Source organism: Lutra lutra, chromosome 1 (assembly GCF_902655055.1).
Source record: "Lutra lutra chromosome 1, mLutLut1.2, whole genome shotgun sequence".
Lineage (NCBI taxonomy): Eukaryota > Metazoa > Chordata > Mammalia > Carnivora > Mustelidae > Lutra > Lutra lutra.
In genome coordinates, this window is record NC_062278.1 from 188063879 (window position 1) to 188640594 (window position 576716).

The 576716-nt window shown below is 39.8% G+C and overlaps 1 protein-coding gene across 1 annotated transcript; it reads left to right on the forward strand.

Annotated features, from left to right (window-relative positions):
- The first annotated feature begins 21368 nt into the window (after positions 1–21368).
- On the forward strand, positions 21369–310941 carry SUCLG2 (succinate-CoA ligase GDP-forming subunit beta). The gene is made up of 11 exons (XM_047747177.1): positions 21369–21555; positions 73009–73150; positions 160206–160305; positions 161204–161294; positions 165848–166000; positions 167569–167658; positions 177143–177239; positions 190978–191139; positions 193362–193504; positions 290523–290643; positions 309868–310941. Exons 1-11 carry the CDS (start codon positions 21472–21474, stop codon positions 309981–309983), a joined length of 1299 nt encoding a protein of 432 aa, XP_047603133.1. The 5' UTR covers positions 21369–21471; the 3' UTR covers positions 309984–310941.
- Positions 310942–576716: the final 265775 nt, after the last annotated feature.

Sequence of the window (576716 nt, forward strand, 5' to 3'; positions counted from 1 at the left end):
AAAAGAAAGAACAAGAGCCATACAATACTCTCAATAGATGCTGAAAAGCATTTGACAAAGTACAACATCCTTTCTTGATCAAAACTTTTCAAAGTGTAGGATAGAGGGTACATGCCTCAATTTCATCAAAGCCATCTATGAAAAACCCACAGCGAATGTTATTCTCAATGGAGAAAAACTGAGCGCTTTTCCACTAAGGTCAGGAACATGGCAGGGATGTCCATTATCACCACTGCTCTTCAACATAGTACTAGAAGTCCTTGCCTTAGCAATTAGACAACAAAAAGAAATTAAAGACATCCAAATCAGCAAAGAAGAAATCAAACTCTCACTCTTTGAAGATGATATGATACTTTATGTGGAAGACCCAAAGGATCCACTCCAAAAACTGCTAGAACTTGTACAGGAATTCAGTAAAGTGTCAGGATATAAAATCAATGCACAGAAGTCAGTTGCATTTCTATACACCAACAACAAGGCAGAAGAAAGAGAAATTAAGGAGTTGATCCCATTTACAATTGCACCCAAACAATAAGGTTTATAGATTTATACCTAGGAATACCTAACCAAAGAGATAAAGAATCTGTACTCAGAAAACTACAAAGTACTCATGAAAGAAATTGAGGAAGACACAAAGAAATGGAAAAACATTCCATGCTCATGAATTAGAAGAACAAATATTGTGAAAATGTCTATGCTGCCTAAAGCAATCTACACATTTAATGCAAACTCTATCAAAATCCCATCCATTTTTTTCAAAGCAATGGAATAATCCTAAAATTTATATGAAACCAGAAAGACCCTGAATAGCCAGAGGAATGTTGAGAAAGAAAGCCAAATTTGGTGTCATCACAATTCAAAACTTCAAGTTCTATTACAAGACTGTAATCATCAAGACAGTATGGTTCTGGCACAAAAACAGACACATAGATCAATGGAACAGAATATAGAGCCCAGAAATAGCCCCTCAACTTTTTGGTCAACTAATCTTCAACAAATAGGAAAGAATGTCCAATGGAAAATAAAAAACAGTCTCTTCAACAAATGGTGTTGGGAAAATTGGACAGCCACATGCAGAAAAATGAAACTGGACCATTTCCTTACACCACACAGGAAAATAGACTCAAAATGGATGAGGGACCTCAATGTGAGACAGGAATCCATCAAAATCCTTGAGGAGAACACAAGCAGCAATCTCTTTGACCTCAGCCACAGCAACTTCTTCCTAGGAACATCACTAAAGGCAAGGGAAGCAAGGGCAAAAATGAACTATTAGGACTTCATCAAGATCAAAAGCTTTTGCACAGCAAAGGAAACAGTTAACAAAACCAAAAGACAGCTGACAGAATGGGAGAAGATATTTGCAAACAACATATCAGATAAAGGGCTATTATCCAAAATCTATAAAGAACTTATCAAACTCAGCACCCAAAGAACAAATAATCCCATCAAGAAATGGGTAGAGGACATGAACAGACATTTCTGCAAAGAAGACATCCAGATGGCCAACAGACACATGAAAAAGTGATCCACATCATTTGGCATCAGGGAAACACAAATCAAAACCGCAGTGAGATATCACCTCGCACTAGTCAGAATGGCTAAAATTAACAAGTCAGAAAAGGACAGATGCTGGCAAGGATGAGAGGAAGGGGAATGCTCCTACACTGTTGTTAGGAATGCGTACTGGTGCACCCACTCTAGAAAACAGCATGGAGGTTCCTCAAAAAGTTGAAAATAGAGCTACTGTATGACCCAGCAATCGCACTACTAGGTTTTTACCCTAAAGATACATATATAGTGATCGGAAGGGGCATGTGTACCCAAATGTTTATAGCAGCAATGTCCACAATAGCTAAACTATAAAAGTACCTAGATGCCCATTAACAGATGAATGGATACAGAAAATGTGGTATATATACACAATGGAATACTATGCAGTCATCAAAGAAATGAAATTTTGCCATTTGCAATGACGTGGATGGAACTAGAGGGTATTATGCTTAGCGAAATAAGTCAATCAGAGAGAGACAATGTCATATTATCTCTTTGATATGAAGAATTTGAGAGGCAGAGTGGGGTGTTTGGGAGGTAGGGAAGGAACAAAATGAAATGACATGAGATCAGGAGGGAGACAAACCTGAAGAGACTCTTAATCTCACAAAACAAACTGAGGGTGGCTGGGGGGAGGGGGTTATGGAGAGGGTGCATGGGTTATGGGCATTGGGGGAGGGTATGTGATACGGTGAGTGCTGTGAAGTGTGTAAGCCCGACAATTCACAGACCTGTACCCCTGGGGCAAATAATACATTACATATTAATAAAGTAATTTTTAAAAAAGAACATGAGGGGGACGCCTGGGTGGCTCAGTTGGTTAAGCGGCTGCCTTCAGCTCAGGTCATGATTCCAGCATCCTGGGATCGAGTCCCGCATCGGGCTCCTTGCTCAGCAGGAGCCTGCTTCTCCCTCTGCCTTTGCCTGCCATTCTGTCTGCCTGTGCTTGCTCTCTCTCCCTCTCTCTCTGACAAATAAATAAAATCTTTAAAAAAAAAAAAAAGAACATGAGGGAAAGGGTAACATGGGGGACATGATTAATCAAATAAATCAATAAAACATGTTACATCTAAATAAAAAAAGATGAATAAGTTGTTAAGTTGCCCATGATGCTTAGGGGTGTACCCATAATTTAAAATAAAGACAATAGAATACAAGTAGAGACAGAAAAGCAACAGTGTGGGAATCCAAGAAAGGCAGTAATTAATTTTTCCTGGATTCACCTAAGCTGTAAGCTCTATGAGGGCTGGAACCATCTCTGTGTTATTTGCTACTTTTTCAATAGTACCTGATACGAGCTCAGGAAAACTTGGTTGAGTGAGTGAATGAATGAATGAATGAATGAAAGCTGGTCAGATAGGATCAGCTGTGGAGAAGCCTCATATTTGACACGAGGTTAGAGTTTGGTTTTGAAGAACTAATTGGTCTTTACCTAGGAAGGAAGAATACTCGAGACTAACAGATCTGAATGTCCTCGCAGGTGAATATTTAGGGCATATTCGGTCAATAATATTTGGTATTATGAGGTAGGAGTGTAGATGGGGACAAAAGATGAAATGGTAGATTGGGACCAGGTGATGGTAAATGTGGGAGGGTTTGTTGTTGTTGTTGTTGTTGTTGTTGTTGTTTTAATGAATTGTTTATAGGATTAGTCTATCCTAGCCACCAGCTGATAGCACCAGAGTGTGGTAAAAGTTCCCGCAATGTTAAAACAGACTTCTGCAGCATATTGATCTCCTGTTCTTCAAGCTTTCAGAAAGCAATCAACCATCAGACAGCCAAATGGTGGAAAGTGACAGTATATATTCTTCAGAATCTACTGTACATTGCTATTGAATTTTCCCCATCTCAGTTAACTTTTTTTTTTTTCCTGACAAAAAGTTACCGAGAGAACAATATAAGCAGGGAGTGAAATGAAAATGTGCTGGTTTACATCTCATCCCCAAATAATAGAATGAATTTTTTTTAAAATGGGGAGAGAGTGGCAATCTTTGCTTACTGTTATCATTAAGCCTCCCTTTAAGGATTTCTTATCTACCGCAATATATGAAACACAACATCCAACTGGTGATATTAATGCATAATCCCAAGAATGCATCTAGAAATGTTTGTGCTATAAAAAAATAGAATGTTCCTGATAATATGGTACTTTATAAATTCAATGTGCATATAGCAGTAGCAAACTTAGAGAGTGGCAATAAACAAAGCAAAAAAAAAGTGGGGGAGGGGTAGTTTATGAAGCTTATAAAGGCATTTATTCCAGCATTTGGATAATTGGAAATTTGATTATGACCAACACAATTTGGGTCTGTGTTAAAAAGGATATGGTGCCATGTGATGGAAAAAAAAACAAAAAATTAGAGTCAGATATTTAAGGCTCCCAGTACTGGCTCTTTTTCTTTCTAAAAAGTGACTTTCCCCTCCAATCTTCTTACTTTCACCTGTAAAATGAAGTGATAAAATAGTATGTAATATTGAGTTATTATGACGTCAGATATTAAAGTAGTGCCTAACACATGGTAAGAGCTCAATAAATACTAGCTATCATTTCATCTTTCATTCATTGAGTGATTATTGAGTATCCATGATGTGCTGAGTTCTAGAAATTCAGAGGTAAAAAACAGTTAACTTGAAAAAGTTCACTGTCCAATCTAACAAACATTTTATAGAAAAGTATGCATCATTACACAGACTTAGGATATATGTTCCATGTAGTGTTGGGAATGTTTTTCTCAGGCTCTTCCATAAAGCCCAGGGTTTCTCAACCTCAAGACAGCTGACATTTAGGCTGGATAATTCTTTGTGATGGAGGGCTATCTGAGCACGTAGAATGTTCAGGCACATCTTTGGCCTCTGCACAAGATGCCAGTAGCATCCCCCAGCTGTGATAATAGCTGTGATAATAGATAAATAATAAATAGCTGTGATAATAGATAAGACATTGCCAAACGTCCCCTGGGAGACAAAATCATCCCTGGTTGAAACCACTGGTGTAGTGGGAAGGCAGATGTTCCCCAGTCTTCATAAATTGGCATGGGTAAACTGACAGGACTGAAAATAGGTATTATTTTATCATCTAAGTTAGGGTTTTAAATTCTTATTGGTTAAGGCACTGTTGCCTAAGTCAGCCAGCAGAGTGGAGGTTTTATTTAATTATCAGACCTAACCGTGTATCCTCCAGTTTGGTGGTTTGCCACAGTGTCATCTAAGACATGCACCTCCTCTGTGTTTCAAAGGCTTCTTTCCTAGTTCAAGCCCCTTTCATCTCTCATCAGAGTCACTGTACACCTGGAATGACCTCAGAGCCCCTTTTCTCTTTCCACCCAACCTATAGAGGTAAATAGATTCATCTTCCCTAAACACAGCTCTGATTATGTATTCTCCTCTTCAAAAGTCTACTCTGGTTCTGGGTGGTAATTTGTTACTATTTGATTGGCAGTGCTAGAGTGGTCACTTCAGTCTGCTTTGCTCAGGACTTACCCAGTTTTAGTATTTTAGCTCTGAAAGACTGAGAAAACCATCTGCCCTGGCCAGACTAGAGGAACCGGTTATGGGCAACAGGGAGCCTAGACAATGCTTCTGTGAAACTCTGGGATGTATAAAACAGATATGATCTGGGCTTAGACTCAGGTGGGTGAAATTTGTCATAACTGTTCTTATAATTTAAAAATAATTTAGCTCAATTTCTGACTGTTCCTTACCTTTTTTTTTTTTTTAAGATTTATTTATTTATTTGTCAGAGAGAGAGAGAGCACGAGCACAGGCAGACAGAGTGGCAGGCAGAGGCAGAGGGAGAAGCAGGCTCCCCACAGAACAAGGAGCCTGATGTGGGACTCGATCCCAGGACGCTGGGATCATGACCTGAGCTGAAGGCAGCGGCTTAACCAACTGAGCCACCCAGGCGTCCCTACCTTTTTTTTTTTTTAAGATTTTATTTATTGATTTGAGAAAGAGAGAGCAGGAGCAGGGGGAGGGACAAAGGGAAAGGGAGAAGCACACGCCTTGCTCAGCAGGGAGCCTAACTCGAGGCTTGATCCTAGGACCCTGAGACAAAGGCAGACACTTAGATGATTGAGCCACCCAGGCACCCCAGTCCCTCATGTTTCTAGGAGCAAGAAAACCACTTCAGCCTAAATCATGACGCTCATATTTCCAGGGTGGAGCACAGAGCCAACAGGTTGAGGATAGAAGGGGTTCTCTGGTCTGTAGTCATGTGTGGGTCCCAAGGAGCTCCTGCTGAGTGCTCCACTGTCCCTGTCCACCTGACCCCTTTCAGTCCAAAGGCTCTCTGCTGCTTCCACATCATGTCTGCCCATGCACAGCCATTGCCTTGAGGACTTATTACCTCCTTGGCAGCCCAGACAGGAGAAATTCAGGAACCTTCTAAACCCTCCTTTTGGTGCCTGCCCCCAGTCTGGAGGAATCCCACCGATCTTAGGGTGTGGAAAGTGACAGCTGTTAACTCTCCTTTTGCTTCTTTAGCACATTATAGAATACCTGCACATTTTGTACCTTTTAAATTTTTGCCACCTTCTTTACCTATTTTTTCCAAGGTTTAGTTAGGTCATAAACAGATAATACTTGGGCTAACTATAGCCCCAGACACGCTTTGTGTGGCTTTCACAGTATTTCCATTTGTTTTGGCATCGACCTGAATCCTTTAAAGGAGACATATACCTCATCGTTCCTTGATTTTCCTGCACCCAATCCATTCACCTGTTTGCATCACCTGCCTGGTGCTTCCAGGCAATTTATTCCTCCAACCCGTGACCTCTATGAATGGAAAAGCAAAACAGGCAGTTGAGCACAGAGCAAATCTCTATTTGAATGCAGTGAAATACAGAGGAGAGATGACACAGATTAGATCTCAAAATACTGCCTTAGCCACATCTCAAAAGAAAAAGCAAAGGCACCACAGTTGGGCTATAGACGGGATATCCAGAGCCCTGAAACTCAGCCTCCCATGTTCAAAAACCACGTGTCTGCTAAATGAATGCCAACCTTAACAATGACATTGGAGGCTGCTCATCATACGACAGCCGTCTCCTTTGTCATCCTGTCTCCCTATCAGGCTCAACAGTCAAACTGTATAACTTGCTCTTCCATACATCTGCTCCACTCACATTGTACTGAGTGATTCAGCTCGTTCAGTCTCCTCCACCCCTGAAATGTCTGTCCTACTATTTCTAGTAGACGCTTAATTATTCTTCGAGTAGGTGCTCAAACATCATTGTCTTATGCTTTCCCAAAATGTTCTTGTCACCTTTTCGGGTTTATCCTCCTCTCTCAGCCCATTAGCTATAGGAATTCCTTGGGAACTAGGGCTTTTTTTTACCCCCTCCCTGGACAAGCTCCTCCATGGTCACAGCTTCAGGGATGACTTTCTTGCAGGTGGCCCACGTATGTATCTTTCCTAGCCTAGTAGGGACCACATATTTCACCACCTTTTGGACATCTCCTTTTTGGATATCTCAAAGGCATCTCAAGATCAACATGACTTAACCAGTGACCGTTGTCTACTAAACCTGTGTCCCCTTTTCAGTGATGGCCAACACAAACTAGTCATCTGGTTTGTAATCAGAAACCTAGGGATCATCTAGGATATGCTCCTCTCTCCTTAATTTCATATACAGACCTTCACAAGTGGGACTTTTTTACAGGAGAGAGATGTCCTGATCAGGCCCACTCAAAATGGCCTGACTCTTGTACTTCTCATTGTACATTATAGGCATTTTGGATTCCTTCAGTGTATTTGGAAAGTATCACCCTGGGGCAATGATGGTTTAAATTTCTGAAGTAGTCAAGCTGAGAAGGGGAGTGCCTCAAACTATAATGATTTCCCAGGATAAATGTCACTATATAATGAACTGTCCAAGTAGCCCACTCATTGCTCTAGGTCCTTCCACCCTCTGTCACTATGAACCCAGTCAGCCACATCAGTCTAGGCTCCCTGGAGAAACAGAACCAACACGATGGTTATATTTATACATTATATTTATAAATATAAATATATATGTATGTATATAATGTATTATGAGGAATTGGTTCACATGATTATGGAGGCTAAGAAGTCCAAGATCTGCAGTTAGCCAGTTGGCCATCCAGGAGAACTGGTGGTATAATTACAGTCCGAGTTCAAGAGCCTGAGAACCAGGAGAACCAATGGTATAAGACCCAGTGTGAGTTCAAATTCAAAGACAGAAGACTAATGTCCCAGCTTGAAGACCATCAAGTAGAGACAGACAATTATTTCTTACTCAGCCCTTTGTTTTATTTAGCCCTTCAGTGGACTGCTTGAAGCCCACCCACGTTGGGGAGGACAATCGGCTCTACTCAGTCTACCAATTCAACTGTTAATCTCATCTAAAACATCTCTGCAGACACACCCAGAAATAATGTTTAACCAAATTCAAATCCCTGTGGCCCAGACAACGTGATGTATAAAATTAACTCTCGCAGAAGATAAACTTTGCCATTTTCCTTTGTACCTGTTGTTATTTCATCAGCTTCAACATTCATCCCATACTAAGTCTCATTCCCTAAAGCAGCACATGTGCCTTCTCTTAATTGGAAAAAAAGTCTGCCTCTTCCTGGCAGCAAGTGTTCTATGCTGACCACTACTCTTACTCCAAGGGAGAGACAAATGTCATTTAAAATGAAGCATTTCCTAAAAGTTAATTTTACAAAACACCAGTCTTTTTAATTTATTTTTATTTTCTTTAGAGAGGGAGGAGATGGGGGGTAGCGGAGAGGCAGGGGAAAGGGAGACAGAGAATCTCAAAGAGACTCCCTCTCTCAGGGTGAAAGCCAGTGCAGGGCTTGATCTCGTGACCCTGAGATTACGACCTGAGCCAAAATCCTGAGTCAGATGCTCAACAGACTGAGCCGCCTAGGCACCCCAACAAAACACCGGTCCAATGAGATACACTGGGAGAAAAAGAAAGAAAAGTGTTTTGACAATTAAGTATTGTTTCTCCGCATTAGTTTTCAATGCTTCATGATACGTTATCACAAACTTAGCAGCGTAAAACAACATCCACAGCTTCTGTGGCTCAGAAATCCAGGCTTAGCCTAGTTGGGTTTTCTGCACAGATTCTCACAGGAGCGAAATCACAGTATTGGTTAAGCTGTGTTCTTTTCGGGAACTCAGGCCCTCTTCCAAGGTCACATGGTAATTGCCAGAATTCAGTTCCTTGTGGAGTTTGGATTCAGGCCCTCAGCAACCAGGGAGAGCTCTTTCTATAGGCAATCATACATGTCTGCTTGTTTTTCACGGTCAGCAGGATGACCCCAAACTCTCTTTTAAGGGCTTTCAACTGATTAAGTCAGGCCCACCCAGGAAAATCCCCTTTTTGATTAACACTGAGTCAACTGATTTGGGAGTCTTCCTATTTATCATATACTATAGCCTAATTATAGGAGCAGTGGCCCATCAATTTCACAAATCCCACCCTTGCTTAAGTGGGGGAGTTTATATAGGACCCAGGGGTTGTAATCTTGGAGGCAGTCTTAGAATTTTGCCTGCCATCATCCAGATTGAGTTTGTGAATTAACATGGTACGGGCTCTGAAAAAATCCTGGAGGGAAGAACTCTGCTAACTGCTGTTCTCCAAATTAATTTGGTCTATATGAAAACCTTACTTTCACATAATAGCTGCCATCGTTTTTGAAATTTGTTTTCTGGGCCAGCCATGTTTTGGGATAGGCTGGAATGGAAAATCCCTGAGCCATGAAGTTGGATGGTTCAGGATTCCAGTTCCCACCTTGCCTCTTCCCAATGGCTCCAGCTTGGGCAACTTCCCTGACCTTGCAGAGCCTTGATGAAATGTCTGGGGTACATTAGAACCTGTTCCTCATGGCTGTTACAATGAAAGTAAGTAACACCTCAGAACATGCCTGGCACAGGTTAGAGATCCAGCAAGGTAAAAAAGCATGATTGGGGGCGCCTGGGTGGCTCAGTGGGTTAAAGCCTCTGCCTTCGGCTCAGGTCGTGGTCCCAGGGTCCTGGGATTGAGCCCCACATCAGGCTCTCTACTCAGCTGGGGGGCCTGCTTGCTCCTCTCTCTTTGCCCACCTCTCTGCCTACTTGTTATCTCTGTCTGTCAGATAAATAAATAAAATCTTTAAAAAAAAAAAAAGCATGACGGCTTTCTCCCTCTCCTTTTTAATATGAAATTTTAGAAACAATTACAAAAAGGATACTCTATCAATGTTAGAGTTGTATGAAATTTCCAGATATCAGACATGAAGCTTCAAACATCCTTAGGCTAAAAAAAAATCTAAAATTAAAATTTTAGAAGAAAAACAGTTCTTTAGTCTATACATGATTATTCATTTGTGTTTTAAACAGTCTTCCATGAATACTGTCAGACCACAGTAAAGCCAGAAATGGATCATGAGCATATGAAGGTAGATTCTGTGTTCTTGTTAACCACCTAAACAACAAAAACATGGAAAATTTGATGTTATTATTTGTCTAATGGGTTAAAATTAATTGAGATGTCTCAAGAATGTTAGTAACACTCATTATATCCAGGAAAGTTGTCTGAAAAGCCTTCAGTCACATAATGTAAAGAATAAACTATTTAGGGGCACCTGGGTGGCTCAGTGGGTTAAGCCACTGCCTTTGGCTCAGGTCATGGTCTCAGGGTCCTGGGATCGAGCCCCGCATCGGGCTCTCTGCTCAGCAGGGAGCCTGCTTCCTCCTCTCTCTCTGCCTGCCTCTCTGCCTACTTGTGATCTCTCTCTCTCTGTTAAATAAATAAATAAAATCTTTAAAAAAAAAAAAGAAGAAAGTATTTAATACCTTTGGAACAAGTGCCTTGTTTTAGAGACAAAATATTTGATGTTTAGACCAACCTGCAGGGCAGTGACTATATGATAAATCTAAGTAGAATGGATTATAAAGGTACAAAATGACAAAAATTGTGGAAAACATTGTGATAATGGTGTGACCTTTAATAAAGTATTTACCCTTAAGCCTCAGTTATAGCCTAAGAAGTGGATAGAGTACTTGAGTCATAGACATATCATAAAGGTACAACAGATAAAAACTTAATGTAATGTTGTTACTTCTCAAGTATAAAGTTAATTGTTGAACAAGTTTAAGCTCTCGTTTGGTCTCAATGTTGTATTGTGCTTTTAAATCCTTGAATGAAAAGTTTGTGCTAAATTCTGAAAAATTCAGAAAACTTGGAAGGAAAGTTCATGCTGCACAGCATGCTTGTATTATTCAGTGTCGTTAGCCATTAACAGAGGGGAGACAAGTGCAGAGAATATATTGCTCATAAAATTCTTTCTAAATGGAATCCTTTGCAGTATATCCCATGAGGCATCTCTAGGTCTTTAGGGAAACAGAACAATTTATCGAAACTTCTGTGCAAATTGAAACTCATATTTGGAGCAATGCATTAAGAATCTATAGATCATTTATTCCTGCTCGTCGCTGAAGGAATTGCAGAGATCACTTTTATTATACAAATGTTCCTTCAGTGATTAAAATTCCTTCTCTCTGGCATATGCATGAAAAATAAGAATAAGAATGAATAAAAAATAGAAGCTGCTCTGATAGATAAATTGCATATATTCAAGAACAAGGAAAACAGTGTGTATGTGTTATCATATTAAAAAAAATAAAATATATTGGGAACTCCTTGAGTTTTCTTCCTCAATAATGAGAAGCACAGAATGAGAATGTTCACTTATAGTAATTTCATCAGCACACCAGTGAGGCCAGAATGAATGGTAGACAGAAATGTGAATAGGGTATCATTTTGATATTATTTCTGCAAACACAGCTAGGAGAGCTAATGCTCATTTTAAACTACATGTCAAGGTTTCCAAAGAGTCACAACAAATAAAAAAATCTTTTCGATTTCACTAGTTTCTGCTGGAAGCTACAACACACCCAGTCCTTTCCCGGGCCCTATCAGCCATGTAAGAAAAAGATGTTTATGTTTTCCAGGACCACTAGGTAAGCTGGTATTAATTGTGCCCTCCACAATTCCAGGGGGACTGGCCTGAGAGTTTTGATAGTGAATAAAACAGAGTTGGGAGTCATTCAGACCTGGGGAGACCTGACTCGGCTGCTTAATGCATGACCTTGAGCAAGTCCTGACTTTTCAAAGACATGATTTCCTCATTAGTGAAAGGGGAATAAAAGCACCTACCTTTTACATTCTCTTTGGGTACTGAATGGGTAAATGTATTTGAAGCACTGAACCCAATATGCTGTGTGCTTGCTACAGTGGTTGCTGTTACTATACTCTCATTAATGTCTGCCTTTGTTTGGCTTTCTCTAGTAGCAGCCGTTTAGACAAGGAGTTTAGTGCAGGAAGTTTATTTGGGAAGTGATTCCAGGAAGTACAGATGGAAGTGTTGGAAGTGAGACAGAGAAGAAAAGGAAGACAATAATAGGTGATTTACTGAGCAGGAGACTGTTACATTAAGTGGGGCTCAATCCCACTGAGAAACTCTACGAGACTAAGTAGAACACCATCAGAATTATCTCACCCAAGAGGCGAGGGGGCTGGAGTTTTTAATCCACCAATAATCTGTTAACGGTTGAGGATTGCTTCTAAAGGAATTAACCTTTCTGTACTTTTAGCTTGTCCTGCATATTGGCCAAGCCTGTTCCCAAAGGCAGACAAATGACCTCAGCCAGAGAGAATTGAAGGGATTTCAGCAAGTAGCCTTCTGAGTACAGAGGTGAGGACATTAGGGATAGAGGTGAGGACATAGGGGATATGGGCAGAACTCCAACAAAATGTGCAGCATTCTTAATAACCTAGACTTTGTTCATCTTCTCTCTGTCTCCTTGTCAGATGAGTTCTTCAGTTCCCACTGCTATATAAGGTTATTATAGGATAGCTAAATCTCTCAAACTGTATTCTTAGGCATCTCCTCGTCTAAAGACTTTAGGCTGGCAAGTTAGAATGTATACGTTCTGGGTTGAGTGAATTTAAAACTTTGAGCTTGGACATCCAGATTTTGTATAGAGTTGGTTTGGTGGATGCTTTCAAAGAGTTTAAAACTGAACTGGGGAGACTGGACATATACAAGTCCAAGATGTAAATTTATAAATTTAAGGTGCCAGTGTGGGCACAGTGTAGACACACTCATCTAGGAAGTGAGATGTGAGGGTTTTTTTAATGGAGAAACCTGCTGAAATTCCCATTGCGTTTTATCTAGTATGATTTCCCATTTTACCCTGAAATCTCAAGGCATCTGAATAGGGTACATACTTAGTGCTGCCTTGGTTTACATCAGCTGTTCAGCTCAGTAGTGAAATGGACAAATGACTTGGTAGGGTGCAGTAAAATGACCAATCATTGGACAATCTCTAGGAAGCATCCTACTGAATTACTTTATCTTACTAATTTCAAGAGGAAAGAAAGAAGAGAATTAATTATTTCCCAGTTATGGCATAAGGAAAGCATCAAAGCTAAAGGTAAGACTTTTAAGCAAGAGCATAAAATTGGAAAACTTCTCAGTATATGCCTTTTACCAATTAAAGTGGATAACAATCAGCTGGTGTCTATTTATGTTTTTAGAAGGGTGGGGAGAGTAGAAAAAACATAGGCTTTGCTGAGAGGAAAAACCTGAGATCTAAGCTCTACTCCTCAGGAACTGATTTATCAGGTAACTTAGTTTATCTCTCTGAGCACAAATCCCTCTTTTGTAAAATGGGCATTAAACCTAACTTATAGAACCAATAAAAGAATATGAAATATAAATGTAATATATATGAAATATGAAAGGGCTAGATTCCATCAATAGGTGAATAGATTAACAAATTGTATCTTTACAATGGAATGCTTCTCAGCAATAAATGGAATAAACTATTGATGCACAAAACAACATGATTCATCTCAAAATAATTGTGCTGGACTAAGAACAAACAGTGCACACTGTAGGGTTTTATTTATGTAAAATTCTAGAAAATACAAAATAATCTATTGTGACAGCCCATGCAGGATTGCTTGAGGATGGGGAAATCAGGAGAGGGAGCATTGATGGACAAGAAAGGGAAGCTTCTGGGGAGATAGAGATACACATTATCTTGATGGCTGAGATGGTTACATGAGTGTACACATATGTCAGATCTTATCACACTTAAACTTTAAATATGTGCCACTTATTTTATCTACTTATACCTTGATAATTCTGTTAACAAAAATAGTGTTAATAACACAGTAGATTCTCAGTATGTGTAATAGTTCCTTCTCTACATGTGTGTTTATATGAACTTGACTCAACTTGGTTGGGGTTGTTGGGTGATAGACATGAGAGAGAGTGTGTGCTATGGTGAGTGCTGTGAATTGTGTAAGACTGACCTGTACCCCTGAAACAAATAACACATTATATGTTAATTAAAAAAAAAAAGAAAAGAAAAACTTGCTTGGGGTTAAGTTTGTTGAGTCCAAATGACTTGAGGCTCTACAGAATTGACGGTTATTATTCTGTCTGCTCATCACCACTTTCTTCTTCACGTAACAGGATCTTCCCTTTTTCAGTAAACAGCTTTTTCTTGGCTCAAAAACATGGTTCTTCTTGGAGTTGCCAATCACAGAGAAGGAACATTTTGGCTGCTCAGGGATGCATATACTGCTGACATCACCAGTCAAAGCTGTGTGCCCAATCTCCAACTTCCCTGGGCTAGTCTGCAATTAGCTGGTTCTTCAGAGGTTTGCAACCTTCTTCAGAGGTGTGCTCTTGGGCTACTAGAACTGCCTCACCTCTAGGGAGGCAGAGCTTAAAATATCTAGATTATATTCCCTCAGGGCAACCTGTGGTCAATGACTAGTGTGTAGCTCTAAAAACCCTGCTCCCCTCCTTCAAGATGGGAACAAACTCTGGTCCGCAAATATGCTCTAGAGCTCCGTGTGAGATTAGAGGTAGGCCAGCACCTCATTTGAAATCTCATTTTGATTGACTGTTTTCCTCTTCTTTCCTCTAGTCCCTTAGTATTTCCCACTGGGAGAACATCATTAATAAAACCACTTGTACTTGAACCCAACCTAAAGCAGCATGGCAAGTCTCTTTGTCCCCAGAGATTTGTTCAGAAATGAAGCTGGGATCCCAATGGCCTGTCTCATCCGAATCTTAGATATTTTTAGAATTTGAGCTGGGAGATGAGGGGACTCTCTTTCAACTAATCAAGAGAGGTTAAGATGTGATAGTAGAGCTCCGAGTACCTAAATTCCTCATCTTATTTAAAAAAAAAAAAAAAAAGAAGAAGAGGAAGAAGAAGTGTTTTGAAAGAAGTCAAGCTGAGAGAAATTCAGACCAGCGATGAAGAAAGAGACAGACTCCTCATGATGTTTGGGTCCAATTATCTTAAAGAATGGGTACTCTTTCCTTCTGGGGTGTTTTATCTTAGCCAATAAATACCATGGGCTTGGCTTCAGTTTCTATCTCTTACAACAAAAGGAATCCTGACTAAGACCCCTGGTACACAGTCAAACCAGGCCTTTCTGCTCTCACTATGTGAAATTAGTCAGATGGACAAGTTAGGATGAATTGGATCAAACAAGTGAATTGCTTTTATCTAATTAGGCAACAGAAAGGACCCCATGTTGAACTTTCAAAATTTTACCTTTCAGAACTGGGGCTCAAATAGGTTTCACTTTTTTTTTTTTCTGTTTTAGAAATACAACTTGTATTTTAACTTATAATCAAATACTTTATAATAAATCCATACATTCATGTTAGTAGTTTTTAGTAATTTGATCTCATTTCCTTTAGAATACCAAACTCTCCCTTTGAGCTGACTGAGGTTTTCCCCACATCAGGCAATTCTTTCTGATACCAGCTGGGTGTGTCCCACCAATTCAATTCAATCCAATTCAGTTCAATCAATTCAATTCAATTCTGACACTAACCAGAGTACAGTCCCTACATGTTAAGGGCTCAGTCCCACAACACTGCCCTGCCCCCCACCTGAGATGCCAATCATAAATCCCAGGATGTCACCTGTACTTCTGAACAACCAGCTATAAATCAGAGGTTCCCATGACCTCCTTTCTGAGTTTGGTTATTTGCTAGAACAGCTCACAGAACTCAGGGAAAAATTTACTTATATCTTCAATATATTATACAATAAAGTATATGAAGAAGGATACAGATGAATAGGCAGATACAGAGATACACAGGGTGAGGTGAAGAAGTGTCCTGAACATAGGAGCTTCTGGCCCCATGCAGTTGGGGTGTGCTCCTCTCCAGCATGTGGTGATGTTTACCAACCCGGACATTCTTTGAACCCAGGACTATTGGGATTTTTATGAGAAGATTTATCACGTAGACCTGGTCAATCGTTCACTCAATCTCCAGCACTTTCCCCTCCCCAGAAGATGGGAGGTGGGCTGAAAGTTCCAAGCTTCCAATCATGGCTTAGTCTTTCTGGTGACCTGCCCCCATCTTGAGGCTATCTGGAGCCCACCGAGAGTGGCTTCACTGGAACAAGAGATGCTCCTATAATCCAGGAAATTCCAAGGGTTCTGGAGCTCTGTGCCTGGAATTGGAACAGAGACCAGTATATTTTTTCCATTGTTTTATAGACCCACACATCAAACACCCCCATAACCCACTGATTGGGAAAAGATGCCACAGGTGGAAATACATGTTATTGAGCCAGAAGAGATTTGGGCCAGAATCATGCAAAATAGTTGCCATTACTCATGAAATCATCAGGACATTCTGCAATTCTTAATTGTTTCATTCGCTTTTCCTGTCAAAGGCATGAGGAACTCACCTATCCACTCAGGCAAGTAGAAATCATGTGAAATTATGGACCTTTTCCCAGCACATCTCTGTATTATATAATCAAGGTCTTGGAAAAACATTTTGTTGGGTCAAACTTTCCAGAAAAGAGGCATGTAGCTAAGAGCAGTATTAAATTATATTCTATTTTCAAAGTAAAACTGATAGAAATCAGATTCTTGGAGGGCAAAAATATGACCTATGTCATAAATTGGGACACTTTAGAAAGATTACAGATATAGATATAGCAACACAATTAATTTATTGGGAATTCTGAGACTGCTTTCAAAAAAAAATCCTGATTGATAGTTTGGTCTAAAATATTAAAGTAATGAAGAAGGCTGTTACCTTGTGATCAAGTGAATTTGTATATTGGGACCCACAAAACAGAGACTTACCCCAGCAGTACTGCCCACATCACAAATCTAAACCAAAGTCAGCCTGCTCTTAGGAGAAATATGTCCCTGACAGGGAACCTAACACATACCAAACACAGCCCTCCAACTCGACTTTAGCTAGCTTATGTTAACCAAGAAAGTGGGACCTGCTATCCTTAGAAGAGAATCCCAACCTCCTAGCCAACCAAGCCCAATTCCATGTTGCCTCTGTTAATGCTGTGTAAAACTCACTCTTGCCCTAAACCCTTCCAGAAAAACGTGCTACTGTTTGTGAGGTGCTATATTCCCCTAATTCATGGATTGTTTCCCTGTGAGTAAAGGAAATCAAACTCATTACTAAATTCAGTTTTGTCATTTGGCTTAAAAAAGTCAGATCTAGGGGTGTCTGCATGGCTTAGTCAGTTAGACATCTGACTCTTAATATTGGCCTGGGTCATGATCTCAGGGTTGTGAGACTGAGCCCATTGCTGGGCTCTGCACTAAACCTGGAGACTGCCTGAGATTCTCTCTCCCCCTCTCCCTCTTCCCCCCAGCCCCAAATGAAAATAAATAAATCTTTAAAGAATTAAACAACCAGGTCTACATTTAAACCCTGGCTCTGCCATTTACTAGCTGCACGTTTCGGTTTTCCTCATAGCTTCACGATAAACACCATGGATGTGGCAATCACATTGGTCATAGTCACCACTACATTTAAAGAGAGTAATAAGTAACAGTGATAACCATAAGAGACAACAGTTGCCATCACTTTCTCTCTGTCAGAGGCATAGCCCAGTGAGCAAACAAACACTTAACCCTAACCTCACTGTTAAAGTGCAGTTATTATGCCTATCTTATGAATGGACAAATTTAGGCTTAGACCCTCAAGTAACTTAACTGAGTCACACAGATTGGGTGTGATTGAAGTGGAAAAAAAGAAAAGAATGTTGCAATTAAGAGTGGTGTGTGGGAGAGAAAGAAGGGAAGAGGGAGAGAGGATTAATAAAGGGAAATCTCACTAAAATAAAATTGGAAGGCTGGCAGGGAGAGCTCTCCTGCCCTACTACTCCCTGTCAATTGCAGATTAAACCAGAAGACCTTTCTCAGGATGCCACTTGAGGTACTACTTTACTACTCCAGCAGGAGGAAGAAAGGCTGTTCTCTGGCCCTGGCAACAGCCCAGCCAATGAAAGGCAGTCACAACTCAGCCAATGAGAAGCCACTAGACTTCTTACACCCAATTCACTTCAATGGATTTTTTGTTTAAAGTAGCCTCCCAGGTCCTTTCCTCCATGAGTGTTCCTCCCTTTTGTTTGGTGGATTTGCTTATGATTTTTTCTCTAGCTCCATTGTACTGGATTGCAACTCTCAGCTATTCATGAATACCCCGCCCCCCGCATTTTTTTTTTGTTGGTAAACTAACCAGCAGTTTTATTTTTAAAGTTAAGGATAAGAACAAAGAAAAGGGAGGGGAAGAGAGGGGCAACCAGGAAGAAGGATGAGAGGGAGGGAATAATGAGGAAAAAATAAATAAATAAAAAAGGAAAGGAAGAGAGAAAACATCACAGGGCTGTGGTGAGTTCTACTTGAGACAGGTAAAAAAGTTCAATGTGCAAGTTATTATCACATGTGTATTAATGCACATCAGTACTCTTTGGGAATTGTCAATATCAGTGGCATAACCTGCTGTAAATAAGGCAATATAAAACAAAGCAAATTAAAAATAATCACGTGGTCTGTTTTTTATTGAAATATTAGGCAAATGCATTCTTCTAACTCAGTCAGGGACACAGCACTGAAATCCTCCTTTGTCTGTTGAGCAAAGAGGATGGATGTGCTCTAACAGGGGAAATGTCACAAGCATATTCTCCTATAGATGTGACACTCTCTTTCAACCATCTAGTAATTTCACATTTGCTTCACTGACCCCTTTCCTTCTCTTTCTGCTTTTCTGTTGTTGAAATAAAACCTGGTCATTGTGGTATTTCACCTTTAAATACCTCAATATGCATGTCTTTTAACTGATCAATTTCTGTCATAATCATAGTCTCAGCTTAGTGTCCCCCCGAAAGGAAAGCCTAAAACAGGGACTTGGGTGTAAGTTGTTATTTTGGGAAATGATCCCAAGAAAAACTGTAGAACTGAGAAGAGTGGAACCAAGGAGGAGGCAAAGCCAATCCAAGGGTGTACCTGTGGGCACCTGGGCTTAATTCTGTCGAGAACCCTCTGAGGAACTGTAGAATTTCATTCCAATTGTGTATCAAGTGACTGAAATGGGGAGTGTTTATCCCCTGACTCCCATGCCTTGCTCAGGGATGCCCCATGGGGTAGGTGTTAACACTCTTACACTCCCAGGTGTATGATGGAATTCTTCAGACCCAGCTAGAATGGGTGGAACGTTTCTCACAGGTGTCCTTCAAGAGGCAACAGAGTAGACCAGAAAGTCAGAGATCTGTGGTGCAGTTTAGGGGAGATGCCACAGGGGAGTTGCAGAGTTTCACCTGCACAACTCTGCTCACAACAACAAGGGCTAGAGTGAACACGGAGCTGGGAAGGCCAGAGCCAGGACCTAGGAAAGACATGCCTGACACAACTAGAAACGCCATTGGCACAGCTAATCACATTCATTCTAATGCTGTGAGATCATCTAAAGCCAGGCCAAAATCAGATTCTCCCAAATGACCCAAAGAGGTCTTTTTACAGTTGCTTTGATCTGATTAAGATCCAAACAAGCATCATAAATTATGTCCTTAATTAGTTAAGCTTATGTTCTTAAATCTCTCTCACTCTAAAACAGTCCTCCTTCACCTTTTCAAATGCCATTGATTTACACACACAAAAACCATATCTGTTGTCCTAAGACAAAATGTTCCACATTTTGGGGTTGCCTTATTAGAGAGGCCTTCTATATTACTTCACTATGTCCAGTATTCCTATAAATGACCATAAACTCTACAGTCTTCATTAAATTCAAATACCTTTAGTGGCAAGAAAACATTGTAAGTGATGCCATGTGCTTCAAAGTGCATGCCAGGTGAAGACACATGCAGTGAAACGAATGGTAGCATCCCCAAAAAGTTATGTCCACCTCCAAATGCCAGAGCCTGTGAATATCACTTTATATGGCCTATGAAGTGATTAATTGAAGAGTCTGAAGAAGAACGTACCCTAGGTTACCTGGGTGGACTCTACATGCAAGAGTCTATATATACTTAGGCAGAGGAAGTTTGGGGACAGCCCCACAGATTCTAGTGAAGATGGAGCAGAGATTGGAGTGCTGTGGCCACTAGCCCAGGAACCCCAGGGCAGCCTCCAGAAGCTGGAAGAGGCCTGGAATGAATTCTTCCCTCGGGTCCCTGGAGGGAGAAGAGCAAGCAGTGCTGGATTTCAGACTTCTAGCCTTGAGAATTCCGAGATGGTAAATTTTAGGGATGTAGGGATGGAACAGCCTGATGCCTTCATTGCCAAGTTCACCACAAACTTTCCTATGAATAGGTGCATTCACTAATGAGTGTGACCCGCATTAATTACTATTTAAGGGTAATGGAGTGGCGATTTCTGGACTCTTTCTCTCCTTCCTGCTTTATAAAGAGTTCTTTGCAGAGATGGACTTTTCATTAGCATTTTGGGTTCTTTGCTTATTTTAAAATGCAACTCATGCAGGAAACACTAAAGGGTAGATATTTCATTCTCTCCTTTTATTTATTTATTTATTTTTGGATAGATTTTATTTACTTCCTTGAGAGAGAGAGAGAGAGAGAGAATGGGCAGAAGTGGGTAGAGGGGCAGAGGGAGAAGCAGACTTTCTGTTGAATAGGCAGCAGGACCCTGGACTTGATCCCAGCACCCCGGGGAACATGACCTGAGTGGAAGGCATAGGCTTAACAGACTGAGCCACCCAGGGGCCTCACATTCCTCCCTTTTAATTGCTATACTCCCAAGTAAGGAACTGTCCATGATAGCATTTTTTTTTTTTTTTTTTTTTTAGATTTTAATTTTAAGTCTTTAATTTTAAAAGAACAGCTTTAGGTTCACAGCAGAATTCAGCGTAAGGTACAGAGATTTCCCTTAATACCGCCACTCCCTTCCCCCATACACTCACACTCAAAGGCCTAGCCTCTGTCACTGGTCATTACCCTCCACCAGAGTGGTGTACTTGTTACAGGGGACACATCAACACATTGTCTATCATATTTGTACATTGATACATCATTGTCATTGAAAGTCCTTAGTTTAAATTAAAATTCACTCTAGGTGTTGGATATTCTATAGGTTTGCATGAATATATACTGAGATGTATTCACCATTAGGGTATCATAAAGAGCAGTTTCACTGCCCTAAAAATCCCGTTTTGCTTATTCGTGAGAGTCATTTAAATCCTTATTTGCATCATCGTCAATACCTATCTACTTTTCCCACTACACTCTAAACTTTGCGAGCGCAGAAAATCTGTGAACCTTCTTCACCGCCTACTCTGCGGTGCCTGCCACAGAGAAGGGGCACCCCTAACGTGCTTTTAATCAAGTCTTACGATCCCTAAGAAATCCCAGAGCCCCAAGAAAAATGCAGAGCCAGGGAAAGCACTTCGCCTTTCTCTCGGATCACAAAGAGGGGCGGGGCCGGGCGCAGGGGGCCGGGCGCTGGGGCGCAGGGAGGGGGGCCCCGGGGGGCCCGGTGGGGGCCGGTCGGGCCCGCCCCTCTCCTCCCTCGCGCCTCCTCCTTCTCCGACCTCCGCTGCCCGCGCGCGCTGGGCTCCCCCGCGCCGGGTTTCCTGTTTAAGATGGCGTCCCCCGCAGCAGCGCAGGCCCGGAAACTTCTGCGAGACCTGATGCTTCGGCCCCCGCTCTTGGCGGCCAGGTCTCAGGTGAGCACGCCCGGTGGCAGGAGCCCCGCCGCCCTCCTCGCCGCCGCCTCTTCCCTCCTGGCGGCGAGGGCGCGGCGGTGCGGGCGCTGCACCCCTGGAAGCGACGCGCGGAGCGGCGCCCGGGCGCTCGGGGGACTCCCTAGTTCCCCCCTCGGGTGTGGCTCCGGGGTCCAGGGGGGCGACACTTAGTCCTCAGCAGGGCTGTCGTCGGTTTCCCGGGCTCACGTGGAGAGCGCGGCACGGCACCTGGCGCCGAGTGGCCAGTCAAGAAGTTCCTTGGGCCGGGTTTGGGAGTCCTGAGGTTTTATTATCTGCTTTGTCAGTTGAGCTTTGGGAACGTCTTGACCCTTGAGCGCGTTTGTTAGGCCACGTGATGAATATTCCTAGAAACTAACCCAGCCTGGTTGGTATTAGTTACTCACCTCCCTGAGGAACTTTCTACAGGGGGACTGCTTTGGCAGACTTCAGGACGCTTGAGTTGGTGAAATGCGGGGGGTCAAGGAGAAAAGGGGGAAATGCGCTCCCTCCTTTCAAGGAGCAGTCCGCCCCGTCACAAGCACGACACAGCATTGGCCCTGTCCACTTTCTTCTCCTTTGTGGAGAATAGAAACCTAGGGGAGCGCGGTTGGATGCTGAATAGCTAGCTGCTCGAGCTTGGCTTCCAGTGGATTTTACCTTCTCCAGAACGGTGAGAGTCGAAGTATACAGAAGCCCTTTGGGGAGTTTTGAGTAGGTGATGACTCTTGGAGAAATCACTCAACTGCTCAATTTTTGATTCTCCGTAAATAACCTCTTTCCCCTTTGAACGAAAGGGCAGTGTGGGGCTCAGCCACAGAGAGCAATGTCCTTGTTCGTTTTTCCATTTTTAATGTATGAGAGGCAAATTATCACTCATGCAAATTTAACCAGGATATGCATAGTATAGTTTTTAGAAAAAAGTGAAAAGATAGCTACTAATGATTTTTTGAGTTACTCTAAGCTTTGGCTAATTATAACACATGCAAGGTTTTTTTTTTTTTTCCCCAGCCTTCTCTTTTCATTTCCTGACTTCTCATTTCTCTGTTTTTGTTAATGTAAATTTAAAAGGTGCTAATACGTATTACTGTAATATCCTTAATAGGCACTTGACAGTATGGTGGGATAGCAAAAGGAATGGCAGGTTTGTCTAATTAAAATCACTAATAACTATTGTAATAGAGTAAGGAGAATACCTCCAGGTGATCAAGTCCTATTCATTATTTAAGTGTTACAAAAAACAAGAACTGTGGCGCTAACTATGAGTGTAGACTTGAATTGATGAGAAACATGGGGCCCAGGGCAGTGAAACTCGAGCAAAGCAAGTAATTGTGCAGAGAAGCTGAAGTGTTCAGCTGACATGTGATTGGGCTTCCTGCCTAACCAAGAAATGAAAGCCTGAATACAGCACTTTAGGGAATCTGGTTGGGGATGGATAGCTTTGGCTCAGTAAGAAGACTAGGTGAAAGGATCCATTACCTCACCCCATCTAGTAGCCTTGATTTACATTCCTTGTGGCCTACGTGTTATCCTGTAAATACAAGGTTTCAAAGATGAGGATTTTTTTTTTTAAGTTGGGAACAGTAGATAGTGTCCAAGACACTATCTTGCAAGCTGGACATTAGCAAGCATATAGTCCAACCAGCTCATTTCACTGGGGGAAAAATTCGAGGCCTAAAGAAGTTTAATGACTTGTTCAAGGTTTTAGTTTGTGGCAGAGTAGTTTAAGTTCCTACAACACCAGGCTGTTGCTTGGTGAGTATAGGCTTCCTCATGAAAGTGCATTATGTCAGTATTTAGGTTAGTCTGCATGCCACATAGGAACTATATCACATCCAAGTCCTAGAACTACTAACACACATTCATTTTTCTATTTAAACATCTTAGAATTGACAATAATAGCTGAGCATTGCTCATGAGTTGTAAGGAACTCTTCAAATTCTTGGATAGTTCTTAGTATCTACTCCATCTGAGTCTCCTTTGATGTTGTGCCTACCTATTCCCTTGACTGTGCAAACATTACAATGCACATGACCCCCACCCTTTTCCCCACAAAACCTAAAAATCCTAAGTGTCTAGAAATCTGTTGCCATTCTTGACTCAGACCTACTTTGTACTAGACCTTGGGCCAAGCTGTTGTGTGTACAGAGGTAAAAGGTCCTGTTTCTGCTTTAGAGAAGTAACTTTAACCACTCAGAAAGGTACCCCTAGAATGATACTTTACCTACCACCTCCCATAGTTAAGTTTAACATTTGACACTTATTCCCAAGGCTTAATGTCATTGACATTTTTTGTTTCCTCTGCTCTTGGCTTCAGTGTTTTGACTTATGACTGATGTTATATTTTTAGAGGGTCCCTTATTTTACATATATATTTTTATTCAGTCTATACGGTGGACAGGATTCTTCTAGGTGCTGATATTTAGGGTTAGTGAATAAAGCAGGCAGAGTACATGACCACATCATACTTTATTTTCATAGGGGTGGGGAAGGGTTTGACTTTTCATACACAAACAGTAAGATGATTTCTAGCCAGAGACAAAAGCAAAGAAGAGAATTAAACAGGATCATAGGATGGAGAATGACAAGCTTAGCCAGGAAGATAAGTGTTGATTAGATGGTCAAGGGAAACCCAGTTTGACAAAGTGGGGTTTTTAGTTTTGTTTTGGCCTAATTTTTTTATTGCAGTATAATGCATGTATTAAAAATGTACATATTATAAGTGAACAGCTTGATGGGTTCTCACAAATTGAACATGCCCAGGTCATCCGAACCAGATAAAAAAAAAGCTCTTCATTTAGTAGTATCCCAGAGGGCCCCCTCATGCTCCTACTTGTCACTACCTCCACCCCGGAAAGGGTAAGCAGTGCCCAGACTTACACCACCATTCCACCGTCTTGTTCCTTTTTGTATGTTCTGTAAATGGAATTGCACAATTTGGACTCACATTCTTAACATTATGTTTATGAGATCCTGGAGGTGACTTTTGACATTTGAGCTGAGAATTTAGTAACGAAAATTAGCCAGCCAGGTGAAACTCTGGGGAAGAGTGTATAGGGCAGAGAAGACAGCAAGTGCAAAGACCTTGAGGTGGGTGTGAGCTCAGCATGTTCAAGTAGTTAAAGAGGGGAACATGGTGGTCCTAATAGGCATCTGAGGTAGCTAGGGGCCAGATCAGGTGGGGATTTGCAGTGTCTGATAAGGAACTTGAAAGAGCCTAGAGTGGTTAAGTGACTTGCCCAAATTATTTGGCTTGTAAAAAATAGTTGGTCTGAATCCCAGTCCTGGTTGCTGAAAACAAGGCATTTAATCACTGTACTGTGTACTTCATATTATAGACCTAGTCTGGCTTTGAAACTTTTAGAGAGAATGTTCTGTGGACTCAGCACCCCAGTCAAGATCTAACTCCTGTTAGGGCTCTTTTTACAGATAAAGGACATGTTGCCATGTCCAAACCAGCCAGCTAGGAGAACAGGGTTTTGCGTTACATGGCAGTGTGATACAGCAAGGCACGGCCACAGTGGACACAGGGACTGACACAGAGCCCATTGCGTCGGTCATGTCTTAGGGGAAATTTTGTCGAGGGCACAGAGTTTAAATAGCTAATTATAATTCTAAACCTGATATTGTTGCCTCTTTTGTACATTTTCCCTCTCATAATGGCAGGGTGAAGTTCACAGAGCTGCTCTGTTATGAGAGGAGCACAGACACTGTGGGAAACACTGCTATCAGGTCCGCACGTGTAGAATCATCGTGTGGTTCTCCGTGAAGCCCAGAGCTGCTGTCATGGAACTGAGAGAGGAACGCATAATGTTGGCCGCGTCTGCTTGGACGTGCGCTCCTGCTGTTGTATACTTCAAAATGGATGGCTCCAGTTCAATTTTCTCCTCTTTCAGGAAGTAGGAGGAGAAAGATGGATGTGTGGCTTTTAGAAGTGAAGGCCTAAAGGTTCTGGGCAAGTCCTTATCAGCCAAATGAGGCTATGGAGGCTGCGTTGGAAGTTGTGACTCACCTATATGTGCCTTCTTGCCTCAAAGAATTTTTTTTTAGAGATGAAATACAGCTGCAATTTCTGCTGTTAGAAAAGGAAATCTATCATAGATAATTTAGAAGCTAAACTATTGACCTTCTGTGTGGGGAAGACCTTTGAGTGTCCCAAATTGGTTTTGTTTACTGTAAATGAAACTTACCTTTTACCGGCCAGTGATGGAGTGCACACACCCTGAGTAGTGAGAATTTTGCTGCCCCCGTATCCTAGCCCAGTTCTGTAGGCACAATGCCCAGAAAGTCCCTGAGATAATATCTCAGATCTTGGGGAGGAAGAGAGATTATGTAGGTAGCCTCAGATCATTTAGGCTTCAGTTCTCTTTACTACTCAGTGTGGAATTGTCACTTGATTTATCGCTTTCTGTTACTCGATGGAAATGTTTTGCCTGGAGAACTTGAGACACTTGTACACATTTGAGCAAATGGTAAAATCAATATACTAATGAAATTTTGGGAAATAATACTCAAGTTAGTCTGGTGAAGAAGATGGAAGTGGGGAGGGCATTCCCGGTGGAGGGGGCTGCATGCAAAGACAGAGGACAGAGAGAAGGTGGGGAGATCAGAGGACTCACTGCTCCCAGTCTGGTACCGAGAAGGGAGAGGCAGGTGAGAAACAGAAGGGGAGGGCTGATGGTCATCTTTTAGGCAAATGAGGAAAGAGGATAGGCTGTAGAAAGCCTAGAACTCAGCGTGCATAGAACTCCATAACCAAAAAACTTGCCATTTAGTTCATTTTCTGAGTACTTAGTCTGTGCCCAGTGCTATTTAGTGTAAGCTCCCTGAGGTTGGAATATATATTGATTTACTTCTTCCCTGTAAATTCAGTGCTTAAGAGACTGCTGGACATATAGGTACCCCTCATTGATGAGCACTGTGTGCCTGAGTGAATGCAGAAAGGAGATGAAGGGGCCTGCCCTCAGGGGGCTTAGAGTTTGGTGGCAAAATTGGCATGTAAGCCAGTAATTATACCAGGTGGTGTAGCTGCAATAAAGCTGTGTTGCTGGTCTTCTAAGGCACTACTTCTTCCTGCATGGGGCACCTGCTGTGCCCTCCCTCTGACGCGCCATTCACTCTGATCTCAGGCGGTGTTCCCTTCTTCCACTCTCCTCTCCAACTCAATGTTTAATCTTCAGACCAGGCTTTCTCTCATTATTTTATCTGATTCTCCCTCACGCTGGGGATTATTGTCTGCCCCTTTCTTGCTTTACTTTGTAGTTTATAACACTTTACCTGGCAGTTTACTCTGTGTGTGTGTTTGTGTATTTGTTTATGGTCAGTCTTCCTCGCTCTCCTCCAAGTAAAGCTTGTAAGCTCTGTGAGGCCAGGGATTTTCTTACACACCACAGTTTCCCTGGCTGGCCTGACTAGGTATTCAATAAGATTTTATGGTCCCAGTGATTGGGTGGGGTACTCAGAGAATAGCCAGAGGCAAGTAACAGAAGTGGAGCGATGATGCAGATAATTGAGTCACGAGAGGAAGGAAGGGGATGTAGAAAGTCTGCTTGTGAGAGGGCTTTCATAATAGGACTGTTCATTCCATATGTGCCTGAGACCCGTGCGGAGGGATGGCGCCGCATTATTTCTTTAAGCCTCGCAACATTACTGTAGAGAAGGTTATACTGTCTTCATGATACATGTACGGGAACGGGCGTCCAGGGGTCACAGAGTCATCTGCTTAAAATCACAGTGCCCGGGAGTCACCTGCCTCATGCTGACAAGCCACTTAGGCTGTTGAAACATTAAGCTGTATTAAAGGGTCCTCTTGGGGCTGAACCGGCCGGTTGCACTGATGGCTTATGTTTCCTCATCTCTTTGCCCTGAGTGGCAGGCACCTTTGGTTCTTTGGACTCATGCTGACTCAGGTGTACTAATTAGTGCTGCACGGTTGTCCTCTCCAGGCTCTTACCTGACTCTGTCCTCCCCTGCTTTAGCGTCTGGGAAACAGACTAACGGAGGAGGAAAGGGTATGAATTCGGCATTCAGATAGAACTAAGTTGAAATCCTGGGTCTGCCAGGTTCTTGCTTTGCAAGTTATTGAACCTGGCTGAACCTCTATTTATTGTTCTCTGAAAAGGAATAATTTGTGTAGATGGTTACAAAGAGTACATTTGACATAATGATATAGTTGGCTCACAATGATTAATTCTCTTGCAATGAATTTGAAGCTAAATTTACTTTCATTTTTCTTAGGCTTTATTAAGCTAGAAACATTTTCCTTTCTCAGATCTGATAAACATGTATTGTTTGCTGCCATCTCAGGGTTAGGCACCAACTTGGTGTTTCCATATGTTTTATTTCACTTAATCCTTGCAACAACCATATGAGACAGAGGTGATTTTTTTTCCGTTTGCATCTGGGGAACTTGAGGCTCAGAGAATCCAAGACCTGCCTCCTGGGCTCCAGCTGTTTATTACTGCACAGATGGCATGAAGTGAAGTTCTGTAGAGGCCCAAGGTAGCAATGGGGAAGGTCACATGGGGAGCTCAGTTGCACCCCTTGTGTGTGGCTCGTTCTAGAAATGTTTGCACATGTTGGTGTTGACTTAGGAGTAATGGCTTCTAGATCTCATATGCATTAAAAATTTGGGGTGGGAGGCCACTTAAAGAATAGACCATAGTCAAAACATGTACCAAAGGGCAGACGGATGCATGCTTCACTGTCTGTCCAACTACAAAGCACTGCCCGGAGGGTTTCAGGAATGCTGGAGAAGCTGTGAAATGGCATTGCCTTTGCAGGTGGGCTTTGGGGAATGCTAATGGAGGATGAACTGGTGTTCTGAGTTCAGACTTTGATCAGGGTGCTGATATCATGGCCAGCTTTTCCCTCTTTCTAGAAGTGGTTAAAAAAAAACTACAGCACCAGTCATGAAGGCATACATTCCTCATGTTTAACTCTGAAATTTATTTTTATTTTAAAATTGGAGTGATTTGATGTAATATATCAATTGTTCCTGGAGACCTGGCAAAGCATTAGGAGTGGGTCTCTGTAAGTGCGGGACCTGAGTGGGGGTGGGATGTGGGTCTGGAATCTCTTTTCCCACCACTCTGCACTTCTTGAGCTTGATCCGTTTCCATTTGGGACTGTCTGAGTCCCAGAGTTTTGACTCGTGGGCACTGAGGAATTTCAGGAGGGATTTAGAGCTGTCTTGTGGATGTTGAGGTGGGGGAGCAGTTGGAGATGAGGCTGGGGACATCAGCAGGGGCAGGCACCATTCTGCTGGTCCTGGTGGGTCTGGTAGTGGAGTTGAGGTTTATTCTTGAGGGCAGTGGGGAGTCATTGAAGAGTTAGATAGTGAGGCAACAGGGCAGTTTTATGCGTTAGCACACCCTTTCTGCATAGAGGATGAAAAGGGTTAGAGGAATCCAAGCAAGGTGATTATTTGGGGACTGTTGAACTGATTCAGTGGCAGTAATGATTATGTCAGGAGACTGGCTAAGTCAGGACTGGGATCAGACTGCCTCGGTCTAAGTCTTGCCTTTAACACTGATAATTTTTGTGATCTGTAACAATAATAATTTTTTTTTAAAGATTTTATTTATTTATTTGACAGAGAGATCACAAGCAGGCAGAGAGGCAGGCAGAGAGAGAGGAGGAAGCAGGCTCCCTGCTGAGCAGAGAGCCCGATGCGGGGCTCGATCCCAGGACTCTGAGATCATGACCTGAGCTGAAGGCAGCGGCTTAACCCACTGAGCCACCCAAGCGCCCCAATAATAATTTTTTTTAAAGATTTTATTTATTTATTTTAGAGAGAAAGAGAGTGTGTGTGCGTGTGCAAACAGAGGGAGGGGCAGAGAGACGGGGAGAGAGAGAGAATCTCAGGCAGGTTCCGAGCTGAGCGTGGGACCTGACATGGGTCTTGATCCCACAACCATGAGATCATGACCTGAGCCCAAAGCAGGAGCTGGATGCTTAACTGACTGCACCATCCAAGTGCCCCTGTGATTACATATTTTATTATAAGATTAGCTTTTTCTCATTTCAGTATCTCTGAAAACTAGATTTTTTTTGTACACTTGTGATTGACAGGTTTCTTTCTTTCTTTTTTTTTTTTTTTTCTCCTGTGATACATAAAATGGGAGAAGACAGGGGCTTGAACCAAAATTAGGGTGACTGCATAATTTATAGTTTATTGCCAAATTGGGATACCTTGAGAGTGAATGTGAGCACTGTGAGTAACTATACTAGGGCAGCAGGTATAACAGAAACCAAGACTGTCTCTGGAAAACTCTAACTGAATTGGACTGAATGTTGATAATGGGGATAGAAGAGAAAGATGGGCATTATTAAGGCAGTAGACTGGACAGGGGCCACCGTTTCCATGCTGGGTCCCCATTGCTGGCTTTTCTTTATCCTGTGCTGAAAGCACAACGGTGATAAAGGCTGTTTACCATCCCTGAGTGGAGAGGGTGTGCGGAACCAGTCTAGTTAAAAAATATCTTGCTTATCTTTGCTCCTAGAACCATGTACTTTGTCCCTGTGCCCAAGTGTTCTCTGAACTCTTTGTTATGGCCCCGGGAAAGGAACATGTAAATAAAAGAAGAGAACTCAAAAGTCCCTAAATCTGCCTCCCTTACCAAGCACATGTTTCTAAGACTGAGTGCAGTGAGAGTGACACACTTTCCCCAGCCCCAAGCCCCAGGCCTTTTCTGATGTTAATGACATCATGGTCTTGTTGAAATGGTGCTGTGTGGCTTAGTTATTTCCTTCTACGCTCTCTGGCTTGTGTGGGCGGTTCTGTTGCATTTTGAGTCTGCTTTAGTTAAAGAGAGCTGCTTGGACGTATCTCCAGGAAAATAAAAGGTTTATTGAAAGGGAAATGGACTAGAACTCAAGACCAGTCTTCCTTGGTGTTGGCTCTTCCGTGCCTTTTCCACTCATCGTGGTTACATCTCTTTATAACTTCTACCTGCACATGTTTTTTTAGAATTTTATTTAAATTCAGTTAATTAATATATATTATTAGTTTCAGAGGTAGACTTCAGTGATTCATCACTTGCATGTAACACGCAGTGTTCATTACATAATGTGTCCTCCTTAATGTCCATCACCCAGTTACCCCATCCCCACACTCACACCCATCTCCCCTCCAGTAAACCTCCATTTGTTTCCTATAGTTAAGAGGCTCTTATGGTTCGTCTCCCTCTCTGAATTTGTCTCATTTTATTTTTCCCTCCCTACCCCTATGATCCTCTGTTTTGTTTCTTAAATTCCCCATGAGTGAGATCATGTGATAATTGCCTTTCTCTGGTTGACTTATTTCGCCTAGCATAATAACCTTTGTTGCAAATGGTAAGATTTCATTTTTTGTGGCTGAATAATATTCCATTACACACACACACACACACACACACACACACCACATCTTTATCCATTCATCTGTCTATGGACATCTGGGCTCTTTCCATATTTGGGCTATTGTGAACACTGCTGCTATAAACATTGGGGTACATGATTTTGATTGTCCATTCCCATGCCTACTATAGCCCCATATCTCCCAAACATCATCCAGCTTCTGTCTCCTAGGATGTTATATTTCTAATAAGAAAATCTGATTTGTCTAGCTCATCCTTTTGTATTCAGGTTTAGATCACTGGCCAGCTGAAAGAATGACTATTTTGCATAAGGTATCTTCCTCCATCCTACAGCATGTGGCTGAGGTGGGGAGGTCTTAGGAACAGCACCCTGGCTGCCCCAAGTAGCAGAGCTCAGGGTGCAGTGCCGATGAGGAGGCCTGATCTCTCTTTAGAGCATCACGATATTTTCCATCCTTCATGAATTGCTGCTAACCCGTCATGTTTTCTTTAAGATCACATGTTCATGGTTGCTTTTTTCCCTTTTTCACATTTCCAACTTTCTGAAGATATTCTTACTATTCACCTTTTGATCTGTGTTGAACTCTTTACCATACTTGAAGGTGATGGCAGTGGGACTTGTTTTAGACTGTTTTCTTATGATTAAAATGAAAAGTATTTTTCAGGAAGAAACTATTAAATGGGAAAATGGGGTATCATGAGAAGTCAACTCATATATCCAAATAGCCAAACAGAATAGCCAAACAATTTCTAAGATATATATAGACAGTGGGCTTCATACAGGCCCAGAACACTTCCTTAGCTGTGCTTGAAACAATATTCTGAGTTGAAGTACTCAACTTATCTTGGTTTACCTCCATTTTATGCTTCCCAAAGAATGAGCTTCTTACTGGGCAGGGCTTCCTTTAAGCCACCTGCACAGGCTACTTGTTCCCATATCAGTCCCTGTGCAGTCAGCTGGGACTCAGGGGGCAGGGTTCATTTCATTCAGACCCATGGTCTTGTGAAAATTATTTACATATTTTATTTGTAAGACACACGTTTCTTCACCCACATTTCAACATCTCTGAATTCCAAATATATTTTATACTTGTGTCATAGATTGATTTGCACGTTTTTCCCAGTGGTACATAAAAGTGTTACAAAAAATTGTTGGTTGTTAAATTTGATGAAATTACCCTGTGCCTGAGTTTCCTCAACTGCAAAATGGGGAGAGTTACTGTACTCACCTCCTACAGTTGCACTGAGCATTAACTGAACTCATGCACACCATCTTGGCACTGTGCCTTAAATTATCAATAAATATTAGTGATTGGTTTTGGGATTATTATTGCAAACTAGAATCAGAAAGGCTTTATTTTCATAGATCTTTCCCTACCATTCCTCTAAATCCCCTTACTGCCTCAGTTTGCAAGGAAGATGAGCAGTGGAAGCCCAGAGTAGAGAATCAGAAGAGTCAAGGTAGGCAATGACACGAAAGGAGAGAGAGGCTCCTTGTGGTGCCTTGTGTGTGCTCAGGAATAGAGGAATAAAATGAAACCTCTTGGGAAAAGGACTTTCTTGACCTCACCACCGATTGCGAGATTTTTAGCTTTATCAGAAAATACTACTTTTTTACAGATCAATGGGGATCTCTTCACATTTGTATAATGAAACTCTGGTATCTTTTGCTTATTGCCCTCATCTTCTGATTCTGCTCTCCTAATTGCTATCAAGATGCTGTAGTTAAAACTGCCTGGACTTTGAAGGACTTATTTGGGTTATCTTACCTTTGAAAAGGGGAGGAAAACCACATTCAATATGCACTCTCGTTCCAGCCTTAGGGCTTACGTAGGCCTTAAATAAGTAATATAAAGAAAGCTGAAAGTTATTAATTATTTTTGATTAAGGAGATAAACTATTAATGGGGAGTGTTTCTTTGTTATGATTCACAACTCTTTTTAAAGCGATGTATCATTAAACCTGAAAACCAACAATACTGGGAAGAGAAGAATGAATTTTTCAGTTGTTAACATTTTAATAATTAGCATGAAAAAATAAATGTGCTGTTTGGCTAATTAGGAGAGCTAGATAAATTTGAGATAGTGAAGTTATAAACTGGTTACCCTCACTAATTGAAAAATGATGAAGAAAGGTTGAATGACTAAGTGTTGAGTAGTCTCCTTTGAAATGGAAGCAGAAGTCTTATGATTGGTCATTTGGGGTGGCCGAGCCTTAGGATATAGATTCTGACACCAATTCAGATGGGTTTTCTAACACCACCAAGTGATTCTCCAACACCAGTTGGGTGTCCTATAATTCATCTCCATTCTGACACTGTTTACTGGAGATAACCTCAGATCCCACATGTTAAGGACTTAGTCCTAAAACTGCTGGCTCCTGGCTCCCCCTGCCAATCTCAAGTCCAGATTGTCTCCTGTGCTTCTGACGAACCATAGATTGGAGGTTCCCTTGGTTCCCCCGACCTCAGGTTCCATCAGTTTCCTAGAGCAGTTATAGAATTTAGAGAAACATTTTACTTACTAGATTACTACTGGTATATTACAGGCTATATCTCAAGAACAGCCAGGTGGAAGAGATGACTAGGGCAAGGTATGTGAGTAGAGGTGAACAGCTTCAATGCACTGAGTGCACCACTGTCCCCAAAACTCCATGTGTTCACCAAATGCAAAGCTCTCAGAAGCCCATAGGTCAGGCATTTTTCTGGAGACCTTTTACATAAGCATGATAGATTAAATCTCTGACCACTGGTGATTGAACTCGGTCTCCAGACCCTCCCACCTCCCCTAAGAGGGATGGGACTGAAAGCTCTAACCGTCTGATCACTTGCTTGGTTCCCCTAGCAACCAGTGCCCATCCTCAGGTGGGGTCCAAAAGTCACCTTGTGCACATAACAAGAAGACATCTTTATCACTCTCATCACTTAGGACCAGGATTTTTAGGAGCTCCACACCAGGACCATGGATGAAGTCCAAATACGCATTTCTTACTAACAATCACGGTATCACAGGTACTTTTAGGATTGGAGTACCCGATCCAAAACTCCTAGCAGGGATATTGTGAATGTAATGGATGCTTTCTTTTTTGTCTGGTAAAGGTTTATGGTGAGGCTTTTATGAGTGGTATAAAATTGATTTTATAACTATATTTTATATAAAATATAATTTTAATGTGAGGGAAAACACACAGAGTTAAAGCTTCAGATAGAGATGAGAGAAAATTACTAAGTTTCCTTTTCCATTAAAGGGCCATGTGTGAGTATGACATTTCATTTATCTTAATATTGACAGTATATCAATAATGTTATGTCTACTGCAATCCACAAGTTCCAGTATTTCTTTCTTGAAGATATTTTGTTCTCTGCTACAGGGTGAATCTATTTCTCCACACATACTTCAAAGGCTTTTTTAATAGGTCAGAAAAGAATCCCTTTACTGGAACTTTGAAGTTCTAAATAAGCAATATTGTTGTAATTTAAGTAAAATTAATTATGAATGCAAAGCAGTGTTTTTGTGATTGAATTTAGGATGTTAAGGGAGGTAGCAAAGGAACTGCATTTTTGATTCACAATTTGACCCTGCAAATGCCTTTATGTCTCTGAAACCTTGCTTTTGCTTACCAAGTTTCTAAAGGTCCTAAAATACAAATGTGTATATATTTTTTTAAGTTTTTATTATTTACTTTTTTATTGTGGTAGAATATGCATAACATAAAATTGCCATTTTACCCATTTTGAAGTGTGTGTCTTTGTGGCGTTAAGTGCATTCACCTCAAGTAAGTGCCGTGCAGCCATTGCCACGATCCAGCTCCAAGAACTTTTCCATCTTCCCTAACTGGAATTTGGTACCCATTACACACTAGCTCCCCCTTTCCCTCCTCACCAGCCCCCTGCAAACTACCATTCTTTCTGTGTCTGTGAATTTCACCACTCTAGGGACCTCATGTAAGAGAAATCACACCACGTTTGTCCTTTGTGACTGGCTTAGTCCATTTAGCATAATGCCCTTAAATCTCATCCATGCAATAGCAAGTGCCAGAATTTCCTTCCTTTTTAAGGCTGGATTATATTCAATTGTATGTATAAACATATGTAACATTTTGTTGCTCCATTCATTCATCCGTGGACACTTAGGTTGCTTTCACCTTCTGGCTATTGTGAATAATGCTGCTATGAGCATGAGCGTACAATGAATATATATTTTATGTTAATGTTCTCCAAAGTAGAAATGTTGTCTGGTGTATAGTTTGAGCTACATTTCCTGTTTCCCATGTCTGGTTAAAATGTTTAAGAAATACCTTTACTGTTAATATTCTACTAAATATTCATATTCTTTTATTCTTCCAGTGAGTATTTGTTAAATGCGTAATAGGCACACTTGTTAGGCCCCGGAGATGGTGGGTTGGTAGGAAGCTTGGGCTTATGAGGTTGCTGCTGCCTTTAAGGAACATATATAGGCCAGTGTGGTGGAGACCACTGAGAAATGGGCTGTTTAGGGAGAGGTGCGTGGTGCTCTTGAGAGCTCTGCAGGGCTCTCTGGAATGTAGCTGTAGCGTTCCTCTGGAACTCACCTACACAGGGGCTGTTGATGGTGTCTGTTCCGATAACCTGAAGTTGAGTACATGCTGGAATAGACTCCAGACATTTCCCAAGCACATCTCTTGCACGAGTCGGGTGTCGTGCCCTTGAGCAGGATTGTCTCATTGAGTTCTTACAGTGACCCTGGGAGGTACGCGTTCTTACTGCCCTCACCAAGCCTATTTTAAAAAGCAGACTGGTTCAGAGACTTTATACACAGAACTCTTGTCACAGCTATTGCCCCACACAACTCCTTGGGTTGCCACTCAACATTGTTCTGTTCAGTTGTGCCTGTCACGGGTTGGATGGTATCCCTTCCAAAAACAAATTTCTCTCTTCATGGCTTAAGCCATGAAGAATGGGATCTTATTTCAGATAGAATCTTTACAGAGATTATCAGGTTAACTGAAGTTGCTGTGGTGGGCCCCAATCCAGTAAGACTGGTGTCCTTATAAAAAGGGCAAACTGAGATTCAGAAATGCTGATAGGGAGAACACTTATCTGAACATGAAGAGATCATGGTGATGCTTCTATGAGCCATGGAACACCAAAGGAGGCCAAAAAAGCACCAGAAGTGAGGGGAGAGGTATGGAACAGGTTCTCCCTCACAGCCTCAGAGGGAGCCAGCCCTGATGATGCCTTGTTCTCAGAACTTTGAGACAAAACATTTCTTTTAAGCTCCACTGTCTGTGGTGCTTTGTTCTGACAGCCAGAGGAAGTAAATATAATGCCTTTTGGTGTTGTGTGGTATGCAAGTTTCTTGACTCACCTTGAGTTTTTCCACCTGGACCCTTTTGGCATCTCTGAGCTTTCCTAGAGATGCATATCTTTTATAGCTCCTTGGAAAGCCAGCTCATGGACCATGAATACAAGTTGTCTTTCTTTATGCTTCATATGCTTGTTTTTGAACCAAACCTTGTTTCCCACTACATTATTCACCAGTGCTCGTTTGAGAAGCTCTGACCATTTCTGAAAGTGAGATCAATTTAAAGCAAGAAGAGTTGCAATTGAGAGAAGGATATTCCAGGGAATAGAGTGTAAGCTCTGATACCACCGCCTAAATAGGAATTCTAGAAGCATTTTGAACTGCAGCAAGAAATTGAAATAAACACAGAGCCTTACTTAGATGTGTCAATTCTGGTATTTTTCATGCAGCTTAAGTGGAAAATAAACCTCATTATTTTTTGGTCTCACCCTGCTCTTAACCATTCTCTATTCAGACAGCTCATCCAAGTTTAAACAAAAAAAATGCATTTTAAAACTTAGGTACAGGTCTTTTAAAAACAGTTACATAACTTAATCCAGCTGATTTTGTAATCAGAAGCATAACACCAAGCACTGTTTTTCTTCAGTTCTATAAAGTTGAAATTTAAGAATAATCAGCATGCAATCAAAAGCTGATTATAAGTGAACAATAATGAACATAAAACTGAAATCAATTCTGAGGGTTATAATGAAAGAAAAAAAGGGGTAATAGCAGTAGTTGAAAAAGGAAAGTAATAAAAAGAGGTTATGCTAATAGGCAAATAGTGGATGAAAATCAGTCAGCAGCAATGTTCCATGGAATTCTCAGAGACTTTGAGGGAGAATAGGAGAAACAGAGATTATAAGAGAGTAAAAATGTATTTACTTGTATAGACTTACTGCCACAGAAGAAGTCATCTAGGAAAAGTCCTCGTGAGTTCTAGGAATGAATCACATCTGGTTCTAGATGCTGGCAGGTGGCGTGGAAAGAAAGGGTTCAGTTGTATCCGATCCTAGCCCACTGATCAACGTGTGGCTTCAGGTAAGATACTCAGCTTCTCTGAGATTCAGCTTGCTCCTTAAACAGTTTTAACATTTACCGTACCTTGGCTACGTACCAGGAATTATGCCACGTGCTGGGTGCATACACAACATGGCTACTAAAGCTGTGTGTCCCAGAGTGCAGAGAGCATCCCATTGGCACTGGCAAGGCTAGGTGATACAGGGAGGCAGCATCAGATATCAGCGAATCACCGAGTGAGGAAGTGACTCTTAAATATCTTCAAATTGTTCAGATTTCATCAAGGAGAATTTTCTGTCAGGTGCCAGTGTGCTTTTAAGATCTTCAGCTCAGCAATTTTTGCCTGCACTAGCCAGAGCTAAATCCCTTTTATTTTTAGACTGTATTGGTATTACCTTCTACCCAGGCAAACAACATAGGTAGTTGTTTAAAATAAAGATCCTTAATAAGCTATGTGGTTGGTTAACCACATAAAGCAATTGTATTATGTGGATATAGCAGGAATTGTGTGTAAGCAGTTGTCATTTGGAAATCTTTGAACTAGAGTCGCCTTTAAATTTCTCTCAGTTTGTGTTTCCTGGTAGGAGATAGTGAGAGAAGGATTCATGTGAAAGTGAATTTTGGGGGGAGGTATTTCCAGGAAAATCTGGAAGGGGATGAGGGAAGTTGAACCGTAGGAGAAGCAGGATAAGGAGGGTGTGCTATTCAGCTGAGACTCAAGGAGGGCAAGTTTGCTTTTATTCAACAGGGCAGACTGGACGTGGTATATGTGTGTGGCACCCTGGAGTTTCCCCAGTAGGGGCAAGGGAGTTGGGGTATTTATACATCCTTATCCCTTCCATCAGGTTATAAATTCCCAGGCAGTTGTGGTTCTTCGTACTCAAGAGGAAGTTGGCATCAGCACCCCAAGACAAAGGGCCACGTGAGTTGGCTGCTCGGGGTGGAAGACACAGGAACCTGTGGTCCTGTGGGTGGAGCCCTAGCCTGCTGCAGGTCTGTTGCAAGTGACAGGTAAGCCACTTGTGAGCCTTGTGCATTGGAGATTTAGTTTAATCCTTCGTGTCTTCGTTCCCTCATCTAGGTTTTAGAATAGCAGTAGGAGGGACACCTGGGTGGCTAAGTGGGTTAAGCCTCTACCTTCAGCTTGGGTCATGATCTCAGGGTCCTGGGATCGAGTCCCACATCAGGCTCTCTGCTCAGCGGGGAGCCTGCTTCCCTCTATTTCTGCCTGCCTCTCTGCCTACTTGTGATCTCTGTCTGTCAAATAAATAAATAAAATCTTAAGAAAAAAACGTAGATTTAGAGTAGCAGTAGGAAAACTTCAAATTCTTCTATGAAATTCTAGAATGTGAGAATGGTTAGGCCTCTTTGACGTCATCTCTTACATGATAAAGCAACTGAATTGCAGAGAATTTAAACGTGGAAAACCATTTGTGCCGCCTGGGTCATAGCAGGAACTTGAACCCTGATCTTCCGACTCCCATTCCAGGACATTTACGGTTTTGAATTCAGGTGACGTAAATGTGTTTGGGTCTTCAGATATATTTTGTTTTTGATGTAAACTCAGTGGTTTGTCTCTACATGGCCTCGCTTGGCTTTTAAGCTTTTCTGAGTTAGGGACAATATGAGATTCTGCAAAGAGATATTGAACATTTGGTTTAATATTCCCATGGACTTTGGCCTAATAAATCCTAGCTGAGCTTTTCTATCTATCTGCATTAGAAAGATATTTCTCTCAAAACTTGGTATTTTGGTGAAATGAGTTTAGGTTTTTTTGTTGTTGTTGTTGTTTTTTGTTGTTGTTCAGAGGCTTTCTTCTTACCAGTCTGAAGTGTAATGGACCACGGGAACCTGAAGAGTGTACGAATCGGTGATAGTCTCCCTAACATTTATAGGATGTTGATCAAATAAAAGTTGCTGAAATGGGTTCAGGTGGTTGATGATAATAGGTATGTTTCTGTCAGCTTCCTTTCTGTAGTTCTTTTAGGAAAAAAGAATTGATGCTCACGTTTCCTTGGACTGTTTAAAGAATCCCACATAGAGATTGTACTTCTACTTTAACAGTGATTTATAGAATCTTAGGAGGAATTTTGAAAAGAATTCAGTCCTAACACAGAAGGCAGGACCATTTTGTATGGGCAGTGAAAACTTGTTTATGGTCACTGGGACAGAAATCTGTGGGTTTTCTTTTACACTACGTTATGGCTGTTACATGGACTCAAATTGGTGTTTTAAAGATTATTTGCATTCGCCTCCAGTAACAAATACCATAACGAAGACTACAAAGCAGTAAGTATGGTTTGGTGGGCATAGAACACAGGCTATGGGTTGTGGGATGGGGGAGATAAGGAGAGGTTGATAAAAGGGTATAAACTTTAAGATTTAAACATGAAAAAGTTCTGAAGGTCTAATTATAACATGGTGATTATAGTTGATAACCCATGTATTTTATAATTGAAATTTGCTAGGAGATAGAATTTAAATTTTATCACCCCACACCTCAAAAAAAAAAAATGTATGTACGAGAAGAGGTGGAGAGTGATGTGGTAACTCCTTTGATGGGGGGAATCCTTCCACAGTGTTTCCATATAACCCATCATTACATTGTATACTATAAATATCTTAATGGTTTTGTCAGATCTCAATAAAGCTAGGGAAAAAAATAAAATTAAGCAATAAAAGGGCGAACCATACAACAAAGAAAATACAGGCACAAGCACCTGGGTTCTAATCTTGACCCTGACCTTACTAGCTCTTGTGTTCTTAGGCAGGGAACTTAAACTCTCAAAGCTTCATTTTCCACCGGTGTCAGTAGAGGAACCGCAACCGGGCAGGGGCAGGGAGCTGTGTGAAGACCTACGGAGGTAAAGACTGCTGGGCCTACAGGAAGCACTCAAGAAATGGTGGTGATGGTGATAGTGCTTGGAGGACTAGTTGTTTTGCTAGGAATGATAACAATACATTTTGTCTTTTTGTTTAACTGAACATATTCATAATAGATTGTTTTACATATGGGCATGCTGTGAGGGTGGAGTAAATGATATGCTTTCCTCAAATAGCAAGCTGACTAACTTAGGATAAATACCACATACATACAACTTTGGCAAGGAAGAATCATTCTGGTGGTATCCTCTCTGGATCATCAAAAGCGTGTCTTAGAGAGTGAACTAGGTACCATACTGCATACGAATAACCTTCAGGTTTCCTCTTCCCTCCACTCTGGGCCTCATTCCCTTTTTTCCTCCTGTGCGTGGACTCAGCATGCAAACACAGGCTCCCGTGTTCGTACTGCTTGACCTAGGAGGTCTCCCTCAAACATTGGACTTACACGTTCATGTATTTTTTCACGTTATGTTTCCTCTGCTGGAAATGGGCTTTTCCCGACATTTCTCCTTACTATCGTCAAGATGTAGCCCAAATGGTACTTCTTATAATGCTTTCTGTGTTTTCTGCTATTATCACTCTCCTACCCCCTCCAGCGGCGAGTCTCTTTCGTCTTTGCATCTCTAGCATCTAACACATGAAAATTCTATAGAGTGAGTATGTCCAGTTGCTGTTTAGCAAAGGGTTACATTTAACTGAAGGTGAGGAGTTTGCTGCTTTTGATGGATAATTATTAACTTTAAATATCTGGTGTCGGAGGGGACACCTGGGTGGCACAGTTGGTTATGCCTCCTACTCTTGGGTTCAGCTTGGGTCGTGATCTCAGGGTCAGGGTCGTGGGATCAAGCCTGGCATCAGGTTCTGTGCTCAGCAGGGAGTCTGATTGAGACTCTCTCTCCCTCTCCCTCTGCCCCTCCCACTCATTCTCTTTTTCTCTCTCAAATAAGTAAAACAATCTTTAAAAAAATGAATGACATCATCAGAACTTGAAAAGTTGAGGGGCATCTGGATGGCTCAGTCAGTTAAGCCTCTGCCTTCGGCTCAGGTCATGATCTCAGGGTGCTAGGGTTAAGCCCCACATCGGGCTCTCTGCTTGATGGGGAGCCTGCTTCTCTCTCTCCCACTCCCCCTGCTCTCTCTCTCTCTCTCTGTCAACTAAATAAAATCTTAAAAAGAAAAAAAAAGAACTTGAGAATTTGAAAGAATAATTCTCAGTTAATAAAAAAAATGCCCATGAATAACATTAAAAATTTGATAGAGAAAAAAAATCAGATACTGCTTGCAAACATTTTCCTCCAGCCTCCCCCAACCCCCACCACGTGAAAAACCAATTACTTCATCCGTTTGCCCAAGGAACCCTTTGATAAGTGTGAGGTGGAATAAATTGTAATGGAGAAGTTAAGTGTTGATGGTTTAATATGTGTTCTTGATTTTCAGGCCTGGGGAACTTTGTGCCATACCTCTAGCTGGCCCATCTTTACTGTTTACAGCCTGTAGAATGCTTTTCAGTTAGAATTTAGTATACTAAAGGGCAGCCTTGCCAATAAAAATGGCCGTAGTTGGAAAGGGTTTTGGTTCTAATGCGAGATCCGCTTCATAGAAGACAGACTATTTGAATCCTTTTTTGGTTCATGTTGTTGTCCTGATCCTAATGTCGTGTTTAGTTTTCGGAGTTTACTTGGTGGCTCCTGATGTTTCCATTTATTTTGTGGTATGAAATGAAAGAACTAATGACTCAGTGAGATAAACTGTCTGAGGGGGTGGCAGAGCCAAAACCTAGTCTTTTTAAAAATATTTCATTTGTTTGGGTGTGAAAACTATTTTAGGGAGAAACCCTTTTGATTTAAAAAAAATGTTTCTTATTTTGTCATTATCTGGAAATTTTATGCCTCTTTGCCCACCAAGTCCCGCTTTTCCTGTCACTAATCTAAGTTTTTATTAACTCTCTCAAAATAGGATGTCTTCTAGCTTGACAGGTAGCAATTGGCTTTATACCAAAACTTCAGTTCTGGTGAGAGTTTGAGAACATTTTTTAAAAACTATATTTTGAAGGCATGAAATTGCTGACTTACAATGACTGATAGAAAAGAATAATCTTGGATAAAGCCTATGCATATTAAATATTTTGGATGCCTGGTCTAAACAGGTAATATTATGCCATTTCTAATTTTATATCTGAGCAAGAAAACTTATCTTGTACTTATTATATAAAACTTTGAAACTACAGAAATATATTAGAAGACCTTAAAGATCTCCTGCAATCCCCTGTGCCCTAGAGAACACCATTGTAAATAACAATGTGGACCATTTCATTATTTGGCACATGAGTGCGTTAGGTGTATGTATGCATTTTCTTTTAAACAAAATTAGAATCATGCTAATTAGAAAATTCTGTTTGTTTTTACCCTCCCCCTTGACATCAAATCAAGAATACTAACCTGTGCATTAAAATTTTTCGCAGGTATTTGTGATGCCAAATACTTTGGAGGAAAAGGAGGCTGCACTCATGTAGATGTCTTAATTTATTTTGTCAATTGCTTATTAGAGGGCATTTATGTTATTTCTGATATTGTACTGTCTTAATGTGCTGAACATTCTTGAGCATAAGGTTTTGTTTACTAATCAAATAAATTTTTGAGATGTTTTTTCGGATTGCCCTCCAGAAAGGCTGAACAAATTTATACTCCCTGTGGTGATTAACAGTAACAAGAATATTAGCAGCGCCTATTTATTGACAATTTTTTATATATTATATGCCACATCCTACTTTAAGCACTTTGTGTGAATTAACTCTTTTATTCCTCAAAAAAACCTAACCTCCTTTCAGAGATAAAAGAAATTGAGATGCAGTGCGTGAAAATGTATATCGTATAGTACCCTGACCTGCATCAAATATGATATAAAAAAAGTTTTCCTGTTTATTAGATGGGAAATAGCTTCTCATTATTTCATATTGAATTGCTCTGATACTACAAAGATTGTACATTTTTTTTTCATCTTCCATAAAGCAAATATTATCTTTCTCTGTCTTAGGAAGAAATTTGATCCTGAAGATGTCCTAAGACAAATTCTGATTCTCACGAGTCAAAAATACAGTTACGGTTAGGGGAGGTGGGTGGTGGGATGGGTTAAATAGGTGATGGGTATTAAGGAGGGCACTTGCTGGGGCACCTGGGTGGCTCAGTCACTTGAGCATCTAACTCTTGATTTCGGCTCAGATCATGATCTCGGGGTTGTGAGACTGAGCCCCACCTTGGGCTCTATACTCAGTGTAGAGTCTACTTGAGATTCTCTCTCTCTCTCTCTGCTCCCCACCCCTACCCCTGCTTGCAGCCTCTCTCTCTAAATAAATAAGTAAATAAATAAATAAAAATCTTTAAGGAGGACACTGTGATGACCACTAGGTGTTGTATGTAAGTGATGAATCACTAAATTCTGCACTTAATATTACACTGTCTGTTAAATAACTGGAATTTAAATATAAATTTGGAGAAAGAAAAACATATATAGTTAGTGTTAATTTCAGTAGGAAGTTTTTGAGTGCATCACTGACCTCCAAAATTAACACCAGTTTATGCTAAACAGGACTAAATCCTATTAAAATGGACAATTTCTACACGAGTTGAAATCAACCATCATAACATGGCATACATAACAAGACAGTGTCCTTTTATTATTTACTCTGTAACATGTTTATTATCTATTTTTTTTTAGCTTTTTTTAACTTTACATATAGTGCACTTGATATTGGGCTTATCAAATATTCATTGTTAGTCAGTGTTTATGTAATGGAAACTTAATACAAGTCCTGCTGAAGAATACCATAAAGCATACAGAAAAAAAATCAATGCAAATGACATATGAGATAACCAGTGTTAGGAACTGTCTACCCACGAGCACACACAGAACAAATGTACCCATGTAAGTCTGCATGCATGATGTGTCTTGTTTCTCAGTTTCCAGCAGCACACAAGGCATGAGGTATCCAAAGCATGTCTTGTAAATGCAAATAATGCCATGTATGTCCAACTAGATTTATTAAATGAAACTCCTCATTAAGTTGAATTCTTGTAACATGATGGATGTATCTCATGGTCTTAGTGTCTTATAAATAATTGGGACTAGGGAGGGGGACCGAAGCTCATTATTGCATGCTGTGTTGTTCAGTGAAGCCATTTAATTGAGGTTCACCAATGGAAAGGTTTAGAGCAAAGAGGCCGTGTGATTAGATTTCAGTCTCCAGAAGACCACTTTGGTTACTGGACAGAGTAGAACATGACCAAAAAGTGGAGGCAGTGAGGCCAGAGTTAGGATGCGTTTGGAGTTTCTCTGGAAAGATTCAAGGTGATTCTTAGACTTACGTCCATCAGGATCACCTGGGAGGCTTGTTACATGCAGGTTCCTGGGGCCCTTTTGTCATAATCTGTGCCCAAAACCCAGAAATCTGCATTTTAACAAAATTGTCCACATTAGTGTTTCAGAATCACGGATCTACTGATCTTTAGGATCCATTTTAACTCTGGCATAGGTATAAGGAACACTTGGGTTTATGAATTTTTGAATGAAGGAAAAGAAATATTTTAATGCCTTCTCATGAGAACTCATTTGAGGGTTTTTTTTTTTTTTTAAAGATTTTATTTATTTATTTGAGAGAGAGACAGTGAGAGAGAGCATGAGCTAGGAGAAGGTCAGAGGGAGAAGCAGACTCCCCATGGAGCTGGGAGCCTGATGTGGGACTTAATCTCGGGATTCCGGGATCATGACCTGAGCCGAAGGCAGTCGTCCAACCAACTGAGCCACCCAGGCGTCCCTGAGGGTGTTTTTTTATAAAAAAAACAGGGAACATTTATCGGATGCTTAATAGGTATCAGGGATTGTCCTAATTGTTTTTGATAATTTTTATTAGTTTCAGAGATAGAATTCATTGATTAATCAGTTGCATATAACACGCAGTGCTCATTACATCAAGTGCCCTCCTTAATGCCCATCCCCCAGTTACTCCATACCCCAACCAACTCCCCTCCAGCAACCGTTTTTCCCTAGAGCTCAGCGTCTCTTATGTTTTGCCTCTCTCTCTCCATTTTCATCTTATTTTATTTTTCCTTCATTTCCCTTTTGTTCATTTGTTTCTTTTTTTTTCTTTTTTTTTTCTTTTTAAGATTTATTTTATTTATTTGAGAGAGAGAGATCACAAGTAGACAGAAAGGCAGAGAGAGAGAGATAGAGAGAGAGAGGGAAGCAGGCTCCCTGCTGAGCAGAGAGCCCGATGCGGGACTCGATCCCAGGACCCTGAGATCATGACCTGAGCCGAAGGCAGCGGCTTAACCCACCGAGCCACCCAGGCGCCCCTGTTCATTTGTTTCTTAAGATGATTTTTTTTCTTGGGGCACCTGGGTGGCTCAGTGGGTTAAGCTTCTGCCTTCAGCTCAGGTCATGATCCCAGGTCCTGGGTTCGAGCCCCACATCGGGCTTTCTGCTCAGCAGGGAGCCTGCTTCCTCCTCTCTCTCTGCCTGCCTCTCTGCCTACTTGTGATTTCTCTCTGTCAAATAAATAAATAAAATCTTAAAAAAAAAAAAAAGATGATTTTTTTTCTTAAGCCTTCTACAACTGGACAAGCTCAGTATTAATAACCTAATTCTAGATGAGGCAACTGAAATCCATAGCATCTGAAGTTATTTTAATTTAGGATGCTTTTGGCTATGAATTAAAAACTGTGACTCAAACTGGCCTAAGTAATGAACTCTTCATCATGGCATATATCGGGGACTCCAGAAGTAGGGTGTGCCCCAGCTTAGGTGATTCAGTGGCTCATGTATGTGATTGAGGTTCCAGGATTTTTGCTTCTCTATGCTATAAAGGCTTTGGTATTGGTTCCACCTTCACTCTGAGAAGCAAGATGACTAGTATTTCCGAAGAGAGACAACATCTAGAGGAAGAACAGAGATGATCTCTTTTTTGTTATTCTCCCGGGGGAGGAAGTTCTCTCCATAAGCCTTGTCAGGTTTCCTGTCACTTGGCACTTAGGGAAGATTAGGTCATATGCTCACTGCTACAACAGTCCTGGTCAAAGAGGTAGGATTCTCATCTTTGGCTGAGAATGCATAATGGTTTAGAATAGATACCGGGCAGTCACCTAGTGTCTACTACAGCACTGCTCGTGAGTGGCAGAGCTAGGAGTTGAACCTCTCTGTCAGACCCCAAAGTCTTCATGATTTCTCCTATGCCATATGCCTCTTTAAATGTCTGTCTGTCTGCTATAAAGGCTTCCGTTTTTACCTCTCCTTAATGGTTTCTTGATGGCCAGGAACCCCAAATTAGGTTCAGGTGTCTCCTTGCTGGCTTTCTTTACAGACCTAGCCAGAGCTCCTAGCCATGGTGAAAGGACTACATTTGCATTCAGCGATGTGCTGCTTCGTGGCCGTTTGAACAGTGGCACCCTGTCAGCTAGGATGGGCAGGGTCAAGTGCAACTATATCCTGGAAATGTGGTGATGTGTGTCAGCTTGTAAAGGATGCAGGGGCCAGTTTCTGAACATTTGCAGGGTCAGCTCAGCCAAACAGAGCCCACTCAGTGTCGCGTTTTCTTTTTTTTTTTTTTAAAGATTTATTTATTTGACAGAGAGAAATCACAAGTAGGCAGAGAGGCAGGCAGAGAGAGAGGAGGAAGCAGGCTCCCTGCTGAGCAGAAAGCCCGATGTGGGGCTTGAATCCAGGACCTGGGATCATGACCTGAGCCAAAGGCAGCGGCTTAACCCACTGAGCCACCCAGGCGCCCCAGTGTCGCGTTTTCTTCTTGATACCCATCACAGCCCTGTGAGTTCTTTATCATCATTATTATTAACCTTGGATCTCATTTTTACCAAAGAAGAAACTGAAGCTTAGGGAGATTCAGTAGTTTGCCTAAATTCAACCAATTTGTAAATGAGAGTCCTAGATTTAAACTCAGGACCATGAGTCTTCAAAACAACATTTTCATTTCAAACTTTTAAAAATTGTGAAATAGCCCAAAATACTGAAAAAAATCTCTACAACATATGTGTAGTTTCTTATGGACTCATAAAAGGAATATTACTCCTCAGAACCCAAAGAAAACGTTACCAGTACCCCCAGAAAACCCCAGCATCACTTTGTCTGCTGGTAGGTTGATTCTCTGGTACTCATTCAGTGGTGAAATGTAGCTTCTTAACTGCCCTGTTTAATTATCCTCCTTAGCACATCATGATGTGGTGCAGGAGAGAGCCGTATGAACCAGAAATCAGAGGAATAGATACTCCCCTTCTGTAACTGTATCGGGGGCAAGTCACATTTCTTCAGAAAAGACGGGCATAACGCCAAATGACTTTTAAAAACCTCCACTACCATTATCCAGGTAAAGAGTTGGTTAACTGGAAAATGAAAATCAGATTGGAGGGCAGGTTTTGCTTGCTTTTCTGTTAATTTGGTAATATGGTTATAGAAACTTTTAACATTTCCAGTGACAGGCTTCACTCATTTTGAACACCAAGTGTTTTGTTCATTTATGTAAGTCAGTAAATTGCCCTTACACCTTATTGATTAAAATGTCCTAGCTCTTGAAGGACTCACAAGTATAATTTCTCTGAGACAGACTGTACTTTCGTTTTTTAAAATCCACTGTTGAGGTCTGTGCATGATAAAGTGGAACCAAGTGGTTATTAATTTTTCATTGAAATCTTCTGAATAAGTGTTTTCTCTTGCTTGGTTTCAAAAGGAGTCATATTCCTGAATCTAATTAGAGGCAGTTTATGTACTGTGGGCTTTTTAAGATTCAAGGCACTTTTTTATTTTAGTCTGTCTGATATCCCTTTTTAATTTCACTTAAATTTGAATTACTCTACACATCATCTGGGCCCACTGAAGATACTCAATGTTATTAATAATGATGATGTTGACAAATCTGTCCCATTTTATTCTTCTCAAATTCCATAACCTTATTCTTGATTCTGGATTATACGTGGGATCATGCTGCCCCTCCCCTCTCTCTTCCTATGGCAGAGATCAATAATCAATCATGACACTCATCCAGTGAGCCCAAACAAGGCCTCTGGGACTTTCTTCATGTAGCCGCCAAGCAGCCATTCCCGGTTGGTCTGACTTAGTAGGCTCTTGGCCATCTCTGATCTTGATGTTGGCTGTCTTAGGTCTAGATTTGCATATTTCTCCTTTTGACCTCTTGAATAAGTTACATTATCAGCTGGTTGCTTTTTCTAAATCTCTGCCTCAGACTCCCATTTTCCTACCTATTTGAATGCAAATATTTCCCTTTTTGGGGACCCTCTATAGTACCTCACTTCCAACGGGTACTCAGACCTCTCCAGTGTGTACATAGTGTGTGGATCTCACAAAGAATGACTAGACTTCTTCCTTGACCAGTCTTTGTTCATTCTTCTGGAGTTTGTTCTTGGAAGTGACTTTCTGTCTTAAGGTAAGAACTCTTACTCATTTAACGATATACTGTCTCTGGAATGAGTGTTTCCTGGCCGTTTGGAATAGAAAAGACATCTCTGCTTGAATCCCTCCTGAATTTGTATCAGGCTGTATTTTCAGCATGACTGTGTGAGCTCGTAACAGACTTAACTTTCCATAGCTAGTGATCATATACTCAAGGCAAAACCATGGAACTCGACTATTTGAAGGCTTTGGAGAGTGAAGGAAAGCATGGAAATCCTGGAAGGCAGTTAAAAGTAGAAGGGACAAATGTACTGAGTTTCCAGTTTTGTTTTGTTTGAGAGCAGGCCATAGTGGGGTCTAAATTCCAACAGAAAAACCTAGTCTTTCTGCTCTGAAGCACCAGAGGACAGGGTTCTGGGTACCCATGGCAGCTGGAAGGTGAGGGGGGTACCCCACAAAGGAGAGAGACAGACAGAGCGAGTCCTGGACTCGGTGTGTCAAATCAGCCCAAATCAGAAGGTATCCTTGGAAGGATATGTGTAAGAGGCTGACTGCAGGCGGCCTAGCCAAAGTAAAAAAGAACAGAGCTGAGATCGGAAGGTGCTGCCCGAGAGACTGAGTCTGAATATATGTCACCCATGAATCATGCTTCACTGAGAACTCAGCTCTTTTCACTTATGTCTGCTCTGTGCAATGTAAATACACGCCTTCCCACTGTTCACTTCCCTGTCTGGATTTCGTATGCTTTGTTCACAGTTGTTGGGTTTAGAAGGCAGGCAAGAGATCTAAAATATTTAGAACCAATGCAAAGCCTCATCCAAGACAAGAGTTTGATAGATTTTAAGGAGAATGGTTCTGCCATAGTTCCTATTTGAACAGAACAATCACCAGTGGTTTGGGAAGGTTCTCCTTATGCGTTCTGACATCATGCTTTCCTCCTGTGCTTGCTGTGTTTGCTTTTCAGAACGGGGTGTTGCGAGCAGCGTTGAATGTTATAATAATCACAGTATTAATAAACATGATAGCTAATATTTTCTGAGCTCTCATATGACAGGCACTGTTCTAAGCATCTTACACGTAACTCATTTTATTCTCATTACTGCATGAACTTGTGTTACTACATGAGTTCATGTAGTAACTCATTTCTTATTCTCTTTTATGCTTCCTGGCTTATGGTTGAAGAAATCAAGGCTCCAAGAGATTGAATGCACAGCTCTAAAGTGGTAAAGCCAGGAGCCAAGAGGAGGAGTAAGCCAAGAGTATATAGCATGGTACCTACACCTATGCCCATTCTCAATAGCTATTGTCTGCATGGAGTTTCAGAAGATTCCTGAGCAAGACAGATGTAAAGAATACCATTTCAGGCTACTAAGTCTTATCAAGTTTACTGGCGTAAACCTGGTAGGGAAAAGGTTAAGAAATACTAATGTAGGCCCAAAGATTGAATCCTAATTTAGTTAAAGGGATAAAATATGAGTGAATAGTTAGCCTATCCCAGGTGAATAAGATTCTGCTTGGGAAGGTGAATAAGATTCTGCTTAGGCTGTTGTTTATGGACTCTTGGGGCCAAAATACCGCTGAAATTTTTGTTCATGTTGAGGAGAAAATTATTGAGTTTACTTAATTAGAAAGTGGCAATAAACTTTACTTACAAGAGAATGGTTTACTTTGTTGGGACTAGAATTCTTAAATCTGCTCAGAGTCCTACTGACGCTTGGCTAGAAGCTTGATGAAGGTGGTGGTCCTAGTCAAGAACTCAAAAGGAAAGAGAAATCACTTCCTGCTCTTGCTACACAGAACTTTTAATGATACTCTGAGCACTGCAGGGTACTGCTTACACACCACAGGATCTATGTGGTACAAAAGGAAGCCCTTACAGAATTGGGCTTGGGTAATAGAGGGTGTCCAGGCTGGAGATGTGATCTTTCTGCTCTGTTCCATATTGTTCAGACCACATGTGGGAATTTGTCCTCTCCTGAACAGCTTGGTATAAAATGGACGCCTTATTCCAGCAATGGAGTAACTTGAATTGGATTAACAGATAATACAAAGCAGGCAGATAACCTCTGGACAAAATATGCAATATATGACAAAACTTCTAAAATGTTAACATATTTGAGTGTTAGAGAGGTAACCATAATTAGGTAGAAACTAGAGACAAGTCTGTCCTTGAAGGAAAAGGACTGCACTGAATGAGTTCTACATTTATGCAGCTTTTCCTCTGGGAGCCCTTCCCAACCTGAGCCATGCATCAAACAGCTCTCCATTGAAATGCTATTTTTCCTCATTTGCCTAATGAAGTTTGAGCCTTAAAATTGCCAGGAACACTTATTGACACTGATAGGAAGCATTGTTCTTTCATTGATATTTACCAAAGCTAGATATTTTCTTGACATTTCATTATGGGATATTTATTTAATTTCAAGTAGACTTGGGGTCTTACAGTATTTGATAGGTTATAGGACACGAGGAAATCAAATAACAATGAAAGAAACAGGGTATATTAACCGTTACGGTTTTGATTTAGAACCTGGTTTTTGAAAACGTGCAAAATTCATTTGCTTTTTCTGTGTTTTAAAGGTTTGACCTCTGTGTAAATGACTTTTACTACTGAAACTGATTGCAGTGTATTATAATGTTTTTGAATATTGATATAATAAATATTTAATAGATACATTTTGCTAGTAAGTACTTCATCTAGCATGGAATTAGAGAAGTTTTACCTGAATCAGCCTCTGAAATAGCCAGAAAAACATCATTGTGTCCTTTTGAATAACCTTAGTAACATCTTTTCATTATTAATTTGTTCTTGCTTTTGGTTTCTGGCTTAAGCATATTAATTAAAAACTGCAGTACATGTTCATTCTACCTTCTACACTTGTGGATTCTAGCAAGGAGGGCGACCGAAAAGCAAAATCTTATAAGCACAGATTTGTATTTCAATATGAAGGATCATGAAAAACTTTTGTACACATCCATTAAGTCTGGGAAAAACCAGTAGGGTTCTTTGCTTGGCTGTCTAGGTGACTATGGCGATCTAACAGTTATAATGATGAAAGCGTTTAGTGAATAACTGTTTTGTGTTAGCTACTGTGATACATGTTTCAAGGGAAAGGCTCTCACTGGTCACAGATGATGACCTGACAGTACAGTGATTAAGACCACAGGGTCTACAAAGTGGGTTTGAGTGCTGGAGGTCTTGGAAAAATGTTTTCGTCTCCTCGTACTTAAGTTTGCCGCCTATAATCAGGGATAATCCTTTTCCTATCTTGATATTAATGAAATGAAATGAAATGAAATGAAAGCACTGGGATGGAGCTGCCTTCCCTGGTCATCTCTTATGTATGGTTATGGTCACTATCATACTGGGGCCAGGGCTCAAAAGCAGGTCTCTGTCTCCAGAGTCCTTACAGTATGCTGCCTGGCACATAGTAGGTGCTCAATGTGTATGCTCTGAAGTGCATCTCTGGAGAGTCTTTTCTCTACTTCCTCATTGGGCCATTTGTGGGTAATATGCAGCAGAATGCAGAGAGAGAGACTTCTCTACTTTGGAGTCTTAGAGATAAATGATGGGCAGGTGGGCCGATATCTGTATAATTCTAGAAACACGACTAGTGAACTGTTAGTCCAGAGATGTGCCTGGCCTTGTCTAATATATTATACTGTCATGAATACCACTGTTATTTATCTGCCATAAAGGCAAGTCAGTGACCCCAGTTTTAGATCGAGGGTCATTTTATCAGTGGTCCTTATAAATCTAATCAATGAACTATCATTTAGCAAATACTTACAAAACACCTCTTCCATGCCAGGACTGTACAGGCATGGGGATGCATTTGTGAGTGTATCAGGCATGTTTTCACCTTGGGGACCATTATAATCTCATGGGAAATGCTAGATATTAACGAATTTTACAAATACATGATTGTGCTTTGAGAGATGCCGTGAGGGCATATGATGGACTATAAGTGAGCACAGTTAGCTAGGGAGGGGAGTGCCAATATGGGTTTTGGTGGGGGTCAGCAAACTTTCTGTACAGAACCATAGAGTAAATATTTTAGCCTTCTGGGCCATACATTTTCTGTTGTAACCACTCTGACATTACAGTGTGAAAGCTGCGCCAGACAAAATGTAAATGGATAATAGGTGTGCCTGTGTTCCAGTAAAACTTTCTTTATAAAAATAGGCAAGTGGGCAAATGTGCCCAGTTACTATAGTTTGCTGACCTCTGATTTAGGGAATCCAGAAAGGTTTTCCAGAGAAAACTATTTATTTGCAAAGGTAATATATGCCCTTGGTACAAAATTCTAAAAGATACATAAGATATTATGACATCTCTCCCACTGCATGCCCTTCCCATGAAGAAAACACTCCTCCCAGTTTTGGGTGAGATGTGTGTACATATGGTTTATTTTATAAGTCACACCTATAAATGTGAACAGACTTTTTAAAGGCTCTTTATCTGGTAACCTGATATAGGTAGGTGTTATATGGGAAAAAGCTGGTGCTGCTGCTTCTGGGTCTAGGGCTGGTCATTCATTGATGGGAGGGGGCTAGGGAAGTGTACTCATAGTCCTCTTTCTCCATTAGTAAAAAGACACAGTCTTTTCAGCACTTAAAATAGATGAGGATTTGTGAAAATTAGTGTCTACTCCTGAGATAGTCTGATAATAAAAATGATATTAGTGTGAGGAGAAGGAGCACTTCTGGAATTGCCATGGAATGGTTTAGAAAAATGAAATTCACAATCTGGAGCTTCTCATGCTGCTTTCACTTTTGTAATTCAGAGAAGGAACTGTTCTCATGTAAGCCATGTGTGTGTCGCAGTGTGCTGAACATGTGCTGAAAACTTGGATTTGATAGTCCCTGGGTGAAATTTCCCATCTTTATTTCCTTTCATGGAATCACAGGCTGACTTAATCTGTGGGCTATTTTGCATCTTTTCAGTTGGGAAATAAAATAGCATAACCAGCATCTTCCCCTCCCTTCCCTTGTGCCTCTTGAAGTAGACCAGGTCTTCATCCTCTTCTCCCATGATCTGGACTGATGAGAAGAGACATTGCTGGCAGCCTGATGACAATCAGAGAGGCTCATTAAAATCCACAGGTTCTTTTGACAAAGCAATGTCTTATTTTATCTACACTGGGAAGCTACTTAGCTACTGAGGAAGAAATCTCTCCTGTGGGACTCTCAAGTGCTGATGTGGGAAGGCATAAGGATGCAGGTTCCTTCTCTGGACTCTCAAGGACTTTTCCCCCATCTCTCAAATATAGGACAGGGATCAGCAAACATTTTCTTATAAGACCAGATAGTAGGTGTTTTAGGTTTTGCAGCCATCTGGTCTCTGTTGTAACTGCTCTGTGGTTGTAGTCCCAAACCAGCTACAGACAATGCATACATGGGGAGACAGAATACTAAAGCCTTAGCACTGTATAAGTTGATTAAGACTTAGTGTTCTAGGTGCTACGACTGAGTGTTTATGTTTCCCCCAAAGTCTTATGTTAAAGGCCTAATACCCAGGGTGATGGTATTTGGAGTTGGGCCCCTGGGGGGAAACTAAGTCATGAAGATAAAGCCCTCATGAATGGGATTAGTAGCCTTATAAGTAGAGAGAGGCTCCTTTTCTCAGCAAGAAGGCAGTTGTTTAGAAGCTGGGAAGAGAGTTCTTGCCAGAACCCAACCATGCTGGCAGTCAGGCTCCAGAACTATGAGAAATACATGTCTCTTGTTTAAGCCTCCCAATCTGTGGGGTTTTGTTATAACAGCAGGAGTGGATGGAGACACTAGGCAAGTAGGTTTTACCTGGCATTTCAGCTTGTATTGATGGGATCCAGCGAAGCTCCGTGTGATGAGGATTTTGAGGTGAAGGCTATTCTTTGGGTCAGTGAGGGCAGTGGATTAGTGATGTCTGTCATAAGTTCACCTTCAGAGAAGACTGGCACAAGTACTGTGCATCTTTCATCCTTGCCCCCAGGAATGCCTCAAGAACAGAGACTGCCATTTATCTTAATATGTCAGACACTTAGAGTAAAATATGTAAAAATTCAAGAAAGGCTTATCAAATGAATGGACATTTAGCTTGACACCTTGCTGCAAAACCACATTTAGGCTGTTTATCCCACACAGTCATTGTCATTAAACGCTTGTAACGTTCGTGTCAATATCTTTTCATTCTAAGGGTTTTCCAAAGACAGGGAATTGGTGGTATTCTGTGTTTCATATTTTTGGCTATCAGTATTTTATCTTTTTAGGTAACAGAAATCACCAATGTCTACATTTTACATTGTTAAAAAAAAACTCAAGTCAGTCAAGTAAATTTGAAGATCTAATTGACTTTATTAATTGATCCATGAATTGGGCAGCCTCTCTTCTAGAAAAGAGCTGTGTCCTCCTAAGAGATGTCCAAAATGGAATTTATTATGGGAGCGGGGGCAAGAAAGTTATAAGCAAAAGAAAAGAAAGGATTGTTTCAGGCAAGATCTCCATCCCTTAGTGGCAAAGGATAGGAGGTCTTTTTTATGCAAAATACCTACCTCATCTTCCTTTGGAGGATGGAGATGGTCCATGTGACAGATTTTGTAATTGGTGCTTTTCAGAAAATAATTGATTGACAGGTTAAGACTTACTCTGGAGTAGGTTGAAACTGAAGTTAGGTGTTAGGTATTAAGCCCTGGTTTGGTGACTTGGTCTGGCCCAAGTAATATCATTTTGGACCTGTGGTTTTCTTTTTGACAACATGATTTTCTCTAGCTCTGTTCTTAATACATTTGTAACTAAGGCCTTTATGTTTCTTACAAATAATATAAACAATACAGTGCAATTAGAATTCGTATTAACACTTTTTTGAAATATGTAGAACAGGTAATTAGGAGTGATTTTTCATGTGGTTTCATAAAATTGGTTTCACTTCTTTATAATAAATGGGGCTTTGTGCCTTATATAGTTACAGTACTGTAAATCCTTTCTTAACAAGCACAAGACACATTTCATGTCTGTATCATAACACTTAACCTTTTGTGTCTTTAGGATTGCAGGATATTTTTCTATCACATGATGCACGGCACAATAACAAAATATGTATTTGGTCTTTGACACAAAGCCCCCAAACCTTTGGAATTTCCTGAGTGGTAGGAATATCTTTTGTTATTTGAACAAGCCCCTTTACCCACACCTGAGTGTATGCTCTCTAAACACCTTAGGTGGTTTCTGGGGATTGGCTGGGGGAGCTTAGAAGGTTGGAGATTTCAGTCCCCTCCCTCACCCCATCTCTGGGTATGGACGGGGGCCTGGAGATGATGGTGTTCAATCAGCAGTGGGCAGTCATGTAGTCAGTCATTCCTGTGTAATGAAACCTCAAATAAAACTCTGAAACAAGGAGATTAGGGGAGCTTCAAGTTTGGTGAACTCATCTCAGTTCTGCCTGGAGGGTGGTATGTCCAGAGAGGGTAGAGCAGCTATACTTTGCCTTCTCTATCTCTCACATTGGGCTGGTTGGTGAATTGTATCTTTGTTAGTAGTAAGTGAAATGCTTTCCTGAGTTCTAGGAGTTATCTTAGTGAACTACCAAACTTGAGGAGGGGTTCATGGGCATCTCTGCATTTGTAGTTGGCTGGGAAGAAGTGTGGGTAGGCAAAGAACCTCATTTGCAACTCTTGTCTGAAGTGGGGGTCATCTTGCGTGGCCAAGCTCTTAAACAGTAAGGTCTGCGCTGACTCTGGGAGTTAGCGACAGAGTTGAGTTGCTGGACATCTAGAGTTGGTGAAGAACGACATATGTTTGGTATTGGGAAACATCCTCATGTGCAGCACATAACTTACTGTAGAGCTCAGTATTTCTTTATACTTGACAGAAAGAATGTTCTTATGCCAAAGTGTCAGTGAACCAGATTATGCTGAGGGGAAATGTTGAGGCTTGGCAAACCCGGGACAGCCTACCTCAGACTTTCTTGTGAAGTGTGTCTCTTGTTCCTTCTTTTCTCTTTCCCTCTCAGCCTCTCCCCTGAATCTGTGTTGTGGGCAACAGTTCACTCTGTCCCCAGACTTGTATTTCTGCTCATCAGAAAGCCCTGTAGTCAACTACCTTCTCTTCTGTGCGAGTTTAGGACCCTCTGTGGCTGATTGACCACGCCCTTCTGGGTGTCTTATCCATTTGCCCCAAATAACTTATCAAAATATCCCTTCCAGCTGTCATCCTGAGAGACTCTGGGGGTAGGTCTACCTTCGTCCATGTTGTACGTTCATACATGCATTCATTCAGTAAAAAACTGAAGTGAATACCTACTGCGTGTCTTGCAGTGCTTTAGGTGTTGGGCATTCGTCCTTGAAAAAACAAGTGTTTGCTGGATGGAGGTGGTGTCCTAACTCTGTAAGTATATAATATTAGTTACAAGTTAGAATGTATGAAACAGGGAGAAGCATTGACCAAATTGCTCTGTATTCATACATTCCTTTCTATTCCTGCTTTGATCATTTGGATCTAGTCAGAAATAAGTAAACTACACTAGTTATTTTAACAGGGATAATTTAACCTAGAGAGTTGATTAAGGAAGTACTGGAAGGGCAAAAAGACTCTGACTCAAGCAGAGCTTGTAACCACAGGAAGTAGCTACCATGCCTGGAAAAAATGGAAACAGTTGGGACTCTGGTAGAGCTTGGAAACATGGAAGGGGGCATCCTGCAGAGTGGGAACCCAGAGCATTAAGGAAGGCAGAGGCACTGCCTGGCTGGTTCCCATGGCTCTGAGGCTCGTTGGGGAATGCTGGCAGAACCTATTAACTGCACCTAACTGCTCTTGGAAGCAACTGCTACTCGTTAGGTCAAAGAGCTGGGGCTGGGACTCTGATGCTAGAACACCAGGCAAACCAGAAGGAGCAGATACTTTCTCTGTCCTCCAGCCTGTTAGTCTCTCAGTGGTGCCCCACATTAGTGCAACCTAGTAGGAAGCCAGCTGGCAAGTAGTTTGCAGAGTTTCAGCCCACCAAGCGGTGAGCACCTAGAAGAGAGGTTTTGGAGCTGATAAAATAATAATAATAATAAAAATAGCTTAATAACCAGCACATCATTAATAGGGCCCAAGTGTGGGAAAACCGTATAAAATATAGTTACATTGATTTTTTTTTTTTTAATGGTTGGACTTCTCAGGACCTTTAATAAGACGTGTATTGAGAATCTCTAACTAAGGAAAGCAAAGTTATGTATTTCCCAAATATGTGACCGTGAACCTTCCTTCTTTAATATCTAGCTCACAAATTTGTTTTCTGATTATATTCCCCCTATTTTTAACGTTGTCTCTCCCTTTCTTTCAATGGTCAATTTTAAAGTTTTGAGATTTGTAGTTAATTTTTTGGTGGTTATAATGTCTTCTCATATCTCTCTGATTTATTGTACTTCTCAAGAGTGGTTTTGTGTTGTATCCTCTGTGAACTTTTTTCTTCAGGTGTTCTTCTGTTTGCTTCTCTTTGATGATGTCGGTGGGCTCCATTGTTTAAAAATTCTTGATACTGAGCTTGGAGCAGCCCAACATCAGTAACTGTGGGAGAGGTGCAAAGGGTGTGGCCACGTGGTAGGTGCCATTTAACTGGGTTTTCCCCCAATGTGTCAGAGGTCACCTGGGGCACAGTGTCATCTCTTGGGCCCCCATGCCCCACAGTTACTGTTTGTGTCTAGGAGCATACCCTGTGCTACACTGGTCTTCCTAATGTTGTGTCAGTGCCTCTTCTGTCCTCTGTGTCTCTAGCTTTCAGGTTTAAAATATAAGCAGAGCTATTTCCACCTTTGGTAAAGTCCTATCCTGCGCTCTTTTAGCTGTGGGATTCTACTTCAATCTATTTCTTATTTGCCTGCCGTTCTTCAGGGATTCCTCTCAATTTCTGGTTTGCCAGGCACCCACTGTCTTCTTTATTATTTTCCCCAGTGCTTCCATGAATAATTTGTTTAGATGTATTGTTCCAAACTCGAGTTCTTCCTTTCTGTACCCCCCTCTGCTTGGCACTATGTCTGGCCCTGTGGAGTATGTGATTCTTTGTGTCCAAGTGGATTGTTCTTGGGGGTTGATCACAAGGTGTCAGGTTATTTCTTCAACCTTCAATGTGGCAGCACTTCCTTGGGGGTGTTTACTCTGTCTTGGGAGGGTCTAGTGCCTCAACAGTAGCAGAATCTATAGAGTTGAATATTTAGATGACTGTCTGCCTTCATTGAAACAAAGAAGAAAGTCCTCAAGAGAGGAGATATTTATCCTTCAGTAGCCATTGGATACTGGCTGGATCTGGCTAGCTGGAAAGTAATGGAACACCGTATTTCCACAGTGGTAGTATTTCTTGCCTCTGGGGTTGCTTCTTGCTCTCAGACCCCATTGAAAAAGGAAATCTTTTATTTCACTTTCCAACAACCTTGTAAGGTTGTGATGGCTGATACTCTCGTTCAACATGAAGTAAACAAGGTTGAAAGGTCACATGGCATAAGTGGCCTGGGCAAAGAGAGCCCGAGTCTTCACCTCTCCCTCTTAAGCCCATTTCTCACTATCAGCTCCTGAACCTGTCATCAGGACATTACAGAGCAAATGTCATATTTTGCTCTTTTGTGTCTCATTTTTTTCTGTTAGCTTCTGGTTTGGACCAGTTGTTAATTTGTAATAATGTCATATAGCATTTCACTGTAGGTTCCTAAAAGAAAAACGATGAGGATTAAACATTCTTCAGATTGCTTTGCTTTTATTGAATCTTCCAATTTTAAGAGGATATGCTACGGTTAGAATATTATTTTCTTTGCTGCTTGGATATAAAGTGTCAGATTGTCTGTTTTGCAAGGGTCAGATTGTCCTCTTGTCTGTGTGTGCTTTTTGGATTTTTCTATCATTACAGTGGACTTTTCAAATGAATGACAGTAATTCTTTCAAAAGTTTTCTGGAGGATAGTGAATGCCATGTACTCTACACTATACATAAATTCTCTTTTCAGGGATTATTCTGAAGTTTCATTTTCATGTTACGAAGTTTCCTGAAAGCTTGCCTGAATTTTACTTCTGTGGTTTACTTGCACAGATATAAGTAAGATTTTGTGATTCTTTCCTCCCCCCTCCCCCACTCAGGCTAAAGAAACTCAAATTATTGCCCGAGAAGAGATGACCAATGTGAATTGAAAGATTTGGCGTTCACTTTTCTTTCATAACTAGGCCATTAAATGTAGAATATTGGGGAGAGTGATTGGATTTAATACTCGAGATTGTAATTTCTTCTGTAAATGGGGATTCTGACAATGGAAATGTGAAAAAAAAGGGGTACTCTCTATAATGTTGTCACCTTTCTTAATAGAAAATTCTAAGACTAGTTTTTCATAGTGGCAATATTTTATTCATCAACAAGAATGGAATCAATTTCTAAACACAAATAGTGGACTTGGAACCTTGCAGACACCAATTACCATTCTGTACAGCAAACCTTCAAAATGTCAAAGAGACAGTCTCAGGAATTTCTCTAGCAAAGGTTGCTCATTTACTACTCTCTGAGTCATTTCTTCAGCACGCCAAGGTGACAGGCGAACCCGTGAGATTGAGTTAGCTAGGTCGCTCAAAACTGCCACTATAAAGAAGCGATGAGAAGTCTATTTCTATCATGTAAATCCCATTAAACTCAAATGTATCCTGAACTATTAAGCGCTATTAGATTGTTAGAAGGAACATGAGTGGGTTGATTGAAATAAAGTCTGCCCCTTGCAAGCTTTCCCTTAATTTATTGGATGGGACTTTGGGGAGTAATTTGAGGAGGCCTAACAAATTGGGAACTGAAGGGGGTGGAGGAAGGAAGGGGGCAGGGCTTTATGAAGGAGCTAGATCTGATGCACTCAGATGTCATATTTGACTCATTGTCATGGCTATGCTGAACACGTGTATGACAAAGCCCCATCACATACTTTACATGTATGTTTCCTCCCAGCAATCCTGGAAGGTTGGGTATTCTGTTTTACTAATAGCCATGCTTCACAAGCTCATTCCAGGTTGAGAACTTGAAAAACACCCCTGTAGGTCTTTTCATAACTGATGATGTTTTTACTGAATGTGGTTGAGGAAAAATATGTAGTATTTTCCCTTCTGATCTTCAAAAGTAGTGAGAGTAATAGTCTGCTCTGATGCACGTGTAAATGTGTAAAAAAAATGGCTGGGGTTAGCTGAGCAATTAATGGCTTCAGATTGATCAAGGTTGAGCTCATGGCTGTTCTATTATTGTATCTTTTGAATTTGATTTCAGGTTAGCACTATACTTGAGACTATTTTTAGAATCTCAAACCCCCCTTTTGCTACCAGAGAGACTCTGATAGCAAGATTCACTTGAGTGAGTTGAAGAAATCATGCATACACACACACACACACACACACACACACACACACACACACACACTTTTGTGGGATGAAACAGTGACCTAATTTTGGGGACATAACTTCCAGAGTTATTCACTTTTGTCATAAGCCAGATTTTTGTGAACATAAAATGGTCATAAAACCAAGGCACTTGGCTGAAGCCTTAGGCAGTCCATAGATGAGAGCCAGTGTCTACCGCTCCTTCCCTGAGCTCATGTGTTCTACAAAGATGCAGTATCAGAGTGCTGGAAGGGCAGTGCCTAAGCATGTGGATGGCAGTGCCTAAGCTTCACACTGGCTTATTGAAGCAGTGACAGCTTGGTAGCAGGTGGAGTAACACCTCAAGGCCTCAGGTACTCATCATGAGCTGCTGGTCCGCCATGATCTCAGGGTTCTTCTGGATCTAATTTTCTTATTTTTTCTAATTAAAATTATGTTTCATACCTTACTTTTTTTCATTTTATTGATTAATAAATCCTTCTTCATGGAATTGTGTAGTTATCAAATTTATTATACTAAATGTATAATTATTTTTATTTAGAGAAAATGCAGAACGTTGAGATTAATGTCATAGTCATCTGTGTGTCCAGTATGAAGAAGTTTTAAATATTGCCATTTTCTTGTCTTTGTTCAGATCATTTTTAGTAAAACATGTAAAGTCTAACTGATAAAGTTGAAATCTCTTGATGCCCCTTCCCCAAACCCAGGGCCTTCTCTGACTCTCTCATAGCATTACTATCCTAAACTTGACATGTCACCTTCTAAACTTTGGATATGACAACTTGTATATGTAGATGAGGAAAACACTTTTCCCTTTACTTGTCTTAGATTCACTGACTGAGGTCCTGCAGATTAGTCTACTAAAGGACGGAGTAGCTAGAGAAAAACAAAGTTTATTAACAGGTACACGTATCCCTGGGAACGCTCACCCATCTGTGACTCAAAGGAGTGGTCAGAACTTTGGCTGATGTTGCATCTTAATAGAAGAACAGTAAATTTGCAGAGAAGTGCTAAGACAAAGGAAAAGGACTTTGAACTTCTAGGGGCAGCAAATTGTAGGAAGGTAAATCTATGGGGATGCTAATGGAAGATAAGGGTTAGTAAAGTTTGTTATGGTGACTCCTGTGATTAAGTCACTATGGCTTAATAGACTTAAGAGACTATGACTTAGTCTCTGGATTAAGAGTGTAGATTTGTCTCATGATTAAGAATCATCCTGCCTTTTTGGGTGGAGGGAAAAAGGGAGCAGAGAGTTTTTCTTGTGTCTGCTTTTCAGTTAACCTCAGCTCAAAATAATTCTGATGCCTGCCTGCCTTCCCTCCTCCTTCCATCCCTCTCTCCCTCCCTCCCTCCTGTTCTCCCTCTTACATGATGTTTCTTTAATCCAGGGAGGCCTCGTGTTTTCTCCTTGGAAAGAAGCAGCAGATGGGCCAGTGTAGCAAGATGGGGGCAAAGCAGGGCAGTTTGCATGTTGCCCACTGGGATTAATAGTAAATAATGGGGGGTGCCTGGGTGGCTCAGAGGGTTAAAGCCTCTGCCTTCGGCTCAGGTCATGATCCCAGGGTCCTGGGATCGAGCCCCACATCGGGCTCTTTCCTTGGTGGGGAGCCTGCTTCCTCCTCTCTCTCTCTGCCTGCCTCTCTGCCTACTTGTGATCTCTCTCTGTCCAATAAACAAATAAAATCTTTAAAAAAAAATAGTAAATAATGGAAGATGGTTGTAAGATCAAAGACCAAGAAGCTCTTATATGGTGGAATGATGGATGGGACTCTCAAAAATTAAGTGTGATGCAAAGGCCAGTTTGGGCAAAAAATCCAAGGTAAGATTGTTGCTAAAGAAATGTTTCCTTTATAGTTAGCAGGTACATAAAATTCACTGGGTTTATGTAACTGTCAAGTGTGTGTCAGTGTGTGTGTTTATATCTAATACTAGATTCCCTTTTACCTTAAAGCCCACGTCTAATTCATGAGTAGGTTTTGCTTCATCACCAAACTATACCCTGAATCCCTTCAGTTCCTTGTTCTACTTCCTCTGCTCTTCTCTGTTATTTAGTTGAGGGTCTGCAAACTAGTCTCAGCCAAAACTGTTTCTGCAACTAAAGCGTTGCTGGAACACAGCCATGCCTATTCTTTTATATATTATTTCTGCCTGCTTTTGTGACAAAGGTGGAGTTGCAGCAGAGACGCTCTGGCCTCAAAGCCAGATTTACTATTTGACTCTTTCCTCTTTACTATTTCTGTTCTGCTGTTTATAGAAAAAGGTGGCTGACTCTGGGCTGGTTTAACTGGGCTCTCATAATGGGTTCCCTTCTCTAAACAGAAAACAGAGTGACTTTTCCAAATTGTGAACTTGATCTCACTCCCCCACTTAAAACTGAGTGAATAACATCTAAACTTTGGGCTGCAGCTTCCACTCCCCTTCACGGTCTGGTCCCTGCTTCCTTTTCTCCCCTCCTCTCTGACCTTTTCCCTACTAGTTCCTGCCCCTGCTAACCCTTTCCTGCCTCAGGGCCTTGGACTACACCTGCTAGGTTTCTCCTCGGCTTCTGCACATGCCTCTCTCCATTCTATCTTGAGGTCTTTGCACAGCTGGCCTTTCCTCCCAGGTCATCACATAGTGTGCCCTTTGCCTCAGTAATTCCTCATGTATATGTTATTTCCTCCAGAGCACTTCTCACTCTGTCAGTACATTCTCCACTTCTGTGTTCACGTCTTCCTCTCTGCCTCCCCTGCTAGGACCTGAACTCTGTGACAGCAAAGACCTTGTCTGTGCTGTTGACCAGTAGACCTCATTATATTATGACTATGTTATAAATGCCCAGTAGCAAACTGTTCAAGTGAATGAACAAAGTACAGATTCTGCCGGTTTCCTTAGTAAGAGTTAAATGCATGTATATATTTACTCTAAATTTGTTTTCTTTCTTCATGTAAATTAATCTCGCCCACTTCTGTTCACAGTATAAAATTAAGGTGATTTTCTTCTGCAACATAGTTGAGGTGGCACACTCTCCACTAGGGGATGGGCAGGCATTTTTGAAATGATGCTGTTTAGTATTTTTAGTGCCTTTTATACATTTGTTTCTGCTATTGTGTTAATATGCTAATGTTTATCAAGGTTGTATTTTTTTCCCCTCCCCTTCTTTCTTGCTGCTGGCAGAGCAGCAGCACAGAGTTATGGAATGAACTCTCCTTTGGGCATTTGTCCTTACTACAAAGAGTTTTGCCTTTCCTTGTTCCTTAAAAAAAAACATGCTGCTTTTCTGCTGAACCTAGGATAAAAAGAAGAAGGTGGTATCTTTGAGAATCTTAATTCTTTTGCCTTAGTGAAACCTATCCAGGAAGCTTTCTCTCATTCAGAACTTCCCATTTTCCCCTCCAGCCTCATATTCAGGACAGCTCTGTACCCTTCTGCAGTGAAATCTATACACCGCCACCGGTTTCTTCTCCTGCCCCTGTCATTGCTTAGGACCCACTTTTGTGGACTTGCAGGAAGGGGCGTTCACTGTTAGTGTTTCACTGAGGAGCAGACTGTGGAGTCAGGCACACCTGCATTTGAAAAATGGCCCTGCCTCTAAGTGTCTCTGTTAGTCTTCGCAGCACTTAGCTTCTCTGAGCCTCACTTTGCCCATCTGTAAAATGGACTTCTGTCAGTTTCTTCCTTGTAGGGTTGTTGTGAGAATTAAATGGGGTAATGGTCGTCAAGTGTATAGTAGAGTTTCTGTAACTTCACGGCACTCCTGCATGTTAGCTAGAATTCAGTTTGGTTAAAAAATAGAAGATTTTGTCAAGAAGCATTAATCCTAATCATGAATGCTATGATCCAGTTTCTGGATGGTCTGAAAGTTGAACTTTCATTTCTTTCCTGGTAGGACAGGAGATATAAATATATAAATATATATTATATATATGTATATATATATGCATATATATAATAGAATCTGCTAATATATATATATATTTTAAATATTTTATTTATTCATTTGACAGAGATCACAAGTAGGTAGAGAAGCAGGCAGAGAGAGAGGTGGAAGCAGGCAGAGAGAGAAGAGGAAGCAGCCTCCCTACTGAGCAGAGAGCCCGATGTGGGGCTCGATCCCAGGACCCTGGGATCATGACCTGAGCCGAAGGCAGAGGCTTTAACCCACTGAGCCACCCAGGCACCCCTATATATATTTTAACAGATTCTGCCCCCTCGTTACTGTGGGGTCCTTAGATAGGCAGGTGTGGTACTATCAGAGACACAGAGCTAGAGAAGCAGAAGTGGCCCAGGCTTCTCATCTGATCCTAGTCTGATCTCTTATAAAGAGAAGCATAGGGGCACCTGGGTGGCTCAGGGGGTTAGGCCTCTGCCTTCAGCTCAGGTCATGATCTCAAGGTTCTGAGATCGAGCCCCACATGGGGCTCTCTGCTCGGCGGGGAGCCTGCTTCCCCCTCTCTCTCTCTCTGCCTGCCTCTCTGCCTACTTGTGATCTCTCTCTCTCTCTGTGTCAAATAAATAAAATCTTAAAAAAAAAGAGAGAGAGAAGCCTAATTCTTATTTCTCTTCATCAGGAAATGTGACTTTGCTTCTCCAGCCTCCTGTTCTTGTGAAATTGCACATTCCGTCTGTACCAATGTTTCGGGACGGCCCTCCTGCCCCTGTTAGTGCTCTCACTTTGCTGCCTTGTCTTCCCTCCTTTTAAATGGAACACTGTATTTTTAGGTCAGGAGTATGGTTTTTGTCTGTGGTCCTTCCAAGTCCTTTTTATTGATATGGATTCACAGACTGACCCCCGCCCCTCCCCACCAAAAAAATAAAAAAGAAAAATAAAAAAGAATCGTTTGGAATAATAGAAAGCTCATGGGTTTTTTAGACTGGCATTCAAATCCTGACTCCACTCACCTGGCTGAGTAGCCATAGACTATGCATTTGTTCATCTGTGAGGTGGGAGTACCCTGGCTCAAATGAGACAGAAAGTCAAGGCACTTAGCACAAATGGCACATTTTAATTAGCTTTGTCTAGGCCTTCCTTTTATAAATTACTGTCCTTTCCCTTTCTGTGGTTGTTGAGTGATTTAAGTATAGAGATTCCACCATTAGAGTTTAAAAATACTTTCCCAGATGTGTTTAAAGCGAACAGCAGGACACTGTAGGCACTTCTTTATCATTTATGGGATCACTTACTGTTTTTATTTTAGGGATTTTTTAGTGTCTCCATGTTATACTTTCTCTCCCCCTTTGTATTTCTACATTAAATAATGATAGCAGAGGGACGCCTGGTTGGCTCAGTGCTTAAGCGTCTACCTTGGCTCAGCTCATGATCCTGGGGTCCTGGGATCGAGCCCTGAATCGGGCTCCCTGCTCCACGGGAAGCCTGCTTCTCCCTCTCCCACTCCCCTGCTTGTGTTCCCTTTCTTGCTGTCTCTCTCTCTGTCAAATACATATTTGACAGACAGAGATCACATCTAGGCAGACAGGCAGGCAGAGAGAGAGGGGGAAACAGGTTCCCCACTGAGCAGAGCCCGGGGCTCGATCCCAGGACCCTGAGACCATGACCTGAGCCGAAGGCATAGGCTTTAACCCACTGAGCCACCCAGGCGCTCCCTTAAATAAATTCTTAAAAAATAACAACAACAACAGAGAATTCTTTTGAGTACTTATGATCTGTTGAGCACAATTCCAGTAGTTCTGTACGTATTAACTCATTTAATCCTCAGAGCAGCCTGTGAGGAGGGGCCTGTTAGTTTCCTCTTCTTTGTAAATGACCACGGTCTCTGCACCTGCTAGAGAATATGAACTCAGCCGCAGGGCACTGAGTAATTGGTGAGTTCATTTCCTTTCTCTGTGCAAAGTGGGGGTAACCCAAACGGTGAAGGGTCAGGAACATGCCAGTTCTAGATAAAAGGGATGTTGTATTTCCAAGGGTGACTCCAAATTAAGGCTCCCTAATTTAGCCTGAACATACAGTAAACTGTAGCAGAGTGTCGGTACCGAGGTTCCTTCACTTTCTTCCACATCTGACCACATTTTTTCCTTTTCCATAGGTTTAGGCTTGTAGCACGTTGTTGCTTTTTTGTGTGTCTTGAGCATGTTGTCTTTCCGAAGGAGGAGTTGATAGAATCACATTCAGGGTTAAACAGAAAAGCACTATTATTTTTATTATTATTATTAGTGTTGCTATTATTATCATTTTCCTCTTATAAACAGGATTCCTCTGTCTTACATAGGGTGATAGGGAAGTGGCATCTTCATCAAAGGCTGTTTTAAGCAAGCAGATCTTTTATTTTGTGGTACCCATATTGAGACACATTGAGTTATATCTGTCTTTGCATGTGCACCAACACGTTTATTTGAAGCCTACTATTTCCTAGGTAACGTGACTAAGGTAGATTTATGGGTGCTAATTTACATACAGAATAACATTGGCAAAAACTAAAATATAACAAACACATACCAACTTTTGGCCTGCCACAGCCCACTGAGCATCTGCCTTCCTTGTCATGCTTGCAACGAGAGGGGAATATATTTTCCTCTGCGTTTACAGCTAATTCCTTGTTTGTATTCCACTGTCGTCCCTGCAGTTGAGAGCTTGAAATGAGGTTTAAGAGCCTCTTCCTATCTCCCAGCAGGAGTTGGTATTAGGGGTGGTCGTTCTGTGTAACGGAGAACGCAAGCCTTTGCCCTCCCCCGCCTGATTTCACACCACGTTTGGAGAATTCTGCTGCACTAAACTGTGGGTTCAAGCCCTTCATTTCCCAGACAAGTTAATAGATGCTCCAGGCTGTGCACTTGGGTTAAAGCCTGGGTTTGATTACTTCCTCTCAGCGTTGTTTTTGAGTAGATTGATTTTCATTGCACAAATAATAAATGAATGTTTTTCTATGAGAATTGTCTTAAAAATTATAGATTAGGGTAAATCTCCCTTTGACTGCCATCTTTCTGGTCTGCCCTCCTCAAGTTTACTGGCATGAGGTGAACTTCATCTGGACCTTTCCCTGTGCATGCACTTATATCTCTCCCTGTTCTTAAAAGATAGAGAACGTTGCTTTGTGTTTGGACACGTGTTGGAAATATAAATGTTATTCTATTTTAAATATTGAAAGAAGCTGGCTGTTTTCTTTCAGTAATGTGCCTTGGAGAACAATCAATGTTAAGACGTTCATACTTATCAGTCTAGGCTAGTCAATGAGGCGATTACAAGTTCTTCCCAAGATCTCAGTGGTAAACACATCAAAGGTTTATTTCTCATTCGTGCAAATGTGCAGCTGATGACTCCAAGGCCAAGGCAGCAGTCTGTACAGTAAGTCAGTAGTGCAGGCTGCTTCATCCTTGTGACTCCACCCTCTCCACACGTGGCTCCCAGGACCTCGCAGCCAGGGAAAAGTGGCCTGGAGGGTTGTACATGGTTGCTTGAAAGTTTTGGCACGCTACCTACAAAAGAACTGAGGATGTGGGGGAACCACATACTGGGTACTGTTGTGGTGCCACAGATATTTTGAATGCTTCCTGTTGTTAGAGTACATTGTGGTTTATGCAGCCCATTTCCTATTTGGTAGACCTCTAGGTTACCTTCCGACTTTATCCTGTATTATACACAATACTGTGTATGAGATCCTGGCGCATGTCCCTGGTACACAAGTTTCGCTAGGTTAAGCACCCAAAAGGAGATGTTCCAGTTCAGAGCATGTGGTTGTTTTAGTTTTCATCAATGCTGTCTGTCAGATTGGTTTTGAAGGTGGTCGCACCGGTGTCCTCTTTGTCTGGGGAGCGTGTGGGGAGGTGCGTTCCACCATACCTTCATCAGTGACGTCAGAAACCTTCATTTTTGTTTTAATTTCTATTTTCCCGATCCCTAGTGGGTTTTCAGCTCTTCCTGAGCCTCGACTCTGCTGCCTTCCTGAGTGAAGAAGCACTGCTGTGAGCATCAGGCTGCAGGCAGAAAGACCAAGGGGGCGCCGAGAGCCAGTGGGCAGATGTGGCTCACCGAGTCTCCCTTTGGGGGGCGCCCAGCTCACTGACATTTTCTCGACTCCCTCTATTGATTTTTCTCCTCCTGTGCTGCTATTTCAGTAGTCTCTACACCTCTAATTTTAAAACCATGGGGCGAAGGATGATTTCTTGGTCGTGTCATTTTTTCCTATGTAGCTGTCTAATTCTGTGCTTTGAGTTTTCTCATGAATTTTCCCTGCTTAGTCATTGTCTTTTTATCTCCTGTTTTTCTTTGTCTTGCCCCTCATTTTTCATTCTTTTTCTTCTGCCTGTGCTTCCTTGTTCCCACAGGCCCTTAAATCTTTATGTCATACTTTTAAGTTGTATTTCCCACTTCCCTTCCAAGCTTGGAAGTGCTTGCTCTGGTGAAGAAACATGGGAGGGAAGGGAGCCGTGGAAAGGTCAGCATGAACATCTAGATGGAACTCACCCCAGGTGCCCACCCTGCCCAACTGTTTTGAGAACACGATGCTCTTCCTGATACAGATGCTTTGCCAAAATCTGTATGAAAGGAGGGCAATAGTCTAGTTGTCTTCCTCCCTCTGGCTCACTAGAGGATCCCTAGATAGATTACTTCCCACCTTTAGACCTCAAGTTTTGAAGAGAAGAATATAGTCTCACTCTTTATCATCAGGGGGCCCCTGGGAGTGTGGGACCAGAATATAAGCACAGGGAACCAACAGTATGACTCAGTAGATCAGTAGTGTGGATTAGAGAAGTTTTGCTGCTTGACAGCTGCCTGTGATCTTTGGCCAGTGACTTAACCCTCAGCCTGGGTTTCCTGATTTGTAAGATGGTTTTATTCATCAGGATGCTACAGATAGGCTAGGTTCCACCGCAGTCACAAGTATTCTCCAGAATCTCAGCAGCTGGAAATCCACAAGGGATTATTTTTCATTATATATTCATCGTGAGGGACGTGGGAATGTGTCTGTCTTCACCGTGACCCCTGACTGATAGATCAGCTGCCAACGTAAATGTTCCCATGCCCCATGTCAAGAGAGAGGGAGAACTTAGGGCGGAAGTGTTGGTAATCAAATGTTGGTCCAGATGAGTTGCACACCATGTATATTCATGATTCATTGGCCAGAACTAGTTATATAGCTGTGCCTAACTTCATCTAAGGCAAGGAAGTATCTGGAGGGAGGAAGATTAACTACGGTATTTGTTGGTTTGCATTAATCATAGCTGCAGAAGAAGTAGTAATATTTCACTTTTCACAGTGATTTTGACTATTAGATAACGTGTGTGCTTAGCAGAATGCCTAGCACATGGCCCGTGCTCCATAATAAGGAGAGGAAACTGTTCTTATTGTTGCCTTTATGATTCAGCGTTGGATACATTTCCAGTGTACTTTACACCATCCACTTACTTAGTAAATTTCTCTTCTCTTTTTCTTCCCCCTGAAAATGCAGAGTAGAATTAACCTTTTCCTCTCTGGATATGCCACAGAGTTTTAGTAAATGCAGTTGAAGTGATGAAGTTTTAGACCTAGCCACAGACCCTGCTCTTCTGAGCTTCGGTTTGACAAAGGTAGACGATTATTCTGTAAAATGATCACTTTGTGGAGTGATAGCTTGGGTGTCTGCAGTGGCTTGGAACTATGTTCACTGTGTTGGTTTTCAATTTAACAGCAACAGACTTTAAGCAGGCTTTCATCTGAGTCAATGCAGAAATGGTCAATATGTATTATATGTCTATAAAGCTGGTCTCTGGATCAATTGCAATTAGTTTGCAGCAGATTGCATTAACATATCCAGAATTAATACAGCGAGTGTTCTAATGAAAAGGAATTGACCAGACTACACTGTTTTTAGTGGCTGTTTTTTGTCTCTCTCATGCTCTTTTCAACTGTAGTTTTTTCCTTCTCCTTGTTAATGGCTCTAAGTTGATGAGTCAACATAGACTTAATCTATTGATCCTTTCCCGTCTGCCTTTTAAAAATGGTCCCAGAATATAGTAAATATCTAATGTTTAATCTTTTCTTTCTTTAGGAAGCTTTTAGTAAATGCCTTAAACTTTAATTTTTCTTATATGATGTGTTATTAAGACTCTTAAGTCAATGAATATGTTCATGTGTGAAATTTTGTGTTTTTCAAATTACTAATGTTTCATCAAGACTTAAAAATTCAGAAGTAAGATTAACAAATCATGAAGTTAATAACTCATACAGTATCTGATGTGAGCATCACTTGTCTGATAATTTATTTTGACTCAAATGTTATTTATTTCTGAAGAAGTGTAGATAACTTCAACATTTAAAACAGTATTACCAGTATTCAGAATGCTGGTGTAGAGAGATTTCTTTAGGCTCGATTATGTTGAAATTTGAGTTTTTTTACGAGTGTGTAGTTTTTTTTTTTTTTTTTAAGGTCTGAAGAACTTTTACTTTTCTGTTTTTAGAGAAAGTCACTTTCTGGAAATGAAAAATTACCTGTAGGGACGCCTGGGTGGCTCAGTTGGTTAAGCAGCTGCCTTCGGCTCAGGTCATGATCCCAGCGTCCTGAGATCGAGTCCCACATCGGGCTCCTTGCTTGGCAGCGAGCCTGCTTCTCCCTCTGCCTCTGACTGCCACTCTGTCTGCCTGTGCTCACTCTCGCTTCTCTCTCTATGACAAATAAATAAATAAAATCTTTAAAAAAAAAAAAAAAAGAAAAATTACCTGTAGCTGGAAACAAAAGGACAAAAGGCAGGGTTTATTCATTTGGCCATCTAACTAGTATTTCTTGAGTATTTTCCATATGCCAAACACCCATCACATTCTTCTTAAAAATACAAAGAAATTGAAGATACACTCTGCCCTTGAGTAAAACCTGGTTTAGTTGTAAGTGTTCTGGAGCCTTCTTGGAATGTCCCTGGTCCAGAAGAGATCCATGAGTGCTTTGTAGCTTGGAGATTCCAGAAGAAAGTGCCATTTTAAGGACAAATTTGAGGTCCTGAAACCTAATGGTTCCATGTTGTAAAGCCCTGTGGACCTGTTAATGGTCTGTGCGATATTGTCTTGGCCATACACCAAGGCCATTGACAGAAGCCACTAGGAAGTATGTCAAGTGATTTTCCTCCACCAATCTTGTGATTCAGTTTGTGACTGATTTTTTTTGGTTTATGCATTAATGGCATTGTTATCTTACCCACTGTGAGTAGTGTTTGTGTTTTCATCATGACTCATGGTTGAAAATGAGATTAAACTAGATATATTCTTTTTTTTTTTTTCATCTTTTTCCTTTTAAAAATGGGGTGTATAAGTTTGACTGGGAATACTTTTGATTTTACTGAATAAAATGAGAAAAATTTACTTGTTCACGTTATTATGCTCTTTGATTACTTTCTTTCAGCACAGATTAGAAACTGATAGTTCGTATTGGAAAATCACCTCTACATGATGCTTAAACAGTTACTTTAATACACAAGTTGCAGTTTTTAAGTAGTTTAAGTAATGATGATTGTTTTCAGGTTACGATCCTCATATTTGGTGTGTGAGAGAGAGAATATTATTAGAGACATAGTGATTGTGCCTTGAGGAATTAAAAACTAAGAAGTGGATTAATCTGTGGCCCATTGAACCTCAAAGTGTATAAAAAAAATTCCTAAGATACCTTACAATGATTAATGATGTGCACACAGTTATTAAAATAATGCTCTTACCTTTATTTGGGTGGGAATGGTGGGAGGCATATCCTATATAATAGAGTTCTTAATATTTTTTAAAAATAACCTTTTATTCTTAAATACTTATTGACTCATTGGAAACACCAAAAGAAGTGCAACAGTCCTGTGTGCCCTTCCCCCTCCTGCCCTCATGTTGACATCTTACTTAGTTTTAGTCAATGTCAAATCTAGGATATTGACATAGGCACATTCTTGTTAGCTAGATAATAGACCCAATTCAGTTCTCATCATTTCTTTAAACCTGTATCCATTTGTTGTGTATGTAGTTTTCCTTAACATTTTTGATTAGGAAAACAATTAAGCATAAATAATTTATATATTTATTTATTCCCCTTTTAAACAAAACCCATGTTGCTGATTGTCATTTGAGGGTACCTGTAAGACTGGCTATATGCGTTGACTATTATTTTTCTTATTATTTTTAAGTGTTCTTATCTCTCTCTCTCTCAATTTCTCTAGGCAGTTCAATTAACCCCCCGAAGATGGCTGAACCTGCAGGAATACCAGAGCAAGAAACTCATGTCTGACCATGGAGTTCGAGTTCAAAGATTCATTGTAGCAGACACTGCAAAGGAAGCTCTGGAGGCTGCTAAGAAACTAAGTAAGTTAATTCACAACAGGTAAAATCACACTTGCCCAAGTTAGTGACCTCACAGGTAGCAGTGAACCAGTAGGTGCATTTTCTTTGTCATGGGTTATTACTAACGAAGACAGATATGATGGTGGGCTTTTGAGTTGCAAAGGCTAAAAAAAGCCCAATTAGGAAAACTTGATTCTTTTTTACGAGATATCAGTGTATGGGATGTCACTCTGGTAATTTTCCTGAATTTTTCTGCCACCCTTTCATCTAGTTTTCTTTATCTGTGGGTTAGTGGCTGGGAGAAATACCAGTGAATGGTGTCAGGTGTCAAAGAGAAGGCCACAGCAGGGGAAGGCAGGAAAGATATTTGTCATCCTTATTGAAGCCTCTAGAACATGGAGAAAGTTCTCTCAGTGACTGGAGGAGTAGAAGGAGAAGCACATGCATTTGGAAGCCAGGCTGCTGGCTTTGTGTCAGGGTTTTGCCCTCCCATTTACCAGCTCTGTAACTTTTTGTATTAGTTCCTTTTCCTTCTTGTGCCTCAGTTTCCTTATCTAGAAATCAAGGCTAATGTGTTAATCCTCAAGTACTTTCGTGAGCCTTTAACGGGGACTGTCCATTGGTATGTGGTAGAAAATCCAATTAATTTCCCAATTATAGATTGAGAAATTAGGAATCTGATTCTGCTATTTTTTCATGAATATTCCTTCTGGTGGTATACAGACCCTCTTTACTGCCAGTCTGGTTTAGCACTGTCCAGTAGAAATAGAACGTGAGCCACATAAGTATTTAACAGTTTTCTAGGTCACTTTAAGAGAACTAAAAATAAATGGGTGAAATTAATTTTAGTAATATATTTTGTTTACCCCACTATATCCAAACTGTTACTTCAACATGTAATTAATGTAAAACAGTTATCAGTCAGATAGTGTACATCCGGTTTCTGTCCTACTCTTCAGGACTCTGGTTTGTATTTTACATTTCTGGCCCATCTCATGTCACACTAGACACATTTCAGGAGCTCGACGGATACGTGGGGCTAGTGGTTACCATACTGGACAGCATAGATCTGGACACTAGAAGGATGTACATGTGTATTCTTTGCCTGGAGCCTTGGAGAGCGGTTGCTTCCCACTGAAATAAAGAATGCAGCATCTGCTAACTGCCCTTGCCAGGCAGCTATAGCAAAAGTTTGAGAGTGCAAGATAGAGACAGGCTCCATATTTCAGTCTCCCAATTTTCTAAACTCTTTTACGAGTAAGCAATGAAGTACTTTAGCTAGTAATTGTTCTTTATCTCCCTTACAGAGTTCCCCCAGATGCTTATATGCCAGATCCTTTCTGTGTTGTGTTGGTTGAAATGCATGTTTATTCTTCCTTTCAACAAGTATTTATCGATTGTTAGCCACATGTATTAGGCACCATGGCTATAGCTGTGGAAGATAAGCAAGCCCTCTTTCTTTTTAGAACTTACATTCTAGAAGGAAATTAATTTGTAATTTTCAGGTGCTAAATGTAGAAATTGAGAGTGACTTATAGTTTAAGAAATGGAAATTGGTTTCATTTTCAAAGACTATCAAAATTGGTTTTCATGGTGGGAAAAAAAAACAAACAGTAAAATTCAACCTACACCTGGATGAGAGCTCCTCTGTGCAGTGTGGGAATAGACTCAGTAAAGGTTAGTATTCCAGCCTTTTTACATGAAAGGATCATTTTTGTTTTATACTCCTGTGGTTTAGGGAATGGGTAATGAGAACAAAGAAATGTAAAGTTCAAGTCGGTCTTTGGTCTTCATTTTCCCCATTATTTCCACAAATGTGCTGACATACCAGTATTCCAGGTCTAAGGGTCCCTAAGGGAATTCTGGAAGCCAACTGATTACTGGCCCCTCCCCACTTAGGCATAGCACAGCACAGAGGGCTTATTTTTCAGATTTTCAAGGGAGATTTGAATTTACTGAGCTAATTGGCTTCTTAGTCACTGGTTTGTTTTATAAGCATTTATTTAGCCACTGCCTTGTGTGGTTGGGCATTGTGTACTGTGTTTATAAGATGGAATTTTGCTCTGCAGGATTTAACACGGTAGCATTTATATGCTGGGGCCCAAGTGAAGGCAGGGAAAGACACAGACAATAAAGCAAGTTTACCTATGACCCAGCAATTGCACTGCTGGGTATTTACCCTAAAGATACAAACGTAGTGATCCGAAGGGGCACGTGCACCCGAAAGTTTATAGCAGCAATGTCTACAATAGCCAAACTATGGAAAGAACCTAGATGTCCATCAACAGATGAATGGATAAAGAAGATGTGGTATATATACACAATGGAATACTATGCAGCCATCAAAAGAAATGAAATCTTGCCATTTGCGACGACGTGGATGGAACTAGAGGGTATCATGCTTAGCGAAATAAGCAATCGGAGAAAGACAACTATCATATGATCTCCCTGATATGAGGGAGAGGAGATGCAACACGGGGCGTTAAGGGGTTAGGAGAAGAGTAAATGAATCAAGATGGGATTGGGAGGGAGACAAACCATAAGTGACTCTTAATCTCACAAAACAAACTGAGGGTTGATGGGGGGAGGGGGGTGGGATTATGGACACTGGGGAGGGTATGTGCTATGGTGAGTGCTGTGAAGTGTGTAAACCTGGCGATTCACAGACCTGTACCCCTGGGGATAAAAATATATGTTTATAAAAAATAAAATTAAAAAAAAAAAGAAGTAAAGCTAAAGCTAAAAACGTTAAACTTCTCAGAAAGCCATTTTGGTTCTGCAGCAAGGGTTTTAAGAAAATCAGAGTGGATAAAAGGATTGAGATGAACCCAGTTGTGTCTCTACCTTGGCCCGTACATACCTGTGATACTCATTGAAGAGGTATGGCCATGGGAGTGCCTCTCTGATCGTGTTTAGAGCAGTAAGGGAATTTAAAGAACTAACCCAAGTCCCTCATTTCCTGAATGAATGAGTAACCTCTTACTCAGTGAGGAGTTTTGGAGGAAGGAAGGTCTCCTCTGGCTTTTGTTGTATAAAAGATTTGATCAGAGGGAATATTTAAAGTATCAGAAGAAGAGATGGTGCCAAGTCTAGTTGGTTAAAAATGAAACGAGTAGATTGTGAATATAAAAGTCGCTGAGATTGGCTAGAGAGAACAAAACAGGAGGAATCTGGCAAAACTTCGCAGTGTTGACCTGCTTATTGCTACAAGACAGACGAGCCAATAGCACAAGTTTTACTAAACAGATTTGAGGTTAAGGTTAAAGCTGGGTCACATGTTGCCTTGAAAATGGGCCATCTGCCCATCATTGATGGTGGTTTTGGAGGGCAGTGATGATGATGCCCATCATCATCATCATCAGCATATGATTCCAAGGGATTCATGGCTGTCATGATCCAAATTCATAGACAAATCAGAGACATGTGAGAATCAGTACTTTTTGGGACCATGTGTTAAAGAGAGTTTTTTTTTTTTTTTAATGTGAGAAGCTTGTAAATGATTGAAATGCATTTGTTTACCTTTCTACTTTATTCATATTTGGATGTGTTTGAAATATTGAAATACAATGATATATTTAAAATATTTTGAAAGCAATTGTTAGTATTAGTCATGCCTATGATTTCTAGGATTCTCTGTTTCTTTGTGTCTGAACCCACATTCCTGGTTGCCTGTGGGCCACCTGTTGACGGCTGTCTCCACTTCTCCTGGCCCGAATAGAATTTGTCATCTCCCAGTTGCTCCAGACTTTCTCTCCTTATCTCCCCCTACTTACCCATCTGAGATTCCTCCAGTGATCTTTTTTTCCCCTTCTAATTTTCTGTTTGTTTGTTTGTTTTTTAAAGATTTTATTTATTTATTTGACAGACAGAGATCACAAGCAGACAGAGAGGCAGGCAGAGAGAGGGGAAGGGAAGCAGGCTCCCCGCTGAGCAGAGAGTCCGATGTGGGGCTGGATTCCAGGACCTTGGGATCATGACCTGAGCCGAAGGCAGAGGCTTTAACCCACTGAGCCACACAGACACCCCTAATTTTCTGTTTTAATTCCAGTTAGTTAATATACAGTGTTATATTACCTTCAGGTGTATGATACAGTGACTCAGCACTTCCGTACATCAGCTGCTGCCCATCACAAGTTCACCCCTTAATCCCACCACCCATTTAGCCCATTCCGCTCTGGTAACCATTAATTCTCTGTCATTAAGAGTCCATTTCTTGACTTGTCTCTATCTCTTTTTTTCCTCTTTTGCTCACTTGTTTTGTTTCTTAAATTCCACATATGAGTGAGATCATACAGTATTTGTCTTTCTCTAACTTAGTTCGCTTAGCATGATGACACTCTAGCTCCATTCATGTCCTTGCAAATCACAAGATTTCATTCTTTTTATGGGTGAATAATATTCCATTATATATCTATTATCTATACATCTATATCTACGCACACGCACACACACCCACATCTTTTTTATCCATTCGTCAGTGGATGGGCACTTGGGCTGCTTCCATATCTTAGGTATTATAAGTAATGCTGCAGTAAACTTAGGGATTAAACTAATCCCTTTGAATTAGTATTTTTGTATTCTTTGGGTAAATACCCAGTACTGCAATTTCTGGACCAACTGGTAGTTCTATTTTTAACTTTTTGAGAAACCTCCATATTGTTTTCCACAGTAGCTGCACTGGTTTGTATTCCCACCCACAGCACGCAAGGATTCCTTTTTCTTCACATCCTCACCAACACCTGTTGTTTCTTGTATTGTTGGTTTTAGCTACTCTGACAAGTGTGAGGTGATAGCTTCCTATGGTTTTGATTTGCATTTCCTTGATACTAAGTGATGATGAGCATCTGGTCTGTATGTCTTCTTTGGAAAAATATGTATTCATGTCTGCCCATTTTTCATTTGGATTATTAGTGTTCTGGTACTGAGTTAAGTTCTTTATATATTTTGGATACTAACCCCTGATTGGATATGTCATTTGCAAGTATCGTCTCCCATTTCATAGGTTGCCTTTTAGTTTTGTTGATTGTTTTCTTCACTGTGTAGAAACTTTTTATTTTGATGTAGTTCCAAAGGTTTATTTTTGCCTTTGTGTTTCCCTGTCCTCAGAAGTTATATCTAGACGTAGCTATGGCCAGCATCAGAGAAGTTGCTGCCTATGTTCTCTTCTAAGATTTTTATGGTTTCAGGTCTCACATTTAGGTTTTTAATCCATTTTGGATTTATTTTTGTGTATGGTGTAAAATAGTAGTCTAGTTTCATTCTTTTGCATGTTGCTGTCCAGTTTTCCCAACACCCTTTGTTGAAGAAGCTATCTTTTTTTCACTGGCTATTCTTTCCTGTTTTGTTAGAGATTAACTGACCATCTAGGTGTGGGTTCATTTCTGAGTTTTCTACTCTGTTCTGTTAATCTATGTGTCTGTTTTTGTGCCAGTAGTATACTATTTTGATCACTATAGTTTTGTAATATATCTTGAAGTCTGGAATTGTGATACCTCCAACTTCGCTATTCTTTTTAAAGATTATTTTGACTATAAGGTGTCTTTTGTGATTTCATACAGATTTTAGAATTGTTCTAGTTCTGTGAAAAATGTTGTTGGTATTTTGATGGGGATTTCATTAAATGTGTAGATTGCTTTGAATAGTATAGACTTTTTTTTAAGTATAGACATTTTAACAATATTTATTCTAATCTATGAATGTGGAATATCTTTCCATTTCTTGGTGGTTTCTCCAGTTTCTTTCATCAGTGCTTTATATTTTTTTGACCTCTTTGACCTCTTTGATTAGGTTTATTCCTAGGTATCTTATTATTGGTGCAATTCTAAATGGGAATGTTTTCTTAACTTCTCTTTCTGCTGCTTCTTTATTGGTGTGTAGAAATGCAACAGATTTCTGTACATTGATATTGTGTCCTACAACTTCACTGAATTCGTGTGTCAGTTCTAGTAGTTTTTTGGTGGAGTCTTTTAGGTTTTCTGTATATAGTATCATGTCATCAGCAAATAGTGGAAGTTTTACTTCTTCCTTACTGATTTGGATGCCTTTTATTTCTTTTTGTTGTCTGATTGCTGTGGCTAGGACTTCCAGTACTATGATGGATAGACGTGGTGACTGTGGAGATCCTTTTCTTATTTCTGACCTTAGGAGAAAAGCTCTCAGTTTTCCCCTATTGATGATGATGACAGTTGTGAGTTTTTTCATATATGGCCTTTTTTATGTTGAAGTATGGTCCCTCTAAAGCTACTTTGTTGAGGGTTTTTATCATGAATAGATGTTGTAGTTGGTCAGATGCTCTTTCTGCATCTATTTAAATGATTGTATGGTACTTACCCTTTCTCTTGTTGATGTGATATATCATGTTGATTGATTTATGAATATTGGACCGCCCTTGCAGTCAGGAATAAATCCCACTTGATTGTGGTGACTGACATTTTAAAATGTATTGTTGAAGTTTGTTTGCTAGTGTATTATTAAGTACTTTTGCAACTGTGTTCATCAAGGATGTTAGCCTATGGTTCTCTTTTGTGGTGATGTCTATATATGATTTTGGTATCAGGATAATGCTGGCTTCATAGAATGCATTCTGAAATTTTCTTTCCTTTTCTGTTTTTTAGAGTAGTTTGAGAAGAATAAGTATTAACTTTCCTTTAACTCTTTGGTAGAATTTGCCTTAAAGCCATCTGGTTCTGGACTTTTGATCGTTGTTTTTTGTTGTTGTTGTTTTGTTTTGTTTTTTTCGTTACTGATTCAATTACTTTGCTGGTTATCCATCTGTTCAAATTTTCTGTTTCTTCCCTTTTTTTCCCCCCCGTAGGTTATATGTTTCTTGGAATTTATCCATTTCTTCTACATTGTCCAGTTTGTTGGCATGTAATTTTCCATAATATTCCCTTATAATCCTTTGTATTTCTGTGGTGTTGGTTGCTATTTCTTCTCTTTCATTTGTGGTTTTGTTTGAGTTCTCTCTTTTTTTGGGTTTTTGATGAATCTGACTAAAGGTTTATTAATTTTGTTGATCTTCTCAAAGAACTAGCTGTTTCATCAATCTATTATATTTTTTAGTTTCTATATCATTTATTTCCACTCTTACCATTATCATTTCCTTCCTTCTGCTGATTTGGGGTTTTGTTTGTTGTTCTTTTTCTAGCTCCTTTAAGGTATATTGAGATTTTCTTTGCTTCTTGAGGTAGGCCTGTGTTGCTATAAACTTCTTTCTTAGAACTGCTTTTGCTGCATCCTAAAGGTTTTGCACCATTGTGTTTTCATTTTCATTTGTTCCCATGCACTTTTTAATTTTTTTCTTTATTTCCTGGTTGATCCAGTCATTGTTTAGTAGAATGTTATTTAACCTCCATGTATTTGTGGTCTTTCCATATTTTTTCTTGTTGTTGACTTCTAGTTTCACACCATCGTAGTCAGAAAAGATGCATGGTATGACTTCATTCTTGAATTAGTTGAGGCTTGTTTTATGGACTAATGTGTGATCTCGTCTGGAGAATGTCCCATGTGCACTTGACAAGAATGTGTATTCTGCTGTTTTAGGATGGAATGTTCTGAATATATCTGTTAAATCCATCCATTCCAGTGTTTCATTCAAAGCCATTGTTTCCTTATTGATTTTCTCTTTGGATGATCTGTCCATTAATGTATGTGAAATGTTAAAATCCCCTACTATTATTACAATTTGTTTTTTAATGTTTTTATTAACTTAACTATTTGGGTGCTTCTGTGTTGGGTGCATAAATATGCACAATTGTTATATCTTCTTGTTGGATTTCCCCCTTATTTTTATCTAGTGTCCATCTTTGTCTCTTGTTACAGTCTTTATTTTAATGTCTGTTTTGTCTGATAAAAGTATTGCTACTCTGGCTTTCTATTGACACCCATTTGCATGATAGATGTTTCTCCGTCTCCTCACTTTCAATTTTCAAGTATCTTTAGGTCTAAAATGAGTCTCTTTTAGACAACATATAAACAATTCTTGCTTTTTTATCCATTCTGTTACCTACTGTCTTTTCATCAGTGTTCAGTCTATTTACATTCAAAGTAATCAGTGGATTTTTTTATGTTATTTTATTATTTGGTGGTTGTTTCTGAAGAATTTCTCTGATCCTTTTTTTTTTCTCTTTCATGTCTTGCTGATTTTCTTTTGTGATATATTTGGATTTCTTTCTCTTTATTCTTTGCATATTTATTGGTGTTTTTTTGATATATGTTTACTGTTAGGTCTGTATGTAACCCCTTCTGTATATAGCAGTCTAGATTAATTTGATGGTTGTTTAAGTGTGAACCCATGTTTTATTCCTCTCTTCCCCACATGTTAGGTATATAGTGTCATATTTTTTATCCCTTTATTTTGTGAGTTCCTTGACTGATTCTTTACAGAAGTATTCATTTTTACTGTTTTTGTGTTTCCAGTCTTTATACTGTCACTCTGGTCTCTCCTTTCCACTCAAATAATCCCTTTAGTATTTCTTGTCGGGCTGGCTTTGGTAGTCATAAATTCCTTTAATTTTTGATTGTCTGGAAAACTCTTTATCTCTTCTCGTATTCTGACTGATAGCCTTACTGGATATTCTTGGTTGCACTTTTTTTTTTTTTTTTCCCTTTTAGCGCTTTGAATGTATCATGACACTTCCTTCTAGCTTAGAAAGTTTTTGGTTGAAAAATCTCCTTGGGTTTCCCTTGTAAGTTACTGTCTTCTTTTTTTATCTTGCTGCTTTTAAAATTTTTTCTATATCAATGTATTTTGCCAGTTTAATTATAATACGTCCTAGTGTGGGTCTGTTTTGGTTGATTTTGATGGGAGTTCTCTGTGCCTCTTAAGTCTGTGTAACTGTTTCCTTCCCCAGATTAGGGAATTTTTCAGCTATTATTTCTTCAGATCCACTTCTCCTCCATTTTCTCTCTCTTCTTTGGGACTCCTATAATACAAATGTTATTATCTTAAGTGGTGTCCCTGAGTTCCCTAAGTCTATTCTTGTTTTGCATAATTATTTTTTCTCTCTTTTGTTCAGCTTGATTACTTTCCATTACTCTTTGAGGTCACTAATTTTTCCTCTGCTTCCATCCTACTGTTCATTCCATCAAATGTGTTTCTCATTTCACCTTATTTCTGCTGTTATTCCTTATCTCTGTGTTAAGGTCTTACTTATGTCTTCCACTCTTTTCTCAAGTCCAGGGAGCATACTTGTGATCACTACTTTAAATTCTTCATCAGGCCTGTTACAGATCTCTAGCTATGGTCTTGTCCTGTTCTTCTTTTGGGATGGATTTCTCTGTCTTCTTATATCCTCCTAGTCTCTGTGCCTATTTCACTGTATTAAGAAAGTCAGTTACTTCACCTCTTCCTGAGGGTAATGGTCATGTGAGGATGATATCCATAGTGCCTTGTCATGTAGTGTCCCCTGTTTCTGAGGGTCTGGAGCTTCTGGAAGTTTCTCCAACATGTGCTGTGTGTTCTCTGCTGTTTTGTTCTTGCTGCTTTATTCTCTAGTCCAGTTGTCCCCAGAGACTCTTTTTGCCTGTTGTGGGCAGTGTTTGTTTCTTGGCTTGAATGTGGTAAGTTTTAACTAGGTGTGCTGTGGTCTGCATGTGAAGTGAGACCTGTTGCTGCCACCAGAACCAAGGTTCTGCAAACCTCCTGGGTTGGGAGATTCATTGTGGGCAGGGGTTTGGGACAGTCTTCTTAGGAGGGGGCCTGCTGCACTGGGGAGGGCAGACCAGGAAGGGCAGTTCTGCTAGGATGCAGGGCTATGGGCAGGGGAGCATGGCCAGGGCTTGGTGCAAGCAAGGTTAGTAGCAAGTGTTCTCACTGTGCAGTTCCCACAGGTGGCCCTGTGCTTATGCTGAGGAATGGGGGAGGAAGATGGCACCCACCGGCTCCCCTGTTTTCGGAGAGGTCTCTCCACAAATGCTGCCCCTCTGGGACATGCTCCAAGACGAAGAATTAACCTCCCCAATGTGTGCCCCAGGTGCCCTTCAGATCGCTGTTCCCATGCTGTGTGTCTGTGTTCTTTTTGCCTGGCACCTTCTCCAGGAGCAGCCCCAATGTCCTATGAGCTGTCTCAGAGCCAAGCATGCTGACCTTCAAAATTCTAGGCTTCAAGCCCCGCTGGTTGAAAGCACCCATGAAATTTGGGCCCTCTCCCTCTTCAAGCTAATTTCCCAGGGGATCCGCCTTCCCTGTGTGTTCTGCTGCGTGCTAGTTTATTTCTTGCCCCCTCTGCAGCTACCGCTCCCCTCCACCACAGTGGTCACAATCTATTTCTCTCCCAGGCAGTGTCTCTGCACGTCCTACCCTCCTCGGTGTGGCCTCCTTTCTACCCTCAGTTGTGGAGTTTGTTCTGCCGGTCCTCAGATAGATTCTTGTGGTATTTAGGATGATGTAATAATCATCTAGTTGTATTTGTGGATCAACACAAGCCTAGGAACCTCTTCCTTTGACACCATCTTCTGTTCCTTCCCTAAATATTGCCACTGTTAGTATAGTGTTGTTATTTTGCTAAGCAAGGAGATAGGTAGGGGTAAGGTTAAAAACTTGCCGAAGTTGTACAGCTAATAAATGACAAAGATAGGATTTCTACCCAGCCAGATTAGATTTAATCTCCTCCCAAGCAGTTTCCTCTTTGCTAACTTAATGATGATATTCTTGGGAGATTTTTATGTGTGAGTCAGCATGTTGAAGATGGAAAATGCATATTAATAAAATTAGAAGATTGAATTAAAACTAGATGTGGCAGGTTCTAAGGCACAATTTATAGAAACTGTGTAATCTGCAGATATTTTCTTAATGATTCATTTTGTTGTATCTCTTTGGGCAGTAGAATGTTTTGCCATATAGTTATGGAAAGCTTGTTCATTTGAGCATTTGTTTGAAATGGGTAATTCAAACCTTTTTGTGAAACACAATTCATAATGATAAGATATTGAGTGAGAGTCTCATTTTATTGCATAGAAAATAGACTTATGTCTGATTGAGAGAGTATATCTGGTTTGGTGAATTAAGTTTTTAAAATGTGGATAGTATTCATTTCTGCAGCAGTTTGTATGAACTACCTTTTGTAATCATGTTTTAAGGAAGGCATTGTGCCCCTTGCATAGAATTTTCTCAGAAGTTTTATTAATTACACTTTCACCCCCTATGGATTAGATTTAATGTATACAATCAATAGATAATTAGGAATACCTACTGTATGCATAACCAATCTTTCACTTCTTTTTAGAGATGAATGAAAGAATGTGTCTGTCGTGTAACTTGAAAGCTTGTCTTAATGGAGTAATTGCATATAAGTATAGATGAAACATCTAGGACTACTACCTTTTAGTTTTAGGAATCTGCATAATTAATTATTCCAATCATGTTGATGTGAGACTCTCAACATTTGATTAAACAAGAAGATTGTAATGCAAAAACTCATAGTTTTATTTTTTGCCAGGAAAGAAATTGAAATATGAATGGGAAAATTAATCTTCTCTGAGCTAATGACATGCATCCTAAAGTGGAGATAAGGAGCTTTTATTGAACTTGGTTAACTTTGGATTGCTTTCAGCTACAACATGTTTCCATTTGTCAATATGATAACTTATTCCTTGAGTTTTATATAATTACATCCTAAAGCCTGGTGAATTACTTACAGCATTAAGGAATTGTATTTTATATAAAAAGAAAACTGCTGCCCACTGACTACTGATTGACATGTACTATTAATCCTATAGGCAATTAAATACATGGCAAACCTTGATTTTGTGGCTTTGTCATATCACATTATATGGTGAAGATTTTGCAAAAGATCTCATGTCCTTTGTGCTGAGATGATGGTCATGATTGTCTTATAAGGACAGGTGAAGATAACATTGATTTCTGTGTAGTAAATCTTCATTTACCTTCATATCTGCTGTCCATTTTTTTGAATCTGAAATCAGGACTGCAAAGAAACAAGAGTCCTGGCATGTGTGGCCCATCAGAGTTTGAATCAGTGTCTGCTTTCTAGGAGTCATGGTGGTGTCCTCATGAGATAGGTGGTTCCCATGATGAGATTTGACTGCTAGACCCCTTTGATGCCATCCTATTTTCTGAGACTGATTCTCCCATCTCCTAGGTGCACCTCCCCAATATATTTTCTGCAGTTTATGTCGTACTTATTTCAGTTAATTTTTGTTGCCTTCTGCTAGGAACTCTAACTCATCAAGACAAAAAGAGCTTAGCAGATCCTGAGACATAATAAATGCTCAATAAATATTATTGTTACTCAGAAAATATTCACTTGCTCATGGTCATGTTTACTTATAAATGATCAGTAAAGAAACACTTTAATTGACATTAAAGGCTTTCCTTTACCGTCTTTATGAAGAGAGGAACCCATTCAATAATTTGTAGCTTTTAGTATTATTTTCTATTGTACATATTTTTCCAAAAAGATCCTCTGTTTTATAAAATGTTCCTTTCTTTTCTTCTTGAGTCTGCAAATATACATGGACTTCTCTGGTCATCTCCTTAGAATTTCTCTGTGCTAGAGCATCTTTTCCCTAATTGTCTTGTGATGTTCACTGAGTAGAAGCAGCAGGAGACCTCTAGAGTGCATAAGACAGGTTGTGAGCAGGCAGGCTTTGTGGAAGTGCATATGGTTTCTTCTCAGTTTCCTGAGAAACTAATGAGAATGGCACTTTGAAAGTCAATGCCTCAACTTGAATTTTGGCAGTATAGTCAAGCAAGGATTAATTACTCTCCTCACATATTAACCAGTACACATAATAGTGATGTCATTTAACCTCTGGCCTCTTGCCATATGCCTGGCATCATGCTGAGCCTTCAGTAAGTATGATCTCATGTAATCTTCATTTAAACCAGAGGAAAAGGTTTTCTTTTAGGGACAGTTTCTGAATAGCATCAGATCTCCACATGCCCATGATTGTGTATCCACGGTAACTGACATAATTTCACTTTCTGTTTTCTCAGTGTGTCGTTAATGGAGTTATTTATTAACTTGTTTCTTAGAGCTACTCATTGTAAATGAACAAAGAAGTTATGTGGCCACATGGTCTCATTTTCCAGGATTTTCCTGTGAATTATTGTTCCCTGGGGTCTCTCACTCACCCAGTATACAGCTTGGTAGCTCTGAATGTCCAGAGGGTGGTTTATAGTGTCGTAAGTGTGGAACAGCTTTGCCTGGGCTAAGTGGGCATAGGAACTAGCTCCGTATAATCTGTCTGTCTAGATATAGTGGCCTTTTTAATGAAATCTTACATGTAAACAGACAGATCTCTTCTGATTATAAAAATAATGTGCTCAATTATTTTGATTTAAAACCTCCTCACACCCTATTATCCAGAGGGAACCTGCCTTAATATTAATATATTTCCCTCCATTTTTCTTATGCAGTCATTCATTCATTTAGCCAGCAACATTAATTCCTGTGTACATACAGACATAAACATAATTGAGAGACAGCGTTTGTTTTAAAGTTTGGAAACATACAGTGCATACAGTTTTGTAATTCTACTTTAAAAATTATACATTATACCATGAACATTACCCAAGTGTTAAGTTTTTCTTTTTCTTTTAAACAAACAAACATTGTTTTAATGGTTGTATGGTAATTCTCAGATTGGCTATGTTATTTCTTATTGTGACTTAGTTGGATTATTTTTTTCTGTTTCAGCATCTTAGGTGATGCTAGCTCCTGTAACCCATAAATTGTCAAATTCCCATTAGTTTTATACAATAAAGGGATTATTTCTTAATCATGTAGAAGTCCATCGTGGTCTTCTCAGTTTGCCTCTAAGTGCCGACTCACAGATCGAGCCTCCTGTCATTCTGCCCTGCTCTCTTCACATGGTTCCCAGACATTACCTGGTGATTTTGTTCGTTCCAGCCACTTAACAGACGAGAAGAGCATGACCAGTTCCATGTCGGGATTTTGCATGGGCCACATTGCTTCAGCTCCCATTCTTTTGGCTAAAGCTCCTCAAGCCATCACAGTGAAGAACGGCAAGAGAGACTGGGAGGTGGAGTCTCAAGGCACACTTAGGAAGAGAGGGGAATGGATTTGGTGATCACTTAGGATTCTCTGCAGCATTTAGAATTTGGAGGAAAATTGTCCCTCTGCTTCCTGGCTTAGACTGAGCCTGGCCTGTGCAGTCAGAACAGACTTCTCCCCTCCGGCTCTGTTTTGATTACTTCAGCCATACAGACTTGACTGTAAATTTGAGGATAAGAACACATACTTCAAGGAATGATTCAGATAAAAAAAACATGGAAATGTAGCACATGCCTTCTACAAATGAGGCACTCCCCAATTTCCTTTCTTCTTTTCTTCCTTCATTTTTGGTCCGAATGAGCACATGTTCTGAGGTACAATAAAAAGAATATAATAACCATTATTAAAAACATCCAACAGTGGATCAAAAATAAAAATGCTCAGTGATTTTGCAATAGTACCCAAGTGTTAAACTATATTTAGTGTACAGCGTGCCAGCTGATTTGAAAATGAATATATTACTCTTGTGCTGTTGGTTGATGGGAGATGGTGGTATATATGAAATCAAAAGTTGTATAATTTTGAAAGAAAATGAAAACCATTCTCTTTTTACAGTACAAGAGAATAAATATTACCTAAGGAATTATGCTTTTAAGATGCTACGCTATTCCCTAAGGTGGTTGTTACAGGAGCTGGCCATGTTTAACAGATGTTCATAAATAGTACTAAGGCTCCACTTGAGTTCTCTAGGTTACTTACAAAAAAGTCAGGAAATGAATTGAGAAAGTTTAAAATCTGTATTGCTTGATCTACCTTAGAATGAAAACCAGATGAGCAACAAGCCACCTCCATTATGTTTTTGTTTTACTTTTATTCGACATTGAACAAGCTGAGGGATTTGTTGACTCTGCTGTTCTTTCAAATTAAATGTGGGCCAAGTATTAGGATATTTTTTGTCTTCAGGCTTTTATTTGCGGGAATATACCAGTCGCTTCATTATGGGGAGAAAGAAGCAGATGGGATGTGGATACCAGGGGAATAACAGTGCTGAAAGTATTTGATAGGCAAAACTCAAACTGCTCCTGGGCTTCAGGTGCTCCATGTAGCACTGAAAAACAGCTTCACATAAATATATATTTTCTTTATAAATAACCTACACATAAGCATCATAAACATGAGAAAATCCAGATCCCTTCAGGGCTTTCCTCTTGCCCAGAATTCCTTACTGTGCTTCCCTGTTCAGTGGATTCAGGTGAAACTCATATGGCCACTTGTGTTTGACATCGTCTGTCTTTCCCCCACTGTCCCCTTCTTTGTGCTTGTTTTCTGCTGTGTGGCCATATCACTTTCCCCCTACCTTTGTCTGTGTTCTTTCCTCCACAGAGTTCCTTCTAATTCAGTGATTCCTCTGGAGTTGGTGTTAAGTTCACATCCTGAGCTTGCCCCTTCCTAACTGTGTGGCCGGAGGCAAGTGACTTAACCTCTAGAATCCTCTGTTTCCCCATCTGTAAAATGAGTTTATTCATAATACTTGCTTTGTAGGGTAGCTATAAAAGTGAAATGAAGGGGTGCCTGGGTGGCTCAGTTGAGTGTCCAACTTTTGATTTCAGTTCGGTCATGATCTCAGTGTTGTGAGATTGATCCCTAAGTTAGGCTCCATGCTTAGGTCTCCTTCTCCCTCTGCCTCTCTCCCTGCTCGTGTTGCCCTCTCAGTCTCACTCAAGTAAATAAATAAATAAAATCTTTTTTAAAAAAGAGAGAAAGCAGTGAAATGAAGTCATATATGTATAAAGCTTAGCAGAATCTCACTAATGGGTAGCTGGGATCATTATCATTATAATTATCACCTGTCCATCTTGGTCCAGTTTAACTGTCGCCTCTCAGTGATATCTTCTGGGAGGCATGTGGTGGTATTTAAGTAGGTGGGCTTGGGAGGAGACAGTGTTGGTTTCAAGTCTTGCTCTACCCCCTTACTAGCTACATTTTAAATTCTGTAGGGCTCCATTTCCTCATCTGTGAAATATGGGATGTCAGTATTATCTTCCCATGGGTTTGATAGGGGGAGTGACCTAGGTCTTACTGTAGTGTCTGGCTCAAAAGAAACATGAGTAGATGTTGTCTTCATATATATTTATATATTTGAATTGAGATATACTGGACATAGGACATTTTATTGGTTTCACATAATGGTTCACTATGTGTATATATTGGGATATGATCACCAAATTAAATCTGGTTAGCATCTATCACCAACACATAATTAAGATTTTGTTTTGTTTTGTTTTCTTGTGAGGAGAATTTCTAAGATTTACTTCCTACCAACTTTCAAAGATATAGTATAATAACATTAGCTACAGTCAGCATACTCTGCATTATATCTGCAGGATTTATTTATCTGATAACTGGAAATTTGTCCTTTTGACCACCTTTACCCATTTTACCTACCTTGCATCCCTTGCCTCTGACAATCACTGGTCTCTTTTCTGTTTCTGAGTTCTTTGTTTTGTTTTGTTGTTTTTTAGATTCCTCAGATAAGTGAGAACATACAGTATTTGTCTTTCTTTGTCTTGACTTATTTCACTTAGCATAATACCTTTAAAGTCCATCCATTTTATTGCAAATGGCAGCATTTCCTTCTATTTTATGGCTGAATAGTGTTCCTCTGTGTGTGTGTGTGTGTGTGTGTGTGTGTGTGTCTTCTTTATCCATTCATCCATTCAAAGACACTTAAGTTCTTTTTGTATCTTGGCTGTTGTAAGTAGTGCTGCGGCAAATGTGGGGGCGCAGATACCTTTTCAAGTTAGTGTTTTCATTTCCTTCATATAATTACCCAGAAGTGGAATTGATGGACCATATAATAGTTCTACTTTTAGTTTTGTGTGGAACCTCCATACTGTTTTCCTTCATGGCTGCACCAAATTTACATCCCGCCAACAGTTCAGATGTTGTCATATTGCCATGGTTTCTGCTGCTATGGTAAGTGATATGCTCCACACGTCAGTGTGCACAGGGTGGGGGTAGTAGCTATAATTTGACATGTGGGGTCTGTATCCCAGAAGAAACATATTCTTTAAGAGATAGTTGTGGTCCTACCTCTCATAGAATACTTTTCGTGTAGGAAATAGATAACATGTATTCCCATAAACCAGGATAGAATCATCTTTTTAAAATTTTCATACATGTCTCTAAGCACAGATGACTATCCCTATTGGTCTGCTTAGGACAGACATAGAGATGTCTGTTATTCCAGAACTGTTATTAATAGTAATACTATATAGAAATCCCAATAGCAGTGCCACTCTCATAACTGTCTCTTTTTAAATAATAAAGTATGTGGTCATGTTACAAAAGAGTAACTCTAAAGATGACAAATTTGTTTTTTCTTTCCTTTTTTTTTTGAGAGAAAGAGTGCACGTACAAGCAGGGTGGGGGGCAGAGGGCAGAAGGAGAGGAGAGGAGAATCTTAAGTAGGCTCCACTGTCAATGTAGAGCCTGATGCAGGGCTTGATCTCACTACCCTGAGATCATGACCCGAGCCAAAATCAAGAGTAGATGGTTAATGGATTGAGTTACCAAGGCATCCCTAAGGATGACATTTTGAGAACAACTGTCTTTCATATGAAGCCTGTTTAGTAGGACAGAATATGATAGGTATAAGTATTATCCCATTAATTCATGCAGCTATTAAGTGAAGGATGAACAGGTGATGAACGGGCCTTCCTGACACTATTAGAAATGACCACAGGAGTGGGGAGTAAAATGCTTGCATGGGACAAAGTTTGCATCTCTGTTCCAGACCCAGGGCTGTTTCGCATTCATCTTTGCAATCCTGGTACCTCAAACATATTATGCGTTCCATAAATGGCTACAAATTGGAAAAATGAGTAAGAGAATAGACACCACAAGGAACCTTCCATCTAGGGTAACAGTGGCCAAGAGGGACTTCTCTGTTGCCCATACTCTGTAGGGTTGTTTTTGTTTTGTTTTGTTCTGTTTTTTGTTTTTTTGTTTTAGGTTTTCACCTTAGCCATACATTTATTCATTGTGCCCTTTGTTTTGCTTTTTATTGTATTTATTTGTATTGCTATTTATTGCATGTATTTTATTTTTATTTTTTTTTCCACTGCCATTGGGTCATGTCCTTAAGCTCCATCTAGGGAGAGGGCAAAACTTAAGGGAGTAGCAGCCCCATGGGCCATGGCAGAAAGGTGGGAAGTCATGAACAGAGGCATCAGCAAGGTAGTTACCGGTGGGAAAGAGAAGCATGCTGCCTGAGAGGAGTGTAAATGGCTACCTTCCATGATAGCATTCTGTGGACAACCCCTCAAACGGTTACTACTTTGAGTAAACCCCAAATTGCTTTTTGCCTTTGCAGGTTATGAAATGCTTTTGGGTATTTAATCAGAATTCATCAGACTAAAGAGTTTAGATACTTAGCAACAAAACTCATGAGAATGATGTATAAACCAGAATACCAGTGGGTCCATTTACAAAATGAAATGGTGTGTTGTTGTTGTTGTTTTGTCACTGGAATGTTCATATCTATCATCCTATTGTTGTCTTAGAAGACACATTTGTTTACTGGTACATTCCCCGCCCCCCTTTTCAAGCAGAGGAGCACACTTAAGCAGAGGCTGAGACTTTGCTTTACTCATGCAGTCAGCAGATAGTTACTGGATACATGTGTAAGGTGGTGGGAAATACATCAGCTAACATTGTCTTGAGAACATGATGTGTGTTTAATAAATGCTGTTAAGTGCTTTGTCTGTTTTGTCTTGTAGAATCCTCCTAAGACATTTCAGAGGAAAGTCAACATGTAGTTTATAGAAGAATCCTCTAAGAGGTTCAGAGGCAAGCTGGACTCTGAGTCGCACCTTTAGTAGCTCTATCAGTGTGCTTTACAAATTCCAGGAAAAAAAATATAGAGACATTCTGAATGATAGAAAATCAGTCAAAGGCCTTTACCACTGAGCCCAAAGCCAAGGAATCAGGGCCTCTAGCATCTGTAGCCCTACTCAAGAAGCTGCTTGCCCTCACCCAGGGACTCTGATTCATGTCTGCCCATCCTCTTGATTCCTAAAGCTTAGTCCTGACTAAGGCAGGCTCCCTTCCTGCTTGAGACCTGTCTGACATCCTGTCTCTTGGATCTCTTGATTTGTTAGTCCAGACTCTCAAGAATTCTGGTGTCTTCCCTGCCCCTACCACGAATACCATAAGCAGCACCCATTTGCTGAACAAACATCTAGGTCTTTTGTGTTTCCCATTACAGAGATGTTCTCAATATAGAAGCATCCACTGTCATGATTCAGTGCCTTTGAACTTCACAGTGGTTAGAGTTTAAAAGGGGTCTTTTGTAAACACTGAAGTCCCTGAAGAAGGTGGATTGCTAAAATTTTCCACTTGACCAATAGTATGGATCTCTAATGATAGAGACTGATACTTTCATTGTTTCTGTTTTAACTTCTGTGGCTAAAAGGCTTGTAATTTCATAAGACCAAGCAACTTTTTATTTGTTCAGCTTCCTTTGATTTAAGCACAGTAATTTTGGTGCTGGTAGTGCAGGACTCTGTTACAGGAGTTTGATATTAAGTACTATTCATTTAGAAAGAGTGGTACATCTAAAAGTCTGGTATAATTCTTTCTGGTTTTGATAATTTTAACATTCGGCTAATGTTTTTTCCCTGTTAAATCCCTTTTCAACTTTTAATTTAAAATGATATCAATGACTGATAAACATCATCTATAGTTCTACTGTCTTATCGGTTTTCACTTTCTGTTTTCAGTAATAAAAATCTTTTACACTTAAAACCAGGAGAGTATCAGATTAACAGATTTTCTGGACCATTGGGCACCATTCAATTGATATTCAGCAACTTACTGAGAACATATTTTCCATACGTGAAGTTGGCGGGGATACAGAGAAAAAACAAATTAGCAAACAATTTACGGATTGTGAGTTTTGTGACAGAAACAAATGAGTGGTAGTCATGGAAGACTAAGGGTGGTCCAGAAGTCTTCTTTGAGGGGTGATTTTAAGTTGATATGTAAGAACGGAAGAAACCAGTCATGAGGAGAATGGGGAGTAAGGTGTTCCAGCAGAGGTGACGGATGGGGGCCAAGATCTTGAGCTGGACAGCTTTGTCAGTTTGGAAAACAGAAAACAGACCAGTGAGATTGATGTTTGGAGAAGGACAGTGGGGTGAGATCTGAGATAGCAGATTTTTGTAAGCCTAGGTAAGCAGTTTGGATTTTATTCTAACTGTAATGGAGAACGGCTGAAAGAACTTTATAAAATCCTATCAGTTAAGCATCTAAACAACACTAGATGTCAAGCCACTACAAAACTCAGTGAGTCATTTGTTCTTCCTTGAATGTTTGCATTTTGGCTCATTCAGGGCCCCATTGGGTGTGGCTGCAGGCTGCTGGTTGGGTCCACGTCCACTTCAGGTGTCTCATATCTTCCTTGGACCAGTGGGCTAAGTGGGGCATAGCTCTGCAGGGAAATGGCCAACGTGCACAAGAGCAAGCCTAACCGCAGGCAGGTTTCAAGTCTGTACATCGTATCTGCTAACCTCTGGCTCGTTGGGACTAAGGGCCTCTAGTGGAAGGAATTGTAAGGGCACATGGCAATGGGTGTGCTTCCAGGGAAAGGTGAAGAATGGGGAGCATGATTCATTCAACCACCACAATGACCTGCTTTTACCTATTTTTAAAAAGTTCACCATAGACCGGAGTGACCAGCCATCTTGGATTGCCTGGGAATGAGAGGGTTCCTGTGATATGGGACTTTCATTGCTATAATCAAGAAAACCCAAGGCAAACTGGATTTTCCAAGGACATGGAGTTGTTTCCTGTTATAGATTGTCCTGTGGTAAATGGATTAATATAATGGGGCTGCAGAAAGAGGTATGCTGTTCTCATGATCATGCATGTGAGAGAAGATGGCCGTTTGCATCATGAGGGTGACAGAGGAGGTAGATAGAAGAGGATGACTTTGAGATAGATTTTGGAGGTAAGAGCTCAAGGGACTTGCTGTTGTTGTGTGGGATGTGGTAGATGAAGAAAGGAGTTGACGATGTGTTAGACCAATTGGATATGCTGTTTACTGGAGTGTGATTATCTGAATATCCTACAGAGGAGAATAACAAATTTTAATAATTATTGCAAGAATACTACAATAAACCAGTATTTGCAAATACATTCTGTCTTGTAATCACCCAATATGGTATTTCTCTTTGAAACGCTGCCATAGGAGTCAGTGGAATCAATGTGGAGTTTGCTGTATACAGACCTAATCCTATAATAATGTAAACAGGTTGTATCAGAAAAAATGATTGCCACTAACACAGCCCCCTTCCTAATAGCCAGCATTGGCCACCTCAGCTCACCATAGCACTTTGTTTCTATAGGGAAAACAACTGATACTGGGAAATGCATCCATTTCTCTTGGTTTTCATTTGTCAAGAGCTGTACCCATCACAGTTTACATTTTACATTTATATAGTAAGTTTCCTAGGTAGTGTCGGGTGACTGTACATGGTGTGGTGGACACAATATCTGAATAAGATTCAGAAAGCCTGAATTTGAGCAGTGGCTTTCACATTCAGTCATTCCCCCTCCCATTTTAAGGGAGAGAGCACGATGTACACGTGATTATTATATATTGCCAACTCCTTCTCCCCAGCTGTTTCATTTAATATCTTGAATGACAAGGAAGACCTGTTCTCCCCAACTCTTTGGAGATAATGGGTGAATTAACATTGAATTAATACCGGTTTACATGTGGGGAATGCCACTGAATACTTGTGTGACTCTGAGTAACTTGCTTGGCATATTTGAGCTCAGTCCCTTCCTCTGTGAATGGGGAATAACGGGTGTGTTGTGAGAATCTCACAAGAGAATGTCCGTGATGGTGTTCTGTGAGGTCCTACCAATGAAGCCCTTTTCCTCCTTCACCAGGACATTCAATTTCCAGGCCTGGATTCTACTGGCTTCATTTTTTTCATCCACAATGCCTTGCACTCTTGTATGTGGTGGTGATAAATGCACATTTGTGGGAGGCATGGCAGATAAAGTGTCAGTTTTCTAATATTGTTCTTGATCCTACCACTTAGCTCTCTTGAGTGTTGGCTGCATTTTTCTTCTAATTTGCTGGTAGGAGATGTTGGACAAGTTACTTAAGCCCTGTCTGCCACAGTTTTCCCTTCTAAAAAGGTACTAATGCTATTTCTTGCATCAGAGATTTGCTGTGAGTGTCCTCATTATGTTAGTTGTGATACTCATTGTGTTAACACAATTGGATCAGTGTGTGGAAATTATAACCACTCAGTGAATTTGAGCTTTCTTAATTATTACTGCTATTAATATTTACATGTAAGTTTTCTGCCGAATTTACATTATTTTTAGTCCTGACTGATGAGCTAAAAATAACTGGTTATTTAGCAAATTGAAAAGTTTATGTTGCAATAAACTTCTAAAGGGCACTTTGATACAGATTTTCATTATTTACTTTTGGCAATTTGTGATTTTTCTAATAGTGGTTAGTGTCCTCTGTTTGATGAGTTTAATGCATTTTGTAAAATGGTTTTGATCCTCTAAAATGCAGCCTTTTTGAACCTTAATGCACTGAAATCTTTTTCTATTTCTCCTAGTCCTGTGTTGCCTAGCTTACTGGCATTCTAGCCAGTTTATTTTTGTGCTTTCTTTAAGTTTTTGAGTCTTTATTTATCCTAGCTTCTTTCTATGTTCTGTTTGTGCTCTTGATTTATTAAATCTATGAGATCATCCTTTCTTTGGGATGGGAGGAAAGGCTTCTGGACAGATAGCCTGGGAGATCTAAAACAACCCCAGGGGTGTTCTTCATGTTCAGTTCATTCTAGCACCTCATCAGAGATCAATAAGTGCACAACACTCATGTATATTATGTGCTGGAAAACAGATCTGTATTCAGAGGGCTAAATAGTAGAAGAGGCATTTTTCAGCTAGCCTGTCTCTATAGCTATAAATAACTGAATAATTCTAGAAGTTGGTTTTTTTTTTTTTTTTTTTTTTTTACAGAAAGTTCTCTCTCCTTTTAATGTCTAAACTCTTAGGCAGGTTGATATATTTTTCCTTCTGGAAGGATGTGAAATTTTGCAGGTTAGAGAAATAATTTTATGAATATCTAATACGGTGAAAAAAATGAAATGAAAAGCAAAACTCTGTCTAGCTCCGAAGTTTTTCAAAAACCACAGTAGCTCTGAGATTGACAGTGAAAATTATTATTGTCCTCACTTGCTAGAGTGTATAGGGAGGCATGTGGGAATGACACAATACAAATATTTTAAAATTATGATTTCTATAGATTTTTATAGAAGATCTCATTTGTCCTTTACCTAACATGAGGTGTTGGCAAGATAGGAATTCTCTTTTTCTAGGGAGGAAACAGACTCAGAGAACTCAGTGGACAGGATCAAGAACCCACAAGCCCACCCCCAACATTTGTAGGACAGGGGACAAGAGTACAAATAGAGGCATGCATCCCATGCATGCCAAATACAAAGTTGTTAAGTCAAGCTTACAGTCTACCAAATGGACTAAAATGTGTCCACAATAGAATAAAGTATCTTACCTTGGCAAAGATACCTTCATAATGACCTGGAAGGCCTGATCTAATTTCCTCTTACTGGCATATTACTGCAAGAATGTGCAGCATAGATTACCAACCCCTGGCCTTTGCTGGTGCTGCTGGTGCTACTGCTTCTTTTTTTTTTCTTCTTCCTCTTCCTCCTCCTCATCTTCCTCTTCTTTTTCTTGTTCTTCTGTTGTTGTTGTTGTTATTGTTCTTCTTTTAAGATTTTATTTATTTGAGAGAGAACATATGAGGAGGGTGAGGGGCAGGGGGATAAGCAGACTTCCCACTGAGCAGGAAAGCCTGATGCAGGCCTCAATCCCAGGACCCAGAGATCATGAGCTGTAGTCAGACACTTAACTGTCTGAGCCACCCAGGCGCCCTGGCCTGTGCTTCTTCTTGTCACCCCAGCGCCATTCAGTATTGTGAGGTGCCTCAAATGCACCCATGTGCAGATCTAGCCATTTCTCCTGCAGATAGCCATCCCTTGGCCAGACCTTCAGCCTGTGAGTGTTCACAGCACCATATTCTTTCCCTACAAGACTAGATCTCAAGAAGAAGACTACAGTGGGGGACCGTTTAGACAGAAACTTCAACAGAATAGGCTCTGGGCATGTCCTTTTGGCTTCATGACTCCTCACCACATCCTAAAATTAAGTCTGATTATGAGGCCAGTGGAGGGGTATCCAAGACACAAGTTGGGTTCAAATGGATTGTTTGGCCACTTTGATCACATTATTAGTCAGTTTGGTGAAAAACGACATTAGTTCCTTCATTCAGCGTGTATTTGTTATGTGTAGGTACTTGGTGCCAGAGATATAACTAAGAATAAGACATCTCCTGAGAAGAGCTTTAAGTTCTAGTGGGAGGAGAAAGTAAATAAATAAATGTGCAAATATAAAATAATGTCTGAAGGTTATCAGTGCTGTAAAGAAAATAAAGGAGGAGGTAGCTGGCCAGAGATTGAAGGGTGAGATTAAGGTCAGTGGTCAAGGAAGGCTTCCTTCTCTGTGGAAGTGACTTTTGTGATATGAATGCTATACAGCTACAAAGATCTTAGGGGGGAATGTCCCAAGGTCTTTGGGACACATAGGTACCAGCCTTGAGCTTGGTGGCTTCAAAGGACAGAAAAATGACCATGGAGTCTTATGTAAGTTAGTTGAGGTTGGAGAAAAAGAAGGGCCTAAGAGGCCACTGGGACATTATTGGCTCTCTAAAGGGTTTGAATTTTTTCTGGTAGAATCCTTTGGAAGATATTAAACAGGGGAATGATAGTAAAACTTCCTGATGCAGTTCACTGCCTAACAGTTAACTCAAAGTGGCCTGTCACCATTTTAATTATTTTGCCAATCTTAAATGAATCCCCCTGCCATACAGATCCCCTCTCTCTAATAATAGTTGAAAGTCACAGATATATTTTGTGGACATTTCGAAGACTTAAGCATTGGTGCTCCTGGCAAGTATTGTGAAAAAAGTAGCCATATATTTAGCTATCAAATTTCATGTCTTTTGCTAAAAATATAGAACCAAGAGAGCTCGGAGCATAAATACAGGCATGCTCATGGTGTTGGTTATTTCATAACTATTCTTAGGTGTCACATGTCTTCATCTTCATGCGATTTATAGTAATGTAAGTAATGTGTTGGAGACTAACAAATCAAAATCTCATTTCAGATGTGTGACATTAATGTTGTGTTGACTTATTGTTTCATGGGTTAGATTTCTGATAAAATTTCTAAAACACCTTCTTGAAAGGAGTAACAGGAAGAAACAGTTGTGGTATCAGATACTCCTGTGTGTGCACTTGATAAGAGATGGCTAATAGATACTTAATTGCGTTATATAGCATATTCGAATGTCCCGATGTAGGAATACCCAGCAATTTTGCTGAATCTTTTGGTAGCAAAACATTGAGAAATAGCTTGATGTTTATTAAGAGAAAACAAACAGACCACTTTTAGTTTTTATTTATTATAATGATATTATTTTACTATAAGAGATGTTTCCTCAGCAATAACCAGATGTGTAACATAGAAGCAGCTGCATGAGATTTTCATTTTTATGCATAATATTGGAAATCTTGGGCAGGATTTCTTCTGTGTTATAGAAAATGAAATGATCTTTTCCTAGCCTGAACAGCTGTGTAAAACAGAATCTCGTGTCTCCAAGTGACCATCTGTTTTTATGGGAGTTGACAGGTAATTTATTAATTTTAAGAGGTTTGTTTTAGTGAAATGTAGGCAAATACACTTGTAGCAGACTTTTAGGTAAGTACTATAAAGCTCTGGAACTTTTTAGGGCCTTCCTAAGTAAAAGTCTGGTGGAATCTTTAAGAATCTTGTTTTCTTGCATGTTTTGAATAGTTAGATAAACATATTTGCAAAGAACAATAGAATGGGGACTGCCAGCATCACTGGCACATCTGACTGTCATTCATTTTGGTTATGGCCAGATTTAGACATGTTAACTGTTCAGTTAGGAAGGGCTTTGGGGCACTTGGATGTATCTAACTCTTGATTTCAGTTCTGGTCATGATATCGGGGTTGTGAGATTGAGCCCTGCGTTGGGCTTGGTACTGGGTGTGGAGCCTGCTTAAGATTCTCTCTTTCCCTTTCCCTTTGCCCCTTCCCCTCACTCTCTCAAAAAAAAAAAAAAAAAAAAAAAAAAAAAAGAAGAAGAAGAAAAGGAAACAATGAAGAAAAAAGAAAAGAAAAATAAAGGGCTTTTTGATTTTTTTTCCCTTCTATTACCATTTCATTTTGTTTCTGTTGTGTTTTTCCATGCAAAAATTAAACCTAAAAAAAGTAAGTGGTTAGCTGCTTTTTAAGCTCTGTCGTCCTCCCTTGCAGCTGTCACTACTTTGCTAGGGTCCTTTTGGCATCTCCTCAAATCTTGCAAGAAATGTCAGCTCTTTTTCATGTTCATCTGTCACTTTTAAGGTGTCACTGAATTACCCAGGCTGAATGCAAAATGATAAGAAACGCCAAAGTTATTATGCTGACTGCAGACACAATGTGGGAATTCTTTATGATAGGCCCTTACTCATGTCTTCATATTTTATTTATTCCAATGTGCTTAGCAAGCCAGCCTGGCCTTGTTTTTCTCCAGGTAGATCAGACGGCCAGAAACAGTCCTCCCTATTTTCATTTGGGAAGCTTAAATATTTTTAAGATGAGTGATAATACTAGGTGAATAGAGTCGAGCTTCATTAGTCTCCCTCTGCTTCTCAGTCATCAGCTGATGCTAGAAGCCTTAATCATTTTTAGCTCAGTTCCCCAGTCGGCAAGATGAGGCTTATGACATTTTCTTCTCTCCTTCACTGGAATGGCATTAGAAAAATGAAAGCATGTGATGACTCTTTATTGGATGGCATTTGCTGAATGTGGCTTTTCAGAGTTTGACTTAATTTAAAAACGGTATTAATTACTATCTATACTGCAGCTCTCTGATAGTGATGATGAAGATGATGTTGGTTGTGCTGGTAGAAGAGTTGTAGTCGTAGTAGTTAATGAGAGGCAGCTTAGACTATTGACTCAGCCTATAGACCCTAGAGCCAAATTGCGTTGGTTCACACCCCTCTCCTGTCATTTACTAGGTGTGTAACCGTAAATCTCAGAGTGTTGTAATGTCAAATTTGGGATCTAAACCTGTGCCTATCTCAGCATGTATTCCTAGATTTTATTTACTTATTTGACAGACAGAGATCACAAGTAGGCAGAGAAGCAGGCAGAGAGAGAGGGGGAAGCAGGCTCTCTGCTGAGCGGAGAGCCCCATGTGGGACTCGATCCCAGGACTCTGAGATCATGACCTAAGCTGAAGGCAGAGGCTTAACCCGCTGAGCCACCCAGGTGCCCCTCAGCATATATTCCTAATCTTCATACTGCATTGCCATCATACAAAAACAAAAAAGCTCCTGAAAATGTTCTAGAGCATTTGAAAAGGTCATCTAACAGAACAAATTAAAAAAAAAGAGAGAGAGAGAGAAAATAGGAGAAGAGACACTCTTATCTTCTTTAAAATACTCATTAGAAGTATTTAAAAAAAATAGCCTGTTGGGGTCATGGAAATCAGATCAATTGAGGAAGATAGATTAATTGACTGCCTAGGGATTGAGATTGGCATATTGGACTCTAATACAAAGGTTGCTTGTTTCTGATCTCTCAAAATCAACAAATTTCATTATTAATAGCTCACTTTTCTTTTTAAATAAAGCACTTCATTTGCAAAAAGAGAATTTTGTCTCATGCAACTTGTTGAGAAATTGTACAACAGCTTTCTGAGGTTAACTAGTACTGTTTTCCAAATTCTGAAGTTTCAGTTCTGTGACTCTGGTGAAGGATTTGGCCATAGTAAGAAGGAAAGAGCCTGTCCTGATGGTCAGTAGTTACAGCCTCTGAGGACATATTGAGCATTACAAGTAGTATTCTCTATCCTTGTTACAGAAAGAGAGAGAGAGAAGGAAGCCAGATTTTAAAAAGTAGAAATAATGGTTTCTTTTAGAATTACTTTGCAATTTATTTTATTGCACAAGTGGTTCTGATAAAGTGAGGGTGACCTTTTATTAGTTTAGGGCATAGGTTGGTTGATGTTGGCATTATTTTGCAGATGTTGAGGATAATCTATCCTGGAAGTAATTGAAATACGCCAGGACACATACTGGACAGGGGAGCAAGAGTGGCAGCGGAGAGAAAGCATTTCAGTGTGGCATTGATTTGGGCATTCTTGATGTAGTCAGCTATTATATTCCAGCAGCTTATTGGCATCCAGTGGCAGCTGGAGACAGATGATGGAGTAGCTCTGTTCTGAAGAATGTCCTTTGCCCGCTCTCTAAAGTATCACAATGCTCAACTTGCACTGATTTTCACAGTGTGATCATTTTTCATTATACATTCCTTTGCCCTGTAGGAGAGCAAAGAGAAGTAGAGGGAAGCTGTGAGTGTCCTCATGTTTCTTCCATGGTCAAGACCATGTTGATTCAGAACTGATTTAAGAGAGAGCTGGATCCAAAGTCTCCTTGACAGGCTAACTCCGAGGTTTGGGTTGATAGGATAAATTGAAAGGCCCTGAGGCAGGAATATGTATAGAGGAATTCGTAAGGTCAGTATGGGAGGAATGGACAAACTGGAAAGAGAGTGCAGTAGGAAATGAGGTCACGTTGAGGTACTGGGAATATAGGTCATGTACGACCTTGTAAGCCATTGGAAGGACGCTAACTTTCAATTTGCATGAACAGAAGAACTGCTTTACAATGGTTTTGTTCATTTATTTTTAATTTTTTAAACAAGTTTATGAAGTGCTATTTTACATATCATAAAATTCATCCATTTCAAGGGTATAATTCAATGAGTTTTAGTAATAAATGTATCAGGTTATGCAGCCTTCACCCCGGTCTGATTTTAGAATGTCTTCAGCCTCCAATCATATCCTTCATGTCTATTTACTGTTAATCCTGTTCCCATTCCCAGCCATAAAGACCCATTAATTTCCTTTTGTCTGTACAGATTTGCCTTTTCTTTAAATTAAATCATACAATACATGAAGTCTCTTGTTTCTCGCTTCTTTTACTTAGTTTAATGTTTTTGAGATTCATTCATGTCATTGAACATATTAGTGGTTTGTTCTTTGTGTTGCTGAATAGTGTTCCATTATCTGGATATATCACATTTTGTGTATTGACTCACCAGCTAGTGGACATACAGGTTGTTCTGAATTTTTATCTGTTGTGATTAGTGCTGCTAGGAACATATATGTGCAAATCTTTGTGTGGAATATATCTTTAATTCTCTTGGATAGTATGGTAGCAGAATTTTGGCCCCATGACCTTCACTCCTAGTGTTGCACCTGTGGTTATGTGACATTCCATGGCAAAAGAGACTTTGCAGATATAATTAAGGTTACTAATCAGTTGACCATAAGATATGGAGAGATGGAGAGTATTCTGGATTAACTTGGTAGATCCAGTGTGATCGCATGAGTCCTTATGAGCAGAAAGGGAAGGTAGAAGAGGAATTCAGAGTGGTATAGCAGAAGTCAGAGAGATTTGAAGCGTGAGAAGGATTTGTTGGACTCTTTTGACTTGAAGATGAAGAGCCATTTGTCGAGGAAATGGAAACCAATCCAGTGGGGTAAGGAACTGAGTTCTGCCAGTAACCAATGAGCTTGGAAGATGACCCTGCACCTGAACAATGTATCTCAGAACTGGCTAATACCTTGATTTTAGCCCAGTGGGCTTCTGAGCAGAGAATCTAGCCACACTGTGCCAGACATCAGCCCTGCAACACTGTGAGATAATTGAGTATTGTCTAAACCACTAAATTTGCCAGAATTTGTTACAACAGCAAAAGAAAACTGATAGAGTGGATCACTGGGGTAGAGTTACTAGGTTACATGGTTATTTGAAGAAACTTTGCTGTGGTTTGGAGCAGAGTGATGCCATGATATTTTGAAAGGATCCCCTGGGTGTGCTGAAGGAAGCCTGTTGAAGAGCCAAGGGCAGAAGTCGGGAGAGTTTTCAGGAGACAAGACCAGCAATGATGGCAACTCTGACCAGAGTCACTGTACCCGAGTTGGAGTCAGGACAAAGATATGGGTGACAGATATGGAGTCAGTTTGGCCTTCTAGGGGTGGCATGGCAGGAAGTAATGGTAGTCACCAGCCCTTGGTGACTGAACATCCCCGGACTACTAGTCAGTCTCAGATAGAGTCTCAGTCTTCAGAGGAGGAGGGAGGGGTACAGGGGACTCAGAGGTAGAGGTAAAAGAAGGGCGCTGTAAGATATTTTCCCTTTCATCATTGCATATAAATAAACACCCCCAATTCACCATTCTGGCATGGTCTAGTTACTGGTGAAGGTAATGGAAGTTTGACAGAAGTTCGACAGACAAAGTGAGGGATGCAAAAACTTGTCTTACAGGAGAAACATTATGTCTCACGTAAAAGGTGGTTTTGAGGGTGTGGAATGTCATTCACACAAATGTATGTGTGCTGTCTTGATATGCCATGCATGTTGCAAAATATCTGCATTACTTACTGTCAAGTGTTATGTGCACAACTTTAAAAGGGCATCCTTAGCTTGATTGACCTTGAGAGACAAGCAGACTCCCTAAGCTGTTTTCCTAATTTGGGTGCTGTAAGTTAATGTTTAATTCTCCAGGTTTTGTTTTTTTTTTTTGTTTTTGTTTTTTTTTTTTTACATAGACTAAGAGCAATATTTATTTTGCTCTTTTATTATATTTATATATTTATATATATATATATTATATTATTTATTTATTTTCAGCGTAACAGTATTCATTGTTTTTTGCACCACACCCAGTGCTCCATGCAATACGTGCCCTCTCTAATACTCACCACCTGGTTCCCCCAACCTCCCACCCCCCGCCCCTTCAAAACCCTCAGATTGTTTTTCAGAGTCCATATTCTCTCATGGTTCACCTCCCCTTCCAGTTTCCATCAACTCCCTTCTCCTCTCCATCTGACCATGTCCTCCATGCTATTTCTTATGCTCCACAAATAAGTGAAACCATATGATAATTGACTCTCTCTGCTTGACTTATTTCACTCAGCATAATCTCTTCCAGTCCCGTCCATGTTGCTACAAAAGTTGGTATTCATCCTTTCTGATGGAGGCATAATACTCCATAGTGTATATGGACCAGATCTTCCTTATCCATTCGTCCGTTGAAGGGCATCTTGGTTTTTTCCACAGTTTGGCAACCGTGGCCATTGCTGCTATAAACATTGGGGTACAGATGGCCCTTCTTTTCACTACATCTGTATCTTTGAACTGATGACTCACTCATTCATCATTTCGAGGTCTTAAATACACGTGTGAGTCTTAAATGCACGTGTGATGGTTAGCCATATTGGTACAAGCCATCTTTAATTGACTGAATCCATATGCTTCTTAAATACCTTCGGGTCTTTGCATACACGTTATTCTTCTCTTCCTTTGGTATATTAGTGCTCACCTCGTTCTTAGACTGTACTGCGAGAAACTTCTCTGACCTTCTACGTTCAAGTTAGAAGATACTCAAGTTGAGTTGCTGCCATTCCAGACATTTTCCTCATTGTATGCTGTTTTATCTTTGTCTTTTTCTCATCTGTCTCTTTAACTTGATTTTGAGCTGCAAAAGTTAGGGCTCAGTATTCTCCATTGTATCCCTGGTGCAAAGAACTTGACACAGGGGAGTGCTCAGCAAATATTGGTTATGTTGAAACAAAGAATCACTTTATTGCATGCCCTTCTCTTTTCAAAAAAATATGGAACATCTAATCTCTTAGAAAATTAAGAGTCCTGGGAAAGTAAATTTGTGATTGACAGACTTCCTAGTCCTTCTGACAAACAAATGTGGCAGAAGAGAGTACATTGTGTTGACTGCAGACATGTGTGTGCCCCATCTGATTGTCAAGATCCTTTTCAGCTTAAAGAAAACAGCCATGTACTCAGCACTTTTGGTCCTCTGCCTTATTAATTTGGCTCCATCTTTGGAGTCTGCTTTTGAGAAAAGACTGCCATAGGAAAGTCTTAAGACTGTGTTAAGCAGCATTGGTTGCATGCCTTAGTAACTTCCCTGGATCGCTGCACAGAGATACGTGTGTGAGAAATGTGTGTATCCATAGAGTGACTGGACAGCCAAGTATTTAAAGGATAAAGTTCTCTTCAGAGGAAGGTAACACGGTTGACTATGCAGGGTATCATGAAGGGAGAAAAAACCCTGGATATCAGGAGCACAAACTCAGCCAAATACATGGGATCTTATTTTCAGAGGGTCTTGCCCGGGCTTCCCGTTTACACACCCATAAGTTCCTGCAAACAATTCAATTTCATTTGACATTTATTGGGTTACACTTGACATTTCCAAGTGCAGTAAATATTTTTTTTTCTTTCTGACAACTCAGTTGTGAAATTATGATTGACACGCTATAATGTTCAACTGGATTGTGTTCGAAACTGACCAAGGATAGGTTTTAGAAGATGAACCAGTTCCAAATTTGGTGACCCACAGATGACATTCTGACCCTGCAAGTCGAGATAATATCAGTAGTTAATCAAGGGATGTCTCTCCACTGGTGGTTTCAGGATTCACTTCAGACTCAGAGCTTTGGCTTTGTCTATGTCTCCTACAGTGCTCTGAGGAGGCACTCAGCAAATACTGGCCAAAAGAATAGGTAAAGCCGATTTGCATGTATTTGTATCTCTCATTATTTTTTGCTTTGTTTTGCTTTTAAGATTTTATTTATTTGAGAGAGAGAGAAAGAGAGCACAAGCAGGGGGAGGGGCAAAGGGAGAGAGAGAAGCAGACTCCCCACTGAGCAAGGAGCCTGATGCAGGACTTGATCCCAGAACCCCGGGATCATGACCTGAGCCGAAGGCAGACGCGCAACCAACCGAGCCACCCAGGCTCCCTATATCTCTCATGATATTTTAATTAATTTATTTAGCCACTTTTGTCCTCAATTTAAAAAAAAAGAACAGTTAGAATTATCTCATTCACAGATTTCCGCTATTGTCAGTCTGGTTTCTGGTCTTCAGATGTGTAAGGGCAAACACACGGCCACAAACTGTGGCTTGCAATGGACTTACCTACCCATTTTACTTAAGGTGTCGTGATCATCTTTTCTTCCCAGGGACTGGAAAGCTCTTTACCATAAATATATACGAAGTCATTATTAGCTGCACTCTATCTTATTTAACCAGTCCTGTTTTCTTAAACATTAAAGGTGACTGGATTTTTCTAGTATAAACAACCCTGCCATGAACATCCTTAGTCCATGTGTCCTCTTCACTGTGGTGACTAGTCTTATCAGAGAAGAATTGCTGGTTGCTGAGGGTAGGACTTTTGACCATCTTTTGAGACTTACTGCCTCTGAGAGGCTGGGTCAGTGTACACTTTTTTAAAAAGATTTATTTATTTATTGGAGCGAGAAAGAGAACAAGGGGAAGGACAGAGGGAGAAACTCTCAAGCCGACTCCACACTGAGCACTGAGCCTGACACAGGGCTCAACGTGGGGCTCGACCTCATGGCCACGAGATCGTGACCTGAACTGAAACCAAGAGTCGCACACTCGGCTGACTTAGCTGCTCAGGTGCCCCTTATCAGTGTACAGTCTGAATCAAAGTGATAATCGAATCACTCTTCGTCAGAGTCAACGTGAACTTGTGCCTGTTTACCCACATCTTCTCAGAAGATGTGTATTGTCATTCATGTTGTTTTTATCAGCATGTCTACTGTTTTTTTGGAGATGAGTACTCATTCTGATAGAGACATAGCAAGAAGTTTGTATCATATTATTTGAGACCTAGCTGGATGCTGCCTATTGTAGCTCTTTGTACAGATGAGCTTAGATTATAGGCTCCTTGAAGATATGAATAGCCTCCTTTACATTGTGGGCCAACACACAAATAATATGTGCAAAGTTGTACACAGATAGATCTCCAGTGGCTTCTTCTTTGTGAAAGAAATTTCACAATTTGTCTCCTTGCCTCCTCAACCCTCATCTGTGGGCATTTTTCCAGTGTCTGTATTAAAAAAATCAGGAGTTATCACTCCTCTGAGTGATTCTGTTTGCTTCCTCATGCTATTCTGCTAGATATTTTACCCAAATTCCTTTTATATATCAGAGTCCACTATTCTGCTAGATATTTTACCCAAACTCCTTTTATATATCAGAGTCTGCTATTCTGCTAGATATTTTACCCAAATTCCTTTTATATATCAGAGTCTGCTATTCTGCTAGATATTTTATCCAAACTCCTTTTATCAAAGTCTACTCTGTCTTGTAGCCATCTCTTGTCTTTATCCAGTGTATTTTATGCTGTTCTGGAGAATTGATTTTTTTTAATTGTGTTATTTTAGTCACCATGCAGTACATCATTAGTTTTTGATGTGGTGTTCCAAGATTCATTGTTTATGAATAACACTCAGTGCTCCATGCAATACGTGCCCTCCTTGATTCTGTATAAAATGTTATTTTCATCTTTAAGGGTCCACATGTAATTTATTTGCATCAGACATTTATTGACTCTTATTTAAGCAAATGGTACATCTGTAAACATAGTTGAAAACAAAATAAAACATGGATTTAGGAGTGACAATCACAATTTTTGTTCCATTCCTGCTAATTCTGGCATCTTTGTGACTTGGGAAGTCACATTACTGCTTAAAGCTCTTGAATCATATGGGAATAATAGTTAAATAATCTGTCCACTTCATAAGGTCTGGTGAAGATTGAATGAAATTTCATGAATATAAAAACTCTGAAAAGAACTATAAGGTAAAGAAAAACTTAAAGGCTTTTTTGCCTTCCATGGGGGCCCAATCCAGTAGTGCAGACAACCAAGGGACTGAAGATACAGAGGCAAAGTCAGGTGGGGGACTGAGTTCCAGGCAGAGGTTCATGAAGAAGCACTGTAGGCAGTAAGGGACTAAAAGTCAGCAGAAAAAAATATGGCACAGTGGCTTTTTGGTCAGGGAAAGTGCTGGGGTCTGTATTGCCCTGGCCAGGGGTAGTCTACATAGTTCTCTCTTGGGAAATGGTTGGTTGTTTTTTTTCTGCGGTAGATGGTTTGGGAGCCTTGAGTTGAAGTTGAAGTACATGGCTAGGTTGAGAGCATGAGGCAGTAGAAGGAAAGCTCACTTCTGTCTTTTCCATGCTACTTTATTAGCTTGTGGCGTCTGCCAGCCATCCATGGTAATATTGGGTTTGTAGATACATCGCCTCAGTCTCTGTCTCTTTCTTCACAATGCTCTTGCCTCTCAAATCTCTCTCTGCCTTTCTCTTGTGAAGACAATTGTCACTGGATTTAGGGCTCACTTGCCTAATCCAGGATTATCTCATTTGGAGATACTCAACTTAGTGCCAAGATGCTTTTTCCAAATAACCTGACATTCCCCAGCTCCTTTTGGGGAGCCATCATTCAACCCTCTATAGACAGTGACTGCAAGTAAAAGAAAATTTTCTGATTATGTACAAATTTGACATTTAAATCTTGGTCTTTAGATTATAAAAATGGTGCTCTTTTCTTATATACCCTGGGGGGCAATCTTCTGCTTTAGATTAGGCCACATCCTAGTGAAAGGAGCCATGGTACTTTCCACTTATCAGATACTGTGTGCTTTTATATTCTTTATTTAATTTAACCCTTAATGGAGCCCTGTAAGGTGGGATTTTCTGCAGACTTCTATAGCACCCATTTTACAGATGAGGAAATAAAGACCTTGGCCCTACACCAAATATCAAATAATTGAAAATAAAATTCGTACATCTGAAACTATTGTAGCACTATGTGTCAACTATACTCAAATAAACAAAAATAAATAAATTTTAAAAAAACCCCACAAAGTTCTGTTTGGCTATCTTAGCCGATGAGCTCTACAGAACAAGAGCACAGTGATCCTACTAGAAAAGTCTGGCATATAGTTCAGATTTATGTTTGCAGTGTCTACCTGTGATATGAATGAATTATCATGAACAGGGGGCAAGATGCTCTCTCTGGGCTTCTGCTCAACCACAGTATGCTTTATTATAGGAAGTTTGGTGTTTTTAAAGTCTTGTAATACAATTGACCCCTGAACTGCCTAGGTTTGAAATGAGTGGGTCTGCTTATACGTGGCTTTTTCCAATAAACATGGTACAGTCCTGTAAGTGTATTTTTTCTCTCTTATGATTTTAAGAATATTTTCTCTCTCTAGCTTACTTTATTATAAGAATACAGTACCTAATACATACAAAATATGTATTAATCAATTGTGTATGTTATCAGAAGGCTTCCAGTCAACAGTAGGCTTTTAGAAATTCAGTTTAGGGAGGAGTCAAAGTTTTAGGCAGATTTTTGACTATGGAGAGGTTTGGTGCTCCTAATCTCCATGTTGCTCAAAGGTCTGCTGTGTAGTCATATGGCATTTGTGGAATTAAATAAGGACTAAATAAAGCAAGGTTGTACAAAATTATAAAATTTCCAATATATTGAGATTTGCCAGAGAATATACTAGTTTGATGGTTTTCCCTCCCTCCCTTCTTCCTTTCTTTTGCTTTTCTTCCCTTTTTCATTTTTCTGTGTGTGTGTGTCTCTCTCTCCCTTCCTTCCTTCCTCCCTTCCCCTCCACCCTTCCTCCCTCCTTCTCTTCCTTCCTTTCTCTCTCTCTCTTCCTTTCTCTATTATGCTTTCTCTCTTATTGCCCTAGCTTTTCAGTCTTGTGTTATACTGACTGACACCTATGACTTAAATATTTGTAATACATCTACTTTTCTCAGAATGCTAGGCACAATTTTACCTGCTACTCAATGTCATGTGTTCTACTTTTCTTTCTTTTTTTTTTTTAAGTACTAGCATGGTTCTTAAAGATGCATTGAGATCTGGTTGACAGTTGGCATGGTCTCCATTTCCCATACTGTGTTCATATTTTATTTTTCTACAACAAGATTCTGATTTGTTTGAAAGCCTTGAAGTGCTAGATTAAGGGAATGGCAGCACGGAATAGCACTGTGCTCCCAGAATAGTCTTTCCTCTCAGGGGGGAATGAGCTAGGTCAGAGCCCCTTTTGGAGGTTTCTTGGTTTGTGATTTGACTTCAGTAAGCTTATTTAAATCTGTTTGGAACCCCCCACCCCTGTATTTTGTATTACATGCAATGTAAGTGATAAGGGTTTTTTTAATGGTGAGAAATAATACTTGTAGTTCTGCAGGGCGGAGTATTAGACTATGATTACTATGTTAGTCTCATCCAATTTCAAGTTTCACTGCAGAAAAACAAAGTTCTACGAGCACTTGGCATTAATTAAATTAGGTGTAGAGAACTTATTCCCACTTAAATTAATGCCACTTGACATTCTAAATTCTTCTACTCTTAATCTCATAATTGCATCATTTTGCCATGATTTATAAATTGTGAACTTGGACCCTTTATCCTCCTGAAAACTGAATTATAAAAAGATTGGCTAATGAGGAAGTGAAACTATTTTATTTTCAGCTTTATTTTAATATAAATTCTGATATACATATACTAAAATTTATAATTACTCTCTTTTTTTTAGAAAATTTTAGGATTTCATGATATAAATTTCAGCCTTTGGAATGAACCGCAGTCTAACCAGGGGCTTCTGGACCTTTTTTAGAACCATAGCCTCCCCTGTGGCTTCCCCATCTTGCAGGAATGGGTGGGCCCCCTCTGTCTTCTCTGAGGCCCAAGCTGAACCACACCAGACCTTCTGAGGGTCAGGCTCCTCTCATCAATTTCTGTTAAGTTCTGACCTGTGAGAAAAAGGAGACAGAAGACAGAGAAAGCCTGCAGCTAAATTCCTGGTGTGCTGTTCCTTCCGTCTTCTCTCTGTCTCCTACCTCATGGACTGTTCCTAGACACAGTGGTCGCTGTGGCCTTCCTGGTGACATCCCTTCTTCCAGGGAAAGTGAACCAGCTGTGCTCTCTCCTGAAGCCCTGGCCACCTTGGCAACACATACTGCTTTGTATTCCTTTCCTTCCTGCAGACATCTCTGCCCCCTCCCTCTCACCCTGGCTTGCCAGAGATTCCACCCTAAAATACAGAATATACTTGTCGTATACTTTTACAAAAAATATGCTCTCATTTTTCAGATAAGCCAGTATAAGGCATTTTGAAAACATACATTTTTATCACTATTTTGTCTAAATATTGATTAGATAACTAGATAAAGTCAGCAGACACAAGCTTTTATTCTTAATGAATAAATTTCATCAATTTCTTTACCTCTTGGATACGAAAATAGCCTTTTAAATTTTAAATATATATATGTATATGTACATATATATATTTAAGTTAAGCTTAAATTATTTATATACATATATAAATTTATATACATATGTGATATATGAAATCTGTATTCCTGTGTGTTGATTATATTATCCAATTTATGCTATTCATTATGCAATGTATAATCATCTTTTTTTATTTAGAGATTTTATTCATTAGAGAGAGAGAGCAGGGGGAGAGGGAGAAGCAGACTCCCCGCCGAGTAGGGAGCCCAACATGGCTCTCAATCCTAGGACCCTGGGATCATGACCTGAGCTGAAAGCAGACACTTATCTGACTGAGCCACCCAGGCACCCTATAATTAATCATCTTAATGAAAAGTAAGCATGTGATTTATTTTTAAGCGGGAGAACTTTAAGATGTTATTTTATGACCAAATCAGAGAAATAATCACACAGAAAAAGGAAGATACAGAATAACCCCCTAGCCTTCCTCTACCCCATCCACTCTCACCAAGCTCTCTTCACTTGGTTGTAAGGGTATGCTACTTCTTCAGCTTCCTCCTAAATTTCTTAAGATTAAGAACTAAAGTGAGTCCCCTTCCCTCTTCTTGGCCTTTAGTTCTTTGGACACATGGAGATTTGATTGCATTACCCAGTAAAATAAAATGGAAAGAGTAAGTGCATGTAAAATATCTAAGATAATGACTGGCTAGACTACACTGTGGCTGGCCCTCTGGCCCGGAGCTGTACCAGAGTCCTGCCATTACTGAAAAGGCAAGATCCAGTTTAGATGGAGGCTCTGATAGAGCTTCCGTGGCTATCAGATTTTTGTCCAGAGCATTAAAGAAAAACATTCTGTAGGGTTTCCACTGGTCAAACTGCCACCAAGCTTTAAGTGTCTGCATCACAGTAACCAGACGTCTTTTATTTAGCATTTAGAAGCTAGGAAAAGGTAATATTTAAAGCAAATTTTCTTTTCACGCATCATTGCTTTTCTGTCTTCTTTCGCTTTATCTGATTCTCCCGCAGCTGGTGATTCTACTTAAGACTTAACAGAGGTGCTCTCTGAATCCTAACTTTTTTAAGAGCATAGCTTTGTAGTCTTAAAAGTCCTTTTATTTATGATGCTGGCATGATCTTAGATATCTGGAAGTACTACTTATTTATTTTTATGTTCAGCATGGGGTTTTTATGACTCTTCTTTAATTTTCTTATAGAGTTTGTGATTCTCTTCTCAACAGCTTATTTTTTATCGCAAGGTGAACTTCATTCTTAACTGCTGTAGGTGAACTTAATTCTTTACCTATGCTATCCACTTGGGTAAGGTCAACCTGCAGAGTTGTTTACATTTGGGTGATCAGTCCAGTTTGAGGTGGTTGTTTTTTTTTTTTTTTTTAAATCACTGTTCTGGTATTGATAGTAGAAGTTCATTTGAACAATTTTGTTACCAATTCTCCATGAGAATTGAAGTGCTCAAGCTATGAGTCAAGTGAACGATAGTATTTTCTGTCTTCTCAACTGACTTGCTTTTTCCCCCTAACCCATTTGGCCACAGATGTTTATATTTAGCTGGCAGAGTGGAAATAACTCTCAAGTGGAATTCTCTAAAATCAACAGTTGGGGAAAATGTGATACTCAATAAGGTTCTTTGAGAAGGTTTCTCTTTTCCTTGAGATGATCTCCATCTTGCAGAGCAGAGCAGTTTTCTCAAGCAGAGGGTGTTCTTGACATTTTCCCAAACCGTTGCAGCTCCTCAAGATTGCTCTGGGAATTTAAATACGTTTATCTAAATTCATCTATCTGTTTGCTATTTAAAGAGAAGAATGTTTCAACACATTTGTGAATGGGAAGTATTTCTTAAAACTGTTCGGTTCTCAATTGGGAAACTTTCCTAAGTCTACCTTTTTTCTGTAAAAATTGTGCAGATTGTTTACTGGCCCATGTGAAATGTTACTGTATTTTTGCTTTATGCAAATCATATCATAGCGTAATTTGTCTTTCCCTTCAAAGAGGGTCTCTGGGTTATGAATGAATGACTTTTCTGAAAACTCAATGAAACTGTCCCACAGAGGAGGCTTGATCTGTGATTTCTTGGGGAGACCTATGCTGAGGAGTTCTGTCCTCTGTTCACCTCTCTGTTGATTGGGGAATAATTATGTTTACATAGTTATAGTACATCCACACAAACTTGTGTACAAATAGCAAAGAAACCTGTCTTTTCCATTATATCCAGCCAACTGTGGTTATCTAGAAAGCCAGGATAAAAATGGCTCAGATGTCCATGGAACTGGATATCCAGTTCAGCCGTCTTTATGGATGTGTATTTTATGTGTAGAGAGTGGCATGATGGGAAATGCCCCTTTTTTCTAGTTGAGTTCATTATAGACCAGAGAACAGCTTCCCAGATTCTATCAGATGCTGACTTTGTCATTCATTTTCTTCAGATTTGTCTGGATGAAATTTAGTTTTTATCCTTAAATTCATTATTCATGGCATAATTTTGATAATTTTCTCAGATCTTATACTTTATACTGGGATGCTTCTCATGGATTTCATGGCTGTTTTTCATTTTTATAAATGATTTTTTAAGCAAGTCTATGGAAGAATGTTTTTCACAGCATAGTTTTCTCATTTCAGGTATACGGTTTGAGGACTTATAGCAACTTTGTTGAGTTGTGCAACCATCATCATAAGTTTCAGAACATTTTTATCCCTCCACCCCCAGTAAGATCCCCACTGCCATTTATGGTTAATCCTTATTCCCACTCCCATCTGCAGGCAACACCTAATCTACTTTTTCCCTCTAAATTTGCCTCTTCTGGATATTCCATTTATATGAAGTCATATGGCCTTTTGTATCTGGCTACTTTTGCTTAGCTTAATGTTTTTGAGGTTCATCCTTGACAGCCTGTGTCAGTAGTTGTTTCTCTATCACTGGATATTGTTCCATTGAATGGGTAATACTACATTTCGTCTGTTCATTCACCAGTTGGCAGACATATAGATTGTTTCCAATTTGGGGCCATTGTTAATAATGCTGCTGTGAATATTCATGTTTGGGTCTTTGTGTGGTTGTATTTTTTCATTTCTCTTGGTTAGTTACCTAGTATGGGAACTTATGAGTCATATGGTAACTGTGTTTAACTTTTTTGAGAAACTACCAGACTGTTTCCCAAAGTAATGTACTATTTTACATTTCTATCAGCAGTATAGGAGGTTTCCAATTTCTTTATATCTTCACCAATATTATTTTCTGTCTCTTACAGTATAGTTATTCTAGAAAGTGTGGAATGGTAGTTCATTGTGGTTTTCATTTGCATTTTACTACCAACATGATGTTGTGCATCTTTTCATGTACTTACTTATTAGCCATTCATCTAAATTCTTTGGCAAAGTGGTCATATCTTTGACCCATTTTTTGATTGAATTTTGTCTCCTTATTATTGAGTTGTGAGTGTTATTTATAAATTATGGAGCCAAGTCCTTTGCTGGATATGTGTTTTGCAATTTTTTTCTCCCAGACTCTTGCTGGTCATTTCATTTTTCTAATGTTGGTGTTTAGTGCAGAGGTTTAGAGTTTTAATGAGGTTCAACTTAACAGCTTTTTTCTTTCTTGAACTGTGTGTTTTGGATGTCATATCTAGGAAGTTTTTACCATACCCAGGTCTCAAAGATTTTCTCCTAAAGACTTTATTATTTTTAGCATTTACATTTAGGTCCATGATCCCCCTTGAGTCTGTTTTAATATACAGTATAAGTTGAAGATCTATGTCCCATCACCTTGTGATTGTTCCTGAGTCATTTTTTTAAAGCAAACTATGCTTCCCCCAGTCAGTTGGCTTGTCAGTTTTTTAAGTATAAGGATTTATTTCTAGATTCTCAATTCTGTCCCATTTATCTGTATACCTTTATATCAGGGGGTAGGCAGAAAAATAACCCCCCAAAGTTGTCCATGCTCTTAAGCCTCAGAACCTGTGACTATCTTGGTTTATATGGCAAAGGGAATTTTGCAGATATGATTATGTATGAATGCTGAGATGGAGCGCATCCCCGGCCCCTGGGTGGGGTCAGCCTAATCATACAAGTACTTGAAAGTGGAGAATCTTTCCATGGTAAGTCAGAGATACAAGATAAAAAAGGAGGAAATATGCACTTGAATATGATAAGGACTTGACCCACTGTTACTGGCTTTGAAGATGGAGGAAAGCAGTCACCAGCCAAGAAATGTATATGATCTCTGGATGATCTCTAGAACCTGGAAACAACTTTGAGCTGACAGTCAGCAGGAAAACAAGGGTCTCAGTACTACAACTCCAGGAACTGAATTCTGTTAATAATCTAAATGGAAAAGGACACAAATTCAGCCCTACATCCTCCGAAAAGTCACACAGCCCTACTAGCACCTTGATTTTAGCCCAGCGAAACTGATTAAGTATGAATATTCCTCTATTCCTGGATGTTTTAACCTGGAGTATGTACTCCTGTGCTGCAGAATGAGAAGTAGCTTATTCCTAAGCAGTCGTCAAGCCCACTTTACTGCTCTGGGTTGTATCATTCACTGAAAGTGGGAGAGAATCTTTATTCCTTGTTCAGACTATGGCTGTAAACCACGTTCTGTTGTCAAACAATTATGCCCTGCGTATATATTGCAACAACACTCATGTTTTAATTTTGTGCCAGTTCAAGCAAAAATTGGTAATACTGCTGTTTATAAGCTGAAGAAAGAACCATTTTAATTATTCATTTATTCATTTATTTGTTCCTCCAGTTGCTGTTACACTTTTCATCCATTTGGCCATCTGTCCATCTGTTCTTCCATCCATCCAAAAGATACAAATTAACACATACAGCATGCCATATGATAGATTTGGGGGCCTAAGAGGGAAAAGTTATGTCCTTTGCATGAAGAATTCATATGGGTGGAAAGTGGTGGAAGACAGATTAAAAAAGGAAAAAAAACTGAACTTTTCTGTTCTCAGATGTAACGTGCATAGATGGTTCTATGACCTGAATGATTTCAGTCATTCATTATGGGCAATTTGTAATCTTTTGGAGATGGGTCATACAGGAGGAATTTGTTTTTCCATGGACTGCTTGGTACTGCCAGCTCTGGATTGTTTGGTTTATTGTCCCTTGTCATTGCTTCTATCATAACTCTCATGTGTGATATAAACTTTGTTTCTTGTAGAAAATGGACATGCACAAAAGCTACCATGAGTGGTGATGATAAGGAAAAAGAAAAAAATGCTCAGGGTACAGAAGACAAATGATGCATTGAAAGAAATATTTAATTCGTTGGCAGCTCCAGATTCATGACCTCAAGGAGTCATCTATCTGTTCTGTAACAAATCAAGAAAACTTGATTTGTGAACCTGTTTTTACCAGTGTTTCAGCCAGTTCAAAAAAAAATTTTTTTTTAATGGATTTCATGATGTAAGGAAAATAAAGTGGCATATAGTGAATATTCAGCTAGTGCTCATTTGGTCCAGAGTTTTTGCTAACTGATTTTAATGTGTGATTTTATTTTTCCCATAAATAATCCTTTGGAATAAATCCTATTATTAGTTTCATTTTAAAAATGAGAAAATTGAGAGCAAAATTTTGGATGGTTTGTCTACCCAGTGTCAAACGAAGGTGGTTTTTGTGGATGTGGCATTTAAACATTGTCCCCTTGGAGTTCAGGGTCCTCTCTCCTCACTGTTGTAGAGATGTCATCTCACATCTGGGTGATCGCCCAGCGATAGTCAAGTATATAATGCTGGGTTTTTTAAACTTCACATTATGTATAATTGGGTCAGATAATTCTTTTTTAAAAAATATTTTATTTATTTATTTGACAGAGAGATCACAAGTAGGCAGAGCAGCAGGCAGAGAGAGAAGAGAGGGGGAAGCCGGCTCCCCGCTGAGCAGAGAGCCCGACGCGGGGCTCAATCCCAGGACCCTGAGATCATGACCAGAGCTGAAGGCAGAGGCTTAACCCACTGCGACACCCAGGCGCCCTAGGGTCAGATAATTCTTTGTTGCGGGGCTGTCTGTGCATCATGCCACAGTGAGCAGCCTCCTTGGCCTCTACTCAGTAGATGCTGAGAACAACGCTTCATTGAGACAACTAAAAATGTCCAGGCATTGCCAGATATTCTGGGAGGGACAGTATTGCCCTGACTTTAGAACCACTGCGATTACCAGGCAAATTAGGACTGTGTGCTGTGGTGCACTGAGAAGAAAATCATGGTTAAAATGTTTCAGGTAGGTAGAAGAAATATTAGAGATCGTGGTATCTGAGATTGTTTCCCTTCCAGAGTTAGTGTTAGAGGGCTTAGTCTCCAAGACCATCTTCACTTCTGACATCAGATTGAGTTTTGGGCTTCCCCAAAACCACGTATTTTCATGGTTTGCTAAACGGCCTTGCAGAGCTCACTGAAAGCTGTTATCCTCATGGTTATAGTTTATTACAAAGAAAGGATACAGATTAAAATTAGCATAAGGCAGGGCATGGGAGGGTTCCATACATGCAGTTCCTTTGCCCCTTCCCTGTAGAGTCAGGACATGGGACCTTCCCCACACTGATGTGTGACATTACACACAATATTACCAACAAGAGGGCTCTGTTACGTAAGCATGGTTGGTTGGTCGATTGATTGCCCATGTCTTGATTTCAGCTTCTGTGTGTCCCAGAGTCCCCACTCTAAAACACATGGTTGGTCTTTCTGGCATGGCCAGCTCTTACCCTAAGACTATTGGGTATGGTTGGGCTCATCCTAACAGCCCTTGCCCTAAACAAAGATGCTCTCTATCAGGAATGATACGATTACTTTTCAGAAGGTGAGGGAAAAGTCCAGACTGTTCTTTGGGCATGATCAAGTTCTTTATTACACGATCCCTGAGAAAAGAGCAGGTGTTCACCTGTAGTTGAAGGAACATGGCATGTATCCTCAGCTAGTAGCAATTCAGGGATAATGTAAATGGCAGGCATATCAAGCTTACTATATATAATTTTAAATATATATGTGTATATCACATGGCATTACATATATATCGCATATATGTAATATATATTACATGAGATACACATGTATATATGATACATATACTACATATGGATACATATACATGATGCACGTATATGGCATTACATATATATGTCATGATATATATAATATATATAAATATAATACAGAAATATGATTCTCACAGTTTTGAGGCTAGACTTCCAAGATCAAGGTGTCAGCAACGTTGATTTCAAACTGAGGCCTTTCTCCTTGGCTTACAGATGGGGGCCTTCTCTCTGTGTCCTCACATTCTCTTTTCTCTGTGTCCACCCATCCCTTATGTCTCCCTCTTCTTATCAGGACACCAATTACAATGGATAAGGCTCCACCCTAATTACCTCATTTATTTCATTGGGACTTCAACATATGAATTTGGGGTGGGGGGGACAAAATTTCAGCAATGACATTCTGTCCTCTAGTCTCCCCTGTTTCAGTTCATGTCCTTTTTGCATGCAAACTATACTCATCCCATTCCCAACAGCCCCACATGTATTGAACCATTCCAGCATCATCTCTGAAATCTTATCTAAATGTCTAAGTCAGCCACAGGTGACACTCTAAGTGTGATTCATCTTGAAGCAGTATCCTTTCCACCTGTGAAGCTATGAAACCAGACAAGTTTTCTGTTTACAAAGTATAAGGTGGAGACAGGCATAGGAAAGAAATTCCCATTCCAAAAGGGAGAAATCAGAATGAGGAAAGAGAGCACATGTTTCAAGGAAGTCTAAAACAGATTCTGTTAGGTTTTAAGGCTGAAGAATAATGTTTTTTGTTTTTTTGTTCCAATGGTGCTCTATCCTTTGAGACCACTGGGGTTACAGCCCTTCCTTTTAGGCCCATTGGGGGCAGCATTGTTGCTCTCTCAGTAAATATGATTAGATCTGTATATCCAGAAAGAAATATTAAGTCCCTCTTGATCCTCATATTCTTAGCGTTTACAGTCAAGTTGGGAAAACAGGGATCTGTTATTGCAAATAATTTTAACAAACTAGTCTAATAATCAAGGAGTTTTAATAAACAGTAATTCTATGATTGCTAGAGAGATTATGTTCTAAGATTTTAGAAATTTTGATCCAGAATATACTGAGGGAATTTTTGTAATTTTTCTTGGCCTCATATTTTGTGAGAAATTGTTGACTTAATGAATTATAAAAGGAGAGAATTAATGCATTTGCTTTGGTAAGGTTGAGAATTTCAGGATTCCAGATAGGATTGGGGGGTCATAAAAGAAAAGCTCAATAGTCCCGTCATCATCCCCAAATAGGTTTCTAATGTAGTTTTAACCTAGGTTTAAGAATGTTTTTCCCAAATAGCTCCCAATTTGTTTGGAGAGCTTTTAATATTTATTTTTAAAAGCTTCCTACTTTTGGAAGAATGAGGCAAGATAACTTGAAAGATTCATAGTTTGTGTTCAGAAAATATTTGTGACTTTTCTTTAAAAAATGAGTCGCTTGTCCACACAAAAACTTGCACACAGATATTTACATAGCAAATTCACTCATAATTGCCAAAGCTTGGAAGCAACTGAGACATCCTTTGGTAGGTGAATGGATAAATAAACTGTGGAAATCCAGATAATGGAATATTTTTTAACTAAAAAGAAAGGAGCTGCCAACCCATGAAAAGACATTGAAGAAACAAAAATCCCTATTAGTAAGTGAAAGAAACCAATCTGAAAAGGCTACATACTGTATAATTCCAATCATATGACATTATGGAAAAGGCAAAATTGTGGAGACAGTAGAAAGAACATTGGTTGCCGGGGGCTTGGGGGAGGAGAGGATGAGTAGGCAGAGGACAGATGATTTTTAGGGGAGCGAAACTATTCTGTGATACCATAATAATGGATACATGTCATTATACATTTGTCCAAACCTATAGGATGTACCACACCAAGAGTGATTCGTAATGTAAAGTGTGGACTTTGGGTGATTATGATGCCACTGTAGGTTCCTCAATTATACCAATGGCACCCTCTGGTGGGGGATGTAAACAATGGTGTAGGCTGTGCGTGGGGATATGGGGTGTATGAGAAATTTTCATACTTACTGCTAAATTTTGCTATGCACTTTAAACTGGTCTCAAAAAATAAAATCTATTAAAAAAAAACCAAAAAACAGGGGCGCCTGGGTGGCTCAGTGGGTTAAAGCCTCTGCCTTCAGCTCAGGTCATGATCCCAGGGTCCTGGGATCGAGCCCCACGTCGGGCTCTCTGCTCAGCAGGGAGCCTGCTTCCTCCTCTCTCTGACTGTCTCTCTGCCTGCTTGTAATCTCTGTCTGTCCAATAAATAAATAAAAATCTTAAAAACAAAAAAAACCAAAAAAAAAAACCACAAAAAACATAAAACAACTCTCTTAAGTTTTCATTAAGACCAGGATGTTGAAAGCCTTTGCTCTCTCACATTTTCGCTCTCATTTGTCTCTTTCTGTGTTGCTATGGAACATCAGGCTTATGTAGGATCAAAGAATCATATTGCTTTTTAGTCTTTTACTTATTTTTCATCCTTTCCTTACTTTCTACATTAAAATTTATTGATGCTCTTCCTTCAGAGTTAAGAGCCAGCTGGGTCTCACCATTTGGTTGAAACCATACCCCTCAATCTTTCCTCATTTGTGGGATCATTTCAGATTTTCCTTATTCTGTTGCCTTTTGTGTAACACAAGTCCCCTTTTCTTTGGCACATTTAAGCCCAACAGTGAATTTTTCTTAAATTGAAAAATGTTCAGTGACTCTAACACCACAGTTCTTTTGCCATTGTTGCCTCCTGCTCTTGAGCAACAAAAGTCACGTAAGACTGGTCTCCCTAGTGCCCATGTTTTCTATTTTGGTGGAGTTTTATTTCTACCAATGCTTCTTGAGAGAGCTTATTAACTCCCATCTTTATTCTTAGCTGAGGTGGCTAATAGGGTTATCATCACCATCTTTTCTTTTCTCTCTATCTCTTTTTGGGGTTACATGCAATTGAATTAACTTTCCAGAGTGATAGTTCCTGAAAACATTTTCTGAAGAACAAAGAGACAGACTTTCTTTGTATATAAATAAAGAAGATGGTTTATGCTGAATGAATGAAGAACCTTTTAATAAAACATTGCCCCTCCTCTACTTTGGTTCGTCTGGGGAAAAAAAATCAATTTTATGTTCTTCAGGTGCAAAGAAAGATCAAAAGGAAAAGCTGACAGTCTCAACAGAGACTTTCAACAGAGGGCAAGGTGGGACGTCTAACTTAGGCTCTGTTTCTCTGGTAGACTTTAAGCAGCCTCTTTCCAAATGGAATAAATTGGAGAGAGACTCGAGTTTTCTTCTGTGACATTGGAAAGAAGAGTGAACAGAACAAAAAGATTGCCAAAATGTTTTCAAATTCCTGTTTGTTGTCTTGAAATTTTTCGCATTAGTATAGTTCCACCCTATTAAAATACAGAATATCTTACCTTTTAAAATATTATATTATTCTCACGGTGCCTTGGTGGCTCAGTTGTTAAGCGTCTGCCTTTGGCTCAGGTAATGATCCCAGGGTTTCTGGGATCAAGCCCCTCATGGAGCTCCCTGCTCAGTGGGAAGCCTGCTTCTCCCTCTCTCACTCCCCCTGCTTTTGTTCCCTCTCTCGCTGTGTCTCTCTCTATCAGAAAAATAAATTTTAAAAAAATACTGTGTTATTCTCAATGGGGAAAAACAGAGAGCTTTTCCCCTAAGGTCAGGAACATGGCAGGAATGTCCACTATCACCACTGCTGTTCAACATAGTACTAGAAGTCCTAGCCTCAGCCATCAGACAACAAAAATAAATTAAAGGCATCTGAATCAGCAAAGAAGTAGTCAAACCCTCACTCTTTGTAGATGGTATGATTCTTTATGTGGAAAACCTAAAGATTCCACCCTAAAACTGCTAGAACTCATATAGGAATTCAGTAAACTGTCAGAGTATAAAATCAGTGCATAGAAATTGGTTGTATTTCTATACACCAGCAAGACAGAAGAAAGAGAAATTAGTCTATCCCATTTACAATTGCACCCCAAACCATAAGATACCTAGAAATAAATCTAACCAAAGAGGCTAAGAATCTGTTCTCAGAAAACTATAGAATACTCATGAAATAAATTGAGGAAGACACAAAGAAATGGAAAGCGTTCCTTGCTCATGGATTGGAAGAACAAATATTGTGAAAATGTCTATGGTACCTAGAGCGATCTACACATATAATGCAATCCCTTTCAAAATACCATCAATTTTTTCAAAGAAATGGAACAAATAATCTTAAAATTTATGTGGAACCAGAAAAAAACCCGAATAACCAGAATAATGTTGTAAAAGAAAAGCAAAGCTGTTGGCATTACAGTTCTGAACTTCAAGCTCTATTACAAAGCTGTCATCATCAAGACAGTATGGTACTACAAAGATAAACTCAAAATGGATAAAAGACCTCAACGTGAGGTAGGAATCCATCAGAATCCTAGAGGAGAATATAGGCAGTAACCTCTTTGATATCAGCCACAGCAACTTCTTTCAAGATATGTCTCCAAAGGCAAAGGAAACAAAAGCAAAAATGAACTTTTGGGACTTCATCAGAATCAAAAGCTTCTGCACAGCAAAGGAAACAGTCAACAAAACAAAGATACAACCCACGGAATGAGAGAAGATATTTGCAAATGACAGTACAGACGAAAGGTTGATATCCAGGATCTATAAAGAACTCCTCAAACTCAACACACACAAAACAGACAATCATATCAAAAGATGGGCAGAAGATATGAACAGACACTTCTCCAACGAAGACATACAAATGGCTATCAGACACATGAAAACACGTTCATCATCACTAGCCATCAGGGAGATTCAAATCAAAACCACTTTAAGATAACACCTTATACCAGTTAGAATGGCCAAAATTAGCAAGACAGGAAACAACATGTGTTGGAGGGGATATGGAGAAAGGGGAACCCTCTTACACTCTTGGTGGGATGCAAGTTGGTGCAGCCAATTTGGAAAACAGTGTGGAGATTCCTCAAGAAATTAAAAATAGAGCTTCCTTATGACCCTGCAATTGCACTACTGGGTATTTACCCCAAAGATACAGATGGAGTGAAAAGAAGGGCCATCTGTACCCCAATGTTTATAGCAGCAATGGCCACGGTCGCCAAACTGTGGAAAGAACCATGATGCCCTCAACAGACGAATGGATAAGGAAAATGTGGTCCATATACACTATGGAGTATTATGCCTCCATCAGAAAGGATGAATACGCAACTTTTGTAGCAACATGGACGGGACTGGAAGAGATTATGCTGAGTGAAATAAGTCAAGCAGAGAGAGTCAATTATCATATGGTTTCACTTATTTGTGGAGCATAACAAATAGCATGGAGGACAAGGGGAGATGGAGAGGAGAAGGGAGTTGAGGGAAATTGGAAGGGGAGGTGAACCATGAGAGACTATGGACTCTGAAAAACAATCTGAGGGTTTTGAAGGGGCGGGGGGTGGGAGGTTGGGGGAATCAGGTGGTGGGTGTTAGGGAGGGTACGGATTGCATGGAGCACTGGGTGTGGTGCAAAAACAATACTGTTACGCTGAAAATAAATTAAAAAATTATATATATATATGTTTATATATATATATATATGTATATATATATATATGTTTATATATATATATATATATAAAGACAGTATGGTACTGTCACAAAAACAGACACAAAGATCAATGGAACAGAATAGAAAGCCCAGAAATAGACCCTCAACTCTATGGTCAACTAATCTTTGACAAATCAGGAAAAAATGTCCAATGGAAAAAAGACAGTCTCTTCAACAAATAGTCTTGGGAAAATTGGACAGTCACATGTAGAAGAACGAAACTGGGCCATTTCCTTACATCGCACACAAAAATAGACTCGAAATGGATGAAAGACCTCCATGTGAGACAGAAATCCCATCAAAATCCTTGAGGAAAACACGGGAAGCAACCTCTTCCACTTCAGGTGCAGCAACTTCTTCCTAGAAACATCGCCAAAGGCAAGAGAAGCAAGGGCACAAATGAACTATTGGGACTTCATCAAGGTCAAAAGCTTTTGCACAGCAAAAGAAACAGTTAACAGAACCAAAACACAACCGACAGAATGGGAGAAGATATTTGCAAAGGACATATCAGATAAAGGCCTAGTATCCAAAATCTATAAAGAACTTATCAAGCTCAACACCCAAAGAACAAATAATCCAATCAAGATTGGGCAGAGGACATGAACAGACATTTCTGCAAAGAAGACATCCAGATAGCCAACAGACACATGAAAAAGTGCTTCACATCACTCCGCATCAGGAAAATACAAATCAAGAGCACAATGAGATACCACCTCACACCAGTCAGAATGGCTAAAATTAACAGGTCAGGAAATGACAGATGTTGGAGAGGATGTGGAGAAAGGGGAACACTACTACACCGTTGGTGGGAATGCTAGCTGGTGCAGCCACTCTGGAAAACAGTATGGAGTTTCCTTAAAAAGTTGAAAATAGAGCTACTCTACGACCCAGCAATTGCACTACCGGGTATTTACCCCAAAAATACAAATGTAGTGATCTGAAGGGGCATATGCACCGCAGTGTTTATAGTAGCAATGTACACAATAGCCAAACTATGGAAAAAGCCTCGATGTCCATGAACAGATGAATGAATACACACACGCACACACACTATGGAATATTATGCAGCCATCAAACCCCCTGAAATCTTGCCATTTGCAATGACATGGTTGGAACTAGAGGGTATTATGCTAAGCAAAATAAGTCCATCAGAGAAAGACAATTATCATATAATCTCAGTGATAGAAAGAATTTGAGAAACAAGACAGATGATCATAGGGGAAGGAGGGAAAAATGAAACAAGGTAAAACCAGAGAGGGAGACAAACCATAAGAGACTTAATTTCAGGAAACAAAGTGAGGGTTGCTGGAGGAGAGGGTGTGGGAGGGATAGGGTCTTTAGGTGATGGACATCGGGGAGGGTGTGTGCTATGGTGAGCATTATGAATTGTTTAAGACTGATGAATCACAGACCTGTACCCCTGAAACAAATAATACATTATACGTTAAGACAGGAAAAAGGGAAAGGAAGGGAAGAAAAAAAGAGAAAAGAAAAAAAAAAGAGATAAGAAAAAAAAAAAAAAAGGAAAGAAAGAGCTTCAGGGGCACCTGGGTGGCTCAGTGGGCTAAGTGTATGCCTTCAGATCAGGTCATGTCCCAGGGTCCTGGAATCGAGTGCCGCCTGGACTTCAAGCTCCATGGTGGTGGTGGGGGTTTGCTTCTCCCTCTCCCTTCTGCCTCTCCCCATGCTTGTGCTCTCTTGCTCTCAAATGAATAAATAAAATCTTAAAGAAAAAAATATTGTGTTAATTTCCAGTGGCTTTTTCCCCTCCCTTCGAAAGGAGGTTAAACATACTTCATTTATGAAGTGTTAAAAATGTAGTATGGAACACATCCATAATTATAAATGTAACCAGTACTCTATAAAATCCTAGCTTATTAGATATTTTAAATTTCTTAGAAGTTAATTTTATTTGCTATGGAGGAAAACACAATGGCTCCTTTTTACTTCTGGTATTTTTTTTTAATGAACGTAATTCAGTCAAAAAATAGAAACTGTGGAAAGTAGTGGAAGAATTGTTGCTTTGCAAAGTTCACTATTAAATCTGAAGAAATGTGTTTTTAATTTTTAGAAAAAAGGTGCATTATTTTCAGAATTTCTCTAAGTAATGCATGGTCATAATAGAAAAAGTTGAAATGAGAAGGAATTATAAGGAAGAAAGTAAAACTCATCTATTTGTTTTGTCCCCAGAGAGATAATAATTTCTTTATAATTTTTAATTTTTTTATTAACATATAATGTATTACTAGCCCCAACGGTATAGGTCTGTGAATTGCCAGGTTTACACACTTCACAGCACTCACCATACCACATACTCTCCCCAATGTCTATAACCCAACCACCCTCTCTCTCCCCCCTCCCCCCAGCAACCCTCAGTTTGTTTTGTGAGATTAAAAGTCAGAGAGATAATAATTTATTCATTACCTTTATTTCTCTATGTGCAAGTATTTTTGTGTAGTTTTATTTCACACAATTGAGATCACACTTTATATAATTGTAGTCTGCTGTTTTACATTAACGTGGTATATGAACATTTTCTCATGTAGTTAAGTATTCCCTCCCAAGTGTAATTGTAATGATTGTATTAAAACCCACCATTTGGACACCTGGGTGGCTCACTCAGATAAGTGTATGGCTTCAAGCAGGTTAGGATGCCAGGGTCCTAGGATCGAGCCCCATTTTGGGCTTTCGGCTCGGTACCCTGCTTCTCTCTCTGCCTCTCTTCTTTCCCCTGCTCATTCTCTCTCTCTCTCTCTCTCTCTCTCTCTCTCAAATCTTTAAAAAAGAAACAGAAACCATCATTTGATGTATGAGAATTATAACCATTTTTGTCTTGTACGATTTTCTGGTTGACTTTTCTGTACTTATCTAAGTTTACAACCTGAGAAGTTAAAGGCCAGAGGTTTATGTTTACAAGTCCAAAGATACACTGGAGTTTTCACCATCATCAGAGAAACAAGGGTTCACAGAAAAGGCTCCATCAGCTGCCTGATGCCTAAGCATCCCCCTGTAATTGCTTGTCTTTGAATATAAAGTCTTGTCTTCTGTGGACAGGTGTGTGGTTCCTTCTACTGTCCTGCACTCTTGTCTGATTGGGCTGGGTTTGCCACCACGGTGAATGGAATAGAGTGCACCACAGTAAATCAAATAAGTGGAAGGAACGATTTTAGAGATCGCAGCCTCCTGGGATGGACAAGAGGTTCCAGGCATTTCCAATTTAAGCTGTGAATATGCTCTGTGACGTTGACTGACAGCTGCCTTGTAGCGTTGAGTTCACCCCATGCCACAGATCCATTCAACTCTATGGAGCAGCTGCAGAGTGCCAGGCATTGGGAAGGGTGTGTGTTGCATCATGAATGAGACATCGTTCATGCACGCAAGGTGTGAAGGTGACCAGCAACTCTAGTACAATGTGATAAACACGGTAGTAGAAGTATAGGTAAGTTATTGTGGGGACAGATGGGTTACAAACCTACCTGGGGAGTTGGGAAGGCTTCTCAGGGACAGTGGTGTTTCTCACACTGATGGATTATGGAAGCAATTTGTTTGTAGCCAGTGTTAGGTGGTTTGGATTCAGACAGTGACTAGTGAAAGGTATTACATTTTTAAACACATGGCACATTGATATTTGAATAACTAATACCGGATTATAGAGTTGGGATAAGACTGAAATCATAAAGTAATTAGTTTTTACACAGAAACCTCTAGGCCATCCTGTAATGCTCCTACACATTTGTTGAAAAGAAAACTTCACTATATTCGGTAGAGTTTTTATTATTCTTCTTCATAAATCAGGAAGGTTTTATCTAGAGTATGTATAGACTACATCAAATAGTTTATGAAATTATTTGTGGAATGACTTTTCCCCTTACTAGACAAAAGTCCAGTGAAAGCGAGGACCCTCTCTGTTTACTTCCATATAACCAGTGTCTAGTGCAGTGCCTGGCACATAGCATATAAACATTTAATAATGCATTCATGTCGAAATTTAACTTAAGATAAGGTTTAATTGATTTTTTTAGGTGACCAAGAATTGCCCATTACTTCAATTTTCAAATGCCACAGATTGGAAATCTAGTGTCTGTTTCATTATTTTAAAAAATCCAGCAGGAAGAATAAAAGTGCTATCAGAATACAAGGTACATTTTATTTTCACTGAAAAGGAGAGGTGCTATTCTAAGATTACAAATAACAGTATATGTTTATGTCATCGGCTTTTTATAGAATTAGGAGACTTTTCTCATGTTGGAGTACATGGCCTTCAAGCTCCAAGTGTTTTGTGTGGATTCTAAACCAGATAATAATACAGGCAAGCAAAGCTCCCACAAAAGAGTTTTTCCCTTTAGGAACCCTTGTCCATTATGGTGAATTTAGAGATTACATTATGACATTTGGTTTCTGTCCAGTTCCACCATGATAGTGTGTCACCCTGGCTTATTGCCTCCTTTATTTCAAAATACTGCTTTGTGGGGTGCTGAAAATCTAAATCAAATTCAAATATGAAATAAAGATTAGAGTGAACACTAGCAGGAAGAAACAAAAACAAAAACAACGAAATACCCAATATCCAGTGAGCCCTGGTAAATCAGCTCAAAGCAGTGTGTATGCTAGGATCTAACACTTGAGATACAGTGTTCCAGGAGGAAGATAGTTGTCCAACAAAATGAAGACTCCGTACTTCCCACGTGGACAGCCTGCACTATTTACAAAAAGAGCGTGTTAGCTTGCTCAGATGATGTCCCAATTGCAGATGTGCTTAACTTTTCTAGAACAAAAAATGGAAATAATTTTGAAGTATTTTTTTATTCCTCCCCCTTGATTCCTTCTCACATGTAGTAATTATTGGCAGAAGAAGTCTTCAGAGATATCTAGTACCTTTCTGCTTCAAATGAAAGTCCCTTAAAAACTTCAGTGAGGCTTGGTCAGCTTAACACATACCTTGCCATTTTTCACTGAACAGTATCTTAGAGGTCATTATATAGGGAAATTTATTCATTCATCCCAGTGTGTGGACATACCGTATTTACTTAAGCATCTCTGCTGGCCCCGCTGTCCTTGTTAAAGGTGCAAAAATATTGCTCTAAGATACCTGAAAATTCAGGGAATGAGGAACAATAGATCATTTTACAGATGACCCAACTGCCTCAAAGTAGAAGAGGAGGCATGGTTCTCCCTGTGACACAGCAGTCTGCACTCTTCACAGCAGAATTCCAAAGACTATTCCATCAGACAGTGATTTCTGACCCAGGCTATAATAAAAACTATAATAAAAACACATTTAAAATAATGAAGTACAAATTAGAGGCATTATAAATTACAAATTATATTGAATGTGGAGTCTTTTGAATGTAATTAATAATAATTATTAGTGATCATTAATATCATACTACTTTATTGTGTGTTCATAAAATTGGGAGACTGTTTTGCTAAAGAGGATGTAAATTGGGGAAGTTGGGCTCTCAGGGTGCGTTTTCCAGGGCAAGCATGCAGGGAAACCACAGGGAGGGCAGATCACACAGAAAGAGTTCACAGTGAAAAAGCGCTCCACTCCTCTGCCTGAGGGAGGGATTTAGCAAAGGCAGTTGGTAGCTTTCAGTGAGCAGTGGCTCTTCATCCTCTGATTGATCTGTTCCCATTTCTCCCATAAAAAAATTTAAGAAAAATTTAAAAAGGAATAGAAACAGGGGTATAGAAAGAGGGGCCAAAAGTTAGACAGAAACCGGATGTTGGTCTGGCCCGGTCTTTGGGTCTAACTTTGTGATCTGATAGCCTCATGGTTCACTGATAACCTCAAAAGTGATGGATTGGGTTTTGGAAACTCCTAATGTAGGTATGGTAGCAGACTACCATTAGATTTATTTACACAGTGTGTGTCATACGTGTATTTATCTGCATTTTTAAACTGATAACGACAGGAGCCCAGAAATCTGGGATGCACGTCCTACTTACAGCTATTTCATCTCATCCCCGTTCTGAGTATGCCCCACTGAAAAGTGAAACTCTAAGAATTTCTTTTTAGTCAGTTGCATGGAGGGCATGGGAATAATGTTGGGGGAAAAAGAAACTAAGAGGGAATGACTGGACGATGAGTGAATGTTGAGAGGAGAAGAATGTAATCAAATGTTTGTTTTTCCAAGTATTTATTTTCACTGGAATTTTGAAGATGCATAGAAACGTCCAGCTCACTTTTTTTTTTTTTAAAGATTTTATTTATTTATTTGACAGAGAGATCACAAGCAGGCAGAGAGGCAGGCAGAGAGAAGGGGAAGCAGGCTCCCCGCTGAGCAGAGAGCCCGATGCTGGGCTCGATCCCAGGACTCTGAGATCATGACCTGAGCCGAAGGCAGCGGCTTAACCCACTGAGCCACCCAGGCGCCCCTCACTTTTGTTTATATGGTTAGTTAGCAAAACAGGTAGCTTGCTGCAGCTGCTAAGTGTCGTGCTTTTCTTTTCTCAGATAAGAAGGAAATATTTTTGTTGTTAAAGATTTTATTTATTTGTTTGAGAGAGAGAGCATGCATGAGTGAGGGGGAAGGCAGAAGGAGAGGGCAAAACAGACACTCTGCTCATCAGGGAGCTCGAAGTGGGGCTTCATTCCAGGACCCCGAAATCACGACCAGAGCCAAAGGCAGATGATCAACTGACTGAGCCACCCAGGCATCCCAAGAGGGGATTCTTTTTTTTTTTTTTGGTAGTTATTGAGAGCATTAATATTTGCCCAGCATGGAATGCCACATGTAATATTTTCTCAGTATTGATGTTATTTAATCAAAAATTAATGCAACAGAGCAAAAGATATCAAAGAACCCACTTTATTTTCTTGGTGTTCATCGGGGTCCACAAATAGGGGGTAAATAACTGCTATGTTTAGTCGTCATTAACTTTTTTTTTTTATAATTAATTTTTTATTTTTTCAGCATAACAGTATTCATTATTTTTGCACCACACCCAGTGCTCCATGCAATCCGTGCCCTCTACAATACCCACCACCTGGTGCCCCCAACCTCCCACCCCCCACCCCTTCAAAATTCTCAGATGGTTTTTCAGAGTCCATAGTCTCTCATGGTTCACCTCCCCTTCCAATTTCCCTCAACTCCGTTCTCCTCTCCATCTCCCCTTGTCCTCCATGCTATTTGTTATGCTCCACAAATAAGTGAAACCATATGATAATTGACTCTCTCTGCTTGACTTATTTCACTCAGCATAATCTCTTCCAGTCCCGTCCATGTTGCTACAAAACTTGGGTATTCATCCTTTCTTTTTTCTTTTTCTTTTTTTTTTTTTAAAGCTTTATAAACATATATTTTTATCCCCAGGGGTACAGGTCTGCGAATCGCCAGGTTTACACACTTCACAGCACTCACCATAGCACATACCCTCCCCAATATCCATAACCCCACCCCCCTCTCCCAACCCCCTCCCCCCATCAACCCTCAGTTTGTTTTGTGAGATTAAGAGTCACTTATGGTTTGTCTCCCTCCCAATCCCATCTTGTTTCATTTACTCTTCTCCTACCCCCTTAACCCCCCATGTTGCATCTCCTCTCCCTCATATCAGGGAGATCATATGATAGTTGTCTTTCTGCAACTGACTTATTTCGCTAAGCATGATACCCTCTAGTTCCATCCACGTCGTCGCAAATGGCAAGATTTCATTTCTTTTGATGGCTGCATAGTATTCCATTGTGTATATATACCACATCTTCTTTATCCATTCGTCTGTAGATGGACATCTAGGTTCTTTCCATAGTTTGGCTATTGTAGACATTGCTGCTATAAACATTCGGGTGCACGTGCCCCTTCGGATCACTACGTTTGTATCTTTAGGGTAAATACCCAGCAGTGCAATTGCTGGGTCATAGGGTAGTTCTATTTTCAACATTTTGAGGAACCTCCATGCTGTTTTCCAGAGTGGTTGCACCAGCTTGCATTCCCACCAACAGTGTAGGAGGGTTCCCCTTTCTCCGCATCCTCGCCAGCATCTGTCATTTCCTGACTTGTTAATTTTAGCCATTCTGACTGGTGTGAGGTGATATCTCATGGTGGTTTTGATTTGTATTTCCCTGATGCCGAGTGATATGGAGCACTTTTTCATGTGTCTGTTGGCCATCTGGATGTCTTCTTTGCAGAAATGTCTGTTCATGTCCTCTGCCCATTTCTTGATTGGATTATTTGTTCTTTGGGTGTTGAGTTTGCTAAGTTCTTTATAGATTTTGGACACTAGCCCTTTATCTGATATGTCATTTGCAAATATCTTCTCCCATTCTGTCAGTTGTCTTTTGGTTTTGTTCACTGTTTCCTTTGCTGTGCAAAAGCTTTTGATCTTGATAAAATCCCAAAAGTTCATTTTTGCCCTTGCTTCCCTTGCCTTTGGTGATGTTCCTAGGAAGATGTTGCTGCGGCTGACGTCGAAGAGGTTGCTGCCTGTGTTCTCCTCGAGGATTTTGATGGATTCCTTTCTCACATTGAGATCCTTCATCCATTTTGAGTCTATTTTCGTGTGTGGTGTAAGGAAATGATCCAATTTCATTTTTCTGCATGTGGCTGTCCAATTTTCCCAACACCATTTATTGAAGAGGCTGTCTTTGTTCCATTGGACATTCTTTCCTGCTTTGTCGAAGATGAGTTGACCATAGAGTTGAGGGTCCATTTCTGGGCTCTCTATTCTGTTCCATTGATCTATGTGTCTGTTTTTGTGCCAGTACCATGCTGTCTTGATGATGACAGCTTTGTAATAGAGCTTGAAGTTCGGAATTGTGATGCCACCAACTTTGGCTTTCTTTTTCAATATTCCTTTGGCTATTCGAGGTCTTTTCTGGTTCCATATAAATTTTAGGATTCTTTGTTCCATTTCTTTGAAAAAAATGGATGGTACTTTGATAGGAATTGCATTAAATGTGTAGATTGCTTTAGGTAGCATAGACATTTTCACAATATTTATTCTTCCAATCCAGGAGCATGGAACATTTTTCCATTTCTTTGTGTCTTCCTCAATTTCTTTCATGAGTACTTTATAGTTTTCTGAGTATAGATTCTTAGTCTCTTTGGTTAGGTTTATTCCTAGGTATCTTATAGTTTTGGGTGCAATTGTAAATGGGATGGACTCCTTAATTTCTCTTTAGTCTGTCTTGTTGTTGGTGTAGAGAAATGCAACTGATTTCTGTGCATTGATTTTATATCCTGACACTTTACTGAATTCCTGTACAAGTTCTAGCAGTTTTGGAGTGGAGTCTTTTGGGTTTTCCACATATAGTATCATATCATCTGCAAAGAGTGATAGTTTGACTTCTTCTTTGCCGATTTGGATGCCTTTAATTTCCTTTTGTTGTCTGATTGCTGAGGCTAGGACTTCTAGTACTATGTTGAATAGCAGTGGTGATAACGGACATCCCTGCCGTGTTCCTGACCTTAGCGGAAAAGCTTTCAGTTTTTCTCCATTGAGAATGATATTTGCGGTGGGTTTTTCATAGATGGCTTTGATAATATTGAGGTATGTACTGTCTATCCCTACACTTTGAAGAGTTTTGATCAGGAAGGGATGCTGTACTTTTCGTCGTCATTAACTTTTTACCACAGAAAGATAACAGACAAAATGCTTATTACAGTACTTTTGCTCAGTAAGCTTGTAGGAGTCATTAAAAGAAGATGCAAGTAGTCTCTGGGAATAAGACAGAATGAATATAATGCTAGATGTCTGGGAGGTTGTGGTGCTCCTTGTAGAAAATGAAGTTAGCGATCAAAGAGGATTTTTTATTTTTTTTATTTTTAATGTTCTCCAAGCGTCTGGCAGGGTTAGAAGTTTGACATTCTAGATGAGTTGTGTTAATATTAAGTTGTTGATTTAATGTTTGTTGTGTTTTTTAAATTTTTTTAAATTCATTTTGTAAGTGGGGCTGAGGACGAAGGAAATAAATAGAGCCAGGTTAGGGGTCAGGGGAACTTGTCTGCTTAGTATTATTAATAGGGGTCACTGCACGTCTCTTGGCTGGGCAAAACAAACAAACAAACAAACAAACAGAGAAATACAGAGGTTTTACTGTCTAGTAACTTGAAAGAAGAGAGGAGTTTGTTATTCTACAGGTATGAAAAAGGAGACCCTGTGTGATGATGCACATGCTGGAGGGATTGGAAGAGTGTGCTAGAAAAATGACTTGAGCTCTCTGCACACTCGGAGAGGCCAAGCTTTCTCTGGGGCGGGGGTTTGTGGTGTGGGGGTACAAGACACTGGTCAACAGGCTGAGCACTGTGCATTGCCCTCGCCACATCGCTGTGAGGAGGGTATTGTCATTAGGCTGTTGTCTGGGAGAGTAAATCCAGTTTAGAGAAATCTCTTGCCCAAGGTCACAGAGCTGAGTGGTGGTGGAGTCAGGGCCTGACTCAGCTCTCTTGTCTTTCACCTTCCTGACATAGAGTGTGTTAGTTTCCTAGGTCTGCTATAACAAAGTAACACCCACTGGGTGGCTTAAAAACAGAAATTGATTGTGTCCCAGTCCTGGAGGCTAGAAATCTGGCATGGGCAGTGTTGGTTCCCTCTTCAGGTGTGTGGGAGACCCTGTGCCCTGCCTCTTTCCTATCTGCTGGTGGTTTGCTGCTCTTCCTTGGCCTGTGCAGCCATCACCCCAGTCCAGTCTTGACATGGGGTTCCTCTGTGTGTGTATCTGAACGTCGCCCTTTTATAAGGACACCATTCATGTTGGATCAGGGCTCACCCTGATCAGAGCTCATCTTAATGATTTACATCTGCCATGATTACTTTCTGAGTTACTGGGGGGTGAGAACTTCAATATATGAGTTTTGGGGGGACACAATTCAACCCATAGTTTTTCTTTTTTGCAACCATGATAGTATTTTTTCATTTAATTTTTAAAATTTAAATTGAATAATTAATATACAGTGTATTAATAGTTTCAGAGGTAGAGGTCAGTGATTCATCAGTCTAATATAACATCCAGTGCTCATTACATCATGCACCCTCCTTAATGCCCATCACCCAGTTACCCCATCCCCCCATCCACCTGCCCTCCAGCAACCTTCAGTTCTTTTCCTATGGTTAAGAGTCTCCTATGGTTTGTCTCCCTCTCTAATACCATTTTGTTTTATTTTCCCTCCCTTCTCCTATGCTCCTGTTTTGTTTTTAAAATTCCACATGTGAGTGAAATCATATGATAAATTTCTTTTTCTGATTGACTTATTTCACTCAACATAGTACCCTCTAGTTCTAACCATGTCATTGCAAATGGCAAGATTTCATCTTTTTGATGACTGAGTAATATTCTGGTGTGTGTATGCACGCACTACATCTTCTTTATCCATTCGTCTGTTGCCATTGATATTACAGTTTTTATTGATGAAATTTTTGATACTGATTTCACCAAGTTTTACCTCTGACACTTTTTTTTTTTTTTAACCAAAAAACCCCATGTAGATGACTTGTTCACTCATCCACATGAAAACTTGAAGAGACTTCTGACCTCTTGCTTACCCCTTCATGTTTTTGTCTGCGACTCCTGCCTGGGTATATTAACCGTGGAGGATACTCACCATGAAATACAACATAATGAGATTAGTCATGTTCTCAGCAAAACAGTCAAGGTATTCTTTAGAGTAGATCTACACTGTGATATTATTTGCTCTCACATAAAAACTTGACAAGTTTAGTGTTGGAAATTGTGAAAGTCTAATAAAATGGAACATTTTTATTTTCTATCACACTGTTTATCCTGAATTGAGTTTCGATATGTTTTGCTTTTTTTTTTTAACCTTCCAAGTGGTGAACCTGCCAAAATTGAACCCTTGGAAATTGACACACTCAGACCCTGTGATGAGTATAAAAGGACCCTGCATTGAGTTAGCACACTAGTCAAACTATCCAGAGGAAGTGGTTCTCCCCCCAGCCCTCCCCAGCCTAAAAGAATCATGTTCAGTCCTTGAAAAACATAACTTGATTTCAGTGGGACTGCTTAGTTTTCCTCTTTGCCTGGGCAGATGGCGGTGTTGTTTCAGACACTGCCTTTTGGAAATGGGTCAGTAGAAAAGTTCTAGTACCAGAAATCATCTGTTTCGAAAGGAAGCTACTCTTTTAACCCAGCTCACCGCTATGAACGAGAAAGCCCAGCACTTTCTCGTAGCTGCTCTCAGACATTTCGCCAGTTTAACAGCTGTGAGGAAACATGCATGCTAAAAGCCAGGTGGGATCCCAGTCCTCACCGAACCACTGCCAAGCTAGAAGCTGGAGTATCAGGACCAAAATGTGAAAAGTGGGGCATCTTCTTTCTAGAGAGCATCAGATGCTGTTGAATGTTGTTGAGGTTTCAGTTTTCTCTGTGGCATTTAAACCGTGTGATTTTTTTTTTCTTTTTTTTAGTGTCAAAGAATAGAAAATTAGTTTTAATTGTTACTTATGAGGCACCATATGGCTACTCTATAATTCTGGCTTCCCATGGAGCTGTATGTGCATATGGAAAATGAAATTAATTGGAAATCACACCCTGAAATCTATTATTAAGTTAATATAGCTAACAGCTTGTGGGGTGTCCTCATACTCAGCATGATGTAATTGCACATAACAAGTAACTATAAACTCACATAGGAGACCAGGAGGAATAAAGAGAGGTCAAAGGGACAGGCTTGGGAAAGGAGTAGCATTAATAATGAATACGGTGGCAAACATTTCAGTCGCTCACTGTCCACAAACCCAGGCTGGAGGGAAGCAATTTAATCACATTCAGATGAATTAATCAGAAGTCTTATGAATTTCACAGCCAAGAGACTGATTTTTATTTTGCCAACTAGTGTTGTGGTGTGCGAAGGTCCCTCATGGTAGACTTAGTGACAGTTGATTTAAATCAGAAGTTCTCAACCTTGGATACATCGTCAAAACTCGCTGAGGAACTCTTAAAAACTGAATTCTGAATCTGATTCCTGGGATTTTGATTCATCAGTTGTGGATTTCTAAATTATGAAGAGGCACTACAGGTGATCCTGATAAAGTTCAGCCAGGGACCATGGAAGCCACTGATTTAAGTGACCTATCACACATGGCTCAATAGCTTTAAATGATGCATTCCACAGTATGTACAATTTCCCTAATTTGGTTCCCAGTTTTAAAATAGAATAAGTTGGACGCCTGGGTGGCTCAGTTGGTTGAGCAACTGCCTTCGGCTCAGGTCATGATCCCGGACTTCCAGGATCGAGTCCTGCATCGGGCTCCCAGCTCCTTGGGGAGTCTGCTTCTCCCTCTGACCTTCTCCTCTCTCATGTTCTCTCTCACTCATTCTCTCTCAAATAAATAAATAAAATCTTAAAGAATAAATAAATAAAATAAAATAAAATAGAATAAGTTGGGGCACCTGGGTGGTGCAGTTCCTTAAGCATCCAAGTCTTGGTTTTGGCTCGGGTCAGGATCTCAGGGTCACAATCTCAGGATCATGAGATCAAGCCCCATGTCAGGCTCCAGGCTCAGCATGTATCTGCTTGAGATTCTCTTCCTCTCCCCCTCCTTCTTGTGTTCTCTCTCTCTCAAATAAATAAACAAACCTTTTAGAAAAATACAATAAGTTATAGTAGAAATCTAACCTAAGGTCTGATACTTCATTTGGTAAACCTAGGAATGGTGAACAATTTTATGTTATATATGCTTTTTATGAAATTTGTTAGTTTACATGTGTGTCTGCTTTTTCAGTGAGGATACAGGCTGTTTTATTCATCTTGGTGTTCAAAGCATGGAGTGGTAGGATTTAAATAAATGTTCATGGACTCTAAGTTTAATGCAAAAAGAGACAAAAGTGTTCATTTTTGAAACTAATAACCATGTTCTCTTCATTTTAGGCATCAGCCACAACCTCTGTTCCTCAGGACATGTTAGTGACTACATAATTTGTGATGTTAGTACTTCTTAAAGTGCCCATCCTTCTATTAGGTTATTCAGGACAGAATCCATTGGATTTGGAATTAGGAAGATTTTTTTCCCTAGTCTTTATTCATTTTCCCAAAAGTGATAGGTCTGCAAACCTAACTGATACTTGTAAAGGCCATGTCTAGAATTGTAGTTGAGAGACTCATTCATCAGATTTTGGGATAAATACCAGTTCAGGCAGGTCTTTGAGGTAATAGTGGATGGTCTTTGTGCATGCTAGAAAGGTGCCTAAGGCTGTATTTCAGAAACCTGCTCACTTCTCTTTCATCTGCTACAGTTTGTGCTTCTCATTCTCCCCACATTTCCTGGGTATTAATGTTTGTTCTCCAGGTTTCTTGGGTGTGTTACTTCCATTCTTCTCTTCCTGCTCAATTTCTGCCTCAGGGTAGGATTGTGTGGAGAAACCCTTAAAAGCTGTGCCGGTACTATGATGTTGAAAATGCTTTGTTATCTAGCCTAAAATGTGTTACCTGTGGTGACTCAGACTGGTTTGGACACAAGGCAGGTTGGAAGTCTCATGGATGGACCAGAGGGAAGGAAATGATCTTGTTAAGGTGAACAGCTGGGGCAGAGACAGTGAGAAAGAAGGGTTATGACTGTAGAGTTGAACAAAGCCAAGAAGCACAGGCAGATGCAGTAGTATGATTTGGGGCCTGATCAGCAGAGACCAGGAGCTCTCTCTTTCTCAATCATCAGGGCTCCCCTTCTTCCTGAACAATAGATCTCTGAGGTTTTTTTGATCTAATGCTTTATTTTGAAATAATTTCAAATTGTGGAGAATTTAAATTACCATGAGAACAACTCCCAGATCACTTTCACCCAGATTCTCCAGCTGTTAATTGTAGCAAGCCTACAGACCTGGTGCCTCACCATCCTCAACACTGTGGTGTGTATTTACCCCCCAAACAAGGAAACTCTCTCACATTGTCACCATTCAACCCCCTGAGTCAGGAAGCAACTGGTTTGCTTTACAATCTAGTCTCCAAAGCCCATTCAGATAACACCAGCTGTCCAGACGAGTGTCTGTTTTTCTGTCCTGAAGCAGGATCCAAGTCAGGGATATATGTTGTGTGCAGTTGTCATTATCTATCCAATTTCCTCTACTCCAGAACATTTCCTTCGTCTTTCCCTGTTTTTCAAATCCTTGTTTAAAAGCATCTAGGTCTTTCCTTCTATAGATTTTTCTCTGAGCCTGTGCCTATCCAGGATCTTCTCATGGCCAGATTCAGTTCCTGTGTTCTTGGTCAAAATGCCATAACAATAATAGTCAGCTTTCACAGTTGGTCACATTGGGGAGTGCATGATCTGTCCCACCACTGGTCAGGATGGTGTTTGACAGGTTTCTCCACCTTAGATTTGATGTTTTTCCCTAGTAATTGATTAGAATTTCATGGGGAGGTATTCTGCATTTACACCAATATTATGTTCCTCATCTAATTTTTACCCATCAACGTTGACCTTCATTTATGTTGCGTGAATCAGGTGTTTCTATGAGCATTTTCTTACCTTCTGTCATAAATATCCTTGTTTCAATTTAATCCTCCCTTGTTCTAGCCCTTGTACCAGCCATTTTTCTAACAATCCATAGTTCTTTCTAGTAGAGTTGGTATCTGTTATCCAAGATCTGGTCATGTAATGGTGCTTATTATTGTGAAGGTGTTACTATTTTTAGGCCATCTCAGGAGACAGTTGGGTGTCTATACACACACATATGTATAATACAGGTACACACACATATAGATATACATATAAACATATAAAATAAATGTCCACGCAGTCTTACATATGCACATTTACTTATATATAAATATATCAATAACCATTTCTTTGTCTTCACATCTTACAAAAGCCATTGTGTTTATATCAATACTTCTGATTTCAACCCTAAATCTTAAGAGTTCTTTCTAGCCTCCCACATTTCCATGTGTGGAAATACTTTCTCCTCTGTTGAGAAAACTGACTCTCATTATCCTCTTATATATACACACTTATATTTTATTATATACTTACTTCCTGAATCAGTGAACTATAACCTGTCAATGTGACCGATTTCCCAGTTATGCTGTCTGCATACCACACATACCCCAACATCTTCAGTTTTGGGGTACTGTCAGATTGACATTGATGTGTCTCTGAGAGGCACTTCCCTACTTCCTCAGCAACCATGTATCGGACTCCAGCAGGCATGCTGTGAGTACCCTTTGTTCTCATGTGCTGGGCCTTCTCAGTTTTTCACTAAGTTCATAGCTGCATGGAGGAAACACTGCATTTCCCAGTTTCCCTCGCAGCTAGTTACAGACTTGTGATTTAGTTATGGCTGATTGTAGCCAGCTTGACCATCAAGTGAAAGTGATACGTTGAGGGACTTGAAGGTTCTGGGATTAGTAAACAGCGGGTGAAATTTCTAGGACCCATGTGGTGAATCCTAATCAATTGGTAATACTCTGCATACATTTTATAGTTGACATGTCTGTAATGTTTAAGGGAATTTGACACGTAAAGGAACACAGTAGACATTGATTCCACTTTATATATTTAATTGTGAGATTGGCATGACTATTGTATGTTTCATGTGGAAAGATAAGTTTTTTGACAAAGATTATCAACAGTGTTGTAATGCCTTCAAAGTTTATTGTATCTTTTATTTTAAATCGCAGGGAACTACTAGTGCAGTTTAATACTGGGGGAGGTTTTGCGTGTTAGGTCAAACCATGGATGTGCTAAAGAAAAGAAAATGGATATATTTGATTTGTAAATTCAGCTGAAAATGTTCAAGAAACATTAAATTTGTAAATGACACTGATGGCTGAGGGGGATTTTAGTGTGCCCAACTTGAGTTGTTTGGACCTTAATCTAATGCCCCTTCTTGAAAGTGAACGTTAAAATTTTAAACTTCTAAGTAGAATCATATGAATTTCAAGTTGAACTTGAAGGCTTATGGAAAAAAATGGATTTTTATCAATGTGTCACTTAATTAAGTATGTAACGTAAAACCCTCTGTGGGCTCCTCTTTGCAGCAGAGGGCTGCAGAGGGCTGCCCCTAGCTCTACCAAACACATCGACATGGTGAACATTCCTGTGCTGCGGTGTCCATAGCCAAGGGTCTGCTGTGGACAAGATTGCAGGGCTGGCAGAGCATGACGGCCAGGCTGATCACCAGAGCTAATTTCTGGGGACACCTTCAGCAGATGAACTGCTGCCCTGGGCAGCACGATAACATTCACATCCCTCCTCTTGGTTGGGCTGGAAGCTGTAATGGAAAAAGCACTGGCTGGATGTCACACATCCCAACAAGTCACTTGTTGCCTTTTGAACTCCAATGTTTTCAACTGTGAACTGGAGACAATCATTTCTAAATTATGGGCTTATTGGGAGGATTAGAGATACAGACATCAAGTACCCAGTACATTCTTTGTCCCTTAGTTGGGGCTCAAACAGTAGTGGCATTTGTTAGAGGAAGATGTGAAGGCTGATGGATTGTTGAGGAACTGTTTCGGGCCAGGTGAAGGGATGTAAGGCAGAAAGCCCATCGTAGTTCACATTCCTTAGTCATCTCCTGTGTTGCCAGACATTGTGCCAAGTCTCTGTGTAGATTGCATCCTTGGATTCTCCCAGTAACTTGTGAGGTATTTACTGTTATCCTCTTGATACTGCAGTGAAAAAATGGAGGTTTAGAGAGGCTGACTTTTAAATTTTTGCACAGCTAGGTAGATAGTTGAGCCTGAGTTTAAATGCAGGAACCCTGATGCTGTTCACTGGACTCCAGACACTCCTGAGTTCTTGTCATATAGACGTTCCTGTCTGCAGTAATGGGGCCACAGAGAAGGCAGAGCTGGTATCACCTGTGACTTCACAGAATTCCTCCCTGACTTTGGCAGTCCGTTAGTTTAGATTGCTGTCTTTTTTTTTTTAAACATGTATAGTAAAATTATTGAGGGAATACACTGATGGAGGGGGCTTGATTTTATTTATTTATTTTTATTTATTTTTTTTAAAAGATTTTATTTATTTATGTGACAGACAAAGATCACAAGTAGACAGAGAGGCAGGCAGAGAGAGAGGAGGAAGCAAGCTTCCTGCTAAGCACAGAGCCCGATGTGGGACTCGATCCCAGGACCTTGAGATCATGACCTGAGCCGAAGGCAGAGGCTTTATCCCACTGAGCCACCCAGGCGCCCTGGGGGCTTGGTTTTATTACAAGGTGATCAGGTGTGTTAAGTCACAAAAACATGTGGTTGCTTAGACAGTAAAAAGAGTTGTCCTTAAAGCTGATCCTTGTGAACTACAAAATGGGTGTAGCCTGTCATAGCTTAAAACAGGAGATTGTTGTTAATGCTGCTGTTGGGCCATTATCCTTTCACCATTTTAATTGGCAGCCAGTTCCCCTAGAAGCTGCCATTGGGAATTCTGGTCCAACCTGAAAGTGGATAGTTTGCCTTCTCTCTGACCACTGTCACCTCTCTCTACTCCCAAACTCGTTGACTCTCCCAGCCTCGAATGGCTGAGGGTAACGGACAGTTGTGCTTAGGTGGAATGGGTAGAGCTTTAGCTGTGGCTGGATCCTGTGCTCTGGAGTTTACATTTTGTCGTCTGAGACAAGGGACTGACTTACAGTGTCAGTGTCCTGTTCTCTGGGAGTAGTGTCTCCTGCAGAGGGCTAATGGAAACATTCAGTGAGTTGTGGTATATAAAGTCCTTTAACCGTTCTGGGGACAAAGTCAGTGCTGAATATATGGTATTTTTATTTTTTAATTTTTATTTATTTATTTATTTATTTATTTTCAGCATAACAGTATTCATTGTTTTTGCACCACATCCAGTGCTCCATGCTATCCGTGCCCTCTCTAATACCCACCACCTCCCCCAACCTCCCACCCCCGCCCCTTCAAAGCCCTCAGATTGTTTTTCAGAGTACATAGTCTCTCATGGTTCACCTCCCCTTCCAATTTCCCTCAACTCCCTTCTCCTCTCCATCTCCCCTTGTCCTCCATGCTATTTGTTATGCTCCACAAATAAGTGAAACCATATGATAATTGACTCTCTCTGCTTGACTTTTCACTCAGCATAATCTCTTCTAGTCCCGTCCATGTTGCTACAAAAGTTGCGTATTCATCCTTTCTGATGGAGGCATAATACTCCATAGTGTATATGGACCACATCTTCCTTATCCATTCGTCTGTTGAGGGCATCATGGTTCTTTCCACAGTTTGGCGACCGTGGCCATTGCTGCTATAAACATTGGGGTACAGATGGCCCTTCTTTTCACTCCATCTGTATCTTTGGGGTAAATACCCAGTAGTGCAATTGCAGGGTCATAAGGAAGCTCTATTTTTAATTTCTTGAGGAATCGCCACACTGTTTTCCAAAGTGGCTGCACCAACTTGCATTCCCACCAACGGTGTAAGAGGGTTCCCCTTTCTCCACATCCTCTCCAACACATGTTGTTTCCTGTCTTGCTAATTTTGGCCATTCTAACTGGTGTAAGGTGGTATCTCAAAGTGGTTTTAATTTGAATCTCCCTGATGGCTAGTGATGATGAACATTTTTTCATGTGTCTGATAGCCATTTGTATGTCTTCATTGGAGAAGTGTCTGTTCATATCTATTTTTTATTTTTTTAAAGATTTTATTTATTTATTTGACAGACAGAGATCACAAGTAGGCAGAGAGAGAGGGAGGAAGCAGGCTCCCCTCTGAGCAGGGAGCCTGATGCAGGGCTCGATCCTAGGACCCTGAGATCATGAACTGAGTGGAAGGCAGAGGCTTTAACCCACTGAGCCACCCGGGCACCCCAGTATTTTTTAAAACACCTAAAGCAGCCCCAGCCACCATAGTGACAGTCTTAATAGCTGTAAAGGCACTAGAGGACAGATAGCCACATAGCTCAATGTCGATGTCACAAATGCCAGCCATGATCAGCGTCTAGCTTTCTCTACAGCTTGCTTTCCCTGGCCTGCAGGCTGCTGCGGGGCTGGAGCAGGCCCAGCATGTGTGTTGGGGGAGGGAGGCATGTGCTGAACAAGCCTCAGCCTGCCAGTGAGGCCTGAAGCTGAGCAGCTCCAGATGGAGTCAAGGGACGCTTTCTCTGCCAGGAAACGTGGTGGGTAGTCAGAGCCATTCATGCCAGCCAGCAGACATGGGTATATCAAAGGGGAGACAGGCAAAAAGTAAGGAAGCAAGGAGACCTAGGAACTAAACAAAATGCAAACATAACTAAAAATGTGGTATGTGTCTGTGGCAGGCGAATGCTCTCTGGGATCCAGAGATAGTCATTTTACTTTCAAAAGTGACTGTGCATCTGGGAGGGGGCAGGGCAGTGCTAAATGTCTCTTGAGTTTGGGCTTCTCTTGAAGGCTTCTGACCCTTTTTAATTGATATGAGCTTATCTCTCCTTATCAACCATGAGCATGTTTTATTTATCGTGTCTGAATGATTGTGATTGGAACAAATACAAGACGTAGGAATCTTAATGTGTTCTTAACTCTTGAAAAACTCAGTAAGAGTAGATTTATTATTTATTATGAAAATTATTTTGCCCAGTGGATAGCGTATTCATCATTATGATCATCACATGCTGTGAACTTGATATTTGAGAAGTGTTATTATAAGCCAGTGTAAGTAAGGATACTATGAGTAAATTTAAGCCAGGCATTGTGTTAAGTACTTCACATAACTTAACAGTTGTTTTTCTTCATTTAATACTCATACAGCAACTGTGTGAGTCAAGTGCTACTTTTATCTGCTTTATCTCATAGATAAGAAAATTGAGGCTCTCTTCTCTGGCCAGGGACACTCAGCTGGCTAGTAAGGGGCAGAGCCCGAGTTCTTATCCAAAGCTTTCTGACCCATGGCTCATGAACTTATCTGCACTGTAATCATCTCCAACGTGTTGTCTTCTTTAGGCAGGACTTTTGAGGGATGGTGTACTTAAGTACATGGAAGGAACTGATTTGACACTTCTGCATGTACCTCTTGGAATGTAGGTGCTGGAGGGCACCTCCAGAGGGCGCCGCACCCCCCCTTATGTCACCCTTTGGAAACTTGAGGCACAGTGACAGGATGAATGTGGCTTGCCTGGACCAGATGCAGCTAATTCTGGCAGGCAGTGATACATGTGACCTCCAGGCTCAAGGAACGGTGAGACTGACTGGCTTTGACCAGAGCGTTAGCTGCAAAATGAAAAGTGGCGGTGTTTTGCCCCACCCTTCACCCTCAGTCACTCTTCCATGCAATGAAGTGGTGGCAAGGCCAGTACAGCTGAATGGCAGTGTCTGTGTACATCTCAGGCACCCTTACAATCTAGTGCATAGTAAGTGCATTTTCAAAATAGCTGTTATTTTCTCCTATTTGTGGAAATAACGCATTTCCCCTGTAGCTGATTTGCAGTCAAAAAGAAGTTAACCATAATCCTCCCCCTTCAATATCGGTAGAATTCATACTTGGTATATTTTGTCCCTCACTTATCCTCAGTATATATATTATGGGTGTACATATGAACATATATTTATTTGTTTGTTTGTTTGTTTATTTTAAAGATTCTATTTATTTGAGAGAGTGTGTGAAGGAGAGAGAAAGACACCGTGCACAAGCAGGAAGAAAGGTAGAGAGAGAAGCGGACTCCTGGCTGATCAGGACCCCAAAATGGGACTTGATCCCAGGATTCTGGAATCATGACCTGAGCTGAAGGCAGACGCTTAACCGACAAAGCCACCTAGGCACCCCACACGAACATATATTTAATGTTGCATATTTTGGATTAGAGTGGGCTTCCTCCCCTACCCTGGCCTGACCTAGCAATAATATTGTAATTGTTTTTATCAAGTCAAGTAAACATATATTTTTTTAAAATCTGGTAATAGTTTTTCTCTAATTATTAAGTGGCATAAGCAGTCATTGTAAGAGGTGCAGGTTTACAGAAGGTGGTAAAAGTCATTTGAGCCTTTACCCCATATAGATAACCACTGTTGATGTGGGCCTTATATTGTTTTAGACTTTTAGGCATTTATATCTGCATTTTCTAAAGTTTGCAAAAGGGTAAGGTACTGTGGTTTGTGACACAGATATGTTTTGTCTTTTATCCTCCAAATACTTACTGGCGGTTTTCTTTCAAAAACCCCACAGGCTTATCAAAAGTCTAGAGTCCCACAACGTTAAGCTTCGGGCAAGCGGCAGCATGGAAAAGCTTTGGGTTAGAGAGGGTTGTTTTCATCATTCCTTCGCTTCACCACAGACCAAGGCTCCCGGCATCATCCTGGCTTTTCAGGAGTGTGCAAGTATCCCCAGGAGAATTCATTTCCCCTTTCAAAATGGGATAGCCACACCAAGATCCCGGCACAGGCGTGGTGCAAGGGAAACAGCTTTGGTGCGGCCATCACGGATAGTTTTCTCTGAGCTTACAAAGCATCACTGCTGTAAAAATTCATGTAGTAAATTAGCTAGTTGTTTTATAAAAAGCTTACATATGCTCATCGTTTCAAAAAAAAGTCCCTTTTGAAATCAGTACTTTGCATATAACTAACTGTGACTTAGGAATGCTTTGGGCGAGGTTCTGATTCAGAGGTGTTGGTAGGGGAAGGTGATTTCCTTTTTCCCACACTGGTGGAATTTGACTAGTCACAGATCTGTGGGGTGCCTGTGATAGGTCAAGCACTGACATTTGTGCTGAGGTGCCTGAATTCAATATGTTGCTGTGTTGAGTTTCAGCAAGAGACTTAGGATCTCCATGGCCCGTGTTTGTCTACTTAGATATTTCATGGCAAAGACACTCGAGCGATATGTTCTCACAAACAGTCATGTATTTCTTGATTGGAATTTGAGTCATACAGATAAATGCATTTGTCAAAAACTTAATGATATACTTCAGATTTGGATATTTCATGCATGTAAATTTTCTCTCTCCCCAAAAAGGAACTATAAACAAATATCAAACTTTAGTTACTGATATGTATGCTGAAGAGTTTAAGGGTAACGGTACTGCTGCTACTTTGTAATGCAGCAGAAAAATAGGGTGGGCTTTGATGATGGAGAGGTAGGTGAGAAGGCAAATGCAGTGAGATGTGAACAGTGGTTGAATCCCAAGTGGTGAGGATGTGGATGTTTACTTGATGGTGTTACCCTTCTTTATGTGATTGGAAATTGTCATATTAAAATGCTAGGAGTTTGTGTGTAATGAGGCTCTGTGTGAAGGGGTTAACGCACAGTCTCTGGAATTATCTTTTTGGCTTAAAAATTCTGATTCTTCCTCTTGTTAGCTGTGTGAATAACACATAACTGAACCTCAGCTGTGTTGTTTGTTAAATGTAGATAATGAATATACTTAGTGCAAATGTCCTTCCATAATGAATGCCTCATAGACACTGTAAATGTGATTTCACAGAGCAAAGTTAAGTTTATAATTTATGATTATAAATGACCTTACGCTGACGGCCCACTATGTGCTTGGCACGCTCATGTGGTCATTTTCAGGGGAATGAGGCGCTCCCATTCTGCATCGTGCTGTGTGTGCTCTTCAGTGGAAACTTCCACACCAGAGAAGGTGTGAGGAGTGTGATTAGCACAACTGAGAGTGGCTTCATTAAAAGTGACAGAACTCCTCCCTGGTACTGTTGATCTTCCTTGGCCGGGCATCTCCTTTGGTCTAGAAGCCCCTTCAGAAAACTGGCATCTGCTTTGTTAGACTGTGTAATCCTGAATGTTAATTTTCCTCATTTTAAAAGGTATTCCCTTTGTGTAAGGCTAGGCTATCCCCTATTTGGGGCTTATCCCGTTTTTGCTCAATGGACCTGTGTCCTGGGAAATTCTTCTAAGGTAGTAGGCTCTCTCTCCTTCCCCACAGTCAAAATCATGTTTATGCATTATGACAGCCTGTACCAGCCTCGTGCTGGGAGGCCAAGGGAAATGGTCGGGAACCTGGGAGAGGCTGCCGCTGGATCCAAGGACACCAGCAGTGGAGGATGGAAGGACAATATTTCAGTTAATTCTGTGAGTGTGCTGTTTACTTCTGGGTGTCTGATATCACGCTGCAGGAAACTAAGGTGGAAAACAGTTAACAACTATGGTGTTGAGTGTAGTGTGGGGTATAGAACAAATATTGGCTACATTTTGAAAGGAGAATGAGCTCTCAGTGGGTAGGAGGAATAGACTTAGATACTAGTTTTCCAGCTGCAATAATGAAATGTGCATGAATCTTCACAGTAAATGATTAGTATTTTCAAAGGGTATCCTCATATTGGATGGTTTGATAGGTCAAGTGTGAAATAGGACTCAATCTCTCTGCCACACCAATACCACTGGAGAACTTAAAAGCTGCCAGAATTTTCTTTGAGTTTTACCAGATGTGGATACTAGCTCTTGGGTATTTTTCTGTGTTGTTCTGGGTGTTGCAATTCCAAAGTCAACTTAAAAAATATTATTATTTTTCCCCAGGAAGTAAAATGCATAGCAGTTTATGATTTCCTTAATTTCCTATTTGTAACACTTGGCCTGGCTCCCTCTAGTATGATTTCTTGCTTGAATGAGGCATTTTTTTTTTTAAGACGCTAAAAGTCCTAGCAAAAGAAAAGAAAAGAAAAGACTATTCTAGCTAGAATGCTTCAGAGATAATCAGAAAAAATATTGTGAAGACAGTCCCAAGAATATAGGTGTAGGTTTTCTGGTGTGTGAGGTTAGGTTTAGAACAGGTTGATATATCAAGCACTCCAATTCTTGGAGATATAAACATGTAAATCCTTATTTGAGTGTAAATCTGAGGAGGAGGTGATGGGAGGTAAAGTTTGAAGTCAGTGCTTATCTCTATGCCTATTGAACGGACTTGTTGAAAATGAAGACAGTGATCTTAGAATAGTTGAACATGCACTTGAGTATCTTGGATGTATTTACAAAACTAAGAAGAACAAGAGGAGGAAGGAAGTGAAGGGAAGGGGAGGAAGGACGGGAAGGAGGGAAGGAGGGAAGGAGGAAACCAAAGAAAGCTGTCATAGAAAAGGAAAAAGTATTTTTCCGACCTTCACAACCCTTGAAAGTCAACCAAATATAAACTCTTCCCAGTTCATGGAAATTCCACAGTTTCACCCTCCAGGATGCAATCCAAAGTCTTCTTTGTGTTTAACATTCAAGGAATAGACTTAGACTTTAGACACTATGAATGGATCTGGACAGGCAATAAAAGAACAAGACACTGCAATTTAAAACTCAGTGTAATTTGAAAGTGACATAACAAATGAGGCTGGACCTCAGTAGATGTGTGCATCATGGGCAAGGGGTCTGGGATCTCCCATCTCTCTTGGCATAGGTCATTCCTGGTCTCTGTTGAATGCCAGTGGGTCATACACCACTTTACCAATCTAACATGGAAAATAGAAAATGTCTGGGTTCTTTTTTATGGCAACATCACCAAGCCATTGTTTGGAATTCTGTATCTCTGGCATTTGGAATTGTAGCAGATTTTAAGTCTGGAATCTGTGTTTATTTGCAGGTTGGGAGTCAGTGGACATGTCCTTTATTATTGCTGCCGTTAAACAGTGGCATGGTTTGAATCTCATTGACCCCTTGGGAGCTGTTACAGGAGCCCTGTTTCAGAGTTAGCTTACCTGCTTTTGGTGTTTTTTTGTTGTTTGTTTGTTTGTTTTAAGACCACTATGATTAAATTATGGGCTATCTTAAAAGCACTTAGGGAAAAAAAACTAAATTTAACAAAGCCCATAAGTGTTTTTCTATTTATTTTCTGTTCTTGAATATAGGGAAATAAACTTAATATGGAGAGATTTTCTGAAGATCTGAAATAACAAATGTGAGTGATTTGCAGTACTGAATCTTGGTGTGCTTTACTGGTTTATTTGAGGTGGTGTTCTCATGATGTCTAATTTAAATAGATAACTAAGAAGCCTAGCAAATATAGATGGAAAAACAAAGTAACCTTTCTCAGTTGTTGACCCCTTCATGTCTTCACTTCCCAGCCCCGTCTAACTAGAAAACCCATCTCTTCCTTGACCTGGCACCATGTTCCCTTCTCACTACACTGTGTTCTTAACATTTATTACAGTCTTAATATTTATTAGTAATTGTATCTCTTTTCTTCAGGAGGTTTTAAGTTTCTGAAAGGCAGGGACCCTGACTTTTTTTTTTTTTAATCTGAATTTCCACAGAGTAGATGCTCAGCAGATGTTTGAAAAGGGTAGCACGTTCTCTAGTCACTCTTGGTTTTCTTGCATGACACTTTAGGATGCCATGTTGGTAGATGTGGAGCTGTGTTTCCCAAAGATGTCTTCTGGAGGCTTCTGCATATATAGGCATCCCTGACTCATATGATAGAGTTAAAAAGGCTGATATAGCAGGGAATATTGAAACAATCAAGATATACTACTATGGATAACTGTCTATGTTTGTCTCACATTTTAAGTTCTTATTTTTTATTTGTTTTTAGGACAACATGTGATAATTGGGAAAAAATGTAAATCAGTACTGAAAGGATATAATGCTCCACCTATAACACCAGTGCTTAGCCCCTTAAGATAACCTCAGTTAATATTTCAGTGTTCATTTAGATTTCATTGTGACTATATAACTAGTCGCAAATGTATTTGTTTTTTTAAATACTGATCATTAAGGTCTATTTGGAGCATATAGTGTGTGTGTGGACGTATTCCCATGTTTACACAAAAGATATATTTAATCATTGTTAATGGACATATAGTATTATATTATTTCCTTATGTGGCTATAAACAGTTTTTTTTTCCCAACTCCAAATGTCCACATGCTGATGGATATTTTGGCTCTTTTCAAGTGTTTCACTATTATAATTATGTTGCAGTGAAAGATCCTTATTTTTCTAGTTGATTTTCATAGAAATGAGAGTGCTCTACCAATAGAGCATAGAAAACCAATAGATTTTCTAGAGCACTGGCTTGGTGGACCTCCTAATTGTCTGAGAACATTCTAGGTGCTTTTTAACTCCGGTGACTTTTTCAGCAGTACAGAACAAGTACTCAGCCCTATTTCTTGATTTGCACTGGGCTCAGAGGCCTGCGAGAAAGATGTTGAGTGCACTCCCTGATTGGGAAATCAGACATAGGGGCCTGTCTGACAGATGGGTCTCTACGGAGCAGAGCTGGTTAGTGGAGGAGCTCTGTGAGATAATCTCTGTGAGTGAGGAAAGGAAGTGACCCTACAACTTTGAGGGCATAGAGGTCTTGGGGTTAGGGTGTGGCAGTGCATGACTGTGCCATTGTCCCCTAGAGAATGTGTGCATCTGGCACAGAGGCTGGCCTATAAAGGGAAAAGCTGTGTCACTGGGGGCTCAGCTACTTTTCTTGAACACTTGTGGGAAGCTGAAAGATCTTCCTTGATTGTGGCGAGGGAGAAGCCTAGAGGAAACCAGTGGTACTGTGACCATCGGTAGCAGAATGGTAGCACATGGCAGACTCCAGACAGTAGCATATGGCACCTCTCACCAAATAGAGGGCCAAGTAGAGGAACTGACATACCAAGACAAATAGGGAAAAGACAAGATTTCTGATCAAGAATGTGGGAGATCTCGGAATACTAGTAATATTTCTATGAAAGAGAAAGAAACATCTTTAAATCTGGGTGTGGCCAATGGTCAGATGACCACTCTCTGAGCAGGGGCCCAGCAGGTGGCAGAACTTCAGCGAGACCCCAAGTTTGAAGACTTGAAGTAGGCTTGAGTGCCTGAGATAAAAATGCTCAGTCACAGGCTGGATGAGCATAGAGTGCAGACAGAAACCAGGGAGACAAGAATGATTGACTCCTTTTTCCTGAGGGCACACTGAAGAGCCAAGTGTGTGAGCCTTCAGCTCTGGGGCTGGAGATGGGGTCGCTATCATTTTTTACCCCTATCAGCTCCAGAGCTGCTTTCACTGAACCTGGCCCACTGGCAAGGGGGAGGGGGTGCAATTACATCTGGGCAAAGACACCCAAGAATCAGTGCAACGGGCACATTCCCCAGAAGACCAGCAGGAGCATCCAGCTAAGACCAAGTTTATGGATCACACAGAACTGCAAAAATAGGGGAAGATAATATATAGAATTCATATTTTTTTCTCAAGATTTTTTAGTCTTTCAATTAAAAATATTTTTTTCCTTTTCAACTAATTTCTTATTTTTACAACTCTTTTTTAAAAAAATATTTTATTTATTTATTTGACAAAGAGAAAGACAGTGAGAGAGGGAATATAAGCAGGGAAAGTGGGAGAGGGAGAAGCATGCTTCCTGACAAGCAGGGAGCCTGATGTGGGGCCCGATCCCAGGATGCCGGGATCATGACCTGAGCCAAAGGCAGACACTTAACGACTGAGCCACCGAGGCATGCCTTAACAACTCTTTTTTAATTTTCATTTTTATATTTACATTTTATATACACATATTTTTTTCATTTTTGGCTTCCTTTCATTGTATTTGATTTTATTTTTGTATAAATATAAGTTTTTCTTTCTTTACAATTTTGGGATCTAGTTTCTTCTAATAAACAGAGCAAAATACACCCAGGATCTAGTGTATTGCTCTGTTCTGTTCACTTGTTTGATTATATTCTCTCTTTTTTCTTTCTTTTTTTTTCCCCCCAGTTTCTGATCTTTTCTGATTTGTTTAGTGTAAACTTGGTGGGGGTTGTTGTTGCTATTTTTGCAGTTTGTTCTCTTGTTCATGTATTCTTCTCTGGACAGAAGACAAAACGAACAAACTCACCCCAAAAAAAGAGAATAAGAGGCAGGACTAACTGCCAGGGACCTAGTCACTATGAACATAAGTAATATGTCAGAACTAGAATTCATAATAACGATTATAAAGATACTAGCTGAGCTTGAAAGAAGCATGAAGACACTAGAGAATCCCTTTCTGAAGAAATAAAAGAGCTAAAATCTAATCAGATCAAAATAAAAAAGGCTATTAATGAGATGCAATAAACAATGGAGGCTCTAAGAAAAACAAAAACAAAGGAGGGATAAAAACTTCCATTAAAAAAAAAATGGAGGCTCTAACTGCTAGCATAAATGAGGCAGAAGAGAGAATCAATGACATAGAAGACAAGATGATGGAGAATAAATAAATGAAGAAACAGAGATAAACAACTACTGGATCAAGGGGAAATATTTGAGAGATAAGTGATACCATAAAGGGAAAAAATATTAGAATAATTGGGGTCCCAGAGGAAGAGGAAAGAGAGGGGCAGAAGGTATATTTGAGCAAATTATAGATGTAGACTTCTCTAATCTGGGGAGGGAAATAGGCATTCAAGTCTAGGAAACAGAAAACCCCTCCCCAAATCAATAAAAATAGGTCAACACCTAGACATATAATAGTGAAGCTTGCAAATTTCGAAGACAAAGAGAAAATCCTGAAATCAGGTCCTTAACCTGCAGAGGTAGAAACATAAGGCTGGCAGCACACCTCTCCACAGAGACCTGGCAGGCCAGAAGGAACTGGCATGATATATTCAGGGTGCTAAATGAGAAAAATATGCAGCCAAGAATACTTAATCCAGCAAGGCTGTCATTCAGAATAGGAGAGATAAAGAGCTTCCAGGACAAAGAGAAACTAAAAGAATTTGTGATCACTAAACCCGCCCTGCAAGAAATATTAAAGGGGATCCTTTAAGCAAACAGAGAGCCCAAAAGTAACATAGACCAGAAAGGAACAGAGACAGTATACAGAAACAGTGACTTTACAGGTAATACGATGGCACTAAATTCATATCTTTCAATAGTTACTTTGAATGTAAATGGGCTAAATGCTCAAATCAAAAGACACAAGTTATCAGATTGGATTTAAAAAGTAATGTCCATTGATAGGATGTCTACAAGAGACTCATTTTATTATTCTTTTTTTACAAGATTTTTATTTACTTGAGAGAGATCACACAGAGGGAGAGGGAGAAGCAGACTTCACACTGAGCAGAGAGCCCAATGCTTAATCCTAGGACCCCGAGATCATGACCTGAGCCAAAGGCAGATACTTAACCAACTGAGCCACCCAGACAGCCGCTAAAATAAATAAATAAAATCTTTTTAAAAAGGAAATACATCTTTTTTTTTAAGATTTTATTTATTTTATTTTTTTTTATAGAGAGAGATACAGTAAGAGAGGGAACACAGCAAGCAGAGTGGGATAAGGAGAAGCAGGCTTCCCACCAAGCAGGGCTCCAGATGCGGGGCTCGATCCCAAGACTCTGGGATCGTGACCTGAGCTGAAGGTAGATGTTTAATGACTGAGCCACCCAGGCACCCAAGCAATACATCTTTTAATTTAATAGCCAACATGTAAGATTGTTTTATTAGTCTTAAACTATAGAAAGAATAAGATATTATAATTGAATTGAGCTTTTCTGAGGAAACTTCTGTCTAGCTTTAAAAATTTTGTCACCAATGAAGTCTGTATTAATAGTTATGAAAGCAATTAATAACATCAGTGATATGATCATACGAGTAGGCTAGTTTATCATTACAGATTTTAATGAGAGCTGTAATATAATAATACATATGTAATATTTTTTAAGTATGGCAATATGAAAAGATGATTTGTCAAACTTTAATTTAGAAACTTTTATAGGAACTAAAATTAAAATTATTTCCTTGAAAGCAAAATGTGTTGTCTTATGATCACATTATTACCTAAACTGTTCCAGGTGGTATTATCATGCCCCTACACTCTCCAGATGAAGGAATTACTTTAGATATTATGGAATTAATTGACTATAATATTTGATAGGAAATTTAAGATTTAAAACTTATATAAAAGCTTTATCAGTGAAGGATTTCTTAATGTAACATAAGGTCTCCCTGGAGTGCCTGGATGGGTTACTTGGTTGAGCATCTCATTGTTGGCTTCAGCTCACGTCATGATGGCAGGGTTGTGAGATGGAGCCCCACATGGGGCCCCTTGATGGGTGTGGGGCTCCTTTAAGATGCTCTCTCTCCTCCCTCTCTCTCTGCCCCTCCCCCACTCACTCACTCTCTCTCTCTCAAACAAACAAAAAACTACTAAAATAATGTCTCCCTAAACAACTTCCTATTTGTTCTTGTCACAAAACCCTTATCTGAGAGATGGCCCTAGTTCCATCTTTTACTTTAAAAATGACTGTTTCAGGTATATGCAATTTAAATCTTTGATGGGTAGCAGTGTGGTGGGGATCCAAGTATCTCTTGGGGATCCAGGTATCAATCAAGGGATGTAACCAATGGTGAAATAGTTTATTCTGATGTCTTGCATACTTGAAGTTCTTTGTTCCAATGTGGGGCACGCCCATGTCAGACATGTTGAAAATTGAAATAATTGTTTTAGTTTCAGGGATGCCACTGAGCATATGGAAAGAGTCATTGCAATATTATCTAATTCCCAGTGACCGCATTACAACTTGAGGAAATAGGACTCCATCCACAGGAGATATTACAATAATCAAAGATAGGTAATTCTCCAATTTTAAGTCTGGGTTTTAGGGTCATCATGAGATCACAGAAGTTAACTCATTTTCTTTGGGAAATTGGCACTTAGGCCTCTACCTTATCACCCTGTAATTGTATGTCCTTTACAAAGTTTCCTCTTTCTGTAACGTCTTCGACTCTTCTTTCTTCACCCTCCTCCTTCTCCTTGCCTTCCAGTAGTAGGTCAATCTGAAATACATTGTAACTTTCTCAATTAAGAATCCTGTCAAACCTCATGAAAGTTGATCACCATGCTGGAAATTATGCCATGCAATTGTGCTGAAAACTGGGTATTTCAATTTTGCTCCTGCGGTGAACCGTGGAATTTGTACTTCCCCCAACAGCTCCAGTGTTACCAGCTCAAAATAGATGATCACCTTCGTAGCCTCCATCCATACAGTGCTGCATTTACATTTAGGAAGCTGTTACGTTTTTGAAGAGAGCAATGTTGAATTCACTAAACTTGTTTTAAGAAGATAGTTGAAAATAACATTCTTATTGATACTCCTGATGAACATTTTCAGACATTTTCTAGGTCCTTTTGCATTGTGGTTCTAAACTGTTTCTTATTATTTTGTATAAGTATATTTTCTGAATGCCATCTCTAAAAAGCAGAGTGAAGTAGTTTTATAAAACTTGTCTGATTAAAAACATTTCATACTTATTCTCTTTAGGTTATGCTTTCCTTAATGAATTTATTTTTTTTCTTTTAGATTTAATAATGCTTCCAAGGGTATTTATTATCCAGCCTGGGACTATTGGGAGACTATAAAAATTGGTATAAAACTGTGTTACTGTAATTAGAATGACACTTGTGGTAAGGAATGAGAAGAAAACATTTGAGAAAGCATTATTTTAATGTGGCTAGTAGAATCAAACAAGAAGATCACAGCATGGGTTTTTTTAGGCTTCCTAAATGGCTACAGATATTATTCTCATAAGTGATATGGTAGTTGAGAATCTTACACACTTAGAAGCTTATCAAATATGTTGCTTACAATTCTTCTCCTAAAATGTATATAAATTACAGTAACTGGTTCCCATCTAACCAAGCAGAATCCTAGTCGTTTGTGAGCACTTCATTATCACAAACTCACCAGAAAAGAAAGAAAATAAAGTGAATTCACTGCACATTCAGGCTGCTGCATGTTTAAGAGTAGTAGTTATGGGCAAGGAATTCAGTGTTATACACACTCAGGTTTTACTAACTTGGACTCGGTAATATGGTTATCAGTATGTAAGTGCACTATCTTTCCATACAAAATCTTTCAGAGTAGCTATTTTTTCTCCCCTCTGTCTCTTTTTTAGCTTGTTATCCTAAAGTACGGTTAAATCATCTTGTGTTAGACAAAAATTGGGTTTCATGTCAGGGATTTTTTTTTGTAATTTTATTTGGGATTAGGAAGATAATGTGAAAAACAAACAAAAAACAACTCAGAAATTTGTGTATTTGGAGAAATCAGATCTTTAAATAAAATGGAAACTGTGACATTGTGTGAAATCAACTTGATTAATACTGAATGAAAAGACCAGATACTGTTCAGTAGGATTTAGCCACTTAATTTTCAGCCCTTTGAGTAAATAACTGAGTAAATAACTAAATTACTTCATGTGAATTTCAGTCCAGATGAGAAAAACTTGCTTTTCTTTGGGCTATTGACATACTATACTGATTTAGCACTTGAGTTCTAACAAGAGGAGATGATTTTAGTGAACTTATTTTTGGCCTGGGTTATAAGATGCAGGAGATGTACCTAGATTGGATATAGTCTTTTCCTTTGTCTTTTGACACTTGTCCCAGTATGGATGCCCAGTCTCCAAGTGGCTGTTCAGTCTACCAGCTTGGTGGCATGGAGTCCTTTGACGCATGGTCAAATGGTGATACGTGTAATTGACAACACTTCACTGAGGCTACAACTGTTCCTCTGTCTTGATGGTTTGTGCCTAAGGCTGATTTAATTAAGCCTATGTAGTGCCAATTAACAATGCCCAATTAGGTATTCTGTCTGGCTTTCAACTTTTGCCGCTGGAAAGCTCGTAAAGAAAAGCATCTCTTTCTTTTGGATGACAAGCATATGAAAATTGATAATGGCAGTGGAACACTGGTTACCATTTTTAAAGAATTTGAAGTGATCACAATTAAAAATTTGAGTAGACAGCAAAAAGTATTTTTTCTACTTGTTGTCTTCAAAAGAGAATTAAGAAATGTCTTCTAAAAAGACAAATTCCAAGGGGCGCCTGGGTGGCTCAGTGGGTTAAGCCACTGCCTTCGGCTCAGGTCATGATCTCAGAGTCCTGGGATGGAGCCCCGCATCACATCGGGCTCTCTGCTCAGCAGGGAGCCTGCTTCCTCCTCTCTCTCTGCCTGCCTCTCTGCCTGCTTGTGATCTCTCTGGCAAATAAATAAATAAAATCTTTAAAAAAGAAAAAAGACAAATTCCAAATGTCATTTTTGGTTTAATTGCTGAAAACAATTAGTGATGATAGCTATCATGTTTTGACTTCTTTTAAATGTGCCAGGCATTGAGATAAGCACTTTACCTACTGTTTTTTGTTTATTACTCACATCATCCTACCACTGGCGATTACTTCATTATAACCATGTTACGGACAGGCAAAACACTTCTACCTCTCTGAGCCTCATTCTCTTCCTGTCTATGAAGAAAGTGATGGGCAGAGGTTGGAAAGTTTAGGTATGTTTAACTCCACAGTCCTTGCTCTTACTGCTGTCCTTACATGCCGTGGCCTGTACAAAATAAATTAGTTCTACTTGGTTTCTTTCCTCGTGCGTTTTCTCATAATAAGTTGTCGTCATAGCTAGTTCATTACCCACTTAGACTGAGCCAGTTTGTAAGACGTGGGTTTGACGGATGTTATAATGGTTCATATCTATGGCAGCGGCAAGTGTTGGAGGGCGGCAAGGGCATCAGTGAAGGTGCTCTGCTTGCTTCTGAGGGAAAGTGCACCCTAGTTTCCTGAGTGTAAGCAAATAGAGGAGAAAGGAAGACCAACCAATAAAGACAGTGAATCCTAATAATCTGACTACATCATCTGGAGTGGTGTCATACCCAGTGCTGTCATAATGCCAGATGTTTCTGTAGCTCCCTGTTGCCTTCATGATAAAACCCTCTGTGGCTCCTTCTCTGGGAATCTTTGTCTGCTTGCCTTGAGTAACAAGAACCATAACAGAGATAGCTAAAATGGCCAACACTCATGGAGGAGTCCTCACCTCACGTGAATGGTGGCAGACACAGAAAACTTATTATTAATATTACTTATCCATATCTGCCCAAGTGGCAACGATCCTTTTGATTCTTTATAATATAGTAAAGTAATAAAATGAGCTAACTGTGGCAGTAGTCTTTCATTAATCATAAGAGTTTTCAGGCTCTTGAGATAAAGTATTCGCATGTATGATTTAATTCTCAGCGAAGTCCCATAGCTTCTTCACAATGGAGTAAACTGAGTCTCGGAGACATTAAGTAACTTGCCAGTGGTCAACAGTGGGATAAGAGATGGAGGCCTGATGGCAGCCCAGTCTGCAGATTCTGAACCTACTGTTAAACCAGAAAACTCATACAACCTTATGAAGATTAACTTAGTTTTCTGCATTTAGATGAAGATGAATGACCGACAGAGAGTGCCAGCTGTGACCAGAAGAAATGTACTATTTGTTTTATGAAACCTGTTGGATTTGAAAGCTGCCTGTTTTTTCTCTTATTTTTCTTTCCATGGATGTGCGAGGGGTAGGCAGCTGTCCTATTTGCTGAAGACCTCATTTCTGTCACTGGACTGCTTCACACATGTAGCTTTTGAGCCAGGCCCATGAAGATATTTGAGCTTACGAGTTGGTTCTCAAAGGTCAAAAGCAATCACATCCCCCATTCCTTGAGTGTGTCAAGAAGTGAAAATCCCTTGGGCGCCTGGGTGGCTCAGTGGGTTAAAGCCTCTGCCTTCGGCTCAGGTCATGATCCCAGGGTCTTGGGAGTGAGCCTCGCATCGGACTCTCTGCTCAGTGGGGAGCTTGCTTCCCTCTCTTTCTCTGCCTGCCTCTCTGCCTACTTGTGATTTCTGTCTGTCAAATAAATAAAATCTTAAAAAAAAAAAAGAAAGAAATGAAAATCCCACCTAGGATGTGGGAGTTTTGTTACCCTGCCAACCTTCAGAAATATTACCTGCTTTCAATTTTAATCCATTTCTTTCTCCCTCAACCAGTCCCATCAATATCTAGAACATCTACTCAGAAATCTGTTGGTTTCCAAGAATACAGTTATTAACTACTCCCTTTGCATCTTGTCTTAAACCTCTCCCCCATGTACTCCAGCCTTCCCTTTGACATCTCAGCTGGCTGACAGGTAGTTAGCTTTTCTGACTGGCAGATTAGTGCCTCTGCCACATGGGAGTGTCATTACACAGTAAAATTAATACCTCTGGCCTGGATTTCTTTAGCATCTTCTAACACTCAAAAGATCAAGGGAACATATGCCTTGTTTTCTCTTGGGATGGTTATTAAATTAAACTGGTAGGAAATATTTTAATATCCTCGATAAAGACTTTGTATTTGGGTGCCCTGTTGTTTTTTTGAAGTTCCTTATGCCTTTATTTTCAAAGTTAGTTTAAGTGAGCTTTTACTGTTTTTGGAAGGTGAATGCACTTCCATATTGCTTGTTGCTGAAAATAAATAAATAAATAAATAAGTAAAATCCACTACCAACTCTGGGTTTTCTTTTTCAGATGCAAAAGAATTTGTTTTAAAAGCCCAGATCTTAGCTGGAGGAAGAGGAAAAGGTGTCTTCAGTAGCGGTTTAAAAGGAGGCGTTCATTTAACAAAAGAGTAAGTCTGGACATTTTAATTCTGTGTCTTTGGGCTAAGCAGTTATGGGAGATTTTGCTCATGACTGAAGGAAGCACTGAGAGAGATGGTCGGAATGGGGTTGGGAGCAAAAGGTAGCAAAAAAGGAAATGAATTAAAGGTAAGAGGGCTCTGTGGTGCCCATGTGTTCTTTATCTCACAAAAGGATTTTTTTCTCTACTAATTGGTGAAAACTCAACACTCCTTCTGTTGTACACAATCAGTGATTCATCATAAATGTTGAAAACAACAACATAAATGCGGCCTCCATAGTGTCACTTCCCTATTCTAGAACCCACAGTAGCTCCCCAATACCAATGGCTTCAGTTGTCCCTCCTGTATGATAGTCCAAGCCTTCGGGTATCAGGGCCCAGCACTGCCCACTTTTCCTTTCCTTTCTGTCACTTATCTTTTCATCATCTACTTTGAATCTCACCCTCTCCCTTGTGCCCCTCAGTGGCCAATACTTCTCACACTGCCCAAGTCAGGTCTTTGTTATTGACCTCATATCTAAATCTGTTATGCATTTCAGCGTGTCTTTCTACTCTGAAAGTAACTTATTTTGGGGAGAGAGAATAGCAGAGGGAATCAAGAATCTCCCTTCCCTCCCCTCCCCTTCCTTCCCCTTTCCCTGCCCCCTTTCCTTCTCTCCTTCTTTTCTCCCCTCCCCTCCCATCCCTTCCTTTCTCTTTCCTCCCTCCCCGTCCATATGTATTTTGTTCTCAGTGAGCATCCGGTACAGGGCTAGCACCTAGTACATGAGCAGAAAGCCCTATGGACTTGATGAGTGTGGAGCTGGACATGAGGACATGGCATGCAGTCTGCTTTAAAATAATTTTCAGCATAAACGTTGATTTTTTTTCCTTTCTCTCTCTCTCAGCCCTCAAGTTGTGGGACAGCTGGCTAAACAGATGATTGGGTATAATCTAGCAACGAAACAAACTCCAAAAGAAGGTGTAAAAGTTAACAAGGTAATACAAATGCTGTGGGTCATTTTCTATGTATGTGTTAGAAAGAAGAAGAGAAAATCTTATTTCAGTTTTGACAACCTGGATGAAGCACTACACTTTGGTGATACACCATTTTATTTTTTAAACCTCCTATGATCTGTTTAGGTTGTGGTATGACTTTGAGGAGAAACGTAGGGGTTCTGTAATAGTACGAGTGTTTATTATCATTAGCATTTAGTAAAAGTAGGTGTGGGTGAGTGATGGAATCAAAGGCTTTCCCTTCCAGAACACAGGCCCAGGTTGTTTAAAGCTGAACAGGCTTTGAGTGACAGCTCTTACTCCTCGGTGTGGACATTCGCTGCTCCTCCATAACCCCACCCTCGTCCTGCGAATCAGAGTTACCTGCTGTGATTAGTTTTCTAAGGGTCGCTTTACCTTACTTTGAGATTAATACCACTGAAATCCACTATTATCACTGCATGTATCATGGGTGAGTGGTCTGCTGGGGTTCCCAAGTGTCTCTAGGGGGCACCTCATGCACATACGCACACACGCAGAACATAAAACCCGAAATCAAGTGGCCCGCCTCAGTCATAAAATCATGGGTGCAGAGCCAAGGCCAGAACCTAACTCTGCTCTTGTCAGCCTATCCACCTTATACACCCTCCTGGTATGCAGAGATACCACTGCTGGCTACTTGATTTATAGGACTCAGTTCAAAAACATACAGGGGCCTTTGTTCAAATTTCAAGTCTGCTCCAGCAAAACATTACACCAAAAGACCAAGATGAGAACCCTTCTGAGCGTTGGCTCCTGTGTGATGACAAGATCCCACACCCCAGTCCTGGCAGGCACAGATGGTTAGAAGATGCTGTCATAACAGGGAATGGGGGACCCAGGCTTTTGGGGAGTCTCTCTCTGCTTGTGGACACAGCATCACTGATGATGGTCTCCACCATCAGTGTGCCTGCGTGGGGAACCTGAGGCCGTGTATTCTGTTTTCAATTTCTCAGAGTGAAAAGGGTAGAAAATTTTCGAGATGACCAAAAAAACAAAAAATTGCCAGTTGGTTCTTAGTGTACCATGGCGGGGGCTCTCTTGGGTCTCTCTTGGTCTGAAAGAGGGAGATGGAAATCCTGGTCATCATTAGCTCCTTCATTCCGAGAACTTAAAGCTTTTATAAACGTCAAGATAGCATACCAAGGAAATGGGTTGTGGTGATTTCCCTTTCCCACTCCTTCTCAGATCTAAGAACTGTTCTAAAACTCAAAGTGTTTTGTTTTGACTTTTGTTTGGCCCAACACAGTGCTTTTATTTGCCTTTTAAATCTGGTTATGAGTCTTTACCTATGTTAACTTCTTCAAAATTTGTCCACAGAGGACATGATTAGTGTTTTTGTTTGTAGGAATTCGTTGTTTTATATGGCTATATGAGTTTTTAGATTAGAGTTTGTGGTACTTTTTAAAAACATATAAAAATACCTAAAGCAGATTCACGCTGTATGGTAACGCATAAAATTAGTTTGGAGATAGGTTTCTGAAAGGCTGGCGAGAAGTGTATGCTTGTACATTGAGTCATTGCCAGGAAACGGCTATAATGTGTTGTTTTTTTAAGTAGTGTATTGTTTTTTTCCTCTGATTGTAAAAGTAATTCAAACATGTAAAAAATTCCAATCTTACAGAAATATAAAAATTTGAAAACAGAAATTCTTTGGCTTCTCACCCCCTTGAAATAATGGCATATATCATGTCTGTCCTTTTTCTGTGTACAGTTTATGTTACCACATTCCTATAACAATAACATTGTGTACAACTTTAAGGAACATGGATTTTTTTCACTTATGAAATCTTGGACAGTAGATAGAAGTCCCCCCATTATAGAAACTTTAGATTTCTAAGATTATTTGAGAAGTTGTATAAACACATACATACATCGTACACTTTGGATATTTTTTTCTGAGTCTGTGCCAATGCACTTCTCTTGTGTTCCCTTGGGTAATAATATGGGAGGTGAGACTGTTCCGCTCACCACATTCTTCATGATGCAGTACCAGCAAAGGTTACTACTCTACAGCGAGAGAAGTGGAAGAACCGAGTATATTTTTAATCTTTTCTAATCACAGTTCTGTTACAAATAATTTGTGTGCTAACACTCATCCACAGATCACAGTTTCAATAGCATGAGATGAAAAACAAAAACCAACCAACCCGGTTCAGTGGTCCAGAAGTTCCCCAAAGCTTCCCATCCTGGAGAACTCCACAAAAAGGTTGTGTTATGATGTTTGTGTCAGTCACAGATGAAGTCACATTTCTGAAGTGTATCAGCTCAAGTTCTCATGGGATGAGTGTTCATGGAATCCATTTAGATTCTCTCTGCAACAATGCTTAATATATTCTGACTTCCTGGGCCATATGGAGGGCATGGTAATGTCAAAAAACTGATCTCAAAATAATGTATCTTGAATTATCCACTGATAATCATAATTTTCCCGGGACTGTTTTCTTAAAGAGTCATACATTATTTCTACCAAGCAGGAGACTTTGGAGACAGCAGCTGGTCTTTACAAATAGAAATTTGATGGAATGCAGAGCACATCTGTCAACATTTTAGAAGATTAAGAATAGGACTCTTGAATGACATCCTAAAAAGTTACAGTGTTGTGTTGCTTCTCAGAATAACTACTGAAAATCGTTAAATTTCCTTCTCTAGACTAACTCTTATTAGAAAGTGAACAGAAAACAGCATGCTTCTGTGAAAATCCCAACACCGTGTGCCAAGAAGTATTTCTTACATAGTCATGAGTTACCATTTATGATAAAAGAATCAATATGAAGCCTCCTATATTTTATTTTTAACTGGTGATGTGTTTGAAAAGAAGTTCTGTATTCATTACTTCATAGCTTTTTAGACCATAGATCATATATTTATCCCATTACATGTGTCTTAAAAATTAGTGGTTTGATGGCATCTGGGTAGTTAATATGTATGCTGTTTAATCTGTGACTTTTTTTGGTGAAATCTTTTACTGAACTACTTTCAGGAAAAGCAATGAAAGTGCTTTTATTATTTTCACTACTAGTAGTGATTAGTTATTAATATTCTTTTTTTTTTTTAATGATCAAAGATGTCTTTTACCAGGGTTTTTTTTTTTTTTTTTGGAGTGTCAGCTGGTACAGCCTCTCTCTCTATGGCAGTTTGGTAGTACTTATCAAAATTGCAAATATGAAGAGTCTTCTGGATACCTTATCTACAGGGATACTAGAACACATAAGCAAAGGTATATATATAAAAATAAACACTGAAGTAGGCTTTTAGAGATATGAAGTCCACATAAGTGACTGTCAGTTGGGACATAATTAAATAAATATTGACATATAAGTACCATCTAGTCACAAAGAAGACAGAGGACCTTGGAGAGATCTCCAAGTTGCAGTACTAAGATTAAGAACAAGAGAGGGGCACCTGGGTGACTCAGTGGGTTAAGCCTCTGCCTTCAGCTCAGGTCATGGTATCAGGGTCCTGGGATCGAGCCATGCATCGGGCTTTCTGCTCATCAGGTAGCCTGCTTCTCCCTCTCTCTCTGCCTACTTTTGATCTCTCTCTATGTGTCAAATAAATAAAATCTTAAAAAAAAAAGAATAAGAGAAGAGAAAAGAGGCATTCACATATATATAATATGCTTCCATGTGTAGGATGTCCCCACTACTCTAATGCTTGTAAATGCATGGGAAAGAGATACAAAGTTAACAGTGGTTTTTCCTGGTAGGCCTGCCACACAGTTGCTGAGGCTGTGCTGAGCAAAAGGACAGCGGGCTGAGACAGTGAGCACAGAATGCAATCCTTCCATCCCCTTGCCTCTTGCCTAGGCATGGTCCTGGCATGCACAGGATCATGGCCTCCCGGACAAAGTTGCTACTTTTTCTGATGATCACATAGGTTCCATATAGGCTCCTGATCACCCTCTCTCCTGATGCCCAAGGGCTGTGTATGTGCAGCATGGGGGTGCTGTCACTATCTTGTGTATATACTTTTGGTACCTTTTGCATTATTTTTGAACAAGCAAAAAATATATTTGTAATTTTAAAGAAAGTAGAAATTGAATTAAAAATACAGTGATCCACGAGATAGAGGTATACAAACATAGGAAGCATCAGACGTACTGTGGAAAGTTGGCAACTAACTTGGTTTTCCACCAGTGCGATCTGAGAAAAATCAGTGTAGTAAAAATCATGTACGTACAGTTAATGTCTCAAATTAAAATAACAACTGCTTCCCCGGAGTTTTTCTTAAGTGTCAGGGTTTCTCAAGGAAGAAAAAGAGAAGATTAGAGTAGGAAGGTTCCTTGAGGCAAACTGAATACCTGTCACTTGAGCAAGTTAGCAGGATCAATTACGGAGGTGCAGATGGGCATTCTTTACCATGAGGGCAGAACTCTCAAATCTCCGGACGCTAGCTCACTGGGTTTAAAGAGCCTGAAAATGAAGCTCTTTGATTTGTATAGCAAGTTTATATGTATTTCCAGGTGGAACTCAGCTCAATGCTGAATTAATTTGACTTTCTCACTAATATGGCAGGTGATGGTTGCTGAGGCCTTGGACATTTCCAGAGAAACCTACCTGGCCATTCTGATGGACCGGTCCTGCAATGGCCCAGTAATGGTGGGCAGCCCTCAGGGGGGCGTTGATATTGAAGAGGTGGCAGCTTCTAATCCAGAACTTATTTTTAAGGTATCTTAAGATTCCTGGCTATGCTGTGTTCATTGATTATTGTTGCACAAGCTGTTAAAGATTTAATGTGCAGTCTGAGGCTGGTAATAGTACATTCGCTTCTGGGATTTATGGCACGAAGACTTGAATCCTTTTTCTTAACTGAGTGCTTAGTTGAAGTTGGGTAGAATGAAGGTATTCCCTATCCAAGGCCTTCTTCTTTGCTTTTTCCTTCTCTTCCTTTATTCATCCTTTCTGCTTTTTCTTCCTTCCTCATTTCTTCTATCCACACAGCCCCAGGAATTAACCAATAGGGGAGGACTGTGAGTTTTCCATTTCTCTGGGTTAACTCTACCCCACTTCATAGTATGCAGGATCCAGAAATTCTCTCCTAGGAGACTGAATGTGAGTTAGAGACTGCTTCCATGTCTCCCAGTACTGCTGATATAAAACGGAGTCCTTCAAAAGTCCAGATTCTATCAGTTTGTTTCAATCCTTTAAATCTTGCCCTTCATTTCTAGCCACAGATCTGGCTGAGGTCAGATCCTAACCAGCCCGCAAGTGTCTCAGTGTTTCTATGCCTCATTTTCTGAATCACTAAAGTGGAAATGGGGGTAATTTCCACCCCATAGAATTGTGAGGAGGAATGAGGTTAATGTGTAAAAAGTGCTTCTCAACCTACCTCATTTGTAAGAAGAAGCATCTATGGTCTTGAGAACTGTAATTCTGTTTTTTTTTTTTTTTTTAATTCTGAGTTCTTAATATCAAAAAAATCATGTTATAAATTTTTACCAGAAAAAAAAGAAAAAGAAATTTTTAGCAGAAGGATTCATTATTTCTTTTAGAAAATGATTTTGTTTCCTGTCAAAAAGTGAGAATTTTATTTCCCGAACCTCTTTGTTTAGATCAGGTACTGATATTCTGGTGGCTGGTATTAGAATTTTTTCACCAATATCACATCTTTAGCTTAACTGCCTTGGAAGTTAAATTGAGACTTTACATGTTGGCTTACCAATAATGCCTAGCCATTTTCAAAATTAATGTGATTTAAACAAGCCAATCCATTTGTGAAGAGAATACATGAGATAGTGTATATGAAGAGCACTTTGTATCTTGGAGAGAATGGCGCTTTGTAGAGCTAAGGTATTATTAATAATTATCCTCATCAATAGACTGTTTAAATCATATGGTAATATTTAACCTATGTATGACAGGCTCTAAACTTAACAGCAATGTTAGGCAGGAAAACCTTACTTTGGAATCTTTCCCAAAAATGTCATAAAAATTAACTGACTAAATATTCGTCAGTGCCATCTGTATAGTAATTAAAAGTGAAAACTGGCATCCGATTGTCTTGTCAGCATGCCACCCTGAAGAATTATATAGTTTTTGGAAAGGCTGTTTTTTAGATGGTCTGCTAATTAAAACATACCCTATAGGCAGCTGCGGTAGCCCTGCTCAGAGATCTTTGGAAAGGTGCCACACTTTAATTACTCATTTTGCAAATAAATACTAAGCATTTTCCTTCAAGGTTGTGAATCTTTTCATTTGCCTGTCTGAATTTTCGTTCTTTGATTCATTTTTACTAGGAGCAAGTTGACATTATGGAAGGGGTAAAGGACAGCCAAGCTCAGCGGATGGCAGAAAATCTAGGCTTCCTTGGGCCTTTGAAAAACCAGGTACCTGAGTATGTGGAGGCCACTGTGAATGACTTGTTTCAGAAAGCATTTACTACCTTGCTTCCTTTTCTCTGATATCTGTGACTCCCAGGACACAGGATGATTTATTGTTTGACAGCTGTGCCCCCATTGTTTATGACAAAGAACACTATTTCCCTTGTATGCCAGAACAGGATGCTGCTGAGATGTGTTCCTGTGTATGTGGGTATGTGGGCACGGGTGAGTGTTGCACACAGACACGTGCATTTTGCTGTGTGTGTCAGTCTCACACACTAACTGCGGGGTTAGTGCAGCCCAGGAATTAGACCAGGCCATGGAGGCTTAGACACACGGGCTGTCGAGTCAGGCAGACCTGAGTTTGAATCAAGCTCTGCCTCCCAGGATGCGTGACTCTGCCTATCTAAACATTAGTGTCATCATCTGTGAAACGGGGCATATTGTCAGGATTGAGCACGCTGATGTGGGGAAGTGCTTATTCAGTACTCCAGAAAGGTCAGCTGTTGTTGTTACTAATAATACACATTACTTAACTAATTGCTATTCTTTCATAGCTAATGGGATTTGAGATGAATATTAATGGTCTGAAAGTGATATTTCACTGAAAACAGCTTAAATTATGCCAATTTAATAATTATACCCCTTGGCTTCAAAGACAGAAAAATTGTCCTCAGAGCTGTTGAGTGAGAGAATTTTTCTTGAGGATCAAAGTCCTGCATTGCCCTTGGTCCAGCCCACGGAGCCTGATTGTATGTTTACATAAACAAGCTTCTTTGTCTCACAATTAAATCAGAACTTACTGGCTGTTTTTATTTTTATTTATTGATTTATTTTTTACAAATAAGACATGTGCTTTTATTATCGTGCATATTTATAAACTTGCTGGTTTGAATAACTGACATTGGTCCTCCCATCATCATATGAATGACATCATTTTTCTGAATAGATCTGAGTATTTTTCAAATCTGTTTATACTTATCTCTCACTCCTGCCCTTGACATTTTTTTAAAATTTCTTTTCAGTGTAACAGAATTCATTGTTTATGCACCACACCCAGTGCTCCAGTACGTGCCCTCCATAATACCCACCACCAGGCTCCCCCAACCTCCCACCCCCCACCCCTTCAAAATCCTCAGATTGTTTTTCAGAGTCCATAGTGTCTCATGGTTCATCTCCCCCTCCAATGTCCCTCAACTCCCTTCTCCTCTCCATCTCCCCATATCCTCCGTGTTATTTGTTAGGCTCCACAAATAAGTGAAACCATATGATAATTGACTCTCTCTGCTTGACTTATTTCACTCAGCATAATCTCTTCCAGTCCTGTCCATGTTGATACAAAAGTTGGGTATTCATCCTTTCTGATGGAGGCATAATACTCCATTGTATATATGGACCATGTCTTGTTTATCCATTCGTCTATTGAAGCGTATCTTGGTTCTTTCCACAGTTTGGCCATTGCTGCTATGAACATTGGAGTACAGATGGCCCTTCTTTTCGCTACATCTGTATCTTTGGGGTAAATACCCAGTAGTGCAATTGCAGGGTCATAGGGAAGCTCTATTTTTAATTTCTTGAGGAATCTCCACACTGTTCTCCAAATTGGCTGCACCAACTTGCATTCCCACCAACAGTGTAAGAGGATTCCCCTTTCTCCACATCCTCTCTAACACGTGTTGTTTCCTGTCTTGCTAATTTTGGCCATTCTAACTGGTATAAGGTGGTATCTCAAAGTGGTTTTAATTTGAATCTCCCTGATGGCTAGTGATGATGAACATTTTTTCATGTGTCTGATAGCCATTTGTATGTCCTCATTGGAGAAGTGTCTGTTCATGTCTTCTGCCCATTTTTTGACATGATTATCTCTTTTGTGTGTGTTGAGTTTGAGGAGTTTTTTATAGATCCTGGATATCAGCCTTTAGTCTGTACTGTCATTTGCAAATATCTTCTTCCATTCTGTGGGTTGCCTCTTTGTTTTGTTGACTGTTTCCTTTGCTGTGCAGAAGCTTTTGATCTTGATGAAGTCCCAAAAGTTCATTTTCGCTTTTGTTTCTTTTGCCTTCGGAGACATATCTTGAAAGAAGTTGCTGTGGCTGATATTGAAGAGGCTACTGTCTATGTTCTCCTCTATGATTCTGATGGATTCCCATCTCACGTTGAGGTCTTTTATCCATTTCGAGTTTATCTTTGTGTACAGTTAAGAGAATGGTTGAGTTTCATTCTTCTACATATAGCTGTCCAATTTTCCCAGCACCATTTATTGATGAGACTGTCTTTTTTCCACTGTATACTGGCTGTTTTTAACTCCTACATGACTAAGAGAAACCACCTTAGTAACCCTAGGTCCTGTGTATGTATATGTGAGAGAGAGCATGTATGTGTCACAGTGTGTACGTGTGAGTGTGTATATGTTTCCCTGGGGCTCCAGATGGTTACAGAGCATTTCCTTTAATTTATTTGGGCAACATTCCTCTAAAAGAACAGATTTCAGGGGCATTGGGTGGCTCAGTCATTAAGCATCTGCCTTCGGCTCAGGTCATAATCCCAGGGTCCTGGGATGGAACCCTGCATGGGATCCTGGCTCAGCTGAAAGCCTGCTTCTCCCTCTTCCACTCCCCTTGCTTGTGTTTCCTCTCTTACTATGTCTCTCTCTGTCAAATAAATAAATAAAATCTTAAAAAAATAAAAAGAACAGATTTCACACTCTTCTCTTTCTGTCTTTAGTTTTTCTTTTGATTATTATATCTCTCAAAACTTAAGGGTGGCAATAAGGCAAGTCATACAAGGGTAAAGCAGAGACTTTCACAAATATGTGTGTTTAAATTAGGATAGCACTTACTTGAACCTGGGAGGAAAGACTCCCTTGGAAAGCAAAAAGTTGAAGATGGTGGAAGGGTCAGGAACGTCTGGAACCAAAACTTAGTAGGAGAGAGAGCCAAGACTCGGTGGACAGGTAGAGGAATGAACTGTCATTCCCAGACTGTCAAGGAGATGCCAAGTTAGTGACCTGCTGAAAGGAGGTTATGGTAGATTCTTGAGGATGGGCTGCAGGGTTGGATTCACCCCCTGAGAATGAGGTCACTAACTAGCTCAGCTGCTCACTGGACATTTATTGTGGGGTGTCTTGTGTAGGGGTGGTGGTCCCTCAGACCACTCTGCCATATGGTCACCATGTTCTAGCCACGCTGCTCTGCAGTCAGCTCCAGAAAGTGCCTCATCGCCCCACTCTGCTCCTCCATATGCCTCTGCACATCTCTGTTTCTCTACTTATTTGTATTCATCTTTGCAGATCCTTACCTACACCACAGAAGGGATTTTGTCAGCCTTGCTCACTGCTGCGTTGGCAGCAAAGTGCTTGGCAGATGCATTAGGTGCCCTAGAAACATTTGTCGTATGCATGAAAAAGTGCAACAGTACATCCTGGATGTCCGCTTTGCACAGTCTCCTAGGGAGCTGGTGATGGGGAGCTTTAAGGGCAGGACAAAAAGTCTGCAGTGGGCAAATCCCCCGACACCATGGCTTGACAGCCCCGGAGGTGAACACAACAGAGAATTCTAGAAAAGGCACTAACGGTATTAGGTATGCCTGAAGATACTTTCTTCCCTCTGCTGTAGTAAAAGAACTTTAAGAGTTATAGCTCTTAAATGCTTGAATCATGTTTCCTCAGTAGCCCAAACACTCTAGGTTTTAAATGAATTACCTGTGGAAGGACGATGAACATGCAAGTTCTCAGGGCTCATTAGGAACTATAATGTCATTGTATTTTTAACTGAATGTATCGAGGAAAGACATTTTTTCATTCATTTCTCCCCCCCCCCCCATCCCCCTGGTTTGTCACCCACTACATGAAAGGCTTTAAATCTTCATTTGCTCAGCAAAGTTGGAGTAAGCGCTGCCTGGGTGCTGCTGACTCTGCTGGACCCTGGGAAACAGAGATGATGAGAAATAGCCATTGTTCTCCAGGGGCTCACAGAACAGCGGTCAGCTGCTGGCAGCAATGACAGGGAGAGGGAGTGTGAAGGACAGCAAGGATGATCTGTTGTAGGTGTGTTGCAATTTGTTCACCTGGAAGCTGATTATATTTGCACAGTAGAAAGAATATATGTGTGCTGGAGTGGTACATTGGGAACCTCTGCTTTGGGAAGCATTCTCAAGCCACAGGGGTCAGCGACATGTTCCAGAAAGCCAGTGTCCGGGAAGCAAAGGAAGCTCCCCAGAAGAGAAGACATTTAAATGAGCAACAATTACTGATCCTTTGATCAAGAAATGGTATCTTTGAACCCCTTCAGATTCAGTGTGATCTTGAAAGTCATTTAATTCTCATCGAGGACATGGTTTAGGCATCTGGAGGCAGAGCTCTTAGGGATGAACAACTTATAACATGATCATTTTGTAAAGTTATTAATATCTTTCCTGTAACTCATGCCTGTTGTCTGTGAAACACAAGATATCCACATTAGACTTAATAAAAACAACAAAAAATACCACCTTGCACAAAAACTACCAAGTATGTGTTCCTGACAAAATTCATTTCAGCAAGAATTGGTTGAAAAGACTAAAGCCACAGGGAAGCTGAAAATGACTAAAAATTCACAGATTTCTCAAGTGTGTCTTAGTTGTACTCTATATTATTAATTTCTGAAAACACAGACACCATGAATTGCCAATATGCATCTTTTTTTTTTTTTTAAAGATTTTATTTATTTATTTGTCATAGAGAGAGAAGCGAGAGTGAGCACAGGCAGACAGAGTGGCAGGCAGAGGCAGAGGGAGAAGCAGGCTCCCTGCCAAGCAAGGAGCCCAATGTGGGACTCGATCCCAGGACGCTGGGATCATGACCTGAGCCGAAGGCAGCTGCTTAACCAACTGAGCCACCCAGGCGTCCCGCCAATATGCATCTTTATTTAGTATTTAAGCTGATGAAAAGATTTGATGGGTGCTGTTAATAAACAATTCACTAGTGTGTCTGAGAACGGTTTGTCCCCCTGGTTGGCTTTAAAAACTGTGTGAGTGTTGATGATATTAGTTCCTGAAATAAAACAAAAATATTTCTAAAATTTTTAACCTGCTAAAACGTTTTTGAAGGTACTTGTAAATTTGTCAGGGTTTTGTGCATATGGCTCAAAGGATAGTTGATTTTAGGCATCTTAATTTTTTTAATTGCTTAACAAACAACCTTAAAATAACATTAATTGGTGGCAAAAGAAAAGAAAATAAATTTTCTGTATAGTGTGGTTTTGAACTGAGGAAGTAGGTGGCAGTAGGAAGCTGGCTGACTATAAGGTAAACAGCAGAATGTTTTCTTTGACTTGTGTTTAATTTATTTTAAAAATCTGAACATGTTTAGAAAGCTGGGGAGCTAACCTCAGCTTGCCCCAGGGCCTGCCATTTTCTATTATTATACCTGCTCAGACTGACACATTTTCCCTGCATAGCCTTTATAGCCATTCACTGGATGGCCTCTGGAATAAGGCACGTTCAGTCTCCAAGCTGGGCTTGTTCTCCCTTTTAGATGGTACAACACAGGGGCACCTGGGTGGCTCAGAGGGCTAAAGCCTCTGCCTTCAGCTCAGGTCATGATCCCAGAGTCCTGAGATCGAGCCCCGCATTGGGATCTCTGTTCAGCGGGGAGCCTGCTTCCTCCTCTCTCTCTGCCTGCCTCTCTGCCTACTTGTGATCTCTGTCTGTCAAATAAATAAATAAATTTATTTTAAAAGAAGATTTAAAAAAATAAAAATAAATAGATGGTACAACACCGATTTTATGACACATTTCCCTTAGAGATCTTATAACACAAATCTAATCATGCTTCAGTCCTGCTCAAAAAAGTGTTTGGAGTCTGTCTTTGTATGGTAATAAATAGTTATAACGGTGAATATAAGCCAAATGCTGTGTTAGTGCACAATTAAAATGGCATTCATGTTTAGAAAATTCAGGTCTCATGGTAAGCTTGGTTGATATAGGCTTCAGTTTTGAAGTGACCCAGGTATCCACTGACAAATGAATAGATAAACCAAGTGTGGTATGTACGTGCAGTGGAAGGTTGTTCAGCCTTGAAAAAAAGGGAAGTTCTGACAAGGTGTGGATGAGGCTTGAGGGCAATATGCTAAGTGAAATTAGCCAGTTACAAAAAGATAAGTAAATGCATGATTCCATTTCTGTGAGGTCCCTAGACTCATCAGAGGCCTAGTGACAGAAAGTAGAATGGTGGCTGTCAGATCAGGGGAGGGGAGCATGGAGAGTTGTTATTTGATGGGTATAGCGTTTCAGCTTTGCAGGATGAAAACATTCTGGAGTTTTTCTGGTGACGCTGTGAATAGATTGGAGACTGCCAAAGTGTACACTTAAAAAAAAGATTGAGATCCTGTATTTCATAGTACGTGTATTTTAAAAAAGAAGAAAATTTTAAAGTAGCTGGGATAATATCTTGTATATGCATGCACCCAGAATTTTTTTTCCATTTTAGGGTTTCTCCTTACTATTAATCATTGAATGAGCCAATATTTATTGTTGACTCCGTGCAGAGGCTATAGAGGTCCGGTTGGTGCCCCCATGCCCAGGACAGACAGTGTGTCTCTTTCATGTGGCTTACGTTGCAAGCTCGTATCCATGGCCTAGAAAATCCCTAAAAATACAAACCTATTTTGCAGTGAGTGACTTATCAGCTTTACACTAGCTCAAATAAAATACATTTGGATAAAAAAAAAAAAGTAAACATGTAATAAGAGAAATCTTAGAGCATTTGGAAAAATTGGAAAATTGTTTTTCCACTCTCAGGGTGGGATCAGCCTTCTTAAAGTCTGACCTAAAGCTAGAAGCCGTGAAAGAAAAGAGTGACATTATTATTACCAGATTCCATGTGGCAGAATTAACAGACACATGGATGAAAGGCAAATGTTAAAGGAGAAAAATATTTGCAATTTATATGAGATGAAGAGCTAACTTCGACGTGTAAAAATGCTTCTTATAACTCAATGAGAAAGAAGACTAAAATCGCAACAGAGAAATGGGCAAAATTCGGAGGAAAGGAAATACAAATGTCTCTTAATAAAGAATATTGAATAAAGCTCAAATTCATTCATAGTAAGAGCAGTTCCAATCAAAGATCTATATGAGATACCCACTCTTACCTGGCATACTGGCAGAGATTGAGATAGCTGATGCTTGTGCATAGAAAAACAATTTCTCTGAGACTGAGTTGCGGGCTGGGAGACTAGGGAGAGCTTCTACCAAGAATAATAAAATGATTTTTTATTATTTAAAATTTCCACACTCCTTTTTTGCTCCACTCTGGGTAATTTATCCTACAGATTTTCAATCACATGTATAACACACATACAGAGACAGAAAAGGCTGCATTTTAAGTAATGTCAAAGGATTGGAAACCAAATGGCTATTGTTTAAGAGACAGGCTGAATGAATTATGATATATTCACGTAAGGTATTATGTGGTCACTTATAAGAATAAGATCACTCTATTTGTGTTGCCAATGAAGGCTTTATAAAATCATATAAGTAAAGAAATAGGGGCACCTGGGTGGCTCAGTGGGTTAAAGCCTCTGCATTCGGCTCAGGTCATGATCTCAGGGTCCTGGGATTGAGCCCTGCATGGGGGGGGGGGTCCCCTGCTCAGCAGGGAGCCTGCTTCCCCATCTCTCTCTGCCTACTTGTGATCTCTGTCAGATTAATAAATAAAATCTTTAAAAAATCATTTAAGTAAAGAAATAAGGTATAGAGCAAAGTTTGTTTTTTTTTAAAAAGGCAAATGGAGACTATGCATATACCTGTCATTGAATCAGTGAGTATGATGTGTGTGTGTGTGTATGTATGTATGTATGAATGATGGCTGCTGCAGGATGAGCCGCGGGGAGCTGTGTGGCCGGGGAGCCCGAGGAAGGTTTAGAGGGAGACCCTTGCATACCTTGGGATATAATATATCATGGACATATATTATCTAGGCAGAAAAAATCAATATTAAAAAAATATTCAATCTTACCCATTTTGTATGTTTCTCTATCTGTAGAGACCTGGATTCAAACTAGGATTTAGGAAAGTTTATAAATATACATAAAATAAGTGAAGACAACATGAATTTCATTTCCAGGAGTTCTTCAGTCAATACTGGAACAAAGAAAGCTCAGTGTTCACCACAGTGGGACTTTGTTCTAGGGAATTGGTTAGATGGTGCGAAATTTCAGGGTTGAGAAATTTTGGGGTGGACCGAGAGGCAAGGTAGAGCGAAAGCGTAACAAGAAGTTGTTGCTCCCTGCATGCTGGCAAAGCAAAGTGAGGCAGTGGTTACTGCACCATGGGATACAGAAGATAGAACCCCTGGTGGGTCTCTAGTGGTTGCTAAAGCCAGAGGAGAGAATGCTTCTGAAAGGCAGAAAGAGAGGGGTGGAAGGACCCTAGCTTTTCCCTTTCTCCCACCTCTCATCTCCTACCACTGCTTCCAGTTGGCTGACTGAGCTGGAAGCCATCCAGCCCAGAAGCCTTGGAAACTCGGTCTACAAGTATCAGCTCCCCTGATACCCAGAGTAGGAATGGGGAAAAGCCGGAAATGGATCTGAGGGCAAAGATGCAGGGCTGGAACAATGAGCGAAAATATTGCCAAGGGAGAATGATGGCTAGACCAGAAGGTGGAGCTGAGAATGAAACTCATGCCCAGCACTGAGCCATGGATGCATAGCAGTACTGAGTTGCAGCACAGGCTGAGTTCTGTCTAGGTGTGAGCCTTCCAGGGTCCTGTCAAGCCCCCATTCATGATGACTTCCCCTTGCCTCACTTCAAACAATGCCAGCGTGCTGTGACGGATGCCATTCATAAAAGTTGGTTGAAGAGAATGAATGAATGAGTGAATTTCAAGCAGCAGGAAAAATGAAGTCAGGGCATAACATCAGGGAGACTCTGGATATTGTTGTTCTTTATGGTTTATGCCTTCAGGACAAACTAGTTTGAACTGTGCCGTTCCCTAACTCTACCATGTAGGACTTTCATCTTCCTGGCTTGCCACAGTTTTCATTAGATACTCCATAATTGTCATTTCCAGATTACAGGTTTGGACTGATGAATGTAATCACTGTTTTATTCTAGCATAATAAGGAAAACATGGTCATTATAAACTCTCACAATCGTGTTTGCCTTTTACTTAAATGGAGCTTGTTTGTATTAATGATTGTGGCTCATACTGCAGCGTAACTCAGCTAATAGGGACATGATGATTTACAAAAAGATTAACGTTTTTAGACCAGACTGAAAATATTTTTGTTTTCCTGATAATGGTCTTTCCTGGTGTCTGGAGGAAAGTTGAGCAGTTCCTTCTAATGAATAGCAGTGGAAATTAAAATAATTGTGCTTTTCTCTTTTTCCCTTCAGAAAACCTTCCTGAACATAAAGACATGACTTGTTATTTTTAAGGTTTCATTAATCCAGCAAAATAAATGTTCTTTTACTGCTTTGGTGTAATTTTATTATACTTGATCCCATTTAGGCTGCAGATCAAATTAAGAAGCTGTACAATCTCTTCCTGAAAATTGATGCAACTCAAGTGGAAGTGAATCCCTTTGGTGAAACTCCAGAAGGACAAGGTAACCAAAAAAAGAAAAAGAAAAAAACAAAAAAAACCACCAGCAAGAACAACAATAACAAATGAATATGATTATTTATGCAAACTATTAATTAAATTGGACAAAAGACTGTAGCAGCAGCTTTGCATTCATTTCATTAATTTACTTTGGCCGTGGTCTCAGACACTCCTGTCCTGCAGTTGAATACGTCAGCCCTGGAGTTGGTTTGCGTCACCATGCCAGGCCTCAGGGGAAGCGCCTTCTTATTTTATTTAGAAACATCCATCCACCGACACTCCCTTGTTTTTCCAGGGCCTTTCTTGCTTATGCTGAGGTAAAATCCTGGGTAGGAACAGAAGCCTCTGCATTGGAGTATAATGAATGCACCTGCTTTTTAGGGAGCTGAAAATGCTTGAAAGCTGGTATTCGATAAGTTCCTATTAATTTGATAGTAAAAGCTTGTGAATGTATGTATGTTTGGTGGTAGAGGGTGGGGTATCACGTGGTTAGGACTGGGATACATGTAATGGAAGTTCCACGGACCTTATCTTTCTTAGCACATTTCACCCCCCAGTGTCTTGTATGCTGTCTAGCATGTTGTGGGCCATCAGTGAATACAAATTTACCTTTGGGTAAATTGGGTGATCTGCTCTGTGCAAGTACAACCAAGTTGCAAGCCAAGGTGGGCACAGTATGGTGCTTCACAAAGGGGACTGTGTTCAAATTCTGGACCTGCCATATCCTGGCCTCAGACCTGGGCTAAGCCTTTGAGTTTGGTTTTTGTTTTGTTTTTAATCCAAAAGAGTGGTAAAAATGATAACTGTCTTGTACAGTGAAGTGACTGGTGTTTGTGTATGCATTCAATGTCAGGCACAAAACAGAGCAGTCCCTGACATTAATAAGATATAGGTCCTCTTCTCAGGCAATCCAGGAAGAACACTCAACAAAAAAATGTTTAGGACCAGAGGGCTTCCCAGGTAAATCCTGTCAAACCTTTAAATAATCGTTAATACCTATTTGTCTCAAACTATTCCAAAAGTTAGAAAGGGAAGGAAGGTTTCCAAATTTATTCTGTGAGGCCCAGCACTACCTTGACACAAAAAACAGATGAAGATATCACCAAAAAAAAAAAAAAAACAAATTACAGGCTAATATCGCTGATGAACATAGATGCAAAAATCGTCAATAAAATACCAGAAAACCAAATTCAATAATATATTAAAAAGATCATTCACCATGATCAGGTGGGATTTATTCCTGGGACAGAAGAGTAGTTCAATATTTGTAAATTAAATAGTATGATACATCACATCAATAAGAGAAAGGATAAAAACCTTAAGATCATTTCAATAGATGTAGAAAAAGTACTTTGTACTTTGACAAAGTACAACATCCATTTATGATAAAAACCCTCAACAGACTAGATTTAGAGGGAACATATCTCAACATTATAGGATCATCTCTGAAAAACCCATAGCTAATAGCATACTCAGTGGTGGAAGATTGAGAGCTTTACCTATAAGATCAGGAACAAGACAAGGATGTCCTCTCACCAGTTTTATTCAACAGAGTACTGGAAGTCCTAGCCACAGTAATGAGGCAAAAAGAAAGGAAATCCAGATTGGAAGGGAAGAAGTAAAACTTTCACTATTTGCAGATGACATGATACTACACATAGAAAACCCAAATACGACTCCACCAAAAAACTGCTAGAACCGATAAAGGAATTCAGTAAAGTAGCAGGACATGAAATCATATAGAGAAATCCATTGCATTCCTATACACTGATAATGAAATGGCAGAAAGAGAAATTAAGAAAATAATTTCATTTATAATTGCACCAAATAGTAAAATACCTAGGAATGAATTTAACCAACAAGGTGAAAGGTACTGTACTCAAAAAAAACTACAAAACATTGGGGCACCTGGGTGGCTCAGTGGATTAAGCCGCTGCCTTCGGCTTAGGTCATGATCTCAGTGTCCTGGGATCGAGCCCCGCATCGGGCTCTCTGCTCAGCGGGGAGCCTGCTTCCCCTTCTCTCTCTGCCTGACTCTCTGCCTACTTGTGATCTCTCTCTCTGTCAAATAAATGAATAAAATCTTTAAAAAAATAAAACTACAAAACATTGTTGAATGAAGTTGAAGATGATACAAATAAATGGAAAAAGATATATTCATTCCATGTTCATGAATTGGGACAACAAATATTCTTTTTTTTTTTTTTATTTTACTCTGAATAATGTTGAGGGGAATAAAACCATCATTTATTGATTTTCTATTATGCTTTTTTTTAAATTTTTTATTTTTTCAGCATAACAGTATTCATTATTTTTTTTACTGTCATGTATTTTATTGATTTATATGTTTATATTTATATGTTTCCAACATTTTTTTTTTAATTTTTTATTTTTTCAGCATAACAGTATTCATTATTTTTGCACCACACCCAGTGCTCCATGCAATCCGTGCCCTCTACAATACCCACCACCTGGTGCCCCCAACCTCCCACCCCCCACCCCTTCAAAATTCTCAGATGGTTTTTCAGAGTCCATAGTCTCTCATGGTTCACCTCCCCTTCCAATTTCCCTCAACTCCGTTCTCCTCTCCATCTCCCCTTGTCCTCCATGCTATTTGTTATGCTCCACAAATAAGTGAAACCATATGATAATTGACTCTCTCTGCTTGACTTATTTCACTCAGCATAATCTCTTCCAGTCCCGTCCATGTTGCTACAAAACTTGGGTATTCATCCTTTCTTTTTTCTTTTTCTTTTTTTTTTTTTAAAGCTTTATAAACATATATTTTTATCCCCAGGGGTACAGGTCTGCGAATCGCCAGGTTTACACACTTCACAGCACTCACCATAGCACATACCCTCCCCAATATCCATAACCCCACCCCCCTCTCCCAACCCCCTCCCCCCATCAACCCTCAGTTTGTTTTGTGAGATTAAGAGTCACTTATGGTTTGTCTCCCTCCCAATCCCATCTTGTTTCATTTACTCTTCTCCTACCCCCTCAACCCCCCATGTTGCATCTCCTCTCCCTCATATCAGGGAGATCATATGATAGTTGTCTTTCTCCGATTGACTTATTTCGCTAAGCATGATCCCCTCTAGTTCCATCCACGTCGTCGCAAATGGCAAGATTTCATTTCTTTTGATGGCTGCATAGTATTCCATTGTGTATATATACCACATCTTCTTTATCCATTCGTCTGTAGATGGACATCTAGGTTCTTTCCATAGTTTGGCTATTGTAGACATTGCTGCTATAAACATTCGGGTGCACGTGCCCCTTTGGATCACTACGTTTGTATCTTTAGGGTAAATACCCAGTAGTGCAATTGCTGGGTCATAGGGTAGTTCTATTTTCAACATTTTGAGGAACCTCCATGCTGTTTTCCAGAGTGGTTGCACCAGCTTGCATTCCCACCAACAGTGTAGGAGGGTTCCCCTTTCTCCGCATCCTCGCCAGCATCTGTCATTTCCTGACTTGTTCATTTTAGCCATTCTGACTGGTGTGAGGTGATATCTCATGGTGGTTTTGATTTGTATTTCCCTGATGCCGAGTGATATGGAGCACTTTTTCATGTGTCTGTTGGCCATCTGGATGTCTTCTTTGCAGAAATGTCTGTTCAGGGACAACAAATATTCTTAAAATGTCCATATACCCAAAGCAATCTACAGATATAACGCAATTCCTATTAAAATACCAACAGCATTTTTCACGGAACTCTAACAAATATTCCTAAAATTTGTATGGAGAAACAAAAGTCCTTAAATAGTCAAAGCAATCTTGAAAAAGAACAAAACTGGAAGTATCACAATCCCAGATTTCCAGATATAACCCAAAGCTATAGTAAACAAAACAATATGGCACTTGCACAAAAATAAATACACAGATCGATGGAACAGAAACCCATGATTATACAGTCAATTTATGACAAATGAGGTAAGAAAATGCAATGGGAAGACAGTTTCTTCAACAAATGATGTTGGGAAAACCATATAACTTCTATGCAAAAGAATGAAACTTGACCACAGTCTTATACCTTACACCAAAATAAGCTTGAAATGGATTAAAAATCTAAATGTGATACCTGAAATCATAAAAATCCTAAAAAAGAGCCCATGAAGTAATTTCTCTGATACTGGCTGTAGCAACATTTTTCTAGATATGTCTGTTGAAGCAAGGGAAACAAAAGCCAAAATAAACTATTGGGACTACATCAAAATGAAAAGCTTTTATACAGCAAGAGAAACCATCAACAAAACAAAAAGAGAACCAATGAATGGGAGAAGATATTTGTAAATGATATATCTGATGAGGGGTTAATATCCAAAATATATAAAGTACTTATACAGCTCAATACCAATTAATAATGGGCAGAAGACATGAATAGGTATTTTCCCAAAGAAGACATACAGATGGCCAACAGGCACATGAAAAGATGTTAAACATATTCTTCATCAGGGAAACAAATCAAAACCCCAAGGAGATATCACTTCATACTTGTCAGAATGGCTAAAATAAAAAACATGAGAAATGTTTGTAAGGATGTGGAAAAAAACCCCTGTGCACTGTTGGTGGGAGTGTAAGCTGGTGCAGCCACCACGGAAAACAGTATGGAGGTTATTCAAAATATTAAAAATAGAATTATCATATGACCCAGGAATTTCATTACTGGATATTTATTTACCCAAAGAAAATGAAAGCACTAATTCAAAAATATATATGCACCCTTACATTCATTGCTATTTATTCATGATAATCAAGATATATGGAAGCAACCCAAGTACCCATCTATAAATGAGTGGATTAAGAAGTGGTCTGTACACACACACACACACACGCACACTGTGAAATATGACTCAGTCATAAAAATGAATGAAATCTTACCATTTGCAGCAACATGAATGGATCTAGAGTGTATCATGCTACGTAAAATAAGTCAGACAAATACCGTATGATATCACTCATATGTGGAATTTAAGATAGAAAACAAATAACAACAAAAAGGGGACAAACAAAATAGACACTTAAATACAGAGGACAAACTGGTGGTTGCCAGAGGGGAGGTCAGTGTATGTGTGTGTGTGGGTGGTGATACATGAAATAGGTGAAGGGGATTGAGAGTCTGCTCACTGTGATGAGCACTGAGTAATGTATAGAACTGTCAAGTCACTGTATTTTACACCTGAAACTAATATAACACTGTATGTTAGCTATACTGGAATTACAAAATGGGGACAATAATAATAGTACCTACCTTAGAAAATTGTTCTGGGAATAATTAATGTTTCTACAACAAGGCTTGGCAGATGGTAAGAGGTACAAAAGCATTAGCTATGATTATATTATTATTTCTTATCCTTCTGAAAATCAAATAAGATAATGGACATTGAAAGTAAAAACAAAAAAAAAATAAAACTTCATACAAAAATTAAGGCTTTGCTTAAAATTATAATCGTCACCAATTGCACTTGAACTAATGAAAGACAGTCCTGATCTTCTTCCATGAGTCTTGTGGCATTGCTGGTGGAGGCCCATGTATTTGTCTAATAAATTCTCCATTTTCAATTAAAAACACTTAAAGTAGGGGCAACTAGGTGGCTCAGTCCATTAAGCATCTGCCTTCAGCTCAGGTCATGATCTCAGGGGCCTGGGATCAAGCCCCATGTCAGGCTCCTTACTCCTTGGGGAGTCTGCTTCCCCCTCTCCCTGCTGGTGCTCTTGCTCCCTCGCATGCGCTCTCTCAAATGAATAAATTAAAAATTTTTAAAAAAAATTCAAACTAGATGATAGCTCTAAAAAAAAGGGAGTAATCCAGAAAAGGTATGGATTTCAATCTATTTGTCTATTTTTTGTTTTTTGTTATTTTTTTAAATTTCAGGTTAGGACCGACGAATAGTAATGTTTAGGAAACCATTGAAAATAATATATTTCATGGTTTGTACAAGTGACCACCAGATAAATATCTGTGGTAGGTTATTTGTAAGCAAAATACCTTTTATTCATAAATATTTTAAAAATTCTGTTTGACTATAAAATCATTAGTACTTTATATAGAGAAGAAGTGAAGTGGAAGAAAACTGTTTTGAACTCATAGGACACATACTGTGATAAGCTTTTATATATATTCTTTCCTATTACTTGTATTACTTGTATCCCAAAAGTGTGGAGTTATTGTCTCCATTTTATAGAGGATTAAAAATTAATGTGACTCTTCCATAGGCATCCCATTACTGGAGCTGGGATTTGAACTTGTGTCTCTCTCAGTGCAGTGTGTGTTGATTTTTATATGCCAGACTGCTATTTTACCTTTTTTCTCTTAAACTAGTAAGTTTTTTTTAAAAGATCTTATTTATTTATTTAACAGAGATCACAAGTAGGCAGAGAGGCAGGCAGAGAGAGAGGGGGGAAGGGAAGCAGGCTCCCCTGCCGAGCAGAGAGCCCGACGGATCCCAGGACCCCGAGATCATGACCTAAGCCGAAGGCAGAGGCTTTAACCCCCTGAGCCACCCAGGCGCCCCGCTAGTAATTTATTTTTATCAGAGTGACCTATACGTAGTTTCCACCTAAGTAGAAATTCGTCAGAATTCATGCTGCATCGAGTGGCTATTAATTAAATCCAAGAAACAAAAGGGAGGGAAGTTGAGTATAAGTTCTTCAGAGTCATGGTTTGCTTTTCAAACTAGTATTCACAAGTGACCTGATTATTTCGTATTTAAAAAGGAAATTCAGCCAAAGAATTGGTTAAAAGTCAGGCTGTAATACTACTTTCATCCAAACCTTTGGTAAATTGTCAGTCACAGACTGCAGTCTGATGCAGACAATAAGGGTGCAAAAAACTTTTCCTAGAATGTATTTGTAAAACCTCATCAAATCAGAAGTTTTCTTTTTAATTATCAAGAGAAAGGAAAATTCTTGAGCTTTTTTGAAGGAATCATCATAAAATACATTCTGTGTATTTGGTTCATTAAAGCATAAGTCTTATGTGATATTTTTAAGAGCAAAATTATCTTTAGCTATTAATTTGTTCATTGTACCATAAAAGTTCAGCTATTGAATTATAATCACAATTAAATGAGTGTGTTGGTTTATAACTCTAATGAGCAGTAGTCAAATTAAACCCAATTAGGAAACGGTGATTAATGACCAAATGTATAAATTGATCTTCATCATTGTCACAATCCCCTAAAGCAATCCTTTATTTAGAAGCTGTAAAAAAAGTCATTTGTATCCTAACAGTATTAATAATCTTAATATTTATAATGTGAATATTTAATTTTTTTCCATTTAGATCAGTAAGAGCAGAGCATATAACATTTCTGTTTCACATTAAAATTTGATTTAATAATGACTTAATTTAGAAGTTTAAGGAGCTTGGCATCACACTAACCATTTTTACTTTATGGGGGTGCCTGGGTGGCTCAAAGGGTTAAGCCTCTGCCTTCGGCTCAGGCATGATCCCAGGGTCCTGGCATCGAGCCCCGCATCGGGCTCTCTGTTCAGTGGGAGCCTGCTTGCCTTCCTCTCTCTCTGCCTGCCTCTCTGCCTACTTGTGATCTCTGTCTGTCAAATAAATAAATAAAATCTTTAAAAAAAATAAACATTTTTACTTTAAACTTCTCTATTGCAAAGCTTCTTTTTAAGAGAGTTTCTTCTGTTTTCCCTTGGTTAATGAGGAATATTTTTTTTTAAATCCACTTGACTGGTCATATAGTTGCACAACAGATAATACTCAGTTGGATGAAGAACAACGATCTTGATAACATCTATGCTACTTGTCACCTATGGGAAATTTTTAATATGGCGAAACAAATGCAGCCCCAGAATTATTTTTAACAATGTGATTAATAATTTGATTCAAAGAATATAATTTGGCACTATTGACTGTATGTAATTTAGTAACTGTTAGAATTATAATGGTTGTTAGTGACAAAAACCTAACATCAGTCTAGTTTTTGTTAAGAAGCTTCCAGGTCAGGTAAGGATACTTACTTTCCTCATATAACAGGGAGTGGGCTGGTTTAGGGCATGAAGCCCTGATCTTCTAGCCCGGTTGCCTCTGAATTGTTTTTTTTTTGTCGGCCAGGCTCTCTGGAGGGACAGCTAAGATGGCTCCCATTTTTCATCATTCTCCTCCGGCAACCACGCAGCAGTCTTTTCAAATGATTCTGAGTGGCCCTACTTAGATCCCATATCTGTATTTAGGCCAGCCACTGAGCTGGAATCACATGTATAAGAGAAGACAGTTTCTCAATGGAAAAAGGGATAGAGTCATATGTCTACCAGAATGGTCTACATTTTATTGAAATGAAAATAAGCTGTTAATTAAATAGTCAAAGAGAAATTAACTCTTTTCCTTGCTTGTCCAGTTGTGTTGCCAGAATTAATTCATTAAACATGTGGCCAAGTTCTCCTTGCTCAGCAGGGATCCTGCTTCTCCCTCTCCCACTCCCCTTGCTTGTGCTCAATCTCTCTCTGTCAAATAAATAAACAAAATCTTAAAAACAAAAACAAAAATATGTGACCAAGTTAGAAGCAAGGTTTTCTTGGGGTGCCTGGCTAGCTCAGTCGGAAGAGCATGCGACTCTTGATCTCAGTCAGGTTCATGAGTTTGAGGGTGCAGAGATTACTTAAGTAAATTTTTTTAAAAAACCTTTAATTAAAGCAGGGTTTTCTTTATCATTATTTATCTACCTATCCGTTCATTCATCTGTTTTACAAGCCGCTGTGAGATTTTATGCTCTATTCCATTTCTTCCCACTTTCAGCCAGACTTGGTGTCTCTAAAATAGTGTTTCTCAATGAGGAGGGTAGACATATCGTCCTCTCAGAGGATGTTTGGCAATGTCTACTGACTTTTTTTTTTTTTTTTGTATTGAGGTATAACTGACATATGGCATTATATTAGTTTCAGGTACACAACACAGTGATTGCATGTGATCACAACACTGAGTCTCATTAATATCCATTTTTGTTTATCACAACTGGGTGTGCAGGATGCTACTTGCCTCTTGTGGGTGGAGGCCAGGGATGTTGCTAAACATCCTACAGTACACAGCACACCCCTATCCCCAGTAGATAATGATCTCACCTAACCTACCAGTAGTCCCAAGATTAAGAATTCCTGCTCAGCCCAAATCCATTCACCAAGTTATTGGAATGAAACCCAATTTAAAACAGTGACTACCTGGCCAAGACTCCATGAGAACTAAGGCTGAGTGATCCAAAGTTAACTCGCACATCAGATCCCTCTTGCTTCAGATTAATTTCCCTAAATAGCCACCCTGTTGCTTCGTGTTAGCAAGTGCCCATGTTGTTGGTGGGTGTTTCTCTCTGTTTCTCTCTTTATACACAAGACTCTATTTTCAAGAACATTTTCAGTTCTCTACCTTCACCCAAATCCCCCTCCTGCCTCACATCTATTTTCTCTTTTGCAGCAACTCAAAAAAAGTTCTAAAAAGTATACAACTCTTGGAACATCAATATTTAATGGAAAGTGGGACTAATTTGAAAGTATCAGCATTTTAAGGCCATCACAGCAAGGTGCATTTCAATAGCATATTATGGTTATTTATCACAAATCAAATGCAGTACATTGCTTGAAGACAGATTATTTTTCAAACTAATTATGACAATCTTATTTCCTGCTGTTTTTATGTTTCTTTTATGTGTGAGTCTCCCCTCTGAAATGTATTTTTCTTTTGTTTAATTCTGTAGCACATTCTTCTGTTAAAACTCTAGGGTCAGAGGCTGCTGCCAGTCAGGTTCTTCATCTAGGTTGGTGAATTAGCAGCTCACAGAATCCCACACCACTAAACAAAAAAACAAAACTCCCTATGAATATAAGCACCGCAGCTGTCTTTGATATTTGTTCAGAAGGAAAATTCATTTGTATAATCTATCAAGCATGTAACAATGTGCTTTTGATGGTGAAAATTGTTTTATAAATATTAATAGGTATGTTTTTTCACCCACTTTGTACACAGAATGGCCTTTGTTTAAGATGAATTTTGTATAGAATTGAGGTTTCATTAATGTGACATTGAATATCTTATGTCTGAACCAAGTTTGGTACCTTGAAAAATACATTTTCGTGTGGTTTGTTGTTTTAATAAATGAAAAAGCTAAGGTTTGAGCAAGCAAGTTTATTTTATTGCCCCACTGTTGACATAGCCATCAATCCATTTTTAACACCCTCATTCTAAAAGTGTACTTGGACAGGTCTTACAGGGGGGAATAAGCATATAAGAGTGAATCGATATTCAAGGATTAATCTACTCCTTTTGTGCAAGCTGCAACTTTTTATTTCGTCCCTTATGCTCCTTTTTTTTCATGCCATTAGATGCACTTTCCTAAGTTTCTCTTTCACTGTAATAAGTATGATACCTGTGACTATTACAACATGAGAAGTGTGACTTAGTAGGAATTGGCCGTCTTTTTTCTGTAAAGGACCATAGAGTCTCAATTATGAGTCATCTCTGCTGTTGCCTTGGGACAGCAGCCATAGAAATATGTAAACGAATGGACGTGGTTGTATTCCAGTCCAACCCTATTTAGGAAAATAGCAAGCTGTCCCAAGGACTATACTTTGCCACAATCGGACTGAGATTTTCATTTGGGGCTGTTTTGTACCAATCTTTAGCCACCCGAGCCTTATAGAAAGGTGTGGTGTGATTTGAGGGTCATCAAAGGCATCTCTTCCACCCTCAACCTTTAGGCTAAAATCTCCTTCTCGACCAGTCACACTGCCTGAAATGCTAACCCTAAAAATCCTTCCCATGGGAAATTCTTACATATTCTGAACATGGCATTTCCCTGAAAATCACAGGTAATCTGTACATCTGTAAACTCCAGGAGGCATTAGTTTAGATTCACTGTAAACAGAAGTCTAGGATTATAAGGGAATGGGACCAAGGACGGGTCATTTGTAGTATAGGACAAGGCTATGGCCTGGGCTGCAGCATTGGGAAGCTGAGTATAATGGCCAGTGTCTGGGGTGGTTTAATGGCCAGTGTCTGGGCTGCCAAGGGCTTTGCACGCAGTCCCCGCTTTGCACACCAACACCACGAAGTAGAAAATACTCTGGCTTTCATTTTATAGACCAGGCCGCTGGGCTTAAGAGAGGTGATGACAGCTACCTGACTCTAAAGTGTCCGAATTGTCATTCATACCCAGGTGTGTTTGATGCCAGAGTTCACTAAGTGGTGAAGTTCAAGGGAAAACATCCGGGTGAGACAGCGTTATATACTGAGATACTGAGGCAGGAAAGCACTTTGTATGTTTGGGACTCCTTTGAAAATATTGAGCAGGTGTGACAAATATGTGTCTGAAGGAGTCCCTGTACCTTCTTAAGGTGTTTTACTCTCCCTGGGTTCCACCCACAGAAAAAGATTAAGGCTTTGAGGGTGACAGTTCAGTTTTGGGTCACCCTTCTTAATTCCTGAGTCCCCTGGCTTCCTACATACATAGTGTCCGTTACTTCCCAAAGCACTAGGATATAACGTACACTGGCCTCGTTATGCCATTTAGTTTTCTTTACAAAGAGGGAACAACAGAGAGGTCATTTATCCCACAAGTCTAATACCTGTAGGTGCACCTTGATTTCCACCTGTAGGCACCCCTTTTATCCTATATTACCATCTCTAAGCTCTGATTTAATTCTCAGGTTTCCCCCAAATAGTGCACTCATTTCTGTCCTCAGCATATACATCATACTGCAGGAAAAAGCGTCTTTTGTAAATCTGGCTTTGCAGAGGGTAGGTGGGGCTGCCTTCTGATCTTCGAATGCATATCCGTTAATTATGTTCTCTCAAGTAGCTTGGAACTGTAGTCTGTGTAAGGGGCAAAGATCAGCCTGGACCTATTTTGATTTACTAGTTTATTGATCTTGACCAAGAATTCTTTTATTTGAAACTCTTCAGTCAGGAAGTCAATTTGATATAGCCTTTGCCCATTTTGAAGGTGTCGGTTACAAGTAGTCTTGCCTGTGAGTAACGGAGAAGCTATAATTACTAATAAGTTAATTAAAATTTATTTATAAACCTAGTGGAAAGCCAAGAATGAAGTTGCTTTCCTATTGATTATTATACCAGTCATTAACTGCTGACAAAATGCCCTGTAGCAAGCAGAGAACGTTGGCCAATTCCTTTGGTAATTGTAGGATTCCATCATTAAGATTGCAGTATTCTGGACAGTAAAAAAAACTCATTTGCTCCGTGTGTTCACAGTGTGTGGGTAAAACGGTTGGACATTTTGTGGCAAGACTAAGGACTCTGGCAGACATTAACTTCTATATAAGATCCTCTCTTGCCAGTCAGTGCTACTTTAAGTAATTTGTGGTTTGGGTTTTTATTTATGCTAAGTATTCTTAGATGTTAAAATGCCAGTTCTGTATAGATTTGTACCAAAGTGCTTCATTTTTGTGGTAGCGAGGCCCTTGTATAAAATCTCTAGAAAGGGTATGTAACTCTAGGATGTTGTGATGTGACAGTATTTTCTCGTCATTGTAAGCAAATGGGATTAACAGATCACGGTCATTGCTTTTGAATGAATTATTCCAAGTTGCTTCTCTTCGAAGAAGGTGCCTTTCAGCCATGCTGGAGGAGAATGGGTCATATCTCTAAAGTCTAAGTCAAAGATCCCTGTCTATCAATATCTGAAGTAGAGTAAAAGAAGGTTAGAATGGAATGTCATCGTGGACAACTAATCCTCAAAGGGATATAATAAATGGGTCAGATCCCAGAAACCTGCATATCACCCCTCCTCATTGCAATCTCTCCCTGAGAGTTCATATAGGAGATATCTTGTAAACCAAAGAAAACGCTCTTCCCTCGGTGCATCCGTATCACTCGGTTATTTTCAACTGTGTCCAGTGCTCTTGGCCATTGAGAGAGTGGGAGATTTCTACCTGCACCAGAGACTAGAGACAGTAGTGCTGGTAATGCCTGGCCAACTTCTACCATGTCTCATCTGTCTCAGTCTCTTAGTGTTTTATAACTTGGATCAAAAGAGTCATATCATGTACACATCAGGTTGATGGTCCTAGTTTGAACTGACCCCAAAGGAAGTATATCAGCCAATTTAGGGATTGTTTTTTCCACTTTCTAAATAAGAAAGCTGAGACCCAAAGAGGAAGTAGGTTTTTATTTATTTATTTTTATCAAGTTACAGAGTTAGTTAAGGATCAAATAAAAAACTATTTGATTCTAACCCAGTGTTCTTTGCATTAAATCTTTCAGAAATATTGGTGAGGATACTGATTAAATAGAATTTCTCTTTGTAGCGGAGGACAGTGGGTTTAAGCATTGTTATCTAGTTTCTCTTTGCACAAAAGGTAAAAGCGATGATTAGTGGCTATATACTAAAAATAAGAAATGTAATAAAAATGGCAAATCAAAGCTCTATGTAGATGTGGCAGTCTATAGCTTTTATTTATTTTTTTGATAGCTTATAACTTTTCATGGGTGACCACAACTTATATTACTATTTTATTAAACAGAGACCAACAGGTATAGGTCACTGTGCTCTTTTTTAGAATGTAATGAGAACAGGGACTATGCCACCAAATTTGTCCTTGTAGCCCTAAAGCTTAAAATCAAGAAAGCTGTAACAGCTTCTCCTGTCCCTCTCCTGAGAGAAAAATGACAGAATCTTATTTTTCTTTCTTCTGTGCCTGCCAGCCTAGGGAACTAATTTGTATACCCTTAAGAGATATTCATGTTTGTGCCTTTTTTCCCCCTTATTTAGTTGTCTGTTTTGATGCAAAGATAAACTTTGATGACAATGCAGAATTCCGACAAAAGGACATATTTGCCATGGATGACAAATCAGAGAATGAACCCATTGAAAACGAAGCTGCCAAATATGATCTAAAATATATAGGACTGGATGGGAACATTGCCTGCTTTGGTAAGAATGTAGTTCTATCAAAGGCATGATTTGTGGATTTTTGCAGAATTTTAAGTAGTCCAGATTTCTGAACCTTTCTGAAATGGTATTTCCCAGTAGCCAGTGGAAATAGGAGTTTCTGTAGCCCAAAAGTCTTGGGAAACAGTTTCTGAGTTTCTTCCCAATGTTCATTTTGCCCAGTGGTCACTGGTTTAAAGCAGAGTTTCTCAAGTCTGACACTATTGACAATTGGGGTGGGAAAATTCTTTACAATGGGAGGCTGTCCTATACTTTGTGAGATATTTGGCAGTGTCCCTGATCTTTATGTGCCACTGGGACACCTCCACCCCCCATTGTTAACAACCAGAGTTGTCATGAAACACTGGCAAATACCTTCTGGTAAGCAAAATCACCCCAGCTGGGAAATACTATTTTAAAACATCTCAGTTAAATTTTGCTTAATAAAAATCAAAATCCTCGCTGCTCCAATCAGTGTTAATATGCTAGGAACTCTTCTGAAATTTGGTTTTAAGATAAAATTTCTCAGAGGAAGTAGAAGAGAACATATACTTGAATCATTATACTGTAGTTTCAGCTTTTATAATAACCAAATGATAAAATGTTTAATCCATTATCCAGTTTATTAATAAAACAATTGATTTTATCATACTCATCTAAATTTGTGAAAATGGCTTATTCAGCTGAGATAAGAATGAGCCTATAGAGGCAATACAATTTCTGTTATTGTCCACAGCTTATAGAGCTAAGATTTATACACATCTGTGTTTCTGGTGGAACCAATTCATTGCACTGGAAACTGAGGTCTTAATCTTAATGGAATTAAAATAAAAAAGATTTGTAGCTCATTAAACCAACAGGATTATTATATTCAGAATTGAACAGACCTCATCCAGTAGTCTGCTGAGCCATACAATAGAAAATGACATCTAATTACAAGTGATAACCAAAAGCTCTTGCTTTGTATCAGAGTAATAACTGTAATGTACCAGATCACTCACATTGTTCTGATCTTGATAAGCTAATGTGCTCTCAATATTTGTAGGCATTTAGAAAGGAGAATGATATAATGGTGTGTTTAGAACAAATTAAATACAGATTCTTTGTAGCCTCTGTGGGAGTATCATGATTTGACCAAGTTAGCAGCCTCAAAAACGACGATTAACACATTTCAGATTGTTTTAAGATCGTATATAAACCATTTTTATTGTAGTCACCCGAACTTAATTAAATTAGTCACAGTTCACAGGGTTGTCTGGGGAATTCAAGGGTCAGAAAAAGTGAAGTATATTTTACCTTGAGAGTTTCTGCTATGTTCAGGAGGTCTGCTTTTTTTTTTTCCCCCTTTCTAACCTGAGGAAAATAATTTCATGTAATTAAGTATAAGAAGCCAAAGAAGTACAACTGGTCAATAAAACTCAGCTCTGGAAAATAAGAATTGCAGTGTTAAAACTCTTTATTTTCTTCTTTTTTTTTTTCTTTATTTTCTTTAAAAAAAAAAAAAAAAGCCCCTAAGAGTAAGCACATTTCAGTTCTAGTTTTAGTGATCAGGTTACTAGTGAACATTTCTTTTTATTAATTTGGAGAAGGAACAGAAGGATAAGAATGTTATTTTGATGCTATCCTTTATTCATTTGTTTTCTAAGTTAATCCACATTAACCTATAACACGCATGATTGCACTGAGTGTAGAAAAGTATGGAGCCCTATTGAAGTGGGGACCCCTGTGGCTCAACCCCAGAGGGATGCTACATTCAAAAGATCATATTCTCAGCAAGCAAAAAATTAAACAAATTCCATTTTTTACTTGGGTCTCTTGAAGGATATTAAAAGAAGGTAATTCACAGACCCAAGCAACTTCTTACAGCCTTCCTTGGTTCTCTTGAGTTCTGTTGGTTTTCCCAGAACCCCAAACTCCCTCTTCTACTAGCCCAAATTAATGATGTAAACCCTTCTCCCTTTTATCTGTTTCCCAGATTGGTTTAGCTTCTCAACAAACATACAGTTTGTCTTCATATTCCCAGGTTTTTGTTTTGTTTTGTTTATGCTTCGTGTGCACATTTCCTGATTTGTCCTAAAAGTCCATGAATTTACCTGGTTCCAGGCAGGACAGATTGACCTGGGAGAGACAGGGCTCTCTTTGGTGTCATGGGGGAAGAAAATGGTTCATGCGCCCTTTCGTGTTGCCAAATTCATCCTGTCTTGTGTGCTATTTACATTTCCTAGTGAACGGTGCTGGACTAGCCATGGCTACTTGTGACATTATCTTCCTGAATGGTGGGAAGCCAGCCAACTTCTTGGATCTTGGTGGTGGCGTAAAGGAAGCTCAAGTGTATCAAGCTTTCAAACTGCTGACCGCCGATCCTAAGGTAACCTCTGTCTTTGTAGGGAGATTGTGTAATGTTCTGATTTTTCCCTGTTAAGAACTGCCGTTTTCCTGCTCAGTGGTGATAAGCCAACAGCTCTGTGTCGCAGCTGCAGATGCAAATCCTGCTTTACATCTGCTTGGAGTATGCACTGGTTTACCCATTTTAGGTGAAAGGCTTGTAAGTGCCTCCAGATTTTATTTCAGATGCTGTGCTTCCAAAGTTCTGAGAGACAGGAGGGAATAAAAAAGGGGGAGTGCACCAGACAGTGAAACATTGGTTGGCATGAAACATTATTTGAGTAATGTTTACTGAAGCAATTAGTCCTGCCCTTACATGACTTAGAGGACCCAGTTTCTGACACCTTCCATAACGTGCTGCAAGTGTTATCATACAGTTGGAGACAGAAGAAAATTAGATTACAAAACTGTATATCACTAGAAAGTAATGACCTCACATTCTTCCGTGTGCTTTTTAATTTTCATTGTGTGTAATATGTGCTAGCTAGGATAGAATGTTGCTTTATGAGCCTATAATATAGCTATCACACCCATGCTAGCACATAGTAGGGCTTCAGTAAATTCTTTTCAAGTTCAATACCCATATGCTTTGTTTCAACTGCTGGTACTCACTTGTCTATGACAACAAGGCTTAGATGGACATTTATGACAAGGAGAAGACTAACATGTTTTGAATGAATTATATATATCATTTACTTCCCTTTACTCTTCTGTGAGGTAGTATCTGTGCCACCGCCATTTACTTTAGACTTTGAGAATCATTATCTTGATACTGTTAGAGTATCTGAGACATTCTCTTGGTTTCTTAATATAGCTGAAGACCTGGGAAATGTGAACCATCACTAGGAAAATCATAAATGAAAATGAGACCAGATTTCTTTTTAAAGAAATGTAGTCTGAACTTAATATGGAAGCTTCTCATTAATAAGTGTACCAACAATAGTCTTTTGGTTCACATATATGAAATTTTGTTTTATATTAGTAGTATGCTTGTCTGTTTTCATTATGACTCAGATGGTTGCTCACCTTACATTTTTGCTCACTCTTGTCCTTCTGATTCACAAAATAAGTGGTAGGGTATTATCAGCTGCTAATCTTTAGTTCTCCAGTGCTTTCCAGGAGGAGCAGAGTCATCAAAATCTCAAGTCACCCAGCCATGAAGAAAGTGTTTGCTATTGGTTTTCTGTTTATATAAGTACCTTGTTCTCATTGGTTAAGTAGGAATTTTATCAATGACTTCCCAGTCATTAATTTATTTAACCCTTCTTCTTATTATTTTCTTTTTTTATTTTTTTTGAGAAAAATATAGTAATATACTTTATTTAAGTTGATAACCAACAGAAATATATAATTATTCAAGCTGAGGCCAAGAGAATTGGTAGCTACAAAAACGAAAAGAAACAGAACCCATACCTATGAAAACTAGGTTCAGTGACTTGACATAATGAGAAGTTTAATAGTAAAATTCATTCTCTACCCTATAGACATGGTTTTTTCACCAGTAAGCTGGTTAACTTTTTAAAATACACACATAACAATTCCATGGGCTTATTTTCTTTTTTTAAAAGATTTTATTTATTTATTTGAAATACAGACAGAGAGAGCAGGAGTGAGAGAAAGGGGCTAGAGAGAGAGGGAAAAACAGACTCCCCACTGAGCAGGGAGCCTGATATGGGCTCCATCCTAGGACCCTGGGGCCGTGACCTGGTCCAAAGGCAGATGCTAAACTGGCTAAGCCACCTAGGCGCCCCTTCTTATTTACTAAAGGAAAGAATCATTTTCCTCCCAAAGAGTGTCCTATAAACTGAAATCTCTAAATACCATGGATATAAGTAACACACAGCTCTTTAAAGTGCATGAACCACAAAGTATTCAGAGAACAGGGCAACTGTGATAAAACACTGAACTTTTAGTGTCTACGGAAATTCGGTGCTAAGAATAATTGAGAGCTATCGAGGGAGTAAATCTACCAGGACAATCATTGCATTTTCTTTGGAATATCTTTTCTTAGCCGCTGATCTGGAATTTTAATTTTGTAAAAATGCAGGAAGGGAAGGAAAAGTCACTTGCAGAGCCATTTTTTTTTTTTTTTAAACAGTCTCTGAAAAATTTTTGATTTTACCCTATGGAATATTTTCAAATGCTTAGAGTATTTAAACTTTTTTGAGATTGCCTGTCATCTTGGATAGAGAAAGATATGTGGGAGTTATTTTATTTTTCTCATGCTATATCAGGAAAATGAATGCATAGCTCATCTCACTGTAAATTTTCCAAATCTTGAAATTTGGACAGAAAGAAAGCATGGAAATGTAATGGGTATTTTCAATCCTGGCATTGTTTAACAGATTTCAGAGAAAAGAGACTTAAAAATACTATAGATGAATTGACTTGATTTTGCAAGAAAACTGGTAGTAGTTCTAGCAGGAATTATTTCAGGTAGAACCCCATTCAGCTGCCCAGAAGTAGAGAATCCCAAAAACCCAAAGCTAATTATTACAGAGGTATTGATTTTCTTGTTAGATGTGAGGATTAGTCAGTTGAATTAACTGAAACCCAAAATTGCAAAAGGCCTGTTGTTAAACTTGAATCAACTGATAGTAACAACTACTTGTTCACCATATGTGTGAACCAATTCTATTGATCAAGTAATAAATGTTATGTTATCATTCAAGAACAATGTTATGGGTTGACCTATATTATACACATAATATCAGCCATAGAGCTGAAACTTATATTTATTTTGCTTGACTCTTAGCCCAAATGCTGATACGTACTGAGACCTAACACAAATGCCTTTATCACTAATATGTTCCTTATTTGATTGTAATATATACGAAACAGAGCTCCTCTGCTGAACTGTCTAAAACAAGAATCTTCAAGATAGCTCCCTTATAAAACAGAATTTTTTCAAGTTGGGCTAGAAATGAGAGAAAGGCAAGAGAGTGTGTTCTTCTGGTGGTATAATAGATCTGATCTCCATTGTTTTTACCATACAGAATTCTAAGCACTAGCATCCTGTAAATCATAAGGAGTAAAAACCCACGTAAACTAAGAAGTAGAAGTAGGGTATTTGTGGTAACCTGTAAAGAATTTGAACACAGTTAATGGAAAAGCCCTCTGAAGAGTATTATCTTTAAGTTTTTGTCTTCCTGAAAAATGCTTTGGCTTTTATTTCTAATTCTAAACTTTGAATTCCAAAGGTGTAGAAAATGAGTACGAATGACATCTGGAGTATGTAAAACATCTTACACAAATGGATAAAAGGAGAAGACGATTGACAGGAATCTCAATAGTCACCCCAACTCTTTTGGGCAAAGTAAAGCAAATTTGTTGCCCTCTGAAGGCCTGATTTCAGAAACCAGTAGTGCATGATTGACAATCACGAAGTCACTGCTCCTGATGTGTCCATGCTTCTGGTTTAGATCTAACTAAGAGTCATGTTTCAAAACTCTTTATTTTTTAACTTTTATTTCTTTAAATATTATTATTTTCAGTTGCAATATAATTAACGTATAGTGTTTTTTCAAAGCTCTTTAAATATCCAGGAAGAAATGTTCCACATAAGCCCTAAGTACTAGTTCAAAAAGGAATGTGTTCTTAATGGGGCTCTGGTGCCAGACTGCCCAGGTTCCAGTCACATCTTTATCACTTACTGCTTGTGGGACCTTGAGCACATAATTTTATTTCTATATATCTCAGTTTCCTCATTTATATAAAATGAAATAATAACAGTACTTATTACCTCAGAGGGCTGCTTCATTTCTTTCTTTCTTTTTTTTTTTTTGTATTTGAAGTTCAACGTTATTTAAATTTTTAAATTGAGATATAATTGATTATATAACATCTTAGAAGTTTGAGATGAATAAAGTGTTGATTTGATACATCTGTATGTTGCAGTATGAGCACAGTATAGCATTAGTTTCCATCCTGCTCTGTAATTATAGTTTCTTTTTTGTGGTGGGAACATTTAACCAGAGAGTGGCTTATTACATTAATTAAGATACACATATACATTTCCCATTTAAAGGAGGAATAATTTTATATGATGGTATCATTTAAAATTCTTAATAAATTTTTCTTGAAGTATGACCCACATACAGAACAGTACACAAATCAATAGTATATAGCTTGATGAGTAATAATGAAGTGAACATAGCCATGTAACTGGCAGCTGGGTCACAAAATAGAACATGACCAGTGTTAAGGACTAAATTTTTACATCCCACCAGAATTTGTATGTTGAAATCCTAACCCCCCAAGTGATGATATTAGGAAGTAGGGCCTTTGGCAGATAATTACATCATGAGGGTGGAGCCTCATGAGGGGGAGTAATACCCTTATAAAGGAGACCCCAGATAGCTCCTTCACCCCTTCCTCCATGTGAGGATATATCTAGATTATAGCCATTTCTGTACCAGGAAGTGGGCTCTCAAGAGACACTGAATCTGCCAGTGCCTTCCTCTTGGACTTGTAGCCTCTAGAATTGTGAAAAATAACTGTTCGTTGTCATACCACTCCGTCTGTGGTAGTTTGTTACAGCAACTTGAGCAGACTTAGACAACCAGCATCTCGGAAGCAAATAATGCACTTCAGCTCCATGTTTCTCCTTCTTTGCTTTGTCCCCAAAGGTAACATAGCTGTCCCGACTTCTGTCATCAGTTTCTTTTGCCTTAATATACATTTCAGCTTAATGTAAACAGGATTGTAGAGCTTTTGTGTTAGCCATCTGTCACTTAACTTTTTTTTATTAATTATTTTTATTAACATATAATGTATTATTTGCCCAAGGGGTACAGGTCTGTAAATCGTCAGGCTTACACACTTCACAGCACTCACCATTTCACATACCCTCCCTGATGTCCATAACCCAACCATCCTCTCCATACTCCCCACCCTCCCAGGAGCCCTCAGTTTGTTTTGTGAGATTAAGAGTCTCTTATGCTTTGTCTCCCTCCCGATCCCATCTTATTTCATTTTTTCCTTCCCTACCCCGCAAACCCCCCACTTTGCCTCTCAAATTCCTCATATCAGGGAGAGCATATGATAAATGTCTTTCTCTGACTGACTTCTTTCGCTCAGTGTAATACCCGCTAGTTCCATCCATGTTGTTGCAAGTGGCAAGATTTCATTTCTTTTGATGGCTGCATGGTATTCCATTGTATGTATATACCACATCTTCTTTATCCATTCATCTGTTGATGGACATCTAGGTTATTTCCATATTTGGCTATTGTGGACATTGCTGCTATAAACATTCAGGTGCATGTGCCCCTTTGGATCACTACATTTGTATCTTTAGTATAAATACCAAGTAGTGCAATTGCTGGGTAGGGTAGCTCTATTTTCAACTTTGTGAGGAATGTCCATGTTGTTTTCTAGAGTGGCTGCACCAGCTTGCATTCCCACCAGCAATGTAGGAGGGTTCCTCTTTCTACACATCCTCGTCATATTCTGTCGTTTTGTGACTTCTTAATTTTAGCCATTCTGACTGGTATGAGATGGTATCTCACTGTGGTTTTGATTTGTATTTCCCTGATGCCGAGTGATGTGGAGCATTTTTTCATGTGTCTGTTGGCCATCTGGATGTGTTCTTTCAAGAAATGTCCGTTCATGTCCTCTGCCCATTTCTTGATTGTATTATTTGTTCTTTGGGTGTTGAGTTTGATAAGTTCTTTACAGATTTTGGATACTAGCCCTTTATCTGATTTGTTATTTGTGAATATCTTCTCCCATTCTGTCAATTGTCTTTTGGTTTTGTTGACTGTTTCCTTTGCTGGGCAAAAGCTTTGGATCTTGATAAAGTCCCAACAGTTCATTTGTGCCCTTGCTTCCTTTGCCTTTGGCAATGTTACTAGGAAAAGGTTGCTACGGCTGAGGTTGAAGAGGTTGCTGCCTCCGTTCTCCTCAAGGATTTGGATGGATTCCTGTCTTACATTGAGGTCTTTCATCCAATTTGAGTCTATTTTTGTGTGTGGTGTAAGGACATGGTCCTTTTTCTGCATGTGGCTGTCCAATTTTCCAAACACCATTTGTTGAAGAGACTGTCTTTTTTTCATTGGACATTCTTTCCTGCTTTGTCAAAGATTAGTTGACCATAGAGTTGAGGGTCTATCTCTAGGCTTTCTATTCTGTTCCACTGATCTATGTGTCTGTTTTAGTGCCAGTACCATACTGTCTTGATGATGACAGCTTTGTAATAGAGCTTGAAGTCTAGAATTGTGATGCTGCCAACTTTGGCTTTCTTTTTCAACATTCCTCTGGCTATTCGGGGTCTTTTCTGGTTTCACATAAATTTTAGGATTATTTGTTCCATTTCTCTGAAAAAAATTAATGGTATTTTGATGGAGATTGCATTAAATGTGTAGATTGCTTTAGGTAGCATAGACATTTTCACAATATTTGTTCTTCCAATCCATGAGCATGGAAAGCTTTTCCATTTCTTTGTGTCTTCCTCAATTTCTTTCATGAATAATTTAGTTTTCTGAGTACAGATTCTTTGCCTCTGTGGTTAGGTTAATTCCTAGCTATCTTATAGTTTTGGGTGCAATTATAAATGGGATCGATTCCTTAACTTCTCTTTTTTCTGTCTTGTTGTTTGTGTATAGAAATGCAACTGATTTCTGTGCATTGATTTTCTATCCTGTCACTTTACTGATTTCCTGTATGAGTTCTGGCAGTTTTGGAGTGGAGTCTTTTGGGTTTTCCACATAAAGAATCATACCATCTGCAAAGAGTTGACTTTTCTTTGCCAATTCAGATGCTTTTTATTCCTTTTTGTTTTCTGATTGCTGAGGCTAGGACTGCTAGTACTATGTTGAATAACAGTGGTGATAGTGGACATCCCTGCTGTGTTCCTGACCTTAGGAGAAAAGCTCTCTGTTTTTCTCCATTGAGAATGATATTCATAGATTGCTTTGATGATATTGAGGTATGCACCTTCTATCCCTACACTGTGAAGAGTTTTGATCAAGAAAGGATGCCGTTGGGGCATCTGGGTGGCTCAGTGGGTTAAAACCTCTGCCTTCGGCTCAGGTCATGATCTCAGGGTCCTGGGATCGAGCCCCGCATCAGGCTCTCTGCTCAGCAGGGAGCCTGCTTCCTCCTCTCACTCTGTCTGCCTCTCTGCCTACTTGTGATCTTTATCTGTCAAAGAAATAAATTTTAAAAAAAAAAAAAAGAAAGAAAAGAAAAAAGAAAGGATGCCGTACTGGGCACCTGGGTGGCTCAGTTGTTTAAGCAACTGTCTTTGGCTCAGGTCATGATCCAGGAATCCCGGGATCAAGTCCCACATCAGGCTACCTGCTCAGCAGGGAGTCTGCTTCTCCCTGTCCTCTCTCCTATCATGCTTTCTCTCTCTCTTTTATTCCCTCTCTCTCTCTCTCTCAAATAAATAAATAAAATCTTAAAAAAAAAAAAAGAAATGATGCTGTACTTTGTCAACTGCTTTTCCTGCACCTATTGAGAGTATCATATGTTTCTTGTTCTTTCTTTATTAAGGTATTGTATCACATTGATTGGTTTGTTGTTGTTGAACCAACCTTGCAGCCAAGGCATAAATCCCACTTCATCATGGTGAATAATCCTTTTAAGATACTGCTGGATCCTATTGGCTAGTATTTTGGTGAGAATTTTTGCATCCATGTTCATCAAGGATATTGGTTTGTAATTCTTTTTGATGGGGTCTTTGTCTGGTTTTGGGATCAAGGTAATGCTGGCCTCATAAAATGAGTTTGGATGCTTTCCTTCCATTTCTTTTTTTTGGAACAGTTTCAGGAGAATAGGTGTTAATTATTAAAATATTTGGTAGAATTCTCCTGGAAAGCCATCTGGCCCTGGGCTCTTGTTTGTTGGGAGATTTGTTTTTTATATTTATTTATTTATTTGACAGAGATCACAAGTAGGCAGAGAGGCAGGCAGTGAGGGAGGAGGAAGCAGGCTCCCTGCAGAGCAGAGAGCTGGATGCGGGGATCGATATCAGGACCCTGGGATCATGACCTGAGCTGAAGGCAGAAGCTTTAACCCACTGAGCTACCCAGGCACTCCTGTTGGAGGATTTTTGATGACTGCTTCAATCTCCTTACTGGTTATGGGTCTGTTCAGGTTTTCTATTTCTTCCTGGTTCAGTTTATATAGTTTCTATGTCTCTAGGAATGCATCCATTTCTTCCAGCTTGTCAAATTTGCTGGTGTATAGTTGCTTATAATATGTTCTTGTAATTGTTTGTATTTCTTTGGTGTTGATTGTGATCTCTCCTCTTTCATTCATGATTTTATTACTTTGGATCCTTTCTGTTTTTATTTTGATAAGTCTGGCCATGAGTTTATCAATCTTACTAATTCTTTCAAAGAACCAGCTCCAAGTTTCGTTGATGTGTTCTCCTGTTCTTTTGGTTTCTATTTTATTGATTTCTGCTCTCATCTTTATTATTTCTCTTCTCCTGCTGGGTTTAGACTTTATCTGCTGTTCTTTTTCCAGCTCCTTTAGGTATAGGGTTAAGTTGTGTACTTGAGACCTTTCTTGTTTCTTGAGAAAAGCTTGTATGGCTATATACTTTCCTCTTAGGATTGCCTTTGCTGTGTCCCACAGATTTTGAACAGTTGTGTTTTCATTATCATTTGTTTCCATGAATTTTTTCTTTAATTTCCTGGCTGACCCATTCATTCTTCAGTAGGATGCTCTTTAGCCTCCATGTATTTGAGATCTTTCCAACTTTCCTCTTGTGATTGAGTTCTAGCTTCAGAGCATTGTGTTCTGAAAATATGCAGGAAATGATCCCAATCTTTTGGTACTGGTTGAGACCTGATCTGTGACCCAGGATGTGATCTATTCTGGAGAATGTTCCATGCACACTAGAGAAGAATGTTTATTCTATTGCTTTGGGATGGGATGTTCTGAGTATATCTATGATGTCCATCTGGTCCAGTGTGCCATTTAAGGCCTTTATTTCCTTCTTAATCTTTTGCTTGAATGATCTGCCCATTTCAGTGACAGGGGTGTTAAAGTCCCCTACTATTATTGTATTATTGTTGATGTGTTTCTTTGATTTTATTATTAATTGGTTTATATAGTTGGCTGCTCCCATATTAGGGGCATAGATATTTAAAATCATTAGATCTTCTTGTTGGACAGACCCTTTGAATATGACATAGTGTCCTTCCTCATTTCTTATTATAGTCTTTGGCTTAAAATCTTATTTATCTAATATAAGGATTGTTACCTCCAGCTTTCTTTTGATATCCATTAGCATAGTAAATTGTTTTCCACCCCCTCACTTTAACTCTAGACGTGTCTTCAGGTCTAAAATGAGTTTTTGCTGACAGCATATTTAAATTTTTTATTTTTTCAGCATAACAGTATTCATTATTTTTGCACCACACCCAGTGCTCCATGCAGTCCGTGCCCTCTACAATACCCACCACCTGGTGCCCCCAACCTCCCACCCCCCACCCCTTCAAAATTCTCAGGTCGTTTTTCAGAGTCCATAGTCTCTCATGGTTCACCTCCCCTTCCAATTTCCCTCAACTCCCTTCTCCTCTCCATCTCCCCTTGTCCTCCATGCTATTTGTTATGCTCCACAAATAAGTGAAACCATATGATAATTGACTCTCTCTGCTAGACTTATTTCACTCAGCATAATCTCTTCCAGTCCCATCCATGTTGTTACAAAACTTGGGTATTCATCCTTTCTTTTTTTTTTTTACAGCTTTATAAACATATATTTTTATCCCCAGGGGTACAGGTCTGCGAATCGCCAGGTTTACACACTTCACAACACTCACCATTTGCTGACAGCATATTGATGGGTTTTTGTATTTTATCCATTCTGATACCCTGTGTCTTTTGATTGGGGCATTTAGCCCATTTACATTAAGGGTAACTATTGAAAGAATGTGAATTTAGTGCCATTGTATTGCTTGTAAGGTGACTGTTACTCTTTTGTTCTGGTCTCCTTCTTTTGAGCTCTCTCTTTGCTTAGAGGACCTCTTTCAGTATTTCCTATAGGGCTGATAGGATGTTTGCAAATTCTTTTAGTTTTTGTTTGTCCTGGAAGCTTTTTATCTCTCCTTCTATTTTCAATGATAACCTTGCTGCATATAGTATGCTTGGCTGCATGTTTTTCTCATTTAGTGCCCTGAATATATCATGCCAGTTCTTTCTGGCCTGCAGGTCTCTGTGGGTAAGTCTACTGCCAATCTAACATTTCTACCATTATATGTTACAGACTTCTTGTCCCAAGCTGCATTCAGGATTTTCTCTTTGTCACTAAGATTGTACGTTTTACTATTAGATGATGGGGTGTGGACCTATTTTTATTAATTTTGAGGGGGGTTCTGTGTGCCTCCTGGATTTTAATGCTTGTTCCCTTTCCCATATTAGGGAAATTCTCTATTATAATTTTCTCCAATATACCTTTTGCCCCCTCTCTCTTTCTTCTTCTTCTGGAATCCCAACTATTCTAATATTGTTTCATCTTATAGTATCACTTACCTCTCGAATTCTCCCCTCATGGTCCAGTAGTTGTCTCTCTTTTGCTCAGCTTCTTTATTCTCCATCATTTGGTCTTCTATATCACTAATTCTCTCTTCTGGCTCATTTATCCTAGCAGGGAGAGCCTCCATTCTTGATTGTACCTCATTAAGTCCTTTTTTGATTTCAACTTGGTTAGATTTGGTTATTTCTCCAGAAAGGGCTTTTTTTCTGTAGACAGGGTTTCTCTAATATCCTCCATGCCTTTTTTGAGCCTAGCTAGCACCTTGAGAATTGTCATTCTGAACTCTGGCTCTAACATATTACCAATGTCCATATTGGTTAGGTCCCTAGCTGTTGGTATTGCCTCTTGTTCTTTTTTTTTTTTTGGTGCTGATTTTTTCTGCCTTGTCATTTTATCCAGATAATAATATATGAATGAGAGAATAAAATACTAAAAGGGCAGCAAATACCCCAGAAAAATGTATGCTAACCAAATCAGAGGAGACCCCAAACTAGGGGAGAAGAAAGGGGGTAAAAAGAACTAAAAATATATATATTAGACTGCTGAATAGAACAGAGCCACTGATTTGATTTTGGGTGTATTTTGGTCCCAAAGAAGAAACTACCTCCCAAAATTTTAAAGAAAGAAAAACTTATATATATATATATATATATATATATATACATACATACACACACACACAAAAAAAAAATAAGGGTAAACTTGGTGAAGGGATGGAATATGACTGTAAAGATGAAAATTAAAATAAAAATTCTAAAAAAGGAATTGATATGATAAGTTGGTTGGAAAAAGAAAGAAGAAATAAAAGGGGAGGGGGTGCAGAGAATGTGCTCAGGCCGGAGATTAGAACAAAGCCTAGTGCTAGATTTAGGGCATATTTTGATCTATTAGAAGAAATTGTATCCAAATTTTTAGGAAAAAAAAACCAACCCTATATGTATACAAAAAAATAAGGTTAAATGCAATGAAGGATATAATATGACTATAATAATGAAGGTTTAAAAAGTTTTTTTTTAGAAAAGTATTGTTAAGATGAACTAGTTAAAAAACATTAAAAGAGGAAAGAGGAAAATTTTTAAAAAATTAGAATAAGAAAAAAGAAAATTAAAAATTTATTTAACTTTGTAAGACTAAAGGATCATGAGGAGAAAGCCATGAATTCCATGCATTGCTTTCCCCTATCTCTGGAGTTCCACTGTTCTCCTTGATCGGTAAGCTTGGTCCTGGCTGGATTTTCTTGCTAATCTTCTGGGGGAGGGGCCTGTTATAGTGATTCTCAAATGTCTTTGCCCAAGGCAGAATTGTGCCGCCCTTGCCAGGAGCCGGGCTAAGTAAACTACTCGGGTTCCCTCTCGAGAATTTTTATTCCCTGAATGCTTTCTGTAGAGTTCTTGAGGACGGGAATGAACATGGCAGCCTCCCAAACTCCAGCCCGGAGGAGCCGAGAGCTCAGGGCCCCACTTCTCAATGCGCCTTCAGAGAAAAGGGATCAGTCACTCCCGTCTCCTTGGTCTCTGGCCAGGCTCTGGGCTCACCCAGCCTGTGACAGAGCATTTCTGTCTCTGACGCATGGCCCCATTTGGAGTCTCCAAACTGAGCAGATTCCTGCCTCCAGCGGAGGAAGGTGTCTCCATGGATCTGCCACTTGTAGGATCCCTGCTCAAAGAGCAGTGGCCCAACTATGCTGTGGATCATGATTTAAGGTAATCCCGAGCTGAGACACCCCACCTTGGCTCTGTCTTTGTAGCCATCTTCCCTGCTCCGATACCTAGGAGATCTGCCACACTCAGACACCCCCAATCTTTTGTGACCCCGCGGGTCCTAAGACCACACTGTCCCTGCAAGGGCTCCACCCCCGCTTAGCCTCTGGAGCGATGTCCCTCAGTGGAACAGACTTCTAAAAGTTCCAATTTTGTGCTCTGCTACTCCGTTGCTTGCCGGGAGCTGACCCCTACCCTCCGGTCTTTCTTTCCATAATCTTGGATTTACTTCTCCACACGTCCTACCTTTCAGAAAGTGCTTGATTTTCTATTCCTAGAATTGCTGCTCTTCTTCTCTTTGATCTCCTGTTGAGTTTGTAGGTATTTGGAATGTTTTGGTAACTATCTAGCTGAACTCCTGCGACCTGATGTCATTTCAGTCTGCTCCTCCTCCGCCATCTTGAGTCTCTCCTCCTAGCCTTGCTTAACTTTGATTTTTAAGATTCATCCACATTTTATGTAGCAATTGTTCACTCATTCTTACTGCTGCATGGTATTCTATTGTGTGACTGCCACAACACTTTATCCTTTCTTGTGGATAGACATTTGTGTTACTCAGTTTTGACTATTACATTGCTATGAACATGTTCTCATACAAGTCCGTTGGAGTGCATTTCAGTGGGGTATATTCTTGGAACTAGGGTTTCTGGGTCGTGACATACACACATAATCAGCCTGAATGGATCCTACCAAGAGGTCCTACAAATGTGCCTGTTTACACTCTCGTGAGTGTGTATAGGAGTTCCAGTTTCTCCACATCCTTTCCAACACTGGTATAGTCAAGCCTTCCCAGTTTCAGTCATCCTGATCAATGTGTGGTGGTATTCAGTGTGGTCGAGTGCCTTTCTCTCATGACCAATGAAGTTGAATGCATTTTCATATGTTTATTAGCTATTAGGATATGCTCTTTAAACTTCTGGTACCTTGTCTGTAAAGTAGACATGAAAGTAACACCCGGAAGCATTGCTTTGAATATCAACAGAGATCATGTATGTTTAAGTATTGGCAGATATTCCTAAAGCACAATGAAAACTTTTAAAGTACAATTCAAACTTTTATTGAACATTTTATTGTACGTTCCACTTCATTGTCATTTCTAAGGCTTGGATTTATAATTATTGAAAGGGGAGGGATTAGCGGTCATGGACAGGATGGGAGGTGTCTGAAAGAAGTTCACTGACATCCATGTCACTGCATGTGTTGTTTTGAAGTCAATGAAATGTGTAAGCAATTCAGTGGCTTGCAGTGATTCTATGTTCAGACAAGCAAGAAAACACAACTTAATCAAGGGAGGATTAAATTCATGTGTGCAAGAACCACAGGATATCATCTGGTATAAATTTGAGAAGAGTCCAGCTATTTTGGCTCTGTGGTGGGCTTCAAAAGTCTTTAGAATTTGAGGCTGGAGAAGTAAACCTGCATGCCACATTTTCAGCATGCCAATTCCTTTAATTTGAATAAATATATTTTGGGATTATATGTACTAAATGCCTCCCACACATATTGTTGTTTATCATACATTTAGAATATATTCAAGCATAAAACACAGGAACCTCTATTTCACTTATTTACATATTTATGTCAAAAGCTTTCAACAAGACTCATTTTATTACAGTCTACTTGTATTTGCTGAAATACCTTTATTAAATAAAATTTAATAAAAATTAAATACCTTTATTAAAATAAAGGGAACTTTTATTTTGTGTGTGGGGGCGGATAATAGAACTCTTATAGGGGATTGATTTTCAAATATAATGACAAGTCCTTTAAACAACATGAGCATTATTTTTGAAATAACTCCCCTATCCCTGTTCTTACAGGCCTCTTAGAAAAGAAATCTTACTTTCATATGGAGTTGGCAGGAGTATAAGTCCAGGCAGCCATTCTGTATGAGGTAGGCTACCTGATAGTCTAGTCTGAGAGGAATATAAATGATTTAGTGCTTATGAATTGGTAACCTGTCATCTGGTTTCACTCCTGTGTAGGGTAACACTGTATGTGAACTACAGAATGGAAAACCAGCTGCCCCATACTCACTGCTCTTCCTTTCCTTAAAGTACTTTCCCTCTTGTCTTGCATTTCTTTCTCTGATGTCCAGTTGATCCAAATTTCCAAATATGTCTGACTGTCCTTGTCCAACATACACTCATTCCATGTTACCTGCCAGCACTTCCCAGTAAGAGCTGGGTCCTGGGAAGGCGTTTGGTTTTGTATCTTACAGAAGATCAGTGTGTCTGATAGCTACCTCATTTTTCATGCATCCCTGGAACATTCTAAATCTATTTTCATGTTCCTTGCTAACATACTCTCAGAAATAAATGAAAAATAAGATTTTTACTCTTTGTTCTGCTTCCCAAAATTCAAATTTGAATGTGCTTTGTTTTGTTTCATGGTAAGTAATTTGAAGAATTTTGAATGTGCTTTGTTTTGTTTCATGGTAAGTAATTTGAAGAATTTTAACAGACTTGGGGATATTTCAGTGAATTTTATTATTAGTCCCAACATGCACAGTAATTGATTATGAATTCCGTATGGAGAAGAGTTTGTAGACTGTTAAAGAGAAATGAACTGCTGTTAAAGTATAATATCATATAGATTGGAATCTATATGATAATATAATATGATAATATCATAATGATTAGAAGAGTTAGTTTTTGTTTTTTTCCTCCCCTCTTAATGTTGTTGCACAGAGAAATGGCATGGTTCTATTCAACAATGAGAAAATAGTACATTTTCTAACAAGGTGACCAAATAATGATCAGGATTAATGTCAGGTATCTCCGAGTCTTAAGAATTACCGTATAATGGTAGAGTGATCAAACATCTCCAAGTTTTACTATTATTATTTTGAGGTATTGCTTTTTAATCCAAATAATGTCTGGTAGGGGAATCACTAGATGTGGGGAGCAAACTTGGGAAAATTATGCAAGAGAGCAAGGTGAAGAGCCCCTGAGCTGAGAGGGGTCCTGGTTCCTCTACAGGGCTGAGCTGTAGTCTGGTGGGATGAGCCCCACTGCATTCTGGGAATGGAAGACACTGTGAATTGTCTTTCTTCCTCCCTCTACACTCCCCTCCACCCACTGCCAGAGAATTAGGAACTAGGGATGCTTGTGTTGTTCCTAAATGAACATGTGTTCATGAGTCCATGTGGGCTCGCTGAAGAAATCAACTTTGACTCATAGTGGTTTGCAAAATAAAAAGCATTTTGTCTTTTTTTAGGGTGTTTTATTAACAGCATCCCCTTTTTCCTAATTATTAAATTAAGGAAACATAAAATATAGAAAAGTACTGAGATAAGTCAAGTTACATTTACATATACTGTTTTAAATGACTATGTAGTGTAGTATTTTTGACAAAACTAGTGTCAAAATGATTGCCACTATTATATAGTCTGCTTTTTCCCACTTTTTACATACCTTTTCCCTGTCCTTGTATACTCCTCTACAATATCTTCAGGAGCCAAATAGTATTCAGTTGTATGAATATGTAAATTTACTTAGCCAGTCCTCTCTTATTTGATATTCAGGGTGTTTCTAAGTTAAAATAATCCTGTTCTGAACCTCTCTGTACTCTTAACGTTACATACAGTTCAGATTATTCATATACAATGAATTCCTGTAAGATTGAGGGTGAATATATATGCAGATTTTAAGGTTTCAACATTTCCTGCCAACTTATCACCACACTAGGTAGAGGTAGAAGAACATAGAAGGCTATCATCAATGGGAAGAGTGGCTATTTTGCAGTTTAAAATGATCCATGTAGTGACACAGTGCTGTATCATTCACCTAAGTCACAATTCTTGTGATGCACCTCACAGAGAAAATATATATATATGAGATTAGCTTTGTTCAAGAGTGAGTTAGAGTGCAATTAGCCATAAATTCGATAGAAAGGAATTTTTAAAAATAAATTTAGATTTTATTTTTTTGCCAGAGAGAGAGACTGCACAATCAGGGGGAGCAGCAGAGGGAGAGGGAGCCTGAAGCAGGACTCAATCCTAGGACTCTGGAATCATGACCAGAGCCGAAGACAGATTCAATAGCAATGAATTAACAATATATATTAAATAAGATGTCCTTCAGATGAAACACACAGGGCACCTGGGTGGCTCAGTGGGTTAAAGCCTCTGCCTTCAATTCAGGTCATGATCCCAGGGTCCTGGGATTGAGCCCTACATTGGGCTCTCTGCTCAGTGGGGAGCCTGTTTCCTCCTCTCTTTCCCTGCCTGCCTCTCTGTCTACTTGTGATGTTTGTCTGTCAAATAAATAAATAAAATCTAAAAAAAAAAAAGAGAGAGAGAGAAACACACAGAGAACAATATTATGTATCGCTCTTTTGAGGAAAATGTTATCTCCAGAGGCTTGTAGGAACCTAACCCTGCATTTCCTTGGGAGCAGTGGTTTAGTATTTGCTGACTCAGTGTTCACTATTAAGATTATGAAACATGACTACTATGGATGAGAATTGCCTGAATAATGTTTTGGATAGTTATGGACAGCTCTTCAGAGATTACATCAAAGAGTTACTCCATTTTATCTTTATTAGAAAGGACAGTCAGGAATCCCTAGCCTGAATGTAAAGTGAAAAAAATTCTTTCTTTTCATAATTTCCTTTTATATACTTCCTAAATGAAAGGATTTTGATTCTTACGATCCTTCAAAATGTGTTGGTAATTGTTTTTTAGATATATTGCCTTTATATTTAAGGATTAGATGAATAAACCTTGAGAAAATTTTAATTTAATTTTCCACTTTTCAGGTAAGAATGATTCTTTACACCTTTAAGTCCCTTTGTTTCGTGCATTTTGAAATTTTTATTTTTTTAAAAAATTATTTTTTTTTGACTTTTAGAAATTTACACTTCCTATTAAAAGTATGAGATTAAAAAAAAATCATCCTTAACTTTATTACCATAACACAGCCACTATTATAATTTTGTTAAATTTCCTTGCAAAAATTATCTATACTTATTGTCTTTATAAGGTATTATTAGAATGTCCTTCCTTTTGATGGCCTTTAAAAAAAAATCTGGTGTTACATGACACACATCTTCCAGTGTTGTTTTTACTAGCATGTTAATAAAGGGCAGTGTTTTAAAGGTATCTTGTTATTGAGAAAGTTATTTAAAGAAACTCAGCATTTAAAATCAGAAAATGTGTGAACTTTGTTAAGTCTGGTTTGCTGAAGCAGAGTCAGTATAGTTAACAAATAAATGTAATAGTAACAAGTATTAAAAACTTTGTGGTACAAACCAGACTTTTTTAACAATAAAAAAAAAAATCACCATAGTCCAGTGCCAAGCCAGAACCACCCCCCCTACCCTTTAGTGATTTACACATTTACTACCTCAATGGGCTGCTGATCTGACTTTCTTTTAATTATCTCAGGATTAATGAGTCATTCTTAAATATTTGATACTGTCATGCTGAATTACCCAGATTCCGAAATACCTAAGAATTCCAAATGTGGACTGATGTGCCTCCCTGACAGCTCAGTTCAAGGTCTTCCTGATATCCTCCTAATATATGCAGTTCAATGAGGTGATACTGAGTCCAGAAAGAGACTTAACAGAAGTAGAAGAGTAAACTCACCTTTATTTCCCCTTGTTCTTTCTGGCCAACATTCTTCCTAAGAATCCATAGATTTCTCTATGCATCTTCCTTTGTAAAGAGGAGGAAGCTCAAAACTTGTTAAGAAAGTGTCTTGTTAATCTCTAGCCCATATCAGATGCCACCTCGGTGATCATTTGTCCCTATCTCCCTCTTCTTTTCTGCGGAATATTTGCAATTTATAGTCCTCACCAATTAATCATCTCTTTCGTTCATACATTTCTCTTTTTAAATCCTATGAAATTGCCTAGAGATAGGATTTCTTCTTTGCCCTCCCACTTCTTGCTGCTCTTTCATTAAACTTTTCATTTACTCCATATTCTTTAAAAATAGCTTACAGTTTTTCCTTGAGTTTTTTTTTTCCAGCCCCTCGTTTTGTTCAACTATTATTATATACTTCATTTTTTCTAGCCACTCTAATGGTTCAAGGAACATAGTGGATTCTCCAAAAATATCTTTTCGAGCAAACTCATATTGACAGTCTCTTTATTTTCATGTAAATCATACAGTTGAATGTTCTCAGCCAGGAAGGAACATATAGTAAGTTAATGAGTTATCCTTGTGAAACAGTTTCCAGAGCTAGATGCCAGTACTGTGTGTCTGGCAGGCCTCTTATGGCACGGGGCAGCCAGGTAGGGACCATTGTCTAGAGCTGGACTTATTCCCCAGGGTCAGGGAAGCAATGAAGGGAAGGGCCTCTTTGCAGATGCTGGGGTGAGTTCCTGTCCAGCAGCCAGACACAGCAGCACCAGGTGACAGTTCTCCAGAGAGAACTGTGAGTGGGTAGGTCTTACCTGAAAGCAGCATGTGAGTAGAAGATAATGAGTACAAACACAGGGAGGCAATTCTTAAGTAGTATTTAGGGCAATCTGTTAACAGGTTGCCAGTACCACAGTCTCCAGGCTGTAGAGCTGAGGCCAAGCTGAACTCACACAAAGCATCCCACGAGCAAAAGCTTGGTTCTAGGGAGACTGGAGTACCAGGGAGGAAACTAAGGCAGGAACTCAGCCATAGGTACAAGTCAGTGTATTAACCAGGAGGTTGACAAGTCTCATCCCACAGCAGGAATTGACTTTATGGAGGAGGTGGTTCCCCCCAGCTTGTTGGGGTCAGCTCCTCAAATCCCCTTTATGAGGTCAGGACTAGTTCTCCAGACCACAGAATGACTCAGCAGGTCAGAATCCCACTCAGCTACATGAGCCAGATGATAGTCTATTGTGTTATACATGCCTGTCCTGTATCCACACAACTGAGTTGTAGAGCAGTGAGTGAAACAGTCTTGGAGCTTCTCTTTCAGAGGGAGAAGATAGAGAGTTGAATCAATGAGTAAATGAATACATAATATCAAAGAAATAACTAACATACTGGGTGGTGATACTTACAAGGTTGAAAATTAAAATTGAGAGGGAGACCTCAGAATGCCAGAAATTTGTTATTTTGGATAAGTTTGTCCAAGAAGACCTCTCAGAAATATTTGCCTTTGGGAAAGATGCTTTGTGACTGTTAGATGTGGAGTCTGGGTTTGTAGGCGATGACATGAATACTCCCAGTGAGGAGAATCTATCCAATATCTCCACCCGCTGGACCTGCCCTTCTTTCCTTTCTGTTTACTACTTCTCTACCAAAGTTGTAAGCCGTGTCATTTGTTTTATTATAGACTTAAAAAAAATAGATTTTGTCCACTTGAATAGTTTATGCTGCAACTTTAATTTGGGTGGCAACTGCCTTGCAGTTAGAGGTCCTTTGTGAGTATCAATGGATATTTTATCTCCATAGCCAGGACCCTCTCCTGGGGATGCTCTGTCTCCACCTTTGAGGTCTTACGAAATGGAGCACTTTGAACACACATATTAGTTAGCATTCCCAAGGGGCAGCTGGCACAAGTCCAAGTTAATTATTTTTCTTTCAGCTTATCTGTGAGTTCTTTCATTAATCGTTATCTGTAAGCATTCTGGACACGTCCCTTTTTCTCAATTAGAACTCCAGTAGAATATTTTTGAGCAAACATTTAGGTATCTGCTCTACTACTCAGAGGCCTTAGGATCATAAGTAGTGAACAGAAAATCCATTTGGAACTTTAACCCTTGACCTTCTAGATTTCTCTGGCTTGTTAATCTCAAGTAGTACATTTCTCTGAGTTAGAGATATAAGTGATGTAGAATCTTCAGTTTGTCATTGTAATCCAAGAATGTGGACATTTGGGTAGCAGGTATGAGGGGAAATGCCTAAATTTAGACATTTCTGATATTTTTCTGTTTTATGACCTGTGATTAGTGATTACATTTTGTGAGTTCACATCCATTAAAGTGAACAACCAAGTAGTTCATCTAGATATTGACCAAATTCCAACACAGAGGTGTTTGACAATCAAATGAGAAGAGTGAAAGCAGCAAAAGTTAAAAAAAAAAAAACATGAAAGAATGTACAAAGAAAACCGTTACTGAAAGAATACTGTGATTCTGTTTTTCTATACAGATACAGCCTTAAAAAGCACTACTTGTTGTAAGTTGCACCAATGTATTGAACGATGCAGAATGTCTTAGGTAAGACAACAGGATAGAAATGAGAGCCTCACCATCATCTTAGCTTCCTCCCTGTAGCGGACACAACTAGATATTCCTAGTATCAGTGAATAGTCATTTGATTGTTCCTTGATCACTTACTACATGTCATGTCATGAGCTGATTGAGAAAATAGGAAACCATCTAACATTTGATGTCATTGGTTCCAACAAGGCATCCTTATCAAGTTCTCCTGACTGTCATCATCCCTTTGAAGACTGATTGACACATACAGTCCTTTCTAAGCTTAAAGATGTCCCAGTGTAAAGCACATATTAATATTGACGTCACATCCTAGTCTCTGGGTTCACAGAGAAGAGTCTGTGCAGCCTTATTCCTCAAAATGTAGGCCATGGACTACCAATGTTGACATCAGCTTGAAGGCTGTTAGAAATGCAGGATCTCAGCCCTACCTCAGATCTGTTGGGTTAGAATTTGTGTTTTCACAGGACCCCCAGATGACTCTATGTGCATTAGAGTTTGAGAAGCACTGGTCTGTAGCAGGGGTAGGCATACTGGATTTTACAGCCAAATCTTGTCTTATGCCTGTTTTTATAAATAAAGTTTTATAGGAACACAGCTCTGCTCATTCATGTCCTTACTTAGCTGAGTAGTTATGACAGAGACTTGGTGCCCTGTGATCTACAGTAGGAATGCTCTGTGTGGTATAGGACCAGGGCCAGTTTGTGTAGAAACACCAGCCTGTGGGCTGTTTCAGGTCTGTAGTAAGTACAGAAACAGAATCTGCATCTAAGAATTTGTATTGCAAATTGCCATTGCCATGACAGATAAGTGGAAGATCGATTTTCTAGCCATTCAGATGATTGTATTTTACAAAAACATCAGTCAGTGTCTGTCAGGGCATTTAAGAAAAAATTGTCCTTCACCACAGATAATGTGAGAACCACACTGCTCTGTGAGTTTAGATGAGTGATAATATGTGTAAAAAACAGTATCATAAGAGAATTTGATTGTACATGGTGATCTGGACTTCATTATGGGCTGTGATAACCACACTGTCGTACTGTTCTTTGCTCATCATGCTTCCCCATGACTCTCTTATTTCTTTGGTGATACTTCTCCTTGTGATCCCCTGTGATCCTGGTGATACATTCTTTTGCTCTGTGTATCCCCAGTTGGATCCTCTCCTCCCTGCTCCTGCCCACAGAGAACCCTTATACCTGTCCCAGGTGTTACACCAGCAACCCACATGTTGCTCACTGCTCCCCTGGCATAAGGTTCCTTTAAGGCGTGGTGTCCTGACGGAGTCCCTCAGACCAGGTCAGAGGCCTCCCTGCTGTTCTCCTGCTGAATACTCATGACAAAGAGCAAAGCTGTGTGATAGAGCTTCCATTCTAGAGTCCAGCTGTCTCTAACTCAGAGCTCCTCCAAGTGCTTGGACAAGTAGGAGTGGCAACACCTGCAACTTTTTTAGAAATGCAGATTCTTCTGCCTGAAACTACTGAAACAAAAACTTTGGCATGGGGCCCAGCAAGCCCTTGGGGTGATTCTCATGTTTGAGAATGTCTGCTGGCCCTCCTCTTCTTCTCTAGCTTCTTCCGCTACTGTCCCAGTGAAGAGAAATTTCAGTTTTTGTTACCCTTTAAGTTAGAATTTGTTTTCTTTCTTTCTTTTTTTTTTTTTTAATATTTTGTGTATTTATTTGACTGAGAGAGAGCACAAGCAGGGAGAGAGGCAGGCAGAGGGAGAGGAAGAAACAGGCTCTCCACCGAGCAAGGAGCCCAATGTAAGACTCGATCCCACAACCCTGGGATCATCACCTAAGCCGAAGGCAGACACTCAACTGCCTGAGCCACTAGAATTTGTTTTCTGTCACTGACAACCCAACAAGTCCTGTGTCACATGCCATGTATATTATTTTCACAAAACTAAGAATTTGCCCCAGCTTACCTTTGTTGAGCCATATAGTCACCTGGGGCTCAACTCTTTTAACTCAGATTTTAATTTCTTTCTCCGTGCACTTGCCATCCCCTTGTGTTTTAAGATTCCCCCACTCCTTATTTCTGGGTCAAAATCTCTCCCTGAAACTCAGAGGGACTTTCTCAGTTCTAAAGTGATTTTTCTACCCAAATGAGAATTAAGGATAATCTTCTAGTTAATAGGTAACATTCATCAACCGGGTTTATAAATGTTTTTTTCTGAAGATCAGTTCCCTCACGGAGAATTTTTATTTCCCTTCCCTCTAAAAGTAGAGAACAAAAACAAGTTGTATAATTTTCAAGTGACTTTCTATAAACTTTATGAAATTACCTCTTCTTGAGCTCAGTCACTGAAGTAGATCTAATTCATTTTTGTCCCGATTAAGTTACCATCAGCTGCTTCTTTTCACAAGAGATTTCCTTCCTATTATTGTTCTCTGTGCATTTAATCTCTCTTGGTACTTTTCTTCCCCTCTTTTGATTTGTAAGTGTTTTGCTGTGATTCAATCTCCTGTCTGTTCTTGTTACAAAGTACAACCTTCATTTGTTATCTGGGTTCCTTGTGCTATTTGGGGAAAAGGGAAGTGGTCAGATCTTTCGGTATTTGACAAATGTCATGATAATAGAGTGTTTCAAGGTGGAGATGTTGAATCAACTTTTCTGTTTGGTCAAGAAAATTGATTCATAATGATATGTGACATAAGGTCTTCACTGAATTTCTCTTTGGTATACATGAGGAATGAAAAATCACTTCCTTTTTTAAAAAATAAAATTTAATGTTTCTGTATCTTGATAGCTCTTTGTACAAGCTCTTTCCAGATAATTTTGTGGTCAGAGAATCAGCATATACCTTTCTCCAACTATTAGATCATCTTTATGTCAACCACTACTGAAAACTCGAGATCTGCATGCTTTTCTTTCATATTTTCTGTATCAAACTGAGTCCTCATTGCTGTCTCTTCCACTTTGGGGATTGTATCACATTCTAGAGTGTTCATGGCTTCCTTAGAGGCTGAGCTAGACAAGACACAGGATGTGAGCTCATTTCCATCCCTCCTTGTAGGTCTTCAATGTATCTCACTTACTACAGCCCCTGCATGGTGGTAGCATATCCCAGATGTGGGCGAACCTCTAAAAAGGTAACTCAGAAGGCAAACAGTGTTTATAATCATAATTAACTTTAGCAATCCTTTTGAGTCACCCATACATTTTTTTATCTGTAAGCACCAAAGTCCCAGGAGTGCAGTGAGATGCTGATCCTTCTCCGTGGCAGGCCTCACCACCAGGGTCTATAGTCAGAAAATGGCTGGAACATTTTATTGAAGTCTGTCTGGCCCATGACACTGTAAGCTCCTGTAAGGAGGATGGTCTCTGCTGTGTTCACTGTATCTTCTTACAGAGTGGCAGAAATACAGTGCACAGTGAATAATAAATTTTGTTGAATTTTTAAAAATGAGCTGTGCCAAAGTTAAAGAATAAAATAAATATTAATAACAGCAGATAACACTTAACATAAGCATTAACCATATGCCAAGAACTGGTTTAAGGGCTTTCCAAATGTGAATTCATTTAACACTCAGGCCAAACCTAAGGTAGGTACTACATCATGTCCATTTTACAGATGAGGAAACTGAGGCAGAAACAGATTAAGTTGCTGCAGGCCTCCCTTCAGTTGTAGAGCAAGGATTCATACCAAGGCAGCCTGGCTCTCATCCCTCTTCTTAGTAACTAGGTTATCCAGTTCCCTAGGTGCAGAAGGAACTCATTCCCTCTCATCTCCCTCAAGAACTCATGTTCTTTGAATGGACCACCCACCAGATTTTACTCATTAATTTTGACTCTTTCTTCCTCATTTGTTTGTTCTGTCCCTGTGCCCATTTGGCTGGATTTATATAAATTAAATGTGTGTATGATGTGACATCGGTGTATAAGATGAGACTAAATAAAACTCTAGTGGAGGTATGAGGAAAGCAGTGAAGACCAGGGATTTAGAAATTGCTGCGGGGTATTTTCATCACTCATGTGGGATCTTTTTTTTTTTTTTTTTCTTAATTTAAATATACAACTTTCCAGCCAGAGTAGTAATTATACAGTGATTGAGAGAGAAACAGATACAAAGAATGCCTGTTCAAATTCTGTGATTCTCAGAGATTTTTCTCTAATATGCCCCAGGAAGTTAACCTTCCAGACCACGTTTCTAGGCTTATAATTATATGGACCTTCAAAAGAAAATCAAAATTATCCAGGGACACATGGAGGAAATGCATGTGCGAAGTATGTCCTGGGTGGTGTGAGGACTTGAATGCTGCATGTTCAGGGAGTCACTTAATGTAAAGAGACCACAAGGCCTGTCCTTTCATTGAGGACACATCATAGGATAGACTGCAGAGATTGCAACTTCCCTAAGACCTCCTCCAAATTGTTGAGCTCCTGCCGCTCCTGGAGGCCTTCCTCTGGGACTCCTCTTTGGGGCTCTACTTTCTGAATTATGTATCCACCTTTATTCCACTTCTGAACCACACAGCTTTTGTTACATGGAGAAGAAACTGGAAGTTTCTCTTGCCATTGTCACCATGATGAGAAAGAAGTCCGTTTCTTTCACAAGTGAAAGAATGTGTTCATTGTGGAGGTCTTCATGTCTTGATGAAGTCAACTAGGGTGTATATCATGTTTCTTTCTATTTTGCTGATATGAAGTAGTCTTTTTTTTTTTTTTTTTAAAGATTTTATTTATTTATTTGACAGACAGAGATCACAAGTAGGCAGAGAGGCAGGCAGAGAGAGAAGTGGAGGCAGGCTCCCTGTGGAGCAGAGAGCCTGATGCGGGGCTCGATCCCAGGACCCTGAGATCATGACCTGAGCCGAAGTCAGCGGCTTTAACCCACTGAGCCACCCAGGTGCCCCTGATATGAAGTAGTCTTAACAAAATGCCCATGCCATGTCAGGGGTGGCCGGGCGTGACTTGGGAGCTTTGGGTAATGTGCTCGGTGACATGCTGTCGATTATATTTCTGTATCAGCACTAATGCAAGAGGCATGACTCTTAGGTCTTCCATACTTGTTTTGGGGGTTTGTGGTGGTGGTTGTTCTTGTTTATTCATTCTCTGGGAGCATATTTTCTCCCTTTCCTCCTCTCATCATTTCAGACTAGGAAAGGAAATTGGCCCTTGCAGCTAGATGTTGTCATGAGCGAGCACTTCTGAGGATGGGGAAAGTGGAGGCTGGTTATGTGTGGGTCATGGGGACCACTCTGTCAGTAGCTAGAAAGAGAGGAAGTCTCACTTGACACCCCTGCATCCCACCCAAGCCCTTCCTAGGCCTGAAGGGGCTTTCCTGATGGAGAGATGTCTGTGGTGGTGGAGAGGGACCCGATATAAGCCTGTAAGAACTGTGGGTGACCGACATGCTTGTATGGGGCATTAAAAAAAAGAAAGAAAGAAAGAAAGAAAGAAAAGAAAGCAAGAAAAAACAGTAAAAATAAATTAAAGAAGGGCTATATTAAGCCAGTGAAGTATGTGTTTAAATCTGATTTTAAGTGAGGCTTCTTTAAAAAACAGTTTTAAAACTTCATATGCAACAGTTTCTTAGAATTGGGTGAGACCTTCTAAATATGAAAGAAAGCTATATCATAAGACGAGTTAAGTCTGAGCAAATGTAGCAAGATTTGGCATGTTCTTCTGAAAGGGGGCCAAACCCTTTATAGTCACCAAGTAAATCAAGTCTTGTCTCCTCTTTGTCAGCTACTTGATATATCCATGGAAATCCATAGAATGAGACCAGCAAGAACACAGCAAATGAGCTTCCTTCACGGGTATTATTTTGAAGCATTTGAACACAGCAATATTCCTCTCTTCAGTGTGCACAACATATAAATTTTAGAAAATTTGAGTATATTAGTACTTTCCCTGAGTTTGTCATCACTTCTGCTGGGCAGTGTATTCTGAAAACATAAAGGACACAGAAAGAGGCACTGACTTTCCACCTTTTCCCATCACTAAGGACACGCACGACCAGTATCCCCTTTAGAGAAGAGCAGGGCAGCCTTCGTAAGTCTGCAGGTGTTTGTCAGTATGAACTCTTGTTCTGTTTACCTTAAGGAAATGGTTTTAATTAAACAACTTTCACAGCTTTATTGCTATATTTGGCAAGCCTTGAGGAGTACAGGGCTGGTAGTGCAGATACTCAGAATTATCTCAAGAAAACAGACTTATGTCCTTCCCAAACAAAACAAAATGTCTTTTTATTAAATCCTTCCTCCCTCACTCCTTCCTGCCTCTCCCCCTTCCTTCCTTCCTTCCTTCCTTCCTTTCTTCCCTCCTGTCTTTCTTTCTATTTTTAAAGTAGTCTTCATGCCCAGCATAAAGCCTAATGTGGGACTTGAACTCATGACCCTAAGGTCAAGACCTGAGCTGAGATCAAGAGTCAGACACTTAACTGACTGAGTTACCCAGTTGCCCCCCTCCAAACAAAATGTCTTTTTAAAATGAAGTTGAGTCAAAACAAAACTCATCCTGAAATAAACTGCGTAATGTCTATTCTTAAATGCTTTGCACTTTGTAGTCAAGAGCTTAATGTTTACCTGGGAACTTGGTACAGAAACCCCCCTTTTTTTTTCCAGTAGCATCTAAAACATATTCTTTTTAATGCTCATTCTTTTTGGAATTATAAATTATATATTACTGATTTTTTTAAATTTTAGAATTAAGTATCTATGAGATCTATTTCGTTTCCTAAATACTTTAGTTCCATAATTTAATACATGGTTGTTATGGGGGATTTGGCATATAGAAAAAAAGCACACGGAATAAAATGAAGTCATCTATTAGCTCAGAGATAACTATTAAAATTCGGACTGGGTGCTTCCACTGTTTCCTTTTTCTTTCCCTATAAGTACACATACATTTAAAATTAAAATTGGGATCATACTGTGTTTTTCCACTCAGCAATATCCTGAAATCATTGTACCACACGATTAAATATTTTTCTGCAACAAGATTTTCAGTGACCATGTCGTGTTTCGTTCTGTGAATACACTTTTGTATTGTTAGTTATTTTGTTATTGTTAAGATATTTAGCTGGCTTCCTTTTGTTGTTGTTGTTGCCACCACAGTGTGATCATTTTTTATATTTTTGTTGTATACATTTATTTATAAGTGAAATTGGAACTTGGGTAGCTTTTTCCCCTTTAGAGACATGGGACTATATTAATTTTTTTTTAAACTTATACCTATGCATGGAAGCATTTTATTTTTTGCTGTCCCCTAACATTGTCTCTGGTGACTGTTTAGTTAATTGAGCTTGGTTGGCTTCCATCATTCCCTGAACAAAGCATTTTGCTAAATGATCCCAAATGTTAAATAAAACCAATTAACAAATAGATGCTCAGACATTAACAGATGTCTTCAGAGGGTCTGTATATAATTAAACTAAATAGATCTTACTGTTATAATGACAGTTGGGTAGAAACAAATGATTATCATCAAGGATGTTTCATTCTAAGACAACCCAGTAAACAGAGTCTGTGATGAAGTATGAAAGTCACATAACAATCTAGTATCTTTTGTAATAAATGTGTGGTTATTAGATTTTGGATCTGGTACTAAATATGTGACACTTTGTGGTTGTTATAAAGTTTGCATGCAGCAATTAAGGAAACATGGTCTTTCCTCCAAAATTCCTTTTTTTAATATATGTCTGTAATAAAGCATGAATATGTGAATTTTCTAGACTTTTTCCAAATATTGAAGATATAAATATGACTGTGTTAAAATTACCTCAGATTAGAGGCCAAGAAAGAACTTATTTGCTATGTTCTTGTTGGGGTCACTTTATGGATTTTCATGGACAAAGGGGGTTGAGATAAAACCAGATGAGTTTTTCAGTGATAGTATCGGTCTATAATATGACATTAAGTTATTTTCACTCATTATGTATGTCTTGAATGAAGACTGTCAGGCATTCTAAACACATAGAAATTTTTAAAAATATTTTCTTGGTAGTAATTAGGACAATTGTGTGTGTGTGTGTGTGTGTGTGTGTGTCTGTATATGTATATAATATGTTTTCAAAATCGTATTGTAGCCTCTGGGGAAAAAAGTTCTATGCATCTACTTTTTCTTCATAACTGCTATCAGGAGAAGAAATCACGGATCCGATTTGTTTCATTAAGACATATTTTGTTGCCCAGTGTCTTGGTGGGTAGAGTCCATTTAAAAGATCTGGAGCTCAGATGTGTTTGGTCCCTTCCAGAGGTCCTCCCTGAGGATGACACAGACCAAGGCCCTCCCCTAAAGCTGGCCACATCAGTTTCCTTCTCCTCTACCTCCTCCTCCTCCCTTCTCCTCCACTCCATCTTTTGTATCCTCTTCCAAAAAAGGGAGGATCAGTATATGCCAGACCAGTCAGAGCCATTTATGGAGTAAATACTATATGTTCTGCCTTTTAGTCTGGCTACTTTTGCTGTAACTCCAGAAGAGTGAGGTTTTCTGATTTTGGTGGAATGGTACCTTAAAGAACTTAGATTGAAAGGGGACAGAGTTGAAGCCTAGGAGAAGGAGGAGCAATTATGATGTTCCAAAGTCTTGAACTTAACTTGGCTAAAGAATTCCTCAACCCTGTCATTCAGCCTGTAAAAGACCCCATTATAGAGGTCACATTGGCTTGTCTTGCTTTGATGGCACGTCTTTCCCTCACTGGCCTTGTGTGACCACCTTAGCGTCCAAGCTGTGGAATTTCAGACTGGGCCAAGTATCATTTTAATATCATTATAATAGCACACTATGATTTTTTTTAAAGATTTTATTTTATTTATTTGAGAGAAAGAGAGTGAGGCAGAGAGAGCAAGAGAGAGTGAGCATGAGTGGTGGCAGGGGAGGGGCAGAGGGAGAGGGAGAAACAGGCTCCCCGCTGAGCAGGGAACCGGACACCTGCCTTGATCCCAGGACCCTGGGATCATGACCTGAGCTGAAGGCAAATGCTCAACTGACTGAGGCATCCAGGTGCCCCTGGTACTATGATTCTTAATCATTACTTCTCAAACAATTATTTTTCTTAGAAAATGCACAAAAGCAAGCAAACAAAGCAGGTGAAGATCAGTCATGTCCCAACACTGTAAGCAACATGTACATTCTCCCAGTTTTTCTTCTCACAGCATTTTAAGTTCCTGTAGTTTCTAGGCTTAGGTAGCGAAGTGCTGGTCTCCCTTTTAGTGCAGGCTGTCACCCGCCAGCAGGCCTCCTCATGGCACAGGAAGGGAGTCTCCCAGATGTGCAGCAGCTGTGCTGGGAACGCAGCTCTCCTGTCTTAGGTGTTCATTGTGTAGGACGATGATAGTGTGTGGTGCAGTGATGACAGTGCATGTCTGTCCGTCTAAAGGGTGGTCATCGAAAACATGGACATTTTTGAGAAAAGCATATAAATGGAATATGAAAATACAGTTACAGACCAGGCAGAAGCAGAAAGCTGGAGCAGAAGCTAAAGTATAAGAAGCTCATTACGTGCTCATTTTTGGCTGACTTGGACCTGAGGAAACCACATGAAATGTGAAAAAATTCATTTAAGTTTCATATTCAAACCATGCCATTTCTTCTCTCCTATTTTCTTTAGTTTATTAAATTTAGCCACATTTCACTCCCTGAATTAGGTCAGATTTATGTGTACTATACGCTTAAACTCATTTTGCGAATTGTAAAGTTTAAATTGAGAAAGCAAATTCCCTAAATTTCCTGGACACCGTACTCATTTTTAAAAATTTATCATTTTATTTTATTTTATTTTATTTTATTTAGCTAAGGACCTTACAGCACCGTGACGTCTAAGGTAAAGGCTGAGTTTCCCCTTAGGACAGCCTGCTCTTGAATCTCGAAGGCCTCCTGTCCAGTCATTCTCCCTGTTGACTTCCCCTGACACCCCGCAATGCCAGCTGCAGCAACCACAAATCTTTGTCACTCCTCCTTCTTGGCTCCCACGGCTCCCAGAACACAGTGGCCACCAGCCACCATGGCTTACCAGGCTCCATGTGACCCAGTACCTGCCAGCTCTCCAGCCCACCTGGTGCCTTGCTTTATGCATGTGGCTCAGTTGGTCACTGATACTCTCTCACCTCCTGGAATGTATGAGTACATTCCTATCCTTTCTCCCCCGAACTCTTTCCCTCTCATGTTTTTCTTTCTTGTCCTCATTCTTCAGGACTCACCCTGACTGCAAAAACCCCTCAGAAGGTGAGGGTAGGTCCATTGTTAGAAGAGCTCAAATTATACTCTCCTAGTTAAATTATGTAGTCCTACAGGTAATTTTGTATTCAGCTCGGTTCCTGTTATCCATTGCTTCCCAACAAACCAACTTCAAGCTTACACAGTGGGTTAAAAAGAGCAGTTCCATGGGGCGCCTGGGTGGCTCAGTGGGTTAAAGCCTCTGTCTTCGGCTCAGGTCATGATCTCAGGGTCCTGGGATCGAGCCCCACATCGGGCTCTCTGCTCAGCAGGGAGCCTGCTTCCTCCTCTCTCTCTCTGCCTGCCTCCCTGCCTACTTGTGATCTCTGTCAAATAAATAAATTAAAAAAAGAAAAAAGAGCAGTTCCTTCTTCTCTCCCGTGGTTCTGTGGGTTGCCTGGATTCTGCCTCATGGTTCTTGCATGGAGTCTGCCAAGCAGCTGTGGCCATTGGTCACTGGACTGTCTAAGGTAGCTTCCTTCCGTGTCTGGCACTTTATTCCTCCTGGGCCTGTCTCTGTCTCTTTCTCCCCATATCTCTTCTCATCTCTCCACACAGCTTGGCCTTTCCATGACATGGTGGTCTAGAATGATCCTGTACCGTGGCTGACTTCTAGAAGTCTGGGAATGGAAGCTGCTAGGTCAGGACCAGCTCTGTGTCCAGGGGTTAGAGCTATCAGAGGCCCTACCCAGATTCAGTGGGGCTGAGAAACAGATGCCATCTCTTGACATGGGAGTGGCAGAATCACAGTGCAGAAAAGTGTGTGTGGTGGGAGATACTGTGTGACCATCTTTGCAAACTACCTAACCTCCCCTGCTAGACTATGACCTTCATGAAGTCAGGATTCACATTGACCACTGTATCAGCACATGGTAGGTGCTGAAAACCTATTTTTATGCAAATAAACGAATAACTCCAGGGGAAAGTCTTGGAAAAATATCAGATCAGGCCAGAAATCAAATATGAGTGAGCTCAATCTCTTGCTTTTTCTTAGTTTAAACTCCCATTTCCTACCAGCTCTACCCTATATCTTCTAGAATTTGTTACCATCCGACACGCTTTTATCTCACACATTTGCCCCTCACACGGCACTCTGCAGAGTAAATGGCATGTCGTGATTTCCCCTCCCATCTGTTTTCCCCAGTGAAATTCCTCAAGAGCATGTATTCTATTGTTCAGGATATTTAGCCCAATATTAGACAATGGAGTGTGGTGCTTAGCCCTGGGGCTGTCTACTAGTCAACCTCAAATGGAATTCCAGCTCTCTCCCTCTTAGCTGTGTGACCTTGGCAAGTGACCTAACTCCTCCAAGTCTTCATTTATTTTTTTCCCTGCCAGTGAAATGGGTATATTAATAGAAACAATTCCACACGGTTGTTATGAGTATTAAATGGGACCACGTGTTGTTAGTTATTTCACTTCCAAAAACTCTTGGCTTTTATGCTGTGCTGATAAAGTCTTCACTCAGCAGATAGTCGTTGAGTGAATAAACATTTTACGATTTTCACATGCTCCCTTTCAAAGACATTCTACCCTATACTTGTTCAAGGTAAAATTACAGTGTAAGTTCCCAAAGACATAATCCTTTTACTAAAACTCTATTTGAAAAATCTGTCATCCTGGGCTTTTCCATTTCCTCTTTTTTTTCTGTTTATAGGAAGGCAGTAGAACTATTTTTTTCTTCAGTGTCACCTGTCAGAGTTGTTCTCTCTAGAGCTTAACCAGGTATGATATGTGCTTTGACCAAACCTTTGCACTTGGTGAGAAAAGTATGAGAAACTGAAAATCTTCATATTCCTGAGTTTTTGAGATTAGAAACATACATCAGAGTTCTTATTTTGATTGGCAAAGTTTAGATTCTGGCTAGTGTAGCCAGACTTCGATTTCACAGGGTAATTATACAGTGAAATGTATTTATACCATCTACCTCAGGAGGTAAGAGAAAAACAAAGTTGTGGAGAACATTTTGAAATTCTACAAATGGCCTTGTAGGCCAGGGGTCATTAATTAGAAAGGAAGCTCCTTGTCTCTGAGTTCATTTCGTTGTGAAAGTTCCCTTTCTCAGTTCTTAAAAACACATTAAGTAGTCCCCCTTTTCGGAATTCTGACTTGTGTCTAAAGTTGTAATGGACTTGATTTAATATACTTTTCCCCGGGGAAAAGATACTTACAGATTTATGTTGGAAAGGAGACATCCTGCTGCCTCCCCTTCGTAAGCAGTAAAGCACGGTATATCCTTTTATCTTGGGTGTTCAGCCAAATAGTATTTCCTGCCTTACCGTCCATAAGTTTCCTGACTGTAATCAATGCATCCTCTCTCTATCATACTTGCTTGCTTGGTGCCTGAGCCATTGCCATCACCGAGCACCAAAACCTTAGCCTCTCTGCCTTGAGATCATAGCATTTGATCTAAAAGGAGAAAACGAACGAGACATGGGTTTTACCACATAGAAATCGATAGCGACAAACTTCAAGACCATTTCATCTTGCCAGATGCCATCTTGATAGTGCTGCCGCTTTCCCGCGTTAGTAATGGCAGAACATCAGATTAAGCTTCCCTCACAGGAGAGCAGTATAAATTGAGAAGTTTATTTTTACTGCCTAAAAGCTACAAAGCCAGTTAGAAACGCGGAAGCATCCAGCCATGATCAGATCAGAGTTCTGGAAATTCCTTCAGCTTCCCTAGTAAGTTAATGTCCATTTGTGAAGTCTATATGTTTAAAAACTAATGCAAGAAGCTGGCAAGGATTTGAATTCATTTGTTAAACCAAGTCCTTATGGAAAGCTGTAATCTAAGGACTGTGTTATCAGGGCTACTGGTTGCTGGGAAACAAACTGGTAATTCATAAGGCCGAGTCCTGCTTCTTACTCAGACTATAGTTAGCTGTATAATAGTAGGTCATGTTTTCTCCAACTTGAGCGTGTTCCAGAACCAGCTCGAGGGCTTGGAAAATACAGATTGCTGCATTTCCTTCCAGGGCCTTTTTTTTAGCGGTCACTGCTAAGAAGAAAATAAAACAAGATGAGGTGATAGTAGATAGTAGGTTGGTCAGGGTCTTAGAGACCAACCAGGGCAGGATTAACGTGCTGAGCTTTTCTCTGGGGGAAGTGCCTTTGAGAGGAAATGGCTAAGAACAGGGAGAGGCTGGGGAGCCATTGGCCTGGATCCAGGTGTGACCCCGCATGAGCAAGAGAGGCAAGGAAGGTTGGGTGGGGACATGTCCTGTGCTGATGTGCAGAATAAGGAAGGTTTGTAAGGCTGTCCGGTAGTTCTGGAACCACAGCTGGTGATAGAGAAGACTCAGGTCTCCAGGGAATGGATCTGCCTTAGTGTCGCTCTACACCTAGGCACGGGCTGGGAACAGACCCTGAGTGTTGTAGTCTTGGCTCTGGTGCAGCCAGTCAGGCGCCCTGTATTTGTAGGTCTCAGCAGCAAGAAAGAAGTTACTTTAGATGGAATGACCACGGATGGGGGGGGCCTCTTGGGGAAGGTGACCTTTAAGCTGAGACCTGAATGATTTAAAGAATTAACCTATGGCGATCTGGGGCTAAGTGGAAAGAGCCCAGAAAGTAAAGTGAGAAAGGTAAGGGCAGGAAATGACTGTTTGATGAGCAGAGCAGTGAGGAGAACTGAGTGAGAGGTGAAAGGTGGTCTGGGGCTGGCGGGGAAGGACTTAAAGGCCAAATTGGGATGTTTGAATATGATTCTGATGAAATGGGAAGCCTCTGAATGACTTTAAGCACCAGGATGATGAAACTGGAGATAAATCTGGGAGTAGGTATTATGGAAAAGGGAGGAAAGTAAACAGAGAGACAGGTTAGGGCGCTAGTTAGTACTACTCTAGGCAACAAAAAACTGTCTGCTTTTGAATTACCTCCTTTTTCTCCAAGCCTTGGGGATCCTGAAAATATGTTGGGTTGTCTGCTTATATTTAGGGAATTAACTACAGGTGCCCTGCTTTCTCCACTCCCCGCTCCAATCCCATAATGTATAACAGGCTGTCATTTTGCAAAGTCATCTTCAGAGTTATTGGTGGCTCTCACTCGTCATACAACCCGTTTGCCTCCTCTGCATCCCCTTGGCTTTGAACACCGTGCTGTGTAGGCAGCCTCCTGTTCTGAGGCAGCTTTCACAGACCTCAACCGTCACATCCAAACCAGCTGACATATAATGATCCCCCAGTCTCATTTCTCGTTCTGCATCTTGGGTAAGAAGTTACACTCCCAAGGGCAGAACTGAGGCAGAACACTGGGTAATACGTGGAGGCAACTTTTAGAGAAAAATGGACGAGTGGAATTTGGCTAAATTTAATTAAATAAAATAAATTGAATTTAACTGTCCTGTAGTGACAGTTGCTATGCCATCCTCCAGCCCAGAGGCCCAGTGTGTAAGAAAGGTGGAAATACATGCTTAGACCGGGAGCCGGAAGCGTGGGTGGTCCAGACTCGTGCTTCGCCGGGAGCATTCTGGTCTTCCTGGGGCTGGAGAGGTCTTTGATGCTGTTTGGATTGCTTGGTGGGTGGGTTTTCTTGAGCCTTTTGATTATACTTGCAGCAGCCACAGTGAATGCAGAGTAAGTCCTAGCTCTGATGGTTGAGATTTGGAAATAGGCCCCTTGGAATTGGGCATGTCCCCATTTCAGAGAGATGCCAGCTAGAAAAGCGCTACTCCCACAGGTGTAAAATTTCACTCCCGTGACAACTTCTCCCCTTCATCCCGCTATGAATTTCTCTGTTCTGTTGGCAAGTAGGGAGCTCGTGCCGGCCGGGAGAAGTCAGTGTGCACACTTAAAGCTAAGGCCTGATTGCCCTGTCAGTCAGAGTGCTGAGGAACTGGGAACTTCTGAGATTGATGCTTGACAGAATAATTAGAAAAGTGTCACTTTCAGTAACCATTCGAACAGACTCTAAAGGAATGGGCCTAGGCCGGGTCTCTGCTCTCCAAATCGGAGGTTAAATGTTCAGGAAGACAAAACATAGTGTGTCATGGGAGAAAATTGCCTCAAATGCACAGGAACGGATGGCCCTCTAACTCCTAAACAATGACACCCCATTGTTTGGGCATTTGCAAATGGGTTTTCCTGGCCGCCTGCCAACACTAGTGGCTATTTTAATACCTCCCTGAGATTATTTCACAGTGTCAGGTGTTTGCCTCGGAGTGATGTATGCAGACAGCTAGTGAGGCAGCTTTCTCCTCGCCCTTTTCAGAGGGATGACACTTTCTTTCTCTTCATTTCAAGATGGCCCCCACTCCTTGCCTAACCTTAGGGTCCCAGAGCCGAGGTCTTTTCCAAACAGTTCCCATCAGCTTAATCAAGTCAGTATTTTCTGGACCAATAATATTTCAAGTGTAGTGGGATGCTGACATGAGCTTATCAAGAAATGACAGGAAAAAAGTGGCCTATAGGTAAATGAATTGCTTCAAGAAAAAATTAGAAAAAAATTCATGTATGTGTTCTCTTTATTTTATAGGAAAATACAAGTTAGGAAATTAAGCTTTTATAACAAAATATATGGAGATGAGAATTTCTCCTGGGCACTTGGGCGGCTCAGTTGGTTAAGCATCTGCCTTCGGCTCAGGTCTTGATCCCAGGGACCTGGGATCGAGTCCCATATCAGGCTCCCTGCTCAGTGGGGTGTCTGCTTCTTCCTCTGCCTCTGCTGCTCCCCCTGCTTGTGTTCTCACACTCTCTTTCTCTCTTTCTGGTAAATAAATAAATAAAATCTTTTAAAAAAATAGAGTGAGAGAATTTCTCCTATTTTTACATCCTTTGTGTTACGTGGTTTTCTAAAAAAATAATAGTAATACATAAGTTTTGGAGGGAAAGTAATTCTGTCTGTGTGCCCATCTGTATACATACACAGATTTTTTTTTTTAATTTTATTTATTTATTTGACAGAGAGAGATCACAAGCAGGCAGAGAGGCAGGCAGAGAGAGAGGAGAAAGCAGGCTCCCCACTGAGCAGAGAGCCCGATGCGGGGCTCGATCCCAGGACCCCAAGATCATGACCTGAGCGGAAGGCAGCGGCTTAACCCACTGAGCCACCCAGGCGCCCCCATACACAGATATTTTTAATACTTCCGGATACCAGAGTTTCTTGGGACACATCTGAGAAATGCTGACTTTGGCCATCATGACCCTGTCTTCCTCTAATAAGCATAGCAGTAGTGGTGGCCGCAATGAGGAGTTAACATTGATGGAATGCATGTGTGTGAAGCAATGTACAGAATACTTTCTATGAGTTAAAGTATCTCTATTTTAAAAATCAGAAAGTTGGGATGCCTGGGTCTTTGTTGTTTGAGTGTCTGCCTTCAGCTCGTGTCAGGATCCCAGCATCCTGCTTATGCTCACACTCTCTCTGACAAATAAATAAATAAAATCTTTTAAAACAAAATCAAATTTTTCAGTGCCGCTCAGCCACTTTGTTAAGTAGACAGTTTTAGAGAGGGATTATGATTTCATCATTCCCCACCTCTGTTTAATTAAAGCAATAAAAGGGCAGAGACCACAGCAGCACACCTTCGAGCTCACCTCTTAGGACTCACTTTTTGTGCATCTTATTTCAGTTCTTGATCATGAACTTGAGCTGAGCCCCATTTGCTACAAACTACATTCGAAACTCCTGAGTCAGAGATTCAAAAGCATGTGTCATCTGGCCCCAGAAAACCTTATGTTCTCCTGCTGCTGGCACCGATGTTACCATCTGTACCGAGTACCCTTGTCCCAGAAGGTGCTCCCCCTCCTTCCTGACTTTGTGGACCTGCTTGGAAATCTTCCCAGATGGTGTGAACCGGGGGGTATCCACCAAATCAGTGCTTTCCAACTGGAGATCATGTTGGCTCCCAGGGGATGTTTGGCAACATCTGGACACATCATTGTTGATTATCAAGTCGGTGTGCTGCTGGCATTTAGTGGGTAGGGGCCAGGGATGCTGCTGACCATCCTTCAGTGCACAGGACAGGCCCCCATAAGGGTTTTCTGGCCCCAAAATGATAACAGTGCCAAGACTGAGAAATGTTCTACTGGAAGGTCTTTTTTTTTTTTTTTTAATCTGACTTCTCCATGCTTGAGACATAGTATATGATGAAAACCATATTGAAGTGAATACACAAACCCCTTCCTCCTCAGAATGCCATCTTTCTTTGTGCTGCTTCTGTTATAGTTATGTGGGAACGTAATTGTATTTCATGTTTTTACTGACCAGAGTACCAGAGTCACTTCAATATATAATCTCCACTTCAGATTTCAAACAGATTTATGGAGTTGGCAAAAGGAAATGATAAATGATCCTGCTTCCGGTGCCTTGTTGGTATTCAGAAACCCTGGGTCTTGGTTTGTGTCAGACTTATGTATAGGATGAGCAGTTTGTTAATGATTGCATTTAGTTATCTTCCTCTTGGTACTTAGAAGAGAAACGTAAGAATGAGTTTTCATAAAAGCTCATTGAAACAGGGAGGTCCCTGCGTCATTGAATACTCAAGCATGCACGTGTAAGGAACAGCTTTCAGCAGGGAAGGTAAGACTCATGATGGTCCTGGGTTGGAGAACGTCCTGGGGACATGGGCAGGATGAATCGGAGTCCAGGTTCCTAGCACAGAGACTTTGGGCAAATTACTGAGCTTTCTCCTCCCAGTCCCACCCATGAATCTGAATGAGGAAAAACCCCAGAGTGTGCTCACTGAAATGTTCACATTGTCTGTATTCGCTCAGATTGGTGGTACACTGGGGGTGATTTTTACTTTCTTCTTTCCTGTATTGTTCGCATTTTCCTTTCCTTTTTCAGACTCACTTAAGCTAGAGAGCCAGAATGAGAAGCTAGATTTTCTAACTGCTTCTCTGGGCCTCATTAGAGCCAGTGGGTGAAATCAATCAATCAATCATTTTTACAAACAAAATCCTGTACCACTGATTCAAATGTGGAGTACATTGTAATTATAATAAACTGAAGCACTCCAGTATTTCAACCTTCATTTCCTCAACTGTAAAATGGGAGTATTAATGACCCTACCAGGGTGATGATTATTACCAATGTGATTAAGAGGTCTGTGGTGGTATTACACTTCTTTCTCTTTCCAGTGAATTAGAACCTTAGAAGAGCCACTTCCCATCTCTGAAGTCAGTGGCTTCTCTGGGAAATGGAGTTCTTTAAACCCTAGCAAAGTTGATATAAAGATTGGTTAAAATAAACTATTAGAGCACATGATAAAGAGCCTGGTGTTCAATGCATGATAGATACTGCTACTAATTTCTGATACCAGCATGAATTATTATTGTCACTTCTGTTGTTACTCTCATCCAATTATTGTGTGAACCAGATAGTACCTTTTAAATGGAAGTTCTTCAGATTTAAGATATTATGACCACTGTCATTGTTTTTAGCTATACTTATAACACTGGAAATTATAAGACCTCAATTAGGAATGATTTACACCCAAGATGTTAATTGATACATTAATGGATACTGGGATATCCAGTATAAAATCTGTATTTCTTTTCTAGTAACACAATCTCAGCAGAATTCCAGTTCTGTGATATTTCTCAACATCCCTTTCAGCTAGGTGGGGTCATGTGACTGCTTTCTGGTCAGTAAGGGGGTGCCCCAAACTAAGTCGGGGACTTCTGGCTGGGCTGTTTTTAAAAACTTGAAGCAGCTGGGGAGATAGCCTTTTCCTCTTTCCCTGTTCTTTCCTGCTGCCTTTGTAATGGCAGGAGCGTCACCACCTCTGGGACTGAGAGGTAACCTCGGTTTGTAGCCTTGCGTGGTGGAGGAAAAAGTGCAAATGGTCTGAGTCCTTAACTGATACTGACATATAGTCCTGTCCTATGTCCCACTGATCTTCTTTTATGCAAGAGAATAAACACTTGCATGTTCATGTCCCTCTATTTCTTAGCTCTTGACTAATCCAGTCTTACCACTTAGGGCTTTGGCATACTTCTTCCCATTTACCATGGAATATTTCCAATACTTTTGTCCTTTATGGTAAAATTCTCTTCTAGCATAAGAGATAAATAAGTTGACTTGAGCCTGGGTGGCTCAGTGGGTTAAAGCCTCTGCCTTCGGCTCAGGTCATGATCCCGGGGTCCTGTGATCGAGCCCCGCATCAGGCTCTCTGCTCAGCAGGGAGCCTGCTTCCCCCTCTCTCTCTGCCTGCCTCTCTGACTACTTGTGATCTCTGTCTGTCAAATAAATAAATAAAATCTTTAAAAAAAAAAAAAGAATAAGTTGACTCAAATTTAAACTGGGCCATTGAGCGAGTCAACAAAAAAAAGCTTTCACAGTAAGGGCCAAGACAAGTGTATATTGTTCCTCAACATGCATTTTAGGCCTATTTCGAAAATGAAATTGTTTTAAAGAAAGGAATGATTGGCATGTGAGGCCTGTCTGCTGCCTGCATTCCATCGGCATAGGGCTCCCAGTCCAGTTGCCTGTCTTGTGGTTGATGTTACCTTAGTGCCAATACAAGTATGTGGTGTGTGCTCTGCTGTTCATATGGGGTTTTTCTAAAGGTGACACCAGAATTACCTTAAAGCCATTGTGATGTTTTCATTCAAACAGATGGTTGTACAGTGAATCGGGTGGGTTTTTCATATGTATTGACTAAAGAGAGGCCATAGTGAGTATGTTTTCAAAGATTGCTTAGTGCTTTTCCCCTCTACTTAAATGGACTCTGTCAAGCAGACCATGTGAGCTTAAGTACAAGAAACAGAGAAAAAGGTAAAAATGTGCTAATATTAACACCCCCCCACCAAAACACACATACACGAAACAGCTGCCCTTTGAATGGTTCACTGGCCACCAAGATCAGGTGCAGGCTGTATTAAGGGTTTTGGGATAATTGACCTTCCATAGGAATAAATTAGAATAGATTTGATTTGATTGACCACATAACAATTCAAATCATAAAAAAAAGGCTCTTTTTCTTTCTGGCCTATTTTGTATTGGGTCTCAAAGGTGATTAACCATGTGTTTTTCATGTTGGAAGGCTTTCTATACACAAATTAGCAGACTAGGAAGGAGAAGGTAATATTTACATATGCAATTTCTTTTTCAATTAAATGACTTGAAGGACTATATGACAGACTGAGTAGCTTAAAGACATTCTAGAAAGGCAGTGTGTTCTGAGTGTTTTAATATGCATTGACCTTTTTCTTCCAGCCCTCAGTAAGGTTGTTCCTATAATTCTAGTGCCTAGGCACCAGAATTGGTGGGATGTGACATTCTCAGGATGCTTTCTGCACTTCTGACCTTTGTTCAACCAAGGACACATGTGCATGCATACAGTGTGCTGCTATGAAGACATGCTATGTAAGCAGCAAACACAGAGCTACTACTTTAAGTGGAGCCATGAAATTTCAAAACCGGAAGGGACCTTAGACGTCCAGTGAGTCTGCTCCCTTTACAGGTGAGGAGACACGGCCCGTCAGAGTCTGATCATAGTCTGTGCTCAGATCGGAAACTGTGCTGCTGGTGTTGCATAACACATAGACCTGTTCTTATACATGGAGGTCCTAGCCCTGTCTCTGCACTTACTGATGAAATTTTTTATTAACGTTAGATAAACAGGAGGAGAATGATAATTCCTAATATGTATGGTTGTTTTGATTGAAATGAAATGAATTCTATAAACCACTGTTTCAGTTATTATTGCTGTATAAAAACCATCCTAATACTTCGTAGTTTAAAACAATAGCTATTTTGGACATCTGGGTGGTTCAGTTGGCTAAGCGATAACCTTTGGCTTAGTTCATAATCCCGGAGTCCTGGGATCTAGTCCCACATCCCACTCCCTGCTCATTGGGTAGCCTGCTTCTCCCTCTCTTCCCTGCTCCTGCCCTCTCTTACTTTCTCTGTCTCTCTTGCCAACAAAACAAAACAAAACAAAAAAACTATTTTTATTCTCTCATAATTCAGCAGTTTGAGCTGCAGTCAGGCGACCCTTTCTTCTACTCTTCTTAGTGTTCACTCTGTGACTGCATTCAGCTGGCAGGTTGATTGGTGTCTCGGTTCAGCTGTGATTGCTGGGGCCAGTGGGCTCTTGCTCATACCACGTTGTTTGAGGGCCTCCCCCTCTTTGTGTGGTCTCTCCATGTGGTCCCTTCTCATAGCCTTTCCAACATTCTCTTCTGCTATAGTCGTAGTTCTAAGAATTGCTTTCATTGTTTTGTTGTTACTGTTTTAAGTAGGCATCAATAGAAAATATTTCACAAAGAAGTTATAAAAGATAAAATAATTTTATTTCTTAATATCTTAGTTTAAATCAAAACCATCACTATCGACAGCTTCTGGGATATCTGCTGTAAAATTATAGCTGGAAACATTTTTTTTCAGTAGGGCCTAGAAGATATGCCCTAGTTCAGCAATTCCCCAGGAAATTCCCCATTCCTCTCATTCAGGCAGCCTGGGTTGGGGATAGAGATTGTACATTTCTAATCACCATGACATTGGGAATTATAAAATTGAAATTATTTAAATGAAAAGGTTATTTCTATATATTCTCGCCACTAAAAGTACTTTACAGTTCCCACATATATCACTTTAGAACATCACATTTTTGGGAATAGCAAGAAATTTCATATGTATAGAATTTTCTAGTAACACAATCTCAACAGAATTCCAGTTCTGTGATATTTCTCAACATCCCTTTCAGCTAGGTGGGGTCATGTGACTGCTTTCTGGCCAGCAATGGGGTACCCCAAAATAAGACAGGGACTTTTGGTTGGGCTGGTTTAAAAAACTTGAAGCAGCTGGGGAGAGAACATTTTCCTCTTTCCTGTTCTTTCCTTCTGCCTTTGTAATGGCAGGAGCATCACCACCACTTTTCTCCCACTGTGAGTCCTCACCTGTATTTAGGTGATTTTCATGTTCCTGATCTAGAGAGCTACACTTTGCGAAGTCAGGCTAGCTAGACTCCACAACTCAGAGGTCTCAACCAGTAGAGCATCGAAAACTGGATGTCATTAGGAGGCACCATTCTATCAAGAGCGAGTCGCTGGATGGTTTTTTGGAGGTTATTCGGGAAATGTTTGGATGTAATGAGTCTTCCCTGTCCATGCAAAGGCTCTTTGTCTCTCTAATTCTAAAAGATATTCACAATTTTAAATTTTGAAACAATACATAAAGGTATAAAGAAGTAAGAAAAAATCACCTGTAGCCACTCATGTCAGCATTAATATTTGGGTATGTATCATCTCTGACTTTTCGTTTTAATATATTCTCCCCAAACACTTTCTCCTCTCCGGCAAATATGTGCCTTTGCTTTTAAATATTCACAACTGAAAGTCTTCAAGCAAGTTTTAGGTTTAGCTGTTTTGCTTGAGAGAGAAAGATACCATGATCTATTTTTGCTAATAAGTTTTAAATGTTGCATTATTTATAGTCTCTCCTTAGAAGCTTGAAATTAAATTTTCTTTCCTTACTGATTTTGATTCTTTCCTGTCTGGCCTTCATTGATTTCACCTCCCTGTGCTTCTAATGAAGCCTGAAATTACCATACTCTTCTTTGAGTTGAGTATGTTTTTCCTGTGCCCTCACATACCATGGGCACTACAGCAACCCTGTTCCTATCATCAGTTACATCTCCTCCTACAATCCATATGCAATCCAGTGTTCCAGAAAAAAACCTTTGAATGAGGGTTTATGCTGGGACTGAGTAGGCAAACACCTTGCTCAGTAACATTTGAGGTGCATTGATTTTCTCTGTTAGGGAGCCTATTTTTCTGTGGCTTCTCTGCTATCCCTTCTTTAAGATCTGTCTGTATTGGGGTGCATGGGTGGCTCAGTGGGTTAAAGCCTCTGCCTTCGGCTCAGATCATGATCCCAGAGTCCTGGGATCGAGCCCCGCATCGGGCTTTCTGCTCGGCGGAGAGTCTGCTTCCCCCCTTCTCTCTCTACCCGCCTCTTGGCCTAGTTGTGATCTCTGTCTGTCAAATAAATAAATGAAATCTTTAAAAAAAAAAAAAAAGATCTGTCTGTATTATGACACTTGCATATAATGAACCCTACATTTTTGACCCAGTGAGTTGTTGGTTGATTGGTAACAGGGCATGAGTTTTATGCTTAGATATCGCAAAGAAGTGACACTGTGGCCAGATGGATACCAGAAATCCCCCATATTTATCAGACTTTTGTTCACATCTCACTGGCCAGAAAGCAGTCACATGAATTCAAGTCGAAAAACATCATAAAATTGACATCCTGTTGAGATTCTGCCATTACAGAAGAAACAGGGTATTACTACTTGGTATTCTAGTAGCTCTGCCACATACCAGTGGGTGTCTTGGCAGTAAATCATCCCTGATTGAAGACTTATTACTTTCAGTAATAGAAGCATAGCTAAAACTAATAACAGTGGTAATAGCCCCTTAAATTTGAAAAGCCCCAGACAAAACAGTGTTGAGTACCACATATATGCCCAGGGCAGAGGGAGAGATGTATGGTGAGGTCCTAGAATGTTGTGATGATCCAGTGGGATGGGAACACAAGGTAGTGAAATAAAAATGGACAGATCTACCCTTTCAGGTACCCATATTTGAAATCTTTAGTCCTCATCTTCTGCACTTTTTCTGCCACATTCCCTAACAAGACCTCTATCCCATCTGTGTTTTCCTTCACCCTGTACCTGGAACACATTCTAGTGTATTTTGATTACAGTCATTATCCTAACATTGAGAAGCATAACATTGAAATTGTTCAAGTTGAAAAATTAATTTCTTTATACTCTCCCCACCAAAGTATTTTACATTTTTAATATACATCACCTTCGAGCAATCCATTTTTAGGAGCAGGAAGAAATGAAAAATGTTCTCTTTGCCTCCAATCTGATTCTGGAAAGTAAGCTCCCTTTTTAGTCAGTGGATTTAAACTAGGTTGATTAGGCAGACATGCAAGATGCTTATAATGATTTATGTCCCAAATCCTAAGTGTATATCAAGAACAAAATAGTGCTTGACTGGCAGGAGAATGGACCAAATGACTCCTGCTTACTCAAAACATGAGCCAGAGATTTCTATAGTGTCCTTTTTCTCTTAAATCCACAAAACTCAGTTTCAAGTTATCTGCTCTATGTGCCAGGTACCATTCCAAGTGCTAAAGATATGTAAGTGAGTAAGATATTATCTCCTTACTTCACGAGCTCATAATTTGGTATGTTTCTTTTGCTATTTTTATTCAGTTCTAAGCCAAATTCTTTTAAAATCTTGCAAATGAAAATAAAAATTTGCATCTGCTTAAGCCTAAGTTTATTTAAAAGATATATTATCAATTCTAAGGCTATTGTCAGTCATCCCTGTAAGATCTGATTTTTTTTTTAATAAGTTTTGTGTAAAAACAATAGGCAGTAATAGACATGCTTACCATATTTGAACCTAAAAGTGTAACCATGACAACCTTCAGAGTTTGCCAAAGTACATTTCAGCATCCTGGGTGTGTCCAGATCTATTTCTACCATTTGCAGTTAGAATTGTGTTTGAACTGGATACTACTATTTGTAACTGATATACATGTAACCAGTGAACACATACATTTTGGAGAAGCACAGCCTTTTGATGAGGCTAGTGGTTGATAGGAATCCTTTATCAAAGAATATCAAGAGTTTGTCACTACTGAGGATAACAATGTTGAAAGGCTTTTCTTTTCCCCCTGCTTTCTAATTTTTAGCCAGGTGACCAGAAAGATGCGGAGGGAAGCATTGTCACACTCAACATTTTCTTCTCATCATTTCTTTGAAGAAGAAAATGCTCACATAATTCAAGCATTGTAACATTTGAAATCCGGTGTTGCAGTCCTTGCTGATAAGCTGAGAAGTATAACTAAAGAACATAGTGAGGATGAAGGGCAATGCAGAAGAAATATTTGATGGATTTCTAGGCTGTCATCAGTTTAAGGAACTTAAAGGAAAGGGAATAAGAAGGGCTACTGTAGACCTTGATCTCTGCTTCCCTTTGAAAAGGAAGTAATACCAGATGCTTCCTTTAAAACATGTAAGATTACACAGTTGTAAGCTGCTACTATTTTGGCTAGGAGACTCTTAAACATATCCATGAGATCTGCAAAATTAAAATGGTGTTCGTGACGTGTAAACAAAGCTACTAATTGAACTAGAATTCAAAAATGCAGACCAGAATAGAATTTCAGCTACTGAATGACAATTAGATGAATTTATTAGATATTATGTCTAATACACAGGAGTCTTGGGTAGGCTGTAGTAGTCTGTAAGTGATAGACACTCAATAAGTATTTGAATGCAGGATGGGAAGAGATGAAAAGAGGGAGGGGGGAATTTAGTAAACTTGGTAAGGGACTTGTGATAATTAATTTAGATGACTAATTGAACATTACCTCTTTTCTACATTAAGAAAGGATTTCATGAACTAATAGAAGAAAAAGTATTTTTTATCTGTTAAGAGAACTAATTCTTGGCAACCATTAATCAACACAGAAGCACTTATTTACATAAAATCAATGCACTGATTACAGATCAGTCTCATCTTTGTGAAACTAAGCCAACAGATTTAGAAAATATTCAGACAGTTCTAATTCATGGTCATACTTGAAGTGTGTTTGAAGCTTACAACATTTAAAAATATTATGTTAAGAAATATAAAAAATAAAAATACTATAATTTGTGGTGTTTATCAATGTATACTTTGTTCACTGCCTAAGTTCACAGGAAGGAATGGAGATCTCCTACTAGGCAACATAAAGTAGGGAAATGAACTACAGAGGTTCTTGAACTTGTTTATATCAGAAGCACCTGGGGAAGTTTTTGGTTTTTATGGAGGACGGGGTTTCTAGAGATTCTTTTTTTATTCTTGTGGAGTAAGATGGAGCAAAGTATCTTTCCAAAGTTCCAAGATAATTCTAATGAGTTGAGAATAACTGGGCTAGACTAAGAGTCAATTAATCTGGCTTCTAAACCAGACAACTGACTTTTTCCCCCCATGAACTTAACAGCTCATTTAGTTACCCTCCTCTTTATCCCTCGGATTCCTCACCCTTTTAGTAACAGAGCTGGAGTATAACAGTAATGTTAAGTATTCAGAAGTTTTATGAGCAGATTGTTAAACTGCTGTAACCTGAAATTGGCCATGGAGATCTTATTTATACCATGGACATTGGCAAACACTGTAAGTCAGGGCTTACCACAGTCACCCTTTGAGAGAACCAATTTACCACCAGCATACCACAAACTACTCTAGCTTTAAAGTCTTTTGAGACTTTAAGGCTCTATGAATCTATGATCTGTTACTTAAAAAGTAATCTTATATCATAGGCATTCTGAGAGATTTAACCATCATTTACAGTAATTCCATGATGTAATTGTTCCCAGAAATGAAAAGTATAAGGAAAAGAAGGAAAATTTGTATCTATTAGAGTAGACATTCTAAAAGAGTATCTTTGTGTTGATTATGTCAAGAACCTACAGAATTCAAGGATGCCAGAAAGGAGATGCCTACTAGGGAAACATAATAGGAAGGTGCTGATACCTAGCTTAACGTTTTTGAAGTTACTCCCTTATAGATTATTTTGAATCTGCTGGATTTTTGTTTTATCATTCCTTTCTAAGACTGGATGTTAGAAATATTTTCATCTTGGCAACTTAAAGACTTGCTTACCAAAAGATTTAGTATTTCTCTTAGTTTATCAAATAGAAATTTTGACCTTGTAAGTATTGACTCATTTATTTAACTCACTTATTAAAATATTTGAGCAGTTGTCACTGAGGAGGTGACATTTGAGTTGTGTTTCAACAAATGAGTAAGGCTTGGATAAAAGAGGTGTAGGGAATGTATTAAAGCAGCAGATACCACAGATTGCAAAGCATTCAATCATGAAAGGTGTTGGAAGAAACATACGTGAGCTCCATCAAGGCTGCTGGCACACTGAGACAGGGAGTAGAATTGTTCAGTAATAGAATGTGAGAAATTTCTCTCTGCTGCCATTTGCTTACCTATAAACTGAGAGTAAATTGAAGGCCTTCTTCGTAGAACTGTTTTGGGGAACTAGGAGATAAAGGAAGTTCCTAGGACAGCGCCTAGCATACAGTTAGCACTCAGTAAAAACCAGCTGCTGAAGCTACTGTGAGGCCAAATGGGTATATTAGGGCCAGTCTGCCCTTGGCCTTGTATCATGCTGGTCGTCAGGCAAAGTCCTAAAAGTAATGAAGACTGCAAATAGTTTGTTCAGTTCAGTTGTGGACTTCTGTGATGGGGGCTAGTTAGAGATTGGGAGGAAGCTGAAGAAGGGGCTGTATACAGTAACAAGCCTTCCTGGGTGGGTGAAGGAGTTAGGGAATGACTGTCTTATTTTTCAGAACAGGATTTCAAAAATTGTGGGTAGGGACATATGGTGATTCTTGAGAAAATCGAGGTGGTTAAATAACAGTGTTAAAGCACGATGAATCCTGGGTAGAGAGATGGTTAGAAGACAGGTGATAAAGGAAATGGACCAAATGCTGCTGGTGGTCTCTGCACAATCAGGGTGTATGTGTTCTCTGTGTGACTTTTTTGACCTCTCTGAATGCTTAAATATGTTCACAGTACTATATTGGAACAAATGAAAATTTTATTCACTCTTTATTTCCCTTTCAGTTATTGGACATTTCAAGAAAGTCTCTGACTAAACATGGCTCAACACTTTGCTTTGCCTTGGAGCCAGTGGCAGGATGTCTCTAGCTAGAATTTAATAAAAATACTGTAATTTTTCTGTTTCTTTTATTATTTTAATTCATAGTAATTCATACAACTTTTATAGTGTTGATAGTGATACCATGCCCCTTTCAAGCAATGTATTTAGTTTTTTTTTTTAGTTTTTTTTTAATTTTATTTTTTATAAAAATATATTTTTATCCCCAGGGGTACAGGTCTGTGAATCACCAGGTTTACACACTTCACAGCACTCACCATAGCACATACCCTCCCCAATGTCCATAACCCCACCCCTCCAACCTTCCTCCCCCCATCAACCCTCAGTTTGTTTTGTGAGATTAAGAGTCACTTATGGTTTGTCTCCCTCCCAATCCCATCTTGTTTCACTTACTCTTCTCCTACCCCCTTAACCCTCCATGTTGCATCTCTCCCTCATATCAGGGAGATCATATGATAGTTGTCTTTCTCCAACTGACTTATTTCGCTAAGCATGATACCCTCTAGTTCTATCCACGTTGTTGCAAATGGCAAGATTTCATTTCTTTTGATGGCTGCATAGTATTCCATTGTGTATATATACCACATCTTCTTTATCCATTCATCTGTTGATGGACAACTAGGTTCTTTCGATAGTTTGGCTATTATATTGCTGCTATAAACATTCAGGTGCACGTGCCCCTTCGGATCACTACGTTTGTATCTTTAGGGTAAATACCCAGTAGTGCAATTGCTGGATCATAGGGTAGTTCTATTTTCAACATTTTGATGAAGCTCCATGCTGTTTTCCAGAGTGGTTGCACCAGCTTGCATTCCCACCAACAGTGTAGGAAGGTTCCCCTTTCTCCGCATCTTCGCCAGCATCTGTCATTTCCTGACTTGTTAATTTTAGCCAATCTGACAGGTGTGAGGTGATATCTCATTGTGGTTTTGATTTCTATTTCCCTGATTCTGAGTGATATGGAGCACTTTTTCATGTGTCTGTTGGCCATCTGGGTGTCTTCTTTGCAGAAATGTCTGTTCATGTCTTCTGCCCATTTCATGATTGGATTATTTGTTCTTTGGTGTTGAGTTTGCTAAATTCTTTATAGATTTTGGACACTAGCCCTTTATCTGATATGTCATTTGCAAATATCTTCTCCCATTCTGTCAGCTGTCTTTTGGTTTTGTTCACTGTTTCCTTTGCTGTGCAAAAGCTTTTGATCTTCATAAAATCCCAATAGTTCATTTTTGCCCTTGCTTCCCTTGCCTTTGGTGATGTTCCTAGGAAGATGTTGCTGCGGCTGACGTCGAAGAGGTTGCTGCCTATGTTCTCCTCAAGGATTTTGATGGATTCCTTTCTCACATTGAGGTCCTTCATCCATTTTGAGTCTATTTTTGTGTGTGGTATAAGGAAATGATCCAATTTCATTTTTCTGCATGTGGCTGTCCAATTTTCCCAACACCATTTATTGAAGAGGCTTGTCTTTTTTCCATTGGACATTCTTTCCTGCTTTGTCGAAGATGAGTTGACCATAGAGTTGAGGGTCCATTTCTGGGCTCTCTATTCTGTTCCATTGATCTATGTGTCTGTTTTTGTGCCAGTACCATGCTGGCTTGATGATGACAGCTTTGTAATAGAGCTTGAAGTCCGGAATTGTGATGCCACCAACTTTGGCTTTCTTTTTCAATATTCCTTTGGCTATTCGAGGTCTTTTCTGGTTCCATATAAATTTTAGGATTCTTTGTTCCATTTCTTTGAAAAAAATGGATGGTACTTTGATAGGAATTGCATTAAATGTGTAGATCGCTTTAGGTAGCGTAGACATTTTCACAATATTTATTCTTCCAATCCAGGAGCATGGAACATTTTTCCATTTCTTTGTGTCTTCTTCAATTTCTTTCATGAGTACTTTGTAGTTTTCTGTGTATAGATTCTTAGTCTCTTTGGTTAGGTTTATTCCTAGGTATCTTATAGTTTTGGGTGCAATTATAAATGGGATGGACTCCTTAATTTCTCTTTCTTCTGTCTTGTTGTTGGTATAGAGAAATGCAACTGATTTCTGTGCATTGATTCTATATCCTGACACTTTACTGAAGTCCTGTACAAGTTCTAGCAGCTTTGGAGTGGAGTCTTTTGGGTTTTCCACATATAGTACCATATCATCTGCGAAGAGTGATAGTTTGACTTCTTCTTTGCCGATTTGGATGCCTTAAATTTCCTTTTGTTGTCTGATTGCTGAGGCTAGGACTTCTAGTACTATGTTGAATAGCATTGATGATAACGGACATCCCTGCCGTGTTCCTGACCTTAGCGGAAAAGCTTTCAGTTTTTCTCCATTGAGAATGATATTTGCGGTGGGTTTTTCATAAATGGCTTTGATAATATTGAGGTATGTGCCCTCTATCCCTACACTTTGAAGAGTTTTGATCAGGAAGGGATGCTATTAGTTGTCAAATGCTTTTTCAGCATCTATGGAGAGTATCATATAGTTCTTATTCTTTCTTTTATTAATGTGTTATATCACATTGATTGATTTGTGGATGTTGAACCAACCTTGCAGCCCTGGAATAAATCCCACTTGGTCGTGGTGAATAATCCTTTTAATGTACTGTTGAATCCTATTGGCTAGTATTTTGGTGAGAATTTTTGCATCTGTATTCATCAAGGATATTGGTCTGTAGTTCTCTTTTTTGATGGGATCCTTGTCTGGTTTTGAGATCAAGGTGATGCTGGCCTCATAAAATGAGTTTGGAAGTTTTCCTTCCATTTCTATTTTTTGGAACAGTTTCAGGAGAATAGGAATTAGTTCTTCTTTATCTCTCTCTTTTTTTTAAAGATTTTATTTATTTATTTGTCAGAGAGAGAGAGGGAGAGAGAGCAAGCACAGGCAGACAGAATGGCAGGCAGAGGCAGAGGGAGAAGCAGGCTCCCTGACAAGCAAGGAGCCCGAAGTGGGACTCAATTCCAGGATGCTGGGATCATGACCTGAGCCGAAGGCAGCTGCTTAACCATCTGAGCCACCCAGGTGTCCCTAGTTCTTCTTTAAATGTTTGGTAGAATTCCCCTGGGAAGCCGTCTGGCCCTGGGTTTTGTTTGTTTGGAGATTTTTTTTTTTTAAGATTTTATTTATTTATTTGACAGAGAGAGAGATCACAAGTAAGCAGAGCAGCAGGCAGAGAGAGATGGGGAAACAGGCTCCCCGCCGAGAAGAGAGCCCGATGTGGGGCTCGATCCCAGGACCCTGAGATCATGACCTGAGCCGAAGGCAGAGGGCTAACCCACTGAGCCACCCAGACGACCCTGTTTGGAGATTTTTGATGACTGTTTCAATCTCCTTACTGGTTATGGGTCTGTTCAGGCTTTCTATTTCTTCCTGGTTCAGTTGTGGTAGTTTATATGTCTCTAGGAATGCATCCATTTCTTCCAGATTGTCAAATTTGTTGGCGTAGAGTTGCTCATAGTATATTCTTATAATTGTCTGTATTTCTTTGGTGTTAGTTGTGATCTCTCCTCTTTCATTCATGATTTTATTTATTTGGGTCCTTTCTCTTTTCTTTTTGATAAGTCTGGCCAGGGGTTTATCAATCTTATTAATTCTTTCAAAGAACCAGCTCCTGGTTTCGTTGATTTGTTCTATGTTTTTTTGGTTTCTATTTCATTGATTTCTGCTCTGATTTTTATGATTTCTCTTCTCCTGCTGGGTTTAGGGTTTCTTTCTTGTTCTTTCTCCAGCTCCTTTAGGTGTAGAATTAGGTTGTGTACCTGAGACCTTTCTTGTTTCTTGAGAAAGGCTTATACCACTATATATTTTCCTCTCAGGACTGCCTTTGTTGTGTCCCACAGATTTTGAACCGTTGTGTTTTCATTATCATTTGTTTCCATGAATTTTTTCAATTCTTCTTTAATTTCCTGGTTGACCCATTCATTCTTTAGAAGGATACTGTTTAGTCTCCATGTATTTGGGTTCTTTCCAAATTTCCTCTTATGATTGAGTTCTAGCTTCAGAGCATTGTGGTCTGAAAATATGCAGGGAATGATCCCAATCTTTTGATACCGATTGAGACCTGATTTAGGACCGAGTATGTGATCTATTCTGGAGAATGTTCCATGTGCACTAGAGAAGACTGTGTATTCTGTTTCTTTGGGATGAAATGTTCTGAATGTATCTGTGATGTCCATCTGGTCCAGTGTGTCAGTTAAGGCCTTGATTTCCTTGTTGATCTTTTGCTTGGATGATCTGCCATTTCAGTGAGGGGAGTGTTAAAGTCCCCTACGATTATTGTATTATTGTTGATGTGTTTCTTTGATTTTGTTATTCATTGGTTTATATAGTTGACTGCTCCCACGTTAGGGGCATAGATATTTAAAATTGTTAGATCTTCTTGTTGGACAGATCCTTTGAGTATGATATAGTGTCCTTCCTCATCTCTTATTATAGTCTTTGGCTTAAAATCTAATTGATCTGCTATAAGGATTGCCACTCCTGCTTTCTTCTGATGTCCATTAGCATGGTAAATTCTTTTCCACCCCCTCACTTTAAACCTGGAGGTGCCTTCGGGTTTAAGATGAGTTTCTTGTAGGCAACATATAGATGGGTTTTGTTTTTTTATCCATTCTGATACCTTGTGTGTTTTGATTGGGGCATTTAGCCCATTAACATTCAGGGTAAGTATTGAGAGATATGAATTTAGTGCCATTGTATTGCCTGTAAGGTGACTGTTATTGTATATTGTCTCTGTTTCTTTCTGATCTACTACTTTTAGGGTCTCTCCTTGCTTAGAGGACCCCTTTCAATATTTCCTATAGAGCTGGTTTGTTGTTTACAAATTCTTTCAGTTTTTGTTTGTCCTGGAAGCTTTTAATCTCTCCTCCTATTTTCAATGATAGCCTAGCTGGATATAGTATTCTTGGCTGCATGTTTTTCTCGTTTAGTGCTCAGAATATATCATGCCAGCTCTTTCTGGCCTGCAAGGTCTCTGTGGATAAGTCTGCTGCCAATCTAGTATTTTTACCATTGTAAGTTACAGACTTCTTTTCCCGGGCTGCTTTCAGGTTTTTCTCTTTGTCACTAAGACTTGTAAATTTTACTGTTAGGTGATGAGGTGTGGACCTATTCATTGATTTTGAGGGGGGTTCTCTGCACCTCCTGGATTTTGATGCTTGTTCCCTTTGCCATATTGGGGAAATTCTCTCCAATAATTCTCTCCAACATACCTTCTGCTCCCCTCTCTCTTTCTTCTTCTTCTGGGATCCCAATTATTCTAATGTTGTTTCATCTTATGGTGTCACTTAACTCCCGAATTCTCCCCTCGTGGTCCAGTAGGTGTTTGTCCCTCTTTTGCTCAGCTTCTTTATTCTCTGACATTCGGTCTTCTATATCGCTAATTCTTTCTTCTGCCTCATTTATCCTAGCAGTGAGAGCCTCCATTTTTGATTACCTCATTAATAGCTTTTTTTTTATTTCAACTTGGTTAGATTTTAGTTCTTTTATTTCTCCAGAAAGGGCTTTTATATCTCCCGAGAGGGTTTCTCTAATATCTTTCATGCCTTTTTCGAGCCCGGCTAGAACCTTGAGAGTCGTCATTCTGAACTCTAGATCTGACATATTACCAATGTCTGTATTGATTAGGTCCCTAGCCTTTGGTACTGCCTCTTGTTCTTTTTTCTGTGGTGAATTTTTCCGCCTTGTCATTTTGTCCAGATAAGAGTATATGAAGGAGCAAGTAAAATACTAAAGGGTGGCAACAACCCCAGGAAAATATGCTTCAGCCAAATCAGAAGAGATCCCAAATCATGAGGGGGGAGAAAGGGGATAAAAGAGGTTCAGAAAGAAAAAAAAAAAAAGAAACAATTGAAAAAAAGAAAACGAATAAAGAAAAAATATAAAAAAGAAAAATATATATATATATATTAAATAAAGTAGTTAAAAAACGTTAAAAAAGGAAAGGATAAAAGTTAAAAAATTTTGGCAGAAGAAGAGGAAAAAAAATTGAAAACGAAAAAAAATTAAATTAACTGCAAGGCTAAAGAATCATGGGGAGAAAGCCATGAGTTCCGTGCTTTGCTTTCTCCTCCTCTGGAATTCCGCTGCTCTCCTTGGTATTGAAACTGCACTCCTTGGTAGGTGAACTTGGTCCTGGCTGGGTTTCTCGTTGATCTTCTGGGGGAGGGGCCTGTTGTAGTGATTCTCAAGTGTCTTTGCCCCAGGCGGAGTTGCACCGCCCTTACCAGGGGCCGGGCTGATTAATCCGCTCGGGTTTGCTTTCGGGAGCTTTTTTCCCTGAGCGCTTTCCGTAGAGTTCCGGAGGATGGGAATGAAGTCGGCGGCCTCCCAGTCTCCGGCCCAGAGGAGCCGAGAGCCCGGGGCCCCACTCCTCAGTGCGCCCTCAGAGAACACCGCCCAATTACTCCCGTCACCCTGGCCTCCGGCCGCGCTCCGAGCTGACCGAGCCTGCGACCAGTTCAAGGTAACCCCGAGCTGAGAGTCACTCCTCGGCTCTGTCTCTGTAGCCGGCTTCCCCATTCTAATACCTGCAAGCTCTGCAACACTCAGACACCCCCGATCCTTCTGTGACCCTGCGGGACCTGAGGCCACACTGACCCCGCGTGGACTTCACCCCGGTTAAGCCTCTGGAGCGATGTCCCTCAGCGGAAGAGACTTTTAAAAGTCCTGATTTTGTGCTCCGTTGTTCCGCCGCTTGCCGGGAGCCGGCCCCTCCCACTGCGGTCTATCTTCCAGTCGCTTTGGATTCACTTCTCCGCCAGTCCCACCTTTCAGAAAGTGGTCGATTTTCTGTTTCTAGAATTGCTGTTCTTCTTCTCTTCGATCTCCCGTTGGATTTGTAGGTGTTTGCAATCTTTAGATAAGCTATCTAGCTGATCTCCCGCTACCTGAAGTAGTCTCAGCCTGCTACTTCTCTGCCATCTTGACTCAATCCCCCCCCAATGTATTTAGGTTTTAAAGTATTCACCAAATAGTAGACAAATGGTGCATGTTGTTGGGAAAAACAAAAAATTGTAGGGGTAGTATGCAGAGCTACTGTAGGAAAAGGCTGGTTACTGAAGAATTTTAAGTGTCCTAACATTTTCCAGAAATTCCGTTACTCATCTTCTGCTCTTTGTATGACAGAATGAACATAGTTTGGGGCCCCTGTGGCCGCACATGATGGCTGCCTCTCCCCAGTTTCCGATTTTCTTCAAAAGCCCATAAAAGCTAACTTAAAAGATAGAGTTTTTGCTTGTCTAGTGCTTAAGATAGGGCACTCTTTACTTGCTTTTGGAAAACACTGACTTTTTTCTTGGGGGAGAAAAGCATATGTATATATACCTGTATATGTATATGTTTATATTTACTTATGTATATTTTTTCCTAAAATAAGAAATTGCCACATAAATAGAGCGATTCACCCAACTAGGTCTCGCTGTGGATTAGATTTTAATCTGTTTGTCACAGTCACTTTTTCTTCATTGAATTTTCTTAATAAAATTTGTAAAATATCATAAAGTATATCACTTCTACAAAGTAAATGTACAATAATGTGTTTCTGTAAAAACAAAAAGCAGGAAATATTCACCAAGTTAGGCAGTGTTCTTATATTACTTCCATCTGTCTATTGGAGGATTTTATGTTCATTACTATCTCAATGGAATTTGAGATTTTCTTCACCATTAGAATCAACAGGAACAAATACAGGCAATCAGAAAGAGGAGCTTACCCACTGAAAGAGGAAACTTTTTTTACACATATGCAGGAAGGTGGTATTTTCATGTGCTATTTAAACAATTTAAAAGTAGATTGTTTCCCAGAAACAATTATAGGCAGAATTTAGGTGTATGTTTTTTCAGTACATGCACTGATGTGTTTACCCACACATCCAGTGTGTGTCCCTCTTAATTTTTCTTTAAATGAATGGTCCATCCTCTGTGTATTCTTCTGTGACTTACATTTTCACCTAATAATAGATCTTAGAGGTACTTTTATGTTAACATATGTGAAATGACTTCATTCTTTTTCAAGACTGCATTTTTTGTTTCATAAAGTGAATATTTGATAATTTATTACAAAGCCCTATCTTGATGGATTTTAGTTTTTCATAGTTTCTTTAACCAGCAAATATCACTAACTTTATGTGTCTTTATGAAATTATATATTTCTGATAAGTTATTAGAAATAAAATTGCTAAAAGAATGTATGAATATTTTAACTTCAGCTCCTTTTCTTATATATAATTTTTTTATTTTTTATTAACATATAATGCATTATTAGCGCCAGGGGTACAGGTCTGTGAATCACCAGGTTTACACACTTCACAGCACTCACCATAGCACATACCCTCCCCAATGTCCATAACCCAACCTCAGCTCCTTTTTAACACAAATTGTCTCAAGTTTTTTTGAACTTTATTCTGTATTGGCAAATATGTAGACTTGTGATATAGTTTATTAGTGGCCTAATATTCCAGTAGCGGGAGTTCAGTTTTCCTCTTCAATTGTCTTACCTATATTTGCTTTGTCTATACCTTGTGTTATAGTCTGTGTTCCTTCCCAGCCCACACACATTCCTTCCCACTACCCTCCCTACATTCAAACCCGAGGCTTTTTTAAAAAATCTTTTCAGTGTTCCAAGATTCATTATTTATGCACCACACCCAGTACTCCATGTAATACCTCCTTAATACTACCACCAGGCTCACCCAACCCCTCACCCCCATCCCCTCCAGAACCCTCAGTTTGTTTCTCAGAGTCCACATCTCTCATGGTTTCTCTCCCCCTCCGATTTCCCCCAACTCACTTCTCCTCTCCATCTCCCAGTGTCCTCCATATTATTTCTTATGTTTATTGATTTTTATAGCTAACTCTATCTGTCCCAGTGCCTGCCATGTGATAATTGCTCAGGGAATATTGGAAAGATTGTGGGAAAAACCCCAATCATACACATTTATAAAATCATACTATTTTTTAAAGATTTATTTATTTGAGAGAGAAAGAGAGCACCTGCACGTGCCAGCGTGAGCATGAGGAGGGGCAGAAAAGGGGGACAGAAAATCCTCAAGCAGACTCCCCACTGAGCACACAGCAAGATACAGGGTTCAATCCCAAAATCCTGAGACCATGACCTGAACAGAAATCGAGAGTCAGACATTAACCAACGGAGCCATGCTGGCACCCCAAAATCATACAATTTTTTAATATTCAAATAATTGTTTTTCTGGAATGACTTGATAACATTTTTCCTCATTGCTGGTATTCAACTTTCTGGTGAATCTTGTATTTAATTGCAGTATATTATGTACTTTTAGTATTATTGTATTTGGGAAATGAAGTAGAAATCCTTAGAAGGGACTAAGTAAAACAATTTTTTAAAAATTAACTCGGTTTTATAGACCTTGAATTTTAGCATGCTATCCAGTTGAGAGTGATTCTTGTTAACATACGCATCTTGAGAATACACATTAAATAAAACTAGTGAACAAAAGTACAATGTATTTTCAATAGCTAATTGCTAGTGATGGTTTTTAAAATTCGTTTCAAGAACTGCCATTAATCTTTAGATTTTAATCAAACATAGGTGATTATTTAAAATTTTGCCTCTTATTAAAAAACCACTAATGAAAATCTGTAATTAATAGATATTCTGGATTTTAAAACTTGCAACTGAAGGGGCACTTGGATGACTTGGTTGTTTAAGCCTCTGCCTTTGGCTCCGATTGGGTCATGACTCCAGGGTCTTGGGATCAAGCCCCCCACCAGGCTCTCTGCTCAGCAGGGAGTCTGCTTCTCCCTCTCCTGCTGCCCCTCCCCCCGCTCATGCGCTGGGGTGCACACATACTCTCTCTCTCAAATAAATCTTTAAATCTTTAAAAAAAAAAAAACCTTACAATTGAAAATACTTAAAATGAGCAGTGATTTTCTTAGCTACATATATATTTCTAAGAAAAGTGAAATGTCCTTTTCACGACCAATATGCTTTCAGTATCTGGCATTGTTTTGCCTAAAAAGACTCGCACATATGTATATACCAGATAGATGTAATTATTATTTATGTATGTGACTCTTCTATTGAGAAGGGGATACACATTTCGGATTTGTATTTTTATTTAGTCTGAATTAAGACTGGGAAATGATTAATTACAGGGCAATATTTCTTGTCAAGTTGTGAATAAATATGTTTAGCATTAGTGTAGTTGTTTACAAACAAGAAAACCCATACTGCTTGCCAAGCACTTGATTAAAAAATGTATTCAATTCATCACACAATCTCCATTGGAAAGATCTTTACATTTGTATGGGTTGGCATTTAGTAATTAAATCTCTTTAAACATTCTAATTAGGCTGAAGGCCACCCAAAGCCTTTGCTTTCATCTTGAAAAAGCCATAATGGGCATAAAGCTGTTGGGCAGCCATTGCCATTTTCCCAGGTCTTAAATCCAGAGCAGTGCCTCTCAAGCTCCTGGATGCCTCAAACTCACCTGAAAAGCCTGTTTCCAGCTCAGATCATTGAGCCTACCTTCAGGAGAATCTAAGTCAACTATCTGCTCTGGGGCCTTTGGAAGGAGCTCCAGGCCTGTACTCAGGTTGCTGGTCCAAGGATCATGCTTTGGGAACTGCTGGAGTAGGAAATTCTGTGATTTGAAAGAAGACAACCTGACTGATTTTCTCTATTTTTTTTTTTAACCAAATCTTTAAAAAGACACTTCCATTTGACAAGTATTTCAGATATTTCAGACCAAGGTACAATTAAGTAATAAAATGGCAAAAAGGATTTTTGTATAAGCTTTGGGAGTGAAAACAGAAGCATACCAGAATGGCTTCCCCTCTCTTTCTCTTCTTTTCATTCAGAGCAGAGGAAACCTTCCAGAAGTTATTCTTAGTTCCTTTCATGCCCTGTGTACCTTCCCTTACAGCAAGTGTATCAAAGTGATTGAGAACTTGAACCCTGGTCAGCTGTGTCTCCTTGGGCAAATCCCTTTATATGTTGTTACCTCTTATTGCTTTGTGACAAAATACAAATTTACCAACTTAAAATAACACTTATTATGACTTAATTTTCCACGGACTGGAAGTAGGAGCAAATTTGGCTAGGTTACAGACTCTGAAGAATTTGGAACATATGCTTTCAAGCTCATCATGGGGCTATTTCTAGGAGGCTTCAACTCCTTGCCTTGGGGGCCTCTCCATAGGGTTGCTTGTAACAGGGCAAGAGAGCACAAAAAGAGGCCACAAACAGACTTTTTTTTCCCCCCCAAGATTTTATTCATTTATTTGGCAGAGAGAGAGAGTGAGGGGGCAACCACAGGCAGGGAGAGCACCAGGCAGAGGGAGGAGCAGGCAGAGGGAGAAGCAGACTCTGAGCAAGGAGCCTGGTGGGGGATTCAATCCAAAGACACTGGGATCACAACCTGAGCTGAAGGCAAACTCTTAACTGACTGAGCCACCAGGGAGCCCAAGACCACAGTCTTTTTATAACCTAATCTCAGAGGGACATTTATGTTCACTAGAAATGAGTTACAAAGTCCAGCCCACATTTATATAAGTTTCATCTCCTCAAGGGAATGTCAGAGAAGATTGGGACATATCCTTAAAACCATCATACTACATTAGCATCATTTCCTCATCCATAAAATGGAAAAGTGAGATTTGATGGGAGCTCAATAATGGTTGCAATTAAATTATAATCATCATAATTTAATTTCATCATCATCATTCCTTAAGAACTTTATACCCAACCAAAGGGTCTACCATGTGAAATTCTTACCCAAATCTATATTTTATAAATGGTCACTCTTTGTAAAATCCCCCTCCTTTTCTTGAATGAAGGATATAAAACCTGATATGAAACCAGACTTCATACAATTAAAGAAGTTGTAGACTGATATCATTATGATTATGGATAAGAACATCTATCATTTTTATTAAATAAGATTATTTTTATTTCAGTAACAGTTAAAAGAATAAATTGGGTTACCAGGTGTAGTGTGTCTCTCTAACAGAGAAGGATGGTGACTCCATTAGGTACCTTAAAAATCTTCATTCCATTTGGCCCTGTAACCCATCTCTGCAATTTTGTCTTAAGAAAATAATGCCCTTGGGGCACCTGGGTAGCTCAGTTGGTTAAGCTTCTGCCTTCAGTTCCACTTGCATCATGATCCCAGGGTCCTGGGATCAAACCTCCGCATCAGGCTCCCTGCTCAGCAGGGAGTCTGCTTCTTCCTCTGCCTTATACCTCCACCCCCAACCCCGGCTCGTGCTTACTCTCTCTCTCTCTCGCTTGCTCACTCATTCTCTCTCTCTCATATAAATAAAATCTTTAAAAAAAAAAATCCAAAAAATGCCCAAATTTTTGATGCAAAAAGATATTGGGGTACCTGGGTAGCTCAGTCACTTGAGCATCGACTTTTGGTTTCCACTCAGGGTGTGATCTCATGGGTCATGAGATCTAGCCACATGTCTGGCTCTGTGCTCAGTGGGGAGTCTGCTTGAAGATTCTCTCCCTTCTCTCCCTCTGCCCTTCCCCCTATTCACACATGCTCACGTGCTCTCTCTCTCAAATTAATTAATTAATTAAATTTTTAAAAAGATGTTTAGTGCAGAAGAGTGTTGCTTTTGATGGTCTCCAAGATGGCCTCTCATCATTGATCTTATCTTCTGATATTCATGCTCTTGTGTACTTCCCTCCCACTGCAGTGGGATGGAATCTGGTGATTCACTTCTACCAAAGAGAAATGAAAGATTAGGTTATAAAAAGGCTGTGGCTTCTGTCTTGGTGACTGCTTTTCTCTTTCTTTTAACACACTGTAGATATGATTTTTTTTTTTTATTTGTCAGAGAGAGAGAGAGGGAAAGAGAGCAAGCACAGGCAGACAGAATGGCAGGCAAAGGCAGAGGGAGAAGCAGGCTCCCTGATGAGCAAGGAGCCCGATGCGGGACTCGATCCCAGGATGCTGGGATCATGACCTGAGCCGAAGGCAGCTGCTTAACCAACTGAGCCACCTAGGCGTCCCTGTAGATATGATTTTAACTACACCTGACATCAGTCTTCTTTTCACCCCAGAAATATACCAAAAGGAAATATTCATAGTAATGACACTCTTTGTATTTGAGTGTTAGGAGTACATGTGATTCGGTCTATTTTTCTTTGTTTTTCTATTTCCTGGTGATATTATGTATTTCTTTACAATGGAGAAACATGTAGAAAGATCAAGAGAAACGAAAGAAAAACCAAAGGAAAAGGACAAAGTATGTGTAGGTGTTTAATCCCATGTAGCATTTGAGAAGTGTTTGATTATTTAGGAAGAAACACTTGTGAATTTGTGTGTGTGTAATTAAATACTTCCAAAGAAAATATTTAAGACTATGTAATATTTAGAATTTATGTAGTGATCATATATCATTATAACAAAACAAAAGCTGCTAAGTTTTTAATTGGGTGCTTGCAGAGCCAGGGTACCTTGTAAATCTGTAGTAATGTTACTGATGACAATTTAGTAACAATTTAGTATGAGTCCTATAACTTAGGCAACAGACTTTATTAGCATTTATCTGCTAGTTCATTTTCCCCAGATCTGAACTTCAACCAGTGAAGACTTTTAGAGTGGCCTTATTTGGTGATAGGATTTTTGTAAATGGCAGTCAGTGGTGCTTTACTGTCTTGTCTTCTGTTTACCCTCTCTCTTCCAGTCATTTCTGTAGTATGTTATGCCTTTCATGATAGTCCATACCATCTCTTGTGGGGCTCTCCTTTGGACTCTGCTCCTGGTCACTGCAGTGTGGATGTCTGGCAAGCGTGACATTAAATTACTTCAGGTTGGTTATGCCCAGACACCTTTTTTCCTGCAAGAACTAAAAACAAAGCAAGATTTTGAGTTTTGTTTTGTTTTGTTTTGTTTTCTTATTCGGTGTTAGCAGCAGCATTGTGTTTGGAAAAATAGGGGTTTTCCCCCCACTTTTGAACCTTTTGTTCTTGAAATTGAGTATACAATTGAGCCATTGTTCTTAAAATGAAGCACTTTGCTAAGATATGAGTTCACTACATGCATTACTGTGATGCTGGCAACTAACCTTCACTCTTCGCATTTTATTTTCTGAATTGGTCAGACCAAATGGAATAGTCTTCAGAGTACCAAATTTAGCAGAATTCCAAGTTTTCAAAAATATATCTGTACTAGAACATATGCATCTTTCTGACAGCAAATACAATTTCGGAGGCCACTTCTGGGGGATACCATTTTTCATACACTCATGTTTCAGACAATATTAGTAGAGCTTTGCTTCTAAAATTCAAGAGGAAGAGAACATTAAACTATATTAAATGGTCAGTGTAAATTCCATTTGGCTGTGTGCATATTTGTTTCTAAGTGAGGTTATTTAATTGAAAAGAATATATAATGTTCTCTTGTCTGTACTTAGTTTAAAAAAAAAACTGATTGATTGCTTTTAGAATCCATTTTCCTTTTTAAAAAAATCACACCATAGAAGAATGTTTCCTTTATTTTGACTAGCCTTTCTATTCCTATAGCCTTAGAGCCCATATGTGTAGATGTTATAATGGGCTAAAATACTGTGTATTCTTTTAATCTATATGATGATGCATATACATTTTTCCCACTGAGTCTTAAGAGCTGCTTCAATCTGAGCTGTGTAGTAATTTTGCATTTTCATTTTCTCTGACTTAACTGATGTCTATAAATAAAGGCCGAAACTTACTTTAATAATAAAAAACCCATTATCATTGTGTGGTGGAGACAACGTATTATCATTACTACCATTAACAACTGCTGGTGTTAATACATATTTTCTGCTTCATCCCAGTGCAACCTGCATTTAATGTAAAGGACTGAAGCGCATATATATATATATATATATATATATATATACACACATATATATATATATAAAGCTTATTCTCGTAATGTTTTGTTCAAAAGGAAAATAACTGTTAGAAGATCCTGAAAGCACATTGTTTGGGTTCGAAGTCAGTATTACAAGGTAGCAAACTGTGCTCATTCAGGTACACTTATGATTTGCGGAGAATTATAGAGAAGCTGGTCCTCCAGTCTGTGTCAGCTGTAGGTACACCACCCAGTGGAGGAGAGAGGTTACTGTAGCTCCTCACTCAAGCAAATTTATAGAAATGCAAGTAAGTGACAGAAAAACCATTATAGGGTTGACCTTGACTCTTTTGTATTTCATTTCATTTGGAAACACAAGTGAGTCAATCATAGTTTATGTAGTTAACTATTATCAGTTAGTTACAATGCACCCACAGCAGATGTGACGCAGGAAGAATGCCTGTTTGAGAAAAGTATAATATATGACCTTGGACTTGACCCAGCCCTTCCTGGATATAGCTCTCTGGCCCATTTATTTTGAATGGAAGAGGAAAAAAGGAAACCTGTACATCTCATCTCAACACATGGCGTGTATGTGCCCATATATGTAAAAATCAATAAGCAAAGAAGGAAATGCACTTTTAAAATGGAGTATTTGCCTTGTATTCACATTTTACCACCATCACCTGCCTCCCCAACCAGTATAAAATTTCACTGCTGGCTTTCTCCTCCCCACTCAAGTGTTCAAAAATAATTTGGATATCTCCTTATTCGGTACCCTGTACTCAGTTTTGAATTTACTTTAGTTTCATGGTTCTGTAATTCAGCAGTTATGACCATCATCCTTTGTGTGTGTGTGTACTTTGTTGCCTTTCAAAGAGATTTTTAACTGATTATTTCATGTGATCAATTTGCATATGTAGCAGTTACTTATACCTTAATGATTTGAGGATTTGAAATCAGCACTCATGAGACCCGTGTCTTTCCATGTACTTTGCAACTTCTGAATATGTAGTGGCATTTGTGAATTTGTTCTTATTGCTCAAGTAGACAGACTTCCCATGGGTGTAGAAAGCTTTCTTCTCTCTTCTTCTTCTTCTCCTCCTCTTCCTCCTCCTCCTCCTTCTTCTTCTTCTTCTTCTTCAAGATTTATTTTATTTTAGAAAGAAACTGAGAGAGCACATGCACACAGAGAAGGAGAGGGAGAGTCTCAAGTAGGCTCCTCGCTAAGTGGGGAGCCCAGTGCAGGGCTCAATCCCATGACCCAGAGATCATGATCTGAGCCAAAACCAAGAGCTGGATGCTTAACTGAGTGAGCCACCCAGGTTTCCCTAGAAGTCTTCCTTCATGACAGTTTTCTTTTATGAACAAAAGTCAAACTAATTATGAAACCAGCAAGTAGAGAATTAAAAGGTGTGTGTTACAGATTTTTTATATAGCTAGACCTCACTGAGCATCTCACTGCAAATTAGTTCCCTTTTCAATGCTGCACCTCACAATCCCTAACTGATGAGACCCTACTTTAATCTTTAGACCTTAAATTTAATTTATCCAGTCTCTGCAATTATTATTAATTCCCTGAGGAACTATCTTTCCCTCTGGGTGTTCAAGCAGTTTGCTTAATCAACTTACATGTTAAGTTCACTTCACCTCACTCCTTAGTTTCTACCTCACTTCTCAGCTCTTCAGGGAGAAATAGACTTCCTTCCCTACACAGTGCCTAACACAGAAAGGTCATTCGATAACTTCATCTTAGGTCATTCTCTCCTCTCTTCTACACTTAGAAAATATTTTTGCCCTTGGCACCTGTCCTCTACCTCCTCAGCCTTTCACTATTGAACCTCACATCTCCCATATGGAATTTCTTTTAACTGAATGAAATTTGTCATTTCACCCAATTTCATCTGCAGATTATATCATAACTGGTCAGTGGAATAAAATAAACTTCAAGTAACATTTCAGCTAAATATTTTTATGAGCTCATCAAGCAAGGGTTTAGGGAAGCTGTATGAAGTGGTTTTTCTTGGAGGTCAACTTTAGAATTTTTAATACAGTTATAAAACAGTGTTTTATAAAGTGGTTGTCTTTTATAGAAATGCTGTTTTGAACTTTTACTTGAGGAAACGGCTAGAAGCAATTTTCCCCCGGAAGTACAGTGAAATGGACAGACCGTACCCAAACTGTGCTCTTCCTCAGAGTAGAACTGCCCAGTGTGACAAGGGACCACCTCAATTTTATTTCTTACCCATTTGAAGATGAAGGAAGCAAACTCAGGAGACATTAGACATCCCTTGTAATTTAATTCAACTCAATAAATGTGTATCAGACTACCATTCCTTTTCAAACTCTGACTTCGATGTTATGGGAAAGGGTTTCATGGTGGAAGGGCTACAAAAATAACCAAGGTTCCATTTCTGCCTCAGACAGATTTGAAATAAATAAATCATTTGTGTAGCTGAACATTCACAGCTGACCACCGAGTTCCCTGTTTGCCCATAGTTTTACCACTGTGTATAAGTCTGTGTCTAAAGGTAGGCTTTGGTGATCATAAAATGAGCATTATCACCTTAATGCTGACCTAAGCACTTGGGACTTAGCATTTATTAAAATTATTTGTTGTCCATAAGGAATTCTCAGCCTCCTCTACCATGGAGACAGTTACTTGCTGCTTGTTTATCAAAACAAGTTTAATAAATCAACAGAACAATGACTAGCCACCCAGTACCACCAGATGTAAAAGTAAAGATGCTATTGTCATCTGCAAAGGGTATAGTTGAATAGGTAGTTAGCCCCCGCAGGTGGTTTCCCATCGTTAAGTCTGGTCCCTGCTAGAGTACTTTTTGACAGCTGAAAAATGCTATTGGGACAAAGGGAGTTTGAGCTGACCATCCATCATCCCTTCCTGCTATTCTTAAGGTCAGTTGCCCTCAACGTGCCTCCCAGGGAGAGAAAACTTGGTCTCCAATGCCCACCCAAGCCACCAGTTACTGACCCCTAAGTGATTATTACTTATTTATTTATTTATTTATTTATTTTAAGATTTTATTTATTTATTTGAGAGAGAGACAGTGAGAGAGAGCATGAGCGAGGAGAAGGTCAGAGAGAGAAGCAGACTCCCCATGGAGCTGGGAGCCCGATGCGGGACTCGATCCTGGGACTCCCAGGATCATGACCTGAGCTGAAGGCAGTCGTCCAACCAACTGAGCCACCCAGGCATCCCTACTTATTTATTTTTAATTTCAGTTTGAAGGTCTGACTGCATTAGTGTCAGGGATATAATTTTCGCAAAAATATGGTTCTGTCCAATTGCTTCCTGGATAACAATGCACTTCTGAAACCAAGCATTTGTGTCCATGAACAATAAAGAAAGTCTAGGTCTTGAGTTGGTGACCTCGTTTCTATTGTTAACTCTCCTGTCAAGGGCCTCTCCTCCTTGAAGTTATTTTAAAACCCTATCTCACAGCAACGGATTCAGTTTCACATGTGAATTGGTGGGCTACTTCTAAAGGAAAATAATTTTTGCCAGAAAGAGAAGAACACTGAAAACAAAATGCGTATCTGTGATTTAGGTGACTACATCCATTACTAGTCACCAAAGTATTATTTAGAGAAAAATAATCTCATCTTCTCTAATAAAAGACAAAAACTTATTGTTCAGTCTTACTATATTAAGGCCAATAAGCAGGAAGAGATCCTATTGTAAATTACATTCCTAATGTCATTCTATTTATTTTGATTATTTAAAGCGAGAAAATGATCCTTGTTCAAGTAGACATCTTTTACTACAGATTTTATTTTTATTTACATATTTTTACATAATCTTCCCCACTCGTTACCCAGTTCAAATATTACCTTCTTGCACCAGCACAGTCTAAACAACTTACCGCCCCCATGAACAATTTTAGTGCCCTGCCCTTTGTCTTAATAACACAGTTTTTGTGTTTACGTATTTATTCTTTCAATGTTTGATCCCTACTGCTAGAATATAAGCTCCAAGAAGACAAGGATCCTAGTGTATAAACCAGCACCAGTCACATAGTATACATTCAATTTCTGTAGTTCTAGTGAGTGACTGCAGCAACCCAAGAGGCCTGGGTTTTGACTTACTATAGAGATTTTATTTTATTTATTTACATATGTATTTTTACCCTTTGACTCACTTCACACATTTCTCCATTCCCCACCCAATTAACTCAAATGAATTAAAGACTTAAACATAAGACATGAAACCATAAACTTCTAGAAGAAAACATAAGTGGTAAGCTCCTTAATTTAGGTCTTGGTGATGATTTTTTTAATCTGACACCAAAAGCAAAAATAAACAAGTGGGGCTACATCAAAATAAAAAGTTTCTGTATAACAAAGGAAACCATCAAAAAAAGAAAAAAAAAGAAAAGTCAACCTATTGAATGGGAGAAAATGTTTGCAAATCATATATCTGATGAGGGGTTAATATTAAGAATATATAAAGTATTCCTACAACTCAATAGCAAAAACAGCCCCAAACAATACAGTTAGAAAATTAGCAGAGGAACAGAATAGACATTTTTCCAAGGAAGATATACAGATGGCCAACAGGTACATGAAAATATGCTCAACATTGCTAATCATATGGGGAATGCAGATGAAACCCATCATGAGATACCACCTCTCCCCTGTTAGAATAGCTATTATCAAAAAGACAAGAAATAGCAAGTGCTGGCCAGGATGTAGAGAAAAGGGAACCTCTGTGCACTGTTGGTGGCAATGTAAATTATGTAAATTGATGGAGCCACCAGGAAGAACAGTATGAAGATCCCCCCCAAAATTAAAAATAGAACTACCATAATATCCACAATTCCACTTCTGGATACTTATCCAAAGAAAACAAAAACAACAATTCAAAAAAATGCATGCACGCTTGTGTTCTTTCAAGCATTTTTACAGTGACCAAAATAGGAAAACTATCTAAGTATCTAAGTATCCGTTTACATGTCCATCGCTAGATGAATGGGTAAAGAAACTGTGTGTGTGTGTGTGTGTGTGTGTGTGTGTGTAATGGAATGTTACTCAGCCATAAAAATGAATGAAATCTTGCCATTTATGACAGCACGGGTAGAGCTTGAGAGCATTATACTGAGTCTCTGTCAGAGAAAGACAAATGTCATATGACCTTGCTTAAATGTAGGATCTAAAAACAAACAAACCAAAAATTCTAAACTCATAGATACAGAGAAAAGGTTGGCAATTGCCAGAGGTTGGTACTGTGTGGGTGGGGGTGGGTAACATTGGATGAGGGTGGTCACAAGGTACAGGATGTCTAGTTATCAGCATGATGGGATAGGGCAGACAGCACGATGACTATAGTGATATATTGCCTTGCATATTCAAAAGTTGCTAAGAGAGTAGATCTTAAAAGTCTCATCACAAGAAAAAAATTGGAGGACTATGTATGGTGACAATGTTACCTAGACTTATTTTGGTGATTATTTTGTAATATATAAAAATACTGAATCATTATATGTACACCTGAAACTAATACAATGTTATATGTCAATTATACTTAAATAAAATAAGTTCTAATTATAAAGCATTTACTATGACAGTGTCTCTCAATAATGTCAGATTTAATAACCCTTTTTATTACAAATAATATTTAATGCTCCCTTTAATATAACCCATTTTATTTTTCTATTACAGTGGAATAAATCACCCCAAACAGCAGTCAGCCAATCAATCAATCAAGCAATAAAATTAACAGTAAGGAATGTCTTATTATTAAGGAGTCAAGGATTTATACATGAGATGTTTTAATGCTAGAGAAAAGTTTGTTTCCTTAACTATGTTGAATATTCTTTGTAATCTTACTTCAGTATTTTTTTCTCAGCAAATTCCTTTTCTTTGGTAATGCAAAAGTAAATTTCAGATAAGCCCCCATCTATGTTCTGAACAAATGGTGTTTGACATGACTTTTAGCTGTTTGTACACAGAGACTTCATTAGCATTGTGAATAATAATCAGAGCAGTCTTTCAGCCAAGTCCTTTCTTGTGTGTGTATTTGCTGTCAACATTTTTAAAGATTTTATTTATTTTAGAGAGAGTGTGTGTGGGCTGGTGGGGAGGGATAGAGGGAGAGGGAGAGGGGAAGCTGACTCCCCGCTGATCTACTGATTGAGGAGGCTGGTTGCTCGGCTCTTCTCAGGATCCAGAGATCATGACCTGCGTGGAAACCATGAGTCAAGAGTCTAACACTTAACAGACTGAGCCACACAGGCGCCCCACTCAACTTTTTTTTTTTTTTTAATTGTATAAACCAACCTTCATAATCTTTCACGTAACACCTATGTGTTGCTTATTTTAATTGAGTCAGTTAGTAAATCTGTTGTGTTCTAGATTGCAGGAAGACAGGATCTTCCTGAACTAGAATTCCTCTCTGACTATACATCAGGCTCCTTTTGAGCTTATTGGTAACATTTTGCAGGTTTCAATTTAAGACTAAATTTCTTTTCCTTTAGACTGTATGAAACCATAGTAGCCTTAACGTTAAGCAGTACCCTGCTGTCTGGTGAGGATTTACTTCATTTTCAAGGTTCCTGATAGTAATTCTGGGGCTGATTAATACACTTAAGACACAAGTGTGAATCAATCCAGGGATCGTCCCTGTATCTTTTTCTGAGTTCCCAGAATGTTGCTCGGGGCAAGAAGGCAATACTAAATAAGAGCAGGAAACATTTTACCCAGTAATTAGAAAGACAAGTGAAATTCATGAGTCTATTGGGAAGCCATAGATCATAGTAATCTTACATGGCATTGGATTTAAAACTAACAGAGCACTTAACCAGGTGTGAAGGGATTACCTGACCGAAAAGTGAGGAGGAAAGAGAGGTGATTGGGTGGGCGCAACGAGCATATTCTTGGAGACAGGGGCAGTGTTGGAAGGGTGGAAGAGAAAGACGAAGGAAGGCATTTTAGATGAATGATCAAGGAGGAGATGGTAAAGAGTTTGTTCACAGTGCTGTAGAATGATAAGTAAAGTCATCTAGATAAGAAGAGGCAAAGGACGCCCGCTGTCACCTTCTCATATCTGCTGTTGCACTGAAATGGTGTTGATTTGGAATTTTTCTGTCAAGCAATAAGAGCAGTGGCAGAGCTGAGGTGGTGGTGGCGGTGATACTAGCAATGACCAACAGTTACTGAGCTTTCATTATACACCAGCCTCTGGCATTGTTGTTGGGGTGTTTTACCTGCAGGCACTGTTGTTATCATCTACTTCACAACCAGGGAAAGGAGGCTCAGAAGAGGCTCCTAATTTACTCAAGACCAGAGCTAGTATGTTACACGGAGAGAATTGGAACCCCGGGCAATTTTACACCACAGCCCACATTCTTAAATACTTTCCTGCTATGTCCCTCTGGCCACTAAACATCGGCAGGGTGGCCATTCAGAGGCACCATCCTACCTGTTCAGTAAGGACATTGATAACTGGAGTCCATCCATGGAAGGATAATTTGGATGATAAAGACTCCTTGAATTCCTGTGAAGAGAAAAGAGACATCGAGAAGAAGATAACCAAGTTTGTGAGAAAAAGTGATCAATGTAGCTATCCCGCTTTGTTTGCTTCTTCTTTGGCCCCAGTGGGCTGAGTTCCCTCCCCATTATATATTATGAAGATTGGGGAATTACCAGATGAAGTTAGTGGATATGAAGAAGAGGGAATTCTAGTGTGAGGACTTAAGTATCCTTACCAATTCAGCCTAACCTTGAAATCCTTTCTCAGGGTTCACCTGTTAACCATTTTGAAATAAGACCCAGTCAGCCTTGGCAGCCCAGTCCAACAAAGCCTAACCTTTTCCAGCCTAATCAGTCTGTCTTCATAGGCAGTAGGCACATCCCCCTCCCTCCCATTCTCAGTTCTAGAGACTTCCACCTGGTATCACGGGTATCCTCATGATCCTCATGAACTTCTGACTTTTAACCATCCCTCTTGCTGTAGAGAAAGAAGCTTATTCAGTGTCAACACTGCAGATGCTTTATGTGTTAGCTCCCCTCCTTTTAATAAGATGCACAGACAATAAAAACTACATGGTCATCCTGTAGATACCATTCTAAGTCAGGCAGTAGCCGTTAAATGTGGGGTTTAGCATTTATTCTTTTTTTTTTTTTTAGATTTTATTTATTAATTTGACAGAGATCACAAGTAGGCAGAGATGCAGGGGTGGAGGAGGGGCAGGCTCCCTGCTGAGCAGAGAGCCGGATGTGGGGCTCAATCCCAGGACCCTGGGATCATGACCTGAGCTGAAGGCAGAGGCTTAACCCACTGAGCCACCCAGGCACCCCTTAGCATTTATTCTTAAGAGATCAGATATTCTTAGCTGAGCTATACCTTTGAAATCTTTTTCTCATTGTCTAGATCAAGGTCACTATTGGATTACAAAATGAGTAAAGACTGACTATGACTTTCTGGCCACCAGTTTGCTCTATCACCACATCTCAACACAGTGCTAAACACTTTGCAGGAACTTAGTAGATTTCTGTTGAATGTTCTTTCCTCACATATCCCTGGCATCCTTCATTGTTCTTAAGGCTATTTAAAATTAAAAAAAAAAAAAAAGTTTTGAAGCTTAGTTTCTGAGAGTCAGGTGGAGCTGACAGACACTCCTGTGTTGCGTGTACTTGCCTCATTTGAGTAAACTTCTTGCTACCTCGGAGAAATGCACGTACATTTAAGCTGATTAATGTGCAAATCTTCATGGCTTTAATTCTAAGAATTGGAAATGCTTCTTATAGAAGTATTCAGCTCCTAAACATAACCCAGAAGAGGATTTTTTTTTTAAAGCCCATTTTAATTATTCTTCAGTCCTATTTGTGCCAAAAGATGCAATTCTGTTCTGACAGTGTCTCTGTACCCTAATTAAACTCTTTCACTTGGCAATTCTTTTTCTCAATCTTTGTTTATCCATGAAAGCCAAATTTGACATAGATATGTGGTGGTATATGACCAAACATTGACTTTCTGATCCCCATTCTTTTCCATGTTGCTTTATCATCTGTCCTTGTTGTAGCACTAGAAAGTTTGCAGAAATGTGTCTCAGTCGATGAGAACCTGGTGCTGGTGGTGGCCACCATGACTGGTGCATATTACCTGAGTATTGTTGAATGGTTTGTGCAAGAATGCTCCCCTGGGGTTTCCAAATCAGAAGATGCAGTTGAGGCCATGACAGATGAAGAGACGTTTCCAAGGTCCCATACCTATATTGGGGTAGAGTAAAGACACAAATCTGCCTCCTGACTACTAGTGAAATGTTTTATGTGCTGTTTCTTTGCTTCCTTTTTACTGAAGGAGGATTGTTTGGGGAAATATAAAAAGGCCTCCTTTTAGCATGAGCTTGGGGTCAAGTTGTACTATAGCAGTGAAGTCTGAGGAACCCTCAAGGTAGCAGAATAATGGGGCTCTGAATGTAGGCCGTGTACCGTGTTGGGTAAGAGTTGGGGCTTTATGATCAAGTAGAGCTCAGTGGAAACTCTAGCTCAGCTGTCAAGCAGCCATAGGACCTTGGGCAACGTAGTGACCTCCAGGCCCTCCAGTGTCAACACCTGAACTGTGCCGAGGATGAAAGGACCTGATACCTATGATGCACTTAGTGTAACACCCGGCGTGGTGTCGTGCCTTTAACAGAAAGTTAACTTCCATGTTTATCTCAGTGATGGTGACTGATAAACCCATAGGTGTCTGAAGATAAAACCAGGCTTACTGCAGTGGAACAAGAAGCAGTATGAAGGCTTGTCTCTTATTAATCTCCAGTTGGAACACACATCAGGCCTGCCTATGTGTGTGTGGCTATTTCTGTGATGGTTTGGTTTATACTCTGTCATCCTGCCTACAGGAGGGTTTTTCTGGAAATATAAAAAGAGCCTTTTATGCATGTAGGTCATGTTGTAGCATGGGAACAGACTGGGTGAAACCTCTGTGACTTGCCCCATGGAATAGTTGAAGGCACAGGGATGCCCTGCCTCTACAGAGGTGGGAGTTAACCAGGAATGGGGGACTCCAGCAGAAGAGGTCTGAGACCAAGAGAGATAATCCACTGGAAGCAGGGTTTGGGGGCTTCACATTTCAGCATCTGCCACCGTCTCCCCCTTCAGGATCCCTTCCTGTACTGTGGGTAGGAACGAAGGGGTCTTGTTGTTAGCTGTTGGCACTAACCATATTTAGATCAGAGGAGGGGAATGCTGACTGTCACATGGAAAAGGAATTCACTTCACTTTTCATTGAAGCAGCTCAGTTTAAAACCTTTTGTAGCAGAATAAAGCTTCTTTTTTTAGTGGGACAGACCTGTGTTGAAACCCTAGTACAGCCACTGACTAGCAGCTGATCCTTGCAAGTCGCTTCACAAATCAGTTCTCCTGTCTCTAAAAATAACGTAATAAATAATAAATCATAGGGGTTTGGTAAAGATCAATGAATTTCTTTATGAAATAAGCAGTATCTAGCAATAATAGCTAACAATTACTGAGTACTTACCCGGTACAAGGCTTAGTGTTCTACTTGAATTATCATGTTTAACCCTGACACTAACCCTGTCAGATAGGTACTATTGTCCTCATTTTACAGATTAAGAAAGTGAGGCCCACTGAAGTTACCTAATAGTAACTGATAGGACCAGTACTTGGAGGTCAGGGGCCCAAATCAGATTCTCATGAGTGGAATTTTATATTTCCTCAAAGTCAGGATTATGTGTTCTGTATCTTTGTATCTTGCCTCCCCTTTTTGACCTCAGGAAGCATTTTGTTGTACATAGAATGACATCCCTAAATATAAGGAACAAAGAATAATTTTGAAACAATTTTAGCCTTGATAAAGTAATGGGCCACCATGCAAAGAAGGAAACGCCTTGTCTTTGAAAAGGTTCAGGCTATAGCTGGCTGACCTCTCAGGTCCCGTCCAGCTCTAATGGTTCATTTATGATTCATTCATCTCCTCAGTGTGTCCACATTACATAAGGCACCTTCCTCTGCGGGACGAGGGGAAACAGAACATGTCTGTGGGTTATATGTTAAATTGTTCAGTCTTAAAATTCAATCTCCTACATGAGATCCTACCAGCTATTATTGTCTAAGTTTATTAAAGAAGCAAATTTTTGGAGGAGTCAAGATGGCGGAGAAGTAGCAGGCTGAGACTACTTTGGGTAACGGGAGATCAGCTAAATAGCTTATCTAAAGATTGCAAACACCTACAAATCCAACGGGAGATTGAAGAGAAGAAGAACAGCAATTCTAGAAACAGAAAATCGACCACTTTCTGAAAGGTGGGACTGGCGGAGAAGTGAATCCAAAGCGACGGGAAGATAGACCGCGGGGGGAGGGGCCGGCTCCCGGCGAGCAGCGGAGCAACGGAGCAAAATCAGGACTTTTAAAAGTCTCTTCCGCTGAGGGACATCGCTCCAGAGGCTTAACTGGGGTGAAGCCCAGGCGGGGTCAGCGCGGCCTCAGGTCCCGCAGGGTCGCAGAAGGATCGGGGGTGTCTGAGTGACACAGAGCTTACCGGTATTAGAACGGGGAAGCCGGCTGCAGAGACAGAGCCGAGGAGTGACTCTCAGCTCGGGGTTGCCTTGAACCGGTCGCAGGCTCGGTCAGCTTGGAGCGCGGCCAGAGGCCAGGGTGACGGGAGTCATTGGGCGCTGTTCTCTGAGGGCGCACTGAGGAGTGGGGCCCCAGGCTATTGGCTCCTCCGGGCTGGAGACCGGGAGGCTGCCATCTTCATTCCCGTCTTCCGGAACTCTACGGAAAGCGCTCAGGGAACAAAAGCTCCCGAAAACAAACCCGAGCGGATTACTCAGCTACTCGGGATTACTCAGCTACTCAGCACGGCCCCGGGTAAGGGCGGTGCAACTCCGCCTGGGGCAAAGATGCTTGAGAATCACTACAACAGGCCCCTCCCCCAGAAGATCAACGGGAAACCCAGCCAGGACCAAGTTCACCTACCCAAGAGTGCTGTTTCAATACCAAGGAGAGCGGCAGAATTCCAGAGGAGAAGAAAGCAAAGCACGGAACTCATGGCTTTCTCCCCATGATTTTTTAGCCTTGCAGTTAATTTAATTTTTTTTTCTTTTTCAATTTTTTTTTCTTTTTCTCTTCTTCTGCTAAATTTTTTTTAACTTTTACCATTTTCTTTTTTACCGTTTTTTTAAATAGTTTATCTAATATATATATTTTTTTTTCCTCTTTTTATATTTTTTCTTTATCGGCTTTCTTTTTTAAAATAGTTTCTTTTTTTTTTTTTTCTTTTTGAACCCATTTTTATCCCCTTTCTCCCCCCTCACGATTTGGGATCTCTTCTGATTTGGCTAAAGTATATTTTCCTGGGGTTGTTGCCACCCTTTTAGTATTTTACTTGCTCCTTCATAAACTCTTATCTGGACAAAATGACAAGGCGGAAAAATTCACAACAAAAAAAAGAACAAGAGGCAGTACCAAAGGCTAGGGACCTAATCAATACAGACATTGGTAATATGTCAGATATAGAGTTCAGAATGACGATTCTCAAGGTTCTAGCCGGGCTTGAAAAAGGCATGGAAGATATTAAAGCAACCCTCTCGGGAGATATAAAAGCCCTTTCTGGAGAAATAAAAGAACTAAAATCTAACCAAGTTGAAATCAAAAAAGCTATTAATGAGGTGCAATCAAAAATGGAGGCTCTCACTGCTAGGATAAATGAGGCAGGAGAAAGAATTAGCGATATAGAAGACCAAATGACAGAGAATAAAGAAGCTGAGCAAAAGAGGGACAAACAGCTACTGGACCACGAGGGGAGAATTCGAGAGATAAGTGACACCATAAGACGAAACAACATTAAAATAATTGGGATTCCAGAAGAAGAGGAAACAGAGAGGGGAGCAGAAGGTATATTGGAGAGAATTATTGGAGAGAATTTCCCCAATATGGCAAAGGGAACAAGCATCAAAATTCAGGAGGTTCAGAGAACCCCCCTCAAAATCAATAAGAATAGGTCCACACCCCGTCACCTAATAATAAAATTGACAAGTCTTAGTGACAAAGAAAAGATCCTGAAAGCAGCCCGGGAAAAGAAGTCTGTAACGTACAATGGTAAAAATATTAGATTGGCAGCAGACTTATCCACAGAGACCTGGCAGGCCAGAAAGAGCTGGCATGATATATTCAGAGTACTAAATGAGAAAAACATGCAGCCAAGAATACTATATCCAGCTAGGCTATCATTGAAAATAGAAGGAGAGATTAAAAGCTTCCAGGACAAACAAAAACTGAAAGAATTTGCAAATACCAAACCAGCTCTACAGGAAATATTGAAAGGGGTCCTCTAAGCAAAGAGAGACCCTCAAAGTAGTAGATCAGAAAGAAACAGAGACAATATACAATAACAGTCACCTTACAGGCAATACAATGGCACTAAATTCATATCTCTCAATACTTACCCTGAATGTTAATGGGCTAAATGCCCCAATCAAAACACACAGGGTATCAGAATGGATCAAAAAAAAAAAAAAAAAACCCATCTATATGTTGCCTACAAGAAACTCATCTTAAACCCGAAGACACCTCCAGCTTTAAAGTGAGGGGGTGGAAAAGAATTTACCATGCTAATGGACATCAGAAGAAAGCAGGAGTGGCAATCTTTATATCAGATCAATTAGATTTTAAGCCAAAGACTATAATAAGAGATGAGGAAGGACACTATATCATACTCAAAGGAACTGTCCAACAAGAAGATCTAACAATTTTAAATATCTATGCCCCTAACGTGGGAGCAGCCAACTATATAAACCAATTAGTAACAAAATCAAAGAAACACATCGACAAGAATACAATAATAGTAGGGGATTTTAACACTCCCCTCACTGAAATGGACAGATCATCCAAGCAAAAGATCAACAAGGAAATCTAGGCCTTAAATGACACACTGGACCAGATGGACATCACAGATATATTCAGAACATTTCATCCCAAAGCAACAGAATACACATTCTTCTCTAGTGCACATGGAACATTCTCCAGAATAGATCACATTCTTGGTCCTAAATCAAGTCTCAACCGGTATCAAAAGATTGGGATCATTCCCTGCATATTTTCAGACCACAATGCTCTGAAGCTAGAACTCAATCACAAGAGGAAATTTGGAAAGAACCCAAATACATGGAGACTAAACAGCATCCTTCTAAAGAATGAATGGGTCAACCAGGAAATTAAAGAAGAATTGAAAAAATTTATGGAAACAAATGATAATGAAAACACAACGGTTCAGAATCTGTGGGACACAACAAAGGCAGTCCTGAGAGGAAAATATATAGCGGTACAAGCCTTTCTCAAGAAACAAGAAAGGTCTCAGGTACACAACCTAACCCTACACCTCAAGGAGCTGGAGAAAGAACAAGAAAGAAACCCTAAACCCAGCAGGAGAAGAGAAATCATAAAGATCAGAGCAGAAATCAATGAAATAGAAACCAAAAAAACAATAGAACAAATCAACGAAACTAGGAGCTGGTTCTTTGAAAGAATTAATAAGATTGATAAACCCCTGGCCAGACTTATCAAAAAGAAAAGAGAAAGGACCCAAATAAATAAAATCATGAATGAAAGAGGAGAGATCACAACGAACACCAAAGAAATACAGACAATTATAAGAACATACTATGAGCAACTCTACACCAACAAATTTGACAATCTGGAAGAAATGGATGCATTCCTAGAGACATATAAACTACCACAACTGAACCAGGAAGAAAGGGAAAGCCTGAACAGACCCATAACCAGTAAAGAGATTGAAACAGTCATCAAAAATCTCCAAACAAACAAAAGCCCGGGGCCAGACGGCTTCCCGGGAGAATTCTACCAAACATTTAAAGAAGAACTAATTCCTATTCTCCTGAAACTGTTCCAAAAAATAGAAATAGAAGGAAAACTTCCAAACTCATTTTATGAGGCCAGCATCACCTTGATCCCAAAACCAGACAAGGATCCCAACAAAAAAGAGAACTACAGACCAATATCCTTGATGAACACAGATGCAAAAATTCTCGCCAAAATACTAGCCAATAGGATTCAACAGTACATTAAAAGGATTATTCACCACGACCAAGTGGGATTTATTCCTGGGCTGCAAGGCTGGTTCAACATCCGCAAATCAATCAATGTGATACAACACATTAATAAAAGAAAGAAGAAGAACCATATGATACTCTCCATAGATGCTGAAAAAGCATTTGACAAAGTACAGCATCCCTTCCTGATCAAAACTCTTCAAAGTGTAGGGATAGACGGCACATACCTCAATATTATCAAAGCCATCTATGAAAAACCCACCGCAAATATCATTCTCAATGGAGAAAAACTGAAAGCTTTTCCGCTAAGGTCAGGAACACGGCAGGGATGTCCGTTATCACCACTGCTATTCAACATAGTACTAGAAGTCCTAGCCTCAGCAATCAGACAACAAAAGGAAATTAAAGGCATCCAAATAGGCAAAGAAGAAGTCAAACTATCACTCTTTGCAGATGATATGATACTATATGTGGAAAACCCAAAAGACTCCACTCCAAAACTGCTAGAACTTGTACAGGAATTCAGTAAAGTGTCAGGATATAAAATCAATGCACAGAAATCAGTTGCATTTCTCTACACCAACAACAAGACAGAAGAAAGCGAAATTAAGGAGTCCATCCCATTTACAATTGCACCCAAAACTATAAGATACCTAGGAATAAACCTAACCAAAGAGACTAAGAATCTATACTCAGAAAACTATAAAGTACTCATGAAAGAAATTGAGGAAGACACAAAGAAATGGAAAAATGTTCCATGCTCCTGGATTGGAAGAATAAATATTGTGAAAATGTCTATGCTACCTCAAGCAATCTACACATTTAATGCAATTCCTATCAAAGTACCATCCATTTTTTTCAAAGAAATGGAACAAAGAATCCTAAAATTTATATGGAACCAGAAAAGACCTCGAATAGCCAAAGGAATATTGAAAAAGAAAGCCAAAGTTGGTGGCATCACAATTCCGGACTTCAAGCTCTATTACAAAGCTGTCATCATCAAGACAGCATGGTACTGGCACAAAAACAGACACATAGATCAATGGAACAGAATAGAGAGCCCAGAAATGGACCCTCAACTCTATGGTCAACTCATCTTCGACAAAGCAGGAAAGAATGTCCAATGGAACAAAGACAGCCTCTTCAATAAATGGTGTTGGGAAAATTGGACAGCCACATGCAGAAAAATGAAATTGGATCATTTCCTTACACCACACACGAAAATAGACTCAAAATGGATGAAGGATCTCAATGTGAGAAAGGAATCCATCAAAATCCTCGAGGAGAACACAAGCAGCAACCTCTTCGACGTCAGCCGCAGCAACATCTTCCTAGGAACATCACCAAAGGCAAGGGAAGCAAGGGCAAAAATGAACTATTGGGATTTTATCAAGATCAAAAGCTTTTGCACAGCAAAGGAAACAGTGAACAAAACCAAAAGACAACTGACAGAATGGGAGAAGATATTTGCAAATGACATATCAGATAAAGGGCTAGTGTCCAAAATCTATAAAGAACTTAGCAAACTCAACACCCAAAGAACAAATAATCCAATCAAGAAATGGGCAGAGGACATGAACAGACATTTCTGCAAAGAAGACATCCAGATGGCCAACAGACACATGAAAAAGTGCTCCACATCACTCGGCATCAGGGAAATACAAATCAAAACCACCATGAGATATCACCTCACACCAGTCAGAATGGCTAAAATTAACAAGTCAGGAAATGACAGATGCTGGCGAGGATGCGGAGAAAGGGGAACCCTCCTACACTGTTGGTGGGAATGCAAGCTGGTGCAACCACTCTGGAAAACAGCATGGAGGTTCCTCAAAATGTTGAAAATAGAACTACCCTATGACCCAGCAATTGCACTGCTGGGTATTTACCCTAAAGATACAAACGTAGTGATCCGAAGGGGCACGTGCACCCAAATGTTTATAGCAGCAATGTCTACAATAGCCAAACTATGGAAAGAACCTAGATGTCCATCTACAGACGAATGGATAAAGAAGATGTGGTATATATACACAATGGAATACTATGCAGCCATCAAAAGAAATGAAATCTTGCCATTTGCGACGACGTGGATGGAACTAGAGGGTATCATGCTTAGCGAAATAAGTCAATCGGAGAAAGACAACTATCATATGATCTCCCTGATATGAGGGAGAGGAGATGCAACATGGGGGGTTGAGGGGGTAGGAGAAGAGTAAATGAAACAAGATGGGATTGGGAGGGAGACAAACCATAAGTGACTCTTAATCTCACAAAACAAACTGAGGGTTGATGGGGGGAGGGGGTTGGGAGAGGGGGGTGGGGTTATGGATATTGGGGAGGGTATGTGCTATGGTGAGTGCTGTGAAGTGTGTAAACCTGGCAATTCGCAGACCTGTACCCCTGGGGATAAAAATATATGTTTATAAAGCTTTAAAAAAAAAAAAGAAAAAAAAAAGAAAGGATGAATACCCAAGTTTTGTAGCAACATGGACGGGACTGGGAGAGATTATGCTGAGTGAAATAAGTCAAGCAGAGAGAGTCAATTATCATATGGTTTCACTTATTTGTGGAGCATAATAAATAGCATGGAGGACAAGGGGAGATGGAGAGGAGAAGGGAGTTGAGGGAAATTGGAAGGGGAGGTGAACCATGAGAGACTATGGACTCTGAAAAACCATCTGAGAATTTTGAAGGGGTGGGGGGTGGGAGGTTGGGGGCACCAGGTGGTGGGTATTGTAGAGGGCACGGACTGCATGGAGCACTGGGTGTGGTGCAAAAATAATGAATACTGTTATGCTGAAAAAATAAAAAATTAATTAAAAAAAAAAAGAAGCAAATTTTCATTTCTACTCCCATTTTTAGTTTTGAGAAGCTGGTTCAGTTCCTTGTTAAAAAGTATTAGAAGCATGATGTAGCACCATTATTAAGAAATGTATTCTATAGTATGAATGTAGCGCTAGATGAATTTATGTGAATTATTATTCCATGTTTGAGGAGGAACCATTTGGTACTTGTTCTGAATAAAATCGTTTAAGGGAAGGAGATGGCAAATGTACAGTTTTTCTACCCCTCTTCAAAACTCTTGGCATTGTCTGGGCAGCTAGCAAGGGTGATTGCCCTGAAAATAAGATGACGTGGCACTTTCTAGGTATTCTAGATCCTTAATTATTTCTAAAATCATAAAATCATTGCCAAATGAAACATTTATGGAAAAGCTTACAATTACACCAGGTATGTTGAAAATTTATGCTTACATTGGTGAAACATCAAAATTTTATGGTAGTACTATTTTCTGGAGACAAGAATTCTCTTTTCCCCACTTTCTCATGACTCATCCTTCCTCAACTCATCTTTCTTATCCTTTGAAACTTCTTCAGAGAATCAAAAAAAATCTTTCTTCATCATTTTTTCCCTCCAATTCACAAGAGCTCCACTTTTAAGCGGAAGAAATAATGTTAGTTTTTCCACAGGGATTGATTATAAATTCCTTCCCTATGCTGAATTACACTGGCCTCTAGTGGATCCCTGTCACAATTATGTCTCATATTGATCTTGCCTTGACTCATTTACTGTAACACTATACTGTATATTTTAATCATTTTTGAAAATCTATATTAAGCAGCACAATGAGAATTATCAAAGTTTTGTAGCAGATTTCATCATGTGACTGATTAAACTTATGTGGATAGTCCCATATTTGTCAGTATTCTTAACAAAACTGGATGATTTTCTAGAATTTTATAAGATGGAATTGTGATGTTAATGCCATAGTCCTCATCTAACACACGTTGTTCTTAAGACATTTATAACAGCTTTTTAGAAAACAACCCAAATACTCTTTACAGATAAATAAGATATTAATGGGGGAAAATATATTAATAATACAGCAAATTTTCTTATATCCATAAAAAAAAGTAGCTGATACATTCCAAAACAACATTATCACAGTGGAATTTTTTCCTCAGATAAAATTTGAGAAAAATCATCCTTTTAGTAAACATAAATCCATATCACTTCCTCCAACTTGCTTGCAGATCAGTATCTCAATGTGACAAAGATGACAGTCTTCATTCTAAAATGCAATCAGTAAATGGTAAAATTACATCCATATTTACTTGGTGATCTGCCATCAATTGAAGTGTTAAAGATTTTCTATTGAAACAACTCGATTCAGTCATATTTTTAAAACAGCTACTTAAATCATTACTAAAGTGTATTCTTGACTACCAGTGAGCCAACAATCAAACCTCTAATTATTTGATAAACGATGTTGAATATTATTTATAAGGTGGTTCTTCCTCAGGATCTCTCATGAGGCTGCAATAAAAAAGTAGGCTGAGTTTACTTTCATCTGAAGACTTGATTGATTTAGGCAGAGGGATCCCCTTCCAGCATGGCTTGAGTACATGGCCACTGGCAGGAGTCCTGAGTTCCTTGCTATGTAGAATCCTCCCATCGCACTGCTTTAATATCCTTTTGACATTGCCAGAAACCCAGTGCTTTTTGTAACCTGGTCTCAGAAGTTGCTGACTTCCACCATATTCTCTTATTTGAAGTGAAGCACTCGGTCTAGCCCTCATTCAAGAGGACATAAAGCTCTATATGTTGAAGGAAGGACATTAAGGAATTTGTGGACAGATTTTAAAGCCACCACAGAAGACAATTTTCATGGGACGATTTGGCCTTTTGGGTTATATTGGTTTATGTAGAAAAGGTGTTTCAGGCTGTACCCAAGGACTTGAGCCAAGATGTCACGTCACAGTGGGGTGACAGAGGTGCTGTGGGGAAGTAGTGTAGGACAAGGAGTGTGACGTAGTAGCTTTGGCGCCCTGGGGCCCGCCACTCTCCAGATGTGTGACCTAGGGGACACCTCCCAACATCCCTGTGCTGAGTACCAGCTTTAAAAGAGGAAAAAACCATTACTTTCCTCATAAGATCATGGTGAGATCTAAGTAAGTTAGCTCATCTAAAACAGAAAACCACTTGGCATCTTAAAAAATGATCATTAAGTATTGGCTACTACTTCTGGTATTAGCAGTAGTGTTACCATATGTGGATTCACGCTCTAAATCTTCATTCTGTTCTTCCTTAGGCTAAGGAATCCTGCTGGGATCTCTTCAAACTCGCTTAGTTTTTCTCTCCCTTTAGAGCTTTGTTCTACATCCCCCCATTCACACATGCAACAGTTGTCCCCCACAGTATTCCTGAACATGCAGAGATGCTAAAATCATTTGGGTGAGAGGAAGCATCAAGGTGTCCACCACAGCAGGAAGGACGCAGGTGGGTTTGGGCAGGACCTTCCAGGACGCTGGCATGCCCGGCTGCTGAGGTGGTTCCAGGGGTGAGGCTCTGGGGACAGATGCAACTCACAGATATTTTGTCTAGGAAGCTCAGTGTCTTCAGAAATCCAAATTCCTGGCTTTTGAAAATGGAAAGATCTGAGCAAACTAGACCTACATTCCCATGGCAACAATCAGCTGGATTATGAAGCAACGGTCCCTTTGGGAAAGTCTTGTTTTCTCTGGGAAATCGAAATCTCTGGTTTTAATCCAGGCCCTCCTGACTCATTGCTTCACCTTCATGGCTCTGCAGGGCGTTGAGTTTGCAACCCCTCTCTCCAGTTAGGGGCTGGCACTCTGCAGTTTAGACTCGCAGTATAATCTTCCTTAGGAAGGACTGTCACCTTCATGATACCCCATGCATCTGTCAAGATGGCCCTTGAGAACCGCAGCCTGAAACTGAGCAGGATTTCCTATTCACAGACCCAGATGGGCAGAGAGTCTTGTCTTACTGGCTAACTGATTTGAACTTGGGAAGGCAGCTGGATAACATAGTGTGAAAGGAAACTTGACAGGTCACATGTGTGGCGGGAGTGGACATTATGGGAGGTGTCACCTAGTTAAGGCAAACAAGAAATGGGAGTTGACCTGAGCTAGTCCTGAGCAGCTCAGAAGACAATTCCAAGGTTTCTAGAGTAAAAACTTGGACATGATGTTCAGGATGGTCTTAAGAAGAAGCAAAAAGCAGTCACTTCAAGGCATTTACAAAAAGGTATCTGTGACTCCCAGGAGCTTCTACTTTGGTAGGACATGAACAGGCTTTAAATAGACACAAGAGTATCTTAGATTTAGCACATAGGAAAATGCACACTCATGAAATAAACCCATACTGAAGGATATGGGGGGAGGGGTGGGCTTCTGCAAACAAAGGGGTTTTTATTTTTGTCTAAGCGTTTCAGGGCATAAAGAGCAAGTACATGTTTAGGGAAGAGAAGAGGAAGCTCTAACATGCCAGGAAAGAAAATACTTGTCTGAATTATATGGATTCCAGTAGTGGATGTGCGTGGGGGGCCCTACCAGGGGAAACTCACAACCCAGCAAAGCTATAGAGATCTACATAGTTCAAGAGTTTCTCTTTCCTTGCCTACATTTTTCTTGGTTGTTAAGACACTCTGTATGTATTCCCTTAGAGTACATTTAGTGTTGACTATTAACAGCTCAATGACACAGATTATTGATAAAGCAGAGTAATAGTGACTTCTGAGATAAGTGTGAGGTCACTGCTTACAACCAGGTCAGTGTAGTTTTGTGGAAGTTCAACATCATCTTTTGCTAAGGGCTACAGACCCACATTTTTACTTATTAACCATCTTTTCAGGTTTGTCTTCATGTTACTTTTATTCTTCTTTTAGACAGAATGGGAGGCCACATGGGGATTCAGACTTACCGAGCCTTTCATCATGCTGAAAATAAGGTTTGCAAGTCACCTTCTATATGGTCCTTCCTTAGTTTTCATTTGCAGCTAATAAACCAAATGAAGCCATTTTAGTGCTGAGAAGCTCACTTTCACCTAACAAGCTATCATTTGTCATTTATAATGGACAGGACCCAAGATAATAAAGCATTTGGCTTATTTTCATTTTTTTCTACCTTTACCTTGGGTGTAGATCCAGACAGTTAATGAGCAATAATTTCAGATTCTTAGGTGTTAGCCATCTCCCAAAAAGAACCAGAGAAAGAAATATTTGATAATACTCATTAAAATGGGTTGAGCTGAAAGTGTTCACTTTTTTTTTTTTTTTTTTTTGCTTTTATTTCATTATTTAACTCAGGACTGCAGGTATGTTGTAGAGAAAGGAAAACTAAACAAACAATTAACCTTCCAGTTCTAGAAGGTTCAGATGAATGGACTTTCTCAAATTCATGCTGGGCTGGTGAAAATAGGATGTTGTTACCAATCTCACTAGGAGATGATGATTCACTCAACTCATGGTGTATGGATGAGAATTTACTTGCAAAGAGATGTATGGTGAAGATGTGGGTAGAGAGTACAGGAACCATAAGAGAAAGTGCAAAAACTAGGAGCTAGCAGTCTGGGACAGCTTATTTCCCTAAACCAAAAGGAGGAGAGAAAGGGGTGGCCACTTCACTAGAATAAAAAAATCTGTAATGAAAGCGTTCTTTAGATGATCACAGACCTTTTGTGGAAGGACACATGCACTCAAGATGGCCTCATGGGGAGGGACATGGAGGAATGTGAACACCCTGACTTTGCAGTCCATCTACCCCTGCAGAGGCTTCCCAGATGTCAGATGGAGAAAGGAGCCCCTTCCTGTGGTCTCTAGGGAAGGTAGAAGGGTAGAGAAGGGTGGGGTGGGTCAGGAGAGGCACAGGGATCTGTAACGCAGGTCACAAAGACATCTTTTTGGTGGTTGAGCCTGTGCCTCAGGGGATAGAATATTCGAGAATCCTTTTGTAAAGAAAGTCTAACAACTTGAGAGCAGCACTGAAGTCCAAAAAAGGTTAGCCATGGGTGGGAGAGGATGTGGCCAGCCAGTGATTCAGACCACTTTGAGGAAAAAAGAGTTTTGTTACATTTCCTTCCTAGCAGGTTGGGGGGAGTAATCTGCTCCAGACATGGTATTCTGACATTTGCTGAACCACTAAATAAATGAATCAGACTTCCACACAACAGATGACAGCAAGGTCAGGCAGTGATATCAGTAATTTTAGAATATTGTCTATAGCTCAGGATGGTTTTTGGTAACAGTGATATCAGATGCTGTTAGGAGTTGAAAAATGAATTCCATAGATTCCTCTCCTCCTGATCTTAAATACTACAAGGCATCAGTTCTGCCCAGGCAATTTAGAGGAACCCTAAATCAAATGGGATGTTGATTTTTATAATTACAGATGTTTTAATGGGTAACTTTCTTGGAGGTTTTGTTGTTTCATTTTGTTTTGCTTGATTGAAACTTTTTGATGCTAGAAATATTAAATTATATTATCATACTATATTTGTATTATATTATCTTTAATGACGGTTTTGTGTTTAAGATTCTGGGTGTGAAGTTTGAGGTTGAGGTCCTTTTACTGGGATGAACAAAGGGTGGGAATTTAGAAGATAAACTGGAAGCAAGTACTTACAGAAAAAATCTTTGGCAGTAACCTGATTTTCACAAGTATATTGGAAAGATCTGTTATGAGAAGAAACATATGTATGTGTTTTTAAAATGTGTTTTATTTTACTCAAAAATAACATAATTTTTATGTGAAATTTTTACTTTAAGTTTTAGTACATAATAACTTGTAACTTACTAAGATCTTAGTTGGAAACTTATATTTTGACTTTTCCGAGTTATGTATTTATCTATTAGTGGTTTTGATACAAATTTTTGTAAATCCTTTGTTTCTCCAGAAAACTAAATAATCAGAGAGTTTAATCTGAACAGATGTATGAAGCATCACAGAATCATTATAGGCCACCTTCATCTTACACTAGACTTGTTATTTACAGAAACAGTGGGTTTTGCTATTAACTAAATTTATCTTCATTTCTCTATGGCATGAAGTGTGAATCTGTGTGGTCCTAAGTTTTGGCTCTGTCTACTTAGCTAATTTTTTTTTAATTGATGTCAGTCATGAATACAGGCAAAGAAATCATCCATGAAAGCATTTTTCCCCCTTTCTTATTGGAACAGTTACCCTGTGAAGACTATTACGTTGCAACAATAGATAGACATCCTGTTTATAGATTAATAAATGGGTCTTCTACAAGTTGCCAATTTTATGGGTATTCTCTATATTAACTCTCTAACAAGTGATGATGGAGTATACATATTCACATTCATCAAGATGACATAAATCTGAAATGATTGGACAAAATGTTTCTCAGAAAGAATGTGCCAATAAATATTCTTAATCTTCACCAATGTTGCTCCCATTACAAATAATATATAAATATTACATTATGAGCAACGAGTATCCTGCCTTGAAAGCAATTATCTGTTAAGGTGGGAAAGCAGTTTTGTAAGCAAAATATTTGTTAACAGTCAATTCTAATAGCTGATTTCTTGAGTGAGAATTATATGCCTTTTTTTTTTTAAAGCCTTTTGATGCTTCCTGGTGAACAGATAAAAAACAAAATCTCCTTGCTCATTTTAATTTTTTTTTCTTTTAGTTTCAGATAGCTCTGTGGCCAAATTACACACCATAAAAGTTTTTGCAAGAGCTATTTTGAACACAGGACACTCATGAAGAACCTTACATTTGCCATTCTAGGTGTCCAAGTGCTTTTTGTAATCTTAACAATGGTTCTGATTCTCAGTTCAAGAGGATGTGGGAAATGTCTCTGCAAAGGATAAAAAACACATCTGTGCTATTCCCTCAAATATATGTATTCTCCAGTCCTTTTACATCCTTGTCTCCTGTGCCTGCTTATAATGCCAACCAATATTTCCATCTTTTAGAATTTTTTTCCCTTTTCCGGTTTCCTGTTAATAGCTGACTTACCCCAGCCACAGGGCTTACTAGCACGTAGGGAACCATTCGTATTGATGAGGGTCCTTGGACTGGCCTTGGCGTTCATGGTTGGTGTTTTTGATTACAAAAGCCTTCGAGTTTTGCAGACTCTTACGTATAAAAATGATCCAAATTGTGACATGATTGGTGTCTTAGGGGAGAAGGACCTTAGGTCCCTGTGCCATTCAGACACTCAATACACCACCTCCTGAACTCACTGGAGATCAAATTGCCATCCCTTTGACTTGTAGAAAATGACTAAAATAGGATGTTGCAAGTTCGAACGAACACAGATTGTTTGCTAAAGCTCTCAGAAGCTAGAATCCATACTGTTTGATCAGAGAACTTTTTTCATAAATTACATAGGCCTAGAGCATCCCAGGACACACACTGGAAAGCTTTCACTTTCTAACAGGCACTCATCTGGGGAGAGTATGGCTTTATAATTTCTATGGTGAGGTTTCATTGTGTTTTTTTTTTTTTTAACCTGTTAAAATAACCAGGACACCTGGGTGGCTCAGGCAGTTAAGCATCTGACTTTTGATTTTGACTCAGGTCATGATCTCAGGGTTGTGAGATGGAGCCCCACATCAGGCTCCGTGCTGGGTGTGGAGCCTGCTTGAGATTCTCTCTCCCTCTCCCTCTGCTCCCCCTCCCCAAATAAATAAAAAATTAAATTAAATTACCAGTTTTCATTAGGGAAGGTGCCTTTGACCTATCTAGTGCTGAAAGTTGATAATCTCTTTTTTGTTTTTATACACTTATACATACATAATTAATGAAATATAGTGATTATGCTAGATGTGAATTAGGTTTCCTTACTGTCGAATATTTTCTTTGTAAAGGAATGGCAATGTTAACACTAAACCTTTCAGTTCTGATTATCAGAATTTGTGTTATATGACCCCAAGATTAAGGAGACAAACATGTAACATAACATACCTGATTTAACTCTTTCCTCCACTGCCATGGCAGGCATTGTTTATAGCTGGTAAATCCCTCCCACTGAACTAGGTCATGGCCCTAACCTTGTTCTCAACACAGTACCCCAAATAGCCCCACAGAGTTATTGTACCTTCCAATGACCATTCCATCACCTAATACTTAAAATCTGTATCAACAATTGTTTCAAATGATGTAATTCTCCATTAGAATTTTACTGATCTTTATTCGAAATATTTAATATTTCTGTATTCTAACAATAATAACAGGGCAAAGGGATAAATTTCAGCATGACAGAAACGAGCAAGAAGGCTTATCAGTCTGCAGGGAAGGGTTTGCTGAGACATCTATTTCAGGACAGACTGAGGTTTTGGGGCCAGGATCCACTCTTACACCATCACCATTACTTTATAATCCCATCTAAGTAGGGACTGCAAACCACAGGCTCTGGACTCTTTTACCAGTAAACAGGAAACATCGGGTAGGTGCAGAACCAAAACCCTATTGGTCCACAAAACTCTAAAACATATCTTACCTCTGATCCATTTTAATAGGGCACTGAGATTTGAAAGCAAGAAATACGTGGCACCAGAATATAGGACTCAGAAATGTGCCCTTGAAATTTAGAATAGAAGCAAAGTAAAGCTAGGGCTTTTGACTAATCATGGAAGTCATTGGTTATAGAGAGGCAGCTAGAGGGAGGAGAAAGATCATGGGCTTTCAAGTCAAGCTGGCTTGGTCCAATTCATGGCTCCATTGCTTCCCAGCTCCGTGCCCTTGAACAAGTTATTTGAAGCTCTGTGAGCCTCAGCTCACTTCTTAGGGGAAGTTTAGTACATAATTACTAGCACCTAGGAAAACTAACATGCAATGCAAGTTATTCCTCTGTACCATTTTACTTATTTTAATGAGGAGAAGATTGCAGGATATAACTACAGAGGGAATTCAGGAAGAAGAGAGTAGATCAAGAACAAATTAGACACATTTCTCTCCGTTCATTCCGGCTGTTCTTAGAGGTCACACCTAATGGAAATGTGGCTCTCCATCCAAATATTGTTCACCCACACGTGCTATTTCCGTGTTACCAGTTTTGGAATAACTAATTACAGAGTTGGAATAAAATGGGTTTATCCGATTGAGTAATTAAAAATACCAAAATGTTTGATATGAAGGGTGATGTTTAAGATACTGCCTTTTGATTCTGAGATGATTCAGGCTGGATTGTGTGAATTCACTAAGAAATGAAAGAAATTGAGAGGGCAGAGTAAGAGAGAGAGTTCTTCAAGAAATACTTTTTTTTCTCATATCATTCCTAGCAATTTGGAGGGTCATTGCTTAAACCCAGTGAACCTAGTGCTTAAAGTCATACGAAAGAAAATAATTTCAAATTTTAAGAACAAACCAAAAGTAGAAAAGCAAGGCAGCGCAGCTCATCCCCATTGAACTGAGCTGTCAGCTTATTTGTAAGTTTACAACAAAACCCAAGATTGAATTCCTCACCTGAGTCACTTCCTTATTGACTGAATCCATTTAGACTCCCCTCTCATTTAGCCGAGTATTTTTATTAAAGCCAGGTATACAAACATCAATTATCCAAGCTGCATCTAATTTCCTTCACCATTTATTTTCCTTCGTTGGCTGCCAATGGATTAGAAGACATGATTAGAATTCAGCAGGAAAAGAAAAACAACAAAAAAGAGAAAAGCAGTTTAACAAAAACAGATGCTTAACCAAGAACAACAACATTCAGAATTAAAATAACGTGATTAAAAAAATGTTCTTATCTCGCCTAATCTAAACATGCTTGCTTGGTTTTTCTCAGCATTGCCTACTGTAATGGGACCAAGTTAGCATGCTGAATTAGAACAAGCAGAGGCCAAACCCAGTAGTTGCACTGACTGTGCTTAATGTATATACTACAATGTGTTTTAAAAGCAGCACTGTACTTAACCATTTACAATAACAGCTATAGAATGGCTTGCTTATTGGTGAAGTCTTTTTTATTTGTTTCCAGCAATAATAGGGAGAGAAAAAGAATAAAGAAAAGGCATTCAAGACATCTTATGAACTTGAGCAAGGTACAGACTTTGTTTCAGAGAAACGATATTAAAGTTGGAGGACACATTCATGTAATCAGCCACTACTACAGTGGTGGCAAGAACATGATGCGGCAAAGGAAGAGAACTTAAAAAATGAAAAGTTCTATGGAGCGATTTCAAATGATGCAAAGGCGATGGAGTGGTGGTTGCAGTGAACTTGAGGTTAACCATGAACCAAATCATGTCTTTGCCAGGATGTGGCAAACTATGGCTTATGGGCCAAATCTGGCCCACCTGTTCTTGTAAATAAAGTTTTATTGCAACACAGTCACCCTCATTCATTTACATAGTGTCTGTAACAGCTTTCATGCCACAATGGGAGAGTTAGGTAGTTGGGACACAGCCTGGTCCACAAAGCCTAGAATATTTACCGACAATGCCTTAAGAGAATGTGTGCCAGGCCCTGTATGTATAGTGTTTATCAGTAGCACCCCTAAAATTGCCTACCTGTTGTGGTGTGGTGAAATGGACGTTGATTTGAACTGTAACTTCTTAACAGGTAGGAGACCTAAACTCTGTGAGCCTCCATTAGTTCATAAAATGTAGGTCATTAAACCCATCTTATAAACTAAATGTAATATACTGTGAGTGCTGAATGAATGATAATTCCCTTCCTATCATCCCTGAAGGCTGTGCCTTTTTGAAACCAGAGGCTTCTCAAACTCTTCTCATGGTGTCTATTCTGTGATGACTCTGTGTCATTTGGCCCCAGCCAGGGTGGTCCATCTCATTTCCCACCGCTCCACTTCTCAAGCTCCAGGTATGTGAGACTCTGGGTTTATTCAGTTTCTTTAATCCACCATGTTATTTTCTGTCCCTCTACCTTTGCCTTTGATATCCTCTTCTCCGGAGGTACTTATTCTTTATCCTTCTCTTAATTTCCATAGTCTATTCCTGACTGTCCTTCAGATTTAAGGTTAAAGTCTGCCTATAAGAGGCCCTCCCTGACCACTCCGTGTAACATGGGTGCTGTCCTGTGATCTCAGAGTACCCTCCATTTCCCTCCCCGATAACTGTTATTATAGCTTGCAATTTTAGATATAAATATAGAACATTTTTATCTCTTTTTTTCTTCAAATATGTTTTGTCATATTAGCTACTGGCTATACTCAATAGTTAGAAGAGTTCCCAGCAAAGAACAGGCCCTCAAAAGTTTATTTTGAATAAATGACTCACTTTTCATTGAGCAATCTGGCAATATTTGCATCTCATTAAAAGTTCAGGATAGAACGCCGGGGTGGCTCAGTTGGCTAAGCTAGTCTGCCTTCAGCTCAGGCCATGATCCCAGGGTCCTGGGATCAAGTTCCGCATCACTATCTCTGCTTGGCAGGGAGTCTGCTTCTCCCTCTGCCTGCCGCTCCCCCGCTTGTGCACGCACTCTTTCTCTCTGTCAAATAGATAAAATCTTTAAAAAAAAAAAAAAAGTAGAAGAAAACTGAATTTTTGATCCTGAAGATATGCTGGCTGCATCATTGGTACACAGTTGTCTGTGTCTCTCTGAACTTGCCTTTCCGCATCTGTGAATGGGGTAGGCAGTCCCCACCTCCCATGCTGGCAGCGGAGTCAGCTGAGATGATGAATGGGGAAAACAGCACGGCGCATATTGTAGGTCATCCGTCGGTTTGCTGGCTCTGAAAGACATCTGACCATAGATGAGGCAGTAGCCCCAGTGATTCTTCAAGTCTTCAGTACCTTCAGGGTCCTTACCTGTAAAGTGGGAAAAATAATCATGCCTACCCCATACACTACTCATTTGTTAAACATGTTAATACATGTAGAATAATTAGAACCCTGTCTACCATCTGCTAAATGCCTGGCAAGCATTAGCTGTTGTTGCTTGTTAACTGTTACTACTCTTGATTTCTTATGGACACTTTGCCCTCAAAGTACACATTCAAACAGCATTTTATAAATAGGTGCAGAGAACTCCCAATTCCCGTGGAACTCTGACTCTTACCGTACACACATACGCAATGTGTTATCCTTTACCATTATCTGCCTTTGAGGCCAAATCCTAAAGGAGAGTTTGGTCATAGGACTTATCTAAAATTATCCAAAAATATTAGTGTCTGTGTGACTGTAATCTCTCTGGGGTTCCTAATGTACATCAAATACTCCAGAAGATGATGTTGCCAAAAAGGGTTTTAGTAGTGATTCCGTTGGCTGCTTTGTTTATTCAGGGTCGAAAAGAGCTTGATAAATACCAAAGGCGATAGCTTTTCTTCTTTTGAAGTTCATTCTTTACTTTTAATTGTGGACTAAAATCTGAAACCAGAGTATATTTTGCAAAGCCAAACACAGAGAGAAAGACATTTGAAAAACCTGCATTTGGCTTGTCCGATCACTTGCACAGCTGCCAGTGGCCGCCGCAGACCTCACCGTGGGAGTCGCCGTCTGGGGGCTGGGAACCTGGGCAGTGTTTCTGGCCCCAGATCTGCCTTACTGGATGATCTTTAACTTTTCTGGAACTGTAAATAGCAACCCTTGTAATTCTCACCTGAGAATTCGGAAAAGCCTGTTCGTAGAAGCACTTAGGAATCTTCCGGGAAAGTCTCTTGGTACCTAAATAGACCTAACCACTGACTTTTTTTGCTTGTTTGTTTTCTCCAGTGTTCTCTTTGCCAGGAAAACAAAACAAAACAAAAAGTCTACTCGAAGTTGCCGTTGGTATTGTCATGGAACAGCAGTTAGTGATTATAATAATGAATGGACACGTGAGGCACACATCGAAAATTGGACATGGTTTATAAATGCTAAATAATAATAATGATGTCACGAGGCTTTCATTTTCAAACCGTCTTAATTTCATTCTCAGTTTGAGATTGTAGATTACAGTCGTTAATTATAGAAATTGGCCCAGAGTGAAACCTTAAATCAGATTTCCGCTAAAGTGCATGACTGCAGCAAATTACTTTATAGTGGAAGAGAATGGCGTCGTCTCGGGTGGAGTGGGGTCTTCCCTCCACCCCGGGTGGTGATTTTCCTCTCCGTGCTCTGTGGCGCAGCAGGTGTCTAAACAATCCCCTTTTCCTGAGCTAAGCAGCCTGTGAGTACTGCTGTCTTGGTATTCTCGTAGAAGTCCTAACTGCATTGTTAGTATTGGTTAAACTCTCTCCTTTCTTCCACACTGCATTCCCTCTCTCTCCCTTTTGCATTCTCAGCCTCTCCCTCTCTCTCTATTTCTCTCTCTTCCCCTCCCTCTCTCCCTTCCTCCCTCCCTCTCTTATGCTCTCACATGGACTGTATCCCTTAGCTCATATTTGCTCAAGTGCTCCTTCTTCTTTCCCTCTGACCCTCCCTGCCTCTCCTAAGACCGCCTCTCCAGCCCCCTCCAAAGGCGGTTACTTTCAACATCTGCCTTCACCCAGCTCTGAAAAGGGAAGGACTAAGCAAAAAGAGCCAAGTTCTCATCCCTGGCCTCTAGTAGCTACAAGTCTGTAACCCGTACAATCTTGGGCTACTTCCCTATTTAGCCTATAGTCCCAAGCAAACTAAGTTGGGTAACTGCTCTTGGCCTTCATCCTGGCTGCTCTTGGCTACCTGACTTCCTGTTCTTTCCCTTTCTTTGTTGACAAGAACATCACCTCTCTGATGGTAGCAGTCTGGATCGCTGACCCCACTCTGGTCTTCATTGTATGAGGCATCTGCAGATCTTGGATTGTAATCACCAGTTTACTGGTCTGGCTCTCAAACTAGTCTTTGAATTCTTTGAGGACAATGGTGGTATCTTATTCATCTCCATATCTTAAGCCCTTCACTCTGTACCCAGTACAAGGAGGATGGTCATTAAGCATCTGCTGAAAATAATTTAATCCATTCACTCTTGAAGCCAGTATTTAGTAGATGAGTGTGCTGTATCGTGGATTGTGCTAGCTGTCCCTGGACAAACCACAAGGTCCTGCCATGGAGGAGCACAAAGGTGACCTCCACAAGGGAGTTGCACACTGGGGATGAGGATGCAGGTTGACCTCTGAATTCATCCTTAAAGAATGTACAGGTTGAAACGCGGCAGACCTGTCCAGGTGGCCGTGTGCACCTCACTGGAAAAGCCTGGTCCTCGTGCACAAATCTGAGTGAGCCTCAGCAGTTCCTGAGTTTCTCTCTGGGACCCCGTGGAGTCATTATTGCCTTTGAGTGTTTTTTATTCCATTGTTTTGGCAAGTGCCTCTCCATCCCACAGCTATTTGGAAACTACTGCTGCACCAAGCCTCACTGCTAACAGCATTTAATAGCTGTCATTAGAAAGCAAGCTTCTGCTTACCAGTCAGCCTGCTGTGAATGGTAATGGGAGGTTTCTGTTTGGGGAGTGGCCCCCATCTCTAATTGGTTTGAAAAATATCGCTCATTTACTTTATTCTTAAGACGTTGCCTTTTATTGAGCTTCACTAAGCGTGTGCCTCTGTTCTGTTCTAATTCAACATAGCTATAGAGTACTGAGAGGGGTTTTCTCATTTCTTACCTGTTGTCTAGGTAACTTGTCCACTCTTTTTGTTGCTCGTTGAAATAAACGTATGTATAAATATCCGTTAATTTCTTTACAGGCATGTACTAAACATTTCATGTGTATTATCTCATTTAAGCCTTTCAACAACCTTGTAGACTAGGTACTGTTACTCACGCCTTTTAGATAAGGAAGCCATGTTCAGGAGAGGAGGTGTGAAGCTTGCTCAGGATTCCAGTGCTAGTATCTGGCATGAATGGCTGACTTTGAGCCTCACCACTGCAACAAGTTCCCTGTGTGACCTTGGAGCTTTACAGCCACAGAGGGCTCACCTCCACTGGACTTACTGAATAGGGTTCAGGCAAGAATCAATATTTAAAATAAGTGTTCACGTCGGGTACTTTCTGAAACAGTTAAATGCAGAACACATGGAAGGCATTCTTTTATTGCATTTTTTTTAAGATTTATTTTATTGTGAAAGAGAGTGGGGGAAGGAACAGAGGGAGAGAATCTCCAAACAGAGTCCCCATGAAGCGTGAAGCCCTATGCAGGCTCAGTCTCACGACCCTGAGGTCATAACCTGAGCTGAGACAACCAAAAATTGGATGCTGAACCGGCTGAACCACTGAGGTGTCCCTCCTCATATCTCTCCTGTTTGTGTAGTTAATTTAGCATATTGAAGTAACAGGATTTAAACTGGCATGCTGCACCACATATATGCTTTTGTGTACCCTAATTTAACTGTGATGCCATCGTTGGAATTTTGATGCCTCCAGCCTGATGAATAGCCATTTTCTGTGGGTGTTATCAATTAATCTAGGTAATGAATTCTCTTCATTATCTTGTTCTTCATGTTAATTATACAGGATTTTCTTATACCTATTTATCAAGTCAGGACGAGTCTTTTTTTTTTGGTCCACATGACTTTGAATATGAAATACATACAAACAGGTTAACATGATGGGTTTAAATTTACATTTCTGAAAAATTCCAGTCACTGGCTTAACTTTCTTCAGATCCTTACTTGTGGTATGAGCTTGTATCTCATTCTTTTGGGGCTCATTTTTTTTTTAATCAAAATGTTGTTATCTAAGATAATTAAACTATTTCTGGTTTTTGAGAATATACCTCTTGCATATCAAAGAGGAATTAATAAGGAAGCATGGAAAAGCTTAAATCTTTACCTACTAAAACAAAAAGCAAATAATCACTAACTTCCTACTTTTGAAATATTCCCTAAGGCACGATGACAGATAAAAATTTAATAAAGCATGGGGAGGGAAATAAGTTCATAAAATTTTAAATAACACTACTCATAAAGGAACAGTTTTAGAAATAATATAAGAAAAAGCAGAACAGACTATGTAATAAATGAGTGTTGATTGATTCCATGTTGAGTTCAGAGAATTGAGTGATGGGAGAATATGAGTTAATATGGTCATGATATATATTGCTATTTACTCATTCAGTACTAAGTTTTAACTTTTTTAACCTTTTGGGGGCCTTTTGTCCTACATTTTATATTCTTTGGTTAAAAACAACAAGTCTTATTCTAATTGTCTCTATTGCTCAGGCAGTTAATTTTGAGAATGTCAGCAAACAGCGTTTTGATGGGCACCTTCCTATTTTTGACTTCAGGTGGAAGCCATCCTTGTCAATATTTTTGGTGGAATCGTCAACTGTGCCATCATTGCCAATGGGATCACCAAAGCCTGCCGGGAGCTGGAACTCAAGGTGCCCCTGGTGGTCCGGCTGGAAGGTGAGTCATGGTAGACTTCCCCAGTGCCCAAGATCAGGTGCCAGTGGGTTTTGCAGGTACAGACTTCCTAACACAACATAAAGAATCACTGGGTTAAATAAGGTGAAACAGATGCTCTACAGAAATACTTCTCTGAGTCTCTAACAAGCTAGTAAGGACGGCCTCTCTCCAAGAATGGCATAGGTTATGATTCTCCATATTTTCCACACTCATTCCAGGGTGGAGTCCCTTTATTATGAATCACTTCCTAAAATTAGTGCTTTGAAACACTCTGAGAAATGCTACCCCAAGATTTATTCATCATGGGAGAGCAATGGTTGTTGAACATTTTGGTCTTAGGGTTCCTTTACTTGTTAAAATGGAGGACCCTAAAGGGCTAAGGTTAATTTTGGGTTACAACTGTTGGTATTAATTGATTACATAATTAATTAAATTGTAGAAGTAATAAATTAATGTGGTAACGAGTATAACTACTTGGAATTTTTTAAAAAGTTTTTCAACAATAATTTTATATTGTATACTTTATATACAAATATACTATGCTGTATATTTTATGAAAAATAACTATCATAAAAATTTTAGTGAGAATAGCAACACTGTTTTACATTTTTACAAATCCCTTTATTTACTATCTAGCTTAATATTTGCTTCTGCATTATACCTGTTGCAATATGTTGTTTTGGCTGAAGTATGTGAGGAAAATATGGCCTTACAGAGGTCATTTGAAAAAGGGAGGGATTTTTAATAACCATTTCATGTAATTGTGAGTTTTCTTTCTTCATTGGTACTACACCAAAGTTAGTAAGTAGTAGTTTCTTTTTAAAGATTAGTATTATATGAAATCTGAACCTATTTCAGAGGATTTTTCATACTCTTATATTAAAATCCATTGATCTGGGGCGCCTGGGTGGCTCAGTCGGTTAGGAATCAGCCTTTGACTCCGGTCAGGATCCTAGTGTTCTGGGATCGAGCCCTGAGTCAGGGTTCCCTGCTCAGCAGGGAACCTGCTTGTGTCCTCACTTTCTCTCTGATAGATAAATAAATAAATAAAATCTATTGATCTGTCCTAAACATTAAGCGGATCTTCTACATGTATGGTTTGCAGTACCATGCAAATGGAAAATAACGGAATTATGCGGATCATCCAAAGGTTGGCACATTTCAACATACAATATCAAAAAGTTCACATTTGTTCATATCACACCATTCTCATCAGCAAAATGTCTAAATATTGGGGTACTGTCAAGGTGGTAGATGCAACTTTTCCAGAAATCTGATTTTCACTTTAAATAAAGTATAAATTTTATCATCAGCCACACATCGGTCAGCTGTTTTCCTCGAAGTGACAGCCTGGCTTCACTCATTTTAGAGGAAATGGGTACCACGTTCCTAAGTCAGGATAACCACAGTGTGTCTGTCATTATTCCAAGAAAATATAATGTTCCATAGAGAAGTGGGTGGTATAACCTGCTACTCAGACAGTTGCACAAATGCATTTTTTAGAACAACCATCATAGTTCAGGATACAGCAGACTTGTTTTATGTGTACGTGCCCCACAGTCACTCAGAGTATCCAAAAGACCCGTGCTCAGGTGAGATTTAATAAAATTAATATTCCTTTACTGCATCAAGGACATTCTTACCTGCAAGTGGCAACTTCTTATTGCAAGTGCGTGGTGGTGAAAATACAACGGCCATTCCTACGGCTCGGTGCCACGCCTTTGAGTCCATGGTAACATGCCAGTCATTTTACCCGCCCTTGTTTTTGCTTCATCAGTGCAAGTGCCAACAGAGTGTTGTTGTTATTATCATAAAAATAGTTTTTGCGTCAGGGGCTTCCCCCAGGGTTCCATGGACCACGCTTTGAAAATCGCTGTAGCAGAGAAGCAAAAACAGGCCCTCAAGTGTGAGAACCTGTGCAAAAGACCGTCCACCTGGTCAGCAAGTTCAGATTACAGTGACTAAGCAGCCCCAGGAGAATTCTGCGGTGCTGTTCTTGGGACAATACAGAGGCTCTCTCCCAATCTCTGTATTGGTGCCATAATTCCCTAGAGACCTTCTTCCCCTCAAGATCAAGTCCAGGGACATTTTGACCCTGGTCTTTATATCCCTGTCCTTTGAGGTCAAGGTTCCAGAGCAGCTACAGCCTGTTTGTTTTGTTTTGTTTTCTGTTTGCCTCTTTCTGTTTCTTTTTTCTCTCACTCTCTGCCATTCTCCTTTTCTTCCTGAGACTTGCTGCCTCACAGATGTAGGTATGCACCATATGGACTTGAAAGAAATATGGTCACAAAGGAAATGGAAGTAGCTGGAGCACCCGTTGGCAAAGTTTAATATGGACATTAAAACATATGAATGAATGAAACCTCCTTAAAAATGTAAATGTAACATAATTGATCCCTATAAAAATAATTTCAATAAAAGGGAAGTTACTGGCAAAGCTGCATTGAAAAAACCGATCCAGAAGTTAGTGGCTTCATCAGAGTATGTATAATTCTGATTAAAATGTGGCTGTCACAGTGTTTTCAGGGTCCAAGTGACCAGTAACCCTCAGGTTCTAAAAGTCAGCACCGATTGTGTTCTTCAATGGGGAGCAAGTCTCTTTAAACAGATTAGACTCGTGTCTATTGCTTAGAAATGAGTGTATACTTTGGTGGGCTCCTTCTTTCTTGTGATCCCCTGTATGCTTGAATGGTTCAGCAGAGGCCTATAATCATGTGTTGTGAGTGCATTCATAGAAAAGAAAGTTACCCCACTTTACTTTTCTACTTCACTATTTTTTTCTTAACAAGGAGCATTTCTCTTATTTTCACACTGCACTTAGTGTTCCAAAAGTATTAAATGACCCCTCTCCTATATCCATATTTTGTGTTTCTGGATAATACACATGCTGAACTAAGCAAAATACCACATCTGATATTTTTTCCTCTAATAATCTCTGTTGCCTGCCTCAGAGGTCTATCTGAGTTACTAGGAAGATGCTTTACAATTTCTCAGTTTGTTAGACAATCAGATTTGTATCTTTTAAGTTAGTGCACTTCCAAAATAGATGCTTGTGGGTTTTTTAAATCATTAATTAGCATAGTAAATACTATGTTTGGGTCACTGAGCTTTAGATATTAAGTAGGATGTGTAGATATAGAAACAGCCATGTTAGTTATTAGATAAATGGGGAAACACAACAAAAAGAAAAAAAATGAACAATACAAAATAATAGATACAAAATGTTAATGGGTGTTGGCCCTAGTAGACTGCTTCTGTCTTAGTTGCGGTAGCCATTGGGGCATCCCAGAGAGCCACCAGCATGGCCTGTGCAGTCTGCAAATATCAATACCTTGCAGTGTCCACCATGCAGTGTACCATGGAGAACTGAATGTGATGATTTGAGATGAACTCAAAAAGAATACTGTTCCCCCAAATTTATGTAGACTAAAAATATCCTTGGTGACCTTGTTGCCCCTCCTCTCGTTCCTTGGAATGACCCCTATCCCGTAAGAAACATCAAGGGCCTTTTATCAAGATACCAAAAGCAGGAGAGCTTTCAACATTTCTGGAGTCCTACTGGTGTTCATTTCTTCCTTTTGTGTGAAAAATGTGTCTCACACTCAACATGGTTTGTATCAAGGTCACTAATCTCCATATGTGATTTCTGGGAAACCAACAGCCCACACCAAATCAGACCTGTCCCCATGTTGTGTTGGTACAAGAGAAAAGCAAAGAATTCTGCTTTAATTCTGCTCTTGACACTAATCAGAAGTAACAAAATGAAGAAAATCCATGACGGTATTACCCCTGAAGGCCCTGTAAAAGGAACTAAATAAAAACCAAGCCAGTGCTCTTTATGTTAAGGGAGTGGAGACTTCTGTAAAATGTGTCCCTTAAGCTGAGTGCCTGTGTAGCTCAGCCCACTTTCTTGGCATAGTCTCCTTTTTAAGCTTATTCAACATTGACAACTATAATTATAGTACATTTAGAGATGTGAGTTAGCAGAGAGATATTATAAAAGGAGAGTTTCCAATATGAGCATGGAAATAAGTAAGATTTGAATCATTGGAAAGGAAAGGGGAGGGAATTTGGTAAAGAATCAGAAGCAAGGCATGAGATCTATTCCATACTTGACGGTACTGGGACCATACATAATAGTGGTATAACCTGAAACCGAGGACCTGGGTAGATCAGAAGGCTGTGCCAGAGAGCGTAATGGCTTTGCAACAACATAGTATGGCTAAAACAAACTGAGGGTTTTGGAGGGGAGGGGGGTAGGGGGTTGGTGAGCCTGGTGGTGGGTATTATGGAGGGCACATATTGCATGGAGCACTGGGTGTGGTGCATAAACAATGAATTTTGGGACACTGAAAAAAAATAAAATTAAAAAAAAAAAAAAACAGGGGCGTCTGGGTGGCTCAGTGGGTTAAAGCCTCTGCCTTTGCTCAGGTCATGATCCCAGGGTCCTGGGATCGAGCCCTGAATAGGGCTCTCTGATTAGCAGGGACCCTGCTTCCTCCTCTCTCTCTCTCTCTCTCTGCCTACCTCTCTGCCTACTTGGGATCTCTGTCAAATTTAAAAAAAAAAAAAAAATCTTTAAAAACAAAAAGTTGAAATCATGTCCGTAGTCAGAGTCTACAACATTAGCTGGAAACTAAAAACCCAGACAGGTTTGCCATGTAGAAGTAAAAGTCTAGTAGACAACAGCAGAGATAGGAAAGGAAATGAGAGAAAAAAAGAGGGACATTGGGTTTTAAATCTAATGACCAGGAGAATGAAGGATGGCACGGTTGATGGACTGCAAGTCAGAAGTGGGAACTCGCTAGAGAGAATGGGAAAGTATTACGTTGTGGTATAGTCATCCTTAGTTGAGATAAGCCTGTAACATCAGATGGGACACATGTGGAGGTACAGAGGGAGGAATTTGGGGAGTGATCCAAGGAGAAACGTGATAGAAAAATGGGTAGGTCAACCCATTTTGAAGTCCCTCCGTAAACCACACTCAGATCTTGCTGTCTTAGAAATTGTTCTCCTGCAGTACAGCTTAGTTAAAGGAGAAACCAACCCAAACCAAAAATGTCCCGTCACAGGAAGTCTTGTTCTCAGCACTTCCAATGGGGAACAGTTGCTAACTACTGGGACCTTTGGAGGAATTTCTCTGTACTCCATATAGATTTTTCATTAGGTTTCTCTGGGTTAGAACACAAATTCTCCTCCCACAAATGTCTGTGCATTCAGCTACACTTTACCCAACCTTAGTGCATGACATGGATCCTTTTTTCTGAACAAACAACTCGTCTGTGAAGAGTCAGGAACATTCTGACAATTCTAGTGGTAGTTGCTATTTAACCTGATTTAACACTGATATTTTCTGTTTTAACTGATGAATTTTTCAATTATATTTATTCATATTCATATTAAAATTGGTTCACATCCCCAGAATGTGCACCATCATCCAGCTAGCAAAAGGGAGATGGGAAAAGGTGCCCATCATCCCAGCCTCTGTGCTAAAGCCCAGTGACACATGAAAGAAAACTAAGCGTGGCAGACAAATCTACATGGGGTCTGAATTACAATAATAAATAAGTGTTATTGCTAACATTTGTTAACTTGCTCAGTTTCAGACACTCTGACACATGGCTATATAGTCTAAACAAATGACAAATTTTTAATGACCAAGATAACAGGCATTTCAGAAACCAATAACAGGTTTTGTTAGTAGCATCTACTTCCTATAAATAAAGGAGCTAGTTTTTCTTGCTTGCGAAATGGCCACTTGGAAGATCCAAGATCCTTGCCATAATTCTCATTAATCTGTGACCTGTATTTTCGAGACTCTGTTGCTACACACAGTGTATTAGAAATGTTTGGATGAAAGAAGTTTTAATTAATCAAATGAGACTTGATTTAGTGGGATTTTGCGGACAAATCTTTGTTCTCAGCTGTATAAGTACAGCTTGTTTTACCAGTGGGTAAGGAAAGGCTTACTCTCCTCTTTGAAAATGGTAATTTTATAATTCCATGTATTTACTTGCCTTATCACAACAGAACTCACCAGCTGAGACACAGGATTATTTGTATATAAAAGACTCCTAGGTAAATCGAGCAGTTGCATTTTGGGGGGGAGCGGGTTAGTTTTTGTACACAGTTGTTTCTAGCATGAATAAAGAACAAATAATCTGAGACATTTTTTTACCCCTCTTTAACTTGTATATAAACTTGGCACAAAAGTTACCTGGATGGTTAATGTAGCCCAACCCATGACAAGTTTGAAAAATGTACAGACATTTATTAACACCTTCGTGTACTCAGCATGCAAGGTGTTTTAGCCAAAGCTTTGGGTTTTGTATGGGCAGTTTTACTGTTCTAGATCAGGGCCTGCCAATACCTTTAGAGAACTTTTCCCAAAAAAAATTCATTTTTCCTTATTGTCCCATTTAAATCTGCAGCAAACTTCTTTTTTTTTTTTTTAAGATTCTGTTTATTTATTTGACAGAGAGAGAGAGCACAAGCAGGCAGAGCTGCAGGCAATGGGAGAGAGAGAAGCAGACTCCCCACTGAACAGGGAGCCTGATGTGGGACTCGATCCCAGGACCCTGGGATCATGACGTGAGCCGAAGGTGGACGCTTTACCGACCGAGCCACCCAGGCACCCCTGCAGCAAACTTCTATATCTCAAATAAGTCTGAAGAGAAATTTGCTTTTCTCTCAGGTGTTCCTTATGATTCCAAGTTAAGCCATAAACAATAATGAGCCTAGATGATTGGTAGATTGGATTCTTTTTTTCTTAGCCAAGTCTTTCCAGTTTGGTTCTTCCATATAGTACCAAATGGTTTGTTTCAGCAACATAAACATTTTGCTTCTCTTTTGACAAATAATCTTTCAAAACAAGAGTCCCTTGTGGCTCCCTTCCTTATCCTTGTCAGTCTCTCTAAATGTGCCCTTAACTCTCTTTACAGTTGTTGAGAACATAAACATCTCTCAGTCAGAAACTTTGTATCCTGTTTCTTTTACTTTCTGGATCAAGGCACTAGCACCTTGTGGGCAGGTGTGGACAGGTCCTTATTGTTGATCTCTGCCATACTGACGAGTTGGAGCCCCAGTCAGAGCAAAGCACATCAAGTTTCTTTCTTAGCACAGACACAGTAAAGTCTCTACATGATGCTTTGGTCTGCCCAAGGGGAAAACAAACCTCGAAGATTAAAGCGTTCAGGGAGTGTTCACTTGTGTCTCCACACACTTGGTGGCGTCCATTCTGCGAGTCTTCGGTGATTATGAGGGGGTGAGACCAAGAGGAGGGCGGCCATTATTCCTCTAACTCCTGTCAGACTGCTGTGGCTGACTAGCTGGAGAAAGTTTTTGTTCAGGGTTTGCTGCTTCCCCTCAGAGTCAGCGGAGAATAAGGGACCGCTGGCTGAGTGGGGGCATGATCCCGGGCGGAGTGAGTGTGGATGCCCAGCAGCGCCCAGGGGTTGGCTCTCTGTCCCTGGCCTCTTTGCACATTTCCCAACAGTTGCTCAGCACCGAGTTTTTTATCTTCTCTTCCTTGCTCTATCCCTCTTCTCTTTTAAGGCAAGGTAGACCTGTTCTCCCCCCTCGGCTCCCAGCCTCCCCGAACAGGCCTTTCCCTGCTCTCCACTCCTCCATTCGTTCTGTGGTTGGTCCATGGAATGTGGCTCCAGGAGGGACCATATCTTCTTGGCCAGTGTGCGTCTCTTTTCCTTTCTGTTTGATCCTCATTCTCCTTTCTGTCCCCAATTTCTGCACACTCTTTTCCTCCCCTTGCTTTCTCTTCATCTCCTTCCTCCTTCACTGTGCCCCATGGATACACCTTTTCTAAGATCTGATTTCACTTCCTGTGGATGTCTGTTACCTCTCCTCCTTCCAGTCACTGGCATCTTCTCCCTGAGTACCCTCCTTAGTGTTAAATTCATCAGCAGCAGTATTAAACCAGAGGACACACTGGAGAAAACCCTGCTCTGTCGTTGAGCCTTAAATCTTCTCATTGTCTAAATCAATAAACACTTCTGAATGTTTAAACTTTGCTGCACTTAAATATTACACCAAGTCTCATAGGACCTAACCTAAGGTATTAGGGCAGTGATAGCTTTTTAGATAGAATATTTAAGTTTCCAGACAATCCACTAGATATGGCACTTCGAATCTTCATTTTACTTCTAGATGGTTCACGTGAGTAGCTGAAATGTTTGCCATGTTGGACATCTGCTGCCTTACACAAGAAAAAGTTACTCAGCACCCCTTAGCAAGGTAGGCATCCAACTGGTCCATGTTGTTGGGGTCTTTCAGGAGACCCAATGGCTCCTTCCCCATCTGGGGAATCTGGTGAGAAATATGACAGAGGTCTAAGAGACCAAAATATCACTTTCATTACTGATGAAGGCAAAGGTGCACCTTATATACTGAGCATGATCTTTCTTAATCTGAACCCCAGACACACCCAGTCACAGGCACCACGGACCCAGAGGGGAAGTCTGGGCCCCCTGGGAGAGCGCAGTCCAAAGGAAAGGCAGTGGAAGTGGCTGGGCTACTCATGCTTCTTTCTCCTTTCAGACATTCCAGTCAGAGAAGTGTCTCCACTGCTAGCGCAGAGCCAGTGGTAGTCAGAGGTGAGACCCACAGTGTTATGCTCTGCTTGGAAGGAGATGTGCCTCTGATGCACACCCAGTGACCAGTCTTCCCTGGGCGTGAGCTGCGTTTTGGTCAGGTGGCCACCTCAGTCTAGCCAGTGGTCCTTCCCTCAGGAACAGGAGCCTGACATTGTTTCTGCGGGGCACTCGTAATGACGAGGGGTTCTAGAGCATGGCCGGCCTGGGGACCAGCATAGCCTAAGTCCTGCACATCACGACACCACCATCCACTTTGTGGGTGTTTTCTGAGTGATCAGTCAGTTCATTTCTTCATGCTCAGTTTCCGTATATAACACTTGAAAGTCGTATTTGATCGGCCACCAAAGAGAAAGAGAACACACTGCGATGAGGAGAGGGACACCCTGGTAGATTCTGTCTGACCTACGTTAGAGGTAGCAGGTGGTCCTCTTAATAAGACTGTCCCGGAGAGTACCACATTGAGGCTGGCCAAAGACAGAGCTATCTAGGAGGAAAGACTCCGCTCGAATGTTCGAGAACAGGCAGGACAAATAGCTTTCATCTCCAGCCCCCTTCTCTTTATTGGCAGTGACCGCCTGCAGTGCCGTACCAAGAAAGATGTTGAGACTATACCCCAGCTCAGTAGCAAAGAGCTCTGTGGTCATTGTCTTCCACAGAGGTGAGAACGAAGAGTGGGAGCTCTCGAGCCAAGCGCCAGCCACTGCAAGTCCAGCTGCCTGCTGCATCAGAAGCAGGAAGTGGGGGCTGCCGGCTGCAAAGGCGTGAGATGAGCCTGGGTTCGCGAATGCCACAGCCACAAGGCCAAAAATGTGGACTGTAGACAGCAAAGGTCTGCAGACTTTTTCTGTAAGTGGCCAAATTTTAGGCTTTGTGGGCCACGTATTCCCCATTGCAATCACTCACCTCTGCCATGTAGCACAGAAGCAGTGTAGACAATATAGAAAGGAACGGGCATAGCTCTGCCACAGTAAATCATCGTTCAGAGACAGACAGTGGGGCCTAAGTTGCATCCTGGTGTGGGTAAAGAAGAGGCCAGCAGCAAGACCTAGAATTCTGGAAATGCCTCATGGTCTCTGAGTCTAAAGCCCTCTCCATCCTCAGCTCTGAATGGTTTTGTAAAAGTTGAGAAAGATTTGGGCTCTAAGAGTAATTTCTCAAGGACCAGATTAGCAGTGAGATCTCTCAGTTGTTCCCCCATGCAGGTACAGAATCATGGGCAGTGATGCACTGATGTCCCTTCTCAAGCAGCCGTGGAGTTCCAGAAATCAGGATTCCAGACAGAAGTCTCACACCACCAAAATTACCTTCGAAAATTCCTGAAATCACCCATGTGTTAGAATATACGTGAGTTGAAAGCCATGAGGTAGACTGAATAAAGGTACGAAGGGGAGCTCCATGCAGATGCTTAGGTATATAGAACACCCCTTCTTTACAAGAATGGCCCTATTCCTAGTAGGTACAGAATTTTACAGCATTCTTGCTTGCCAGAGGATTCATTCGGTTCCAGTTTAATAGTAAGCCTCCCAGGGGTGCCTGGGTGGCTCAGTGGCTTAAGCCTCTGCCTTGGGTTCAGGTCATGATCTCAGGATCCTGGAATCGAGTCCCACTTCAGGCTCTCTGCTCAGCAGGGAGACTGCTTCCCCCTCTCTCTCTGCCTGCTCTCTGCCTCCTTGTGATCTCTCTTTCTCTCTCTGTCAAATAAATAAATAAAATTTAAAAAATAAGTAAAAATAGTAAGCCTCCCGTACCAACATATTTTAGATGTTGCCTTTTTGGACAGCTAACATAGTTGAAAGCAAAAGCATCAGCAGCTCACATGAGCCCTTGATGGATATATATTAGAGTTGGTCCACACCCTCGCTAGCACAATCCTAAGTCCGTGCATACCAGCCTCACAACCCGGCGATCGGCTCCCTGTCACTACAAGCAGTGGCTCCATCTGGCCTCTTGAGAACACTTGTCACACTCACACCCTCAGCAGTGGTTTCTTTTTGCCGCAGCAGAAGAAATTATCGAGGAATATAGGGGTATACAAGATAGAGTCCTATAGGGTATCTTAGTCGTTCTTGATTTTTCCAAAATGTGAAGGATACAAGGCATTTCTGTAAGATACTCATCCAACCACAGTAACTTCCCAAGGTCACTCAACTTCTCGTGACCAAACCAGATATAAAGTCTCAGTTTTCTCATCTGGACATGGAATAAACATACAGCAGTCTCATGCGGTTGTTGTAAGAAGCAGATGCGTTTTCAAATAACCTATACAGGCCCTGGCTCAGTAAACGTTAGCTGCCATCATTACCCGAGCTCTGATTCCGAACTCGACCGAGGGGGTTACTCTGGGGGCCTTGGCGACAGTGTGCCAAGCAAGGTGTGAGACGTGGGGAGCATGTCGGCTCAAACAGGGGAGGACTGCTGATGCAGCGGGACTCTACCCTGGACTCTCGATGAAGTATTCCATTTTTAACAGTACAGTAATAGGACAAAAGAGATGTGATAAGTTATCTAAATTTACATGTCACCAAGAAAATGGACCTCTTCTATCTGCTTGTCACTTGAAAGGAGAATAATGAAAGAGGATCAAGGGCAAAAGGACAGAGAACATTTTAGGAGGAATCTGCTGCTTTGTAGAATTGGGTTCGTTTCCACTGACCTCCTTTCTCCCCAGGACAGAGTGGGGAAGATTCCATTGCTTAGAGCCAGGGTCGAAGTATTGGAGGATTTATGGGCCGTGCTGACTCTGTCCCAGCAGCTCTGCCATCGACAATCTGCAAATGAATCACTTTGGCTGTAGGCCAGTGAAACTGTATTTATGGACACGGAAATTTGAATTTCATGTAATTTTCATGCATCAGAAAATATTATTCTTCTGATATTTTTTCCCTATTTAAAAATGTAAAAACTATTCTTAGCTGATTTAGAACTGCCCTGACTTAGAACACCAGGCCGAGAGGCAAACCTGTCGTGGCTCACTGGTAATTTGACCTGAGCAAATCATTTAATGTTTCTGGGCCTCAGTTTCCTCTAGTGAAAACAAGAGATTTGTCCTAAGGGATAATTAGGATTCTTTCTAGCACTAGAAGGTAAGGCTGTGTGGTTGTCCTGTGGCTATGTAGTCAGATAAACCTAGATTCTTAATCCTGGCTTAGCCTTTGACTTGCTGGGGGCATGGGGCAAGTTCCTAAGCTTCCCAGTTCCTCAATTATCTCATCTGTAAAATGGGGATTAAAAACAAGGTCTTCTTGGTGCCTGGGTAGCTCAGTCAGTTAAGTGGCTTCCTTCGGCTCAGGTCATGATCCCAGGGTCCTGGCATCAAGCTCCACATATGGCTCCCTGCTCAGCAGGGAGCCTGCTTCTCCCTCTCACTCTGCCTGCTTATGCTCTGTATCTCTCTGTCAAATAAATAAATAGAATCTAAAATGCAAAACAACAAGGTCTTCTTTAAGGTTGCTAATGGTTGAAGTAATACGATAATTGTGAACCCTTTAACTCATGTACCCAACAGACATTAATTGCACCTAGTGTATATTCAGTAAGTGCCAACTATTGCTTTCTTAAAAAAAAAAAAAAAAAAAAAAAGCCCAGCTCCCATACTCATCCAGACTGGAGAGTAGTTTTCTTCACAGCCCTGTGATAAGCCTGACTGGGGGCGGGGGGCGGCCTACCTTTTAAACAAAACCCAGTAATTTCTGTCCAGTGTTACCTTCTCTTGCAAGTATTGGAAGCAAAGAATAGATTTTGATGAATTAACCTTGCGTCTCTGTTTACAGCTCTCTCACTCCACCTGCTGGCAGGAAGTCAGTGGTAAAACATGCACCAGTGGAGACTTAAAAATTTAATAATTATTCTTTTTATAATATCCTCTGCCAGTAGACGGAGATTTCATTATCAAACCATTCCCGTTTGATTCTCTGTGCATTGCCATTTTTAAGGCATCGGGCAGATTTGAAAAGCTTAGCAGCTTTTCAGCAAGCAGATGTTAAGAAGTGCTTGAAGTTGAACAAGTGTGAGTCAATCAGTTATCTCTTTAGGTGGTTATTAAAACTGTTGTCCTGCAGCCTCATTGAAAAGCAATGCAGCACTTAATAAATATTAGAGGATGTCAGCAGCACTATTTAAATGTGGGGAAGAGATCAATTCCCTTTGTAGTTGGGTACACAGGCATAAACACTATCTTTGGAACTCTTAATTCTGTGTTGGAGTTTAAAGCAGCTATGGTGGTTTCTATTTAGAAATAAAGACAAGGAAGGGGATGGGGAGCAGGTGTCAGCCACCTGCTGAATCAAGAAGAAACCAACCTTGAATATTCAAAAGAGCAGCGTCGATGAAAGGAACCCACACATCAGCAAACATCTGCCCAAGGCTCCCCCTGTTTTTCTTTTCCAATGATCTCCTTTCGACGCTGCTAGTGTTCTTTTTGACCCTCTTCTCTGTGTGTTCCCACTTTCCCCTTGGAGCTGCTCTCTCGCAGTAATGAGGGAAGCAGGGTATGTGGGCAAAAAGACAGAAGGGTCCAGGGAGAAACCAGCCTGGGTGCTGGGACATAGTGCTGGCAGGATCAGGATAGAGGCTGCTGCACTGGGGACTTGATGGGCTCAGTTTACCCTTGCTCTCTGTATCTGACTCTTGTCTATACCTCTTTATTTTCATGTGTCTGTCTCTCTGGGTTATTCCTCATGACTCTCTCTTTCCCCTCCCTCCCACTAACTCCTTTCTGTTCCCCCCCTCCTCCCCTTCCCTCTCCTTTCTCCTTTTTCTCCTTCTCTTCTTCCTTCCTTTCCCTGTCCCTCCCTTGCACATGCTGGGGTTCTGAGTATGCCTAGCCTGTACTTAACAATTAAGGCTATAATTAAAGTGTAACTGCAAGCATAATTAAAATTCACTTTAATGGAGCCTGGAATTATGAAGCAATTAGGCATTTTGATACGGCCCTGTAGGAACAGCTGGAAGGAGAGAACGGCCCATTTTCCTGAGGGCCATTCCACCCCTCTCTTCTGGCCCCACCCCCTAGTTGTTAACCTTGAGCAAGAGGGTGGCGGGAGGCCAGGCTGAAGGGAAGCAGAGCTGCTGGGCCAAAGGAGGGGCAGTAGCTTGAAGTCCTCCAGGCACTCAGCCAGCCTGCTGCTTCTCGGCGCTTTTTTGAGAAGGAGGCCACTACAGAAGCCGAGAAACTTGGGAACAGTTGCGCCTTATTTTCAGGTGGTTTGGGGCTTCTCTTTCAATGCTAGTAGTTATTTGGGGGCTATCAGGCCAGCAAAGTGATCCGAAAAGCACCTTCCCACACCTCACCTCCTGAAGCACACTTGCCATCTATGAGTCTGTCCGTCGTCATTCTGTCTATCAACAAGCAGGTGTTTTGTAACCGCTGCTGCGCCGAGTTCGGAGAGATCCTGGTGGGCCAGCCTGACACCGTGTCCGCCCCCGCGAAGCTTGTGTTTGGTAGGCAAGAGAGAGATGTTAGTGAGCAATCCCAGTAGTGCTATGATTCTGGATGTACAAGGTACTGTAGAAGCTCTTTGACAAGCCCCTGCTCTCATTTGAGTGTTGGGGGAGTGGTGACAAGGAAGGCGTCCCCAACAAAGTGCCATTTAAACAGGTATCTCACAAACGTTTGGGTGTCAGCCGAGCAGAAAGAAGGCAAGAGTTCTAGGTGGAGGACTCAAGGCCAATGGCCCGGCATTTCTGCAGTTCAGAATTTCTACTTCAGTCATGTTTCCCCTTTCGGAATACCTGGTGCTAAGTTGTGTCCTGAACAAGGCGTTAGTTAAGGAACTGACTTAGTCAGGTTTCTTGGTTGCAAGGAAGAGAGACTAGTTCAAATAGTATCAAAAACCTAAAATGGTCAAGAGCTGGTTTCATCCATAGCCATGGAAAGGAATACAGTTCTCAGAGTGGAAGGGAGCCAGGATGCAGCTGGCCCCCAGGAGGAGGAAGCTGGGGCGTGGAGGCCATCCTCCGGAGCATCCCTCCAGCAGCCTGTGCCCCTGACAGCACTCCTTTCTGCATGTTTGCACTGCCTTCCTCTCGCATGCTTATTACTTAGAGCTGTGTATGTCCTCTCGGGGCTGCCCCATTCTATTTCATGTATACTACCCATTCAGATTCTCAGCAAAGCAAATCTAAGTGGACAAGCTAATGACTATCATCTATATTTGGATCACCCTTAGATCAGGTGCAGTCATGCTGTGGGGACAGTCCACATCTGCCTCCAGGCAAAGAACACCACGTGGTCCCTCCTCTAGTAGGAGACTTGGGTAGGGTAGTACAGCCAGACAGGGAGGTTGGAAAAAACGAACACTTGAGTTGTACCTGATCCCTGCTCTTAAGTATCATTGAAGTTTAGATGATCTCATGCATGGGAAAGTGCTACAGATTTTAAATGTCAAACAGGAGTCACCAGGAAATCAAAAAACTGAGTGGGAAGAACAAAGGATTTTGAGACTGAATCCTGCCAATCACTAAGCCTCAGTGCCCTTGGCCAAAAAAGTAAACAAATGAATAAAAAGACCTCATTTATAAACACCTGACTCACAGGGTCTTTTAGAAACACGAAACTCACAAGTTCAAAGTCTCAAATAAAGTATTGTGGGAAGACTGAAAAACAAAGATTCTTTTTTTATTATCATCACTGTGATTACGATGATGATGATGTCATGTATTTATAAAAATTGTAAGAAGGGGTCATCCAAGGTTCAGCATCAATGTTTTAAGCATTAGGTCCAGAAGTCATTCAGACCAGTGCGAGATCAAGTTCAGTGTTGATTCCACTATTTCCTAGCTATTACTAGCCATGCTAGCTAGACTTTGACCTTTAACTTAATTGTGCCTCAGTCCTCCCCTCTGTAAAAGGAAAATACGAACAGTAGCTATCTCAGAGTTGCCATTGAGGAACAAATGAACTAATATACTTGGTTCCCTAGAATAATGCATGATGCCTGCTAAGTGAGAGCGGCTATTATGGCTTTTGTTAATGTTACCACCCCTACTGGCACTGCTGATTCTTGTACCAGTCCAGTCACACAGAGAGAGCTTGACAGGCTTGGGCAAGATCTGTGTGCACAGAACTCTCACCAAAGGAAGGTAGAGTCAGAGATGAGGAATGTTCAGGCAGGTGAACCTACATCTTGATGCATGTGGTTCTTGGGGGCTGTCTGTTGAGATTGGAGACGCTCTGAAGAGAAAGGAAAGAGGGAGGAGAGCCTTTTTTTTTTTAATCCTAATTTAGATTTCTCCCCTGGCAGAGAACTCTAGCCCATGTCTCTGCTGAAGGAGATAGAAATTTATATATTTAACTTTCATTGACCTTGTGGTCCAAAGACCAATTCCATTCTGTGTCAGTCAGGACTTTGCTTCACATCGTGTCATGATTCCATGAAAGTCCTATGCACAGATTAATGTCAGAATCCCTTAGCCTTGCATTGAACACCTGCCACAATCTGATCCTCTATCCTACTTGTCAACCTCCGGGACCTTGCCTGAAACTTTACCAAATGAATCAAAATGAACACTGAGGTTGTATTAATGAAACAATAAATCTTAATATCTGCATTAGTTAAGTAACAAATATGTAACAAATCGCCCTGAAATTTAACAGCTTAACACCAGGAAGGTTGTTGATAGTTTCTCTGGTAGCGAATCTGGGTGTGGCTTAGCTGGGTCCTTTGGCTCAAGGTCTCAAAGTGGCAGTCTAAGTGTCAGCCAGGGCTAGGGTCATGTCAGGACTCCTCTAGGGAAGGGTTGCTTCCAAACACACTCCTGTCGCTCTTGGCAGGATGCGGTACCTCGTGGGCTCTCAGACTGTAGGCCTCAGTTACTCCTTGGAGTTCAGCTGAAAAGCAGTCCTGGGTCCCGTCCTTGCTGACTTTTGCATAGGACAGTCCGCAGTATGGCAGTTGGCTTCATCAGAATGAACAAAGAGTCAGAGGGAGCAAGAAAGAAGACATGGGCTTTTGTGACTTAGTCCTAGAGGTGACCTTTCATCACTTTTGCTCTATTCTTATTCATTAGAAGCAAGTTGCTGGCTCCACCCACAGCCAAAGGGATTATACAGGGGCATGAGCACCCGGAGGTGGGGACTGATCATAGCAGAGCCACTTTTGGAAGCTGCCTACCACAATTTAAAAGTAACATGTCAGTTAAAGTAATGCTGGCTCCTGTAACAACAGAGAAATGCTGAAATGTGAGTCTTAACGTAATAGAACGTTCTTCCTCATTCATATAAAGGCTAAGGGGGTGAGTGAGTGGGGTGCTCTGCTCTACAGAATTATGATAGTATCCATGCTGAAGGAGTTGTTGCCATCTTCAAAAAGGTATCTTGGCTGACAATGTTCCAGAGTGCAGACAGGGAAAACTGGGTGACTACAGAGGCTCATATTGGCAACTTTCATAGGTGTGTGTTTCATGTCCACTCACATGCCCTTGGCCAGAACTCAGTCATGTGATACCACGTAGATGCAAGAAGCCCTGGGAAATGTAGTTCCTGGTTGGGCAGCTTCCTCCTGGCAACAGCTGTCCCATATAGAAGAGAAGCATGAAACTTTGGTGGACAGCCAGGCAAGTCTGCCACAGACGCGCAGACAGACATTTATGAAATCCTTTCACATGTATTATTCCATTTGCTTCTCATCACAATCTGTGCTATCAGCATTATTATTCTCATTTTAAAGAGGAGGAGAGGTGGGGCATGGGGGACAAAGGGAGAGGTAGAGAGAGAATTTTAAGCTGGCTGCTTTCCCAGCACAGAGCCCACGACGTAGGGCTGGATCTCACCACCCTGAGATCATGACCTGAGCCGAAATCAAGAGTTGGAACACTGAACCAACTGAGCCACCAAGGTGCCCCATTTTTGTCATTTTATAGACAGGAAGACAGATTGGTATATCTTTAGAACATGTAGACTTGTATAATTAGGGCAAGCAGAATTCAAGTTCTCATCTCTGTTGTGTCATCTGTGAAATAGGGACAGTAAGATCTAGGCACCATCATCGTAAAGATTTCATGTGCTGCTCACAAGTCATTTAGCATCATATCTGAAATATGAAAGTACTTAATGAGTATTAGTTATGGGGCAGATGATCCTAATGTTATGTCTGGAGATAAAGAAGTTGAGACTCAAAGGAGTTACACAACTAACGCACAACAGAGCCAGAATGAGAAGCTGGGGATCTTAGATAACAACTTTCCTACCTTTTGAGTCCTTGCTATCCACAGAGGCCATTCAGCAGATTGCTGTGGAAAACAGCAGTGAGTAAGCCTTGAACTAAAGATGCAGTGCCAAGTGTCCCCTTCCCCACAGCTGTGGGGACCCCAGGCTCCCAGGAGAATCAACACTGTGTCACCTTGCTAGCACAACTCTTCCTCTTTAACTCTGCCTTTGCCTCTTTGGATGAAGCATGCTGACCGAGTGCCTCCTTTTTATTTGTATGCGTAGGTCCTCCAAGGCCTATATTTCAAGGTCTTTGTTTATAAATAGGCTCTGTCTTGCTAACTAGATAGAAGCATAGGAAATGATGTAAGATGAGGTATTTCATTAGACTCTTAAATTTTATCACATTTCTCCTACGGGCTCATTTGCTCTGAAAGAACAGAGAAGCAGTTTGCATGCTAAACAGTCAGCTGCAGAAGCATACCTTTGGGCAAGGGGGTGGAAGGTAGCTTGGCCTGCAGAAGCTACAAATCCAGCAGGAGTGGGACACCGAGACACCCCCTCAGAGGCTGCAGTGCTCTTTTTGGGTCCTCTGCCCTTTCTGTCAGACAGAGTGGGGAGGAAGCAAGAACAGAGGTGTGGAATACTGTCCTTCCCAAAGCAGTAGACCAGTGCCATCAGTGGGTGGGTTCTCAAAACGTTAGCTGAGTGCCAACTCAGACCCTTCATTTCAAGAGGTCTTTAAGACAAATGACTTCTGGCATGGGCCAAACCTGCATGAAAGCCACTTGACTACAGATTATCAGCAAAAATTTCAGCTTTTATCAGTTAAAAAAAAAAAAAATCCATTGGTCTCACACAATTCCTATCTTTCATCTTGTTTTCTAGCAAGACCACCACTTGTTAGAGATCTTGCCACAACAACCTTGATTAAAACCTATAATTAATTCATTTCCTGGTGAAAAGCTAGGGATTGGTCAGTGCTTGCATCTTCTTGTGTTACTTTCAATATTCTGTACCGTCCATTCTTTTTCTTTAGATTCCTTATTCAGATTATTCAAGCAAGGGATGGATCCATTTCAGAGGATTTTCCTCTTGCAAACTAGTTGACTAAGTAGTCACTAGTTTTTCTTTGTTCACAGTCTTATAAGAATCTTGCAAATCATTATTTGCATTTTTTTAAATGCCAGAAAAAATATAGGTAGCATCTTTGTAATGCCAGGTATTTGAGATTAAAAGAGCAAACAAAACAAAACAAAAAAAAACATAAAACAAAAAAAGTATATTTGTCTTCTGAATATATGTAAATAGCTAAATCTGGATCCTAAGAAGCTGAAACTGAATTTAATTAAATTGTGTTCATGAGACCTAGGCATTGCACAATTTCTGCTCATAGGAAACTTCCCCGGGGCATCACCTCCAGTTTCATTTCAGTGACTCTTCGTACCCCCCCCAACCCCCACCTTCTAGGAACCAATGTCCACGAGGCCCAGAACATTCTCAATAACAGTGGACTCCCCATTACTTCGGCCGTCGACTTGGAGGATGCAGCCAAGAAGTCTGTGGCCAGCGTGGCCAAGAAATGACATCTCTGTCCTGACCCCTTGGAGGAAGAAGTCCATTTTGCCAGAAAAAGTAATGTTTTTGTCATCACTGTGAAGGAAATGATTATCCCATTGGGGGAAAAAGGAGAAAGGATGAGGCAGGGGATGAATCACTGTACCTAAGTTCTTAAATCTGCATTTCTGCGTTTTCTTGAATAAGACAGCTAGACAGCCAAATAATCTGATTTCCCTTAGAACCTTTATCCATGTCCTGTTCTCATACTTCTCCATCATGGTAAGCCTGCTCAGTAGGCATGTCTCACCAACTTTGGGGGAGCAGTCTGTTTGGCCAAACAGTGTGTGTATATACATAGAATTTGAGAACAGACCTTGGTTCATTTACAACAATTTTTAATTAAAAAAAAAATTGCATGCTGTAAAAAACTCAAGATTCCATTTGACAGACTATCAAAAAGGCACAGCTAAGACATTCAGAAGTGTTGTGCACACTGCAACAGCTTCTACGAGTTTCTAATTCCAATGCTTAGAAAATCCCTGAATGTTCCAAAACATACTATCGTACAGTAGATGATCCACATTAATATCCCACATGTGTATTGGACTGTTTGCCTTAATATTGAATATGCTGTTTACCTCACACTGAAAATCACAGCCAGAAGCCTTATTTGTGATTTTGGCATAGAAGGGTCTATTTCAATGTCAAAACTGAAGAATGCTGATTCTTATGGAAATCTCCATAATTAAGTCATTTCAAGACAAGACCGTGCTGAAGATCAAATTCTGTTGTGTTGGTATCTTTTCTCCCTCTCTTGTCCGTCCAGAATCTACCAGCTGGGAAAATGTAATTGAGAGAATGTGGCTTTTTCTCATAATGTCCATTTCTGTGGTGGGAAGGAATTTGAATTGAGTCTTTGTTTAAATTTTGGTAAATTTTTATCTGTACGCAAATTTAAATAAAATTATGTTTTTTAAGCTCTAAGGGCTGTGTATTTCTCATTTTAGTCTATTTCATTCCTCAAACAGTTTTTCTTTTACATCTTAGGTATGACTTCAAAATTAGAGAATTTGGGTTGTTCTGGGATTATTTCAGTTCCGTTCAACTTTGTCAACCACCATTTCTGTTAACAGATTTTGCAATGAAAGAATAAAAACTTTATATAAACCAGAAGCCCAGGTAAGTGTCACAGATGTCTAATGGGTTAAATTACGACTACAGCCTGCACAATGCTGAAGGAAATGTATACACGTAAACTTGTTCCATTTAGTGAGGCTCAGGTGCCAACATTAAAGTTTTTTCTTTTAGTGTAGAAATGTTTAGCAGGCCAAATTTTTCTGGTTTTTTGTTTTTTTTTTTTTGTTTTTTTTTTTATCAGTTCACACTGTTCTCATAAATTTCACAGTTGGACAACAGTTAAAAAGTCATCTTTTTCTAGCTCCATATTTTCCATGGAGAGAAAAACCATTCGATAAATCAGTCTTATGTCCTTTTTTAATCATTAGGCAATGAATGAAAAATATTAATAATGTCTTTTTAGGTGTGTTTTGGTTCTTGATTGTGGATAACCAGTTAGTATGATGAAAGAAATAACATGTACATTGTCAGACAAAAATCAGCATATTTCTATTTTTTTGCCCTTTGTAAAAGCCCATGTTCCTATAACTGTGTATGCTGTTGTTTCTAATGAATCCAATTTGGAGAAGGAGATAAAGGAATTAAATCATTTATGTGATTATTGTCTAAAAGGATTAATAACAATCAAATAGTTCTTTATTTTCAAATAAGTGATTATTTGTCAGAATTAAGGATTTTTTTCTCTCTTGGAAGGCCCAGGTGTCTGAGTTTATGTTGCTCACATGGTATCTTGCTGTCAAGCACAGCATAGTTTCTGTAAGTATTTGTGGAATGAATCACTGGTATGTGTGTGTTGACCCAGCTATTGTGACTGACGACACAGGGTAGAATCAGGGATAGTTGGTGGTGTTGGTGGATCTGAAGTCCTCCAGATGTTACCTATGCCCGCATTCCCTACCTTTCTGACCTTCCAGCTTCCCCTTCTAGTCTGTCCACTGCACCATGTGTAAGAATCAACAGCAATTTCCTTTAAGTCAGATCAGTATTTTGGAAAGTTAGCCCTGTTCAAAGCGAGAATATCCATGAAAGGAGGTGACAGTCTCAACCCAGTCCTCAGTATGGAAGAAGCCTACGGAGCAGTATACACTTCTTACTTGAGCTGCTTTGCACATGGGATTTTTTTTTTTTTAAAGATTTTTTTTTAACTTATTTATTTGACAGAGAGAGATCACAAGTAGACAGAGAGGCAGGCAGAGAGAGAGAGAGAGAGAGAGGGAAGCAGGCTCCCTGCCGAGCAGAGAGCCCGATGCGGGACTCGATCCCAGGACCCTGAGATCATGACCTGAGCCGAAGGCAGCGGCTTAACCCCCTGAGCCACCCAGGCGCCCCTGCAGATGGGATTTTAACTGATTTGCTGGTCTACCCATCATCCTCCATGTATCAACATTCACTTCTTTTCAGTTGATTAACATATGGTATTTGTCCAGACTCTTGTCTGGCAAAAACCTAACTCAAGTTTAAGAAAAATGGGGGAGAACTGTTTTGCTCTTGTGATTACAAAAGTCAGAGGTTTTTGGTTACACTTAAGGCTGGATCCAGACACTCAAAACCTCAGAACCTGGACTCTGCATCTCAGAACAGTTTGTCTCTTGTTGCCTTCATTCTCGTCCCATTTCCACAGGCTGGCAAAATGGCTGCAGTTCGTGCCAGGTGTATATTCTCAAGTTGAACATACCTGAGAAAAAGAGAGGGAGCAGATGAGAAAGAGAGACTGAAAGGAAAGGAGGGAAGGAAAGAGGGGGAAGGAGGGGGAAAGAAAGGGAAGAAGAAAGAAAAGACTAAGGGAAGAGGAAGGAAGGAGGGAAGCTACTCTCTTCTGGAGATTAAAGAAACATCTCAGAATTAGGATAACTGACTCTTCGTGGCCAGGAAACAATAACTGAAACTGTCCTTCCAGCCAGGAGTTTATAGGGCTGTCACGAGTCCGTGTTAAATACCTACCTTGCTGGCCTGAGGCTGAGACCAGCCTGACCCAACCTATCAGAGCTGAGAACGAGGGAAAGGGAGGTAGTTCCGTCAGGAAAGCTGGAGATCTACTAAGAACAAACAGTGTACGCAGGGAAGGGAAAATAAGAGATGACAACCACAGTCATCAACCACAAAGCAATGAGGTGGAACAAATTACTCCATAAGGATGCTTCCAACTCTAGAATTTCATGGTTCTATTCTATTAATTTCTTACCAGTTCTTTGAAGTACATTTTTACCCAGGCACACAAGGTAGTAGGTTTTTTTGTATAGATGTTACTTGAGTCATCTAAATATTTGACCTCAATTGGTTAGTCTTGAACAGGAATGTCCGTCTAAGAAATAACGATATTATGGCACTTAGCTCAATTTTGGTTTTGTATTTATGTTTCAATTCAATTCATAAATTAGCCAAATAGCCAAGAAACCTTAAAGGATCTGACTAGATCTGTGAATCATTTTTAATTAGTTCTTTTATGACTTATATGCTGTATACATCTCTCTCAATTTGCTGAGGGGGAAAATCATCCTAAAAAATTATACTGTTTTTTATTCAAGGTCTTAATAAAACTGGGAAGAAAAATTATGTTTTGACATTTCTAAATTAAACATTTAAAAGCCTGTGATCACTTGCAGGATGTAATCTATGTTTAAAAAATTAAACTAAATGAAAAACATATAGCTGTGGTTTAAAAAAAAAAAGCAGTGTGGGGAAGAACAAGGAAGAGTATGTTCTTACACATCCTTCTGCATCTGGAGTTGGCAAATTAAGATGTGAGGGGCTATTTTAGTAAATAAAGTTGTATTGGCACACAGCCATGCCTATTTATGTTCACATCGTTGATGGCTGTTTTCATGCTATAATAGCAGAAGTTCACTGGTTGTGATAGAGAAGTTATGACCCTAAGATATGTATTACTTGGTTTTTTAACAGAAAAATTAACAGGTATATTCTAGTCATCTAGATAAAATATGCAGTATTACTCCAGAGTGACAGCAACAGGTTATTGTTTCCGAACGAGGAAAAGGCAGACTTAGACATTAAAGTGAAATCAATGAGTGAGTAGGAAATGGGATCTCTGATCTTTCCTAAACCTTGGGAGAATTTAGTAGTCTACAAAAGGCCATTTGCCAGTGAAAACTTATTCCATTACGTTAATTTTTTTTCTTTTCATCACCACCAAAATTGCCTGCAGGTAGCTTGGTATGCTATTGAACATACGCTATTCTTAACTACTTACAGGTGTGTTGGAATAATATCAAATCATGGCTATGAATATCGAACTCCCAAAGAGCTGAACCTATTGAGTCACCTCAGAGTGGTCCTCGCTAGAGACTGTTGTGCGTAATTTAATCTTGGGGTCCTGGAATGATAAGAAAGCCAGAAAAAAAGTGATTTCAGTGCCCCTGATTCCCACAACTGCTGCAGAGGCATTAATTCCATTTTACCGTGGAAGAAACAGTCACGTAATGAGATAAAAGTTGTTCTGCTAAAGTTGCACGATTAGTGGCAAAAATTTAGTGTTCTAGATTCCTGGTAAACCTATCACTTTCATGGCATCAGTGCCCAATAGAACTTTCTTCACTGACAGCGGTGATAAGTATGGTGTTGTCCAGTATGTAGCTATAGCCACGTATGACTTTTGAGCATTGAATTTTGAAGCCTATTTAATTTCAGTTAATACATGGCCACGTGTTGCCAGTAGCTACCATACTGGACAGCAGAGCTTTACAGTCTAAATCTAATGGGTTTTAGAATGCATCACTTTCACATCAGAGGACCTCACATTGATTGAGTGATTACTGTCTGCCAAGAACTTTACATATGTTGTCTTCATTAATCCCCTTAGCAACTATATGTATCCATCATTCTTATTTTACATATGAGAACATTGTATCCCAGGGAAGGTAAGAATGACCACGAACACACAACTGCTATGTGGGTGGTCAAGATTGAGATTCTGATCTTCTGACTCCAAAGCCACTGCTCTTGGTTTTAAACTTGTCAGGACCCAAGTTTGTCATAGTTGTGCTGCTTATTGTCACAGATAATTTGAAAGAATGTTTGAGACAAAGATATTTAGCAAGCTGAGTTCTTGAATCAGTTTCCTTTTTGGTGTACCCCATACCTTGAAAAACAAAATTTAAAAGCTCAAAGGTCAACTTACACAACTGGACAAGTTGAATGGACTACAATGGTAAGGGCACCTTCCTGGTTTTGTAGTTTATAAGGCAAGAGCCCTTTCCCAGGGACTTAATTCTAAGGGCCTTCTTACAATTCATTGCCTTCCCCAATATACAAAACCATGATTACCCAATAAGTCAAAAGGCAGGAGAAGTAAAAGTTGGAGACACCTATTATCACAACAATAGGAGGAAATTTTGTTAGCGACCATCGCCCTTCCTTTGGAGAACATTAGGTCCAGAAGTCTTGTCTTATATTTTGATATTTGAAATAGGCCAGTTGAAATTCTTTGGCACCTTATGCCAAACTTAACAAATCCAAAATTAATTAGATTTCGTAGGCCAACTAGGACAAAATACCCTTTTTTTCTTATTCCTCCCTTGTGTATGCAGTGGCAGTTAAAAAATGGGAGCTTGTTTATTTAATCCTTTTCCTACCTAGGGGAGAAAGAAATAAAGTCAAGTCATTAATGTAGTAATTGAGAGATCTGTTCTGCGGTCAGAGCTGGAGACAAACTGGAAGTTTTGAAAATTCTTATTTGGAGTTTGTTTTCAATTTTCTTTTAATGTTGAATATTTGTGTGCTCTGAGTACTTATAATTATTTGCCCTGCACAGGAAAAAAAAAAAGGAGGGGGGTGGGGGATTAGTTTTTAAAAGACCCTATATTAAAAGCATATGTTACAAACAATGACTAAACTATACTTCATTAAAATTTTTTTTTAAATTGCAGAAAATTTTTCCAGAAAGTGGGAATGATTCAGATGTTTACAACTCATAAGTAGATAAATAAAATAGGGTCTGTCTGTGCAAAGGAATATTATTCATCCATTAAAAGGAATGAAGCACAGAAATGGTACAGTATGGGTGAACCTTGAAAGCACTACTAAATGAAAGAATCCATATTATATGATTTAATTTATAGGAAATGTCTAGAATGAATAAATCTGTAGAGGCATCATGTAGATTGTAGCTCCCAGGACTGGTGGGGAGAGGGGAATGAGGAGTTAAGGGGTACAGGGTTCTCTTTTGGGTTAAAATTATTAGACAGGGATGATGGTTGCCAAACTCTTTGAATATACTAAAAACCACTGAATTTTATAGTGTATAACTATGTCTCAAATCATTTTAGGTAGATGATGGATGGATCAATAGATGGGTAGATGGAAGACCTTGCATTAGAATTTCATGCATTAATAAAAGCATAGGCTCAGTTTTATTTGCAGCTCTTGTCTCATTGTCTCATGGTTGTAGTCATGTGACCCTACCAGTTGGTGCTCCTCTGTGTGTGTTCATGGAAAGAATAATAGTATCCTTGCTTTCTGAGTTTCAGTGAAAAATCTGTTACCCTTTGAAATATTTCTGAACCTCTGTCTATAAAAAATAAAGTCATTGTTTCCCCCCAAAATACTGTCTTAGAACATTTAAGATTATTGTTCTATTTTCAATAACCACTCATTTTATATGTTTTCCTTAGAGATTGCTTTTGAAAGTTGACTTTCATAAGGACTTTTTACATATTAATTAAGGTCCCTCTAACTTTCTGTTGTTTAGAATGTTACACAGTTTGTGTGAACACATTGATATTTGTAAGCTCTCAGAATATTGCATGTGGATTTCAGATATTTTTTTAAATATTTGAATGCATTGAAATCCATTACATTTTTCCATAGTTTTATTTTTAATTTTTTACAAAAGCCCGGTAACAATAAGAATTCTAATTAGTAAGATTGGCAAGAATATAGGTAAATAGATATCCTCTTTAGTTTGGTAATTGCTATGTAGTCAATTAAACCTTTTAGGAGGGCAATTTTGGGGTATAGATTGACAGGCTTAAAAACGTTCATCACTGCACATCTGCTGGATGGTATCAGGTAAAACCAGAAGAGAGAACACCTGGGCTGATCTATTGGACTGCAGCAAAAGCTAGAAGCTCTGTGCTGAAGGCAGAAATGATCCCACCAGAGGGCATCTTTCCTCACCACCATTGTGAATGGTGACAGCATGTACTCCCAACTAGCTCAAGGTAACCCTTTCCTGGGATGCATAACAAAGTTGCAGAGGAGAGAGCATGCCAAAATTCTTCTAACCAAGACTGCAGATGGACCCAGTTTCTGTGCACTTATCACCCGCACCCCCAGCATTCCCACTGCTGGCACACAGGCTCAATAAAGGAGTCGGAATATCAATTCCAGCCCGCAGAGTGGTGGACAACTGCTCTCTGATAAGGTGGGCAGAAAACCAAACGGAATTTGCACAATACAACTTCAGAACAAAGAACAGAAAGATAGAGTGAGTTGTATTAATCATGAGCAAGAAAAAAAGAAAGACATAGTAATGGAGAGAGGGAGGGAGAAAGAGAGAGGGGGCTCCACACATACAAATAATCTTTTTTGGAAAAGCGTATATTCAAGAAATAGAAAAATAATTCCTTGAAAGACGTTCATGGTATAGAAGAACTTGAGAAGAATATTAATTCAGTTAGTAAACAAAAACATGCTCAGACTGACTTAGAAACAAAGAAAGAAAAGACAGCTGAGAAAACCAATTAAGGACAAGAACAATATTCAAGAACTAATAAATAACTCATAAGGGTCAATACATTTTAAATATCTTGCAATGCACAGGAGACCCGTACTCCTTCAGTGAAGAAATTTCCAGCCCCCATGTCAATAGTGTCAAGGCTGAGAAACCTGACTTAATTGCATTCGCTAACTTACCATAGTAAGTGTGGGTTTTAGTATAATTAAAATTAAAATACTAAAAAAAAAAAAAAAGTTACCAAATTGAAAAACAAACTGAAACACTAACATAAAATGAAAGATTTTTGATTCACAATGAATGCAGGGGGGAAATGAAGAAGTAAAAGCTATTAGGAGAAACTAGTCAGGATAATCCAACATAGGGGTAATCCATGTCTTTGACATAGGGAAACCCACAACTGAGAATGTGTTAAGAATACAACAGGAGAAAGTTTTATTGAAAAGATTGTGGAATTGTGCCTAAATACTGAAAAAGAGCACTGTATTCCAGCAAGGATCAGTAACAAAAATTGATATTTTAAAGACAGAAATTCTCAACTTCAAGATAAAAGGAGAATCCTTCCCATTTCCTGACTGCACATGCAACTGAGAAAATATGAAAAGAAAGCATACTAGACTTTTATTTCTCTCCAGCCTCTCTTAATATCAGAACAAAATGAAACACAAAAATCTTTAAAAGAAAGTGTTGCCCAAGAATATCTTAACCAACCAATGAGCACTTTCATCATATTACTGTCTGTGAGAGAGAAAGACTGGGAATAACTTCAATATCTGAAAATAGTAAATTGAACAAATAAACTATATTCTATCTAAGCAATGGAATGCTATGTAGCCATTAAGAATGATGAAGTAGACAGGTTCATTTGTAGAAGAGTGTTCATATTATATGCTACAGAGTAGCCATAACAGAACAATATATATGATTATGTTTTAAAAATTTATCCATTATCCATTGTTTATATATGTATATATAGAAAATTGATCATAAGGATATAAACTAACTTTGCTAGGAAAATAGGTGTCTTGTTTTCATTTAACTTAATGGTTCTCAGCTGGGGACAGTTGTGCATGCCCCTCCTCCCCCCCCCTCCAGGGACATCTGGCAATATCTGAAGGCATTTTTGTCTATTACAGCTGGGAAAATGCCAGTCACTTCTAATAGCAGCAAAACAAAGATGCAGCAAAACAGCCTCACATACAGAACATCCCTCCACAACAAAAAAGTAGTCAGCTCAAAATCAATGATTCTAAGATTGAAAAATGCTGGTTTAATTGTATTTATGAATTTACTGCATAAATGTGGGTTACCAGTATAATGAAAATGAAGTTGCCAAGAGAAAATTATTACATAAAGTGAAACTGGAGAAGAGTTTGCTTAGTAGATGAATGTATTCAATTGAAAAGGATATAAATTAATTTATTCTCTTGTTAATGATCTTGGATTAATTTGCAATGCAAATCTCATATGAGTGCAAACTTATGTAAGTTATACTGTTATTTTAAATAACTTTCTCTTCGGGGAGAATATATATTACATTATGAAAGAAAAGAAAATATGGTCAATACAGACCTTAAGTAAAAGTTGGTTTCTAAAATGGTCTATTTGAATAACATTTAAAAATCTCTTCATTCACTTTATGTTGTAGTGTCTCAGAATAAATGCTGATTTTAGTCATAGACTTGGGATTGACATAGTGATTCTCAATGAGTATATATTTCATGGATATGCCCCCCAATTTTGTTCAATACATAGAAATTATTTTTTGCTACACTATGAGTCATGATGCATTAATGGTGTGTTTTGTGTTGTTTGAAATCCCTTAAATCTTTGAACTGTGGTGTCTAAAATTGTAATATTAGAAATCATGGCGCATCGGGTTCCAGCGATGAATGCCAAACAGTGTGTGGTTCTATGTTGATTGAGGCAGTTAGTGGGGGTAAAACTTGCTCCTTAGGAAGAAGCGTAATATAAGGACCAGCCAGAACCTCAGACATACGACTGGGTAGTGGAACATGGCAGAGCTTTGCCTCCTGCAGATACAAAATAGCACGTTCTAGGCAGTCAACAGTTCTTCCCAAACTGCAGAAGAGTGCTGGATGGGACCAACTGCTGCTTGACGTTATTATCATCACTGATGCTCATGTTGTAAATATGGCTGGTGGGTTTCTGGTTCTTCTGCATCTTTTCATCCCGAATCTAAAATTCTAGTATTTGAAAGTGCGCCATGAACACAAAATCTCTTCAGGATCATGGTCTCATCCCAGCATACGCCATTTTAAAATAGAGCTTGAGAAATGTAGCTAATTAAGCTTAATTCAAACAAATGTTTATCTAACATCTGCTCTTCCCTGGCAAGATGGCAGCTGCGAGAGAAGACAGATTTAATAAAGACAGACCCTCTACTGAAGGAGTGGATAATCCAGATGTCCTTAGAACTACTCCCTGGAACTTGACAGGATTTTTAGATGTGATGGAAAGCGAAACACTGGAGAAACCTGGCAAGAGTTTCCCATCAATGATAATCATACCACGAGTTCTTGTAATGTTTATGTCAGTGTGAGGGATTCTGCGTCTGTAGGGGCAGATTTCATGCATTCAAAAGATTTCTTAAAGATTTAAATTGGTATGAAAGTTAATAATTAATTGAGTTATAAATTTTAAAGCCTACTTCCTAAAGTTATAGATCGTCTTATTCTATTTATAAATCCATCAAGTTTAACAGATCACTTTTAATAGGCCTTTGATTCATGCTTCTTTCTGTTTTTAAACTTAGTGAGATTCTTTTAAACATTCAAACTATACAGATTTAATAAATTCCATTTTATTTTTGAGCGTTCTCAATTTTATGACAGGCCATCCCAAACGCTTAATTATCATAAATCTAATATAAAGTTAACAATGGTCATTCTTAAATTATATTAAATATGCTGAATTGTTTGTATACTTAGTTAAGATTTCAATTTAAAATCTTGTCTTTATCAAGTGTTCACAGATGGTAGATTGGACACATGATCCTGACCTGTTAATCTCAACACTACTTACACGTGATAAGTGCACAAAACGCCGTATTTCACACAGAAGTATTAAACATGAGAGTGCCTTAAAGTTTTCTCTGCTTAACTCTGAGTCTTCCTGGGCTAGCTGCAGTTGTAATAGTTAGCTTTGGTCTGGACACAGGAGGGGGAGACACTTCCTTACAGCTTGGGGAAGGTGGAATTGATGGTAGGTTCCCCACTCATCATTTGCTGGCATGGCTAGGGGTGGGTCACAGGTTATTTTTGTGGTGTTTGGCCGAGGTAGAGAAGTGACAGTCTGAGTGTTACCTGTCTTGGTAGGCTGCTCTTCCTCTTGTCTTTTGTCTAGGGAGAACAGGCTTTTGTTGTGGCTTTTCTTGTCTCTACCCATCGGCATTTCAAGGTTGCCAGTTTTGTCAGCTCCAGGTCTGGAATATGCGGGGCAAAAAAAAAAAAAAAAACCTAGGAAACTCATTACTGTTTTGCTCTTTGTTTCCTGAGAGCTCTAGGAGATCTCTTTTTCTTCACCTGTAAGACTCATCTTACTTAAGACATAATGTAGCAGATTTATAGTTGTAATTATTGGGAGAAAAGTGCCATCTATTCCATTTTCCCACAAATGGAAGACCCCCCCCCCTTAGACATTTCAACTGAGTTTGTTTAGGGGAAAGGGAAAAAATGCCATTGTTCTCTATGACATTTTTGCTAAGTTACTTATTTTTTAACCATTAAAATAATCATGCTTTGTGTTAAAAATTAGAAATTTAAAAAATTTATTAAAAAGTTAGAAGCTTTCAGGGGCACCTGGGTGGCTCAGTTGGTGAAGCATTTGACTCTTGGTTTCGGCTCAGGTCATGATCTCCCGGTCATGAGATTGATCTCTGTTCTGGGGCTCTACATTCAGCGGGGAGTCTGCCTGAAGATTCTCTCCCTCGGGTCCCTCCCCACCTCTAAATTAAATAAATAAATTTTTAAAAAATTTAAAGTCTTTCGTAACTCTACTGCTAATACTCAAATCTTGGTATACTTTTTTTCCCTTCATTTTTCAATGCTTAGAGAGAGAGACAGATTTGTTGTATGTTAAGGATTTTACTATGCATAGTTTTGTATCATCTTTCTTTTAACATTATATTATGGGCATTTTTGTAGCCACTATCACCTCTCCTTTAATTATTTTCTGAAAACAGCTACTCACATAAAAAAAGTGAGACAAAAAATTCTGTTAGTCAGATATTCAGCATGCTCTCTACCTGGACAGTTCTGTTGAGAAATGTATTATTATATAGTGGTACAGTAATGGGAATACACATTTCCAGGAAGAAGTAAAGCTTTATATATGCTCCTACATTTAATTACTCAATAAAATCTCATATTTGGAGGAGTTAGTATTAAATACCACGGAGACTCTAATGAACCCTGACATTAATTAGACATCTGTGAATTTCTGGGCCCTTTGAGAAAAATGAGCCCTTACTTGGCTCTATCCAAAGATTTATCCCAGTGGATAATATTTCAGAGTTCTAACTTAGTTTTCATTCTTGAATGAGCAAGAAATGTTCAATTTGAACTTGTGTCTTTGGTTGGGTTTCATTGGAAACAGAACCCAACCCAAAGATTCTTTTGCAAGTGATTTGCTGAGGTCAGTTCTCCAGAGGAGCATAAGGGACTAAGAGGAATGGCATAGTGTAAAGGAAAGGAGTAGACAAAGATGTGATTCCAGGGGAAGTCTAGCTCAGCATGGTCCCATGGGAGTTGTAGAACAGAAATGGCACCACAGAGGTTGTCTCACCCAGACAGGAACAGGCTGGTCTAGTCAATCCCTACATTGGTCAGCCATTGGTTGCGGGCTTCCCCTGGGGCAGAGGGTTGGTTTGGGTAATCTCTAAGTATCTCTGAGTGAACCAACCATCACATAAGACCACGCCTCTAGAGAAGGATATAGATGTAAGTTGTTAACTGTCAGCACCCACAGAAGGTGAGGATAGATACATCTGCTACAACTTCTTTCTTAATTCAATAAAAACTAGTGCAAGTCATTATATTTGGTATTGTTCACTGCATTAGTGCACACTGGAGAGCCAGGTAACAGCTGTGTCCTCTAAACTACTGGACTTTGCAATCTAGTCTAAGGGACAGACTTACCAATATCACAAAAATTAGAATGGAAGGCACTCCGATGTAAGGTAGCATAAATCTATTGTAAAGAAACTTAACTTAGTCCAGGATGGAAGGAAAAGCTTTTGAGCTGAGCACTGATGAATAAATATACACAACTAAGCAACTGTCTAAGGTAAAGGAGTAGGGAGATAGAGAAGGAGCTGTGTATGCAGGAATCCCATGCTGGCACATTCCTTAAGTAGACATATCTAATGTTGCTGAAGTATGGAGAGAAGGGGGAATGTCACTGACTGTTCTCAGTTGCCATGAGAATGCTGTATAACAAATCATCTCAAACTCAGTGGCTTAAAATTATAGGCATTTCTTTTGCTCCTGAGCTGAATCGGTGATTTACATTGTACTCTTGTTGGTTTGGCTCAAACGAAAATGAGCTGGCTAATGGCTGATTCTAGGTTGACTTTGGCTGGGGCACCTGGACATGTTGGCTCCGTCCCACATATCTCATCCTTCAGCATCCTCGCTGGGGCATGTCCTCCTCACAATCTCAGAAGAGCAAGAACAAAACCAAAAACCAGCAAGCACTTTTTTGGCATCTGTTTGTGTCACAACTGCTAATATCCCATTAGCCAAAGCAAGTGACATGACCCCATTCAGACTCTAGATACTATAACTAAACTCCACTTCTTGATGAGAGTTGCTTAAAACATCATGAGCAAAAGACATAGATAGAAGAAAGCATGAAGAATTGGGTTATTAATAGAACGTAATAGTAACGTAAGTGGGCAGCAGCTGGACAATTTTGGACCTTACAGTCTGTATCAGAGTTGTTGGGGTGCACACAACTGCCCTTTTGCAAATCTGAGGGAGAAATCTGACATCTCTATCTCTTCAGTTCGGCCTGAGAAATTAACCCATGCCCTCAGTTGCCTCATTTTCCTTTTCTAACTATAGGCCACAGTTGTATTTGTTCCACATAACCCCTCTCCTAAAGCATCTGTTCATGCCTTGTTCATGATCCACGGTTTCTTTTTCCCTTCCTGTACCACTTGATTTGGAATTTAATGTACATTTTGCATTCCTGTCAGAAGCTCAAAGTGATTTATACTCCATGCATTAACTAAGCTGTCAACTACTCCTTGGAGATAGTTCCGTATCACAATAGATGTTCGAGAGCTCTATAATAGAAAAGCATAATTAATTACCATTTATAGGTGCAGCCCAGAGAGGTGCCAAGAGGTTCTTGAGTGATTTTTTCCCCCAGTATCTCAGAAATCTATGATGGAACAATTGGACTCGAGAGTCCTGACTTCTAGTCTGGGCTCTATTATAGTCACTCTGTTCTGTTTTTTAAAGAAAATCTTGTATGTAGTTTCTATTTCTGTCTGGAGATAAGAAAATTCATCTGTTTCATGCTGCCTTATCCAAATGTCAGCAATCTGAGGGGACCATGGAGTTGTTTTCCTAGCAAATGAGGGAAAGACATTAAAAAAAAAAAAAAAGTGTGGTCTTCGTAGCTTGCATGCTCCTCCAGTAAGAGAAGAACCAGCAATACCGATGTTCTATCAATGAGTGGGAGTAACAAGGCATTATAGAGCCCATAACCTACAAGAAAAAAATCGTAAGAATCTATGACTCCAATTTCAAGTACTGTTATGAAAAACAAGGAAGTTGTATGTACTTAAAGTAAGAAACAGAAAACCCCAATGAGAATATAACTACTTTCCAAGAGCATGTCGCTCACCAAAATCTGAATAAGCAGGCCACTGGCATTTTTTTATGTTAAAAGTTTATTTTGCAAGGAAACCTTTGTAAAAGTGCTTTCATAAAGGTAATGGCTATTGTCAATTTTTTTTAACACTTAAATTCAGTTATCTGATAAAGTAATTGAAAAATTGAAGAGCATGGATTGTACTTCTTCAATCTCCCAACAATATCTGACGATGTGTCTAGGTAGGAAATTTATGGAAGAAATGTACTTCTTTTATTTAGGCATTTGAAGAACTATGGGAAAGAAGGGAATGTGTAATCAAGGACTGCGATTGGGTTTTCCAAGAGTCTTGGATTCTTAATAAGATGGAGAATGGGCCATTGGTCCTTTCTCTTTAGACATGTTGTGTGACATCCCTTGGAAATCCTGTTCATTGTTCAGCACTTGGATGAGAAGGAGGTGGAGAGTTAAAGTTCTACAGCTGTCACCTTGTAGCAACTTCTCTTCATCCCTGGCTCCTAGAGCACATTTGCTATTGAAGGAAGAATCCCCTTCAGGTTAGTCCATTCAGTTTGGGAAGAAAAGTGGTAGATTTGCATTGAATTCCCATTTTGAAAATAAAATGAAGAAACTGCTTTCAGAATGATGCGTCTATCAGGAGGTGTTTGGCTCCAACTCCTAAAATACTCTTAGAAGAGCTAATTAAATGGTAAGGAATGCATTTATCTCAAGTAAAAAGAATCTGAAGAGAGTTCTGGGGTTGGTTACCTTGGGGCTCCTGTTAACTTTTGTTAACTCTTGTTAACTCCTCTGAATCCCTTGACTTTGTCCTCATGCCATTAAGGCTGCCACAGCACCAAGCACCACTTTTTTAGACTATAGCATCCAAAGGCGGGATGAGGAAGTTTCTTGTCTTGTGACAGGGCCTAGTGGTGTTGGAGGGGGGGTTGGGGAGAACTTTCCTAGAAGAATTATAGCAAAATTTCCCCTTTTCTCAACCTTTTCACAAGGAACTATCATATGTCTATGCCAACCTCAGTCACTAGCAAAGGGAATCCTTTGCTAATCTTAATCCTCAGATTAGTAATTTTTAATATGTGTACTGTGTCTCCTTTTTGTTATTCTTTATTTATGCATACTTTTATTTTTTGTTAGCCTTTATAGAGATTTTTCGCCATTTCAGAGAACCAGTATTTGGGTTTTTTAATCCTTCCCATTGTATTTTTGTTTTGGGTGCAATTGTAAATGGGATCAACTCCTTAATTTCTTTTTTCTCTCTTTTACTGTGTATAGAAATGCAACTGATTTCTGTGCATTGATATTATATCATGACACTTTATTGAATTAATATGTGAGTTCTAACAGTTTTGGAGTAGAGTCTTTGGGGTTTTCCACATAAAGTATCATATCATCTGCAAAGAGTGAGAGTTTGACATCTCCTTTGCTGATTTGGATGCCTTTTATTTCTTTTTGTTGTCTGATTGCTGAGGCTAGGGCTTTTAGTACTATGGTGAATAGTAGTAGTGATAATGGACATCCCTGCTGTGGTCCTGATCTTAACAGAAAAGCCCTCAGTTTTTCTCTATTGAGAATAATATTCGCTGTGGGTTTTTCGTAGATGGCTTTGATGATATTAATGTATGTGCCCTCTATCCCTACACTGAGAAGAGTTTTGATCAAGAAAGAATGCTATACTTTCTTAAATGCTTTTTCTGCATCTATTGAGAGTATCATGTGGTTCTTCTTTCTTTTATTAATGTGTTGTATCATATTGATTGATTTGTGAATATTGAACCAACCTTGCATTCCAGGAATAAATCCCACTTGGTCATAGTGAATAATCCTTTTAATGTACTGTTGGATCCTATTGGGCAGTATTTTGGTGAGAATTTTTGCATCCATGTTCATCAAGGATATTGGTCTGTAGTTCTCTTTTTTGATGGGATCCTTGTCTGGTTTTGGGATCAAAGTGATGCTGGCCTCATAAAATGAGTTTGGAAGTTTTCCTTCCATTTCTATTTTTTGGAACAGTTTCAGGAGAATAGGAATTAGTTCTTTAAATGTTTGGTAGAATTACCCCGGGAAGCCATCTGGCCCTGGGCTCTTGTTTGTTGGGAGATTTTTGATGACTGCTTCAATCTCCTTACTGCTTATGGGTCTGTTCAGGTTTTCTATTTCTTCCTGGTTTAGTTGTGGTAGTTTATACATCTGTAGGAATGCATGCATTTCTTCCAGATTGTCAAATTTGCTGGCGTATAGTTGCTCATAACATGTTCTTATAATTGTTTGTATTTCTTTGGTGATGGTTTTGATTTCTCCTCTTTCATTCATGCTTTTATAACTTTGGGTCATTTCTCTTTACTTTTTGATAAGTCTGGCCAGGGGTTTATCAATCTTATTAATTCTTTCAAAGAACCAGCTCCTACTTTTATTGGTTTGTTCTACTGATTTTTGTTTGTTTCTATTTCATTGACTTCTGCTCTGATCTTTATTATTTCTCTTCTCCTGCTGGGTTTAGACTTTATCTGCTGTTCTTTCTTCAGCTCCTTTATGTATAGGGTTAGGTTGTGTACTTGAGACCTTTCTTTTTTCTTGAGAAAGGCTTGTATGGCTGTATACTTTCATGTCAGGACTATGTCCCACAGATTTTGAATGGTTGTATTTTCATTATCAATGTTCCCATGAATTTTTCAATTCTTCTTTAATTTCCTGGTTGTCCCATTCATTCTTCAGTAGGATGCTCTTTAGCCTCCATGTATTTGAGTTCTTTCCAACTTTCCTCTTCTGATTGAGTTCTAGCTTCAGAGCATCGTGGTCTGAAAATATGCAGGGAATGATCCCAATCTTTTGGTACTGGTTGAGACCTGATTTGTGAACCAGGATGTGATCTGTTCTGAAGAATGTTCCATGTGCACTAGAAAAGAATGTGTATTCTGTTGCTTTGGGATGGAATGTTCTGAATATACCTGTGATGTCCATCTGGTCCAGTGTGTCATTTAAGGGCCTTTATTTCCTTGTTGATCTTTTGCTTGGATGATCTGCCCATTTCAGTGAGGGGAAGTGTTAAAGTCCCCTACTATTATTGTGTTATTGTTGATGTGTTTCTTTGATTTTTGTTATTAATTTGTTTACATAGTTGGCTGCTCCCATGTTAGGAGCATAGATATTTAAAATTGTTAGGACTTCTTGTTGGATAGGAACTTTAAGTATGATATGGTGACTTTCCTCAGCTCTTATTATAGTCTTTGGCTTAAAAATCTAACTTTTCTGATAGATTGCCACCCCAGATTTCTTTCAATGTCCATTAGCATGGTAAATTGTTTTCCACCCCCTCATTTTAAATATGTTGGTGTCTTGGGGTCTAAAATGAGTTTCTTGCAGCCAGCATACTGATGGGTCTTATTTTTTTTAATCCATTCTGATACACTGTGTCTTTTGATTGGGGCATTTAGCCCATTTACATTCAGGGTAACTACTGAAAAGATATGAATTTAGTGTCATTATATTGCCTGTAAGGTGACTGTTACTGTATATTATCTCTGTTCCTTTCCGGTCTGTTACTTTAAGACTCTCTCTTTGCTTAGAGGACCCCTTTCAATATTTCCTCTAGGACCGGCCGGTTTGGTGTTTGCAAATTCTTTTGGTTTTTGTTTGTCATGGAAGCTTTATATATATTTTTCTATTTTCAATGACAGCTTAGCTGGATATAGTATTCTTGGCTGTATATTTTTCTCATTTAGTTCTCTGAATATAGCATGTCAATCCTTTCTGGCCTGCCAGGTCTCTGTGGATAGGTCTTCTAATAATCTAATATTTCTACCATTGTAGGTTATAGACATCTTGTCCTGAGTTGCTTTCTGGATTTTCTCTTTGTCACTGAGACTTGTAAGTTTTACCATTAGCTGACAGAGTGTGGACCTATTTTTATTGATCTTGAGGGGAGTTTTTCTATGACTCCTGGATTTTGATGTTTGTTCCCTTCGCCAAATTAGGGAAATTCTCTGCTATAATTTGGTCCAATATATCTTCTGCCCCCCCCTTCTTCTTCTTCTGGAATCCCAATTATTCTAATATTGTTTCATCTTATGTATCCATTTATCTCTCGAATTCTCCCAGCATGGTCTAATATTTTTTTGTCTCTCTGTTTCCCAGCTTCTTTATTCACCATCATTTTTTCTTCAATATCACTAAGTCTCTCTTCTGCCTAATTTATCCTAGCAGTAAGAGCCTCCAATTTTTATTGCACCTCATTAATAGCTTTTTTGGTTTCAACTTGGTTAGATTTTAGTTCTTTTATTTCTCCAGAAAGGGATTTTATTTCTCCAGAAAGAGATTCTCTTGTATTGTCCATGCTTTTCGAGCCAAACTAGCACCTTGATAATCATCATTCTAAACTTTAGTTCTTACATCTTACTAATGTCTATATTGATTAGATCACTGCCCATCAGTACTGCCTCTTGTTCCTTTTTTTTGAGGTGAGTTTTTCCACCTTGTCATTTTATCCAGATAAGAATAGATAAATGAGAGAACAAAATACTAAAAGGGTAGCAATGACCCCAGAAAAGTATACACTAACCGAATCTGGAAGAGACCTGAAACTGGGAGGAGAAGGAGGAGAAAAAAACATTTGTTATACACACACACACACACAATTTACACACACACATACACACTCACACACACATATATATTAGACTGGTGAATAGACCAGAGCCACACACTTGAATTAGTTTTATTTCAGTCTGTTAGAAGAAACTGTCTCCCAAAATTTTAAAGAAAGAAAAACTTACACACACACACACACACACACACACACACACAATGAAGATAAACACGATTAGGGGATGCAATATGATTGTAAAGATGAAAATTTAAAAAGATTCTAAAAAAGGAATTCATAAGGTAGGAAGTTGGTTTAAAAAAAAAAAAAAAACAAGAGGAAAGAATGTGATTAGGCTGGAGACTAGAACAAAGCCATGCACTAGATTTAGGGTATATTTTGATCTGTTAGAAGAAACTGGATCTCAAAATTTTAAGGAAAGAAAAACCTATATGTATGCAGAAAATAAGGTTAAATACAGTGAAGGAACAGAATATGAATTTAACAACAAAATTTTTTAAAAATTTAAGGTATTAATAAGATAAAATAGTTCAAAAGGGTTAAAACAGGAAGGAGGAAAAATTCTAAAAAAAAAAGAATAAGAAAAAAATAAAATTAAAGAAATTTAACTTTGAAAGACTAAAGAATCATGGGAAAAAAGCCATGAATTCTATGTGTTACCTTCCTTTAGCTCTGGAATTCCGCAGTTCTCATTGATTGGTGACCTTGGTCTTGGCTAGATGTTCTTGCAATCTTCTGAGGGAAGGGCATGTTGCAGTGATTCTCAAATGTCTTTGCCCGAGGCGGAATTGCGCCACCCTTGCCAGGGGCCAGGCTAAGTAATCTGCTCAGGTTCGCTTTCATAGCTTTTGTTCCCTGAACACTTTCCATAGAGCTCAGGAGCCGGAAAATGAAGATGGTGGCCTCCCAAGCCCTGCCTGGAGAAGCCAACACCTCAGCGCCCCACTCCTCCGTATGCCCTTGGAGAAAAGAAAAAATTCCTCCTGTCTCCCTGGTCCCCCGGCCACGCTCCAAGCTCACCCGGCCTGTCACAGAGCATTTCTATCTCTGGCGCACAGCCCCATTTGGAGTCTCCAAACTCAGCAGACTCCTGCAGCATGCTCCTGGCTGTTCTTCCCACAGGAAGGTGAGTCTCCCCAGATGTGCCACTTGTGGGGTCCATGCTCAAAGAGCAGTGGCCTGACTGTGCTGCAAATCACAGTTTAAGGTAACCCCGAGCTGAGAGCCCCCACCTCTGCTCTGTCTTTCTAGCCGGCTTCCCCGCTCTGATACCTGGGAGCTCTGCCACAGTCAGACACCCCTGATCTTTCTGTGATCCCACAGGTCCTGAGACCACACTGTCCTCACAAGAGCTCCACCCCCTGCTTAACCTCTGGAGTGATGTCCCTCAGTGGAGCAAACTTCTAAAAGTTCCAATTTCGTGCTCTGCTGCTCTACTGCTTGCTGGGAGCCAGCCCCTCCCCTGTGGTCTGTCATCTCATATATCGCCTCAGATTCCTTCACACATCCTACCTTCTGGAAAGTGGTCACTTTTCTGTTCACAGAATTTTTGCTCTTCCTCTCTTTGATCTGTTGAGTTTATAGGTATTTAGAACGCTTTGAAAACTATCTTGCTGAAGCATATTTTATTGCTTTTCTCTCTATATATTCTACCTGTTGTTGTTAATTTCTTGAAGCTGGGAGAGTGTACTAGTGCTTAAATGTAAGGCACCCTCATGCCCAGAGGGCCCTTGAATATTTTCTAGGCATTATCTCATTTAATCCTCACTGCTATGCTTTATGGGAAGTATTACAATGACCATTTTACCTGAAGAAACTGAGACTCGATGTGAAGAAGTTTACCCAAGATCACACTAGTAGTACATTGGAAAGCCAAAAAATGAACCTGAGTTTTTGGTTCTGGAGCATGAAATCTGAACTTCTGAATCTTAACAAGATAGTGCTATTGACTGCTTAAATAAGATTGAAGTGAATAATTGATGGAAGAACCACAGAGCCTATGAGATGTGTTGCCCGTGGGAGGATTGGGTCATGTCTAAAGGAAGGATGCCTTTTCCTTGGAAACAGAAGATGCAGAAAAAAAGGAAAGTTGATAGTCCAGAGAGATCCTGAAGAAGCTAAGATGTAGGCGGAGATAGGTTGATATGTAAAGTGTTATTAAATCTACTTAGAGAAGCCAGGGCCCACAATGCATGCAAGAAGAGCAAACGCATGAAAACAGTCAATGTGAGAGACGTGATAGAGAATCTGGGGAGATAGTTTTTGATCTAATTAAAGGAACTCAAGACAACAAACATGAAAATTTCGATCCAGCAAGTTCTTTTACAACTGTTTCTTCTCTCTAATGCCTCAGGCAAGTGGATAGAGACACTTCTTGCCAAATTAGACACTTGGACAGCCTTATTTATATACATTGCAAATGTTTTCAAAGAAGACCTATCATTACATATTCTCCCCTACTCTTGATCCCCTATACTGCCTAATAACAGCAAGAGGTAGAGTGTCTACCTACCTTGCTTTGGCTTGGAAAGTTTTACTTTGTACCTTTTGTCCCTACGTAATTATTAATCACACTCGTTTTACTCTCAGAAGCATCCAGAGGAGTATGATGAATTCTATGTTTACCCTAATTAGAAGAAATGATTAATGTTTATATTCTAGATCTGTTGTCAGCATTTGCATGCTGGATCCTATGTCACTCTCACATCTATCCCATGAGATAAAGTACATAACTATCCCCATTATTAAATTTATTATTTCAGTCATTGAATATTTAATAAGTGCTTACCATGTACCAGGTAATGTATTAAATGTGGAAGATGAATTTATGAGTTAGCAGATAAGGTTCTTACCTTTATGCAGCTTGAATTGAGATTTAGAAAGTTGAATTACTTGATTAAGATTTGCAAAATCCCAGGATTTTAATCCAGTTCAATCTCACACCAAATCCTAAGTTTTACCACTACATATTGTATTTTTAGTAATGATAAGTATTTTTATTCTTATTTTTTGAGACACAGAGAGACAGCTGGGGTTGGGGGGAGGTGTTATACAGCACAGAGCCCAATGCGGGGCTCAGTCTCATGACCTGGAAATCATGGCCTGAACAGAAATCAAGAGTTAGTTGCTTAACCAACTGAGCCACCCAGGCACTCCAGTAATGCTAAGTATTTTAAATGACACATTTTGAATGAACCAGGTAGCTATATAAATACTAAAATCATCTGCATGTGTCAAATTTCAGTCATCAATGAAAATAATCTCACAAAAGAGTATTTTAGGGTGAAATATCTGATGGTCAATTTTTATTTTACTATATATTGCTGCTTGGCCTAAACATCATTCTATTAAACATTGCAAAGAATTAAATCACAATGGTCTCCATTAGAAAGAATACAGCAGGTATGATCACCACCTGTCACAGGCATAGGAGATCTTTGTGGGGATTCTTGTCAACACTCTTTTTTTTTTCTTTCCTCTAAAAACAGTTGCTCTGGTACATCTGGTTTTCTATAGCATAGAATATGCAAAGGTAGTGCTTTATGTGTCTTTAATTTTGCAAAATTGCCTCTGTAAATGAGGAAAATGGCAGCATTCAATATATCCACCAATAACTTTTTTAAAATATTGACTGTAAGACACTGGACAGTTAAACCATTACCAAAAGTAAAATGTGGCACTTGTGGTAGGGAAAAATTGATCTTTTAGTATTTGTCAGTTTTTCAAACTAGAAGAATGACAACAACAAAGTGTTGATATTAGCATCAGGCTGTGTAGAAAGTACCTTTCGTGACTTTCTGAGGGAAAGCTCTAAGTGGGAAAATCAGAAAGTGGTTGAAAACACTAGTCAACAGCCCCACTATTCAGGGATCAACCAGCAGTGATTTTTCATTTTATGCCCTCATGAAAGCATTTTTTAAAATGCTTTTCCAAGTGCATAACAGAGTTCATTTCATTTCAGCTAAAGTAATTTTATGACTTGGGTGCTATTGTGTGTGATTACGAAGTATGCATTTTTGTCCCGGTCCCCCTTATCAGTGAAGGTAATTAATGACTTATTATTTGACATGCTTAAAAACCCATCCAAAAACTAAAACAAGAAAGGACAGATAACTTTCTAGAGTGAATTGGGATTCCATTTGCTATGATCCTTCAAGTTAAACATTGAGCATTTGAGTGGGCTATGTGATATGGTTATTATCTCCAGTACCAGACTGAGGAGTCACAGTGGTCATTCCGTGGAGTGATTTTTCAGTTTTTTGACCACCTAGTTCAGTGAGAAATACATTTTATCTCATCAATCCCATAAACCTTTGCTTCTTTATTGGTCATCTTTGGTCAAATTATGCTACGGTAAGAAACAGCTCAAAATCTCTGTGGCTTCAAAACAAAGGTTTTTTTCCTTCATCATCATGTTGCATGAAGTTTGTTGTAGCCTCATTGGCTCTGCTCAGGATCATGGCTCTCTCTTCCAGGCAGGGGGGCTGCGACTCTGCTCCAAGTAGCTTGTTCTTCCAGTGTTCAGGTGACAGGCACAGCCTCATCATGCTACATGCTAATGGTAGAGGGAAATAGTAAAACCTTGAGCCAAACTGCATAATTGCTCTGAAAGTTATTGCTGGGGGTTGGCATACACCACATACTTATATTCCATTGTCTAGCAGGTCTCATCCTTCCACACGTCAATGCAGTGTGCACACATTCCTCTGTCCAGGGAGCCCTGCATGCCAACAGGTAAGGGGCAAGGATGAATATTCCTTCAAAAGGGAAGTGGAAAGGAAAATAATACCACCCATTACACGTGTACATGTGTGAGTGAAACAAAACTTCACACATCAATAATTATCCTTACTATGTTTGGTGCATTCTTATATTTTTCTATTCTGTTGTGTCTTTTTAAATTTTGTTTGAAACTCACCAAATGGGGCACCTGGGTGGCTCAGTCAGTTAAGAGTATGCTTTAGGCTCAGTCCTGGGATCGAATCCTGCAATAGGACTCCCTGCTCAGTGGGGAGTCTGCTTCTCTCTTTGCCTCTGCCCCCATTCAGCTTGCTTGATCTTTTTCTCTCTCACTAGAGCCCTTTCTCAAATAAATAAATAAAATATTGAAAAAAGAAAAGAAAGAGAGAAACTCACCAAATGAAGCATTGTTCTACTCACAGTTTACTACTAGTATTTTGAAAAGCATTGTTCTAATAAATAGCCTAAACAATTTGTCGCAGTTTGTAGAATGCCATAGAAAGTGAACAGGTCTTTGGTAATTGCTTTCCTTACTTGAATGAGTCATTTTTCTTCATTCTAAATTTAAGGATGTATTATAGAAAGGGTAGAAAATTAGAAGAAGGAGTTGGAGAGTTTAGTTCTAGTTCATCCCCTGACTGGCTGTGTGACCCTTTCACTCTTTCTAAACCACATTTTCCCCATCTGGGCACTGGGAATAAGGACCCCTGCCTAGCCTACCTGAAGTAAATGACACTTAATATAGTGCCTGGTGCTGTTCTAACCACTTGGCATTTACTAACACAACAACCCTCTAGATAGATATACCAATACTCTCATTTTACAGAAGAAGAAACTGAGGCACGGAGAAGTTGATGGTTTCTAGGTGGTAGATCCAGACTGCAAACCCCCATGATGTGGCTTCACAACAGTTATGCTAGTTGGCCTCTATCATGGAGAATAACCTTCTCCCAGTGTGAAACTACCACCTTTAAAATTGTGCTGTATTAATCGTGTGGTTCGTTCTCTGGGAAACTAATGGTCTGCTTTTGACTTTTCAACGTCCACTGCGAAAACTGCACATCCGCTCCCAGTGAAACTGGCAACCATTCTGACAAGCAGATGTCTTGGTCCCAAGTCAGAGACACGAAGCCAGATACACAGCTTCCTATTTAGTTCTGGCATATCTATTGGTCTGCTGAGTGTCTTCTGAGGTAGGGCAAGAATCAATCAGTTAGGTTTAGAGAGCATGACTGTACACTTGCCTGTAACAGTAACGGCCATGGTTGCACATGGACCCCAAATGTGAGAGTATTAAAATCCCACCCCATTCAGCTTTGGTATGTTAATTTTGCTAGAGCATACCAGTCAGTGAGGGTCCTCACTTGTCCTGTGGGTTTATGTTCCTGATCTCTGCAGTGTTAATCCCTTTCTGGGTTGTTTTATAAGAGGCTTGTTTACAGTGACATCTCATCTTGTTACAGTGAGGTCGTGTCTCCAGGAAAAACGAAAAAAAACATGAAATCTGTGTGAAATTTCTTTTCCTTCTTTTTTTTAAAGAACCAATTTTGTCAGGTTCAAATGAGAGCCTTTGATAAAGCACCCTGTAATGAGAGAACATACAAAATCCTGAAGAAAGGAAACTCCTTATTTCTGAGGAACTAGTCTAGGGAATGAACCCCTTTGTATCCAGATATAATTTCCACCATATAGATTCCATCAGCTAACTAAGGGTCTTTATCCAAATATTCAAATATATGTAATATATGTATTTTAGGGTATATTTATGACCCAATGTGTCAATGTTTGTTTGTCTGCCTAATGGAGGAACACTTTGCAGTGATATGTAAAATCTGCTTTCTTAAATTTCATTTTAATTCCAATATAGTTAAGATACAGTGTTTTATTAGTTTCAGGTGTACAATATAGTGCTTCAACAATTCTACACATTACTCAGTGCTCATCAAAATAAGTATCCCCATCACCTGTATCCCCCATCCCCTCACCTACCTCCCCTCTGGTAACCATCAGTTTGTGCTCTATAATTAAGAGTATGTTTTTTGGTTTGTCTCTTCTTTCTTTGTTCATTTGTTTTGTTTGTTAAATCCCACATATGAATAAGATCATATTTGTCTTTCTCTGACTTACTTCACTTAGCATTATGCCCTCCAGATTCATCCATCTTGTTGCAAATAGCAAGATTTTGTTCTTTTATAAAATCTGCTTTTTAAAAGAAACAGATATTTAGTGTTTAGCAAGGCTATCAAAATGTTTGTGCCATCACTTTGCATTGATATTTTATGTAGGAGAATTAGGGCTGAGAAAAAAAAAATGCTTGATGTTTCTTTTTTTAACATATCTTTTGAAAGTCAGCTTTGCAGTATAATTTACATACATTAAAAGTCTTCCATTTTTAAAAATACAAATGATGAGTTTTAACAAATGCATGCAATAATGTAGCCATCACACAACCATGGTATTGAACATCTCCATCACCTCAAACAGTCCCCTTAGGCCACTCTGGAACCCCTTTCCCCACTCCTGGTCCCCGATGGTAACTGATTTATTGTCATTACAATTTTAACCTTCTCCAGAATTTCATATAAATGGAAATACATACTTTAAAAGATTTTAATAGCTTCATTGAGCTTTAATTTACATATCATAGAATTCACTCATATAAAGTATGCAGTGTTGTTATATGTGGTATCTTTTTTTAGTATGCTTAATATGTGCAACCATCGCCATAGTCAAATTTAGCAACTCTTCATCACCTCAGAAAGCCTGTACCCTTTAGATATCACTCTTCTACCTCTCTGTTTCCTGAGTGCCAACCAACTGCTAATCTACTTTCTGCCTACATAGGTTTCCCTGTTGTGGACATGTCACGGGAATGGAATCATGTAAGGGATGATCTTTGGTGACTGACTTCTTTCACTTAGGCACGTTTTCAAGGATTATTTGTGCTGTAGAAGGTATCAGTACTCCCTCCCACAGCAGTCTATGCCTCAATAATGTCCCGTTGTATTGATATACTACGTTTTGTCTATCTGTTCGCCAGTTGGTTGATGGACATTTAGGTTATGTCCTCCTTTTGGCTATTATGAGTATGCCCCTATAAACATTCATTTACAAGTTTTTTTGTGTGAATATGTGTTTTCATTTCTCCTGGGTGGAGTGGAATTGCTGGGTCATATGGTAACCATATTTAACCATTTAAGAAAAAACAGACTGGTTTCCAGTGCATCTGCGCCATTTTACATTCCAGCCCACAGTATATGAGGATTCTAATTTCTCCGCATTCTTTCCAACACCTGTTACTATCTGACTTTTTTATTTCAGCTACTCGAATAGAGGTTTGATTTGCATTTCTCTGATAATTAATGATATTAAGCACCTGTTCACATGCTCATCGGTTATTTGTGTATTTTCCTTGGAGAATTCTTTAGATCCTTCACCGATCTTTAAACTGGGTTGTCTTTTTATTATTGAGAAGTAAGTGTTCTGTATGTATACTGGATTGGGTTGTGTATTCTTTTAGATGTTGCTGGTTTTGTTAGTATTTTATTAACAAAATAAAAGTTAGTGTCTTTGTTAGTATTTTATTAGTATTTATTGTTAGTATTTTGTTAAAGATTTTTACATTCATATGCGTAAAAGACATTGGACTGTAGTTTTCCTGTGATGTCTTTGTCTGGTTTTGGTATCAGGATAATAGTAGTCTCATTCAATGAGTTGAGATGTGCTCCCTCCTTTTCAGTTTTTTTGAAGAGTTTGTGAAGAATTGATCTTCGTTAAATGTTTGGTAGACTTCACCAGTGAAATCATCCAGGCCTACTTCTTTGTCCCTAGTCTTTGGTTACTAATTCAGTCTTCTCACTTGTTGTATATAGGTTCATCAAAATGGTTATTTCACCTTGAGTCAGGTTCAGTAATTTGTACCTTTCTGGGAGTGTATCCACTTCACCTAAATCATCTAATTTGTTGACATGTAATTATTTGTAGCTTTCCTTAATATTCATTTTCATTTCTTTTTTTTTTTAAGATTTTTATTTATTTATTTGACATAGAGAGATCACAAGTAGGCAGAGAGGCAGGCAGAGAGAGAGGAGGAAACAGGCTCCCTGCTTTGCAGAGAGTTCGATGCGGGGCTCAATTCCAGGACTCTGAGATCCTGACCTGAGCTGAAGGCAGAGGCTTTAACCCACTGAGCCACCCAGGCGCTCCTCATTTTCATTTCTATAAGGTCAGGGGTAATATCCCCTTCTTATTTTCTGACTCTAGTAATTTGGGACTTTTTCCTTTTTCCTCTTGGTTAATCTAACTAAAGGTTTATAAATTTTGTTCATCTTTTCATAGAATGGGGTTTCAGTTTTACTGGTTTTCTCTATTATTTTACTATTCCCCATTTTATCAACTTCTGCTCTATTCTTCATTGTTTCTTTCCTTCTGCCTGCTTTAGATGTGGTTTTCTCTTTTTCAAGTGTTTTAAGGTAATAAGTTAGGTTATTGATGTCATTCTTCTTTCTTAATCTAGGAATTTGAGCTAATAATTTTTTCTCTAAGCACTGCTTTAGCAGCATCAAATAAGTTTGGATAAGTTGTGTCTTTATTTTCACTTGTCTCAAAATATTTTTTGTTTCTCTTGATTTCTTCTTTGATCCACTGGTTATTTGGGAGTCTGTGGTTTAATTTCCACATCTTTAGAAGATTTCTGATTTCATTACATTATGGTCAAAGAACATACTGTATATTATTTCTGTCCTTTTGAGTTTTTTGAGGTTTGTTATAGGACCTGGCATATTGTCTATATTGGAAGTAAGCACTGTTTGTTTCTGGCTTTTTTAGCACGGTCTTTTGGGATTCTGTTTTGGATGTTTTGCATTGATCAGTAAATCAATTTTTTTTTAAAGATTTTGTTTATTTATTTGACAGAGAGAGAGAGAGATCACAAGTAGGCAGAGAGAGAGGAAGGGAAGCAGGCTCCCCGCCTAGCAGAGAGCCCGATGTGGGGCTCGATCCCAGGACCCTGGGATCATGACCTGAGCCGAAGGCAGAGGCTTTAACCCACTGAGCACCCAGGTGCCCCAGTAAATCAATTTTTAATACTAAATAATTTTTAATACTAAATAATGCTCCATTGTGTAAGTATGCCACAATTTGTTTACCTGTTGATGGAGATTAGGTTTATATCTAGTTACTGAATATTATGAATAAATGTGATATGACCATTTGCATATAAGACTTTGTGTGGAAATATATTCTCATTTCTCTTGGGAAAATACCCAAAAGAGGGACTCCTGGATCATAGGATAAGTGTATATTTAACTTTATGAGATACTGTCAAACTTTTTCTGAAGTGTCTGTATCATTTGCATTCCCACTAGTAAATCAATGGGATTCCATCTGCTCAACATCCTTGCCAACACTTGGTGTTGTTAATCATTTTAATTTAACTTTCTAGTGGATGTAATGGTATCTAATTGTGGTTTTAATTTGCATTTCTCAAATGAATAATGGTGTTAATTATTATTTCATGTACTTATTTGCCTTAGTGTTTCTTCTTTGGTTAAGTGTTAAAATATTTTCCAATTTTTAAATCATATTTTTCATAATGTTATTAAAGTTATTGATTTTTTTGTGCATCTTAGATAAAATTATTTTTTTACCAGACATACTTCTTGCAATTTTTTTTCTAGTCTGTGGTTTTCTTCTCATCTTTATAAACTGTCCTTTAATATTTTAACTTTGATGCTATCTAGTTTTCAAAATTCTCTTTTATGACTTATGGTTTTTGTGTCCTGGGAAATCTTAGCCTAACCCACATTTCAAAGATTTTTCTCTTATTTTTTTTCTGGAAGTTTCTCATTTATTTGTTCTTGTAACATTTTTGTAGAACCTTAGGATTTTCTATGAAGACAGTCATGTCATCTGCAAATAAAGAGAGCTTACTTTTCCCTTTCCAATCTGTATGCATTTATTATCTGTCTTCCCTTGTAGTATTAGGTACAGTAAAATATGATATAATGTTAGACAAAAATGTTGAGGGGACATCCCTGAATTGTTCTCAGTTTCAGGGGAAACAAATATATATGAATATTAGCCAAATACTATTTTGTAGATGCCCTTTATCAAGTTGAGGAAGATCCTTTTTTACTCTTCCTGATTTATAAAGTGTTTTTATCCTCGGGTGCCTGGGTGGCTCAGTGGGTTAAAGCCTCTGCCTTCAGCTCAGGTCATGATCCCAGGGTCCTGGGATCAAGGCCCGCATCGGGCTCTCTGCTCAGTGGGGAGCCTGCTTCCTCCTCTCTCTCTGACTGCCTCTCTGCCTACTTGTGATCTATCTTTCTGTCAAATAAATAAATTAAAAAAAAATCTTAAAAAAAAAAAGTGTTTTTATCCTGATTGGATGGTGAATTTTGTTAAACGCTTTCTTTGCCTCTATCTAGATGACCAGGTGACTTTTTTTTTTTTTAGTCTGTAAATATGATAAATTACGTTGATTTTTTTTTTTTAAAGTTAAACCATTCTTTCCTAACTAAGAGGAATCTCACTAGGCCACAATGTATTACTATTTTTATAAATAGCTAGATTCAATTCACTGATGTTAAGGATTTTTTTTATCTGTGCTCATAGCGATGTTCATCTGGATTTATCTTTTCTTGTCATGTCTTTGCTTTTAATATCAGAAGTATGACGGGCTTGTGAAATGAATTCAAATGTGTTTCCTTCTTTTTTATTTCCTGCCTGAGCTTATCTGGATTAATATTATTATTTCCTTTATATGTTTGGTAAAATTCACTAGTGAAGACTATAGTTTTCTTTGTGGGAAGGTGTTTAACTACAAATTAAAATAGTCAATTTTTTTGTTTTGAAATTGAAAATAAAATTACCACTTTTATAATACTGAATAATAAATGTAGATATGTTTCTCAAAAAAAATGCTTGCTTTGTTTCTAAATTAAGGTTTAAAAGCTGCATTTGAATATCAGTAGGTTATAGGACGTTGCTTTTTTCTCTATACCTTTCATTCTCTACAAATATAAAGATTCACATTTTCTTCTAGGAATGCTATTTTAAATCACTCTTTAAATATGAGTGATTATTCCTATAACTGTGTGAATTGCCTATTACTGAAATGTGAGTTCTAGTTTCCATTTACTTGTAATATAGTTTAATTTTCTATTCAGCTAATTTAGGAAATGTGTTTAGTTTAATTGGAACAGAGTATATGGTTGAAGGCCTCTATCAATTTGTATATTGAGTCCTGCTAAATACCTGATGTGTTATCTTGAGGATTGTTTTATCAATCACATTTATTTTTTTCTCTCTGGAATAAGTTCTGGGCTCATCATTATGCCTTTTCTACTCTATAAGATGTCTTTTAGTATTGCTGTTTCTAAAGAACAACCTGATAATGGAATGATGTCTTCAGCGTATGTGAACAGACACACACACACACACACACACACACACACACACATTTATGTTTATATTCCTATTTATATATCTCAGGCAAAAATTGTTTCTTGGAAGCTAGTATCCTGATCATTGTGGCTTAGAGACCTTGGCCAGAGCAGCCTCTCTGAGAACTGCGAACCTGAAGTCATTGCAGGTCCTTCCATACGATGCTTACTCATAAGCACATTGATGTTGGGAAGACTAGTCTAGATTTTTCTTAGGTTTCTTTCCCCCCAGCTTTATGGAGATACAATTTATATAACACTGTGCATGTTTAAGGTGTCCAGTGTATTGATTTGACACACTTTGGTGTGCAATATGTCAACTCTCACCTGTTAGAATGACTGTCACCAAAAAGACAACACATACCTGTTGGTAAGGATATGGAAAAAAGTGAACTTTTGTGCACTGCTGGGAAGAATGAAAACTGGAGCAACTACTGGCAAAAAAAAAAAAAAAAAAAAAAAAAAAAAGGCATGGAGGTGGTTCTTTGGCTTTAGAAGCTACAGCTAGAAAGGGAGAAATACATGGCATACAATGGTTTTGTTTGTCTAACCGGATAATCAGAAGAAGTGGAATTGAAAGTGTTTCTAACTTGTACGTATTTGTTTCTGCCTGTAACTGTTGCTAATGTTTCTAGATTCTTCATGCTATACCCTCTTTTAGACCTCTCTTCATTCTAACTAATGCCATTTTCCCCTTTTTTCATCACTTCTGTATATTGTTCCCATTTTTTAGTTGACTTCTTCTCCTAACAATACCTAGTCAGCAAGAAAATCAAGGAAATTTGCTATTCATTTTCTCAACTTCGTGTATTCATACTTCATATTCACTTCTTTTTTCTTCCCATTCAATGAGAATGGTATTTATTGCTCTCCACTGGGTACGCTCATGGCTGTAACTGTGAACTCTAAATGAATAATCCTGGAAGAAAGTAAATTTCTGAACTATGTTTGCCTATAAAGAACTAATGATATCTTTGGAGCTCAGATAAAAGTGAAAATAGAAGAAACTCTCAAGAATGTTTTTGGTGCTTGCCACCTAACTTCTTTTTTTAAGTCTGGTTTATTGAAGTATAATTTATATAGAATGAAATGGAATCACTTTTATTGTAAATTTCAGTGGGTTTTGACCAATAGAGTGCTATTGCCCCCATTTGTAATCAAGACATAGAACAGTTATAGATTTCCCCAATTCCTCCTTCCCCTTTGTCATCAATGCTTCCCCCACCCCCAGCCACAGAAAATCACTAATCTGTTTTCTGTCTCTACTGTTTGCCTTTGTAATAATGTCATATAAGTGGAATCATATGTCCATAGCGTTTTGAGTCTGGCTTATTTTGCTTGGCATAATTCATCTGATAGTCATCTATGTTGTATGTATCAGCAGTTCGCTTTCTTTTACTGCTCAGTGATATTTAATTGTATGGATGTGCCACAACTTTTTAATTCTTTCATCAACCGAAAGATATTTGGGTCAAATGGATTGCTGGGTTATATGGTAAATGTATGTTACAGTTTACAAGAAACTACCAGGCTGCTTTCCAAAGCAGCTGTACATTCTTGCATTCCCAAGCAGTCACATTGCAATTCCTGAGCTTCCTCAGTAACCCGTGGTAGTCTCAGAATTCTTTTTATTATGATTTTAGCCATTCTACTAGATCTAGTGAAATTCAATAGATCTGAACTTCCCTAGTGACTTATTATTTTGAACATGTTTTTATCTCCCTATTTGCCAACTCAGGAGTGGTACACAGGATTATGCTGAGTAATAAATAAAAAAAAAATTACAACTACTTTCTGAGGAGGCTGGAGTTGGTCTCACAGATCTAGGTTTTTGTGGCCATGGCACCTGTTATATCTTTATGTGTTTAATTTTAGCCAAGGATGAGTGGATATGGACCCAGTCTTAGCTAACTTTTTTCTAAATGATACTTAAGTAAGATCCCCCCCCCCCAGAAAAACAGTGTTTGAGAAAGACTTGCATATAGCCATTAATTTCTGGAAATTATCACAAGGGAGGGTATTTTAGAAAGGGGAAGGTGAAACAAAGATCCAACAGTGTTACTGAGTTCATTACTTCTGGAATAGCTGTAGTCAAGATTTTGCTTCACTTCAGCTGTGATGAGGTTGGTTTGCTTTTCTTTTTCTTCTTCCTTCCTCCCTCCATCTTCCCTAAATTCTTTCCATTCTCCCGCTGTAACTGTCATGAGAAAGGCACAATCAGGTGTCAAGAAATATCTAATGTCCAGAAAAGAGAAAGAGGACCCACTTCTCTTAACACCATGATTTTCAAGTCTGTGAACACTTTGAGGGTAAAAAAGTATGGCTTATCCTTTTAATTAATCTTAATTAATTTTAATTAATTTAGTATTGAGCCTATGAACAGAACCCAGAATATAGTAGATGCTTGGAGATTGTATTTTTAATAAATTAATGAATGATCGAGGATATGGGCCATTCCCAGATCAAAAAGTTCTGGTTTTTTGTTTTTTGGGGGGTTTTGGTAAGGGAGGTTTTGTTCTAGATGTAAACAAAACTAAGGAGTTAACATATGCTTAAAAATCTTAAACTCTCCCCAGGGTTCCGGAAACATCATCTTTGGGATTTTCTCATTCATGGTATCAGATGACGGGCAGGCCTTACAACTTCATGCACTGCCTTCTATAAGGCTCTCTAAGACATCTCTTTTTATATCAGAACAGAATCTGTGGAGATTTCTGTGTTGCATTTGCATTTGAAGCCTACTTAGAAACCAGTGCTCCTCTCCCTATAATTCAGGATCTAAGACACTGGTTTTTCTCACCCAGGCCTTTGAACAATGATCTATCCACCCAAGTTAGTAACATTAACTTAAATTTATGCGGGCAGGATTTCAGCATATTTCCCCCTTTGGAGCTTCCTCCTTCTTCCATAGCCTGCATATGAATACCAACTCTAGTTATAAATGTTTCCCAGTGAACCAGTACTCCAGAGGACAGAAATGAAACATATTGAATTTCTTACGAAACTGGTATGAATCCCACCAATCACCATAGCACACAGCTGAGAAATGGAGTTGGCTTTGCAACTAGCATTTTATCACTCTACAGTGAACTAGCAGGGCTTGAAAGTCCTCTGATCAGGTAAATTTTCCTAAGACAATGGGTGGAATATTGTCAAGTGAACATATTCTTGACTGAGAGGGAACATGGGGACTGGTTTACTAAGTAGAATGTGGAAATAATGACGCTCTACCTTGAGTGACAATGGTAATTACCAATACTTCTTTTAGAAAGGAAAAGGGACAGCAGAGAGCATGTTCTGTATTTTATTTTATTTTTTAAAAGTTTTTATTTATGTATGTACCACATCTTCTTTATCCATTCATTTGTTGAAGGATATCTCGACTCTTCCCACAGTTTTGTTGTTTTAGACATTGCTGCTATGAATATTGGGGTGCGTGTGCCCCTTCTTTTCACTACATTTGTATCTTTGGAGTAAGTACCTACTAGTGTATTTGCTGGGTCATAGGGTAGCTCTATTTTTTAACAACTTGAGGAACTTGCATACTGTTTTCGAGAGTGGCTGTACCAGCTTGCAATCCCATCAACAATGTAAGAGGATTCCCCTTTCTGCACATCCTCGCCAACATTTGTTGTTTCCGGTTTTGTTAATTTTTGCCATTCTAACTGGTGTAAGGTGGTATCTCATTGTGGTTCTGATTTCTTTTGTATTTCCCTGATGGCTAATAATGTTGAGCATTTTTTCATATGACTGTTAGTTATTTGTATGTCTTCTTTGGAGAAGTGTCTGTTCATGACTTCTGCCCCTTTTTTGACTAGGTTATTTGTTTTTTGAGTTTTGAGTTTAAGAAGTTCTTATGGTTCCATCTTATGTGGAACATAAGCAATAGCATGGAGGACCATAGGGGAAGGGAGGGAAATCTGAAGGGGGAGAAATCAGAGAGGCAGATGAATGATGAGAGACTATGGGCCCTGGGAAATGAACTGAGGTTCTCAGAAAGGAGGGGGTTGGGGAAGAGGGTAACAGGGTGATGGGTATTAAGGAGGGCATGTGTTGTGATGTGTGCTGGGTGTTACGCGTAAGTAGTGAATTGTTGAACACTGCATCAAAAACTAATGTTGTACTATACAGTGGCTAACTGAACATAATAAAAAAAAGTTTTTATTTAAATTTCAGTTAACATAGAGTAATATTAACTTCAGGCACACAATTTAGAAACTCAGCAATTCCATACAATACATCTGGCACTCATCACAGATGCCCTCCTTCATCCCCATCACCTATTTCTACCATTCCCCCCACCCCCCTCCCCGCTGGTAACCATCAGTGTGTTCTCTATAGTTAAGAGTCTGTTTCTTGGGGGCTCCTGGGTAGCCCAGTTGGTTAAGCGTCTGCTTTTGGCTCAGGTCATGATCCCAGGGTCCTGAGTTCAGGCCCCACATCAAGCTCAGTGGGGAGTCTGTTTCTCCCTCTCCCTCTACTTCTCCTCCCTACTCAGGTGTGCGCCCTCTCTCTCTCTCTCTCTCTCTAATAAATAAAATCTTAAAAAAAAAGAGAGAGTCTCTTTCTTGATTTTTCTCTCTCCTTTTTTCCCTATTCTTGTTTGTTTTGTTTCCTAAGTCCCACATATGAGTGAAATCATATGGTATTTGTCTTTCTCTGACTGACCTATTTCACTTAGCATAATGTTCTCTAAAAAGCATTTCAACTCTGTTTTCTTTCTGATGCCCCCAGTTTTTTTCTTCTTAATGGCATATGATCATCTTGTTCATGCCAAATAATTATTTGAAATAAAAAATGTGATTCCTCTGTCCCTGTTGCTCATGGATGAAATGAAGGTACCAGTTGGCTAATCTGCTGAATACCAATTCTCTCTCTCTTTCTCCAATATACACACATTCCCTCACCCATTCACCCCACATAAACTACACCAATTATCATTTGTCATGTTGGCATGACAACTTACCTTGGAAAGCATTTCTCTAAGCCCGTCATATCTCCTGTGGTCCCCAACACACACCTGTAGGCAGCTGTCATGCCCATTTTCAGCTGTGGAAGCCACTGCCCAGGGTAGGTCAGTGACTGGAACACACAGTGACATACTTTTGGCTCAATGCTCCTCTACTGTACTTGTAGGGAGACAAATGGTTATTTTAAGAATTACATATGACAATGCACATGGGGCATTTAGCATGATGCTTGGTATAGAGCAAGAGCTGATTAAACAGTGGCGAAACTGACAAGTATCCTGGGGAAATACATTCCATACCGGACACGTTGGTCTGCCCCTTCCCACAGCCGACTGAGCACATTTTCTCAAGAAGTCGTTTATCTTAATCAGCCTTAAAATCGTACTACTTTCTGAAACCATACGCATGTTGTTCTTCTAACATAGGATTTGTGTGTCAGTAACCTCCATAAAAAGACAAGTGGCTGCCTCTAGTTCCTAGCGTAGAGATCCATATTCAAACTATCAACACTGTGGGAATGCTTATATAACTCACCTTATTTTTTGGTTATCCTACCTCAACTTACAATTCTGACATTTGGAGTTTTTACATCTGCGTAAGAAAATGGTTTATAATACCTGTCCAAAATCAGATCGCTCCACAAGCAGTCTGTGAAATAGAGGTGGGCGTGTAGAAAATTTACTGGGGAGTGCCCCTGGGTCCACACCTGTGATGGGCCGGAAAGTAGGGTTAGGCAGAAGAGGGTATGGTGAAACCGGGCTGCCCATTCACAGTTGACATCCTTGGACCTTTCTAGGCCATCAGTCTGTCATTGTATGCAGGCTTTCTTTGAGGAAAGATGTGGCCTGGAGTGCCCTGGACACTCCCAGCAACTGAGGAAGAGGGAGGCTCAGGCCTGAAGAGGGTGTCTTTGCAACACACCACAGCATCCACTACGAAACAATGTTTACTACAAAACGGTATCTACTGCAATTCCCTTTCCACATGGCTCCTGTGTGCTTCTGTGTTCTTGAGACATTCTTGACCTCTTTATAGGGGAGAGGACAAGCAGAATGATGCATCTTAAATGCTTTTCTTTAGGATTTGTCATTGTGATTTTATTATCATTTCTTCTGTCTCTTTACCTTTAAAGATACTAGGATTAGGAGGACTGGTTTTGTTTGTTTGTTTGTTTGTTTTGTTTTAATTTTATTTATTCACTTGACAGAGAACAAACAGGGGGCACTGCAGGGAGAGAGGGAGAGCAGACTCCCCACTGATCAGGGAGCCTAATTCGGGGCTTGATCCCAGAACCCTGGGTTCACTACCTGAGCGGAAGGCAGCTGCTTAACCCACTGAGCCATGCAGGTGTGCCATAGGATTAGGAGATTTAAAAAACACCTCGCTGGACCAGTTTCCAACTAATGCTCATAATTTGGGTTAAGGTCAAGGATCCTGGCAGGAAACAAATGGCACATTCAAATGGGGGTACCCAAGAAGAGTTTAAGTGAAGGGACAGATGGGGTGTCAGGGTAGCTCAATTGGTTAAGCAGTTGAGTTTCTGACTCTGGGTTTCTGCTCGGGTCATGATCTCAGGGTCCTGGGATCAAGCCCCATGTTGAGTTACGTGCTCAGCAGGGAGTCTGCTTGGAATTTCTCTCCCTCTTCACTTCCCCTGTGCTCATGCACCCCCCTTCCCTAAAATAGATAAAATAAATCTTTAAATGAGGGGCTAGAGATGTGTGGGCAGAAGTTAAGGGAAATTAACAATGAGTTATGGAATCCTTGTTTGGGTCACAACAGTGGAAAGTCATCACTGCCCCTTAGCTAGAAGGGCAAGGGGAGAGATTAAGGAAAACAAGAAGAGTGCACAGTCCCAACAGGAGCCAGTCCCTTTGGAAGAAGAATGTAACCACTAACAATCCAGCAGGGAAGGAGCTGGGTGGATAAATGGCTTGACCTCTCTCATGCTACCCTCTGATCTCCTGCTGGGGAAGCTTGTCTTCGGAATATAATCAGAACCTAGCAGGTGAGGGAGGCTACGGATGAAGTCCATGTGGGTCAGCCTCCTGGGGACTCAGCAGGAAAAGTCGATCTAGAGCAGCACATCAAAGGTCTCTCTTTATGGTCCTGTGCCATTTCCAGTGTCATTCGGGTTTGTAACATCCAGGTCATTTTGCAAAGTCTTTTCTATAAGGTCAACTCTAGTGCATATCATCTTCCGTTGCTTCTGTACTTGCCCCCCTACTAACCCTTTTCCAGATCAGAATAATCAGAATGTTATTAATAAATAATAAATAAATAATCAGAATGGTATTTTTAAAACAGTGCTCCTACTACATACCTGCGGAAAAAGCTCTCAGTGTCCACCCACTGCTCTTAAGGACAAAGGCCAGTGATGTTAACATGACCCCCAAGATTCTTGGTGTGATCCTGTGTACGCCTGAGTCAGCCTTCCTTCTTTCAAACAATTCCTTCTTATGTCCTTGAAGAGTCTGCTCTCTCTTCACTTTCCCTCCTCCTGTTCCCTCTCCCTAGAATACTCTGGTCCTAGTTAACCCCTCCTGGTCTTCCACATCTCAGCTTGGAGATTCACTTTTTCAAGAAACCTCTAATCCTTTCTCCTCTACCCCCCCAGAACCATTCAGGACCCTCTGGCAAATGGTCATAACACCCTCTACATTTTAACTCATAGCATTCTTGTAAATTTCTAATTTTATGGACCTGTTTACTATCCATTTCCCCTTAGACTGTATATTCTTGGAGCACAAAATCTGGCAAAGTGTCTTCTGGCACATGGTAGATCCTCAGGAAATATGTATTGAGTATTTCCTGTATGAGTGAATATTTGAATGAGTGAATTAGGCTGCGTAGGAAACTTTATAAACTGGATAGCTCATACCTGCTTAAAGGCAGTTATGACAGATCACAGGCTCAGTGTTGCCAAGAGGTGACATGAGACTAATGTTGCAGGAACATTTCAGGTTTTACCATAAATCAGTGATGGCCTTGATCTAATGTAAAACCTCTTGCTTCTCAAATTTTAGTTGCTAATTTCAGTTTGTTTAAAATGCTATACAAGGGGGCGCCTGGGTGGCTCAGTGGGTTAAAGCCTCTGCCTTCAGCTCAGGTCATGATCCCAGGGTCCTGGGATCAAGCCTCGAATCGGGCTCTCTGCTTGGTAGGGAGCCCGCTTCCTTGTCTCTCTCTGCCTGCCTCTCTGCCTACTTGTGATCTCTGTCTGTCAAATAAAAATAAAAATATTTAAAAAAATAAAAATAAAAATAAAAATGCTATACAATCCAAAGAAAATACTTAGATAGGCAGAATTCAACCCAGAAGACACCTCATTTAATTCCTGGTGTACTTGGCTTCAAAGAAAGTAAAACTTCCTATCAGAGGTTCTCTGTTTAGCATGTAGACCCACGACTTTTTTTTTCTACTGTTGTTATTAATATCTGGGTTTACTCAATTTGTTTGTAATCAATTAATAGTTCACCCTAGCTTTCACTTAATCATAATAAATCAAAATATTGTAAAGGACCAATTAGGCAGCGAATGAGATCTATGGAGTAGTCAAACACCCTTACTAAAAATATGAATTCATAAACAATGGATCATCTGGCCTTTTTAATGATTACTTAGAGAAAATGCGTCAATTAAAATGAGTAGGGCTGTTTTCTTAATGGCATTTTTTTTTTCATAGACATAAAGCTTTGCTTGAAGACAAATCACACTAGGAGAAAACATGTCTCTATTTCTGTGGAATCCATCAGTCATCTCAGCTCTTCCTGTTAGGACTGGGCCACATGCAGTTACTGAAGAGTCAGGTAGGACAAGTGCTGAAGGCGAGGATTGGCCGGGACGTGGGGGGTGATCGTGTCCTGGGACAAATAGGGCTACCATGGAAGCTCTCTGAACAGTGGGTAGCATGCTTTCAGAAACATTGCATAGACTTTGTTTTCATTTGTTTGCTTTAAAGATTTTATTCATTTATTTTTGTGAAGGAGGAGGGGCAGAGGGAGAAGCAGACTTCCCGCTGAGCAGGGAGTCCGACAAGGGACTTGATCCCAGGACCCTGAGGTCATGACCTGAGCAGCACTTAACCGACTGAGCCACCCAGGTGCCCTGCATGGATTTTTTAATTCCCTCATGAAAAGGGATAGAACTGATCTCTTTGCCTTTAGTCCAGTGAGTGTTTTCTTTAGAAGGAAAATACCTTTACCATTCCATACCAGTTTTCCAAAGAAAGGTGTAGATCAGGCCTCTTTTGGCTTTATATTTTCAAAAGGTATATATTCTATCCCCTCTCCCTATTCTGCTTTTGCTTAGAATGAAAAAATATGTCTATCTATACTACTGATGTCACGTACCATCAACATCAAGTGTCTTTCAGCCAGGGTTGGATTTCCTGGTGGCTTTCAAGCTCCTTCCCTTGGAAAGCCTGTGGAGCTTGTCACAAGTGATATTTTCCAGGTGAAGAAGTATGCAGCATATCAAGATCCTCTATCAGGAGGCATATTTTTCATTCATCTTTGTTAGGATTGAAACATCTTCGCCAGGCCCAAGACATGAATTAGGAATGAGACAATCACAAAATTACTACCATCCTGACTATGTTGGTCACATAAAGAACCATTTCCAGACCCTCACTGCATTCCCCCAGATAGGAAGTTTCACCCCGAAGCTGAAAGTGGACTCTGTTTTTTTCAATCTTGGATGCAGATTTTGAGGGAAAAATATATTTTCTTCCCTTCAAATGGAATCTGTGATTGCTAAGAACACTTTTACAAACAAACTTTATTTCATAGGGTCCTGGCCAAGCTTCATATATGTCACTGTTTGGGTATTTTTTTTTTTTTTGATGTAATAGTCTATAGTGGGGACCAGCGCTTTCTAAGTATTTTCATGTCAAGACATACGTAGACTATGTACAAGCTTCCAGAAGCTGTTCATGGTTGGGGGCCTCCCAATCTGCAGCCCTGAAGTTTGTATGGATTCACATCCCTGCACACTTTCAGTGCACCCATGGCACCCCGGTTGGGAAGCTCTCACTAGAACTACCCACCTCGACTAACACCATATTTATACGTCAATTTCACATAGCAGAGCACGGTGATGAAAATATTTTAATATTTTTAGTTTATTTCCAGTAAACATCTTTTCTGTTAGCTCACCAAACATAACCTGCGATATTAAAAGATTATTCTCATTATCATCCCTGACACCAATGTTTACTGTGTGGGTAGAAATTTTTTCAAGTAAATATTTTTTCTTCACTATGAGCATAGCAGTCTTAGAGACCCTTTCAGAATGCAGAGTGCAGTCCCAAACCATTTGGTGTTTGTCACTTCATGTAGATTCCCATTTGGGTAAGGTTTTCTTTTTTTAGATAAGTAGGTCTGTGACATTTTGGGTAAAGTAAATAACAGATGCTTGTGAGTCACTATTTTTTAATTTTATTTTAATAATCCAGAGAGTATCCACCAATGATGCGTGAGGGCAGTGAAAAGAAAAAGACCCTCATAAAACTCTCATATTGACTCTATTATTCATGTTTCAGTGGTAAAGAAAGCCCCCAATTGGTTTGTGTGATACTTTACCTGAATCTTCTACAGCCATTTGTTAGAGGAACTGCAAACTCATGGGAAACCATAAAACCTTCAAGAATGTCTTCTACTGTATCTCATTAAAAATATGTATTTTTCACTACTAAAAACATGTAGTAGTGTACTTTATCTACCAATAGAGACAAATTAGACCTATACCAGAAATTAGAATAATTTAACCTAGTGAGGTACCATCTTTCTTTTCTTATTTGAGACCATTTTTCTAATGAGAAGAATCTAACCTTAGAAATGAAATAGTTTCACCAGAGTTAATTAATTACTGACAAAGTTGATTTGGGATGCTACAGTAATGGTCCCATATCTACTAAAAATGTCGGTAGTTTCTTTATCCTCCTCAGTAAAGTAAAAATTGTCTCACAATCAGGACTTTTTGGTAGCTAACTACATTTTCTCAGTAGGTGGCTTAATCCTCTTCCGAAAGATGGCTCTGTTTCTCTGTTTCCTCTCCATTGTCACTGTGCCAACAGCTGGTACTGAATGGCATCCTCCTGACACTCTGTTCTCTGGAAGTTCTGTTTCCTTTAATGTCAATGCCCTGGGCTGTTTTTTCCCCCCATTGCCCTCCCGCCTTTCCCCTCTGGAACATATTATCTCATGAAGTATGTTGACTTTGGTGCCTCCTCTAAGAAGATAGAGGTTCTCTAGTCTATTGCCTTTCTTTGTAATCACCAATCCATCTTTGATTCCCATTTCCTATTTTCCCAGTGTCCTTCTATTCCATGGGAAGATACTGTCATTAATATCAGTCATGGCCCCTGGGGTTTGAGATGCTTCCTATCTCTTATAGCTTGTGATAATTGTGTTAGTATCTGAAAAAATTATATTGAATACTAAAGATTCAGTCACGCTGCTTTTATTTATTTTTATTTTTATTTTGAGAGAGAAAGAGCATGTAAGTATGGGGGTGAGAGAGAGAGGGAGAGAGAGAATCTTAAGCAGGCTCTGCACCCAGCACAGAGCCACCATGGGGCTTGATCTCACAACCCTGAGGTCATGACCTGAATCAAAATCATGAGTCAGATGTTTTAACCATTTGAGTCACCCAGATGTCACTAGTCATTCTGCTTTTAAAGGAGACTCCATACTTCTAGAAGCTCAAGAAAGCTGAAAATAAAAAGAGTTTCCCAATTGTGCACTATATTAGAGGATTAAAAATATTATAGTGTCAATGCTGGAGAATGCATATACTCAGTTACTCAACTGAAATTGGTAAGAAAGTAGGAATACAAAAGCAGTCATGTGCTACCATCTTCACCTTTTTCCCCCACCCTCTTCTATATTATGAGTGAATATGAGATAGGACTCAGGTGCCAGAAAGCATGGCAAAAGCTGGGAATGAGAAACTGGAAGATAGTAAAAGCTATTCGGTAGTTTCTGTCTGACAATTATCATCACCTTCTCAGGTAAATTTATCTGAGAGTAACCTGAAAACATGAGCCTCGGTTATGTCATATACTTTGATTATAGGGACACTAGATAAAAGCTATCATCAGTATTTCTTATGCATTAATTTTTGTACAAATTAGGATTTTTGAAATGTTTAAATTGGTAATACTGGTCTGAATATTTTATAGGATCCAAGAATTGATTCTTCAATATTCTCTCAACATCCTGAGATGCTCTTATTTCTGCCTGGATACTAATAAACAAACCACCTAGGCTGAATACCTTCTTTTGCCCTTCCAGATCCCTTGTGTATGTTTTTTTACCTGGCTTTCTGTCCCAGCAGACAGACGTCAGCTTCCTGATCCTCTGGCTTCCTTTTGAGTTCAACCATTGGGAACCCTGAGAAGAGCTTGGAAGGAAAAGAGAGAGCTGGATAATTATTCCTCCTCCATCTGAGGTTGCCTTGGCCTGCATTTTCTCTAAACTGCTCTCAAAGCAGACTTCTCTGCATGACTTTCCCCTCCAGGTCGTTGTAACTATTCTCTCTGTCCTTGCAGACCTAGGTATGGTGACAGTTGTGTTGCCATTAACACTTTATTCTTGCAATATCATTTTTGTAAGTAGTTTTCTGCAAATAGTTCCTTTTTGTATATAGTTTCTATAGTTATCCTCTAATTATCTTAATTTGAGTATGCTTTCTCTTTCCTGTGGCAACCTATTGATATACCAACTCAACAATCATAGACTTGTACTTATTATGGGGTGTTGTATATGGCTTATACTTAATACTATTAAATAAGGTTATTTTAGCAACGTAAATTTTATTCAAGACTAGCATAGTTTTGCTACTCTGAAAATTTAAATTACAGACCAACTATAAAATACTCAAGACTAAACTTAACTGAGAGAGAAGCAGAAGCTTGAAGGAATTTGAGAATAAAAAATGAGACTTTCAAAAAGTTTGTAATTGGCTCCTTATTTTGGCAAGAATCACTAAGCAAAGGTTGGTTGGATCACCACAAAAGAGAAGAACATTTCTTACTATGAGACATTACAGTAAAATGACTCTAACCATGGCAGAAGAGGAATTTAGGGAGAGAGATCATAGAAAAGTCATAAGCCCCACTCAAATCGGGCCAGTGTTGATTTGAATAACAGGGCTTTAAAAACTTTTCTGCATGTGGAGAAAGGGGAACCCTCTTACAATGTTGGTGGGAATGCAAGTTGGTGCAGCCACTTTGGAAAACAGTGTAGATATTCCTTAAAAAACTAAAAATAGAGCTACCCTATGACCCTGCAATTGCACTACTGGGTATTTACCCCAAAGATACAGATGTAGTGAAAAGAAGGGCCATCCGTACACCAATGTTCATAGCAGCAATGGCCACAATCACCAAACTGTGGAAAGAGCCAAGATGCCCTTCAACAGACGAAAGGATAAAGAAGATATGGTCCATATATACAATGGGATATTATGCCTCCATCAGAAAGGATGAATACCCAGCTTTTGTATCAACATGGATGGGACTGGAGGAGATTATGCTGAGTGAAAAAAGTCAAGCAGAGAGAGTCAATTATCATATGGTTTCACTTACTTGTGGAGCGTAAGGAATAACATGGAGGAAATCAGGAGAAGGAAAGGAAAAGTGAATTGGGGGAAACTGAAGGAGGAGATGAAGCATGAGAGACTGTGGACTCTGAGAAACAGAGGGTTTGGGGGAGCAGGGGGAATGGGTGAGCCTGGTGGTGGGTATTAAGGAGGGCATGTATTGCATGGAGCACTGGGTGAGGTGCATAAACAATGGATCTTGGAACACTGAAAAAAATTAAATTAAATTAAATTTAAAAAAAAAAAGCTTTTCTGCATGAGAACTCCTGCTTCCAGATATATTTATATATATATCTATAATTTATTTTTCCCTATTCTCACCAGTAACTACAGCTAAAAACTCTGGACATTATAGGTTAAACAAATATAAGAAAACCCTGGAAGTTGGGGAAAAGAAGGACAACCAGCTTGGAATTTTGGAACGCAGGAATGACATGGTGATGATGTCCCAGAGCTTTCTTCTGGCCTCATTTTGAAGATGAATCCAGCAACCAAGATATGTGATCAGGTAAAACAAAACAAGCCCCAACAAAAGCCTGCTTTCTCTAGCTGAAGGCCAGGAAAAGGGAAGCCATATGAGACCAAAAATCTTTTAGAAAATAAATGCTCTACTTTAGCCATACACTATAAAAAAAACTGCATCCTCACACTCATTCTATAATAAGGAAATGACTCTCCGTTTCCCCACTGAGTTGGTGAGGAACCCACCAGAAAGCTATTCAAGAGCCTGAATTTCTACCTTTACATTGTAATAATGAGGTGGTATCTCATTCCTTTGCCAGAGCAGTATAATAGGAGGCCTACCAAAACAGAACAGTTAAATAAGTTGCAGATCTTACAATGTAAAATTCAAAAATGTCAAGGTTTCAGTTAGAAATCACATCATACCAAGAACCAGGAAGATTATAACTTCAACAAGGAAAGAGAATAGAAACTGACACCAATGACAAAGATTTGAAAATTATGACAAAGATTTTCAAGCAGTCATCATAAATATGCTTCACTGAGCACACATAAATTCACTTGAAATACATTAAAAAATAAAAAGACTTATCAAAGAAAAAGAACAAAATAGAGATTCTAGAACAGAAATTTTAAAAAAGTAAAGATTTGTAGAACAAAATAGAGATTCTAGAACAGGAATGAAAAATGAAATGAATAGGCTCAACAAAAGAATGGAGAAGACAGTGGAAGGAATCAGTGAACTTGAAAATAGAATAGTAGAAACACCCAATTTAAACAACACAGATATATAGACTTAGATATAGGTAGATATAGATACAGATATGAAAGCGACCTGAGGAACTATGAAGAAAGATCTAACACCCATGTCCTTGGAGTCCAGTTGAGAAATGAAAGAGGATGATGGCAGGGGTTGAAGAGGCAGGTATTCAGAGAAAAAAATACCTGAAATTTCCCAAAATTTGGCAAAAGATACATACCTACAGATTCGAGAAGCTGAACATATCTCAAACACAATATACCCAAAGATATCCAAGCCAATACATCATCATTGAACCTCTGAAAAATAAAAACAAAGAAAAAATCTTGAAAGCAGTGACATAAAAATGATGTATTAACTAAAGAAAAAAAAAATTCAAATGACAGCGGATTTTTCATCAGAAACCATGAAAGCCAAAGGAAAGTGGCACACACTTTGAAAGTTCTGAAATATTAATCCAGAATCCTATATCCAATGAAAATATCCTTCCACTATGAAGGAAAACAGCCATTCTCAAATAAAGAGAAACTAAGGGAATTTGTTGCCAGCACCAGAATGGCTAAAGGAAATTTTTATAAAGATATAGAGGATAAAAGAAGGCATGAAACACCAGAAGGGAAGAGAGAGCAATAGAATGGGCAAAACATAGCAGATTTTCCTTCCCATCTTCCCTTCCCTTTTTAAAACTATGCTTGACAATTGAAGCAAAAATTATAACATCACATATGAATCTCAGTGTATGTAGAACTCAGACATATTTAAGACAGTTATATTCTAAATGGGAGAGAGTGATGCAATGTAAAGGGAGTTAAGATTTCTTCCCTTCAATCACATTGATAAAATGATGACAGCAGTAAACTGTGATAAGTTATGTAAAAACTTGCATATAATGTAATTCCCAGAACAACCACTAAAAGAGCTGTACATATAAAGAGGTACACTAAATAACAGGGTAGATAAATCAGAATGGAATTCTAAAAAATATAGAACACAGGGACCAAAAAAAAAAAAAAAAAAAGTAAAAGAAAAGAAATTTAAAAAAAGAAAGAAAGAAAGAAAGAAAATACCCAGGAAACAAAACAAGAAATGGCAGGCTTAACCTGTAATATGCCCATAATTACATTAAATACAGATGGCCTAAGTGCACCAATTACAAGAGAGATTGGCAAAGTGGATTACAAAAATATGACCTAGTTATATTCTTTCTATGAGAAACTCATTTCAATTAGTATGTTACAGGTAGGTTGGAAATAAGAGGATAAATAGATATTTACCATGCAAACAGTAGTCATACCATATAAAAATGGCCTCAAAATGGATCTTAGCTCTAAATGGAGACAGGGGTGCCTGGGTGGCTAAGTCCATTAAGCATCTGCCATTAGCTCAGGTCATGATCCCAGGTTCTTGGGATTGAGTCCCGCATTAGGCTCCCTGCTTACAGGGAGCCTGTTTCTCCCTCTCCTCCCAGCTTGTGCTCTTTCTTGGTATCTCTCCCTCCCTCAAATAAATAAATAAAATCTTTAATAAAAAATAAAGAGACAAAACTACAAAACTGTTAGAAAACAACATAGGAGTTAATTTCTGTGACCTAGGTAATGGTTTCTTAAGTATGACCCCAAAAGCAAAAGCGGCAAAAGAAAAAAATAGATAAATTGGGTTTTATCAAAATTAAAAACGTTTCTGTCTCAAAAATATCATCAAGAAAGTGAAAAGACAGTTCACAAAATGGGAGAAATATTTGCAAATTATGTGTATAAGAAGCTTTTATCCAGAAGACATACAACTCAACAAATAACCCAATTAAAAAATGGGCAAAAGGTTTGAGTAAACATTTGTCCAAACAAGATATGCCATTACCCAAGAAACACATGAAAAAATACCAAACATCATTAATCCTCAGAAAACTGCCAGTCATGTTCACAATGAGATAGCATTTCACACTCACTAGAATAACTGAATCAAAAAGACAGACAACTGGTGTTAGTGAGAATGTGAAAAATGGCAATCCTCACCCATAACTGATGGGATTGTAAAATGGTAAGTTCCCTTTAGCAAATAGTTGAGCAGTTTTTCTATGTTAAACATAGACTCATACGGTGAGTGAAAACATAGAGTCATACGGTGACTCTATGTTAAACTCAAACATAGAGTCATACGGTGACTCTATGTTAAACATAGAGTCACCGTATGACCCACCAGTTACAAAGCTATGTATATTCCTAAGAGATAAGAAAACATATGCCTACACAAAACTTATATATTAATGGTCACAGTAGTATTATTCATAATAATAGTACTAGTAGTATTATTCATAATAACCAAAGGGGCAAACAATCCAAGTGTCCAACAACCGATGAACGGAAAATAAAATGCAGTATATCCATATAACAGGGTATTATTCAGCCATAGAAAGGAATGAAATACTGACACATGCTACAACATGAAGGAACTTGAACACATCATGCTAAGTGAAAAAACGTCAGTCACAAAAGAATATATATTATATGATTCCATTTATATGAAATGTCCAGAAGATTCAAATCCATAGAGACAGAAAGTAAGTGTTGCCAGGGCTGGATGGAGGAAGGAATGTTTGTTTCTGGTGGTAAAAAATGTACTAAAATTAGATAGTGGTGATGATTGTTCAACTCTATGATTATGCTGCAAACCACTGCATTGTACACTTTATTTTTATTTTTATTTATTTGTCAGAGAGAGAGAGAGAATGAGCACAAGCAGGGGGAGGGGCAGGCAGAGGGAGAAGCAGGCTCCCCACTAAGCAAGCAGCCCAATGTGGGACTCGATTCCAGGACTCTGGGATCATGACCTGAGCTGAAGGCAGACACTTAATTGACAGAGCCACCCAGGCATCCCTGAATTGTACACTTTAAAAGCATGAATTTTAAGATATCTGAATTACATACCAATAAAGCAATTGTTTATAAAATTAAGAAGAAAAAAAAGAAAATACAGCAGGAGTGCTTATATTAATAACAGCTAAAGTAGAGTTTGGATCAAATAAAATGACCAGGGACAAAGAAAGAAAGTATATATGATAAAAGTCAACCCACCAAGAATACATAGTTACCCTAAATATTTATGCACCAAACAATACAGTTGTAAGATGTGTAAAGCCAAAACTGATGAACTGAAAGGAATTCACAATTGTAGCTGGAGACTTCAGTATCTGCTTCTCAACAACTAATAAAACAGATGAACAACAACAACAACAACAACAACAACAAAACCAGCAAGGATATATCATCAACACCATCCACCAACAGGATCTAGTCAATACACATAAAACACTCACATTCTATTCTAGCATTCACAGTACTACACTAACGTAGACTATAATTGAGCCATAAAACAAACCTCAACAAATTTAAAAGAATTAAAACCATTCAGAGTGTGTTCCTCATGCTAGAAATGAAAAACAGAAAGGTAACAGGGAAATCTAAACACTTGGAAACTCAACAACATACTTTAAATAACCCATGGGATTAGAAAAGATGAAAAACCTCAAATCAATAGTTTACACCATAGGAAATTAGAAAAAGAAGAGCAAATTAAACCGAAAGTGGGCACAAGGAAATAAATGACAAATATAAGGATAGAAACGAATAAAATTGAAAACAAAACAATAGATAAAATTAATGAAACAACTAAAACATCCTTTCGTAGGTGAATGGTTAAACAAAATGTTCTATGTCCACATCACGGAATACCACTCAGGAATAAAATGGAATGAACTAGTGATAAATATATCACACTGGACAGAACTCAAGGACAGTATGCTAAGTGATAAAAGCCCATCTCATTAGGTCACATAGTGTATGATTTCATTTATGTAAGATTCTCAAAATGACAAAATTATAGAGACAGAAAAAAAAAAAGATCTGTATTTGCTAGATGTTCAGGTTGGTGGAAAGTGTTTCTTGATTATGGCAGTGGTTACCTTAATCTACAGATGTGATAAGATGAAATGGAACTCTAACATACCATGTTTTACCCATTTTCTTATTTTGCTATTATACTATAATTATGTAAAATATAACCATTGGGGAAGCAAGAATGAGGGGACATCTCTGTACTGTCATTACAACTTCCTATGAACCATTGTTATTTCCAAATTTATAATTTTAAATAAAATTTACTTCTTTTTTTTTTTTAAAGATTTTATTTATTTATTTGACAGAGAGAGATCACAAGCAGGCAGAGAGGCAGGCAGAGAGAGGGGAGGAAGCAGGCTCCCTGCTGAGCAGAGAGCCCGATGCGGGGCTCGATCCCAGGACCCTGAGATCATGACCTGAGCCGAAGGCAGCGGCTTAACCCACTGAGCCACCCAGGCGCCCCTAAAATTTACTTCTTTATGTTACTAGGACCATGTATGTTTATTATTTATAAATGCCCCCTTAGGAACACTGTGGTTTGAATACTTATTCAAATACAGAGGAAACATCAGAAAACTTGTTTTTAAGTGCTGACTTACCCACATTTCAACTTTGTGATTTTGGGAAAGCAAATTTACCTCTGGGAAGGCTTTAGATAATATTTAATGGACTGTTTGGTAGACTTTGTGTTCTCTAATGTGTTTTGCATGCAGCTGAGGAGCCCTAGCCTGCTTATGCCACAGAGCGCTTAAGAAGGAGCACTTGTTTTTAATATAAGTATACCCCAATTATTGCATGGGACATACTTACATTTTTAAAAAAGATTCTGTATTCCTGAAATTCAAACTTAACTAGATGGCGTGTGTTTTCTTTCCTGCACCTTGCAAACCTCAATGGTGTGGGACTGGGTTGAACAGAACCCCAGCCTGTGGTCCCTTAGAGAAGCAGCAGCCACAGGGTTTGAAATTTTCTTAGAAATGCAGAATATCAGGCCCCCCCACCTTGGACTTTCTGCATCAGGATGTGTACTCTCACAAGATTCTCCCGGTGATGTACACGTACACTAACATTTGAAAACAGCAGACTAAAGGAGGTGGACAGTCTGTTCACCTTGAGAGCACAGGTGCAGACTGAAGGAGCCACCAGGCCAGCTTGGGCCAGTTGTCCTTGCAGGACTGTGGGCCCAATGCTGCCAGACCTCTTCCTTTTTCCAAAGAATAAGAGGGTCTAGATTTTTATATAAAACTTCTCGATTTACAGATGTTGGCAACCAACTCAGTGTGTCCAAACGACTTTGTGAACCAAATAAAACAAGAAGATGTGGTATATATACACAATGGAATACTATGCAGCCATCAAAAGAAATGAAATCTTGCCATTTGCGACGACGTGGATGGAACTAGAGGGTATCATGCTTAGCAAAATAAGTCAATCGGAGAAAGACAACTATCATACGATCTCCCTGATATGAGGGATAGGAGATGCAACATGGGGGGTTAAGGGGGTAGGAGAAGAGTAAATGAAACAAGATGGAATTGGGAGGGAGACAAACCATAAGTGACTCTTAATCTCACAAAACAAACTGAGGGTTGATGGGGGGAGAGAGGTTGGGAGGGGGGTGGGATTATGGACACTGGGGAGGGTATGTGCTATGGTGAGTGCTGTGAAGTGTGTAAACCTGGTGATTCACAGACCTGTACCCCTGGGGATAAAAATATATTATATGTTTATAAAAAATAAAATTAATTAAAAAAAAAACTAAAAAAAAAAAAAACAAGTCTGCAGAGTGAACTCAGTTGGTGGACCATCTGTTTGGTTACCCCTGGTCTACAACAATTCCTACAGAGGTTATGAATGTAAGATTTTATAGAGGCAACAAGACGAATACAAATGCCTGAACCCTCACCGCAATAATGAGCAGTATTAGTAAAGAGTCAATATGATATCTGAATTATATACTAATAAAGCAATTATTTATTAAATTAAGAAGAAAAGAGAAAACAAAATAAAGGAGTACTTACATTAGTAACGACAAAGTAGAGTTTGGCTTAAATAAAATGAGTGTGAATGAGCAGCATAGGCTGCGTGTGTACTGGGGTGCATACATGCAGGTACGTGTGGGTATGTGCCTCGTGAGCGTGTGAAGAATCCGTGTGTGTGTATGCATGCCTCTGTGTCTGGGTGTGTGCATATTTTTGTGTGTGCAGGGGTGTGGACATGTATTTATGCGTGTGTTTTGTGCATGTAGGTGTGCATACATGGTTACAGTGAGGCTCTAGTATTTTATTTTTCCTCTTTTTTTCTTTGCAGCTGCTGAAGATCTTTTGTCAGTAGTTCTAATCTTCTCCTTTAAATATCTGTCATTATGTCCGCCCCGGGACGTGCAAGAGTAGCCAATTCCTCATAGCAGTAATCGTGTTAACTGGGTGGCTCAGTTGGTTAAGCTTCTGACTCTTGATTTCCACTCAGGTTAGGATCTCAGGGTCTTGGAATTGAGCCCTGGATTGGGCTCCCTGCTCAGCAGGGAGTTTGCTTGAGATTCTTCCTCTGCCCCTTCCCCTGCTCGCTCGCTCGCTCATGTGTGTGCTCTCTCTCTCTCTCTCTCTCTGAAATAAATAAATAAATCTTTTTAAAAAGGGAAAAAAAAAAGGGGGAGCTCTAGCTCCAGATGCAGATTAGCTTTTAAGTAGGGGGATGTTTTTTCCCCTAACATTTGAAGGAAGATGCCTTTGTGACTCTGCAGAAGGACATCTCTTTGTGACTGCTCAGTCCTATAGATTTCTGTCTCTCTCCCACAGATCTTTTCATTCTTCTGTCTCTCTCCAACAGATCTTTTCATTTGTTCTCTCTCCCACAGATCTTTTTTTCATTTGTTCTGCAGTCACAGAATGACTTTCAAACCCCTTTCCTTGGTTGGAGACAAGCTGGTTAAGTCCAACCAGTAAGGATCTTTTTGATTCTAGAACGAGACTTGGTTCTACTCTACCCCTATGTGCTATTAAAGCCCAGACTTTTGCAATATCATTCTTTTCCTCCCTCTGGATGCCGTGGTTACAGTGAAATGTGTGCACATGCATGGACCCAAAAATTCCCAGGTTCATGTGTGTGCCTAAATAACCATGTCAAAGCCAAGGAAGCGCCAGTGGATGAACCTGGAGGTCCTATCAATGCCTCTGTGTCCACCTGTGCTCTGCTGCATCTGGTGGGTCAGAATCCTTTCATGTGGGGTGAGCCATGTTTTGGGGAGGGATGTTCTCTTCTACCTGATGAGTTTGGACTCTCCCTAGTGCCTTAATCTTGACTGAATAGACTACTATATTTGACTGGATAAAATTATATTTGACAATTCTGCCTCTGGTTTATAGGAAAGAACATTCCGCTCACTGTTATTTGAGCCATGCTTACAAAAATAGCTATTAAATTATCCTTAATTGCAGAAAAGAATGTACTTGTAACAATTGGCATTAAACCTATTTCTTCAAAATCAACAATTTGTATCTAAAATTTCCATGAAGTTTCCATTATGTTCCTTAATATGTCCATGTTTGCAAAGTTTAAAAGTTTTGAATTACATCAAATAAAATGTATACCTTTGGCAGTTCTGCCAGGTTAAAATTATAGCGGTAGTTTGTTCATTAACTATTTGTTACTTGTTTTCCAATTTTCCTTTGAGCAATGAATAATAGTAAGAAAATAGTACTCAAGTTAAAATAGAAGGACAATGTAAAAATTTTGTCCCCTTCAAATGTTTGTCCACAAAATCCTTTTTCCTTATTCATTGTTATAAGATGCGGTCTTCCACTCTCTTATTGTAGCTTGACATGTAAGAGATTTCAGTAATGTCAGGCAAGAACTTTTTCACAAGCCCATTATAGTTGTTTTGTACAGTGAATACACACAAGTGGGTATAATCAGCTTACATATTCTTTGGCAATAAATGTGGCACTCTGGGACCATTAACAACTCTAATATCTTCCCGTTACTTAAGTGGCCCAAAAGAGATGGAAAACTTCCAAAAGGGGGTTAGCTCACTTCCGGAGAAAAATCTGGCTCACCCACTCGTGAATAAAAAATATATAGACACTTTGAGTTAGCTTTATGATTGTGATATGTGAGACTATCTACTCCTTTTATGTCCCCCCTTGTGAAAATTAGGTAGAATTGAACATTTATGTTATAGTAGGGAAATAGGAAAACCTGTGCTCCCTGAACATGAACCAAATGAAAGACAGTTTTTTTCCCTGGAATTTATCTGCTTCTCTGCATTTTTGCAACCTCTATGAAAACAGATTTGTAATAAGTTCATATATTCATTCAACAAATGCTAAGGAAGAGCTTAGTATGTAAATACAAGAGTAATCAAGAGAGACATTGTCCCTGCCTTCACAACACTGACATTTTGTGGGGAGAGGGACCAAAAAAAAAAAAAAAATCAACAAACAAAATCATTGCAAATTTCAAAAAATACAATTAAAGAAATTGCTGAATGGTACAAGATTTACCTCAGATACAGCAATGAAGAAAGGTCTCCAAAGAGAGGCTCTTTTAGCTGAGGTATGAGAAAATGAGAAGGACAAAGTGTAATCCAAGTAGAGAGAATGGCAGGCCTTGAAATAGGAAAGAATTTGAAGATATGACTGAGAGGGATGGGTACTCTGCTGTTGACTCCATAAGAAGCACCATTAGACAGAGAAGCAGAGGCTCTGAATTTAGTACATTTGGGTTTGCTCTAAATGTAAGGGAAAGACATTAAAGATTTTAAGCCAGGTCATCTTAATCTGATTCTTCTTTCTACTTTGTGGAAGATGGATTAAAGGGGGCCAGGGATAGAGAGATAACTTTGAAACAGAACAAAATAAAACAAAACAAAACAAAGACCTTTTTTTTTTTTCTTTTTTTTAAGAGACCGAGTAACCAGGGATGATGGTCTGGGCCAGGATTGAGCTGGAAGGATTGACCACTTCATCATACAGGTTGGACTGGAGAATTGACAGAACTTGTTGATGGCTTGGAAGTGGAAGAAGAGGTAAAAGGAGGAGCAAAGATGACTCCTCTGTTTCTGGCTTGAGTGTTTGAGAGGAACTTGGTGTCTCTTGCTAATGGAGGGAGGCCAGACTACTTTCATATTTCATATCTGCAGGAGGACTATAACAGTTATTCTTACTGTACTAGTGTTTCAGATGATGTTCACTACACAACATGATGCAGTTTCTTTTTTTATCATGCTTAGCTATTTTTTATTTCATCCTAAGTGTAGATTTCTGCAGTTACCTAATATATTACATGGATAATGTTGATATCGGTGATTTTTTAAAAACAAGGAAAAGACTTCTGCCCTTAGAAGCAATTTCTTGCATATATCCAGTATATGTGACCTTAACCCTTATCATGGAAAAATAAGCACAAGACTTGATGTAAAGCTTTCTTTCAAGCACCCATTGTGTGGTCTATGATTCACCTTGAAAAGCTGGTGGTACGCTAACAGGAGACCTCACAAATATTCATAACAATATACCACCACAGATTTCTGTTTTATACAGGTCAGTGGAGAACCATCCCTGCGGAATCAATGTCTCCAACTTCTTGAATGTCTAAATTTAAAAAGAATATATTCCTGCTAAGATTCCTATCAACTCTTGCTGATTATGTTTCATAAAAGCAAATTCTCGTACAGTGGGCTTTTAAAAGGACCAATTTTCTGCTTCTCTTGACTCTCTGAGACATTCAGGAATTAATGAAAAAAGCAATGCCTGTCCGGCTTGTAAGCATCACGGTCTTATTTCTGCATAAATTCTCACAGGTTAACTCAAAAAACAGTTCAGGGTCAAAATCTCATCTGGTCACCTAGATTAAAAACTAATTTCTCTAAAGTAGATCCTATATTGAAGCTTTTTCATGCAAATAAATAGCAAGGGCCTTATCCTTCCTTCCTTTATTAGTTGGGCATGTCATGAATTTCAACAGAACATTTTGTTCTGTCCTCTAATTACATGCGTTATCAGGAAAAATCTATCCCTTGCATACATATCATTAGAAGCAGCTCTAAGAGTGTGGTTCTATCAAAGGGCTCGTCACGGCAGTTCACCGTAATATTGACAGTTTAATCTTTTTGTTTCATACAAGATTAAAAGTGGCTTGATGTCCGTCTCTTCATAGCTCGGACCGTGAATCCAATCGGACTCAGTCCGTATCTAAGTGCCGCCTCTATCATGAAGATGGACTCCCATTTTCCCAAGATATCAGGTAATCATCTGCCTTTATGGGGAAAACACATCGCTGATGAGAAAACCCCAGAAAACTGATTTTCCCAAAAAATAATGTTTACTCACAATTACGTGGCTGAACAATGGAATCAACACTCTCCTTTCCCTTTAGACAAAGTGACAAACCAGAACTGTCACTCACTCACAGGCTCTTTCCTCTTATGCAGTTTAAAGACATCATTCCGTCTGGTCATTTGTTTTATTGGCTATTGAAACATGATGGTTACCATTGAAATGAAATGACTTTTCAAAGCCCTTTATTGGATCCCAGGATGTGTCAGTAAAAAGAAAGAAAGAAAGAAACAGATGGAATTTGAACACAAAGAAAAACGACCTTCACTCAGAAACTATTTATTAAAATGATAGTACAATGCACTTTGTCTGTGAGGTGGCAAGTCACAAATAAGAAATATGGGAACCCATAGAGCTGTTGAAATTTAAATGACATGGCAGGTTTCCATCAGAAATGCAACAGAAATTTAGAGTTAGGCTTTCCTGGCAGATTTATGTTTCAGTAAACAAACAAAAGGACTTTCTTGACTACAGTGCCAGGGGCAGGGAAAGAGCCATGAGAATTGGAGAGAATGTGGGGGAATTGATGTGCTTTTCCCCTTTCATTCAGTATACTTATATATTTCACCCACATTTATATTCATATTGAGGACCAAGCTTCCCTGAATGAGATTCAGCACATCTTATTAGAATGTGCTGAAACATTACACCTTCGAATAGCTGCAAAGTGGGGCCTCCGGGAGAAGACGCCCTTTTCCATTCTTTATAGTCCGCGAAATTTCAAGTTTAATCTCTGAACAATGTCATGGGTGTTATTTCATGACTGAAATGATTTTGCAACAAACGCCTACTCTTGTGCAAATGAGGACATGTTTTGTATCTCAATAAAAATGAGCAGAGTGGGTTTAAATAGAAATGAGAGATCCGGGGGCACCTGCGTGGCTCAGTTGTTAAACATCTGCCTTCGGCTCAGGTCACGATCCCTGGGTCATGATATCGAGACTTGCATTGGGCTGGCTGCTCAGCAGAGGGTCTGCGTCTCCCTCTCCCACTCCTCCTACTTGTGTTCCCTCTCTTGCTGTGTCTCTCTGTGTCAAATCAATAAAATCTTAAAGAAGAAAAAAGAAATGAAAGATTTGAAGAGTACCTCTGAATATTTGGGAAAGTGTCCGGTGTACTTTGAAAGGAGCAGTAGACAGCTTCTTTGTCTGATAGGGGGGCTTCCCTCTCCCTTGTCTCCCCTGAGATGAGTGTGGACATTGTTGCTTCCATGTTTTTATCAATACCACAGCAGTCACATTGGAAAGCATGAGGTGGTGGAAAGCTTTTCTGGGCTTCCCAGACAAACCTTTTTACCCAAAATCCTTAAAGGCAGACAATGAGATTATAATATCAGGCTATGGAAAGATTGGTCATCCTGGGGGTGCCTGGGTGGCTCAGTGGGTTAAGTCTCTGCCTTCAGCTCAGGTCATGATCTCAGGGTCCTGGAATCATGCCCCATGTCGGGCTCTCTGCTCAGCGGGGAGCCCGCTTCCTCCTCTCTCTCTCTGCCTGCCTCTCTGCCTACTTGTGCTATTTGTCAAATAAATAAATAAAATCTTTTTTTTTAAATGTTAAAAAAAATAAAAAAATAAAAAGATTGGTCATCCTGTTCTCCTTGGCTGGGTCATCCTGAAGAATGGGTGGTAGTAGGCAATGAGGCCTAGCCTGTAGCTAATCTAACAGACGTGATCTAACGGAGCTGCTGTCTGTCATTGCATGTGTAAGGAGTGATTTTTTTAGGTCTCTCTTGTTTCTCTTTTGTTTCTGCTTTTGTTACCCTAAACCTGCACATGATTCTAGGGCGTATGGCCAAGCAGTGAGAAACCCAGAGATTTTCTAAGAGGTTCTTAAGGCTGCTGTCTCATCAGGTTTTCTTTACTCTACCAGTGATAAGGCCAGTCCGTTCTAAGAGAGACACTTTGGGAAAGCGTCCTTAGGTTTTGTTGCGCTATGACTGCTTTATGTAGTAAACTTAAAGCCCAACTTGTTGGAAGCGTTTGTTTGAATTCCAAAGACTTGCTCTGGGAAGAAATGTGTTAATCAGTGACCACTTTCATCTCTTCTCTCCTGTGTGATGTCAGGCAGAAGCTGCCACAGGGCCGTTATGAACACAGAAATGCTCTGTCCTCTGTAGTCTTCAAATTTGAAAGCATAAAGCAAATGAGTTGTGATGGAATCACTATCAGATGGTAGGCATACTTTTCAGGAAAGAGTACTTCTTGACCTTTTCTAAAGAGCAAGCTCCCGTTCAAACTCAAAGTGAGAGGTATGGTTTGCTTTATAAAGTGTGAAAGTATCTGAGGACATTATGAAGAACTCAGACACTGTAGAGGTAATATGAAAACAGATTAAGATTCCAATTCAAATTGTCCCTTAAAGGATGAAGACTTTCTTTCCTTATGAGTTATAAAAAAATCCGTTCAATCTAAGTGTGGCAACTACCTTCAAGATAACAAAGAGGAATATTTGTAGTGTAGTGACTGTGTAATTTATGAAAAATGATATCTAGTTATACATGAACAGTTGCTGTGTTGGGCTTTTGGCACTTGATCAGGCAAATTGTTTTTGTATGTTTTATAGCTATGTTTTTGTATAAATATAAATTCATTTATTAATTTTGGATAAATATATACATCTATAGTTAAATATAAATGTTATATCATTTGTATATGAATATACACTTATATTTACATATACACATAATTAATGAGAGCATACTATTGGTTTTTTTCTTGCCTTTTGTGGGCGCTATTCTTTTGGCAAATATTGTTAAATGGCAGTTTCTAGACCGTGAATAATATATGTGGCCAATTGCCTCTTTCCATAAATGTAATTAAGCAGAAGAGTGAGTCAGAGATAAGCTCCAGCTTCTAGTTCATTTTTATAGACATTTGGTAATGATGAACTGAGCAATCAAGTGTCTGTGTAAACTGATGTAACTTTTCATACCATGAGCCTAATTATAGCTCTGCTTAAACACAAGCTAAATTGATAGCGAATATACTTCTAACCTGAAACCTAGTCTCAATAGTGCTTATAATTGTAGGGTTTTTTTTGTTTTGTTTTTTGTTTGTTTGTTTGTTTGTTTGTTTTTTAGAGTGAGGGGACTTCGGAGTGCCATGTGAATTATTACTGCAAATGTTCTTCTCTTCAGTAACATCATAGAGAGAAGCCTTGTCTTTGAAATTTATGCCACTCAAGCCCAGGGAAGCGTATTTCCATCATTCGATTCCCTGGGAGGTCTGCAGCCCAAGCAGAAGACAAGGAAATATTTTGCAAATTCAGTGCAAACTGGATAACCAAACAACTTCTCATGGAACTTATTTTCAAGCAGAAAATACGAGCAAATGAGCGAAATAGTTAATTTTTTACAATTTACATTTTTTAAAATCACATGATTAAATAATTGTGCTAAGTACTGGGAAGGAAACCAATAGATGAAAGATAACTGGGCACCTATGTTAGGCATCCGGTTAGGCTCCTCAGAGGAACTGATCTTCCAACAGAGACTCCAAGGGAGGCAAGTGCAATGTTCCTGAGGCAGAACACAGTGTGACTGCTATAGGTATTCTTAGAAAGTTGTGCGTTTGCAGCTTAGTGAGAGAAGAGAGCAGGAAGAATTTGGATTTGGGGTGGAGTGGGGGAGGGGGAAGAAATAGAGAGGCATCTCCTTCTTCTTCTTTTTTTTTTTTTAATTTTATTTATTTATTTGACAGAGATCACAAGTAGGCAGAGCAGCAGGCAGAGGGAGAGGGAAAAGCAGGCTCACCGCTAAGCAGAGAGCCTGATGCAGGGCTCGATCCCAGGACCTGGGATCATGACCTGAGCCCAAGGCAGAGGCCTTAACCCACTGAGCCACTCAGGTGCCCTGAGAGGGGTCTCCTTCTTATACAATTCATGCTGTTAATCTGATTGTTCTCTAACCTTACACTTAACTTCCGTCGCATCCCAGTTAAAAAATTAAAAATATAGATGATAGCTAGATATATAGATAGATAGATAAAAAAATAAATGGAAGTTTATAATGTTTCATACTCAGAGACTCAGAGACTATCAACCCTAATATATAAATCATCCCACCACCATTGACATAGACTCCATCAAAGAATAAAGGTCTCATCATTGAAAAAAAAAGTCTAAATTGTCTAAGCACTGTGCTTATAAAAAGGCTGGTGGCAGTGTCTTATATAAAGGGCAAATAATCTAAGACAAATGCTGGCAGGGTGCCTGGGTGGCTCAGTGGTTTAAAGCCTCTGCCTTCAGCTCAGGTCATGATCCCAGGGTCCTGGGATTGAGCCCCACATCTGGGCTCTCTTCTCAGCCGGGTGCCTGCTTCCCATCTCTCTCTGCCTGCCTCTCTGCCAACTTGTGATCTCTATCTGTCAAGTAAATAAAAATAAATCTTTAAAAAAATACACATGCTGGCACCCTCAGTAACCTTGGATCACATAGAACTGATAAATTACAAACCGGTTCACAACTATTTGGCACCATGAAAATAACCCTTCACTGAGATGTGCTTAATATTAATCCCTTGTCTCTTACAAGGAAATTATAAAACATAGCTAATCCCAGTGCAAATGGCCAATAAGTATATGATAAATCACCCACCTAACATGAATGAAAGAAATACAAATCACAGGAATTAATAAACAACATAAAAAGATGTTCAACCAGTACATAATTAAAACCTAATTTACAACATTACTTTTTTTTTCTTCTAACTATCAGATTAATAGGAATTTAAGATTTGTTATTATCCAAAGCTGGTAAAGAAGTGAAGAGTATTTGCCTTCAAATACTGTTGGAAGAAATATATGTTGGTATATTTTAAAAATTGAGATGTAATTGATATATAACATTATATTAGTTTCAGATGTGCAACATTTTGATGCTGTTGATGCATGTAGATATTGCAAAATGATCTCCACAGTGACTCTGGTTAACATCCATCAGCACATATCGTTATAAATTTTTTTTCTTGTCAAGAGAACATTCAAGATCTACTCTCTTAACAACTTTCAAGTTACATTAAAGTATTATTAACTACAGTCACCAGTCCCCAGGATTTATGCATAACTTGAAATTTGTACTTTTTGACCTTTACACATTTCCTCTCACCCCCACCTCTGGAAACCACCAGTCTTTTCTCTGTATCCAGGAGTTTTTGGTTTTTTTTTTTAAATTCCCTATATAAGTGATATCATATGATACTTGTCTTCTCTGCCTGACTCATTTCACTTAGCACAGTGCCCTCAAGTTCCACCCATGTTGTCACAAATGGCAGAATTTTATTCTTTTTATGGCTGAATGATATTTAATTGCATAGAGTATGCTGCATTTTCTTTATCTATTTATCTATTCATGGATAAAGTTGTTTGCATGTTTTGACTATTGTAAATAATGCTGCAGTAAACACGAAGGTGCAGATATCTTTTCCAGTTAATGGTTTTATTTCCTTCTGATAAATACCTAGAAATGGAATTGCTGGATCACATGGTAATTCTATTTAATTTTTTGAGGACCCTCCGTACTATTTTCCATCACGGCTCCACTAATTTATGTTCCCACCAATGATGTACAAGTATTCTCTCTTCTCCACATTCTCACTAACACCTGTTATTTCTTGCCTTTAGCTAATACCCAGTCTAACAGATGTGGGGTGATATCTCATTGTGGTTTTGGCTTGCATTTCCTAATGATTGAGCACTTTTTCAAGCATCTTTGGGCCATTTTTATGTCTTCTTTGGAAATATGTTAGTCTATTCAGATCTTCTGCTCATTTTTTAGTTGGACTATTTGACTATTTTGCTATGAGTTGTATGAGGTTTTTTTTTAATGTATTTTGCATATTAACCCCTCATCAGATACATGATTTACAAATACTTTCTCCCATTTCATAACATGGATTGCCTTTTCATTTGTTGATGGTTTCCCATCCGGCGCATAAGCTTTTGGGTTTGGCGTAGTCCTCCTTGTTTACTTTCATTTTTATTGTCTTTGCTTTTGGTGTCAAATTAAAAAAAATAAAATAAAATCGCTAAGACCAATGTCTAGGATCTTATCACCTGTGTTCTTTTAGGAGTAATAGTCTTATGTTCAAGTCCTTAACCCATTTTGAGTTGATAATGGTCCAGCTTCATTCTTTTGCATGTGGCTCTCCAGTTTTATCAACACTATTTACTACCCTTTCCTCATTGCATGTTCTTGGCTTCTGTGTTGTAAATTAATTGAGCATATATGCCTGGGTTTATTTCTGGGCTCTTTATTCTGCTCCATTTATGTATGCATCTGTTTTTGTGCCGATACTGTACTGTTTTGATTACCTTAGCTTTGTAATCTAGTTTGAAATCAGAAAGTGTGATGCTTTGTTCTTTCTCAAAATTGTTTTGGCTATTTGATGTCTTCCGTGTTTCCAATACAAATTTTAGGTTTATTTTATTTCTGTGAAAAATGCCATTGAAATTTTCATAAGGATTGCATCTATAGATTGCTTTGAGTAGTATGGTAATTTTAATAATATTAATTCTTTCAATCCGTGGGCATGGAATGTCTTCCCATTTATTAGTATTTTCAGTTCCTTTCAACAATGCCTTATAGTTTTTCAGGTACAAGTCTTTTACCTCCTGGGTTAAATTTATTGCTAGGTATCTTGTTCTTTTTGATGTAGTTGTACATGGGATTGTTTTCTTGACTTCTCTTTCTGATAGTTTACTATTGGTGTATAAAAATGCCACTGGTTATTGTATATTGAGTTCGTATCCTGCAACTTTACTGAATTTTTTAGTTCTAACAGTTTTTTGGTGGAGTCTTGAGGATTTTCTATATATAAACTATCATGTCATCTGCAAATAGAGAGACTTTCACTTTTTCCTTTCTATTCTGAATAACTTTTATTTATTTTTCTTGCCTGTTCCTCTAGCAAGGACTCCCAGTTCTCTGTTGAATAGAAGTGAGGAGCATAGGCATCCTTGGGTTATTCCTGATTTTAGAGGAAAAGCTTTTAGCTTTTCACCTTTGAGTATGATGTCAGCTCTGGGCTTGTCATATATGGCTTTTTTTATGTTCAGGTACATTCCCTCTACACCCACTTTGTTGAGAATTTTTATCATAAACGGGTGTTGAATTTTTGTCAAATGCTTTTTCTGCATCTATTGAGAGTATCATATGGTTGTTGTCCTTCATCGTGTTAATGTCACATGTCACATTGATTGATTCATGGATGCTGAACCATCCTTACATCCTTGGACTAAATCCTACTTGATCGTGGTGTATGATGCTTTTGATGTATTGTTACACTCATTTTGCTTAGATTTTGTTGAAGATTTTCACATATATTTTCTTCAGGGATATTGGCCTGTAATGTTCATTTCTTATAGTGTCCTTGTGTGGTCTTGGTTTCAGGGTGATGCTGACCTTGTAAAATTAGTTTGCAGATGATCCATCTTCTTCTATTTTTTGGGAGAGTTTGAGAAGGGTATTAAATCTTTAAATTTCAGTAAAATTCTCTAATAAAGCCATATGATCCTGGCATTTTCTCTTTTGGGAGATTTTTTTTTAAGATTTTTTTAAAAATTTAATTGACAGACAGAGATCACAAGTTGGCAGAGAGGCAGGCAGAGAGAGAGGAGGAAGCAGGCTCCTTGCTGAGTGGAGAGCCCGATCTGGGGCTCGATCCCAGGACTCTGGGATCATGACCTGAGCTGAAGGCAGAGGCTTTAACCCACTGAGCCACGCAGGCATCCCTTGGGAGATTTTTGATTATGGAATCAATCCCCTTAGTACTAATTGGTCTCTGGATTTTCTGTCTCTTTGTGATTCACCTTGTTTGGTTGAATTTTTAGGAATTTATCCATTTCTTCTAGTTTATCTATTTCTTCTAATTTGTTGGCATAAAATTGTCTGCAGTAGTTTCTTATGATCCATATCTTTCTGCATCATCAGTTATAAAGTCTCTTCTTTCATTTCTGATTTTATTTGTTTGAGTGTTCTCACTTTTCTTCTTGATCTAGCTAAAGATTTGTCAGTTTTATTTATCTCCCCACCCTCCAAAAAATCAGCTCTTAGTTCCACTAATATTTTTTATTGTGTTTCCAGTCTCTATGGCATTAATTTCTGCTCTGATCCTTTTTTTTTTCTTTCTACTGACTTGGGATTGGCATTTTTCTTACTTCTGGTTCTTTGAATTGTAAAATTAGGCTACATTTTCAAAATGTAGGCAGTTATCACTACAAACTTTCTTTAGAACTGCTTTTGCTGCTACTCTTAGTTTTGGTGTGGTGTGTTTCCATTTTTATTTGTCTGAAGATACTTTTTGATTTGCCTTTTGACTTTTTTGTTTGGCCTCTTGGTTGCTCAGGAGCATGTTATTTTACCTCCACAAAACTTGAGTTTTCCCATTTTCTTCTTGTAGTTAACTTCTGGTTTCATATCACTGTGGTTAGAAAAGATGCTTTATGTGATTTCAGTACTCTTATTAAAGTTATTAAGACTTGTGTTGTGGTCTAACATATGATCTGTCCTAGGGGATATGTATGCTGCTGCTGTTGGATAGAATGTTCTATTTATGTCTTTTAGGTCCATCTGGTCTAATGTGTAGTTTAAGTCCATTGTTTCCTTATTGATTTTCTGTCTGGATGATCTATCCCTTGTTGAAAGTGGGGTACTGAGGTCCAGTTTTATATTGCTCTCTATGTCTCCCTTCAGATTTCAAATAAGCAAATGTTTCAAGTAAGTTCAGGTTTGTTTTATATATTTAGGTGCTCCAGTATCGGTTGCATAAATATTTATAGTTGCTATATCCTCTTGATGAATTTCCCCCTTTATATAATATAATGAACTTTGTGTCTTATTATTGGTTTTTGTCTTAAAAATCTATTTTGTCTGATATAAATATAGGTACCCTTGCTCTCTTTTGGTTTCCATTTGCATGGAATATCTACTTCCATTCCTTCCCTTTGAGCCTCTGTGTACCTTGAAAGCTGAAATGAGTTTCTTGTAGTCAGCATATTCTGTTCTTCTTTTTTTTTTTTTTTTAACCCTTTTGGCCACTCTGTATCTTTTGATTTGGAGATTTTAATTCATTTACATTTAAAGTAATTATTGATAAGTATTGACTTACAGTTGCCATTTTGCTAATTGTTTTCTGACTGTTTGTAGTTTCTTTGTTCCTTATGTCCTCTATTGCCCTCTTCCTTGTGATTTGATGATTTTCTGTAATGGTATGCTTTGATTTTCTTTATCTTTTGTGTATCTACTATAGATTTTTGCTTTGTGACTACCATGAAACTTACATAAAACATCTTATAGTTATAACAGTCTATTTTCAACTAATAACAGCTGAACTTCAAATACATATAAAAGTTCTACATTTTATACCCCTCCCACATTTTGTTTTTGATATCATAATTCACATCTTTTTACTTTGTCTATTTAAATATTACTGCAGTTATAGTTATTTTTAATGCTTTTTCCTTTTAACATTTACACTAGAATTATGAATGACTTACCACCCCCATTACAATATTAGAGTATTCTGAATTTGAGTGAGTTTTGGGCGGGGACTCCACCCAGCATCACCTGCATATATCTTATTTCTCCGGGTTACTCGGCTATCTCTAGTTGTATAGGAGTCAGAGGATATAAGTAATTTTAGCTTAGAACATAACATTATTACCTGCGCAAAATCAAAACATGGTTAGTAGGACAAAATAGAGAGTGGGCATTGGATAGGTAATGAGCAATGTCTGCCATACTATAAAAATGCAACTCTTATCATTTAAATGATTTAGAAGAAAACCAGGTTGATGCTCGTGGACACATCTTTGTGGTTCTTTACTTTCCCTTCTCTATTATATTATATTTTATTACAGATTTTATTTATTTACTTGAGAGAGAGCAAGAGAAGGAGAATACAAACAGGAAGAAGGGTAGAGGGAGAGGGAGAAGTAGGGAGACTGAGCAGGGAGCCTGATGCAGGACACGATTCCAGGACCCTGGAATCATGATCTGAGCCGAAGGCAGTTGCTTAACCAACTGAGCCACCCAGGTGCCCTCCTTCTCTATTTTAAGCAAAGCTGAAAATGGAATGGATACTTCATAGTTTTCCATGGCTGCCTTCATCTGTTTTCTGCCCTGTTTCCCTCATAAAACTGATGCAATTGTTTAGCGTGGAAAGGCTTTCCAGCACATCTTACTGGAAGATAGCATTGCCAGTCTATCACCTGGTAGAGTTGTATTTCAATTTCTGTCTTCCAGAGACAGAAGTGCATTTCTTTCCCTCTGATAATATAAAACTCTAACTCCTTAGCATGACATTTAATGGTCTTTGTAATTTGACCTCTTTCTACTTTACCAACTAGTCCTAAGCCTTGACTTTCATTCTCAAATAGCATAAAATTGCTTGCCCTTCCTTGTACCTATCATGCTTCTTCTCCCTACTCTGCCTTTGTTCTTGCTGTGACCTCTTTCAAGAGTGCACTCCCCCAGTTTCTCAGGTAGGTACCTCTTATTCTTTAAGTCACTAGTTCTCGCCTCAGATCATCTCCTTCATCCCCAGCCAGGGGACATTTGGGAATGTCTGGAGACATTTATAGTTATCCCAAATGAAGAGAGGATGCTATTGCATCTAGTGGGTAGAGGTCATGGATGTTGCTAATCATCCTGCAATTCACAGAACAGCCCCCCCCCAACATCAAAGAATTATCTAGTCCAAAATGTAAGTAGTGCCAAGTTTGAGACATACTGCTTTAGCTATTGTCAACTCTAGGGAAAAAAACAAAACAAAACAAAAAAAAAACAAACCTTTTACTAAACTTACCAAGACTTTCTCAGTTACCTCACTTAATATTGTCTTAATATTATTGAGACTTCTTAAGATCCTTCTATTTGGTGATTCAGAGCTTGAAGTTTAGAGTCAGAATTTCTGATTTTAAATTCAGTTCCATGACTGTATGTCCTTTGGTAAGTTACAGAGCCTCAGTTCTCTCATTTGCAAAATCAATACCTAATTCATAGGATTATGGTGAGTATTAAATGAGACAATGCACTTAAAGTGCTTAGCACAGGGCTAGGTACTGAGTATACAATAGTTGCTACTGTTGCTGCTATTGTTGTTACTGTGTTTGTCATTATTTATTACTCTACTTCCAGGATCAGAGTTGGATTTGCCAAGAAACCAGTGAAGCTTAAATTTCAGGGCTCTTATTTTTGCTTGAGATTCTTTCAATGCCCTGCACTGTATCCTGTATGAAAGATTTTACATTATCATGTTAAATACTCCCCCAACCCTGCTTCCTGTTCCCATTTTATAAGCTCCAGACACAACAGAACATAGACACACTCCTGATCAGGATCTAATATAAAGCCTTGCTATTCACCAGTGGCAATAAGCTACCCAAGACTGTAGCCTCTTCAGCACGTCACCAGCCAGCCTGAAGATAAATGTACTTTTCCATTATTGTCTGGTTTTTTAAAAACCCTTCATCCTTAAACTGCTTCCTCTCTTCCTTGTTGGTGGGGTCCTCTAGAAGGCATTTCACCTATCATTCAAGAATCAATAGCGTCTCTCTCCTTTTGTTCTCTCTTTCCAGTTGACGATTCAACATTGTTACAAGGACAATGAGGAAAAGAAAATAAATGTTATCGCTGATTATTTACTGAAGAGAATTTTGATATAACTGCAACAGCAGAGCCCTGTTTCCATGGGGACTGTCTGGGTCTCAGAAATTTGTTAGTACAACTTCTAGTTATGGTATTTGCTATGTAGTTATCTGACTTGTGGAGCTCCTCCTTTCTCAACCTCAGCTGACTCCAACATCCCTCCCTGTGTTTCCAGTAACAAATACTTGGGTGTGTATCTGTGCCTGGCTCCTAGCCTTCCAGTGTCAAGGTTGACATGACAGCACCAAAAGGGCTGGACAAGTCAATAAGAAAAACAAAAACAAAACCAAAAAACCCTTTGTAGTGGAGTAATTCCAAAATCCAAGCTGGCATTGCAAATTATATGAGGCATTGAAATTCCCACCACAGAGAAGCCCAGTGACAGGCACCTAGTAAAAATGGAAAGATAATAATAGAAAAAGGATTGCAAGAAAATTAAACTCAGCCTAGCAAGACTCAAATAAAAATGAGAAATAATAATATAAATATCAACATTTTCTTGCCTATAGCTGATTGTGCAAGGGGGATGACTTGTAGCTTTTCTTCCTTTAATTTTGATCTCTCATCAGTATCTGATAGCTCCCCTCCTCCAAAATGGAAATCACCCAGGTCTTCATTGAGAAATCACAGGCAGATCTCCTTGATTTTCAGCCATGACTGCTATTTTATCCATGCTTCTCCTGATCAGAATGTATGCTGGGGAGAGAATAGACACGTTTAATCATTTTGACTTAAGACAAAGCAGAGGATTAAGGAAAAAAAGGAATGTTTCACCAAGAGAGAAGCTTTTGGCTGCTTGTCTTTGAATCTCAGTTTCCTTATCTGTAAATCAGGTTAATAATATTCATACATGGTATTTGGGCAGGGTATAAATGACTTGAGGCATGAGAGAGGTCTCTTTCATGGTATTTTTCTCCACAGATACTCTTTTCCACGGATGCTCTGTTTTGATTAATTAGGGACATGCCAGTGGCTTCCACCTTGATGTCTCTTTACAGATCTTTTTAGTAAGCTTTCAACTCATATATTCTGTATTTCTAGAATATCTCCATTTGGTCTTCTCCAGGACATCTTATATGCACACAAACCTGCTGACTTCATCATCTTTCTCTTTCTCTGAAAATCTGGTCCTTTTCTAATATTCTCCAGCTCATGAATGGCATCACCATTTTTCTGAAAACAAACGAAAAACAAAAACAAAAACAAAAAACAAAACAAAACCCCCAGAAACCTAAATGTCACTTTTCCAATCTTTTCGTGACTTCATTCTTCTTAGTGTAGAATTAAACCATTCTGAATGTAGTCCCAGGTTTCCTTAGGTCTGTGATGACAGGAATGTAGAAGAAAAGCAGAGATTATCTTTATGGAATACAGATTCTCTAATAAAGTGCTTTGTGTCTGAACCTGTGAAGCCCATGAAGTTAACAAGTAAATACACTCTTCCCTGAACTGCTAACTGGCCAGGACAGATCTAGTACATTGGCAAGGCATTCCATGATAAGGAGATGCTGTGTGTGGGTTCGACATCATTTTGCTCAGTTTAACTTCTCTAAAAAGGCAAAGGAAACTCAATAGGTCTTAGAAGAAAAAAGGAAGAAAGAAAGCAGTTGAAATGCCATTTTCTTGCCTCCAAACACAAATTACATTTATCAAAGGAAATAATATGACCTATAAGAATGTTTGTTACTGCCTTTTAATTTCTATTCAATAGCCTCACTCAAATAATACCATGTAGGCTGTTGGAGAATTTGAAACTAGTCAATATTGGGAGAATAGTCAATATTGTTTGCACCTTGATTTTAGTTCTCATATAAATATATTTCAATCTTCACAATTTCTGCTGGTATCTGATTTAGAATTTCTGTTGAAATTCTAATACATTAAGTTTTTTTTTTTTTAAGTCATGTACTGAATCACACAATTGCAGGCTCAAAGAGATATTTGGAACTATCTAGTTTGTCACCTTTGTTTGCCGAAGAAATTGGGATAGAGCAAGGTTAAGACCCGTCCAGAGCTGTTTAGATTGTTTAGACCTGAGTCTGGAAACCGGACTTCATGAATCTCTATGTGGTTACTTTCATCTGGTACTGACATTCTCCCCCTAGTCTATTTTAAACATTTTTTTAAATATTTTATTTATTTATCTGACAGAGAGATGGAGAGCACAAGTAGGCAGAATAACAGGTAGAGGCAGAGGGAGAAGCAGGCTCTCTGCTGAGCAGGGAGCCTGATGCGGGGCTCGATCCCAGGACCCTGGGATCATGACCTGAGCCAAAATCAGATGGTTAACAACTGAGCCACCCAGGTGCCCCTATTTTAAACATTTTTGTTTTAACAAAAAGTTCTCTCACTAAAATCCCCTAAGAACTTTGTTTTGTTAAATTCTTTGCACATGCTTCGTGACAGTCTAATCATAATAAAGATAGAATAAAACTTGGATGAAAAACCAAGGGAAATAAGTGTTGCATCTTGACCATTTCCTTCCCACATTACTCTCTTCCCATTCTCCTTCAGCACTCCTGGCATCTACCATTCTGAATCTTCTCCCTTGACCTTGACTATTTTACCAGTTGCTGCAAATTTATTATTAACAATCTTTTGAATCCATTACCAAAATAATCTAAACATATTATTAAAACATTTATATCCTCACTTGTCTACATTTAAACATTAAACTTTCACTTAAAGTTGAATCCAATAAAGTAACTGTTTCTTAAACCTCTTGGTAACTGGCTTCTTACCCATCATTTTTAAGGAGTTGAATTAATTATTAAAATAACAGATTATTTGCCTTGAGATTAACTGCTTGGTTTCTAAAGACAATTTGTATGAGTAGACAGCCTGCTGTTCCCAGCATATTAAAATTCAGAATACACAAAGTAGATTACAGCTTTGTTTAGCTTCTTTGCAGATCCCACATGATACTGCAGTACCCTCAGATGTAGTGTACTTGTGTGAAAAATCCTTAGTGTTCACTGTGAGATATACTCCTCTACATGTGATACAGAGCAACACAAGATCTCACAAATTAGAGATGCTCTTTCCATCAGGAAACATCACTGAGCAAACAGTGATAAATACAGAAAGGACAAAGACACTTTTTTTTTTCAAATTAAGCAGCATTTTAACCTCTTCCTTCCTCCCAATTAAAAGCATTATCCAAAAAATAGGGGGGGAAATGGGAATGTAGGCAAGCATATCTCAGAGCAAGTCTGGGAATGCCAGTATAAGGTCACACTGATACTGTTTCTGACTAGACTGAAGTTTCTCCAAGTGGCCAGGAATGTAAAGGTTTCTACTTGCAAAGGGGCACTTAGCCCCTGACCACTATGTTTGGTTCAGAAGTAGACGTTTATCCCAAGCAGAGGTTCTGAGGATCTGTACTCTTGTCAGTACTGTTGGGAAGGGAGGTGTTTTCTCAGTGTCATAAGAATATAATTTTTCTTTAGTATGCAAGCATACAATTTACATCCTTCTTCATTTATAATTATACAATTCTTACAAAGAACTTTAAATGAAATATCTCATTCTGTGATTGATCAGACATGGAACTGATAAAATACTATGTTGGTTAAGATGTTTTAGGCCTAACAATAGTAAGTTCTAAGTCTCTCTCCTTATTTTGTTTCCTTAGAGACATCAAGTCTGTAATTGCTTTGGCCTTTATACTGCAAAATATAGAGTAGAGAGTCTTAACATACAAACCACCATCAGCTGCTCATTGACTAATGCAATCATTTCCTGGAACCTCTCTGTTCTTGTCTGTTTTGAAAGAACAATAGGCTGATGTTTACCTCTGTGATTTATTTCCTGACCCCTTGTGCCCGAATTTCTTTATTGCAGGGTCTCTCAATCTATATAGTAAAACCCTAGGACAGAAAGAAATTACGTCAAATGAAGGGTTAGATAAAATTATGACACCCGTCAATGGCATTTTAGAGATTCATATAGCCGTGTGTTCCAAGTGAGTTCACACTCGTGGCTGCGTGGCAATGATAAGGCTGTATTTGTATTTCAGTATTTATAACATCACTGCATCCCCTTTTCTTGGATGTATTTGTTCTGCCTTGTATCCATTTGTCCCTACGTGTGATATACCACTACCTGAGTTTCTGAGAGGAATCACTCTTCCCTACGTTCCTTATTTCTATGTTTTATTAGACTGGTGTCACCTAGCCCAAGCTTGACCAACTACAACATGGCTCTTGAAACTACCAGAGGTTCAAATGTTTTGTTTCAGGACTTATGTTAGAATTATTAAATTTATTAAAAAGGGAGGGTCTTCCTTCATCCCTTAGACTTGAAGGTAGGCTGATGTCAGCCCAGAACAGCTGGTTCCTGAAGCGGATGTTGTTGACCTACCCATGGGCTCTAAGCTCTCAACATTTCCATGGTAGCAGACCCAGCAGCTCCCAACTATAAGCTACTATGTCTGTGCCTAAGAGCTTTCTCTGGCCATGGCAGCCAGCCCATTCAGCTGGTGTATTCATAGGACAGGCTGTAAGTCTCAGAGATTTCAAGCTCCCAGAGCAGCTTTCCATAAGCCACTGGTGGGAGTTGGTGGATCAAATCTCCAGTCCCCTCTCCTCTAGATGACAAATCTCTAAAGTGTGGACTTGAATTTTCAATGTCAAGCTATTATTTTTTATTTACTTTTGGATGGATATATATGTGTGTATATACATACGAATACATATATGTATAGGTGTTTTTATGAACATACATTTGTGTGAATATATACATAAATATTCATACAGATGTAGAATTCATATTATCTATATATTTATTATTCATAATGCTTTTATATGTTTTTACATTGTTATATATCTCTGACTTAGGTCGGGATGTATCTTTTAAGTACCTTTCTTCCTCAATCATAGAGCACTGTTCTAATTAATTCATTAAAATCACTCAATATTTATTCAGTTTCAGAGCTGATACTCACCATATTTACCAGTAGAGACACATCATTTCTATGGCCAGCCCTTATTTTATGGGTGTCCAAGCTGGTTGGTCAACGTTCATGCCATAATCTATTAAAGCTGGAAACAATATCACGGCTCTCAGTTTATACTCACCATCAAAACCACATCCTCATCTCCCCATGGCTCAGAATTTAGATCTACAAGCTCATAGAACATTCTTGAAGCCCCCAGGAGGCCAGCACCCAAGATAACCAAAATTGAGAAGACACCCAGGAAAGGGAAGGTGAAGAATGGGTTTCTCACCCCCTTCCATCTATAACAGGCTGAAGGCAGGATAAGTTTTTGGAGATATTTGCATGTTTGGGTTCTCTTGTCTTTTCCTCTGTTCCAGAGAACCAGACCCTTGGATTTTTGTAGTACTCAAAATAAAATCTTCTTGGGATCTTGGCTCCTATTACCTTGAGTAGATACCTGAATTTATTGAATCTATTTCTGCTCAGAAGGGTCAGGGAACAAGGAAATAGATCTCAGAAGGGAATGGGTGCACAGCAGTGTGTCTCTTGGCAGAGAAGTAGAAGGATGCTTAAATTCACAAACCTATAGTGGAATAGGACAGTTGAGGTCAGCAAGCCCTGGCCCTATTTTCTATCAGATAAAGCGCCCAGATTCCACATTACACACTAGTTTCTTTCAGCAGGAGGAATGAAAGTTTGGGTGTATTAACCTGATTTAGGGAAATGTGTATTTTTATTTAAAATGCATTTTTATCAAATAAGGAGATATCCTTAGTTGGGATACCAATAAATAGGGAAAAGTAGGAAATGGATATTTCTTACACACGTAAATTTTGTGATCAAAGAACTATACCCTCAATAGCCATTAGAAGAGGCATATGAGAAACAGAAACTGTTGTCTTGTAGTGAGAACATGGGCCCTTGACCAAGGGCTTGTCATCTTATGAGGAATCCTATAACAACCATATGTGGCAAGTGTCACCTTGTATTTCCCCTATGAACAGGGTAGGGAAATGTTCAGGGCTCTGTAAAATGCTCAGGTCAAGTCTCCTGGCTCAAGGTGGTATAGTGTTTTTCCCAAGTGTTTGATATGAGAGGGAACCAGGCACAGCTTTCTACGCCCTGGGATCGAGCACTTTGTGTTGTGTTTGCAAATGCCTCGACCAGGATTCTAATCTTTTTGAGAATTTTTGCACCATATGAATAACGCCCTAAAGGCTTTAAAAGAGAAAAAATATGCATACTCTGACGCACAGATTTATGGATTTCAGTGCAAAACATTTCAGTAGGGAGACTTAAAAATTAATTTGTATTCAAGGCAGCACAACATGGAGTATTTGAGGCATTTAAGAATTTTAAATATGAAGGAGTGTACAGAATAGGGAAGCGATTCATTTGAAATAGTGTATCAGAGTTTAGAACAGGTGGGGAGACTCAACTTTTTTTTTTTTTTAATGGAAGAAAATGTTGCAAAACTGAGTTTTGCTTTGCCCACACAGGAGTACTCAGAAACCAAAGCACCAGCCTTCATCTCTGCTAAAGAGCTCTGAATATGGAATATTGCCTTTACTTCTGTAGCTTCAGTGCAAGCTACCATGTGTGTTTGTAAACAACTAAAAGACCCAGCTAATCTTGAGCAATACACAAATGAGCCATCTTTGAGAATGCCAGTCGCCTGCTAATAACTTTCTAAAATTGCTCTCCAGCGCTAATTGAAACCATAAATCCTCATCACGTTCAAAGCTAACCACTGTAGAGCATGAGCTCACTTCAGTTCTTAATCTTCTTCTGGGTACTTTCTTGCTGTATCCTTCTTCCCCTAGGAGCTGCCACATTTATTATTACAGTTCAAATACCCTGAGATATTCCTGTTGGAGAGCTATGTACCATCTCGCTAAGCCTGTCGGTACTAGGGTGTGCTTAATAGGAACACCTCCCTACCCCATTCCCATTAGAATAAGGTCAGAAAATGTTGGGGACACACACTTTCACTAATTTTTTTCCCTAGAAGCCTGTAGATAACACAGTTCGAAAGAATATTTAAATTATATTATGCTAAGACAGGCTACTTCTGTTATATAGTGGAGCAGGTAGGACATTATGGTTGCCTCTAGACAATTTGCCAGACAAGAAAAATGGCTTCACGGACCATCTGACAGCTTTATTCTTGTGGCTCCGGCAGAAAAATAGGCAAAAAAGATTGCAGAGGCAGCTGAGTGGAATATAACACAAAAGTTGAGAAAAATATTAACTGGTTGTAAAATGAGTGGGAGGATGTAGTAAAGGAACTGGCATTTCAGTTATATAAAATCACTTATTACAACATTTTTATAGCCAAATTATGCTCCCTTTCTGTGCTGTATCTTTGGGTCTGTTGCCCAGAATAGGTGGTAAAGAATCCTTCCACGAGGCCCGGAATGTTTATATGGAAGAGGAGAGAAGCGGTGGCCCTGAATCACTTTATGGCTGAATCATGCTCCCGATCCCAACAAAGACGATCCCCCCCACCCCACCACCACCACCACCCCTGCCCCGGCAGTTTGGGTCTGATTTATCTTAGGCACTGTGCTTTTGCAGAGCTGTCCTGGCCCCGTTTATTTACAGACACAACTACTCCTGGCTGGGCTTTCTGATGGACCCTTGTAATTAATGTGGAATGCTCTGATACTTGTATCGAGGCAAGTCCATGTGGGGCACTCAAATAGCTGAGACAACAGTGAATACTGCAAATTTTTTCTTCCTCGAAGCAGAAAAGACTGACCAATAAAGTATTTTCTTCGGTGACGGCCCACACAGTCGAGACATCCTGGATTTCAACCGTTTTAGACAAACTGGCTCATGAAACATAGGAGAAAAATGGCCCTCTCAACCCTTCCATAAGGGCTTCTAAGGATGTGGATATTCCCGTAAGAAAGCTCTTCTTTAGCATAAAAATGGAAGAATACAGACCATGCATCCCTTGCAGGGGATACACTGGGTATATTAATATATATTTGTTCAAAGAAAAAAGCCAGTAATGAGATACTTGGGAAAACGCTGGGTGAAACAGTTAAATAGGTTTTCCTACTGCAAGACATCTCCGTGCCTCTCCTAACCTTGCAGGCACTTCAGATCTCCACGAGAGGAATATATGCCTTTCTGATACATGTTTCACCACAGGAACCTTTTTTTTTTTTATGGAAACTTGCATGTGCTCAGTATTCTTTAGACTAAGCTAAACAACGCCCTTCTTTATCTAGGACTCTGTTATATAAGGAGAAATGATGCTTCTTTAAACGTCTGGCAAATTTAAATACTTGGTTTTTCAAAAAAAATTTTAGAATTCCTCATTTTATAGAATAATGATCAAGTATTTTTATTTTATTTTATTTTTGCCATTCAAATTCCCAGTTGATCTGGCCCCAGCTTATTTTCCTCCATTATGACCTGTTACTTTGCTTGCTCTGCCCTTCGCATTCTAGTCTAATTTATTTCTTGCTGCTTTGTATATTATGCTCTTTGTGTCTCTCATCTCTATATCCTTGAACATAATGCTTCCTCTTTCTGACACAACTTTTCTCCCTACTTCTATTATTTGGGACTTGGCCATTTTTCTAGAATCATTGTCCCTGCTTTAGTGTTCCTATTGCATTCATTGGGGACCTCTGTTCAAGCTTACATCAACCTTCCCATGTTCTGGTTGTTTGCTGATTTCCGTGAGTTCTTCTTGCTCAAATATGAGTTCCTTAAAGGCAGGCTCCTGTGTCTTATTCAACTTTGCACACATAGCCTGTTACATTACCAGAACAAACAGAATCTAGGTCAAGGTCAATGGAGATATGTGGTCCCTAGACCCAGTTCTACCTCACTCTCTCCACCTTCAGGATTCTTTAATGCTTCTGAAATGGCCAGGCCATAGGATGCTGGCAGGTTCTCCCCGAGAGCAAGTCCAAGTGCACTGTGTTGTGCTCCAGTGTTACACTGTTTTTCACACCACGACTGACAGAGTGTTCCTGGCTGAGAGACAGGTTTCCACAGATGCATCTACTTTACCTGCAGACTTGCTCCAGACTTGCCCCTACAAGGCATCCAGAGTCTTCAGGATGACACCTTGTTCAGACTCAATGGCTTCTTCACTGAGTACTGTCTTAGCTCTGTGCTCTGCAAGTTGAGAGACCCATCTCCCCCTCATGTTTGTCTCTTGGCCCACCTTCAGCTCTGGGAGCCCCAGATCATGTCAGATGCCTGAGCCTTTCTCTTTCAACAGTACACACCAGCAGTTACTTTGCATCATTCCAGGAAGCAATATAATGCACATCTAAGAGTGGGTATGGGGTTGAGGTGTCTAGGCTCATGTCTTGGTTCAACACTAAGTGGCTCTAAGTTTGGGCAAATTAAACTTTATGACCTCAGTTCACTTAGCTATCAAGTAATAGCAGTACCTGTTACACATGTTGTTTTGGTTTGGTTTGGTGTTTGGGTTTTTGGTTTTTTGTTTTGTGGGTTTTTTGGGTTTGTTTTTTTTTTTTTTAGAATTAAAGAGAATGATACACACGAAATACCTGGCACAACGCCTGGCCTGCTCTAAGTACTCAAAAATAGGTTTGTTTTAGAATAGAAAAGAGGGCCAGTTTAAAACTCCGGGAGCCCCTGTGCAGCGTGTTTAACATCCCCCACTGTCCTCACCTGTCCAACAGATGTGTTCATCATCTCTTATTGCATAACAGAATATCACAAATTTAGCCGCTTCAAACAACACACATTTATGACCTCACCATTTCCAGGGGTCTGGAGTCTGGGTGCTGCTTACCTGGGTCCCCTGAAAAGATACAATGAAGAAGTCAGTCACGCTGGGTTCTCATCCAGATGTTTGACCGGAGAGGATTCATGCCCAAGCTTCATCAGGTTGTTGGCGGAGTTCTCTTCCTGTGGCTGTGGGAATCAGGGTAGCTGACTTCTTCATGGCCAACAGTGAAGAAACTCCAGCAAGATGGCCCTATGGTGTGGTCAACACATCCCATCCTTCCACCGTGTAACATTGGCTAGAAGCAAGTCAGTGATCCCACTCACATTCCAGGAGAAGGGATCACACAAAGGCATGACTATGGGGCCATCTTAGTGCCTGTCCTCCACAAGGGGGATGATTCTAATAGTAATGATCTCATGGGTTATTGACAAGATTCAATGAATTAATGTATATAAAGCTTTTGGAATAGTGCCTGGCACACAGTTAGTGCTCAGTTTATAATCAGGCCTGTGAGTGGAGCAGGAGGCTGGGTTGGAATAAATGAATGAGTCTATGTTCGGGATTCATAACTGGGTAGATCCTTCCCAGCCAGGCTCTATTCGGGGCTGATTTCCCCAGTGGTTTTTAGATTAGCGGCTGCGAGCTCTGCTGTGGGTGGTATTGAATGTCAACTGTAGGTGGGTATTACTTGCCTTAGTCATGTGTAACTAATTTAGAGTACACTGTGTATTCAGGCAAATGCCTGTGATTGCCATTTTTGCTAATAGTGAGAATGACTTGTTTGCCATCTTCCCTTACAACTATAAGAACGTGGGTTAGGAACTGAATAGTGGGCCTGAATTATTGGCTTCCTCCTCTGTGTGGTACCTAAGTGTTAGTTTGGTGCAGCAGGGTGGCCTGTAGGTAAAGTTCAGATAATCATAGAACCAGGAATCAACTCAGAAAAACTGTGACCAAGACCAGCTTCCTGGCACACAAAGAATGGAAAGAATGACATTTCCTCATCCAATCCCATGACTCTTCTGTGCCAGGATTTGTGCTAGGTGTCCAGGGGACAACGGAAAAAAAAAAAACTCAGACAAAAATCATGCTTATGGAACTTTTAATGTGTGCCCCCAAATTCTTTGCTCTTCCCATGGAGTGGGGAGGGGGAATTTTTGTCTCCTCTCCTTAAATCTGAGTTCCGTGATTATTCGCCAGTAGAATATAGCAGAAAGGATGCTGTGCCACCTTCTAGTCTCAAACCTTAAGAAATTTGCAACCTGCACTCCCTGTCTCTTGGGAGGTTAACTTGTGAAACACAGTCACCACGCCACCATGAAGGGGCCTGGTACAGGTGGAAAAACAGCCAGCATCGGCTGCCAGCCATGCAAGTGAGCCATCCCAGAAATGTACCCTTTGGTGTCAGCAGAGCTGACGGCATGTGAAACAGAGAGATGAGCTGCCCTCATCAACTCCCGTCCAAGTTGCAGACTCATACACAAAACCATGGCAGTTGTTGCTTTAAGCTACTAAATTCTGTTATGTTGTCATAGGTGTCTGGAACAGGAGACAGACATTCAAAGACTAACACTGGCAACAGTGTATCTGTATGCTCTGTTCACTGCCCTGTGCAGAAGAACATGGTTCTATAAGGCCATCGAACAAGGAGCCTCCCTCTTAGGTTATGCAACCAGGGAGGGCTTCGCTGAAGAAAAGAAGCTTGAGCTGAGATTGAAAGAAGTGAGCGTAGGTGAGAAACAGCTGTGCAAAGGCACCTGGGGTGCGAGAGCAGGAGTTACTTGAAGACGTGGCAGCAGGAGAAAATTGTAATGATGTAATGAGCACTCAGGTAGGCAGTGTACAGGTTTAGAGTGGGACTGTCCCCGTGCAGGACACTGTCCTGAGCTCTTAGTTCTCCTGAAAGAATCTTATGAGACTGTGGGGCACACACATGTGTGTCCAATGCATGGGAGTGGAAGGGTTAAAGCTTGACAGGAGATTTGGTGCAACCCACCCGTCTTACTTGTAAATATAACCTATGGCAAGGGACTGTGCTGCTGGCACAGGGTGAGGGTCTCGATTCAGTAAGGAATTAATTGCTTCCTGGCAGAAGAAAGGTTGGAAGACTTTTTCTTAACAGTTTTCGCTCCCTTCTCCAAACTGCAGTTCTCAGCTGACCTAATTCAGTAGTGATGTCTCTAGGAGTTTTTAATAGATTCACAGGGGCTAGTGTTTCACAGACTGCTCTCTATTTTTACATCTTTACAGTGAAGAAACTATTCCTTATAGTGAAGGGTACTTGCTGGAACGTTGGCCTGCTTTCTCTCGCCTTCCCTCTGTGTAGATGGGAAAGCAGGGAGCAGAAGCCTTTACCTGCATTGCATTCACGTGTGTGACACTAGCCGCTTCTGCCCTCTCCATACCCCCAACTTTTCCTACTGTCCCTTATTTTCCAGGCAGTGTCTTCTGCTCTAAACCCTCAGATTCACTCCGTTCTTTCCACACCCGCATCATGTCTGCATCACTTCAAACCTCAGTGCTGGCCTCTTGTAAGCAGCAAGTATTTTTTTTCGGTTTTTTGAATACCTGTTGTGTACTAGGTTCTAGGCCCGGGGGATTTAGGGTGAAGATGGCCGTCATCTGACCAGAACAGTTGTTCCCACCCCTAGCAGCAGCATGTTAGATCACTGGAGGGCTGGAGGCAGTGGATATGGGAGCTTTACAATATGTCAGTTCCTTGGATCACTTCCCGGAGTTTCTGATTTTATTGGTTTTTCACTATTGGAGTGAGAGGTTACAAATAAACCAGAGGAAGCTAGAATGATCCATGTGGTAATTGATCAGACTCTGAAATATCACTATGAACTCATGTTCTGTTTAGTAGAGATACAAATGGTTACATGTAGGAATATTTACAGAAATACATAGATATGCATATAAATATGGAATTACATGTTCAGATATATCTTCTTGCTCAGTCAGCTAAGAGGACTTAGAAACAATGATATGCCAGGAGCAAGGAGCACACCAGAGCCCAGATCTTGGTTTCTAATATTATTCTCCAATAAAAGAAACCATAAATCCTTAGAGAAACGTCTGATTTTAGGACTGGGGCAGGAAGTATGCCAGATGAGCCTGGAGCATCTTGTAGAGCCAGAAAGTATGGAAGTACACAAAAAATGAAACACAAAACCTTCCACAGGAATGGAGATATGGCTAAGTGGCACTTGGAGCTCCCAGGGACCAAAGCTACAAAAATGTGAGCAAGAGGAAAAATAAAGCAGTACTGTATGATAACCCAAAATATAAAATAAACATCTATGAGCCCATACTGGCATACAGAAATGATTGACTCAACAAATTCATGGGGCAAAGAGAGAAATGAGAGAGCTCTCCCATGCAGAAAAATTCCAAATAATTCATGTATGTACTTGGCTCTCAAGGAGGTGGAGTATAACTCCCCACTCCTTAAACGTGGGCAGTACATAGGGACTTATTTCCAAAAAGGGTTTAAGACATGGACAGGAAGGAGAAGAGTAACTTTGCTATGGAGAAACCTGGCAAATAGTACCTCACCCAGCCAGGTGATCGAAGATAACGTTAACATTAAGTCTGGTTAACAGCATATATGCTGACAGGATGTAATGCAAATAGCACGTAACCCCTGTCATCCCCCTCTTTAAAAAAAACCTGCAGCTCCAGATGACTCATGAGAAAAATGTTAGACAAATCCCAGTTGAGGCCCATCGTATAAAATACCTCAACAGTACTCCTTGACACTGTCAAGGTCATCGAAAACAAGGCAAGTCTGAGCAACTTTCACAGTTCAAAGGAGCCTGAGAAGACATGACAGTTGAATGTAATGTGGTCCCCTGGGTGGGATCCTGGGAGAGAAAAATGATGATAGTTTAAAAATAAGGAAATCTGGGGGCACCTGGGTGGCTCAGTCGGTTAAGCGTCTGACCTTGATTTTGGCTCAGGTCATGATCTCAGCTTTGTGGGATGGAGTCTTGTATCAGGCTCTGTGCTCAGCTCGGTGTCTGCCTGAGACTCTCCCGCCCTCCCTCTGCCCCTCCTCACACTTGCACACTTGCATTCTCTCTCTCCCTTTCTCTCTCTCTCTCAATAAATAAAATCTTTTAAAAAATAAAAATTAAAAAAATAGAAGTTAGGAGAGCTGAATAAAATGAGATTCAGTTAATACTAATGTATTGATATCCATTCACCTGTTGTAACAAGTGTAACATAATAACAAGATATTAATAGGGGAAACTGGATGTGAAATATATGAGATCACTATACTCTGATCAGTTTTTCCAAAAATCTAAAAATCTTCTAAGTTAAGAGTTTGTTTAAAAAATAAAAGTCGTGGGGAACCTGGGTAGAGCAGTTGGTTGAGTGTCCAATTCTTTGATTTCAGCTCTGGTCACGATCTCAGGGTCCTGGGAACAAGCCCCACATCAGGCTCCATGCTCCGCAGAGAGCATGCTTGTCCCTCTCTCTCTCCTCCTCCCCACCCATGCTCACTGTCTGTCTCTCTCTCTCTAAAATAAGTAAAATAAATTTTAAAAAATAAAAGTCATTTTCATATTATTTTGGTCACCTCCAAACTGATTGTCTTCAAGCCAACTAACTGTACTATCAGTTCTCTGCAGATGAGGAAACTTCTTTCCTTTTGTAGTGTTTTATTATGTACTAGAAGGTCCTACCCACTATAGGTAGGTAACTATGTTTGTTAAATTTATTGCAATGGCCTGATACTGTCTAACTTTTAAGTAACATATATTTCTTTTTCTATAACTGAGAAGCATTTAATTAAGGCAAAAAAGGAGTGAATTAAAAGCACTCGTGGTTGCATGATGTCTCAGAATATCACTGTTAATGTTTTGGTATTTTTCTAGATTTTTTTTGTATTTTCCACTATAAAACTGGGATCACGCACTACCTTCTATTTTGAAAATGATTTTCACTTATTTTCTACTATGAACTGTTTCACATCCCATAAATAATCTTAGTCAAGCATAAAATGAGCATTTTAATAGCTGGGTAATGTTGAACTGCTAAGTTTTCTCAAGAACATGGGGAAGGAAGGAAAGAGGTGGATAAAGGATAGAGAAAAATAGGAACAGTTGTAGGAGATGACAAGCAGTTCTGTCATGGAGTGTCAGGAGGAGCAGGTTGACCTGCTAGTATGGTGGGAATTTGGCAGACAGAGGGAAAAGTAGTTCTCCTTCCTCCTCTGAAACCCACTTTTCTGTAGACAAAAGAGCCTAGAGAGATAATTTCAATGTTTTTCATTTGCCACTGCGAAGGAAGAGGAAGGACATTCATCAGCAAGTTAAGCAGCATTTTAGTGTCATAGTATTTCTTCCTCTCATTGGATGGATCTTCCAAGACTTGGAAGTTATTTAAGAGACATTAAATAACTCTATGGTGTCTTTGTAGAGCCCCAGCCTTTTCATCTCAAAGCCACTCTCTGGCCCATTTGTACAATGGTGGTGTGTTTCTGGGAAAGAACCAATTAAAGGGATACTGGTTTCCCCTCTTGTCATCAGTGTGGAGAAAAACACAGAACACCCACTAGGATCTGGGAATTGGTCCTATGTTGGCAGTCCTCTGTCAATTTCCTAACTACCCCACCACCACCACTAAGATCTAGTTCCGCGGTGCCCAAGCAGATTCTTTCTCTATAGAACAAACTGTACTTGAGATATACTGAGTCATCTTGCCCACATTTTTAGTAGGGCAATGCTTCTGTCTCTTCCTTAACCAATTATCTGGAAGCAGAAAAATAAATCAGGTAGGCTTTATAAAAACTGTTTGCTGGGTACCAAAGTCTGTGGTATCCATTCCTCTTTTGGACATTTGAAAGCAAAGTTGAAGGAAAACTTTATCTGAGTGGGCTGCTGTGAGTGGAGACTTATTTTTGGCTGGCATAACGAAGACATTTAGAAGACAATGAGTGTTTACTGAGGAGTGATGGAGGCAGTCACGAAAGTGTGGGACCAGTGTGGATTTGGGGTTTTGAACAGCATGTGGGTGACTGCTGACATTTGAGAACTTTTATCTGGGGTGGATTACAGATGCAGGAATTCAACATGTAGGCATTTAATTGCCCATTTAGTAATGCTAAATCAACATCTGACTCAATTTGGAAGGAGAAAAAAAATCCATACATTGATCAATCCTTTTAAGAAAGATCCTGGAGGGTCATGTTGGTAAGTATTTCTGGGTATTAAGGAGTGTATATGGCCAATAAAAACAAACGTTTCTGAAAGAATAGGACTTCAAAATTGTGTTTTTGTTTTTGTTTTTTTGGGGTTTTGTTTTTGTTTTTGTTTTTGCTACAAAGGAAGTTTCAGATCACGAGTTCATCTTAAATGCCATCCCAAGAAGGTTATTTAGAGAAATAATTTAAGGCCCTTCTTAAAAGTTGTTCTAACTATGAGAGATTGGATGTCATTAGGACATACACTGGGAAAGAGGAATCAGAGGTTTGGGTTCAAATCCCTGCTTTGTTACTACCTTCCTATGAAATTACAGCAAAATACAGAATTGTGGACAATTGTATGTCACTGTTGGTAAATTCTGGTGATGTGGGGTCAGAAAGTTTGGGTCCAAATCCTTCTTAATCACTTTTTTAAAAAAATATTTATATTTATTTATTTGACAGAGAGAGATCACAAGTAGGTAGAGAGGCAGGCAGAGGGAGAGGAGGAAGCAGGCTCCCTGCTGAGCAGAGAGCCTGATGCGGGGCTTGATCCCAGGGCCCTGAGATCATGACCTGAGCCAAAAGCAGAAGCTTAACCCACTGAGCCACCCAGGCACCCCATGCTTATCACTTCTTATCTGTGTTATCCACCAGCAAGTCAGAGAACCTTTCTGAACTTCAGTCTCCTCTTCTACAAAATGAGGATACCGATAGTAAGTACAAGCCTTACAACCTCTATCATACTGTCATAAGAATGAAATGAAGAAGACATAAGTGCCTCATGTAGATGATGTAACCACAATATTAAGTATTGGCACAGACTCCCAAGTTGGTGTTATGTGGTTCTAGTTCCGTTTGAGGAAGTGTTCAGACCTTGAAATATATCGGTCTCTTTTTATTGTTGCTCACACCATACCAGACTAACTCTGTCTCTAGAGCAAAAGGAAAAGGTTTGCCTCTTGCCATTTGCCCACAATGGCAATGATAAGCCAGAGGACATGACTGCCGCTTGACCCATGAGCCAGATCTGTGCAAAGTCTCCTTAGCCCCTCCTCTGTCCTTGGAATGTACGTTCTGCCGATGTTCCCACAGTGAGAACTGTTCCAGGGACATAGCCTTGGAAAGTAAAGTGTTGTTGAGACCATCAGGACCAAATATGTGACCGAACGCAGTTAAAGCCTCTTTATAAATTTCTAAGATTTGGCAGGTGGATGTGGAGATCAACTTGTCTCTCAGGCACCCGAGACAAGCCTTGTAAGTAAGTTCCCTTGCTTCCTAAAACTGCCACCCACCAGTCTGGAGTGATCTGCTCTTCTGTCTAGTTTCTCCTTACCCTCCATGTAATGGGGCCAGTTTGAGAACCAGTTCCTCACCAGAGTGCCATGAAATTGTTCAAAAGGGGAAGAGTTTTCAGTGAAGACTTGACTGATCTAAGCAAGCACTATGTGCCAGTAGAAGTTGTTTGTGTTCACACCAGCCAGCTCTTGAATTCCAAAGTAGTGCAGTGAGTAATGGCAGAACCAGTCTTCCAGTTGGCCTAAGGGCTAGGTCCAGAGATAACCATGAGGTCCTTACCATGGAGACCGCACCCAGTGTGCCAGACCCCACAGCCATGACGTGAAGAGGAAACCAAGAGTTCCCACAACCAACACTCCCAGGACACTGGTTCCAGGAATCCCTTCATGTTGCCTGGTCACTTTAACCTTTTTAATGCATACACTCTTGCCTTATATCTCTCTGCTAAAATGTAAGCTCCTTAGGGACAGGCACATGACTTACTCTTTAGCAAGAAAGCATGTGGCAAATGAGGATAAAATCCTTGGCTTGGGGCTAGAAAAACCAAGTTCAAATCTCGTCTCCAAAATCCATTAGTTCCCAAGGCAGGAAACTCTTAAACCCCCTTTGAGATTTATTCCCTGCTTTTGTATTGTAGAAGTCTCTAGTGGTTTTGTTTAAATCTACTTAGTATTGGTACCATGTGCTGGGATATATATGCTTGGTGCTTCGTATTTATTCATAGTCTCACAACTCAGTGAGATATAATAGTATTATGTCCATTTTGCAGAGATAATCATTTGCTGTTTAACAGAAACATTAAAATGCCTCGGAGAGTCTGTTGTTAGTTGTTCTCTACCCTTTTCTATTTTGACTAATTCTGTGGGTAACATCATCTGTCCTCATGGCTTTACATACCAACTAGATGCCAAGGACGTCCCACTTAATATATCAAGCCAAGGGCTGCCTGGGTGGCTGTCAGTTAAGACTCTTGTGTTTGGCATAGGTCATGACCTCAGAGTTGTGGGATTGAGCCCCAAGCTGAGCTCCATGCTCAGCAGAGTCTGCTTGTCCCTCTCCCTCTGTTCCTCCCTCACTCACATGCTCACTCTCTCTAAAATAAATAAGTAAAGTCTTTGAAATATATACACATATATGGCATAATATATATGATATATATCTTATGCATATTATATATATATACTCTATTTCCCTGAACTTCAGACTTATATACCCAGTCACCCACTCAATATCTAATAGGCATCTGAACATGACCGAAGCCAAGCTCCTGACAGTCCCCCTAAATGTGCTCCTTTTCCAGTGAGTTACTCCTTGGTACTTGTTAATACTATCCTTTCGATTGCCAAGGACAGAAAACCTTCAAGATATCCACAAATGATCTCTTAGTCTGACCTCCCACATTCAATCCACAAAAAAATAATTTCAGCTTTTCCTATGGGCCCTCTCTTCTGGGCTTCTCCTGCTACCTGCTAGTTCAAGACATCTCCTCTCACCTGGAATATTGAAAAAGCCTCCTGATTGGTCTCCCTACTTATGACCTTGCCCCATGACAGTCCTTTTTTCAACACAGCAGCCAGGGAAATGCCGTTGGAAGTTTAGGATAGATGACATGTCCCTCTGCTCTACACCTGTTGATGGTGGTCCATCTTTTCAGAGGGAAATGCAAGTCCTCGCGTGGTCTATAAGGACTGGTATAATCGGCTGCCTCCTCATGACCCCCCTGACCTCATCTCCTACCAGCCTTGCCCTCCTTGATCTTCTCCAGCCTCCTTACAGCCTGGCTGATTCTCCAATACACCAGTGCGTTTGCTTCTCAGAACCTCTGGGCTAGCTGCTCTCTCTGGCTGGAATTTTTTACTCTCACATATCCACACAACTCCTTCCCTTGCTTCCTTCAGGCTTGTCTCAAACATTCTCAGTGAGGCCTCTCCTGTGCCCTCTTTCTTTCTTTTTTTTTTTTTTCTTTAAAGATTTTATTTATCACAAGTAGGCAGAAAGGCAGGCAGGCAGAGAGAAAGGGGAAGCAGGGAGCCCGACACGGGACTCAATCCCAGGAGCCTGAGATTATGACCCAAGCCAAAGGCAGAGGTTTAACCCACTGAGCCACCCAGGCCCCCCTGTGTCCTCTTTCTAGAGAACCAACACTAAAACACCCTCCTCTGTCACTTCCAACCCCTTCCCTGTTTTGTCCTCCTCCATAGCACACAGCATTGCCTATAACGTTACATGTTTCCTTTGTCTACAGTCTGTCTTTCCCGCTGGAAGGAGAGAATGCTATAAGGGCAAACATGTCCTTTGGGTCCATGGCTGTGCCCCCAGGTCCAGAGCAGTGCCTGACACTTAGTAGAAGCTCAGTATGTATTTCTGGAATCAATGAATAAAGGAAAACAAACCTCCTAGAGAGAAAGAAATTGCTTGTGCTCCGAGAGGTTGAAACAGGCAGTAGTATTTGCAGTCTGAGACTTAAGGTCTCTCTGCGATGGGGACAAGCGGGATTCAGGCCCTTCTGGCTTGGGTCCATGTTTTTCGGAAAGCCACTGAAGTGCTGTTCTTGCCAAAAAGTGTTTTTTAGAACTCTCTGCAAGGGTGCCCCAGTGAGTAAGACCCGCCGGGGTGCCTGGCACATGATAAGCTGACATTGCTAACTCCTGGGGTTCTGTGTATAGCCCAGATTCATAGCCCTTGACATGGCCTGTCAGCTTCCACTGCCTCCGGTTCTAAATTTGTATGATCTTAGCATAATTAGCTCAGTTTTTGTCATTCCACGACTGCTAAGTATGCAGTGACTGTGGCGTGTTATGGCTCCTCTTGGAAGCAGATGACATATCATGAAATATTTATTAAAAAAACAAGTGCAGGCTTTCTTAATTATTACCACTGACTGCTTTCCTCTCAAAGTCCAAGAGAGTGGAGTCTGTACGGCAAAACTGCTTGAATATGATAATTTCCTTTTGATCTTTAATTTTCCTCCTATGCATTTGGGTACATTTTACGGTTTCTTTTGAAAAGCTCGACTCAAACAAACTGAGGGTTGCTGGGGGGAGTGGAGTTGGGAGAGGGGGTTGGGGTTATGGACATTGGGGAGGGTATGTGCCATGGTGAGTGCCGTGAAGTGTGTAAACCTGGCAATTCACAGACCTGTACCCCTGGGGATAAAAATACATTATATGTTTATAAAAAATTAAAAAAAAAAAAAGTAAGTATATGGAAAAAAAAAAAGCTCCACTCAGCCTCCCTGGCTGCTTGTTTATTGTCCCCAATCTGCAATGTATTTTGTTTCATCATTTACATTTCTTAGGTTCATTCAGATGAATAAATATTGCCCCAACTGCTCTAGCTTAATAAAACTATTATTGCTCGTTAACTCTCTGTGCTAGAATTAGCTGGAAAATATGCACTGGAGTTGTTTCCCGCTTTTGTGTGTTAATATTTTTTTTAAAAAATCATTCTATTCTCTGGGATCTCTGAAGTTTATTCTTGGCAGTGGGGAGACAGATCTCTGGACACGAGTTAGTGACTCCAAGTCATTGCTACAGAAGACCTGCTTAAAGGAATCACCAGCTCCTGGCTGGACAAGTAGAATTAGAAGGCGAATGTGTATTTCAGCTTCGCACCGACATCCTGGAGCCCGCAGGAGGAAAACAGAGTCATTAAAGCCATTTGGTCTTGCTTTTTTTCTCTTCCTGGTGCTGAATTGCTCTTCGATCTTCTCCCCATTTTTTTTTAAAGATTTTATTTATTTATTTGACAGGCAGAGATCACAAGTAGCAGAGAGGCAGGCAGAGAGGGGGTGGGGGGAAGCAGGCTCTCTGCTGAGCAGAAAGCCTGACGCGGGACTCGATCCCAGGATCCTGAGATCATGACCTGAGCCAAAGGCAGTGGCTTAACCCACTCAGCCACCCAGTCACCCATCCCCATTTCTTTCCTACTTTTTCTCTTACCCCACAACTCCCTTTTTCTGTGAACATAGAAACTTCTTTAATGAATGTTCACCTGTGAGTAAGCCCAGTGGCTAACCCTGGTTCACAACATGGAACCAGAGGGTGGAAATGCTATTCTGTGTGAGGAGCATGAGATCATTAAGCATGCAACTACAGTAAAACAGGAACACACCATCTCAAATTTCTTTTGACCCTTTTCAACTGTCCTACTCCTTTGGGAAGAGAAAAGGAAATTGGAATAGAGAGAAACTTTTGCACTAAGTCCTCAAAATATTCATTTATTCTTATCCTCTCCAGTGAAGGAGGTCGAAGCTAGGTTTCTAATTCCCATTTCATAAATGGGAAAGCTGAGGAATGAGATGTTAAGATCTAAAAAATTCAAATGGAAACTAAAGGTAATTAGAGGGAATATTTAATACATACTAAATAATATACATGTAATACAGTAAGACATAAAATAACAAAATGATACTGAGAAAGCACTATCCAATTCAAGAACCAAAATAGTACTAACACCATGAAATTCATATGTGGATGGCCCCAGAGCTAACTACTATCTTAAATTTTGTGATTCTTATTTCTCTGCTTTTTATAAATAGTAATATTATGTTTATTTACATTTCTAAACAATTTTCCATTTCATTTTGTTTATCTCAAAACCCTGTAAAATGCTAACATACTACAAGTACTTTTGTGACATACTTTTCCCGCTGATACAGCACAACCCCATCATTACCAATATATGTGATCCAAAAAATTCGAGCACATGAAATATGGGCTCACATTGCTTCCAGATTAATGAAATGATGAGAGCAAACCCAACAAGCTAGTTGGCTAGAGTTCTGAAGGTCCAGAAGCACAGTTCACATCCATCCCAGCCCTGACTGTTTTGCCTGCTCCTACTGATTATAAGTGAGGTCAGTTATGCAATCTTTGTCACCATTTGGAGGGGAGCCACCAAGGAGAGCAAACTGACCCGCACTGGACCTGGACTAGAATGTTTTTAGGTCACTGAGATTTGAGGTTTTTTTTTAGAGTTTAAGCCCCCTTCATTTTAGCCCCTTTCCATTCCAAATGACTTTTTTTTTTTTTTTCAGATTTATACCTTCTCTGTCTCTCAATCAGCCTGAATCATGATTTCTTGACTTCCCTAGAGTTTTCAAATAACTGACTTGGCTTGTTGGATTATCTCTAATTGAGCACTGTGTTTTTATTTCACTCAAAGAATTCTTTCCCTTCCACTTTCCTTGAGTCTGTGTGGTCATCCTTTTTCTAATCCTTTAATATGTTGCTTAGCTCATGAGTTTTTAGCCTTTCTTCTTTTCCTTTGTGAGCATCTAGAGACACACATTTTCTTTTAAGTCCTGGTTTTGATCCATGCCACAAGTCTTGATTTATAGTATTATAAGTCAGGATAACCTAGATATGCTTCAGTAATAAACAGCTCCAAATTCTCATTTCATTTAAACAACAAAGGTTGTTTCTAACAAGTTCCCAGTTGATGTTGATGATGCTGGTTCATGGACCACTCTTTGAGTAGTACTGGTTTAAATCCTACTTCCCTCCTTACTCAGTGGTATTTAAGCCAATAAGGCTATGAAATAAGCTCTGTACCTTAAGCTATGGAATAGGCAAGTGTGCTCTAACCCTGACGTCACTTACTCCTTTTTATTATATCTTCAGACATCCTCTGGGGACTTATCTTGATGGTATTAATTTTCCTTTCCAGGTAGACAAATTAAGGGAGGTATTTAGTGCTGGGTGCTGACCTCACGTGATCTTATTCAACTGTTTAGACCACACGTGAAGTCAATTCAGAGACCTTATGTAGTATATCATTCTAACGCACCCCATCACTTTCCCCTGAATTCCCCACCTTGAAAGACACCCAACAGATTGAGATTTTTTTGTAAAGGCTAAATCTCATAATACCTACCATGCCTACATCCCAACTGAATGAGGTTCCTTCCACATAAATCAATGTTGGGGCATCTTATAACCCTACCCCACCACTGATTGGGCCAGAGGTGGGACCCTAGTGGGAAAGCTCCAGGCAACAAGAATAAGAAGGATTTAACTGGATTACTCAGATTCTCACTCCCATGGCCCTAGGTATACTGTAGTTCTTGTTCTTCCCATATACCAGGTTATAAGGTTCATTGTGTTTGAAAGGTTGAAATGTCTGTTGTGGTAGAAGACAAGTAAGAGGGTTTTTTTGTTTTTGTTTGTTTGTTTTGTTTTTTTTTTACCAAATCTAGGCTGACTGGGACATAACACCTGCTTGTTCAAAAAACAGTGGCATTCTAAGGATGAGAAGTAGGGCGGTCTGCCTCTTGGCAGAGATCTTAGTGTTTTTAAATTGCTCAGTGTGAGACAATAAAAAAGCAAACTTGTGTGTTTTGTTATTGTTTTCACATTTTTTATAGACAGGCAACTTGTTACCTGTCCTGGGACTGAGTATACTCATCAGCTACATTGGGTACGCTACTGTCAAAAGGACAGGCTTCCAGGGGTTGAACGCTTAAGTCAGTGAACAAGAGTTGCGTTCCTCCTCTTTGGGTTGGTAGGGGAAGGAGCATACCCTCCCACATAGACTCTAGGAGAAGCAGCCCTGTGATAATGGTGGCAGTTGCATGTCTGGGGAGGAGGCACTATATGCTGAGAACTTGAGAGCTAAAATATTAAAGGGAGTGGATGCAGGAGCAACTCTGAGTGAATTATAAGAACTTTGTCAATGAAAATCCTGCTACCCACAATGGACTATGAATATTAGAGGCACTTTGCCAAGATTACTGGACTTCCATAGATTCCAGAGTTCTTATTCATCATTTCTCCAAAAAGATTGAGATTAATCACCCACATAATGGTGGGGCATGGAAAAGGTGGTTCTAGATTTGTGCTGATTTTGAAAAATTGAGGAATGTGATGTTTCATGTATCTTTGTGTCAAGAAGCAAAATCTTATATATTAAGCTGTCTTGCTTATTTCCATATTTATTCTTATAATAACCCACATTTCTTGAGGAAAGCTAAATGACCCTTTATTCCTTGCAGATAAAAATGGCCAACCTGACTTAGAAATCTGTTTCAAAATGAAGCTTTCCCAAATAGGTCAAAAGAGGGAAATAAATGGCTTATTTGGAAAATCATGCATTTTTCCTAGCCTGTCTGCCTTCTGGACAGCACATCATATGCTTGCTTCAGTGATACATCTCTCAATGGTTGTCAACGCAGGCTGTGTTCCCCCAGATATCAATGCCTCCCTGACCTTGAAGTCACCACCAGGTTATCGTGAGGCTCCCAGAATTAAGCCCCTTTTTGCCCATACCTGGTAGAAGGATTTTTTTTTCCCCCAGCATGAAAGAAGTCACAGAGCATGCATATTATGATAAACAGGGTTTATTTAAAGCTCCAGTGAGAAAGATTTCAATTCTCACCCCCATCATCAAATGCTCTTCCTTATCCTCAGAATTAGGATTTGGCCAAAGCAATTATTTCAATTCACAATTCAGCTTAGACAAGGCTGAAAAATAGTCTGTTTTCTAAATGCACTCATCTTTTTGCGGCACTTTTCTCTGATCCCAGTACACCGTTTCCTTGGGGCAATAACAGAACCACCACCCCCCCACCAATTCTGGCCTTAATTTTTAAAAAATTCTTCCTTCCCTGAAAGCTACGTTAAAGTTAGCCTGCATCAACTTACTCGGTGCTGGGATAAATTTAAAAGAGGCATTAATGGTTGTATAACTTATTTATTCTTACATAAAATTAACTCAAAATCTAGTGACTTAATTAGCAATATTGATGTATTATCTCTCCCAATTTCTGTTGGGGAGAGATTTGGAAAGGGATCAGAGGGACAGTTCTCCATTGACTCTCATGTAGTTGTAGTCTCACATTGGCTGGGTGCACAGTCATCTGAAGGCTTGACTGGGGCTGAAGGACTCATCCATAAGCATGGCAATTTGGTGCTGGGTGTGGGCCAGGGGCTCCAGTTTCTCTCTGCAGGGCTGCTTCAATATTCTCAATCCACAGCAACTAGCTTTCCCAGTGTGAGTGATCCAAGAGAAATGTGGAAATCGCGATGCCTTTGGTATTCTAACCTTGGAGGTCGCTGCCAATTTTACCATATTCTGTTGGTTGAGGCACTTTAAAAAGTCTGCAGGTTCTAGGGGACAGAACATCATCCCTACCTCCTGATGGAAGAATGCCAAAGTTACCTTGTAAGACAAACACGTGGCATGGGATAGATATTATCACAGCCAGATTTAGAAAATATTATATGCCATAATGGCTGATTAAAAATTTAATACATGTCCCAGAGTTGTGATTGTTGGAAACACTAGTTCCCTAAATTTCTGTGGGTACAAAGTCTTACCACAAAAGTCTGAATCCATAATGTTAGAAGTGAGATTGCCCCTTTTGTAATCTAGGATAGCAGCCAGAAACTGCCTGAGAGATATAGAAATGAGTGGGATATAAGAGCTGACTTTGGAGGGCTCACGAGTGTGAAGAAAGGCAAAATATTAGCATTTACAGTTTGAGAATGTTCCACTCTTTTCTCCTCCCCACGTTTGCTTAAATTACAGGATTCTAAGGTAGGTTTTGCTTAGGGAAGCTCTGATGTCACAGACAGGCTCCTTGAGCTTCAAGGATACAGAGTTGGGAGAACAGGGCTAGGTGGGTAGGGCTGGAGTAGAGAGGGAAATGGGAAGAAGGAAGAAAAAGAAAGGCTTAAGCTTGCAGGGGTGAATTGATCTACTTAACCAAAGTGACCAAGAGGAAGAAAAGGAAGCACTTTGGCCTGGGATGAAGGAGCAGTTGAGAGTATAGTTTGATGGGACCCTGAAGTACAATTGTTAGCTGTGAGTATAGGAGAGGAAAGCGGATTTGGGACTGTGTGATAGATTTAAGCAAAGAATGGGATTCTCTTTAAATGAATTCAGCCCACTGAATTGTGCTTTTGGAATGGAATTCATCCCAAACACTGAACCACTGGGTGTTGGGGTTCAGGAACCCAGAAACTAAAACGTGTGGTGTGATCTCTGAGGTCACAAAGACCTGGGTCTAAATCTTGGCTTATCAAGTACTAACTGTGGTGCTTGGAGTGAACTAAGCACAAACTCTGAGCCTTCTCTATTAAAATGCTAAATCTTCTCTGGCATTTTAAATACTAGACCTGATGCAGCCCCAAATCATATGACTTCCTGCAGTTTGGCATCCAGGCAAAATCAGGGCTTTGAAAAAGAGTCCCTGAAACAGAATAATAAGAGAAGTCGCTTAAAATAGAGGTTCTCCAGCAAATCCAGGGCACAGGACTCTTCATTTAAGACAATTAAAGCTTTCAGCCCTTGCTGTGGAAACTGGGGCATTCCACCAGCTCCCTGGCTCCTATCTGGCCTATCATTGGGATCAGGGAGGAAAGTAAGTTGTAGAAGAATCAAGTAGAATTCTTAAAAAAAAAAAAAAAGTAAACTATCATATGTCCTCATTAGATTTTAACTCTTCTTTGGGGACTGAAAGTGAATGTAAAGGTGGAAACTGAGGCAAATACCAACTTTCCCTTAAAACTTTATTCATTTGGGAAACTACTCAGAGGTTTTCCTTTTTACTTAAGGCTTGGTTAAGTGGATTTTTCCCTCTCTGCTATACAAGGGAGGAATTTCAATATGATTCATACACAATTTGGAATTATTTTAAAAGATGTTACATTCTGCCTATCACTTTCCTCACCCGTAGGGTTATACTTGAATTGGGAGTCTTATTAGATTGCTGATGGTGGTAATGATCGTTACTGACTATGAAAAACCTGCAATATTCCAAAGCCCTCTTTTACCCTCAAGTCAGTTATTTCTTCCTTCTCTTCTTCCTATCCTTCTCTCTCTAGGCATCATCTTCATGACCATCATCTCTGCCACTTTTTAAGCCAGTCACAGTGTTTCAAACTTTTCATATATTCTCTCCTCTGATTTTCATGGCAACACTCTGAGTCTCCTGTTACTAACTCCAATTTAGAGTCAGGAGATATAAACCAAGCATGATTAATTAACCTGTCCAAGGTCCCACAGCCAGCAAGATGGCAGAGCTAGGATTTCCTGATGCCAACATAGTTCTCTCATAACATGCAAAATACTTCATTTATTTTTCGACTCCACCACTAGCACTGTTTGCTGACTTTTTTACCTCCCAAAACACACCAAGTAATGTCTTTCAAGAACTCCTGTATAAAATAATGATAAGTTGATCATCATTGCCTTGTCGTTTTTAAAAAATAATTAAACTTTATTCTTTAAGGAAGTTTTAAGTTTACAGAAAATTGGCCAGAGTGTACAGAGAATTCTCACATAACTTTCCTGCCTAGTTTCTATATTGTTAATATCCTGCATCAGTGTGCTACATTTGTTACAATTGATGAACCAAATTTGTGATATTATTATTAATTAGAAACCAGTTTCCATTAGAGTTTTGTGTTGTATAGTTCTATACATTCTGACAAATGCATTGCATGTATCCTCCATTACAGTATCAGGCAGAATAGTTTCACTGACCTAAAGACTCCTTACTCCACTTATTTATTCCTGTGCCCCAATCCCTGGGCCTCTGGCAACTACTGGTATTTTTACTGTCTCTACAGTTTTGCTTTTTCATGGGGTCATATAAGCAGAATCAAATAGTATGTTGCCTTTTCAGACTAGTTTCTTTCCACTGAGCAAATCACATTAGGAAGTTTCTAAGTTTTGTGAGAAGGAAGAGAGGCATCCTATTCAGCACCTGGTTGTATCCCAAACCATCAGATTGACTGATTCTGCTTCTGCTGCTGCCCTCAATATGGGAGAAAGGGCATGACTGGAGAACACATTTAAAGAGTTTGTGGAGCTGTCTCTAAGATGGAGCTGATCTATGCCCACAGGACTGAGGTGTAGAGAAAGGATGAGAATGGGGTGTTCAGATTTACTGGAGACTACCTAGATAGAGGGCAAACCAGCTGTATCAAAGGGATGTACCTTGAGGGCACCAGCAAGGAAATAATGGGCAAATCCAGTGAGAAATTATCAATAGTAGGGAAAGGGGTCTTGGGATTGAATGTCTACCAAGCTGGCTTTTTGGAGTTTGCACAGCATACAATGACTCTTCTTCAGACCATGCACTATCACCTTTCATGAGATGGAGAAAGGAAAAAGTAATCTGGTCAATGTGGGAAAGGGACACTCACATTCAGAAGTGGTCATTACTGCCCATAAAGAGAACAGCCAAGTTCATCATGGTGCTGCTATAGAAGGACATACACAAATTTTGTTTTTCTCCTACTCTGCTCCAGAGGAGATGAGCAAAGGCAGGGTTTGGGATGGCATGTGAGGTGTGGGAGCACATACCCACTTCCATCCAAGTTTCTGCTTCCCAAGTCCAAGCCTGTGCTGGAGGAGAGGAAAACCCTTTGAGCTGAATAGACTATTGGATTGAAGATAGGAAAGACTGAATCTCAACTTATGTGAGACTGGCTGAATAATTAAAAATGACTGAAGGGTCATGGAATTGAAATGAGAGATATTTAAAAAGTTTCTCTATAGCAAGAAAGGTGAGATTTGACAAAGCACAGTTAGTAACAAAGAAAAACCTCTTTCATGTTTATAACTCAGGAGATTTAGACTGTCATCAAACTGGATCCATATAATACCTCACATTGGTATAATGCCTTTTAGTTTAAAAAATGTTCTCGCAAGATGGCGGAGAAGTAGCAGCTGAGACTACTTCGGGTAGCGGGAGATCAGCTAAATAGCTTATCTAAAGATTGCAAACACCTACAAATCCAACGGGAGATTGAAGAGAAGAAGAACAGCAATTCTAGAAACAGAAAATCAACCACTATCTGAAAGGTAGGACTGGCGGAGAAGTGACTCCAAAGCGACGGGAAGATAGACCGCGGGGGGAGGGGCTGGCTCCCGGCGAGCGGCGGAGCAACGGAGCAAAATCAGGACTTTTAAAAGTCTGTTCCGCTGAGGGACATCGCTCCAGAGGCTCAACTGGGGTGAAGCCCAGGCAGGGTCAGCGTGGCCTCAGGTCCCACAGGGTCGCAGAAGGATCGGGGGTGTCTGAGTGTCGCAGAGCTTACCAGTATTGGAGCGGGGAAGCCAGCTACAGAGAGAGCCGAGGAGTGACTCTCAGCTCGGGGTTGCCTTGAACCGGTCGCAGGCTCGGTCAGCTCGGAGAGTGGCCGGAGGCCAGGGTGACGGGAGTCATTGGGCGCTGTTCTCTGAGGGCGCACTGAGGAGTGGGGCCCCGGGCTCTCGGCTCCTCCGGGCCGGAGACTGGGAGGCCGCCATCTTCCTTCCCACCCTCCGGAACTCTACGGAAAGCGCTCAGGGAACAAAAGCTCCCAAAAGCAAACCCGAGCGGATTACTCAGCGTGGCCCCGGGTAAGGGCGGTGCAACTCCGCCTGGGGCAAAGACGTTTGAGAATCACTACAACAGGCCCCTCCCCCAGAAGATCAACGGGAAACCCAGCCAGGACCAAGTTCACCTACCGAGGAGTGTAGTTTCAACACCAAGGAGCGCGGCGGAATTCCAAAGGAGAAGAAGGCAAAGCACGGAACTCATGGCTTTCTCCCCATGATTTTTTAGCCTTGCAGTTAATTTAATTTTTTTTTCTTTTTCAATTTTTTTTCTTTTTCTTTTTCTCTTCTTCTGCTAAATTTTTTAACTTTTACCATTTTCTTTTTTAACGTTTTTTAAATAGTTTATCTAATATATATATATATTTTTCCTCTTTTTATATTTTTTATCGGCTTTCTTTTTTTAAATAGTTTTTTTTTCTTTTTGAACCCCTTTTAATCCCCTTTCTCCCCCCTCACAATTTGGGATCTCTTCTGATTTGGCTAAAGCATATTTTCCTGGGGTTGTTGCCACCCTTTTAGTATTTTACTTGCTCCTTCATAAACTCTTACCTGGACAAAATGACAAGGTGGAAAAATGCACAACAAAAAAAAAAGAAGAAGAGGCAGTACCAAAGGCTAGGGACCTAATCAATACAGACATTGGTAATATGTCAGATATAGAGTTCAGAATGACGATTCTCAAGGTTCTAGCCGGGCTTGAAAAAGGCATGGAAGATATTAAAGCAACCCTCTTGGGAGATATAAAAGCCCTTTCTGGAGAAATAAAAGAACTAAAATCTAACCAATTTGAAATCAAAAAAGCTATTAATGAGGTGCAATAAAAAATGGAGGCTCTCACTGCTAGGATAAATGAGGCAGAAGAAAGAATTAGCGATATAGAAGACCAAATGACAGAGAATAAAGAAGCTGAGCAAAAGAGGGACAAACAGCTACTAGACCACGAGGGGAGAATTCGAGAGATAAGTGACACCATAAGACGAAACAACATTAGAATAATTGGGATTCCAGAAGAAGAGGAAACAGAGGGGGGAGCAGAAGGTATATTGGAGAGAATTATTGGAGAGAATTTCCCCAATATGGCAAAGGGAACAAGCATCAAAATGCAAGAGGTTCAGAGAACCCCCCTCAAAATCAATAAGAATAGGTCCACACCCCGTCACCTAATAGTAAAATTTACAAGTCTTAGTGACAAAGAAAAGATCCTGAAAGCAGCCCGGGAAAAGAAGTCTGTAACGTACAATGGTAAAAATATTAGATTGGCAGCAGACTTATCCACAGAGACCTGGCAGGCCAGAAAGAGCTGGCATGATATATTCAGAGTACTAAATGAGAAAAACATGCAGCCAAGAATACTATATCCAGCTAGGCTATCATTGAAAATAGAAGGAGAGATTAAAAGCTTCCAGGACAAACAAAAACTGAAAGAATTTGCAAATACCAAACCAGCTCTACAGGAAATATTGAAAGGGGTCCTCTAAGCAAAGAGAGAGCCTAAAAGTAGTAGATCAGAAAGAAACAGAGACAATATACAATAACAGCCACCTTACAGGCAATACAATGGCACTAAATTCATATCTCTCAATACTTACCCTGAATGTTAATGGGCTAAATGCCCCAATCAAAAGACACAGGGTATCAGAATGGATAAAAAACCAAAACCCATCTATATGTTGCCTACAAGAAACTCATCTTAAACCCGAAGACACCTCCAGGTTTAAAGTGAGGGGGTGGAAAAGAATTTACCATGCTAATGGACATCAGAAGAAAACAGGAGTGGCAATCCTTATATCAGATCAATTAGATTTTAAGCCAAAGACTATAATAAGAGATGAGGAAGGACACTATATCATACTCAAAGGAACTGTCCAACAAGAAGATCTAACAATTTTAAATATCTATGCCCCTAATGTGGGAGCAGCCAACTATATAAACCAATTAATAACAAAATCAAAGAAACACATCGACAAGAATACAATAATAGTAGGGGATTTTTAACACTCCCCTCACTGAAATGGACAAATCATCCAAGCAAAAGATCAACAAGGAAATCAAGGCCTTAAATGACACACTGGATCAGATGGACATCACAGATATATTCAGAACATTTCATCCCAAAGCAACAGAATACACATTCTTCTCTAGTGCACATGGAACATTCTCCAGAATAGATCACATTCTTGGTCCTAAATCAAGTCTCAACCGGTATCAAAAGATTGGGATCATTCCCTGCATATTTTCAGACCACAATGCTCTAAAGCTAGAACTCAATAACAAGAGGAAATTGGGAAAGAACCCAAATACATGGAGACTAAACAGCATCCTTCTAAAGAATGAATGGGTCAACCAGGAAATTAAAGAAGAATTGAAAAAATTTATGGAAACAAATGATAATGAAAACACAACGGTTCAGAATCTGTGGGACACAACAAAGGCAGTCCTGAGAGGAAAATATATAGCGGTACAAGCCTTTCTCAAGAAACAAGAAAGGTCTCAGGTACACAACCTAACCCTACACCTAAAGGAGTTGGAGAAAGAACAAGAAAGAAACCCTAAACCCAGCAGGAGAAGAGAAATCATAAAGATCAGAGCAGAAATCAATGAAATAGAAACCCAAAAAACAATAGAACAAATCAACGAAACTAGGAGCTGGTTCTTTGAAAGAATTAATAAGATTGATAAACCCCTGGCCAGACTTATCAAAAAGAAAAGAGAAAGGACCCAAATAAATAAAATCATGAATGAAAGAGGAGAGATCACAACGAACACCAAAGAAATTCAGACAATTATAAGAACATACTATGAGCAACTCTACGCCAACAAATTTGACAATCTGGAAGAAATGGATGCATTCCTAGAGACATATAAACTACCACAACTGAACCAGGAAGAAATAGAAAGCCTCAACAGACCCATAACCAGTAAGGAGATTGAAATAGTCATCAAAAATCTCAAACAAACAAAAGCCCAGGGCCAGACGGCTTCCCGGGGGAATTCTACCAAACATTTAAAGAAGAACTAATTCCTATTCTCCTGAAACTGTTCCAAAAAATAGAAATAGAAGGAAAACTTCCAAACTCATTTTATGAGGCCAGCATCACCTTGATCCCAAAACCAGACAGGGATCCCATCAAAAAAGAGAACTACAGACCAATATCCTTGATGAACACAGATGCAAAAATTCTCGCCAAAATACTAGCCAATAGGATTCAACAGTACATTAAAAGGATTATTCACCACGACCAAGTGGGATTTATTCCAGGGCTGCAAGGCTGGTTCAACATCCGCAAATCAATCAATGTGATACAACACATTAATAAAAGAAAGAACAAGAACCATATGATACTCTCCAAAGCATTTGACAAAGTACAGCATCCCTTCCTGATCAAAACTCTTCAAAGTGTAGGGATAGACGGCACATACCTCAATATTATCAAAGCCATCTATGAAAAACCCACCGCAAATATCATTCTCAATGGAGAAAAACTGAAAGCTTTTCCGCTAAGGTCAGGAACACGGCAGGGATGTCCGTCATCACCACTGCTATTCAACATAGTACTAGAAGTCCTAGCCTCAGCCATCAGACAACAAAAGGAAATTAAAGGCATCCAAATCGGCAAAGAAGAAGTCAAACTATCACTCTTCACAGATGATATGATACTATATGTGGAAAACCCAAAAGACTCCACTCCAAAACTGCTAGAACTTGTAAAGGAATTCAGTAAAGTGTCAGGATATAAAATCAATGCACAGAAATCAGTTGCATTTCTCTACACCAACAACAAGACAGAAGAAAGAGAAATTAAGGAGTCCATCCCATTTACAATTGCACCCAAAACTATAAGATACCTAGGAATAAACCTAACCAAAGAGACTAAGAATCTATACTCAGAAAACTATAAAGTACTCATGAAAGAAATTGAGGAAGACACAAAGAAATGGAAAAATGTTCCATGCTCCTGGATTGGAAGAATAAATATTGTGAAAATGTCTATGCTACCTCAAGCAATCTACACATTTAATGCAATTCCTATCAAAATACCATCCATTTTTTTCAAAGAAATGGAACAAAGAATCCTAAAATTTATATGGAACCAGAAAAGACCTCGAATAGCCAAAGGAATATTGAAAAAGAAAGCCAAAGTTGGTGGCATCACAATTCCGGACTTCAAGCTCTATTACAAAGCTGTCATCATCAAGACAGCATGGTACTGGCAAAAAAACAGACACATAGATCAATGGAACAGAATAGAGAGCCCAGAAATGGACCCTCAACTCTATGGTCAACTCATCTTCGACAAAGCAGGAAAGAATGTCCAATGGAACAAAGACAGCCTCTTCAATAAATGGTGCTGGGAAAATTGGACAGCCACATGCAGAAAAATGAAATTGGATCATTTCCTTACAGCACACATGAAAATAGACTCAAAATGGATGAAGGATCTCAATGTGAGAAAGGAATCCATCAAAATCCTCGAGGAGAACACAGGCAGCAACCTCTTCGACGTCAGCCGCAGCAACATCTTCCTAGGAACATCACCAAAGGCAAGGGAAGCAAGGGCAAAAATGAACTTTTGGGATTTTATCAAGATCAAAAGCTTTTGCACAGCAAAGGAAACAGTGAACAAAACCAAAAGACAACTGACAGAATGGGAGAAGATATTTGCAAATGACATATCAGATAAAGGGCTAGTGTCCAAAATCTATAAAGAACTTAGCAAACTCAACACCCAAAGAACAAATAATCCAATCAAGAAATGGGCAGAGGACTTGAACAGACATTTCTGCAAAGAAGACATCCAGATGGCCAACAGACACATGAAAAAGTGCTCCACATCACTCGGCATCAGGGCAATACAAATCAAAACCACCATGAGATATCACCTCACACCAGTCAGAATGGCTAAAATTAACAAGTCAGGAAATGACAGATGCTGGCGAGGATGCGGAGAAAGGGGAACCCTCCTACACTGTTGGTGGGAATGCAAGCTGGTGCAACCACTCTGGAAAACAGCATGGAGGTTCCTCAAAATGTTGAAAATAGAACTACCCTATGACCCTGCAATTGCACTGCTGGGTATTTACCCTAAAGATACAAACGTAGTGATCCAAAGGGGCACGTGCACCCGAATGTTTATAGCAGCAATGTCTACAATAGCCAAACTATGGAAAGAACCTAGATGTCCATCTACAGACGAATGGATAAAGAAGATGTGGTATATATACACAATGGAATACTATGCAGCCATCAAAAGAAATGAAATCTTGCCATTTGCGACGACGTGGATGGAACTAGAGGGTATCATGCTTAGCGAAATAAGTCAATCGGAGAAAGACAACTATCATATGATCTCCCTGATATGAGGGAGAGGAGATGCACCATTGGGGGTTGAGTGGGTAGGAGAAGATTAAATGAAACAAGATGGAATTGGGAGGGAGACAAACCATAAGTGACTCTTAATCTCACAAAACAAACTGAGGGTTGATGGGGGGAGGGGGTTGGGAGAGGGGGTGGGGTTATAGATATTGGGGAGGGTATGTGCTATGGTGAGTGCTGTGAAGTGTGTAAACCTGGCGATCACAGACCTGTACCCCTGGGGATAAAAATATATGTTTATAAAGCTGTAAAAAAAAAAAAAAGAAAAAAGAAAGGATGAATACCCAAGTTTTGTAGCAACATGGACGGGACTGGAAGAGATTATGCTGAGTGAAATAAGTCAAGCAGAGAGAGTCAATTATCATATGGTTTCACTTATTTGTGGAGCATAACAAATAGCATGGAGGACAAGGAGAGATGGAGAGGAGAAGGGAGTTGAGGGAAATTGGAAGGGGAGGTGAACCATGAGAGACTATGGACTCTGAAAAACGATCTGAGAATTTTGAAGGGGTGGGGGGTGGGAGGTTGGGGGAACCAAGTGGTGGGTATTGTAGAGGGCACGGATTGCATGGAGCACTGGGTGTGGTGCAAAAATAATGAATACTGTTATGCTGAAAAAAATTAAAAAAATTAAAAAAAAAAGTTCTCATATCTTTTCCCCCATTGCTCCTTTTAGCAGCCCTGAGAGTTAAATAGGATGAGTACTATTTCCGATTTCTAAGATAAGGAAACTAAAGTTTCAACTAAGGAAGTGACTTGACCAAAGCTACATGGTTCGTTAAACAGCTTACCCGTTATTAATGGTCAGGCCGTCTAACTTCCCTTCTGTTTTCCTGACTACCATGATATATTAAGAAAACAACTTTAGAATTCAGATCAATCACTAATGGAAAGAAAATTGTGGATTCAAAGGAAATATCACAAATGGGTAGAGAGGGAAGGAAAAATGAGAGTGTTTCCCATAGTGAGATCTGTGCCCCACAGGCATTCAAATCTCCTGGGTATGAATCTACTAAAACAGCATATTTTTAGGGTTCATCTTCAGACCGTTTGAAGCAAAATTTTGGGGGTCAGGGCCCAACATTCTACCTGTTTAACAAACTCTCTCAGTGATTCTTACTCATTCCAAGGGTTAAGAATCACTGACACTAAGACTTCCTGTTTCTCCAGCTCTTCTTCCTTAGATCCTGCTGAGAACCAGACATGGTATTTTGACCATACTTTAGGGCATTTATCTCATTTAGTCTGCACAAAAGTTCAGCACAGTGGGTGCCATAATCCCCATTTCAGTTAAGAAAATGAAGTCACAGTCATTCAAGTAACTTGCCCAAGGTCATACCATTGGTAGGTAAAAGAGCCAAGATCCAAACCCAGGCTCATCCAAACTCATGAGACTGTAAGTTTAACTTTTAGACTTCACTGTCTCTTTGTTCATGTTCTGCTTTCACATTGCCTAGATGTTATAAGCCCTCTGATTCTAGCAAAACATATCGCTCTCTCCTGTCTGGGGGAAAAAAAAAGTCAAACATATCCAGAGTCCGGCAACTTAACTAAGGTTAGATAAGCTCATTTTTTCAGTCCTACAAAAGTCATCAGAAGATTGCTTTTAAGGGATGCTGTTGACACACTGATTTAGCTCTCAATAATTTATTAATCTATTAACATCTCTCCTTTTCTTCAATTTTATCCTCAGAGGAAACAGCCAAGTTTTCTCTTAGAGTATGTTTTAGTGTGAGGATGTGGAGTACAGGATTGTTAACGGGTTTTCCATTATTGCTCGAGATTTTGCACCCTGAGAATATCAAAAGCTGGAGGAGGTGCTGGTGCAGGAAGAGGGAAAAGAGCCCATCCAGGGCCCTTTCTCATCCTTCTTCTGAAGTATCCATTCACTAAGAGATCCTCTGAAGTTCAGTCTCTCCTTCCCAGCGCAACCTGACTTAGAATTGTGTCCCTTTATGCCTGCGTCCGTGACTTACCCTCCTAACTCTAGATGTCCCCTGGAAGCTGTAGTTAATGAACTCTGTTGTGGGACTCTTTCCACATCGTCACACTACACACTTTAAATATATAACATATATTTAATATATTTACATATATGATAATCTGAATAGGTGACGATTTCATTTGTCAGTTATATGTCAATATAGCTGATCTAGTTATGGAGGTGTTGAAAACGAGAGTGAACAGGGAAAGGTGGGCCGGCCCAGAATGTAATGATTGCAGGAAGGTGCTACAATGGCTAGACCAGGAGGGAGTAGGAGAGGGGATGGGTTGAGCTGGCCCAAGGGACAACGTGGAGGGAACTGTCAGGTGAAACGTGGAGTCTGGAGAAGGTGCTACTCTCTGTGAGCTGGGGCTAACCCAGAGTTTCCCAAAGGGAGTGAAGAGCACAGAGGGAATGTGTATCTAGCAGGAATTTGGAACATGGCAGACATACAGCCACTAATAAGATGCTGCCTGAAGCAGAGAGCAAGAGGGGGCAGTATCCTGGCTGCTCCTGTCTTCCTGCCCTTCCAGTCTGTCAACATTGCTTCCCATTGGATGAACCTGGCCAGAAACCAGTTAGCAAAGGAGCCTGAGAATCGTAGTTTTTAGCCACCCACTTCCTGTGGTACAAAGCAGAATGGAGAAAGTGTAGGAATGGATCTAAGAGCAACCAGGCAAATGATCAGCACAGGAACCAAAGGGAAATGACATGTAAGTGACAACACCAATGTGGCTTACGAACAGAGGGCCACGAAGTCTGGAAACACTAAAGAATATATGTAATACTTGGTTTACTGCTATTACATTAGAATACATAGGTTCAGTGACATTAAACAACATGTTCAATGTTTTGACCCACTTTAGTAGCACATAGTTCAGCAAACTATGGAAATTGCACAGTAATGGTACATTAATGCATTTCCTTCAACTTCTATACAGGCATCTGAGATCAGTTGCTTGCCACAAATTGTGCCTCTGATTTCCATTGCATAAGCCTGCATCGTTAGCATATCCCAAAAGAACTGTGTTTAATCTGTTTTTTTTTTAATCATCTATATTTCCATCTGCCTCCTATACTTTAACTTGTTTAATTAGCTACCGTTAAGCATTAAACTTCATCTCCAGTTTATTCCAGAGAGAAATAGGAGCTAAGCTGCAACAGAGTAAACTTTTTCTATTCTCATATGCCCAATTTCCTGACAGGCAACTGAGGCCCTAGTGGTCAAGATGCACTGAAGAAATAAATCAGCGGGTTTGTGGCTGTGTGCCACAGTTCATTTCAAAATGATGAACTGCTGTATAGAAATATAGAAATGCTATCAGCCCACATGTAAGAAATCAAGAAACACGAGAAGGACCCCTGGAGGAACACAGTTTGAGCAGTAAGAAAGGAGCTGAAGTTTATTCCTTACTTACCTAGAAATGAAAGTTCAAGGAAAGAGGAATGTAGTCAGCTTATTAGGTCAGAAGTTACTCGAATGAATCTTTAGAGACCAAGCTTGATGAGCAGGGCCTGTGAGCTATTTTCTCTTCCACCTTCCTATCTAAGCTATTAATCTTAACACTCACTTATTTGTCCAAGGTTTTCCCACTCTTTAGTCCTTCCCATTTTTCTTGGCAACAAGTCTTATAAAGCCTCCTTACGCCTTTTTTTCGGTCTAAGTGTCTTGCTCATTCGCCTGCGTGTGACTTTATTTCACATCCACATTTACTCCTGTCTTGTTCACTGCAGTAGCTTCCAACTGGGCCCTCATTTTGACTCATGTATTTACTTAATAGATTTTCCAATTTTGATTTCCATGTGGTAGCTAATGTGACAGTTCTAAAATCATGGTGTGAACTTCTAACTCCTTTGTTAAAACCAACAGTTGTCCGTTTTCCTATTAACTGAAACCCATTAAGACTTGCCATTGAATGTTTGCTCATGCTCTCTCTTTCTTTCTCTCTGACAAATAAATAAATAAATAAATAAATAAAATCTTTATGATGGAACTAGAGGGTATTATGTTAAGCGAAATAAGTCAGTCAGAAAAAGACAAGTATCATATGATCTCTCTGATATGAGGAATTTGAGAGGCAGAGTGGGGGGCTTGGGGGGTAAGGAAGGAAAAAATGAAACAAGATGGGACTGGGAGGGAGACAAACCATAAGAGACTCTTAATCTCAGGAAACAAACTGAGGGTTGTTGGGAGGTGGGGGGATGGAGGGATAGGGTGGCTGGGTTATGGACACTGGGGAGGGTATGTGCTATGTTGAGTGCTGTGAAGTGTGTAAGCCTGATGATTCACAGACCTGTACCCCTGGGGCAAATACTACATTATATGATAATTAAAAAAAAAAAAAAGATTTGCCATTGAACATAGAAAAAACAACTAACTTTTTAGCATGGGATACAAGACCCTTCCTGTCTGACTCCTACCTGATTTTATAGCTCCTTTCCTGCGTTTTCTCTGTCTTCAAGGATATTGTCATTCTAAGGAACAGAACCTGACTGATAGTAGTTCAGGTATGGATATAACTTTCAACATCTCTTTTAGTCTTCAGCATTGTTTATTAAATATTTCCAGTCCTCTACCTTCATAGTACATGGTGACATTGTATTTCTCCTGATGTCTAAGTGGGTCTGTGTGACTAGTTCTGGCCAATGTATGGGTTTAAAAAAAAATTATTAACATATAATGTATTATTTGCCCCAGGGGTACAGGTCTGTGAATCATGAGACTTACACACTTCACAGCACTCACCATAGCACATAAGCTCCCCAATGTCCATCACCCAACCACCCTCTCCATACCACCCCCCCCCAACAACCCAATAGTTCATTTTTGTCCTTGCTTCCCTTGCCTTTGTTGATATTTCTGGGAAGAAGTTGCTGAGGCTGAAGTCGAAGAGGTTGCTGCCTGTGTTCTCCTCAAGGATTTTGATGGATTCCTGTCTCACACTGAGGTCTTCCATCCATTCTGAGTCTATTTTTGTGTGTGGTATAAGGAAATGGTCCAGTTTCATTTTTCTGCATGTGGCTGTCCAATTTTCCAAACACCATTTGTTTGTTTGTTTCCATTGGACATTCTTTCTGCTTTGTCGAAGATTAGTTGACCATAGAGTTGAGGGTCTATTTCTGTGCCTTCTATTTTGTTCTATTGATCTATGTGTCTGTATTTGTGCCAGTAGCATACTGTCTTGATGATAACAGCTTTGGAATAGAGCTTGAAGTCTGGAATTATGATGCCACCAACTTTGGCTTTCTTTCTCAACATTCCTCTGGCTATTTGAGTTCTTCTCTGGTTCCATATAAATTTTAGGATTATTTGTTCCATTTCTTTGAAAATAATGGATGATATTTTGATAGGGATTGCAATAAACATGTAGATTACTTTAGGTAGCATAGACATTTTCATAATATTTGTTCTTCCAATTCATGAGCATGGCATGTGTTTCTATTTCTTTGTGTCTTCCTCAATTTCTTTCATGAGTACTTTATAGTTTTCTCAGTACAGATTCTTTGTCTCTTTCATTAAGCTTATTCCTAGGTATCTTATGGTTTTGGGTGCAATTGTAAATGGGACTGACTCCTTAATTTCTCTTTCTTCTCTCTTGCTGTTGATGTATAGAAATGCAACTGATTTCTGTGCATTGATTTTATATCCTGACACTTTACTGAATCCCTGTACAAGTTCTAGCAGATTTGGAGTGGAGTCTTTTAGGTTTTCCACATAAAGTATCATGTAATCTGCAAAGAGTGATAGTTTGAATTCTTCTTTGTCGATTTGGATGCCTTTCTTTTTGTTGTCTGATTGCTGAGGCTAGGACTTCTAGTACTATGTTGAATAGCAGTGGTGATAATGGACATCCCTGCCATGCTCCTGACCTTAGCAGGAAAGCTCTCAGTTTTTCTCCATTGAGAATGATATTCACTGTGGGTTTTTCATAGATGGTTTTGATGATATGGAGATATGTACCCTCTATCGCTATACTTTGAAGAGTTTTGGTCAAGAAAGTATGCTGTACTTTGTCAAATGCTTTTTTAGCATCTATTGAGAGCATAATATGGTTCTTGTTTTTTCTTTCATTAATTTATTGTATCACATTGATTGGTTTGTGGTGTTGAACCAACCTTGCAGCCCAGGAGTAAATCCCACTTGGTCATGGTGAATAACCTTTTTAATGTACTGTTGGATCCTATTGGGTAGTATTTTGGTGAGAATTTTCAATTCTGTGTTCATCAAGGATATTGTTCTATAATTCTCTTTTTTGATGGGATCCTTCTCTGGTTTTGGGATCAAGGTAATGCTAGCCTCATAAAATGAGTTTGGAAGTTTTCCTTCCATTCCTATTTTTTGGAACACTTTCAGGAGAATAGGAATTAATTCTTCTTTAAATGTTTGGTAGAATTCCCCTGGGAAGCCATCTGGCCCTGGGCTCTTGTTTGTTGGGGGATTTTTGATGACTGCTTCAATCTCCTTATGGGTTATGGGTCTGTTCAGGTTTTCCATTTCTTCCTGGTTCAGTTTTGGTAGTTTATATGTCTGTAGGAATGCATCTATCTCTTCCAGATTTCCAAATTTGCTGTGTGTACAATTGCTCATAATATGTTCTTATAATTGTTTGTATTTCTTTGGTGTTGGTTGTGATCTCTCCTCTTTCATTCATGATTTTACTTATTTGGGTTCTTTCTCTTTTCTTTTTGATAAGTCTGGACAGGGGTTTGTCAATCTTATTAATTCTTTCAAAGAACCAGCTCCTAGTTTCATTGATTTGTTCTATTGTGTTTTTTTGTTTGTTTGTTTGTTTGTTTCTATTTCATTGATTTCTGCTCTGATCTTAAATATTTCTCTTCTCTTGCTGGGTTTAGGTTTTATCTGCTGTTCTTTTACAACTCCCTTATGTGTAGGGTTAGGCTGCATACTTGAGACCTTTCTTGTTTCTTGAGAAAGGCTTGTATGTCTATATACTTTCCTCTCAGGGTTGCCTTTGCTGTGTCCCACAGATTTTGAACAGTTGTGTTTTCATTATCATTTGTTTCCATGAATTTTTTCAAGTCTTCTTTAATTTCCTGGTTGGTCCATTCATTCTTCAGTAGGATGCTCTTTAGCCTCCATGTATTTGAGTTCTTTCTAACTTTCCTCTTGTGGCTGAGTTCTAGTTTCAAAGCATTGTGGTCTGAAAATACGCAGGGAATGATTCCAGTCTTTTGGTACCGGTTGAGACCTGAGTTGTGACCCAGGATGTGATCTATTCTGGAGAATGTTCCATGTGCACTAGAGAAAGAATGTGTTGTTTTGGGATGGAATGTTCTCAATATATGTGTGATGTCCATGTGGTCCAGTGTGTCATATAAGGCCTTTATTTCCTTGTTGATCTTTTGCTTGGATGATCTGTCCGTTTGAGTGAGGGGGTTGTTAAAGTCCCCTACTATTATTGTGTTATTGTCAATGTGTTTCTTTGATTTTGTTATTAATTGGTTTATACAGTTGGCTGCTCCCATGTTAGGGGCATAGATATTTAAAACTGTTAGATCTTCTTGTTGGACAGACTGTTTCAGTATGATATAGTGTCCTTCCTCATCTCTTATTATAGTCTTTGGCTTAAAATCTAATTGATCTGATATAAGGATTGCCACCCCAGCTTTTTTTTGATGTCCATTAGCATGGTAAATTGTTTTCCACCCCCTTGCTTTAGATGTGGAGGTGTCTTTGGGTCTAAAATGAGTTTCCTGTAGCCAGAATATTGATGGGTCTTGTTTTTTTTTTTATCCATTCTGATACCCTGTGTCTTTTGATTAGGGCATTTAGCCCATTTACATTCAGGGTAACTATTGAGAGATATGAATTTAGTGCCATTGTATTGCTTGTAAAGTGACTGTTATTGTATATTGTCTCTGTTCCTTTCTGGTCTATGTTACCTTTAGTCTCTCTCTCTCTCTCTCTTTTTAAGATATTTACTTATTAGAGAGATAGAGAGATACCACAAGTAGGCAGAGCAGCAGGTAGAGGGAGAGGGAGAAGTAGGCTCTCCGCTGAGCAGGGTAAGCTCTCTGCTTGCTTAGAGGACCCCTTTCAATATTTCTTGAAGGGCTGGTTTGGTGTTTGCAAATTCTTTTAGTTTTTGTTTGTCTTGGAAGCTTTTTATTTCTCCTTCTATTTTCAATGACAGCCTAGCTGGATATAGAATTCTTGGCTGCATGTTTTTCTCCCTTAGTGCTCTGAATATATCATGCCAGTCCTTTCTGGCCTGCCAGGTCTCTGTGGATAAGTCTGCTGCCAATCTAATATTTCTACCATTGCAGGTTATCAACTTCTTGTACCAAGCTGCTTTCAGGATTTTCTCTTTGTCTTTGAGACTTGTAACTTTTACTATTAGATGACAGGATGTTGACCTATTTTTATTGATTTTGAGGGGGGGTTCTCTGTGCCTGGATTTTGATGCCTGTTTTCTTCCCCCAGTTAGGGAAGTTCTCCATTGTAATTTGCTCTAATATACCTTTTTCCCCCCACCCTTTTTCTTCTGGGATCCCTATTATTGTAATATTATTTCATCTTATGGTATCACTTATCTCTCGAATTCTCTCATGATCTAGTAGTTATTTATCTCTCTTTTTCTCAGCTTCTTTATTTCCCATCATTTGGTCTTCTATGTCACTAATTCTCTCTTCTGTCTCATTTATTCTAGAAGCAATAGTCTCCATTTTTTATTGCACCTCATTAATACCTTTTTTTATTTCAACTTGGTTAGATTTTACTTCTTTTATTTCTCCTTGAAAGAATTCTCTACTATCCTCTATGCCTTTTTCAAGCCCAGCTTGTATCTTTATAATCATCATCCTGAACTCTATTTCTGACATCTTACTAATGTCTGTATTGATTAGGTCCCTGGCAGTCAGTACTTCTTCTTCTGTTTTCTTTTTGTTTGTTTGTTTTCTTTTGTTTTGTCTTGTTTTGTTTTGTTTTTGAGGTGAGTTTTCCTCTCTTGTCATTTTGTCCAGAGAAGAATAGAAGAATAGATGAATGAGAGAACAAAATGCCAAAAGAGGCAGAACAATATATACTAAACAATCAGAAGAGACCCAAAACCACGGATAAGGAAAGTAAAAAAAAAAAAAAAAAAAAAAAAAAAAAATATATATATATATATATATATATATATATAAAATCAGTCTGGTGAATAGAATGGAGCCACACACCTGATTTGGGGTGTATTTTGGTCTGTTAAAAGTAACTGTCTTCCAAAATTTTAAGGAAAGAAAAACGTATATATACAAAAATTAAGGTAAATACAATGAAGGGATGGAATATAAGTGTAATGAAGAAAATTTAAAAAGACTTTTTTTTAAAAAAAGGAATTTTTAAGATAAGAATTTGGTTAAAAAAGAAAGAAAAGTTTAAAAAAGGAGGGGGAGTGAATGCGATGAGTCACGAGTCTAGAACCAAGCCATACTCTAGATTTATGGTATATTTTGGTCTGTTAGAAGAAACTGTATCCCAAAATTTTAAAGAAAGCAAAACTTATATATATATATATACATATCAAAATAAGCTTAGATACAATGAAGGGATAGTATATGATTGTAAAAATAAAAATAAAAGATATTTTAAAAGGTTTTGATATGGTGATGGTTAAAAGAGGAAAGAACATTTCAAAAAAAAGGTGCACTTGAGTGGCTCAGTTGTTAAGTATCTGCCTTTGGCTCAGGTCATGATCCCAGGGTCCTGGGATTGAGCCCACATCGGGCTCCTTGCTTGATGGGAAGCCTGCTTCTCCCTCTCCTGGTCCCCCTGCTTGTGTTCCCTCTCTCGCTATGTTTCTCTCTGTCAAATAAATAAATAAAATCTTTTTTAAAATTTTTAAAAAGAAAAAGATAAAAATAAAAAATATTTTAAAAATTTAACTTTGAAAGAGTAAAGAATCCTGGGGGAAAAGCCATGAATTCTATATGCTGTATCCCAATAGCACTGGAGTTTTGCAGTTTTCATTGATTGGTAAACTTGGTCTTGGCTGGATGTTCTTGCTGATCTTCTGGGGGAGGGGCCTGTTGCAGTGATTCTCAAATATCTTTGCCAGAGGTAGACGTGCACTGCCCTTGCCAGGGGCCAGGCTGAGTAATCTGCTCCGTTTTGCTCTCAGGAGTTTTTGTTCCCTGGGCTTTCTGTAAAGGTTTGGAGGAAGAAAATGAAAATGACAGCCTCCCAGTATCCAACCTGGAAGTGCCAAGAACTCAGGGCCCCACTCTTAAGTGTGCCCTCAGAGAAAAGCAGTCAATGACTCCCGTCTCCTTAGTCTCTGACTATACTCCATGCTCCCCCAGCCTGTGACTGAGCATTTCTATCTCGTGTACATGACCCCATTTGGAGTGTCCAAACCCAGCAGATTCCTGTAGCATGCTCCTGAACCATTTATCTCAGTGGATATCTCAGTGGATTTTTTTTTTTGTCCACATTTAGTTTTATTGTAACAAAGCAACGTGTACACTTTTAACGTTTAAAACTGAGCATCATCTTTCCTTTCCAGTGAAACAAAAAGAAAATTTAAAAATAAACAGGAACAAAATTACAATAGAGAATGTCAATTCCAAATAAGATCCTACAAGTTCTGCTGATTCTCCCATCGAGTGGCAGGGCTCAAGTCATCATTAGGAGAGAGTTTTATTTTAAAAGTGTCATCTTAAACTGCAAGGATGTCCGTTAAACATCACAATTAAACATGCCAAAGGAGAAGCCATGTTGTCAAAATGCCCACTTAACCCACCCAAACATCTCAAACCCACCCTTTGCTGACCTTCTATAACCCCATTTTTTTAAGTTTTTTTTTCTTTTTTTTAAACAAGAGAAAGTAGACAGGTACATGTTGGTAAATGCTAACTGTCCATATTCACATAGAGACACAGTGTAATCTCTGAGCCCAATATACAATATATCTGTAGCTTCTGGGTCCCTGCTCAAAAAGCAGTGCCCTGGCTTGCCTCGGATCATGGTTTAAGGTAACCCTGAGCTAAGAACCCCTCCTCGGCTCCATCTCTGTAGCTGGCTTCCCCATTTTGATACCTGGGAGCTCTGCCACACTCAGGCACCCCTGGTCTTTCTGTGACCCCAAGGGTCCTTAGACCACACTGTCCCAGCAAGAGTTCCACCTCTGCTTAGCCACAGCGATGTCCCTCAATGGAGTGGACTTCTAAAAGTTCCGATTTTGTGTTCTGTTGCTCCACTGCTTGCTGGGAGCTGGCCCCTCCTGCCATGGTCTATCTTCCTGTATATCGCCTCAGATTCACTTCTCCTCATGTCCTACCTTCCAGAAAGTGGTCACTTTTCTATTCATAGAATTGCTGCTTTTCTTTTCTTTGATCTCTTGTTGAGTTTGTAGGTGTTTGGAACTGTTTGGTAACTATCTAGCTGAACCTCTGGGACCAGATGAAAATTAGGTCTCCACTCCTCCATCATCTTGCTCCTCCTCCACAAGAGCCGCCTTCCGAAAAGTTCACTGAAAATTTGAAAATGCTGACATTTACCACCTGGGAACCCTTTTTATACATTTAGGCATCAAAATGGTGATGATCAGTCAGAGGATATTGAATTGTTGGCTGATGGTGGACTCATTTTACTCAGATTAGTATGTCATTTTTTCTTTAATAGGCAGTAAAATGTTCTGTTTGGGTATTCCCTGGTCTTACTTAGGAGGAAAGAAACTTGTGGGACAGTTAAGCAATGGAGTGCAGGCTGGAAGTCAGGGGGTAATAAGTAGGCAGTAGGTATTTGGAGGAAAAGTAGTACAGAAGTTGTTAAGGGACTAAGTAGAGAGAAGGGAAAGGCACAGGAGCGGGGAAATGGTCCCTAGAGAAAGAATACAGATTGAGAAAAACAGGCCGTCTCTTCAAAGAAATTGATCATCAACCCATATACTTCAGGATGGTCTGATGTGCTACATGTCATTCTTGTGGCTAGGGACCCAAGAAACAAAAATTCTGCCTTAGTCCAGCCATCCATTCTCCCTGCGAGGTCCTCCCAAGACATATATGCCTAGGAAGACAGGGTGACAGGGTAACTAGATATTATTGTATTTGAACCGAAATGCCAAGGCAGAGTTTTAGTAATGCAGTTTGACCAAGTAGAAATTTCCTTTCTCCAAAGCCAGTTAGGTCCAATCAGCCTCAGATAAATCAGGTTGTGAGTCTCTGACTCTCTACACTCTCTGGTCCCCAAATGCTCAAAGACTCAGGTTCACTCAGTATGAGATAAGTGATGCCCAATGACTACCAACAACAGGCAGTGTTGCTGGATCAAGCTGGACTAGGTTCCCTTCCAAAACCACTGAACAGGAAGGAAAGAAACATCTAAGGAAGAACCAAGAAATAGTAAGCCCTGTAGGAACAGACCTATACTCTTACCATCCCTCTGGGGATGCAATGAAGAAAGAGAAGAGAGGCCAGGCACACATAGGACATGACATTTATTCCCTCTGAAAGTAGGCCCATCAACATCCTTCAATTTCAGCAACTCATCCCATCTTGGGAGGCCAACTTTCTTGCTACTGATCCTAGAAAGGTAGGAATCAGATTAGGTAGGGATGAGAAAGGAAGGAAACAGTCTTGCCTTGCCCTAGAGAGCAATTGTGCTTCACTTTATTGGTCAGACAAACATACTATGGACAGAATAGAATAGTGTCTACTAAGTGCAAGGTTTATGTCATCCCTGACCTTTGTCAATTTCCATTGAACAAAACTTGTCAATTGCTTATAAACCTCTGGTTCTTGGATCCTAAATAGTCCCAATATTTCATACTTTGATCAAATTACTGGCCCTGATATAACCATTGTTTTTATTTCTGACCCCCTTTATCTTACTGGTCTTCTTGCTGCCTGCCTCCCTGCCTAACCATGAAGAGATCCCTGCTTCCTGTTTGAATGACTTCATGTCTTTCCCTCAAGATTCTGGTCCTTGAGTTTTAAAAGATTAGACATATGAACAGGCCACATTTTCCCACAGGAAAGCTTTTTGTTTCTTTTTAAATAACAACAGAAGAGCTATTTACAAGGAGTCCTTTTAGCAACATTCATTTCCAAAGTCATTTTCATTTTATAGGCTGTAAATAAATTTGCAAAATCATGTAACTTCATGGTAATAACATGACCTGGAAATTACAAGGTAATTAAACTCAAAGCATCTAAGAATAGTACTCTAAGAATAATTTACTTCTCTGTGCCAGCAGTCAAGATTTTTTGCTGCTAAGCACTACTGCAGAATGAATTATTACTGCAAGTTCCACACTACCACACTCCAGGAATTACGGGGGGCTGCCTCTGTAGTTGTGGGGTGTAATTGATGACCGCATGGAGAGGAAGTCATGCATGGTAAGAATGTTGGGAGGTGACTTGTTACAAATGTTTATTGTGATTTTAAAACAAGTTCTGCGTTCCTGAAAAAAGTGAATGTGGGCATCGGGGTGGCCTATATAAAGGACTGCTTCCCTCCAAGTCAGCATTCAGTCAACCCTGGATCAATCTAAAAGTTTGAAACTGGAGGTGATAGTTTGATGGTATAGCTTGAATTTAGTGATACCATAGAAAAGAAGAGATTTTTCTAGGGTAAAAATGGCAAGTTTTCAGATCGCAGTTTAGACATGCAGTCTCAGTGGGAAAAAATCCAAAGCCAAGCATTTTTTTTTCCCAAAACCTGAGGTCAATTGCCTGCCCCAAAGGCAGCTGGCCAGCAGACATGGTGCCCATCTTGATATAGACACTGTTCTCTTAGACTGTCCTTATCTGCCTCACCAGAAGGCTGGCACTGAAGGGGCCTCTATTTCTGCTGAAAAGCAAGAGATAAAATCCTTGAGCTCACCTCCATATTACCTTCTTGGGCCTCCTGAGAAATGATAAAGAGACATACTGACTTTCCTCCCTGTTGCAGAGCTGGCATTGTCTATGGTGTGTTGTGCCTCAGTTGAAGTGGCTGCAAATGTCCTAGGGAGAGAGTCAATGTTGATGTCTCTTTAGAGCCTTGGGTTGACTATACCCTCAACCTCATACCACTTCTCTTCTCAAGGTTGCCCTCTCACATGATTTTTCTTCTAATCTCTGATTATCTTTCCTGAATCTTGCCTCTTCAGACCTAGGGAAAGTAACCATTCCACCCTTACTAACCCTGGGGTATTGCTCTATTCCTATGGTTTCCATACAACTGTCTACATCTTCTAAATATCCCCTTTGTTAAGCCCTCCTTGGATTGTCCTAATTTGAATGAACCATCTGTTTCCTCTTGGAATGTTGGCTGATATTCTTGCTAATGTTTGATGGGGCTGGGTGTTAGTTAAATATTTGTCATTGAGATCTATTTTAATTGTTAACATTATGTGATCTGTGGAATACAAATTTTAGTTCTATATGGTTATCTTTATTTTTGTTTTAGTGATTTGTGAGTTAGAGTATGGTCCATTTTTATAAGTGATCCATGAATGTTTAAAAAGTCATATTCTTTACGTGGAATACAAGATTTTACATAGATTCTTTCTACTAAACTTAAAAACAAAATCGACTCACCAACAGTCATAAGAGAGAACTTCAGATATGAATTTTCTCCCATAAAATGTAGTAACATGTGACTGAAAAATGTTAAGTCAACCCCCCACATCTGTAAAGAAAGAGTGATTGCAAGCTATCGTGAGTAGAAAACCAGACCAGGGGATAAGATGGGGCTGGGCTGTCTGCCAAGTTCACTTACAGCTCTGTTTACCTGGGTCAGACCCTCAGAACTTCAGACTTTAGGAAAATCATACATAGGTCTATTCCATAGACCTTTGGAGCACTCATGTAATTAGACCTGCAAATGCTGAATCCATGAATACCAAATGACCTGTGTCTAAATCCAGTCTTCTGTGTTACTGGTGAGGGCACCCATCAGCTATGATGCAGGCACAGTCTGAGCTACCTAAGCGCAGAGAGTGCTGGCTTGAGTGCACACATATGTGTTGTAGACATGAAGACAGTGTCTGGTGTGTGGAATGCAAGGCACATGTGTGCTATGGCTGCATGAAGCCCATGAGAACAAGACAGACATGTTAACAGAAACCACAGAGAAAGCAGAAAGGTGACCAATTCAGAGATTTCTAAATTTTTCTCTTGGCCTTTGTTTTTGAAGCTGTTTCTGTAAGGTTAATTCTAATAAGGGACATCAAAACAGATTAAACTTTTAATTAATGACCTTAACTTTTAAAACTCAATATTTTACGTATCTCTAATCATTTTGTATGTTTGATTCACTAATGACTGAAAAAGAGGAGATAAAATTTCTCATCATGATTGTGTTTGTCAATTTCTGCCTAGAATCTCTTTTCTTCATCTCTATAACTTACCTGTCATGAATCCCATTTCCTGATCTTGGTTGTCCAAGGTAACAGTTATCTTTCAGTTAATTTACTCTAAATCATTATTGATTGGTAGTAAATTAATATGTTGTTTGAATCCATAGTCTATATCTAGAAAGCTCCTCTACTGACAAATATGTTCAGTTCAGAATGATTCTACTCATAAGTCAGAGACCACTAATGCCTTTTGTGGCTGTATTTAATGGGGTTTTGCTCTAGTGTATTTCTTTGCTCATATTTATAGCAGCATGCATCAATGAGAGTCCCAATGTTGAGAGGGCATAATTAGAGGTTCTTCTGTATTAACTTAAATCACATATCTGCTCCACAATGAGGAGATGAAATGCATGTTGGGAATCACAGCAGACATATGCAATTCAGATCCCTCTTCAAGAAAGAACTCCTTCAACTGCAAGATGTGTGGTTAGCTGACAGCTTCCAACTATTCCTCTTTTGGTGAACCCTAGCTTTTGAGCCAAGGTCATGGTCTTTCCAAGGAATCTCCTGCTCATAACTGAGCAGCACAGTGGTATAGGGCTTAACATTTTCTACCCAAAGAAAGACTCCTCCAAAAGGCTATAAGCATTTTGCAGAGTCCTGTTGCACTGCCAGATCTATAGAATCTCACTTATAGAAAGCCCAATTCAGTTTTCTCCCTTCTCCTTTTACAACTGTTACTTTTCAATAAATTTCATGTACCCTAATTCATTCCTTTTTTAATTTAATTTTATTTTTTCCAGTGTTCCAAGATTCATTATTTATGCCCCACACCCAGTGCTCTATGCAGTACATGCCCTCCTTAATACCTACCACAATGCTCACCCATCCCCCCAACCTTCTCTCCTAATTAATTCTTAACATCAACTCCCCAGAGGCCCCAACTGACACCAGAGTTAACCAAAAATGTTCATTCCAATCCAGTTCTCTTATTTTCTCTCCATGCTGCTTTTATAACCCTTCTACAAAGATTAAAGATTTTATTTCAATGGTGGAATCGGTTTTTATTTCAACCAATGAAGTAGTGTGCACAATAGCTTCATCAATAGGTTCAGGAAACCATTAGTTCATAGTACTTTTGCAACTCTTGCTCAGTCTTCAAGTATTTTGCCTGAGCAAACTCAATAACATTGAGGAACAAATGTTAGGTTACAGATGCCATTGATCTCCTACAATGTACGGCAAGGAACTGATGTATTGATTCCATCCAGGAATGCCAATCTGCATTCATGTGAGGGGAGATCATGCAGGGAGATGCGGTGTTTAGGCAGTTTCAATTCTCAATGGGAAATGTTTCTTTTGAGAGGTTTGGTCTTCATCTATACCTTTATTGTTCTTTAAAAAAAGCAGGGGGATTACAATATGAAAGGGAATTTAGTAAACCATGCTTGGGCAGGAGGAGGTCAGAGTGTAAAGTGAAGTGAATTCTAAGCAAGACAGACCTTCATTGTATGAAGACTGGAGGAAGAAACAAACTTAATAACAGTAAAGTCTGTCCTTTAATTACCTCCATCATCCAGAGGTGTGGTGGCATGTGGCCCAAGTGCAGATAAGAATGTTCTCACCATCCATTTCATATGAACTTCCAGGCTTTGAAATTCTAGATCCACCCCCACCCCCCACCCCCACCCCCAGTAGTAGTGTTCTAACAGAGTTGTGGATTTACCGTGAATGTACAGGGTGGGCACATAAAATGGGATGGGGTTGAGTGATGGTATAGAGCCTATTGCCAAAGGCCTAGTAGTCCACATCCAGTGTGGTTTATAAGGCTGAATGGGATTCTTAAAAGTGGGTCAAATGTTTGTTCATGACAGCTGTTTGCTTTGCTTTACAACTCAGTGAGATTGACCAGATCTGAACATCTCTAAGCCCTTTTATTTTAGTCTCTGTGTTAAGCTAGTAACAGCAGTACTGTGATTCCTTCCTCACTGGGTCAGGGGAGGGTGGGGATGGGGTAATGATCAGTTGGTATTTGTAACAGAAAGTGAAGAAATCCATAGGCAAAATTCATTTACCTCGGGAAAGTGGAGAAGTCTCTGAGAAGGCGATCATACACTTTAAGTGATTTGAAAGCAGTCTCATTCCCCTCTCTCTCCATATGTCCTAAATGTAATTCCAGATGCCCAGGTAGGGAAGTGCCTGGGAGGGGTGAATGGGTCATCTTGCTGTCATTAATCACTTGCAGACTGGTTCCTAGGGCTCCCTCAGTCCTGCCCTGGTGTGATCTACAGTATCTCCTGGCAACAAGGTGTGTGAAAGCTCAGGTCCTCGTTGGGCATCTTTTCTCTCTAAATGTCAACCTCAGAGAATTATCCTGGGGCAGACAAAAAAAAAAAAATCTTCTTCATCTCCTTTAAAACAAAAGCATTCTTTACGCATGCATTTTTTAAAGAGGATTGCAATACTTACTCTTTTTTTACTTTGGGCAACACACTTAATATGTTGGGTAGTATCTATAATGCAGACTGTGTATAAGTGGAATTGAGGTGTACTTGTCTCCCCTACCTCAAAGGATTGTTTTACAAGCCCTCAAGTGGTATGTCATTGCTACTTACTTATCGTACCTCGTACATCAGCATTTGTCAAAATGAGTTCCATGGAACACTGGTCTTTTGAAATGCTCATGAAAAAACAGATTTGGTTCAATTGGTCTTAGGAAGTACTGCCCCCCATACCTCCATCTCCTAGACTCACTGTGAATGTTAGGGGTTGTGAGGAGTCATACAATCAAGAAAACTGTTCAACTTTTTGTTTAAACTATTATTTCCTAAAGTCTTTTGATGATGGAATCCTTTTTGTATGTGTATGACATTTGTTAACATCCCCATAGCAATGTGCTGGGAACGTACAGTCATATGATTAAGAGCCTATGCACTTAATACTTGGATTTGAATCCCAGAAATGACGTTTACTGACTTTGTGACCTTGGACAAGGTTATTACGCTCTTTTTACCTCATGTTCCTCATCTGAAAAATCGAAATAGTGATAATATGGCATTAGGTTGCTAATGAGGTTTCAGTAAGTTCATATGTTTAAAGTGCTTAATAGAATCCGTGACCCATGGTAAGCATTTCATGATGTTTTCTGTTATCATTGTGACTTTTTGTCTTTATCTTTACAAAACAGCTTTGGTCTAATAATAACAACAAATATAAAGTGAATATAATCTTACAGTTGACAAACTTGTCATATATGCATATCTAATCTTCAAACCAATCTTAATAGATAAGCATTATTGTGATTATACCCATTTTACTGATTAGAAAAGGAAGACTAAGAAATGTGAGTATATTTCATGAAGGGGCAGTAAAGGGGAGAGCTGGAATCAAATATGGGTCTTTTGACATCAGATCTTGTGCCTTTTCCACATAAGATATTTGCTTTTCTTGTGATTCCAAATTAAAATATGAAAACTCTCTACTTGAAGTAGCTAAGAAGGTTTGCCTTTCAAAAGACATATAGCTTAAACCCCAAAGATTAAAAAAAGAAGTTAGAAATTAAAGACATTACAATAGATGGAATTTTAGCAAAGCAAGCAAGACAGGGCCTTTTGGGTTATAAAGTCCCTGGACTAGTATTGTAGAAGAATGAAGAACACGTACACAAGATACAAATACATTCCCCAGGTTACAGACTAAAAATCAGTACATATAATCTGACCAAGGATCATTATACTTTTTTCTTTTGGTCACATGCAAGAGGAAATTCTAAATATTGAAATGCTTAATTTCTATGATAGTTTAAGAATTATGAGGAAAATCAAACTCAATATTTGAGATCTGGATTTGAGTTGAAGAAAATTGATTAGTCCTTATTTTAGCATAATTTGTGGTCTCCTTCAACCATGCATTATCTGAAATTGAGAAAAATCATGCTTCATCAGTTAACATTTTCTAAAAATGTAGTGGTACATTAACCATGTTGCTCATGGTGTTATCATTCTTGACTCATCTTAGGGTCTCCAGGTAATGTTGAAGTAATTAGGTGATCTTTGAAGAACTTTTTAGGAGATGGTGTCAAGGACCTATGGCAAACTTATCAAAATGTTTTCTTTAAAAAAAAAAAGTGGAAATAACAGAGGGTGGGGGGGTAGGACCATAATTCCACTGATTTGTCATTGATTACCTTTATAATCAAAGACAGTCTCATCATAAGTTCAATTTCTGGTCAAAAGAGTTAATCAAACTATGTAAAACACCTGTGTGGAGGAGTGGGTAGAAAGAAGGGAAAACATTTCATTCTGCCCAAAAACAGTGGTCAAGAGATATGACCAGATTGATCCAACTTGACAAAAAAATCACAGGAACTTTTCCTGTAGCTCACTATCACTAGATTTTAGTACTTTTTATTTCCCCCAAAAGTTTATCGTGCCTTATGAATCATTTTGTCTTGCCTTCCAGGGAGCTCAGAGCTAAATTTCGGGCTAAATCATAGTCATGGTTTCATGTATCTGAAAGTTGATGCAGTCTCATCTCCTTTGTAGCCATAATGGCTAATATTAATTTCACTGTATATAAATTTGGGTATTCATGTGCTGATACTTATGCCCTTTTTTGCATGTGTCTTGGAAATGAGAGTGAAATGAAGGTTGTAAGAAAGAAGGACATTTAAGAGAAAGATTTTTCAACAATGAGCACTGGAAAATTAAAATTATTTCTTCCTTAGCACTCCATTAACCAGAGTTCCCCCAACCCACACATTTTACTTAATGATACCATTACTATAGTAATTATAATTAAAGATGAGCACTGTGAGAAAAGTGAAAAATATGTTCAGGTGGGAGACAAAGGGAGTTATGGAACAGGGAAAGTAGAAAGACTGAACCCAATCAGGTCACCCCAATGGCTCAGTGGGATGGGTGTCCGACTCTTGTTTTTAGCTCAGGTTGTGATCTCAGCATCGTTGGATCAGGCTCCACATCAGCTCTGCACTCAGTACAGAGTCTGCTTGAGATTCTCTCTCTCCCTCTGCCCCTCTCCCTCCCCCTGCCTCTCTCCCTCCCCCTGCTTGCTCGCTTTCTCTATAAATAAATAAATAATAAATTTTTAAAATGACTGAAACCAATCAATACCTGTGACTTTTATTAAAGTCCAAAGGAAACAGTTGTCAATATTAAGATAAAACATTTTGCAGAGTAGAGAAAGCGTATTATTCACCCATCTGAGAGCAGCCAAAAAGACAAAGAAAATTGACAAGTGAATTTTGGGAAAAGTTACCTGCATTGTGCAGCTTTGTGCAAGGGCTATGCTCCTAGTTAAAGTGCTTTCAAGACATTTTACCTGACAGTAAGATCTTTGTATTTCCAGGTCCTTTAAAAATGTTTCTGTTTTCTCCAGAGCATCAGAAAGGAAATCGCGGGGCGCCTGGGTGGCTCAGCGGGTTAAGCCTCTGCCTTCGGCCAGGGTCATGATCTCGGGGTCCTGGGATCGAGCCCCACGTCGGGCTCTCTGCTCAGCAAGAAGCCTGCTTCCTCCTCTCTCTCTCTCTGCCTGCCTCTCTGCCTACTTGTGATCTCTCTGTCAAATAAACATTTATGAAAAAAAAAAAAAGAAAGGAAATCGCTGGGACATTTCACAGGAGAAAGAGAATCCATGTCCACTACCATTTGGAATGGAAGCCAGTCTGGCCTCATTCTTTATCTGGGGACCCTCCAAAACACTCCTGTCCAGCAACTCCAGGATCTGATGGCAAGGAGACTGTAAGCAACAGGAAAAGGTGAGAAGAGAAAATGAACAGCTTAGCTGGTGCTTCCCCTCTCCCCAGGAAGGGCTGACACAGTCGTTCTTTAGGCATCTCCTAATGCCTGTGGTGTTGTGGTACTCCTATTTTGTTGTTTTATCTCAGATCTCAGTTTGCAGGCTTGCATCTTTCTGAAGACCAGTAACTATTTATTTATAAGCCTCAAACAGCTATTAAGTGCGTATGTGGAGGCAAGTGGAATTGCTGCTGAATGCATAAAGTAAATTGATTTGTACCTACAATTTACATTTATTCTCGGGGTATATTTGACACTAATGTTGTGACGGAACTGCCATGATGAAGATTAATTACATAAACATTTTTTGCTGACTTTGTGAGCAGCTGAGTTGATTGTTTTACTTGATTTTCTAAGCTTGGCGCCTAGTAGCAAGGTGGGAGACATATCTTGGCTTTGCTCTGCACATTCATAGATTACGTGTCCCAGACCAGGCATCCCAAATAAGCATCTGGGGAGGGCTTTTGCTAGCTATGGTGTTCTAGCCTCCTTGATTGTGAAGGAAGAAGTAGAACACCATTTGGCTCTTGGAAGTTTGCAAACATCTGAATTCGGGCAGAATTCCCCAGAATAAAATAAGAGTTATGCTTCCACCATGGGTATAAATGTGCTACCCACCTAAGAAAGGGCAATTTGCTTAGTTTCTCTTGCTCAACCAGTATTAGCCCAGATGCCAAGCACCTTGAGATGGAGAAGGTTACGCCCTCAGAGGCTCTACTCTTCTCCTTTGCCCAGTGGGTATAATTATAGTACCTCCTGATGTCCTTTGACTCCTCGCATTGGCCTCTGCATGGTACATGCTAAAGGTGGAGTTTAGGGGCTCAACCTGAGTCACACAAAATCAGAATCACGGAGGTGCTGCCCAATATATCCAGTTATGGTTTAGAAAGTACATGCCTTGAGATTACAGAAAGCTCCTGAGGGGTCTGCATGGATCCAACAACTAACTAGAAAGGCCTCCAAGGGTTGGCACATCATGGTCACGGCTGTAGGACTCATTGTCCAGGTCTGTGTGCGTTCAAAGAAGGCAGATACTTCTGCGACAGGCTTGATCACAGCTGCTCCACCAGAAGTCTTGTTCCTGGGAGTGAAGGGGAGCCCTCCCCCACCCCCAATCTCTCTCAAAACCGCAATCACTGCTGTGTGCCGACCAGGTGGCTCGCGTTACCCTCAGCATCCAGGCCCACTTGAAACCCCGTATCTAGGTTGGCCCATAACTGCTCTTCTCACGGCTGAAAACCTGATTCAGGCTTCATCAGCTCCTGAAGCCAGAAAGCCCAGTTTAGAGAAACAAAGCCTTCTTATAATCTCACTGTGCAAGGCCTAGAGAAAAACTACCCCTTGTTTTTCCAAGTCCCATAGGTGAGGCAGAAGAAAGCACCACAGACTCTTTTCAGAAAATTTCCTGCCTCACTATTTGAACTCTCTTTCCAGATGTGTGGTTGATGCATTTATTGGAGTCCTCGAGACCGAGGACAAAGATGTGCACACAGTGTAGGGAAGCCACCAGCTACTCCGATACCCCATAGTTCTTACCAGCAGGGAGTGGTTCCCACCCATGGTCCTGAGGAAGCACAGAGTGGCGATCGGGGGATCGTTTATGGGGACTTGAAGACAAATGAGCTGTGTGGAAAGGGTTGCTTTACCTCACTTTCATGGAGGGGCCAGGGGACATAAATGCCCTGACCTGGCTCTCTCTCTCTCAGGCCTCATTACTCACCCTGGAAGCCGGGAAAGGCAAGGGCCCACACTGGCTAACCTCAGATCAGAGAGCAGAAAAGGATGGAAAATGCATGAGAGAGCAAATGCAAGATACTCAGCAGACCTCCTTTCCATTATGGCCTTTTTTCTTATTACCTGGCATTCCCTGGGTACTAATCATTGATGTTAATGGATACGAAAACTATTCGAGGCATTTTCTGTACATTAGTTGGTTTAATCCTCACAATGGAACCATGGGATAGACATGATTCTTTTAGGGATAAAAAATCAGAGACTCAGAGAGGTTCCACAGTATCTCTTTTTGGTTTTCAAGCTCATTTTATAATCAGGATGCTAACTTGACCCATGGAGCTGGCAGACCGAACAGCCAAATTTTCGCCTGTGTTTGCAAGGAGGTGACACAGCTGATCCTCTCAGTGTATGCTCAGAATTTGTGGAGAGACACTTTTGTTCGTCAGCTGTCATTAGGGGAGATCAAATTGAACAGGCGCTGATGCTTTGCTTTCTCTCCTTAGCCCTTACTTATTTTATTTACATATTTATTTCTTAGTTTATAGACTTCTTTCAGAAAGTACCACGTGGGCAAAAAAGTACTCAAATTTAAGTGCATGGCCTGATAGATTGTCACAAAGTAATTCACTAGGTGTCCAGCACCCAGACCAAGAAACAGAACATTCTCCATCCTAGGAGCCCCTTGGTTGCCCTTCTAGTACCTAGACCCCCATCCCCACCACCCTGCTTTCAAACCCACATACATCATTCTTGTCTCTGGGTGATGGGACACAACAAGGACATGAAAATACTTAATGTAGATTTAACGGCCCATAGACCAAATACAGCCCACCCTCTATTTTTAGAAATAGATTTGTATTGGAACACGGCCGTGCTCATTCATTTACTTATGATCTCTGGCTACTTTCAGGTTACAGCAGCAAGGTTGAATCATCCCCAAAGCCAAAAATATCTACTAGATGGCCCTTTTAAGAAAAAGTTTCTTGCCTCTGTGCCAGAGGATAGGAACAGAATGGGAACAAGCAAAAACAAAGAACAGAAAGCCCCTGTCCTGTTCTGAGTGGTGAAAATGCCTACAGACTGCTCAGGGAGACTGACCGTAAACAAGTTGCTGTACAAAGAAATAATAAATGATATACCATGAAAGGAGCTTAGACAAAAAGCCCAGAGTGCCGTGGAGGGAACAGGAGGTGGTCATCTAGTGCCGTCACATTCTTCACAAAGCCTCCCTACCTTGGCATAACCCAGGTTTGGTTTTACCTGGACAGGAGCAGTGTAGATTTAAGGGAATGTATGGGTCAGCAGCCAGGTGAGGGTCATTTTCAAACACCCAGCTTCTGAGGAGCCAGGAGAGCTCATCAGGAAGGGCATATTTGAGCCACTGTGCAGTCTCCCCACCTCCCATCATCAGTGCTGTGTCTGCTTGATAACGGGATGCCACCTGGCCTGTTCACCTCTAACCCGCAGACCCAGACATGCTTCCTCTATTTCATTACCCAGTGACCTCTCCCATCAGCAGCCTGTGGCTGTGAATTCTTTATCCCGGTGAACTTGGCTGCCATGTGTGATGCTACCAAACATGGAGAGAAGCCCAGGGCGGGGGCAGCAGGTGCACGCTTCCAGGGGGTATGGTGATTTTACAGTTAGTATTGCTGGGAAAGGTTTTATTTCATTTTTGCCCCAGAGGAGTATGCAAAGAGTGAACATTTGGATTTGTCTGTGGGGGAGGAAACTTGCGATGACTTTCCACCTCTGCCTGGTCCAGAATTTCACGAGCGCAGGCTTAACGGGGGAATCAAGCCCGAAACATCAGTGAGGGCGCAGGCACCGCCACCGAGTGCCAGAGCCTCTAGACCTGCCAGGGGATAACTCTGGGGGGTTGTGGTATGGTTTGTACTAGAATGCTCTTTTCTTTCTTTCCTTTTAAATATTTTATTGAAGAGAAGTTTATCCTTACCAAGCAGGCATTTTGGTTCCCCTGAGCTGGGTTTTAGCTGTGAGAGGGTCATCTTTTGAGGCGGTTATGGAACAGACATCTTCAAACCCTCCCTGATCACAAGCTAGTAGCCCTCTGAGCTTTGCGTGTTCTCAGCACATCTGCACGGCAGAGCATGGCCCTGCTCTTCTGAGCTGCTTGCGAAAAAGAAAAAAATGTGGAGATGATGCTTTTGTCTCTCCCTGAACAAGGAGTCTCAGAAAGACAGTCTGCTCAGACAAGAGAGACAGACATTTACGGATGCAGAAATTTAATTTGGGGAAATTAGGGATTCTTTAAACCAGGATTGCAAGACATCAAAATAAATTTCCGCACACATAACTCAAGCCCATGTCGATGTTAGTCATCAATCCCTGCATTTCTTTCTGCTGCATCTGGACAAGGCCTCAGACTCATTCTTTTTTTTTTTTTTTTTTTAAAGATTATTTATTTATTTATTTGATAGAGAGAGATCACAAGTAGACAGAGAGGCAGGTAGAGAGAGAGAGGGAAGCAGGCTCCCCGCTGAGCAGAGAGCCCGATGCGGGACTCGATCCCAGGACCCCGAGATCATGACCTGAGCCGAAGGCAGCGGCTTAACCCACTGAGCCACCCAGGCTCCCTAAGGCCTCAGACTCATTCTTAACACTGTATATCTAGCAGCTACTATCAGGAAATAAAATACAAGCTTAAACAGATTTAGCATTTCCCATTTAAGTAACTACCTTCTTTAAAGATTTTATTTGTTTGTTTGAGAGAGAGAGAAAAAGAGGGAGAGCATAGAGGGAGAAGCAGATTCCCTGCTGAGCAGGGAGCCTGTTGCAGGACTCCATCCCACGTTCCTGGGATCATGACCTGCGTGGAAGGCAGGTACTTAACTGACTGAGCCACCCAGATGTCCCAAGTAACTACTTTCAAGTAGACAGCATACTGTGAATAAACTGATAATAAATGAGTATTTATTATGTGCTGGAGATTGTTCTAAATGCTTAACATGAATTCACTCATTTAATAGAAGCACATGAGTACAGACTTTGTTTGGGTGGGTGTTGGATCACCAGTCCAGAAACATCTCTAGTACACAGCAGGTGCTTAGTAAAACCCTGTTATTGAAATGAATTCTGAAAACTCCTATTGTTAGTCTCATGTGCCAGTTAAGGAAACTGAGGCCCAGACAGCTTAAGTAATTTTTCCATACTGTTTAGGATGGGAGCCATGATTTAATATTGCTTTTGCATTTTGTTCCTACTTTTAACCACGTTGCTCTACCGCTTCTCAGAAATGATGTTAGATAATCTCTGTTCCTACTTATTCATGTCCAATAAGTTGGTTACATGGTCTCATCACTTCTCTTCTTGCTCCTGTCTTTTTTGACATTTTAGAGAGCTATTTGTCTGTGAAAGGAAAAAAGGGAAGAGCAGGAATTGACATCCAAATGCCTATGGGGTTTCTTCAGCAGAAGACAGAAGTGAGGGAGACCAGGTGGGGACCATGGAGAAGTGGGGAGGACACACCCTCAGGGCAGCTGCTTCTGGGCTCTGGTGATGACAGCTGTGGGGAGCCCAAGCCCACACTGCCAAATCTTCCCATTTTCAATAGAAGTAGGCGATCTGAACCCTCCGGATGAAGACGCCAAATGAAAAAATCAATCCGAAAAATCCCGTATGTAAAATGTTGACAAGCAAGGCAATTTGAAAGAAGGAAAAAAACAGAAATAAACAAAACATTGCAAGTCAAATAAAATTTCTCCATGGGCTCAATGTATCCCTGGATCTATAGTTTACAACCTGTGGGAGAAAGAGAAGTAGCAGAGGCTTTGATAACTGATCCTGTAGTTCTGGTCAAAACAAACGAATGAACCAACCAACCAACCAACCAACCACGACAGGACTGTTAGGGTTTTAGAGCAGGTGTCTCTGGGAAATAGAATCGCAGTAATGGGGGTCTCTCAGTGCTTCAGCACAGTGCTTCGTATTTTTTTAATTCGCTTCTATAGATGCATTTGAATCACCCTGGAAATCATTCTGGTGGTTCTGTGACTTGGTCGATAGTAAGCAACAGGATTCAGGATCAGACCCAGATCTCCAACCTCAAGCCAGCTTTCTTGAAGCAACACAAGCCCCAAGGGGGCTGGCTGACCCCCCGACATTCATGATTCATACAGGCCTCTGCTCTTAGATCTCATATATAACTCAAGGTAAAGGGGCGTCTGGGGGGCTCAGTCAGTTAGACATCTGATTTTTTTTTTAAGGTTTTATTTATTTGACAGACAGAGATCACAAGTAGGCAGAGAGGCAGGCAGAGAGAGAGGAAGAAGCAGACTCCCCGCTGAGCAGAGAGCCTGATTCGGGGCTCAATCCCAGGACCCTGGGATCATGACCTGAGCCGAAGGCAGAGGCTCAACCCACTGAGTCACCCAGGCGCCTGAGGCATCTGATTCTTGATTTCAGCTCAGCTCATGACCTCAGGGTGGTGAGATCGAGCCCCTCATTGGGCTCTGTGCTGGGCAGGAGCCTGCTTGGGATTCTGTGTCCGCCTCTCCCTCCGCTCATCCCCTCTGCCCTCACACATGCACACTCTCCCTCTTTCTCTCTCTCAAAAAAAAAAAAAAAAAAAAAAGTGACAAACTTATCCAGAACTCATGCCCAATTTCTGATGACTGTTTAGAGTGAAACAGAACAATCATTTGAGGATACTTGAATGATTGCTCGAGCATGATATTCTTGGCAGATGGAGGTTGTTCATTTCCATGTGGTCCTCCCCAAATCATCTCTAATTACAAAAATACGTGCCTACGGAAGGCTGGATAAATAATGTAATTGTGGCCTAATCATTGTGTATATTCCTAAGCACTCAGCTAATGACTAGTAGGTTTGGGGTTTTCATCCTCCAAGCGTAGCGTCCTGCCAGCCAGAGCTGAAACATAGTGTGTTTTGCGTGCTCCACAGAAACCATTTTAAATGAGGCAGATTTGAAAATCATCACACAGAGGGAGATTCTTCCGATCGCGAGGTCTGTGTGGGCCTCTCGAATGTCAGCTCTCTGCAGGAAGGGCTCTTGGCATTTGAGGCCTTTCTGCCAGGTTGTGTATTTGACAGCTGTTCTGGGGTGCCTTTTCCCAGCCACTGGCCTGGCTACTCTCATAAAGCCAATTAGAGTCACAGGCAATTAATGTTATTTTCCTCAAGTGCTCCTGGAAGCGCTTATGTCATGAGGCACTTCTGCCTGAAATCTGTGACCTTTGGAAATACAAGCACAAGAAAGCAAATAAGCTCTGCTGTGCATGTATTCTGTTCCATTAAGTCACGAAGAAGATGAAAACAGATTGTAGGTGCCGCGTGCAGACATGTCTGCGGAGCACTTTATGTCTCCGGATTCTTAGAAATGAAGATCTGTGCCCACAGCAAACCCCAGCTAAACCACCAAAGGGTGGCATATACATTGAACAGCAGTGCGTTAACATATGTGCGGCAAAGTAAGAAAATTTGCGAGTTGTAACACGTTCAGAACGGGGCTCCGTAACCAGTACCTTAAACTAGTTTTACCACATTTTAAGAAGGATATTAATGAACTGGAAATGAAAGGAGGAAACCCTGACATTTTAGGAAGGGTTGGAGGAAATGGGCTGTTTGATCTAGAAAGAGAAGCCTTTGGGGTAAAGTTGGGGAAAATTATCCTCCAAAAGAATCAGTCAACTCCCCACAAGAAAGCTTGTCTTAGACCCTGGGTTTTCTGCAGGGATTCTTGGTTGAGAAGACCTAGAGCATAGTGAATACTTAATATAGGGGTTTTTTGTTTTGTTTTTGTTTTTGTTTTTTGAATGAGTGAAAAAAATGAATGGGACCCGTGGAGCAAGAAATTTGTCAAGAAATGAGTCCATGGGGGGCACCTAGGGTGGCTCAGTGGGTTAAAGCCTCTACCTTCAGTTCGGGTCATGATCTCAGGGTCCTGGGATTGAGCCCCGCATCGGGCTCTCTGCTCGGCGGGGAGCCTGCTTCCCTCCCTCTCTCTGCCTGTCTCTCTGCCTACTTGTGATCTCTCTCTTTGTCCAATAAATAGATAAAATCTTTAAAAAAAAAAAAAAAGAAAAGAAATGAGTCCGTGGGAGAATCTGTTTTGTTGACGAGTTGCTTTACAAGCTGTGCTCCCTGTTACCTGTTGAGCCGGAGCTGTGAGTGGATGGCCCTAGAGGCAAGTGAAGTGTCACTTGCATTTTGATGGATATCACTTGCCTCCTCAGTGTTTTCTTTAAGTCTGATGTTTAAAAAAAAATTAATTGAAATGATAGCTCTCCCTCTCTCTCTACACAACAAACACACACAGAGTACTCTCATCCTGCATTTTAACAAATGAATGGTGGTCAAAAGCTGCTTCCGTTTGATGAAGCATGTGTTTCTGATTGTCCTCAATCCCTTGTTGTTCTATTTTTCTTAATGTTTTTATTTAAATTCAATTAACCAAGGTATAGTACATCATTGGTTTTTGATATAATGTCCAGTGGTTCATCACTTCAGTATAACACCCAGTGTTCATCCCATCATGGACCCTCCTTAATGCCCATCCCTCAGATTGGACCCAGCTCCATTTCTCTCATTGTTCTTAGCTTCCTTGTCCCTGAAGGTGGCCAAGCCTGTGCCCTTGGCTTAAGCAGAGGCTGTAGCTAACCACCTGTTACGGATGTGGTGGAGGGAGTTCCTGTGTTGAGAAAGGGAATGAGCCAGGCTTATAATTCTGAGAAGCCGTAGTTCAGGGTTGAATAACCACACCTCATTCATCGGAGTAAAAAACAGCACTGGTCTGGTTTCAGCCAACTCACAAGCACTTCTTTTGAGCCCAGCCAATCCATCAGAAGGAAGCATGGCCACAATCACAAAATCCCCAGGCCTGTGTAGGTCCAGGCTGCCCTAAGTGTCCTCACAATGTCACCTCTTACCCGCCAGGGTGATTAGCTAACCTGCACCTTCATTCCACTTTCGGCTCTCTTCTTTCTTGCTTACATTGGTTTCTGTCCAGCTGAATGCACGTGCACACACACACATACACACTCATACACCTCCAGGGTCAAAGCACAGGGCTGTAGGGAGTGGGAGCGGGAAAACCCAAGATAAAGGCTGTGACATCAATATTACCAAGAGCTGGGGGGTGCCTGGGTGGCTCAGTGGGTTAAGCCGCTGCCTTCGGCTCAGGTCATGATCTCAGGGTCCTGGGATCGAGTCCCGCATCGGGCTCTCTGCTCAGCAAGAAGCCTGCTTCCCTCTCTCTCTCTGCCTGCCTCTCTGTCTACTTGTGATCTCTCTCTGTCAAATAAATAAATAAAATCTTTTAAAAAAAATATTACCAAGAGCTGGAATCGAGCGGGTTTCCAGGGAGCTGGGAGCAGGGGCGTGTCTGAAGTTGAAGGTTGCCATGATTGTGCTAAATGCTAATCACTTCTCATCACACTGACTAATGGGTGTGGGATTTTTGGCTCAGGTCCTTCGCAGCTATTCCGGACCAGCTCCTGGGAGAGCGGCAGAGTCCTGGCTCCCACTGTGCCCCTTCCTCTTTGCTCCCTTCAAAGAACATGACTGAGTCTTAGATGCGGTCCCCTAAAATCTAGGCAGGGATTCACAGGAGAGGTGGAGAGACAGCAAAAGTAAAAACCAAATCACCTGCTTAGGAGCCAGGGTTCAGTTGTTGACAGCACACCTAATCAGGTCAAATTGGTACTAAAACACTATATTTAAGCACTGTTGATGTCTTACAGATGCTGCAAAACCATATTGGAAAAGACCAAATTGCCCTGTTACTCATTGGAAAATAGAACGTAGTGCAGGTTTTAGAGTAAATCTAATCTACATTCCCCTAGCAAGGGCTGAATGAATGCCAGCAAGGCTGGAGAGGCCATTGGCCTGGAGTCATGTGTTTGTCTCGGCTGGGTTGAGAGGTTTGTGTTTCCACCATCTCTCAGGTGCCATAAGCCGGTGGCAGGATGGCGTCTTTGGGCCCACACATGTTTTGGTCCCAGAGTCAGTGTCCAATATGTCAGGCCATCAAGGCAGATGGTGAGCAGGACAATGTTTCTGAACTCTTGGAAAATATACCACTCGAGAGTCCAGCTGGGGAAATGCCTGAAATTGGAAAATAATGTAATAGAATATTTGATTTGCCACCAAAGACCTTAGCTGGGAAGATTGCCACATTGAAACGAGAGGACAGCTTGGCTGCCTTGGATCTTTCTGCTCTACTTAGTAACTGCCTGTGCCTGGGCTGGGCCCTGGGCTCCCAGTGGAGCCCCAGAGTGCCCATTTATGCCTCTCTCCCCAAACACTGCACATCCACAAGCACACATCCCAGGGAAGGTTGGGAGCTGTACCTACAAAATTGTAATGTTAGCCTAAGAACAGGGGTCAGGGCCAGTAGTCCCTGGGTATTTCCTCAGAGGGCTTGTAGGTAGCCATCAGGGTGGATGGTAAGGTAGATGGAATGTCATTTCTGTTTAACTCAATCTGTTTTTTCTCCATGCTGCCAGCTACTGACTTGGCCTCTGAGACAAGGTTGTGTTTTGTTGTTATTTTTTTTTTCCATGCTTATTCAGAAACTTTCTGAACCAGAATACCTCCATCTTCTGTTACTTCAAGTTTTGTCTCATTGAGCCACTAACTTGAAAGGTGGATGGTTTCTAGTTCTCAGGGCAAAGTGTCTGTCACCCTTCCCCCCCTTCCCCAATAGTCCCTAAACTTGTCATGCCCATTTCCCTGACATGCATTCTACCTATGGAAAACTGCTTGTTTTAAATACCTGCAGATCTCTCTTTTCTTCCTCTCTGGTGGAGGGAGTATCCTTGGCAAATCTGAAGCTAGAGAGACTTTTAATGGTCCCAGAAGTAACCTTCAACCAGTAATCAATAGGAAGTCAGTGGAAAATACTTAAGCTTCTTTGCCCCTCAGTTGGAACAATTCATGAGTCTTCCCATAGTTTCCCACTGGGGTTGAGTACCACTTGTCCACAGTGGTATATGACTTGAAACACATTGTTTTATGTGCTCCTTTCCTTTCCTATCTCACTTATTCCTCCCTTGATGTTTCCTGGTACCTCCAAAATAATTATTTACAGTAGAATCCTCCTCTCAGCATGTGCTGTAAGAGAATCCAAGCTAAGAGAGTGGGTCTTCAGACATTTAGGAGGTTGTGCACGTTAGACTGTGATATTGTACATTTGGGGGCTTACATTTGGCCCTGAGTCTTGGTTTACCAGGAAGCATACAAAATGCAAATAAAGCTACACAAAACTAGGTGAACATAGCACCATGAGAATGGAAAGAAGGTTAGCCTTTGTTAACGTTCAAAGATGACCAACATCTTTATGCCTGGTTAAGGTCTATTTCCCACAGTGAAGTGTAACTCCCAAAGAGGACAAGGGATGATTATTTTTTGTTCACCAGTGTGTCCCCATAAGGTAGACACATAATAATATTATGCCAGACTCTCCTAATAGTAGTTTACTTTCTATGTATCACTGGTCAGTTAGTGCAGAGAAGTTCCAACCCTTTTGATGACATAGCCTCTTTGGTTAATGTGGCCCTTTCAGTGGAGTTGGGGTAGGATGAGTGCTCCGATTGCTGTCCTGGTGGGTGAACAGAGGACCAGTGGGATCACAGAGTGGGGAAATTGACTTTTCCTGGAGACCTGGTCTTTCATCTAGGTCTTGAATATCAGTAAGAGTCCAGCAGCAGAAAAGGGAATGAGGTAGAGGCTGACAATTATTTACTCATTCCACAAGTGTCTAATTTAGTATCAGCTATGTGGTAGGAATTCTGCTTGTAATGGAGAAGTAACAAGACAGAAGGGATTCTGCTTTCTCGGAATTTTAATTAAAGCTCTGTCCACACTGCATTCAGTGTGAACTTGTACCAACTGTTCTGGTGGTAGACAGCAAAGAATTAAAGAAATATATAAAACAAATAATTAAAGAGCATGATAAATGCATTGTAACAGAGCAGTGACTCTCAGACTTCGATGGGCATCTACATCATGTGGGGATCTTGTATAAATGCAGGTCCTGGATCAGGTCTGGAGTAGGGCCTGAGAGTCAATGTTTCTAACCAACATCCAGATGATAGTGATGCTGCTGATCTTCAAACTTCACTTTGAGTAGCATGATGATAGCCCACAGCCTGCTGGTTCTCAACCCTATCCACACACTGGAGTTCCTTGAGGAAGTTGAAAAAATACCTCATCTCACTCCAGCAATTTTCTTTTCTTTTTTTTTTTTATCAACATATAATGTATTATTTGTTTCAGGGGTACAGGTCTGTGATTCATCAGTCTTACACAATTCACAACATTCACCATAGCACATACCCTCCCCAATATCTAGCACCCAACAACCCCATCCCTCCCACCCCTCTCCACTCCAGCAACCCTCAGTTTGTTTCCCGGGATTAAGAGTCTCCTATGGTTGTCTCCCTCCCCAGTCCCATCCCATTTCATTTTTTCCCTCCTTTCCCCTATGATCCTCTGTTTTGTTCCTCAAATTCCTCATATCAGGGAGATTATATGGTAATTGTCTCTCTCTGATTGACTTATTTCACTTAGCATAATACCCATCCATGTCATTGCAAAGGTCAAGATTTCGGTTTTTTGATGGTTGCATAGTGTTCCATTGTACATATATACCACATCTTCTTTATCCATTCATCTGTTGATGGACATCTAGGTTCTTATCATTTAATTTTACTGAGAGGGCCCTGGATATTGAGAATTTTTTTAAAAAACAGCTTTATCGAGGGATAATTTATATATCATAAAATTCATCCATTTTGTTCTACATTTTAAGTACAATTAAATGATCTTTAGTATATCCACACTCTTGCCACCATCACTGCAATCCTGTTTTAGAACACTTTCCATCATCCCAAAACATCCATTGTACTCATTGGCAGTCAATCCTTATTCCCACCCTCTGCCCCTAGGCAACTACTGTTCTCCTTTTTTCTCTATAGATTTCTCTTTCCTGGACATTTCATATATAAATGAAATCATTCAATATGTAGTCTTTTGTGCTTGGCCTTTTTCAGTTAGCATCATATTTTTGAAGCTCATTTATGTTGCACATGCAGTGGTACTTCATTCTTTTTTATTGTTTAATTGGTTCTATTGTATGGAAATATTATATGTTGCCTATCCATTTACCAGTTGACTGACATCGGAACGGTCTCCAGTTTTTAGTAAATAGTGTTGTTTTTTAAATGTTCACTTATAAGTCTCTACATGGACATATATTTTTATTTCTTCAGGCACATCTAAGAATTCATTTGCTAGATCATATGGTAACTCTATGTTTAGCTTTTTAAGGAACTACCAGACTTTGGATGAGGAAAATTTTTTCTTTATCCTTTTAGTTTCTTGTGGCAGGTCATATTAATTAAATTGACATAGGACAGATTAACAAGAGGAAGACAAATTGCATGCATATGGGAGCCCCATAAGAGTATGAAACCCACAGACAGATAGGCAACTGGGGTTTTATAAGCACCCTGGGCTAAGGAGAAGGGGGTGGGGGTCTGGAACTTCAAAGGGGAGGAAGACAGTTTACAGAAAGATAGGAAGAACAGATGTTTGAAAAACAGATATTTGTCATGCCATGCAGAAACAGTGGGACACCGAGAGGAATTTGATCTCCAGGCCCTGTAGAGCTTCCCCCAGTTTACCACACTCATCCCATACTCTTTGTAGTTATCTTTGGTGATAGCTATTTTCCTGGACCAGACCCTTTTTGAAATTCTTTTAGGCAGTGAAGGGGAAGGTAAAAACGCTCTTTCTGAGTCTTTTGGGCCTTGACTAATTTCAGCTTAAAGTAATCCACATGCCACATTTTGAGGAACCTCATTCTGACCCCCTTAAGAAATTATTTTCCACAGTGTCTGTACTATTTTACATTCCCACCAGCAATCTATGAAGATTCTGGTTTCTCTACATCCCCACCAATCCTTGTTATTGTCTCTGTGATTATGGCCATTACCATGGGTGTGAAGTGGTAGCACATTGTGGTTTTGAGTTGTATTTTCCCAGTGCCTAATGATGTTGAACATTTTCAAGTGCTTGTTAGACATTTATGTGTCTTATTTGGTGAAATGTCTATTTCTGTCTTTTGCCCATTTTTAACTGGATCATTTGTCTTCTTCTTACTGGGATATAAGAAGTCTTTATGTATTCTAGATATAAGTCCTGTATTAGATATATACTGCTAAAAATACTGAAAATTCTTCTTCCCAGTCAGTGCTTTGTCTTTTCATTTTTCTTAACAATATCTTTTGAAGTACAAAAATTTTTAATTTTAGTGAAGTCCAGTTTGTCAATTTTTTTAATACATTGTCAATTTTTTAAATAAATTGATACTTGGTGTCATATCTAAAAACTCTTTGCCTAACCCAAGATTACAAAAATTTTCTTCTAAAATTTCTGTAGTCCTCTTGCATTTAAGTTTGTGATCCATTTGAGTTAATTTTGATATATGGTGTGAGGTAAGACTCTAAATTCATCTTTTTTGCATATAGATGTCTTGTTATCCCTGCAAGATTTGTTGAAAAAAATATCATTTCCCCATTGGCTTATCTTTCTACCTTTGTCTAGAATCAATTGAGCATACATGTCACAGTTTACTTCTGCACTGTCAGTTCTGTTCTCTCTCCCTCTCTTTCTCCATGTATATAATATATATGCTTAGAGACACACTGTTAAACCCTCTTGGGATTTTATTGTAATTTGGATTTTTAAAAGGTTCCCAGGTAACTCTAATGGGCAGCAAAGGGATGAGGTGACGAGACCACTTTTGATAAGGTGGTCGGGGAAGGTCTTTTATTCAAAGATAAGGAAAAAAAAAACACAGCTATGAGAAGAGTTGGGGAAGAGTACCCATGAGCCATGATCCAGGAGGTGCTTGGACAGGCCAGGCCAGTTATGTTTGCAGTCTGGCTAAGGGAAGTTGGGCAGCCATTTTCATGTAGGATGCCCTGGCCTGTGAAGCCTTAAGTGTCCCACTCTACGCAATCTGCCAACACTTCATTCCTCCGTTGATTTTCAAACTCTGGTGGGTGTAGCCACCTTTAATTACCCAAGGGTATAGCAGGATATACCAAGGATAGGCCAGGCATTCATTCACTCAGTCATCCATTTAGTAAATATCAATGGAGTGTCTTCTGTATACAGAGGGCTATACAAAACCTACGGATATAATGATGAATGAAACAAAGTCTTTCCTTCATGGAATTGACAGGGCACCTCCCTAGTGCATCAGTTACACACACACACACACACACACACACACACACACACACACACACATAGCTGTAAGTAAATGCAGTGGTGCCAGAGGAAGAAATTAGCATACACCCTCTGTGTAACTGTTGGGCTCCTTTATTACCTTCAAAGAGATTGAACTGGATATTGATGTTCTCAAAAGGATTAAGTATAATGGTATGCTAGCACCAAAACCCATCTCCTGACTGCTTCCTAAGAACCCACATCCTGGTTATCAATTTATTTTCTCTCAGCTCCAAATTCTCCTTTTTTTTGCACTGCTCTGACTTACCAGTGCTGACCCTTGGCTGGCTGACTGAATGTTAGTTTTTGCCAAGAGGGCACTGAAACGATTCTGCAAGGCTCTAGGGGCAGGAAGCTGCTGCCTTTCAGGGTTCAGTCTCCTCTTCAGTATTCAGTGTGGAGGTTGAGTCATCTGTAGGGGCCAGCTCCCATGAGACCCTTTGCCATGCTCACCACTGCTGGCCCAAATGTGACAATGGCAGGCCACCCTTAGAGACCTGTGCAAGTCTCTTTGCCAGAAGTTAGCTCCATGCTCTGTGGTAGCTGTGCCCACTTCAGAGGTCTGAGCCCTGCCTTGTGGGAAGAGATTTGAATCCTTTGTTCCTCATGCTCACTCTTCTTCAGCCTGGAGGGAGGAGCTGTTCTTTCACTGGTGGTTTCCAGTCACCTGAGAATCTCTTTTACCCCTTTTCATAGTCAGCCACCTTCTTCTAGTTTGCAGTTCTTTATATTAAAATATCCCTGTTCGATTAGCCAGTGATGTTTCTGTCTTCCCACTGGTCCCTGATTGAACTGGCCAAGAATTCTAAAAACAGATCAGTCTCATTTGGGCTCAAGCAGTGAGATATATTGAATGGCTCCTTCAAAATGGAAAACAAAATCAGTGGGGGGCAGGGTGGGGTGGATTGGTTCACTTTTTGAAAAGCCAGACTAATCTCACAGCCCCATGGAGCCCATGACTGATCAACATTTCCCCCAGGCTTTGCACCGCTAACACCCAGTGGAAGTCGTGGTTCAAAATCCATGCTCCGGTTCCAAAGAGCTGATGTCATTTTTCTCCCAGCTCAGATTAGCTTCAAGGTTGAGAAACTTGTTGGGATGGATAAGAAGAGATCCAAAGTAGCATATTAGCCTCGGGGTTTATACACAGAAAAGTGTTCAGGACAAAGTAAAGTGGGGCTGTTCCTCAGAGCTGGTATGATGGAGAAGGAAGAGTTTGCAGGTATCCAGCCTTTTAAATGTGTACATCCTTCTTTCTTGCCTATATGTGAAGGAAGCAATACTTCACAGTGGTTAAACATGCAGTCGCAAGAGTCTGGGCTCCCTGACCAAAGCCTGGCTCAGCCACTTTCTGTGTGATCTTCGCCATATCACTTAACAGGCCTCAGTTTCCTGCTCTATAAAATGGGGACAAGGTAGTACCTATAGCATAGAAGTTTATTGTAAGGATTGAATGACTTAATACATATGAAGTCCTTAGACGTGTACCTGCCAGGTTGTCTGGGCTTTTTAGCTGCCATGACAACAATGATGATGGTGGTGAATGGGTAAGTGCTAGTAGAGAGGAGGGGGAATACAACAGGAATAAATGCCATGAACACTTACTAAATGTTGTGTTCCGTGTATTTATGCTCCAGAGCTCATTTAATCCTCTCATATAAGAGTCTCTCATTTTACAGATGAGGTAGGTGAGGTTTAGACAGATAAGCCCCAAATCATAGTTAGCCACTGGCAGAACCCAGTTTTTTCAACATGTCTACTACTACTGGGTAGCTCTCATGCTTCCATGTCAGAAATCTTCTCTTCCCTGCCTATCTTCCCAGGCTTAGGTCACACCAAGCCCTTGAAAGTTCTCTCTACCCAGGCTATAGTGGACCCCTGTCAGTCCCTGATCATGCTCAGTCCTACCTCAGGACCTTAGTCCATGCTGATTCTTTTGCCTGGGAAGTTCCTTTTCCATCTCTTTAACTTAGAAACTTCTCATCTAATCCTTCTCCAAACAGGCTGTTCATGACGATGTAGTTAGTTCACAATGCTAAAGGGCCTGCTTCCCAGTCCAGGTGCCCTGGTATTGACTGGCGTACCTGACAGAAGGCATGCCTTTTCCTACTTCTTTTTTTTCTTATTACTTTTTTTTTAAATCTATAAACATATATTTATATCCCCAGGGGTACAGGTCTGCGAATCGCCAGGTTTACACACTTCACAGCACTCACCATAGCACATACCCTCCCCAATATCCATAACCCCACCCCCCCAACCCCCTCCCCCCATCAACCCTCAGTTTATTTTGTGAGATTAAGAGTCACTTATGGTTTGTCTCCCTCCCAATCCCATCTTGTTTCATTTACTCTTCTCCTACCCCCTCAACCCCCCCATGTTGCATCTCCTCTCCCTCATATCAGGGAGATCATATGATAGTTGTCTTTCTCCGATTGACTTATTTCGCTAAGCATGATACCCTCTAGTTCCATCCACGTCGTCGCAAATGGCAAGATTTCATTTCTTTTGATGGCTGCATAGTATTCCATTGTGTATATATACCACATCTTCTTAATCCATTCGTCTGTTGATGAACATCTAGGTTCTTTCCATAGTTTGGCTATTGTAGACATTGCTGCTATAAACATTCGGGTGCACGTGCCCCTTCGGATCAATACGTTTGTATCTTTAGGGTAAATACCCAGCAGTGCAATTGCTGGGTCATAGGGTAGTTCTATTTTCAACATTTTGAGGAACCTCCATGCTGTTTTCCAGAGTGGTTGCACCAGCTTGCATTCCCACCAACAGTGTAGGAGGGTTCCCCTTTCTCCGCATCCTCGCCAGCATCTGTCATTTCCTGACTTGTTAATTTTAGCCATTCTGACTGGTCTGAGGTGATATCTCATGGTGGTTTTGATTTGTATTGCCCTGACGCCGAGTGATGTGGAGCACTTTTTCATGTGTCTGTTGGCCATCTGGATGTCTTCTTTGCAGAAATGTCTGTTCAAGTCCTCTGCCCATTTCTTGATTGGATTATTTGTTCTTTGGGTGTTGAGTTTGCTAAGTTCTTTATAGATTTTGGACACTAGCCCTTTATCTGATATGTCATTTGCAAATATCTTCTCCCATTCTGTCAGTTGTCTTTTGGTTTTGTTCACTGTTTCCTTTGCTGTGCAAAAGCTTTTGATCTTGATAAAATCCCAATAGTTCATTTTTGCCCTTGCTTCCCTTGCCTTTGGTGATGTTCCTAGGAAGATGTTGCTGCGGCTGACATCGAAGAGGTTGCTGCCTGTGTTCTCCTCAAGGATTTTGATGGATTCCTTTCTCACATTGAGGTCCTTCATCCATTTTGAGTCTATTTCGTGTGTGGTGTAAGGAAATGATCCAATTTCATTTTTCTGCATGTGGCTGTCCAATTTTCCCAACACCATTTGTTGAAGAGGCTGTCTTTTTTCCATTGGACATTCTTTCCTGCTTTGTCGAAGATGAGTTGACCATAGAGTTGAGGGTCCATTTCTGGGCTCTCTATTCTGTTCCATTGATCTATGTGTCTGTTTTTGTGCCAGTACCATGCTGTCTTGATGATGACAGCTTTGTAATAGAGCTTGAAGTCCAGAATTGTGATGCCACCAACTTTGGCTTTCTTTTTCAATATTCCTTTGGCTATTCGAGGTCTTTTCTGGTTCCAAATAAATTTTAGGATTCTTTGTTCCATTTCTTTGAAAAAAATGACTGGTACTTTGATAGGAATTGCATTAAATGTGTAGATTGCTTTAGGTAGCATAGACATTTTCACAATATTTATTCTTCCAATCCAGGAGCATGGAACATTTTTCCATTTCTTTGTGTCTTCCTCAATTTCTTTCATGAGTACTTTATAGTTTTCTGTGTATAGATTCTTAGTCTCTTTGGTTAGGTATATTCCCAGGTATCTTATAGTTTTGGGTGCAATTGTAAATGGGATGGACTCCTTAATTTCTCTTTCTTCTGTCTTGTTGTTGGTGTAGAGAAATGCAACTGATTTCTGTGCATTGATTTTATATCCTGACACTTTACTGAATTCCTGTACAAGTTCTAGCAGTTTTGGAGTGGAGTCTTTTGGGTTTTCCACATATAGTATCATATCATCTGCAAAGAGTGATAGTTTGACTTCTTCTTTGCTGATTTGGATGCCTTTAATTTCCTTTTGTTGTCTGATGGCTGAGGCTAGGACTTCTAGTACTATGTTGAATAGCAGTGGTGATGACGGACATCCCTGCCGTGTTCCTGACCTTAGCGGAAAAGCTTTCAGTTTTTCTCCATTGAGAATGATATTTGGGGTGGGTTTTTCATAGATGGCTTTGATAATATTGAGGTATGTGCCCTCTATCCCTACACTTTGAAGAGTTTTGATCAGGAAGGGATGCTGTACTTTGTCAAATGCTTTTTCAGCATCTATGGAGAGTATCATATGGTTCTTGTTCTTTCTTTTATTAATGTGTTGTATCACATTGATGGATTTACGGATGTTGAACCAACCTTGCAGCCCTGGAATAAATCCCACTTGGTCGTGGTGAATAATCCTTTTAATGTACTGTTGAATCCTATTGGCTAGTATTTTGGCGAGAATTTTTGCATCTGTGTTCATCAAGGATATTGGTCTGTAGTTCTCTTTTTTGATGGGATCCTTGTCTGGTTTTGGGATCAAGGTGATGCTGGCCTCACAAAATGAATTTGGAAGTTTTCCTTCTATTTCTATTTTTTGGAACAGTTTCAGGAGAATAGGAATTAGTTCTTCTTTAAATGTTTGGTAGAATTCCCCCGGGAAGCCGTCTGGCCCTGGGCTTTTGTTTGTTTGGAGATTTTTGATGACTATTTCAATCTCCTTACTGGTTATGGGTCTGTTCAGGCTTTCTATTTCTTCCTGGTTCAGTTGTGGTAGTTTATATGTCTCTAGGAATGCATCCATTTCTTCCAGATTGTCAAATTTGTTGGCGTAGAGTTGCTCATAGTATGTTCTTATAATTCTCTGTATTTCTTTGGTGTTCGTTGTGATCTCTCCTCTTTCATTCATGATTTTATTTATTTGGGTCCTTTCTCTTTTCTTTTTGATAAGTCTGGCCAGGGGTTTATCAATCTTATTAATTCTTTCAAAGAACCAGCTCCTAGTTTCGTTGATTTGTTCTATTGTTTTTTGGGTTTCTATTTCATTGATTTCTGCTCTGATCTTTATGATTTCTCTTCTCCTGCTGGGTTTAGGCTTTCTTTCTTGTTCTTTCTCCAGCTCCTTTAGGTGTAGGGTTAGGTTGTTTACCTGAGACCTTTCTTGTTTCTGAGAAATGCTTGTACCGCTATATATTTTCCTCTCAGGACTGCCTTTGTTGTGTCCCACAGATTCTGAACCGTTGTGTTTTCATTATCATTTGTTTCCATGAATTTTTTCAATTCTTCTTTAATTTCCTGGTTGACCCATTCATTCTTTAGAAGGATGCTGTTTAGTCCATGTATTTGGGTTCTTTCCAAATTTCCTCTTGTTATTAAGTTCTAGCTTCAGAGCATTGTGGTCTGAAAATATGCAGGGAATGATCCCAATCTTTTGATACCGGTTGAGACTTGATTTAGGACCAAGAATGTGATCTATTCTGGAGAATGTTCCATGTGCACTAGAGAAGAATGTGTATTCTGTTGCTTTGGGATGAAAAGTTCTGAATATATCTGTGATGTCCATCTGGTCCAGTGTGTCATTTAAGGCCTTTATTTCCTTGTTGATCTTTTGCTTGGATGATCTGTCCATTTCAGTGAGGGGAGTGTTAAAATCCCCTACTATGGGACGCCTGGGTGGCTCAGTTGGTTAAGCAGCTGCCTTCGGCTCAGGTCATGATCCCAGCGTCCTGGGATCGAGTCCCACATCGGGCTCCTTGCTTGGCAGGGAGCCTGCTTGTCCCTCTGCCTCTGCCTGCCACTCTGTCTGCCTGTGCTCGCTCTCGCTTCTCTCTCTATGACAAATAAATAAATAAAATCTTTAAAAAAATACTATTATTGTATTCTTGTCGATGTTTTTCTTTGATTTTGTTATTAATTGGTTTATATAGTTGGCTGCTCCCACATTAGGGGCATAGATATTAAAATTGTTAGATCTTCTTGTTGGACAGTTCCTTTGAGTATGATATAGTGTCCTTCCTCATCTCTTATTATAGTCTTTGGCTTAAAATCTAATTGATCTGATATAAGGATTGCCACTCCTGCTTTCTTCTGATGTCCATTAGCATGGTAAATTCTTTTCCACCCGCTCACTTTAAAGCTGGAGGTGTCTTCGGGTTTAAGATGAGTTTCTTGTAGGCAACATATAGATGGTTTTGTTTTTTTTATCCATTCTGATACCCGGTGTCTTTTGATTGGGGCATTTAGCCCATTAACATTGAGGGTAAGTATTGAGAGATATGAATTTAGTGCCATTGTATTGCCTGTAAGGTGACTGTTATTGTATATTGTCTGTGTTTCTTTTTTTTTTTAATTTTATTTATTTATTTGACAGAGAGGTCAGAAGCAGGCAGAGAGGCAGGCAGAGAGAGAGGAGGAAGCAGGCTCCCCGCTGAGCAGAGAGCCCGATGCGGGGCTCGATCCCAGGACTCCGAGACCACGACCTGAGCCGAAGGCAGCGGCCCAACCCACTGAGCCACCCAGGCGCCCCTCTCTTTCTTTCTGATCTACTACTTTTAGGGTCTCTCTTTGCTTAGAGGACCCCTTTCAATATTTCCTGTAGGGCTGGTTTGGTATTTGCAAATTCTTTCAGTTTTTGTTTGTCCTGGAAGCTTTTAATCTCTCCTTCTATTTTCCATGATAGCCTAGCTGGACATAGTATTCTTGGCTGCATGTTTTTCTCGTTTAGTACTCTGAATATATCATGCCAGCTCTTTCTGGCCTGCCAGGTCTCTGTGGATAAGTCTGCTGCCAATCTAATATTTTTACCATTGTACGTTACAGACTTCTTTTCCCGGGCTGCTTTCAGGATCTTTTCTTTGTCACTAAGACTTGTCAATTTTACTATTAGGTGACGGGGTGTGGACCTATTCTTATTGATTTTGAGGGGGGTTCTCTGAACCTCCTGGATTTTGATGCTTGTTCCCTTTGCCATATTGGGGAAATTCTCTCCAATAATTCTCTCCAATATACCTTCTGCTCCCCTCTCTGTTTCCTCTACTTCTGGAATCCCAATGATTCTAATGTTGTTTCGTCTTATGGTGTCACTTATCTCTCGAATTCTCCCCTCGTGGTCCAGTAGCTGTTTGTCCCTCTTTTGCTCAGCTTCTTTATTCTCTGTCATTTGGTCTTCTATATCGCTAATTCTTTCTTCTGCCTCATTTATCCTAGCAGTGAGAGCCTCCATTTTTGATTGCACCTCATTAATAGCTTTTTTTATTTCAACTTGGTTAGATTTTAGTTCTTTTATTTCTCCAGAAAGGGCTTTTATATCTCCTGAGAGGGTTGCTTTAATATCTTCCATGCCTTTTTCAAGCCCGGCTAGTACCTTGAGAATCGTCATTCTGAACTCTATATCTGACATATTACCAATGTCTGTATTGATTAGGTCCCTAGCCTTTGGTACTGCCTCTTGTTCTTTTTTTTTGTTGTGAGTTTTTCCGCCTTGTCATTTTGTCCAGATAAGAGTTTATGAAGGAGCAAGTAAAATCCTAAAAGGGTGGCAACAACCCCAGGAAAATATGCTTTAGCCAAATCAGAAGAGATCCCAAATTGTGAGGGGGGAGAAAGGGGATAAAAAGGGGTTCAGAAAGAAAAAAAAAAGAAGAAACTATTAAAAAAAATAAAAGCCGATAAAGAAAAAATATAAAAAGAGGAAAAAAATATATATATTAGATAAAACTATTTAAAAAACGTTAAAAAAGAAAACGTTAAAAGTTAAAAAAATTTAGCAGAAGAAAAGAAAAAGAAAAAAAAATTGAAAAAGAAAAAAAAAATTAAATTAACTGCAAGGCTAAAAAATCATGGGGAGAGGGGCACCTGGGTGGCTCAGTGGGTTAAAGCCGCTGCCTTCGGCTCAGGTCATGGTCCCAGGGTCCTGGGATCGAGCCCCACGTTGGGCTCTCTGCTCACCAGGGATCCTGCTTCCTCCTCTCTCTCTGCCTGCCTCTCTGCCTACTTGTGATCTCTGTCTGTAAAAATGAATAAATAAAATCTTTAAAAAAAAAATCATGGGGAGAAAGCCATGAGTTCCGTGCTTTGCTTTCTTCTCCTCTGGAATTCCGCAGCTCTCCTTGGTATTGAAACTACACTCCTTGGTAGGTGAACTTGGTCCTGGCTGGGTTTCTCGTTGATCTTCTGGGGGAGGGGCCTGTTGTAGTGATTCTCAAGCGTCTTTGCCCCAGGCGGAGTTGCACCGGCCTTACCCGGGGCCGGGCTGAGTAATCTGCTCGGGTTTGCTGGGTTTGCTTTCAGGAGCTTTTGTTCCCTGAGCGCTTTCCGTAGAGTTCCGGAAGACGGGAATGAAGATGGCGGCCTCCCGGTCTCCGGCCTGGAGGAGCCGAGAGTCCCGGGCCCCACTCCTCAGTGCGCCCTCGGAGAACAGCGCCCAATGACTCCTGTCACCCTGGCCTCCAGCCGCGCTCCGAGCTGACCGAGCCTGCGACAGGTTCAAGGCAACCCCTAGCTGAGAGTCACTCCTCGGTTCTGTCTCTGTAGCCGGCTTCCCCGTTCTAATACCGGTAAGCTCTGCGACACTCAGACACCCCCGATCCTTCTGCGACCCTGCGGGACCTGAGGTCGCGCTGACCCCGCCTGGGCTTCACCCCAGTTAAGCCTCTGGAGTGATGTCCCTCAGCGGAACAGACTTTTAAAAGTCCTGATTTTGTACTCCGTTGCTCCGCCGCTCTCCGGGAGCCGGCCCCTCCCCCCGTGGTCTATCTTCCTGTCGCTTTGGATTCACTTCTCTGCCAGTCCTACCTTTCAGATAGTGGTTGATTTTCTGTTTCTAGAATTGCTGTTCTTCTTCTCTTCAATCTCCCGTTGGATTTGTAGGTGTTTGCAATCTTTAGATAAGCTATTTAGCTGATCTCCCGTTACCTGAAGTAGTCTCAGCCTGCTACTTCTCTGCCATCTTGACTCCTCCCCATTCCTTTTCCTACTTCTTAAAAGCTGACCTTTGAAGCTGTGAATCCATGGACTAAGACACAGGAGCCCAAGCCTTTCACTTATTCACAAGGATCTAAATGCCCTGGCAGTGATCATACTCCCTTGCCTAGGTCTACTCCTCTTAGGAGGTAGTAGAATATCACAGACCTTGTCTTTAGACTATTTGCCACTGTTCTAATTTTTCCAAGTTCTTCTTATTAAAAAATTCAAGCACACAGAAAAATTGGGAGAATAATAGAAGATACACCTAGACATTAACTGCTAAGTTCAATGATCTTTAACGTTTATAATCTGCTTTACTATCTTTATACCTCTTTATCTTTCATTAAAATTTTATCAAAGTATAACATATACAGCAAAATATGTGACTTGCAAGTGTGCAGCCTGGTAACGGTTCACAGAGTGAATGCAGTGGGCCTTCCCCGGGTGTGTCCTCTGCACAAGAAGGGACTCTACAGGGCAAAGGGATGTGCACTGGGTGCTCATATCCCTTCTGAGTACTTGGAACCCCACATTTTCTGCCCAAATGGCCGCAGGACCACTGCCTGGCCCCTGCTTTGTGCTCTTCTCCACATTTCTTTCCCAAGCCCACAACCCCTAAGCCTCACCGGTGCTCTAGTGGTTGCTCTTCCCTGCAGAGAACAGAGCTTGCACATACACGTTGGGTGTACACACACATTGATGCAAGATTCCTTTATGGTCTGGGGACAGAGCCATGCTGGGGCTCCATTAACTCTCCTGTTCCAGGCCCCACAGACATTACAGATGGACCTGTTCCTTGAGCTCTCAACATTTAGGGGACATGCATTTATTCTCTTATTCATTCTTTCATCCATTCAGCAAATATTTATTACACACTAACTGTGTCAGATGGTGGGGCCCAGGTAGGTGACACAGCAGACACCCTCCACATTATGGGCAGAGCTGAGGTGTGAATCCGGGCAGTCTGGCTTCACATCCATGTTTGCCCACTATGCTATTATTGTGGACGACTGAAGCATAGACAGCGAGAAATATGGATTAAAAACAATGTGTTGTTTATTCCCTTTTATCTTTATCTCCATCTCTTACCCAAACTAGTTGTGAACAAGTAGAGGGGCTAGGCACGTACATAGGGAAGCCCCCAAGCAGAACGACATTCGAGTCAGATGCTGGTGGGCATGAAAAGAATCACCAGAAGCCAGAAGTTGGGGTGGGGAGGCTAGAGGATCCAGACAGAGGGGCTTAGAGAGTTTGAAAGGAAGTTGGGGGAGACATGCAGGGAAAAGCAAGGAGAAGCTGTTTAGCAGAGAGGGCGCAATGGCAATTCCAAGTGGCCCGGTGCCCACTGAATGATACCTATTTTGAATTCTGACCCAAGCTCCACGCAGCAGATAGAAGTCATGTCAGCCTCCGCTCATGTTTTCTGGGATGGTTGCAGAGCCCTGCATGGCCCTCTCCCCTGCTTGTTTAGGCTCTGTAAGTTCCAAGTAACAGATTGCTTCCAGTGTTTCCTTAAGGGGGTGGTTAGGAAAGAAAATTTGCCATTCCCTGGGCTTTCAACCATTGGCTTCTCCCACAGACCTCGTACACCCCCTATGACTCAGAATATATCCAGAGCCTACCGGGAGCTTCAGCCTGGTCTGTGGCCCTTCGGGGTAAATATGTCACCGCTCTCTGAGTGAGGATTCTTCAGCTGGTCCCCTTTCTTCCAGCTCTTCAGCCCAAAAGAGGAGGTGACTATAGGGGAATACGGGCACTTTTTTCAAAGTTCGCAGTCTACCATTTCACTTTACGAAAGACCTACATCAGTACTTGTTTGGGCTAACTGAAGGCAATCCAAAGAGGATTCAGGCTTTTAGGGAAAATGGTGAAAAGCAAAAATAGTGCTGAGCATTTGTTCTACAGCGAGCTGTAAGGGAGCCTGCACTCACCCCACACAGAGAGTGGCCCCGCCAAGCTCCTTTCTCCAGAACCACCCTGAGCACCTCAGCATCAAGCTGCCAAGCTTTGAACTGTGTCTGTGAGCATCTGTGCTTTATCTGGATTTATTTTGTGCATCCGTTAATGAGATAGGTCCTCAGGTAGCAGACAAGCCTAAGAGAGGTTATGGTTTGAGTGTGGGAATACTCAGAAATGTTTCCATATAAATTAATGGTAATGGCTTCTTTGTTTTATCCACTTTCTGCTTATGCAAGTTTTCATAAGAACATGCTACTTCCAGACAGCAGGGAAAACCTGTACTTAGAATTATTTCCTCCAGTTCTAGCTGTGAGTAAAAAATATTTTTATCTGGCTCTATTTGATTGATCCACAAGACCCCACAGCCCACATCTCTAGCCTAGTACCACCTGTTAATAGAAAAAAGGACTCTCTGAGAACAAAAAAATTAGAGAGGAACAAAATGCTGAGTAGCGTACTAAATTTTAACCATCCCTAAATCACTTCCTTCCAGTCAATAGAAAAACTTCTCATTGAGTATATGCTTTCAAGTCTTTCCTATCTGTTTAATTTCTCTCCATGAGGCAGCAGCAGAAGCTGGGGTTGTCCCACACGTATCCATGTGCTTTTAACATTTCACCATGTACGTCCAGGCCCTCCACTCCCTGTACCTGCCTTGCTTCCCCTGAGGGATTTCCCTGGTCATCAAAGCAGGGTAGACACTACTCAGCAGGCTGGAAACATACCCTTCCTCCCAGTTACCCTCAGCCAGTTTCTGGTGGGAGCCGCTGCTGTATACCCCAGCTCTGTGCCCTCACAGGGGGATAGCTCTGAGACACATGGTCTGAGATAACCCCCCAGACTTCCTCAAAGGAATTAAGCCCACTTCCCCCATGACAATCACAGATTAATAGCATATTCTTCTTCTCTCCTCCACTCCTGGTGCTTCCTGAAATCACCTCCCAAGGGAACTACTCCCACTCAGAGCCTTGTCTCAGAGTCTAGCTCTGGGGACCCCAACCTGGAACCTTGATTCAACTTCTTTTATTTATTTATTTATTTATTTGACAGACAGATATCACCAGTAGGCAGAGAAGCAGGCAGAGAGAGAGAGAGAGAGGAAGAAGCAGGCTCCCCACTGAGCAGAGAGCCTGATGCGGGGCTCGATCCCAGGACCCTGGGATCACAATCTGAGCTGAAGGCAGAGGCTTTAACCCACTGAGCCACCCAGGTGCCCCTTGGTTCATCTTCTTATGCTAAAGAACGAGGTATTGCAACCTCAAGAAGATCCTTTTAAATCAGAAAACAGGCAATGAAACTGTTTTCCCTTCCAACAACCATTGGGGAATTCTGCTTGCTTTAATTCAGAGCTAATTGCCCATAAATTTATTTAAATTGTCACCAAGTCAAGGGCCTTTCAGTTTTAAGTAATATAAACCCACCCAAATTAGATTAAGTTTTCCAAAGGAGGGGGGAGGGCCTTTAGCGTGAGGACACCGAAGTGTCTCTCAAGGCCAGGAATGCACTTTAGGCAGAGAGAGGAGCTGGAACCAAGAAGTGGGCAGCCATCTTGCTCTTCTTCTAGGGCCCCAAGTTCTCTTCTTTTCACTTCTTCTCTCTATGTTGAGTGGCTTTTCCCCCTACTCTGTATGAATGGATAACATGGTCACAGGATAACCTTTGAGTTTTTCAATTTTCTGTTCTACCATAGAGGTAATTCAGAATTTCAGGAGAGAGCCCTGATTGGCCCACCTTGTGTTAGTTGTCTTTTCTGATCCAATCAGGAGTGGTAGGAGGGTGAGGGGAGGGGTCTGGTGAACACCCACCTACTAGACTGCATGCAACTGGGGAAGTCAAAGAAGAGACCTGGGGACACCCCCAAAGTGTTGGGAGTTACATTACTTTGGAAGCAGAGAAGAGTAAGAAATCTTTTTTGTGGGGGAGGGTATGTGCTATGGTGAGTGCTGTGAAATGTGTAAGCCTGATGATTTACAGACCTATACCCCTGGGACAAATAGCAAATAACATATTTTATGTTAATTTTTTTAAAAAAAAGGCAAAAACAAAAAAAAAAGACGAAGAAGAAGAAAAGAAAAAACCTTTTATTTCTCTTCATTTGGGCATGGCATGTTTGGACATTTTACAAATGCTACCTAATTCCAAGAGGGCAAGTTTCTGTATATACTATGCAGTGCAAAAATGCCCCTGCTTATTAATACCAAGCCAATGGTCACTGAGCTAACCAACGTTGTTTATAGCCATTGAGATGGAAAAAAACCAAAAATGTTTTCTAAAGTGCTTTTATCTGGGGAAAGAAACAAAAATGGGGGGTTTATATGTTGCCTATCATTGGACCCTTAAACATTCTATTTCCAATGTCCAGTGCCTGTGTAGTGAAGGCAGGAATGCTACCCCACTTTGGATGACCATGGGAGTTAAATTAATAGTATGTATTATTTTTTTACTTGAACCAGGCCTGGGGTAAGTGCCAGCTCTACTACTTTCTAGCTATTTAACCTCCCAAAACCTTAGATACCTCATCTGTAAAATATAGACATAAATTGATAAAGTATCGATTGAACAAGGCCTGGCACATTGGGAGGGAGGATATAAAATGGGCACAGTGCATGTTAACTACCAGCGTTGTTATTAATTCACGATCTATGGGCCATTTCTCATTAAGATATAACCAGTGCAATGCAGATGAAAGTCAGTGAAGGGGTTAAAATCATGTATTCTAGAGTTTCAGCACCTACGTGAGATTCTAGGTCCACCATCTATTAGCTGTGAGTCAGCCTCTATTTGCCTCAGTTTTCTGATCTGTAAAATGGGAAATCAGTTATCACAGTATGTCTTGTGGTTAGGGTTAGATGAGAAGAGTTCAAGACAGTGCCTGACACAAAAGAAGTAGGACTGGATACATGAGAGCCAGCATTAATGTGAGTATGATAAGTATTCGCAGCTGTGGGCCATCTGTTTGTTGAGAGTCTGCTGTCTGGGCCGCTGGCAGGATGGGATGGTGGCCTTTATAGAAATGCATCTAGGTGCTCTTGATTCACATGTGAAGTGTCACTAGCTCTCTCCCGCTTTAAAGGATATCCCAATAGAATTAGATAAGTATTCTCAGTATTAGTAGTGAAGCTTAGTGTCAAAAATCGTATTTCTTCCTCAAGGCAAAAATAAGCCTGCTCTGAATGTGAGGCCACTGGGCATAGGCCAAATTTGCTATTTTGGTACAAAATAAACAGATGGATGAATATGTATTTCAGCCCAAGTTTACCGGTAAGATGTAACATGAGAATCACTCATTTAGAGACATCTGTGTTCTTGCATCAGGCCACACGTAACTTTAATTACTAGCCTGTCTGCCTTTCAAATTGAACGCATGTTTATTTTTGTGGTTCTGGTAAACTGCCGTCCTACGTGCACACTCTTAACTTAATTGCAGTCATCCCACTTGCAGTCCTGACCCTGCGGGCAGAGCCAACGTACTGTCTCCGGGACATCAGCAGTCTCGGTGATTCTGACACTCAGTTGGGCAGGAGAACCCCAGTGTTAATGGTCAATGGGGTCCACTAGGTTCTGAATCCCAACACTATCCTTCCTTAGCTCTGTGATCACCAGGCCTTTGTCCCTTCACTTATAAAATAGGAGCACTAATAGTTCCCCTTCATCAGATTGTTGTGACATTTGTTTTTATTTTTTTAAAGATTTATTTATTTTAGAGAAATTGAGAGAGAGAAAGAGAGAATGAGCTGCAGGTAGGGGGAGGGGCAAAGGGAGAGAATCTTCAAGCAGACACCCCCCTGAGCGCAGAGCCAGATGCAGGGCTCAGTCCCATGACCCATGAGATCATGACCAGAGTCAAAACCAAAGGTCAGACATCCAACCAACTGAGCCATCTGGGCACCCCAAGATTGTTGTGACTTTTAATGAGATGAGATCTTAAATGTAAAACACTTTGAAAAGTATCCGGGACATAATCAGTACTCAAAATTGTCTGTTAGAATGACGGATAATCCCATTCACATGTGAGAAAACAGAAGCAGAGCATGAGTGGGTCAAGAAGCTTCTGTTGGCTAAGTAAGATTGAAGTTAGGGTTCATGACACCACAGTGCTTACTGTGCTTGGAAAATTGATCAGGCTACATCAGGAAGGGACATACCCCCAGAAGATGGACTAAACTCAGTTTTCAAGTATTTTCTAAGTGACTTAATTGAGTGAAAACAACTGTTGGCTTGGGAACCTGTTGAAAGATGAGTCTGGCTGAAATTGTTGCTTCTTATGTAGTTATTTTCCCCACCAACCATTGCTCAGTGAACCCCTTTAGAGAGCCACAACCCACCTGGGAGGTTCCATTTACACAGTGATATAACTTTTTAAGGTTTCCTCTGTAACCTTTGAAAAATCTTAGAAAACAGGTGAGGGTCCAGAACAACAAGCAAATGTGGACATAGTAAGGGATTCTGTCTCCTAGAGCTGCTTAGAGGATTGACATAATGTATCCAGAGTGTTTCTAAGCACGGTGGCTGGCAATTAGTAAGCAGTCCATAAGTGGTAAACATAAAGGAAAGCAGTTCAGATTGGCCAGAGAAAAATATCCTTGTCTCCTCTTAGTCTGCCCTTGTCTACTTGGGCTGATAAAATTCATTTCAAGAGGCAAAATCAGCACAGACTGTGTAACACTGGGGCACATCCCTGGTGCTAGTACCCGCCGTTTGATGAAAGTCAGACTGCCCTGAACCCAGTCGCTGACCACAGGGGTATTAAAAGGGTCAGGGCCCTCAGCTTCATGGTGGGATTCCTGAGAGTTTAGTGGATTTATTAAAATAAAACACATATCCAGAGAGACTGTAAGCAATTCAGCAGTTTTCATTTTTTTAAGCAACTAAAAATGCACATTTGATGAGGCGTCTACTTCGGTGCCATTTCTGCTGTCTACACTGCGGTTAGGGGTTTTTCTCTGGAGCCCTCAAGGCAAGCCAGTGTCTGGGTTTTATAGCGGGGAGGGGATCTCTCAGACCTGCATTTGGGTCCTTTCTGCCACTTACTAGCTGTGTGCCCTGCAGCACGACATTTGACCTCTCTCCCTTTAAATTTCCTTGTCGGGGGGAAAATGAAGATCTCAATAAAGATCCCTACCTCGGGATTGTCGGAAATAATAGAATGAGAAATAAGAGACTTCTCACAGCACCTGCCTCCCTGTAAGCCCTTTGTAAAAGACAGCCCTCGTTACTATTTTAATTGGTATTGCTCTTTCTGCTCCTACTACTGTTATGATGTAGATTATTTTACAGATGAGGAAATGGGTAAATTGGGTATAAGAAAATCCACCATTGGCAGTTACTGTGAGAAATAATATAGATGAGCACTGTGCTGAGCTCCTTAAATGAACATTGATCAACAGAAGCTAATGTGACCTTCTTGTTGGCACCAGTTGCTTTCTACGCATTTGACCAGCAAATGAGGACGGAGGCTGTGTCTAGGTTGAAGTACAAGGATCAGGTGGAAAACTCCCACTGTCGGGGCATCCATGAGTAGTTATGGCTGTAAGCTGAGCCAGAACATAAAGTTTTTCAGGGCATGAAATTATCTTTGTCTTCCAGCTTAGTTTGACAGATTGTTTTAAAGGGACTGTCATCCTGGGGGGAAAAAAAGTCATCAAAGTGTGCTAAGAAAAGGATATTTGGGGCAGGTTCGAGCACGAGGAATGCCTTCCCCAAATAACCCCTATTGTGCAGCTACTCCTTATCAGTCCTGCCAGGAGCACCATAAATCACCTCTAAATTGACTGTTATGTCATTATCAGGCATCGGAAGACAAATAATCTGGGCAACCTCACGGATTCCAGAGAGAGAGTTTTCAGGCTCGTGTCAGCTCAAGCAAAAGTACTTAGGAGCTTGTTGAATTGATGCCCACCTTTTGAATCTCCTCTCTCATCTTTTTTCTTTTCTTTTTTTTTTAATGCAATAAACAGAGTCAGGGAAACTTAGTTCCTGCATCCTGGCATAAAGGTGGTGGGTGAGAATGTGCCCGGTTCAGAGATGCTGTCATTATTTTAGACTCTGAAACTACATGCAGGGAGGCAAGAACTTTCCCTGTCAAGGAAGGCATATTTTGCAGGTATCTGGTGGGGACAATCAAGGAGATAGGAGAATGCAGAGCCAAGTAGTCAGGTGACCATTTGATTGTTGAAGATTTCAAGAGTGATCATCTCCTGAGAGGTAGTCAGTCCATCTAATCCTGAGCTGGTGGGGAGTAAACAGTTATCCAGGCGTGATGCTACATACCCTTTATGAATAATGCATCTTAAATAAATTTCGGTGAACCTGAGCACACAAGTGGAAGCCTTTTAGCCAGAAGGAGGCCCAGAGAGAGAGCCCCTTATGGATCCTGTGGTATTTTTGTTATTGTTGTTGTTGTTGTTTTAAGATTTTATTTATTTGACACAGAGTGAGAGGGAGCAGCAGGCAGAGGGAGAGGGTGAAGCAGACTCCTTGCTGAGCAAGTAACCCAGCATGGGGCTCGATCCCAGGACCCTGGGATCATGACCTGAGCCGAAGGCAGACACTTAACCGACTGAGCCACCCAGGTGCCCCATAACCAAGGTCCTTTATAGACACCGGGGTTTTTTGTTTTGTTTTGTTTTTTAATAGACCTTTGTTTTTAAATGTTGTGTTTCACCACTCACATCAGGCAGAGTGCTGGCTGTGACTCAGCCCTCGGTTGCACTCCACTCCCATTCTTACATGAATGACCATCTTGCAGCTTTTTTCATCGTGGAGCTTTCAAACACTGTTGCCCTTGAGATGAAAATTATGAGGTTAACCCCTTTCTTGTTTTAAAGGGTATGGACATGGCCATGCCCCACAGCCTCCTGAGTGCTAATGGTGCCCCGAAACATAGATTCCAAAGACAACAAGACAGAGAAAGGGTGGGAGGTTCCATATTGTTCCAGAAGAGAAGAGTGGTGGAGAGAAGCAACAGGAAGGAAGAAGTATATTTGGAGAACAGTAAATGTACCCCGCCCTGGGATACATAACTTGTTCATGTCAAGAGCCGCTTACCTCAGCAAAAGCCCATGGGTTTCAGTGATGGAGAAACCCAAGTGTGCTGAGGAACACACAGGACTGAGGAATCAGGATACATGGACCTAGAACACTGTCACCCGCTGGACACCCAATAATCAGTAGCTGGAATAAATTTCATTGGTTGGCATTGAACTGAAATAATTTGACTCTACATTTAACTACCCATTAGTTTTGGGGAGCAATACTACTACTCTCTAGCGTTCATTTTGGAGTCAGTATGTTGCAAGTGTTTTTGGTTTGCGCATACACTGTCACATTTAATCTTCTTCGTCACTCTGTGAGATAGGAACTGTAATATTTCCATTTGGTAGATAAGGAAACCAAGGCTCAGAAGAAGCCAAGCAGAGGGCGCCTGGGTGAGTCACTTGGTTACGCATCCAACTCTCGGTTTCAGCTCAGGTCCTGACCTCAGGGTCGCGAGATCAAGCCATGCAGTGGGTTCCACGCTCAGCAGAGTCTGCTTGAGATTCTCTCCCTCCCCCTCTGTCTCTTGCCCAGCTCATGCACTCCCTCCCTCTCAATCTCAAATCAATCAATACATAAAATCTTTATAAAGGGAAAGAGGGCACTAAGCCATTTTTTTCACAATCATATCACCAGGGAGTAACACAACTGTGATTTGAACCCAAATTTTTGTTAGCTCTCTTCCAGTATATCCCATGCTGTCTACCACAGGTCCCCTCACTTGTCAAAGAGTGACCGTAATCCATACCTTACCCACCTCACGAGGGGACCTCTGGTTTCAACAGAAGGAGTGAGACTCAAAGCAAGTGGTTAAGTGCTGTCAAGGTGAAGGGTGTCATTATTATTTCCTAAGTCCAGTCTCTAATCAGTGTTAATGAGGGTAGGTTTCTGGGGCAGATCGCTGGGCTTGGATTCAGTTGTTAGTTCTGCTACTTCCTAGCTGTGTGATCTTGGGCAAATTACTTAACTTCCCTCTGCTTCAGTTGCCCCATTTATAAACTGGGGATGAAAATGGTCCCTACCTCCTAAGACATTTTTTGAAGCTCAGATGAGGTAATGACTGTAAAGTGGTAAGCACAGTGCCTTGGACGTGATTAACATTTAGGAATGAGCAATTTCTATTAGTGTTCATTTCCTGTCCCTGTAAGTTCATTCTCTCCAAGCACTGGCTAGGCTCAGGTTTGAAAAACAAAGAGTTAGAGCTTCCCACGCCTGTCTCTAAGCAGCTGATGAGCCACAGCCCCTTTGATGACACCTCTGGAGCACAAAGTGTAGCTAGCCTGGAAACTGTTGGTGTCCGAGACCCTGTAGACCATCTGATGGGCAGAGTGGCAGAAGCAATGACTGTTCTGCTGTGATCATCATGAGAACAAAGAGCTCATGCACCCTCTCCCTTGGAGTCAGGCAATTGACCATGTTCTTTGTCTAAGTATCTGGGTCATTTAAGTTTAAGAACTGTCCTTCATGTCTGAGTCAAACCAGTTAGTTGCCCCTTTCCTCACTGGGAGAAATTGATCACCTCCTCTCATGTACCATATCTCAGGGACTGTTGCTAACAGTTTTGCTTCATTAGAAAAATAAATCCAGGGATGTTGGGTGGCTCAGTCAGGTGATGTCTGACTCTTCATGATCTCAAGGTCCTGAGGTGGAACTCCAGGCTGGGCTCTGTGCTCGGCGGGGTGTCTGCTCAGGATTCTTTCTCTCCCTCTTCTTCTACCCCTCCCCCTGTTTGCGTGTTTGTGTGCGCGCGCTCTCTCTCTCTCTAAAATAAATAAATATCTTTAAAAAATAATAATAAAGAAATCCACTTTTTGTTTTCATTTTGGCCCTGGGGGCCCTTGTTTGTTTGTTTGTTTTTTTCCTTTATAATGATTAAAAGTCCAACTTAGAGTTCAAAAAAAAGTACTAAAATTTTCAGCCCGTGTGACCTATTTAAGAAATGTATTCTGTGTTCATTCCTGTAATAAAATATTTAATGACCACCTCCTAAATGCCAGTTGTTTGGTACATTAAGTTGAGTATGACACAAGCCCTGGCATCAGGTGCTTCTGATCTGGTTGGGGCAGCATATTTTGGTGAAATACTTAGCTTGATTTTTTTTATCTAGTTGTTCCTGCCCTATCTTAACTTCCAAGCAGTTGCCAGAATGAGTTCTCTAGGACCCTGCTACTGTATTCAGTAGTTTTATGTTGACTGTTAAAAGGAAAAAAAAAATCTAATTTCTTGGCATGCTATATGAGATCCTGCACCATTCTGGCCCCTTCTACTATACCAGCCCTAATCCCTGTTCCTGCCCTTAATCTTCTTGAAGCCAGTGTGGACAGGGTGCAGTCCCCCTGCAAGATGAGATGTGTCTGTTATGTTCATCTTGTCTACCTCATGGGATTGCTCTTAGACGCCATACCCTACATGTACCCAATTATCCTTATCTGCTCTCTGGCTACCTTCCCATAAGTTCTTCATACTAAGAATCCTGGCCCTTTGGGAGCACTATCTCCTTGAAACTCTCACTGGACTATAAAATCTTCTTCTCTCACTTGATTGTAATTTTTAAATTTGTATTGTATCTATTTGTATTAGTTTTGTATCTGCCTCTCTTACTATATCTAGTTTAGATATAACAAGAGAAGGTGAATGAATGAACAAATAAGTGAATGGATAAAATAAAATACAAAACTCATCCTCTAAACCCACAAATTAATACCCCTGGCACTCTGATAGTGACACTGATGATAAGCATCCTTTCCTATGACTTCAAAAGTGCTGAGGAAGTGATTCATCCAAAACAGGCACTTACGGTGGCAGAGTCTGGACTGGAAACTCAAACGTCCACATGCAAAGCTGAAGAATTTTTGGCCTTCACCATCTGACCTTGATTGTAGAGAGTTAGGGTGCAGCATGAAACTGAAATCCACTGCCCAGAAGTAAAGGAAATCACATATTTGAGAATTGTGGGCATTTTAGAAAATCTAACACAGGCATTTGGTACAGAAAAGTGGCTCTCTCAAATCCTCCTCTTTGAAGTACAAAGTAGTAAAAGAGCACTAAGCTCGATAGTAGAAAACCTGACTTAAATTTCCCCTTTCCTTCTATCCATGTTTGATATGGCGTAAGTTTTTATGAGTGTGCTCTTCAGCTTCTCTGGCCCTCAGTTTTACACACTGTGGAGAATTAGACCCAAGTATTTTTATCTAATGTTGCTTCCGACTTTAAAGCTTCTTTACAAGTGTATCTCATGAATACATACAGAAATAGATGAATGGGTCTCTTCAACGTGAGGACATATTCTGTACCAAGCCCTGTACCAGCTCTGGGCGAGGACACGATAATGTGGGCTGACTCACCCATGGCACTTCTGTGGAACTCACCCTTAGAAATTATTAGTGACACCCTATGATTTAAGCCATCCCAAAAGCCTATTTTCAAAGGTTAAGAGAGAATTATAGTTTCCATTCAGCTAGGCAAATACATATTTAATTGTTAACATATACTCCAACAAAAATGTCCCAATTGGGTGATCTTTTTTTTTTAAAGGACAAAGAATAAAGGACTTCAGTTTGACCCTTGGCAACCCCCCTCAATCATTCTTTTGATCAGAATTTTCCCAGCGGGAGTCTGTCAACTTCCCAGAATGTCTTCCTTGGCTCAAACCTGCCTCCGTGGCGATGAAGCGCGGGCCTCCTGTCAGACTCTCAGTTTTGGAGCGCGTGTTTAAATTATTAAATTATTAATTATCGCTGTGTCAGCCTGCCTGCTCCCAACCGTGTTACCCTTTTCAGTGTTTTAACTGTCTTCTCTTTTGGTTCTTTTGGGGGTAAGGATGTTAAGATGGAGAATCTAACTAAGGAACCCAAGCAGAGCTTGCCCACTGCTTGCAAATGAAACAACGGTCAATTGTTTCTGGCCCATCCTGTACTTCCATTCGCTGAGGCAGGAGAACACTGTGAAGAAACTCTGCCTTTCTTTCTTGATGGAGAACAGCCATGGACTCAAACATGTATTTCCCACCCCAGTCTCTGTTCTCTCTGCAGGATTCTAATTCTGATGTTTTTCAGAAAGCAGGACATATGTCTGGTCTATTCATCATGGAACCTCTGAATAGCAAAGCAGGTGTCTCCAGTGTAAGGTGATCTCGGTGGTCTTATCTGTGAGATTGCCAACCTCACATTTGTATTCATGTCATAATTCCTAGCTTTTATTTTTATGTGTGCATTTGTACAGCACAGGAGAACTCTCTACTCAAGTAAGTAGTTGAGCAAATGTGGTGGTTTACAGCCGTATGAAACGTCTGAGGCATAAGTTAGACCATAATGTGATTCTGTAGTTCTTTGAAAGGCTTCAGCAAAAAGCAAAACCCATGCATGGCAAGTTATTTCGGTGCAGGATAAAACTTCTTTCCAGTTCTCTAATCCATTTTGATAAGGAATAAAAATGGCAACATGTTCAAAAACTCTCCGGTCAATTGTAAAATTAAATGAAAATGTAGGAACTGAATTAATGTCTCTGCTTAAAAAATAAACCCTTTGGAAAAGGAAAATCCTCTACCACAATGTGGTGTTTCTAAGTACAGTCTTTCTCCCACCAAATTCATGCAGTTGACAATTTTGGACTACTGATGAGGTGAGAATAAAGTAGACGGCAGTGTGATTCTTGTTCACTGTGAACCATTGGTCACAGAGGACTTCGCTGCCCTCCTCCCTGGCATCCCCCCTCACTACCCATCATTCCTCTTTGACAGTAGCTTTTCTTGCCTACGTTACATGGACAGCTGCTTACCTTCTCCAGTTGATTTTCATTCATAGATTTAAACTTTTTAAACAAATTTTAATGATTATTCTTGCCAAACTTTGTGGAGTGTAATTTAATTATCTTTAATGATTTTCCATAGGAAATGTTCTAGTGTTCTATAAAATTAAAGTGTGAGGAGAATTAGCATTTTTAAAATTCTTGTTCTGCAGTATTAGTTTTTTTAGTGCGAATTATCTAAATGTTGGAATTTTCATTTGGAATTCTCCCTTCATCAACATGCCTCATATATGTCTTAAACTCATTTTTAGAATTTAAAATCTAACATGACACTATCATTTAATAAGCCTAAAACTCCACTTAATCCCTGGTAGTTAGGGTTCTCTGGAGGACCAAATAGGATAGATAGAAGATAGATAGATAGATAGATAGATAGATTGATTTATTACAAAACATGGCTCACATGGTTTTGGAGGCTGAGAAATCCTGCACCTGTCCTCTGTAAGCTGGAGATCCGGGAATCCAGGAATACGGGTGGTATAATTCAGTCTGAGTCCACAGACCTGAGAATCCAGGGAGCTGATGGTATAGAAGTCAGTATGAGTCTGAAAGCCTGAGAACCAAGGAGTGGCTACTGTAAGTCTCAGATTCTGAAAGCCCAAGAAAAAAAGTTCTGATGTCTGAGGGCAGGGGCAGGTAAAGAAGATGGAGTTTTCAAGCTCAAGGAGAGAAGGATTTGCCATTTCTTCACCTTTTTATTCCATTCAGGGCCTCAACAGATTGGATGATGCATGCTTAAATTGGAGAGGGCAGATCTCTTTATTCAGGCTACTGAATCAAATGCTAATCTCTTCTAGAAACACAAACACATCCAGAAATAATGTTTTACCAGCTATCTGGGCACCTCTTAGCCTAGTCATGCTAATGCATAAATTTAACCTCCACAGTCATGGCCTCCACTATCTCGTTAGTTTGAGTGGCCCATTCATCCACCCAGATACCTTTCCAAAAGATAATTATTGAGGAAATGACCATAAGATACAGGCAATATGCTAGATGCTAGGAATGCAACTCTAAAAGTAATTGTTGCTACCTTCTAAGAGCATTAAACCATGTCATTAAAAACCATAGGTCACTCCCTTGTTCACTGAAGGAGTATTCACAATAGCCAAAATATGGAAACAAACAAATATTCATGAACACATAATGGGCAAGGAAAATGTGGTGCATTATTCAGCCTTAAAAGAGAAGGAAATTTTACCGTTTGCAACAAGGTGGATGTATCTGGAGGACATTACGCCAAGTGAAGAATCTCATCTCAAAAGGACAAATACTATATGATTCCAATTATATGTGGTATCTAAAATAGTCAAACTCATAGGAGCAGAAAATGGAATGGTGGTTGTCAGGGACTGCAGAGGAGGGGAATGGGGAGCTGTTGTTGAAAGGGTGTAAAGTTTTAGTTATGCACCGTGAATAATTCCTAGAGATCTCCTGTCCAGCATTTGGCCTACAGCCAAAAACAGGGTACTGTGCTTTAAATTTTGCTAAGAGGGTTAACATGTTAAGTGTTCTTAACACACATGCACACACACAAAGACACAAGGAAACTTTTAGAGGTGATAGGTATGTTTATGCCCTTAATGGTACTGATAGTGTTTCCACAATGATGCTATCATTGCAAGGGACCCAAATACTATACATATGTCTGAATTCATCAACTGTATGCATTAAAAATGGACAGATTAGTTTTCATTTAAAAAACCCCAAAACCCAAAGGCAGTATCTGTTAAGTGAAATATGACCCATGACAAAAGTATATGCTTCAGGAGTTCATGAAAGGAAATGATCACTTTGGACTGGGTAATCCATGAATACTTCTTAGAGGGAGAATCTGCATTGGATTGAAGGATCCTTAGGTTTTGATAATCAAAGGAGAGGAAGAAGGACAAAGAGGTCAGGCAGCCTGGTGTGTCTGAACAGTGATGGGCTGTATCACAGAACTTGCTTTAAGAGGGTGGCTTAAAGGGTTGAAAATCTCTTGCCTGGTTGTACATGGCTTGAGCAGTAGGGTGGGTGGTTAAGCTTCATACTACAGCCAAATGAATGTTGAGCTCCTTTAAAATTAAGTGATATGAAATATTGCATTCATATTAATTAAATAGAATCATTACTACAGCTCAGTTTTTCTGTTACTGTACACAATGTTGAATGTGAAATGATTGTTTCATTTTCTCAACCAAGTGCATCAACTGGTTTTATCACAGAAACACATAAATCAGGTGTGATGTAAGGAACAGCAATGGTAGAGACAGAGGTAATGCCAACGTAAAACTAGGTGTTTAAAAGCTATGAGTCTATACTTGAGGGTTTTTTTTTTTTAAGTTTCTTTATTTATTTTAACAGGAGAGAGCAAGAATGAGCAGGGTGATGATGGGGGCACAAGCAGAGAGAGGAGGAGAGAGAGACTCTCAAGCAGACTCCCTGCTGAGAGCAGAGTACAATGTGGGGCTAGATGTCATGACTGTGAGATCATGACCTGAGCCCAAAATCAAGAGTCAGACACTTAATCCACTAAGCCACCCAGGCGCCCCTATACTTGAAGTTTTATAAGGTTGAAATCTTAAACACACTAAAACTAAAAAAAAAGTAAGCGATTCAGTATTTTTTACTAATTTGGTTAACTAATATTTAATTAATTCAGTTTAACACTCAAAATATCGGTATATGTCAACACAGGCTAAGGAGCTACCCCAAAACTCTGTACATTTTTTCCTTAAGGAGCTTATTTATTTTAATTAATTGAGACAACAATTTTTATGTATCTTTTCCCTTCACAAATGATAAGCAATGCTGTTAAAAGATAACACTTAGGGAGAGCTGTCCTCCTCCAAATTACTAGCGTGCATTATCAAACGTTTCTAATTTTAATCAGAAAAACAACCTTAATTTGGTTTCATGAGGTCTAAATTAGAGCACATGTCCCCTTGTTTCTCATCACCATTTGGAGTCTTTCCCCCTCTCATTTTCTTCTTCTTATGGGGGGAGCAGAACAGATGCACATTTAGTCCGCAGTAAATGAAGTAGACTTGATGAAGGAATCTCTGTGGAAACATAAACAGTCCACAGATCCCATGAATCTTGCGTCAAAAACAAGTTACCAGTATCTCCCCCGCAGTGGGTTATACGGAATTGGCAAACTATAGCTCATGGGCCAAATCCAGCCCAGTGACTGTTTTTGTAAATAAAACACAGCCACACTTCCTAGTGTCCATGTCCTCTGTACAAATACTTCCATGTTACTGGGGAAGACGTAAGTAGTTGAGACGGAGACTGCATGCCCATGGACCCTAAACAATTAATGATCTGGGTCTTTTCAGGAAAAAAATCATTCTGACCCCTAGATCAGATGATAATGTATCATTAGTTTTGTCACCAGTATTAAACGTTAATTTTACCTTGTGTCGTGTAATTCAGACTTCCAATGCACTTTTTGCTTCTTTCTCCAAGCTTTTATTTAAATTCTAGTTATTTTTTTTTAAAGATTTTTATTTATTTATTTGACAGAGAGAGATCACAAGTAGACGGAGAGGCAGGCAGAGAGAGAGAGGGAAGCAGGCTTCCCGCTGAGCAGAGAGCCCGATGTGGGACTCGATCCCAGGACCCTGAGATCATGACCTGAGCCGAAGGCATGACCTGAGCCGAAGGCAGCAGCTTAACCCACTGAGCCACCCAGGCGCCCCTAAATTCTAGTTATTTAAGCTACGGTGCAGTATTCCTTTCAGATGTAGAATCCGGTGATTCAGCACTTCCACACAACAGCCGGTGCTCATCTGAACAAGTGCCCTCCTTCATCCCCATCGCCTCTGTCACCCATCCTCCCTCCTACCTCCCCTCTGGGAACCATCAGTGTGTTTCCTACAGTTAAGAGTCTGTTTCTTGATTTGCCTCCCTCTGTCTTTTCCCCTCCATGCTCATTTGCCTTGTCTCCCAAATTCCACACGCGAGTGAAAACACATCCCATCTGTCCTCTCACTGGCCCGCCTCGCCTAGCACATGAGTTAAGAATAGAGCTACCTATAATCTAGCAAGTGCACTACTAGATATTTACCCAAAGGATACAAAAATACTCATTCAAACGGGTGCATGCATCCCGATGTGTATAGCAGGTTATCAACAACAGCCAAATTATGGAAAGAGCCCAAGTGTCCATCGACTAATGAATGGATAAAGAAGCTGTGCTATCTGTTTACAATGGAGTAGGCACCACCATAAAAGGCAGCAAAGTCTGGCCATTTGCGACAGTGTGGATGGAGCCAGACGGTGTCGTGCCAAAGCGCTTTTAAAACATTTCGTTTGAAATATCTCCTAACATAACATAGGCAAAAAAAAAAGTTGCGTCAAAAGTAGAAAGTCCTGGGGCACCTGGGTGGCTCAGTGGGTTAAAGTCTCTGCCTTCGGCTCAGGTCATGATCCTGGGGTCCTGGGATCAAGCCCCATATAGGGCTCTCTACTCAGTGGGGAGCCTGCTTCCTCCTCTCTCTCTCTCTCTGCCTGCCTCTCTGCCTACTTGACCTCTGTCTGTCAAATAAATAAATAAAATCTTAAAAAAAAAAAGTAGAAAGTCCTCACACAAATGGAAGTGATCTGCTTCTCACTCATATATAAAGGCAGGGTGATATTGCTCTCATCATGCAGATGAAGAAGCGGAAGTTACAGGAAGTGGCTGCTTCACGGGTCTAGGTGAGTTCATCTCATAACCTCTGCCCCAAAGTTTCCACTGTGTTGGGATTTCCAAACTGTGTACCAGTGAGTTATTCATGTGTGTGTGAGAGAAAAAGCTTCCATGACCAAAAGGTATTTCTTTCTCTTGAAACTGTCTATAAACATTAATATATACAGTGTTCTAAAAAAATTCTTCAATGAAGAAACCCATTTAAATGTACTTCCTTCAGGGGCGCCTGGGTGGCTCAGTGGGTTAAGCCGCTGCCTTCGGCTCAGGTCATGATCCCAGGTCCTGGGTTCAAGCCCCACATCGGGCTTTCTGCTCAGTGGGGAGCCTGCTTCCTCCTCTCTCTCTGCCTGCCTCTCTGCCTACTTGTGATTTCTCTCTGTCAAACAAATAAATAAAATCTTTAAAAAATATATATATACTTCCTTCAGCTTTTTCTAGTATTATTTTACGACAAACAAACCCCCTTCCTCCCTGCCCTCCCCCAAACACCTTAATACCCATGGAACCAGTCAGGGAAATCTTGCTCTATATCCCTTTACCACCCACTTTTTCCTTTATTTCCCAAAGCATGGCCTTTCTGCTGTCCCTGTGATGTACTACATGTAGATTTGCCACACACAGGAAGTTGTACACGTTTTCTGTTTTTTTTTCCTTTTTTTTTCTGTTTGTTTTTATTTAAGCCAGATGTATACAACTTGAATGTCTAGTAATTTGCTTCTCTTTGGGATTGTTAGTTTTATGTACACATTTTCTAAAATCAAAGGAAATGTATTTTAGAAAAAGTAGAAAATTGAATAAGCAAAGGAGAAGATAGAGTACAAGAAACACTATCCCCTGAAAACCCCTATTGCTTTTTAGTATAAAATCTTACAGCGTGTTCCGTGTGAAATATGGCATTTTATCTAAAAATAGAATTGTAGCATGCATACTATTGGTTAAGCTGGTTTTTTCACGTACATTTATGTACATGATGGACATCTGATGTTTCTGATGGACATCATTTAAAGTCAGTAAATACAGTTCTGTACCTTCTTTTTTTAATTATTTAAATACAATTAGCACATCATTAGTGTTTGATGTAGTGTTCAGTGATTCATTAGTTGTGTGTAACACCCAGTACACATCACATCATGTGCCCTCCTTAATGCCCATCACCCACTTACCCCCATCCCCCCACCCATCTCCCTTTCCACAATTCTCAGTTTGTTTCTCAGAGTCAAGAGTATTTCATGGTTTGTCTCCCTCTCTGATTTCTTTTTTTTTTTAAAGATTTTATTTATTTATTTGACAGAGAGAGATCACAAGTAGATGGAGAGGAAGGCAGAGAGAGAGAGAGGGAAGCAGGCTTCTTGCTGAGCAGAGAGCCCGATGTGGGACTCGATCCCAGGACCCTGAGATCATGACCCGAGCCGAAGGCAGCGGCTTAACCCACTGAGCCACCCAGGCGCCCCTCTCTCTCTGATTTCTTCCCATTCAGTTTTTCCTCCCTTCCCCTATGGCCCTCTGTGCTGTTTCTTATATTCCACATATGAATGAAACCATGTAATTGTCTTTCTCTGACTGATTTATTCTACTTATCATAATACCCTCCAGTTGCATCCATGTCATTATAAATAGTAGGTATTCATCCTTTCTTGATGGCTGAGTAATATTCCATTGTATATATGAACCACATCTTCTTTATCCATTCATCTGTTGAAGGACATCTCAGTTCCTTTTACAGTTTGACTACTATGGACATTGCTTCTATGAACATTGGGGTGCAGGTGCCCCTTCTTTTCACTACATCTGTATCTTTGAGGTAAATACTCAGCAGTACAATTGCTCTATATAGAGTAGCTCTATTTTCAACTTTTTTTTTAAGTAGAATGTCTTTATTTGGCAGAGATAAAAAATAGACTTTTCAAGAGCACAGAACTACTGGAGGCATACAAACAGATCAGTCTATGTCAAAAAGACTCTATTAAGACAGATAGAGCCAGTCAGCCTATTCTCCTATGAATTACTTTCCTCAGTCCACCCACAGTTGGGGCAAATCCTGTTTTTGAATATTTTCAACTTTTTGAGGAACCTCCATGCTGTTTTCCATAGTGGCTGTACCAGCTTGCCTTCCTACCAACAGTGTAAGATGATTCCCTTTTCTCCACATCCTCGCTAACATTTTTATTAATTTTATTAATAAATATCTTATTAATTTTAGCTGTTCTGTTTTAAGGTAGTATCTCATTGTGGTTTTGATTTGTATTTCCCTGATGACAAGTGATGTGGAGCATTTTTTCATGTGTCTGTTAGCCATTTGTATGTCTTCTTTGGAGAAGTATCTGTTCATGTCTTCTGCCATCTCTTGACTGGATTATTTGTTTTTTGGGTGTTGAATTTGAGAAGTTCTTTATAGATCTTGGATTCTAGCCCTTTGTCTGTTATGTCATTTGCAGATATTTTCTGCCATTCCATAGTTTGCCTTTTAGTTTTGTTGACTGTTTCCCTTGCCATGCAGAAGCTTTTTATCTTGATGAAGCCCCAATAGTTCATTTTCGCTTTTGTTTCCCTTGCCTTTAGAGATGTGTCTTGCCAGAAGTTGCTGCAGTTAAGGTCGAAGAGGTTACTCTCTGTGTTCTCATTTAGGATTTTGATGGATTTCTGTCTCACATTTAGGTCTTTTGTCCCTTTTGAGTTCATCTTTGTGTATCATATAAGAGAATTGTCTAGACTCACTATTCTGCATTTGGCTGTCCAATTTCCCAACACCGTTTATTAAAGAGACTATCTTTTTTCCATTGGATATTCTTTCCTGCTTTGTCAAGGATTAATTGACCATAGAGTTGAGGATCCATTTCTGGGCTCTCTATTCTGTTCCATTGATCTATGTGTCTGTTTTTGTGCCAGTACCATGCTGTCTTGATGATCACAGCTTCGTGATACAACTTGAAGTCAGGCATTGTGATACCTACAGCTTTGGTTTTCTTTTTCAATACTCCCCTGGCTATTGGGGGCTCTTTTCTGGTTCCATACAAATTTTAAGATTGTTTGTTCCAGCTCTGTGAAAAATGTTGATGGTATTTTGATAGGGATTACATTGAATGTGTAGATTGCTCTGGGCAGCACAGACATTTTAACAATATTTATTCTTCTGACCCATGAGCATGGAATGTTTTTCCATCTCTTCGTGTCTTCCTCAATATCTTTCATGAGTGTTCTGTAGTTCCTGGAGTATTTATCTTCTTTTTTAATGGTTGCAATGTGATCCATTATATGGATCTAAAGTGGTTTTGAAGCAAATCCCCCATGATTGAATATTGGGTTGTTTCCACCTTTATTCAACCAGAATGATTTCCTAAGTGATGGCATTGCTAGGTTGGAGTGCTTGTAGTCAGTATCATTAGATGGAAATGTTAGTCTTTCATCTTCAAAATCTACAAGGCTCAGATAACCATTCTGTCCCCACTTCCTGGGGATGAGCCATTGCTTCATGCCACGTCGTATACCTGCTTCTCTCAAGGCCTCAGACCACCTTCTTTTCACAGAGTTTCTGCAACCTGACCCTTGTTCATCTAATGGCTTTATCTAGTAACTTTCATTTAGTAGTTTTGTCTAAGGATGATCGTGCGTCACATCAGTTACTTCATTTGGGGATTGAAGAATAGTATTTTTCTAATTCTACCACTTGGTTTTTAACTCATTTTTAAAAACACAGCACTGGACAAGGAGAGAGACCTTTCCCAGAATCAACAGTTCAATAAAGTGAAAATATCAACCCTGACTTCCGAGAGAGTGGCCAAATTTGCTTTCATGAAATGAGCCTGACTGAAGTCAAGCTCTCTCTAGGAATAAGAGGCAGTGCCTTTCAGCCTGTCTGGCCATGGTCCTTGGGTTTGTTTCACGATGTGGTTACCATTAAGCAAGGATTTGGCCAAATTAGGCAGAAAGTACTCGGTTGAATTCCCCACTGAGTGAAGTAGACAATGGGCATACCCAGAATATTAAATATTAATTTAAGTCAAATAACAATGTCTTAAGAAAATGTTGAAGTTTTGTGTAAGAGGCATAGATACACATGTACATCCATGCACTGAAGCAGCTTTATTCCCGTGTGTTCTAAGAAGAATGCCCTGGCAGGTAAAGTGGGAAAAGTAGGGTCATTGATATATATGCAGCCATGCATATATATCTTTTCTCATGTCTAAGAATTTGAGAAAACAATCACTGCCATTATTACATATCAAGAACACTTAGCACCAAAATTTTTAAATTTTTTTTTAAATTTTTATAAGCATATAATGTATTATAGCACCAAAATTTTTCTCAAAAAGTCCAAATATGCATAATGTTTGAGTTCCAGGTATGACAAGCTGATAGGGGAAGATTTCTTTAAGCAGAGTATAACCTAAACAATTTTAGGTGTCCTGAGTCTATAAGTCCTTTTCCTATTAAATTTTGTTGTGAAATTAATGTGGTCTTCAAAAAGAGCACATTCTACTTTCTTACATTTTTTTAAGTTGTGTGTGGATGTGCATAAAGCCTAACCACCATTGTGTCATTTAACTAAATCTTCACTGAGGACCTACTTATGTGCTGCTCCTCCCAGGAAATGTTACTGTTGACTTATTTAAATCTGCAGGCAAACAAGTTCTACCAATCACTTTGTGCTCTTGTACTTCATAGGTCTGTTGAGTACTCTCTCTTTTTATTTGTTTTTCCATACTATTGACTTATTGAAGTCAATTGTCCTGTAGAATATTCTAGAAACAACATGGTTTTCTCTATTTGTCTCTTTGTTTTCACATGGTGGTATTTAACTTCTTCCTCTACCTTCTCTGTTCTCTTAAAATTTGTTTAATTAACTGTAAGTTAACTCTTACCAAAGTTTGAATAATTCCTAATTCAATATTTTGGCAAAAACACTTCTTTTGTAGTCTCTAGGTACTTCTCTCTAGGTATCTCAGATTGTAGCTGCTAAGGTCGAAACACAAGTTTCAGGAAGTGGCTGCCTTATTATCCCTGCCTGGGAAAGGTCCCAAAACATTTCATTTCATAGTTTTGTCTTTTGATGATTGCTATCTGAATGAGTTATTTCATGCAGGGGTTGTAAAATGGTGCATTTTATAATTCTCCCACTCATCTTCATTTTGCAGTTAAAATTCTTCTGTAAAGAACTTTTTTTTTCCCCCAAAACTAGAGGAATTTAGTTACTCTGAAATATAGTCTGTGCTGGAAAAGTAAGCTAAATGCCTGAATATTTTCCTTTAATTACTGATTTTCAGAGTCAGGTATTGGTCAGCCTGATCTTTTTTTAAAAGTTAAATTGAATCATGACTGCCCTATCCTTGCATAAAACCCTTTAAAGATCTCCATTGTCCTGCAACTCAAATTCAAGGTGAATAGCCAATGTCTTTCTATCTTGCCTAATCAGACCCTCCCCTTCTCCTGCATAGTAGCCATACTGGATTCCTTTCTGTTCTCCAGACTCCTCAGTCTCTTCCCTTCCCCTCAGATCTGCACATGAACTGTTCCTTTGGTGTGAATGCTTCTTTCTGCCCAAAACATGTTTGGTTCCTTCTCAACTACAGGTCCTAGTTTAAAAGACCTTCACAGAGAGGTCTTTGTTGGTAGTCTAGCTAAAGTAGGTCTCCTTCCTCCAAAGTCATCTAATCCAGACACTAGTCATTATCATCCTAGCATTTGTTAGTTAAAAAAAAAAGGGGGGGGGGCATCTTTCTATTGTCTGTCTCCCCATCTAGGTGACAGGCTCCATGAAGGCAGGGATCATATTGGTTTTGTTGACAACTCGCATTCCAATGACTGGTCAGTGACTGGCCATTATTGGCCAGCAGAAGGCTTATGTGACAGAGAGGTGAAATAGGCACAGTTTATGTTTTGTCCCTGGGCTTTCGGGCTAATGGCAGATTCTGATAAGCAGGTAATTTTCACACATCGTGATAAGTGCAGTGACAGGAGAGGTACAGGGCAATAGATGGGAGGACACAGGAGGCATACCTGATATCGGTTTGGGGGTATTAAAGAAGGCTTCCTGGACACAGTGAAATGTAAGCTGAGCCCTGTGGGGTGAGTAGGAGCTGGCTAGGAAAAGATCCTAAGAAATAGTTAAGTGCAAAGATGAGTGAGAGAATGGATGAGACTTTGCTTGCCTTTGATTAGATGTGGGCATCATTCAGAGGGAAGGAGAAAATCCAGCTTGGTAGGGGATGGTGTCAGTCAATAAGATAAGGATGCTTAGAGGGAAGATGGGGATGGGAAGAGAATATGGAATCCAGTTTGGAACAGTGCCTATCTGAGCCGCCCCTGAGACATCCAAGCTGAGGCAGTTGAATGTATGGATCTGGGAGAGAGCATGTGATGGCTTTACATCACCTTCCATCCAGATTAAAGAGACAGAATTACCCACAGATTGTAATAAAAGCAATGGAGGTAGAGGAGGCAGCTCTGAGAGGATTTTATTTTTTTATTTTTAAAAAAGATTTATTAATTTATTTTGGCAGGGGGCAATGGGGAGGGGAGAGAGAAAAATCTCAAGCAGACTCCCTGATGAGCACAGAGCCCAACTCAGGTCTTGATCTTAAGACCCTGGGATCAGGAGAAGCGGCTCAACCAACTGAGCGACTCAGGCACCCCAGAGAGGATTTTAAAGTTTATGGAGCATTTTCAGCTGTTTGGATCCTCATGACAGCTTATGAGGGGGCAAAGACTGATATGATTAACCTCTTTTAAAGATGAGAAAGTTGAACCTCAGTAACATCCAAAGATAATATCACATAAATTATAGCTAATAAGTGATAGAACTATTACCCTTTGTCTCTTTATTCTTGTATTATATTGCATTCACCTTGCCAGAGACTAACAAGAACTATTTTCAAATTCTAGCCAGCATTTTTCATTCTTATGCTCCTTATTTGTGTGTGTGTGTGTGATTAAAAAAAAGAATCACACTTGATATGAAATCATCATAAAATACCATCTTAATCATTTTTAAGTGTACAGTCTCTCTGAGACCATGCTTTCAATTCTTTTATATATATACCCAGAAATGGGATTGCTGGATCATATCACCATTGTCTTTTAATTCTTTGAAGAACCATCACATTGTCTTCCAGAGTGGCTGCCCCATTTCATATCCCCCCAATGGAGCACAGGCATTTCCTTTTCTCCACATCCTTGCCAACACTCACTGTTTTCTGCTCTCCGACAGAAGCCATCCTAGCCGTCCTAATGGGTATGACGTGGTATCTCATTGTGGTTGCTTGTTCCTCTTTTCTTACCTTGTTTGAGTATCTTTTCTTGCACAGAGAAATACTATAACAGAAATTGTGGACAAAGTGTTATATCATTCAGATGGAGAACAATTGACCGTATAATTTTACAAGCAAATTTAGTTTACCGAAAATAGGACCGTATACGGCATAGGAATATTATCTTCGGGAACAGCCTTATCATTTATGGACTAGTTACTTCTCTTCTTATACCGATTGTCAGTAATGATACTTCCTCATACGTTTCTAAAGATTAAATACGATGTCTGTAAAGTGCTCTTCACATTTTGTAGCACATGAGAAGTGCTCAGTAAAGAATAGTTATCATTATTCGTTGAAATTTACAGCAACTGCATTTCCTCTTACCAGACTGGTAACTGTCACAATCAGAAATGTGGCCGGTTTGGAATAACCTTGTTCTTGGCGAATCCCTACTGGTCCCTGTGATCACCACATCATTTTGTCAGACAGCTTATTGAATAATGTATACTAACATTTTGTTTTCCCTTTCCAAAGTGAGACATTTACAACATCTCTCATCTTCAGACACATCTTTTCTGGTTGACACAGCCAACGTACATTAGTCAAATATTTACACTCCTAATACAATCTTACCAAGACATCCTCAGAACTTTTGGCTACTTCATACATAGATAAATAAATAATGCTGTTAGGTCACTTTGGGGTTTTTTTTTTTTTTTTTTGGTCTTTGTTTTTTGGGTTTTTTGTTTTGTTTTGCTTTTGAAGCCACGCCAGTAACCCATTGTCAGTTGATATACAACATTGCAGTTTTCAAAATGCTTTAGATCTCAAATCCTAACCGAAGTGAGTGCTTTCCTTCGTATGCAAACAATAGTGAACTTGGTGGTTCAAAAAATATAAAAATCAATGAGAAAGATTTAAGGGAGCAATTAATGAGATAATGTCTAGAATGCAGTTTGAGCCCCTGGGAAGAAATGTTTTTATATCTACAAAGCATTTCTATCATTATGTTTGTTCATGAGCCATAAATACAATTGAATTCTTCTGTGAAATCAGTGCCTCAGGGTAGGGAAAAGGAAGAGTCAATATTTGGTCTCTGTGTATCATAAAGAGGTTTGTTCATATATATTTGAATATTTATTTGCAATTATGAGTAGAGTACAAAATCTTTTTTTGAAGGCATTTGACTCATCTCAGGTTTAAAGAAAAAAATGACTTCTGGCAATCACCTTCATTGTTACCCTTGAAACTCAGGACTTTTCTATTGTTTTAAAATTGGACTGTCATATTTAGGTTGGCTTTAAGTCACTTCGGGAAGATTCTGAAGAATTTTTTCTTATTTCTACCTTATCTATTTCGTTATTGACTTTGTGATTTATTTAAAGAACAGTGGATTTCTTTACACCATCCATCCCCCTATATAGGACACTGTCTCCAAGTTATAGTTAAATACAGAAGAACTAAACTAGATGCACTTCCTAAATTCAAAATGACTGTGCCTGGCTGTCCTTACTTTTTCTTAAAAACCAAGCAAAAACCATAAAGAATTTTATAATAGCACTGGTTCTAAACTATGGAAAATTTGAATATTTTCATCTTTTCAGATGAAGAGAAGGGCTGGAAAGGATGAACAAGCCATGTAATCTTGAGAGGCCATATTCTAGAATAGTGCTCCTCAAATTTTAATGAGCGTAGCAATAACCTTGAGATCTACATAAAAAGCAAATCATTATTCAGTAGGGTCAGGGTAGGGCCTGAAATTCTGCATTTCTCACAAAATCCCAGGTGATGACAAAGCTTTTAATTCATAGACCAAACTTTGAAGTGCAAGGATTTAGAATATTTTGAAATACTGGTAGGAGAGGTACCATTGCCGGAACCAAGCTTGGAAATTATGAAGGTGGACATATTAAATGAATCTTTATGTCAGAAGTTAAAACATATTCTAAAGTGAGCTTTCAATATATGGAAATTAGAGCATATTTTATTTGCCAAACTATCCCTTTGAAAGTGCATCTGTGACGTGTTAGTATAGACACTGAAAAGACAATTTGATACTCCTGAAACTCAGTACAAAGATTTTAATGGACCGCACAGCAGCCTGCTTTTGAAAGCATAACATGTGCTTATATGGGAGTAGAAATAACTGCTGGTTATGCAAATATTTTACAAAGAATCCTCACCAACTGCTTATTTGTTGGCATTTTTGTTATTTTTACAACATACCAATTTCCCCTTCGAGCAGACTTTTTTCTCACATAATTAATTTTTCTGTTTGTTTAAAGTTCTTCCCTCTCCCCTACATTATTGAAATATAATTGACATCAAGCATTGTGTAAGTCTGAGGTGTACAGTGAGTTGATTGGATAGACATATACTACAAAATGGCATCATGTCACATAATTACTTTCTTTGTTTGTGTGGTGAGAATATTTAGGATCTATTCTCTTAGCAAACTTTTAAGTTTATAATGCAGTGTTATTAACCGTAATCATTATTACAAGTTTATTAAAGGATATGATAAAGGATACAGGTGAATAGCCCAGTGAAGATATACATAGAGCGAGATCTGGAACAGTCCCAAACGCAGCACCTTCTGTCCCTATAGAGTTGGGGTGCGTCACCCTCCCCATGTAGATATATTTGTCCACCTGGAAGCTCTCTGAGCTACTGAGATTTTATGGAGGCTTTCTCACATAGGCATGATGGACCACTAACTCTATTTTCAGCCCTTCACCCCTCTTTGGAAGATGGGGAGGGGAGAGGCTGAATGTTCCAAGCTTCTGATCATGACTTGGTCTTTCTGGTGATGAACTCCCATCTAGGAGTCACCAGGAGCCCACCACAAAATACACTCCTGGTGGTCTAATCAGAGATTTATGAGAGTTTAAGGAGCCCTGTGTCAGGAATGCAGTCAAAGACAAATATTAGAATGAGAGGGGTTCTTAGTGTTCTTATCACTTAGGAAATGATGAGGATTTTAGAAGCTCTGTGCCAGGAACCAGAGCAGAGACCAATCTATATATGTTCTGTTATCTCAAAATAATATATTATTTTTTACACCATATCTTAAGCATTCTCCACACCTTAGTAGATACGTCAGGATTTATCCATTTCCTTTCAACAACAATTCAGTAGTTTGTAGTTTTGCAAAATATTGCAGACTTTCTGCAGTATGGAAGTATTTTTCAGTGTTTTGGAAATGTCCTTGGCATGCTGTTTCAGTAGTGGCATTGATAGGACATATTTTCAGAGATGTCTTGTATTTGCTAAATGATTGGCCAAAATGAACATTATTATCAACCTGTTGTATATTGACAGTTGGTTTCCTAAATTTTCATGTCACCCTCAGAATATGACAGCCCCAGCTTCATGCTCAGATGTCACTTCTGCTATGTCCTCCTCTGATGCCCTAAACTAGTCCATGGCCTCCCCAGATTCTCCACCCCATGTCACCTTCTTTTCTGACACTGAAGACTATCTAAAATTATCTCACTTGATGTGTAATCTTGCATGTTGTTTGTATCTCCCCTTCAGAGAATAAGCTCCATTACGGCAGCCATCTTGGGTATGTTGCATCCTGGCTGGCACAATGTAAAACACATTTAATGTGTGAATCCATTCTTCCCAACTGGTAGAGAAAAAACAATATTCTTGGCACTTTTAATTTGCCTTTTTAAAAAAATGGCTAACTTCATTAGTAATTTATCGTTAGTTGTTCAGATCCCTTCCATGAACTGTTTCCCTAAGTCAATCCAAATGCAAATCTGGCCATGAACATGTAACATAAGATACACAAGCTAGCTGGACTGGAGCTCAGAATGTGGACTTGCTATCTTCCAGAAACACGTGTGCCTGTATATATGGAAAATGTACATATTAATCAAAGTGACTGGGATTATAAGGCCATGGATGGATGCAATGGATACCAAGGAAGAAAAGGTTGCACATCCAAATGAGCTTGAAAACATGAGATATTTTCAAATCCCTACCACCAGGGGGAGGAAGGGCGGAGGATTTTGTCTCCCAGGATACCTTCGGCAAAGTCTGGAGACACTTTTGTTTGGGAGGGGCAGGTTCTAGGCCATCTATTAGGTAAGGGCCAGTGGTAAGGTTTTCTGCCAACACAGAAACCCTGGTCTAGAGTGAGACACAAGCATCACTTTTATTTAAAAGCTTCTCAAATAAGGCAGGTAATGTGCAACCACGATTAAAAACCAGACATTTTAGAGAATTAGTTCTCAAATATATATTAGCTGAAGGGTCCTATTAAAATCCCTTGAAAGGATTTAGAAATATGGATTCTCATATTCCCTAATTACCACCCTCCCTATCCCTCATGTTTTCACCCAAAAATCTGAAGTTGGGTGGGAGAATCTGCAGTTTCCAAATGCCCTGCAGCTGGGACCACGGAAATTGCAGAACCACCGGTGGGTCAGGTTATCAATCGCCCCAAGATGCATGCTTTTAGGAGAGTCCCAACTTGATTCTGCCGTAGAGTTAAAATCTCAGTGCTTTCTGCTGTAACCGTGGACACAGCCCTAGGCGTTTGAAGTTGGAGGAATTGCTCTGGCCTGTGTCTTTTCTGGACTGCCAGCCTCCCGGCCTGGGCAGCATGGGAATCTAGAGACAGGAAGAATTGAGACCACATTTGTATTGTTCAAATAACGTGTCTGCAAGGCCCAATCAGCTCTACCACTAAGCAGGGAGCCTCTAGCTCCCTTTCTTGGTCTGCGTTGGATACACTGGAACTAGAAGCTTCTGAAAGGAGATGAAAGGTAAGACGACTCAGGAAGTGGCTTGTTCCAATTTACCCCCAGCGCTCAAACTAGGATTCCAACAAAGAAGCTCATCCTTTGCATGACCCCTGCCCCTAGCTACCTTTTCCACATATACCATCCCTGGTGTGGATTGTGTTGAAAGATAGCTTTCAAATAGAACTTTAGGCTTCCAGACTCCCCATAGAGTTCCCAATTGCGCTGTATTTGGTATGTTATCTGGGTCATCCAAGTGCTGCTTGAGCTCACTTATAATTTATAAGCAGAGGTACCTTCTTAGCACCTTCAAAATCACTGGCACTGGGCCCATTTCAGCGAGGCTGGCTGCCTGCGGTGCTTCCTTCCCCAGGTTAGGAGTGAAGAAATGGCACTTTGATGCATGCTTGTCGTGGTTTATTGATCCTATTAACATTATTTTGGGAAAATCGATGCTTCAGTCTTGCAGGATACATGTAAATAAAGTGATAAAAAATAAACCAAGGCCAATTGTTTCCTGATGGAAAAATGAGAGGTGAATTAAAACAATTTATGATCAGTAGCAGAGGGACACGAAGATGTAGAAGGCAGGGAAAGTGAGGCTCTCTTTGGTAACCATGGTGGCAGCTACACAGCCTGGAGTTCACCCCCATCTCACCTGTGTGGTCCACTGGTTGTTAGTGGTGTTGCTTAGTCTTTGTGCTTTGGTCTAATTGAACCCAGCGTTCTTTATTCAGTTTTCCTATCAGTTTTATCTTTAAAAAAATAAAGCTTTGTCCCAACTGACTTACCTAACTGATAAAAGGAGGCACAAGGAGGGGTGCCCGGGTGGCTCTGTTGTTAAGCCTCTGCCTTCAGCTCAGGGTCCTCGGGTGGAGCCCTGCACTGGGCTCCCTGCTCTGCTGAGAGCCTGCTTGTGTTCCTGCTCTCGCTCTCTCTCTCACTGTCAAATAAATAAAATATTTAAAAAATAAATAAATAAAATAAAAAATAAAAGGAAGCACAAGTAATGATAAGATTCATAACAATCGGTTCTGGGAATCTTCTGCATATTTATTCATTAATTCCACAACATTTTGTTGAACCCTTACTCTGTACCAGGTATCATTCCAGGTCTTGGGATTCAATGTGACCAAGACAGACCATTCCATGCCCTCTTAGAATGTAGCAATTAGGGCGCCTGGGTGGCTCAGTGGGTTAAGTGACTGCCTTGGCTCAGGTCATGATCCTGGAGTTCCGGGATCAAGTCCCGAGTATCGGGCTCCCTGCTCGGTGAGGAGCCTGCTTCTCCCTCTGACCCTCCCCCTTCTCATGGGCTCTCTCTCTCTCTCTTTCTCTCTCTCAAATAAATAAACAAAATCTTAAAAAAAAGAATGTAGCAGTTAGGTTGGGAGACAGAAGGTAAACAAAGGCAATATGGTGTCAGATTATGGATACAATGAGGAAAGAAGCAGAATAAAAGGATGGCAAGTGAAAGGTGTGCAGTTTATATGGGGAGGTCAGGGAAAGTCCTTCTGTGCTGGTGTCTAAATAGAGACCTGGATCAAGAGCCGTTTTTTTTTTAGGATTTTTTAATTTATTTATTTGACAGACAAGAGATCACAAGTAGGCAGAGAGGCAGGCAGAGAGAGAGGAGGAAGCAGGCCTCCTGCTGAGCAGAGATTCCCTATGTGGGGCTCAATCCCAGGACCCAGGGATCATGACCTGAGCCGAAGGCAGAGGCTTTAACCCACTGAGCCACCCAGGCGCCCCTCAAGAGCCATTTTTATGGCAAAACATACTATATTCCTAGTAATGATTTCATTTGGGAGGCCACCAAGTATATTAGAAAAAGCCTGACTTTTGAAAGGAATTCTGAGATTGCAGTCATGGCTGCACTTCTGATCAACTCCATGACATTGGGAAGTTAAGTACTCTGTGTATTCTGACTCCCCCAGGTGGAAATGGAAATATGCCAGTATACTTGATATGATGGTTTGGGACTTGAATGAGAGTCTTAACATTTGAGACACTGTAGAATGCTGGAGGCCCTTAGCAAATGTTGGTTCCTTTGTGCCATGCTGGCGGTGCTTGGCGCTAGACATTCACAGTGTGGTTACTATTAAACAAAGTTTTGGCCAAATTAGGCAGAAAGTACTCGGCTGAATTCCCCACTGAGTGAAGTGGACAAAGAGAAGAAAGCAAGCACGGTATCTGCTCCTAAGCATGTCTTTATTCGAGTATGTTCTATGATAGCATAGGGTTTTAAGACTCCACATCCGGGAAGGAGCGCGTGGGTGCAGATCTCAGGCCCCTCCACTCCGAGGCATCCTGAAGTTGGCAAGTACTTTAACTGCTCTGTGCTTCAGTTCTCCTCATCTAGAAAAGAGGAAAATAATAATGCCTTCCCCATAAGGTGCTTAGGATAATAAAACATGACTATGTGAAAGACATTTGGAATGGAGTCTCACACACGATAAGTACTGGACGAGTGTTTCAAAGTCAAACAAGTGTTTCAACCAGCCCGTGGCTGGCGCTGACCTGTGGAGGAGGCCTGAGAACCTTCCACCTTGTTCCACATGCTGTTAGGGGCTCTTCCTGTGTCCCCTCACTGAACCTTCTCAGTAGCTCATTCGATAGATGAGGGAAGGGGGCTCCGACGTGGTTAAAGACTTTGCCCCAAAGTAGCCTGCCTGGTAAGTGAGGGAACTGGAGGTTTAAACTAAATTTAACTGTGCAACCTCCTCCTGATCCATATTAAGCCCAGGAATTTTTATTCTATCTTGCAGAGATGAGTGGGGTGGGATCCTGTCCTGACAGGATTAAATGGAGAGATTGAGGGGCACCTGGGTGGCTCAGTGGGTTAAAGCCTCTGCCTTCAGCTCAGGTCATGATCCCAGGGCCTTGGGGTTAAGCCCCACATCGGGCTCTCTGCCTAGTGGGGAGCCTGCTTCCTCCTCTCTCTCTGCCTACCTCTCTGCCTACTTGTGATCTCTATCTGTCAAATAAATGAATAAAATCTTAAAAAAAAAAAATGGAGAGATTGAGCTACCGTCAGGTTTTTTGATGGGAATGGGATCTCCCCTCTCACAGTAAATCCAAATGCAGGATCCTCAAAGCTAAGTCTAGAACAGCTCCACTATGCCATTGGTAGAAATTAATGTAGGAAATGGTTTCTATATACAAAAATGATTCTATATACAAAAAGAGTAAAATAATTCCTAATGTGTTAGAGTGATCAGAAAACATGGTTCTCTAAAAGAAATGCAAAGGATATCCTCTAGGACTGGTAAACTGGAGAGAAACTTTTTCAAACTTTTTCGGGGAATATTTTGGATTTATAGAAAAAGTTGTGAGGATACTACAAATGTTCCCACATATCTTTCTTCCAGCTTTCCCTAAAATGGTAACATCTCAGACCAAACCATTTGATACATTATTATTAGCTAACGTACAGATTTGATTGGGATTTCATCAGTTTTCCACTAATACCCTTTTCTGTGATTTATTTAGGATACCAAGTTTTGTTTAGAAAATCCCCTTTTAAACTTAAGAAAATTCAACTTGTGTCCCTGTGTAAGTTATTGCATGCTGACCAAGGGGTAAAAAGCTACAGCACCTCATTACTGGTTTCTTTGATTAGTTTGGAAATGAGGTCTCTGAGCTTTGAATGGCACAGTCCTTACACAGATTTGTTTCCTAGACTGTAAAAAAGGAACAATCAATCCTATAGGATAACCTCTAAATTTCTTCATGACAGCAAAGAGTCATAAATTCAGTGGGAAAAATATGCCTACATTTCCTTTTTCTGATTTATTGACCTAGTATTTCAAAGAAAAAAATTTATCTAGTTGTAACATGTTAGTTGACCCCTCCCTAGACAGATTTCAGTTTTCGTTTTAATGCATACCTCTTGAAATTATCCCATTCTGTGTGTGTGTGTGTGTGTGTGTGTGTGGAGGGGGTGTTTCTCCAAATGGGAGTTACTTTAAGGGGGATAAAATAATATTAGAGAGCACAAACAAAAGAGATCTTTATGAGTTTCACTTTCATTTTTATAACATAATTTCATCTGAAATGTTGGTTAAATTAGATACATAATGTGATCCTGGTGTATTTGCATTCAAGCAATAGCTTTTTGGTTTGGTTTTTCACAGAGGTCTCACTGATCTTGGAGTCATTAGAAAGATTGCTTTCACATGGGTGAATGGTTGAGGTATTTCTCTAGTGTATTAGGGCTGGAGTGGGTTAGTCTTCTCACCAACATGGGGCTGTTTCTCTTTTAGTTCTCGTGTATTTGTGTCAACAAAATTAATTACGACCATTTTGGAATAAAGGTAAAACACAAAGCAGCTTTTATTCATGCTTGAGCTATTAGGTGTTTTCTTTGCATTAAGAAGCTCAGGGGACAGGTTACCATTTGAGAATACGTGCAATTTCTTCCTAAGTCATTTTTTACTATGCTCAGCTCTTCATGTGCTGCCTGGGTAGGAATCCGTCATTGTTTATCTGAACAAGTAAAGTTGTTCTTGTTCAGTAGAACTTGAGGAATTCTTGTCTGCCCTAGTGAGGATCATTAAGGTAGACTCGCTCTTGTTTTTTTTTTTTTTTAAATTGTGATCAAGGTTTTTTTTTTTTTTTTAAAGATTTTATTCATTTATTTGTCAGAGAGAGAGGGAGAGAGAGCGAGCACAGGCAGACAGAATGGCAGGCAGAGGCAGAGGAAGAAGCAGGCTCCCTGCCTAGCAAGGAGCCCGATGTGGGACTCGATCCCAGGACGCTGGGATCATGACCTGAGCCGAAGGCAGCTGCTTAACCAACTGAGCCACCCAGGTGTCCCTAGACTCGCTCTTGTAACTTGTAGGCAGTTGTTCTGAAAAGTAAAAGAAAGAAAGAAAGAAAGAAAGAAAGAAAGAAAGAAAGAAAGAAAGAAAGAGAGAAAGAAAGGCGTGGAGATGCGTCAAATTGCAAATGATCATCCAAACCACAGCTGCTTGATGATATCACTTCCTTTTAGTGAGTTTCCCCTTTGGTAGACTTTGATACTCTGTGTCAGCACGGAGGACCCCGGCTGTGTAGTCTGACAGTTACTACATCTTTGAGGACGTGCCCATCTAAACCTGTGACACTGGCTGAGTTGTACATTCTTCATGCCCCATACATGACTGATAGTCCTCTACCGCTTCAGCTTTATTCCTACATTCCCACAACATCCAATGCTTTTCCTTCTATCTCTGCATGTAAAGTTCTTTTTGTCCCCCAGGGGTCGGTTAAGATCCTTTCCTTAATTCCCTCCTTTCACCCCTCCCTAAGAAGAAGTGTTTATGATCTAGACATGCATTCTCAGTAGAAGCAATATTATCCTAAGGTAGCAAAGATTGTTTTTTTGTTGGAGGGAAATATAAAAATCTTACTCTTTTTAGGTATAAAATACAGTCATGCACACAGTACATGAACAGAGACTTAAGTCTAGCCACTAAAATTTTATGAGGGAGGCAATTAGGAAAAACATATGTGAAAGGCTCTTAGAGGGACAACAGTGAAAAAGACCTTGAGGAACATTGGTAGAGATTACTCCTTGAGTATTCAGGGTTTCCAGCAGCTGGACTCACGTCTAGCAGCTGTGCTTTCTTGGTGTCCCTAAGTACGTAAAACAAGAGAAGCAGGTAAGAGGTAATATTGGCTACTCTATTAGAATCAGGCAGTGCCCATCCCACAATCTTCTCATCACCGTGGCAGAAAGAACTGTTTTTGATCTTAAGTGAGAGTTTTTCTGCCCTTTCTTACTTTATTAAACCATCCGTAAATTTATCATTGTGTTTGAAGATTCCAAAGTAATGATTTTTTTGTTATCTGTTTCTATTTATGGAAATATCAAACAAAATGGAAAAACAGGACTGTTTTTCTTGGGGAATAACTATGGGGAGCAGCCAGAGGAGAAATCAGAACTGATAGAAAATTTGTCCTGTAAATATGAAAGCCACAAGGAGGAGTAGGAGAGACCTTGTTTGGTTATAGTCACATGTAAGCCTCACTGTCCCTGAGCCACCTCCCTGGAGGACTGGGGAAGAAATGGCTTACTCCATTAACCATTCCTTCAGCCTAAAGTATTCATGTGACAGATCTTAATAGAAAGTTGCTGGTGGTATGGATGGAAGTTCTGGGAAGGTACTCACTTTTTTGCCAAAAAAAAAAAAAAAAAATCAAGTCTACTTGTCTCTTTTCCCGTTCTTCTGTCTTGGAGTTCAAATACACTATTCACTGTCCTGATGTGGCAGCCACCTTGTAATCATGAGGCAGCAAACCAAAGGGCAAAACCCAGCATGCTGTGGATGACAGAATGGGGAGAAAAGAGAGGCAGAATCTCTGGTGACCTCATTGAATTGTTAAACCAGTGACAGCAGTTTTCCTGTCATTCCACGGAATAATGCATGTCTATACTACCTAAGTCACACTTGGTTGGATTTTCTATTTATTCCCTGGAGCTAAGTGCATTCCTAACTGATAGTGGACATGATGTCAGATGAGGAAAGAGAGATACACAGACATTTCTTAACCTGCCCTCTAAGTCCAAGTGACTATTAATCCTCCAAGTTATTTCTGTAACATCAACCTTAGCTCATTAATATTCCCTGACAAAGAGCAGATCCTTGTTTGCAGTTACTATGTCTTTCATCTCAGAGTGGTTCCAAGCTCTGGAAGGTGGGACGCCAAGCTTTTACCGAGAAGTTTCTGATCATCTCTCCCACCGATACCTGCTTTTGTTTGTGTTCTGCATGCTTAACATCTAGGTGTCCTCGAGCCTCTGAGATAATACCCTGGTCCAGTCTGGTAGGGAGAGAAACAAACTTGCCTCCCTCGCTACCCCCTCCTCCATGGTCTGTGCTCACTCCTCAATTAAACAAAACCTCACAGGGAATATTCAACACAGAGTGAAGACAAACTTTTGCAGTATTCTACAGAGCAGTTTAATTCTCCTGATCTCAGTTGAACACTTGGCCGCTCCAGTAAGGTTTTGCCTTTGCGTAATCCAATGTCCCATTGAAGCGCCAATTTTTCTCTACACAAGAGCTATCTATGACCACTGATAGAAACTGGTAGTTTTTAAATAGCTTTTTGTCCACACTGTGTAAATACACATTGCAGAACTATTGAGATTTAGCCTGTTATTATGCTTTAACATTTATTAACGTATGTCTTTATTATGAATATATAATACTATTACCTACAGATGATGTTTGGAGACAAAATTTGTTTTTATGCATATATTCATATATATGAATTTACATATATATATAGTAATGGAAAAATTCTACATATATATGTATATGATATATCTGTATTAAGATTTCAATCTGGTAACCACCTTTTTATTTAGTATGTGTTTACATTCTTCATTTCACTCAGTATTCCTTTATAATATTTTAAATGATTTTTAAAAGATTTCATTTTATAGAAACATAATTTTATTTTTAAAAAAGCTCAATTGTTAGACATTAAATTTTCTATTGTCATTAATATAAATATTGTTGTAAGGAATACTTTTGTAGATAAATCTTTGGGCATGCTTTAGGGTCACTTTAAATAAATTTGCTAGGATTTCATAGCAAACTGAAACCTGGAATTAATCAGAATAAAGTATTTTATCTTATATTCAACTATATCAATAGAATGTTATTCTAAATTAATCTCACTTTATACTGAGGTGATCAATCCAATTTTAGAATACCAGAATGTCAATATTTCTGTGTTCTTTAGTTTCTGAACTTTCAGACCCCTTTAGATAAAAAACCCCCAGTCTTTGCTCAATAAGCTTTAATGATCATTTTGTACAACCAAGAAATCCTGTTGCCAGATAACAAAGTAACTGAGTTTCTGTTGAGATTCCCTGATTTGGTACATTTAAATGATGGGAGCTTCATTTTCCAAGCAGTTTGATGAGCAAGATTGTCAGCACACGAAGAGATGCATTTCTGTGTTAATGTTATTTTATGTCTATTAGGCAGTAATGAGTTCTTTATAATTGGTTTATAACTCATTTCACATTCATCAAATTATTAATGAGAGAAAGAATCCTGGATTTGTCAGCAAAACAGCAATAATATTACATGTAGCAGACCCAGAGAGGGAAAATTTTGGTTAAGTCAGTTTTTTTGTAAGCAATGCTACTTGTTACTTTGTTCCAAGTAGAACTCAGACTCATATTTAAATTTTAAATCATTCTTTATAATTACAGTAAAAATCCATCTTCATGGGGGTGCCTGGGTGGCTCAGACAGGTAAGTCTCTGACTCTTGATTTCGGCTCAGGTCATGATCTCAAAGTCATGAGATCAAGCCCCATGTCAGCTTGAGAGTAGCTCAGCAAAGAGTCTGCTTGAGAGTAGCTCTCTCTCTGTCCCTCCCACTGCAATCTCTCTCTCTCTAAAAACAAATAAATATTTTTTAAAAACTGGAAAATATTAAAGCAGAAAATAAAAATTAACCATAACCTCAGGTAGTTGATTAATCTAGTGCATTTCCTTCAAGTCATTTTTCTGCACCTACTGAATTTTAATAAATGCTATTTTTTATTCATTATCAAAACCACTGCCCCACATCATTACAAATTCTTTTAAAAAATTGTAATAGTTGTGTAATATCCCAGTGATAAATGTGCCATCATTTACTTTTTCTATTGAGAGACATTTAGACTTCTTAAAAAATATTTCACTACCAAGAATTATTCTGAGATGAGTATCTTTGAACTTCTTGTCAAAATATTAAACTAATTCTCTAGGGTAGATTTTCTAAAGTGGAATTACTAGATCAGAGAATATGAACTTTAATAAGCTTCATGTAACACATTGTCAAATTGCTTTCCAGAAAGGAATTCACACCCCTACCATCAAGGATACAAGAGTACCTGTATCAACATACCCAGGTAGGCAACGTTGTGTTTTTTTTTTTCCAACTTTGACTCATTAAACATGCAAAACATTTTTATTGGCATTGCTAGTAAACATTTCCTTAGGTTTATTGATTATTCGTGTTTCTTCTAAGAAATAAAAGTTTATGTCCATTTGAGAACAAAAATTTCACTGTAGTAGTAGGAAGGAGGTATTGAAAAATACTTGCTTGAGGTTAACTGAAATTAACTTTAGTGTTAATTTTACACATACTCTACTATGTGGAGAACTCCAGTAGCACTTATGAATTCTGTATTTTCACAAATACAGAATTTGAATATTAAAAAAAAGGCCCAAGGGGCGCCTGGGTGGCCTAGTAGGTTAAGCCTCCAACTTTTGGTTTCAGTTCAGGTCATGATCTCGGGGTTGTGCAGTCGAGCCCCACATTGGGCTCTGCATTCAGCACACAGTCAGCTTGAGATTCTTTCTCTTTCCCTCCCCCGCTCTGTCCCTCCCCTCACTCACGTGCACATGTTCTCTCTCTCTCTCTCTCTCAAATAAATAAAATCTTTAAAAAAAAAGAAGAAAAGAAAACCCAACAGTTCTGAAGGAAATTACAGAAATTTTTTTTCAATAAATCTTGAAAAAGAGAAGACCCTTGCAATCAAAACTCAGAAGCTATAAAGAAAAAAGTAAGGAAATCTGGCTACAGATTCAAAATTGCATCTCAAGGGAAAATACATCCCTGATGGTGCAGGGCAGGGCTACCCTTATGATACTTTCAGAATCCAAATGCAAACTCACTCTTGCCACAACAGACCACACACTTGTTCACTTAGCAGCTAGGCTACAATCAGTGGTCAGGACTCCCCAGAACATTCCTGCTCAGTGAAGTTCTCATGGGCCAGCCTCTTTTGTCTTGTTGCTCTGTGTATATGGCTTCCATTTGTAAAATCCGTGCGTAGTCTAAGATGGCTGCTTCAGCCACAGCCATCTCATCTACATTCCAGAAGTAGGAAGGAAGGGGGAACAAATAAAAAGAGGATAAAAGTATTGTTCTGTTTATTTTGAAGGAAAATGCCCCATGAAGTTCCCCATACATATTATTGGACAGAAATTACAAACCAGGCCACACTCAGTTATAAGCTCATTTAGAATTTGTGGGTCGTCTCACTTGGTAAGAATGGAAGAATAGATAAGGGGAGGAAAACCAGCAGTCTCCCTGGAATGTAATAAGCAATGTTTCTGTTAGCACCTGTGCCTTTGTATTTCCTAGTAGGACTAAATTATTTCATGATCTTTGAAATATGCTAATATTATAGCTAATTCTACCTATAATAAGCAGAATTATAGACTTTAATATTATTTAATCTAATATTTTAGGGTTCATAGAAGACTGAAAATATTGGGTGTTCTAAGTCAAAATTCACTTCATTACAGCATGAGCTAGCATAGCAGCATGTTCTAGAAACACATGCAGAACCTTCCAGTTACCCTACAACAGAGCCAGACCCTCACCTCCAGCTAGAGATGGTTCTTTCTGGTCAAATTGTAACAATTGAGAGAAGTCATTGCAAATCTGCAACCCCCCCGCAAAGTGATTTTTTGGTTTTGAAAAGTTTGTTACCATCTCATGAATTCTAAGTTCTTAGAAGGCTGTAGGAGCAAATTTCCCCAAGGCCCCAGAAACCTCTCTTGCACAGACTGGTTTGGTTATTTGTTGACTTACCTGATGGTTGCATTACTGACCCTTCATCAAAACCAGCCATGCTAACTGAGCTTTACCAAATAAACCAGGAATAACTTACCTTTACACATCCTGCCATCTTTTGTTGCCTCAGGATACAATGTAGCCACTAACAACGACCCAGAGTCACTGTTGCAGTTATACGTTTGATCATTCAATCTCATAGTTCTTTCCCTGGGAATAGGACATTTCATGGCCTTAGCTTTCATGGGTAGGGCTATACAGTGTTTTCCACATTATCTATTAGGGACAACATGGCTTAAATTAAACATGACCAAACATTTTCTCTCCCTCTTAATGTTTTCTTTTATACCATCATAGCCTTTCCTTTTTTTAACCAAAAAAAAAAAAAAAAAAAAAAAAAAAAAAAAAATTAAATTATCCGGAGTATTTTTGGATTTTTTGTCCTACCTAAATTCTCCTATAATGATATTAGATGAAATTATAGAAAATACCAAACTGAAAAATATTACTTGGAATGCCCTTGTGATTGCATTTTAAGGTTACTGGTCTTCCTGGCTCCTAGATGCTGTTGTCTCAAAGACAGCCCAAGTGTCGAGGGTGAGGGGCAGGAGATAAAAAACAAAGAGGGGGGTCAGGTAGAGAATAGTGGTGAGAGAACCTTAACCAAAACTTCCGGAAAAAAATTTAAGACTTATTTTTCAAGTAGAATTGTGAACCATTTAGAACATGGTGATGGTGGCTGTCTTTCATCATTAAGTTACTCAGGGAATTTATCAATCTCTTTCCACTCACTAACATTTTGATACTATTTGGTTCTGCATTTAAATGACACTGCTCCAAGTACCTAGTTCTGGGTAAGATTTCTCCCTTTTAAGTGAAGTTCCACTAGGTTATAAATAGCTAATGGCTCTCCAAACTCCTCTGGTTTACAGGAGAAATAATTTAATGAGGACTCAGATTGCTTTGTGTAGCTTTGTTAATGCAAATGAGTAATGCATATTGATTTTTTATGGTGTAAAAATCTTTTTATTCATCTTGTGCAAGGGTCTGTTAAAGAATTATTAATGGTGCCTTAATTGCTTTAAGATCTATGCCCTAATTAAAACAGTAAATTCTTTATTACATCTTTATTTTAATTAGATGTACAGAAAGACAATAATTTTTACAAGAAACCCAGTGTAAAATAAAATTACCTCATTTAGAAATGCTTCGCAGCGTCTGTAGTGGGGCTATACAGAGAGACCTTTAGGAACTTCCTGAAGGAAAACCATGGTGACTCCACTTCCAGGCAAAATGAAGATGTCACACTGGCTGAAATTAATCATCTTAAATGAACTATCTTACACTTTCAGTGAAGCCCCATTCATCTATACAAATAAATTTCTGCTTCTACTTTTATTTCATTTCATTTCTTAAAAATAAGGATATTTGTTCACATTTGGGAAGCTCAGCTCAAGTGGAGAGGGAAAAATGAGCTTATTGTCATGGAAATTACCTTGCATCAACACGAGTCCCTTTGCTCCCAAGGTTGCACTTTTGTTCTGTTTCTTCCATTTGTAAGAGGACGCTTTTTGATAATTTGTCCTAAATGGAGTGTATAGAAAAAGCACCACCAACATCAATATCTGTCTTCTGTTTATCATGTTCTTTTCTACCTGCTTCTCTGTCCCTAATTTGTATGGATGATCAACTGGGGCCATGCTGCTTGTGGATAATGACCGTAGACTCGTGGGGTGGTGGGTAAGTGAGCACTGGGTGTGGATCTCCGCCCAGGTATTGTGTTGGGATCTTTCATGATTACGGAATCCTCATAACAACCAAACCAGCAAACTCTGACTTTCGTGTCCTAGAGAAAGTGACTGAAGGGTAACAGCCATCACCATTTTGCTCATTTAAACCAGGGGTCAGAAAACTATAGTCTGTGGTTCATAACCAGGATGCCATCAGATTTTATAAATGAATGCTTACTGGCGCACAGACATGCCCATTTGTGTAGGTGCTGCCTGTGACTGCTTTCTAATTAAAATGACAAAGTCTAGGGTTAGAGCTGGAAAAGAGTAACTGTCTAGCTGTTAAAGAGAAAAAGTTAGACCCCTCGTCTCAGCCATGACACCCAGCACTGCTCTCAAACTTGTGCCTCTCACGGTCATCAAACCCCATTGCATAACATATGTTGTTTAAAATTATATACCCCCTTTTTCTAGCATACTTTTTGGACTTCTGTTTCTTTTTTCCTTCTTTTATTTGGATGCTCACTACAGGAGCCTTTTTTCCTATGAAAGATGTCTCCTCTCTTTCTCAAGCAGCCTGAAATAACATCCCTCTAACCTATTTCACTCTTAGCTGTCATTATTTAGTTCATTCTAATCATGTTATTTAACTCAATCTAGCATTTTGGACCTCAGCTGGTAAAAAGATTATTATAGCAAAGTGTTGCCTCATGTTCCTCTTATAACCTGAAATTTTTTCCCTTAAATTTTCCCACAAGACAATGGTTCTCTGACTGCTGGGGGGAAAGTCACAGTCATTCACAGTTGAGAAAAGCGAGCAACTATCATATAATAGAAACAGGATAAAAGGAGCAGCAAGCCCAGTGAGAGACCCTGTCCTTTCCTGCCTGTCGAGAAAAGGGAGGGCATGGAATAGGTATGGGTATGAATGTCCTAAGACCCATTACTCCCTGGCTCCCACAATGCCCTACAGACTCTCTTTTCACACAGACATTGCTTACTGGGCATGAAAGCTGCCTAGCTCTGGACTGACTCTCGTTAAGCTCAGTTAGATGGACTAGTTGATTAGGTCTCCAAAGGAGGGGCCCAGCCATCTATGTGAATAGACCCTGAGGGGATTTATCCAGGAGAAGAGGAAGGCCAGACAAGTTCTGATGAGTCAAAAAATGGTCAAAGGCAGTGAAAATTAGGAACATTCTATGATGGTCAATAGCAAGTTAAAAATACAACATCCATACTGTAAAATACTATGCAAAATAAATCATATTGCAGAAGAAAATGCCATTACAAGGGGACATGGCGGATTCTTAAATATGTATAATTTTAGTATTTAAATTGCATTTAAAATCTATATTATAAACATACATATATGCAAACATGTGTGTATATATATCTATATTTATAAATATTTATAGATATAATATATTATATAATTATAAGTATAAATATATACATTATATATATCATATATAAATGTGTGTGTGTGTGTGTATGTGTGTATAGCATTGCAAGATCAATACCACTATGTTAACAGAGAATCTATTTGGGTGATGGTCTTATGGCTAACTCTGTTGTTATCTTTATGCTTTTCTGTATATTCCCAATAAGTATGTATTACTTGTAGGATTAGAAGACGTTTCTTTTTATGAGCTAAAATGGACACAACTAGGAACATTGTGGGTAATCATAAAAGAAAAACAAATGTTCCTCTCCTAAGTAAACTTGAAGAATTTTGGTAACTGTGTGGTGCTTGCCCCCTTGGGTTTGGGAAAAAATCTTAGAAGCAGATGGCTTTAACTGAGACATGTGAAGAGAAAACATTATGATCGTTTCCTTCAGAGTTTCAAGGAAACACTAGAATAAACACACACTGTTCCTAATCCCCAGATTACTTACTTTGGAGGTCCTCAGGGTTCCCCCAAACTATCCATGGACTTTGTTCTTTCTTGTTTACGAGACTTAGCTCAGGCTGTTCCCTCAGGTCGGTCTTGCTCACCCTTGTTTACCTTGCACCAGCTAAAAAGTTGCCTCTTCCCTCTATTGTCCCTAACCTCTTTCCCTATCTCCCATTTTCCACTAATCTGTGCTCCTTTCCCGGTCCTATAACATTTCTATTACCATGTGTGAGTTGGACTGTATTTCTTTTTCACTCTTTCACTCTCCTTTTGTCCTTGCACACTGAGGGCAAGACCATATTTAAATCACCCCTGCATTTCCAGTACTTAGACTATTTCTTTTTTTAAAATTAAATTTTATCTTATTTTTTCAGTGTTCCAAAATTCATTGTTTGTACACCACACCCGGTGCTCCATGTAATATGTGCCCTCCTTAATACTAACCACCACCAGGCTCATCCAACCCCCCACCCGCTCCCTTCCAAAACCCTCAGTAAGTATTTGAATTGCCTGTAATGACTGGATAGCTCTGCTCCGCCAAATTTGATTTCCATTGGCCTTCAGGCCAGTTCTTAGATACACTCCACCCTCTTCCTCTCTTGTCAGAGCCCTTACATTGACCTGGGTGTATGATTGGGAGTGGCTCAAGAGAGTCACTAGAGCATATTTGTCCAAAATGTCACATTTTAATAATTTTTCTAAAGTAATGTCTTGATGCACCATTTGTTAAAAAGAAGATGAAAAGTTGCTACAGAAGATAACAGGAACTATGCAATTGAAACATTTAGCCTTTGTCCATAAGACTCATAAAGAAGGTAAACCAGAGGTGGTGTCATTTTATGGGTATCATTCTCTACAAAACATACCACTGGCCATGTTCCATCCCATCCTCACTCTTATTCCCTTGTTAAAGGACTTTCTCCTACTCTTACACGGGTGGGTCCTCTCAAAATTTAGTCAACCAATACACTGTTACCTACTTTTACCTACTTTCCTCTCTGCTAATCCAACAAGCCTGTGCAATTTCCAATTGAAGGATTTTGTTGAGATAATCCTTGTGACCTTGTTTTAAAAAAAAAAAAATGTGTGGTCTATGTCGTAAATAAGTTTTAATGCTTAGCTAGAAAACCAAAATTATCTCTTATCTCTCAGTTCTCCTGTATCCTTATTTTTTGGTCTACTTGATCTGCTAAAGATTGAACGATGTGTTAAAGGCTCCACTAAAGAATGTTTATAGTAAATGAAGTATTTAAGCTAAACGAGACCCGTATTCAAGCAGTTCCAGAAAAGGAATGAGCTGGGCCCTTCTGGCCACCTCACTGATCCGGTAGTACATATTCTTCTCACATGTGTTAAGGGGTATAGTAAGGTGAGGGCTAAGCAGAGAGAAGAGGGGGAGAAGGAAGGAGGTGAGAGGAAGAGAGTCACAATTGATTGGTTTGTGGGACACCTGCCATTCTTAACCTTTTCAAAGTAAATTTGGCATCTTATCCCTAATCAGCACTTAAAGGGAAAATAGTAATGTCTAGACCACGACTCAGCCAAATGGATGTCTTACTAAATTTTTGTGATTTTCTACTATCTGATATGGTTATCCACTAGACTTGTTTGCTCTCCTTGACCAGGCACCAACCATAAAACATTCCTGGGTCTTATATCCCAAATTAAAGGGAAACCAGAAGTAAAACTCAGCAAAAACTCAGTCATATTGAGAGGCAAACCATACTCTGTTTTTCCATTTGTTCTTTATGTTTAATTTACAATGGGTAGGAGTCATCTATTGACAGAGAATAGATTACACTTCCTTCGTGGGTCCCCATATCTACTGTGTGGGCAGGAAGATGGAAGTGACCATTTGCAAACAATGTCTTTCTTGAAAACTTTGATCATCTTCCCTTCCTTTGGAATCTCAACCCAGTGTAATTTTCCTGGATAATTAAATTAGGAGTGATGTCATAGTAATAATATTAATAAATACCTGTAAAGTGTTTGTTACATGCATTCCAGACACTGTTTGACATATTTTACACTTATTAACATATTTAAGACTCACTATCATTGGTATAATTTCACTTAGGAGGAAACTGAGGCACAGAGAGACTTGTTCAAGGTGAAACAGCTTGAAAGTGTCAGAGTCGGATTGGAACCCAGGCAGTTTGCCGTTGACTATTGGACTACACCATTTCTTAAATGACAGCTAAGTGTGTGCATGTCTGTATGAGCTGTAAGCAGCATTTAACTCCAGGAACTATTACTGAGATTCAGTGATGTGTGGGACACTGAGCTAAATACCATGTCACTCTTTTTTCTCAGAGAGAAATAAAATCCATCCCTTATTTTAAATTCCATAAAGTTTAGTAGAGATATGAAGACAAACATACAAAGTATAGCTTACAATGCAGGAAGGAATTCATGGTAGAAGAAGAAGCAGAGAGCACTGTGATGGTCAAAGGTAGGACAGGGAGCAATGCTCTCCTAAACCAGTGACTCGGTTCTGTCTTTCCTTGTAAGTGATAGATCTTATCTGCTGTGTTTTGCAGTGCCCAGTACAAACATACGAGGACTTTATGGTCAACCTTTGTACCGCAAAGCTGGGTTTAGTCATCTGAAGTGTGTAACGTGAATTCCGAGGCTTGTCCTGACTTGAAAGTTTGTGAAACATCCTTTGGGACTTGCATGAAGTCACAAAACAAGGCAAATGGGGAAGACAGGGAGAACTCCCCAAGTAGCACCTTACTTGTTTAAGGTAAGTGATCTTTCCAGTTCTTTTTCTTACCAGTATTATTTCTCTTCCTCCCTGCTTTGCTTTGAGTGTTTGATTTTTCCAGAATATGAGAGTGTAGCATACTTTCTAGCGTTTGAGACACAAGCTCCGTTTGTCTTCGCTCTGCAGGCCCTCAAGTAATTTTGACCCTAACACAAGGCAGAGTGTTACAAGATAACGCATATCAACACATCACAATGACTGTGATGCAGGACGGACTCAGTTACTATTTGCAACGAACACTGCTATTTTGGGGTCCTCTCTATCAGACTTCAGATCTTGGAAGTCCTTGTGTCCCCACCCTCCTAAGTTGATTCATGCTGCAGGGGCAGAGAAAGTGTGTGTGGCAAAGAAAGTAGTGCGACACAAATTTGGGAAACAAAAGTCATTTGGGAGCAAGTCCAAATGGTTAAGTTTGGTTGAAATATGGAATGAATTGGTGGGCTAATTGTAGCTAGGACTGATGAAATAAAAGCTGGCATTTGGCTATATTTTGTGATCATTTAACACTTGAGTTGCTGACATATGAACAAAAAACCCATTCTCTGAGAGCATTGTGAAAAGTGTGGTTCTTCAATATCTAAGCTTGCCTAGGAGTTAAAAAGCAACAGCAAATAGCATTTATCTGTGTTTGTAATCCATTTTTGCCTCTTTGTCTTCTTTCAGGCTCATATTTACCCAATAATTTAGCTTGCCCTTCATTAATAACTGCTCAAGTTAGTTTAAGTATGAATTTAGGTAAAACATAACTAGATACATCTGGAGGGAGTTCGACATCTAACATATTCCAGAATGAAACTTATTTTTAGATTAGCTATTGTTTTGAATTATTTACCTTCTGCTTTTAGTTATTTAAAAAAAAAATCTAGATTTGATTTACTGAAATTCCGAATTTGTCTTCAAAGTGTTCATCCCCCAAAGTGTACAAAGAGCATGAATAATTCCAATGCATGTGTCAGTCTCTGTGTGGTATTCTGTGATGCACGTGTACAGTATGAACTGGGGTAGGAGTCTGTGTTCCCCGGCTCAAGGCAAACATGATCTCGATAATGTAGATATGTATAGTTAAACATGAATCATTGAGTATGTGAGTGAAATGTATTTTTCTTTGTAAAACAAGTTGAAAAACAGGACTTAAAGTCCCTTGAGGTTTTCTTCTAAAGTCCTAGTCTATTTAAAAATGATAATAGGGACGCCTGGGTGGCTCAGTTGGTTGGACGACTGCCTTCAGCTCAGGTCATGATCCTGGAGTTCCGGGATCGAGTCCCGCATCGGGCTCCCAGCTCCAAGGGGAGTCTGCTTCTCCCTCTGACCTTCTCCTTGCTCATGCTCTCTCTCACTGTCTCTCTCTCAAATAAATAAATAAACTCTTAAAAAATAAATAAATAAAATAAAAATAAAAACGATAGTAATCCTAATCTGGTCCTAGAGTCAAATACATTCTAACGTTTGTTTGTTTGTATATTAAAGATTCTATTTACTTATTTGAGAGTGAGTGTGTGCACAAGAGCAGGGTGAGGGAGAAGCAGACACTCCCTGAGCAAGGAGCCCCAGGGGCTCGATCCAAGGATGATGGGATCCTGACCTCAGCTCAAGACAGATGCCCAACTGACTGAGCCACCCAGGCGCCCCACATTCTAATGTTTATTAATAAAATATTAACATGTTTAAGTATTGAAACACTTTGGGGCGCCTGGGTGGCTCAGTGGGTTAGGCCGCTGCCTTCGGCTCAGGTCATGATCCCAGGTCCTGGGTTCGAGCCCCACATCGGGCTTTCTGCTCAGCAGGGAGCCTGCTTCCTCCTCTCTCTCTGCCTGCCTCTCTGCTTACTTGTGATTTCTCTCTGTCAAATAAATAAATAAAATCTTTAAAAAAAAAAAGTATTGAAACACTTTGTTAAGATACAATTACCAATCTTGTTACTTTTAAATGTAGCACTTAAGGAATGGAAATGATCAAGGCTGTGAAAGAACAACACATACTTGTTCATGAGTGATTCACAGGTATAAGCCCCCAGAACACAGTTACCTTATTGTTCACTCTGTGTCCCTTTCCACTGTGCCATCTGCATTCCTCCCCTATAGCCAACCTGCTCACTGTCTGGCACTGTCTGAAAGAATGGATATAAGCAAAGTTGCTCGTGCAAGAAAAGAAAATCAGAGCAGTTGTGGGTTTGATTTTATTACCTGAAAGCTAAGTGGATTCACATAAATCACACAGAGGGCTCAGATCCCCAGATAAGAGGAAAGCACACATCACCATATGGAGCCTTGTAAAGCTCTGGACTCTACACGAAACACATTTCAGTAACGTTTTAGATAGACCCATGCGGCACCAGGACAGTGCCAATAACTGCTTCATCAGCGAAGGCTCGTCCCTCTCTTAGGAGAAGAACATAACAGAATGACTGCACGATGCGTAACAGCAACCTTCTGATGGGCCTGGGAAGCTGCTGAATCCAGCACACTCAGCCCCCGGAAAGCAGAGAGCTTTGTGTTTGCATCAGCTGGGGCCTCTGTGGGCTTGTGTCCTTGGCTCAGGGTCAAATGGTTGCATAATGCTTCTCATAATTGAACCTGCAGAACAAGAAACCAGAGAGGTAAGAATGCTTAGAAGTGCAGCTGGGAAGCCCAGAGACACTCTCCAGATGTGACTGGACCCTGGGTCGGGGAGCTCTTTTTTGAAGAGAATTTGTGCATCCCAGTAGATGGGCCAGGAGGGTCCAAGGTGGCAGACACAGTTGTGAAATGAGTTTTTATTGCCCCGGTTCCACCATTAATAGTACACACTGGTTGAAGCGATTTGTGGATAGAATAGCAGCTGAGACAATTATTTTGTTGTTCTTGTCATGATGGGCATAAATGCTGTTGACCAGAATTTCGAGATTATTTTGGGTTTTTGAGGCCATTCCTCCTGACCTGGGGTCTTTGTCACAGTTTAGCTTCTACAACAAGACAAAATGGAACTCCTAGACCATGTCTTCTGGTTTCCCGAACCCCTGCTTCTTCCACATCTTATGCACACAGGATTCAGTTAGTAGCCTCTTTCTCACCACCCCTGTTACTGAGAATTAAATTCTATCATATAGTTCCCCTCATTCCTTCGTCATTTAAAACATCTGTATGTTCTAACTTATTTTCGTTTATTTTTTAATTGATTTCTTCTTTTATTCATTCATTATCTCAACCTGTGTCTTTTGCCGCTCTGTGCCAGGTGCTTGGGGAACAGAATACACATTGTCCCTGCCCTCATGGATGCCCAGTCTAGCAGGGGCACTGAGAAGTTCAACACCATTACCCATGCTAGTCTATAAAAGATTCAACATATTGTGTCATGTTTAATAAGACTATTGAAAAACATTGCAAATTGTACAGAAGAAGCGTTAGGGTAAAGAAAGATATCAAGAAACTGGAGAAAGATCTAGGCACAGAAACTTAGAGGGAGAGTCTAAGAATTGACAGATTCTCATCTGGTGAGGACAAAAGATCGGGTAGAAAAGTAAACTTGTATCTATATATTCATCTCATTTCATAAAATAATCTGTTCTCCTCTTAAGTGGCCCAGACAGTATTCATGGTAGTTTCCTCTGAGGAGTCTTCAGCAGTTTCCCTAGAGTGAAAAGGACAGTAGGTTAAAGAAGAGAGATGTTAACATGGTTGGTGGTGAGCTGTCTGGGGTTGCTGCTCTAGGTCTGTCTTATCGTCAGGGTCCCAGAATTTTTCCTTTCTTCTCTCCTTCTATTTTAGGATGTGGCATCCATTCTCAAGGTAATGGAGTAAAATGATTTCTGGAGGGGCGCCTGGGTGGCTCAGTGGGTTAACCCTCTGCCTTTGCCTCAAATCATGGTCTCAGGGTCCTGGGATCGAGCCTAGCAGTGGGCTCTCTGCTCAGCGGGGAGCCTGCTTCCCACCCCGCCCCCCCATATCTGCCTGCCTCTGCCTACTGCCTCTCTTCTATCTCCATGTGACTGGTACTGTCTCATCAAGTTACCTGATCAGGAGAGCTTTTCCTGATCTACTTTAGCTAAAGAAGCTCCGCAAAACCCAGTAACTCTACTTTTACATCCAATTTCTAGTGCAAAATAGGAAGGAAAGAGGACACATCATAATTTGAGAACATGTTTTCTAGAAACTCTACCAGTAACTTCTGGTTCTATCTCCATGGCCAAAATTCATATGTGCCCAGCACCATTTCTGTTCCCAATAAAATCTGTTAGCAAAATTTTAATTGTAAAAGAGGTACTGGATAGACTAGCAGGCCCCATCACCCGCCCCCAAATGGGACACCCAGAACATGTTGAAATCTCTTAGGCTTGGGAGAACATGCATGGGAATGGAAGTTGGAAGTTATCAACCTATTATCAGCCTAAGGACTCTCCACACAGAACCACACGTCAGCTTCTCTCTGGCAAACATAGAATATTGTGACTGCCTTCCAGCATTTATTGCTAAAAAGCTTTATTATGTGTTTTTCCTCAAATAGTTGGAGCTTCAAAAACCTTGCTGTGCATTTTATGTGCATGTGTACAGTGTACACGTATTTTCATATTAATAGAGATGTCTAGTATCTACTTAAACACTGAAGCCTGTCTGTTTACTCCTTTCATGGAGACTTGCTGATGGAGATCTTAAAAATAGTGATTCAGGAGAAACTTTATTGGTTGAATTATGATATTTTATATATTTGGGGAAATTTTAATTTTTAAAAATGGCTTATTTTTGGAAGCCCTTGTTTCAGCTATTACATCCACCCTCTGCCAAAAATACTCTTGATTTCTTATTAAAACAAATACTGGCAGTGGAGAAAGCTTACATATGAAAACACATAGCCCTTTAAATATAATCCTATCTCACCTCAGAAACAGAACATAGAAGCCTGTTTAAACAATGTAGTCTATTTTACAGGTCTAGCCTGTATGAAATTAAAATATAACAAAATAAATCAAACATCGGCATTAACAAGAGGACATCACTCAGGATCCCAATGGGAAAGAGCACACTCAGAGAGGCAATTTCAAGGAGAGTTCATTTCCAAAAGAACTCTTTGCAAAGGTAGGGGGAGAGTCCAGGGAGCCATGGAGATAGTGTAAGAACCTGGGCTGAGTAACAGAGGAAGAGCTATTACCTCTCCTTGGCCTAAAGGGGTCAAAAGTAGAGATGTTAGCAGAATGTGGAGGGGAAGAGTTATGTAGGAAAAGTTGTCTTCAAGAACAGTGACCTTTAGGTCAAGGGACACACCCAGCTTCAGAGATACATAGAGCAATCTTACAGGGAAGTCAAAGAATAAATACCCTGATCTCCTGCTGAGGTTTCCTTTGGCCAAACCAACCATCAGGCTGAGCCCTGTACAAGAAGCCCTCCCTCTGTGGTCCATGCAGGACACATGGGGAAGAGTAGGCCTGGCGGGGTAAATAGAAGGTGTCCCCCACAACAAGTTAGGGATGTGTCCATCTATATTGTAGGGTTTTTTTTTAACCTCTTGAGATACAAAAGCTCTTCGTCATGAGGGAATGTGTAACATTATGCTGTATTTGTCAACTTAATATATCTCCTGCTGTCACCAAGGGTACTTCAAAGCTACCCTGCTACCTTTCCAGAAACCACCTACAAAAGTTATTTGATAGTGCACTCTTGTTAACACATGAAGATTTGACATTATTAGTCTAATTAAAAGGATTTTAACAGTAACCTCCCCCCTCTGTTGATGCCCACATACTCCAGTCAAAGTAAATTAAACCCATTGATCAAAGTGGTAGAAATGATATAAGGTGCAGGATACAGGCAGAACCGAGAAGAGACTAACAGCCTTCATTATGTTTAATTTTGTTCCCCGGCAAAGGATAATAAATTCAAATTGTAACATCACAATAAAATATTTAATTATTTAAGAGCAGGGCGACACACATTATAATTACCACTCTTTTATGTGTCTTTATTTAGGTGGTAATAGAGGCATTAATGTGGCCCAGCCATTCTTAAGCTAAAGATTTAAAGTAAGATCTCAACTGCTCTGTCACCCTGGAAGATATCCCCACCATGGGGAGCTTGCCTTGGCACATGAACAGGTGGTGATTTGAGAGTTGGGTATTCATTCATTCATTCTTAATTCAGCAGATCTGAGTTGAGTGCCAGCTCTATACGGTCCTCATGGTTCCAAACAGTGAATAAGCTGATGTATTCACTTGAGGACTGGAACAAAATCCATCTCCTTATCTTAACCTTGAAGCACTCAGACTTCTCAGACTTCGCCTCTTGGCATCTTCCTCCTTGCTCACCATGTTCCTGCCACCAGGTGTTTTGCTCTTTCTCTAAATGCAGCCTAGTTCTTACTTCATGTGCTATGCATTTGTCTAGAATTCTGTTCCTCTAGATTTCCATGTGACTGGTACCATCTTATCAAGTTACCTGACTAGGAGACCCTTTTCCTGATCAACTTTATCTAAAGAAGCTCCCCAAAACCCACTTTTTAAATATTCTACTTTTAAAATATTTAAATATTTTTAAATATTCTTTTAAAATATTTTTTAATATTTAAATATTTTACTTTTTAAATATTCTTCATAGCACTTATCTCTAACCAAAATTATCTTTCTTACTTATTATTGCTTATCTCTTCATTTATCCTCAATATAGTATAAACTACACAGAAGGGAACTTGTCTGTTCTTACCACTGTATTCTCAATGTGTATGTAGCCTGGCACGTAGTAGATTTTCAATAAATATTTGTGACCAGGGCTACTCATTTTTTTTTAAAGATGGTGACAATAGAATTTCCCATCCCGTATGTTTTTTTATGCATAAGTACATCCCTATCAAGAAGTGATGACTAATTCCCCATCCCTTCAGTATAAGTAGGTGGGCTTTCATTGGCTTATATCCAATATGATAAGGTGGAAGTGATACTGTATAACTTCAGAGGCTAAGTCATAAAAGATGGTACATCTTGCCTTTGGTCTAAATTAACCCACATGGAGAGGTCCTGAAACTACCTAGAGAGAGAGAGAGAGAAACTGTCCATCCATCCTCTGGCTACTCCATCCCCATGCTCTCCCACATCCAGCTACCATCTGACTTGAAACAACATGGGGCACCCTGAGCCAAAACCATCTGAGAGAATCTTCCCAAAATTCCTGACCCATAGAGATTAGAAGAGAGAATAAGATGATTATTGTTTGAAACCACCAAGTTTTGGAGTGGTGTACCACAGTAGATAACCAGGATAATGAACGACTAGCTGAATGAGTAAATGAACTAACAAGTTATTACTAACAGTTTGATTCACAATGGAGACAGGAACATCGGGATGTTGAGGATGGAAGTACATATTTCGGAGATCTTTGTGTCTGTAGAAAGAAAATTATTTCAGCAAAATTCCAATATCAAGTGTTGATCAAATAATGTCTCCTCTGGAATAGTATAAGACATGTTTTACCTCTGTGTAGTCAACACAGAGGTAACACAAGTTAACAATTTTCATGGTAGATACTGCTAATTAATTATGGCATTCTTTCTTATTAGCTGTGGCTTCACAGTCTTTTCCAGACAGCCATTAACAATTGATAAATGTTGACACTCAAAATTTTTGCCGTACCACCTGTAAGGAGATGCCAGCATCCCAGAAGAGCACTTCAGGTTGTAGTCACTCCTTACCTCCTACCACCTCTTCCCTGAGATTTCCGCAGTCACACCAGAACAAGGGGAAGCATGAGAATTTTGCAAGCTGAAGACGTTAGGGCTGGTCTGTCAACACTTCTAAAATTCTGTGGTAACATCTGTTTTCATTCCTGATGAAGGAGGCAGCATTTGTTTAAAGGTTCCAATAGGAACTTCTCACCAGTTGATATGTCTACATGGAGATCTCTGTTAAAAAGAATTTCCCCAGAATTGGTAGGATTGTTAAGTAGGCGCTCATATTTTCAAAACCTCTTTCAGTTGGTTTGTATTGGGAAGCAGTGGGTCGTTCTGCAAGGATTTCTTGTACTCCTAATTGCTTCATGTTTTCATATCTTTTTCTTTTATCCACATATACACATCTATTTTCATCCATAAAAATCAACATTGTCTCATTATTCACTTCAATGTAGAGCTTAGGAAATCTAAATTCTTTCAGTCAAAGGCATTTAGTTATCTCACATGCTGCTTTCATCCAGCAATCCGTCCTAGTTTCTTATACAGTCAATGGTCACTCTTTCAGAACTGTAATATTGGCTGGCATCTCTTAAAGACGTCTACTATTCCAGGTAATATAATTATTTTTGCAATTACTTTAACTCACCCAATTACAGTGAAACTCTTTGAGGGCAGAAACCATTTCTGTCTCATCTTTGCATTCCCTGCAGAATCTGGGACAAACATTCTCCTTAAAGGCAATTCAGGGAATCCAAAATATCAGTGTTGTTTTGCAACTCAAATTTCTTGCATTTCACATCCAAATATCTCTTTGACATTTGTAATCTGAACAAGGAAGTATATTAGGGTGCCATTCTGATCAGTAAACTAAGGTTCTTTTTTTTTGTTTTATTTTTTTTTCAGTGTTCCAAGATTCACTGTTTATGCACCACACCCAGTGCTCCATGCAATACAAGCCCTCCATAATACCCATCACCAGGCTCACCCAACCCCCCACATCCCTCCCCTCCAAAACCCTGTTTGTTTCTCAGAGTCCGCAGTCTCCCATGGTTTGTCTCCCCCTCCGATGTCCCCCAACTCACTTTTCATTTCCTTCTCCTAATGTCCTCCGTGTTATTCCTTATGCTCCACAAGTAAGTGATCATCAATTATCATATGGTTTCACTTACTTGTAAACTAAGGTTCTTAACTGGAGACATAACTGAGTCTCCCAGCCCTGAACAGGGGCTTTTTGGAAATGCTGGAGAAGTGTATTTTGTCAAAAAAATGTGAAGGTGTTGAAGCTGACGTATAGTGTCTAGTCATCAAGGATGTTAAACATACTGAAATGTGAGGAACAGACCCATTTAATGAGAACTTGTCCTGCTAACATGTCAACAGTGTCACCAGTGAGAACACCATTGGGTTATTTCCCAGCTGTGTTAATAATAATTGTAGGAGTATTTTCACTTATTTTATGCCAGACACTAGCTGAAAGGGTTACTATGTGTGCTGCTTCCAGTTTAGTGTGCGTTAGAATCACCTGCAGGACTGATTATGGCGCAGATTCCCGGGCTGCTCCACAGACCCTAGAGTGTGTGATTTGGTAGGTCTGGGATAAGACTGCAAAATTACATTTTTACAACTTCGCAGGGAATGTTGATGCTGCTGGTCAAGAGACCATCCTTTGAAAATCCCAAATCTGCACTAATGTAACCTCATGATTGTCCTCCATGTTACATTCTACATTATCCTTATTTTTCAGGTGAGAATGCCAAATTTGAGAGGTTAAATCTACCACTTGTCCGCAACTACACAATTAAGATTTGAACCTAGATATTACGAATATTGTTTAAGGAGTGAGCCAACACACTCATTTGTTTGAGCAGCATGCAGAGAAATGAAAATGAAGGCTCTGGAGCCAGGCCACTTGGGCTTACTATTTCCTACTTGTGTGATCTTGAAAAAAAAAAAAATTATTCAAACTCTCTAAGCCTCAGTTTCCTTGATCAGAAACAGTAGCAATAATGGTTCTCTTTCAGAGAGGTATCATAAAGATAAAATGAGATAATGAATGAAAAGCTTAGAATATTCTAGTCTGGAAGAATGAACTCTCAAGGAAGTTATATTCCAGTGGAAAAGCCAAATAGTAAACCTGTAAAAATATAAATCAGTAATTCCAAACATTGGAAGTGCCATAAAGAAATAGAATAAGGAGGGGTGCCTGGGTGACTCAGTGGGTTTAAACCTCTGCCTTCAGCTCAGGTCATGATCTCAGGATCCTGGGATTGAGCCCCACATCGGGCTCTCTGCTCAGCAGGGAGCCTGCTTTCCCCCCCCCTCTCTCTGCCTGCCTCTCTGCCTACTTGTGATCTCTGTCTGTCAAATAAATAAATTTAAAAAAAAAAAAGAAATAGAATAAGGAAATGGGTTGGAGGTAAAAAGTGGGGATGTTGAGGTCTAAGAGATGGCATTTGAGTTGAGATATGAATGACCAGAAGGAGTCAGTCACACAAAACTGGAGAATGAGTGCTCCAGGCAGAGGCAAGAGTAGGTACAAAGGCACAATGGCAGGAATATATTTTCCTTATCCTAGAAACTGAAGGAAAGCCAGTGTTGGCGTGGAATGAGGACAAGTAGTTGGGAATGGAGAGTGGAGAGGGATGGAGGCAGGGTGAGTAGTAGAATGGGAGGAGATGGCATCAGAGAGGTTGGTGGGCAGTTGATTACCATCAATCTTGTAAGGTATGATGACAAGCATGCATTTTCTTCCAGAGGTGGTGGAAGGCCACCTCAAGCAGGGGAGTGACCTGATTAGATTTGTTTTTTTTAGCAGATCAGTCTAGCTGCTTTATCAAGAATGGATTTTGGCAAGTAAGAGTGGAAGCACGCAGTCGGCTCATGGAGCCACAGTGTAGACCATGTGACTTGGACTAGGGAGGTGACCAGAGACATGAAGAGAAGCAAATGGGTTCAGAGTATCTGGGGCTTACTAATAGGTAATATATATGGAGGAACAGGGCATTGTGTTAGCTTCAGGGTGGGTGGCAATGCAGTCTGCTGCTGTAGAGTAGAAACATGGGTGGAGTTTAAAATAAAAGGGTTTGTTTAAAAAAAATTGTTAAGGGGGAGGAGTCAAGATGGCGGAGAAGTAGCAGGCTGAGACTACTTCGGGTAGCGGGAGATCAGCTAAATAGCTTATCTAAAGATTGCAAACATCTACAAATCCAACAGGAGATTGAAGAGAAGAAGAACAGCAATTCTAGAAACAGAAAATCAACCACTATCTGAAAGGAACGACTGGTGGAGAAGTGAATCCAAAGCGAAGGGAAGATAGACCGCGGGGGGAGGGGCCAGCGAGCGGCGAGTGGCGGAGCAACGGAGCACAAAATCAGGACTTTTAAAAGCCTGTTCCGCTGAGGGACATCGCTCCAGATGTCCTCCAGAGGCTTAACTGGGGTGAAGCCCAGGCGGGGTCAGTGCGGCCTCAGGTCCCGCAGGGTCGCAGAAGGATCGGGGGTGTCTGAGTGTCGCAGAGCTTACCGGTATTAGAACGGGGAGGCCGGCTACAGAGACAGAGCCGAGGAGTGACTCTCAGCTCGGGGTTGCCTTGAACCGGTCGCGGGCTCGGTCAGCTCAGAGCGCGGCCCGAGGCCAGGGTGACGAGAGTCATTGGGCGCTGTTCTCTGAGGGCGCACTGAGGAGTGGGGCCCCGGGCTCTCGGCTCCTCCGGGCCGGAGACTGGGAGGCCGCCATCTTCATTCCCGTCTTCCAGAACTCTATGGAAAGCGCTCAGGGAACAAAAGCTCCCGAAAGCAAACCCAGCAAACCTGACCGGATTACTCAGCCCGGCCCAGGGTAAGGGCGGTGCAACTCCGCCTGGGGCAAAGACGCTTGAGAATCACTACCACAGGCCCCTCCCCCAGAAGATCAACGGGAAACCCAGCCAGGACCAAGTTCACCTACCAAGGAGTGCAGTTTCAATACCAAGGAGAGCGGCAGAATTCCAGAGGAGAAGAAAGCAAAGCACGGAACTCATGGCTTTCTCCCCATGATTTTTTTAGCCTTGCAGTTAATTTAATTTTTTTTTCTTTTTCAATTTTTTTTTCTTTTTCTCTTCTTCTGCTAAATTTTTTTAACTTTTACCGTTTTCTTTTTTAACGTTTTTTAAATACTTTATCTAATATATATATATTTTTTCCTCTTTTTATATTTTTTCTTTATCGGCTTTCTTTTTTTAATAGTTTCTTTTTTTTTCTTTTTTCTTTCTGAACCCCTTTTTATCCCCTTTCTCCCCCCTCACGATTTGGGATCTCTTCTGATTTGGCTAAAGCATATTTTCCTGGGGTTGTTGCCACCCTTTTAGTATTTTACTTGCTCCTTCATATACTCTTATCTGGACAAAATGACAAGGTGGAAAAATTCACAACAAAAAAAAGAACAAGAAGCAGTACCAAAGGCTAGGGACCTAATCAATACAGACATTGGTAATATGTCAGATATAGAGTTCAGAATGACGATTCTCAAGGTTCTAGCCGGGCTTGAAAAAGGCATGGAAGATATTAAAGCAACCCTCTCGGGAGATATAAAAGCCCTTTCTGGAGAAATAAAAGAACTAAAATCTAACCAAGTTGAAATCAAAAAAGCTATTAATGAGGTGCAATCAAAAATGGAGGCTCTCACTGCTAGGATAAATGAGGCAGAAGAAAGAATTAGCGATATAGAAGACCAAATGACAGAGAATAAAGAAGCTGAGCAAAAGAGGGACAAACAGCTACTGGACCACGAGGGGAGAATTCGAGAGATAAGTGACACCATAAGACGAAACAACATTAGAATCATTGGGATTCCAGAAGAAGAGGAAACAGAGAGGGGAGCAGAAGGTATGTTGGAGAGAATTTTTGGAGAGAATTTCCCCAATATGGCAAAGGGAACAAGCATCAAAATCCAGGAGGTTCAGAGAACCCCCCTCAAAATCAATAAGAATAGGTCCACACCCCGTCACCTAATAGTAAAATTTACAAGTCTTAGTGACAAAGAGAAGATCCTGAAAGCAGCCCGGGAAAAGAAGTCTGTAACGTACAATGGTAAAAATATTAAATTGTCAGCAGACTTATCCACAGAGACCTGGCAGGCCAGAAAGAGCTGGCATGATATATTCAGAGTACTAAATGAGAAAAACATGCAGCCAAGAATACTATATCCAGCTAGGCTATCATTGAAAATAGAAGGAGAGATTAAAAGCTTCCAGGACAAACAAAAACTGAAAGAATTTGCAAACACCAAACCAGCTCTACAGGAAATATTGAAAGGGGTCCTCTAAGCAAAGAGAGACCCTAAAAGTAGTAGATCAGAAAGAAACAGAGACAATATACAATAACAGTCACCTTACAGGCAATACAATGGCACTAAATTCATATCTCTCAATACTTACCCTGAATGTTAATGGGCTAAATGCCCCAATCAAAAAACACAGGGTATCAGAATGGATAAAAAAAACAAAACCCATCTATATGTTGCCTACAGGAAACTCATCTTAAACCCGAAGACACCTCCAGCTTTAAAGTGAGGGGGTAGAAAAGAATTTACCATGCTAATGGACATCAGAAGAAAGCAGGAGTGGCAATCCTTATAGCAGATCAATTAGATTTTAAGCCAAAGACTATAATAAGAGATGAGGAAGGACACTATATCATACTCAAAGGAACTGTCCAACAAGAAGATCTAACAATTTTAAATATCTATGCCCCTAACGTGGGAGCAGCCAACTATATAAACCAATTAATAACAAAATCAAAGAAACACATCGACAAGAATACAATAATAGTAGGGGATTTTAACACTCCCCTCACTGAAATGGACAGATCATCCAAGCAAAAGATCAACAAGGAAATAAAGGCCTTAAATGACACACTGGACCAGATGGACATCACAGATATATTCAGAACATTTCATCCCAAAGCAACAGAATACACATTCTTCTCTAGTGCACATGGAACATTCTCCAGAATAGATCACATTCTTGGTCCTAAATCAAGTCTCAACCGGTATCAAAAGATTGGGATCATTCGCTGCATATTTTCAGACCACAATGCTCTGAAGCTAGAACTCAATAACAAGAGGAAATTTGGAAAGAACCCAAATACATGGAAACTAAACAGCATCCTTCTAAAGAATGAATGGGTCAACCAGGAAATTAAAGAAGAATTGAAAAAATTCATTGAAACAAATGATAATGAAAACACAAAGGTTCAGAATCTGTGGGACACAACAAAGGCAGTCCTGAGAGGAAAATATATAGCAGTACAAGCCTTTCTCAAGAAACAAGAAAGGTCTCAGGTACACAACCTAACCCTACACCTAAAGGAGCTGGAGAAAGAACAAGAAAGAAAGCCTAAACCCAGCAGGAGAAGAGAAATCATAAAGATCAGAGCAGAAATCAATGAAATAGAAACCAAAAAAACAATAGAACAAATCAACGAAACTAGGAGCTGGTTCTTTGAAAGAATTAATAAGATTGATAAACCCCTGGCCAGACTTATCAAAAAGAAAAGAGAAAGGACCCAAATAAATAAAATCATGAATGAAAGAGGAGAGATCACAACGAACACCAAAGAAATACAGACAATTATAAGAACATACTATGAGCAACTCTATGCCAACAAATTTGACAATCTGGAAGAAATGGATGCATTCTTAGAGACATATAAACTACCACAACTGAACCAGGAAGAAATAGAAAGCCTGAACAGACCCATAACCAGTAAGGAGATTGAAACAGTCATCAAAAACCTCCAAACAAACAAAAGCCCAGGGCCAGACGGCTTCCCGGGGGAATTCTACCAAACATTTAAAGGAGAACTAATTCCTATTCTCCTGAAACTGTTCCAAATAATAGAAATAGAAGTAAAACTTCCAAATTCATTTTATGAGGCCAGCATCACCTTGATCCCAAAACCAGACAAGGATCCCATCAGAAAAGAGAACTACAGACCAATATCCTTGATGAACACAGATGCAAAAATTCTCGCCAAAATACTAGCCAATAGGATTCAACAGTACATTAAAAGGATTATTCACCACGACCAAGTGGGATTTATTCCAGGGCTGCAAGGTTGGTTCAACATCCGCAAATCAATCAATGTGATACAACACATTAATAAAAGAAAGAACAAGAACCATATGATACTCTCCATAGATGCTGAAAAAGCATTTGACAAAGTACAGCATCCCTTCCTGATCAAAACTCTTCAAAGTGTAGGGATAGAGGGCACATACCTCAATATTATCAAAGCCATCTATGAAAAACCCACCGCAAATATCATTCTCAATGGAGAAAAACTGAAAGCTTTTCTGCTAAGGTCAGGAACATGGCAGGGATGTCCGTTATCACCACTGCTATTCAACATAGTACTAGAAGTCCTAGCCTCAGCCATCAGACAACAAAAGGAAATTAAAGGCATCCAAATCAGCAAAGAAGAAGTCAAACTATCACTCTTCGCAGATGATATGATACTATATGTGGAAAACCCAAAAGACTCCACTCCAAAACTGCTAGAACTTGTACAGGAATTCAGTAAAGTGTCAGGATATAAAATCAATGCACAGAAATCAGTTGCATTTCTCTACACCAACAATAAGACAGAAGAAAGCGAAATTAAGGAGTCCATCCCATTTACAATTGCACCCAAAACTATTAGATACCTAACCAAAGAGACTAAGAATCTATACACAGAAAACTATAAAGTACTCATGAAAGAAATTGAGGAAGACGCAAAGAAATGGAAAAATGTTCCATGCTCCTGGATTGGAAGAATAAATATGGTGAAAATGTCTATGCTACCTAAAGCAATCTACACATTTAATGCAATTCCTATCAAAGTACCATCCATTTTTTTCAAAGAGATGGAACAAAGAATCCTAAAATTTATATGGAACCAGAAAAGACCTCGAATAGCCAAAGGAATATTGAAAAAGAAAGCCAAAGTTGGTGGCATCACAATTCCGGACTTCAAGCTCTATTACAAAGCTGTCATCATCAAGACAGCATGGTACTGGCACAAAAACAGACACATAGATCAATGGAACAGAATAGAGAGCCCAGAAATAGACCCTCAACTCTATGGTCAACTCATCTTCGACAAAGCAGGAAAGAATGTCCAATGGAACAAAGACAGCCTCTTCAACAAATGGTGTTGGGAAAATTGGACAGCCACATGCAGAAAATGAAATTGGATCATTTCCTTACACCACACATGAAAATAGACTCAAAATGGATGAAGGACCTCAATGTGAGAAAGGAATCCATCAAAATCCTCGAGGAGAACACAGGCAGCAACCTCTTCGACCTCAGCCGCAGCAACATCTTCCTAGGAACATCACCAAAGGCAAGGGAAGCAAGGGCAAAAATGAACTTTTGGGATTTTATCAAGATCAAAAGCTTTTGCACAGCAAAGGAAACAGTGAACAAAACCAAAAGACAACTGACAGAATGGGAGAAGATATTTGCAAATGACATATCAGATAAAGGGCTAGTGTCCAAAATCTATAAAGAACTTAGCAAACTCAACACCCAAAGAACAAATAATCCAATCAAGAAATGGGCAGAGGACATGAACAGACATTTCTGCAAAGAAGACATCCAGATGGCCAACAGACTCATGAAAAAGTGCTCCATATCACTCGGCGTCAGGGAAATACAAATCAAAACCACCATAAGATATCACCTCACACCAGTCAGAATGGCTAAAATGAACAAGTCGGGAAATGACAGATGCTGGCGAGGATGCGGAGAAAGGGGAACCCTCCTACACTGTTGGTGGGAATGCAAGCTGGTGCAACCACTCTGGAAAACAGCATGGAGGTTCCTCAAAATGTTGAAAATAGAACTACCCTATGACCCAGCAATTGCACTGCTGGGTATTTACCCTAAAGATACCAACGTAGTGATCCGAAGGGGCACGTGCACCCGAATGTTTATAGCAGCAATGTCTACAATAGCCAAACTATGGAAAGAACCTAGATGTCCATCAACAGACGAATGGATTAAGAAGATGTGGTATATATACACAATGGAATACTATGCAGCCATCAAAAGAAATGAAATCTTGCCATTTGCAACGACGTGGATGGAACTAGAGGGTATCATGCTTAGCGAAATAAGTCAATCGGAGAAAGACAACGAGAGATGCACCATGGGGGGTTGAGGGCATAGGAGAAGAGCAAATGAAACAAGATGGGATTGGGAGGGAGACAAACCATAAGTGACCCTTAATCTCACAAAACAAACTGAGGGTTGATGGGGGGAGGGGGTTGGGAGGGGGGGGTGGGTTTATGGACATTGGGGAGGGTATGTGCTATGGTGAGTGCTGTGAAGTGTGTAAAACTGGCATTCGCAGACCTGTACCCCTGGGGATAAAAATATATGTTTATAAAATTTAAAAAAATTTATTAAAAATTTAAAAATAAAAAGTTCTGTTTTGTTAGGCCACAAGAAAATTTTGGGGGGTTATGGACAGATTCACTATCTTGATTGTGGTAGTAATTTCACATGTGTACACACAGGCTGAAATTCAATACCTTCTATGCTTTAAATATGTGCCATGAGTCCGTTATACCTCAGTAAATCTCTATTTTATTTTTTTGTTTTTATTTTTTGAAGATTTTATTTATTTATTTGACAGACAGAGATCACAAGTAGGCAGAGAGGCAGGCAGAGAGAGAAGGAAGCAGGGCCCCCCACTGAGCAGAGAGCCAGACATGGGGCTCGATCCCAGAGCCCTGGGATCAGGGATCATGACCTGAGCCAAAGGCAGAGGCTTTAACCCACTGAGCCACCCAGTCCCCCAAATCTATATTTTAAAAGGCTGTGAAAGAGAATCATGATAAAATAATTCTTATGCCAAATATGCCAATTTGGCATAAGAATTATTTTGTATGGAAGGCATTTGTGTTCCTGATATCCCTTATCAGCCTAAAAGCAGAGCCTCCCAAGAGTGCTCAGTTGTCATAAATCCCCTCCAGAGAGCTACTCTAATCTTCTCTTCTGTGAGAGTCGTAGGCACCACACCCAGACAGACATCAGAGACTGTCACTATCCCGTCTCCCATCTATTCTGCCAAGGGCCCCTTTACCTTAAAAAAAAAAAAGAAAAGTCATTTTGTTTCCAAGGTCCCTATCTCCCCTCCCTTCTAAGAAATCATTTTTTCTTCCCCAGTGCCCTTCTGCTCTTCTCTTTCCCCTATTAAGTGGGTATGTAAGCTCTCAAGCCTTACCAACTCCTTTGGGTATTCGCTTCTGTGATGTCCTTATGAATATAAAATTAAAATTGGCAAAATGTATATGCCTTTTCTCTTTTATCTGTTGTCAGTTTAATTCCCAAGTCCCCTAGCCACTGAAGGTAAGAGGGGAGAGGATAAATTTCTCCTCCCTTATAGCAATAATGAACAACAACCAGAGAAGTGAGATATTTTTTTACCCAGTAAAGGTAAGCTCTTGGACAATAGGAGCTATGTCTCTCAGATCTCTCTTGACAATTCCAAAAACTCTGGGGTGAAATCTGCAACCACTCAGCACCAGGACTGAGCTTGGCTAAAGGAGCACAGAATTAGACGTTCGATTTGGATTCTATTTCCTATTAGATCTGGAATATATACGGAACCTTCAACAGACTATCTGTATGGGTTTTGCATTGGTAAAATAAGGAGCTCACAGTTGACTGTTGGGAGGTGAATGGGTGCTACCATAGAAGTGTTTGGATAAATTAAAAATGCTCCACAAATCTCAATTGCTCTCAGTATTACTCAGTAGGAGAATGCCTCAAAGATATGATAGTTTGGAGAAATTCCTTGGTCAAAACTGAGACTACAGGGAAGAAACACAAGCAAAACCAACATCTTAGAAAGAACAGAGAACTTTATTTTGTATTTATCTGATGTCTAGAACTTAAGGCTCTTCTCTGTGTTAATCTTGAGGACAATAGAACTTAGTTATTCTTCCTGGACTGTACCCAAAGTCATGGTCTATAGAGTATACGTGATCTCGTACCTTTTAAAAATCATTAAATAATTATTATGCGAACTTTGAAATGGGAATAGTAATCAGTATTTCAAATGTTCCGAGAGTTTGATTTTTCTCTTTACAAAGCCTTTTCTGCAAGATTAATTGTCTGGTTGAGGTGTGTTTAAAAATAAATAAATAAGATAATACTGAGCTGGGCAGTTAGACATAAGCAGCCAGTCGTTGAAAGGCTCATTAATCACTGGTTTAAATCCCAGGGTCTCCAACCATCCAAATTAATGCCTGAGATCTTGACTTGAGTCATGAATACGCTAACAGATCAGCCATTCCAGACCTTGCCTGATAGAGTCGGTGGGTCCTCAAATGACGTGAATGCTCTTTGATTTCAAACATATATATTTAAGTTTTCAAACTCTTTTTTTCCCCAAATAATAATTTTATTATATAGAGAGAACACAATTTGAAAAGAGAGAAAGGATAGATGTATCACCATCTACTACAACTTCCTGGATTTTAAAAAAGTGGGAGAGGCCACGTCATGGTCAGCTTTAACTTAGACACATGACTCCCCAAATCATTCTACTAGCTCGCACAATTAGTTCCAATTTTGCAGTGTAAACTGGCTTTGTTGATTTTTTAAGAGATGGTTTGTTAGACAAAAATATTGCCTACAATGAAGGGGTGATGTGAAGAAATCAAGGGTAACTTTAGCTGTACCGCCATTTTCAACTCACATGCAACCATCACCAACTAACTTTGCCTAAGAGGTATGCTGCTCTTAATGGCTCATCTACTCGGTTCAAGCCTTTACATACGAGGCTTAGAAGATAGTAGGCAGTGAACAAATGAGAACTGTAGCACTTGTAGTAGAAACCACCATAGTCACAGGTTTAGTAGTAGTAATCGTAGTCGTAAACGACACAGCTGAGGAAAGATCTCTTTGAACAAATACTAGGCATTCTCAGACTCAAAATAGAGCTCATTGTAATAGTGCTTAAAGGGTTCTAGGTACCCTCATTAAGGAATTGTCCTGAATATTAAACAAATTTAGAGTCTGGTGTTCATTCCTTTAGGAGATTATTTCCAGGGGAGGTGATAAATGGTCATTTATAGAGAGACAATTCTTTGTTCTACCTATAATTGCATCATACTGACATTCTACTTTGTGATTTTTCAAGTGGAGACACTTATTTATCCTGCAGATTGTTTAATTATTAAGTTTTCTAGTACAGTCTCAACTAAAGAAAGAACAGAAATTCTAGATTATAGGAAATGAGCAGTTTCTATCAAGTGTTAGGGTGAAACACAGAGTTGTGTGTGACCTGATTTAATATTAATGTTCAGAACAATTTGTATTAGCTTTTATGTGTTAAAAGATTCACCTTTACCCTCTCTTTAGGTGTATATTTGATATTTATAAATACATGGGTTTATCAGTAATTTTGATGCCTTTTTTTTTTTAGATCTAAGTTTGCCTGAATTTCACTAGCCAAAACAAATTTTTTTTTTCATGAAGTGACCTAAGAGAGGGTTGATAAATTTGAACAGGTGTACTCATGGTACCTATGTTGTGCCATTTATATTTACAGATTACAAAATGCATACATATCTAAGATCTCAATTTACTGACATTATAATAATATCCCAAACCAACAGGGATTGAAAAGTAGAGAGGTAGGGTGAAAGGGACATGCAGTATATCATTTAAAGACATCAAATAATTTCATTATGTCCAGAGCTCCTGGGTGGCTCAGTCATTAAGTGTCTGTTTTCGGCTCAGGTCATGATCTCAGGACCCTGGAATCAAGCCCCACATTGGGCTCCCTGCTCAGAGAGAAGCCTGCTTCCCCCTCTCCCACTCCCCCTGCTTGTGTTCCCTCTCTCACTGTGTGTGTGTGTGTCTCTCTCTCTGTCAAATAAATAAATAAATAAATAAAATCTTTAAAAAAAAAAAAGTTCATTATGTCAAGCAGTAGATTATGTTCAAAATCTGGGCCCCCAAAACAAATCGGGGCTTTCTCTTTTCTTTTTCCTGTGTTATATAGTGCTTCAGGCTTCTCTCTCCAAATCATAAAATCATGTTAAAAGAAATTACATAATTCAGACCTTAGCTTTACACTAGCTTATATTGTTTTACATTGCAGTCTTTGTGATACAATTGTATTTTTTTAATTTTATGTAAATCAGGCATGTATCAAAAGACTCCTTTTTGTTAGTGTGACTGTATTTTACTGTAAAGTAACATTTACTGTAAAGTACTGCTTTGCCTATTGGGTAGAATATTTAATTATATTAAAACCTGACCTTTAGTCATTGCAAGTCAATAGTTTTCGATGTTTTATGAACTTATATGTCATTTCCAAAAGACACTGGTATTCAGCTTTATAGACTTGGGTACAAAACTATATGTCCTTGGATGGGGAGTCTAGACAGAATTACCTTTTACATACATGCATAAACAGTAAAATGTTGTAAGGTGTCAAAAAAATGTCCCCCATTTTTTTCCTTAGTAGAAGAACTTGGAGAGGTACCTTCATCCTCCTCCAGAATTGGCACAGACGAAAGCTGCTACTTGTCCCAAAGGCTTCCTGTTATTCTGTCCCTTATCCCACAATTTAATATAAAGGAGAAGGTGGGGATAATGGTATTTATGAGACTGTCTGCATTAGAGGCCATTTGGGGCCAGAACTTAGGGTTACACCTCATAATGTACATTATCACCATAAAGGAATAATTAACAAATACAAGCTTCAGGGTTCAAAGGATGGCCTCTGAGGTCATTTGTTCTCCCATTCATTAGCAATTTACTTATTCAAAGAATCCAGAGCAACAAATTCATTGACTTCGAATTTTTTTTTAATTTTTTATTTCTTTTCAGCGTAACAGTATTCATTGTTTTTACACCACACCAGTGCTCCATGCAATACATGCCCTCCCTAATACCCACCACCTGGTTTTTTTATAATGCATATTGTACATAAGAAAATATGAAATATATATGTACATTTTAAAGAATAATAATAAAAGAAACACCTGTGTACCCGTCACCTAGATAATAAAACAGTATGGTTGCCCACAACCCACTTCTGTCATATCCCCCTCCTAGAGTAATCCACTATCCCAACTTCTGTGATACTGCCTTTCTTTTATTTGTAGTTTTGACAGCCAAGCATGTATCTGTAAACAATACAACTTGGCTTTGCCTTTTTTTTGAGGCTTATGTAAATGGAATTATAAGTATATATTCTTTTGCATCTGAATTCTCTCATTATCTGGTTCTTTTCTCATCCACGTTGGACATAGTTGAACTTTTTTTTTTTTTTTGATATTTTATTTAATTTTTTATTTTTTCAGCATAACAGTATTCATTATTTTTGCACCACACCCAGTGCTCCATGCAATCCGTGCCCTCTACAATACCCACCACCTGGTGCCCCCAACCTCCCACCCCCCACCCCTTCAAAATTCTCAGATCGTTTTTCAGAGTCCATAGTCTCTCATGGTTCACCTCCCCTTCCAATTTCCCTCAACTCCCTTCTCCTCTCCATCTCCCCTTGTCCTCCATGCTATTTGTTATGCTCCACAAATAAGTGAAACCATATGATAATTGACTCTCTCTGCTTGACTTATTTCACTCAGCATAATCTCCTCCAGTCCCGTCCATGTTGCTACAAAACTTGGGTATTCATCCTTTCTTTTTTCTTTTTTCTTTTTTTTTTTTTTTACAGCTTTATAAACATATATATTTATCCCCAGGGCTACAGGTCTGCGAATCGCCAGGTTTACACACTTCACAGCATACTACTACTACTACTACTACTACACTACTCACCATAGTACATACCCTCCCCAATATCCATAACCCCACCCCCCTTTCCCAAGCCCCTCCCCCCATCAACCCTCAGTTTGTTTTGTGAGATTAAGAGTCACTTATGGTTTGTCTCCCTCCCAATCCCATCTTGTTTCATTTGCTCTTCTCCTACGCCCTCAACCCCCCATGGTGCATCTCCTCTCCCTCATATCAGGGAGATCATATGATAGTTGTCTTTCTCTGATTGACTTATTTCGCTAAGCATGATACCCTCTAATTCCATCCACGTCGTCGCAAATGGCAAGATTTCACTTCTTTTGATGGCTGCATAGTATTCCATTGTGTATATATACAACTTCTTCTTTATCCATTCGTCTGTAGATGGACATCTAGGTTCTTTCCATAGTTTGGCTATTGTAGACATTGCTGCTATAAACATTCGGGTGCACGTGCCCCTACGGATCACTACGTTTGTATCTTTAGGGTAAATACCCAGCAGTGCAATTGCAGGGTCATAGGGTAGTTCTATTTTCAACATTTTGAGGAACCTCCATGCTGTTTTCCAGAGTGGTTGCACCAGCTTGCATTCCCACCAACAGTGTAGGAGGGTTCCCCTTTCTCCGCATCCTCGCCAGCATCTGTCATTTCCTGACTTGTTAATTTTAGCCATTCTGACTGGTGTGAGGTGATATCTCATGGTGGTTTTGATTTGTATTTCCCTGACGCCGAGTGATATGGAGCACTTTTTCATGAGTCTGTTGGCCATCTGGATGTCTTCTTTGCAGAAATGTCTGTTCATGTCCTCTGCCCATTTCTTGATTGGATTATTTGTTCTTTGGGTGTTGAGTTTGCTAAGTTCTTTATAGATTTTGGACACTAGCCCTTTATCTGATATGTCATTTGCAAATATCTTCTCCCATTCTGTCAGTTGTCTTTTGGTTTTGTTCACTGTTTCCTTTGCTGTGCAAAAGCTTTTGATCTTGATAAAATCCCAATAGTTCATTTTTGCCCTTGCTTCCCTTGCCTTTGGTGATGTTCCTAGGAAGATGTTGCTGCGGCTGACGTCGAAGAGGTTGCTGCCTGTGTTCTCCTCGAGGATTTTGATGGATTCCTTTCTCACGTTGAGATCCTTCATCCATTTTGAGTCTATTTTCGTGTGTGGTGTAAGGAAATGATCCAATTTCATTTTTCTGCATGTGGCTGTCCAATTTTCCCAACACCATTTATTGAAGAGGCTGTCTTTTTGCCATTGGACATTCTTTCCTGCTTTGTCGAAGATGAGTTGACCATAGACTTGAGGGTCCATTTCTGGGCTCTCTATTCTGTTCCATTGATCTATGTGTCTGTTTTTGTGCCAGTACCATGCTGTCTTGATGATGACAGCTTTGTAATAGAGCTTGAAGTCCGGAATTGTGATGCCACCAACTTTGGCTTTCTTTTTCAATATTCCTTTAGCTATTCGAGGTCTTTTCTGGTTCCATATAAATTTTAGGATTATTTGTTCCATTTCTTTGAAAAAAATGTATGGTACTTTGATAGGAATTGCATTAAATGTGTAGATTGCTTGAGGTAGCATAGACATTTTCACAATATTTATTCTTCCAATCCAGGAGCATGGAACATTTTTCCATTTCTTTGTGTCTTCCTCAATTTCTTTCATGAGTACTTTATAGTTTTCTGTGTATAGATTCTTAGTCTCTTTGGTTAGGTTTATTCCTAGGTATCTTATAGTTTTGGGTGCAATTTTAAATGGGATGGACTCCTTAATTTCTCTTTCTTCTGTCTTGTTGTTGGTGTAGAGAAATGCAACTGATTTCTGTGCATTGATTTTATATCCTGACACTTTACTGAATTCCTGGACAAGTTCTAGCAGTTTTGGAGTGGAGTCTTTTGGGTTTTCCACATATAGTATCATATCATCTGCAAAGAGTGATAGTTTGACTTCTTCTTTGCCGATTTGGATGCCTTTAATTTCCTTTTGTTGTCTGATTGCTGAGGCTAGGACTTCTAGTACTATGTTGAATAGCAGTGGTGATAACGGACATCCCTGCCATGTTCCTGACCTTAGCGGAAAAGCTTTCAGTTTTTCTCCATTGAGAATGATATTTGCGGTAGGTTTTTCATAGATGGCTTTGATAATATTGAGGTATGTGCCCTCTATCCCTACACTTTGAAGAGTTTTGATCAGGAAGGGATGCTGTACTTTGTCAAATGCTTTTTCAGCATCTATGGAGAGTATCATATGGTTCTTCTTCTTTCTTTTATTAATGTGTTGTATCACGTTGATTGATTTGCGGATGTTGAACCAGCCTTGCAGCCCTGGAATAAATCCCACTTGGTCGTGGTGAATAATCCTTTTAATGTACTGTTGAATCCTATTGGCTAGTATTTTGGCGAGAATTTTTGCATCTGTGTTCATCAAGGATATTGGTCTGTAGTTCTCTTTTTTGTTGGGATCCTTGTCTGGTTTTGGGATCAAGGTGATGCTGGCCTCATAAAATGAGTTTGGAAGTTTTCCTTCTATTGCTATTTTTTGGAACAGTTTCAGGAGAATAGGAATTAGTTCTTCTTTAAATGTTTGGTAGAATTCCCCTGGGAAGCCGTCTGGCCCTGGGCTTTTGTTAGTTTGGAGATTTTTGATGACTGTTTCAATCTCCTTACTGGTTATGGGTCTGTTGCGGCTTTCTATTTCTTCCTGGTTCAGTTGTGGTAGTTTATATGTCTCTAGGAATGCATCCATTTCTTCCAGATTGTCAAATTTGTTGCCGTAGAGTTGCTCATAGTATGTTCTTATAATTGTCTGTATTTCTTTGGTGTTCGTTGTGATCTCTCCTCTTTCATTCATGATTTTATTTATTTGGGTCCTTTCTCTTTTCTTTTTGATAAGTCTGGCCAGGGGTTTATCAATCTTATTAATTCTTTCAAAGAACCAGCTCCTAGTTTCATTGATTTGTTCTATTGTTTTTTTTGGTTTCTATTTCATTGATTTCTGCTCTGATCTTTATGATTTCTCTTCTCCTGCTGGGTTTAGGGTTTCTTTCTTGTTCTTTCTCCAGCTCCTTGAGGTGTAGGGTTAGGTTGTGTACCTGAGACCTTTCTTGTTTCTTGAGAAAGGCTTGTACCGCTATATATTTTCCTCTCAGGACTGCCTTTGTTGTGTCCCACAGATTCTGAACCTTTGTGTTTTCATTATCATTTGTTTCCATGAATTTTTTCAATTCTTCTTTAATTTCCTGGTTGACCCATTCATTCTTTAGAAGGATGCTGTTTAGTCTCCATGTATTTGGGTTCTTTCCAAATTTCCTCTTGTTATTGAATTCTAGCTTTAGAGCATTGTGGTCTGAAAATATGCAGGGAATGATCCCAATCTTTTGATACCGGTTGAGACTTGATTTAGGACCAAGAATGTGATCTATTCTGGAGAATGTTCCATGTGCACTAGAGAAGAATGTGTATTCTGTTGCTTTGGGATGAAATGTTCTGAATATATCTGTGATGTCCATCTGGTCTAGTGTGTCATTTAAGGCTTTTATTTCCTTGTTGATCTTTTGCTTGGATGATCTGTCCATTTCAGTGAGGGGAGTGTTAAAATCCCCTACTATTATTGTATTCTTGTATGTGTTTCTTTGATTTTATTATTAATTGGTTTATATAGTTGGCTGCTCCCACGTTAGGGGCATAGATATTTAAAATTGTTAGATCTTCTTGTTGGACAGTTCCTTTGAGTATGATATAGTGTCCTTCCTCATCTCTTATTATAGTCTTTGGCTTAAAGTCTAATTGATCTGATATAAGGATTGCCACCCCTGCTTTCTTCTGATGTCCATTAGCATGGTAAATTCTTTTCCACCCCCTCACTTTAAACCTGGAGGTGTCTTCGGGTTTAAGATGAGTTTCTTGTAGGCAACATATAGATGGGTTTTGTTTTTTTATCCATTCTGATACCCTGTGTTTTTTGATTGGGGCATTTAGCCCATTAACATTCAGGGTAAGTATTGAGAGATATGAATTTAGTGCCATTGTATTGCCTGTAAGGTGACTGTTATTGTATATTTTCTCTGTTTCTTTCTGATCTACTACTTTTAGGGTCTCTCTTTGCTTAGAGGACCCCTTTCAATATTTCCTGAGGAGCTGGTTTGGTATTTGCAAATTCTTTCAGTTTTTGTTTGTCCTGGAAGCTTTTAATCTCTCCTTCTATTTTCAATGATAGCCTAGCTGGATATAGTATTCTTGGCTGCATGTTTTTCTCATTTAGTACTCTGAATATATCATGCCAGCTCTTTCTGGCCTGCCAGGTCTCTGTGGATAAGTCTGCTGCCAATCTAATATTTTTACCATTGTACGTTACAGACTTCTTTTCCCGGGCTGCTTTCAGGATCTTTTCTTTGTCACTAAGACTTGTAAATTTTACTATTAGGTGACGGGGTGTGGACCTATTCTTATTGATTTTGAGGGGGGTTCTCTGAACCTCCTGAATTTTGATGCTTGTTCCCTTTGCCATATTGGGGAAATTCTCTCCAAAAATTCTCTCCAATATACCTTCTGCTCCCCTCTCTGTTTCCTCTTCTTCTGGAATCCCAATGATTCTAATGTTGTTTCGTCTTATGGTGTCACTTATCTCTCGAATTCTCCCCTCGTGGTCCAGTAGCTGTTTGTCCCTCTTTTGCTCAGCTTCTTTATTCTCTGTCATTTGGTCTTCTATATCGCTAATTCTTTCTTCTGCCTCATTTATCCTAGCAGTGAGAGCCTCCATTTTTGATTGCACCTCATTAATAGCTTTTTTGATTTCAACTTGGTTAGATTTTAGTTCTTTTATTTCTCCAGAAAGGGCTTTTATATCTCCCGAGAGGGTTGCTTTAATATCTTCCATGCCTTTTTCAAGCCCGGCTAGAACCTTGAGAATCGTCATTCTGAACTCTATATCTGACATATTACCAATGTCTGTATTGATTAGGTCCCTAGCCTTTGGTACTGCCTCTTGTTCTTTTTTTTGTTGTGAATTTTTCCACCTTGTCATTTTGTCCAGATAAGAGTTTATGAAGGAGCAAGTAAAATACTAAAAGGGTGGCAACAACCCCAGGAAAATATGCTTTAGCCAAATCAGAAGAGATCCCGAATTGTGAGGGGGGAGAAAGGGGATAAAAAGGGGTTCAAAAAGAAAAAAAAAAAAAACTATTTAAAAAAAGCCGATAAACAAAAAATATAAAAAGAGGAAAAAATATATATATATTAGATAAACTATTTAAAAAACGTTAAAAAAGGAAACGGTAAAAGTTAAAAAAATTTAGCAGAAGAAGAGAAAAAGAAAAAAAAATTGAAAAAGAAAAAAAAATTAAATTAACTGCAAGGCTAAAAAATCATGGGAAGAAAGCCATGAGTTCTGTGCTTTGCTTTCTTCTCCTCTGGAATTCCGCCACTCTCCTTGGTATTGAAACTGTACTCCTGGGTAGGTGAACTTGGTCCTGACTGGGTTTCCCGTTGATCTTCTGGGGGAGGGGCCCGTTGTAGTGATTCTCAAGCGTCTTTGCTGCAGGCGGAGTTGCACCGCCCTTACCCGGGGCCGCGCTGAGTAATCCGCTCGGGTTTGCTTTCGGGAGCTTTTGTTCCCTGAGCGCTTTCCGTAGAGTTCCGGAAGACGGGAATGAAGATGGCGGCCTCCCGGTCTCCGGCCCGGAGGAGCCGAGAGCCTGGGGCCCCACTCCTCAGTGCGCCCTCAGAGAACAGCGCCCAATGACTCCCGTCAGCCTGGCCTCCGGCCGCGCTCCGAGCTGACCGAGCCTGCGACAGGTTCAAGGCAACCCCGAGCTGAGAGTCACTCCTCGGCTCTGTCTCTGTAGCCGGCTTCCCCGTTCTAACACCGGTAAGCTCTGCGACACTCAGACACCCCCAATCCTTCTGCGACCCTGCGGGACCTGAGGTCGCGCTGACCCCGCCTGGGCTTCACCCCAGTTAAGCCTCTGGAGCGATGTCCCTCAGCGGAACAGACTTTTAAAAGTCCTGATTTTGCTCCGTTGCTCCGCCGCTCGCCGGGAGCCGGCCCCTCCCCCCGCGGTCCATCTTCCCGTCACCTTGGACTCACCCCTCCGCCAATCCCACCTTTCAGAAAGTGGTTGATTTTCTGTTTCTAGAATTGCTGTTCTTCTTCTCTTCAATCTCCCGTTGGATTTGTAGGCGTTTGCAATCTTTAGATAAGCTATTTAGCTGATCTCCCGCTACCCGAAGTAGTCTCAGCCTGCTACTTCTCCGCCATCTTGACTCCTCCCCCCGGACATAGTTGAACTTAACTCGTTTTGACTGTATAGTAGTCCAGTCCATATATGAATATATCATATTTGATTAATTCACTCTACTGTGAAGAAACCTTGGGGTTCTTCCAAAGTGTTTTGGTTTTTACAAATACTAGGTCTTCAAATATTCTGTGTCTTCTGTTGTGTGTGTAAAAGAGTTTCTCTAGAATGTATATGGAGGAGTGGAATTGCTGGGTTATGCATTTCTTGTTAATATTCAACTATTTTTTAGTTTGTAGTGTTAAAGGATATTTTTTAAATATATAATCATGACTCATACAAATATAAAATAGGAGCATGTCAAAGTTTTTATTTAACTAATTAATTAATGAAAGAACTTGTAAGTGTTATAATCAGTTCAAAGGAAAATTCTAAGCATCAACATATCTATATATAGGTAGATACAGATATAGATAAGTGTATAAGCATCAAGTCACTATAGAAAAGAGTATGAAGGTTCCTCAAAGAGTTAAAACTAGAATTACCTTATGACTGAACTACTGGGTATTTCCCAAAGAATATAAGAACACTAATTTAAAGGGATATATGTACCTGCATGTTAATAGCAACATTAATGTACAATAGCAAAGATAGGGGAACAGCCCAAGTGTCCATTGACTGATGAATGCATAGAGAAAGCGTGTGTGTGTGTGTGTGTGTGTGTGTGCATGTGTGCATGTGTGTGTAATGGCATATTACTCAGCCACAAAAAAAGAATGAAATCTTACCATTTGCACCAACATGGATGGAGCTAGTGGGTATTATGCTAAGTGAAATAAGTCAATCAGAGAAAGAGAGATGTCATATGATTTCACTTACATAGGAAATTTAAGAAATAAAGCAACCAAAAAGGTAAAAATAAGAGAAAGAGGCAAACCAAGAAACAGACTCTTAACTATAGAGAACAAACTGATGGTTAGCAGAGGGTATGTGGGGGGTTGGGGTGGGGATTGGTGAAATATGTGACAGGAATGAAGGATGTGGATTTGTGGATGTCACAAATAGAAAACCAAAATCAATTCTCCATAAATGGAAGATAGCTGTTCAATGAATGCAATAAAGCAAAATCACACATTGACTTTAACTAGGTAGATTGCCCCCACCTCAGCTTGGAGTCTAAGCCCCTTTCTCACTGATCTCTCTTTCTCTTGTCTACTTACCCCCCTCCAATGAGAAAAGAAATAAGTATCAGATCAATGTAGAAGAAATACTAGCACCAAACAGAATTTTTCCCTGTCTTTATCGGTAGACTTGAAAGACACTGTCATGGGGATAACAGTTTCAGCGTGAATCCATGGGATTAAACGTCACATTCAGATCAAGGTCCCACCATTTCTGTTGTGGTTTTCCAGAGGAAGTTTCCCATTCACTTTGATAAACACTGATCTCATTCAGCCCTCTTCTTTTAGAGGTGAAGAAGCTGAGGCAGCCCAAAGAAGGGGGAAAGGACAGGCAGAACAATAGTACCCCCTCAAAGATGTCCACACTCCAACTTCTGGAACCTGTGAATACATTACCTTATACAGTAAAAGGAACTTCGTAGATGCAATTGAGGTTGAACCTTGAAATGGGGAGATTTATCTTGAATCATCTGGATGGCCCCGTCTACTCACTTAGCCCTTGAAAGCAGAACGTTTTCTTTGTCTGGAGTCAGAAAGAGGTAGGAGCAGAAGAGGCAGGAGAGATTTGAAATCTGGGAGCAATCCAACCCACTGTTGAGTCTGAAAACAATGGGAACCAAAAAAGGTAGGGATGGTTAGAAGCTGGGAATTACCGCTGGCTCATAGCCAACAAGGAAATGGCACTTCCACAACTTCATGGACCCAATTCTCAAAATCACCTGCAAAGAATGAATGAGCTTAGAAGTAGAGACTCGAGATAAGCATCCTCACTGGCCAACACCTTGATTTGAGCCTTACAGAACCAAGAGCAGAAAAACCAGTGCCACTTACTGGAGTTAGGATCTACAGAACTATGAGATAATACATTTGGGTTATCCTCAGCAGCTAAATCTGTGATAATCTGTTACAGCAACCGTAGAAAACTAATATGGTGATTTGTTCAAAATCACCCAGCTGTTTAGAGTCAGAGCTGAAACTAGGACCCAGGTCTTCTATCTGCCATTCCAGGGCTCTTTATACTACTTTGCATTATTATATTGGTGTAAAATATTATATTGGCATATAATAAAGTGTAGAGAGAACACTGTGGTTCTCATTCAGCTTTTTCAGTCATGTGTGTCCATGTACTTATATATTTCAGGACCACATAGTTTCAGGAGAATTCGATGTACTGAAAATTTTTAAATCCTCCCAGAGCAGTAACATTTAAATCCTGTTTTTAGTTTAACAGTTTTTATACAGGATTATTTTACACAAAATAGATAATGTCCTGAGAGGTAAAGGGACATGTGAGTCACACTGCTGTGGCGCTAACTCATTCTGTAGAAGGTTAAAGAAAAAAAATAAAGGAAAGAAAAAAACAAACCTAGTACAACAAAGTTCAGTGCTCTGGTTACTTAATGCAATCAATTTACAGCTCCCACCACTTTTCCACACAGTGGATAAAGGATCAGCTGAGCCACCATCTATTGAGTAAGATGTCCTACTGAGGAGGAAATTAAATGCCTCCTGTCAAACACCTCCTGGGTTGGCTCTGATTTATCTAATAAATACAAAACTTTCTCTCTCTGAATAATAGTTTTGCAGGCTGTAAACTGTTGGCAAGAAAGATGATCATAAAGAGTTATTTCTCCCCCATGATCATTATATTTTCCCCTCATTTTGTGCAAATAACTTCATTGATGTTCAGTGCCATTGCAATTGAGGTTAAAAAAAAAAAAAGGTTTTTTGCTTGTGTGGCTCTGCCAATTCTATGATAAAGATGCACTGGGTTTTTGACTTTTGATTCCTGGCCAAGGCAAAAGAACAGAAGATGCTGCCATTGGTCACCATAATGTGTGGTCATTTCTTAGTAAACCACTGAACTGGGAAATTGGGAAAAATGCAAGAGTTCTTCATTTCAGACTGAAAATTTTAATGGTCTTTTGACAATCATGAAGTTCCAACAGGCTATCCCCTGTCCCACTGCCACTTTGGCTATTCCATTGTTAACCGATCACAAAAGTTGGCTTCACAAATCCAATGTTGAACATGAAACTAGAATCTACACTTCTGCTGTGAGCATTTTGTTTTCTTATAGAAACTAATTTTTCTAGTTCCTCATTATCAGCCTACTTCCTTTATCAACAGTACATTTCTTTCTCAAAAATATACTCCAAACTTGTAGTGGAAACTAACAGTTCTATCTAGAGCATTTTAATTATCAGCTTCAGCCCTGGTCCCTCTATCAAGATAAGTTTTAGACAAGGTCTAAATAAAATTAGGGCAAGGGGCGCCTGGGTGGCTCAGTGGGTTAAGCCGCTGCCTTCAGCTCGGGTCATGATCTCAGAGTCCTGGGATCGAGCCCCACATCGGGCTCTCTGCTCAGCAGGGAGCCTGCTTCCTCCTCTCTCTCTGCCTGCCTCTCTGCCTGCTTGTGATCTCTCTCTGTCAAATAAATAAATAAAATCTTAAAAAAAATAAAAAAATAAAATTAGGGCAAATATTTCTCTCCATGAGCACCAATAAAACAACCGATGAGTATAGGGGCAATTAAATACGTTCCTAATCAGAGGAAATCCTACATTAGCTAAGATTTCTATCAACCCCTTTGCTATTGAAAATGGTGTCTCAATCAACATAAATCAGAGGCTGGCTATAATCATTGTCCAAGGGAAAATTGAACCATCTCTGTGCCACTGTGAGATTTTCTGCTGCAGCTCAACAGTGGAATGAGATCACTCCCAGGCTCTGCCACATCAGATAAACCAATTACATCAATCACTGGGCACCTGCTGGGTGTTAAAGTGGGAGAATGATGAGCGAGAGTCCCAAATTAGAGTACTGGATAATTCAGTTTCCCTTCTGGGTCTTAGTTTTCTCTTCTGTACGATGGAAGAGTTTTGCAAACTAGACAACATTTAATGGACTCTCCATTCTCATCAGCAGCAGTGATCTGTAATTCCTTACTGTAGACTTTGTGTTTGCCTTAATCTTTATTTTTTTTTATTCCACAAAGTGATATGTGCTGATCCTTTTAAAATATTTAAAAATTACAGAAAAATGAAGAAAAGAATTTAAATTCCCATAGTGCACACATTCAGAAATATTTATTTTTTGTTTTTATTTTTTTATTATGTTCAGTTAGCTAACATTCAGAGCAATGGCTTTTCAAACCTTCTATTCTGTGTTTATATGTAAATAATTACGTGCATGCAAGTAGACACACAAAGATATGCATATATGCAAAATTTTAGCATTCACTTTATTCATATAATCACAAACATTTCTTCATGTTAAAAAATATATATCTACCTAATTTAACTGCTGGAAAGAATTCCAGTATGTGTATGAATCAGAATATATTTAGCTCCTTCTCTACTGATAGATATTAAGGTTGTTTCCAATTTGTTACTCTTGCAAACAATGCTAAAGTGAACATCATGTACATGTATCTTTACCTACCTAAGGAGATTTCTATGGCATAGGCTTGTAAGTAGGATGCATAGATCAGGACATATACATATGTTTAGGCATTACACTGTATTGTGTGGGCTGTGGATAAAATGTCAGGGGCATGCAAAAGTCCATTTCTTTCCCCAAGACTCACTGATGAGACTTCAGAACTATGGGAAATAGATTCAAATCATGTTTGTAATGGAGATTTTAAATACTATTTTGTCAGATACACTTACTATATTCAATTTGGCGATATTTCTATTCTCACCGTTTTTATGAAGATATGTAGATAGGTCCTATCTCCTGATATACCTATCTCCTAAATACCTAATATTTAGTTGGTACAAACATTATTTATTCAAATAATCCATTAAGGGTACAGATTGACTACATCAGCCAAGACTATTATGATAAAATTAAGAATACAGTTTAGGGGGCTCCTGGGTGGCTCAGTGGGTAAAGCCTCTGCCTTCAGCTCAGGTCATGATCTCAGGGTCCTGGGATTGAGTCCCGCATCAGACTCTGCTAGGCAGGGAACCTGCTTCCTCCTCTCTCTCTCTCTCTCTCTCTCTGGCAGGGAGCCTGCTTCCTCCTCCTCTCTCTCTCTCTCTCTCTCTCTCCTCTGCCTGCCTCTCTGCCTACTTGTGATCTCTCTCTGTTAAAAAAAAAAAAAAAGAATACAGTTTAGTTTTTCTTTCATCTTTCTCTTCTTTCCTTTTCTTTTCCCCTAATTTCATTTCTTTCTTTCTGTCCTTTTTAGAAAAAATATCAGTTGTAAGTACTACGAAGAAATCAGAAAGAGGGAGAATCAAGTAATGGTGGGGGGGTACTCTTATAGTTAGGGGCCAGGGGAGGCTTCTTGGAGGAGGTGGTGTTGAAGCAGTATCTGACTGAATGAAGAGGAGAGGTAAGCACTGTGACTGTCTGAGGGAAGAACACTCCAGGCAGTGAGAACAGCAAACGCAAAACCCCCAGAGGAGGAACACTTCTAGCATTTGATGCAACAGCGGGAAAACAAGTGTGTCTGAAGTCAAGCAAGCGAGGGAAATAGTAGCTGGACATGAGATAGTAAATTTGCATGTAGCAAGTAAAGATATTAAACAGCTGGATACGGGCATTTAGATTTCAGAGCAAGTGTGGAACATTAGATATTAAATCTGCAAGTCATGCATGTGTAGACTTACAACACTCAAAATCGTTGTAGGGCACAGCTTGAAAATGGGCCAACCATGCATACGTGTACATGACTGTGATATAAGTACATGTGAGGAGTTGGTGTTGATTTACACTCGAGTCCTGTGAAAACCATGTACCAGGGTGGAATTTAAACGTACAAGAGACTTATTGGGGGAAATGTCCATTAAGGACAAAGGAAGTAAGGAGCAGGAGGAGGCGAGGGGAACTTCAGATTGCCATGGGGGTCTGACACTTGAAAAAGGAGAAAGGGAAAGAAAGGGACACTAGGTAGGAAGAATCTTTAACTGTAGCTCTCCTCTGAGAATGTCCTAGTGATGGTGCATTCCAAGGCAAAGCTCATGCATTGGGAGAATTCCACATCCGACAGAAACGGTCTTGCCTGCTGTAGACAGTGTCTGTGAGTAGCTCCGGGAACAGAGGACATACACATGAATGTCATGATAAATCTAAAGGGACGGAAGAGGCTTCCACCCAACTATGCTGTTTTCAGCTCTAATTCAAGGACAAGGATTTCAGTGTGGTGCACTCCATAGCCATGACAGTGTTAACAGTGTATTTTGTCACTGTACACAACATTTTGGCCCTGGAAATCTGAGAACCAGACTGTTCTATTTACTCTGACTTAAGTTGGAAATGAATAAAGCTCCGTATGTGGTTTGGGGGTTTTCTAACTGAACATTCTCTGGTGTAATGAGATTGATATTTTATATATATACATATATATATATATGTATGTATATATATATCTCAATAAATGATATCATTTATATGATATATATGTATATATATGTATAAATGTATATATAAATGATATTTATATGAAATATAAATGATATCATTATATATATGGTCTCACTTAACAGTGGATGGGTGGATGGATGGAAGGAACATGGAAGCTGAGGAATTTCAGAAAACTCTTTTGCCCTCTAGGCAGAAGGTGAAAGTGGTGTGGCTGGATCAGCCAGAAAGTAGGCAAAGAAACCGTGATTCTAGAAAGGGGACAAGAATTAGTAAATTCCAAGGAAGGTAGTAGAAGAAAGAGCAGTATCCTTCTCCCCACCCAGCCTTTTAGCCTCACACAGGTAAAAGCCAGATCAGGAGCTAAATCATTTCTATCTTTGTTCAGGCTTAGCTGTAGTTCCAATAGCTCCTAAAGTTAATGCCCTGGTATTTCTATAACCAAAGTTGGGCCTGAGTGCCTAGAATAGTTGATCTGAAAGCAAGCTATTATTACAAAAAGATGGGGACCAAATCTGCAAGTGTCATTAAGCACAGTGACTGGTTTCAACACATGGGTAAGGTCAAACAGACGGAAATAATTCTGTTACTACCCAGTGCTGGTCAGTTATTTTAGGGCATACCTTATAAATACCTGGTTATTTCAGGATATTCTTTTTGATTTTTTATTTTCTTTTCTTCCCATAATTCCAATATAGGTTTATCTCAAACATTTTAGTTCAATAGCCTTCTCCAGACCAAAGAAGGAAAGGAAGAAGGATGCATTGTAAACACATGGTTGTGAGCATCAGACTGTCTGGATTTGAATCCCAACTACTATTTATTATATGACCATAGGCAAGTGATTCCATCTCTCCACAACCTGACTTGTCTGTAAAGTAGTTTGTAAATATAATTTTCCCCTTATTGATTGCTGAAAGGATTAAAAGTCAGTGCACTTACATGAAACATTTTAGCATAGAAACTAATTCCAGGTGATTATGATGTAAAAGTTGCCTATAAGTATCATACCTTCAGTAGAAAATAAAAATGTTACCCCCATAATCAGGTCACCTTACACAGTATTTCTCTGATCAGCTTGTCCTTCTGCTCCCTGAACCATGTAACAAGAGTATTTAATAAAAAGAGGAACTTGGGGGGCGCCTGGGTGGCTCAGTGGGTTAAGCCGCTGCCTTCAGCTCAGGTCATGATCTCAGGGTCCTGGGATCGAGTCCCACATCGGGGTCTCTGCTCAGCAAGAAGCCTGCTTCCCTCTCTCTCTCTCTCTGCCTGCCTCTCCGTCTACTTGTGATCTCTCTCTGTCAAATAAATAAATAAAATCTTTAAAAAAAAAAAAAAAAGAGGAACTTGGGAAAATGGCTTTGGTCTTGACACTATTCCTATATCCGTAGCTGTCGAGAATACTCCCGAAAAGCTCCCCAACAGCATAGTTAGTGAAGAGGAAAACAATGATCCCGACTGATTGTGATTTTGCCCTCCAGGAGATTTTTTTTGGATTATACCGCTTATACCATATACTTACTCCATTCTAGTTCCACTGACCCATGTTGATGGAAGCCCTACTATGTACAACTCTTAACTTGCACCAGAGCTCCAACCGCGCATTTTCTTCCACTTCTCTGGAGAACAAAATCAAACCTGCATTTCATTTGACCTTTGTGTTAGTGACTCAACCTTAATTACACCCGACAGGCCCATTAGTATAAGCCAGTCTCATTTAGCATAGGATTTGCATTCATGGAAAGAAGCAGCTGATTCATCATCTGAAATCAGCACATGATTTGGAGTTGATTTGCTGATATTATCTGCTCTCTATTCTTTTTTTTTAATTGACATATAATTGACATACAATGTTACATTAATTTCAGGTATATAACATTGATTCATCAGTTTTGTGCATTACTCAGTACTCACCACAGTAAGTTCCCATCCATCACCATACAACGTTATTGCAACATTGTCAACTATATTCCCTAGGTTGTGCTTTTCATCTCTATGACTTACTCATGACTGGAACCTTGTACCTCTTAACCCCCTTCACCTGTTTTGCCTATTCTCATCCCCTTTCCCTCTGGAAACCACCAGTTGGTTCTCTGTATTTAAAGTCTGTATGGTATTTTTGTTTGTTCATCTGTTTTGTTTTTTAGATTCCACGTAAGTGAAATCATATGGTGTTTGCCTTTCTCTTTCTGTCTTGTTTCACTTAGCATAGTACCCTCCAGGTCCATCCATGTTGTCGTTGCAGGTGGCAAGATTTCATTCTTTTTATGACTGCGGGATAGTCTATTGTGTATCCATTCATCTGTGAGGGAATACTTGGGTTCCTTCCTTTTTTGGCTATTGTAAATAATTCTGTGCTAAACACAGGGGTACCCCTCCTCCCTGTTCTTAAAATTTGCTGTCTACATTGCTCTCCCTGAGCTCTTCCACACATTGACCTGCACTGCCATGTGTCTTGCATTTTGGTGTTTCACTGTGTGTTCTAACCATGGCATACCTCGCTTATTTTATTCTCCTTTAAAATATTACCAAATTGGGGGCACCTGGGTGGCTCAGTGGGTTAAGCCTCTGCCTTCAGCTCAGGTCATGATCTCAGGGTCCTGGGATTAAGTCCCGCAGCGGGCTCTCTGCTCTGTGGGGAGCCTGCTTCCCCCCTCTCTCTCTCTCTGCCTGCCTCTCTGCCCACTTGTGATCTCTCTCTGTCAAATAAATGAAAAATCTTTAAAAAAAATTACCAAATTGATATTACCAAATGATATGGTAAAATATTACCAAGTGATATGGTAAAGTATTACCATATCACTCTTCCTTGTAAATAAAAAGACAAGCAGTGGGAAAGATATTACTGAAAGAGACTCCACTAGAGAGTAAACAACGACCTCCTTACCCTGAGTAAAGGAGAGAACAGGGTCATATGTAAGTGTTCAGTGAGCAGAGAAAAACAAAATGTGATATCCTTGCTGCCAAACTGGCCAAGAGTATACAGAATCATTGCTCTGTGGGACACCCTGAGCTGCAAGTAAGTGCAACCTCTTTAACCCCCTCTCTCACTCTGATGACTCTATTGATGACATACCAAGTGACATGCATATGACATACATATCTGATGACATACCAAAACTTGCCTACTTGGACACTGTCAGTCTTAGCGTTTCTCGTGAGCAGAACACTACTATATGAAATAATAATTAAGCTAACTCCTGTTCTGCAAAGTCTCTAGATTTCTATATACACAGTGAAAGAGACCTATGACAACACATAGGAACTCTTTTATAATAGCGAGGAAGTGTGACAAAGGTGGGCTGTCACCTGATGGAAACAAATGTGCACCTGTTGCTGAACAGTTACTCAGCCTTGTGCATGCTGTCTGCCCCGGTCACATGTTCATCTTCTCTAAGAGACAGCCATCTGATCTCTGAGAAGGGGCCATCAATCATTTTCCATGGGTCAGAATTTCTAGCAACACTACAGGAAACGTTTTGATTAATACCTCTATGGTGATCTAGATGATGCTGAAGGCTGAAAGTTGTGGTGAAAAGGAGATAAGGAATAATTGTTTTTTAATGACCTTGGTTAATGTCCTCATGGCTTTTATAACAAATCCTTAATTTTTTCCACACTATTAAAACTCATGTTATTATGAACAAGTTCCTGTATCCTAGAAACTACAAAGAGAGAATGCAGGTTTGAGCATCTAATACGTGGTGTGTTTGTGGTTTATATACTCTTTTTTCCCATTTTCCTGAAGACTCAGACAAAGCTGATTTTATTTGGCCATAAGAGACATTAATAGTACGGAAAGTACGGAAGTTGTTTTTGACAAGATTTCAGCAGACTTCCTCAAATACTTTCAAGAAATCCTATCTAAATAATCTCAGAATCACAGTGGAACACATCAAAAGGTCTGTTTGGAGCTTTGATGAAAATGTTTACCAACCTAGAATAACTGCAGGAGCTGTTAAATTCTTCTTTGATTGTAATAATTAATGATTCTATTAGGTGGTGGTCTAAACTTTCATATCTGAATGTATAAATAGCAATGAATCTTCATCTACACATCCATTATGAATCTTCATCTACACATCCTAATGTGTAAGAATTGTCAATCTTCTTTATTTAAAAAAAAAAAAAAACACGAATTTTATGCCCCTGGAACGATGTGAAGAGAGGGGCACTTGCCTTCTGTGGTATTTGTTCCAAAAACCCATAATCCCAATCTAAGCATAAGAAAAACATTAGAAAAACCTCACTGGAGATGAGCATACCTACAGAACACCTGAACAGCACTCCTCAAACCTGTCAAGGTCATAAAAACAAGGAGAGACTAAGGAACTATCATAAGTCAAAGGAGATGTTGAAGATGTGAAAACAAATGCAATGTGGTACCTTGGGTTCGATCCTGGAACAGAAAGAGACTATTAGTGGGAAAACTGATGAAATCTAAATAGAGTTGGGAGTTTGGTAAAAAGTTGTGTACCAATGTCCATTTCTTAGTTTAGACAGAATGTTCCATGGTAATGTAAGATGGTAGCAAAAGAGAAATTAGGTGGGGTATATATGGGAGCTCTCTATATTATCTTTGCAATTTTTCTGTAAATCTAAAGGTATTCCAAAATTAAATTTCTAAAACAAAACAAAACAAAACTTATATTTAACCATAAACCTTCATTCTACTGGACTGGAATTTCAGTCCCAGCCCTTATTAGAACTTCCTAGAACCCTCAAAGCATTTGTCTATCCCCTAAAGTTGCTTTTAAAACCAACAACTGGGCTGTCATATTTGGGAGACACAGGCAAAAAGAGGAATCCCAGAGCTAGGGTTCAGTTTTGTTAAGGGTACCTGATGATGTGTGAATGGAATGTCAGACCTCAAAGTCTTTTGGTCTGTCTATAAGAAACTGTCATGTATCCAGGCATAGGTGCCCTCTGTTCATGGAGCCTTCTGGCTTCCACCCCAGTCTATAGATTAAGAAACAAAACAAAACAAATGAACAACAACAACAACAAAAAATGCTCTTCTCTTGCTGTGCCCAAAGACTGCTGCTCTTTTACTCTCCTCCTCCATAGAAATGCCTAACATCTTACTTTCCACGAGCTCAAGCTTTCAGAAGAGAAAGGAGAATGGCCTTTCTGTCATTTCTTATTTAGCCCTGCAAAATTCCTCAGCACAAGAAAAAAAAAAAGAAAGAAAACCTACTTTCCTGAAATGGCTGGAGGAAAAACTATAACAAAAATAAATAAATAAACATGGGAAAGGGGGGAAGGAGAAAAGGAGAGAGGGAAATAAACTGTAAGTGCCTCTTAATGATGGAGAAATTGAGGGTTGATGGGGGGAGGTGGGTGGGAGACGGGCTAGATGGATGATAGATACTAAACAGGCTAATTGATGTGATGAGCTCTGAGTGTTACATTAAGTGATGAATCAATGAAGTCTACTCCAGAAACTGATATTGCACTGTATGTTAACTAACAACATTTAAATTAAATAAACACAAATTCATATATAAATTATTCTGCTTTTATGTAATTTCAAACTGCTTTATTATCATGACCCAAGTAACTTATCCCAAGGAAGTACACATATTTGGGATCCTTCACACCTCTGTCCCCAACCCTCATCTTACAAAAAAAGCTCATACATGTACAATTCACCTGGTATCTTGCGGCACTTACTTCCTTGAGAATGGAGTTACTAGTGCCTTTCTGCTCCAAGAGAAGAGCTTGTGCTTCCTCCTTCCCATGGCAAGAGACTTAATGAGATCACTCAGGGCACAGGGAGGCCTTCATGCCATGCTGAGAGCAAGCCCAGGAGAAATGGCAGACAGAACAGGAGAATGTTGATGTCGAGAGAGGCCAAGGTAGACAAAGGTGCAGGATGGAAAATTAAGGGAGAGGAGGGGACTCTGAAAAGAAATAGAGGCCCCATTTCTTCTGGGGAATGCACAGCAAAATAGGTCCCTGAAGCTTTTCAAGATGTGTGAACTGGATTCACTAGAGATGGTTGCAGAAACGAATTCCAAGATTTTCAAACCCTCAAATCTGTCAAGGTTAATTTGTTAAAATTCGTCAAGGTTAATTGAAAAGTAAATCAAGGTCCACACCTTTTTAACCATAAAAGTGACACCACTTTTATTAGATTGAAGATTTTTGGCTATGGGTGAGTCTAGGAGACAATACTGCAAATAGTCCTTTCAGAGGGCGATCGCAGTCACTTTTCAAGAGACATGTCACAAATTGTGACTGTGGACAATTCTTATTCCCCTCATTTGTGACTCTAATATCTGTGAGGTGTGGGGCAAGAGACTAAAGGGAAGCCTACATACAGTCCTTTAAATGTCTAAAAGTTATAAATCAGTGTAACAAGCTCCTAAACAAAACATAATCTATCCTCCTACCTTGGCAAAGAAGTCTTCATTATGCAAATTCAAAAATATGTGTATCTATTTTATATGACTGATAGTTTGCCAGATATCAAAGGCAACTAAATTTAATTATTATCAAGTGCTGTTCTGGGTGGTCTATTACTAAGATAGTTGCTATTTAAAAGAGTAATAAAATAAGGACACTTCTTAAATGATTGCATATTTATTGCAAAAGTTATTTGGCCTTCATTTCAGCAATATTACAAATTATATTTTATAATCGTAATTTTCACTTATATTCTATTGAGAGTAATCTAAAGGATCAAAAATGCAGTATCATTCAATGTGCTTATATTTTAATATAGTTAATCAGGAATGCAAATTAAATGTAAAAGAAATGAACTTAAAGTAATTTTCAAATGCATTCAGAAAGTTATTTTTCTTAATTATCCAGAAGTATTTGGTAAAATTAAGAGTAAAATATTGATTAAAATAATAAATTACAACTCAATTATTTTTAAAAACCAAACTTTTACAGTGTTTTATCTCAATCAAAGTATCTTATCTCCACTTATAAAGATAATACTGTTTGCAATGCTAGGCTTCATTACCCACCTAGTTGACAACGTAAAGCATCAGTGACACAGTTCATGGGTGGCATATCTGGAGTAGACCAACATAATACACATTTGGGAATAATATGAATAATTTAGCCTTGTACAGAATTCTTCTCCTGCCACATGCAGTTGCTGTGAACACTATGCTAATTTGTATGTATCTCCAAAACCACAATTTGGAAAAAACAGTAATTTCCCCCCAAAATGGACAATCAACCCTAATGGAAAAATTGTACTTCTTTTTGCAAGAATATGTTCATTCTCACTTTCTGAGAGATGGATTTCTGTGAGTTAACTTGTCTTTTCTTTCACCCAAGTTCTACCTCTCAAAACCTCTCCACATTCCATAGCAACTACCCACACATCTTGACAATATTTGGAAGCAATCACTTTTTGTTTTGAGTACACAGTGGGTGTGAAGAAGCCTTTTCCCGGACCCAACAGGGTCAGCCACAATAGTAGAGGATTAAAATTACAGATCATGGGGCACCTGGGTGGCTCAGTGGTTAAGCCTCTGCCTTCAGCTCAGGTCATGATCTCAGTGTCCTGGGATCGAGCCCCACGTCGGGCTCTCTGCTCAGCGGGGAGCCTGCTTCCTCCTCTCTCTCTGCCTGCCTCTCTGCCTACTTGTGATCTCTGTCTGTCAAATAAATAAATAAAACCTTTAAAAAAAATAAAAATAAAAATAAAATAAATAAAATTACAGATCATGCTGCATTGGTGAACACGTCTGGATCATGAGTGGCAGAAGGCCTCTGTGTTCTTTGAAAAATTATTTTTTTTTAGTAGTTCGATACACAAGGTCTCTAAAGTGAGGGTCACAGGGCTGGGGCCCTTCTTGTCTAAGTTGAGGGTCTCTATTGGTTTCTCTTACTGATCTTGGTCACAAGTCATGATTACTCAAATCCTGCATCATGTATCATCCATTAAACACACACACACACACACACACACACACACACACACACACCTCATTGTGATGAGAGGTGATATTACACCAGAGTAACAGAAACCTAAGAGAAAAAAATATAATTTAGGGACTGCAGATGGTCTTGTGAAGCTAACAAAGACAGAATAAACATTATCATATATATTCTGCCTTCTCCTTGCCCACTGTCTCAGAAAGGTGTGTAAATCACAGATAGTAAGGTTGTTGGTTAATGACAAGTGCTAGCCCTCATGCCCAAGAACAGATAGCTGGTTATTTGTAGATGGTATTTCCTCTCTGCTGGAAAAATATGATAAAATCCTAATTCAGCATATGATGCCTGGGACAGAGTTTTTGAAGTAAAGATACTGGTTGTGGAGGAGCAAAATTGCCCATATTAACAGCTTGCCAGATGGCATACCTTTTCTCCTTCCCCATGTAATCCCTATGCCAGCCCAGCCACCTCAAAGGTCACCCCCTGTCATCTGGTATTAAAGGCCATGTTGTGGTTGGTGAGATTTTAATTGGGATATCACTGGGTTGAGTTACAGACAGTCCCCATGGAAAGAGAAGACATGCAGCAGCAAAAGGGAAACAGGATCTTAACATCCCTTTTTCTTTTCATATAGGACATTTTATGCCCTCTCTGGAAGTAAGTCTTGGTCCTGGCCTCCATGGTTCAAATTCTAAGACTTTCCCAAGGCCAGTTGCAGATGAGTTGCAGCTATAAACTTTATATCTCCAAGGACTGGGGTCTTGACCCTATTTGCCCAAAGGTAGTCAGTATCTGGACACTTGGGCTTCTGTTTCTTCATGTAATGATTCAATGGTTCTCTAGGACCATTAAGCTACTATAAGGAAAATACCTCGTTTTTAAGGATAGTACCCCAGGCCTCTGCTCTAAGAATGCTATGACAATGAAAATTATTGCCTGTTTAATTTAGGTTCCGCATCCCTAAGGGCCATGTCTTTTTGTGATTTCTGCAGAAACTCAATTTCTATAAGCAGCACCTATCCTGATAAGTCTTACTGTACAGTGTCTCTCATTCTAAGGGCTAAGTCCTGTAGAAGTCCTAACAGCAGGAGCACTGAAGCCCTGGCTGGACCAGAAGTTTCTAAAGACTGCAGCCCCATGAATTGTGTGCTGGGAAAACAAAAGAGACATGAACTCCATAGGCACCCTGTGTGTCCTTCCTACACAAGCCCAAGAAAAGAGGTCTCGACATGGAAAACCCAAAACTGAGACCTTGAAGCATCAAGCTTTGGTGGACTTTCTTTTCCTCTGAATGGATAAAATCTTTTTAGACCAGGTTAAACCAAGTGAGCCACTACTTCTTGGAAGTCAGTATGGAGAGAAACTCAAGATGCTGGAATGTGTGAAGAAGGAAGCAAGGCAGCTTTGGGCAAACTGGGAAGTCCTGTCTGGCTTAGCAGTATTCTAGAGTAGGGTTTAAGAGTGTGGACTCCAAGGACAAACTTCCATGGTTAAAATCCCACTTAATAGCCATATGGCCATGAACAAGATATTTAAATTCTCTGTGCAAAAAGGTGGGAATAATCACAAATAATAGGAGGTGCTCATAGGGTTATTATCAGTATTAACTGAGTCTACCTATAAATCTCTTACACCCACACTTGACCTTAACAAATCCTCCATTAGTATTATTTATCATTATTATACATCATAACCATCACTAGATTTTGGAGCTAGGCCATGGCAGTGCCTAGTTCCAGACCCAGTTTTGCATGCATTATGATCAACACTGAACAGCATTCCCAAGGTTGAACTGGTTCTTGGTCCTTGGAGGATGGTTGGATAGCTTCTGTATGGAAAATACATCTCCATTCTTTGGGTCCTTAGCTAATGTAAAGGGTCAGCTGGCTGGAAGTATCTTCTACTTTTCAATCATCAGTCTCTGAAAGGCATTAAGATAGAGGTTAGGATAGAATGAGACTCCGAGGGGTGCCTGGGTGGCTCACTGGATTAAAGCCTCTGCCTTTAGCCTGGGATTGAGCCCCCACACTGGGCTTTCTGCTTGGTGGGAAGCCTGCTTCTCTTCCTCTCTCTCTCTCTCTCTCTCTGCCTGCTGCTCTGCCTACTTGTGATCTCTGTCTCTTAAATATATAAATAAAATCTTAAAAAAAAATGAGACTCCTAAAATGTTGTTGCAATTTGAGCTCAGTCTCAGCCAAGGACTGCTCATAGACAAGGAAACTCAAAAGATGCTGAACTGGACTTTCTGATGGAGACCTTTTCTTTCCTCCAGGAACCACCCCAGACTTTGGCCAAGGTTTCCAGTTTATGAGTGTGCATGAAGCTATGGCTAAGCTGTCTACTTCCATATAGTCCACCTCACTGGCCATGCAGTAGCCCCTAATGGTGACACTGGGACTCAATTACCTCATAGGAATAGCCACAGGCAGACTGGGAGCCCAATGTCTTTTACTACAACTTTAAGTCCTTCTTTCAGGCAAAAGGAAAACAATACCAAGTAGGAACGTGGAACTGAAGGAAGAAAGGGAGAACACAAAAATGATACATATGTGGGCAAACATAAAGGATTTTTTCCTTATTTTTTAAAGTTTTAAAAAGTACTTGGATACTTTTTTTTAAAAGATTTTATTTATTTATTTGACAGAGAGAGTGATCACAAGTAGGCAGAGAGACAGGCAGAGAGAGGGAGGGAAGCAGGCTCCCCGCTGAGCAGAGAGCCCAATATGGGGCTCCATCCCAGGACCCTGAGATCATGACCTGAGCCGAAGGCAGAGGCTTAACCCACTGAGCCACCCAGGCGCCCCAGTACTTGGATACTTTAAGCAAAAATAGCAACACGTAATGGGGTTTGTAGACTATGTAGGAGTAAAATATATAATAGTACAAAAGAGAAAAAATTTATATTTTCTGCTAAAATGTTTGAAGCAATATAATGTTTTTTGAAGGTAGGCTTTGATAAATATGTATTGTCAATTCTAGAGCAACCACTAAAAGGTAAAGAGGAAAAACCAATAAGCCAATAGTAAGATAAAATGAAATAAACCATAGTCAATTCAAAAGTGGGCTAGGAAATAGTACAAATGGAATGAAGAACACATCAGACAAATAGAAAATAAATAATAAAATAGATTAACGTAACAATAATCACATTAAAGTAGGTGGTCTAATCATTCTAATTAAAATGTAGAAATTATTAAATTGGATTAAATAGGAGATTCAACTACATGCTGCTTACAAGGGAATTATTTTAAATATAAAGACAGAGACCAGTTAAAATTAAAAGGATGACAAAAGACAGACCATGCAAACACTAATCAAAAAGTAGTAAGAAAGATGATGGGCTGAGATTTGGGGTTGAATCTTAGCTCTGTTGCCTACTCAGTGGTGAATATAGGCAAGTCACTTCTTTGAGCTTCAAATTTTCTTCCATTTGTTTGAAATGAAGCTAAGAGAACCTGTCCCATGGGATTGTAGTATAATTTAAATGAGTTAATCATACTAAGCATGTGACTTAGTTCTTAGCATATTTTAAGTGTCTAATAAATAATAATTGTTGAATTGGTATTAATGTTTTTAGCTTTGTTGTATTAACCTCTAGACGTGACCCTCTGAAAGAGCTTGTCAAATAGTCATGGTCTCCGAGAAGTTTCTTGTTCAGTCTGGGTCGTGAGATTCCAGCAAGCATGCAGAAGGAATTTGTATTTCGGAGGCTGAAAAACAAAATTCAGTCTGCAGTACAAGTTGGTTAGGCAATCAGAGTCACTGCGAAGCTCTTGGAAAAGATCGATTGGCCTTATCTTTGAGTAGAGCTGGGACCGTCTGTCATCCCGGAGCTGATGGGAGGCTGGCTTCGCTCAGCCTATAAAAAGATGGGATGTGCCCTGCTTGATGTGGAAATGTCTGGATAAGTGAGTGGATAAAGGCAGGAAGGACACCTGGAAACTGCAGGGCATATTTGCTGTCAGTGGGTGAACAAAAAGGGAGCATCCGTTCTCCCAGTTCTGCTGTGACGTTACGTGAAGATAATGTAACACAGATGCTCAAGATAAATAATTCAGAGGAAAACAAGAAACAAAAAAACCCGGGCACCGTGAGCAGCAGCCAAGATATCTGTGGAAGCAGCTCTGGTGCACCCTTGTTCTGACAAAGTCTGCGTTTAAACTTTATATCCAGATGTGAATCCTTAATAGGAAAGCGCAAACTTAGTAATTCCACTGGGCTGGAAGCCGTGTGATGGGTTCAGCTGAAGCTGCTGCCTCAAGCACCTGTTTTCCAAGAACGTTGCCTTTTTCTTCCTTGCAAACAACCGCCCTCCCTCCGGGTTTCCTCTCCACAGCATGCGCCCAACAAAGATATCTCAGTGTCTCCCTAGACAACCAAATATTGAATCCTGATTTTATGGAATAATAATACTTGATGATCCACACTGTTTATTGGGCAGCTGTCACATGGCACTGTACTAAGTACCTGCTCTGTTTTATCGTGTTTAATCCACACAAACATCCTTGGAAGAAAATTGTATTATTTTTCCATTTTGGAATAGTAGGAAACTAAGGTCAGAGGGGTTAAGTCACATATCCAAAGCCATACAGATAGGAAGTGGTAGAGTAAGAAACAAACTCTGGGCACTCTAACTCAAAAGCCTGATCTCTTAATCACTGTTGCCCTACTCCGTCAGCTCTGCAATCATTAGGAACGTTCTTTCAATGCAGGATGATCACCCAGTGACTGGCAGCTTCTATAACCATGAGTTTTAAAACTTGCAGAGTGACGCATGGCATGAACCTCGCTGGCACAACTTCCTGCTTTCTGTCCCCCTTCTTTCAGTTCCTAGCAAGGTTCCTTCCCATAGTCAAGTCTCTTAACCTCTCTGAACCTCATTCCCCAACAGAATCACCGTGCCTGCCTCATGGATCCTTGTGGAGATGAAATAAAATAATCCATGGAAAGGGCACAGTTACCAGTGCATGGGACACACAAAATACGCACAAATAGTAGTAGTAATTAGTGGACAGCTGACAACTGCTTACACTCCTCTCTTTCCCTCTACATATGGGCATCAGCTTTGTGGTTATTTTGGTCAAGTCTAAATGAAAAGAGGGAATCTGTCCTGAGCAATAGTCAGTGATTGTAACCTTTTAAAGAAAATTATTTCTGGGGTTTTGCTTTGTTTTTTGAAGGCAGGGATGGGAGGCAGGTAGAGGTCATCGGGGATGGAGTTACATCTCCACAGGATGGCGATGAAATCTTGTGATAAGATGGCATGTGAGGCAAAATGCCCACCATACTTCCTGGAGAAATCAGGCTTGCCAAAGATGAAGGTTCATGGAGGCAGTGGTCCGGGTGATTGCCCACTGGAGCCTTGTAGAAATGTGTCTCAGAATTGGGATGCCTGCTAGGCAAGGAGAATGAAGAGACATGACCTTTACCATATCCCCTGGCTTGACTGAATGACTGCCCCAAGCTGTGTTTGTTGGTTGGAAACAGGCAGGAGGGGACTGGAATCACTCACCATATGTGAGTTAATATATGTATAAACAAAGCTGCAATTTATTGTGAAATCAAATCCACATGCTTCCTTTTTATCATTAAAGTTTTAAAGTAGATAGAGAAGGGCATGAACCAACCAAACTTCATAACCAAGACCACCGGTTGAGGAAATGATACCATCTTAATATTTTCAGACGATAACGATAACAAACATCTCTTCTGCATATGGAAACCAACACACATCTATCTCCAAAACACTTGTTTTTATTATTCAACTGATGATGCCACAAACAGAGCAGTCTTATTTGACAAAAGCTCCCAAACTATAGATTTCATAAATGATAACACATAACATAACCTAAAACAAGTTTTAGTATCTCATTTTCCGTCCTTTCGTGACACAGCATGCTTTTGGAAGAAAGACTTGTGCTTTTACACATATTCAGGAGAATTCTTTTAAGTATAGAGCAGAAGACTGTTTTACAAGTCAGCTTGTCTGATAGATGTCCTTTACTGCTTCTGTGGTTAATTCGATATAAAGTCCAAATTTTATATCATTTCTACCCTTCTGAGGCCAGGAAAGTAACAGCAAGGTATAGAGATGGTTTTGTAGGTATCCCATACTACTTGCCATTTTCCCTCTATGTTCATATTTGATTTTATTTCTTGGGACTTTTAGTTACTTTGTGAGTGTTTATTTTCTACCTCCAGTAATGTTTTAAGCAGTGAAAACTATATTACACTTGAATAAACAAGTACCTTGTATACCCATGCATACATTTACAGACACACACCCACACACACCTACACACACCTTAAGAGTATAAACATAAGGAGACTTTTTCAGCATCATGATTTTGGGTACCCCTTTCATGAAATGTTATATAAATACTGATTTATCTTAATTACAAAGCAATTATATAAATTTTCTTATACTGAACTTATTGATCATTGAACATTATATCAAAAACCAATGATGTACTATTATACCTTGGCTAATTGAATTTAAATTTAAAAATAAAAGCTTAATAGCTAAAACTTAGCACTTAGCTAGGCACTGTGATAAGCACTTTATTTAATTTTATCATGAAAACAACCCTATAAAGTAGGCACTATAATCATGTCCGTTTTTCAGAAGAGGAAATTGCGGTGTAGAACAACTACATAACCCTCCTAAGCTACTCATCCAGTCAAATTGGAAAGAAGTGATACACATCCCCTCTGCCTCTCCCCCCAATCCTTTTGCTAGTCTCTTCACTACCTTGTCTTTCATAGAGATGATCTAACCAGCTCATTCACTAATGGAGGATGCCCAGGGAGGTGAAATAGACTGCCCACCATTTCTGAGCAAATTGTTAGGAATAGAGCCAGGGCAAACATTTGGGTCTTCCGATTCTCCATCCAGTGCTTCCTCCCCCACCTCCCCAGCTCTCAAAGTTGCTTATTTTTCTCTCCAAAGTTCACAAATCCTCTTGCGGTTGAGGAGGGCTTCAAATATCATTTCTGCTCTTTCCCTTCCCAAGAAAATCAGCATCCATGCTGTGGTCAGAAGGGCACAGTGCTGACTCTGGAGAGCATCCTGTGTTGATAAAGACGACCAGAGAAAGCACTGTGTCTGGGAGCACTTTGAAGCCATAGGAAATCCCCAGAGGGCACAGGCTGATGGAGCACCAGTTGCTAGTTTTGTCCTAAAATTCCCCGAGATCCTGCAAGGGGTCTCCGAGCACCTTTTAGAGCCCCGGCCCATGCTTGCATGTGCTGTTCCTCCTGCCCTAGACCAGATGCCGTTCATTTCCGAGTCGACATCTGGCGTTGTCAGGGTACTTAACAGTTGCTGATTGGTAATGTGAACGGAATATACTGATGGCTTTCCCCCAAGCGCTTTAAGGTAGAAAAAGGAGAGGAAAGAGAGAAAATGTTTATCTGTAATAGTATTTAAATGTGTTTGTTGCTTGTTTTGTCTCTCTAAGCTAAGTGAGAATGGGACGGAAACCACTAGTGTGGAATTTGAAATGTTAATACTATCTGCATTAGAAAGAATGAAATAGATGAGTTCTAGAGTAACAGACTGGAGGGAAGCTAATCCCAAAGGCATGTCTTATACCACACATTAGGAACCACTGAGTACTTACATATCCTCCGAGCACAGAGCAGCACCCAAAAACTCTCCCTCCCTACTTACACCAAATCCTTTTACTAATCATGTGGGACTAGAAATGTTTCTGGGGTGACCTTGATGACTCATAGCTGCTGAGAAATGGACAGAAGAACATATTAATTCCACCTAGCTTCCCACGCACAGGAATGCTGATGGTTACAGTCTTTGGCAAGCCACTGGGCAAATTAGTCGTGTTCAAATTCCCACATAAACTCTCAGCCACTAAAGTCAGTTGAGTTCTAACGATGCAAGAAATAAAGATTCGAGAGTCATGTGCCACAGAGCTGCAGAATTTGGTAATGGTGGTCCATCATTGACAGAATGAGCTCTGTTTTGCTGGGAGTGGAAATAACAGCCAGTGGTTCATGTTCTTTCTCTCTTAGTACCATCATTAAGTGCATAGTTGGGAAAAAAAACATCAGACTTCTCCTCCGGAAAACAATAGCAATAAAAAAAATATTTTAAAGGAAGATACAACAGTGTCTTCTCTCCCTAAAAAGTTTTATGAGTTTCCTTTCCTGAATGAAGCTATAAGTTTTTATTCAGGGATGATAAAAGAGAGTTTGATGCTTTCTCATGAGTTCTTTATTCAGGGCACTGTCTTCCATTAGAAAACTGAGAAAATGGTATCTTAAAAGCCTGGGAATTTTGTTTCCCATTTGTCCTCATTTTAGTAGAAAATTTGAGGGAAAACTAAGAATTATGTTTTTGACCTTTTCTTCTGGTTAATGGATTTTTTTTTTTAGCCCAAGTCATGTTGGCAAAAGAATCCTACACTTTGATTCTGCAGTGCGTAGGCATTAGAGTATGACATGGATGTGACATTTAATGTTTCATGCCTTGCATATTAATAGAGGGGGTAGTAAGAAAGAGCTGTCCTGAGGGCAAAGCAAGACTTAAAATTTTCTTCAAATGTTCATCACTTTCCTGCTCTCATCTCAGAGGGGATTATACTGCCCGAATAGCTGTAGGCAGAAATCCTTTGCAACCTAGCCACAGCTCTGAGAAAGAGTTTAAATAACATTTTCTACAGAATTCTCATACTTACAGCTAATATTTTGGATCATTTCAAGAAAAATTTAATAGTGAACTCTTTCCACTTTTTTCGTGGATGTTACCATAACAACTAGAATCAGATTATGTTTGTAAGTAACTCAGCAGAATCACATGAATCGCCCTACCAGTGAATAAATCACTTATAGCCTCATCCTTCCAGTAAAAAATGTTTTAGCTACTCACTTATTTCCTCTTCCATTCCATGCTTAGCTGAATTTGTTATTTAACAGGTTTTTTTGAAGGGGAGGGTTTGGTGATAATATTTGAGTTGATACCTGGACACATAACTAGTTAACTCTTGGGAAGCTTTAGGGAGATGGCCATCAGGAAATTGATAGGAGGGAATGTAGTCATAGATCAGCTGGAAATGAATACATTTCATAGAGATCAAATTTGTGGCTCTGACATTAGCAGCCTGATCTCATTAACAGGACTGATTATCTTTGTTCAGGTATATAATTTTACTCCTTTTCAGGTATGTGACCCTTTGGGTCTGCATTGAAGCTACGTTATACAGTGCATAGAGAAAACAGGTTGATTAACAGAAAGTGAAAGATCCCTTATTAGACTCTTTTTTCCCCTAAAAAGCTTTTTTCTCATTCACCTGAAAATATGTATCCAGTATGTTTATTAAAATGGCCACATGAGTGATTAGAGTTAATATCTGAAGTCCTAGTTGTATCTACTAAAATACACACACACACACACACACACACACACACACACACACAGATAATTCTTAGAACATGGCATAGCCATGAAAAGTACCTGGTCCATTTTATCTCTAACCCACTGTCCCCGTATCATTGGTTATCTCTCCCAAGATCATCATATAAAGAAATAGCCTACTCACAATTTAAATGTTTAAAGGATAGCTACTCCTTGAAGATTTGAGCTTCTCTCACACACGTAAGAAGTCATAATTTAGAAAGCTCCTGTTCTGTCCTAAGAAGAGCTAATGTCTCTTTCCTTGCCCTTTGTCTCTATTCCTACCAGTTCCAAATACATGGATTTCTTCAAACTTTTACAGGTTAACGTGATGAGTTATTTTAATAGCAGGAACAGCCACAGACACCTCAACACTGACTACTTTCTTTTCTTTGTGGGCCTGTTACACTATCAGGGAGGGACAGACATTTTATTTCTTCTCTCTAGGAAAAAAGAGGGCATTGTTGAGCCTTCAGGAGAATTGGTTATCTTTCTCTCTGTCTCTGTCTCTCTTAGACACACCCACAGACACAAACTCACACACATGTACGCACACAACATGCACAAAACATGCTCAGCACAAACTCACACATTCAGACATGAAGGATATAGTTTTCTGGTTGGGGTCCTATGGAAGAGGGAGCTGGATTATTTCAGAGTCAGAGGAGATGGATGTCGGTATTGAAAACTGAGGCACGGGGCAAGATTGAGTCCCCTGAACCAAAACAGAAGAAAGAAATGATGGTTTCCAGAGTGACCAAAAGGTGATAGGACCACCAAGTTCCACATATTTGTGAACAACGGCAAAAATTTCCATCCCTCCATTTGGCATAAAAGGAGTGGTGTTACTCACCTTGGAGTTATTATGAAGGTCATAATGAGCATTTATTTAAGTGACCACAAAGGTGGATAAAAAGGCAAGAGGTCCTTTTTCAAATTTTCTTTTTTTTTTAAGATTTTATTTACTTATTTATTTGACAGAGAGTATAAGGGAGCACAAACTGAGGGAGCAGTAGAGGGAAAAGGAGAAGCAGGCTCCCCACTGAGGAGGGAGCCCCATGCGGGAATCAATTCCAGGACCCGGGGATCACGACCTGAGCTGAAGGCAGATGCTTAACCGACTGAGCCACTTAGGCGTCCCTCCAACTTTTCTTGTTTGCGTCGGTCTACTGAGGTAGTGGAAGTAACAGGGATGCCCAAATAATAATTAGGGCTCAAAGCCTGATTTAATTAATTAAAATGTGTTTATACTTGCACCCAAGTGTGGAATGTAAATTTACACCAGTTGGAAAAATAATTGATAGAAAAGCGTGGAAGGGTATTCATGTGCGTGCTAGCATTTTTCTTAGACGTCCTTAGAAACAGATCTGGAGACAAGGATTCAAGTGCAGGTGGTTTATTTAGGAAGTGAATCCAGAAAACCCAAGTAGATGGGTGAGAAGTGACACAGTAAAGGGCAGCAAATAAAATGTGCATTACCAGACCAATTATCATCATGAGTTATGGGAACTTAATCTTGCTGAAGAACCCTGATAGTCTCCAGCCTCAGATTACCCTCCCTGGAGAGAAAGGAACTTGGGCAATTTATACACAAACTGACAGCACTCACTGTGGATGACTGTTCCCAAAGGATATTAATCCTCTGGATTTCCACCCTATCCAGTGAGGTCCTAGTCCCCTGAGAAAGCACGCAGGTCATTTTAATTTAAGTGTGTGCTACAGTGGTGATACCCAAGGAAAAATGCCTGGGAGCCCAACAGGGTCTGTTATAGACTATGATGCAATCTGTGTTGGTTTTAGTGATAGCAAGCCAATAGCTCTCTATTTATAATCATGCCAATAGCCTCATTTTTCTCAGAATTTGGAGCTCCTTCAAGAAGTTCAAGAATTTCACTGAAGTTCTCAAATGTGCTTTAGAAACATACACTTTTAGAATTGGAAGGGAACAGTAATGATCAATGCCATGCCACTGGCTTTACTAATGAGGTTACTGAAATCTAGAGAAGATAAAGGATGTATTCAGGTAGCCCCCAATGAGTGGTACAGCCTATATTAACAGTCAGAGGTTCTGATTTCTAGTCCAACATGGTTTTGACCAAAATATATGGCCTTTTATACCTCTTGGTCAAAAGCAGAATTCAAGCAAAATATTATTGAGTATACCATCTGAGTTGGTATGTTAATAAGTGTGATATGATCACTGGGTTATTAAAATGTAACCTAACACCCCACCCACCCCTTGCCTCTTTTTCAAAATGTTCCTTACAGTGTTATAGCACAGATTATTAACATTTTCCCTCCCCAAAGCCTTACCTTCCCTTGGCTTCACTGTCCCCTCAGATGGTGTCTCCTCTGCTTAGAATGGAGTTCCACACTGTACCCTCACCAGGTATTTCTCCACTGTAAAGGGTCATACTTACCTTTTCAAGTCCAAAAAATGTCACCTTCTTTGTGAAAGCCTCCCTTACATCATATCACAAAGTTACAGCTTTGGCTTCTGCTCTGTAACATTTTGTTCTTATATTTCTAATAACATTTACACTACAGTTTAGACAATTGTTTACCTGTTTGCTTCCTCCCTTCCTCAGACCCTGGATTCCACACTATAAGTAGCTTTAAGAGCAACAGTCTTGCATCATATGTACAGGTTAGGTTTATGCCAAGGCAATAAATGACTCTAAATCTAAGTAACATTAAAAAATCAGTTGATGTCTTGTGCACATTTTATGTCCATCAAGGATCAGCTAGAGTCTCTCCTCCACATTGTCACAGAGAAGTGAAGGAATCAAGTCTACACCCAGAACTGTTGGACTCTGAAGCCCGTGTTTTTAATCATTTTTGTTATACTACTTCCAGAACATCCCTTCATGATTTTTGAGTAACCTAGCTAAGGCTAGTTCTGAAATGCCCTAGAAAGACCATGTGTTACTGTCAGTCAATGGGTAAATATGAAATCAAACCACATTAATACAAGGGCTGGGAGGAGTAGTTTCAAGCTAGCATTGTCCAAACCTCTCTTCTAATATTTGGCATTTGTACTTTTTCTAGCCTTTTGACACTCCGGATACCAATTACAAAACCCAAGGTGTCCACTGAATGCTTGCACAAATCCTTAAAGGGGTCCAAAGTTATTATCTAGGGCAAATATGGGCTCTTGGCCCCCTGGCTCTTCATCATGAGACTAAGGATACTGAACTAGTCTTCTGCCTATTGGACAATCAGTGTCAGCTCATAAACATTTCCAACGACCACGCTGCCCCCTCGTGGAAGGGAATGCCTGCTGCTGTCCTTGGTTCTGAAATAGCAGGCAGGGCAAGCCACAGCTGCTTTTCCTTACACCAGGACCTGAGGAGAGAGCCTGCTCTAAGCTAAACCAGTGTCCGAAGTTATTCCTTGTTTCTTTTCTCTATCAATAAGGAGTAGAGCTGATTTCATGCAGTTTTTAGGGTCCTGTCACTTTGCTTACCTGGCTATTTTTATCTAGAAAATTGGGAACACATAAGCTTTTTTCTGTGCATTCTGATCCTACCGGTTGTGGCTGCAGATTGTTGCAATTGTCTGAATAAAATATAAAATAATTACACTAGATGTAGAAAATTTTTGCTGGTCATGGGGCTGATTTGGATATAGCACATGCCAAAACTCGGCTTGCTGTAATTGATATTTTAGGGAAGAACCCATGGAAATGTTACGATTCAATCTGCCATTCTTTACCCATTATTAAATAAGGTATGCAGCACATGGAATACCTGGGTCATATTATCTCAGCTGGCTCCCCCCATAAATGCCAATTTCATTTATGCTCTTGTTTATTATGGAAGGTTGGTAAAAATCATTCTTGAAAGAGCCTGTGCCTCCTGCAAAATTGAAGATATTCTTCACTGTTAGCCCATGAACCTTAAAAAGAATTCTGATGCAAGAAAAACTTTCTCTCAAGGAAACTTTTTTGCCTTCTTTTGTCCAAGAAGAAAAAATGAATATTATGTCACCTAGTGTGATTTTCTGTCTGTATGAGCTGCTAGAAAATGTATAGCCAAGCTCAATTTCTATTAGCAGTAATGAATTCAATTCAAATGCCTGATATTGCCTGTACCCTTGCCCTTTCAAATGAACCTTATTCGATTTTTATCATTAATTGATTTATTTCGTTTGTTTTTCTATGCACAGCCTACTAAAAATTCATCTATTTATAATTTATAGTTCTTCCAAGTAGTCTGTTTTGCCCTAAGTTTTGTCAGCTGCTATAAATATTTTAAGGTAAAAGGGAAACATATTCTACATGTATAAATAAACCATAATTCCAATTAACTTAATCTGTTCCATATAACAAGTATATTTGAAGAGTTACTATTGGAAAATAAACAGGTAGTTTTTATATTGCTATGGATGAAATAAACCGGGACTAGAAAATTAGGTTGGCAGGGTTCACTAGGTGTTATCTCTTATGTATATATTTACAGAATATAACAAGGATGCCCCAAAAGAAGCATTCCGGTGGAATTAAGAACTTGGGCTCTGACTCAGAATATCTTCATCTTTTTCATAATAGCTGTGTGATTTGAACAAATTGTGTGATTTTTGGGGGGGTCTTTTTTTCCTTATCTATGAGAAAGATTTGGTGGCTAAATTAGGCATAAGTTAAAGGGGCCTGGAACATAGTAAGCACTCAATAAATGATAGCTGTACCAATGCCTATAGGTAAGAACTACCATTATTATTACTATTACAGCTAATATTCTTCCCTGACCACCCTGTTTAAAATTGTAAGACAAACAAAATAAAACAAAACAACGCTCCTCATCGACCTTCCCAATTTTATTTTTGTACATGGCACTTACCACCATCATGTATGTTGCATGTCTGCTGATTCTGTTTCCCTGATTAGAATGACTTTTATTTGTTGTTTGTTTGTTTTGCCTTTTTCCATAGTCTCAGTACCTAGTCAGTGCCTGGCATGTAGTAGGTTCTTAATAAGTAGCTGATGAACAAATGAGTACATAGCTCATCCTGAGTAACTACTTGGAATAGTATTGCATGGGAGGTGAGATTCTTTATCTAGAACCTAAAAAGGATAACAAAAAGGTTAGATGGCACTACCCAAACCCTACTACGGAATGAGAATATTCCTCATAGAGCCAATCTGAGCCTAATTATTTGTTATAACTGTTTGTAACAAAAAACTATTTGTAACAATTTGTTTCAATATTTGTTACAAATATCACACAGTGAGATTTGAAGATCAATTTTAAGACTCCCCTTTAAAAAAAAATTGGTGAAAGCTTTAACCCGTGTGGCTGAGAGAGGTTCTGCCACATTAGGGTGTCCTGTATTATCAGAGATTCTGGAGCCTGTATACTTCAACTGTTGGAGCAGAATGTCCATGTGGCCACATCTTGGTTGATGATAATGTTCAGTATCAACAAATCTTGTTTTATCATCTAATTCCTACAGATCTTCTCTCTCAAGTTTCTTGCTGTTCTGCCTGGAAGTGGCCACTCTTTGTATCAGAATTGTTATTAATCTCTTAATCTGTAACTCCCAAAAGCTCAGACCATATGAACACAGAATCCTGGTTGACCAAATTGTCCAGGTCCTGCCTGGTCTGACTTCCAGCATCACCATTTACTGATGAATGGCCCTCATCGAATTACTTATACCTGTGAGTCTGTTTATTCATGAAGTGGGAGTGAGAAGGAACCCTGAATCATGATGGGAGGATGATATAAAATAAACCACATAAAATGCCAAGCACACAGTAAATACTCAGTAAATAATCACATATTGTTATATATCCCTAATTTGGCACACCATCATTTTAGATGCTGTAGGATTTTTAACTTGACTCTTAGCATTATTGTGAGAAAATTGTCTTTGCTGCCTCCCTCGTCAGTGATCTTTTTCTTTCTCACAGAATTTCTTTCCCTACCAGCCACTTCCCCTCAAAAAGCAAATAATAGGAAAACTTACCTCATACTTATTTGTACCTTAACTTGTTTAAAACAGGTCTGGGTTGTTTATAAAATGAAGTTCTATTTACAAGATGAGGTTTTCATATTTTTCCTCAGCCTTTTGTCCAAGAATGAAAATTATGTAACTCAGTGTGGTTTTCTCTGTCTTAACTGGGTCCGGCCACTGGGAAAATGTCTATATGCAGCTAAGATGAACTCATTCCAAGTTATCCTTCTTGCGCCATGTGTGATGTATAAGATACTTCAAAGAGTAAGGGTTTAAGAGGCAGAATGACGATATATACCTGCCCATATCCCATAAGTCTACACTTTTTTAAATTCACTTGACTGAGATGCTTCATGCATATATGATACATTGTGGAGTTACTGGTCATACAGGAAGCACGGTTTGGGATTTGTACTTTTATACTTGATACTGGTCTCCTCAGAAATATATCTGAACGCAATGGGTAAATAGGAAGGGAAAGAAGTGGTAGTTTTTAAATGTGGAAACCACAGGTTCATGGAGAAACCTAAATGGTTTTTTGAAAACTTCTTGAAAAATGAGTGATCAGCTTTGAGACCCAGAGCAGCAGTGTGTTTGCTATAATTCTCACTGCTCTGCTGTGAACCCGCAAGTCTCCCTGACCAGAAAAAAAGTATGCTTTCCCATAAATGAGCCAGGTAGTTAGAGCTGTAGGTATTACTTAGAAATAAACAAACAGACTCTAAAGAGAAATTATTTATCAAGCATTGACAAATTATTTGTAACAAAGCAAAGGCATTCAAGAATTTTATACTTGATGACAATACCAACAAGGAAATAAGTGTGCCAAAAAGAAAAAGGCACATTAATAAAGTCAGTTTTTGGTAGACAAAGGTCAGGATTTGAATTGGAGAAAGTTCTTTGGGAATTGTCTTTGTGTGTTGTTTCGTTGGGGTGTGAGGGTGGGGGGTGGTGTGCGGCTTTATTTTATTTTTCCCTGTCCATGAAATCATGTAGATAAGAGCAAGATTGAACTCTAGTGGCGAAAAGCCCAAACTACAGGCTATTTAAAAATTCTTCTACGTATGAAATAATAGCCCTGGAATACTGTACCTAAATAAAGAGGTTCAGGACGCTGCAAGCTCCAGCGACAGCAGCAGACTTGATCCTAAAAGAAGAGTCTGTTTGAAAGTACCCAGGTTCCTCCCATATGGTGTGGCTGTTATGGCTACATCAAGGCAGCACACTGTTCTAGGGCAAATGCCAAGGGACGGTATTTTTAGATTTCTCAAAAGCAACCACTGAATATATATGAACTACAAGGATAGCATTCATGAAGTAATGTGCTGAAAATAAATTTTATTAAGAATTCCTTAAGTCAACCTTGACTATAACCATGTTAATAAAGAACAGGCCCAGCCTGAGTTTCATTCAATCCTCAAACATGAATTAAGCCCCTTCTCTGTTGAGACACTGTTGGGGGACATAGAGAGGTATTGGACAAGTGTCTTGCCTTCCTGGATGGACGATAGTAGAGGCATAGAGGACTCACAGAGCCAGGTTTTCCAGACTTCCTCTGAAGACTGCTGTGAACAACATCCACCCATCGCTTGGAACTATGCGCCACATCATCTGAACGAGGTCCTTGCAGCACCTCACACTGTGTCTGAATACCTTGCTCTAGCTTGAAGCTGGGATCCTCCTAGATTTCATTCAGGAAAACATAGCTCTGTGTATAAAATCTGTGCATCATTCAGAGATATGGGTATCATTTGCTCTTGTTGGTTGGATGGTTATTTTTTGTCCTCTAAAATTTGAGTGAGCTGGTCAACAACTCAGGCTTATTGCTGAGGTCCCATGGGGCAGGATTTCCCAGAGCATATTGGGCAGAAAATGTGTTGGATGTGCAACACCAATAGGCAGTGCACTAGTCTAAAATGGGGAATGGGGGAGGGAATGTATCTTCTTACATATCTAAATATCAAGATGGGGCAGATCCGGCTTCAGGGACGACTGGATTTAAAAACTTAAATCCCATATGGTTATTATTTATCCCTGTTATTCCCAGTTATTCACGTTTCCCTCCTCTTTTTCTCTCCATCTCTCAACTAGTCTCCCCCGAATGTTGGCTTTTCTTCTGCTACAGACAGGCTTTCTCCATGGAGCAAGGAGTGCATTACAGAACACTTGAAAGTTACAGCCTGATAGACAAGGGAAGTCTGTTTTCCAGATCCAGCCTTTAATTCTTAGGGATATGCTCTGGCAGTCCTGGTTGGGTTCACGTGCCCACCCTTGAGCCAAATTATGAGGCATATAGTTTGCGAGCATGGGTCACATGTTTGCCTACCCTTGTGTCAGGGTGCAAAGTGTTTGTATCAGAAAAAGCTAGGGTAGAATTATTGCATGAGAGGTAACCATCCTAGCTTGAGTCTACTCAAGACTCAAATCCCCTACTAAGGGACTCCTTGGAGAAGGGATTCTGTGCTGATATATATTTAAGAAATTTTAAAATAAAATTAATCCAGTTCCTTTACTGCAAGACTGCTCAGAACCTTTAATATGGTAATCACATAGTGAATCTTCATAAACTGGATATGAAAAACAGTATTTATTAATCTTTGTTGTCCCCATGACACTTTTTTTCACAACTAAGTGTGCAGGTATTTGGAAAATATAACTCTAGAGAAACAATGCCATGAAGTTTATAGATTGTTTCCACTCATAAATGTTAAATTTTGCCATCCTAGATTTCTGTCCCATGCAATCAGGTTGTACAGTTAATAGAGCTATTCTGATTTCTATTCCACAAGTTCCCATTTGCTTAACAAATGTTTATTGGGTGCTTCAGCATGGTTCTAGGAGCTGGGAACAGCAGTGAATAAAACAGATAATAAGTGAGCCCTCACAGAATAATATACTAATATACAGACTACCACAAATTAGATTTGCAATGGTAGGTGATAATGACTGCCCCACAGAGAACTAATGCAGAGTAGGGGGATAGAGAATAAAGGAGGAGCTAGAATAGGTGGGTTAGTCAAGGGAGGCCTCTCAGGGAGGTGACATTTGAACACAGGCTTACCTGCAGTGCCACAGCTGGCCACTCAGACATCTGGAAGTGCAGCATTCCAGACCAGTACATGCACAGGCTCTGGGAGGGGAACACACCAACGCACCTGGGGTAATGCAAGAAGGCCAAGGACCGAGGGAGTCAGGAAACATTTACTATTACCATGTTGTGGGGAAAGGGTAAAAGATTTGAGTAAACAGATGGGAGTGTGAGCTGCTAAGCTGTGGTAGGCAAACGAAGCCAGCATCTGTGGGAAGTGTTTTTGGAGATGGATGATAGGGAAGGACTAAGAGACTGTGGTGGTGTAGGTAATGTGGATATAAGCTGGGGCAGTAGCAGTGGGACTACGAAGGAGGAAATCCCTCAGCCTCATTACCAGATTGGTATGACTACACACCTTTAAAGCGAGAGGAGGGGTTGGGATGGGTGAATAGAGTTGACATCCCACATCCCAGTACAATCACACATTGAGAAGGCAAGGAGACTGGTGCACGAAGAGCTCAGCACTCAGTGGGTTACAGAGGGTGTAAGTACCCAAAGAGTGGAAAACAAGGTCACAAAAGTTAGTGTGCATTTGGTGCAGAGACTGCTGGGAATCACTGAAGGTTTTTGACCCAGGGAATGACCTAATCAGTGCAAATGTTTGAGGCACATGGATGTCTTTTGTTTTCCCCAGCTTATATCAACACTTCACTGTTCTATGCCCCAACCCCTCAGGACCCTGAGGTAAGGCACAGAACTGAGGTACTTATTTGAACAAAGGCAGTAATCGTTAATAATGCCTAAATTCCAGAAGCTGTCACTTTCAACTCTCAAGCATTGGACGGAAATTAATGATACTTCAAGTCCTTAGGCTGAACAAGATAGAGTGATACCAGAAGACACTATAGCACAGTGGTTTATAATATGAACTTGGCCCAGTTCTGGCATCTCCTAGCTGAGCAACTATTGCCAGGCTCCCTGTGCATCAGACGCTGCATCTATAAAATGGAAATAATGGTGAGACTTAGATAAAATATTTTTATGAAAATTAAATAAAACAAGCCACACAATATGTTGAGAGTAGTAACCAACGCTCTAAAAGAAAAATATGGTACTGTCTTCGGTAAGTCAACTTTTCTACTTGTCTCCACTTTCCATGTCCCAAATCCCCACCTACCACCATGACAGATCAACAAATAAAAATGAAGGAAGGAAAAGCTAAATTGATCCTCATGATAACAGAAAGAGAAGGAAAAATTCATTGGACTTGGGGTTAGAGAACATCGCAGGGAGGAGAGAGCAGAGCTTGATGTTTTAGAGCTGGACTGCCTAAATAGGGCAGCCACTAGACACATGTGGATATTTACAATTAAATTAATTTAAGTAAGGTAAAATTTAAAGTTAAGTTCCTCAATCATGTTCCTCATGTTTCAGTGTGCAATGACCACAATGGTTAGTGGCTACCGTATTGGGCAGCCCAGCTCTAAAGCATGAGATTCTATGCACACACTTAATTCTCTCCAGGTCTAAGTCTAGTGGCATAATAGCTCATTCATTTTTATTGCATAGTATCCCATTGTATGGATGCATCACAGTTTATCTGCCTATTGAAGGACTCTTTCATTGCCTTCAGTTTGTGCTGATTATGTAAGTGCTGCTAAAGCAAGCACAGTTTGTGTTGATTATAAATAAAGTGGCTATCAACATTCACATGCTGGGTTTTATGTAGACATGCATTTTTCTCATTAGTTCGGTAAATATCTGGAAGCAATATTGTTGGAACATGTAGCAAGCCTATTTTGGCTTTGTAAGAAACTGCAAAATTCTTCTAAAGTGGATACACTATTTTTGCATTCACCCCAACAGTGAATGAGACTTCCTGTGGTTCCACATCCTTGTTAGCAATGAATGCTGTCAGTTTTTTGGATCTTAGTCATTCTAATAGGCATATAGTAGTATCTTCTTGTTGTTTTAATTTGCATTTCTGTAATAACAAATGACATTTAACATATTTGCCATCTTTATATTCTTTTTGGTGAAATGCAGTTCAAATCTTTGGCTCCTTTTTTCCTGGGTTGCTTCTTTTCTTACTGTTAAGTTTTAACATATGATCATGTATTGTAGATAAAAGTCCAATATTAAATATACAGTTTGAAAATATTACCTCCCAATGTGTTGCTTGTCTTTTCCTTCTCTTAACAGTAGCTCTTGCAGAACAGAGGTCTTTATTTTAATAAAGGCAACTCATCAATTTTTTCTTCTATGCATTATGCTTTTGGCATTGTATCTGAAAGCTCATTATCAAACGCAAAGTCATGTAGATTTTCTCTTATGTTCTTCCTAAAAGATTTATAGCTTTGTCTTTTACATTTAGATCTATGATATACTTAGAGATAACTTTTGGGAAATTTGGCAGAGCTGTTTCTAGTTTTGTATTTTTATAAAGACATCCAGTTGTTCCCACATCAATTGTTGAAAAGACTATCTTTTCTGCATTGATTTACCTTGTACCTTTGATAAAAATCAATTGACTACATTTGGATAAGTCTTTTTCTCTTCCTTTGATCTGTATGTCTGTTCTGCCAGTACCATGTTGTCTTGATTTCTGTAACTTTATAGTAAATCTCAAAGTCAGATAGTGAGAGTCCTCCAACTTTCTTCTTCTTTGGTATTGTTTTGGCTATTTTAGGTCTTTTTCTTTTCTTCTCTAAACTTTAGAGTCAGTTTTTTCATATCTACAACATTTCTTGCTGGAATTTTCATAAAATTATGTTAAATTTAGAAATCAATTTGGAAAGAATCACCAGCTGAATAATGTGGAGTCTTCCCATCCAGGAACATGGAATATTTCTATATTTTTTTATATCTTCTTTGATTTCTTTCAACAGAATTTTGTAGTATTTTGCATTTAAGATCCTATATTTTATTAAATTTACACCTAAATATTTCTCTTTTTTTTTTCTTCAACTGTGAGTGGCATTTTTTTTTTTCAAATTCCACTTGTTCAAACAAGATACCTAGGAATAAACCTAACCAAAGAGGTAAGAGACCTGTACTCTGAAAACTACAAAACACTGATGAAAAAAATTGAAGAGGACACAAAGAAATGGAAAAATATTCCATGTTCATGTGATTGGAAGCATAATCATTGGTAAAATATCTATACTACCCAAAGCAATCTATACATTTACTGTAATCCCTCTCAAAATACCAACAGTATTTTTCACAGAGCTCAAACAAACAACCCTAAAATTTGTATAGAACCACAAAAGACACCAAATAGCCAACACTACCTTGGAAAAAAAAAAAAGGCAAACCTGGAGGTTTCATAATTCTGCACTTCCAGTTATATTATAAAGCTGTAGTGATCAAGACAGTATGGTAGTGGCACAAAAATAGACACATAGATCAATAAAACAGAATAGAAATGGGTCTGTTCGGTTTTTCTATTTCTTCTTGGTTCAGTTTTGGTAGTTTATACGTCTCTAGGAATGCATCCATTTCTTCCAGATTGTCAAATTTGCTGGCTTATAGTTGCTCATAATATGATCTTTTAATTGTTTGTATTTCTTTGGTGTTGGTTGTGATCTCTCCTTTTTCATTCATGATTTTATTAATTTGGGTCCTTTCTCTTTTCTTTTTGATAAGTCTGGACAGGGATTTATGATAAGTCTGGCCAGAGATTTATCAATCTTATTAATTCTTTCAAAGAACCAGCTCCTAGTTTCGTTGATTTGTTCTACTGCTCTTTTGGTTTCTATTTCATTGATTTCTGCTTTGATCTTTATTAATTTTCTTCTCCTGCTGGATTTAGGCTTTATCTGCTGTTTTTTCTCCAGCTCCTTTAGGTGTAGGGTTAGTTTGTATGTTTGAGACCTTTCTTGTTTCTTGAGAAAGGCTTGTATTGCTATATACTTTCCTCTCAGGACTGCCTTTGCTGTATCCCAAAGATTTTGAACAGTTGTGTTTTCATTTTCATTTATTTCCATGAATTTTTTTAATTCTTCTTTAATTTCCTGGTTGACCCATTCATTCTTTAGTAGGATGCTCGTTAGCCTCCATGTATTTGAGTTCTTTCCAACATTCCTCTTGTGGATCGAGTTCTAGCTTCAAGACATTGTGGTCTGAAAATATGCCAGAAATGATCCCAATCTTTTGGTACCAGATGACACCTGATTTGTGAACCAGGATGTGATCTATTCTGGAGAATGTTCCATGTGCACCAGAGAAGAATGTGTATTCTGTTGTTTTGGGATGGAATGTTCTGAATATATCTGTGATGTCCATCTGGTCCAGTATGTCATTTAAAGCCTTTATTTCCTTGTTGATCTTTGGTTAGATGATCTGTCCATTTCAGCGATGGGGTGTTAAAGTCCCCTACTATTATTGTATTATTGTCGATGTGTTTCTTTGATTTTGTTATTAATTGGTTTATACAATTGGCTGCTCCCATGTTCGAGGTATAGATATTTAAAATTGTTAGATCTTCTTGTTGGACAGACCCTTTAAGTATGATATAGTGTCCTTCTTTCTAATCTCTTATTATAGAGCTTTGGCTTAAAATCTAATTTGTCTTATATAAGGATTGCCACCCCCCAGCTTTCTTTTGATGTCTATTAGCCTGGTAAATTGTTTTCCATGCCTTCACTTTAAATCTGGAGGTGTCTTTGGGTCTAAAATGAGTTTTTTGCAGCCAGGATAATGATGGGTCTTGTTTTTTTATCCATTCTGATACTCTGTGTCTTTTGATTGGGGCATTTACATTCCAGGTAACTATTGAAAGATATGAATTTAGTGCCATTGTATTGCTGTAAGGTGACTATTACTGTGTAATAATAGTTACTGTGTAACTATTTGTGTCTTCTTTCCTTTTTTCTTGGTTAGCCTGGCTAGAGGTTTATCAATTTTATTGATTTTTTTTCAGAGGATTAGCTTTTGATTTCATGGATTTTTTTCATTGTTCATTATTTCACTGAACACTGTTCATGTTTCACTCATTGATTTTTGCTCTGATTTTTATTTCTTTTCTTAGGCTTGCTTTAGATTTAAACTGCACTTCTTTCTCTAGTTTTCTATTGCAGAATTTTAAGTTGTAGATATTACTCCTCTTCTAATATGTGCATTTAATGCCATAAATTTCCTTCTAAGAACTATTTTCATTGTATCCCCCATATTTTCATAAGTTGTATTTTTATTTTCATTTAGTTCAAAATATTTTTTATAAATTTCTCTTGAGATTTCTTTGACCTATGGTTGATTTAAAAGTGTGTTAGTTTTCATATATTTGGGAATTTTTTTCAAGTGTCTTCCTTGTATTGATTTCTAGTTTAATCTCATTGTTGTCTGAATACATATTTTGTATAACTTCTTTTGTTTTAAATCTGTGAAGGTGTGTTTTATGCCCCAGGATGTGGTTTATCTTGGTGAATACGCCATGTGAATGTGAGAAGGGTGTAAATTCGCTGTTGTTGGATGGATTATTTTATAAATGTCAATTAGATCAAGTTGATTGATAATGCTGTTCAAATGACTACATCCTCATGATTTTCTGTCTGCTTGATCTATCACTTACTGACAGAGGGATGTTGAAGTATCCAACTGCAATGGTGGATTTGTCTGTTTTCCTCACAGTTGTCTTACTTTTTGTCTCATATATTTTGGTACTGTCTTCATAGATGCATATTCATTTAAAATTGCCATGTCTTTTTGGAGAGTTGTCCCTTTTATAAATATGTAATGCCCCTTTTTATCCCTGACAATCATTCTTGCTTCCAAGTCTGCCTTGTCTGAAATTAACTTGGCCACTCCTGCTCTCTTTTGATTAATATCAGTTTGGTACATCTCTTGCCATCCCTTTTCTCTCTTTTTCTTTTTTTTTAAGACTTATATTTATGTATTTGACAGAGAGAGCTAAAGAGCACAAGCAGGAGTGGGTAGTGGCAGAGAGAGAGAAAGAAGTAAATCCCTGCTGAGCAGGAAGCCCATCTCAGGCAGACACTTAACCGACTGAGCCACCCAGGCATCGCTATTTTGCCATCCCTTTTCTTTTAGCTTGAATCTATAAAGACTGAAAAGATCAAGGTTCTAGCCAATTTGGTTTCTACTAAGCGTTCTCTTTCTATTTTGCAGATGGCTGTCTTCTCTATATGTCTTCACATGGCCATTCCTGGGTGCATACACATGGAGGAATGGGGAAGGACAGAGGGAGGGCATTCTGATGTCTCTTCTTATAGGACACTAATCATCCCAGATCAAGGGCCCATGCTTATGACCCCATCTAACCAGAATTACTTTCTTAGAGGCTCCATCTACAAATATAGCCATGCTAAGAGTTAAGGCATTAACATATGAATTTTGAGGAAACACATTCATTCCATAACAAATACTTTAAATATTTCATTCCACTCAGCTATAGAGGACTGAGGGAAATGCTCTTATCACAACTAAGATAACTGAGGTAAGACTCTGAAAAGTCTTTTCCCTGGAGAGCAAACCTTTGTTATGTAGAAGGCTCTAGACAAATTTCACAATAATTATTCTTCCTCTTCTTCTTCCAGAGTCACAAGGATATTTTTATTAGACCTTCAGTATGAGAATCTGGTAGATTCCTAGGTAGAGAAGCCACAGAATTTTCTGGGTCTTCTGAAGACTATTGCACCTGGGAGTTTCTCACTCTAAAGCTAGCACACACTCAGCCGCTAGCAATTCTCCAAAGTTTTCATTTAAATGTTCTCACCAGGGGCACTTGGGTGGCTCAGTGGGTTAAGCCTCTGCCTTCAGCTCAGGTCAGGATCTCAGGGTCCTGGGATGGAGCCCCACATCAGGCTCTCTGCTCAGCAGGGAGCTTCCCCCTCTCTCTCTGCCTGCCTCTCTACCTACTTGTGATCTCTCTCTATGTGTCAAATAAATAAATAAATAAAATCTTAAAAAAAAATAAATGTTCTCACCAGTTTATAGCTCCAGCGCTTCTTCCCCTGATAAGCCAATGTCTTCTGTATCCCTCTGGATGGCCCTCTCTCTCTTTGTATCTGGGAGTGACAGTTTGCCTTGCAACTTCAGTACTCTGTTGGGTACAACAAATTCCTTGATTCCCAGTTTGTCTGTATTTTTCCTGTTGTAATAATGAGAATGTTGACTCCCAAGTCCTTTTCATATCTAAGTTGAAACCAGGGGGGATGATACAGATTTAAATGAAATCCCCATAGCTACTACAGAGCTGGGACAATAGCAGGGAAGAGATACCTCAGATTCCCATCTCTTCTGCAGCCTCTATCCTCTTTGAAATAAACAGCTAGAAGCAGTAACAACTGTCTCATCAATCCTTTTGGGCTCATGTTCACAGGCCACTATTTCAGAAAGGGACCCTATTACCTTCCCTTTTTTACTATGAAGGTTGTAACCCTGAGATTACAAAGATGGTTGTTTATGTGGGTCCTCAGCAAACAGCTTCTGTGACTCATTTTCTATTCCCTGTACTTCCCCATGCAGAAGGGATGTGAATTTATGTTTATATGATGTTCTCAGACTCTCCTGTTGTTTAACAAGGCAGTTAGCCCCAAGCAGTGTTCTCTTCCCTCCAAACAGATTCTGGAAAAACCTTGGCCTTGACTCTGAGCAGGAATAGGCCCCTAATTCAAAACTGTTCTGGATTTTTCTTGCGCTTGGTGGCTGTTTTTATGGAGCAGAAATATATTTTGAAGCTGGCCTCTCATTAACTTGTTCTTCCCATATTCAAAAGTTACAAGGTCATTACCACAGAAAGTACAATCACACACCATCCCTTCATCTATAAAAGCAGTCTCCACAGAACATAGGCATGTGGGGCTTGATGTGTGTATTAGCTGAGGAGGGGCATTTGTTACTTACAAAAAGCCACAGGGATCACATAACAGAGCCCAGACATAAAACCCAGACTCTCCGTGCTCTATATAAAATGGAAAGAAAGCCATGAGAGAAAAATAGGCTCCATCACTTATGTTCCACACTAAGTTGTCTGGGTGGTTTATGATCATTCATTAGCTATTCTTCACAGCACACTCTAGGAGAAAAAGGATTGGGTTCATTCAGGGGAAGGAGTATAAACTTTGAATCATGCACTGTAGTCTTTTTGTACCTTTTCCATCCCACCCTGAAAAAATCCCTGGATAGATGAAATCCTTAGATGATGGGAAAACTCAGATTGAAAGAAAGATGGGAATTTTCTGCTCACAACTTGCATCTGATAATAAGAATTCTTCTTTAGAGGAATAAAGAAAATGCATCTGACGATGGCCCATTGGACTTGAGGATGTCTTCTTTCAGGTGTCAATAGTTATGCTTCTGATTTGGGCTCTGACAATTCTTTTCAGAGCTATGCTGCTCCTGGCTTGTTTACAGTCATCCCCAGTGTATAAATTCTCTCTATGGAGTGGGTTAAAAAAAATTGTCAAGGAGTAGAAAAGTCAAGAATTGGACAATGATTTGGCTCATGAGAATATTGTGGGACATCCGGATCATTCATGTGGAGTTTTTTGCCAAAGCTGCTTTAGAAAATTGCTTTGACTCTCCATTTTACTTTTCCTGATAAAACATCATCCTGATACCTGTGAACAAGAGACTTGTGCTGTGTGAGTGTCTGTTGGAGGTGCTAAATGTCCTCTGTTCTGAAGACCGAGCTCAGAATTAGCCATTTCAGGGAACTATGCTGCCTACTTCCAAATAAGGTCAGATCTAAAGAACCAGTAACTAACAGCTTCTTGGAAGAGGGCCAGGGGCACAGAAAACTCTGCAAGCTCTGGATTGAATCAAGGGCATTATGAGTTGGGTTTGGAATTTTTTAGGAGAGCAGAGTCCTGCCCATTTGAGGAACCACGCACCCCCCAGTTTGGTGTATGTATTGACTCAAAAGCAAATTAACTCTTGTTAACTGTGGGCCTTTGAAATTTTCTCCTAACACCTTCACCAGTCAATTCATGCTTCCTGAGCAGAACACACCCCCTGGGAAGGAGAGGCCTCAGCTTTTGAATGGGGCAGTAATTCATTCACGGTACCAAGTCATTTCCTAGTTTTGCCAGTTATTTCTTATGTGTTGAAGTTATTTATTGCTTCTAAATCTCTGTTTCCTGGGTTTTTAATTTTTTAAGTTCTTATTTAAATTTCCAGTTAGTTACCATTCAGTGTGAAATTAGTTTCAAGTATACAATTTAGTGATTCAGCACTTACATATATCACCCAGTGCCCATCAGGGTAAGTGCCCTCCTTAATCCCCATCACCTATTTCTCTCATCCCCTCTCCTACCTCCCCTCTGGTAACCATCAGTTTGTTCTCTATAGTTGAGAGTCTGTTTCTTGGTTTGCCTCTCTCTTTTTTTCCTCTATGATTGTTTGTTTTGTTCTTAAGTTCCACATATGAGTGAAATCATATGGAATTTGTCTTTCTCTAATTGACTTATTTCCCTTAGCAAAATACATTCTTGCTCCATCCACATTGTTGCAAATGGCAAGATTTCATTCTTTTTGATGGCTGAATAATATTCCATTGTATATATATATATATATACTACCTCTTCTTTATCCATTCATCAGTTAATGGACATTTGGACTCTTTCCATAATAAGGTTATTGTTG

Coding starts and splice junctions, on each gene's coding strand:
- SUCLG2 (XM_047747177.1), top strand. CDS start 21,472: ATGGCGTCCCCCGCAGCAGCGCAGGCCCGGAAACTTCTGCGAGACCTG. Junction 160,306..161,203: donor GGCGTTCATTTAACAAAAGA/GTAAGTCTGGAC, acceptor TCTCTCTCTCAG/CCCTCAAGTTGTGGGACAGC. Junction 167,659..177,142: donor TTGGGCCTTTGAAAAACCAG/GTACCTGAGTAT, acceptor GATCCCATTTAG/GCTGCAGATCAAATTAAGAA.